The sequence below is a fragment of the Maniola jurtina genome, chromosome 19 (assembly GCF_905333055.1).
Source record: "Maniola jurtina chromosome 19, ilManJurt1.1, whole genome shotgun sequence".
Lineage (NCBI taxonomy): Eukaryota > Metazoa > Arthropoda > Insecta > Lepidoptera > Nymphalidae > Maniola > Maniola jurtina.
The window spans coordinates 5,483,806-6,003,345 of NC_060047.1; the positions used below are offsets into that span (position 1 = coordinate 5,483,806).

At 37.6% G+C, this 519,540-nt stretch overlaps 19 protein-coding genes and 2 long non-coding RNA genes across 42 annotated transcripts; 15 read left to right on the plus strand and 6 right to left on the minus strand.

Annotated features, from left to right (window-relative positions):
- Positions 1-4,221: 4,221 nt before the first annotated feature.
- On the plus strand, positions 4,222-63,996 carry LOC123875362 (kielin/chordin-like protein). 3 transcript variants are annotated; one of them, XM_045921141.1, is made up of 25 exons: positions 4,222-4,410; positions 44,096-44,178; positions 45,279-45,425; positions 45,720-45,913; positions 46,612-46,843; positions 47,238-47,378; positions 47,816-48,137; positions 48,375-48,664; positions 49,019-49,218; positions 49,530-49,713; positions 50,190-50,394; positions 50,853-51,046; positions 51,226-51,394; positions 51,881-52,031; positions 52,408-52,614; positions 53,005-53,191; positions 53,449-53,625; positions 56,450-56,512; positions 57,130-57,258; positions 57,813-57,953; positions 58,434-58,715; positions 58,929-59,066; positions 59,788-60,002; positions 60,324-60,455; positions 60,821-63,996. In XM_045921141.1, exons 2-25 carry the CDS (start codon positions 44,118-44,120, stop codon positions 61,073-61,075), a joined length of 4,416 nt encoding a protein of 1,471 aa, XP_045777097.1. In that variant the 5' UTR covers positions 4,222-4,410; positions 44,096-44,117; the 3' UTR covers positions 61,076-63,996. The 3 variants fall into 3 exon arrangements, with proteins under 3 accessions (XP_045777097.1, XP_045777099.1, XP_045777098.1); XM_045921142.1 differs by lacking the exon at positions 4,222-4,410 and adding an exon at positions 4,469-4,590; XM_045921143.1 differs by lacking the exon at positions 56,450-56,512 and having other exon boundaries at positions 4,224-4,410.
- Positions 63,997-64,417: 421 nt separating this feature from the next.
- Positions 64,418-84,977, plus strand: LOC123875363 (egl nine homolog 1). The gene is made up of 7 exons (XM_045921144.1): positions 64,418-65,346; positions 66,689-66,808; positions 72,077-72,157; positions 79,557-79,696; positions 80,414-80,530; positions 80,996-81,057; positions 81,720-84,977. Exons 1-7 carry the CDS (start codon positions 64,480-64,482, stop codon positions 81,746-81,748), a joined length of 1,416 nt encoding a protein of 471 aa, XP_045777100.1. The 5' UTR covers positions 64,418-64,479; the 3' UTR covers positions 81,749-84,977.
- Positions 84,978-85,712: 735 nt separating this feature from the next.
- LOC123875364 (dynein regulatory complex protein 9-like) lies at positions 85,713-90,556 on the plus strand. 3 transcript variants are annotated; one of them, XM_045921145.1, is made up of 9 exons: positions 85,713-85,944; positions 86,672-86,706; positions 87,205-87,275; positions 87,603-87,771; positions 88,177-88,323; positions 88,472-88,577; positions 88,978-89,172; positions 89,780-89,911; positions 90,186-90,556. In XM_045921145.1, the coding sequence occupies exons 1-9, from the start codon at positions 85,810-85,812 to the stop codon at positions 90,396-90,398; spliced, it is 1,203 nt and encodes a 400-aa protein (XP_045777101.1). In that variant the 5' UTR covers positions 85,713-85,809; the 3' UTR covers positions 90,399-90,556. The 3 variants fall into 3 exon arrangements, with proteins under 3 accessions (XP_045777101.1, XP_045777102.1, XP_045777103.1); XM_045921147.1 differs by having other exon boundaries at positions 85,861-85,948; positions 86,672-86,717; XM_045921146.1 differs by lacking the exon at positions 88,978-89,172.
- A 1,143-nt stretch (positions 90,557-91,699) lies between these two features.
- Positions 91,700-94,738, plus strand: LOC123875249 (dynein regulatory complex protein 9-like). Its single transcript, XM_045920988.1, has 9 exons — positions 91,700-91,871; positions 92,467-92,561; positions 92,687-92,763; positions 92,911-93,079; positions 93,214-93,360; positions 93,437-93,542; positions 93,644-93,838; positions 94,250-94,381; positions 94,466-94,738. Exons 1-9 carry the CDS (start codon positions 91,785-91,787, stop codon positions 94,661-94,663), a joined length of 1,206 nt encoding a protein of 401 aa, XP_045776944.1. The 5' UTR covers positions 91,700-91,784; the 3' UTR covers positions 94,664-94,738.
- Positions 94,739-95,476: 738 nt separating this feature from the next.
- On the plus strand, positions 95,477-154,207 carry LOC123875246 (serine/threonine-protein phosphatase 2A 56 kDa regulatory subunit gamma isoform-like). 4 transcript variants are annotated; one of them, XM_045920984.1, is made up of 11 exons: positions 95,477-95,688; positions 117,357-117,531; positions 136,891-137,090; positions 140,293-140,496; positions 145,120-145,250; positions 146,371-146,488; positions 146,811-146,923; positions 147,352-147,514; positions 147,890-148,119; positions 151,452-151,629; positions 152,206-154,207. In XM_045920984.1, exons 1-11 carry the CDS (start codon positions 95,635-95,637, stop codon positions 152,347-152,349), a joined length of 1,710 nt encoding a protein of 569 aa, XP_045776940.1. In that variant the 5' UTR covers positions 95,477-95,634; the 3' UTR covers positions 152,350-154,207. The 4 variants fall into 4 exon arrangements, with proteins under 4 accessions (XP_045776940.1, XP_045776938.1, XP_045776939.1 ...); XM_045920982.1 differs by lacking the exon at positions 95,477-95,688 and adding an exon at positions 104,084-104,645; XM_045920983.1 differs by lacking the exon at positions 95,477-95,688 and adding an exon at positions 104,292-104,645 and having other exon boundaries at positions 151,467-151,629.
- A 2,412-nt stretch (positions 154,208-156,619) lies between these two features.
- On the plus strand, positions 156,620-163,075 carry LOC123875250. Of its 2 annotated transcripts, XR_006798110.1 has the most exons (3): positions 156,620-158,290; positions 158,443-158,681; positions 158,944-163,075. It is a non-coding gene; the product is annotated as an uncharacterized LOC123875250 (long non-coding RNA). The 2 variants fall into 2 exon arrangements; XR_006798109.1 differs by having other exon boundaries at positions 158,443-163,075.
- Positions 163,076-164,732: 1,657 nt separating this feature from the next.
- LOC123875248 (protein phosphatase 1 regulatory subunit 21) lies at positions 164,733-171,392 on the minus strand. Of its 2 annotated transcripts, XM_045920986.1 has the most exons (10): positions 171,219-171,392; positions 170,948-171,142; positions 170,457-170,594; positions 170,095-170,337; positions 169,108-169,191; positions 168,708-168,861; positions 167,978-168,150; positions 167,393-167,488; positions 166,951-167,112; positions 164,733-166,324 (listed from the first exon to the last, which is right to left on the minus strand). In XM_045920986.1, the coding sequence occupies exons 1-9, from the start codon at positions 171,282-171,284 to the stop codon at positions 166,966-166,968; spliced, it is 1,296 nt and encodes a 431-aa protein (XP_045776942.1). In that variant the 5' UTR covers positions 171,285-171,392; the 3' UTR covers positions 164,733-166,324; positions 166,951-166,965. The 2 variants fall into 2 exon arrangements, with proteins under 2 accessions (XP_045776942.1, XP_045776943.1); XM_045920987.1 differs by lacking the exons at positions 164,733-166,324; positions 166,951-167,112 and adding an exon at positions 166,375-166,721.
- Positions 171,393-171,873: 481 nt separating this feature from the next.
- Positions 171,874-174,052, plus strand: LOC123875247 (DNA polymerase iota). The gene is made up of 2 exons (XM_045920985.1): positions 171,874-172,023; positions 172,119-174,052. The coding sequence occupies exons 1-2, from the start codon at positions 172,013-172,015 to the stop codon at positions 173,935-173,937; spliced, it is 1,830 nt and encodes a 609-aa protein (XP_045776941.1). The 5' UTR covers positions 171,874-172,012; the 3' UTR covers positions 173,938-174,052.
- Positions 174,053-174,113: 61 nt separating this feature from the next.
- Positions 174,114-176,949, minus strand: LOC123875245 (conserved oligomeric Golgi complex subunit 2). The gene is made up of 6 exons (XM_045920979.1): positions 176,749-176,949; positions 176,435-176,662; positions 175,481-176,327; positions 175,057-175,262; positions 174,487-174,932; positions 174,114-174,401 (listed from the first exon to the last, which is right to left on the minus strand). Exons 1-6 carry the CDS (start codon positions 176,824-176,826, stop codon positions 174,128-174,130), a joined length of 2,079 nt encoding a protein of 692 aa, XP_045776935.1. The 5' UTR covers positions 176,827-176,949; the 3' UTR covers positions 174,114-174,127.
- An 823-nt stretch (positions 176,950-177,772) lies between these two features.
- Positions 177,773-183,282, plus strand: LOC123874835 (odorant receptor Or1-like). Its single transcript, XM_045920355.1, has 8 exons — positions 177,773-178,394; positions 178,948-179,085; positions 179,533-179,701; positions 180,754-180,866; positions 181,208-181,307; positions 181,395-181,499; positions 181,874-182,029; positions 182,908-183,282. Exons 1-8 carry the CDS (start codon positions 178,054-178,056, stop codon positions 182,956-182,958), a joined length of 1,173 nt encoding a protein of 390 aa, XP_045776311.1. The 5' UTR covers positions 177,773-178,053; the 3' UTR covers positions 182,959-183,282.
- Positions 183,283-183,916: 634 nt separating this feature from the next.
- On the plus strand, positions 183,917-191,763 carry LOC123874836 (odorant receptor 49b-like). Its single transcript, XM_045920356.1, has 8 exons — positions 183,917-184,254; positions 184,332-184,469; positions 184,685-184,853; positions 184,960-185,072; positions 188,871-188,970; positions 189,662-189,766; positions 191,227-191,382; positions 191,707-191,763. The coding sequence occupies exons 1-8, from the start codon at positions 183,917-183,919 to the stop codon at positions 191,761-191,763; spliced, it is 1,176 nt and encodes a 391-aa protein (XP_045776312.1).
- Positions 191,764-198,908: 7,145 nt separating this feature from the next.
- LOC123875126 (spastin) lies at positions 198,909-225,134 on the minus strand. 3 transcript variants are annotated; one of them, XM_045920794.1, is made up of 11 exons: positions 224,546-225,134; positions 224,199-224,369; positions 223,816-223,980; positions 209,047-209,231; positions 207,889-208,080; positions 206,702-206,816; positions 205,876-206,018; positions 204,163-204,353; positions 203,469-203,668; positions 202,925-203,102; positions 198,909-202,460 (listed from the first exon to the last, which is right to left on the minus strand). In XM_045920794.1, the coding sequence occupies exons 1-10, from the start codon at positions 225,006-225,008 to the stop codon at positions 202,939-202,941; spliced, it is 1,989 nt and encodes a 662-aa protein (XP_045776750.1). In that variant the 5' UTR covers positions 225,009-225,134; the 3' UTR covers positions 198,909-202,460; positions 202,925-202,938. The 3 variants fall into 3 exon arrangements, with proteins under 3 accessions (XP_045776750.1, XP_045776749.1, XP_045776751.1); XM_045920793.1 differs by having other exon boundaries at positions 207,889-208,092; XM_045920795.1 differs by lacking the exon at positions 223,816-223,980 and having other exon boundaries at positions 207,889-208,092.
- On the plus strand, positions 208,271-223,150 carry LOC123875152. Its single transcript, XR_006798083.1, has 3 exons — positions 208,271-208,286; positions 211,142-211,145; positions 223,064-223,150. It is a non-coding gene; the product is annotated as an uncharacterized LOC123875152 (long non-coding RNA).
- A 2,863-nt stretch (positions 225,135-227,997) lies between the features above and the next one.
- On the plus strand, positions 227,998-233,846 carry LOC123875133 (tryptophan--tRNA ligase, cytoplasmic). Of its 3 annotated transcripts, none has more exons than XM_045920812.1 (9): positions 227,998-228,122; positions 228,488-228,606; positions 229,031-229,099; positions 229,361-229,520; positions 229,976-230,158; positions 230,375-230,552; positions 230,850-231,056; positions 231,784-231,915; positions 232,505-233,846. In XM_045920812.1, exons 2-9 carry the CDS (start codon positions 228,495-228,497, stop codon positions 232,664-232,666), a joined length of 1,203 nt encoding a protein of 400 aa, XP_045776768.1. In that variant the 5' UTR covers positions 227,998-228,122; positions 228,488-228,494; the 3' UTR covers positions 232,667-233,846. The 3 variants fall into 3 exon arrangements, with proteins under 3 accessions (XP_045776768.1, XP_045776767.1, XP_045776769.1); XM_045920811.1 differs by having other exon boundaries at positions 228,024-228,256; XM_045920813.1 differs by lacking the exon at positions 227,998-228,122 and adding an exon at positions 228,268-228,308.
- A 6,221-nt stretch (positions 233,847-240,067) lies between these two features.
- LOC123875144 lies at positions 240,068-243,667 on the plus strand. Its single transcript, XM_045920826.1, has 4 exons — positions 240,068-240,345; positions 240,780-240,944; positions 242,773-242,905; positions 243,547-243,667. The coding sequence occupies exons 1-4, from the start codon at positions 240,069-240,071 to the stop codon at positions 243,665-243,667; spliced, it is 696 nt and encodes a 231-aa protein (XP_045776782.1). The 5' UTR covers position 240,068.
- A 758-nt stretch (positions 243,668-244,425) lies between these two features.
- Positions 244,426-260,132, minus strand: LOC123875147. Its single transcript, XM_045920830.1, has 6 exons — positions 260,122-260,132; positions 250,889-251,114; positions 249,435-249,562; positions 248,738-248,893; positions 245,477-245,552; positions 244,426-244,778 (listed from the first exon to the last, which is right to left on the minus strand). Exons 2-6 carry the CDS (start codon positions 251,034-251,036, stop codon positions 244,654-244,656), a joined length of 633 nt encoding a protein of 210 aa, XP_045776786.1. The 5' UTR covers positions 251,037-251,114; positions 260,122-260,132; the 3' UTR covers positions 244,426-244,653.
- LOC123875119 (papilin) lies at positions 254,252-427,336 on the plus strand. Of its 6 annotated transcripts, XM_045920774.1 has the most exons (54): positions 254,252-254,491; positions 386,364-386,439; positions 390,140-390,318; positions 390,766-390,909; positions 391,298-391,448; positions 391,801-391,924; positions 392,425-392,505; positions 392,612-392,787; positions 392,970-393,102; positions 393,517-393,739; positions 394,204-394,336; positions 395,471-395,650; positions 396,315-396,491; positions 396,696-396,881; positions 397,133-397,268; positions 397,387-397,499; positions 397,782-397,824; positions 398,037-398,108; positions 398,182-398,253; positions 398,360-398,887; positions 399,053-399,475; positions 399,881-400,012; positions 400,240-400,450; positions 401,056-401,123; positions 401,264-401,428; positions 401,642-401,815; positions 402,097-402,214; positions 402,292-402,578; positions 403,018-403,194; positions 403,542-403,718; positions 404,349-404,528; positions 405,456-405,626; positions 406,488-406,572; positions 407,063-407,232; positions 407,850-408,020; positions 412,238-412,361; positions 412,638-412,725; positions 413,260-413,458; positions 413,656-413,829; positions 414,306-414,429; positions 414,553-414,703; positions 415,123-415,315; positions 415,651-415,824; positions 416,242-416,427; positions 417,481-417,697; positions 418,017-418,138; positions 418,644-418,838; positions 419,172-419,308; positions 419,881-420,028; positions 422,831-423,256; positions 424,399-424,563; positions 425,399-425,509; positions 426,018-426,114; positions 426,713-427,336. In XM_045920774.1, exons 1-54 carry the CDS (start codon positions 254,472-254,474, stop codon positions 426,801-426,803), a joined length of 8,778 nt encoding a protein of 2,925 aa, XP_045776730.1. In that variant the 5' UTR covers positions 254,252-254,471; the 3' UTR covers positions 426,804-427,336. The 6 variants fall into 6 exon arrangements, with proteins under 6 accessions (XP_045776730.1, XP_045776729.1, XP_045776733.1 ...); XM_045920773.1 differs by having other exon boundaries at positions 398,360-399,475; XM_045920777.1 differs by lacking the exon at positions 422,831-423,256 and having other exon boundaries at positions 398,360-399,475.
- Positions 427,337-430,578: 3,242 nt separating this feature from the next.
- LOC123875118 (baculoviral IAP repeat-containing protein 6) lies at positions 430,579-475,917 on the minus strand. Of its 3 annotated transcripts, XM_045920770.1 has the most exons (61): positions 475,703-475,917; positions 475,285-475,472; positions 473,780-473,908; positions 473,082-473,311; positions 472,354-472,555; positions 471,771-472,014; positions 468,131-470,906; positions 467,705-467,959; positions 467,288-467,469; positions 466,862-467,049; positions 466,207-466,341; positions 465,804-465,944; positions 465,494-465,652; positions 465,153-465,301; positions 464,380-464,725; positions 463,648-463,844; positions 463,065-463,283; positions 462,709-462,886; positions 461,633-461,749; positions 460,534-460,770; positions 459,956-460,084; positions 459,384-459,534; positions 458,491-458,562; positions 456,656-456,794; positions 456,150-456,417; positions 455,401-455,564; positions 454,819-454,894; positions 454,173-454,307; positions 453,506-453,779; positions 452,825-453,087; positions 452,107-452,251; positions 451,774-451,857; positions 451,278-451,403; positions 450,854-450,993; positions 450,389-450,548; positions 449,887-450,105; positions 448,856-449,096; positions 448,434-448,669; positions 447,696-447,901; positions 447,170-447,305; positions 446,735-446,819; positions 446,403-446,614; positions 446,027-446,128; positions 445,612-445,762; positions 444,786-444,928; positions 442,304-442,537; positions 441,749-442,015; positions 441,229-441,375; positions 440,295-440,509; positions 439,887-440,109; positions 439,264-439,472; positions 438,644-438,823; positions 437,896-438,079; positions 437,473-437,635; positions 437,234-437,351; positions 436,986-437,106; positions 436,517-436,734; positions 435,723-435,962; positions 434,868-435,056; positions 434,110-434,244; positions 430,579-432,930 (listed from the first exon to the last, which is right to left on the minus strand). In XM_045920770.1, exons 1-61 carry the CDS (start codon positions 475,878-475,880, stop codon positions 432,697-432,699), a joined length of 13,584 nt encoding a protein of 4,527 aa, XP_045776726.1. In that variant the 5' UTR covers positions 475,881-475,917; the 3' UTR covers positions 430,579-432,696. The 3 variants fall into 3 exon arrangements, with proteins under 3 accessions (XP_045776726.1, XP_045776728.1, XP_045776727.1); XM_045920772.1 differs by lacking the exon at positions 461,633-461,749; XM_045920771.1 differs by lacking the exon at positions 458,491-458,562.
- Positions 475,918-476,983: 1,066 nt separating this feature from the next.
- On the plus strand, positions 476,984-483,547 carry LOC123875139 (multicystatin-like). Its single transcript, XM_045920820.1, has 2 exons — positions 476,984-477,094; positions 482,508-483,547. The coding sequence occupies exons 1-2, from the start codon at positions 477,041-477,043 to the stop codon at positions 483,390-483,392; spliced, it is 939 nt and encodes a 312-aa protein (XP_045776776.1). The 5' UTR covers positions 476,984-477,040; the 3' UTR covers positions 483,393-483,547.
- Positions 483,548-485,081: 1,534 nt separating this feature from the next.
- LOC123875125 (protein O-mannosyl-transferase 2) lies at positions 485,082-499,046 on the minus strand. Its single transcript, XM_045920792.1, has 16 exons — positions 498,912-499,046; positions 498,235-498,315; positions 497,434-497,518; positions 497,252-497,356; positions 496,645-496,753; positions 496,465-496,553; positions 495,271-495,459; positions 494,639-494,745; positions 494,184-494,376; positions 493,217-493,417; positions 491,814-491,924; positions 490,181-490,310; positions 487,893-488,041; positions 486,572-486,728; positions 485,683-485,826; positions 485,082-485,329 (listed from the first exon to the last, which is right to left on the minus strand). Exons 1-16 carry the CDS (start codon positions 498,947-498,949, stop codon positions 485,112-485,114), a joined length of 2,106 nt encoding a protein of 701 aa, XP_045776748.1. The 5' UTR covers positions 498,950-499,046; the 3' UTR covers positions 485,082-485,111.
- A 1,145-nt stretch (positions 499,047-500,191) lies between these two features.
- LOC123875121 lies at positions 500,192-514,686 on the plus strand. Of its 2 annotated transcripts, XM_045920780.1 has the most exons (9): positions 500,192-500,323; positions 500,355-500,584; positions 501,730-502,014; positions 502,336-502,533; positions 502,621-506,890; positions 507,373-507,496; positions 509,791-509,969; positions 511,438-511,554; positions 512,144-514,686. In XM_045920780.1, the coding sequence occupies exons 2-9, from the start codon at positions 500,405-500,407 to the stop codon at positions 512,287-512,289; spliced, it is 5,499 nt and encodes a 1,832-aa protein (XP_045776736.1). In that variant the 5' UTR covers positions 500,192-500,323; positions 500,355-500,404; the 3' UTR covers positions 512,290-514,686. The 2 variants fall into 2 exon arrangements, with proteins under 2 accessions (XP_045776736.1, XP_045776735.1); XM_045920779.1 differs by having other exon boundaries at positions 500,192-500,584.
- Positions 514,687-519,540: the final 4,854 nt, after the last annotated feature.

Sequence of the window (519,540 nt, forward strand, 5' to 3'; positions counted from 1 at the left end):
AGACACTATAACTGTAGGTAGGTATATCAAACCAAAAAAGAAGAACATTTGCAAATTTAAAGTTTAAAAATCTTTATTGCACACAAAAGAAAAACGACAAACTAGGAATATCGTGCAAAGGCGGTCTTATCGCTAATGGCAATCTCTTCCAGACATTCTTTGAAGGAAGGAGAAGATAATGTAAACGGGATGGTGCGCAAACTAGACCACATAATGTAAAATAATGCCACGAACATGAAGTATGGGGTAGAAAAAGCTCAGTATCCTCCATGGTTGATAAGTACGGTTGACCTCAGAATTCGAGTAGCAATTCCGCGAAACTATTGCATGAAAAACCTGTCCCTATTATGACTTTTGTCTATAAACATGCCACACACACCTAACGCGTGTGCATAATTGTGCGCGAATATGTTCATTAAAGTGCTAAATGACTTATAGCCTTTGATGGTACATGAAAAATCTGGAGTTGATCAGAAGACTGATCGTAACAAGCTTTAGGAAAATTGGGTTTTCCGCCCTTTGGAAAGCCCAATCAAAGCTTTGTAGGCAAAATGAAGAGGGAAATTGATCCAACATTTTGTGCGAAAGGGACGATCGAGCGAAACGGGAAGTGGAAGTAAGGCAATGTAATTATTAAGGACTAGCTGATGCCCGCAGCTTCGCCCGCGTGGATTGGTCAGATCCCCTGCAGCATCAGGATTGAGGAGTTGGAATCCAAATTTTTTATGAAACAATGTCGCAAAGTTTCTCTATCGATTAAAAAAGAAATGACGCAAATCGGTTCAGAAATCTCGGAGATTTCGGTGTACATAGGTAGAAAAACACAACTCCCTTTTTGAAAGTCGGTTAAAAAAGTAGCCTATGTTACTCCCTGGTCAATTCTCTACTTGTCTGTGAAAATCCCGTCAAAATCGGTTCAGCCGTTCCGAAGATTAGCCTTTTCAAACAGACAGACAGACAGACACTCCAATTTTATTTATTAGTATAGATATTTGAAACTTGAGACTAAGCAGAGATGGAGTGAGTTTATAAGACATAATATTGTCATTCTTTGTGTTTGTAAATTTTATAATTATTATAAGTACGACTGTATAAGTAGGATATGCTGAATGTCAATACATTTGAGTTTGTCTTTGTGGATAGCTGAGATTCAATCCTCATACAAAATTGTTCCTGTTTGATATCCTGGATTGTATTAAGTATTAAAGTAGTATGTGTATGTGTCTCAACCCAACCCAAATGAGCTGAATAATTTCAAGTAACCATGTTTGCAATTAGTAAATCGCTTTGATTAAGTACCAAAATATTAATGAAAGATACTTAGTTAATAAAACGGAATAAATGTTCTACTTACGAGTAAGTAGGTATTATAGATGATTCTGTAAGAGATCCAGTACAAGGCCGACATTATTTACAATATTGTCATAATGCGGGTGTAATTTGTATTCATTACAATTTCGCACACGAAATTAACAATGCAGATGCATTCAAGAACAGAAAAAAAAAATAAGATGTAGGTATGTACGTATATAATATTATACTGTATTCCAAACTGGAACCACGGAATAAAATAAAATATATCTAATATTAATACCTTGTTGGGAATGGCTTGGTGATATGCCTATTGCGTGGGTTCTATGAGAGCCTCTTAACCAAGGACAAAAGGTTATATTAGGCAGGTTGTTGTATAGGTTATGTTACATCCATGTCGATCGCCCAAAGACGAAAAGTTGATTTTTTAAGAAATGACTCAAATAGGTATTATTGATCGATAAATGTGATTGACATCCTAAAATGTTTGTTGTACACTGTACATAGCATCTAGGTAAAGCAGTTGCCAATTACCTAGAAATATCCAAGAATAAAAGAGAGGATCAAAAGAATAATGGCAAGAAATCCTTTTGTACTCTTTGAAAAATAACACAAGATGCGATCTATCACTAAGGCCCCATCCACACCAGAGCCATACTCACAGCAGCGGCGACTTTTTGTACTCTGCACTCTGGCGGCTGACTCTGAGATCTCTAGAAGAGGGACTGTGCATAGAGTTAAAACGAGACAGATTTTTGACGGAGTCTTGTTTTAATTGTTACTAAAGTCTGAACAAAGTCAAGATACGCTTCACAGATCTCAACCTGAGCCTCAAAGTGTTGAGCAAAGCACTTAACGTGCGTTTAAGTACCTAAGTATACAAGTACTTACGTCGTTCAACTTGTCAAGATCTCGAGAAGCGCAAGGTTGACTGACGAACCAATAATATGGCGACACAGACAGCCCCGCCGTTGTGCCTCACTTTGTACCACCAAATATATCTATAGATTACCCACTGCGCAAGTAAAAGGCCAGAATTCTTTTCATCTAACGACAGTTGTATGCGTAGTGTGAAAGCTCTTTTCAAAATAGATTGGAAATTAAGTTGCAAACTGTGAGTCTGGTGTGAACACACCCTAAATCTTTATCCTACAATAAATGTGAGAAAATGCGGGGAAAATTTTACGTGAGACGTTCCCGTGAAAGGGAATTATCGGGATGGTCACATAATGTAACTTTTTTATATAAAAACACTTAGGAGGATTTTGAAAATCAATGTTTATTAAGATTGAGGTGAAAATGTGATTCATATCAGATTTGGGACTATGTACACCACACTATACCTACATTATATACCTGCATATTGTAAGATATCAGTACTTAAAAAGTAGGTATTTAAAAAAGAAAAATAAATTTGTACAGATTTAAAAAATTATTCTTTCGTTGACAGGAAAAAGGAGGAAATAGTGATAAAAATGTTGAGCATAGCCAATTTTGATGTTAACTAAACTACATGATAAAATTGTAATCCATTGATTGTGTTTTATTTGAAAAAGCTGTGCCACTCATAGTTATTATTTAAATGCAAAGGTCTATCTGTCTATCTGTTAACTTTTCACGCCTGTAACGGCAAACGGCATAGAGATAGATAATAAGAATATCCTACTCTATAGGTACTTCTGCGAAAAACTTTCAATAGCTACATATAACCGAATACCTCGGAAAAACTGAGAAATGTTCGTCTATTTTCGTTTTACGATGTGAAACTTGATAATTATCAATCATCATAATATTACCTCATGTCATGTTACGTAGAGCTTTTTTACCAATAGGTAGATAAGTAACTACTGTTTAATTTAATTTATTTATTTATATAAAACATTTATCCTCATATTATGATATGAGTCGTAGGTAAGTACTCACATAGACCATAACGCGTAGGCGGACTAACTAAATTGACATCATGGCATATAAAGAGCTTTGTCAATATCTCTTGATAATGTAATTTTTTGTTCAACACAACGTGCGCTTGACGAACCGTGATGCGATGTTTTCATTAGTCTCCTCAATTCTCAAGATGGAAATTTTAGATGACACTAAGATGTTCCTTAAAAAATAAACAAGAGTCTCTATGTCCGGGAGATTCGTTTTGGCAATAGATAACGGTAATGTTTAATTGCGACACATCGATGATTGCGACAGATTAAGGCATCGCTAACATAAAAATAATTTACAAACTTAATTTAGTGGTGTTTGGAGTGTAACTTTCATGAGATGAAATTTAAGATACCTACCTATTTTTCACACTAATATTATAAAGGCGAAATGTGTCTGTTTGTCTGTTACTATTCACGTTCTATCCTTTTAAAAGATTTTAACGTTTGTTACAGAGATAGCTTCCATCCTGGAAACGAGCTTTTTATCTCGGAAATCAAAGAGTTCCCTCAGGATTTATAAAAGCCTAAATCCGTGCAGATGAAGTGACTTCGTCTAATTTATAAAATGAGTAGGTAATAATGTCTGTCTGTATGTTACCTTTTCAAGGCTCAAAAGCTGAATAAATCTGGATGAAAATAGGTACAGATACAGATTACATCCAGGGGTTAAGGATTTTCATCGCTGATTAAGAAAAAATAATCCACTAGTCCACATGGATGAAGTCGCGGGTATCAGCTAGTACCTATATTATGAATGACATTATTAGCTTCGACCCCAAAGGAGCTTCGATTGTTTATAACCTTTCAATTTCGACGAAATCCGGCGCCAAAAACCGGTCCGGTCACTTTCCATGACCAAAGTCAAGCACAGAATCATCCGAATGAGTCAGATATCAGTTTTTTGGGTGCTTTCTCCCACACCTGTACTATCACGGATACGACTTTCCATTGGGGGGAAATGGGAGCAACGTTTTGCATGGCCTTGTTCTGAGCCGAACGCCAACTTGGCTTCACTAACCAGTCTTCTCTAGACTGTGAAGCGTGAAGTACGTGTTGATCGAAGTTTTGATACGCGCGAAAATTCGCGAGTGAGAAAAGTGGCAGTGTTGTGCTATACAGGATTTGTACGAGCAAATCTGGAGCCGAACGTATTTTTGCGGAGGTGTGTTCTATTTTTACATATTTTATTCTATCCGTGGGAGTTTATTTGGATTTTGTGTTGGGATGTCTCGTTGTTTTTTCTACTTTATATATAGTTCGCTGTGATTTCGCCTGTGGAGCGAAAATGTGAAAGTCCGGCACTTTAATCGCGTGGTCACGCCTGCAGGCTTAACAATGTGCGGTATGATTTATTGCTTTACTTTGAAATAATGAGACAGATTTCATTGTTTGACAAACAATTAATGTTTATTAATTTGATACGCGTAGATCAACAATACACTAGATATCTACCTATAAGATTTTCATATCACTAAATAATTTATTATCTACCATGTTATTAGATCGTTAACATGCTAATTAAATTAATTAGATATACTTATGTGTAAACAAAAAAATGTAAGGAAAGTAGATACTGTACATTTTTCCCTAAGATATTTTGCCAAATAGAATGCTTTATCAACTACTTAATAATATAAAGCTTTTTTTTCGTGGTTTAACGACATATTTATGTACCTTGTATTATACTTAATGCTCAGAGTAAATATAGATATATAACCGGTACGGATTCGCTATTTACATTAAGTAGTTTAAGCACGTTTAAGCTCTATCATCAAACTCACTATAAATAAGCTTAAATATAGGTACCTAGGTACCTACCTACCGAGGTTACCTAATATTTGTTAAACTAGATATTAAATTAATAATTATTTAATACCTAGAAAGTAGTTAGTACTAGGTGGGTACCATTGACATGATGGTATGTAGGTATATCGCTGGTAGGTAAAAAGTTGGAAAGTATAAGTTAAGTAATGCGTGATTGGGTATTGTAAAATACCTATTAACCTTGCTTTTCACTTATTTGCATTTGGCGTGTCGACTGTGACGTGTGAAGGTCAAGAAATACCTAACTTCAAGTAGAGTTAATATTTTTAGGTACGAGTAGGTAAGTTTTATTAATGTTAGGAAAGTTCACTTCACATGTTTCACAAAACATTTTTGAAGAAAACATAGGTAACTATAGAATTTTATAAGTTTTATTGTAATATTTTCAATTAAAAAAAAAAAAAAAAACTATAGAATTGTCAAATTAACCGCAAGTCGCAATGAGATTCTTGACCCATCTTTTGAGGAGAAAGAACACCTTTTTGTACCTACCTAATTCAGCACTTGCAATAGGTAGGATATTCAACTGGTCTTGGTATAGGTAACCGGCGGCGCTTCCTTCTAAATCTAGTAAGTATGGTTTCCAAATCCACATTGTCCTTCCAAATTCTACTATGTATACTTTCCAGTACCAATGTTTGGGGCTTCAACGTAGAGTCATAAACTGGGCTTACCATTGATTAGCTACCTACCTACCTAGGTGCCTACTGCAAATTCAGAAATGATGCGCCTTTTTTAACCCCCGACTGAAACAGAGGGGTGTTATAATTTTGACGTGTGTATCTGTGTATCTGTCTGCGGCATCGTACCTAGCTCCTTAACTAATGAACCGATTTTAATTCAGTTTTTTTTTTGTTGGAAAGGTGGCTTGATCGAGAGTGTTCTTAGCTATAATCCAAGAAAATCGGTTCAGCCGTTTGAAAGTTATCAGCTCTTTTCTAGTTACTGTAACCTTCATTTGTCGGGGGCGTTATAAATTTTTAATTTACACTTCTGCAAAATAATTTTTAACCCCTCGTCAATTTGGATCTCGTTTTTATCCTCTTTCATTAATTAGACTGAGAAATTCACGAAAATAGCTAACTAAGCTATAAATTTCCCGAAGGCATTCTATTACCTATTCCAGAAGATCAACATAAAATCTACTTAGCGTTGTTATATAATTTTGATGAAAAGTTAATTAAAAGCCGAGGCCAGATTTTACGGCGCTTCACGCGCTGTTAGGTTATTATAATAATTAATTTTCCGAATCAATAGCTCACGACACAGAAATGTTTGAACTTTATAATATCATTAGCTGACGCACGCGATTTCGTCCGCGTGGATTTAGGTTTTTCGAAATCCCGTGGGAACTTTTTGATTTTCCGGGATAAAAAATAGCCTATGTGCTAATCCAGGATATTAACTATCTCCATTCCGAATTTCAGCCAAATCCGTCCAGTGGTTTTTACGTGAAGGAGTAACAAACATACACACACTCATACACCACAAACTTTCGCCTTTATTATATTAGTGTGATTGTTCTAATAATGAATTTGGCACTACCTTATTTTTTCCCCTTTTAAACTTTTACTTAACAAGTGTAAATTAAAAATTTATAACACCCCCGACAAGTGAAGGTTACAGTAACTAGAAAAGACCGAAAAGACCTGATAACTTTCAAACGGCTGAACTGATTTTCTTGGACTATTCCGCGCCTACGATCTAAAGTATCTGAGTTTTCAAAAACATCATTTTCAAATAATTATTTATGTATTTAGGCAACGTCCATCTTGACAGCTTGCTTGACAGCTTGACATTTGTCAATTGACAAAATATTATGAACCTAACGGTTATCTAACCTTCTTTTCTACAAGAAAACTAGAAAAGAGCTGATAACTCTTAAACGGCTGAACCAATTTTTTTGGATTATAGCTAAGAACACTCTCGATCAAGCCACCTTTCAAACAAAAAAAAGTAAATTAAAATCGGTTCATTCGTTTAGGCGCTACGATGCCACAGACAGATACACAGATACACAGATACACAGACACACAGATACACAGATACACACGTCAAACTTATAACACCCCTCTTTTTGGGTCAGGGGTTAAAAAATAACGGATTTAAAAACAAGTATTGTGTTTAGTTAATATTATTATGATTCCATTATAAGGATTCTATCTAGATTATTCATCTTATCCACCCAAAAATTAAGTTAAGTCGGGTCCTACCTTTATTTCAGTTCTGCAAGTGAGATCAACGTTGACCCACATCAAAAACCAGTTCAGTTTCATTAGAAAGCCAAAAAAATAAAACAAAGTTAAAGCTTGATACAAAAATTAAAAGTGAAATTCATTCAAACCACTTCAAACGCTTGTCCTTTATAAGTTAGTAATTATTCGATTCAAATAAGAACGTCTATTGTGTTGTCGCTAACACGCAATTAAAACGAGCTTATTGATTACACTTCAGTCTATTTTTAACCCCCGATCCAAAAAGGTGTTATAAGTTTGACATGTGTATCTGTGTATCTGTCTGTGGCATCGTAGCTCCTAAACTAATGAACCGTTTTTAATTTAGTTTTTTTTGTGTTTGAAAGGTGGCTTGATTGAGTTTTCTTAGCTATCCAAGAAAATCGGTTCAGCCGTTTGAAAGGGACTAATCCATACTAAAATGATTGTAAATGAGAAATTGTGCCTATCAGTCTGTCTGTTATTTTTTCACGGTCCATTCGTTCATCCAATTTTGACAAGGTACAGAGATAGCTCACATCCCGGAAAAATCATTCGCATTCGGAAAATCAAACAGTTCCCACGAGATCTCTAAAAAGCTTAAACCTACGTGGATGAAGTCGCGGGCATCATCTTTTGGATACAGAAATAGCTTGCAGTCTGGAGTCCATAAATAGATATTTTTGTCTCCAAAAGTAAATAAAAGAGTTCCCACGGGATTGAAAAAAAAACATACTACGCGACGCGAATGATGTAGGAGATAAATCTGTCACTCCCACATCTTTTGAGCAACAGAATATTTAAGAATATCTTCCCCGAATTTCTATTCATATTATTCTGTAGCAAATAAAAATTACTTAGGTAAGAATAATCTGATAAAATATTTCAGGCATCCGTGGGTAGTTAATAGCCTACTTAATTTTATTTACTTACCTGTTTAAGGCAATCAAATAAATTTTCAAGTGTATTAGCGATTTTCAAAGGGAAAATGTATAGTTATTAGGTACCAAGAGAAACGTTTCAAATCATTATTTAGTTGCAGAAATATTTTTTGTGAAAAGTGGTTCTTTCCTTTATGAAAAATATCATGGGATGTAATAATGGCTAGGCATAGGTACTTATTCTCTTCTTCTTCTTTGTTGGTCTTTATTTATTCATTGTTGGGCATTGGCCTTCACGTGCACGCCATTCTTCTCGGTGTTGGGCGAACCTCCATAAGTTTTTCCTCAAGCTTGGTGATTGTCGTTGAACCAACGGGATGTCTTCCAACGTTTCTTCTTCCGTACTTATTACTATTCACTTATTAGGTGTTTATTATTCATTCATAATTCATAATTCATTCATATATTCATAATCACACTAATATTATAAAGGCGAAAGTTTGTATGTGTGTGTGTGTGTGTGTGTGTGTGTGTGTGTATGTTTGTTACTCCTTCACGCAAAAACTACTGGACGGATTTGGCTGAAATTTGGAACGGAGATAGATAATATCCTGGATTAGCACATAGGCTACTTTTTATCCCGGAAAATCAAAGGGTTCCCACGGGATTTCACAAAACCTAAATCCACGCGGGCGAAGTCGCGGGCATCGGCTAGTAAATATTATAAAGGTGAAAGTTTGTGTGTATGTTTGTATGTTTGTTACTCTTTCACGCAAAAACTACTGGACGGATTTGGCTGAAATTTAGAATGAAGATAGATTATACCTTGGATTGACACATAGGCTACTTTTTATCCCGGAAAATTAAAGAAATCCTACGGGATTTAAAAAAAACCTATATCCACGCGAACGAAGTCGTGGACATCAGCTAGTTATTCATACGTAAATGAGTATTCGAATACCTAGACTTATAAGGCCTATTAAGCACATCGCTCGTGCGTTAAAAGCTTCGCCAAGTCATACCCAGCTAATAAATCCGACATCGAATTTAGCGAACAACGACCGTTTAGCGGTTATAGCCTACATTCCTATTTAGGTCGATTGCAATTCCAGTGAAAAATAGTCGCTCAGGGAAATCATTGAACGGAAAAATGAATAACTACCTACTTAAGTTAGGAGCGCTAATTTCAATATTTTCCAGAAATCTGATTTTCCTAATTGAAAGTGATTGCGAGATCTGGAAGAAAGCCATATTTTCAATTAGGATTGTTTAGACAAATAAAAAATACCTAACTAACTACTTGAGTTGAATATTTATTTCTCATCACACTAAAAGGAGAAAGTTTGTATGTGGGTGCGCGCGCGTGTGTGTGTGTGTGTGTGTGTGTGTGTGTGTGTGTGTGTGTGTGTGTGTGTGTGTGTGTGTGTATGTTTGTTATTCCTTCACGCAAAAACTACTGGAGGATTGGGCTGAAATTTAGAATGGAGATAGATTATACCCTGGATTAGCACATAGGCTACTTTTTATCCCGGAAAATCAAAGAGTTCTCACGGGAATTTTAAAAAACCTACATCCACGCGAACGAAGTCGCGGGCATCAGCTAGTAACTAATAAACTATAACTATAACTTTTATTAAAATAATTTTTTAGTGCTTAATTTTTTTACGAGACATTTCACCACAATTAGTAGCCTCATCTGGCGACAGAAGGGCTGGCTCATTTTTTGAAAATATATCATTAAGAATGCATAACATTTCCCTGGATTTTGTTTATAGATAGATATACTTCATTGGCTTTAATTTCTATTATGATATAATTCATTATATTATATTGATGAGGGGAAGCGCTTCCAAAGCTTAGTCCTTTGTTCAATTAATTTTCTGTTTTATGCGTTGGTATGGCAGATGCTATTGTGCTTTCGTAATTTTCGATTTGGTTCTTGGTGTCAATTAATTGGATATTTTTTCTACTAGTCTTTTCATTCGAAATGAAAGAAATACCTGTTTACAATTTATGTTAGAACGTGTTTCAGATTGATCTACATAGGTATTTTCTATTGAATAGGATAGCATTGCTTTCACGTTAATCATATAGTGTAATTACTTCTTTTTTTGAATAGATCGAGAACTTGGGAGCGCTGAATTTCTGGTTCTGGGTTAAACGAAAGATGAGGAAAATCTAAGGCTAGGTAGGTACAAAGATGAGGAAAATCTAAGGATAGGTAGGTACGTGCGGTGAATACTACATTAGTGATACCCGCGCAACCGCCAGTCCGTTGAGGAACAAACACAGGTTTTAGTGGGTGCAAGCCCCACATAACCCCTCCGTTTCCCCTGACGGAAGGGTATGCGTTAGGCATTTCCTGTGTATAAAAAAAAAAAAGGCTAGGTAGGTACATATTGGTTATGATCATCAAATTTCTAGCCGCTCTAGCAGCTTTAGCGACTAGCAAAAAGCTCAAGCTTCTGTTGTCCAGCTTACTGCCTGATTGCTGAATAGATGCGATAAAAAGATTTAAGCCATAAGTGTGCTTAGGTGTCTACTTTTAGATGTTATATAGGATTATCTTACGACATGTTAGTTATTGTTATTTTCTTAACTTCAATTTGAGTCCAAAGGTAATATAAAAATCTATATAGACAAAGCTCATGCAATTATTGTACCTATTTTAAAAAATGAAGACAAATTCGTACGCTTGAGTGTGTACCTAACACATAGGTACGCGTTGCAAACTAAGTAAGTAGGTACATAGATATTAGCACAGGGCTTACGCACCATGCATGTTACGCACCACTTGATATCTACGAGCGTGCTTCAAAGAATGGCGACCCATTTAGCTCATACAATCTTATAAAAATATAGCTTCATTAATAATTGTATGTATTGCTGTTTTGATTTATACCTATGCATAGTGACAGTTAGTCGTACTCAATTATAATTATAAGGTCCCTGAACGCTTTTCATAAACATTTAGATAAGTTTTATCGGTGAGACGTGACAAGAAAACGCACAGATTCCAAATAGGTACTAGGTACAGCTTGGTAACGCAGATCGGCGCGTATAGGTTTGACTTTGGCAGTAAACTATTGTTATCACCTTGGTTAGCCATTCCAAGTGACGGTTTCAGTCAGTATTTCATTTCATATTGCTGAATTCTTTGCTAAGTTTAAGTACTTAGTACTTACATATTCTAGTATTTAATAATAATAATAATACCCTATTACAAAGCCTCTGCGTCCGCCCGTACGTCCGTCTGTCTGGATGTATCTCGTAAACTGTAATAGGTAGAGAGTTCAAATTTCCATTGCCGCTATAACAACAAAATAGAAAAAAAATTCAAAATGGCCGCCATGTGAATTTAAAAATTAAAACGATCTTATACGATGGTACGGAACCTTTCGTGCACGGGTTCAACTCGCTCTGGACCGATCTTTTATTTCTTAAAAAGGAATAAATAGCTAGTAATGAAAAAACTTTCATCTACTTTAGCAGTTAAATACCTACTGTAGAAACTTAATTGGAGCACTGGAAATTTCAATGTAAAAGAGCACCAAAGCAAGAGATTTTTTAGATTTCTTCTGAATAGCTACCGGCATATCTAAAGAAAGGAAGCAAAAACGAAAAAAAAATGTATAAAAGGCACGCAAAAATTTCTACCGGTTAAAGTTCTTTTATGGGTTTCAATAAAATTCAAAACTTTCCGTTTCATGCTTTTAATGGTTGAATTAAATTTTTGTTAAACAATTTTCAACCAGTTTACCGTAGTTCGAAAGGCAAACGGTAAAAAGTTTATTTCAGTTAAAAAGATTTTACTAAAACAATCCAAATAGGCAAAGCTCATGCAAAAGTCTTCACTTTTGTGCACATTACGCGCAGCGACACAGACTTCATACGTATTAGATAGTAAATGCTCACGCGAGGTTTATGCACCTTATGACACCTTCGAGCACGCTTCAAAAAATGTTTTTTGTGACGACCATAAAATAAATTCTTTTTTTTTTCTTTTTTTTTCTCTTCTGTTTTTTTCAGGTCTGATTATTCTTTCCACAACTAGCTATGTCGATACTCGATTCGCCATCGTTGCCTCATTCGAAACGTCCTTTAATAAATAATCGTCCTATGATGAATATTACATTTCCCACATTCCTCGGTCGACTTGTTTGTCGTCTGTCCATCGAAAGAGGTTCTAAATCCCAACCCCACTTGTTCCTATAGCTGCTCCAGCTTTGAAACTCAATCAGCTTTGTCAGTTACTCTGGTTCCTTCTACCTATCTCTTTTATTCTGCTTCGATAGCTATGCTCATTCATCATCATCATAATCATCATCTCAACTCATCGCTGGTCCAATACTGAACACGGGTCTCGTGGGTAAGAAGGGGATAAACTATAGTCCCCCACATTAGCCAAGTGCAGATTGGCAGACTTCTTCACGATGCTCACATAACTCCAAAAAATTAGAGGTGTGTTAAATCGAACCACGGAACCCCGAATACGAGGTCGAAGTCTTAACCACCAGGCTATCACCGCTAAAATATTACCTAACCTGGTTGAACCAACAACTTCCTTATTCTTGAGTCGGTTAAAAAATCGCAATAACATTCTTGCACTCGCGGGTCTCGAATTACAATTGCTTAGCGACATTCATACTAAATGATTCACGTACGTTTGCGACATGATTGCAATCGCAACGTGCTTTGAAAACATGTCTAGACTCTTGTGACACTATACCAACTGGCACAGAGTTTTACAACGATTGACCTCTTCCAAGAGTTAGTTGGAAGACCTGATATTCATAGAAAGATTATTTATTCAAACAAATGTATTCAAGTACTTTTGAATCATCGAAGGAATTTACCGGAATGCCTTTTCAACTGAGAAGAGCCAGCAAAAAACTCTGAGGTTGCTCTTATGCCATGTATAAAATTAATTGCAGCTCCGCGCATTGATGGGGCGTACTGCGAGTCAAACCCACCACTGAAGAACTAGACGTAAATAAAACAGACAGACAGACAGACAGCCAACAAAGTGATAAGGGTTACGTTTTTCCTTTTAAGGTACGGAACCCTAAAAATTAAATCACCTACGACATAATATGTATAAACCTGAAATCCTGTGCCTAAGACCTGAAATTCTGTGCCTAACCCCGCCTTCCTGATAACTATTTGTCTATTTATTAAGACCAAATTTAATTAATTAGCTGAAACATACGACAATTTTCTAAGTCAAGAAGTTGAATCCACAGACTATCTTTGTTATAGCATAATCATCATTATCAACCAATCGCTGGCTCACTACTGAGCACAGGTCTTTTCTCAGAATGAGAAGGGTTTGGCCACAGTCTATCATGCTAGCGAAGTGCGGATTGGCAGACTTCACACACCTTTGAGAACATTATGGCGAACTCTTCTTTCGTTTTCCTTCACCGTTAAAGCAAGTGATGGTATTTAGCTTGGTTAGAATAACTGATTGTTAAGTACATTATTACAGTGTAATTGCAGGAGTACCTTTAATACCCAATACTTACGTCTAATGAGTCGATTAGATAAATGGAAATTATACAAATCAGTACGTTTTTGTAGTTGGCCAAAATATGGCTGATGGGGCGTTAGCACGGTAATATTACGTGGCGTTAGATAGGTAGGTCATACCGGATTCAAGTGGTATATTTCTGTAGGAATGGGCGACAATCTACATAACAATGCGTTTGCATACTTGAGTGCTATTGTCATTTTTGTTTTGTCGAGTGAAGTGTTGCGCATACATGCGTTGCCATCAAAATACGAGTCAGTACGTGGAGTATCATTTGAATAGCAGACATTCAAAAACAGGAAAAATGTGTGACGGAACTCAAATTACGCACACTCAAAGATAGAGTTCTGTACAGTCATGTTTATAAAAAAAACGTAAGCTTAAAAAACTTAAATTAAAATATTTTTATTCAAATAAACTTTTACAAGTACATAGAGGTACATCTGAATCGTTAAATGCATTTACCACCACTAGGGATTGCAATCCAGCGGCATTTTCAATCCAGCTGGATTTTTGCTGGATCGAAGCAAATCCAGCTGGATCCAGCGCGGATCCAGCACTTATCGGTTTTTCAAAGAAATACAGCATTTTTATACGTTTCAACTGTAGTAATTTTAATAACTACCTATATTTGTTTGTAGTTATAGTATGAAGTCCTTTACCTATGAAAAAAGCGTCATATGGAAAAAAGAAAAACGTTTTTTAAATTCAATTAAGCGAACTAATTACCATTCATTATCTATATACTTTCGCGATTTTATAGATACCCAATTCATAGATTCCATTGCTGAAAAATTGTGGGAGCGAGAATCAATAAAATCTTTGATGGTAATAGAACTTTTGGACGAATCGAAATAGAATTTTATTCCCCTTGCCAGAAATTGTCTAAAGTCTGAAAAAATTGTTTGTTGGAGCAAGGTTCGGGGAGTATGTTGGGTGTTTTCAATCACAGTTCCTTAATTTAGCGACCGTCTGCCGTTAAATACGAGGTCTAGCGCTATCCTGAAGCAGCAGTGGGCTAAAGCAATTGACCAGTCTCAGTTGTTTAACGGGTAGCTTTTCCATCGTGGTTTGCATTTGTTGGCAATAGAGATCTGTCGTTATCGTCTGGCCAGATCTTAGGAAGCTGTAGTGTACTTTACCAGCACTGGTCCACCAAACACTCACCAATAGATTTTTCTGAGTCAACTTTTCGCTTAGGACAGGATTTGCCCGTTCTCCTGGGTCAACCACTGTGATGAGCGTTTCTGACTGTCGGCATGGACTTATATTGTCGGATTTCAAGATCCATTTTCATCACAAGTAACAATACGATGCAACATTGCCTCGTTACTGTGACGGTTGAGTAATATAACGCCGCACCCTATATAAGTAGAAGTTGAACTTATAATATAATTTCAAACTTGAGAAACCAATCAAGCTTGCTTTTTACTTTTCTGAAGGGAATTCAATGGTTTTTGCGCAAAAAAAAGTTAGTTTATTTGTTTTTAGCTAATTGCGGATCCGCACCGCTGGATCCAGCGTCAGATGCTGGATCCAGCAAGCACTAAAAACGTGCTGGATCCAGCTGGATTGCTGGATTGCGGATCCAGCATTGCAATCCCTAACCACCACTGCACTGGTTCGGAATGCCTTTTCTACCGATAAGAACCAGCAAGAAACTCGGCGGTTGCTCTTTTTAATAAAGGCGGTTGCTGTTTTCAAAAATGCTACGTATAAAAGTAACTGCTCAGTTCCACAACCCACAGTTATTTAGCTTTTCATGTTCAGGACGTTTACTACTACTAAAAATGTTTTGGCTGAAATAGGTATAAATAGGCACAGAATACTTAGTGAAAGTAGGTAAGGGTACTGTTTCTAATCTGTGATAAGAGGTCTCTACCTGCAACAAACCTTGCTATTTGTTCTTAAGTAAAGAGATCCTTTCCATCGTCGTTAATACGGTCTCAGCAAATGACATCCATTTCCAATCCACACAGGATTTGTCAAGAAAAGCCGGCTTAATCTCTGAATGGTTCAGGAATACAACCTTCCTTGAAATCTAAATACCTCAAATGAACTTTATTCTTCAAGGAATAAGGGAGGCAATCCAATAGCAATTTTACGTTATTAGGTATTATCACATTGATATACCTATATGGATATCTATACTCAAAACTCGGAGCGGAACAACGCGCGATTTACGCTTTTCATAGACGATTGATATGTCTATTCTATTCTACTACGCTAAAAAAGAATGTGCCTAATGCATCGTTTTTAACCGACTTCCAAAAAAGGAGGAGGTTCTCAATTCGTCGGTTTTTTTTTATGTATGTTCCCCGATTACTCAGAGGCCCCTGTGGACCGATTTGGAAATATTTTTTTTTTTGTTTGGAAGGATATACTGTGCAGGTGGTCTCATATAAATTTGGTGAAGACCTGATGAATATCTTCGGAGATGGAGAACAGAACTCCTCAATGGATAAGAGCAAATTGCTCGCGATCAGTGTAATAGCTTAGTAAACAGTAGGGTTTTAACTGGGCATAGCATATTATTGTACAGTGGGGCCACTAAAAATTGTGAAATAAAAAAAATTCAAAAGAAAAATAAAACCGACTTCAAAAATCACACTAAAAAGTAGAAAATAATTTTTGCTTAGCTACACGTGTAATGTACCTAGGTATGAAGTCGGGGGAGCTTCACTCTTGGATTTCTAATTTTGTTTTAATATGCTCGCTCGACTTCATACCTAGGTATTTTCTACTTTTTAGTGTTTGTGGTTTTTGAAGTCGGTTTTATTTTTAGTGGTATAAAACCATCTTCGTATTATTGCCTTTCTAATGAAACCGGTTTGGTGCACATCGGTTGAATGGTTTCAAAGTCTGTAACGGACAAAGGTAGAAACATTATTTGTTTTTACCTATCTATAAGTACTAATAAATAAAATTGGAGTGTCTGTCTGTAATTTCGAAATAACTACCGCATATTAAGGTCATATGGTTGAACGATACTATAACTGAATCACACGATTTTAAAATTTTTGTCTGTCTGACTTTCAAAAAGGGAGTTGTGTTTTTCTACCTATGTACACCGAAATCTCCGAGATTTCTGAACCGATTTGCGTCATTTCTTTTTTAATCGATAGAGGAACTTTGCGACATTGTTTCATAAAAAATTTGGAGTCCAACTCCTCAATCCTGATGCTGCAGGGGATCTAACCAATCCACGCGGGCGAAGCTGCGGGCATCAGCTAGTTAAATAAATATATAAAGTTATAAAATAAGGTAACTGATATCTCAGTTACCTTAAGTAACTCTCAGTTCAGTATTGTTTTATTTAAGTATATTTTTTTTAATGGTATCCCATTAAAAAAAAATATACTTAAATAAAACAGCCGGCGTCCATCTTAGACTGGCATCATCAGTCATCAGTCATCACTTACCTATCACCCAGGTGAGATTGTAGTCAAGAGCTAACTTGTAACCCAAAATAAAGATCGTCTGCGTTGGCTTTTATGAAATTCAAACGGGTGTTTGAATTAAGTAATTAAGCATTACGTATTCTAATGCCCATCTCAAATACAACATCGGGTCGGATAATTTATTTTGCCCCATCTGCAAATTAAATTATTCGAGCCGTTAGTACCAGCAGATTAATCTCCGTGCTAGCTAATTTTGTATTTAATCATTAGATTTTGAGGTTAGACTATGCTTATTGCTTACTGCTTAGCAATGTAAATAAGTACATCTGTACATCGTCCCGTATCTCAAAAGGAAAAACGGAACCCTTAGAGGATCACTTTGTTGTCTGTCTGTCTGTCTGTCTGTCCGTCCGTCCGTCCGTCCGTCACACTTGGCCGGTTTTTGAAGTGCGGACTTCTTTAGGCGCGTGGGCGATTTTGGGATGGGTAAAAACTTCAAGGTAGTCTCACTGACGTGCTAATAAAATTAGTGTAGTTAATAGTACTCGAAGTATCGATAGATGTACCTATTGTAAACAGCTAAATGTTGACGTTAATTTAAAAGTTACGTAGATTTTTGCATGCATCGGTCGTCTCGGTGATCAGTGACTTTGATCGTCGTTAGCAGGACCATTGTTGACAATCTTATCTTCAATGAAGAAGCTTTTCTTCATCTTGCTTGTCACGTATATTTTTTTATACTAATTGGCTTGCGCTTGAATGCAAACACATCAGCTAATGGTAATATGTCTGTGTTGTGGAAAGCATCTATAGTTCGTATTTCCAGAGTCCAACAACCCCGGTATAGGTTACCCGGTATAATTATCTAAGTAAGATGATATAAAAGCACCTTCTAAAATCAAAACAATGTGTCCGGAACTCTATCTTTAAGATTTGATACGCGAAGAACGCTTGAGTAAACACAAACAATGCACGAAAGGCGGAACAGATATCTCTTTTATTAGTAACTAATTCTCACGCCCGGCGTTTCTTCTCACACTGGATGGCGTCGATGACAGTGTCACCAATTATCATAAATAACAGTGATAATGGATCGTAAAACAGTGTTGAAGTTAAAGGTGAAAATTGTAGATTTTTTATAGACAGGTACGAGTAGGTAGGTACTAGGTAGCTATTGAGTGCCTCTAGTGGATCTAATTGTGTTGAATTGAACTTAAGTTTAGAAAGCATTAAGGTTGCAACATACCTACTTTACTTATATGGTGTGACCCGACCCGATAACGCGCTATGTAATGCTCAAGTCGTGCGTGTCGAAAGGTCAAATCGTACCTACTATATAGAAGACGTATCCAAAGCTACTGATATTCCTATTGGCAATCAGTATTGTACTGGTAATGGTGGCGATGATGGGAGGTTTTTATGCCTTCTTATATGTGTATATTTCTGTATATTTTTGTTTTCAAAAAATCAATCCATACCGCATTTTCTGTTTCATTATTATATTATACCTACTATACCGGGTATTTTATAAAATGCCTACGAACAAAGCATATTTTGCTCAACTGAAATTCTCTTAGGTAGATAGGTAGGTAGGTAATAGGTATATCGATATCGTTAATTTGGCTCAACGTTTCGGAGAGAGTTTAATTATGGAAAACATTTTGGAAGGTCGGCAACGCACTGTTCAAAAATGTATTTAATTAATTAATTATTAAACTTTGGAAATTTCGATATCGTGCCAATAATAGCTTGCGTTTTAGGCTCAAATAAACTGCAAATACATAGTATAAAGCTTTACAATGCAATAGTGGCAACAGTTATTAAGTGCCTAACCTACTCATAATTTTATTTAAAAAAAAAACATCACGTAATAGGACCTACTTAGAAAGATGTTTAGTATGCGGTTTTTTGTTATGTCATTAAAGCATTTATAATTTTCTTGAATTTAGTACTAGGCCAGGTATACAGAAGGTAAAAAAAATACATAGGTACCTATTCATGTAACTTAAAATAACCAGCCCTAACTTCTAGTGTATGCATTTTAATTTGAACTCAATCTTGAATTGTGTGTTGATGAATCAAAAAAATCTGTTGATAATATATTAAAACATACCTAAACAGTAACAAAAGCAAAATCGAAGATAAAAACTGTAAAATACTCATTTTCACAAAGAGTTTAGCCGCTAGCCTTTTTAATGAAAATGATGATGATTAGATGAAAAAGAGTCTAAGAATGGCCATGGTACAGTCAGCATCAAAGCTAGGTTAGTACGTCCATAGTCGCTTGTACCTACTCGCGGGTGCAAACCTAACTTTGTTGCTGGCTGTACTTATTTTTATTTTATTTAGTTTCATGATTTTTTTTTATAATAATTAGTCGGTATTCTGCGGCCATGATTAGAATGTTTAAAATTTCCAACACTCTCGAAGACTAGGTACTAGACCGTTTCATCAGTAAATTATCCTATTATCAGCTTTCTAGGGTAGTGATAAATTTTCCTTGGGCAATAATTCCTTAACTATCGCGTGACATTCCACCATGAAACCACGAGCTTGTTCATTAATAGGGCGACCATACATATCGGTTTTGTGGATATTCCAATTTTTATATCACGCAATATTGATTTATCTAGTCTTATCTTACCTGTGTAATCACTATTCTATAATTGTTAGAACTTAGAATTTTGAGATCAAAGTTGAGAGCGACGATTCACATTAACTCGAATTTTTTGAGTAGCCGACAAAACTGAGGCATTTTTTATTCGAGTGTAACTCGTTAACTGTGCGTGAATCTGATTAGTAAGGATGGAGGGCAAATATCACAATCAATTTGACATTTCAATACAATTTCGGCAGACTTATGCATTAAATTAAATTAGTTCATATATTATGCAATTCAAATTTGAAAAAAAAATACGCAATCCCAAGCATCATTATAGTGTTAGAAACAATGCGTAAAAAGCTGTTCTGTTTAGCGGCCATTTTAAAAAAAATACTTATTTGAATTACTCACAAGTCACACTTAAAGAAGTTTTACTTTAAAAAGAAGATGTAGGTAACAAGCACTCTTCGCCGTATCACGGTGTAACGTGAATCCATCTTTATACTTTTACGTTTTTAAAAATAAAATGTCCGAGTTGATTCAATAATATGGACTACGCGTCCGTAATCAAGCTAAATGTAGCGCAAACTTACTTCCAAACTCCGGCTTTCCCGGCGAGGAAAATTTTCAATGTGCAATGTTCTGACAGAGAGTTATGACGATGTCATTATTCTTACTTTCGTAGCTTTACCAGTTCTTTTGCCACTCGTCCTTCACTCTGTCCGTACCGCTGCAGCGTTCTGGTACGATGTCATTACACCATTTAGAATAATGTGATCCTAATATAATACTATAAATGTGAAAGTGTGGATGTTTGGATGTTTGTTACTCAGTCACGCAAAAACTACTGGACGGATTTGCCTGAAATTTGGAATGAAGATAGATACCCTGGATTAACACATAGGCTACTTTTTATCCCGGAAAATCAAAGAGTTCCCGCGGGATTTCGAAAAACGTAAGTCCACGCGGACAAAGTCGCGGGCATCAGCTAGTATTATTATAAAACTCTCACACTTTTTCTGATGTTTACCCCTTCGGATTAGAGCCTCATATTTTATTTTTGTCGTGAATTTAGAATGACATGGTTCTAACATAATGATATTTGACACATAGACCATAGACATAGGCTTAAATGAATTAAACACTAGGGGCAAACGTGTTGCTTGTGCTTTTGCTTGGAAAATAGCGCTGCTTGAGAATTGAGAAACATATAAAAGAAAAACAAAATGAAACAAAAACTGCGAAGTCGCGCATAATTTTCTGAAATAAATCCATGATCTCTTAGTAAAGAATAGGTAAATTCTATAAAAGTTTGTACCTATTTTGGTGCCTGAGTTCTCGCTAAAGCCGAAGTTGTTTGTTTAGGTCTATTTGACCATAGCAAAATATTACTTACTTACTAAAAGCGTGGTAAAAGCTATGGTTTGGATAAAAATAGACTACATTAATGCACTACATTGAACTGAAAATGGGTCACATTTCCGTACCAATGAGCTTAAACTAAGGCTTCAACTATGCCGCATTACCTATTTGGGATTCCGCATGATTTAACAAAGTGAAACGCAATTAAGCTCTTGGTAACTTTCATGTAGCAGTTTTCATTCTGGGAACGACCACGTTTCATAGCTTGTTTTAATTTACCATTGCAACCATGACGCTATCTATAGAGTAACTAGCTTATGTCCGCGAAACTACATAAGTTTGATCCCCCTATTTTGCCCACTTAGGGGTCGAATTTTCAAAAATCCTTTCTTAGCGGATGTCGACGTCATAATCATCTGCATGCCAACATTCGATCACATCACACAAATTTCAAAACCCCATTTTACCCCCTTAGCCTTTTACGAAGATTCAAACTGATTGCACTATTGTCGTACCATCTCCCAACACAAGCTTTTTAATAAGGGAATATTAGTCAGGTTCGACATGGCTCTTTAAAAAGCGAAACATGTCATTTCTATGGTCATATTACTGATAAAATATAGCTGGGTATAGGTTTCGGTGAAAGGCCTAGCTGAATCACGAGAAATGCAATTTTCTAAGGCACAATAACTAGTTAGTATTAGCAGCCTGGTTTCGCCCGTATCCGCCTGGCCCACTGACCTCATGCAAACAAGCTTGCATATCTGATTATTGCTACCGAGCTGGTTTTGTAAGATTAAGGAAATTTTCAGGTAAAATAACTGCAGGCTAATTTAAACCTTTATAACGTTGCTTTCATATTATCTTATTCTAAATTTGTAATTAATTAATGCTCTTTATAATCCATACTAATCCATACTTCCACTTCCATCCATACTAATACATACTAAATAATAATAATATTATAAAATGCGAAAGGGTGTCTGTCTGTCTGTCTGTCTGTCTGTCTGCTAGCTTTTTACGGCCCATCCTTTTAAATGGTTTTGACCAAAGGTACAGAGATAGCTTGCATCCCGGGGTAGGATAATGGCTACCCGGAAAATCGTAGATTTCGCTTGGATTTGAAAAAACGTAAATCCACGCGGACAAAGTCGCGGGCATCATCTAGTCACCATTTCTTGGACGTGAAGTGTTAAAGCGGATGATCAGCGTGCCGGAGAACCTAAAACCTACCAGGCCTAAAATAAACAATCTAAAAAAACTTCAAATTACTTACACCAAAAATACTATACAACCAATTTTACTATATTACTCACTTATGTTTTCTGAAGTCAATATAATGGAAACTTATGAAAAGATGTGACAAAAGTGTCTTTGTCCTGGAGATATAAATAGAAAACTATTTTCAATACGAAAATATGTAAGTACTTATTTAAATGTAATATTTAATACATTGGCCACTGTCCAAAAGGTCCTATTGTCTGTCGTCAGAATAAAGGCTCATGTAAAGCTGATTCACAAGGGAAACAAAATATGTATTATGAATGGGGGAGGAGTTCAAAGGAAAGTTTTATCTTAAAGGCTTGGACACATGAGATGTGTGACGAGAATATGTCTGAACTCTAAAGACCCTCCTAGAAGTTGCAACACAAGGAATTTGTGTAAAGGCGCTTAAGCAGAATCACATGAGAAACAAAATACTAATGGGGCAGGGAAGTTCAAAACTTCCAAAGAAAACCTTTTAGTACGTGTAACCAGGTATGTTAGACGAATGTAATTTGGATATTTTATTGAACTAAAATCCATAGTTATTATTACACAATCTCTAAACTTAACTAAGATCGTAGGTCTAAATCTAGAGTTATACTTTCGAGAAAGAGTTAGCACTATATTAAAGACCTGCCATTTTACTTTAATTCAGAGTTATGTACAGCAAAATAATATCTAACTTTTGTGTCTAACATCAAATGAATTAGCCGACAGTGTTGAACGTCAGGTTAATTAAGATTTAATATAGGTACCTACCTAGTGCTTGAGGTGTTAACGGTTCTCTGCAGACATAGATTTAAGCATGTTGGATGCAATATGGACTAGCGAAAGTCACCCATCAAAAAGGCTTTCGCTATGGAGATAGTAAAGGCAGACTTAATATCCGTATCGCATCTTAAGTAGATAAATACGAAACGTTCTATTTCTAAGCTTTACCAACAGTAGAAGTAAATTAGTATTCTAATTTCATTTTAATATTCTAACATAGACTGCTAAACACAAGCACCTATCTCTCTGCGTCTTATTTCTCATTGCTGAGGGGAGTGACTACTTTTTATTATTCAATAACGGTAGGAGTTTCCGAAGGGATAATAATGCGATGGGTTCTCAAATCCTTCCAGAGATCGAGATTTTGAATCTTAGGTTTTATCAGAATGTTAGTAGTGATAATAACCGCGCCGATCCTGGGCTGGCCACCGAGGCACGGAAAAAACTAAAAGGCCAAAATTTTTCCTAAGTCGGTCACCCAACCAGATAACGACTTGAGTCAAAGTTGGGTCATGGGCATCAGTGTATGCACCTACCTACCTAAAACACGAATTTTATAGAAAAGTTTAGGTATGTGGCGTTTTCATTTGTATTGAAGAAAGAAATACATACTTAGTGATTTTGAAAAAGCCATGAACCTGCAGATTTGTTTACCTTACGTGTATGGTTAGGTTTTACGTACTTTTTACACGTACCTAACCTTCCCTTCCCGTAGTTTATTAAAAAAGCAACAGTACGAATGGGTCGTTTGGGACACGGTTCGTACTGTAAAAGTTTATGAGACGACCCAATTTTTACTTGCTGTGTGCCGCCTCCGTGACAGTGACGCAGGTTAATGTGGGTCGGTTAAATTTTTAGGTCGGCGAATTTTTCTCTGAACTAGAGTCTCTTTGTTGACATACAAAATTAAAATTTCTCCTCTTGCATGTCCCTGGTTTAAACTTTTGTTTTTGCTTTTAAATTAGAAACGCTGCCGTGTTCAGCAGCTTTAGCAATGCTTCTCTCTTTTTCCAAAGTTCCTCTTTTATCAAATTAATCTACTGATCTGGTAAATCGTAGACATAGTGGCTAACTATAGGCCTCATAAGAAAGCTCAAAGTCACTCAACAGGCAATGGAGAAAGGCTATGCTTGGAGTTTCTATACGAGATTAGAAATGTGGAGAACCGTAGCAGAACCAGAATAACCGTCAAAGGGGTTGCGGAACTGAAATGGCAATTGTAGGTACACATAGTTCAAAAAACTGGTAGACGTCACGTTGAGGTTCCAAGCTGCTAGAATGGAGACCTTACACTGGAAAGCGCAGCGTTGGGAGACCCCCACACTAGGGCACTGTCGGCGCAAAACCGTAGTGGAATTTCACAAGAGACTTTTGTCCCGCTGCCTATGGACGTCCAATAGGGTAGACAATGATGATAATGCTGATGAAATAGATCCAAACCACAGAATAATGTAATAGTACTATAATATAATATATAATACGTATCCAAACTCAAACTCTGTGAAGGTGCGTGTGCCATTTCTTCATTGGAATCCATATTAATGATTATTTATTATTACTACTTACTGACCCACGGGTTCGAGTGAATAAATTGTAATCTGACAAACACACAAACATTTCGCCTTTATGTGTTTACAGTTTTGTTGTTCACGGTCGGAGTAACAGTCATTATAAAATTAACTTTACAATTCATTGCTTCCTATTATTACCGAGAGCTTTCGGGGAAGAGCTAAATTAATTTATCCCAGTCTGTTTGCTTTCGTCCAATTGCATTCGAAATGGCGTCCGCACGCTGCCGGCCATCGCTTTGATAAATAAATTTGCACAGCTAATACAATTCCACATAGTGGAGTGCTTTGCTCGTTTACAACCATAGACTTACGAATTTTTAGCTATTTACAATTTATATACAACTTGCTTTTTCCCGCGTTTCGTTTGGGTTTCTTAAACTCCCGTGAATTTGTCAAAATTCTTTCTTATTGGTAATAGCAGCAACAGCTTATACATACTTATATACCTAAGAGTTGACAGCTTGCAATCCCAGAGACGGACTGCAGGAATCAGGATACTTCTTATTCCGGAAAAGCAGAGTTTCGACGTTTAAACGTTTTCTACGTGGATGAAGTCGCGAACATTATCTAGTTTATCTGGTTTATTGTAATTAAATCTTGCTTCTATAATTGAAATCAGTTGCGCGATTCTCGAGAGTAGAGCATAGCGATCGTAAAAGTTGCATAAAAAATTATGGTCGTAACACAGACCAGCTTTAAATTCTGCAGTGGGTCGTAATAAAAATATAGCCGTTTTAATGCCGATACTAAATAATGTAATTTATTTATTTTATTTTATAAGTTTCATCAATATTTAAGTCATACGATTGTTAATTTATTACTATTCGTCAGTTATTTGTAATATCATCTATAAAACTGTTTTACATTTAGGTTGAATGTCGTTTTCACATTTGTCGCTTACAAAACCTACATAAATAATATAACATTTCATAAAAGTCGCAGCCTTCTCTAGAGTCTAGTGCGATACAAGGAACCAAAAGCTTAATTTGCTACAATCCGCCAAACCAAAGAAATCTGTATGGTGCAACATGCAGCATGCGACATGCACCGCCCGCCCTCCCACTGATAAACATGCAGGAAAAGCCAGCCACCAAGCAAGCCACACGCACCACCACCACGCAGCACCACACAAATCCCGTAGCAAAAAGCAGCTTCGCTTCGTAGCTTTAGTTTTAAGTTTACGTAATTAATTATCACCACTATATCATCTTTCAAATCTAACAAATCAGACAAACAAAAAGTGTACCTATTTTGAATAAATTATTTTGACTTTGAATTTGACTTTTTTTTTTTTTTGGGATTAGGATACTGTAGTGGATCAGTGTTCGAATAGGTACAGGTGTTGCGATCAATGGCGCAGTCTCTGGTGTTTACGCTATGGTGTAGGTAGTAGGTACGTCAATACATCAAACGGCAAGTAAAGAGCTGGCACATCAAATTTTTGGCAGCGCATTGTGTCCAATGTGGGTCAGGCTTCGTGTAATGGCGCGGAACATCGGTCATTTGTTAAAAAAGCTCTTGAGAACTTTCCAAGTTTATCATACAAGAAGATAATATATATAGGTCCAAAAGAAGCATTTCTGCAGAATTCCAATTTTATAATTGACTAGCGGCAGCCGGTGGCTTCGCTTCCGAAGCGAAAAATCCAGCCTTACCCCTGTCTACATCTATACTAATATTATAAAGAGGGATTCTTCCGAATCCGTATAGGCTATATTTTATCCCGGAAAATAGATAGGATTTTTCGTGGTACCCGTGCGAAGCCGTGGCGGGTCCATAGTACATTATAAACCTCGAACCTTCGTCTGCGTGGATTGTTTTTTTAAAATCCTGTGGAAACTTCTCAATTTTCCGGGATAAAGAGTAGCGGATATCTGTGTCCGGAATACAAGACATCGGTTAAACGGAATGATCGTGAAAAACTAGCAGACAGACAGAGAGATACACTTTCGAATTATATTCTTATTATTTGAATGGATGCATACATATAGATATGAATTTTTCTAACTAAAGACGCTCACTTAGAAAGAATTTTAAGGACTTCGTCTGCGATGGCGTTTGCTGGCGCGCGTGCTGTGCTTGTTTGGAGTGTTTTTTTTTGTTAAGAGTGGCTGGTTTTTGTGTTAGTTGGTGTTTTTTGGTGGTGGAACTGACTGGGAAGCGCTCTAAAGGGGCGCCGCGCGTATGTCGGCGGGCGCCGGCGCAGACGGAGTCCATACCTACTTGTATAAATTCAATAACTTGAAAATATCACAAACTTGACATTGGCTAATCAGAGTAAAGCCAGATTAAAGAAAAAAAAAAAAAGAATTTTAAGAAATTTCCCCCAAGTAAAGTCGGACCGTATATAGCTAGTTGAATTTAAAAGCAAACTCAAGTGCTTCTTTTGTTACAAAAAGATGTGGTAAAGAACGTATTTTCCTACTATAGAGCTTCCATTAACAGTGAATGTATTGCTAACGCGTTATTTGCGGAATAGCGGCCATGGCAATAATGGAGCAGGCTGCGAACACAATCAATCGCGAACAGCACGATATCTGCTGGTTTGGCTGCTACTGGTTTTATCTACAGAGCACGAGAGATGTTACTATAAGTAAATGATACTTTTTTTTCCTCTCTCGTCTGGCTTTACACTGATTAGCCAATGGCAAGTTTGTAGTTATTTACAAGTTAGGGAAACTATATGTATAAGTATGGACATCGTCTGTGCCGGCGCCCGCCGACGTACACGCGGCAACCCTTTAGAGCGCTTCCCAGTCAGTTCCACCACCAATAAACACCAGCAGAACCATGAATTTACGCACTTATGATTGAAAGTGCGAAAATGGTGAGATTATGCTTTGTGATTTTTCAGTGAGGCTACTCGTACTGTAAGGAAGATAGCAATTTTTTATTTATTTATAGACTAGAGCTTGACTGCAATCAGACCTGCTAGCAAGTGATGATGCAGCCTAAGATGGAGCGTGCTGGCCTAGAAGATGCCAATTCACTCTTGACTTACAGGTAAGTACTATTATAAAAAGTGGAGGGGTCCCATATCCTAGCGGTTCGGATTGGAAACAAAAAATCTTACACATGAAAAGGCTTTTCGCGTGAATTTTCATATGACCTATTTTCATATGAATTTTCATATAAAATAGGAGATAGGAGATTTCACTATCTGTGCAATGGGCTATCTCCTATTTTCTCGGGTCACCCACCTAAGCGGAATTTACATTACGAAATTAGTGGCATGAAATTTAATTGCACGTGTAAACGTCTAATTTCGTAATGCATGCAGAGCCCGGCTTGGTATAAGCACGTATAACGCTAGCTTCCGTGTCTTAGGCCGCATCTCAGTGCAGCAGTGGACCGGTCCGTTACCACGGTACATCGTAAGTCGTAACTAGGTGGGCTAGGTTGCGGCTCGATGCACGCACGCAAACCGCAATTAGATCTAGCTATACGTAACTGAATCGCCTAATAATTAATAGTTTGGAATACTACAGCAGTATAAGTAAGCCTCTATAGCTCGACGGACGGCCAGAGAGCGGACTGTATTCGTAATACTTTTGTTACAGGTATACCTACCTATTTCCAACTTTACGCTTATTTCGAGTAAAATAATAAACGCGAACTGCCGATAGATAGTGTTAGATATAGTATAAAATTATTTTTCTGTCGCTCAGTATATTTTAACATATTTATGAACTCAGAATTTCAGGTTTTTTCATTTCATACCCCACTCACGATACAATAGCAAAATAAAACTTTGGAGACCCCCACTTTTGTAAAATCCGTCAGGTCGATTTTTTCGTATAAAATGTAGCCTATGTCACCCGGATCATGATAGCAAATCGATTGACACCATTCATCAAAATCGGCTCAGTAGTTTAGGCGCTACGGTTGAACACACATAAATACAAACCTACATAAAATACATTCATATATAGACTGCTAAACTCATAACCCTTCCTTTTGGCTTTGCCGTAGTCGGGTAAAAAAGCCATACTAGCACCTTGGGACCCCAAACTTCCATCGATTTTTCGAACTATTAATACAGCTTCACAACCCGTTGAGTTGTTGTGCTTGCTGTCGGTTGCTTTAGTCCTTCTACTCCTATTATCTCCTCATTTCTGATTTGGTCATCTAGAAAAACTCCAAGCATAGCTTTCTTCATCGCCCGACGAGTGAATAAATCCTCTTAAATTAAGTTAAAATAGTAAATGCTGCTATTTAAAACCTTAAACGGAATTACCATGAAACGAAAATACAATTTCAAAGAAAAGGTTTCTATTTCAAGCACGAATGAATCAGCCGGTAACTCAGTAGGTAACACTATATCGGTGTTGCCCACTCTAACTAACCATTTTCCCAGCCGCATCCGCCTGCGGTCACTGAACGCGTCTAAGGACCGCGACACATACAACGCGCTAGAACAACAAAAAGTATGTAATCACTACGTTTATAAGTGTAAATTAAATAACACCCCCGATAAGTGAAGGTTACAGTAACTAGAAATGGGCTGATAACTTTCAAACGGCTGAACCGATTTTCTTGGGTTATAGCTATAAGAACAATCTTGATCAAGCCACCTTTCAAACAAAACTAAATTAAAATCAGTTAATTAGTTTAGGAGCTATGATGCCACAGACAGATACACAGATACACAGTCAAACTTATAACACCCCACTTTTTGGGTCGGGGGTTAAAAACAACTTCACACTGATAGTATTCGTGTACGATTTCTGAGTTTCTTTTACTCGAGTCATCGCGCCATGGCTAAGGTTTGGAAAACTCTTCTAAGATCAGCGTTTCCTACCAATTGTAATCCGGATATCTAGTTTAACACAAGAATAAACATCTTCTAAGCAAACGCGTCTCATTTTAGGCCATCTCATCACTTCCCAAGATCATTGTGATCAACTAGAACTACCATAGTAAAGCGTGTGCCTTTAGTGAAAAAAAGGCTACTAACCAAAAACGTCTCCTTATTACTTATTGTAATTTCAGAAGAATTAGAAAGACATCCCTGATTAGTGCCATCCCAACTTCTTTAATTTTTGGTGAAAAAATTGAAAATTATTTAGTCTACAATAAACCTAAACGAAAGTGATAGACAATTTCTTAGACAAATACTTACGCTCTAAAATTCAAAATATGTACTTACTCTAATTCTTGTTAGCCTTTTGGTCTTGGGAGGTGACGAGGATAAAACCGGGGTATACCAGCAAATGAATGTGAGCCCAGCCTTACGGATGCAGGAATGTAATCAATGCGCTTGCACCTAATTTGTGAGACTAGATTTTCCCGCTATTTGCTCTGAATGGAGTTTTTACTAGGCTACCTATTGCTATAATTGGCTGTTGACTTTTGCTAGCAAGACGATGCGTTGTAAATCTGCTGATTAATTACGGAAAAGCTGCATTACTAATAATTGTTACTCTTTCTCTTTCTCAATTATTGTGCAAAAACGCTGGTTTACAAATGTGTAGTCCCAGCTTCGATTCTCGGCTGAATCAATTTGGGGATTTATAATTTCAATATTGGATCTAGTCCTGCCTAAGTAGTATTACTGTAGTTATTATTAGTTACTATTTACCGGGTGGTTATTCTAAGTTACTTAGGTACCTTACTAGCCAAAGCGTAGGCACCTTGCTAAGATATTTTGAGTTCAGTTAGGAAGGTAGGTATAAGTAGGTTCTAGATATTAAATATTCTGTGGTTCAGGTTCGATGCCGCAAATTGAGACCGATTACTAGTTAGGTAGTAGTAGGTACCTACCTACCTACTGGGAGCCTTTTGTCTACCCGCGACTTCGTTCGCGTGGATGTAGGTTTTTTAAAATTCCCGTGGGAACTCTTTTAATTTTTTGGGATAAAAAGTAGCCTATGTGCTAATCCAGGGTATAATCTATCTCCGTTCAAACAGCCCAATCCGTCCAGTAGTTTTTGCGTGAAAGAGTAACAAACATACACACACACACACATACAAACTTTCTCCTTTATAATATTAGTGTGATACCACCATATTACAGTATTATTCGTAGAATATATAAATTTCCAAAAAAACATAATTTTAAAACGTCATACAGTTAATTCTTATCACAGATTTGAATGGCAAAAGAGAGTTTTTACTTTTAGCGACATCAATATACTCATACCTCCTAGTTCCTAATACCTTTGTCATATTATATCAGCCAGCTCATTATAATGCGCGACGACACTCCAAATGTATTAGAGCACCTCTTGGGAATAACAATCCACCTTCTTTGCGGGACCCCCGACCCTATTCACGTCTCTAGTGAAGATATTTAACTCAAAATAGAAACACGTAGGTACTTTATCATCATCATAAATGGCCCACGGGTCTCCTGACCCTCAAAATAAGAATTAAGCTGAATCTACCACGCTGGCCAAGTGCAGATTAGCAGACCTCATACAACTTTGAAAGCATTTTTCTTCTCTTTATTTGGAATAATTTAAATTGCTTGGTTACTTATATCTAGCTAGGTAATACCAACATTTTTTATTATTATTATGGAGAACTCTAAGGCATGAAGGTTTCATGATGTTGCCTTTCTACGAAAAGTGATGTGCCTGTCCGGAACCCTTATTGGATTATTATGAAGGTACTAAGGCATTTTTTCAACATTACAATTTTGATCAGAGTAAATTTTTACAATCATATTGTTTTACAAAAAGATTAGGTAGTTTGATAAATCTAGATTTTTGAATCAAAAGATTTTTTTTAATAATAAATTTTAAATAATAGATACCTATAGGTATAATAATAAAGGCTACTAACGAATATATAACTCGTTGACATAGGCTGCGGAAGCGTTACGTAAGCGTAGACGTAGCGCGTATTATTGCGTTGGAATGAATGAAACTGTATGAAACATGGCACACCGCTTGCGTAAAGCGTGGACGTATGCGCAACCCAGTGTGGAACGGATTTAGGCGCGTCAATACTTACGTGTCACGTGTACGCAATTGGTGTTAATCGGCCTTAAATCACCTATTTGCGACTACAACGTGTTATTTCTCAAACTTGATATTTGAGCAATAATACGTAGGTAGTCGCAAACGAGCGAAATGTTTTAGAAAAGCAGGAGGAAGGAAAACGGTCTCTTTAAGAGTGTATTTTGAATGTTCATAAAAATATAAAAGTTTTTTACTATTTTTCTACAAGGGATTTTACTCAGTAAAGTAGGTATTCTCGTATGCAGCGCGCTCCTCCAGCGGAGTACCACTTTACAGTAACACCTTCTTTGCCGCAGCACTTGACCTCGTTCCAGCGCCGTTGGCGTCTTTGAAGAAATAGCCACAAAGAGTTCTGACTATTAAAAGTTTATAGGCGAATTTTGGTCTTTGTATCTTTTCAAGGACACTGTTAAACTATAACTTATACTATAAGTAAGTATGGTTTCACTAGGTCTTTTTTTTAAACAACTTTGTTAACTAAAAGGGAATTTATACCTACTATTCCATCCATCCATCAGCCCGTATGCGTCCACTGCTGAACATAGGCCTTTCCAAGAGCTATACGGATACTATTATTTATTTATATATTGTTATTACCTTATTACCTATTTATTTATTTATATGAATTAAAATACCTACCTTCCAAAGAAAAATGTATTATAAAGACTGAAGTATATAGTCGAGTCATTTATCATCTGTCTTGCGAGTAGCGTAGAGGAAGTTCACCTAAGAATAAAGGTATCTTTCAATTTATTTAGCGATATAAAATTTCTTTTATTTAGACAACAATAAATAATTTTGGGATTGGAACGCTGTAAAATACCCAGGTACAGTACTTATGTACCTAGATAGAGTAGTAAACTAATGCCGTCTAGACCTTTCGAATCTCGACAGAGACCTACATGCCCTTCAGACCTTTCGAGAGTGGGAACAATATCAATGAAGACTTTTAGTTATTTACTAAGGAGATTATCTATCATAGTGCACAACAGTGTGCGCTCTCATAGTCCGACGGGACGGCGAGATGGCAACCGGGTGGGGACGCCCCGCTCATCCGCACAACCCCCGCGCTAACCCGGTGCGGGATAGCACGGGGATAGCGCAGGTGACCTGCCCGGCTTGCATGGGCAGTAGAATGGGCAGAGATTATACCCACGATTATATCCACTGATTTCTATATATCAGTGGATATAATATCTGTGGGTGTGCTGGGCGACCTCCCGCCCCGATTGCCATCTCGACCTGTCACGAACCCCAGATGTCAGGCGGAGGACCGACGGCGTTACTTGTTCTCGGATGAAACACCGCCATTTTCTCAACTAGCTGCTACTGAGAATTTCTTAAAAGAAAAGAAAACCCAATAAGTAGCTTTTTTGCTCCAATCCAGGATTTAAACCCAGGATCTCATGATCCGCCGCCGGATAAACTAGTCCCTGGGCTGTAGGTAAACTAATATGTAGAAAGCGTACATTCATAAAAGCTCAGGGGCGCAATCAGGGCCGACGGCCGTAACTTTTGTTTACCGCTGCCACCGCAATGGAACCGAGTCACGTCTCGCACGAGATCAAGATATTGTTATACAAACAACAGCTGGGGAATTTGTAAGCGTTGAATAACCGCATAGCGCAATATCATCACTTTAATAACAGTCTACATGCACTAAATTGTAACGTTAGTCTTGCAAAGATACGTGCTTGGTTGTTTCAAGGAACTTTCAAAATTACGAAGTAAAAGCACTAGAGGTACTTGTCAGCTAAGCCAGGCCAATTAACTAGTCTAAAAAAGAAACTGACAGACTGATATAATACTTTCAATGTACCTATAGCTGAAACCGCTTGGTCTAGAAACCTAAGCTTTTATACGTAGTTTCTCTTTATAGCGTAGACTCCCGCTAAAACAGGTTCCTCTTTTGAAAAATTTCAGCGGGACCTTAAAAAACCGAAGAAGTCGCTGGAAAAGGCTAGTAACTTGGGAAAAAGCCAGCATTATATTATCACGACCGGTCACCATGTGTTGTAAATAAGGCATTTATCTAACTAGTGGCGCCAATTCTGTTGTTTTTCTCTAAACTAAATTTAGTTTATCTGTATCCTGCTACTTTTAATATTGCTAAAAAAGGGACAGATCAGGAATTTTACATTTAAAGGCTCTAAATTTTAGTGCACGCTACAAATCTAAACAATAGGCTCGCGGCTGGCAGCTAAAGTCACGAGGTTTGACAGCTCTAAATTAAATTTAAATCTGTCACACTGTGTCTGTCCTTTTCATATTACATTGGTAAGAAGAGTATACGAATACCTACTCTAAATTTTGTTGCCAACATAATCAGTACCAGTATCCACCTACCCTTATGCCGCTCATAATGAAAATAAATGGTCACGATAATTATTACGAACTCTCTAAACGTACTGGTTTCACTCGTGCGGTATGTCGCATGACGACATGAGTCAAGGAGAAAGTATCCGCTTCACCAATGCGATTATTGTGGATTTAAAATATATTATTTTATCTGCGTTCGTTTAGAGATTTGGTAGCGTAGATATATCATACAAGTACATTGATCCACGGTATAATATTATATACTGGTACTTTTATCTATGTATGGACCTAATATTATGTTTCCGAGTAGGTACATCTGTATATCCTATGGTGACTGGATAAACAGAATAGTAGTACTGTAATGTAATAGAAAAATTTTTTTTTTGGTGAAAATGCGAGTTTATTTCATGACACAATTGGCTTATCTACACATAAATTATACGTACCAATACATTTAGTTTTTATAAATGTTTTAACCCCCGACCAAAAAAGAGGGGTGTTATAAGTTTGACGTGTGTATCTGTGTATCTGTGTATCTGTGTGTCTGTGTATCTGTGTATCTGTGTATCTGTGTATCTGTCTGTGGCCTCGTTGAATTTGATTTATATTGAACAGGCCTCAGAATAATTCTAAAATCAACGGAACAGACAATAAAATACTCAAAACCACCCTTAATAAATAATTATTAATTAAACTAGTACTATTATAGTAACCGCTTCAATAAACATTGTTTTATCTCCATGAAAGTAACAAAGAAAGTTATAATTTATCCTCGAAGCAAGTACCTAATTTGTCTTTAAGTTTCGCGTCGCGCTCCAGGCGCTGCTGCTGGTAAGCGATAAGCCCTACCCAAGGCGTTCGTCACACAATTTATAGGATACCTACTTGAATCGTATACCCCGTATACCCTACACTTATAATATAACAGCTATATACTCAACCTGAAGCTGTGATAGCCTAGTGGTTAACATCACTCCTGATCGGAGGTCGAGGATTTTGTGCCAATGAATGGCATATGTAGGATGACAACTAACTTTTATTGCTAAATACCCAAAACATCTCCCCCATAAATAAATGAAATATTATAAGGATTATTTTCCCCAACAAAAAAAATACAAATTAAAACATACAACGAGTGTAAATTAAAAATTTATAACACCCCCGACAAGTGAAGGTTACAGTAACTAGAAAAGACCGAAAAGACCTGATAACTTTCAAACGGCTGAACCGATTTTCTTGGACCATTCCGCGCCTACGATCCAAAGTATCTGAGTTTTCCAAAACATCATTTTCAAATAAATAATTATGTATCAAGGCAACGTCCATCTTAACAGCTTGACATATTTTGTCAATTGACATAACATTATAAACCTAACGGTTATGTAACCTTCTTTTCTACAAGAAAACTAGAAAAGAGCTGATAACTCTTAAACGGCTGCACCAATTTTTTTGGATTATAGCTAAGAACACTCTCGATCAAGCCACCTTTCAAACAAAAAAAGTAAATTAAAATCGGTTCATTCGTTTAGGCGCTACGATGCCACAGACAGATACACAGATACACAGATACACAGATACATAGACACACAGATACACAGATACACACGTCAAACTTATAACACCCCTCTTTTTGGGTCGGGGGTTAAAAATGCAATAATTGATGCAGCTTTCTACATAACAGTCGACCAGCTGTTCCAAATATAAAAAATTCAAATAAAAACGTGCGGATTTAGGTTTTTTAAAAGAAGAAGAATTTTATTGGAATTGCTAGTTTTTTGAAAATACGGTGAAAAAGAAGTAGGTCATCTGTGCCTTTATCATAAACCTAATAAGCAACGAGCGTTACTAATGTTAGGTACAAGTACAATCATTACGCACTTAAAAGAAAATTTATTATATTTTTGTTAAAAATAAATACTTAATCAGAGCATAACATATATTTTATCTAAACTGAGACCAAACAGTGAATTTTCTTTTTAGCTGCATCTGAATCCATAAATTATTGAGATGATAATAATCGTAAATAATAATATGTCCTTATACCCTGAATTAACACATCCCGGAAAATTTATAGGTTTCGCAGGAATAACTAAGTAGAACCGAATCATTCCAGGTGGATGAATAATTTATAGCTATATACATCTTGCTACAGCTTGCATCCCGAAAACGTATCTACATATCACGTTCTAGGTACATAGGCTATTTTTATCCTGAAAACTTAAAGGATTCCCACGGGATTCTTTAGAAATCTAAATCCACACGGACGAAGTCAGTTCATAATATTATTTCCACCTATGTCGGAGATTAGAGAAAACCTAATAACATGCCATAGGATTAATAATATCACACTAATATTATAAAGGCGAAAGTTTGTATGTGTGTGTGTGTGTGTATGTTTGTTACTCTTTCACGCAATAACTACTGAATGGATTTGGCTGTTTGAAATGGAGATGGATAATATCCTGGATTAGCACATAGGCTACTTTTTATTCCGGAAAATCAAAAAGTTCCTACGGGATTTTAAAAAACAGAAATCCACGCGGGCGAAGCCGCGGGCATCTTCTAGTTACTCATAATAATAATCAATGCGATTATCTAGGATGAGATGGTAACAATGAAATTGGAGAAACTTAGTTCACAAGAAATGAGGCTTCCGTTGATTGCAAGGAGAAATCTTCGGAGAAGGTACAATAAGCTGTCATAATTTTGTTGATACTTGATAAGGATAGTCCAAAAACCTTAGGCTAAATCCATGTTAGGCCGCGGATACACCTGTAAGTTTTACTCACGTAAGTAGCTTACCGGGTGTGGTGGCGCTCTATAGGGAAGGCCTATGTCCAACAGTGGAGGTCCACAGGCTGATGATGATGATGATGAAGTAGCTTACATGATAACCTCACAACTAGTACTAAACTATACACTCATAAAAGTGCATTTATTTTAGTAAAGTTGTCAAATAATATTATGAGCATATTATATTATGAGCCTCTTGAATAGATTATCGTTATAAATACACTTCGTCATTGATGTTTTTAAAAGTGATGAGCTCATAGATTAGGCTAAAACTAGTAGGTAAGTATATCTCATAGCAGGATTTTATTTGTATACCTATATTATAATGTTTTTTATTACTAAATATAATAAAATCTAAATTAACCTGTACTGTTACGAATTACGATGCGACCGCGCAAAAGACTCCCTCCCTCTGATTTTCCCATATCTTATTCTGTCTGTCCCAGCTAGCTGTAAAAAAAACTCTGCCACGTTGGAGATGGCGTTAATGATTTTGGAGGGCCCATAAATAAGCAGATTTTGCCAACAAATCATCTATACGGCACATAATATTATTAACCCCCGACCCAAAAAGAGGGGTGTTATAAGTTTGACGTGTGTATCTGTCTGTGGTATAGTAGCTCCTAAACTAATGAACCGATTTTAATTTAGTTTTTTTTGTTTGAAAGGTGGCTTGATCGAGAGTGTTCCTAGCTATAATTCAAGAAAATCGGTTCAGCTGTTTGAAAGTTATCAGCTCTTTTCTAGTTACTGTAACCTTCACTTGTCGGGGGTGTTATAATTTTTTAATTTACACTGTACTAGATCAAATCCGAAAGTGGTCTGCCCATCTAATTACTAAATTTCACGGCACATCCGTTTAACCGGTATTGACGAAATTAGGGACAGGCATAGCTTGTATCCCGGAGAAAGACAGGCTTTTTTTGGTCCCGGAAAATAAAAGAGTCCCACGGGATGTTTAGAAAACTTAAACTCAGGCAGATAAAGACGTCGTCGTCTAGTACAAACTATTTTCATCAGTTGAAAATTCCGTTGTACAAAATATAAACAAAATAATAACTAACTTTTCACTATTGTCCATTAAAAGAGATTCTAAAGTTTACTACAGCATTAAATTGTTAACCCCTGCTACGTACGAAAACTTTGGCACTTTGAGAACTTTCAGCGACAGCGAAATTATACTGTTAATGTTAGGGACCCAACTGTTTACATTACAATTTACAAAAGCCTTTCATGTATTTTAGTTTACCAGAACAAAGTACACATTTAACTTATGAAATTATGCGGTCTAATAAATAAACATTTGCGTTGATACATAAAAACATTTTAAAGTTTTTCTTTGTATGCACCTACTCGTACGTTAATAAATAGGTACCAAACCTATCTTTAAATAAGTAAGTTCATATTTTGAAGACTATTTTTAAAGTTATTTGCATAATTGTATATTGTCCTTAGAATACCTAAGTAGCCATTTTAGTGGCTAATTTCTAGCTAGTTATTTGAACATTGTTTTAATTGATTCATTAGATACTGGGAATAGTTATGCTAGGGGAAGTTAGGACAAAAAAACACTTCTTGTCTCTAGTTATCTTAGTTTTAAATATTTTTTATAATTTGCTATTTTAGATAAGCTGAATAAATCATACTTTACAGTCAGACAGACCATAACTTTGTTTTGTCTAAAGGTCAACGGTCTTGCTGCTTTTTGTCAGACCCGTTTCGTTAGAGACGTATTCCTTATTAGAGTTTAGTAAGAAAATCCATATTAACCTCGGGGAATATACTAGGACGAAGACTCGGTCTTAACTCTTGATCTTATTTTTTTAAATAAAGTAAATAAACCAAGTTTAACTAGAATAATAAACGTAAATATGTAACCTTTTTAGTCCAAAGGTCAGTGACCCAGGAGGTTTTGACTTTTGGTCAAGAACTGCAGTGAAATTATTACCAGCCATTTAAGTTCTGTGTCAGATTCGTTTTGTATTCCATATTTGAAGCGGCTCACTTCACTTTCTAATTCTGCAAATGTGTTTATTTATTGCACTCATTTTCACTTTCAAAGCTCTGTGCCGAATTACAAGAGGTTAGAGTATCTCTTTGGAATAAAAAAATTTCTATTAGGTAAGTAAAGTATGTACCTACCTAGTACCTTCATAGTTTTTACGTTTGCTCTTCTGTCAGTAGTCCCTACTGACTACCAATTTTTTTAACGGAAATATAAGAATAAAGGAGCCTTCGAACTACCTACCTACTTAATAATAATGTGCAGTAATATAAGTAAGAGGTTGGTGGGAAGTGGCTAGATGGTGGCGCTCTTTAGGGAACCCCTAACATCATCGATGAATATGGTTATTAACTATTGTATATCCTATAAGTCAATGCTTCGATTTTGCCGCAAAATTTATATATTGTGTAACGTTGCTTAGTCAATCAGATTGGATATTTACCAAATATTTACACACAAGTATAGATTCCTTCCCAATATTTGGAAAGAAAGTTTCATTGCAACGCCGGCCGCGTCACGCCTTTCACTCCGCACGCTAACATTATTGCGTCACGAGGTACCTCAACTCGTCACTACGGTAGAGTTCACTCACTTGAAAAGCTTGCGTCATAAGCGTTTCCGAACACGTAAAGAACCTTTTTAATTAATTCTGCGGCCCGTTTACAACAGTCAAGAACGGCAATAACCCTTTAGTTTTTAACTTTATTAAGAACAGTTCTTGCTTTACAACTCCTTTCACCGCCACTGGCAGACATACCTTAATTGCTTTCCTGTGCACTTCCTATCTACTTTGACCTAGCTCATACTTAGGACGGAGTTAAAACGAGACAGATTTATACAGACTAGAGATATAACTCTGTCTCGTTGTAACTCTGTCTTAAGTCTGAGCAAAGTCTAAGTCTCTATAGATTTCAGCCCGATATACAGTCTCTCTGAAATTCTGTACAAATTCCTCTCCAAATTAGTAATAAGAACAAAATAATCGTGAATCGAATTTTGTGCCACTCACCACTGTGCAAGGAAGGTCGTCCAAATCAGAAGATAATTTAAATGTTTAACCTATCCTGAGTGATTTCTATTTTAAATATAGAAGGTAAATTTTTTTATACACATGAAATGCCTAACGCATACCCTTCCGTCAGGGGAAACGGAGGGATTATGTCGGGCTTGCTCCCACTAAAACCTGTGTTTGTTCCTCAACGGACTGGCGAGCGTGTATCATATTATATAGAACTAGCTGATGCCCGCAGCTTCGCCCGCGTGGATTGGTCAGATCCCCTGCAGCATCAGGATTGAGGAGTTGGACTCCAAATTTTTTATGAAACAATGTCGCAAAGTTCCTCTATCGATTAAAAAAGAAATGACGCAAATCGGTTCAGAAATCTCGGAGATTTCGGTGTACATAGGTAGAAAAACACAACTCCCTTTTTGAAAGTCGGTTAAAAAAGTAGCCTATGTTACGCCCTGGTCAATCCTCTACTTGCCTGTGAAAGTCCCGTCAAAATCGGTTCAGCCGTTCCAAAGATTAGCCTTTTCAAACAGACAGACAGACAGACAGACAGACAAAAATTTTAAAAACGTGTGATTCAGTTATGGTATCGTTCAAATAACCATATGAGCTTAATATGAGGTAGTTATTTCGAAATTACAGACAGACACTCCAATTTTATTTATTAGTATAGATATAGATGTACCTACCAGCTATACTCACGTACTTAGGCGATGTTTCCGCCCGACTAGATTCAAATCCATCCCCGGGTCCTTTTTCACAGGGACTAGGCTCGTTGCTCTTCGACATCGACTTACGTGATATACTCAGGAGATAATTGTTTAGCATAAACAGGAGAAAGCGACACATTATTAGCATGATGACAATGCTCCACTTAGCATTACGTCATATTCAAGCTCCTCGGATAATGTACGATAAGCAAACAATGGAGTGACTCCGAGAACCGTGATTATGTATTGGAATACATTATACTCGAATTGAAATTAAGGACTCATCTTATTATGCTCATACTTGTATTGTAAGGACTACTTAACACCTACGCGCGTGCATTATAATTTGAACCTACGCGCATCATTCTAGTAGGTTAACGTATAGGTACTAATTACTTATTCAAAGTCAAAGTCAAAATCATTTATTCAAAGTAGGTACAATTGTACTCCTTTTGATGGTCGAAATTGTTAAACTTGTAAGATATAGTGGTGATAATTAATTACGTTACTTAAAACTAAAGCTACGAGGGTTCCAAACGCGCCCAAGTCTGAGAAGAGCCCACAACAAACTCAGCCGGGTATTTTTTTTTTATTATCACCACTTTACAAAATCACATAAACTTATGAGAAATATCAAAGCTGACTGATTATACTTTTTATTAGCGACCCGCTCCGGCTTCGCACGTATAGCTTATTAAAGTTTTCGTAGGGACCTTTAATGTTTTTGAAAATAAAATATAGCTTATGTTACTCAGGAATATGTGTGTAGCTTTCTACTGGTGAAAGAATTATCAAAATCGGTGCAGGAGTTCCAGAGATTAAACCCTACAAACATACTAACAAACTTTACCTCTTTGACATTATAATAGTGTAGATAATTTGACTTCGTCCTCGTGGATTCAGCATGTTTACATAATCCTGAGGGAAATCCTTTATTTTCCGGGAAAAAAGTGTCCTATGTCCGTCTTAGGATGCAAGCTATTCTTTTGTCCTTAGTTCAGCGTTTCAGAACGTTCATTTGCCATGCTAGAGATATTTTCTGTCAAAATATGAGGTCAAATTATTTTTAACCCCCGACCCAAAAAGAGGGGTGTTATAAGTTTGACGTGTGTATCTGTGTGTCTGTGTATCTGTGTATCTGTCTAATGAACCGATTTTAATTTAGTTTTTTTTGTTTGAAAGGTGGCTGGCTTGATCGAGAGTGTTCTTAGCTATAATTCAAGAAAATCGGTTCAGCCGTTTGAAAGTTATCAGCTCTTTTCTAGTTACTGTAACCTTCACTTGTCGGGGGTGTTATAAATTTTTAATTTACACTTGTTATTATTGCAAGTGCGCTTGTGACACCGCGGTGTAAAGCCGATACTTTTCCATTAACATTAAGTATCTATGTGCTTATCTTATTTAGAATTCAGAAGCATCATAACAAGCGGCCAAGTTGCACCGCAGTGCGAACCGTCTTCGAAATCAAACTGGCACGAGGCCGCACACCTTACGAATTACGATGTAATTACTTATTAATGAAATCACTGGTGCAATCTGGCAGATATCAGTTGGATTGGATAACATCTAATAGGTATCCTAATATCATCTTAACCTAAGCCATAATGACATGTCGACTATAGGTACGTAATATTCTATTCTGCATGATGTCCACATGGAATAAACCATAAAGTTATCACCAAGTCAGTGTATCCAAAAATATTACAATAAAACTTAAAGCTAGCCTTATCTAATTACTATACAAATCATGCCCGTGTGGAATGGTGCCAAGAATACTGGCTGCATTTCCGCGTTGGACAGCCAGGCTGATCCGTTGCGCAAAAAATGAGCCAGCCCTTCTGTCACCCGATGAGGCTATTAAACGCGGTGAAATGTCTCGTAAAAATTTCTTTGCACTAAGACTCCATGGCCCCAGGGTCTCCACGGCAAACGGAACAAAAATGTAACTCTCAATAAGAGAGGCATACTTGCGCCGCTTGCCGTTTTCAGCTATTTCTGCTGCGGCTCCCGGTCTTGATACTGTCTCCCTGATATGACACGGGGCCAATGTGTCAACGCACGTTGCGTCCCACATTAGCGCCCGTCCCCGTTCCCAGGGAACCAGCGTCAATCCATCAGGTCTCTTGCCATCATCCCGACTAATCCCTGCCGGCTCAATGAGCGCAGGAACGTCTATGGTGGTGTATCCTCTAGTTAAGACCATTATCCATGACGTGTCGACTAAAATGCATCTTGATATAATATTATTATTATACCATGGGAGTCTAAATGAGTAGGTATTATCTGGGAGTACTCCACAATTTCCTCAAAGGTGTGTGAAGTCTGACATTAATCCGCATTTTACCAGCATGGTGATTAATGGCATAAGTCCTTCTCATTTTGAGAGGAATCTCATGCTCAGTATAAGGTCAACGCGATTGGTTAGATGATGATATCTAGATAGATAATCTAATCGTTCTTAGTGCTCACCTACTTTATGGAACTCTGCATTTCCCAACGAGTCACATCCATCGATGGTCACAATTCACATTCAATCGTAATTCGTATGACTCGTTGGGAAAAACTGTGCGTTGCCTGTGAGTGTTGGGTTTTATTACCTAAGGTACCTAAGCAGATATTTTGGTGGAAGCGATTCGTTAACCTTTCGACGCAACGCCTATAATAGTATACGATTGGCCAATACTATGTGTGTAATTACTAATTACACGGCCTCGAGACCGCTGCATTTGGTTGAAGACCCGGCAATCATATTTAATGATTCACGTTCGTAGACTCGAGGTGAATTTTAAATGTAGAGAGCCGTTTTCGGAAAGTTACATGCGTTTGACTGTTGAGTATGAGCTATAAACCGCATGTTCGTAAGAAGATTTTTCTCTCACTGAGCAGATCACTACTTATGCTTGGAGTTTCTCTACGTGAACAAATCAGGAATGACGAAATCCATAGGGTAGGGTTAACTGACATTACTCTACGGGTTGCGAGGCGGAAGTGGCATTGGGCACGGCTCATAGTTCGAAAAACTGATAGACCTTAGGGTCCCAAGGCGTAGAATAGCGACTTCGCATCAGGAAAGCGAAGCTTTGGCTAAACTCTCCACTAAGTGCTACTACCTACGAGTATATAATGGAAATTACCGCACTGTTTTGTAAACCGATAACTGTGTGGTAATACTTTTGTTGCGTTTACTGGTTTAATAACGATGAAATAGAGGCATAAAGCCACTTTACGAGCAAAGTATTGTAAAATACACTACGGAGCTGAAAATTGATGACATATCTTTCCCATTTTTTTTTGCAAATCAGAATTACAGTTTCAAATTGGGCCAAGCCTTGGCTAAGCGATTGACTAGTCCTTCCTTGGGGTGGTAAGAAATGGTGAGGAGAATAAAACCTCAGACTAATGGATTGGTCTGAAAGTAAGACGGCTGAGATATACCGAGCGCACTTTGACTTTGCTCAGGCTTTAAAATGTAAACAGATTTACATAAAGATAGATACTCGTATAACTCTGTCTTATTTTAACTGTGTCAAGCAAAGTTAAAATATGCTCTATAGATTTAACACTGAAACTCGTTTTGTGACTTTAATATTTAATATTGGTCTTGACTGTTTGTTTGTTGTTGCAGAGGAAGATCGTGTGATGCTACGATGGCGATGCGAGCGGTGAGGGCGGCGCTGCTCTGCGCGAGCCTATTGTTCATACAACAAGGTATACCTATCTAACTATCGCTTTACTACCCTAACTACTACCGCTACAGTAACTTCAAAGGTGATCAACTAACACGAGACTACTCACAATTTATAGCCACAACAGGCTCATCTAATGCATTAGGTATTGAAATGAGTGGAAATACGAGTGAGGTAAGCAACAATCGGTCGAATCGAATAATCCATACTTCCATACTATATTATAAATGCGAAAGTGTGTCTGTCTGTCTATCTGTCTGTCTGTCTGTCTGCTATCTTTTCACGGCCCAACAGTGTAACCGATTCTGACGTTTGGTACAGGGTTAGCTTATATCCCGGGGACGGACATAGGCTACTAGTTATTCCGGAAAATCAAAGAGTTCCCGCGGGATTGATAAAGAGCCATCCACTTAACCTATTTGTATGAAAGGTACTGAAGTAGCTTGCGTCCCTGTAATAAATAGGCAACTTATAATCCCGGAAAATCCCGAAAAACAGTTCCCACGGGATCTATAAAAATCTAAATCCACGCGGACGTAGTCGCGGGCATCCTCTAGTGCAATAATGAAAAGACACAGTGCGTAGCAAAAGGATGTGTTTGAAGTTTGAGCCCATTATTTTCTCTTCATTTTCGTAATATTAAATTTAAATATTCGTAAATATGTGGTAAACGCTGTAGATTATGATTAAATAAATTAAATAAAATAAACACTAAATGTGCATATATTCCTGCATATCATCACGTCATTATCCAGTATCCTTGCCCTTGGTGGAAAATAGACAATGTCGGTTTATTTAAAGCAAAAAAGCGTTTAATAAACCGGAAGATATTCGACTGAATTATGCAGTTCATCAACAGATCGACGTACACTACTGTATCTAGTTAGCTAGGTAAGTACCTATAGGTCTCTTTGTCTAGTGCCACTGCAGAAGACGATTGTCAATTCTTCTTTCTTTTTTTAGGGTTCCGTACCTCAAAAGGAAAAACGGAACCCTTATAGGATCACTTTGTTGTCTGTCCGTCCTCTCAGTTGTCGAGTGTCGATTTTGAAACTCTATTTATTTGCCCATGATCATTGAAATATACTCATTATCTTACAAAAACCTGTATTATCTGCTTAGCAAGCGCCGAGCTAAGAGGCCGATGTCCCGCCGAAGACGGAGCGTGCCCGCCGCGCGCGACGCCCTGCCACGAAGACGACGACTGCGGCGAGCAAATCTGCTGCAACACTTCTTGTGGGAGGACATGCGTTGAACCACTTTACACTGGTAAGGATATACCTATTGTAGCAATGCTTTGAGTTTGTCCTCATGAATTTTAAGTACCCACTTAAGTTTTAAAAAATCACGAATGTAAGAACTCTTTGATTGCTTGGGACACACGCGCACGCACACAGAGTCACAAACACATACACACGCGCACACACACATATTATTATACAAAAAATGTCCCAACGCAAAGCCCACCTAAAATACGTCACTATTGTACTTATTTTTTTATATATTTTTGTCTTGAAAACGACATGACGACGAATGAAAATCTTTGTGTTATCTTCCCAACAGGTTGTGAAAACATAAAACTGTCGTCAGAGCGGATATCACGTGCCCTCGCAGCGGAAAACACCCGCAGCGGACGTGGTGCCATTCGGTCATTGCGATCACCGAGGTGCAAAGTTACTGATGGCGAGTTCGAGGAAATCCAGTGCGACAACGAGATTGTTAGCACGTGCTGGTGTGTGGACGCGGCAGGGTTTGAGGTAAACAACGCTCTATTAAACAACCTTTAAGCTGAACTCTCAGGGAGTGGATTCGAGAGATTATTACAGGTTGTAACAAGAACACTAGCAAAAACGAAGACAGACCGTGACAGTACTGATGATTACCGATAAGATACCATAAATAAAAAACTACGAAAAAAAAATTGCAAATAAAACATCTGACTGACGCTAGAGGTTAACGAACGTTCCGTAAATAGGCCACTCGAAGTCAGTGCCACGCCGTAGGTAGGGCATTAAACCTAGTTTTGCGCGCTATAAAATTAAACTAAAACAACAAGATAAGGCAAATGGTTATTGGCATTGGATAGTGTTAAGTAGTATAATAATAACGCTAAGTTTTGTTAGCGTTCTGGTTACACCCTGTATTGAATAGACCTAGGTACCTAAACTCCGACTCAGAAGAATACTTGCAAGAATCGCGAGAAACTAGCATCGCAAGTTTAGGTATTGAATACGCAGCACGCATGATTGGGCCGTTGGCACGCCGATTAATTAATGTTGATAACATCAACAAAGATCGGCACTCAAGCGATCACTGTACATAATTATGGAAAAACCTCGCCTCTAGCAATCGTCTTTTTCACATTACTATAGATCCAGAAGGCTTTAACGTAAATTCTAAAGTATATAGGAGGATAAGAGACGAGGTTAGGTAAGAAATAAATAATACTTCACAGGTGCCTGGAACCAGAGCGCCTGCAGCAGGTCTAGTCAACTGCACAAATTCAGCACCATGTGCAGCACATACTTGCCGAATGCTGTGTCCTCTGGGCTTCGAGTTGGACAACCGTGGATGTCCTTTGTGCAAGTGCAGGGACCCCTGTTCGAGCGTTACCTGTCCCGGACAACTGTCTTGCCAGCTGGAGGAAACTCCATGTTTGAGGCCGCCTTGCCCGCCTGTACCAACTTGTAAGTACAATTTGAATTTTAATGAAGGAAATATTTAATTAGCTACCCAAATCTAACCAAGTTAAAAGTGACTTTTCGGTTCTATTTGGTCAAATAATTTCGAGTGCTGACTGTGGTATTCTTTGTCATTAACCTAGGCCGAGATCCTCGTTTTAGTTTCCCGGTAACACTATTTATAAATTGGCTTATATCAGGTTTGGTGTTTCTGTCCATACCAAGCAGTTTAGTGTATCAGTGCAATCCTGCGTAGATATCAAAGGGTTTATGAACTGCCATACGGAAGAACCCCTTCAAAGCTAACGCACTTCCACCATAAATTGGCTTGACTTGTTAGGGCTGGCAAACAATAATTTAATATCAACTAATCAAATATAAACATTTCATCTGATTTCAGGCAAAAGAGGACGTAGTTTACAAAACATTTGCCCAGTCGGAGAACCGCTCTTGATATCGGAAACTAGCAGGCCTGTCCTGTGCGGCACGGATCCAGGAAAACCAAACTGTCCACCGCTGTATAGATGTTTGGTTGAGTCAGGTATGGTGTGACTGTGTTTATTGTTCGATTGTCCATTGTTTTCCCCGGTACTTATAAAGGAAACGCACAATGAAATCATTATTGTGACTTGTTCTGTTTATAATAAATTCGAAGATTATTTTTTATTATTTCTGTAGGAATCGGTCCAATAATCCGGTAATCAAACTAATCAAAACGCTCTCCACAAAAGCTTTTATTGTATACTACAAGAGGCGCAAGAGCCGCCAGAGCTGCAACATATTCATCAATATACTTATGTACTCAAATAGAAAATAGTTTGTGACGTCAGCACCAAGATTTGGCACATCAATTAAATGAAAATTATGCCATGAGCAGAGGTCAGCATTGACGTGACCTGTGCGGACTTACAGGCCTACGGGGTATTTTCTTTGAATATCTCTCAGTCATAAAAGTAAAATGTATCTATTCCTTTCTAGGAAACGACTATGGGGTGTGTTGCCCCGCATCCCTAGAGTTACAGAAAGCTGGAACTTGTCCAAAACCATCGACCTCAGACCTTGACTGTGGCACTCCTTGTGCGCATGACTTGGAGTGTCCTTCGATGCAGAAATGCTGTGACGGCGGAGAATGTGGAAAACACTGTACCCTACCTTATAATGTCACCATGTGTACCCAGCAGAAGATGCTGGCAGAATTGTTGGTTGTTAGTGAAAGGGAGGGTAGAGGTTATGTGCCACAGTGTAGTGCTAATGGCTCCTTTGTTTCGAAGCAATGTTCGAGAAATGGACTGGTTTGTTGGTAAGTTTGACGTTTCTTGTCCTTTTTATTTGAAGTTTACATTTTACGTAATCCAAAAGTAAGCGATTATGACAATAAGGTGCATGAAGCACGTCTCATTGCGGAGTACGACAATTTGGGACGTAGGTAATAGTAGAAGAGCGCTATGTATTTTGAACGCCATCTTAAAGCTGTTCCTTGTATTACAAATCCTGTCAACCAAAGCTTTTTAATTAAATAAATACTTGTTGTTTTTAGGTGCGTAGATACAGATGGCAACAAACTCCGCGGATCAATGGGTCCATCAGATTCAGTGCGCTGTTCCCCGACTCCTCGACCTGCCAGATCCGGTGGACGCAGTCTGAGTTCCTGCACCAGGGCTCTATGCGCTGGGGTCTGTGAATATGGCTATAAAACTGGTAGCGATGGCTGCCCGACTTGCGAATGTGATGACCCTTGTGCTGGCTTCCCCTGTGATGATGGGGAAGAATGTGTTCGAGTGCGTGACGCTGATTGTTCGGGCGAGCTGTGCACTGGATATCCTGTGTGTAAGTATACATAATTAAATTTTTCTCAGCACATTCCCAGTAGGTATTTGTTCAATATAACTAGAAAATAATTACAAAATATACAATTTAATACTGAACTAACGAACTACCAAAACTACAGTTGGCAAGTTGCTGGGTTTGACGGACTAGCAACTGGTTAGAGCTACATAATACTTATAATAGCAGCTAGTAGTCAGGGCTTCACATCAATCAAAGGGGCTTCAAAGCCGGGACCGTCGGACAGGGTATCCGCTGTCTCAAAATTACTACATTATTATAGTTACTTATAATATTTTCACAGATAAAATCTATTTAAAATTGACACTCTAAAAACTCAATAGTATTTGATTCCAGGTCGACCAAAAGTCTCCTATGACAATCCATGTGAAGTAGGCGCTCCAGCTACCGATGAGGAAGGCTCGGTCATGGCATGTGGTACAATCCAGGACTGTCCCAGCGCGCATGTGTGCACAACAGCACGACGAAATGGCGCCGCTGTCTGCTGTCCAGATCCTAACTTTGTGGACAACTCTACTGACTCTGAGGTTTTAGAGGTAAGAACCTCTTGAATAAAATCCTTGTCTCTAAAAACTACTGTAATGTTGTGTTAGAAAAACGTTTATCTAGAATGTAATTATCATCACTATCTGAAAACTGACTGATTGACAAGCGTATTTCTCGAAAGAAATTTTGTTTTCTTTGACAATGGATGAAGAATATATTTTGAGAATTTCTTCCCGATTTCTAAACACCTAAATTCACGCGAAATAACTCTTAAGAAAAGACTAGTTTATGCTGAAGCAACATTGGCATGCTTCCACCGCTGGAAAGCTGATTCCGGTTTAAACTATTGTTATTCTTCAAGATCAACTTCGAATCCTGCGGTCCGGAAGCGGAGGCAGTATGCAGTGTGAACTCAACTATCAGTTGCTCGGAGGGCATTTGTGACGAAGGCCTGGTGTGCTGTTCTACTGACAAATGCGGTCCAGTTTGCGTAGATGCCGCGAAGATGCGTCTGCAGACCGAGCGTATTGATGATATACCTACTAGTAAGTTTTTAACACGGTCCTCCACCTTCCATATCCACCCGCTCCCTGCCACCTTCTTCAGGTCATCGGTCCGGCGGGCTGGAGCTCGTCCCACAGTGCGCTTACCGGTACGCGGTCTCCACTCAATAACACGTCTGCCCCATCGGCAACGGCCTATGTCGCAGTTGTTGATTTTCTTTTTGTTGTAGAAAATCCGATATCTGTTTTCACTAAAATCACTATCATCATCAACCTATCAGCAGCTCACTATTGATCATGGGTCTCATGGACCACAATAAGAGAGCTCAAATTTTGTATTTGCAGAGTATGTACCTACTCGTACGTACCTATTTCAACAAATCCTAATACAAATTTCAAAAAGACCGCCATGTAAATTTTAAAAAAGTTCTACATAACGATGTACGATGGTACAGAATTCTTCATGTGCAAGTCTGATTCGCACTTGACCGATTTTTATCTGTTTCGTATTTTCACAGTGTGCGAATACCTCCGCGATTTTGACGAGAAGATGGAAGGAACTGTTGATGGCATGAAGTTGGCACTCCCAGCCCCAACGTGCCAACCCGATGGCTCTTTCACTCCTCAGCAGTGCGCTAATGGACGGTGCTGGTGTGTCGACTCATCCGGCACAGAGATACCAGACACTAGAACTAACGACTCTTCAACTATTGATTGTGAAAAGTGAGATACTCTAATTTAAATTGGTCGTTTTGAATTAATAAAGTGGCTGGAACGGCAATTATATGGTCGGCACTCGGCACCCAAAACCGATAGCAGTAGTCATATTTTCTGTCTCACACAAACATGTATTGCTCTATGCACTGAGATGTAGAGACTAGAGCCATACTATGTATGCCAGTAATCCATAGGCTCAATCTTTTTCACAGAGTGGGATCACTGAAACTAAAAGGGATGAAAAATCAACTGATTCATTTAATCCATGTGATATAGATGTCCTCAACTTTGTTTTAGTAGTGAGTGTACCTATAATTGTAAATGCATTTGTGTGCGTAACGTACACCGCGTCGCAGCACTCACACAGACATAGCCAAATGGTCTTCGTGAAATAGAACATCTGTAGCCTGTACCTGTTTGCACCTGTTTACGTTCCATCTCTGACTATATGAATTCACTTTCAGGGTGCGCTCTGAACTGTCATGTCTGGATCTAACGTGCCGAATGGGATGTGACTACGGGTTCGAGCTTGGTGCTGGCCGATGTCCAACATGCAAGTGCAGAGATCCTTGCGTCGGTGTAACTTGTCCTAGTGGGCGTGCTTGTGCCCTGGTGGACGTTGCTTGTGACGCGGACTACTGTCCTCCTGTACCTGCATGTAAGTATACATTTATATAAAAAGATGAATAAAAATCCCTGAAAGGTAACTCTTTTCTATTTTCGCTCTTATCCACGATATTGCCATGGTATATCTTATCACCATACCCTAGCTGATGTTCTGTTTTTATTGTTATATTTTAATAAATTCAATGTTTGCAAAAACAATGTTTTTACCAGGTCTACCGCGTAAAGCAGGACAATGTCCATACCTAGTACCCTGGACGGGTGCGTGCGAATGGGCGTGCAGATCGGACGCAGAGTGCGGCGCGGAACAACGCTGTTGCGCGACCGGTTGCGGCACCGCCTGCACCTCCGTGGTACATCAGACCGCTTGCCAGCAACGAAGGTGAACTCCTCAAAATAAAATCTTTCCCTAACTGCCTGAAAATATCAAATTCACTTTCACTAACTGTGACTTGAGAACATTTTGACAATCAAATTTTAGCCCTTGTAGCCCTTTTTTTAACGTTAATAGCGAGCAAAAGAGAAGGTTACACTTTATGTTAAGCAATTACCGACGCACAAAATCATATTTTGCTGCACCAGAAGACATCAATGCGTTGCAAGCTTTTTAAGAATTTATTTTAAGCTTTAAATTACCCCATATCACTGTTATAACAAGAACACCGCCGAAGAGAGTTGCTTCCAAAATTTGGGTGTTCGCGAAAGTAATGATTTGCCATAGCGGGAGTCACTCAGGTGATGAGAGTGAAATTGGTTTTAGTGACGTGCTGTGTCGCGTTATTTGACATGATCGTGTACAACATTTGCCGGTTAACAGTATTTTTCACATGTACTTTTACATAAGTTAATGCATGTTTTATTTTTACAGAGCTCTAGCAGTACACACAGCAGCAGAGAGCGGCAACCCTCCGGCATGGACATGGGTGCCGGAATGCAAGGAGGATGGAACGTACGCTCAAGTACAATGTCGTGGCTCCAGCAAGAAAATGTGCTGGTGTGTAGATACTGCGGGCAATGAAGTAAGTATCCATAACATTTGTATAATAGGTACTCTAGGATATTATTCAATCGTAGAATTCTAAATAAGCTACCTAATACAAATCGTACACATGTGCTGTCAGATAGGGTGTCGCCAATTTTTAGTAACTAAAAATAATTCGATGGAACGTCTAGCATCCAAAGCAACATAAATTAAACTGTAACGCCTTGTAAATACGTGTTTTTACAATAACGCGCATTGATGCCCCACAATGCATCTGTGCAATGATAATCTGCTCTTCTATACCCATGGAATTCATCAGTTACAACGTAGGAGTGCCTATTATATATGCATTTTTTAATACATCAAAGTTATTATTATTACGCATAACTGACCTATACCAAAATTGTTGACAGGTCCCAGGAACTCGATCAACAAACTCTACGCCAAACTGTGATGCGCCTGCCATTTGCCCCGACCCTGGATGTGATGTAGAGGAGATATGCCCCCACGGCCGACTGTTGGACAACAAAGGATGCCCTACATGTGTTTGCAGAGACCCTTGCGCTGAAGCTAAATGCAGGGAAGATGAAACATGCGAACTTGTACCCTTGGACTGTGAGGTATCCTTCTAACCATTTTTCGAGACTTCCAATCATAACCTTTCCTCTCTCTCCTTCATAAAATGAGAGCTTATCAATTTTGATATTAAATTCGGAGCAGTGACTAAAGCGTCTATTAGACGACAGGTTTTGCACGGAGTGGTGAATGATAGAGTAGTGAATCATATAAATATTTGTCATTATGTAAGCATGTTGTCTGATGGCAGCATCCACACAACAGGGGTGGCTCCTCCAACATCAAAGGTAGCATCAGTCATTGCATTAGATGGTATGTCATCCTTTTGGCTTTCTTTAGGGTAACACAGTTTAGTCCAGTAGTTATGATTTTGTCACTTATGAGATTAAGCAACAAATAGTAGGTACTACCCTCCAGATGCTTTTGATTTTCAGGGAGAATCCTGTCCACCACTGGCGCGTTGCTCTCCATCCCCTCAATGTCCTGAAGGAGAGCCACTTCAAGCTCCCGATGGATCGGGAGCTCTACTTTGCGGACCCAATGCTGCCGCTTGTCCATACACACATGCTTGTCGATTTGCACCTCATGATTCAAGGCCTTCGGTCTGCTGTCCTAAGCCGCGTAAGTAATCACTTTAAGAGTTCGGTTACTTGATGGTGTAGTGAGCTCTGTTGTCTTATAAGTGGGACATTTCGGATTGAATTTCCCGCAAGCAATTTCGCCCACACCATCTGGGTGACTTCGACCACCCGTTGTGCTAGATCCTTTTTTCCATGCAAAAGCAAACTGTTGAATCAATTCCCTTCTACGCTGTTATAGGCTAGTAAAATTATAAAAAGGCAATAAGTGGAAGCAATTCACCTGGATTTTTTTTTCAGGATCGGTCTGTTTTGAAAGCAAAGACGAAGGCGATTGTGATAGTGGAGAAGGTTTGAACACAACGCGTTGGCATTTCAACCACGAACGTAACCGGTGTGAGCGGTTCAAGTACCATGGCTGCTCCGGGAACCATAACAACTTCCGCACCAAGGAGGAATGTAACTCAGTGTGCCCAGGTAAGGTTTGTGGTTAAAGAATTTTATTCTCAAAAGAAATTATACAAATTTCACTTAATGAGAAATTACAGTAATAAACTTAATATAAGCAAATTTTATCTTTCGGCACAGCGGTAAGAAACAACACAATCGTAAAATAGTAGCGGGTAAGGTAGTCTAATATCTAAATATCTATAATGTACCCGACAATGCTCTTACACATTGCACGAGCCGATTCAGATATTTTTAATCACAAAATCTTTAAGTTTCTTTTTGAAAATGTTTATCTTAGTAATATTTTTTATTTCTGTAGGTAATTTATTAAACATTTGTGCTCCTTCAAAAGTTATATTCTTTGTACCGTAGTTAGTGCGTGAACCTCCTTTTAAAGAGATATTATCAGCGTTACGCAAAGGTCGGCATCCCAGTTCCCTTTTAGTTTTAAATGATAATTCTGAATGAATTTTCTTTGATAGAATTTTTTTAATTAATATGCATGTATTATAGTAATACATTTGTAGGATATTCATTAATTTAGTTTCCGTATAAATAATTCTACTGGGGGTAAGAAAGTCGTAATTATAAAGAATTTTTATTATTTTGTTTTGGATTACTTGTAAACAATTTAAATTAGTTTTAGCCGCACTGCCCCATATTTCTATCAAATAATCAAGATGAGGTTTAACGAGTGAGTTATAAATGTTTATCCGAACCTTTCGTGGGAGACATCGAACTATACCATATAGCGATCCTAGAAGAGATGACAATGTTGATTTTACTTTACTTATGTGCGGTTTCCACGTTAACTGGCTGTCAATCGTTAAACCTAAGTATTTTTCTTCAGTAGATTGTTTAATTCTTAAATTGTTTATTGTAAGTGGATTGTGTACCGGCACTTTTTTGTTTTTTGCTTTAAAAATAACATAGCTTGTTTTGGATGTATTGACAGTAAGTAAATTATATTGAAACCATTCATGCAAAGTGTTGAGATCTTCTTGTGCTAATTTTATTAAGTCATCGATTGAGCGTCCATAATAGAATATACATGTATCGTCGGCATATAAACTGACTTCTCCATGTAACAATAAATTACTAATATCATTGACATATATTAAAAATAAAAGAGGCCCTAGTATAGAGCCCTGAGGAACTCCGCAAGAAATTGGCCGAGCATCACTTTGATAATTACCAATTTTTACAATTTGAGACCGATTTGTTAGGTAAGACTCAATTATTTTGTACGCAGTATCCGTAATTCCTATGTTTATAAGTTTTTTTAATAAGACTGAGTGGCTTACGGTGTCAAACGCTTTCTTTAAGTCAATAAATATACCGAGAGCAATATTTTTTGAATCTATGTTCGTTTTGATTTTGGTCACGAGATCTATTGTAGCTGATAGAGTATTTGACTTTGGGCGAAACCCGTACTGCCGCTCGAAAAGAAAATTTTGTTGGTTAAGATAAAGATCTAGTCTGTTATAAATAATCTTTTAAAAAATTTTTGAAATTACCGGCAATACTGAAACTGGTCTATAGTTACTGGCATCTGACTTCTTTCCAGATTTATATATAGGCGTTACTTTTGCTATTTTGTGCTCATCTGGGAATTGGCCTTTGCCTAAGTAATGGTTAATGCAATTGACAAGTGACGGGCACAGATAATCTTTTATACATTTAATAGTTTTCGTATTGATTTTGTCTATACCAGAACTACAATTTGAATCAAGATTATTTATTATTTTCATTACTTCTTCTACGGTACAGGGAGTAAATTCAAATAACTTTTGCGAAAGTTCTTGGTTCGCTTGAGTACATATTGTATTAGTGTGATAATTTAATGGAATTTGTTTAGCTAATTGCGGACCAATTTCAACGAAAAAGGTGTTAAAATATTTACATATTTCATTGCCGTCCGTTAATATACCGGATTCAGTCATAAGTTTTGGAGGAGCACATTCTGTTTTGATTTTATTATTAGATAGAGTATTAATAAGATTCCATGTTCTTTTACGATCGGTTTTACATTTTTCAAATAAATTTAAATAATATTTGTTCTTAGTCTTTGTAACTAATTCAAAAGTTTCATTTCTTTCTTTCTTGAAGTTCGACAGAATATCTGTATTATTAGGATTTTTCTTTGTTTTTCTCCAAATTTCATTTCTCCTGTTTATTTTATTAATTATATCTTTATTGATCCAATCTTGTTGCGGTAGATTAAGTATTTTAGTTTTCTGTACTGAGCTTTTGACTTTTATGACATTGATTTTCTAGGAAAAATTATTAATGCACAAATGTACAACAAGTTTAAGATATTTTGCCGTAATCCGCGATGACCAAATAAATCTGTACGTTTCGAATATGAAAAGTAAGATATACGCAATAATTGTACACAATAGGCAAAAATTGTCAACAGCACACCCGAGATCCTCCAGCCGTAATGAGTGTAAAATCATCCCATATTTCACACTTGCACGTTCCAAGTCTAGTTCCAGTGGATTAAGTTTAAAAAATGTTTAGCTTGTTATACGCCATTAATCATTATACATCATGGACTTTGCACAAATATAATAGTACGATACGCTATTAAATAATAATTGAATAGGTAATTGAGATGACGATTAGGGAGATAAACCCGGATGTAAGTAGGTACTGTTGTGCCGTCTTATGATTGTATGCTGTTTTTCGGCCATTTTCTTTTTACGATACTCGTAATGTCTCTGTGTACCTATACATATATAAGGAGCAAGTAGGTACTTTAGTATATAGACCAAGAAAGTCGGATACAATGATTTTTGCGAGTAGGTATTAACGAGTATTAGAGATTGACTTGTATTCTTTTTAACAGTTAAGAAAGAAAAGGGGAAATTATCAAAACAGAAGAGCAGGAGGAAAATGAACGGCTCAGAAGGCATGATATATGATTTGTGAATTTATTCATATGTTTTATTGTTGGTAACTTTTATATTTAGCTAGCAACTAATATAATATGGGATACCAAACCAACCATGCTTTCTTTGCAGAACATCTGATTACTTTATTACTACGGTAATACAAGACAAAATGCACTTTTTACTGTATGAATTTTTATTACCTACTGCACAAGTGTTAACTGCACGATGTTGTGTTTTTATCATTTCATTTGCCTTGTTAGTCTTCTAGAATTACCTTGTTCGGCTGATGATCATGAGGCTTGTAATCCAAGTTCAGGTTAAAAAAACCTTATTGGGTTTCTATCTAGAAACTCTCACTTGGAAAGTTGGTGGCGTTGCACCCCGTAACTTGTTGAGATTTGCCCAATTCTGTGGAGATTCACCGTTGCGTGTCCAAAATTCGGATGGAAGATCTTATTATTTAATTTATTTATCTATCTTCATTATTTATTGCATAAGTCATATTTAAAACTTTAACTACTTATCTTCTCTATTTTAAGCATTATAGCATTTTAGAACTTCTATTTTCTTACGACCATTTGGATTTAATTAAAATCAGAAACATCACCCGCTCACTCATATACTTTTCCTACAGTGCTAAGTCCTTGTGAAAGACTTCGAGAGAAGAACGAAGCAGCCGCTCTGAAATATGGCAAAGGAACTTTCATACCTAAATGTGACGCCAGCGGGGCTTGGGAGTCAGTACAATGCATGTCGCATATTGGTGAGTGTAATTTTAGACATAATATTTACCATAATCTATCGATAGCTAAAACATCACTATAAGTGTACCACTTGACTGAGATGGCTTATGGGGTAGGGTGCGAGTTACAGGAGTGTAACAGCGACGTTGAATTCTTTAACATATACATGAACCCTTACTTATACAACCCACGTCCTATTTCACGAGCCGTCTCATTGAAACGGAATACTTATATATTCTAAGTAATCTATCAATCGATCAAAAAAATCACAAAAATCAATTATTATTCTCATATTATCATCTGCTAATGCCCTGTACAAATACAAATACCTACGTACCTAGCCTCAATATGGGGAAGTCAATAAAAATCAAATGCAGAAATGAATCCAATATTGGATGGGAGTTATATAGGTAGGTATTAACGATTACGTAACTACAATATATTAACAAAACGGCCAAAACGATATGGAATTTGAAAGTCCCTTATGTGTATTATAAGGAATTTAGTTGTTGCTAAAAGAAAAAGGAGAAACTCAAATATATGAATTGGTTATTAATAAAGCTCTATGATACAGATGTATGCTGGTGTGTAAGCGCCCGAGGAGAACCTCAAAAGGGGTCTCTAGTACGAGGTGCGAAACCAACGTGCAATTTCAGACAAGCTCGCAAGTGGGTGCGACGAGACCCACTGGACGAGAAAGCAAGAGCTGATGAAGGTAATGTAATACCTACTTAATTACTCAAGTAGGGGTTGGAATTTCTTTGAGATACGGTATAAGTTCCTATTTTAGATGTTGGTAACAATATCACCAATATAGTTAAGTGATTAAAAATGATCACTCTTAACATATGGTACAGTTTTACAAACATCTTCCAAAAAGAAGTAGAATTTAAAATTTAAATTTGACAATTTCTAGGGTTCCGTACCTCAAAAGGAAAAATGGATCACTGATAGGATCATTTTGTTGCCTGTCTGTCTTTCTGTCCGTCTGTCGTGTCTGTCAAGAAAACCTAGGTATAGATTTATTGTGCAAATTGTCGGAAAAAATACCCGAGTACGGAATACCCTCAGTGCGCGAGTCTGACCCGCACTTGGCCGGTTTTTTTTATTAAATTCGTAAAATCATAAGATCAACAGAAGGTACCTACCTATATGCGTAACGTCACACGTTACCTAGGATATTATTTTTTTACAGTACTAGAAGAATTAATTAGACAAATGACCACATTTAGAGAAGACGAATTTGAAGAAGAAGATGAAGATTTCGACAATATCGAGCAAGGACCTGAACATCGAGGGGGAGATGATCCGCTTTCCACAGAACTTTCATCGAGCGAGGATACTTCAGTGCTATCAGAAGTAATCGAACCGAAGTTAGCCGAAACTACGAGAAAAAACATAACTCCAGTAGAAGTTGTGGCAGAAAAAAATAGCTTCAAGACCAAGTGCCAGCTAATGCAAGAGGAAATTGATAACGGTAATTTAATGTACAACAAAATACTCAATTGCAGTAGAAATATAAAAGGGGTTTCTTGATTAATTGTAAATTGAAGAACCCCAGCGTTTTCTATCTATGTCTATAGTGCTTCCGAATCTTATTTTGGATTCATTTATGGATTCAGATATTCGCCATATCTTGCATCAGAATAAAACTGTCACTCTGATATCAAATATTCGCATCTTTGTATAGGTGCTGAAGGTTGGCGGCCCAGATGTTTGCCAGATGGATCGTTCTCACCACGTCAATGTGGTCGAGCCCGATGTTGGTGTGTGGATGCAGCAGGACAGACTCGACCTGGTACCAAAACCTATAGCACTGACCCTTGCGGTAAGTTTTTATCAGCCAAGTGATAGGAAAAAGCTCGATCGTCGTATATCGTTGTATAATATTATGATTTGGCTGATTTTGGTTTATTCTCTAACTAGCCGATGCCTGTGACTTCGCCCGCGTGGGTTTAGGTTTTTCGAAATCCCGTGGGAACTCCTCAATTTTCCGGGATAAAAAATAGCCTATGTGCTAATCCAGGATATTATCTATCTGCATTCCACAGCCAAATCCGTCTGGTAGTTTTTGCGTGAAGGAGTAACAAACATACATACACACACACACATACATACACACGCACATATACACACACATACCCACACACATACACACAAACTTTCGCCTTTATAATATTAGTGTGAAGTGTGATAGTGTGAGGATTTTCGTCTCCTAAAGAATTTCTGCAGATTATTCGACTTGTCGATACCGCAAAGATTCATTCATTGTGTGATTTCATTGATTGTGTTCTGCCAGTTACCTCCACAAATTAAAAGTTACTCAGCGCGGTATGGAACTGAGATTGACACCTTGTTCTCACTCTCCAAAAGACTTAGGTCTTACAATGGATGCTTATAGGCTGATGGAATGGAATTGGAGTATCAATATCTCCATAGTTACGAAGCGGGTCTAATACGCTTGATTTACGCTTAGTTGAAGAGGAACTTAACATGGCTCTTAACAAGACTAATAAAAAATTTTTTGGAACCAAAATTTTTGTTCGCAGAGGTCACTCAAATAGAATCAGCTCTCCTTGAGCTAGAACTGATAGGTGCTGAAGAGGCAATAGGAAATAAGGCCCAAGCTTTACTTGCATCGAGGCTTTCCGCTTTGGGTGCTCAAGTTCCTGTTACTATGAGCAAAGATCGTGAGCTGGTGAAACTCCGGGTCTTACTACCAGGGCCAAGAGCTGCGGATTTGGTTTACCATCTTGAAACGCAGGTATGTACCTACGTCGTATAGCTTGAATGTAAAAACTTAAAGCTAGCCTTATCTAATAACCGTACAAAACTTGACCGCATGGAATGATGCCAAGAATATTGGCTGCATAACCTCGATAAACAGTCAATATAAAACTTGCGTTAGGGCTCATGCAAAATTCTCTAGCGGACAAAACGTTCGCGTAAGTTACTTTTACATGGTCACTCGCGACAGGATAAATTGTCCTTTCCTCTGACAGCTACGCGTGGCGCAGACGTTTGGTCCTGCCTGGTCCTAGTCTGTTGGAGCTATTAAACACTCATTCATAATTATGTTGAACAGGTCAAAAAAGAAAAACTTTCCGGCGCCAATAAGTCTGAAGAAGGCGTCATCGGTGCAGATGTAATCCGCAGCGAATACCGACTGGTGGCTCCCTCGCCTGCCATGCAAAGGGAAATACTGAGCGAATCCACCGTAAGTTTGCTATATATTTCTGGTAATTTTTACTTTCTAAACATCAGGAAATAGGCTCTATGAAAGCATTTTTTGTAGTTATGTTTACAAAGGAAGAAGTTTAAGGTATCGTAGGTTTCTAGAATGTTGATAAGCCATAAAGTTAACAACTGTAGATCAAGGTAGGCATCCTAAAGCATCCTATTTTTGTACGGGTTTCCAACCAACCCAACCATACGTTCAACGAACGCCTGCGCTGAAGAAACTACTGTGTAGCTCTAAACTGTGCTCTCATTCTGTTTACTACCTACCTGCATAACATTTAGCATGACTACCATAAAAGTTTCGGCCATAAACGTAATACCATTTATTATTTTGTTTCACAGGTATCCGCAGCAACGTCCTATCACACAGCTCTGATCGTCCTAGCTGCAACATCAGCTTTTATCATCAGCGTTCTCTGCGTCCTGGTGATGCTGTACCGGGCTAGGTTACAACGGGAGCCTCACAAAGCAGAACGGTTCCTTCCAGTAGCTCCTCCCGTATACGTGCTATCTGCTGATGAAAAAGCGGAGCTGGCGAGAGTGTTGCACGCACCTCCACCGCCAGTGCCGCCTAATGATGACCACACGAGAGTGTAGGTGTTGCAAGAGGTTTATACCACTAAGATTGTTAGATGAGGAATATTTAAAATGGGAAGTACCTAAAGTAATACGTAGAATGCGACGATGATGTCACGCGTTCGATTGTGACGTTCAGAGGCTGCTAACTTTTGAAGTTAATGTTGATTTTGCGTTAATCTGTCGTTTACGTTGAAATCTATAGAGCGCACTTTGCCTTTGCTTAGAGTTTATACTAAAGTTTCAGTTAAAACGAGACAGATTTATGCCAGCGGCATAATGCTGTCTCGTTTTAACAATCTCTTAAGTCTGAGCAAAGTCAAAGTGCGCCTTAGTATAGACCGGAAAACGACAAAAACGTCATGATTCGACATCTCATCATGACAGATTAACGCATAGCTAACCTTAACTTGATAATAATTATTCTATAATAATAACACCCAGGACTCGAAAATTAAGCAAATTGAATTATTAACATCTTTCTAACAGGTTCGCGATAAAGTTTTGCAGCCTGTACGGATTTTAAGGGTTGCATGTATGTACTTATTTAGTTAATGAAATCGAGCAAAAATGTTTATTGAACGAACAATATCTATTATGAGTATGTTTTAACTTAAAGTTCTGACGTGTAATCATCAAAATAATTTAGAGTTCTTACAAACGAACGGCAATTTGTTGCCGACCGTTGTCCTCGACGCGTGACGACAGCTTGCAGTCGCCAAAGTGCTGCTCATCTGTAAGCACACTAAGGTTGAAATCTATAGAGCGCACTTTGACTTTGCTTAGACTTAAGTTTCAGTTAAAACGAGACAAATTTACGCCAGCGGTATAACGCTGTCTCGTTTTAACAGTGTGTTAAGTCTGAGCAAAGTCAAGGTGCACTCTATATATCAGAGTTTTGTAAGAAAAGAGGCTTTTTTTAAACTAAGTTTTATTAATTCTTGCATGAGGAGATTAAATATATTAAATATTAATACGAACATAAATTTAGACCAGAAACAATTTATAAGCGGCAACGATTAGCAGATAATATTATTACCTACTTATAAGTAGGTATACCTACTGTGAGTAGGTGTTAAATTGTGTACTGTGGTCTGATGCTTGATTATTATGGACCTCATAGATTAAAGTTGCTCTTTTATTATGTTATATGCTATTTACAACATAATTGAAAAAAAAAATCTACTTTTTCTTAATTTTTTTTAATTTTCTCAAATTTTAATATAGTCTGGGCCAACTGTAGCAAACGGGACCATGGGCGATGGAACTAATGGTTTCGTTGTTTTAAAAATACCTATATACACGGTGCAAACTTGACAATACATCAAGAGTGCCCAAAAGAGTCAGACTCTCACTACTAACAATCGTATTCTTGGATCAGGCAATGGAAATTGCAAAACAACAAAAGCGAGTTCTAAAATACAATCATAATTGAAAAAGCGCAAGCGCAGCGAGTCCGAACTTTTTCATAACATTGCCGAAGGGGTGAGCATATTTTTGAATTCTTTTCGACGCTCCTAACAGAAAAATCTTGAACCCCTCATTGATTGATTCAACGTCCAGCCCAAACCTTTAGACTTAGAAAGCTGAAATTTTGCACAGAGGTTGGCTAGTAACTGGCCAGCCTCTGTGTGTTTAACTGGTCCCAGTTGGTTCAGTCTGTACGAGGATCATGGTAGTTCTATGACGTTCGGATACTTCAAACGTGTTCATAAAGTAAACTTATTTTTTAGACTTAAATAGGGTCCAATTGGCTAGCAACTCGTGATTTTTAATACATATTTAATTATAGTATAATAAATAAAATACTAGTATTAGGGAATCTCACAATATGGCCTTGAACGAATTTAATAACTTGATAAAATTATTAAGTTTTGTTTTGTTTGATTTTATGTAATGAAGACATACTTACCTATATTTTATTCGTTCTAGCGCACAGTCAAGTTTATATTTACACGAAATGTAGACTTTAATAGACTTCTTTTATTAATAAATAAATATTTAAGAATACTGTTTATTATTCTCGATAATAATTACCTTTTCAATAGCTTATTAGTAAATAAAATAGGTAACTCTTTAGTAGTTTTAAGTGCTGTAAAAAAAAGAAAGCGCAGAGGCGTGCGTCGAATTAAGCGACGAACGCCTATACGCACCTTTAGTTCCTCTCGTCGAGACTCGCTCTTTTAGTGTAATTTGTAATCATTGTATTATGTAATTTACAATATACAACTTCAACATTCAATCGATTGGTTGCGAATGGCGGGTGCTCGCGTTTGATTGATTAAGTGGAGCCTTGCTTCCCCCAAGGCGCTAACTTTACCTACTCCAATACCAATACACCAATACCTGCTCCATAATCCGTTTTTTGCTCGAGAATCTAGATGTTTTTTGGGCACTGTAAAATCTGGGCTACTAGGCGACAGCGTCATGTTTCACTTCTTATTTTATTTTTAAATAAATAACAATGCACACATACGCGCGCGTTCGTGCAGTTTCCATCACGCGTCGCCACCATCGTAGTTTGTTTGATAAGCTAATTCCGTACTAAATGAGGGTGTCTCGCGCAGAACTAATCTAGTCTCTTAATTTCAGTGAACCCATAAAGTTTATTGTCTCTATTTTATTATTTCTATGGGAATCGGGAACTGAAATTATACTATTTCTAGTTCTACTTTAAAATGCGTAAATTTTACAATATTTCGTATATTAAGTTCATTTTATAATTATAATTATTTTATTAAAACGTTTTTATCACCAACCTGTTATATAATGTACTTATGTATTACTTACATCACAATTTATTTTTATTTAGTGTGTTAATAAAGTATAAAATAATATAAGTACAGCTATGTATATAATTTTAATAATATCAATACATATATTTGAAATAAATATACCTATTTATAATGTTTATGTAAGATAAATTAAAGACCTAATCTCATGTTTTGTTTTTTATTTTTTTTTAGACTTACCTATCCATACCTACCTACTAACTAGTAATACCAGTAATACCTATTATACCTACATGCGAAAGAGTGCCTGTGTCTGATTGCTAGCTTTTTTAAAATAAAGAGATAACTTGGAGCCCGAAAAAGAGTATAGGTAGGTAAAATACCTAATAAGCTACCTTTTGAACCGGAAAATCAAAAAGTTTTCACGGCATTTATAAAAATTTAAATCGCCAATTTTTACTGAACCGTCCGCGTCACGTCAACTCACAAATCACAATAATTGAGTTTCACATGTTTCTAAAGTTACCCGCGACCAATGTAACCATCTTGGAGTGAAAATACAGGAACCTACGTCCAATTCCACGTTACCTTTAAAAAAAATAAGAGATGACGTTTTTCTGTGACAATTTGACATTTTGACAGCGCAAGGGCCGGCCCAGAAGAAATTTATTGTGAATTTATTTCAGAATCAGAATGAATCAAGAAGGCGTACTCGCTTGTTGTGCCGTTTGCAACCAGCAAACCCATCGGAGATGCGGTCGCTGTCTTAATATTTATTATTGTAACACAGAACATCAACGGCAAGATTGGAAAAGGCATAAAAGTGAATGTGCACCAAAGTTACAAAAACAGGATCCGCGAAACGACAAACTTGACGATCATTCTTTGCATATTGAAGATAAACTAAAGATAGAGCACGAAAAGGGAATACTTTCAAATACTCTAGTGAATAGTGATAAGGAACAAGAAACTCCACAAAAAGGTAGTGAAGTGAGACGTTTAAAAAAATCTAAAAACAAATCTGGGAAGGAGGGTAGTGACATTGTTAGTGATAAGAAAGTTCAGAATACTGAGCAAAATGACAGTTCGAGTCAAAACAAATCTGATATAATAAAGAACAAAAGTGTTATATCTAGTGTAGTGTACACCAATAAGGACTTGGATAAAGTTAGTGCCATAACTCACGAGGGGTCTTCGGAGCAGGAGATATTAAGTGAGACAGCGCAGCAGTTGAGTGCTGATTTCACTGAAGCAAGTACATCAAATGTTTTGAAAGCTGTGAACAGATCTGAGGTGAAAATGCCCTCGATACCTAATGAGCAGCCAACGAGGATGAAAGAGTACCCGGAGGCATCTCTCAAAGGCAGCGCTGCACCGTTCAACAACATAATGAACAGCTACTACATGGACCCAAGTGATCCATGTTATAACCTCTGCCAAAGAGTGATTAAAGACATGTCGCAATATGGTGTATGTGTGTTAAACAATTTTCTTGGTAAAGAGCGAGGACTCTTAGTGTTAAATGAAGTTTTAGAAATGCACAGATCAGGCATATTCACAGTAAGTAATTAATTAACTTAGATTTTTAGAAATGTTTTAAGTATATATAATAGTTTTTAAATAGGTATCTATATAACCATCATAAGTTTACAAGACTAATAGTAATAGTTCATCAGTACTATGTCTCTTCTGTGGTAAAGTTAGTAAGTGCTAAATAGGTGCATGAAGTTAATACAATAATAGTTATTAATTCTATATAGTTGATTATTGCATGTAAACAAAAACATAACTGCATCACAGTCAGCTGACTGATTAAATTGTAGTGCATTTTGCTGTTAGCTTCCTGTTATCATTCTTAACTTTTCTGCAACTTTGTTCGATAAAGTATGCACATATTATGAATTAAAGATAATGGTGTTGATTCTGATGTCTTTGTCTCAACTAAATAGAGTATCTACATCTTTTTCTTTTTGATATTGCTAATAAAGGATTGAATTTCACTTAAGGTGACACATTCCGGTGCTTTCTTCATACAAACATAGGAAGGTGATTAATACATTATTTGATACTCAAAATTAAGTATTATGTCATGGATCATTAGGAGTATGGGTTCAATGAAAACTAGTTCAAAAAAATAGTTAATAGCTAGTAAGGAAGTCAAAAGTTTGTTGGTTGCTATGAAGCAATATGCATGCTCGTAATTCAGGTCTTACATCACAGCTCTTACCTAATGCACAGTTGGCTCAATGTTTGACTCAAGCTTGTTTATGTTAGTTAAAATGTAAACAATCAATTCATACCAAGCTAATAAATATTGAACATAATATTATATCACTTTGTTGTCTGTCTGTCTATCCGTCTGTCTGTCTGTCTGTTGTGTATGTCAAGAACACCTATAGGGTACTTCCCGTTGACCTAGAATCATAAAATTTAGCAGGCAGGTCTTATAGCACAAGTAAAGGAATAAATCTGAAAACTGTGAATTTGTGATTACATCACAGAAAAAAAAGTTAAAATGTGTATCAATTTTCAAAGGAAGATAACTTTTCCAAGTGGGGTATCATATGAAAGGGCTTTACCTGTATATTCTAAAACAGATTTTTATTTATTTTTATGCATAATAGTTTCTGATTTATCGTGCAAAATGTCAGAAAAATACCTGAGTATGGAACCCTCAGTGCGCGAGTCTGACTCGCACTTGACCGGGTTTTTTTTTTTCAGTATACCTATCATGTTTGGAAAGCATTTTTTAAATTAGCGAGCAGACGAGCAGGCGTGTCACCTGGTGTTAAGTGATTACCGCCGCCCATGAACATTTGCAGCACCAGAAGTGCTGCCGATGCGTTGCCGGCCTATCAGAAATTTGTTGGTTAGCATATTTTTTAACTGCTGTTTTTCTCAGGCAGGTCAACTAGTATCAAATCCAGGCAGCACGGAAGCGCAGACTATCAGGAGTGATCGCATCACGTGGATCGACGGCAAGGAACCCCATTGCTACCACATAGGGCAGCTTATTAGTCAAGTATGTACCAAGCTAGAAAATATTATCAAACATTTTTGTAGGGGCATCTCTTTGACCTACCTATTCCTTATATCTCAGGGTTGTAGCCTCTTTCTATTAACGTAATAGGAAGAGTTTTCTTGGGATAATAATGCGGTGGGTTCCCACTTCCCAGATCCTACCGCATCGCATTACTACTCGTACTACTCAACTGATACACCGAGATTTCGATTCTTAAGTTTTACAGTTAGTATCAGATTTTAATGACAATGATCGCGACCGACGACGACTTAAAGACCTATGGAGGAAATGAAAAGGCCAAAGTCGGACACCCATCCAGTTACCGACTTAGGTCGACGTGACTTGACAATCGCAATCGATTTATATGCGTTGTCACGTCTAGGCCACATGCCCCTCAACTTATAGGGGCATTGTTATACATAACTTATAATGCTCTATGCGTGACTCGCTAATTCAGTGATCATCACTGAATGAAAGCCATCACACACGAATAGATCATCAAGCTCATTTGTCCTTTATTTGTGATTCATTGAAGGTTTGCTACCAAATATTACTTTTATATCGCTCAGTGAAGCAGCAATGTAGAACAAACCAATGTCAAATTTTGACTTTAATAGCTTTCATTTAGTTTCATTTCACTGAATAAGTGAATCACCCCACCGCGCGCTGATCTGATTTCGGTTACGACAGCTAACGGCCAATCTCAACGGTACATAAGCATTAGGTAGCTAGGTATTTACTACTTATCAACATCCTTCATGTATTAATGTAGAATAACCATTCCCAAAGGTCAACCCAAATTGGAATGAATCATAATAATATGATTGTAGGCTATAGTATGCGCAAAGCAAGTAAACCAATCTGAACATGAGGTGTATGACCACGCATAGAAAAACACTAGACGCGTAGAAAAACAGATCTTAACCGGGCTTGTATTTTTAATCCTTAGTCTATAGGTACCTAACCTACGCAAATATCCATGTTGCAACTTCAGATTGGACAATTTGTTTTACACGCACTAATGCCTACTAGCTAACTTCCACATCGGAAAAATTGAGGATGTTGTCTATGAGAAATCGCAATTTGGATCCTCGATACGTAAGAGACTACGATCCGTAAGAACATGACCAAATAGGCTGAGTCTATTGACCCCACAATTCCTAACTGTGTTTCTATAATGCCATCTCATAAATTCTACATGGCTCTCGCTAATTCAGTGAGTAGGTACCGTACCTACCTATTGGACTGAACATAGATTTAAGACAATAATGGACTTAAAGGTGATCGCAATTTGCACACGGCCGCAAGAGTCGAGGATCTATGCAAAAAGCAGATTTATGTAACTATTTATTTTAAGTACCTAATGTTTATATATTTTATTAATTATTTTAAATATTTATTCATCAACATCATATCAGTCACCACACAACACCTCAGCCTTCCTCATCCAGCCTCTGCCCGCCACCCTATTTATATTGTCAGTCCATCGCCCCTACGACGACCTCTGGTGCTTCAAATGTTCATGGGCGGCGGTAATCACTTAATATCAGGTGACCCGCTTGCTCGATTGCTCGCTATTTTTATTGTTAAAAAAACCTTGGTCTGCCCACTGCCACTTCAACTGTTGATGGTTTAGGCGATGTCAGTGACCTTAGATCTTTTGCGGATTTCCTCTTTCCGGATCTTATCCTTCAGGGATACCCTAACATAGCCTTCTTCATAACGCAATGAGTAACTGTTAGGTTTGTGTACAGCTCAAAAATATTTTTTGGTCGACAACACAGTCTGCCCACTGCCACTTCATCTGTTGATGATTTGTGTCAGTGACTGGTTCTCCTGCGAATTTTCTCGTTTTGGATCCTTCGGGATACGCCTAACATAGTCATCTTCGTAGCTTGCTGCGTTACTGTTAGGTTCATGTAAAGGTCAAACACCTTTGTTTTTAACCTTGACCTAATATTTGGCCTCAAGAAGTAGAGGAAAACTTTTTTTCACTCAAGATACCTAGGTACACAGGTTGAATGATTTTAGTAATTGCGTACAATTTCACACTTCATACCTATTACCTACGAATGATAAAATACCAGACTGATTATAAAACATTCAAAGTGATAACTGCTGATAAAATTTCAATTTAATGGCGCCAGTTCGAAAGACGAGGTTTTGTATTTCAAGTAGATACCTATTCGATAAATGCTAATACTTACTCAATTTCTAACTCGCAATATTATATTTATTGCACTGGCCTACTTTTACAAGGCGCCATATGGGCGCCATACATTTTTTGTGACTCATCAAAAATCAATTCAAAATGATTAAAGGCAGAAAATAATTTGAAGTATGTAATATGCATGTATGGTATTATTATGCATTGATTTGTAAACTGAAACAACTGAAACTTTGGCTTTGTCAAGAGGAGTTCATTCGTAGCGCACTCCAAACTAACCCAATTTGGTTCTCATTTGAATATTAACTAATCAAACTCAGTGAAGTAGACACGTTCGAGAAATTAGTAGGTATCTGTTGTGGTTTTCCAGATTTCTGTATAAATCTTAATTTCTAGAATGTGTTATTTTCATTCTTTTAATTATTTTATCCACACCAAGTAACTACAGTCAGTTTGTTTAATTTACAAAAGCAAATTGAGCCTTTAAACTTAATAAATTATTTCTGATGTCGGCTATTTATTTTACAATAATACCAGTTTACCATTAGAGTTCGATTAGTTAATATTCAAATAAGGATCGAGAACCAAACTACTTTGGTAAGGTGAGGACTGCAGAGCCGCGTTAGGAAAACTTCTATAAATGCATTGTTTTCACAATCTTACAGACTGCACTCATGAGTAAGTTATATTTACATCGATGTGTAATTAGTTACCTATTTATCTTTCAAAACAGTTGACTCAGTATCTAGTTCTAAGCTGTGTTTATTAGATTACCAAGATAGTACTTGTAACTCTCTCTAGTCGTGTACTTGTAAAACAATCAAAATGCTTTTATGGAGTTGAACTGGATCATTATTACTTATGTACTTGATAGGTTTATCGTAAAATATGCTTTATCCTTATTAGGTATATAAGGATAAAGCATATTTTATGATTATTTTATACTTATTTTTATTTATTCTTATTTATTTGCGAATACTTCTCCAAAACGTTGATGGTTGGTGTGGTATGAAGTTCTATTGATATTTTCATATTTTGTCGTACTTATTATGATATTATGAACCCAAAATATAGTATATTATCTAAGTTGCCTACTCGTTGATTAGTAATAGTCGGTTAGTATAACAATACTATGGTTTTGTCTTTGAAATTAGGCACACTAACCATTCATTATTTTTCATTCGCCAAAGTTTCGCCAGCCGTTGTCGATGTTCAGAAATAGGTAAACATAGTTTCGTTGCAATATGTGTCAATGAATAACGTAATTCTGATCTAGACCTTAAATAGATTATGCAATAACACTAACCAGAAGCAGACGAGACTAAAATCATATTTCCGAATCAGTTTCCCTTTTACCGACGACCTAAGGCAATAGGTAGATATACCGCCAAAGTTTCACGTATCCAGTAGGCACAATTTGTGCGTAAGTGATGAGTAATTTTGTCTTCTATGATTTATTGCTATATATATTATATGGTAGGCTATTTTGATCAAGGAAAGAGCTTGGTCACGTATGTCCATGATCTGGTCCAAATCAATAATTAGTAATTACTAATTACTTACCTACGAATACTTGATTAAATATTTACGTTGCACTTGTGACTTGACCAATATCATTATCTAATGGCAGTTAATGATTATAAGATTGTTTCGATCTCTTTTAATTCAGCAAATCAAGCTAACCCTAATAGTTTGCTCAAAATGACAACACAAAGTGTAGTTACGAAGCTGAAGTAGCAATGGACAGGGCACATAGACGTAGGTAGTTCCATTTTTCCTTTTGAGGTACGGAACCCTAAAAATGTCAATCAACCAATCAATTAATCAGCCTCTTTGCGTCAACTGCTAGACGAAGGCCTCCCCAAGGGCGCGCCACCACACACAATCCTCCGCCTTCCTCATCCACCCACTTCCCGCTACCTTCTTAAGGTCGTCAGTCCAGCGGGTCGGAGGTCGTCCCACACTACGCTTGCTGATATGCGGTCTCCACTCCAGACCACGTCTATCCCAGGCGGCCATCGGTTCTGCGGTAGACGTGGCCTGCCCACTGCCACTTCAGCTGAGCTCTGTTGGACACTCTGGTTCTCCTACGGATTTTGCCCCTCAGAGAAATACCCAACATAGCCCGCTCCTTTGAGCGACTTTGAATAAAAATTTAGGGCTATTTAATTAGGTATATTAAAAATACCATTGTTGACTTGTGTAACATCCCTTTATGTACTTGCCTATAGATAAACAGAGGAAATCCAACAGCATTGCGACAGTTACAAGCTATGAGTAATTTTACCTTGTACGAAAGCATTGTAACTAGGTTGTTTTGAATATAGAAAGGACATGGTCACATATCACGTAGACACGCAATACCTTTCGTAGACACTGATTTATTATAAGGGTCGATATTCTTAAGAGGGCTCTCTCCGTCACTCGTTTCATACAATCGTAGTTCCAATTTCATTTGAATATTAAGCAACCAAAGTCCATGAAATTTTGCAGACATATTTTAGATACTAATATCTATGTCTGTGGTTTTCCAGATTTCTGTTAAAATATTCCCCTATAATACGGGCTGTCCTAGTTTAGGGGCCAGGACTCCATGAAATGCGTATATCTAAATTTGTGAAATAAATTTTCATTTCATTTCATTTCATTTCATTCGGTTTCAAAGTTACGCGGTCTTAAAAAATTTCATACAAATCTTTGAGCCCCTGTAATTTTAAAACTACATATTTTTAGAAAAATCTAAAACACCACAGACACAGATATTAGTTTTTAGAATATGTCTGCAAAATTTCATGGACTTTGGTTGCTTAATATTCAAATGAAATTGGAACTGGAAAAATTTTAAAATTGGATTAGATTTGTCTTGGACCCTGGTAAAACATCTCTACATAATATAAAGCATAGTCAGTCAATCGCATGTGTTTTTGAAAGAATTGAAATAATTGTCAAAAATGTAGTAAGTAGTGTTTCTCGGAGATTCCTAAACAAATAAGAAATACCTTTCCTATCGATAACTTAAAATGAGCTTTAACGTAGTTAAAAGGATAGTTCTTCTCATATATCTGTCTCCTCATTTTACTTAATGTGTATATTCTTTCCAGGTTGATAACATAATATTGAAAGCCAACAAGATGGTCAACAACGGGAAGATGGGCAACTACATCATCAATGGCCGAACGAAGGTACATATCCTCTTCTTTCAAATAGCAACCAATTAAAATATACACAAACCGTGGGCAAAAGCGCGTCGATATTACGATATTACCCTGTTGAGGGTGGCACATTCAGGACAACCTGTAACCTGTTGGAGAGATTTTGTCAAAAATTGTATAACTACTTTGCTAAAAGTAACTTATCGACAAATTGCAGATAGATTGATTCATAATTTTGACCATATAAGGGATATTTCACGTTCAACTACGTACCTACCATATTTCGGCATCAGTTTTCAGCTACACCTCTGAAGAATTTCGTTTGATGAAAAACTTCTTTTAAAATCTTTTTTTAACAAAAATAACCTATTTCACTTTTACAAGAATTTTTCAATTGCACAATATTATAGTAAACTAGCGACCTGCCCCGGCTTCGCACAGGTAGCACAATTTTCGTAGTGATCTATAATTTTTTTGAAAATAAAATATAGCCATATCACTCGATAGTAATGTACTTTCTACTGATGAAAGGAATTTCAAAATCGGTTCGGTAGTCCCAGAGATTACCCCCTACAAACAAACTTACAAACTTTACCTCTTTATAATATAAGTATTGACAGATAGATAAATCCAACAACTAATTAATGATTTAGCTAGTATATCCTCGACTTTGCCTATCGCTCACCTCTAGGCTCTAGGGTTGGCATATTTCAATGAATCAATTTTTTTCAATTTTTGTTTTTTTTTTTTTCATTTGAAAACTCCCCATCTGTCATGTTTGTTTTCAAACTTATAACTGGGCACTAATAGGTACTGAAGTCATTTTTTTATGGCAAAACTGTTTTAATTGTATTTACCCTACTTATATCGTTTAAATTTTTTATTTTATTGACGGTGTTTTTATTTCAACCTAACGATCACAGTCAGCGCGCTTAAATAGCAATCACGCAACAAATCGCCTTTAGAAGGTCAGTTGGCATTCTTAATTTTTTTTTTACAATGCTGTCTCGTGGTCTTCCGTAATTTTTTGGTTTTAGTTTTTTACGAATACAAAAATAATTGTAAAGGTTAAATTGTTGTTTAGTCCAGTTCTCAGATAAAAGGAGAAACTTACCTACTGACTTAAATATCAATGATAAAACTCATGAGATTTTCCGTGTAGGGTTTTCGTGTTTAACGTAGAGTTTAGGTACGTTATCTGAAAATCTTTCTTGGTGGGGAACACTTAGAAAAAAAACAGAAATTCCAACTTAGTGAATCCGCCAGGGTCAGCTGTGTAAATAATAAACATTATAAAATGTGACGCTAACATCAAAATAACACTAGGTACCTATACTTTACTATACCCAATCTACTGAATAAACGTACGATTAGATTTTGAAATTTTTAAACAGATTTCAGGATAAAATAAATGACGTTTAGCAACCGAAAACTCTTGTACAAACAAATAGTGCATAAAAATTGTAGTAAATAAAGTTGGCCCCTTTGGCCAAAACACACCTACTTTTTAAATATAGAAAATCCGAAAGATAACATTAACCACGCACCCACTCATCGTAGCCTGGCGCCGTCTATCTGTCGTTGTGCAAACGAATTCGCACGACCGTTGCCAAACTATTTCTAGCTTTCTATACGTTATCATCACGATAGAAAGGTCTGCGCGGCTCGCATCGTATTTAGGTAAAAAAATTACAAGAAAAAAATTTCGACATACCGAGAAATATTTAAAAAATCTCAATTTTGTAATCTTCATTTTAAGATTTTCGAATTAACAAAAAAATACTAAGTAGTACTTGATCCTTATCATTATAGTCCTTTAAGTTTCCTGCTTATAAATAGAAAAAAATGTTTAATTGCAATTATCAAAAATCAAAAGAAAAAAGATCGGGTTTAATTTAAAACATTTGACTCTAAAAATACACTAAACAAATATCCACTGACATAACTCAAAAAATGTGTGAACCCTACTTGTAAGTTACCTACCTACAGCTTTGGAATTCCTTTCTTCCATCGCAGTATTAAAATATTTAGGCTTATCATAGATTGCGCGTCCATTCTACACTATCGTTATCAGTGCGAATGTGAAGAATCGCGCTGATAGCGAGCGGGGCGGAGCGCGACGCATGCGCGGTGGCGGCAATGCGTACGTGATCCGTGGCATGGCGGCCCGGCGAGGGGGGGGGGGGGGGGGGGGGCGGGCTGTAAACATTGGCGTCGTAGTAGGAAACGTGTGAAGTAATGCTTTATGGACACACCGCCCTCCGCCGCCCGCGTTTTGTTTACAAAATACAAACGTTGCCAGAGTCGTTTCAGTCGTTACTTGCAGGCAATCAAGTATCCTTACTTGATTGCCTGAACTCATCAAAATCGGCCCAGTAGTTTATGCGCTACGGTGGAACACACAGAATCTGGATACAAACATACATGCATACATAGACTGTTAAAATCATAACCATTCCTTTCGGCTTTGTCGTAGACGGGTAAAAGTCACACAGACAAAGAAACATCTGCGTCAGTAAAAAACGTTGAAAAACTTTTTTTTTTCTTCTCTCGTCTGGCTTTACACTGATTAACCAATGTCAAGTTTATAGTATTTACAAGTTAGGGAAACTATATACATAAGTATATGGTTAAAGAACTTTATTCTCACTAAGAATTTTACAAATTCACTTACATGAGAAAGAAACAAATTGAAAAGTAACTTATTCATTTAACGTTGCGATTATATAAAACAAAGTGGGTAGAAATGTATTATAAAGTAAACGAGTCGGTCGAGTGCGCCGATTGCGTGGACAAAACATGGATCATTAGAGACTAGATACGGCTTGGCACTTCAGGGTAAGTACAGTTAGTATGTTATGTACCTATGTGTATGGCATGTAAAAGGTAAGTATAGGGGTTATAGTATGTAAATGTACACATATATGTATGTTTATATATGTTAATTTGTATCTATTTCATTAAGTATGGACTTCGTCTGTGCCGACGCCCGCCGACATACACGCGGCGCCCCTTTAGAGCGGTTCCTAGTCAGTTCCACCACCAATAAACACCAGCAGAACACAAAAACCGTCCACTTCTAACGAAGTCCGTTGAAAAACTTGGCCATAGAAAGTAACAAAAACAACAAGGGATAATATGTAAGATTAAGACATAACTAGAGGATGCCCACGACTACTTCCGCGTAGATTCAGGTTTTTATAGATCCCGTGGAAAGTGTTTGATTTTCCGGGATAAAAAGTTGCCTTTGTCCATTACAGGGACGCAAGCTACCTCAGTATCTTTCATACAAATCGGTTAAGCGGATGGGTCTTTAGGAATCCCGTGGGACCTCTTTGGTTTTCCGAAATGAAAAGTAGCCTATGTCCGTTCCCGGGATATAAGCTAACTCTGTACCCAATTTTGTCAGAATCGATTAAACTGTTAGGCCATGAAAGGTAGCAGAAAGACAGACAGACAGACACATTTTCGAATTTATAATATTATAATAGTATATGGATATGGATAACATTTTCAACAACCATTAATTATCAAGATGGCCCAATTCCGAAACAGTTCTGTCATGAAGAGCCACAAAACGTAATGGCCCTGACACATTTCTAGAACGATGCAGGTGAGCATAATCTACGGCACGCTCTTTGATAACAGCGTTTCATTTCATTCATAGATTCGGCTCGTTCCAAACACAGTGCTTTATAATGAACATACCTATTATGGTGTAGATAACTTAATTTGGTATTAAAGTAAAATTGATAGATACTAAGAAACGCTTAGTTAGCTATTATCAAACACTATTACTACTAACTAGACAATTTTGTCGATTTTACAGGATAAGAGAGATGCTTAAAGTTCAGATATAATGATTAGCACAAAAATATTAGATCTTTCCAATACAGCTTAGCATTTGCTCAAGAATTGTGACCTGGACCCTGTTTGATAAATTGTTTTAAAATCATCTACTTAGCTACTATTTTTTGTGCTGGGCATATTTGAACAGATCACCTGTATAATACTGCATGTACTTTATGTAGACATTTAAAAAAAAATCCGACGAATTGAGAACCTTCTCCTTTTTTGGAAGTCGGTTAATGATAAAGTTATGGTCATCGAATATTTTCAAACGAACTTTTAAAGAAATATCGATCCAAAGTAACCATAGCTAAAAATTACCGTAACGAATTCTTATCATAATCTATATTGCTTAAACTCAAATAAAATCAGTACAATATTGTGTACATTGTACAGTACTGAAATAGACGCACGTGCCATAACATACGCGATGTTAATGCACCGAGTGCACTATACCATACATAACCATTGAGATTAGACCATTGAGCAACAGATCTCTTACACCAAAGAAAGCATCTCGTGGTAGGATACAAGACGTATCTGAGCTTGGAAATTGGAACTAATCATCATCAATGATTATGATTATGATTATTAAGTAAACATTAATTTCATTTATCCTTGTTACATTACCGAAGTTTTATTGTTTTTTTAAGAAGATTAACTGATCCGTAACATTTTCACTATCTGTGTCCTAGATGCATGCAAGCTCGGTGTACAAAATAGACTATGCTTATAGTTTCGTTTACATACTTTTGGGATGATTTTTCAGGATAAAAGTTAGCCTATGTCCGTTTCCAGGATGCAAGCTATCTCTGAACCTTTCGTCGTGAAAAGTTAGCAAACAGACAGATAGACAGGTACACTTTCGCATTTATAATATTAGTACAGATACGGATAAAGCCTATATCATCCGAGGATAGTGTAGATTTATCAGTGAAAGAATTTTTGAGGCCAGATGAGAAGTTTTGGAGATTGCCTCCTACATCCAAAGTCCAACCAAACCACTAGCTACTAAATAAAGATAATATTATTAATAAGAGAAAAAGCATGACTGGTGAACTTGGATCCTAGTGAGATTGGATCCATTTTGCGGAAGATTGCTGCTCTAGTAAGCTAACAACTCTCAGCCAAAGTCCATCACATGGAGAGTACGCGTGGCCCTGAAAGGACGTAGCGATGGATTTATTTGTACTTATTGCTACTCTACAATAGTTTTAATACTTTATGGTTGTTCGATGACTGGTATAAACCCGTTGCTCTTGGCTCTTCGCTTTTGCTGCTATAAATATAAAGTTTATTATTGCATGGCGTATATTCATACGTGGTTACGTCTTATTGCTCTTTTATGAAGAGCTTCTTTTCCTATAACGTCTTTTTGTCGTTTTTCAGTACCGATTGTTTCAACACCGTCGTTTATTGTTAGTAAGGTTTTTATTGTTGTTTTGACCCACTCCGGCTTTGTTCGGCTTTGTTCGTGGAATTTCTGAAAATCTTAGTCCATACTAATATTATTATAAATGCGAAAGTGTGTCTGTCTGTCTGTCTGTCTGTCTGCTACGTTTTCACGGCCCAACCGCTGAACCGATTTTGATGAAATTTGGTACAGACATGGGCTACATCCCGGGGAAGGACATAGGCTACTTTTTATCCTGGAAAATCAAAGAGTTCCTGCAGGATTTTAAAAACCGAAATCTACGCGGGCGAAGCCGCGGGCATCCTCTAGTGGGCATATAAGTTAAAGAGAACACTTGCATGCATTATCTTCAGTTTCTAGACCCAGATTGAATTGTATGTAGATTTGATAGGTTTGTGAGAAAGTTTCTCCTTTTTAACAGTTTTTAAAAAGGGGAGTTAAATTATTCGACCCTTAATGTGTATGTATATACTTACTTACCTACGTATGTCTGAATTTCATAAAAACCAATGAACCAGTCTTAGTCATTTTATAATTACATATTTTAGTATAGTGTTTTACCTACACTTGAAGGAAATACCAAAATAAAATTTTAATATACTTAATACATATTATATTGAATACATGCAGAATCTACCAAAATCCTTAATTATTGTTAAAAAAAAATACAAATCGAAAATTTCGTTCAATTAGGTTCAATTCCTGTCGAATCCGCAATTTTTATTGCATTAACATTTCAGAATCTTGGTGATTTTTTCATAAGTAGATATGTATTAAAGGACTACATAATATATGTACTTACCTATATTTTTTGTCTATCAAAATATCTCGTGTAAGAATAAGTTACTAAAGGCACAAGGAAAATGTAGCCAACATTAAATAAAAACAAACGAGTTTACAAATAGTAAAGCGCTAACATACCTACTTACCTATTTAATTTTATTACATTGAAGCTTGTGCAAGGGAAATCCCTAGCGCATTTCGCGTTCCGAAGATAAATCGCGCAATCTTTATGAGCTAATATTGAAGCTAAGTATACCAACCACAAGTCTTTAAATAAGATTTTATATTACACTTAATATTATAAAGGAGAAAGTTTGTATGTGTGTATGTTTATATGTGTATGTGTGTATGTCTGTTACTCTTTCACGCAAAATAGATTATATCCTGGATTAACCCCCGTTTCTTTGTCACGCCAACGTAGACCCCCGTCGAGTCTCCCGTGGACCACTTTGGGAACTAATGGACTATCGAACTTGTAAAAAAAATCAAGTCCGTCAAAGTAGAATAATCTGTTAATTTAAAAACAAAGTTTTCAACTATTTCCTCTGACTCTGGTCTCTGAGTCATAAAATACCAACGTCCAAACCTATAAAATTATTATCTATGCCTACATGGGTGGTCACAGTTATTTATATTATGTTTGTGATTAGTGATTAGAAACATTCTGCGCGTCTAATGCTTTTAAATTATTGATTATTTCCCTATAATTGTTATAGCCTTGTAGTATAGTTATTATTTTAGACAGCAAATATATATTTCCGTTCCCCTATCTACTAAGGTATGTAGTTTAACCTAGGGGTTTACTCTTATCGATACTACTCGCATACAAAGCGTTCCGTACCATGGTGCAAGATATGTCTGACACTTTTATGTAGAACACAAGTTTTATAGTATATGTGATTTAGTAAATTATGTTTTCGTGAACACATTTTTTTTTTGTGATGTAACCACAAATTCACGGGTTTCGGATTTTTTCCTTTACTTTTGCTATAAAACCTACCTACCTATCTGCCAAATTTCATGATTCTAGGTCAACAGAAAGTAAGTACCCTATAGGATTTACAAAATGTCGGAAAAAATACCAGAGCACGGAACCCTCATTGCGTGAGTCTGACTCGCACTTGGCCGGCTTTTCCCCCTCTTTATTTGGAAGCTTAGTCACTTAGTGACTATGTCGCTTCGTTAGTTACACCAAGACAGTTATTACCAAAATTAGGTCCTCCCGTCGATTTGGTCGAGGTCATTCTGGCCAGAAGTTTACTTAATCCAGAAAAAATTGCACTCCTGCCCCTTGCACGCACTGGTGGGCGAAGCCGGTAAGTGCACGGTTGTTCAGCTATGTTACTAGTATGAAGATGAAGTAATGTGGTTTTTTGTTCACAGGCTATGGTGGCGTGCTACCCGGGCTCAGGCAGCCACTACGTGAAGCACGTGGACAACCCCAACAAGGACGGGCGCTGCATCACCGCCATATACTACCTGAACCTCGACTGGGACGTCAAGCGGTGCGGCGGCTTGCTTAGGTAACACTTTCATAACACGTTCATCATCATTATCATCATCAACCGATAGGCAACTGTTGGGCATTGGTCTCTTATAGGCGCTCCACACGCACTGTCTTGCACCACCTCGCTTGAATCCAGCTGCTCCCTGCGCCTGGTTTGATGTCGTCTGTCCACCTAGTGGGGAGTCATCCAATGCTGCGCTTTCCGGTGCAAGGTTGCCATCCAACACCTTGGGACCCCACGTATATCGGTTTTCGAACTTTATGCCCTCTCCATTGCTACTTCAGTATCGCAACCCGTTGAGATATATCGGTTACTCTGGTTCTCGTACGGATCTCCTAATTTCTGATTTGAGCACTACATTAAATACATTATGAGCCAGTTATGAGTCAATCAATGAAAAGTCTTATCTTGAATCTATAGGTCAGGTATCAACACCAGTCAATAATTGATGAAGAGTAAGGTGCAAAGCACACCGACAGAGCTGAGCCGTGGAGTCTTTCTAAATAGCAACTCAAACTAAGCCTTTATTTGTTTTGGTTCTAGCTAATACCCGCAACTTCGTCCGCGTTTATTTAGGTTTTCAAAAATCATGTCGGTTCGTTGCTCCGCGATTGAAGAAGAAACCAACAAACAATGAAAAACACACTTTCGCATTTATAAAATGCGCGATATTTTAACATTTATCTAGTTAAGTAATTAAAAGTTCCAGTAATAGATCTTTTATCATTACAGGGTATTCCCGGAAGGCACGAACCAAGTAGCAGATATAGCGCCCATATTTGACAGGATGCTGTTTTTCTGGTCGGACAGGCGAAATCCACACGAAGTCCAACCGGCTTATGCGACGAGGTATGATTATTGATTATATTTCGATATTATGCATACTTCCATGTATGATAATAGCATAATCCATGCTTGGATATTGTATAATGTCATACTAGCTAATCCGCCCCGACTTCGTTCGGCTGGTTCTTCACTTCTTTATAAGTGGGGGTTTTCGTTATTAAGAAAAACTACATGCAAAATCTTCAGTTTCCAGATCAGCTGTTTAAATTCTATATTGATACGTCAGTCCGTCAGCTTCTCTATATTATAGTCATATATTTGTATAGACAAAAGTGAATTTTTTTCAACTGACTCAACTGCCGCACCGCGCCGCTCCATAGGACATGAATACATTTTAACCTGGAAATATCAATGTTTAAGGATTTTTTTAAATCTAATTTCATGTGGGCAAGGTTTTCCCAAATTCTATTTGTATTATTAATAATAATGTTCTATACCTAGATTCTCATGTTTGATTTTAAATTTCAGATACGCCATCACACTGTGGTATTTTGACGCCCAAGAAAGAGAAGAAGCGCTCAGAAAATATAGTAAGTACATTTACTTGAACCTCTCTAGACAACAGGGACTTGAGCGATCGTGGATAAACATTAAATTGTGAAACACTAGCTTATGCCCGCGTCTACGTCCGCATGGATTTAGGTTTTTTTTTTTAATCCCAAGGGAATTCTTCAGATTTTTGGAAAAAAATCTCTCTGTACCAAATATATAACGCCCACAACTTCGTTCCCATGGAATTAGGGATTTTTAAAATATCGTAGATTTTCTGGGACGGGATCTGGGTTTATACAGTGTGTTTTTTAAGTATGGGGAAATCCAAAACCATAGGAGATATAGGACTGAAGGACTAGAAACTGTCCTAGGAACTTTAGGTCTTTTTTGTGAAAACAATTTTGGCATAGTAAATTTTTAGGTCAAGCGTGAGTTGTACATAAAAATCAATGAAGTTGAACAATTTATTTTCAATGAACCAAACTACTCAGTTTCACGTAAAGATCATTTCATTGTATCGAAAGAAAAGAATCGGGACAGCAGAAGTTAGTCAAAAATAAATATTTTTTTCACCTTAGAGTACTTACTATAGGAGGTACAGTATTTCAATAAAGTTGATATTTTTACTCAGATACAAGTTAACCATTGACTGCAATCTCACCTGGTGGTTGATATAATAAACCTATATTTTCCCCCACAGAACGCGGGCAGCCGTCATCGAGCAAGTGATGTTGGATGCACCGGGGCGGACGCGTCGCCTGCTCCTAGTGGTCAACGGCTAGCACTTGGCTGTAAGCGTATGACTAAGCCGCCAAGCTGTCAAATATAGGCAATAGAAGAATAAACAGGCCTGGTCAGTAACGGGTACATATTAGGACGAGGATAAGTCACCTTCCACGTATGGAATCCAGCGTTTGTAAGGAAATAATATAAACTGAAACATGTAAAGAGCACCTTCACACTAGCGTTTGTCCAGCGTAGGCGTTTGTGCAATGTATGACGCTGCGGCTATGCAACGCATAAACACTAAAGCAGGGCCAATTTAAGAGGTTACATATCGCTTCTGTCAGTTACATGTAAGTAATAATATTGTGTGCTCTATACTCTATACAATGTGCGAAAGAGCACACGATATTATTTACATTTACCTGACAGAGGTCAAACGTAATCTCTTTTGATGAATTAGCCTTTGTAGACGCCGTGTGATAAAGTCATTGTTTTGATATTATCAGGAACAAAATGAATTCCGACAAGGAAACCTATGAGGCTTTGCTGTGAAAAGAGAATTGTAAATAGATTATTACGTTCGATGAATTACATTATGAAGTATGTATTATATTAATTATTATTACCTATATCTATTATGATTATACAAATCTAATTCAAAGGTGTATCATCTATCACATAGCGCATACGTTTGCCGAACACCTACGCCGGAGAAACGCTAGTGGGAAAGGACTCTAAACTATCTTTGCATTGGACTGTATTTTCCCCAGATATTTGTGAATACTAGAAATCACACCCACAACACAAAGTGAAATATGATTTTTAAATACATACAAAAGTTGCAGAACTTGTAGGATTCGAATTAGAGTAGGATTCGATAGGTTTTTTCTTTTATTTATTTTTTCCTTGAAGTGTAGGTAAAAACACTATCATGAAAATTATAAATGAAATAATATGATAATGTAGCGACCCTATTGGTGGTTTCGCTTTTCACATCCCTTGCAAATCTCTGGTGCAAAGGCAGCCAATGGTGCTAATTCTGTTGTACACTGAACTAAATTGACAGATTAAATCTAGTGCCATCCTTTTCTATAAGGATCTATGTGAAAGGGATAGTAATAAAAGCAATGTCACTTTAATTTATTTTAGAGATTGTGTATAAAAGAATTAGCCACAACATTTTTACACAGCTTAGCAAACAATCATACAGTTCGAACACGATGGTACTTGTGCACTGTGTTCTGTGCAGTGCAAAAATGGGATCTGTGGTAAGACAGGAGTATCGGGATTGTGAACTCACGAACTTGTGCTCAAACAGACAGACATACTTACTATTAGACATATTTACTGTATATGCTATAAGGACTAAAATGTAGCATTTTATTTGTCGGACTAAGGAAGGGATAATGTTTTCCAGTTACGTGTTTATTAATTGTTTATTAATCGGTTCATCATCTCCCTTATAGTTGCCAAACTATTCTTCGTTTTATCAGCTCTTTTCTAGTTACTGTAACCTTCACTTTTTTGGGGTGTTATAAATTTTTAATTTACACTTGTATTTCAAATATTTTAATAGTTTTTACGTGACAAGATTGCAAACTGTAAAATGATGGTGACTGATCATTAGTACACTCCGAACTGTATGATAGCTAAGCTGTGGTTTACAGATTCACTCTATTCAATACAAACCTAGTTCAAAATTTAAATATGTAATATACAAATTGTGTAATATATCTTTGTCAATATAACATGAGTCATAGGTTAAGGTTATTAGAAGTAAGTGAATTTATTAACTGTACTTTTTAATCTTATTTTGTTTTGTGCGACGACCTCTAGTATTATAATATCTTTATAAAATGTTGTGATTCTTAGTTTGGCAAATGCATTGATAGTTTTCTATCTCCAATTTATTTGTACTCCAATATGTTTTTATTTTTTAGAAAACCTTTTGATTGGAGCAGAATATAAGTCAGTCGTAAAATTTTAATCGACTCTTAAGGTCAATTCATATTGATGCAATTCGAAAAACTTTCTACCGCACATTTTACTATGCGAGTGTCAGAAGAGTACGCTTCTCTCATACGTCAGCTCAGACTCACCAAGTTAAAACGAGACAGATTTATGTCTCTAGCATAACTCTGTCTCGTTTTAACTCCAAGTAAAGTCAAGCACGTAATATTATCACCTCGTTTGGTTACCGAATATCTTATTAAGAATTTGACTGTTATTATATTATGACTATTGTTGGATACTTGTGGCAATTACAGTCACTGAGTGGTAGAATAGGTCAGCAGCAGCACACACTCTCACACATACACACACACACACACACACTTGTTCATGTCGAAACATGTACTTTTCTTGTATATTTTTTATAATCTTGTCTTTTCTCGTAGCGTCAGTGGATGGTTAATAACTTAAGACTGAATAAGAATACACATAGAGATTCAGTGTATTGTTATATTTAACGTTGGATATTTATTTTTTTATCATAACTGTACATAATATTCAAAATATAAAGGCTTGAACACATACAGTGAGTGACGGAAGCGGATATTTGTGTAAACATATCCATTACGGATTAGAAGTTGCAATATAACGAACTGTAAATGCATACTAATATTATAAATCGGAAAGTGTCTCTGTCTGTCTGTTACCTTTTTGGCGGCCAATCTAATCTATTTTGGACGAAATTTGGTACAGAAATAGCTTGCAGCCCGATAACTAACATATGCTACTTTTAATCCCAGAAAATCAAAGAGTTCTCACGGGATTTTAAAAACCTAAATCCACGGGGACGAAGTCCGTCCGCTAGTATCATCTAGTAAATAATAAAGGTGTTCACACTGTAGAAGACATAATATCACACAGCAAATATATATATGGACCTACTCATGAAGTCAAATTTTGTCCTAAAATTAATTATTACAGAGCGATTTTACTTGTGTGTAAAAAATTATAGTATTGAATTTTATACAATATAGTTAGACTTTGTTAAGATTACTTATAATATTCCTACTTTAGTGTTGTACCATTATAATATAGATGATTTAGTTTATATTATGAAAGTGTTTTTATTATAATTTTGTGATTTTATAGCTTGTTATAGTAAACATAAAATACAGTGTCGTCTCACGAATATGTTTATTTATTAGCTATATTGAAAACCATTGATGTGATTTCAAGTCATTAATTAATTTGTGGACACAACTGGTATTAAATATTTCTTTTTCATTTTGTCTTTTATTTCTTTTTCTTAAGGGCCGGCGCACATATGGCGGAGTGCAGCGCAGGGTATGCCCGCGAAATTTTCTAATCGCGTGACACATTACGCGAATTTCTAACATTGAATACGCGAGCACGCGCAAGACTGCGCGTGGATGCGCGAGTATCCGCACGGATGCGCGATTAATTTTAGATATTATTTCTATGAGGACAATGTCGATAGTACTTTGACTGTGAAAAATGCTCTGCGCTGCGCTCCGCCATATGTGTGCCGGCCCTTAGTCTCCATAACGTTCAAAGGTGTGTGAAGTCCGCTAATCCGCAATCCAGCGTGGCTCACTGTAACCTAAACCATCGAACCATAATATCGGTAAAATAAATTCGTTCACGATTCTACATACATAGGTAGGTCCTTGTAGGTACATCTGCCGACTGGCATCCCTGACAATCGTTATCTCGACGTCGAATTTCGCTACCTCGATACCAAAATAATGTCGTCACCACAACATCGACCTTCGTAATCTCGACATCGACCGTCGTTACTCCGACCGAAGTCAACCGTCATATCCTCGACATCATCGATTTTGAAAGCGCCACGACATTGAACTTCGTTTCCTCGACATCGACCTTCGTGACCTTGAATTTGAGCATTTTTAAGAAAAAACGATGTCAGACAATCATAGAGACCATTCTTTTACTTTATTGTCATTTTTGAAGTTACTTTTACATAAATATGTGATTTTATAGATTTATACAGCGATTTATATACTTTTTAACATAATTTTGAAGAATATGTTATTTTAGATAATTTTCTTTACTTTTTTATTTATTTTTATATAATGTCTACTACACGACAAAAAACGCTAAGCAGCACCGTAGAATCGGTTCCACGGGGTCGCACAAGCGAATTTAAGTTCCCCATTTTCCTAGGTCCATGCGCCAGCAAAACATTTTGCAGAAACGGAGAATGCAAAGTAGGTACTATTTGTAGATATTTACTACTATTTTACCCATAGGCATAGGTTTAGTTAAAGAAAGCATCGTTACTTTTCTTATTCTTGTGAAAACTCCAGTATGTAGGTACACAATTGGCGTTGTGCAAGTATGTAGGTACCTACCTAAGAAGCTGTGATAGCCTTGTGGTTAAAACGTCCAGCTCCTAATCGGAAGTCGAGGGGTTCGATCCTGGGCACGCACCTCTAACTTTTCAGTTATGTGCATTTTTAAGCATTTAAATATCACTTATTTTAACGGTAAAAGAAAATATCGTGAAGAAACCTGCATGCCTGAGAGTTCTCCATGTTCCTAAAGATGTTTGAAGTCTGCCAATCCGCATTGGGCCAGCGAGGCAGACTATGGCCTTCTCACTCTGAGAAGAGACCCGTGCTCAGTAGTGGGCCGGCAATGGCTTGATCATGATGACCGGCAAGTGCAAGTGTCCCACCTAAACGTGTCCTTTGTTTCCTGTTGAAAACTCACAAGCCATCGAAAGCTGGCTATGCGCGCCAAATGTACAGCAAGGGCCCATCATTTTTAGCCCGACCCGGGGCAAGTTCGAACTTGGGTCTGGCTGGGTCTTCATAATCTGCAGCCGAATAACCTAGCTATTAGACCAACGAAGCTATCCGAATCAAAATGATAGATACTTAGGTAACTAATTAATAGGTATAATAATATAATTTATTGTTTGTTACCTTTCAGGAAACTGAAATAGATGAAGAACAGCGTACTTACAAGTAATTTACCTGTTTATATTTTTCAAACAATGCTTAGCTTTTCTGCCCCTATTTCTAAAAAAAAAGTAATTTTTGCATTAGAAAAATTTGAAAAATGCGGAAGTTTTCAATAGAAACATCAGTTTTTTTGACGATAACCCTACGTTTGTATAATATAATAATAATTAACGTCTTTTTATTAGTTAGTATTTTTGAATTATTGCAATAAGTAGTAAAACCTCTACTCTCTATGGTTCATGACTTGTTTTCCCGCGCAAGACATTTAAATAATTACTCGTAAAAACTAATACGTGCTTTTGGAATTATATACCTGCACTAGATATTGCAGTTTGTACGGGCAAGGGCCGAAACGAAGCCTGGTAGGTATCTAGGTACCTCTACCTAGTTTTCCATACTTATCTTCTTACTTCAAATCCAAAGTCCAAGTTGCCAAATAGTATAATACCTAATTCGAGATCCAAAATATTAGCGTACCCTAATGTAAATCCATGAATTCAGGTTGTCTTATTTCCAAGCATGCTTGTTCGCTACGGTTTTAGAAGAAATTATCTCGCAGTTACGCATCTTAGGTAAGAATTTTTATGCTGATAATCACACTAATATTATAAAGGCGTCAAGTATGTGTGTATGTGTGTGTGTGTATGTTTGTTACTCCTTCACGCAAAAACTACTAGACGGATTTGGCTGAAATTTGGAATGGAGATAGATAATATCCTGAATTAGCACTGCGGCATTTTATCCCGGAAAATCAAAGAGTTCCCACGGGATTTCGAAAAACCTAAATCCACGCGGGCGAAGTCGCGGGCATCGGTTAGTAATTGATAAAATACCCCGTGATCCTGCTATTCCTACTTACATATTAATATTTAATATGTACTCACCCAATTTATTTAAAGACGCATGCAACATTCAACTTCGATTAAACAAGACGATGTCAGAAATGATGGTGCTACTCGGTGACAAGTATGGGATCGAGAGCAAACCGACTGGGGATACACTGGACGATATAGACCCAAAGAACCTTAACTGCATGAAGTACAAGTTAAACAAACTTCAGGCAGACAGGTACCATTGAAGAATTTTTGATGGCAAGGAGACTGGAAACTGGAAAGCGCTTAGCGGCTATCTCTCCTTCACTTTTAAAATAGTGATATAATGTGTCGATTACGAAAGTTACTTCGGTTGTTTTATTAAGTTAGTATGGGTAACCTAAATTTTTAGAGATTGGAAACATTTGGTAACTTTTCTTGCTGGGATATTTTAGCCAGGATATTCTTGCTGGGATGAGTATAGATCGTACAGAGGGTATATATACTAAATCGGTCGGCATACATTTTATCTTTCAAACCCCCACATTTTCTAGACGACCAAAATTCATTTGGCAATAAGAATTAAGACGGATTAGGTGTTGAAACGAAACAGACGGTTCACGGTTACAAGCTAATTTCTGAATCAACTCGTATGTTGCAGAGATTTTATTTTACGAGTTATGACCAAGACTTATCAGAACCTATGCATAGAAAGAGACTTCCAGTATTTGACGGATTCAGTGAATGAAATCCTTCGAAAATACGAGCACCTATACCACCTCGCTGAAGAAGAACTCAAAAATAAAATGTGAGAAAGATTAACCTATCTAATCTTTAATGTTAAGTTTAAATGTTACCAACAATACTCAGTCGTAGGGGATACAAAATGGCGACCAGTTATAATTATTATTTTTAGATAGTTAACTACAAATTCCCTGAAAATAATTAATTTTAAGGCAGCGCCGAGAAGCGAATAAGCAGCTTCGCCAGCTAAGAAACCATATCAAATCCGTCACATACGACTCCAATAGTGAAATTGAATCCCTCAGATCGCAGGTAGAAGTAAGTACTAACCTTATATACCTGTAAAAAGCGGTTAGGACATCGGCCTTCTTTCGGCAGGTGGGGGGTTCGATCCCGGTCACGCAGCTCTACCAAAATTGTGTGCGTTTTAAGCATCTAAGTATATAGGGAAAACATCGTGATGCCTGAGAATTCTCCATAATGTTCTCATTATGTGTGTGAAGTCTGCCAATACGCACTGGGTCAGTGTGCAGACTATGGCCGAAACCCGTCTCATTCTGAGAGGAGACCCATGCTCAGTAGTGGGCCGGCGATATGGGTTATGATGAAGTAGGTACCTAGGTAAATATAAATATGCATATTTTTTTATGTTATAGTTTAAGCACAGAGTTAGTATGTAAAATAAAAAATGGTAAAATAAATGGTCACAATGTCAAAGGATATGGAGTTGAAAGCTAGGACCCGCGAGCGCTACGTCGAGGGCTGGCAACGATCTCGCACCGAACAGAACCAGCAGACCCTGTACGATAAGGAGAAAGGGCCAACGCAGACCATCCTGGACCTCAAGCGTAAAGCCGAGCTAGAACAACGCGTCCACGCTGAAATCGAACTTCTTACTACCATCAATATTAATGTAAGAGTATACCATACCAGCTACTCTGTGATGCAAATTGTATATGCTAAAGACTAAAATCGCTATTTAGCAAACCTGTAGACCTTTGGGTGTAATCCCTACCTAATGATTTTAAGAACCAGCATTTTTACCTCTTCAACCCGCACGAGCACTTCAAAGGAACCACAGGTTTGATTTTCGGATATATTTCTTGAATTCAACTGAAAACTTATCGTACGTTGCGTTCTTGACCACCCGGGTCCCAGGGTGTCGGAGCAATCAACAAGGCTTGTTGAATGTTGAACTTGACTAACTGGGGAATGAAATAAAAAATGTCACCGCTAACATCACCGACCCGGGGGATCAAAATGAGAAAACGAGCAATTCTTTACGAAATCGATAATTTTACAAATTTACGTTTTCTGTCGCACTCTCCCACTCGGCTCGCGCGTTGTACATATTTTGTATTCTGATGAGGGATTCTATAGGTACTTCTTCTTCTCTCTGGGCTGGTTTCCGCACTTAAACGTTTCCGTCTGTTGTGCGCTATGGTTGTGCGTGTCTATAGGTACTTATCTAGGTATCTAGGTAATATTTCGATGATTAGAAACAAGTTTTTTTTTTACAGGAAACTCTCGGAAAAGTAGAAAACTGGATCGCCAAATATGAGACAGATATGGAAAGTATTGACTTGAGGATACAAGTAATGAAGAATGATTACGAGAGTCTCCAAAACAAAAATCAGCGCCTTGAGGAAACGGTGAGATTCTTATTTTTAGGGTTCCGTACCCAAAGGGTAAAAATGGAGCCCTATTAATGTCACTCTGCTGTCAGTCTGTCCGTCCGTCCGTCCGGACCTTTCGGAATATCCTTCAAGTTTAGGTTAACATTTTAATAAAATTATTAAACTCGATGAACTCGATGCTCATTTTTCATTAAGACCTGCCAAAAAAAAAATACCATAGATTTCTATCATATCTAAATGCCTGCACACCCTGAACATTAATTTTATTATATAAATCTTCAATTTACAGATAAAAGAACATGCGGAATCGATAAACAATTGGAATACATTCAAAAATGAGCGAGAGGCAGCGCGTAAGCATTGCGAAAAAATGCACAATTCCGCAGTCATAATACAAGCTTGGTGGCGAGGTTTGCTTGTAAGGAACCAGCTAGGCCCCTACAAACCAGTTAAGAAGAAAGGAGGGGCATCAAAAAGTAGTGAAAAATCCAAGAAGAAATAATAAATTATAGTAATTGTCTAGATGCGACATGTACCTATACTATATTCCTAAGTAGGCACTTGGTAGGTTTTTACTATTTTGAGTTTATTGATTATTCTATTGACTTTTGGTTCATTATTTTTATCTTTTGGTTTAATAAAATTTGATTTGAAATGCAATTCGTTTTTATTTTTGTGTAGATCTCAGAACACCATAATTAACACCTATCATTGCAAAATATAATAATGCGAATTGCGCCGGGATTAGTTTTTAAATTATTGCACAGCCCTTTGCATCGGAACTTTTGTTTCTGGTCGGTGATCGGAACCGGGAGTCCTTGTCCATGATTATAGTCTACGAACCACTACGAACTCTATGAGAGTATGCACCAGCTAGGGATTGCACAAGATTAATGGAATTTTTATCGATACATTTGGTTATATGGTTACATTTGAAAAATCAGTACATATACAATATCACCGGGTAAGTTTAGAAACGCGCTAAAGATATTGTTATCATTGAACATAAAATTTCATTCCAACTAGAAAATTGTAAATACTGGAGTTTATGAAACAGTAATATAGCCAGGATAATTTTTTAAATCTTTACTTGACCCAATGTTATATCAAATAAAGAATTTTAATTAGCATGATGCCCAATGACAATTTAATTAATTACGTTTCTAAAGTTACCCATTTTGACTGTATTCGTCTGGCTGGAAATAAAATTGTTTCATCTAATCGAAAATACGAAAATAAGTAATTTATATATGCAATAAGTATGTATATGATTTAGTACATATTAAAATTAGTCTAGACATGGCAACTGGCTTCGCATGGGTGCAATGTATAGATACTTAATTGTGGAGTAATTAATGATAAGGATTGGATAAGGACAGTTATTAATATCGTATCGTAGCTTTCTAAACTCCATATTAAAATCCGTAATAAGCTATCCGTAATATATACATAGGCATCGCTGATATTTTTTTAAAAGAAACAATTCCATCATAACTACATTATTTTGTTATATTTGAAAAGGCTATAAAGATAGCATTTTCAACGAAAGCTCCCAGCCGGCGTGATTTCTTCCAACATCTGGGATGAATAATCATTTTTCAACAATTAAAATAAAACAATATAAAACTATACGTATAAACCTTCCTCTTAAATTAGGTACTCTATCTATTGATGAAAACCGCATTAAAATCCGTTGCGTAGTTTAAAAGATCTAGGTATACACAGGGACAAAATGGCGGGAAGTTACTTTGTATGTAGAGATAATTGAGTCTATTTTAATCAGCACTGACTTGACAATATTGATTGAACTAGTGACTGGAAAATATTTTATCACGAGGCTTGATCATGTGTTTACCAATTTTATTCTGTGATTTTGTTTAATTTTAATATGCCGCACTTACAACTTGTAAGCCAAGTAAAAAAAGACTGGGGAACAGGTTCCGTGTATGGAGAAGTACAAAGTGAACAAAAACTGGTACATACCGATTTCATTAAAATTATTTCACCTACGTAACCTACGTATCATTATATAAGTCAATGCCTACGTATGTTTTTTGATGGTTTTTTGTTGCTTTTCCGTGTTTTCACAATTATTGTTTGTAACCATAAATTACTATTGCAAATAAGAATGCAAAAAAGAAGAAGATACGTTACATAGTGTATCTAAAGTGAAGCTTTACAACTACGGCACTTGGGTCACATTTGTACACCACTGACCATTTGTTATAGTGCTATCTTATCTGTCCTCATGCGTTTTTTATGTTCAGCTTTACTCATCATGCCATGTAATATGAACGTAACATGTTAACGTTGATGATGACGCCGCGGGTTCGTCCGCGTGGATTAAGTTTTTAAAATCCCATGGGTACTCTTTGGTTTTCCGGGATGAATAGTAGCCTATGTCCGTCCTCGGGATGTCAGCTAACTTTCTGCTAAATTTCATTAAAATCGGTTTAACTGTTGGGCTGTGAAAAGCTAGCCGATAGACAGACAGACAGACACACTTTCGCAATTATAATATTAAGTATGGATTATTGTAACATTTGTTTCTAATAAAATGAATTTTATAGGACACTTTAGAATCAAATCGCGACACAATCACAAATATTTCTACACGACTACTAGAGCAAGAAGATGTTTTAGAAGACGTTGAATCTGTAGAGAGGTTGTATTTAAGTAACTAAAAAATAATTAACATTGTTTCTTTAACTAAGTATATATATCTTTAATAACATTTTAATTAACTATATGTTTAGCGAAGTACCTATGTAAATTTAATTTTATCCACAGTTACAAAATACCATTTCTACAAGCTTCGTTATTTGCAACGGTATTAGAAGATACTATCGTAGAAATTCGCATTTTGGGTAAAATATTTCAGATACATATTAAGTAGTTATGTAGTAGGTAAATGTTATATAGCGTAGGTACTTATCTAGTTCAAGAACTTATGTGGTTTAGTCATTACTCGTTATCATTGAATTTATACATTATTCAATTTTACGTTTCTACAGCTGAATGTAATAATGAATTGCGCGTAATCAAGACATTGACTGACATGGGTTTGCTTTTGGCGCTAAAATATGGTGTGCCACAGCCTGAATTGAAAGATGAACTAGATGAAATCGATCATAATAAGCTCCATTGTAACGAGTACAAATTAAATAAACTTCATAGTGATAGGTTAGTATACTTTTACTACGATAATATCATTCCTATATTTAAGTCATTCTGAATTGTAATAAAACATTTAGGTACAAAAAAAATTGGCATGTTCATTACATAATTATCTTTAATAACTAATTCATTTTATACAGAAAATGGCCATTGCTAACACTAACGGCTACATATGTATGTCTTGTAAGAAGCAACGCTTTTGAAGCATTAAAAAATTCCGTTGACAAAGTTGTGAATTGGGATAAATACCGCATTGAGCTTTTTGAAGATGAATCTAAGAATAGAGTGTAAGATTCGCATAGTATGATAATATTATGATTATAATTCGTAATATTTACGTCTATAATTCAAAATTTTTTATAGAATCCGTCGGGAACTAAACAAACAATTGAGGCAACAGCGAAATCATATCAAATCTGTTATTTATGATACTGACACCACAATTGATGACCTCAAGGCAAAAGTTGAAGTTTGTATTACTTATGATAATAGTTAGATTATTTTATTTTAGTTATGGCAAGAAAGATGCGTTATGCATCCTGAAATATTTATCGAAACTTCTGTTTTTAGGATGCTAGCCTCAATGCAGAAATTCGTAGCCGGTACGTTGAAAATTGGCAACTTGCACGCACCGAGCAACACTTGAAGAAAATTCAAGATGTTGAAGCAACGCCAACGAGCGTGATTGATTATTATAAACAAAGAGCCTTTAGCGAACAAAGAGTTCATACTGAAGTGGAATTATTATGCACTATAGCTATCAATGTAACCTACGATATTGTTTTCTTTTTTTAGCGTTCCATATCTTAAAAGGAAAAAGCAACCCTTATAATCCTATAAGGGTTATCCTATTCGTGTTTATTGTGTCTGTCAATTATTGGAAATCTAGGGAAGACTATAGGGTACTTTCCGTTGACTTAAAACCATGTTTGGCAGGTAGCACAAGTAAAAGAAAGTCTAAAAGCTGTGATTTTGTGGTTACATCATAAAACAATAATTAAATATTTGTGCTCCTTACTTAATCATAAACTTGCAAATTTTTACTATCTGGTTTGAGATTTCTTCTACAATGGTCGGAAATCTTCATGTGTGTGGCTGACCGCACAGTACTTGACCAGTTTTTGAAGCATTAGTTGCCTATTTTATGTAAGTACAAAATGTAATTTTTCACTATAGGAAACTCTAGAAAAAATAGAGCAGTGGATGGACAAATATGATAAGGATATGGAAGAATTAGATTTAAAAATACAAATTAAGAAAAATGACTATCAAAATATGCTGGATAAACGAATATACTTAGAAGAAACGGTAAGTACTTTAAATGCTGTCGTAAAGCTGAACGTTTTACGAAAAATTAAATAAGCTCCATCCTAACAAATTATAACATTTTAGATAGAGAAACACGATCTTGCAATGAAGGCATGGATATATTTCAAAGATGAACGTGAAAAGGCACGTTTATATGTACAGAAAATGACGAACTCTGCAATCACTATTCAAGCTTGGTGGCGGGGTCTATTAGTACGCAAACAACTTGGTCCGTACAAAGTGGCTAAGAGGAAGGGCGAGGACAAAAAGAAGAAAAAGTAGTAGAGAACTAGATGTTTTATAGACTAATTATATTGTTAATGTACACGTAAAAATAAATGTTTGATATTGTTATTACAGAGTTGTATTATTGATTTCGGTTCATCATCGCAAAACTCTTAAAGCTATAGTGTTGGCAGAATGAATTAGCGGACGGCCCTATTATATATCAAACTTACCCGTATTTATCGTAAACCAATAGAATTAAAATTAATACTTCCCACATTTCATCAGAGTGAATTACAGTGAGGGAACTTTCGGTTTAATCCAGTTTAATCCTGAATCGACCATAAGTAAAAATATTATGTTGCGGGTAACATGAAATCACATGAAATCAAAGAAAAATAGGTGATTCATAGGCTACCTAGCCTAGCGTCAAATCTCGGAACAATGAATCACACTAATATTATAAAGGAGAAAGTTTGTATGTGTGTGTGTGTGTGTATGTTTGTTACTCCTTCACGCAAAAACTACTGGACGGATTGGGCTGAAATTTAGAATGGAGATAGATTATACCTTGGATTAGCACATAGGCTACTTTTATCCCGGATAATCAATGAGTTCCCACGGGAATTTTAAAAAACCTACATCCACGCGAGCGAAGTCGCGGGAATCAGCTAGTAATCAAATAAAAGATCGTTTCAACAAATAGTTCCTATGGCGTTATGTTGGCTCCCCTGTCTGTCATTGGCAGGAAAAGACAGGCAGTGGAGCCAACATAACGCCATAGGAACTATTCGTTGAAATGATCTATAGCAAAATTATCGATACGTTTCGCATACCTACGGGCATCACTTGAGTCTATAACATTATGCTATGCCATGTCAGTTGAGTTGAAGTTCATCAAGTTGAAATCGGTTGTGGTTTATGGTATGCGGTTCGTTTTTGGTTTTTGTGTGTTTATCGTAAAGATTACACATTTTGTGAAAATAAATTAACGGTGTTGTGAAAGACTAAAGTTTTAGTGAAACTATATGGTGCAGGAGGCAATGAAGACCAAAAACCTAAACGACGACAGTGAACCTGAGGTAAATGTAGAATAAACGCTAAAACTTATTATTGGCATCGACTCTCATAAAGTTTTAATAAAAGTAATCTCGTCTGTATAAGTTTATTTGCTTAACCTTAAACAAAAGTTTGTTGTTAACCTTTACCACATTAATATTTTGACAGTTTGACAACAATTGGGTACTTACCTACTTATCTAATTTTAGATTCATTCATAACCTAAATACTAGATTGATGCCCGCGGTTGCACCCGTGTTTATAATCACTAACACCATGCATTAATACATAATACGCAATGAAAACTTATGTAACGGGTGTAGAAATCATTAGGTATCTAAGTAGTTAGAAATGACTTCATAAATATAAATTGTGGGTACCTAGGTATTTAAAGTTTATTTGGAAGGAATTTGAGCTGTATGTTGAAATGCTGAACAGTCAGATTGTCTTTTTACATAATAAGTATAACACTTAGATAGATTGAGTACTGTGAAATTCTTTTGGAAACTTCAAGTACAGTACCTGGGAGAACAGATTGCACATTGAACTTTAGAAGAGATAACGGTTTATAGAGCATTGTTTCTGTCATTGAGACTGAGAAAACTAGGTATAGAAAACAGGGAAGTTTTACAAAGCCGAAATCTTAAAGAAGATTTATTAGTACAGATAGAAATATTATATAATATAACTAGATGATAACTTGACCATGACTTTGTGTGTTCGGATTTTAGAATTAATAAAATTTGCCATTGATTATCCAGCATGAAAAATAGCCTATGTACGTACCTATGTTTCTAGGATGCAACTCATATACATGTTGTTGACATGAAATATAACTGTGTAAGCTATCTCTGTATCAAATATATTATGATACCCAGCAACTTAGTCCACATGAATTTAGATTTTTAAAAATGCTATGGGATGTCTGGGGTCTGTCTGTCTCCCGGATGCAAGCTATCTTTGTACCAATTTATTTTGCGATATGGATATCCTGAATAAAAGATTGAAGGTAAAACTTACCAACATATACAAATGCTAGTAAGTTTTCTCTATCACATATTTGTATGTTAGTAGAGGCAAAGAAGAAGTGGGGGAAAATACTTACATAAAATTTAAAAATGTAGTAAAAAACATTTAAAAGTTAAAACAGATACAAAGCACCCCTTTTGAATTTAGAGATATTTTTATTTTGAATTCTTTATCAAATCATATTGCAGTCACACTAAAAAAATTTGCCTGAGCTATTGCAATTAGCTTCACTGTTATCACCCCGCTATGTGCCTTAAAACCTCAGAATCAAGAGTCAATATAGAAGTGGTAAATGAGTGTGAGCTTGTTGCAGTGTAGATTACCGTAGATGTCTTAGGAAACATCAGTGTTGTTTATAATTTCTAAATATAGAAGAATTTGCATAGTGTTGCATTGATTGCATTTGATTTAAAGAGTGTAACTTAGTTATGACAATGCATATCATATCAATCAATTATGATTGTTAACCAAAGTTGACTTAAGTCGGTGATTAGATAGGTGACCAACTTTGAACGTACATATTGGGGCTTTTCTTGTCTTCTGTGCCTCTGAGAGCATGGTAAGCCGTCGGTAATAGTCATTATCATTAATCCAATAAATAAATAACCGTAAAACCAGAGTAAAAATCTCATTTTCTTAGTCGAGTTGTATGCGGAAGGATCTGAGAACTCACTGCATTATTCCAAATAAAATTCTACCATCATATTATGATTAATGGAAAGGCATCACAAGCCTCAGCAATAAGGAATATAATGCAGAAAGAGAATTCGATTTATGCTGCTGTAGATGTTAGAGATATTTAATATGTTATCCAATTGCCTGTGTAAATGGGGTTCTAATAAAAATTGGAAACACACAGTCTTAAAGACAGCAGCAGGTAGGTACCATTTCTATCACATTATTTTGGATTCTGTGCTTTATAATAGCATTTATTATTTTATCATTGTGATAATAATATTGTATCTAATAATGCTATTATAATATTATACAATTCAAGTATACACTCGAAAGATACGTTTTAAGGTCGCACAGGCGACTTTGTGATGTATTAGCATTAATTAAAGTCAATTATCGTATTTATAAACTTAGCATATAAGATAATTTCACATGTTGTTGTTTGCTAGGATTTGGCACCGCTCTCTAGTTATTTGAGCAGTTTGTAAGTGTGCGCTCGGCACATTGGTGGTTTACCTAACGTCAAATGTGAAATTTTGTCATTTTTATGTTAGCAGAATTTGTGTGAAAAGTGGACTAAATATATACATTATCCGTGTCATATCGTTTTTTTAGAATCTTTGGCAGCATTCAGCAGTTTCTTTTGCACTAACATTTGCATACAAATGAAAGGATGTGATTGCAAAACAAGTAGTCCAATCTGAAGACAGACAGACAGTAGAGTGCCATTATTAGATTTTTAGTTTTTTATCCTTTGGGTAAAACCCCTAAAAATATTTGTTTTTGTACAATGCACAGTTATTACACCTTGTATTCAGATTACCTGTTTTGCGCGCACTATGAATTTTTATCAAACTAGTACAGACGCGAATTTAAAATCGCCAATGCGTGTACTTATACCTACTTATACATATACACAGTTTTTAAAAATAGCAAGCTTCAAATGGTTAGTTTGTTTACATGCGCATCTGTTACTCCATTTTGTAAGCTACAAAGTGTGAGGTAATTTGACTGGAAGTTTAGTTAGCATCAGAATTCAGAGGTATTAAAATACCTATGGCTCTTGTAGGTTTATTAGACCCGTCAACTGAGCTCTTAATTTTTATAATTTTATTCTGCAAAGATTTATTGTCCAGAAGAATGTCAGAAATAAAATATTATTTGCTTATGCACCTACCCACTTGAGGTAAGTAAAACATTTTATTTCTAAGATTCTGTGATGCTAAGTACTTAGTTAGCTAAGTAATAAAAACCGGTGAAATACGAGTCGGACTCGCTCACGAAGGGTTCCGTAATATCACACAAGAAATAACACTTTATTTTTTTGTGATGTACCTACCTATCATGGTTTATGGTTTTCGGATTTTTCCCTTTACCTACTCTCAGCAGGTAGGTAGAAATATCTTATACATTGCTACCTGCAAAACTTCATGATTCTAGACCAAATGGAAGTAAGTGCCTACCTTAAATAGATTTTGATTCCATTGACAGGCCTTGACAGACAGACAAAGAAGTGATCCTAAGGGTTACTTTTTTTCTAAAAGGGAACCCTAAAAATGAAATTAGATGCAATGCAAGTGGTGAAAATTAATGGAATCACTTTACGTCCTTCGCCTGTAATCGCACTGCGCATTTTCCTCCGACCGAAGTGGACGGGGCTGCGTGAAAATTGCATTTGCTTTGCATTTTGCGCTCTTGGCAATACTCTACCTAAGCTAAGGTTAATTAATTTGTAGAAAAACATTTAGGCCTCGATAGCTTAATGGTTGAGAAACGGACTGAATTCCGAAAGGTCGGCGGTTCAAACCCCTCCCGTTGCACTATTGTCGTACCCACTCCTGGCACAAGCTTTACGCTTAATTGGGGGGATAATACTCCCCGTATTAGTCATGATTAGCATGGCTAATATTCTTTTAAAATAAAAAAAAGTACCTATCTAGTTTCTTATGGGGGATTTCCATGCCACGCGCTTAACTAGAACACAGAACGAAGGAGAAGAATAAAAAGAGTGTCATTCTATCAATATTGTAAATAAGTAATTTAAATAGTTTGCACTGCATCAAACTAATCCTAGCTCAAACCGCTAGGACTAAAAACTTGAGATTTTGCATGTGAGGTCTTTTTTGGAACGTGGGGTCTACGTTACAAAACTTACATGCACTAAGTAATATTTAAAACATTTTCAGAAAAAGTACGCGAGCGTAACCGTGGCTAATTAAGTGCCTATTTAAGTAGGGGTATGAAAGCGGTTTTTATTCTGCAAAAACGTTTCCATAAAAATATTATCGCAAAGTAATTTTTAAATAAAAAAAATTCTTATACAACAGCAAGACTATGTTAATCCTGCAATCAAACCGCCTACTTAGCATCAAGGTTTTCAGCTATGTTTACTTACGTATCTTCCAACTTCATCGTTTATACCGTACAAATATTTACCTATACTTAAATTCTAAAACAATGTTCCTAGCAACGGGCACGACACATTGTTCGAAGAACAGATAGGTGAACCGCATAGGGAAGCGCAGTATGATAGGTATTGTCACCTACACAGGTGGACGGACGTTATCAAACGAGTTTAGCTTAGCGTAGTCGGAAGCATTTGGATACAAGTTGAGGACGACCTTAGCTTTCAAAGAAAAATCCATTCCCCATCATCAAACATGACACAAAAACTCCCTCCTCATAAAATTCAATGTAAAATCTAAAATTGCCTATAAAAGTATTCAACTTTAGTATTTAATCTCACAGATAAGAACCATTTCGTGAAATAGGTATCTAAGTATTTAAAAAATCATCCATAAGATCTTGCTGCTGAAATAAATACTTCAGACAAAGGGTAGGCACTACCAACTTCCATACGAATATTATGAATGCGAAAGTGTGTTTGCCTGTCTGTCTGTCTGCTAAGTTTTCATCACAGCTCAACCGCTAAACGATTTTAATGGGCTTCTATGGGATTCTTAATGATCTGTCCGTTTAACCGATTTATGGGCTTATGAATAACGAGTAGGTACTTATATTTTATTTAAAAAATACAAGACCTGTTGTCTGTATTATGTAGACTTACATAAGTATGTGCAGAGATATCCATCTTAACTTGACCTGTTGACGCTTCCATGACGCTAAACGGATTGATTTCATGTAGTTTGAGAAATGAACGTTGCATTAGGTAAATATTTTCCTGCAAACGTGTCCGAGCGTTTAGTATATGACCACCACGACATACCTATTTAATTAATAGCGCGTTCCCAAACATTTTCCATACAATCTCGTAGCGGTTTGATTCTCTTTTGAATATTAACCAAGAGATAGGTATCTGTGTCTGTGGTTGTCCAGATTTCCGTACAAAATGTAGGTACTACCTGTAGTTTTAATTAAAGTTACACAGGCTTAAAGATTTACAACCAAATCTTTTATAATTTGCCATATTTTAGCACGTCGGAGTGCGCTCAGTTATTTCTCTCAAAGTTATCGATGAATAAATAATCGTCAAACGACATACTCGTAATTCTCATTTTACTAAAAATATCGTAACTGTATAGGTTAGTAGGTAATAAATACCAAATCTTTGTAATATGTCTTCTCCTTTAGGTATTTATATTCTCTTTCCACGATAGTCGCAATTGATCGGGTCGGTCAAAGGTTCTGTAACTTCTATAAATAGACGAGAGCAAATTCGTCCAGTTTGTTCTGCCAAGGGTTGTTCGGGGCGCGTCATGCGAATAACGTTGGTAACATCGGGTTAATGAAAATGCCAATTAACACGCCCCATTTCTCGTTTCAATCAAATTGTGGCCTATTTTTCAACCCCCGACCCAAAAAGAGGGGTGTTATAAGTTTGACGTGTGTAGTAGCGCCTAAACTAAAGAACCGATTTTAATTTAGTTTTTTTTTGTTTAAAAGGTGGCTTCATCGAGAGTGTTCTTAGCTATAATCCAAGAAAATCGGTTCAGCCGTTTGAAAGTTATCAGCTTTTTTCTAGTTACTGTAACCTTCACTTGTCGGGGGTTATAAATTTTTAATTTACACTGGTCGTTTATATGACTTAATAGTATTTCAAACGAATTGTGCCCATCATCACCATCATCTCTACCCGTCCACCCGGCCCACTACTGAGAACATCTCAGAATGAGAAACCATACTGGCCAAATAGGTATGGACGATACAGCGCACAAAACTAGTAGTCTAATCAGAAGTTGCAACATGGCAGTCTGTGGCATCGTAGCTCCTAAATGAATGAACCGATTTTAATTTAGTTTTTTTACCAGTCATACGCCTCATGTTCAGATTGGACTGTTTGTTTTGCGCCATTTGTTACATATCATGTGATGGTGAAATCTCACTTATTACACACTGCTGCGATATTACTGACCGGAATTTCGCTGTTCAGTGAAGGAACCAGAAAAAAATCCGTAACATTCGTGCTTTGTTTCTGTACCTGTCTGGCAAAGACAATCGTTATTTTAGAACTGAACTTCATCAGGATTTATGTTGTTTGGTTTTCGGGTAAATAATAATGTTTTGCCTCGTGTGAAGTCAACTATTATAAACTTAGATATCTTGTGCAGCTATTTGTCTTTCAGTTTGTTTTGCACTGTACGTGTTTTAAGTAGACGAGGTAGCTATAAAGCAGATATATTTTAGTTTTTACCTTTCATTATTTTGTTAGTACACTACAAGTGCATTTGTATTTGAAAAGTCAACAGCTGTTGTTGGTATTATAAAATAACCTACTCCTATGTGAAATGTTTGTTTGCTGAATATGAAGTACATTAGATATGTTACATAATATTACCACCAAGCGACCTTCATACTCATCCAACTAGCGAATTCTTAAGCATTTCTTAAAAAACTTTAAAATGATTTAAAAGAACCACGAAAACTTGACGGTAACAGTAGGTACGCTGAAAATGGTAGGTAGGTAGGTACCTACTAGGTAATGAGTAATGACTTATTTATGAATGCGCCATATTATTATTAAAATAGTAAATTAATAAATTAATCATCGACTCCGGCTGAAATCCATACTTTCATACTAATATTATGAATGCGAAAGTGTGTTTGCCTGTCTGTCTGTCTGCTAAGTTTTCACAGCTCAACCGCTAAACGATTTTAATGGATTTCTATGGGATTCTTAATGATCTGTCGGTCTAACCGATTTATGAAAGTTCGGCAACTTTTTATCCCGGCAAAGCAAAGAGCTTACCACGGTATTTTAAAAAATCCCTAAATCCACGCAAACGGAGTCGCGGACATCATCTAGTATTTCTTTTATATTTAGGTACTTGCCAATGAGGTGATATTATACTGCTTTCTCTTTCACGTGGGCGACTGACGCGGGGTAGACGCATATTTGCGATATTTTGAGATTGGGAATTAAGCGATTACGCTCCGTGGTCCGAATTTGCAAATAGATGCGTTTATTTATTTAGGACTTCCGTTATTTGTGGGAAAAGCAAGGCTGGCATTGTTTACGCTGGCCATCATTGATGCAATGATCACATCCGCGGTAGGTGCAGTGTCTGTCCTTGTCTCATACGATACCCGGGGTCCTGAGGCTGAGATCTAGCACTTTGACTTTGCCTAGACTTAACAACACTGTCTAAACGAGACAGCGTTATACCGCTGGCATAAATCTGTCTCGTTTTAACTGAAACTTAAGTCTAAGTAAAGTCAAAGTGCGCTGTGTAGATTTCAACCTGAGACGCCTGATACGATACCTTACGTGGACGGTATTGCTGGGTGTTTTATTGGGTATGTTGTAGCATAGCCAGTGAGTCCCACATACCCGCATTAGTGCGGCATGCGTAACTGCATTTTTACCAGCGGGAAAAAAAGGAGCAGGGTCTGTGGCATCGACGCGACGATAACTAATAAGTTGCAAGAGGCTCCGTCTACGGTACGGTCAGGCAGCCCGGAAACCATAAAGTTTCTCAACATCGCCTTTCCTGGAGCTAAATCCCAAGGCCACCCTGAAAGCGCTGACTGGACGTCATGAGCGCCGACCTGAAAGCCAATAGACTCAATAAATCAGATGCTCAAAACCGGGTAAAATGGGCGGCAAAATGCGGGCCCCACCTTATTGTAACAACGCTAGTCTAAGAATAATATCGGGTGCGAGTGCGATGTCAGTTGAAAACAGATTTATCTAACCACTATTTGCAGTGTGTATCTTAACTCTTAACGCTTTATAATTAACTAAATAGCGAATTTTTGTAGCAATGATGTAAGTCCGTGTTGACGCTGTATATAATCGAGATAATTCTACTATAAAACTGAAAAATTTCATGTTTTATGACCTCAATCTTCCCGTTTCATTTATCTTTTGACATGTGAGTTGAGAAACGTCTGTTTTTATATCATACTAGTTTCGCTCGTGACTTCGTACAGGTCGATTTACATTTTACATTTGTTTGGGAGCCCATAGTTGTTTAATTTAGTGTCCTGTGTCCTTGTAAAGTATCAAAGTAGTGTTTAAACTTAGTTCCAAACATTAGAATCCATTCGGTATTCGGTTATATTTCGGTTTTAAGAAATAGGTACCAATAAAACAGACACGCTTGCGGCTTTATAATATTAAATAATACATGTAAATAAGTATGAGATTAACATCTTCGTAGCTGAGTACAAGGTAAAACTTATGTTTTATAAATAAAATAGACGCAGGTAAAGCTTATCTTTGTGCTAAGAATCATGTAAATAAATATAGTTTTAGATCATAAAGTCACAATTTGGTTGTTCTAATAAAACGAATCCATACAAACAAGCTTATATCAAGATTTACGTAGCCCAAAACCACCGGCGATTCCAGTAAATGGCGCGTGATGCTATTATCCGTCCACCGTGTAATCTAATTTTATATGAGGCGATCGTTATAATTCTTTTAGTGTCCGTCTGAACACCCAGTTGCCTAAACTTTCAGTCAGTTCATGTGACTCATTTGTGAAGAAAGTTTGTGTCGGAACAATGGCTCGTGCGAATTGGGAGCTTCCGATAACGCGTCGGATAAAAATTCGACGACACATTCTCTTCTCCCGCATTGCAATTAGCCACAACACTATTTCGAATTAGATGTAGGTAGTAGGTACCTAAATGTGTTAATGAATAAGTGAAGAACACAGGAACGAACAGGAAGTGTTAGAAAAGATTTCGACTCTGTTAAAGTTCTTAAAGTGTAGTGAAAATGTTGGCGTCAACTGCCTCGGCCAATATGAGTCGACACTCATTGTCGACGGTGTTTCAAAAGAGACGCTCCGTTGACCGACCACTCGTCATGGTAAGCCATTGTTTTGTGACGTTCAATGTAACTAGTATTTTACGGAATGTTAAGTGTGCAACAGACGAGCGGCACTTTGTTGACGACAGAGGTGACTGCTGTATGTCGCGAGTCGGCGGCTGCCGTGTCGTGTGGACGTGCTGGTGGCTGCTGTCGACACGCGATGACAGTGTCGACAAAGCTAGTCTGTAAGAATAAGAACAGTTACAGTCCGATAAGGCTCTTTTGGCACTTGAGTGAGGGCGCTGTTGTAGCTTTATGCCGACACAGCGAACTATCAACAAGTGCACTTCTCAAGATGGAGGCTTTAGTTCCGATTTTTGTCACGCGCCAAAAGAGTCTTGTGGGACTGTATGTAGGTGTAAAGCTGTAAAAGGAATCTTCTTTCGGAAGCAGTTAAGGTGTGGTGTAAGATAGTCTACGAGTAAACCTTAAACTAAGCAGACGTGTTTCCTTGCAATACTCCCCGCGCACCCCCGCACACCTCAAAGGTTGCCACCTGCCACTTCTTGATTTACGGCTTACCACCATTTTACATAGATTTTTTTAAAATACTTATTGTTTGAAACAGCTCTTAGAAGCTCTTCATTTTGTAAAACAAATGTAAGTATAAAAATCTTTGCCTGTAAACTTTACACATATTAATTTGTATTCCACCTTCACAGTATCAATATTGAGTCGATTTCGGCTACGCGGCTATTGGTTCACGTATTGCCGTACAAGGAACATTCTTTCTACTAAACAAACACACATTATGCAAATAAATAATTTCTATTCTATTATATCTTAATGCGAAATATATGCGTCTTGAAAGTATTCTTCGATAATCTTAATGGTGCTAGATCATTATTCATTTTATTATATTGTGGGCACCAACATATGGTCACCAATATGTGGGGTACCCTATGGGGTATATATGACTCCGCTAGATGGGAAATGATACACCCAAGTTATGTACACTGATTTTTATTTTACCCACATTATATACAAAAATAAGGAATTTACACCAAAGAGCTGTATTTACAAATGCTAACTAATTATTTACACGGAACAGTAGCGTTCTATTCATTATCGCGAGTCGTCCAAAAAAGGTGGACGCAACGACCGTCAAAGCAGACGGATAAAACGAACTGGACCCGGGGAATATGGGAAAAGCCCTTATATAGCCTTTCCCCATCCACCGTACTCAATTACGCAAAACCCAGTAAATACCGGTTCTTACCGGTTGCGTGCAGGTGTCTTCTGCAGGTGCAATTCTCGGAATTGCCCTGCCACGAATCACCGCCGTCCAACAAGAAACAGTTGCGCGACGACCAAACGCGGTCCAATCAACCTACAGTAGTCGGTCGCCACAATATAATGGTGCTAGATTATTTATTATTCATTCATAGTCTAAAACATCCTACACACTTTAGGTTATCAATTTGAAACATAATGTTTTTATTCACGTTACGATTATTTCAAGAAAAATAAAGAATAAACATGTTCTTTGTAATAACTACATTGAAAATAATCATAATATCGAGTTACGTATTTGTCTCGCCACAAACGTCCTTCACACATTAGTAACGGCCTGCCATTACAGGTACCTATTTATTTCTTGATATCTTTAGATGCGAGTGGAATTTACACATTATTGATTAAGAAAAAGAATATGTCCTTGTCGACTCGGAATAATATAACCTATTATGGTTATAATTATGGCATAACAATACAATTGGAACCAATATTTCATACCGTTTCATCGCTTCATGTGAGGCGGTATTATCTTCTCTAACTTGACCAATGACCATGTTTAAAAGTTTAGTTAAAATCATTTGGATTGAATTCATATAGATATACTATGCGATAACAAAGAATATTTCGGTGTAAGGTTTAAAGAATCGCGAGCGCATAATATGCAGTTGAAACCGTAGTTTATTAAAAAGATTTAAATATTGGGACCATTGTGACGATCATAACTTGTGTTCTTGTTAGGTATTAGATAATTAAATTATCAATACCTCGAGGTTTGGTGCCTCCGAAATACCTACGCAGTAGGTACCTACTTCTTGGTTCCTTCATTGTTATGTTTTAAGATTTTTTTATCACATTTAACTCTGTCTACGTCATAAAAGCAAATTATTATTTTTAGATGTAGCGGTTGGCTGGTGTACTGTCGATGAATCTGTCAATCAGTTTTTTCTTAAGTATTGGTTTTGAACAACTCTATTCTTAGCACTCGATGTCAACAAAATAATTACCGGGTGATTTTCAAATAGTAATACGTGAAGAATGGTACGTCATTAAATGAATTTTCATAAAATAAACTTTTAACCGGAACGAATGAAAACGAAGTGATAAGTTTTGCCTTAAAAAAATAGATGGAATCATACTTTGTAGTTTGCCAAAAATTGCGGCCTAAATCTCATAGACTACAGGCCCATGTTCAAAAATGGATGGGTCATATGAACCACCAGGTGACGTATACAGGACGATATAAGAGCATAAAATAATAAGATTCAGCACTATGCCGTCACTTGTAAGCTGTCCAACAGAGTGCTGGTGAGAATTCAAAAGTGCAGGTAGAGTGAGTACATTTTGGTCATATATTTTTGTACGGCATTTTTACCATCGATAGATCCATGAAAAATAATAAGAAAGCGCGCAGTGCCGTAAAAAAATGGTGCGCCACAAAGTCAGTAAATTTTTTGATTTTCTGACAATTTCCAGGATAAATTTGGTCATTTAATTCTGTACGGCATTAGTTTCATACTGTTTCAATACAGCCTCTAATCCATTATTCCGCAACGCCGTACAAAAATCATGCGACAAGGGGAAAAAATTGAGGGTAGCAACCCCCTCTCTTTCCGTGGTCCGGGGGATGATTTGAAACAACATAAAATTAATTTATTTTGAAAGTGTTTTATGCATAGATAATATTTTTTTACATGCCGTACATTTTCGTTGGTCCAAAGGTTTGTAGGGGATGTGGATATTATATACACACCCGTTCACTTCAGTTAGACGGCATAGTGTTTTTATCAAATTATCAATTGTTCTCTTCAAAAATATGTTAATGCCGTACAGTATCAGATGGCCATAAAGTAAGTACTACACCCTTAAAATGGTAGCGTCATTTTCATCAGCCTAAAAGATATGGTCTGCATTAAAATGTACGGCATAATTTTTTCCTAATTTATTTATCTTAATACTATTTAAAACAAGGGAAAACCGTAGATAATATGCTATATTTTATTAATCTATGAATATTTAAACTTTTGCAATAATTTGAAAAATTTCAGTTTTTGTATTTCTCTATTTTTTTTTAGAACAGTTTCTTTTGAACGGCAATACTATATAACAATAGTATTTTACACTATCATGTTAAAAAAAAAGTTGCCGTACAGAGTTAAATGATTTTACAGCTTTAAAAATCAAGTATACCATGAAATTAAGATAATTATTGATACACATTCAAATGAACACTAATTTTTTGACGGCATTATTTTTAATAGTACTTTTGAGTGCTAGATAATGTTTTGGAACCAAAGCCGTACTTTTTCAAATCACCCCCCGGACCACGGAAAGAGAGGGGGTTGCTACCCTCAATTTTTTCCCCTTGTCGCATGATTTTTGTACGGCGTTGCGGAATAATGGATTAGAGGCTGTATTGAAACAGTATGAAACTAATGCCGTACAGAATTAAATGACCAAATTTATCCTGGAAATTGTCAGAAAATCAAAAAATTTACTGACTTTGTGGCGCACCATTTTTTTACGGCACTGCGCGCTTTCTTATTATTTTTCATGGATCTATCGATGGTAAAAATGCCGTACAAAAATATATGACCAAAATGTACTCACTCTACCTGCACTTTTGAATTCTCACCAGCACTCTGTTGGACAGCTTACAAGTGACGGCATAGTGCTGAATCTTATTATTTTATGCTCTTATATCGTCCTGTATACGTCACCTGGTGGTTCATATGACCCATCCATTTTTGAACATGGGCCTGTAGTCTATCATAGATCATAGATTAGACACTTATAACTAGTGCGAACTCCCAACCTTAAAACCGAAAAGTCCTGACTCTTACTGAATCATCAACGCCCAGCCCAAACCCTTGGACCTAAAAAGCTGGAACTTTGCACAGAGGTTCCCTTTATAATTATCCCTAGGACTAAGACCGGATTTTTCTAAATTCGCACGGGATAGGTAATAAAAAGAGGTTTATATTTTGGTATTCGGTACTTTTCTTAGGCTATAAGCACATTAGCATTATTTTTTTGGAGCTGATTACTTACCACTTAATCAGAAATAGGCGCTTAAGAGCTGAATTAGGCCCTTTTGAATGAAAAGGTGTGGTTCGCTTGCATCAGCATAAAAATATAGTGTGTTGCAACCGCGCTGGCGGCACCGACATACGAGCAAAAAATTCAATAATCCGTTTCTGGCGTCTATTTCTTGGGTAAAGTGGTTTTCACTTTTTTTCAACCGGATCCGAGTCTAGTCTGTAGATATTAGTTGTATCACTAGGAGCTTGGAGCATCTATTATATGTACATTTAACTCATTGACAGCACTGTCAATGAGTTAAATGTACAAATTGCTATGAACAACCCTGCTATGAACAAAATTGCAAATCCAGAATCTGTCTTGTAAATCACCTTTACAAATATACAATACATAAAGATACCATACTACTACCACTAATATGTTATGAAGAACGGACTTTGTGACTTATCAGTTTGTGTAGGTATATTATGTGGAGGGTATTCTCTGGAACCACTACACCTATTAAAAACAAAAATTCACCATTTGAATAGTTGGAGCGGGCTATAACAAGGAAATATATCCGGAATAACAAGTAGCCTATATGTTAATCCAGGGTATAACCTATCTCCATTCCAAATTTCAGCTGAATCCGTCCATTAGTTTTTGCGTGAAAGAGTAACAAACACACACACATACACATAAACTTTCTCCTTTATGATATTAAGTGTGATAGTGTAACTAGGTAGCTGATACTTAGGCTATAATTCTAAACAAAAAACCGAAATCTTAACGGACATCCTTCAAACTTGGACTCACCCAGGAGAATCCAGACGGTTAGCTACCTACACTCTTAAGGTAATTGCTATTTGACAAATCGCAAAAATGCTGTACTTTGAAGTAAATTGTTTATTTTTCTAAAGCATTAACAGCTATTAAATACATGCAATTAAAAACTTCAGTTTGTGAAGATTATAAGGGCCTCTTTTAATTTAGTATACATTATCCCAATAAATAAAAAAAAAACAAGTTGAAAACATTGCTGTTCGCAACTTGTTCTGTAAAAATTTTCTTTAACATCTTGATACTTTGAAGCCAACCTCCAGAAAATGATATGTTTAGGTTTAGCAATCAATTTGAACTGTTAGTTTTATACTAAATGTTTTTCATTTCTTAAATAATCTAAAACTAACCAAAAAACTTCCTGTGCTATTTATTTTCTTGCAGGCGCTCTATGGAATTCAGTGTCCACTGGACTGTCATGGCGGAAGGACTGTGCGCGTCATTTCGTCGCAAAATATTATTTAAAATGAATTTAAGCTTATTATTTTTGAATGAAAGTTGTGTTTATAATCGTTGAAAAATAAAATAGGGATTTTTTCATTTCTAAATGAAGCCTGCTTATATACTAAAATTTATTCTAAAGTTACGGTTTTACCAGGTAAATACTCGGAGGTTGTCATAGATTATGATGACAGATAGTAAGTGTTCTAAATAGGTATTATACCTATGTTTTTTAGGAGATAGCGCGCCTCGTTTCGGGCGCCGTGTTCCGAAATGGATTTCGTAGTAGTGCAAGTTTGGTGCAAGCCCCACATGACGGAGGTGTATGCGTCAGGCATTTCCTGTGTACAAAAAAAGACCTATATTTCGGATCCATTTTTCATCACTGACATCATGCACTATTCAAAGACGGGTCTTCAAGCATTGAGGAATTTTGGACGAGAGACATCTCGAAGGTTCCCGAAGGCTGCCTAACTGAGTTAGATTTGTCGGCTAGCTAGCTTTTTTGAAATTGGACCTACTTAGCTGGATTGTGTGTTAGAGATTTCTTATGAGATATTATATGTACATAATATAACCATCATAAGAAAGCTCAGATTCATGCTGCGTTGGAACGCCATTTCGGCGGCCGTGTTTCATAATAAAGAATACGATGCGGAGAGAGATGTCACTCTCAAGGTCTTTAAATGTATCCATGCAAAAAACCACGTCGACTGGTTGCTCCGTTGCAGCGTGATTGAATATTAAACCAACAAACACACTTTCGCATTTGAAATATGGCCAGTGATTATAAGAAACAGTTAAAATCTCTCTCTGCTCTCCGAGAGACGTTAGGCAAAGTGAACACGAATTATGACACTTCTGTGTTCTTATACAAGCTTAGGTCTCTCAATTTTGTCAATTAATGTCAAATTTCTTTCTCAGATCAAAACCTAGTAAGTGGTTTAAATTCAAGAGAAGTTTAGGAACAAACCTTTGAGAACATGGAAAACTTGCAGGTATGCAGGTTTCCTCACGATGTTTTCCTTCGCCGTTAAAGCAAGTGATATTAAATTGCTTAAAACGCACATAACTGAAAAGTTAGTAGTGCGTGATTCCGGGATCGAACCCCCGACCTTCGATTAGGAGGCGGACGTTCTAACCACTAGGCTATGACAGTTTTTAAAATAGGGGTTTAAATATTTTAGTGTGAAGACTGGCCTACACATTTATTCATTACATGTGCATCATTTTCTTTTTTAGGGTTCCGTACCTCAAAATGAAAAACGGAGCTCTTAAAGGATCACTTTGTTGTCTGTCCATTTGTCCGTCTGTCCGTCAAGAAAACCTATACAGTACTTCCCGTTGATCTAGAATCACGAAATTTGTTCTCGGATTTATTCCTTTACTTGGGCTATGAGAGTTGAGACCTATCTACCTGCCCATAATTCTAGGTTAACGGGAAATACCCTATCGGTTTTCTTGACAGACACGACAGACGGACAGACGGACAGAAAGACAGACATCAAAGTGATCCTATAAGGGTCCCGTGTTTCCTTTTGAGATATGGAACCCTAAAAACATTATGTAAGTATGCAAAGTATTTCCCTTGCAAACCATATTTAACAGTTGACATGTAGATGTCATTGACTTTTCCTATCTTACTTTTAAGTTTTAATGCATTATTAAGTATTTACTGTTTTGACATGGTATTTAGATAATGGGTGATATTTATTTTATTTAATCTAATTCCTTTGAAAAACTTAGTAAGGCGCATTAATCTATAAAAAACCTAGCGAGTTCATAGACTTACTATGTTTTAAAATGGTCAAAGCGACTTACTAGCTTTTAATTTTACTTTAATGTGGGTGTCCTTACAATACAACGGGACATACTATGAAAGTTAGGCTTATGACATAAAACGATTTTCGGAAAAATGACATTTACTTTGTTTTGATATGGGGCGGTCGATATAATTAGGTACTAGGGTAAAGGCTCAAGTAAATTAACAGATTGGACGTTTTTACATGTATTAAGAGCTGGAATAAAAAACCGGCTGATATACATTTTTTAAATATTTTCTTACAAATTCTTACACTTTTTTCAATTTCAATTTCAAAACCGTGTTCCGTTCAAACCGTTCAAAAGTGCGTGTGCGTGCGTCCATGTGTGTGTGTGAGTGTGTGTGAGTATATACTTGTCTGTATGTTTGTACGAGTGTTTGTGAGTGTGGTATTGCGTTGTATAACCACATGAGTAGCGAACAGAGTCAAAGCTTCATACAAGCGCGCTACGATAGGTACACTACTACAAGCTTGAGGCGCGTGTGTGCGTGAGCACAGGCGCTACGTCGCGTACGGAGAGAAATCGGTTTATACCGGCTCGGCCTGTGCGCAAGCTCAGGGGCTGCAGTACACGTCGCGCGTCGTGTTTTCATTTAATTTAATGTTAATGATAATAATTTAAATAGTGTTTAAAATCTATTTTCTTGAACTGTCATAGATTTTGTTCAAAATCAATATCTGAGGATCCCTAGGATCACAAAACAGGAAATTGTTACCAAAACTTAAAACAGTTGGCACCATTTTGTAATTCTTTGTTAATTGACCGATTTCGTTCAAAATCGATATTTAGAGCTCCCTGGGATCACAAAATAAGAAACTGTTACCAAAATTTAAAAAAGTCGACGCCATTTTGAAATTCTTTGTTAATTGACCGATTTCGTTCAAAATCGATATTTAGAGCTCCCTGGGATCACAAAAAAGGAAACTGTTCCCAAAATTTAAAAAAGTCGACGCCATTTTGAAATTCTTTGTTAATTGACCGATTTCGTTCAAAATCGATATTTAGAGCTCCCTGGGATCACAAAATAAGAAACTGTTACCAAAATTTAAAAAAGTCGACGCCATTTTGAAATTCTTTGTTAATTGACAGATTTCGTTCAAAATCGATATTTAGAGCTCCCTGGGATCACAAAATAAGAAACTGTTACCAAAATTTAAAAAAGTCGACGCCATTTTGAAATTCTTTGTTGATTGACCGATTTCGTTCAAAATCGATATTTAGAGCTCCCTGGGATCACAAAAAAGGAAACTGTTACCAAAATTTAAAAAAGTCGACGCCATTTTGAAATTCTTTGTTAATTGACCGATTTCGTTCAAAATCGATATTTAGAGCTCCCTGGGATCACAAAAAAGGAAACTGTTACCAAAATTTAAAAAAGTCGACGCCATTTTGAAATTCTTTGTTAATTGACCGATTTCGTTCAAAATCGATATTTAGAGCTCCCTGGGATCACAAAATAAGAAACTGTTACCAAAATTTAAAAAAGTCGACGCCATTTTGAAATTCTTTGTTAATTGACCGATTTCGTTCAAAATCGATATTTAGAGCTCCCTGGGATCACAAAATAAGAAACTGTTACCAAAATTTAAAAAGTCGACGCCATTTTGAAATTCTTTGTTGATTGACCGATTTCGTTCAAAATCGATATTTAGAGCTCCCTGGGATCACAAAAAAGGAAACTGTTACCAAAATTTAAAAAAGTCGACGCCATTTTGAAATTCTTTGTTAATTGACCGATTTCGTTCAAAATCGATATTTAGAGCTCCCTGGGATCACAAAATAAGAAACTGTTACCAAAATTTAAAAAAGTCGACGCCATTTTGAAATTCTTTGTTAATTGACCGATTTCGTTCAAAATCGATATTTAGAGTTCCCTGGGATCACAAAAAAGGAAACTGTTACCAGAATTTAAAAAAGTCGACGCCATTTTGAAATTCTTTATTAATTGACCGATTTCGTTCCAAATCGATATTTAGAGCTCCCGGGATCACAAAATAAGAAACTGTTACCAAAATTTAAAAAAGTCATCGCCATTTTGAAATTCTTTGTTAATTGACCGATTTCGTTCAAAATCGATATTTAGAGTTCCCTGGGATCACAAAAAAGGAAACTGTTACCAGAATTTAAAAAAGTCGACGCCATTTTGAAATTCTTTATTAATTGACCGATTTCGTTCAAAATCGATATTTAGAGCTCCCTGGCATCACAAAAAAGGAAACTGTTACCAAAATTTAAAAAATATTTTTAACCGACTTCAAAAAAAGGAAGAGGTTCTGAATTCCTCGTTATCTTTTTTTTTTAATGTATGTTCCCCGATTACTCAAAGACGCCTGGACCGATTTGGATTTTTTTCATTTGGATTTGGATCAGACAAGTAATTTCCAAAATTTATCGAGGTGTTAACATCAAGAAGAACATCTGCAAGTTATTCCAATCATTTTTGTACCATTTGGTGGCGAGTACGTATTAAAGAATGTCGTGCAAGTGTGTCCAACTTTGTAAAACAAGCATACTCGGGCTACTTTGAGAACCCATTAGCAGCTAACAGCAAGGCCTGGACTCCAAATTTTTATATGTGGAAGCTGTATTTCCTCATTGCGTTTATGAGCAAATAAGAATAGACCCTACTTTTACTAAAAAAAAGTATTATAATTTGGCGCGACCCATCTAAACACCATGATGATTATTATTTCTGCATTGTGAATATAACCAGAAGAAACAGCAAAAAAATTGTTCCAAGCGACTCTATTGTAACTTGCAGTCTACAATTAGAACGATTCTGACTTCTGGTGATAAATCTGTACCTCAGCCCCAACCCAGTACCTCCAATCTACTTCAAGAACTTTCAGAAGGTAGTGACGATGTAGTGACTTTTACATCTCAACTTAGACTATTCAATCAAAATGCTTTGGACCACTTAATGAGAGATCTTAGATTGTCTAAAAAGCATCAGAACATGTGGCTTCTCGGCTCAAAGGAACAAATCTGATAACATGTGTTACGGTATATTGTTCTCACTACTCTCAAAACATTCAGCAGCTGATGTTGCACTTCCAGCGACTTGGGTGCAACATGGGCATTAAGTTTCATTTTCTCTATTATACAGAAAGGGCTCTATTATACATTCTAAAACAGGTTTTATTTATTATTATTATGTAAAATAGTTTTTGATTTATCGCGCAAAATGTAGAAAAAATATACAATAAGTCAAAAACTGTGAAAATCTGACAATTTTTTTTGAATTCCAAGCCGAAAATATATTTAAGAATTTATTTATTAATAGGAATCAAGAGTTTATGCACTAGATAGAGTTCGTTCATTCACTGAAATTCCCAGTTCATTTACTGGCAATTTATCCTTTTGTTAAATAAAATAATTTATAATAATTAATACCACGCATTTTATTTGATTTTTTGATATTTAAATAATTTAAGAGTGTATACCTACTGTGTACAGACACACAAAATATAAAAATTATATATAGAACGATTCTCATATACCTTAATTTTAGGTCAATGTCAGGGTAGTCCTTATTCGTTCATGTACTGGATCTTTTACCCTCCTACGTCAAAATACTAAAAGTCCGCGTAAATTTCGCAGATTGAAATGTCTGCTTGATTAATTGTCAATAGAGGGTCATGACATGTCAAAATTGCTAGTTTGAAGGTGAAATCGTCTATGTCATTCGCATTGGCTTTCCTCTTAACTTAATTTCCTTTCATAGCTACTCTGACACTGCCAAAGTCGATACAAATCCCATTACGTCTAGTTTAAGCTAGATATATCAAAGGCGAATCCTACCGATCCTATTTCGCTACGGAACTCACAAGGATTCTCGTAGGTACGCAGACTAATCGCCATTAATTATTATATTTGTTAGAACTTGTGAAGGCTAAAGCTATTTATAGCTTTTTGTTCTTATCTATTTTCCCGGCTGCCGACTAGGAGTCCAATCTGCTACGGGTTATTTGATATAATTTATCACATCTTTATTAGGATACAAATTTATTTAGGCGCCGCCGTGTCCTTATACCGGCTTTTGGTAATTAAATTAGTTTTATCACTAGCTTGCAAAGCTCCCGGACTGGTGAAAAGATAACTTTGAAAATTGGGAATTTTTAAATTAAGTATCGTAATCGTATTAAGTAATCTCTTTTTAAGGGCTTATTTTTGAATCGTTAGATAACTTATGCGATGTATATCGAATTAGTGATACCTATAATATTGGGGCATCTTCTACAACTCATTACCACAAAATTCTTTTAATTATTTTTTAATTTATTTGAGCAAATTTTCAAAAAATCTCTTATTATATCGATAGTTCAATCCCGAACACACTGTATAATCACGGAATATATACATATATGACTATATTTCCATTACAAAACTTGCCACAACGTAATTGAAAAATTCGCGCCAAATATAATTAGATTATTTCTACTAAAAGATTTTTGTTATCCAGCTGGCTTCGGTCACTGCTTCCACGGATATTTTACACACTCGTATCTAATAGGATTTGGCTCTAACTTTAGACAGGGTAGGTGATATGCCTGCCTAGTCGTAGTCCATAAACTTTGTCTGTAATTGGGACGACAATAGCGGCCAAAATTGATAGTCTACCTCTACTCGTATTAAAGAACTGACGATTGTATTAGATGCTCTGAATCGATTTCTACTTGCGATTGCGACCAAATTAATAATTCATGAGCATTCTGCTACCTACCACGCATTCGATGCTTTGCGTCGAAAAACCTGATTTATACTTAACAATAATAATAAAATAATATAGATGTCATTTACCTTAATTCATTTCGCTTTATTAATTTATCGAAATATCATAAAACGCCTACTCAAGAATTCCATATCAGTTTGAAAAATTAAAAAATGTTTCTATTTCTATGGAATTGAATGATTTTTTATTCAAATAAACCTTTTTCAGATTGCATGCACAGTCGCAGTAATTGAAATTCAGCTAAAATACAATTAATTGAAATTGTAGGAGGATAGATATATTGTGATACTAACTTTGCAACTCTATCGTGGTATCTTAGCTGAAGTGGCCGTGGGCAGGCCACGTCTGCCGCAGAACTGATGGCCACTGGGGCAGACGTGTTCTGGAGTGGAGAATGCGTATCAGCAAGCGCAGTGTGGGGCGACCTCCGACCCACTGAACTGACGACCTTAAGAGGATAGCGGGAAGTGAGTGAATGAGGAAGAGCACGCCTGTGTGGTGGCGTGCTCTTAGGAAGTCTCTTATTCCAGCAGTGGAGGCAAACAGGCTGATTGATTGATTGGTCGTGGTAAAGGGGGCTGATTTGTCATACTTAATTGACTGTTCTCTTGTTGCAGAGTCGTTCAGAGAGGCCCGTCCTGGGCACGAGGCCGCCGCCACCTGCGGCCATCCTGAAAGCCGTCGACGGGCCGCGACCCCCTGGCTGGAACGGTCAGCCGCGCAGACACGGCTCCAGTCGCTTTAGTGTACACAATCAGAATCAAGAGCTCGTCAAACTACCGCCTATTAAAGGTAAGCACTTAGGATGTGATCTATAGAGCTGACTGTGACTTTGCTCAGAGTTATACTGTGAGTAGATACTACGAGTAGGTACTTCGAATCGAAATTTCTCAGATTTGGACAGGATCCAGTAAAGAGCCTAAGGACTCGCACTTAGTTACTAAGGTTACTCAGGAGTTGTGAATTATATCAACCAGACAGTGTTAGCCAATCAGAGGTGATTGCGATCATAAAATTGTATAACAAAATCTATCTCTCTCTCTCACTCTGCATCGTGTTCCGCATTGCTCATCCCTTTCCATTAACACAATAGTAGGAGTATTATGGCGTAACAATGCGGTGGGCTCCCTGATTTTTTCGCTTGTACAAAAATAAGGGTAGACAAAAGATCATGAATTGCAAAAGCAAAACAATAATATAGGGTTAAAAATACATGTTTCAAATACCTCAATTAGTAAAATCTAAACATTAGGCCGGCTTTACACGGGCATCTCGAGCAGTAAGCTAGTGATCAAAATACAGGAACCGCTCGAGCAGTCATTGATCAACCGCTGCCATTGATAACTGCTGCCGACCGCCCGAAGCAGTCGCAACTCGCAACTGCTCGAGGAGTTCCATGTATGTACGTATGCAAATAGAAGAGTGTAGTTCACTATGCAGTCAGCTTGAAGCAGCCAATCATGACTACTTCGAGCTGCCCGTGTAGGCCGACCTAATTACGAGTTACAAATGAAAACGTTTTTTAGTGTCAGAAAAGCGACATTAAAACAATAGGAGACATGTAAAAATGAAACCGGGACAAGCGTGTCAGAGGGTTCTTGTCATTAGCAATCTAATTAGAACAAACAATAAATAAAACGTGTATAGAAAGTGAACGAAATCTCTACGTTATATAAAAAAAGAAACTGAGTGACTGAAATATACAACGTCCAGCTTAAACAGCAAACTTCTGATTCTAGAAACTTGAAATTTTGCATATAAATAAATAAACATTAAACAAAAAGTTTATTAAGCTCAAAGAACAATACAAGGAAAAAAATACAAAAGATGTTAAAAACTACAAACTTAAAACGAAAGTTAAAAGTACGAGTTAGGAAATACAAAGAAAACCGGTTAAGTGCGAGTCGGGCTCGCACATGAAGGGTTCCGTACCATCGTACAAGATATGCCTAACACCTTTTATCTGGAACTCTGCAAGTTAATAACGGTCTGCGCCATCTATATGTGATTTAGTGAATTAAATTTTTCGTGACGTGAACACATTTTAAATTTTTTTTGTATGATATACCTAACCACAAATTCACGGTTTTCGGATTTATTCCTTTACTTGTGCTATAAGACCTACCTACCTGCCAATTTCATGACTCTAGGTCAACGGGACCCTATAGGTTTTCTTGAAAGACAGACAGACGGACAGATAGACAGACAAACAACAAAGTGATCCTATAAGAGTTCCGTTTTTCCTTTTGATGTACGGAACCCTAAAAAACAATTTCATGTGTGAGGTAAAGGGGCTACTGCTAGGAATAAGTAAACCCGTGGGGGCTATGAAAAGAGTTACAGAAATTCTACCCCACTACATAAATAAAAGCCGGGGTGAATCACCTAGTAAAGACGTTAAGAAATGAAAAAATATTTGTGGGACTGTGGTAAATACATCCAAAATTTTCAAGAAAACAGTAGAATTTTATCAAGTTACATTCAATATCTAGCCCTGATGGCGTATACAATAAAGAAAATTTCACTTGTCTACTTGACTGGCGTCTACGTAAAACAGATTGTTCGACGCAATCTGCTCGTGATTTCAAGAACGTTACCAAAATAGATTGTACGACTAATAGCCAGAATTAATACTCTAGAAATAGAATTCGACTAATAATTTACAAAAACAACAAACATGAACGTATCTCCTATGGTTTACAGTTAATTTAAAGATCATGGTTGACGTAAAAAATCTCTTCTTCCCATCATCATCAGCCTGTGGACGTCGACTTAGGCCTTCCCTAAAGAGCGCCACCATACCCAGTCCTCAACCTTTCTCAACCAGCCTCTTTATATCGTCGGTCTATCGAGCTGGAGGGCGTCCCACACTACGCTTGCTTCTTGTACCACATAACCAAACATACAAACTTTCGCCTTTATAATAATATTATTATAAAGGCGAAAGTTTGTATGTATGTGCGTGTGTGTGTGTGTGTTTGTTACTCCTTCACGCAAAAACTACTGGATGGATTTGGCTGGGGATGAAGATAGATAATATCCTGGATTAGCACATAGGCTACTTTTTATCCCGGAAAATCACAGAGTTCCCACGGGATTTCGAAAAACCTAAATACACGCGGGCGAAGTCGCGGACATCGGCTAGTAGTGTTATAAATTTTAATATCTTATTTATTTCTTACAACAACTTTATTATCTTTAAACATCTTATTTGTGCGCATCAATCTTTCACATCATAAAGCATATTATTATAAGTAGGTAATTATTCCAACTAGATATTATACTGTTCCAACTTTAGTAGATATCTACCAAATTCTTAAATGATCCAACTTTTGTCAAACTGGGTGCACCCATTTCGAACTCAAGTGAATTGAATTTCTCGTGGGCAGAACTGTGGACAAAAAAATTACATCTTACATAATATTTTCCTATTATTTATTGCTCACATGATATCCCTTCGAACATGGTGTTGATTAGTAGAGAAAACTAGTACTACTAACTACTTGTATAAACAAAGCAAGGAATGCTGTAAACATCCAGGATGAGGTCAGACCACTTCGCGAAACAGGGTGAGTTTCACTGCAAAGTTAATATAAAAACTTTTAACCAATTTTGAAACAAACTAAACAAAAAGTACCTACCAAATTCGCCGAGTATCTTTCTATTCAGATCGTCAAAGGCTGAAAAAAGGGTTTCTCAGCATTTTGGATTCAAAATATGGTCCAACATTTTATGTAGCTTTTAGGGTTCCGCACTCGAAGGGACCGGAACGGGTCGCTGTCCGTCGTCACTCCGTTCGTCCGTCTGTCAGCAGGCTGTATCTTGCGAATCATAATAGTTTCACAAAATGTGTATTTCCTGCTATAACAGCTAAGGTCCACAAACAACAAAATATAATAAAAATATACAAGGAACCAAAAGCTTAATTTGCTAATACAGAAATCTGTATGGTGCAACATGCAGCATTCGATATACACTGCACAAAGCAAGCATTCATTCATTCATTCATTCATATTCAATCAAAAAACTAAAAAAATGAAAAAGTGTTATTTCTTGTACGGATGATACGGAACCCTTCGTTTGCAAGTCCGACTCGCACTTCACCAGTTTTTTCTTAACCTCCTTTACTTTGTCTTAAAACTTTAAAAAAATCCCCTGTTCCCGTTTCATTAGTAGCACGTGTACGGCCGTCGCTATTGTCAACAGTCCCGCCTTTTCCGGCGCGTCCCGTTCTGCACTTGGTTCCGCTTCCTTTGCTATTCAGAATGCTATTTGAAGTTTCACGCTCACTTCATAAATTGTTTGTTCCTCCGATCCCTTTAGTTGAGTGAACAAATCTCGGAGCAAAGTAAATTGAATATGAATATTAAAAAAATGTTTACCAATATATTATGTAATCAAGAGTTAATATAGTCCTATAGTAATGTTTTTTGGAGCCAGTGCTAATTAGCTTATTAGCTGCGCGAATCTTCTATGCCTCATAATTTTTAGAGACTTCACAATAGAACTTTCAGAAAGACATAAAACCGTTAATTTTTGACCCCTGACCCAAAAAGAGGGGAGTTATAAGTTTGACGTGTGTATCTGTCTGTGGCATCGTAGCTCCTAAACTAATGAACCGATTTTAATTTAGTTTTTTTTTTGTTTGAAAGGTGGCTTGAACGAGAGTGTTCTTAGCTATAATCCAAGAAAATCGGTTCAGCCGTTTGTGAAAGTTATCAGCTCTTTTCTAGTTACTGTAACCTTCACTTGTCGGGGGTGTTATAAATTTTTAATTTTCACTTGTCAGAGTTTGTGGTTAGGTATTGAAGTCGGCTAATTTTATCGCCTGAGAGTTCCCCATAATGTTCTTCAAGTTGTGTGAAGTCACTATTGATCCGCACTTGGCCGGCGTGGTGGACTAAGGCCAAGCCCTTTTTATCACTCAGCGAGCCGGTGATTGGTTGATGATGATGATAAAATTATCAGCTCTAAAATCACCTGTTTTCCATATGGAACATGGGAATATAAAGAACATGAAAAAGTGAATAGCATTACTATAATTGGACTGTCAATAATTTAGATTTTAGTGTATCTAAAGCGAATTATCATAAATATTGCAAAATCACATAGACTCCTTCCAAACGCCAAAGGTAATTCATTTGTGAGACACACCTATTAAATAAATTAGGAATTTAGAATGTATCAAAGAATAGTAAATTAATTTCAGAAAGACATAAAACCGTTAATTTTACCCAAATTGGATACACGTTTTGCAATTTCTCTGTATTTTTTACTTACATCAACATTGAGAAACTATTTAAACTAATGAGTTATACATCAAATACAGTATAGTTGAGTATAGGATGTAAGTTTAGAAAGTAAATAGTTGAAATAGTGATGTCATGTCACGTAAGTCTGTCTCTGTGCACACCCTGGCACCTTAGGTGAACTCGGCACTGGGAGCAACGTTATCCAATTGGATATTCTGCAAATAATCAAATTGGTACCTAATCAATCTTATAATATTGACATACTTACATTTTATATTTCACAAAAGAACTTAATATCTAGGGCAAAGTTCCAAGCAGATTCAAAGACCATTTTTGTAAAATTTTGAACTTGCTACTTGGAGAAAATGTTTCAAGTAGTTTGTGTGTGATCACGCGATTTCGACACGCTCGGTATTGATTTGCATGGATATGTCGATTGTCGCCAAATCTTCACCGATTATGGATTGACGCAACGCCTAAAATATGGACCCTACTAGATGATGCCCGCGACTTCATTCGGGTGAATTTAGATTTAATTGAATAAATATTATATCAATCGGTATCTGTTTAACTATTAAGGAATCGATGGTAACGATTTGCATAAAATATTGCTTCAGTCTGGCTATATTTACGTTCTAAGCGGAAATATCTGACCAAGGTTTTAAGGTTCGTAGTAAATAATAGAGCCTTCTAGTCCTGTGACATGTGACTGCTTTCATATATAATAAATATCTAAAGTTTTCAAGTACAATGTTCACCAAATAACTTGAACAATGATTTGATAGATTGCGAATGGCGGTGTGCCCGCGATTGGTTGATCCGTCGTCGCGAGTGCACGTGATTGGTTGATAATGATAAGTTGGTCCATGCTTCTCGTTCTATTCGCCAATTTTAACTCACTACGCTGCTTTTTTGCTCAAGACATTTTCCGGACAGTGTAAAGTGTAAACAAACATGAGATCAGAGTTGGCATGAATCTACGAGTATCTATGCCCAAAGGTCCTTGCTTTGAAACATCCTCTGCTGGACATAGATAGGTCTCTTACGTCAATGTTTCTTGTAGAGACTTCCACACGACACGGTCTTGTGACGTTCCCTGACGGATCCCAGTGGAGTGGGATTAGTTATTGTAACTTCAAAACATACACTTAGGTTATATTTGGCTAGGTGAGAAAGCAGGCCAGGTTTCCAAGATCGGACTACTATCTGAAAATTGAGACTTAGGGCCGAGTAATCCTTTGGAATAACTCTAGCAAAATATTATACTTATACATTTCTGTGGTGTGTGTTCCTATGGCATGAATGAGTATATTATAGAGAACGATTTCTGTGCATTATTGATGAACTTATGAATAATCCGGTAAATATCGAATTGTCAGAGCGAAAACAAGTTGGAAAGTCTGTTCCAGACGGTAGCTGTGCCAATACAGTTTATTCACTGGGCAATAAATATTCCGTTCCGTCCAATCTAAGTTCCTCTGTCACCATTAATCTTGGAGCTCTCGTACTTGTGAAGAGCAGAAGGGTTTTCTTGGTGCCCTATTGGATGCCTTAAAAACACTTAATTTAAAGCAAAGTTAAAACTTAAATACTAACAAAACCTGTAAACTTGTGTTTACCTAACTAAACGGAAGACAGAAAATGCTTTTTTAAGCCCCGACCCAAAAAGAGGGGTGTTATAAGTTTAACTTGTGTATCTGTGTATCTGTCTGTGGCATCGTAGCTCCTAAATTGATGAACCGATTTTGATTTAGTTTTTTTTGTTTGAAAGGTGGCTTGATCGAGAGTGTTCTTACCTATAATCCAAGAAAATCGGTTCAGCTGTTTGAAAGTTATCAGCTCTTTTCTAGTTACTGTAGCACTTGTCGGGGGTCGGTACATGAAATTTTATACGGCGGATCCTATTTGCGTTTGCCTATTGTTGGCTTTTTAACCACAAGCAACCTAACTTCTTTATCATTAAATGAAGTCATCTAGCAAAGCTGATTTCGCTGAGAGGCTAATTATGCCTTTTATCCTAATTGCGGTCTGACCTTACTTGTTGTTTAACAGTGCTACGCGAACGTCTCAACCGCAATTATGAGGTTATATAAGTTTTTATTTATATAACTTACGTTTGTTAAAATAATTAAGTTTTTATTAAACACTTATTGAAAATGTTTACAATAAAACTTAAAGCTAAGCTTATCTAATCACTGGATGGCGCCAAAAATACTGGTTCTATTTTCGCGCTGGGCAGCCGGGCGGATCCTTTACGCAAAAAATTAGCCAGCTCTTTATAACCTGACATAGATTTCAAATAAAACTTAACATCTAAGCAAAAAGTTTAAAATTTGAGTAATTTGAAAAGGTCAATGAGCCAATGGTCCTTATTGGCTCCTATATTATGCCGGGCCGCATTTGAAGCACTTATTTCAATTCTTGAGCATTGTATTTCTATGTAACCTGATTAAGATACTCAGAAATACGAACTACAGAAACGTAAATGTGTAACTTGTAAAAAGTTTGTATTTATTTTATCGTTCTTTCTACTTCATTAAGAATGTAATCATGATAATATTATAATTATCACGTCTCTAAGTAATATAATAATTATTGGTTGGAAACCTCGTGTAGTCAATTATTGCTAGTTGGGTAGGAGTTGTTCCATAAATTAAATCATTAGACAGCGTTAATTTCGCCACAGGAGTCTAATCATAGCTCGTTATCTTAATCGGACCGGGGCTGGACCTTATCCTTTGTTTGACATCGCTAAAATGTCATCATTATATTATGCGACAAACAGCTATACCCACAGCCCAGCTAGCATGGGCAGTAGATAAAAATTATATCCCCGATTATATACATCCACTGATTTCTATGACATCGATGGATATAATCGGGGGATATAATTTTTATCTACTTCGCATGCTAGCCGGGCAGGAATAGGAAGTACTAGTACCTATATACATTATACAGGGCTACTACCAGGGCGAGTCAGCTCCTTATTTATTCTTATTAGGTCATCGTAGTATATGATAATATGTTGCACGGTATGCTTAGTGAACAAAATTATCTATTTAGATGTGTGGGTTATCATTGTACAAAATCAGTTAAGATTAATTTTATTAATGTATTTCCGATATACGAATCTGTTTTCCTAATAACCGGTTATTATTGGATATTAACTACGCCTCAACTCACGTAGTTTTAAGTTATTAAATCCTTTCAACCATCATAAGTCCACTGGCTTGCATCATATGACCAGTTCACCGGTGCGACAATATAAGAATTAGTATCAGTTTTTTATGGATAACGGTTTATAATAGCATTTATTCCGGTTCTCTGCTATTTTCGTATCTATATGCGAATTATTAACACATCTATTAGAAAAACTTCCAACGTTAACTTCCTTCAAGTTCTATTGCAGATCTTTGTCTTATTAATTAACATAAACGTGCTGTTTTTAAGTACTCATGAGATATAAAATTATATAAACTACTTTATTGTTTATGTAAAAGTGGTAGTTCCCCTTTCATTCGATTGTTTCCTAAGTACCTAATTTGTTAAGGCCTTGACTGATAAAGATGATAAATACCCAATATGCATAAATATCTACGGTTACATACATCATCTGCATAACAATTTCCTACCTAGGGTTAGCTGTATTCAAACGATAGTAATTCGTGGGGTGACTTGTCAGAAACACGCACACCATAAAGCGTCTTTTACATTAGGTAGCACTAGTTTTATTTTGTACACCTAATTTATTTCCTGCAACCGGCTTCGCCCGGGTAGCCAAAGTTCTCTGAAGATAGAATTACCTCTTTCCATAAACCGGCCAAGTGCGAATCAGACTCGCGCATCGAGGGTTCTGTACTCGGGTATTTTTTCGACATTTTGCACAATAAATCAAAAACCATTATGCATAAAAATAGATAAAAATCTGTTTTAAAATGTACAGGAAAAGCCCTTTCATATTATGACACTTGGTATCGTTATCTTTTACTTTGAAAATTGAAAATACGAATTATTTGTTCATGAACACATTTCCATTTTTTTTGTGATGTATCCATAAATTTACGATTTTTGCTTTTTTCCTTTACTTGTGCTATAAGACCTACCTACCTGCCAAATTTCATGATTCTAGGTCAACGGGAACTGAAGTATCCTATAGGTTTTCTTGACAGACAAAACAGACGGACAGATAGACAGACAACGAAATGATCCTATAAGGATCCCTTTTTTCCTTTTGAGGTACGGAACCCTAAAAATTGCTAAGAATATTGGTAGAACGGTCGTGGTCATCGCGAAGTGACGACTTTAAGGGCAGAAGTTATGCGCCTGGCGAGCATTCGCCACTTCTCCCTGCTCGCCGACTATAACAGTCTGGTGCACCCGTGCAAGAGAGCGTTAGACTTTTATTCGAACTTTAGTGCATTGAATTCACAAAAGCAGTTCGAAAAGGTCGACTTTAGAGTTTAGATTTAGTACTGTCAATTCAGTTTAAGGTTACATGCACACATGTCAAGGTCTTGCGGTGTATAGGATTCTTTAAATGGTGATACCTATACATCAAGGACTTTTTAGCATGAGTCAGGACATTTCAAGCCTATAGGCGATCGATGGTTTAGTCGAGGCGGAAGTGAATGCGTCTGCCGCAGGAATGTTCCCCTTTGATCGGTTTCCCCGTAGATACACCCTAACAAAACTTTTAACCTCAGCGATTCTTGGTAAATTATCCATCTTGTTGGGGGTATGATCATGGAGTTGTCATGTTACTAGAGCCAGCAAGTCGAATGCCGTAGTTTGACAGCTAAAGTAGTTCACTCTGCCTACAGTGTGACGATTGCAAACACCTCTGATTGGCTAACACTCTTTCGCTATTGGCTAAAATGCACTATCGCAGCAAAAATACAAAGTTACCCAATAACAATTGTGATTCTATAAATGTGATAATCACCAACTTTCGCGCTAAGGTGGGCAGATATCCCACAAAATAGCTGATAACCTGACTGAATAGACAAGTCAGGGTATCAATATTTTTCGGCGACAGAGAGGGGCCCAGTCAACACTGGTACTGGTGTAATACTGTACAAAGTATATGCGAAATTTTATTTGCCTGCCTGTATGTTACATTTTAAGGTACTGTTAGGTAAAGATTTAGCTTGCATTGCAGAAGGACATAGGGTGTAGCATTTATTCTGTTCCTCCCGGAAAACCAAATGATTCTCACGGTAATTTTATTAAACAAGAAAATATTTTTTTTTACAATAAAAGAACTCCTTAAGCCTAGAACACCGAAAACGTAAACACAATAAATGTAGATATCCGATGGAGTGCTTTGACACCCGTACTTAGGGAAACCTGTAATTTCAAATAACCTAAATCTACGTCTACATTTAGCCCTTTATAATTCCGAGCTTAATACCTAATGTGTTTATAATAATGATTATCGGGGCGTTTTTGACGCTTATGTGTTAAGGTTTGCTTACCCTAGTTTATTTAACTCAATGAGAACGATAAATAATTATATGTTCCTATTACAAATCTGAAGTCCGGTATTTTATAATATATAATTTTTTATTCATTCATGAAACTTTCACGTTTAAAGCTTTAATACACCCTTTACTCAATTTCTTCAGTTTTATAGTAAATTTAGGGATAGTCAATAGGTTTAAGGACTTATAGGGCCTAGGTCCTTATATTCATACTTAGGTCTGTGCCAAAATTGACGTAGTGCAAAATTTTACCACTTTCAAGTTTCAAGGTAAGGGTAGGTAGTGATAACGATTTGTGATTCCTTCACAATTGTACCTGATCCTGCCAGTAATTTCAAGTGTTAGTCAGTTTAGATTGTTTTCGGCAACTCTTAAGTTTTCACCCCACACAGCTTCGTCTAAACTCTAAATCATTCTTCTAAGTAGGTGTATCGATCCCGTTGTTACTAGTGCCTATTGCCTTTTCTCTCCAATTAATCAGGAGTGCACTAGAAGTGCGTAGGTACGTGGATATCCCCTCTGAAGTCTAAGTTCCTCTAGTGCTTTTCAAGTAGGCAGGTACCTATAGTAACTATGGGGCTAATAAAAATTAGTTATTTCTTCCTTAGGACTTCTTTATACGCGTCTGTCTGTTTTTTTCTTTCTTATGAACTACAGTTAGAGCAATGCTCATGTCCTATAGAAATTGTAGGTAAGAACTAATATGGATATAAGCTCTGGGGTCATCGAACGATAAGCGTTTCAGGATTAAAGACTACAAATTGCAATCTTTCTTAGAAAAAGCCTAGTGTAGTGTGTAGCAGCCTAGATATAAACAGACGAAAATTGATGGTTTACATGAAAACACCAACCATACACCAACATTTCAAATTATACTTAATATATTTTGTGCTCACAAAAGCTTTTTTATACGTAGACATTATATGAAACAGCTGATTTTACATTCCGTGTGCGTCACGTAACTTGTAACAGAGGTTGCATGGCAAGTGCGACTCGCGAGGCGGTCGGGGGTGGGTGCGCGCGCAGCGGCGCGGGTGGCGGCGCGGGTGGCAGCGGAGCGGCGGCGCGCGGCAGTCCGGCCGCCCCCGCAGCTCGCTCCGGTCCCGGCGCCGCCGGCTCCCGCTCGGATGCCGCTGCCGGCCGCCGCCTGCGATGGTCCACGCCGGGCCGGCCGCGCGCGCGCCCTTACGCGCTATGTTCGCCGCCGCTGAGGCGAAGCCGCGACGCGCCGTCTCGCCACTCGGTATACCCAAGTCGCCGTCGTTCCACTCGGGGCTGGACCTCGTCGCCAACCAGGGCACCAAGCGCTCCGAGAGCGTATCTGACGTAACGCGCGCGTTCCGTTTCGCGCTCTTCGGCATGGAGGGGCAGGGGCCGCAGCAGAAGGCGCCCTCCCCGCCGGACGCGCGCTCGCCGCCGCTGCCTGTCAACTCCGTCGCCACCGCCGCCGTCTCACCCGAGCGGCCGCCGATTTCCAATGATAAAGAGAGCTTGATGGTACAGCTGCCGCTGCTCAAAGGTTCGTCTCCGTGCTATCAAAATATCCCATGCAGCCGGCGCTGTAGGCATATCTGCTCGGCGATCTCCACAATCGTGTTCCATAAATACAGGTTGTTATGAAGAAAGAAATGTAACAAAAACAAGAATTACAGTTGCAAAGGAACACAACCGTTTATGTCTTCAGTAACGTAGACGCCTGTCTTTGGCTTTTATCGACCATGCACGTTGAATGACTAAATATTGTCTACGCCTAATCGGCCTTGGAGTGTGTCAAGCAGGCACTACAATGTTTCTCGTTGTGCTTAGGGTACTTTGGACTTCTTGAAATTTAGAAATTATAGCGAAGCACCCGGTAAAAATGCTGCAGAAATATATCGACCCGTCAGTAACCAGCAGTTTGAGAGTAATTTACAAAAGTTATAGAAAAATGGACGCTATGTCCTTAGTCCTTACGTTCTGCTTACTCACGTTTGAATAAAAAAAATGCTAAATATAATGTTGCAGTATTGCCCATGCTAACAGTAACATATCGACCCATTATTCAGAAGCCGGCGTTTTGCATCATACGCTCATAGCTACACGAATGATATAGGTTATGGGCAATAGAATGTGACGTCCTTTCGCCCTATGTCACATTCATACGAGTATGATATTTAATACTCTGGCACATCACAATATATAACCTAGATTTTAATATTTGGAACGGGGAAATTGCTTTGTTCTTATCAGACATGTTAACATGAATACTACTCAGTACTCACCCTAATTGAGATCATAATAGTGTCACTTAGCGTTCACTGTTTGAAATTAGATCATCATACTCAATGTAACAACGGGGTTACAATATATTTAACACATCATCATCATTAACCCATTGTCGGCTCATTACTGAGCACGGGTTATCAGAATGAGAAGGGTTTGGCCATAGTCTACTACTTCTTTTTCTTTGTTAGTCTTTATTTATCCATTGTTAGACATAGCCCTCCTCGCGTGCACGCCATCCTTCTTGGTGTTGGGCAAGCTTCCTCCAGTTTTTCCCGCAAGTTTGGTGATGTCGTCGGACCAACGGGATGCTTGTCTTCCAACGTTTCTCCTTCCGGTACATGACCTCCATTCCAGTAGCAAACGAGTCCATCGGTCATCTGTGGTCCTGCAGACATGCCCTGCCCATCTCCATTTCGGCCTGGACACTTTTAAAACAATATCAGTAAGTCCCGTTCTTTTCCGGATTGTGGCGTATAGTCTACTACGCTTCTGGCTAACTGCGGATTGGCAGACTTCACACACTTTTCATAATATTATAGCGATCTTTCAGACATACAGGTTTTCTCACGATATTTACCTTCGATACCTACTTAATTGCTTAAAACGTATATAACTCCGAAAAGTTTGAGGTGCGTGTCCGGGATCAAACCTGGACCTGAGGAGGAGACCAACGCGGTCTTAATCACTAGGCTATCACTGCTTTATTTATCTATTAAATATTTTAATGCAAGTTAGTGCTAGTTCACTGTGCTGAAGCCTGATCTAATAATGAATCCAAAATACAAGTGAAAAGCCAAACTTGTAAACATCTAAAGGAACCTCCCGTACTTCAAAAGGAAAAGAGGAGCCCTTATAGGATCACTTCGTTGTCTGTCTGTCTGTCGTATCTGTCGAGAAACCCGTACTTCCCGTTGACCTAGAATCATGAAATTTGACAGGTAGGTAGGTTTTACAGCAAGCACACTAAAGGGAAAAAATCCAAAAATAATAATAATTTGTGGTTACATCACAAAAAAAAAAATTAAAATGTGGACAAAATAAATACTTAATAGTATTTTCAACTTTCAAAGTAAGATTACCATACCAAGTGGGGTATCATATGAAAGGAATTTACCTGCACATACTAAAACAGATTTTTATTTATTGTTATGTTTACTAGTCTTTGATTTATCGTGCAAAATGTCGAAAAAATACGACTGTAGAACGGAACCCTTCGCTGCGCGAGTCTGACTCGCACTTGGCCGGTTTTTTTCTCTGGAGATACGAAACCCTAAAAAGGACATTATATCAAAGATGCTAATCGCGTCGTCTTAGCAATATAGGTGTAGGTGTTGTATAATATGACACGATATGAATTGATTAAACAAATATTTGTCCTAACACAGTGGGGTAACTATAACTAGTTAGAGCAAACTAGTTTTTGTCCGCGACTGCGTCCACTTGAATTAAGAATTGTTAAATATCCCGTAGCAATCCATTCTTTACCGAGATAAAAATGCAAAGTTTCGTCAGTGGTCTATCCGTGAAAATGTTAAAAACAGACATACTTTCGCATTTGTTATGTGTGTTATGGACGTGGATATGGATGGACTAACTTAGTCTGACTTTGCACGCGATTGGAAATCAATAGATTCAAGAAATCAGTAGTGCCGATGATTTCATAGAAATTTATTTTAGGGCTGAGACTTCTATCTGAGTATTTTTCAAGGTTCAAATGTAATAAAAAATTATGTTTTCCATGAAAAATCTATGTCATGTAATATCAAAGAGCTAACGCCGATTTTAATTTAGTTTTTTTTGTTTGAAAGGTGGCTTGATCGAAAGTGTTCTTAGCTATAATCCAAGAAAATCGGTTCAGCCGTTTGAAAGTTATCAGCTCTTTTCTAGTTACTGTAACCTTCACTTGTCGGAGGTGTTATAAATTTTTAATTTACACTTGTTGATAACTGAAATTATTACTGAAAGCAAGACATGGAGAAAATTCTGGCAAAAGTAAATAGCAAAACGCTTAGTTTATTTATTATTTTAAGTTGTTACCAAGAAAGATGCTGCGCCACGGCCTTTGGAGTATTTTTTATTCAATAAAATTGGCAAAAACTTCTTTAAGTTCTTCGTATATTATATGCAATAGACAATAATTGTATTTGTAAAACGAATTTATTTCTGTACTCATTCATTCGTTACAGTTTTGTACCCTCTATCTATAATATAGAGTGGGTGTCACTTTTTGGGTAAAAAAATGCACTGCCTCGGCTCGACTCCACTCTGCCGGTGTACGTTGCGCCCTGGAAAACATAGCTGTATGTAGCTTTCTGTTTCTAATAGAGAAAGATATTTTGGAATCAGTCCAGTAGTTTCGAGTTTACCTGTTACATAAATAAGCAAACAAACTTAAGGGGCATGAGACGGGCCTGCCCGCGAAAATCAAATTTAATTTGGTTTTTCGCAATTTGTAAACTAATACGACAACGTAGGCTTATGGTATTTTAATTGCGACAGTGGTATCATCCTCACAGGTTTATATAAAAATCTTTACTTGAAAGAGTCCAGTTTAAGAATGTTAGCTTTTTCAAAAAAACTATTTAAAATTTAAAATAATAAAACAGATATTTGACTCATTCGACGTCACACGATCGCTTCCGAGCAGCCATCTTGAATCGATTTGTATAAATACGGCTGCTTGACGGGTTTTAAATCAGTCTCGCTCCGACTCGAGACTCAACGACTATTAAATACTTTTGTGTTTAGGTCGCCATTTTGATTGAGTGGTTGCAATAGCAATTGCGCCCCGATCAAATTAATATTGCAGTTAGGTTATTTAAAGATTAAAACTCTTGATAAGCCTCTACGCGTTGTGACTTATGTCCTCGCGCAAGCTTAATATGAAAGAACATTTAATAACTTATAAAAATAGTTAAATTATAACGCCCCTTTTGGCCTAAGCCAACAAGAAATTAATTCTAGTATCGACTAATTTGTGAGAACAGTCGATAGTCAATTTCGCGGGCAGGCCCGTCACTTCCACCTTAAACTATGTTTTTACTAAATTAAACATTTCTGACATATAGAATCTTCTATAGTACAAGAAGCTAGGAGTATAATATATTGTACATTGTTTGCTTTACTGGTTTACAATTGATATGAGATAATATTTATGTATGACATTAGTTAGATATGAAGATATAGTATGTTGTTTTCTTATTATATACGGAGGTTATGTATGTAGAAAAAAATATACTTCTATGAGGGTTCTTTGCAGTAGAATCTTCGTACCTTGCGTAGTCTTGACCTATGTATGATAAGCATTTCTAAACTAGGATTGCAAATATGAATGAGTGAAATATGCTTTATAGCACACCAAAAGATAAATGCAAATATGTAAAATATAAATTTAATATTTCGGTCATAAGCGGCACAAGACGACAGAATAACCTTTCAGGTATAGAAATATCACCATGACCATATCAGAGACCATGGAAAGTAGACATCCTTACAAAATCTGTTCAGCTGTGAAAATCTATCAGTAGAGAAGACGACCATCTTCTGTTAAATTCCGACGGGGCAAATTCGTTATCAAGTCCAAACCAATACCTAATTATGTATTTGTTTTTTTTTTTAAAAGAATATTAGCCATGCTAATCATGACTAATACTCCCCTTTCCCCTCCAATTAAGCGTAAAGCTTGTGCCAGGAGTGGGTACGACAATAGTGCAACGGGTGGGGTTTGAACCGCCGACCTTTCGGAATTCAGTACGTTCCTCAACCGTTGAGCTATCGAGGCTCTAATTTATCCTTTGTATCTGTTGTAAGCCTGTACCTGTAATCAATAGAAAAAGTTGAACATGACAAACACAACTGGCGAATATTGCTGTATGTATTGTAAAAGTTGGTTGTCGTTTCCAATATATTTTACCGATAGCAGGCTAGAAGTATTATTCCCAGATGAGTAAACTAACGTTGAGGATGATTAAAAGTTCTCAACAGTGCGTCTTTTGTGTAAAAATACAATCTCAGAATACTTACTATGTGAGATAATAAAATAAAAAATAAAATAAAAATGAAATGCTAATATTGAACGTGACAGGCTGATTCCTAGTTCCATGCAGCGACCCTAACTAATAAGTCAAGCTAATTCCTAGTTCCATGCAGCGACCCTTACTAATGAGTCAAGCTGATTCCTAGTTCCATTTAGCGACCCTTACTAATGAGTCAAGTTGATTCCTAGTTCCAAGCAGCACCTTTAAAATTAAATTAGCTGATTCTTATTTCCATGCAGCGACCCTTAATAATAAAATAGGTCGATTCCCAGTTCCATGCAACGAGTCTTACTAATAAGCCAAGCTTATTCCTAGTGCCATGCAGAGATCCTGTAAGAAGCTAAGCTGATTTCTAGTTCCATGTAGCGATCTAACGGCAGGCGTGTTTAAAGTGTTGCTTTTTATGCATTAAATATAAATTGAAACGTGTCTCTTTTTCCTCGTTTCAATGCACGAATACCTAGCAAGAACATACAAATGGTATGATACTCGGAAGTTTTTAAAGTAAATCGTTTTTGCATTTTAATAGCTAAGCTGGTTTTGCTCTATTGTGTAACATCATATTATGTCTAAGTAAATAAATACAGACGTACTAAACAACAAAAGGAACGAATAAAATGAGATATTTTCAAAGAAAATATTACTGAAGTCAGCGTGCTGATATTTTACTCGTTTACAAAAGCAAAGATATTAAACTTTTCCTGAATACAAAACTTGTAATACAGCCGTGATAAATGTAAATAACTAGCAGTTTAAAAATCCTGTTGGAATTTCTAAAAATCCTTTGTTAGTGATCTAAGTATGTGGTATGCAAAATCTTAGGTTTCTAAGCGGTTTAAGTTAGTGTGTCAGTTAGTTAGTTTCTCCTTTTATAATTTATATGTAGGTATATTATATAGATTTGAATTGCATCTACCACAAGGCCTGTGATTAACATTTAAGTGTTTAACGCTAATGCAAATTCAATTACAGTTGACACGGAATCAAGTAAACCCAGAGAGTTGTTATACATATCATTACTAGAGTAGCTGTCTTTCTCTCTCTCTCTCTCTCTCCTTTCGCGTCGGGTTCCTCATTAAAAAGACCTCATTCACACGAGAGGTTTTTTAACGTCCGTTAATAAAGCGTGCAAAATAGAGCAAAGTACATATCTGTTCACACGTCAACGCTTTTTTAACGCGCACTTTGTATTGTCAGCGCAACGCCGGGTTTTAACGCAACGTTTTTTTAACGCTCGTCCGAATTAGGGCTAAAGGTCGCGCGAACTCTTTGCATTAATCAGATAATGGAAGTGGTTTCCTTAGGATAGTATTTGGTAATAAATAATGATAATATCCTTCCGCATACTTACGACTCGACCACGAGTGCGATTTCGACTTAGGTTTTAAGAACGATTAATTATTATCAGATTTTAGCTGTGGTATATTGGTCTAAGGATGTAAGTAATAACAAGGATCTTCCTACGGCTTTTAACGTGTTCACTGAGGGACAGAACAAAAGGAAAAGGCCAAATACAAAGCTCAAAATCCTTCCAAGTATATCGACTTGAATGAAGGTTGCGGTCGCCACTACACACTGCCCTTAATCTTAACTTACTGCTGCAGTAAAGTTGTTGCTTGCAATAAAATAGGTTATTTTACTTAGTCTGTCAAAAATATTATTATCTTTAACATAATGAGTTAATGACGCATTGAGTCAAGAATTAAAATGAAAGAATCTCTGGTTAAAGAAGCAGATTATTGTGTTTATTGTTTACTTTAAAATGTTACCAGCATGCATGTTTATTTATTAAGTAAGCGTTTTTTTAACCCCCGACCCAAAGAGAGGGGTGTTATAAGTTTGACGTGTGTATCTGTGTATTTGTCTGTGGCATCGTAGCTCCTAAACTAATGAACCGATTTTAATTTAGTTTTTTTTTGTTTGAAAGGTGGCTTGATCAAGAGTGTTCTTAGCTATAATCCAAGAAAATCGGTTCAGCCGTTTGAAAGTTATCAGCTCTTTTCTAGTTACTGTAACCTTCACTTGTCGGGGGTGTTATAAATTTTTAATTTACACTCGTTAACGCCTGATGTAAGATGTTTCCTGCTCCATGGTGTTACTCAATGAACTATACCATCAGCTGATACCATGTCACACGCTCTGTTAGTAGTACGTAGAACTGGTAGTGGTAGTGGTGGCATTATGTTGGCATTTTATAGAGTTGTAGAAAATAGTCACGGCTTCACCCGCGTTGCAGAAGGTTCGATGAACTTGATTTACTCGATACAAGTTTTTGTACTACTTACTGCGACTGCAATACAGCCTTTTTTTTATTGTATTGATACCATTTTGGCCTTGACCCCTGTAATATCCCCTAGTACTAGACTTGCGATTTATTGCAATATGGCTGAAAGTATGTAAAACTGTATTTACCAATAGTGCAAGAATATAATCAGTAATCTTAAATCCATGAACACGTACGAAGCGATTTGCTTCATCGTTTCAATTGAAACGTAACTAGCATCAGTTCTTCTTTCCATCTTCACGTCAAGAGTGAATAGGTAGCTTGTAGACAAACGTCTGCAAAATAGGTATCTGCATCATTACTTGCCTATAAATCGCTAGTTGATATATAATATAATATCGCTAGTCTATAAATATATAAAAAACATGTTATGTAATAATATATGTGTAAATTTATTTCTTGTTAATTCCATAGGTGTTTCAATTACTTGAATGTTATAACACCAAAGGAATAATTCTTTTATTGTAAGATGTCCATTGCCCACAGACAGTGTTAAGGTCCAGAGCCAAAGAAAGCGAATACGCACGTCTTTTCATCGCTTTATCTCGGTAGTTTGTGCATTACTTTGTGGAGATAAAATCAATATGCTATGTAAAATTTTAGATAGAACCACTACTCATATTATTACCTTAAAGCCCTGGGGAGTGACATAGGCTACTTTTTATCCCAAAAAATCAAAGATTTCCCGTGACTTCGTCCGCGTAGATTTAGGTTTTTAAAAATCCTAAATCCACGCGAATGGAGTCGCGGGCATCAGCTAGTTTTTTTTTAAATAAAAAATAAGAACAATTTCCAACTATTCAAAAAATATAAATAATCCTATTTTTTTACAGATGCACCGGCAGCTGAAAGAGAACAGTTGTTCGTACAAAAGCTTCGGCAATGCTGTCTGCTTTTCGACTTCGCGGACGAGCCGCTGTCGGACCTCAAATGGAAGGAGGTCAAAAGGGCTGCACTGCTCGAGATGGTCGAGTACGTGACCTCGCAGCGGGGGGTCATCACCGAAGCTATTTACCCGGAGGCGGTTAATATGGTGAGGGTTATTTATTATACACTATATGCAAAAGATGTAAAATATGGACAGCAGGCTCTTCATTGTTGACCTCCTGGTCAAACGAGCCACACTCGAGTATGTGACCTCGCAAGGGGGTCATCATTGAAGCTATATTTTATCCAGAAGCAGGCAATATGGTGGGGAACCTTACATAATTATAAACATTTAAAAGAATTGAACTCACTGGGCAACAAAGAGCTCCCAATGGAAAGAGGTCAAGCAAGCTGCATTCGAGATGGTTAAATGCGTGACCTCCCAGCCCGCTGGGTTGTCACTTGTCACCATAGGGTTTAGGAATACAAGCAAGTGGGTTTTGCATAAGTATGTATTTTTATTACGACAACTATAGTGTCTGTGCCGTGCACGAGCGCTCCAGACTTTTTTTCAGACAGAGTTTTTATCGTGCACATTACACAGTAATGGTTAGGAAATTTTAAAAGAAAAATCCCGTGAATTCTAGAAATACAATAAAAATAAATAAACGTAACAAACCGTTGACAAACTCGAGCTTTCCGACTTTTCCACATAAATCTAAAGGTAGGTAAAGGTTACCAACTTTAGAATGATTTATAAAATTCTAAAATAATAATGGTAATAAGGTCGTGTTGCTCCGACATGCAACATAATATATTGCATGCCACATACCTACATTTCGGGACGGACAACCCGTCCCATAGTTACAAAATAATTTCAAGCAAAGCTAACTTTGAAACAATATAATCAATGTTGATTGTTGACCATAAGTCTCATGTCAGCTGACTCGACATGCCTTAAGAGGGCTCTCTCCGTCACTCGCTCCATACAAACGTAGTTCCAATTTCATTTGAATATTAAGCGACCAAAGTCCATGAAATTTTGCAGACATATTCTAGAAACTAATATCTATGTCTGTGGTTTTCCAGATTTCTGTTAAAATATTCGGTTTCAAAGTTACGCGGTCGTAAAAATTTACAGACAAATCTTTGAGCCCCTGTAATTTTAAAATGACATATTTTTAGAAAAATCTAAAACACCACAGACACAGATATTAGTTTCTAAAATATGTCTGCAAAATTTCATGGACTTTGGTTGCTTAATATTCAAATGAAATTGGAGCTACGATTCTATGAAGCGAGCAGAAGCGAGTGACGGAGAGAGCCCTGTTAAGAATTTAAGCTTACTTAAGTTAATCCACAGTAAAGGCTAGTTAATTTTGATATTCAGGTCCAGTTGCATGACAGGCGATTAAAGTTACATTTCGATCACCATTAAACCTTGACCACCAATAGAAAACAAAGTGAATTTCCACAGATTCTTATTTCTTACCAGTATCACCATTAAAATGAAATAAATCGGTTAAGTGCGAGTCGGACTTGCAAACGTACGGTTCTGTACCGTCGTACCAAAAATACCACTTTTTTTTTTAATTTTATGGAGGCCATTTTGATATTTTTATTATTTATTGTTATAGTGGCAATAGAACGTTCGGAGAAAATTTTAACTTTCTACATATTAGTACCTAGTTCACGAGATACAGCCCCCTGACAGACAGACGGACGGACGGACGGACATTTGAGTCTTAGTAATAGGGTCCCGTTGGCACCCTACGAGTACGCAATCTTGAAAAGATAGTTAAGTACATAATAAAGAATAATCATAATAGTGTAGATTAGCTATATGTATGTAGGTAAGTCATTCGATAAATATTTTATGTCAAATAATAAATAGGTAAGTGTTGAGTAAATTCTTCGTAATTACTGGTAGCCTGATCTAGATTAATAGTTTAAGAGCCTGTTTAAGAAATAAAGAGGTTGTTATAGTGAAGATATATATTTAACGTTCGAGCGTCATGTTACTTTAACCGTATGTCTAACACATTTGCGGCTTATACCTATATTACACTAACCCAGTCAGGGACCAGCTTGGCTTACTTGTACATCATAACAGTGTAGGGGCATTTAGCTGCTGTGACAAACGAGAATGTCGATTACAGGAATGTATATTATCTTTCGTACTTTACCCACTTATCTAGAAGAGATTATACTTTTTTTGAAATATAGGAATGCAGACAGTGAACGACAAAGCGTAGTATTCCATTACGCTCCATTATAATGAAATCTACCTTGGTGGGCGGTGCAATACTATACCTACCGTACCTATACTCTACTGTACGCGCCTTCAATTCGACTGTAAATCTATAACTGTCACTTTGAGTCCGTTTTTTTTTTCAATTTTATTTATTAGTACCTATAGATAATGCACATGAACTTATGACCTAAATCGCGCCAAATTGCTCATCAGCTAATGACAGCGGCCAGTGTCGCATGTTTTACGGGCCATGAGAAACGCCCGCTGACAGACAGACAGACGGACGGAGGCTTAGTAACAGGGTTCCGTTGGCACCCTTCGAGTTCGGAACCTTAATAAAAATGCTCAAAGGTCCGATTCAAGTAAAATCTACGACTATCCTTAAATAGCGATATAGGTATGAGGTTTTTAAGGATCACGACCTTTTTTTAACGTAACGAAAATCCGTCATGGATACCACCGGCCACAGAGGGCAGCACAGTGTATTTTCGCCGTAAATTGCATACCGTACGATTACAGGTGTGTCCTAATTTCGTTTGATGCACAGATAGCTCGAATACCACGAAGCGCATATGCACTCTAAAATGACATTGGCTTTAACCTACATCTCGTACCCGCGAACTGTTTGCCTAACATTGAGACTAAAAATAAATAAGCCGACTCATTCAACATGCTTTACATTTGAATAGAGCTTTTTCAGCTCATTAATGTACAAGGTATGCGCGTTTCATTCGTAGCTTCAGAAACTTTGGTTTCTTGCCTAATTAGATGACCGCGACTTCGTCTGCGTCGATTTAGGTTTTTGAAAACCCTCTGTGCGTACTTTTTAATTTTCCGGCATAAAAAATCCTATGCCGTCTCCAGGATGCAAGTTATCTCTGCCCTAAATTGCCCACGACTTCATCCACGAGGATTTAGGTTTTGGTTTCTTAGGAACTCTTTTCCGGGATAAAAATAGCCTATATCCATCTCTGGGATGCAAGCTACCTATGTCTGTACCAAATTTCGTTAAAATCGATTATACGGATAAAAACTAGCAGACTCACTTTTGTATTTATGACATACTTCTTTCTTATATCATGTTCTTCAATAGTTTGTATTGTCTTTTTCACAGTTCGCGATCAACTTATTCCGAACACTGCCGCCATCTTCAAACCCAAATGGTGCAGAGTTCGATCCGGAGGAAGACGAACCAACACTAGAAGCCGCCTGGCCGCATCTCCAGCTGGTCTACGAGCTGTTCCTCAGACTACTGGAATCACCTGACTTTCAGCCCAACATTGCCAAGAAATATATCGATCAGAAATTCGTTTTACAGGTGAGTTGGGCTTAAATTGTGATATTTGAGGGTTGTCGAACAAAACGCTGTAGTTACACTTGTGATCAAAATATTTTTTCATTCAGACGACTGAATACAATCTAAACTCATTTCCAATCAAAAAAAAAACCCAAAAACAGTACTGAAATTGAGTCCATGTTCATGATTTCGATCAAAACGATACAATTACAGTAAAGTTTTAACAGCTTTAATTTAGTTTTCAAATTACCCGTAACAAGTAATTCCAATTTTATCGTGGTTATTTTGTTGAAGTACCTCCAATTTTTGATCATAGCGCCCCGTTAAAAAGGCAAAATATGTAACAGGCAGGCATGCAATTATTTCGACAGAGACTTCCTTGCGCGTTGCTTGCCCAATAAAATCAATATACTTACCTACACATGGTATCATATTCTATAACCGACGAAGCATCAAGCCACACGTCTAAAACAAACCGTCAATAAGCCACACAAATAGTACCAACTCAAGTGTAAGGTCACATTTCTATTTACAGTTTGATCTCCTAGGCTTCAAAAGACCTGCAAGCCCAAGGGCTCTTTCAAGAAAAAGCCGATTGGCGTGAAGTGAGGCTGCATAGACATCTTATGTAGATTAAAAAGAACTTTAGATCACTCATCCAGTTAAAGGCCATACGCCTTAAGATCGCGCCATGTTATTTATGTTTCAATAGAAATCGTAATATGCACAAAGAATTTTATGAAGGTGCGAAGTGCCCGTTGTCAGCGTCACGAGCTACAGTTTGAAGTGCTTCATACAATTCTTTGTATGACAAATCATACACGCTTACGCACCTATTCAGAGAGATAGCAATGCAGTTTCCGTCGCGCTTTGTTTTTAGGATCTATGCAGACGGTCTGTATATATACCTACCTAGTTTTTAACCCCCGACCGAAAAAGACGGGTGTTATAAGTTTGACGTGTGTATCTTGTGTCTGTGGCCTCGTAGGTCCTAAACTAATGAACCGATTTTAATTTAGTTTTTTTTTTTGTTTGAAAGGTGGCTTGATCGAGAGTGTTCTTAGCTAGTTTAGCCGTTTGAAAGTTATCAGCTCTTTTCTAGTTACTGTAACCTTCACTTGTCGGGGGTGTTTTACGTACATTTTTAAATTACACTTGTAAAAATTCTTAAGTATGTGGTCTTAGAGGAACGTCGCAAATTATAGCATCTCCCCTGTAAGGGCTGAGTAGCTTTTCGCTGAAGAATAAACATCAGGAAGTGTAGGTAGTGTAGGTACGTTTGTTCACACGTCACGACCACCCGCCCGCCCTTGACCGCTGTGTGAATGATAGAACGCAGCACCCCTTTATGTATTTTTTATTTGTGTACCTATGGCGATGTTGGTACTGGTTATAGATGGCTATATACCCATATTTTTGTTAAAACGTTTTGTATGGTGGCTCTGGTTTGTTAATGCTTTTTGAAGAATATTAAGTAGGCTTGCTTAAGGATATATATAGAGAGCTTGGGTGCTCAAATGCCTTCTACTAAAAGAATTGGTTGTTAGTGGGGACTGCCGACAGAAGTGAACACTTTAAACTATGGAATGACCTATGATATGAGGGTTTTTTTTTTGTATTTTTAACCAACTTTAAAAAAGGAGGTTCTCAATTCGTTGGAATCTTTTTTATTAAATTAATTACAGTATCAAAAATTATAGTAGGTACAATGTACATATACGTTTTATCGAATACGCCTATCATGTGTGTAACACCTCATAATTATAGCAACAAATACTCTATCTACTACTAACATAGCATGTCGGTGACGCGACTTTGAAGTTTTCACTTCAATAACTATAGCTTGTGCTAACTACCACAATATTAGTGTAACGGGTTTTCTCTGTTCAAGTTTTCACTTATGATCTTTATAGCCCATTCCCTGGAGAGTGACCCGTTGAGGCTATGTTGACTTCACTTTGAACTCGATTTTACGCTACCGAATTCCTTAGTATGATGTTTTTTCTTTAACTCAGCCAGTATTTACCTGGTATTTAAAAATACTATGGTTTTTAGAATTGTAGGTTACCTTATTTTTGCAAAAAAAAAGTAGATTGACAATAAATTGGTGAGCTGCCAGGATTTGTTGGGCGCCAACATCCAAGATACGATTGCGTTATTTGCAATACATTCTTGAGTATCGACGAATCGCGATCATCCAAAGTAGTCGCGGGCAGATTTACTCAGATACAAGTCAAGTTAGCCCTTGACTGCAATCTCACCTGGTGGAAAGTGATGGTGCAGTCTGAGTCGGGCTAACCTAGAAGGGGTATGGCAGTTTTTATTAAACCCATACCCCTTTGGTTTCTCGCTTGGTGGCACGGCTTTGCCGGTAGAATGGTAACTAGCCACGGCCGAAACCTCCCACCAGAAACAATAGCCATCATCGTAACCCATAGACGTCCACTGTTGGACGTCTCTTGCATGAACTTCACACACGCCGCGGTCTTGCGCTGCTTATATCTAGCTCCCTTAAAATAAATTCATTTCCAAGAACACTCATGCAAGGATAGATGCAAACTCAAATTCTTCCCTTGTAAGTCAAAGTCAAACACCGATTGTTTTTTCTTGAATGCCTTTTGTGGTGGCACCTGCCTTGTATTGGGTGTTTGTGGTGTAATATGATGTGCCGAAATAGTGAAAAAATACGAAATAGGTATTTCGGAATTCATTAACTCCGAATTTAACGCCATATCGTACCGACAAGCACCTTGAATGATCAGGTCTATGTATAAGGTCCGCGCTGTCAATCATCATCTCTTCAGCCATTTAGCTCCGCGAATTAGCGGACGAACTCACTACCTAATGGTTTGGGACCACTATTGGGTCTCGGCAAGTGATTAGTGGCAATCGTATCATTTCGCACATTTGCACTAACCCGAAAGGTTGGCGCGTATGTTAAGTCGGTTTACCTATTTAAAAATCCCTCGGGATCATTTGTTTTCTGGAATTTATCTAATACACCACAGGGCTATTCGCTGTCATAGAGTCTTAACTAAACTTATTTAAAAAATTCCGAAACACATTAAAACATTCGCAGTAACCTGAATAGTATCAATTTATTTGTCGAATGTTGAACTATCGTAGCGCGATCTCGAATCATTCGTCGAATCCCGATAATGGAGTCGAACCATAATATTGTACGTTTAGGCGTTGGGCACGACTCCATTGCGCGCTATGTGTGTGTGCTCAAGCCGATAACGTAATGGAATTTTGTCAGACACACCCATAGTGCGTCATTCACTAGCGGGGGAACCGCTAGGTCCACGTCCTTGTCCCCTACTTCGTAGATAAGTATCGCGCATGCTAATTTCACTACAGCCATTAAGGAAATTACTCGCGATTGGAATGGTTGGCAATCGTTCGTGATTGGAGTTGGACATTGAGTAATGTCTAAACTTTTGATTTCTTCAAGCTGGACACGCATTAGCTACTATCGCCTGAGAGATAACTTCTTGTCAGCATACTGAGATCTGATTTTTAACAACTTAGGTCCAGTATCCACTTAAGCTCAGCGGAGTAGAGATATTCAGCCGATTTATCAGATTTTCGAAGGTTGACATGAAAATTTTGTCACGTCATCTATATTAAGAATCGAAATGGTCTGCTAAAGAGCCTCAATAGCTCAACCGGTAAAGGAGTGGACTGAAAACCGAAAGGTCAACGGTTCAAACCCCGCCCGTTGCACTATTGTCGTACCTACTCCTAGCACAAGCCTGACGCTTAGTTGGAGAGGAAAGGGGAATATCATCCCCCTCATCATCAGGGGAATAAGGGGAATGGAGGGGAGGGGGGTCATTTAACATGGCATATTTAAAAAAAAAAAACAACATCTTTGCCCATCTCCGCTTTGGGGGACACCGGGCCTAAGGCTTCCATCGAGGCGCTCAAAACCACTTTTCCTAACAATATAATTATTTATTTGAAGATCCAGGATTTGACCTGTTTGAATATAAAAATTATTAGGTTTTACAGGAGTTTTACAGAGATAGTCAGCAAGGTGAAGCTACCTACTAAGAATTCTTTGATCACTTCGTAAATCGTTTAAAGTGCTTCATTGTTTGTAATGTGTTTATGTCAACGAACTGTTTGGCACGCTCTCCGTACGTCATTAATTCTAGAGTCGATATGTATAAAATACCTACCACCCACGCACTACTGGTACTATTAGATTGTATTTGAATACAACAACAATAAATGCGTAAATAACAGCAATAACTCTGATAATAATATGAAATCAAAAGATATAATACTATAGTTAGACCCGTACACAATCTTCTGCCGCAGACAGTGTGCAAAAATATAATGTAAACTAAATCTAATCAGTGCCCACTCGAATCGAATTAAATTATTAAAAAATCCAAAATTTTGTCAAAATATAAAATCAAATAAAACTTTCAGTCTTTAAAGTGATTTAAATATTTGAAAATTCACAGTCATCAAAGTATTCATTTATATTATTATAATAATAGCACTGAGCCAGCGTGGTGGACTACGGCAAGACTGAAAGGTCAGAATGAGAAGAGTTTTGCCGTGCTCGGTAGTTAACCGGCGATTGGATGATGATGATGATGATGTTTAACGGTGTTCTTCTTTTGTTCACAGCTACTAGAGTTATTCGATACAGAGGACCCGCGGGAACGCGACTTCCTCAAGACGACACTGCACAGAATATACGGGAAATTCTTAGTCTTACGCGCCTACATAAGAAAACAAATAAATAATGTATTCTATAGGTAAGTCATCCTACATTTATTATAACTAACCTCTTTCTTAGTACCAAGTGCTACACGCATTCGGGTACGATAAAACCTTCCAAACTGAACACTATTAGCCCGATTAGTGCGATTAATTCGCACGAGCGTTAAAAAAGCGTTGTGTTAAAACCCAGCGTTGCGCTGAAAATACACAGTGCGCGTTAAAAAAGGGTTGACGTGTGAACAGATACTTGAGAATGCATTTGTTCTATTTGAACGCTTTTTTAATGGACGTTAAAACAGCTTTCCTGCGAATGAGGCCTAAAACAATGAAAAAATTTAAAAGATCTTCCACTCCTTCACCTCTGTATAAATTGTGAAATCTTGGTAACCTAGAACCGCTCTTGGGTATGTCCCGCCCGTAAATGTTGTTTGCAATAGCATACTCTCAAGCTTGACTTGGAGCAACCATGGAAAGCACTCTTAATAATAACTCTTTAAGTAAAGTAACTGTTAAAGAAAATAGGTATAGGGAAGCCTTGAATTTTCCACATAAATAACATACTCGTAACTCTATTGACATGATTACCGGTCATTTAGGAATCACTGTGATTGTATGATTTAATGGCCAAGTTTCGTGACAAACGCTAATGTTATTTTGCTGTTCATAACCTACTCATACAAGTATCGCAGCGTAAAAACATACAGTGAGACGACACGCTTCATATTTACAGACGAGCTGGCCTTACTGTCGTAGCAGCTACATGTCTGAAGGACTATGCCTCTGTTAAGAAAAGTGATAAAAGATTTGTTTATAATGACTAATATCCCCCTTAACGGGGGGGGGGGGGGGGGGGGGGGGTGTACGATAATAGTGCAATGAATGGGGTTTGAACTGCCTACCTTCCGGATTTCAGTCCCTTCCTTTAATCGTTGAGCTATTGAGGCACTATATGATCAGTCTGTTCATCTGGGACTGTGTTCTCAGGGAAGGAGGAAGCCTAAAGTAACTTGATGAATGTACAAAAAAAAACTCGTGTTTAGACACATGTGGTTTGAAATGTATGTGGAATCAGCAGTCAATCTGTTTCTTCTTTATTTTAAATGCCTATACAATATATTATAAGTAACTTATTATAAGAAATAACCTTTGTTGCAGGTTTATATACGAAACAGAACACCATAACGGTATCGCGGAGCTATTAGAGATTCTAGGTTCTATCATAAATGGTTTTGCGCTGCCGCTCAAGGAGGAACACAAATTATTTCTACTCAAGGTGACTATCTTTTAATCATCTATAATAGTATGTTATGGGAAATAAAGTTAGCCAAAATTACAATGATCGCAAAAAAGTAGTCCAATTTGAAGTTGCAACATGATTTGCACAGGTTCTATCCCGTGGGAACTTTTTGATTTTCCGGGATTAAAAGTGGCCTACGTCCTTCCCGGGATGTAATCTAACTCTTTACCAAATTTCATCAAAATCGGTTAAACTGTTGGGCCGTGAAAAGCTATCAGACAGACAGAGACACTTTCCCATTTATAATATTAGTATAGATAGTATGGATTAAACAGGAGTGCTGTATTGTTGTGCGCAGGTGCTACTGCCTCTGCATAAGGCGAAATCGCTGTCGGTGTACCACCCACAGCTCGCCTACTGCGTGGTGCAGTTTCTAGAGAAAGACCCCTCGCTCACACAGCCCGTCATCAGGTGAGCACAGATAAAGTAACTCGCGTCATTTTGTAGACTATTTCTGGGCAAATTTGTAACTTGCGCCATATTATATACCATCTGAGCGAACCTTCCAATTCACATAGCTCCACCAACCTCTCGGTTTTACGCGCCGAATCGCGGGAGGACCCCCCCAGTACTTTTATTACAATTCACTATAAGCTTACCCTTCACCACGATCACACCCGATGGGAAGTGATACGACCTAAGATGGAACGCGTTAGCCTAGACGGTGCCTATTTGCCTATCCTACTTGGTCTTGCGCAGGTTCCAGGGGCACCTTCTTGACTGCCTACAACACAAGTTCTTCATTGATTGATTCAGCATCAAACCGAGAGTTCCCTCACTCTAGTTCTGACGATATTGTAATGCGTCAAAAGTAAACTTAAAGGGTAACTTTCTCACAGGGCACTATTGAAATACTGGCCAAAGACCCACTCGCCCAAAGAGGTCATGTTCCTCAACGAGATGGAGGAAATTCTGGACGTCATCGAGCCTGCGGAGTTTCAGAAGGTCATGGACCCACTGTTTAGACAACTTGCTCAGTGTGTCTCCAGTCCTCACTTTCAGGTATCTAATTTGTTTAGCCTAGTTATTGGGATTCATAAGTCAAAATATGCCTAACTTAATTTATTTGAGGGCAAAATAATGCCTATTAATGAGCCTTAGGCTGTTTTTCCACTAAATTCGGAAGTGTGATTCGAAATCAAAAATTTAAACAGTTGTGCAGTCAATTCAGAATAACAACCTTGTTCATGTAGTTTATCAAAAAGTACCAAAAAGTGGTGCAAAAATTATACTTTATATCTTAGATACATAAAACTAAATATTGTAGGGAACGGAACCCTTCGTATACGAGTCCTACTCATACTTGGCCGATTTTTATCGATGATCTATTTATTTATCTTCAATGTTTCAAATCGAATAAGTAACATTTTCGTCCAGGTGGCAGAACGAGCGTTATACTACTGGAACAACGAGTACATAATGTCCCTAATATCGGACAACGCGACGCACATCCTGCCCATCATGTTCCCGTCCCTGTACCGCAACACCAAGAGCCACTGGAACAAGACCATCCACGGCCTGGTGTACAACGCGCTCAAACTGTTCATGGAGATGAACCAGAAGCTCTTCGACGAGTGCACGCAGCAATACAAGCAAGAGAAACAGAAGTGAGTATTTGAACACATACACACACACATACTCATCCCACATACACTCACAAGCACGCAACGCACGCACGCACGCCTTTTTCCCCTGGATGAAAAATATTAAAGATACAATATAATTTAAAACTTTTTTTGGTAAAATTGTAATAACACTTTCTGATTTAAAATACCAGTATGTATGAAAGTTCAGATTATACTTATAAACTAAAGTAATAAGCTTATAAGTATGCATAAGAAACTAATATGTCCGTGTCCGTGGCTAACTAAAGAAATAAAAATTATTATGTCTAAACGTAACAAAGCAAAAGCTAAATATAAACTACAACCAACTGAAGAGCATCTCGATAAATACAAAAAACTACGGAACCGATGCAGTAAACTTTGCCGAGATGCTCAACGTGACTATATTCATAAGTCTATTGATAACAGTAACCCTTTTAAAACCTGGAAATTCCTAAATTCACTTGGGATTGGCAAGCAACATTGTCAGACCGTAAAGAATGTAAACTTGGATGACTTGAATAGACATTTTACCGCAATTACGCCAATGGATAGCCATATAAAAAATGATACTTTAAACCGTATTACTGCATCACCTACTCCTGACTCTCCCCCATTTATATTTAACTCAATTACTCCTGATGACGTCAAAAAACACATCTTGGCAATCAAATCTGATGCTGTTGGCAGTGATGGTATAAGCCGGAAAATGATAATGCTTGTGCTGGAAAAAGTGACCCCGATTCTTTGTCATATTCTTAATTACTCGTTATCGACCAGTACTTTTCCCAGCGCGTGGCGTGCAGCGTATGTTATTCCTGTTCCCAAAACAACTAATCCCTCATCTTTCTCTCACTATCGACCAATTTCTATTCTTCCGTTCCTTTCTAAAGTAGCTGAACGTATAGTTTCCTCTCAACTTCGCCTTTACCTATCCTATAATAACCTACTTAATCCTCACCAGTCAGGTTTTCGGCCAGGACACAGCACTGTCACTGCGCTCACTAAGATCTGTGATGACATTCGTTACGGTCTTGACAACAAACTTGTGACAATTATTGTTCTTCTTGATTTTAGTAATGCCTTTAACACGGTTGATTTTGATATAATGCTAGCCACGCTTAAGTCTATTAATATATCGCAAGACGTTGTGAACTGGTTTCACTCTTATTTATGGCATCGTCAGCAACGTATCCGTATTGATAATAAGTTTTCCTCCGTCTCCTGTCTCCGTGCTGGTGTGCCTCAAGGAGGTGTCCTTTCGCCACTTCTTTTTGCTATATTTATTAATTCTATCTCCCATTCCCTCTCCTCGTCTTACCATCTTTACGCCGATGACCTACAAATTTACTTATCCGTACCTGCGGATGAAGTGATGATGGGTATTTGTAAAATTAATTCAGACTTATGTAAAATTAGTACTTGGAGTGAGTCGCACGGGCTAACTATAAACGCTAGTAAGTCACAGGCTGCTATCATCGGTAACCCTAAGCTAACCTGTAAAATCGATCCCAATTCAGTAGGTTCGATTGTGCTGAATAACTCGACATTGCCTTTCAGTCATACTATCAAGAATCTCGGCTTGTTTATTGACTCGTCATTCTCCTGGATTCCGCATATCAATTATGTAAGCAGACGCCTTTTCGCTGCTGTCGGCTCCCTTAAAAGATGGAAGAATCTCCTCCCAATCAAAACAAAAATATCCTTGGCTGAATCTCTGCTCTTACCCATTCTTGATTATGCCGATAGCAGCTATACGGATTTGAACGAGGAGTTACTAAACAAGCTGGAACGGTTGCAAAATCTTTGCATTCGATTTGTCTTTGGCTTGAGAAAATTTGACCATGTCAGCGAATACCGTTCTCGTCTCAAGTGGTTGCCAATTAGACGGCGACGAAATTTCCACGTCCTCATTCTACTCTTTTCTATTCTCTATGAGCCTCACACTCCTCCCTACCTTAAAGATCGCTTCACTTTCCTCGGTGCTGCTGATCGCCACATGAAGTTGCGCTCTTGCTCGGATAACAAGCTCCAAACCCCAAGAAATTACACAAAATTCTACGGGAGGTCCTTTACGGTACATGCAGTACAACTATGGAATGACCTCCCCAAGAATATTCGAAGTTCGAAATCCCTGCCCATTTTTAAAAATCGTTTGAAAGAATTCTACTTATCTATGCCATAATAGTTTAAATATTGTTTTTATTTATTATATTATTATTTTTTATATTATATGTATCCCTTTTATATTATATGCAAGTAACTATATTGTCATATATAGCATATACATATATATTTATATATTATATATATATATATATATATAATTACTTTTTTATGTTTATTAGTATATATATAAATCTTTGTAAAAAAATCCTTGCGACTTGGTACTATCCAACCTCCTTCCTAGAACTTCTCCTTTCAGCAAAGGTTGCCTGGTAGAGATTGCTCCAAGCAATAAGGCCGCCTTTGCACACAATTGTTTTTTTCTGTTTTCTTCTTACTGTGTTGTTATCCTTATATGTGTTTTTGTGTGCAATAAAGAGTTTCTATCTATCTATCTATCTAATATGTCGTTAATATTGCGGCCATGACATGGCAAAATTCTATAAAGAGCTTTTCGTCATTCGAATGAAAGCACAAGTTGAATAGGACGGAAAGTGCCTCCAGCCCTCTGTCCCCAATCTGGCTTTCATATTATTTTATTTTTAGGTTCCTCTGACGTCAATAGAGGTTTTTAGATTAGGCAAATATCGAAAATACGTACCCACAGTAGGTCAGTTCTATGAACTATTTTTAGCTGTATTTAATAAGACACTCCGAAAATCCTTTATATGTATTGAAAGGCCTAATAACCTTTATATTCAACATACACTGCGGGTCTTGTGTCGTGTGTGTCGTGACGTTTCAGAAGCATTTCATACATTTACTCGTAGTATCATTAGAGCCACATTAAACTGGAGTGGTTTTTGTTGTATCTCTCTCTATCTATACTAAATATATGACACTCATATGCTTCTGCCTACTGATTCGCTTAATGTCTATCACTGAATGATAGCAACCGAGCACATTTGACATTTATTTTTAATCCATTGAAGGTTTTCTACGAATAATTATTTTTATATGACTTAGTGAAGCAGCAATGTAGAGCCAACCTATGTCAAATGAGCTCGGTGGCTATCATTCAGTGTTGGCGAATCATCCCACTGGTTTTTATTTCCTTGATGGATTTTGTCAGACAGACAGACAACGAAGTGATCCTATTAGGGGGGTTTTTTTTTCTAGATATACAGAACTCAAATGAACGTGCCAGTTTATACATATATATTTTATAGTTTGTTTGTTTTCAGAGAGCGTGAACGGTTAATGCAAAGGGAGGAGCTTTGGCAGAAGCTGGAGGCGCGAGCGGCCGCCAACCCCGCCAGCCGCTCCTTCCCGCGCCCCGCGGAGCCCGTGCCCGACCTGCCGCACATTGATATGACGCTCCCTAGGCTGGACCCCGAAACCATTGAGGTACCGGAATTTTTCATATTGCCGCAGAATACTTAATAGTTCCTTCTACCGGCTTCCCACGGTGTGTGATATTGAGAACGGACGCGGACCAGCCCGCTCCTTGGGAGCGTGGTGCGTGGCTGTTCGTGGTCGTCGGCCGTGCGTGATAATCCTCCGAATCACGCACCGTGGGAAGTAGGCATTACGTGTACAGAAGGTTCACACTGCAAACGTTTAAATAAAGCAAGTGTCTAGACAGCCACAAACGGTCGTTTGATTAAAAAAAATTATACAGCTACAGTGATATCAGTAGTTTTTGAAATTGGTTCCTTAGTTTAAAATGATAAGGTACAATTTTTTATGAAAGTGTCTTAGTCTAGTGCCCAGTTACTGTTTTTTTAAAAGGACTAAACCAGAAGACTCGCTCCGTTGCCCCTTCATTCAGCTCACCTGCTTGACCTTTGTACAACACCTCTTTCGCATGCTTGGGTATCGTGGTCGAGTATTGCATAAACCCTTCTCATTTTGAAAGATGACCCGTGTTGCGCCGGCGACGGTTGAAAATGATGATGTTGATGATGATATTTTTGGTTACAGGCGCGAAAACAAAGTTACAACGCGAACAAACCTCTCCTCCGAAAGAAGTCGGAACTCCCAGCGGACACCTCGACAGTTAAGGCGCTGATTGAGCACAAGAGAGCAGACCCCTACCTCGCCACCCCGCCCGACGCCGACTGCTAGCGGGGACTGCGGCCTCGCACCGTGCACGCGAGTTACACCCTTAACACATACCTGTATGAACTAGATTACTGTGACGCTTACTGTAGCGTTCTCTCGTAACAATCTCAGTGCTCTCATAGCCTAGATAGCTTTTCGTCACGTGACAGCGGCTTATTTCTATACAAAAGTGACTATGTAACTGTGACAAAAGTTGCTAATAGCCTCTGAACTTAAGTTGAGATTTATAAGGCGCACTTTGACTTTGCTCAGACTTAAGAGATTGTTAAAACGAGACAGCGCTATACCGCTGGCATAAATCTGTCTCGTTTTAACTCAAACTTAAGTCTAAGCAAAGTCTAAGTGCGCTCTATGGATTTCAACCTTAGAGGCTTTTTGTCACGTGGCTTGTTTCTAAACAAAAGTGACTATGTAACTGTGACAAAAAATGTTAATTGTCTCTGAACTTAGAGAGGCTTTTTGTCACGTGGTTTGTTTCTAAACAAAAGTGACTATGTAACTGTGACAAAAGTTGCTAATAACCTCTGAACTTAGTGTCTTATGCATTTTGTCACGTGACAGCAGCTTGATTCTACACAAAAGTGACTATATCACTGTGACGAAAGTTGCTATCCTTTCCCAGTTCACCAAATAAAAAACGGTCTAGAACGCTTATTAGTTACACCTGACGAGGCAGCACATAGGCTAATGCCGATTGCTAGCGGACACTGCAGCCTTGTATTCTGCACACAAGTTACAAGTTTTATACATGTTACGGGCAACGTGATTAACTGGGCATTATTAATAAAGACCGGCCATTATTAATAATGCCCAAGAGCGATGGGCAAAGTGATTAATTTATCACTTTGCCCGGCCATTATTAATAATGCCCGACGGCCAGTGGTCCATGTAATAAATCAGTGTTTGAGATAGCTTGAATTTATCACTTGGACCGGGCACTATGAATAATTCCCTACTTGTTGCCGGGCAATGTGATAAATTAGACCGCGGCAGGTTAGGTTAGGTTAGGTTTACCGCACAGTGTCATGGACCGCTGCTACGCTGCTTTCGGCTGACCCGCCGTGGGAACTCCGGGCCGAGATGCATGCGGAGGTGTACCGGTCGGTACCGAGCGGATTTGAGGGCTCAGGATGAGAGGCCAAGTCTGGACGAAGTTCAGAGGATCAGAGCCATTGCACCGACGGCCATGATCAGCAGATGAAAGGAGGACTTGCAAAACCCTAATGCAGGCACCCTGACTGTCGTGGCAATGTAGCCCCACCTGGAGCGCTGGCTGAAAAGACGTCACGGGACCTTAACTTATCGGTTGGTGCAGGTGCTTACAGGAGATGGGTGTTTCGGTAAGTACCTGCACCAGTTTACAAGGCGGGAAGTGACCCCGGCCTGCCACGAATGCGGTGCATCCTCCAATACGGTACAGCACACACTGGCGGAATGCACAGCCTGGGCGCCGCAGAGGCATCCATTGTCGATCATCTTGGGCAGCGATCTATCGCTCCCAAGCGTGATTAACGCAATGTTCGCAAATGAGACTTGTTGGACGGCAATGGTGTCCTTCTGTGAGGAAGTGCTCGCACTGAGTGGGTATTCTGGTTGTCAGTGAGTCCCACATACCCCTCCCGGAAGCAGCGTGGGACCCTGCTCTGCTTCCGGGAGGGATGCGTAAAAGCATTTCCCAGCGATAAAAAAAAAGGTAAGGTTAGGTTAGTTTTTGTCAAAATAAAAGTAGGTGACTAATGATGTTATTACATTTTAACTGTTTATTTTTTAACTACTGTGCTCAATAGTTTATTTTTTGTTAACTTTTCGTGATAATTTCGTAAGTTTAATTTCATTTAATAAACAAAAACACTACATTTTACCTATTTTATTACTTTGCCCAAGATAGGGTGGGCATTATTCATAAGGGCCGGGAAAAGTGATTAATCATGCTGTTTTAATCATATTGCCCAATTGAGTCGGGCATTATGAATACAGACCGGCCATTATTAATAGTTCCCGGACTTATCAAATTGCCCGTAACATACATACATATTCGAACTAGTTTACCTTGACGATTACTGCCACGTTGCCGAAACGTTGAAGCACTATAAATTAACCTAGAACCTTGGGCCACACTAGAAGCTCTAAGTCCCATGACAACAGCTTTTTGAAGTGACAACGTCTTATAATTCGATAGAGCCGGCTGCACGCACGAAAAAACATGACTCATGCGGCGTTACCTCGCTCTGAGGCGTTCCATGTAAGGCTTGAAGTGCAAGCGAGAGCGCGGAACGAGCGACAAAGAAGCACAATCGGCCTTTGTTGTCACGTTCAACTATCGGCAGTAAACCGACTTTACAGACAACCAATTTTTTTTTTTTTTCATACAAAAGTCACTTTGTCATTGTGACGAAAGTTGGTATTCTCTCCCAGGCTTCGATAATATAAAACGCCGTTCACACAGCACTTTTTTTTGCAGGACAAATCTTACCAAACACGTAGTGGCGCATACATTGAGTATAGAACCTTTCACACGTTCTTTGTATTGCAAAAAAGTGCTCAGTTTTAACCTTGTGAACTGTTCTATACTCAATGTATACTCTCTATGTATTTGGTAAGTTTTATCCTGCAAAATATGTGCAGTGCCAATGCTCTGTGAGCAGAGTCTCAGGCTATGGGCGTTCAATGCATTGCATTTTAGCTCACTGGATGCTTATTTAAAGCTTTTCATATTAGAGGTCGTTATGCATTAGTTCCTTATATTGTGGCCAAAATTACCTGGACTTGACAAATAAGTTATACATTACATTGGTTTTTAAGTCAATCACCCATCAAAAAGAATGATTTTGGGCTGTCTTGCGGATGTTCACATTATATCCTCAGCAATAGTATTCAGGCTTCAGTCAGCTAGAGTTCTACCGTCTTACTACACATAAAAAAACAAGTCTAATTGACAAAATTGATAGTTTCAGAGTTTTTATATGCAAAATCTGACATATTCAATAATGTACACGCGTTCAACGCTAAAGTTTTTTATGGTAAGGCCATTGGAGTTAAGAATTTTGAATTGTTCCTATCCGTCCCCCTAATCTGTCCCCCCGGGGGGACGGTTAGGAATAAAAAGTTCGATCTGTCCCCCTACACGCGACGAGGGGACGGATCGAACTAATTCTTTCCGAACTGTCCCCCCGCTGATTTCTTAGGGGGACAGATTGGAAGTTCGATTTGTTGTCCCACTGCCACGGACGAGGGGACAGATCGAACTAATTCTTTCCAAACTGTCCCTCTGTTGCCAACGAACTAATCGAAAGAATCGGACAGATGAACAAATTATTCCTATTATCTGTACGCCAAAATAAAAATAATTAAGCATCTTTACTATTACGCTATCAGTTACCGCTATTGTAAAACAAACAGTGGATTGTGTAAGACTATTTACACTGGATCAATACTGTAAAGTTAATAAATGGGGTCTCAACGTTTCTAAATACTTTGCCGTATCTTTTACACGTAATATTATGTATGATCTATTTGTGAAAACTTATTATTACCTTTAATTTTCTTCTGCTCTTATCTATTTACTCTGTAAATCTCCCTTGTAAAAAAAATTTGAAGGAAAAAAATTGTACAAAACACAATACAATAATTTTTATTTACTATCATCATTTTTATCCAGGCCTGAATAATAGTACATACTGATTCTCTTTTCATTAACCCCCGACCCAAAAAGAGAGGTGTCATAAGTTTGACATGTGTATCTGTGTATCTGTGTATCCGTGTATCTGTGTATCTGTCTATGGCATCGTAGCTCCTAAACTAATGAACCGATTTTAATTTAGTTTTTTTTTTTTGCTTGAAAGGTGGCTTGACCGAGAGTGTTCATAGCTATAGTCTAAATGAGTTCAGCCGTTTGAAAGTTATCAGCTCTTCTAGTTACTGTAACCTTCACTTGTCGGGGGTGTTATTACATTCAATTCTTAATTATTTTTATTTTGGCGTACAGATAATAGGAATAATTTGTTCATCTGTCTGATTCTTTCGATTAGTTCGTTGGCAACAGAGGGACAGTTTGGAAAGAATTAGTTCGATCTGTCCCCTCGTCCGTGGCAGTGGGACAAATCGAACTTTTTATTCCAATCTGTCCCCCTAAGAAATCAGCGGGGGGACAGTTCGGAAAGAATTAGTTCGATCCGTCCCCTCGTCGCGTGTAGGGGGACAGATCGAACTTTTTATTCCTAACCGTCCCCCCGGGGGGACAGATTAGGGGGACGGATAGGAACAATTCAGAATTTTGCGTTCTACTGTCAAAACAGACTACTTATAAGCTATTTCACAGTAGATTGCATAACTTTGTTTTGAAAACTCTGCTGGGATAAAAATTATAAAAGGCCCAGGCAAATTAACCATATCAGAGTCATTCTTCTGACCCTAAATCCTATACAGTATTTTTCACTGATGTTTTGCTGGGCTAACTATATTATGTGGTATAGATTTTGATACAACGTTTATTACTATTAGTATACCCAAAATTGGAATGAATAGTTATACAGGGTGATTTAACTTCATTCTCTATAGGTATGGCAAAATTTAAGCACTAATCAAGTCACCCAGGAATCTGTACCAGGCCCCATGTCTTGAACTTTGTAGGAAAGTTACCTATACTTAATTCTATAATAGCTTTACCCTGCGACCTCGTTTCTATAGCCTCTATAGACCTCAGGGATAATGTAGCTATTTATGATTGAAAGAATTTTCAGAATTAGATCATTAGTACCGTAGATTACGCCCCTACATACAAACTAACAAATACCTACCTATTGTACAAAAATCTATTTTGTTATTTATATATTCTTGTCTTTCATGTCTTGATGTACAATAAATAATATTTACTTTTACTTTCCTTTACTAACACATTTTTTCTCTATCATACTAGTATAGACAAAATCAGAGAATCACGGCCCAGCACAGATTCCTATGTGACTAATGCTTTAGATGTCCAATAAGGCCGGAAACAAGCCACAAACTTTGAGTCTAGTTTGATTAAACTCTTGTCGCATGGTGACGGGTCAAGTGGCGTGTTAAAAGTATGATACTAGCTTAAGATCCCCTTCACACGCCATTTTTCACATGTTTCTTTTGCAAGATAAATCTTACCGTATACGTAGTGGCGAATATTTATACTGAGTAGAACCATTCACACCGTAAAAACGACGTATGAATGGTTCTGTACTCAAATGCATGCGCTACTACGTATTCGGTAAGATATATTCTGTAAAAAAACGTGTTGTATGAATACTGTGTGAACGAGGTCTAATGGAACATCTGTACATTGCCTTTGTAATTTTTTAAGCTAAGCATCGTAAAAATAAGAGCTAATTAGGTGCTAGACGTGATTTAACTTTGAAATCCCAACAATATATCAGTGAAAGTTGTACAAGATATCCATGTACTAGTTCATGCTGTGTTGTAGTATACAAATCTTAAACTGAACTAAATTGACGAATCTTTAAGTAGCGCTCTCCCTATCCATATGGAACATTATGAAAAGGATGGCGTATTTTTAGACCAGTTATTTCAGTTAAGATTTGTGTAAAAACTGAATCTACACCATTGTATAATAAATAAATTATACTGTAGTTTAACTAATGTTGAGGCCTATTTGATCGCGTTAAAACAAAATTGAAGGGTTACTTACTCTGTTCTTTTACTTGAAAGTTAAGGAGTGAATTCGAGCCCAAGAAAATTTACATCCCTAGTTCGTCACTATTATAGTATTTTAATGTTTAAGGCTAAGATCAGACGATTGTGTGAAAACGCGCGTTCCCAAATACTAATATCAAGCATGCTACGCGTAGCTATATTAAAATAACAGTGTGACAACATAGTACAATCATCAATCATGTTAAAAACGTCTTATAGTCTGCACACTGCATGCATTTATAGATAGATCTTTCTAATTTAGGTTGAAATCTTTAGAGCGCACTTTGACTTTGCTTAGACATAAGTTTTAGTTAAAACGAGACAGATTGATGCCAGCGGTATAACGCTGTCTCGTTTTAACAGAGTCTAAAATCTGAGCAAAGTCAAAGTGCGTTCTATAAATCTCAGCCTAAGTCTTCATGGACGAAATTAAGGTAGTTTTGTTAATACAAAAACACGATTAAGAGGTTTAAATATATTTTAAAATTAACTTATACAGTAAATTATTGTTGTATTGTTGTAAATCTGGTAAATTTAAAAAGCCTGCCTTTAAATGTGCTGTAATATATCAGAATTTAATGTAACATCAAAGACAACAGGAAAAAAAATTACCTGTTGTGTTTGTTGTATGTATCCATTTTAAAATGACAATGGTACTGATTCTGAGTACAACTAAATTTTAGAGTTTATATGAAAAGGACAGACGCAGTTTGAAGGTTTTATTTAATTTAGAGCTGTCTCACCGCGTGACTTTAACTGCCGGTCGCGAGACTATTGTTGAGTGTGTAGCGTGCACTAAAATTTAGTCTTTGAATGTAAAATTCATGTTCCGTCCTTTTTGAGCAATATTAAAAAGAAAAAGATGCAGATACTCTAAATTTAGTTTACGGAAAGACAACAGAATCGGTGCCAAAGTCTTTCCACAAAAACGCGGTTTAAACAAACATTAAACCCGTTTAGCTTGTACAACCCAAAAGTTTGACGTCAGTTTAGTTTAGTTTAAACCTTATTTTTGTGGTAAGACTGATAATATTTTGGTATTGTGGTGACGTCGCAACTGGTTTCTGCAGTATGGCGATAATATGCATATTGTGATCTTAGGCGCAAGGCACATTGCAGTACAGTCTACAGTCACAGGCAAGCGTCTTTTTAAAAATGTTAAAAGTAAACTGAACTTTATTAAAATATAATGTAGTACAGGTTTGTGTAAATCAGAATGAAGGAGTAAGAGGTAACGCTAAGTTAACGTTCCAACAATTTAGAAAAGTCGCGTCGCGTTGATTCAACTCTCCGGCGATGTGCCTTGTATCTTATATTATAGAAAGTAAAATACTTCCGACAGGGATCCTAGTGCCCGGTAAACAACTAACAACTTGAGCTTTGACGCGATTGGCTGGTGAATGGCGCGTGCACGCGATTGGTTGATCAGTCGGCGCGAGTGCACGAGATTGGTTCATACGTCGATTTTCGCGTGCCGGATTCGCCAACTTCTCCCACACGCTCTTGAGGTCCAAGTTGTTTGCCGGGCACTATAACTGTGCATTTGTGACGTAATTTACCGGGCTACCCCTCCAAGTGTATGGACGCTAAAGTGAAGTGCGTATAAAATATTTAGATAGTGTTTAAAATAACCCACTAAACAATAAGACGATCCAATTTTTTTTTAAATTATTTAGTTATAACGAAGTTTTGGTCACTTTTTCACTAATGGGAAATTCCTCTATCACATAATCATTATGTCTGTCCCCACAGTATTATTAAAAGAATGTATTACTATATTTCGTCCAATTAGAATTATTAGGTATTATTTATTCCTGATTTACTATGATTCAATTATAAATATTACCAAAAACTGTAGATTTACACTGGACGATTTTCGTTGCATGCTGCACAATTTTTTTTTTTGCCAGCACAAGGTTTTTGCCTTGCGGCATAGTTGTGCGGCGAAGTTGACTCTTGCAAATTGACCGTTAGGTATAGCTGTACAAGGATCCCCACCTCCAAGCTAAACGATTTATGGGCCGCCCAGCTCGCAAATGTGGATCTGCCTTAAGAATTTTAGACACTGACGTCTCATTTGTGACGTCACAGGAGTGCTATCATTTGCCTGCATTCCGAACCAGTGGTAAATTATTTGACGATTCAAAAGCACTTGTAAAAGTTTATTTGAATAAAAATCTATTCTATTCTATTCTATTCTGCATTTATTAATTATTTACACGAACACGATTGTTTTACTAACACAAACCATTAGTCAAAATTTATTAAAATATTACTAATGATACGTCTATACACTTTTTAATTCATTCAGTAAAATGTTTAAAAAATATATTGAAATTAAACAACAGGTACCTATTAATTATCCTGTATTGGTTTATCATTCCATTTTTTGATTTTTCAAATATTTTATTTAACTGTACCTAGTGGGCCTCCAAGAATTTAATTTGCACCACATCCATTTTTGGCCTTACCTTGCCGTAATGTATAGTAAAATCATTAAAAGGACCATAGCCCACGGCAACTTTAAACAGTGATCATCCACTGCATCATCGCACGTCGTGGCTTATGGTTCGGTGTATAAAAGTTCCAAATCAAAAAATAACAGGGACAGACTAGATAGGATACACTAGAAATAAAAGTATAGGCGCTTTAGTTAGCTATAGTTAATTTATATATAATTAGATTAGATACTGTTATGAAGTGGTAAAGATAATATGATCCTCATATACGCGCGCGGCGATTTACTTTAAAGGTAGGTATGGTGCTGATTTGAGTGCATAAAACTTAACATTAAATTGTCAGGAGTTTAATTATGACCATTTTAACTACTAACTAACAACATAAAATTAAAACACAACACAAAATTCCTAAAAATATGAAACAGGTGGGGAGGTGAGATAAATACCTACCTCTTCCTTTTTTAAATGTAACATCTGACATATTGATTTTGTTAGTATAAAATCTACCTATGCCAACCAGATCATAATAACGAATGGACTGACACTTTATTTATCAAAATCGACTCAGTAATTTAGGCGTTACGGTGGAACATACTTACGTAAAAATATACATAAGTGCTAAAATCATAACCCTTCCTTTTGGCTTTGCTGTAGTGTCGCGTAATAAATATCCTGGGTGACTAGGGTTTTGAAAAATCCATGGCATGACTAAGTCATTGGCCACTGTGAAATAAATAGGATTTTCGTTTGAAATAGCCGTTCAAATTTTACATTAAATTTAATGATTTATACCCAAATTAGCACCAATCAAGAAAATTAAAACTTCTAAGCCCGCACGCATATATTTGTGGATATTTATTTCTATACAATAATTTAATTTATAGGAACGGTTGATGCATTTGCCTTGTTTTTATTTCGCTTTTGTTGTACGCGTAGTGTGCCAAAAGTGATTCTGATTATGTTGAAGCAATTTTATGTCACATTTAATTTTTAGGAAGCACCGTCAATCAAAAGTATTAGGTAACTTGTAAATGTTTTACATAAACATGTTGTGCACGTAAGTTGAACGAATGATAAATGAAATTTATCTTACTACCTATGTATATTTGTATTTATATTAATTTAACTATACTAACTTTAGGCGAAAGATGAGTTATTTTATACTAACATCTCCACGAGTAATTCTGGCTTCCCATGGTATTAATCGATACCGCACGTATTTTTGTAGCATAAATCTTACCAAATACGTAGTGGCGCATATACTAAGTATAAAACCTTGCACACGGTTAAAACGATTTTTTGCAGTACAAATAACGTGTGAGTGGTTGTATATTCGTATATAACGTAGGTAGGTCAGGTAATTAGTTCCAGATCTGTTTTACCGACTTTTAACTTAAAGCTGAATTTGTTATAAATATCCCGCTGGCTGAAGATGGACTTTAAAAGCATTAATTTCATTATTTTCAACAAATTCAGACAGTTCAATTCAATAGAACAAATCTGGAACTAAATTATTTATTATTACCTAAACAACCTACGTTCTTCTACGAAATGAGGTCCCGCTGAGTATAGGACACTTACTAACTTTAATCAAATTAATTTTAAATTTTTACCTAATATAAAGTTGAATTTGTACACACAATAAATATTATAGTCACTTTGGTTAACCGTTAAAACACATCCACATTTACATACCATTTTACTTACATACCGAGTGACTGTATCTATCAGTAGCATGTCAATGTTATATTTAAAATTGATAAGTTATATGTGAGAGGTGTAAGTGGAATTATATATTTGGGCTTCTGTTAAGCGAATGTGTGCGATTTTTGTATTGTAAGAAATTATTTGTAATAAGCGATGGATACAGTGGCTCGGTCGCAATAGGCGAGTCCATATTTGTATTATTTTGATGTATTTAGACCGTGATCCCACTGCATAGGCTCTACACCTAAACTTAAATTTAATTCATAGGAATACTATCTATCTATCTATTTATCTATCTATCTATCTATCTATCTATCTATCTATCTATCTATCTATCTATCTATCTATTGATGAACGCCTCGTTGCCTATCGAAATTTCCCGCAAGCCATTTTAATTTAATTTAAAAGAGTTCACTTTATAGCCGTTGTAATGGATCATTGATGGTTAGGGATACTTATCCCTAAGAATGCATTAATGGTATAACCACAACACAACAGGGGTGAAAAAATCATAGTGGGATCTCGAACCAATCGTATCTTAGTCGCGACAGCCCGAAGATGATTAGTTACTAGGCAGTATTATATTTTCCGCCCTAACTGTCATGATTCACGGGCCCTCGCGACAGAAGTATGGTACACCAAAATGATACAAAGGTACAAAGCCTTATAAATACATATAATATTAATTAGGCGTAGATCTCTGATTGTGGGAGTGAATGGACTGACCACGTAAGCGATAATTTGCGAAGCTGTTCAACAAATTGATAAATTTTGTATAAATATTTATAACGATAATGTAACTGTTGAAAACAAAATATTGTAACAGATGACATATTGTAAGGTGCTTATGATTATCGTTATAATACAAAGTTGTGCATATATTTCTCGTGTTTTATTTTATTTTTATAGGAACTGTCGAACCCCAACTTTTTATTATGCCCGCGACTTCGTCCGCGTGGATTTACGTTTTTCTAAATCCCACAGGAACTCTTTGATTTTCCGGGATAAAAAATAGCCTATCTCTTAATCTAGGGTATAATCTATTTCCATTCCAAATTTCAGCCAAATCCGACCAGTAGTTTTTGCGTGATTGAGTAACAAACATCCACACTTTCACATTTATAATATTAGTAGGATGATCAACCTATCACCGACCCCACTACTGAGCACGGTTCACTTCTCAGGATTAGTTTCGGGTTTAGGCGATATTCTGCCATGCTAACAGACTTCGCGCACCTTTGAGAATATGAGAACTGACCTGCACGGTTGACCATGCAGGTTTACTCGTGGTGTTTTCCATCACCGTTAAAGCAAGTGATATTTAATTGCTTAAAATACACATATAACTCCGAAAGTTTGAAGTACGTGTGCGGAGTCGAACCTCCGATCTTCCGAATAGGAGGCGGACTACCGCCACTTATGTAGATTATGCCCGTCCCTAGAGACGCATCGAATTACGTTTTTCTTTTTTGGAAATCCGTGGTCGTTCCAAGACGCAATCTGCCTCTGGGTCAAATGTTAAGATTGGTTTAGCAGCTAAAAAGCAATACAGTCCGACAAGGCTCTTTTGGCGCATGGCCAAAATCGGAACTAAAGCCGCCATCTGGAGAAGTGCACTTGTTCATTAGTTCTCTGTGTCGGCATAAAGCTACTTCAGCGCCCTCACTCAAGTGCCAAGAGAGCCAAGGCCTTGTCGGACTGTAGAGACCAATTTATTAATCTCGGAGACCAAAATGACATTTCGTGTGTTGCCTGTTTTTTACGGCTCTATGATAGTGATGTGGTGTAATCGATACTTACCCATAAATTCTGAATGTATGAGTTTTACATACTGAAAAATCCCTAAGGTGAATTATTTTTTGTTACTTTGTTCTTTAAATCTTTCAAATATGTATGTGATTAGTGCTACTTTTTTAAACTTGTTATTACACATTTTGTAGGTGTATGAGTAAACTCATTACCTATGTACGAAATATTTTAACGATGTTTTCTGAACCGGAACCATGAGGTTACCACTATTTTTGCTAAGCTGGTATCATTATTTTTAAGTTTGACATTTCTACTTGTCATTTTAGTCTCTGGTATAAAAAAATCGACTATAGTATGGATTTAAGGGGCATGAGACGGGCCTGCCCGTGAAATTCAAATTTAATTTGGTTTTTCGCATTTTTTAAACTAATACGACAACGTAAGCTTATGGCATTTTCAATTGTGACAATGGCAGTATCATCCTCACAGGTTTATATAAAAATCTGTACTTGAAAGGGTCCAGGTTAAGAAATTAGCTGTAGTATCAACTAATTCTGACACATTAGTCGATACTAGAGCTAATTTCTTAAACTGGGCCCTTTCAAGCAAAGATTTTTATATAGGTAAACCTGTGAGGATGATACTGCCATTGTCGCAATTGAAAATGCCATACGCCTACGTTGTCGTATTAGTTTAAAAAATGCGAAAAACCAAATTAAATTTGAATTTCGCGGGCAGGCCCGTCGCTTCCACCTTAAGTTAGATTGCATGCAAATTAAAAGGCGAAAATATTTAAAACTATTTATTAATATTTATAAATACACAATATTTGTATACCAAATTGATTTTTACACATAAATAATTACAAGATTTAAATAATAGTTTCTCTTATAGCGAGCGTAACTCTTGCAACTTTCACTGAATTATGTTTAATATACATAACACTAGCTTTTTAAACTTATCTAAAATTTCACAGAAAGTAGGTCCTACAATTCTGGATATCTCTTATCTACATAATATTGCTGTGAGCCTACTATTAAATATTGCCAGTCAATTAGTATTCATTCAAAACCTACAGTCCGACTTATTTCTTCCATTTTTCATTTACAAATACAGGGCTGTTACAAGATTTTGTATGAAGTGGTACATTTATGGTTGCAGTTTAATTTCTGCAAAACAGTTTTAATAATATAGGCTACAAATTCATGGCATACAGTGATAGTAATCCATTCACTCAAGAATATTAAATCTTCAATTCCTTACTCTAGAAGTAATAAATCACTAGCCGATTTACAAAAAAAAAAAATGACTACTACTTAGGCCTTGCACATAATAATATAGTAGGAATGCTCAGAAATATTATAATAAAATGTGTCATTTTATAACAACTATGGCTCGCGCAGACTACGGACTGTCCGCCGAGGACATCATGGGTTACTAAGAACAAGTTCCAACGCATAACGCACGATGGACTAAGCGGGCGCAATGCCATATTATCCGTGCCGCTCTCGATTAGAATACGTCCGCGTTCCTTCCAATTTCTTGTAAATTATATTAACTTTACTTCTACACGCTGCCCGCCCCGCAGGACGTACCCGCTCCCACCTGGGCCGCCCGCTTAGTCCATCGTGGTCCATCTAGTCTGCACAGGCCCTTAGGCTGAATAGAAAAATGTGTACAGTCCATCTATAAATATGAAGACATAATTAATAATAAATACAGATTCTTTCACTAATGATTGCCAACCCTATAGTTGCAATTTTTTAATCTCATTCGGAGATCAATTTAAACTGTAAATACTTTGTATTTTAGGTATAAAACATGTTATTGCCTATTTTTTCTTACAATAAATTATGTAATTTACACAATATGAACAGCTTTGTGTACAGAGAAAGTTTCTTTATACAATTATTCTTATACTTCTACTGGACATTTTAATTAATTATTTATTTTCAAAATAATGCGAGAACGAAATTGAATTTTGAAAAAATGTATTCTAATAAACATATTTTGACTTAATATACTTACATTTGTTTTATCAAAACTTACTAGCCTTTTTTCTTGGTTGGCAACATGTTGCCACCACGTTTTGGTGAACACTCTTTCTTGTGTGACCAAACATTTTAATAGTACCTACTTAAAAGTAATTTCTTGTGACGATAAATGTTGCTATAAAACAAGGTTAGTTTATAATAGGGCATCTGTACTCTGTAGGTATAATATTTAGGCTGGAATGAAAATTTTTATATGACATAACTCGAGAATAGAAAGAATAAAAGCTATTTAACAAGTTTCGTATTATAATATTATAACGGTCAAAGAATTTCGGGTCAGTTGTGTTACTGAGGTGATGCTCATCGATGCCAGGTTGATAATTGCACCTGTAATAAAAAAAAATTGTTGCTATTTTTGGAAATCTACCATACCTTTAAGAATTCACATTTACAAAAAGAGTTAAAATCGCTTGCAGTTTTGGTCCATGAAAACAGGCTAATTGAAGAAGAATTTGTGAAAATCGTTTTAAATTATTCTTTGTTATGTATTAGGCACACGGCATGATATTTTTCGGGAGATCTACTGTATTGAGAATTTAAATCAATGATAAGGTTTTGAAGACCGCGCCAAAAACAACATTTCTGTAATGGCGCTGGTCACATGACACGTGTGACGTCACACGTGTCATGTGACCAGTGTGTTGTTCATCCAATGTGAACCTCGCTCCGTCAGCACGCCCAGCTGCTGCTCGTAGTTGCGGCACGTCGACTGCAGCTCTTCCTCCTGCAGGCGCAGTTATATGTCGCCTGTAGCAGGGGCGTGGCAGAACAACGAGAACGCCATTTGGGATCCCCAACCCTACTTCATGAAGCCCTCGGCAACCTGGGCGGTCTATTCGGCTTCTGGAGCGAGCTTGGGTGGCTGGAGTGAAGACTTCGGCGGGGAAGGGCAACGCACGCACAACAGACGGAAACGTTTAAGAGCGGAAACCAGGAAAGAAAGAACATGTCACCTGTATCGGGATGTGCTACTTCCTCCTGGTGTCGCGCTGATGCTTCAGCAGCGTGAGCTGGTCGTGCTGGCGCGCGATGTGCTCGTTGAGCGCGGCCACGTGCTCCGTCAGCACGCCCAGCTGCTGCTCATAGTTGCGGCACGTCGACTGCAACTCTTCCTCCTGCAGGTGCAGAGGGCCCTTTTACGGAACTTGCGGGGCGATGTCGCACCGGAAAAATGAGGATGTTGCCAACGAATCAAATGAATAACGTCTCTGCCTCATGCAGGGGCAGTCTTTCCTCCTGCAGGCCCTTACACAATACTGCCGTGCGATGTCGCATCGTAAAAATAAGCATGTTGTTAACTAATCAGATCGGCAACTCTATCAAACTTCAAAACGCGCGCTAAGTATGTGAATTATAGCTAAGAAATGATAATGGATGAAATGTAGGATTGTTTACCAGTCGGCTAATGGTGTTATGTTTCTCCTGTATGGTGTGCGCGTCAGCCTCTTTTTCCAGCTCCATCACTTCGAATCGTTGCCGAAGCGTCTCGCACTGTTGCAAAGAAAAGTTCTTGAATTCCTAGGCTTGATGCGCCTTTTTTGTTAATGTTGTTTGTTATGTAAATAGTACAGTATCAACTACACAAGATAACTGTGAAGTAAAACGTAAAACAAGCGCGAAAACTAGCTTTTATACGATTGGTACAATTTTTACAATACAGTGTACTTATTGACAGTTAAAGAGGGAAAAAGAAAAATTTGGACACGAAATTAGATCCATTTTTTTTTTTCAGCCATTTCCAGATTTTAGAAAAAGATCCTAGTGAACTCATAAAATTTGAGCATGGTCACTAACGTCTAACTGCAGCTGACTTTTACTATAGAACCGCGTCTTCGTAGTGTATTCGGCTTGCTATTGAGTAGATGTTCGACTATACTCCATCCGAGCAAGTACCGTTCGTAGTAAGTCCAAAAAATTCTGAGAATATTCATAGTAACTTCCAGTTTCTTGTTTTCAAGCTGTGAAACATTCAATGCTCACCTCTTTAAGATAATGCTCAGTCTTGCTCTCGAGGGAGTCCCGCTGCGCGCTCAGCTCGCTGAGCTTGGCGCGGAAGTAGGCCTGCAGGCGCTCCTCGCGCTGCAGCAGCTCGTGGCTCACCAGGAACGGCGTTTGCAGGCTGCCCAGCAGGCCGGTCACCCTGCCCTCCGCGTCTGATCACATACACAGATGACCATTAACACTATTTTTAAAGTTCCATATCTTCTAAGAGAAAAAGGAACCACTTTCTAAAGTTTGATGTGCAATATTTCTAGCTGGGACTGTACCTTACTTTGTATTGTATAATCTACCTATGTCTATAAATGGCTGCTGTGTCTATAAATGGCTCTTCTCAATAAAATCTGCTTTCTAAACCGCTGGACAAGCCAAGGTTCTGCCTATACCCACAAGGTCCTTCATGAAATAAATAATATTTATGCATTATGCACCTATTTACTCTTTAAAGGTAGACTAATCTTTTTATTGCATTCAATACAATTGAAAAGTTCTATAATATTATACTTGGTTTACAACTTGGAACCATATAAATATCATAAAAATTAAAATTTTAATGTGAGAGAGTAAGATGAGGGTAGTGGAAATATCTTGCTAACTCCCTCTCACGCCCCGCCCGCAGGCGTTGACTTCACGCCTAGCATAAGGCAGCCGTTGTCATTTGATATACCATCTCACCTATATCAGAGACAGATTACAACTTATTCACACTTACCTACAGAAGTTTCGCTGAAGCAATTGAAGTCTCCAGAGTCGTGAGTTTCCCCTCTCCTCTTTTGCGACGCGGACACGTATTTACCTATTTCTAGTTTTAGACTTTCATTCTCCATTTGTAACAATTCATACTCCATGCGTAATTTTTGATTTTCCTAAAAAGTCCTTTCAGTATTATTTTATGTGTATATTTATTTATCATTTTAAGTATTATAATACATATTTTTAAACTACAAATACTTTATGATTTTAAGTGATAAATGATTAATTATCATCAACTGTACATGGACCATAGTAATCAATGAATAGAATAGAATAGTTTTTTTTTTGATTTTTATTCAAATAATCTTTTTACAAGTGCTTTTGAATCGTCAAAATATTTACTTTTTTTAACAATTTACCTGTTCTAAATTGTGTGTCCTTGTACTGAGCTGTTCGTTGACATTTAAGTCATCTACAGAACTAAGCGCGTCCTCGCTTCCAACCTAAAAATAATAAATTGAATATAAGTCACTTATCTCTGTGACTACATATTTAGAAAAAAATCTGACCTACTATATATATTGAATATATTTTTACATGTTTAAAAAGCGACTATAATAATATATTTATAACTTCAAAGTATTCCTTAAGATTTCACAAAATGATTCTCTGTTATAACTTTTTTCATGTAAACTTGTAAATATAATTTTTTGTGAAAATTAAAAGAATAATAATATGTACTAAGTGCCAATTACCTATTAACATATTTAATGCTTGTGCTTGTTGTACATTATATTTTTTATGATCAATAAATATTTTTATCTTTATCTTTGTAATCATTCTCAATATGTAAACTGTAAATTTTGTCATACACACAATACCACTGAACTGAACAAATTCTTGCTGATCCTACATTTTCGGTTAGACACACGCGCGGGGCTACAATAAGCAAAAGCCGCATGTGCCAAATGCAGAATGGAATTCTTTGAATGTAAAGGTCAGCAGTCATCTACAGCACACTACATATTTGAGCTGTTTCAATACGGACATGCTCTTGAGGCTTGGGCATTAATATTTAATCACTGACAAAAACTTCATTTCATTATCCTATCGAAAATCAAATGGCTAACTGGCACAGTTTTGCAACTTCTGTTAACATAACTCAAAATATTACTAGTGTCAGACCAAATCTTCGGCTCCGGGCACAACCTGTGGTTTGACACTATCTGTTACTGACATATTTACATTTGTTAGCACTTAATAGGGTAAGAAAAGAAGTTATAGTCACTTACATCAAAATCCAACAAAATGAAAAAAATATTTCTTACAATCCACATTGGCTGCATCATCACCTACTATTTAGTGTGATTGGAATCAGGCCTATTTAGCTAAAAATGAAATCTTACCAGGCTCCCAGCTTCAGAAAGGAAGTCACCATTACAGCTTGCAGCTTGACTACTAGTCTGAGCCTTTGGCACCACTCCCAGTCTCTCTTTTTGCACGTCTTCTAAAGCAAACTGGAGTTCTTGGTTTTTATTTTTTAACTTAGCAATATCACACTTATATTTGCTCTCACTTTCACTGATATGCCTTTGGTAGTCGGCTATTGTAGCTTGAAGCTGGGATACTTCAAATGTTTTATCTGAAAGCTGTACAAAGTAACTGTCTGTATACAAATGTATTGTATTTATTTGAATATCTTTATTGCTTACTACAAATTTTATTATTTTTTGGACCTTATTTAAGTCAGTTGTCAATTATTTTATACCTGAGAAGCGTACTGGGCATTTTCTATGATTTTCTTTTGTAACTCTTCCTGAAGAAGACCTGCATCTAAACCTTGTGGATTACTTGTTGCAGCTGCTTTCTCTTCCCCTTTACTTTTTGACTTTTTTGTTAACTTATTCTAGAAATAAGAACATAAATATTTTAAATTTTAATAGACATTGCATGATATTGATGAGATATTGCATGCAAACTTAGTTTAGCAAAATGGATATTAAGATAACGTTCTTGATAAGAAATAAGATAATCTCCAAAATGCATGATTATTTTTTAGCTATACAAAGCTTTTGCAATACAATGAAATAAAGTTTTATCTTAGTTATGAATATAGCCTTTAACTACTCAAAATAGCTTTTGTATTATGACGTAAATTGAAGGGTGATATCCTGTTAACAAAGAGACCATGAAAATCGTGTAAATGGGCATGCATTAATAGTGAGCATGTATTATTTATATTTTTAACAAATCGAACACCTGCAGGCTATCAAGTTCATCTTGAAGGACGGAGACGCGGCGCGTCAGTTGCTGGTTTCTAAACGTTAGCGAATCAATTTCGAGTTCACCCTTCCGTAACGTTTTCTCTTTCTCTTTCAAAGTTTCTCGTAGCTCGTTTGATTTAGCCTGTTCATCTAGTACTCCTTTCTTCAATACTTTCACGTGAACCCTCAACTGTGAACGGAAACAATGAATTTACTTCGATTGCCGACAACACTAAGTATGTTTTTAAATAACATAAACAATGTACCTTTGAATACTCAGCTGCTAATTTTTGGTACTTGGCCTGAATGTCACCAGAAGGTAATCCCTCCATGATTATGTTTCATGAGTTCATAGCTCTAATTTTGCATAAAATTATTTAATTTTGTAATTTTATTGAATCGAACACCCACTTTCCTATGAAAATGAAAATGTTGAAAATGACAATCTGACAATGACATTGACAATATGACGTTTGTTTAAAATGCAAACTTGACATTTAACTCCAGATTATTAATAATTTTAACGTCAATCGATTAGGCTCTAGATACCTAGAGCATTTATGGAGAATGAGAACGATCTCTTGAAAGGGTGGCATGGTGGCGCTACAGTAACCACCGGGTTTTTATAAAAAGCACTAAAAGTTACTAGAAAATATAGAGAAATTAACAATCTTGGAGTAGTTAGGTACGTGAATTCTTGAGGTATGGTAATTATATAGGTAGGTACCTAGATCTTAGCGAATGAAATAAACAAAAATTAACCGTCGCGTGGTCTGATATTAGTCAGGGTTGCTCTCCCAAATTATTATTGGCCCTAAAAGTCTTTTATCCATGGCCGTAAATTTTAAACAAAAAATTATCTAATGTCTATGTGTGTAGTCTGTGGTTAAAATCGTAAAATTTTAAAATATAATCTGGCAACATTGTTTCTGTTGATGTGTCGTGATTGTCCGACCTAAAATATCAATATTTTGGAAATTATGAAATAAAAATACTAATTACTGAGATATATTTCGTACTTAGTTACTATTTAACTTAATCTACATTTATATGATACAATATGGACGACAGGTAAGGGTCAAACTTATATACAATGTTGTATCGCAACAAGTAAAACTTATTCAGAACAAAGTAAATTGTGATGAAACTGTATGAATAATCCACAGGAACATGGAATCGAGCAGCTCAATTTTACCTGATGATTCAAGCGACCATTCTAAGAGCATTATACATATAGACGTTGATTGTTTTTACGCTCAAGTAGAGATGGTGCGGAAACCAGAACTTCAATCCCTTCCACTTGGAATTCAACAGAAAAATATCGTCGTTACCAGTAATTACGAAGCTAGAAAGTACGGTATACGGAAATGCATGCTCGTGTCAGACGCATTGAAAGTATGCCCAAATTTAAAATTAGTTAACGGCGAAGACTTACAAAACTACAGAGCAGCCTCAAACAAAATATTTTCACTTCTTCAAAGTTGGAAGTGTCCAGTCGAAAAGTTAGGGATGGATGAAAACTTTATTGATGTCACAAACTTAGTACAAGAAAAACAAAAAACCATAAATGTAACTGCCATCACAGTTTCCGGTAAGGTGTATAGTGAACCGAGCCTGGAGTGTATTTGTGGTTGTCACGCCAGGTTAAAAATAGCATCACAAATAGCTAATGAAATGAGGAACAAAATTTATGATGAGTTAGGCTTCACAACGTGTGCTGGTATAGCTCACAATAAACTCTTGGCTAAACTAATCTGTCCATTCAACAAACCCAACGACCAAACTACTATTTTCCCTGAACATGGGGCCAGTTTTATGTCTACATTGCAAAGTGTTCGTTCTATACCCAGTATTGGATCAAAAACTACTGAAACTCTTATTTCTCATAAAATTATAACCGTAAGTGATTTACAAACAGTCCCCTTGGATATACTGAAAAAACATTTCAGTGGAGACATGGCTGTAAGACTGAAAGATTTAAGTGTAGGGGAAGACAATACTCCAGTTAAGCAAACAGGAAAGCCACAGAGTATAGGCTTAGAGGATAGCTTTAAGACTGTCAGTGTGAAGAGTGAGGTTGAAGAAAAATTTGCTGCTTTGTTGCAAAGATTGCTAATATTGGTTAGAGAAGATGGGCGAATACCTGTTTCACTCAGAGTCACTTTGAGGAAGAAAGATGTGAAAAGGTTGAGCAGTCATAGAGAGTCTAGACAGTGCCAGGTGTCTCCTTCCATTTTCACTATCACAAATGGAACACTCACTGTCTCAGAGGTGGGCAAACAGAAATTAATGACCATAATAATGAGATTATTTAACAAACTCATTAACTTATCAAAACCATTCCATTTAACTTTAGTGGGACTAGCTTTTACAAAGTTTCAGGAGCGCATGACCGGGAGAAGTTCAATTGTAAACTATTTAATGAATGATATATCTGTGCAGTCTGTTCTGAACATTCAGAATGATTGTGATACATCAGCTTCATCAATGGATTACTCTGCAGCATCACCGAGCAGTAGTACAACTACTGACCTATCTGATGGTGAAGTGGAGCCATCACCTAAGAAGCCTAAAAAAGTAAACTGGATAGCAAAGAGGAGATGTTTGTCCAAGGAAGAAGTTGCATCACCCAGTAAATTGAAAGTAGGCGAACTCAGACTGAACTCAAAAGAATTGGAAAAGGTTTCAGAACTAAGATTAAATTCAAGGGATAGATCTCTCACACCTCGAGCGAGTCCAGCTAAAGATAATCTCTCAGATACCTCAGATACTATGAAAGACATTGCAGAGGGAGGTAATTTTGACGATTGTCCCAGTTATGTTGATAAGGAGGTTTTTAATGCTCTGCCTGATGAGATGCAACAAGAGCTCAAGGCTATGTGGAAGAATCCCTCCAGCTCAGAGGTGGTGCCCAGAAGTAGTCCCAGAACCATGAACAAAGCAAAACCCAACTCAATCTTGAAATATTTTGTTCCACACAAATAGTATTAGTAAGAATTTATCTTGTTAATTAATTATGTTAGTAATAAGTGAATGGTTTCTATTTTTTCAAATCATACAATTTTTATTCAGCTGATCAAATACATGTTTATGTTATAAAGCTGATTTTTATTATTATATTAAACCTAGAGGTAGGTGTACATAAGTCAAAAGCCAAAGTATACAACTGGGCATATCATTTAATATCTATATTTTTTACAGCATCAGTAACCATCAATGATAACTCTGTTAGTTTGTGCACACTATTTACATTAACAAGGAGACTCTGTGCCAGGTTGGTGTAAGAGACGACATCCACATTCAGTTGTAGTCTAATCTTGTCTCCATCAGTGATGCCTGGGCTGTCACTAGTTTGTTGTGTACCCATATCCCGAATTTGCTTTAATCTTCTTAGTGACTCTTCAGTTCTATGTACAGAGACCAAAACATCTTCAACATATTTATAATACCTGGAAGAAGTCATAGAAAAACATGTTTATAGTAAAAAAATATCTGCTTTACCTTAACATAGAATTGAAAATGTTCAATACTTACAATACAGTCATAACATTAAACAATGAATTATAAAGTTCTGCTAAAAAAGAATTGTCCACTCTCTTTGATGCATCCTCATTGAACTCTATCATTGTCTTGGCAATCACTTCAATGTAAGTGCATGGTTTAGTGGGTATGCTCCTGTTTGTTTTTCTATACAATCTTGGTATATCACTAACTTGTTTCAGCTGTATATCAAAATATTCACATAACTCATTGACAATGCATTCACAGATTTTAGTATTTGTTCCTTGTAAAAGTTCCTCTGCAGGTTTTAAACTTTGTTTTATTATGTCTTTACTTTTATTATTATTAACTTTATCTTCAACAAATTCTATAAACTTTGGCAATTTCTGCAGCAGTGTTCGACTATCAATGTATAAGTTTATACTGTTCTCAACCAGCTTTTGATTAATGCCAGTCATTTCCATTTTTGGAGCTGATTTCTGGATATAAAAAAGTTAAATAATTATACTAAAATAAATAAATTTTGTCAAATAATTATACTATGCAAGATAATTTAATCAAAAATAAATATATGAAAATTATAATAATACTCTAGGCGCCTACCTGTGAACAAATATTGGTGATCCATGTAACATATCTAGAGATCAATTGTAACGACAACTTCCAGAATTTGTGAACCAAAGCCTCAATATAAATGCCATCTGACCAGCAGTCCTGGAGAGCTTTCCAACATTTATATGTTTCTAATAAAATGAAACCATCATTACTTTGCAATGTAGCTGTAGATTTGAGTGATGCTTCAAAACCGCCTGTAGAAAACCAAAATTGATATGAAAGAAACATTTCAATAACATCCAATTATTTCCAACATTTTCCAGTCTCCTGTAGTAATTATTACATGTTGATTTTACAAACAACAAGTGATAAGATAAGAATTACATTTATGTATTGACAATTACTAAAAAGTCTCAATAAGTCAATGATTCATTCTTTACAATGTTATTTTAGTGTAAATTATTTTATTTACCTGCAATTTCTTGAAACCTAATTTGAAAATAGACAGGCAAGTTCCATCTCCTCAGAAAGCTCTTATATTCTGGTGTTTCATGTAACAGCTTAACCATTTCTTTTGAAGAACAGTAATCTTCTAATTTTGTAACAAAACTCATACTCTCACTGTACCTCCTATAAAATAGTTGTGGATTACCAGGAGCAAATATGGAAGCTAAATTGACTTCTAGGCGGCTCTCCACCTCACACCAAAAGCAGTTTACTAAAAATCTATATTTATTTGTGAGAAATGTCAACTTGGAATGTTGTGTGACTGCAAGAAGCAGCTTTAGTTTGGTGTCCAATAGAGATAGTATATTCTTGTAGACACCTTGCAGACCTTCTTTATTTCTCTGTAGTGCAGGTTCATTTATAATATCTTGAAGCAAAGGAGCTACAGCTTGTTTTCTAATGAGCATCTCTGTTTCAGACACTCTATCCAATTTTGTTATTGTGAGCAACGTTCTAAGCAGATACTCTTCATTATTATCATTCCAGAACTGAAAGAGAAGTTCATTCAGCATTTGGACTAGTTTTCCTCCAACTTCATTATATTGTTTCTTTTGCTCAGGTCTAATAAGACTGTCACATTTTGATATAGAAAATTTGAGTTGGTTATATTGCATTGCGGCTCTGTCTGCTATAATAATTTGCTCCTGTTGTCTCTTATCTGTGATGTCACTTAAAATGTTTTCCAGTGTATTCAGACAATTGATACTCTGGCTGTAATACTTTAGTAGCTGTTTTTTCTTTATTAGGGCATGTCTCTGATTGAGCCAGAGCATTAACTCTTTCATAGCATCTTCCAGGCATTGTTTTACACTCTAAAATCAGAAATAATACATAATGTAAATTACATTCAATATTGACACACTTATCGAAAGTGCTGTATGCAATACGAATGATGTAAAATGTAATAAAGACAACTTACTAAAACTTCATCATTTAACTGGCTCAGTGGCACCTGAACTTTCACGATAGCCTTGTCAAAACCAATTAGCGTAGCACACAGGTTCACAAAATTTGCATAGTCCTTGTTAATAAGTTCTATCATGGCTAGCCTAAGAACTTTAAGATAGACACCCAGGTCATCTCGCATAGTCTCCAAAGAGGCGACATTGTTGTGTTCTGCGAGGAAATTATCCACCGAAAAACTTGTCTGCAAACATATTTAAGATATTTGTCTGACTAAATACATGATAAACAAATTTTTTACGCTATAATCGAATAGAAAATGGGTAATACCTTAACGAAGTCGTTTCGGTCAAAACACAAGCCCCGCGGAGCCGGTGGCAATGTAAACTCCTTGGTATCGTTTTCCATGATAGTAAAACATTTATTTTAAGGCACCATTATTAAAAGGAACGATTTAAAAAATATTTATCTATTAAAATCGCCTGTGTGTTCGGAAATCATTTTGACATTTACTGACGTCACTCGTCAGCCTGACACATTACACGTCAGGCATGGTTCGGATACACGATCGTAATAATTATGTATTAAAAGTTTTAAAATATGTTATTCAATAAAGCCACGTAGAGTGGGTAAGATTGATATAATAGCGATAGTTTTTAGGAGTCATTTAAAAAGATTTATGTAATTAAATGTGGTCATCATCATGATCAACTCGTAGCTGGCTCACTACTGAGCACGGGTCTCTTCTCAGAATGAGAAGGGTTTGGTCATAGTCCACCACGCTGGCCATATGCAGGTTTCCTCACGATGTTTTCCTTCACCGTTATAGCAAGTGATATTTAATTTCTTAAAACGCACATACTTGAAAAGTAAGAGGTGCGTACCTGGAATAGAATCCCCGACCTCCGGCAGCCTATTAGTAGCTTAAGCCGTGAAAGCCTAATGGTTAAATATGGTCTATTTTGTGTAATTAGGTGCTTCCAGTAATACTGAACAATTTACAATACAAAAAATCATAACCCTTCCTTTCGGCTTTGCCGTAGTCGGGTAAAAAGTAAGATAAAATGTCAGTAGATTATGTATTTTCAAATAGGTTTTTTTTTTGCTCAATAGTAGTGATAGTAGGTAAGTAGGCACCTATTCATTTTTGGGTACGGTAATTAAATTGGGAGATTTTAAAATATAGTTTATTAATTATATTTTATTAATTTTACTATACGCCTATAAAAGAGCAGCCGTTTTGTGAACAAGAGATTTCCTTTGGTAGGATTGATCGTTATGACCCAAGGAAGGAATAGGATACCCAGGGGGCATGGCAGGCGGTGGCCTACCCGAGGCTGACTTGGTCCTTGCGTCCTAACTGTTATTTCGTTTTCTTGTTTATCGCTTCATATAACCCCACTTTATTAATTAGAGTAATCAAAACATTTTATCGTTGCATATTTTGTTACGTAAATTGCCTTACAACAACACATAAACGATCAATTAAGGTATCATTTGACCAAATTATGCTAATAGCATAACTACCAAGTAGGTACAACAAGAGATAATACCTATTTACTAAGGCACTTAATTTCGTAAACTATCATAGGCAACACACTTTGGTAAACCAATGCTTGGAAAAGGTGTTTAAAGATGGCTGTCCAGAAATCTGAAGATCTTTATCTAAACAGAGCGAAATTTGTAATGAAGTATTTAGGAGTTTGGGTGCCGCCAATAAACGAAACGGCGTTGCAAAAATTTTACAGATTCTTCATGATGTCATTGCAGTATTTATTTCTACTTTTTCAATTTATTTATATAATACAGGTATGGGGTGATCTCGAAGCGGTATCTCAAGCGTCATACTTATTATTCACTCAGGCATGTCTATGCTTCAAAGTCACAGTTCTGCAGCTGAACATGGATCTTCTGAAAGATTTATTAAAACGAATGAACGAGAAGGTTTTCTTGCCACAGTCTGCTAAGCACGACAGGTAGGTGAAATGTAAAATGGTAGTAGTAACTAGTAGTAGTATCTAGGTAGTATCTATAGTAAACGTCTTGCTCTGAATGGTCAATTCTTTGCCATACAAAATAAGCCAAATATCTTTAAAACAAGAGTAAACGCGTTCCATCTTAGCCCATATCATCACTTTCCATCAGGTGTGATTGTAGTCAAGCGCTGGCCTATCTATTATAATGAATTAAAAAAAAAACTTAGTCTCTACTATTTTTTTCACCGTAATTCTTAACACTCTTACTGCAGTTGTGGTCATCAGGTATTGAGTAGTGAGACCGAAATTTATTACCATCCAGATTTGCTAGGTTAATCGATAATTCCTCAAATTAATGTGAGTGGATGGATAAAGGATAGCAGGACATGTGGCTCGGTCTGTAAAAATCTATTAGTCCAGGCGTGGACACAGGCAGGCTGAGGAATAAATAGATTGATGAATGGAAACCATGCCAAACATTGTCTGACTCTCCGATCTCAGTGACTAAAATATGTTTTTATTTAATGTTTATGTACTTGTATAATTTTGATAGTATACTGCAACTGCAAGCCAAAAGAATCAAGCGTCTACTTCTAGCATTTATGATCAGCTCGCAAACAACTTGTGGGTTGTGGGCTTTGAAGCCATTATTTGACGACGCTGGCAGTCGGAATTTTCCATTTGATATGTGGTAAGTTTGGTATTAGTTCTTGACAAGTTATTAGGGAAATAAATTTATAATCATGTACCTACCTATAAAAGTGAGTACCACTGTATCAATCTGTAAGCAGAAATTAAAATTGCCTAAGTATCAGAAGTCACCAGATAATATACTTTGCTGAGATGAGATACGACGTAGTTATTTCTACCATTTTGCCAAGAATGCCAAACTAGTTCCTTCGGGTATAAATTAGGTAAGTACCTATAGACATTTACCAAATTATACGTGATTGAATGGTACCGTCTTCCTCAAAGCGTTATAAAGCGCTTAGAAAACCGTCGCGTCGCTTGATCTCTTCTAACACAGCTTCTAGCTGCGAGCGCCCAAAATCCTAATGCTACAGTCCTGTCTAATTTAGCAAAATAGTGTTCTGTTTTCAACGAAACATTTTTTTGCAAACATTCTTACTGACTCAAGGATGCCCGTGAAGCCCGAGTTATCACCACAATACGAGTTGGGCTACGCATTCCAATTAGTGACCATTTGCATGAGCGCTTACATGTACTTCGGAGTGGATAGCGTCGCTCTGTCTATGGTCATCTTCGCGTGTGCCCAGTTGGATATAATCAAGGACAAGATTATAAGTGTAAGTATCTCCCCCATACTAGGTGGATATCTATATACTAATAAATAAAATTGGAGTGTCTGTCTGTAATATACTAATAAATAAAATTGGAGTGTCTGTCTGTAATTTCGAAATAACTACCGCATATTAAGGTCATATGGTTATTTGAACGATACCATAACTGAATCACACGTTTTTAAAATTTTTGTCTGTCTGTCTGTCTGTTTGAAAAGGCTAATCTTCGGAACGGCTGAACCGATTTTGACGGGATTTTCACAGACAAGTAGAAAATTGACCAGGGAGTAACATAGGCTACTTTTTTAACCGACTTTCAAAAAGGGAGTTGTGTTTTTCTGCCTATGTACACCGAAATATCCGATATTTCTGAACCGATTTGCGTCGTTTCTTTTTTAATCGATAGAGGAACTTTGCGACATTGTTTCATAAAAAATTTGGATTCCAACTCCTCAATCCTGATGCTGCAGGGGATCTGACCAATCCACGCGGGCGAAGCTGCGGGCATCAGCTAGTATTATTATAAATGTGTATGTGTGTCTGTTTGTCTGTTACGTTTTCACGGTCCATTAGTTAAATCAATGTTGACGCAAGGTACAGGGAATTAGCGCATCTCGGGGTAAAACGCAGGCTACTTACTTACTGTACCTAATTTATGTTCTGGGAAATCAAAGAGTTCCCATTGGATTTTTAATAAACCGAAATCCATGTGGATAAAGTCGGGCATCACCTAGTTAACTATAGGAGCAAAAAAAATCATATGGATATTTTTATAACGATTCAAGCCTTGGTTGAGAATTTGAGTTTTTGGTTTTCCTTTTGGGAATCGTTAAGAAAGGAAAGCTTTTGAAAATCGTTAATCGTTAGGGTGTATAATATGCGATAGGTTGAAATGATAATCGGGAAGGAAACGCCCGCACAGCCCCCGCGCTAACCCGATGCGGGCGAGAGCGGGTGTGCGAGGCGTCCCCCCCGCTTTATACCCCAATTGCCATCTCAACCTGTCGCGGACTGTACTTATAATATAAAATATTATAAAAAGAATTATGTGTTTACAGATAAAGCCAATTCAAAAGAAATCTACAGAAGATCGCATTGAGAAAAGAAAAATCCTGTCCGAAAATTATAACAAATTAGTCGAGTGTATAAAACATCACCAAGCCATAGTTTCGTAAGTTCATTTAGTCAGAGATAAGTAAGTAAGTCATAAGTAAGTATTATAAGTAGCCGAACTTATTTCTGATTCAATCAGCAATCGTGGTATGAGGCGGGACCCACGCTATACCGCACTGGGTTAGCGCGGGGGATGTGCGAGTGTGCGGGGCGTCTTCACCCCGATCGCCATCTCAGCTTGTCGGGTACCTACTTAAAATGATGATAAAAATTGAAAGGATCTTATGTACATTTAAATAAACTTGTCTTTGTCATTTTATCCATACACAAATGTCAAAATTTAAGTAACTACCTACCTGATGATGACCTGATATTTCAGTAAGTATTTATTTATTTCAGTTTTACACAACTGGTAGAGAACGGTTACCATACTTTTCTATTATTTCAACTTGTTGGGAGCGTTGGTCTCATTTGTATGTCTGCGTTGCGTATTTTAGTGGTAAGTTCCTTTGAACTCCTAAATACCTACCTGTTTTTACTTATGTCTATTTCAAGTAAGTGATTAAATGGTTTTCATCATAAACAGGTAGACTGGCGTAGCATGCAGTTCTTTTCAATATTGACTTACTTGTCTGTCATGATCAGTCAGCTATTCGTGTGTTGTTGGTGTGGTCACGAATTAACTGCCACAGTAAGTATGAAATGTAGTAAATTTTAATAAATAGATCTAGAACCTAGAAATGACCAGAATTTACATTAGTAGCAGTCCGATTCGAACGACCAGAATTTACGTATAATCCTGCTTGAAGGACCATAATTTACGTTAGCAGAAATCTGATTTGAAAGGCCAGAATTAAGGTTAGCGAAAATCCGACGATCACAATGGACGAGAATCTACTTATAAACAGAAATCCAAGTCGAAGGCCCAGAATTCACTTGATCAGAAAATCGACTCGAAGGACCAGAATTTACTTAAGCAGAAATCTGTCTCGAAGGACCATAATTTTTGCCATTTAATGTTTCCCTATTTCCCTTTTCACCTTGTCCGCCTTTTTTTAATTTTAGAGTGAAGATCTTCACACGGTGCTGTATACGTGCTTGTGGTTCGAGCAGGATGTGAAATTTATGCGAACTCTATGCTTTGCCATGATGTGCATGCGTCGTCCGATTGTTTTGCGCGCAGGACACTACATTAGCCTCTCTAGACAGACATTTGTATCTGTAAGGCAATTTCATCAATTATTTATTTAATAAATTGACATCATAATTTAATGTAAATCCTTGATTCTTTCGATTTTCGGTGAGAGTAGCAGTATCCCGTTATGTAGTCATCAAGTAAATTCATATTAGACTAAAGTGCACTTTCTAATTTGTCTCATACTTCCATAAAATATAATATATGTACGCGACAGGTCAAGATGGCAATTGTGACGGGGTAGGCCGTCACAGGAATAGTTAAATAAAAGTCCCGGGTGTGGGTCGATCCTGCCTTTAATCGTCTTTACCACCGCACGCACCCTGCAGATGAGTTAGGACAAACGAGACTGGCCTGCTCCAGGAGGAAGTCCGGGGCCTTCTGGGGTTCCGTCAGGCAGGTTAAGGACGTGCTCCAGAGGCAGCTCCTCGGCGTTTGAGCGTTGCACCAGGTAGAAGGACGGCCGTTGAGTTCAGTGCCTATGCAGCGGACCCCAGCGGGTCCTTATGGAGCACTAGCACACTTGTATTTTAAATAAGTTAGGTTAATTTAAGGACGCGTAGTGCGGTTATTTCAGTTTCTGTATCGAAAAACGAACCGTCGGTGCCGAGTCCGTGTAGTGAGTGAGCGCGCGCGCGCCGCGCCGGCAGCCGCGCGTCGCGGCCCGTGTGCAAAACCAGTTTCTAGGAGTAGGTTCGGTAGCCGTCCGCGCACTGCACTTGCGGGTTCCGCGTTAAATATTTATTTAATTTTTAGGGAACAAGTTACAACGTTACACAATCGGGGTGCGGATACCCGCACAGCCCCCGCGCTATGGTGCGGGCCCCCCCGCCTCGTACCCCATTGTCATCTCGACTTGTCGCATCCTATACCTACTTACCATTAATTTTTTTTTTTTTTTCAGATTCTGCGAATGTCATACTCATACTTTGCGGTTTTGAATCAAACAAAGTAGTTAGGACTTTATTTTTCGAGATTAGCAAAAGAGACGTATTTGTAGCTAGTAGGATAAAGATGGGTTAAAGCTTAACTTATCGATAAAACTAGAATATTTAAAACTATTAGGTGTATTAGGGGTAGGTACATATCTGGGAATGGCAATTTTCAGTTTTAATTCGTGTTCATTTAAAATTGACTTATTATTGTTTCCCTTTAATTCCCACCTTGGGCCAAGTTTGTAAACAACAGTCATTAGAGTTTTCAGTATCGTCTTCAGCGATTAAAGTTTGTATTCGTATAGTTCTACAGTGTGTTACGCTTACGGCTCACAATTTAAATAAACAGAAATAAAATCACAAAAACACGTCTTTTTCTGTACCATCTCTTACTTAGTTAATAAACCCTCAGAAAAGGTCAAAATCTAGAAAGCGTGGATTTGGTATGTTTCAAAAACCTCAGGGTCAGATGTTACCTATGTTGTAAATGGTAATTCAAAATATTTTGACCGACAATCAATCATCACATACCTAAGCGTCTACTCGTAACATACCTACTTAATATGTACTTAGGTATAAGTATTAAAAAAGTTAAGAAAAGAAATCGATTAAAAATGAATCACCGGAAAAAAACATCCTTTAGGATAATCTATCTTCTATATTTGTCTGCTAACATACCTACCAATAGGTAGGTATTGAGCTTTCCATTTATCGTCGTCTTAGAGTGAAAACCTCGAGAATGCACTTTGCTCTGTATTTTATTGCGTTTCTAGGAAGAAAACCTCGCAACGCACATCCTGATGACATTAAATGAGAAACTCGTAAATACTCGCTTCTGTAGTTACAGCACGCAGTTTTTTCTTCCTCCTGAAAAGTTACTTCTTTTACACTTACGAGGTTTTCACTCTAAGCCGTCGTTATGTATGTATGCAGTTATCAAACACCTAAGAGCACAGAAACTACCAACCTACTAGGAAGATGGCTCAGAGCACTATAGATATATTTCTGAATAGACCAAGAACTGTTTTGGTATTCTTGGGGATTTGGCTACCACCAACGAAATTTGCTCTTCTGTATACCCTCTACAAGATTGTGGTGATGCTAACCCAGTACGCTTTTATATTATTCGAGATAATATACGTGGGCGTGGTTTGGGGGGACCTAGATGAAGTATCCGAGGCTTCATATCTGCTGTTCACGCAGGCCACGGTTTGTTACAAGGTTACAGTTTTCATCGTCAATAAGAAAAATCTAAGAGAACTCTTGGATTTTATGAAGGTCGACATATTTGATCCTCAAACTTCGTATCATAATAAGTGAGTTTAATTATATTTTGATTGTTGTTTTGTTTAACTAAGTTTGCAACTGGAATAAATTGCTAAACCTTTTCTAGGGTTTTGTATACGAACGCACGGAAAGTGAAAAAGTTGTGTGCAGTTTTTTTGGTCACCGCAATAATGACTGTCAATCTGTGGGCTATCATGCCTCTCTTTGATAATGCGGAGTCAAGATTCTTTCCCTTCAAGATTTGGTAGGTAACCTAACTTTTTTCTGACGCCAACCGTACCGTACCTGTACCGTCTTATTTATCTACTCTTTTTACCACAAATAGAGAAAGAAAGCTCTTTTGAAAAAGCTCTCAAAAGATCCCATTTAACTTACGCGTACCTAAGTTAAAATGTGTATCGCCTGTGAACTTTATTTAACTGATCATTCTTGGATACTTACTAGATTGGAAAATTTCAGGATGCCCGTAGACCCGCAGAAGTCTCCTCAATACCAGTTGGGGTACCTTTACCAGATAACGTGCATCTACTGCAGCGCCATGCTGTTTTTCGCGGTCGACAGCACGATCCTTTCGATGGTCATGTTTGGTTGCGCCCAATTAGAAATTATTATTGACAAAATGCAAAAGGTAGGCACCTATCTAAAGTAATGTATGCCTATATTCGCCTGTTGATATTAAATATGCAATGGAGTTAAAATTATATTATAGTAAAGTGATAGTTTTATTTTTACAGTTACAAACTGCACCACTGTCGCTAAATTGGAAGCCAGAAAAGTACAATCAAGTGATAGGAGAAAACAATAAATTATTTATTGAATGCCTTCGCCACCACCAAGCCGTGATAAGGTTATTTTCGTAAGACCGAGCCTATATGATTCTTTACGAAATTCAAATTACTTATCTTCAGCTAAGTTTAACTGCGTTTTGCGATGTAAAATTTTGTAACTCTTTCACACTATAGGTAGGGTAACATGGTCAACAGTGGATCACTTTTTTTTCACGCATTATTTTACAAAAACTAATCGTCAGAATTGTACGGAAACTTGCCAGGGGGTTATGAAGTTATTAAAGTTTATAATATTATTGCCCATTTTAACATTCAGTGTACAATAAATAAAATAGATATTTTATTTTTTTAAGTGGGTTTTGATTCACTGTGTACTCCCCCTGGTTTACAGTGGATCGCACCCTGGTTAACAGTGGATCGAAGAAAATCTGAACGGAAAATAATAAAAATCTATGCATATAATCAACTGGATGTTTATTTAAAGACTAATCACAACTAGTGACAACAAAACATTTTTTTCTTAGAAATTTAAAGGAACTTAGTATTTTTTCAGTCTTTATTCAATAAAGCACAATAACGTTAGCTATAACATTTAAGTAACTAGTTTGAATAATTAAAAAGATTAGAAAATAAAAAATATAATCATTTTATACCTACTCATTACTTAGATATTAAGATTTGAAAAATAAAAACAATTCTATCTTTATATGGCATTTTGGTCTCAGTCTTAAACATTCTCTTTCGTAATTAATAAAATAACTATCTTAATTAAAGAATAATAAAAAATAGAAATTTAAAAAGATTAACGGATGTTAATTTGACTTAAATCTACAGGGAATACATAGTAAGATTGTTGTCTACTAGTACTTCCACTAACGGTGGGCTTGGGCAAAATAAATCTAACGTCTTCATCTTTCACATATGATAAATCTGGGACATTAGGCATAACAAACTTGCCCTTTTTGTACCTTAAGAAAGACACATATAAGTCTGAAGAACTGATATTTCGTTCTTCGAGAACTTTGCCAACGAAATATATTTTTTGGTTTTTCGAACAAAATTGCACCAATATATATTCTCCTTCGTTTGGTAATCGTACAAGTGGTCTTTTCAATAAATCATCTGTTATATTATGTTCTTCCTCAGTTTCTATCCAGTCTCCTTCATCATCTGTTTCGTCGTTCAAAACTATGTCCATTTCATCTTCCGAGTCACTTTGCAGAACTTGACGTATTGCTTTTTTCCCTTTACATTTGATTTCTTTCTTCCTTTTGGCTGCTTTTTGTTTCGCAATAGCGTTTTTTTCTGGTGTGTCTGTGGCTATAAGACTTTTCCCTAATTTTCGTGGCTTCCTTTTTCCATTTCTTGCAGGTGCTTTAAGTGGCTTCCGAAACTGATCTGGCGTAATGAGAGACTTGATTCTAGGTGGAACACTTAAGTTAATTTCAGTAATTTTATTGGTAGTTGGTATAACAGTAGGTTGACTTGTAGAACCATCAAGAGGGAGAAGCGAAAGATCAGATGGAACATTTAAAACAGATTTCTCTGGAGTGGTAAAAACTGGTACTGGAGGTTTTTCTGAATACTCAGTGCCACTTAAATTCTCTAGCAAAGATGGACTCATTGTATCTCTCGATATTTCTTCAGCAGTGCTAGTGGAGGGTCTTGGAGAGTCGGTTATTCGACGATGCAATGGGTTATCTTCTAGCTGTAAAATCTGTTGTTGGTCTGTGGTTGCGAGTTCAACGCTAGAATTATTTTCAGGTTGTGCATTTTCTGGTCTGTCAGTAACACTGCTAGGCGCGAAGTCCTCTTCACTAAAAACATGACGATCGAAAGGAAAAATTCCAGTTTTTTTAAAAGCATGTGTTATGTTTAATGGTGTCATAGATTTTGCGAAAGCTTGGCCAATTAATGCTCCCACATCGTAAATAGTTATAGGGCATCCAGGATTTCGTAACATCCAAGAACTCATGGCGGAATAATAAAACGTTTTGAATGGTCCATGGATACCAACATCTAGTGGTTGTAAACGCGCTGATGTATGTGGGTGCAATGTAAGTACAATTACACCCGACTCTTTGGCGAGATCCAGGGCTTCAATAGAAAGATGAGACTCATGATTGTCCATTAACAAAATTGATGGGTATTCTTTCGAAGTTCCCGTTCTTCGTATGAAATGCTTCATTACATCGAGGAACAGTTCACTGTTCATCCATCCAGATGGGTTTGCTAGAATCAGTGAACCAGGTGGAGTACCAACAGCCATGCGAGGGTTCGTATTTTTTCTTGGGAAGACAATGACTGGTGGAACTGCCTGTCCTCCAGCGCTTATAATGTTGCAGGTAGTGACAAGTGTTCCCTTCTCGCCGCTTGTCACTTTACAAAGATTTCTTCTGCCCTTTGGCGCAATAATTCGTTGAGTTTTTTGCACAGTGGTGGTACCAGTTTCGTCTAAGTTATAAATTCTAGTCCCATCAGCAAATGCAGGATGGCGCTGGATTACTTTCTCTAAATTATCGTAAAAGTGATTTACTGTTTCCCGGTTAAAAGCCGATGCTCGTGCTAAGCTGCATGCTTCTGGTTTACGTAGTGTCAAATCCGGATGTCATTGGCGGAAACCCCTCAGCCAATCTATACCAGCCAATCGGTTCTCTGTCCAGGTCTTTGGCATTTTGATACCATTTATTTTGGCCATTTCGTAGGCTACTTGTCTACAATCATTAACTGTCTGACCATAGAAAAGATTTGCGCATTTAATGTAATAATCTTTTAATATTACTTCTTGGTCTCTGGAAAAAACTTGATTTACCGCGTAGTTTGGTGTCAATCGTAGAAGCTGATTCTGAGTTTCTTTTTCTTTTGTTTTGTATCTTTGTAGCGTTGTGAATGGAATATTATGGTCAGTAGCAGCTTGCCTTATACTTTTCCCATCTTTTACTGCTTGTAAGGCTTCCTGCATTTGCTCATGCGAATGAGCTCCTACCTTCCTTTTTTCTACTTTATTCCTCGGCATTTCTGAAAAGTTATAATTCCGTCAAGTTACGAAGTTAAAAGTCGTTTAGGTGGTACACACTGGATCGTGATCCATTGTGTACACAGTGAATCAATCCACTGTTAACCATGTTACCACTATACAAGTCGAAATCAAATTAAAAAAAAAAACATAAATATTTTCGCAAATTCCTTATCATTCAATCACTCTATATTAATCTTCACACACGATTAGAATAAAATATATCAGATGAGAGCGTTACTTTGAGATTTGTAAACAAAATTCAATTTACCTGATTGGTCGTTTTTATTCCGGATAAACAAAATGTCGCGCTCCCGCGTCTACTACTAAGCGCGTCCGCGCAGCGACTGCGGGAGTGGAAGGGGGTTCACAAGCGAGACACGTTTGTAATATTGTTTTACTCTTACATGAATAAATGGTTCAACTGTGTGCGTGATCAACTGTGTACCACTGATCCACTGTCGACCATGTGACCCTATTCTATTATTCTAGATTCAAGAATTGTTTGTACCTATTGATGTCGGAAATTCAAGACACGATTTTGATGTCCTGTCATAGTAATAGCAAGGGCTCAAGTATAAAGACAGTATTGTACCTAGGTAGGTAAAACTTACCTACTTGCAGCGAGACAACGCTCTTCATGTTTGCGAACAAGCTGGCTTTACCCTACACCTGGACAGTATCATCCTCTCTTATAGTGCTCTATAATCGCCCATCTCTTCCCTGCATCACGCATCGCTCTGCCTAGAAATCGCCGCCGTCGACTATGAATAATGTCTCTTTAGGATGTGGTACAGGTATGATTCGCAAAACCACTTGACTTACAAAACTAATGTTCCAGGTTTATAGAAATGCTGGAAGATACATACCACGCCAATATATTCTTCCAGCTGTGTGCCACAGTTGGAATTATCTGCATCATCGGACTGCGAATATCATTCGTAAGTCTATGTATCTAACACTAAAAGAATGTACCTACCTAGTTACCTACCTCTTTGGTGAATAATTCCATATTGATAACCTGAAATTTTGTAGATCACGTTCTAGATTTAGTATCAGCTGTGTCGGAGGTTGGCCAAATCGTAAAATATTTAGTTTTAAAGTTAATACGGGCTCAAAGATACATACAAATGTAGAACCTAACGTAACGGTATTTTTACGTAAATCTGGCAAACAACAGTCAGATAAAAGACATTCCTAAAACGTACGTATGTACGTACCTATAGTTAGATTGGTTAATTATTCCAATGAGAAATCAACCTGCGTTTGTGCCTACCATACCTATGCAGAATGCTCGGATGCATGAGTTCGGAAAAATCGAGGTAATTACGCACCCTCCCGATCCGAGTCCGTGACAATACTAATTTAATAAATTCAGAACAAACTCGAATATTGCTTGCGCACTAATCCGAACTCTGATCCAAATCCAAGCCAATTCAATAGATTTGAATCCGAGGCACATCCGAAGTATTCTCACGGGTGACTGAAAAAACTCGGATGACGGAAGTCGAAGCTAGTGCGTAAACTACTTACCATACAAATAGTTACACGACTTCCTTCGGAACGTGTTTTCACGGATTCGGATCGGATGCAGGGCGTAATCGCCCTAATAAAATTATTGAACTTACTCAGGCGGAGCCAAGCAGCGTGCAATTTTATTCGATGCTGAACTACATGGCCACTATGCTGTCGCAGCTATACCTCTACTGCTGGTGCGGCAGTGAACTCACTACTAAAGTATGTTTTTTAAGGGTAGAATTTCGACGTTATTTAGCAAGCAAGCCCATAGGTAGGTACCTACATTATATTTTGCTACCGAAACTGCAGAGGTGGACTATGGTCAAAACTCTTCTCGTTCTGAGAAGAGACCCCGATCTCAGTGTGGGCCGACGGTGGGTTGATGATGATGCTGATGACTGATAAATTTTTTATTTTAGTATAGCCTACCTCTAAACTTTTTTTTTAAATTTTTAATATATTATATATTATTTTTTAATTTTTTTTTCCTTAATTTAAGTATACATATAATATGTGCATATTATATTTTATTTTTTTATTTTTTTAGTAGGTAGGTACCTACCTAAATATAAATAACTGTTTTTATTTCAGAGGTCATCCCAAATGCGGACAAAGGCCTCCCCCCTTTTCTTCCAGTAATCTGTTATTATTATAATACTGTCTCTCTATAAAAATATCGATCTAAGTATCAACTCAAACCACTAGGTAAGTAGGTTACTAGGTCTGAATAGGTACGAACTTGACATTTTGGATAAAGTTAGCACACTAAAAATTTTCAGAAATATTACCGCGCGAAACCCGGAACAAGTTAGCTAGTAGATAAAGACTTATAATATTAAGTCCAAGCATCACAATTTAAACAGCTTTTGTGTTAGTAATCACTCAGTCACAACTCAAGGATCTAATCAGCAAAAAGCAATCCGCATCGAACAAAGGGGATCAACAAAGCCTTGTGTTTTCAGACGGGGATTAGTGCCCGTTTCTCTTACAGCTTTTATTCTGAAGGGAAAACGGGGCTGCATTACAGCGGTCGTTGTGCCGGTCGCGCCGACTGTGGATTTATTTTGTTCTTGTTGGATTGTTCATGTACATAGATACTTATCCATAATCTAGGCAATATTTTATGAAAGGTTGAAAAACTTTTTTTACCCTTAATTGACCTCATTTCGCGCCGGTCTAATTTTTTTAATTTATTCAGTTAGTTTACCTTTGAGGACATTATGGAGAACTCTCAGGCATGCACGTTTCCTCATGATGTTTTCCTTCACTTTTAAAGCAAGTGATATTTAAATTGCAATATACGCACATACGAGTAACTCCGAAAACTTAGAGGTGCGTGCTAAGCATCGAACCCAAATAAGAAGGGCAACGATTTAACCACCAGGCTATCAGACTAAAGATAATTCATTATTATATTTGACTAGCTGACGCCCGCGACTTCGTCCGCGTGGATTTAGGTTTTTCGAAATCCCGTGGGAACTCTTTGATTTTCCGGGATAAAAAGTAGCCTATGTGCTAATCGAGGATATTATCTATCTCCATTCCAAATTTCAGCCAAATCCGTCCAGTAGTTTTTGCGTGAAGGAGTAACAAACATACACACACACACACACACACACACACACACACACACACACATACAAACTTTCGCCTTTATTATATTAGTGTGATATTTGTAGAGTCAAGATTTACGCGTATGGCTGTATCAATGCCCGTGGTACGAGCAAGACGTCAAGTTCCGGCTTTCGTTACTTCTTGCAATGGAGCGTATGAAGAGACCAATCATACTGAAAGCTGGACACTACATTCCACTCTCGCGACCTACATTTGTTTCTGTAAGTTTACCCAATTACCCGCCAATTATCTACGCCACAGCGGGAGATAATTAATTAAGTATAGTGCACACACACAGGTGCTCTCTTTATTCCCTTATTCTCAAGTCATAGGCCAATTGAACGGTGAACGGCAATCCGACACCTCCGGAGGGAGAGCAGGCGCAGCAACGAGCGACTGCTTTAGATAACACAAACACCCGACACCACGTCGATTAATATTTTGGCATGTTTTAAGTAGGTATGTACTAGGCCTTAAAAAAATTGTAGAATAATAATTTCGTTGTACCTAGCAGACATCCGAAATATGTAATTTTTTTATTTCAGATTGTACGTTCGTCGTATTCTTATTTTGCAGTGCTGAAACAAGCTAATAACAAATAATTTAAAAATATTTTTTTAAGTTTTTAGAGGAAGTTCTAAAGCTTATCTATTAATTGGTAACCAGCCAAAACTTTATTAGTATAAATAAAAATATGTAGGTATCTACCTTGTTATGTAAGAAATAAATGCTAGGTACCTACCCAAGTAGCACATAAGCGATGAATTACGTTATTAGCAAGCTACATTACAGGCTATTGCTTTTATGCAGATGTACTAAAGGATAGAATGAGTCTTTAGGCTGTACTAAGGAAAGATTATACACTATTCAACAGCATAGCTGACTAATGACTTTATAATGGTGAAAAATTATACTAAAGACATTTAAGTAGAATTTTAAAATGATCTTGTCCAGCTATTGGCTGCATATGATACTACTAGCTGATCTAGAAGTCCAAAGCTTGTTAACGACTGGTTAATACGACAAATTCACCACTCTTGTAATGCGGCGGGCTGCATTGAAGCATCCACTGGTTTTAAATTGGTGTACACTAATTCAATTATAATTCTACTTCAACGAGCTTGTTAATGGCTGATTAAAAGTGCATATGTAATCTCTAAAAATGCCGTGAGTTGTAAATTGGAGTAGCTGTACTCCTTTCTAATTACAATGCATAAAGTATAGCTGGCAGCCAACATAATGCTATAAGCTAGTAAATAGACTTTGGTACCACCACTGCACATTAAAAAACTTTTTAAAAGCATTTATGGAAAATTTGTGCTGGTTAACAAATGGACACCATTTTAGCAGTGCAAAAACGATTTGTTAAAAAAATATATCTAAACACATAGATATATCAAAATGATTTATCTTATAGATTTTGGGGTTATATTTTCCACTTATTTCCTAATAGAATACAATGAGTTAGAAAGCTAATCGTTTGAGTGATAAATTTATTTAGTATTTGTATACAATTTATCTTGAGAAATATTTTCGTTAACGCGATATTATTTAGATGGCGCATGAAATATTTGATGTAATTATCTATACACATTTACAGTAAAATGGTACTCGCAACTCAATTTACTTACAATGACACTCAAAACCTAACTGTGAAAAAATATTATGATCTTATAAATAAGTAATGTCCGCCATGCATACTCTAAACAAAAAAGAAATGTAGCTGTAACTAATTACACAATTTATAAATAAAAAACTATTTTTTTGGTTATTTACATCTTAATAAAAGCTATTACGAAGCGTCAAAACATCTAAAAGCTGTTGAAGAGAATTAAAGTAGCTGAATCTTATGCTGCAATCTGTTGTATACCTGTATAAGCTATTGTACAGGCCCTGTTCAGCTATTTCAATGATTATGCTGCCGTTAACCAGCCACTGTAATGCTCGGAGCTGGTTAATTTGGGGCCCAAATTAGCATTATAAGGTCTGGGTAGCTAGCTACACAGGCCTTATGCAGGAAACTAAAACAGCCTTAAGTAGTCACAAATTCTATAATCAAGTCACTGTGCGGCTGTCATGTGCTACTTGGGTAGTCTTTCTTATTATTCGTAGCTTGCGCTTGCACTTGGAAACGTTCGAAGAATCATATTGTATAATCATAGGGTATATAATTGTAATTTTTTATTTTTTTATGAACCGACAGGATTATTTGAAGGTTCCGCAATTCTTGATATTAATTTAAAATTATAAAGGTTGTAAAATATTATATTGATGTCATAGGTTTATAAAAAATAAAATGCCATCATCACAAATGAATTGTTTTATTCATAAGTAAACCGTGTATCACATATGCGTTGTGTACATTTACGACATTTTAGGCAAAAAGTGTGCTTAGTTTATGAAAAATTATGAAAAAATACACATTTTTTCCAACATTCAACGACGCTTAACTATTTAAAAAAAAATTGAGTCAAATCTGTAAATTCGTGCGCTTAAAGTAAAGACAAGGCGAGCGTGTATCAAAAGAATAACAACCATGTTAGGTTTACAATTAATATTATTTTCGCTTTTCGCATTCATTACAGAGCAGATACCAGTTTTATGCTACAATTATTTGTCATAAGAATGGAAATGATTGATTAGGGCCTTTTCACAATACTTGCGGTGCGACGTCGCAACGTAAAATTCTACGACGCATCTTTTTTTGTAATAGCAAGCAAACGAGCAGGCGGGTCACCTGATGTTAAGTGATTACCACCGCCCATGAACATTTACAACACCAGAGGTACCGCCGATGCGTTGCCGGCCTTTCAGGAATTGGTTGGTTGGTAATCTAGTGGAAACACCGCCGATTATGGTGATCATGGTAGTAGTTAATAGTAGTGCGACTCCATACTATGCGTCAGCGACATACAGTGCGACGTCGTTATTGCGATACGACGACGCACCGCAAGTAGGTACTGTAAAAGGGCCCTAAATGTTCCCGGCGCAATGGTACCTTGCCCCCCGTTACCATATTATCTCTGTATTTTCTAGGCAGCATACAAACATACAACCCTTATATCTAAATAAGAGCTTTATATTTGGAGAAATATAGGTAATTATTATAAGTAGATAACGAGGCTAATTCTGTTGTACAAAAACCTCTTAATTAAACTAAAATGTCAGGCAATGGTATTGTCTCTTTCAAAATACTCCCTGCAGAAAAGGATCACACTAAAAGACCTGTTAATTTAACGAAGTTTAAAGATTGTGTACTACAGAATTAGCCACAATATAATCATTAACTTCAGGTTATTGTATACTCCAATATTATTGTTTTATAGCAAAAATTAGCTCAACTTTGAATTCCAATTTTCGCAGCCATGCATTTAGTTTTTATTTCTAGACATCTTGTAGCATAAAAATGGTTTTAAGGCAAACAAATCCTACCGTAAACAACCTAAACATTCGCTTGTATCAAAAGATAACGACCACTTAACATTACCCCCACATTTTTAGGAGAAAACAGTAAAACCTTATCAATTTGTTAACATTTTGAAGGAAGAGCAGAGTTGGCCTCACTTTATTTGACGCGCCGACATAGTAAGGCAGTTCTTTGATTTTTAATTTGGCAAATATGTGCGGCAGCGCAGCGGCGTGACATTCGGGATGCTCGAATACCGAAACGATTTCGCGTATAGCTATGGGCGTTGCATTAACGAACTATTAAAAACATGTTGACCGTCTATCAATTAGACCCGTGCGCATTAACATGGCACCTGGCTCGAACATAATCCCTCCTCCCACTTCCAAGCGCGATGTCCCACTCTCGCCGTGCCGCCGCGCCGTGCGAGACCAGTAGCGGAACGGCGAGAGCGGGGCATCGCGCGGGGAAGTGGGAGGAGGGATTATGTTCGAGCCAGGTGCCATGTTAATGCGCACGGGTTGTATGTAGTTGAATTCGTAGTAGCGTCGCAACAACCGCCGGAACGATTCCTGTACATTGAAAATGACGTGTGTTTGACAGTAATTATCACGTTAACTAGTTGACGAATTAAAGTAATTGATCGACAAGTTGATGAAAATCAACGGTATAGTTACGACTTACGTAATACGTTACGTAATACGTCAACGACCCATCGCTAACTTGCGGTCTTCATCTATGTGCCTATGGGACTTGATGCCACGGGCGTGCGGACGGGACGCTGTGAAGACAAACTGTCTAAACTAATGGAACGAAATAGGGGCGTGGCGGGCGCTGTATTATGTTGGCGCTTGTTATATCTATAATTTCAATTGTTTCGCCTTTTTGTTCTCTGAAAATCGCGTGCCCTTAGTTCCGAAAGGCGAATGGACCTTTGCCGAATAATTATTTATACCGAGATGAATCTGCCAGACTCCCGCACAAGTTGTGCCAATCAAGTAGCGCTTATCGAAATACAGGGTGTAACCAGAACGCTAGCAAAAAGAAGACAGAAAAGTTCACAATGTATTGCAAATAAAACAACTGACTGACGCTGGAAGTAAATAAAAGTTCCGTAAATAGGTCGTAAGTGGGGCATTGACTCGAATTTTGCACGCTATACATTGCGGGTCTGAAAAATACTAAATCACTAAAACTACAAAATAAGGCAATTCCTTTATTAAGGTTATTGGCATTGGATAGTGTTAAGGTAGTATAACGCTAAGTTTTTTCCAGCGTTCTGGTTACACCCTGTAGTTGTACAACAAAAACCGATAGCGCGCCGCTGCCATGCCGCACCGTCAATCAAACGGCCTAAGAATAAGTATGTTACCTTTCGAATATACTTCGATTTAATTTTTTTGCTCATTATGTACATCTAAAGTGTAACAAAAAATACATAATTTTAGACGAATAACATTATATTTAGTAGGTATAATAACAATCAGTCGCATGTTTTTTAAAAAGCTCCGAGTAAATGATATTTATTGGCCATCTGTAACACCTTGATATTGAATAATAATATTGAATTCATAACAATAATACCTAATAGTTAGCAACTAAGGGTGTTTTTTTGTGATTTTGGTATTTAACATCTCAAGTTGCGGTTGCCATCGTGAAACTTAATTACATTAAAAATAAAAATAAAAAGGGTTTCCTACCTTTCGTAGGGAATATTTAAATACACAATACATAGTATTTCAAATAATAAAGTTAAAACATTCAATATTAATTCATATTCGTGATTCTTCATTTGAATGAGGTAATATTTTGTGTGGCTTATAAGTAAAAAAAACATAATAAAACATTTTTTATTGTTCTGGAATTATTACGGGGAGAAAAAATTAAATGTAACCAATTAAAAAAGCAGTAATTTAACTTATTTACATAATCTTAATCATTATGTAAAATTACTTATTCATATTCAAATATACAATTACAATTTAAAACAAATACAATCACATCAAAATTTATTTAAAAACAAATTAACAAACATACAATTTAAAAAATTCGCGCATAAAGATAAAAGCACAACCGAACAATTTTTAAGATAAAGATCACAACATTGAAAGAACTGTTGCACAATTACCCTTGAGCTCTTGTATAACTTCAGTAAGCGCATTATTTATTTGAACGATGTATAAAAGTGGCGGGCCCCAGCTCAGGTATAATGTGCGCAAAACAAGTAATCCAATCTGAGAAGTCTGAACACGAGGCGTATGATTGCGAATTGTACAAAAACAGACCTCAGCCGGGCTTGTGTATTTAAGGTCGATTCACACCAAGCACGTACACGTGACACGTGTGTAGTGAATGCATAACTGCACGCATTACGTCTACGCGAACGTTCACGCCACGCAAGCAGTGTGCCATGTCTCATACAGTTCAATACATTACAATGCAATGGTATGCGCTACGTCTACGCTTACGCAACGCTTACGCAGCCTTGTGAATGAGCTGTAAATCCTTAGTCTATGACCTGCACAAACAACTTCAGGCTGGACTACTTCCTTCCTTTACTTTGCTTGCACGCACTATCACTAGAGCCATAAGAACAATCGAACAGTATTTTCGACCTAGTTTCATGCACTGATCTAGGACTAGAGACAATTTGAGCCTATTAAGGCCTAAGGACCAGAAGAACTATCAATATCGCGATGATCGCAATTGTCCTAATCGGCTGAATTTACAGTAATAAAAACAGCAACTATTCATTGAGGCAGACGATCAGAGGCGATCGCGATCATAACATACTGTCAAATTTTGGTGCTAGGCCTACCAGTATTAAATAATAATGTTCACCCATTTACCAAAAATTTAAAACGAGTAAAAAATTAAACAAGAAATGCATATAAAACTGTTGAACATAATAGTAGATTACGATTTTACATAATTTTACTGCAATGATACTATAACCAATAATATTTTTTTTTAACTTCAAGTATTTTTAAAAACCAACGCAAAAAAGTAATACTATACTTACAAACCTCCAAACTCGTTATATACTAAAGTATACAACAGCTGATACAAATCCAAACATAGCAATGGTTTTATGAATTAAAAAAATTTCGTTTTAGGAATTTCTCCTTAGAGAAGAAGTAGCCGTATAGCACAAGAGCTTATTTTTCAATGGGCTTTCTTTAATCCTGATGTTAAGAGGTTATTGTATAAGAAATGTGACTTCATTCCTCAGTTAGGTTATCTAACGATTTAAATAAACCCGTTAATGTAAGAGTAGAACTTAGAAGAGTAGAGCGTAGCTCTGAACTACACGAATCTGATGAATTAGAAAGTAAAATTTACCCGGCAATTTGTATAAAGATTTGGTGATTTATGATAAAAGCGGTAAATTAATGGCTTCGTAAGATTGTATTACAATAAATTACCAGGACTGAAGCTTAGTAAGTCTACGGTTTCTTGTGGCAACAACTGACTCTAATGTCTAGCACATTAGGTTTAAATTGATTGGAATAAAAAGCCACAAGAACTAGTGATATCTAATAGTTATAAGAAAGTTACTGTAAAAATATATCAACTACATACAATTCTACAGAAATCTACGTCGCTGTCTTTTTGGAAACACAGGTATGTATACTTACTATGTGATAATAATTTACTTTTATTTGAGAAGACTACGATTGGCTAATGGAACAGTCTACGTAAGACTAAATAGTATCTAACGGCTAGACCTCTAAAACTACAACTAAAGTTAAATATGAGTAAGTTTTTAATATGAAACGTATGTATAATCAAAATTGCGTCATATCCATGGCAAAGCAAATCTGCAATACTGTGAGTCTGCAGTTTGCAACAAAAAAACATTAGACGTATAACTGTGTAACAGGTGGTAGAATGTGACGAATCTCATAACTTGTTTTTTTTTTTTTTAAATAAAAATAGCGGACAAACGAGCAGGCGGGTCGTCCGATGTTAAGTGATTACCGCCGCCCATGAACATTTGCATTGTTTTGTTTAATTTTCGTTCGTTTGTAGGAGATCGGGTAAATCCTTTAACAGATTTCAAGATTTGATGAAATGTCAAACAAATTACTCTTCAACAAATTATAATATGATAATGCAAACACAGTTTGATACATTAACAGAAAACAGAGATTTCAACATATTATTTTTACGTTTAAATGTTTTGTCAGTGCAAACATGCAGATATAATTATTTACTCTGGCCATGAATGTGACGATTGTTTAATTCCATAATTTTACAAATTCATTTCAAGACTATAAATATTAAAGATTATAAAGAGATATAAATGCGATATTAACTTTTGTATAGTTTTTTAAAATTTAAATGACAACATTTATAAAGGTCACTTATATGCGAGTAGTTACTATTTAGTCCAACAAGAAAATGAGACCATGGAGATGGTCAGTATGAAATAGTAAATGGGAGAAGAAAAGCATTAAAAGGGATAGAATCCGAAGTCTTGAGGCCAGTAAAAAAAAGGGGATAAAAATTTAATAAGTACATTTAATTTAGTAAGTTTAGTATACAAAGCTCCTCTCCATGGCTCAGTTTATTGACATAGACTAAAGAAATAATCGTAACAAATCGAAATCATTATTGATATAGCAAGGAGAAAGCCCAGACTTTAGACTTGTTCTTCTATATTCTTTAGTCTATGATCAATTGATCAAATAAATATCTTCTCCAACCCATGTGATTAATGGCACACTATTATGAAACCTACCAATAATTGCATGGTCCTGTAATCGATATTAATTCCATAATTAATAAATACATTACAATTATTATTTAGATCGAAGATATAAGTAGTCAATTTAATAACAAACTATGAAAATAGGTATATATTTTTCTCCATCATAGTGCCCGAGTCGCATAGTTTACTTTATCTACGCAAGTTTTGAGCAAATTATCTTCGATTTCGGAAGTTAGCTACAAGTCATTACTGTCTTGCATATGTTGTTTGTTTATTCATAAGATACGCAGCATAATAATATTAATATTGATTGAATGATCTTATTGGTATTAAATGTCAATAAAATTAGGGCAAGAATTCTATTAAAATAATAATAAAGAAAACATATTAATAATCAACAGAAATAGAATAATTTCAATAACAACAACTCTAAAATGGATTAAAATACTTTCTGATAAAATAGAAGGAATGCCGCGCGACGTATTTTTTTAATTTTTACCTGCCATGTGTCGGCATTTCGGTCAGCGTACCTACTTGTACCAAGAGCTAAAAAATGTTGTACCTATGACTTGTAATGAAAAAACCAAAAGGATACAGTCGTGTGCTAAGTAATAACATAATAAGAATATCGTGGACACACTTTTCATTTAATGTCACTAACAAATTATTTTTCGTTAAGGTCGCGCGGCCTTCGATACATTTTCCTGGAGCAAAATCATGAATTATCTACGCTAGGCAATATGTATTAATTTATCTACGTCCAATACTCTAACACGCGACAATCCAACACTTGTGACATAAAACAACTTAGAGAAAACACTTCAAGTAAAAAGACCTTATGAATCTTTGGCCTTCTGCTACTGTTGAAGAATATCTTTGGCAGCCATTTCTATAAAGTGAAATGCACAATGCAGATTTACAGCCGAAATTAATCATCAATCAAAGTCAAAATCAACTATTCGAAGTAGGTACTATTCTACTCCTTTTGATAGTCAGAATTGTTATAGTGGTGATAATTAATTATGTAAACTTAAAACTAAAGCAATGAAGGTTCCTATATTGAAGCTGTAATCTGTAGATAAATTACTTAGCAAGCAACGTTGTTTTTGTTCAAACGATATTGCTAAGTAACTGTTCGACAGATTAGAGATACGATTGATTATTAATTTCGATCGTTACTACGTAGTAGATTAACTATTTAGATTTATTTTTGTTACGCAGAACAGAAGTGTGAATAAAAATATAACTTAAATGAATGTTAGTGTATAAAAATCCCAGTAACAGTGAAGATTTTTAGTAAAACGCAAGAAAGGACAATGGGCAAAATACACAATGACCTGATCTTCAGAATGGCCACTTCAGAAAAAGTTTTTTTAAAAGTTCTTTATGATGCATCCAATCATATGCAGTTTGATTCAAAGCTAAAACTTATTTAAGAAAAAAGTTACGAGGCTTCAAAATGTGGCTAAGCTGGAGTCATTAAGTATTAAGATATGGTTAAAATCACTTAAAGACAGGTTCTAAATGTCTATTATTCTGATAGTTATTTTTAGAACCAAGCTATAATACCCGACTCGCACCCTGAATCCCGTATCCCGCTTCCTGCATTCCGCACCTAATAGTAGTACCTTGCACACAATAGTAGTACTTATGTTCATGACTATATGAACTACTATTTTTCTATGACTACAATGAATAAAATAGAGATTTATGTTCAAAAAACTTTTGAAATAAGTAAAAATAATTATATAATCTATCGATGTAAACTAGTTTCGGAAGTGGCCACAATGCGGACCATTTTGCGCATTGTTCTTTGCTAAGACGGTTGCATCTTAGTACTTTACTTTGTTCAGTAGGAAATGCAGGTGAACCAAAAAGCAAGCTGAAAAATACAGGCACTCTAAAGTTGTTAAAATACTTGGATTGTCGACAACTAATATAAAATAAACTTAATAATTAATTATTGTAAATTTCATTAAGCTACATTCGATTGCAACATAATATTCAAACACTTCTTCATTATATCCAAATATACAAAATGATGAGGTACTACATTTAAATTAGATTTAAAACGGTTAACACATATTTGTACATAGATTCCATTAGGTGTTACGAGGGTTAATGCAAATCCACACTCACACAAAAATTGTGTGCCACTATCGTATATAAGAATAGAGGGATACCCATTCAGTTATGATTACAGTTCTAAAATGTGGACTCACTTTTCTAAAACAAATATATTTTGTTCATTCATTTCCTTAAATCAATCTTCATTCGATTATTGCATCAGTGGAAATGTGAATTGACGAAACGTGACAAAAATCTTTAAATATTTGAATAAATATTCAAACTTTTACATATTTTATTCAATTCGGAAATTACTGGTGCAATACCTTCTGGTATTCATAAACATAAAAAGAAATATTTAAGCCTAAAAATTATAATTCTTACGTTATGTCAGTTAGCATTTCCATTGACGTATTCGCTTAAAAAACGAAAGACTAATACAAAAACGCCAAAAGGTTTATATTAGCGTGCTATATAAATTGCATAGAGCGTTTTGTAGAAAAATCATGCCACGCAAGCCAAAAGGATTGATAATTATAAAAATTAGGTATGTTGTATGACTTTTGACATACGGTTTATTTTCCTCCTTTTGACTGGACGGGTTTTTAAGGTTTTATAACACGACTCAATAAAGAAGTATGGAGTGCATAAGCGTTTTCCTTACATCTAGAAACATCGAAAGCTACTTCTTCATTGATTCGAGTTACATATTAGGCGCTAATTGGACAGGATTTTATCGAGATCAAATTATTTCTATTTTGATTTTTTGTCTTCTACGACTTGTTATGGCCTTCAACTGTGATGAAATGCTTGGCAACTACAGTCAAAACCTGGTTGTTTGACTAGACGAGTTTTAAATACTCTGATTCCTACGATACATTTACAATAAAACAAATAATACTACTATAATAAATCCAAAACACATTATTCGGTTAGGTAATACATTGGAATTTTATAAGGGAAAGGTTTGGAGATTCCTAAAATTTGAGCGATGTACAAAAATTCTGGAATAAATTCATTACTATTAAAATTCAAACAATTTACTTGCGATACCGACACATAATCCTTAAAGTTATTGACTCACCACAAAGTTATTATTTACTAGCCAGTACCTGGAAGAATAATAAAAAGGTAATTCCAATTGCATGACAGGCGGCTAAATTTTGACGCGTCAATAGAAACAACATGGGTACCACAAGTCAGAGTTTGTTAATTTTGGACCAAAAATTTGGGCCTGTAATCTTAATCACACAGTTATGAATACTGACTTACGCAACCTATTTTTTGCTTCCTATTGGTGGTCAAAGTTTATCAGTAACCGTAACGTTACTTTAACTGCCTGTCATCCAACTAGACCTTAATATAAATTAAGGCAGCAGTATTTTCTTCAGCGAGTCCGTAAATCCATGGACGGAAGCATTAAAATGTTTTCATTCAAATGTCAATCTTATTCTTTGTACATAAAGTTTGAACTCCCAACTACACGGATCATTACGTAGGACTCTTCAGCACGTCCATAAAGTCGTGGAAGAAAATATTGCAATAAGAGTTTGCATTCAAAAGTCAACCTTATTACCTTTTACACAAAGTTTAAACTCCCAGTTCGCCGTACTGCACGGACCATTTCTCGTAGGCGGCAAGACTGTGCGGCGACACGGACGCTCGGATCCTCTTCAGGGCGTCCATAAAGTCGTGGAAGGTGATACTTCTAACCAGGGACAAGTCTAAACATTTGACTTCCTCTGGGTCCAACTCTGAAACAAACATTTTGAAATATATACCTACAGTATATTTCTCTATGTGCTTGCAGTTTTTGAAAGATTGTACATTTGTTAGCACAAATTCATCTCTTAGGTCTTAGGTTTTTAAGAACTCTTTAAGATCTCTCCAGGAGTTAATTTATTATTATCTGGATTAATACGCAATACTCTCTTATTAGTAAACTATTAGTATTTTGGAACAACTATGTTTTTAAGAGAAGAGAAAATTTTACTGTTCGTGTAAGCAAGTGTAAAATCGCGAACCATACAATGATATCGCTCCTTAAACCTACTCTCACATTAACCATAAACACTAAAGGACTCGTACTTGGCTATTTTTTTTTTGGGATTGTAACTTACCTCTGATTGGCCCAAGAGCAGCGTCTCGGCACAACGCAGTAAGGTCGCTCCCCGAATAGCCGTCAGTGAGAGCGGCGAGCCTCACTATATCATCATCAGTTAGCGATGATGCGGCGGCTCCTCGCGCTAAAACGCGCCGTAGAAGCGCACCGCGCGTTCGCGCGTCAGGCAAGGTCACGTATACCCGCTTTGGAAACCGTCTGGAGAATATAAATTTTAGTGAATTTTCATTGCCTTCTTTAAGGGTGTAAAATCAGTGCGATCTAGTGGTAAGGTTTCAAGTATACGATATGGTTAAGAGCTGCAACTGCACTGTAACCAATACTGTGTGTGTATGCACATCCATTGATTTTAAGATCTATTTCTATTACTATCTCTATTATTATCTGTTTTTATTTACTTCACACAACTAGTGTGTCTTATGCTACGCCTGAGATGTGGATTATCGACGGACAGGAAATAGTAACTTGGTCAAATCAATACATAATTAATCTAAATGAAATATTTGTAAAAAGAATCTGTTGGGTATTGCAGGACACCCACAGGTATATATCCGCTCAATCATACGCGCTGCCCAGTCAATGAGATGCGCTTTGGCAGTTAGGTCCCCATCCCAACCGTCCCCAAGAAGCTTCTTCGCTACAAAAATTGTGGTATAAATAACCTTATTTTTAACGTTAACATATTAACACACCTTAACGCAGCTTCATCCAGCTCTTGCGGTCTGTTGGTAGCTGCCATAACAATAAGTCTATCCGCCCCCGCGGCCGGGAGCCCGTCGAACTCCACAAGGAATTCCGTCTTCAACCGCCGCGACGCCTCATGCTCGCCCGACGATCGCTCGCAGAGAAGCGAGTCTACTTCGTCCACAAATATTATTGACGGCTGTTGGAAATAAATAGAGCTAGACAAATGCAAAAGTTAAGCAATTTGAATAGTTTCCGAAAAAAATAGTAATCAGACTTCAGACAGACACCAATGTGATTCCATAATACTACTAACAAAACATTTTTGGCAAAAAGCTCGATACGCTAATGCGATAAATCCATACTAATATTATAAATACGAAAGTCCATATGTATGTCTAACTGCTACTTTTAATAGCCCATCCGCTAAAACGATTTTGATGTGATATAGATAGATATCGCTTGCATCCCGGGGAAGGACATAGGCTATTTTCTAAAAATCTAAGAATTCCCATAAGGTTTTAAAACCTTAATTCTACGTGTACAAAGTTGCGGGCATCATCTCGTAATAAATATAGCAGCAGTAAATAAATGAGCATTACCATTGCTATACTGGGTATTTTGTAACAAACTTTTAGCCTCACACCCTAAAATGGCTTTTATAAAGAGAAAGACGTAAAACGCTGTAGTGACAAGTAAGGTGAGAGTTTTAAGTTATCATTACCATTGTGATGGAGAAGGCATTGTATAGCTGAATTTTAAGATTATTGGATTGGTGCCCAGTAGGTATAATTGGTTTCAATTTTGCATACTAGTTTTCATTAATGTTTACTGCATTTTTTGACAAAAATACAACTTTCATAAACGATACTCGGTTGGATTTGTGCCAAAGTTACACAAGATCTAAATGCAGAGTCTAGCAAACAAAGTTGTTGAAACAGAAAGCTCTGAAATATGAACAATGTAGCGAAAGTGATATGCAGTTGTAACTAAAATGGGTGTATTTTCATCTTTCCTTTTTAGCATTCCATACAAAGCTGGACGTTTATGAACTCGTAATATTATAATATTTGTGTCCATCTGTTTCCAGTTCAAGTTGCTTTTAAGTATTATTTAACGTATATTATGAGTCTATAAGTCTAAGTTTATGAGTCCAACTCGACGCTTAGATGGCGTTTGACCGACCGTGCGTACTTTGTATGCATTTTCGCACGAATTTGTCTCGTATTAGCACGCACAATCCCGACCTTTCAAGTACGATGGGAATGCCCAGACGCGCTGCGATTTAGTCGTACGTATACGTGTGTGTTTGTCAGAAAACAATCCAAAATTGGGATTTTTAAATACACTTTCGTGTGTAACATAATTAAATAATTGGAACAAGAAAAATTAATTAGCTTGGTTTACAGACACATATGCTTGTGGGATCAAAGTGTGGATCACTTTTAAGTTATCACTTATCTGACCTTCAGGACAGCGCATAGCGAGAAATACCCGAAGAAATGGAAATATTTCTGACTGACAAACAGATAAATCATATTCGTAAGCTGCCTAGAAGAAATCACGAGTGATCAACCGCGTCTACACCTTAACTTATCTGCTATACATTACGTTCTTTCGATTTTATGTAATTTTTCTTGTTGTTCGTGTGATAACACGTACACGTTAATAGATCAACGCCAACAGGTTTTCATACACATAGCTCATAATTTAAAACTGACCTGCAGTTCCCTGGCTACTTGGAACAGCGCTCGTACCATCTTTTCCCCGTCGCCCACGTACTTGCTTGTCAACGTGGCAGCGGATATTGAGAAGAAGGTCGCCGAGCACTCCGCCGCCACGCATCGCGCCAGCAACGTCTTACCTGTATTAGATGGTTGTTAGATAAACATTTAAAACCTTAAAATATCACACATCACTACAAATATTATAAGTTGAAGTCTTCCTCTAATCTCAGAAGAGCATAGACATAGCACGAAATTGATCTCCAACTACCTATGAGATTTTATGTTTTTTACTACTTATGAGGCTATCAGTTATGAAGATTTAGCGAAAATAAGCTACCGGTTCGTTATTAAGGCAGAAAAAATCGTCCCATTTGACTGCTTCCGTGACGTGCGCTGCGTAAGTTACACCAAAAAAAAGCCCTGAGCGGGTCGCTAGTTAAAAATAAATAAAAGCGCACAGTAATCCGTACCTACTAATATTATAAATGCGAAAGTGTATGTCTGCTACAATCATTTAGCTTTTCTATTCTATTTAACCGATTTTGACGAAAGGTGCAGAAATAATTTGAATACCACGCATGGATATAGGCTACTTTTGTCCCTGAAATCATTCTCCACGTGATTTTTAAAAAACCAAAATCCACGTGGACGAAGTCGTGGGCATTATGTATTTGGTGCAGAGACAGCTTGCACCTTGGAGACGGACTTAGGCTATTTTTATTCCGGAAAATCAAAGAGTTTATGCGGGATTTTTAAAAACTTATAGGCAGGCATCTAGTTTTAAATATGTAATATTATGTTTCCAAAAATTATCTATTACCGTTGCCTGGAGGACCAAAGAGCAGCAACCCTTTGGCTGGTGATCGAAGTCCGGTAAAAAGTTCCGGTCTTAACGACGGCAAAACCACCATCTCCTGTAACGCTTGCTTGGCTGCCTATAAAAAAATCTGTGTTTAAAGACATTGTAATGGAAATGAACCGGGGGCATCATCTAGAGAATTACTAAACTAATAATATGATTTTGGGATTTCATAGAGCGTGTTGCGTTGATGAAAATGATTAAGAACCTTGAAACACTACCGCCACACATTAACAAACGTCATATGGCTAAAAGCCTTTTGACTTTCAGCTTGTCACTGAAAGAAGCTAATTTCATGCGCGGAAGTAGACTGAACTACTAGTAAGCTAGTAAAGCGATGCAACTGAAACGAGCTCACTGGTACAGTGGGGTGTGCGTCTTGAGTAGCAAGTCCTGTGTTCGATTCCTGGCTTGATCAATTAGGGAATTTATAATTTCTAGACTTGCAGGTATGGTCTAAGCGTGGCTAGTTACTTTACCGGCAAAGTCATGTCACCAAGCGATTTAGCATTCTGATACGATTTCGCATAGAAACTGATTAAGGGTATGAATTTAATAAAACTGCAATACTTAAGAGAGCTCTCTCCGTCACGCGTTTCATACAATCGTAGTTCCAATTTCATTTGAATATTAAGCAACCAAAGTCCATGAAATTTTGCGGACATATTCTAGAAACTAATATCTATGTCTGTGGTTTTCCAGATTTCTGTTAAAATATTCGGTTTCAAAGTTACGCGGTCTTAAAAATTTTCATACAAATCTTTGAGCCCCTATAATTTTAAAACTACATATTTTTAGAAAAATCTAAAACACCACAGACACAGGTATTAGTTTCTAGAATATGTCTGCAAAATTTCATGGACTTTGGTTGCTTAATATTCAAATGAAATTGGAACTACGATTGTATGAAACGACTGACGGAGAGAGCCCTGTTAATCCTTCCAGATTAGCACGCTTTCATATTAGATGTCTCCACTATAACGTTAAACGCAGTCAAGGACTAAATCATGATCATCATCATCATGATCAATCCATTGCCTAACCCTCTCCTCTCAGAATGAGAAGGGCTTAGGCTATAGTCCGCCACGCTAGCCAAGGCGGATAGGCTCACTTCACACATCTTTCAACAATTCGTCGTTATTACTTACATCTTGACCAGCAATATCATCCCAATGGACTTTCGGACCGCCTTCCACAATCTCGTCCAGTATAAGTTGAACCAGCTTGGGGTCCACACCTCGTACAGCGAGCGTCGGCTGTGGGGTCCTGCTTCTGGTGGGCGTCCCTCTTTGCGAGCCTCCTCCTACGACCCTTCTCACCGGTGACCCGTTCACTGGCACCTGATATGCGCTCTAGTTGTGAGAGGAGACGTTGTGATGTTAATGGAGATGGTATGGTTAGTGAGAAGCATAGGAAGGATTAAAAATTACAATAAACTATTCATTCCATAAAGGCAAACAAGTTCTGCTTAGTTCCATCAAAAGATAGGTATATTTAAGATTCAAGCAAAATTAGCCAGGCCATAGTTACAAGCTTGCTAGTTGTAGTAGATTAGGAAATACGGTAGGTACACACATTTCTATAGATGCGGTTGCTCCTTCATCATTTGATATGAGGATAGTACAGGAACTTTCAAGTTTATTTGCTATCTGTAGTTGATTAGTACTTAGTAGTAGTAGTAGTGTTTAAAAGGCAATAGAACTAAGTTGAATTTTCGTTTTAGAATTTTGTTAATGATTGAGATAGGTTTAAGGTTTTTAATGATGATGAGGTTGAATGACATGCCAATTTATGTAACCAATATAATATGAAATAAAAAATTTGCTAATCATCAGTTATTACTGATTATTATTGAGATAATCTCATATGGTCTAGAAATATAGATATAGAAAAAATATAGAAAGAGTCATGTTAAAACCAGTTGTACTAATCTTGTATTCAACGCACATGCAAATGTGGAGCCAACTCCTTTCGGCGGTGTCACCACTGAATTTTAATATGGGATTATTCAAGGAGCGGATTAACAAATTCCTGAAAAGCCAGCAACGCATTGACGGTTGTTCCTCTGGCGCTGCAAATGTTCATGAGCGACGGTAATCACATAACACCAGTTGACCGGCTTGCTCGTTTGCTTGCTATTTACATGTAGAAAAACATGTTTTCGCTATTTACATGTAGAAAAACATGTTTTCTTATCCAACTAACTGAGCTTGTGTTAACTCTCAAATTTTTTAGATTTTAGTCCACTTTTTGCTATTGAGACTTCAAATTATTCAGTAATTCGTTTTAGACACAGGAATACTTACAGATAGCTGTCGTTTAACAGCTGGTGGCGTAGAGGCGGGTTTCACGGGATATCTGAATCCCCCATTGGAACTGTTGGGCTGTGAAGATGACCTGCCCATTGACCGCGGCAGGGTCTGAGACTTCATCAGTGGTCCGCCTCCGCCAGGCACTCTCCGGCCAGCGGTTGTTAACTTTCGACCTGCGACTTGAAAATTAAAGAATTTATATTTTAATTGTTGAACATTTATATCGTCAATAGGTTTAAAAATAATTTCAACTATTAAGTTCCCTAACTATCAAGATATGTAAATCATAAATGACGATAGATACCTAGACGGTAGCTATAAGCACATAAGAATAACTTAAATATTGAATTGCGGACCATAAAACGTTTCTAAGTTAATAAATTATTACCATCGGCAGCAAGATACATTCCGCTTTCATTTTATATCCTGGATTCTTATTACAAAGCAAAGTTAAAACTGGTAGACCACAAACGTATTTTTTGCTTTTTACCTACTTGAACTTTGAAAGCACTTTTTGTTGGGAAAAGCAAAGTTATGCCTTGAAGAATAGCGGAAAAGGGATGAATCTAAAAATTTCCTTAGTTCATTTTTTTGTTTCAACCTTTATGCCCTTTAAGCGTTTGTAGTTCGAAATGAAGATTTGTTACGCAATTTTTAAAGGACCTCTGCAAAGGACCGGCTCCAGGTAAAACCTTTCCGTGGCATTTACATTTGTATCGAACGTAATTAACTGACTTGTAATGGGAATTACGCAACAGTGATTTACTTGTTATTGACCAACTGACCTAAGGACGCGGTTTGATAAATTGAAATCCATCAAGTAAGCCCAACAATAAAAGGTCTGCGAACGTGGGCGCGAAGGAAAACTTGTACGTGCAAAAGTGCCATAATAATGGGTTCCAGATGTCGACATTCTATATAGGGTCCCCATATGTACATGTACGTGCTCGATTTCTTCTAATATAAGTAACTACATAAGCTACTGTAGACCTTGTTACGCCTAAAACGTTATATAAGTTCAAAACAAAGATTTTATTGATCGGTGTGAGAATGTTTAAAATGTAAATAAATGCATCTAGGTAGGTACAACGTGCTCTAATTTTGATTGCAGTCAAGTGCAAATCTATTTTTTCAACAATAAAATCCACTTTGCACGCTATGTTTCTTTACCAATCACTAAAGTTTTACTTCTAGCCATGACTTCGTCTGAATTAGACTTTAAAAATCCTGTTTTTCTTTTCTGGGATGAAAGGTGTTTTATGTTCATTTCCAGGATGAAAGCCATCCCGAGGCTTTGTCCGCAAACAAAATTTATTTATCAACTAATCTACTCTAATCTTGCCAAAATCGTCCCACGATTGGATAAAGGCCTTCGAATTGATCTATCACATTGATCGATAAAAAGTCGTAGACGAAGGAAGGTTAGTGACAGATAAAATTGTACGAAATTGCAGGTTATTATTTTAATGATTTTAACTCTATACAGCATCTCTATAATGATAGTAATAATTTATGTTCCCACTCACGACCGATCTGTTACTTAATCGAAAGTGGATATTGGCAGCACAAGTATCGCCCACTCATATTTAAATTGATAGAGCCATAAAAGAATATAAAACTCTCTACGCGATTTTTTTAAAATATAAAAATTAAGTAGAATCTTGTTGGAATATTCTCTGGATTCAAATCTGCTGTAGGTATATATGCCATGACTCAAGGGAGACAACGTTAGCTAGGGTACAGCGATGCCGATGTGTTCAGTGAGGTCTAGTTTGGATTGACTTTTGGAATTAGGAAAGTTTTTCATTTGCAACGCCCTTAATATTTTTGGGATTTTCATGACTTTGATGAATCTTATGAAATGTCTGAAATAATGAATTGAATTAAGCTGTAAAACACTTGTTAAAGAGTGATGCCGCAAATATAAATATAGGTTTGAACTATACATATGTGTTTATAATGTATATAATATATATATATCCGACTTAACCATTCAGTCGTGTAGAAGGATGTGGGAGCCTGCCGCATTTATTCCACAAAATCAGCACACTTCTGCACGCAAAGCTAGCTGTCTAGCTTAGAAATATAGATAAGTAGTAATCAATCATAAACATCAGTCTTTAGCCCGCAATATCTGCAATAGAGCAACGTCTAGGTTTTTATTACGTAATCATTGATTATAAAAATATTCAAACGGTATCAATATTAATGTATGCATTTTGTAAGTTGTAAACGTGTAAAAGACCTTGCAGTTCGCCCACGATACCCATCACTTTTAATCGAACCGATTTCAATCTTCACTCCACGCTGCATTAGAGTGAAAGCTTGTTTTTTACTCCCCACCTCCCCCTCGAGTTCAAAGCTACCAAAGTCCAGACAGTGCGTGAGAATATTAAATGGGCGACGGGAATTTGTCTATCCTGGTTCATGGACTTGACATTCTAATACAAGCTACTGTATGAAAGCGTCAATGCGAAAAATGGTCGAACAGAGTTTACGTCAGAGCCTACCTCACATAATTGCTGTCATGCGCCTGATGCATCAGAATTTTGCTACAAGCATTGTGACAATATGACGTTACACGCAATTGCAGGTCGTCTTATCGTGATCTATAACCCAATTCGTCTTAATCCAAACAATGTGAATATGAAGTTCTATATGCTACAGAGGCTTGCAGCTAGCAAATTAATTACTTACTTTATGGGCTATAGTAATTAATTTACCAGCTGCAATACGATGTCGCGTCGCATCGCGTTAAAAAATTAATTTTTCCTCATAAAAATGAAGGTGGGGACCGTTATCTATAACACCCGATCAAAATGCAGAATACTTAGTATACCAGCTGAATTTTTTTTTATACCAGCTGAACGTAGGGTTGCCAGTATATAAAAATATTTTTTTTTGTGATTTTATAGGCTATCGAATATGGCAAACGTTAGATAAGTCTTGTCAGTGGGCAAAATTGGCAGAAATATGTTGCCAATTTAGTTATACCTCACCTTGTGTTAAGTAATGACGCAGTATAAGATGGAAGCGAGCTACTCGTAACTTGGAAAAGGTATGGTAGTTTTTATTAAACCCACATCGGTTTCTACGTGGCATTGTATCGTATTGCCCAAATTGACAAATTGCCTTGCCACTTATAAGACCTTACCACACCACAGCGCCAGGGAACCTCATCAAAAATTATTATTTACGCTCGGTTGACAGCCCTGGGTCGCGTGCTCACAATATTATTATGTATTGCGAAATTGGGACGCACTTTGGGCGACACACACGCTGGTGCAATTTTTAAAGATTAAATAAAATATCGCCCCGAAACCTGAATTTCTGCGATAACAAAATCCACCCACGACGATTTGTGTCGTAAAGGCTGACAGCTGTGACCTACACTACAACATCACTAAAGTGCGAAAGTGTTTGTTTGCTAGCTTGTTGGCTTGTCCTTCAACGTCGCGTCGCAACGGATCGACGTGATTTTTTAAATGCGTATAGTTTAAGACCTGGAAGTGACATAGGTCACATTTTATCCCGAAAAATTGAAAAGTTTCACTGGGATTTAAAAAAATTGCGCACCTTTTCCAGCGTACTTGTAGGTGTACATAATAAGCCCATTTCAGTAGTACTAGACGTACTTTTGCAAAGTCTAACGTCAAGAAAGTGGAGAGATCATAAAACGTTATGGACAGTATATAGAATAAACGTATATTATCTATACCATAGATGCAGATTGTAGAGTATTAGCTACTCCAATGAAGGTGTTACATTCAGTGCCTAGATCGCACTATAGGTCTGAAGCAATCGATGTCAATTAGCATAATTTCTTGTTGGCTGTTAGGTGACCTGTGATTTCACTCAACCACTTTCATTTTTATCTAAAGCTCGAATATTAATGTTTTCTTCTCTTTAAGTAATAATAATCATTCTAATAAAGTATACACGAGCAACTTTTTTTTAGTGTCCCCATAGCAGTTTCGTCTCCCAGTCCCACATCAAGTCAAAGAAACGTGTATTTTATGTTTAAAACTATCTTCGCTTAACATTACCTTTATTGCTGAAACCGATTTATCTAAATATATAATAGGAAAAGCTGACTGACTGACTGATCTATCACCGCACAGCTCAAACTACTGGACAAATCGGACTGTTTAGCATACAGATAGCTATTTATGAATAATAAATCCGCTAAGAAAGAATTTCTGAGAATTCAACCCCTAAAAGGGTAAAATAGGGGTTTGTAGTTTGTGTAGTCCACGCGGACAGTCATGGAAAATTTAATTTAGCTTATATTATTTTTTCTTACTTAGCTCTATGATATAATAACAAAGAGTCATATCTCGAAAGTCTAGACAAAGGGCCCTGCAACGATACGAAAATTGTTTGAGATGAAATCTCATAAAAAGCTCAAAAGAATCTCTATTTCAGAATAAGAAATTCTTTGTTGTCTGATGAACTATTTGGTAAAGTTAAAGAATCGAGTTAGAACTTAGCAAAAAAAAAAAATTTAGTATCATACCTAGCAGACTAAAGATAAATAAAAAATTATGTGATTGAGAATCAGATTAAACAATGTCTGGTCTGCTTTGATCTAGTTACTAATTTAATATAAATAAAAGCAATCATTCTGACCAAGTTAATGACTTTGAACTAAGAAGGTAACCACAATATTAAAATAAAATAAAAACACTTTTCTGGCTAACCAACCCTGGCATCGATTCCCATTTTATAATTGTTCTCTTAACGAAATAATTGCCTATTGGCTGTAGGTATAGTTTAAGTAGGTGAGACTGTATATGGAATATAATTTTACCCATAGCAACTTGATGCAGAAATTTTCCTCGTTGCATGGAAAATATGCGACACAAAGGCGTACAGCGCTCAAAGCCGATCTCATATTAGTTAACAGACAGGAGGACAAAACTTTTCGGTCTAGCCAGCGAGGCGGCCTGCAGGCAATTTTTCTCATACGAAAAAATAGCCAGACATTCAGGATAGACATATTTATGGGCTAGATAGATATGATTAGATAGATATGCTCAGACTATAACATCTCAGACTTAGATGAGTCATTTTTATCTTTTAACATCTAGTGTAAGTATTGCAGGGAAAACACTCTTGTTTGCGAGTGAATAAGGAGTTTTTATGGAGGCAAAATGCAAAATGTAAATAAGTAGGCACCTACTGTTATTAACATTATGCTTTTTGCGATGCGCAATATGCAACAGAGCTTTTGCGGTCATGAAAGTTTTAAGCAGTAATCACTATGGGTTTGAAACGCGCAAGAACTTTTAGAACCACTGAGATAAACAGAAGCAAAATAGACTGGTAACTATATCTTCTTCAAATGCAGCCAGGATATGAATTTACAGCTAATGCCCGCGACTTCGTCCGCGTGGAGTACACAAATTTCAAACTCCTACTTTACCCCCTTAGGGGTTGAATTCTCGAAAATCCTCTCTTAGTGGACGTTTACGTCGTATGCCAAATTTCTTCGATCCGTCGAGTAGTTTGAGCTGTGGGTTGATAAATCAGTCAGTCAATCAGTCATTCAGCTTTTCCTATTATATAAATGTATGTACATATAGATAATAGATATACTTGTAAATGGATTTATAAGTGAAAATGTTCACTCAGGGAAAGAGCGCTGCAAATTAAGTAATCATTGTTAATTTGTTTTCGACCCAGTATCAATTTCGAATAAAGATGCCCAAACGACTTCTTGGAAATAAGATTGTGAATATTTTTTATAATAAAATAGCGAGCAAACGGGCAGTCCGGTCACCTGATGTGACATGTGATGGATACAGCTTGTTAAACTAAGCCAAATGCCAATAAAGCTGAGGGCAATAGCATCGTTCATTGTTGAGAACGAGCAGATTGAACCAGCTCTATTAGATCCCAACTCCAGGAATTCACGCTTTATTACTATACCTACTACCTATCATACCAAATTGAAATAACCACTTTCAATCATTTAAATGCTACGGGGGCGAAATGCGAATGTTCAATTATTAAGATTAGTTTATTAAGAATTCCTACTTTACGTCGACTCCAATGCACGCTATCGTCTATTCTTCTTTATGAAAAAAAATTGATTCAGCAAGAGATAGAATAGCTCCTTCGATTTCTGTGGTACTTAAACCGCGGCCTTGAAACTTGTGATTTTACGGATAGGTTTTCTCTTACTAAAGTAGACTCGCTATCAGCTAGGGTTTGTAGAAAATCCACCGCAGCGAAGCAGAGCAGGGTAAGCTATCCACGATATTAGCAAATATTATGAAAGAAAATGTGAATTTCCGGTTGAAGCCAAAACAAAACACGTCGATGTCTAAAGCACTTTGTAAAGAGCTAAACAAACATATAATACGAAGCAGAGGAAGTAGGGGATGTATCAAGTTTGATTTATAGTATCGACTACCAACAACGGCATCGATATTATGACGTTTCCATTTCCACGCAATTTACTTACATACGATCGATATACGAGTAGGAAATACGTAACGTAATACCAAACGACGTGTATAGAGAACAAGATAAAGTTGAAAACTAAAACCCGACTGCGATCGTCTTAATAAACGCTGAAATATTATAGTGAATTTTTTTTTCTGTCGCTTGGTATATTTTAATGTTGTAGTACATTTATATTTATGAACTCAGAATTTTCTCCTCTTTCATTTGACGCCCCACTCGATACAATAGCAAAAAAAAATAAAAATTGTGACATACATACATACATAGACTGCTAAAATCATAACCCTTCCTTTTGGCTTTGCCGCAGTCGGGTAAAAAGAAAACAAAGAACTTATATCTTATCTCTATAAGCAAGGATAGCGGCGATATCTGTACAAATCCCTATTTTGGTTTCGTACAAAATTTGTGTTGCCAATATTTAAGCCGAACGTACCGACGATACTGATTGCATGGGTGTCCAAAAAAGATAACATTTTCATCTGCAGGTGCAGATACATCTTGGGCCAAATTCTTGGCATATGACAAAGGTTGGTCACATATTATTATGACTGGCTATAGTATGGATCAATATAAAGTTAAACATAACTAAAACCCGACAAAGTACTCCGCGGACTGCCGCTAGTAAATAGTATAAAATTGTTTTTCTGTAGCTCGGTGTATCTTAACATTGGCCCAAAAATGGGTCTAATATTGATTTATATTCTGTGTGAAGAGAAATAGTTTTCTGGTTAACGAGTTACTCGTATGTTATGGTGTTAAACTTGGCTTTTAAGTACTAACATAACAGTCTGTAAATACTTTGTTGTATTTATACTTGGACCTATGAGCGTGTCTGAATCATCATCAACCCAGCTAAACATGGACAACTAATAATATGGCACAATGACTCACTGAAAAGGGATAAGTAATGGTGAACAGTGATTGTATACCACGAGATGTAAAACAATTTTTAGGGTTCCGTATCTCTAGAGAAAAAGGGACGCTTTTAGGAACACTTTTTCGTTTGCCTCTCTGCCTGTCGTGTCAGTCAAGACTCGTCAAGGGAAGCAAAACCTTTAAGGTATTTTCCATTGACTTTGAATCATGAGCAATGTCTTATAGCGTTAGAACACAAGTAAATGGAAAAATCCGAAAACCTTCGTCGCACCTACAGCCTCCGCTAAAACATCACAAAAAAGTGTTGTCTTTTGTACGACGGTACGGTACCCCTCGTGAGTCCGACTCGCACTTGACCGGTTTTTATAACTAAAATGGATGTGACGTGAAAACGATTCGATCACATAGATTGTCGAAAAAGTGAGAAGTCAAGTGAGGTCACCCCTAAAGTGACCTTTGCATGTCATGCTCTTTTACAGCGCGCCCAATCGCATTTTCATTACTGAAGCAGTATTCTCGTAAAAATGTTGTAAACTCTAGTATAAATTCAAAATTCATCAAAAATGGTATATTATAATTGTTAAAAAAAAACTAGTTTTAAGTTAAGATTAGATTATTATAAATTAGCGTTAAAGATGTTGCAATAGCAACAGGTAAAAATGATAAAATGAAAAAAATAAAATTGGTTTGGTATGCCATGTCAAATGGCAGAGGATTTCGTTACACAGCTAGTTACTATTGGCTATTTAGATCTGAGCGGTCAAATCTATTGATCCATAAGCACTATTTTAAGCGAACGAATTCGCGGACGGTTTGCTATCTATTAATAAAATGGGGTTAAGCCGACATACAAAACTGTCATGTTGTAAGTGGTTTAAAGTGCTGGATATATTATCAAACGTTGAAGTTGCCATGGGATTTATCTGCGTAACGATAACACATCATCTTGATTTAACCGGAATTCCATATGAATACCTATCTACTAAAGGCGGCGATAGCCTACTGGTTAAGTTATCGGCTTCCTAGTCGGGGGGTTTGGGGTTTGATCCCGGGCACGTGCCTCTATTTTATCGGAGTTAATTATGTGCGTTTTAAGCGATTAAGGAATCACTTACTTTAACGGTGAAGAAAATCATATCATGAGGAAATCTGCCTGAGAATTCTACATAATGTTCTCAAAGGTGTGTGAAGTCTGCCCATCCGCACTCGGCCAGCGTGCTAGACTATGGCCAATCTCTTTTCTTACTGAGAATAGACCCGTGCCCTGTAGTGAGCCGGTAGCATGAGAATAGAAGGAGACACGAACTAACTGAAAATTTTATCAATGTATGTACCTACCTATGCTCAAATAGGAAAGAGACTTAATAAGATTGTTGTTGTGAAGAAGGTTCTTTGCTCTATGATGTAGGTTACACTAAGAAAGGATTTTCAGAAATTCCGTTCAAGTGAAGCTGGGGCAGGTCAGCTAGTATGAGTTTAAAACCCAAGAAGTCAACGCACGAGGTTGTTGCGGTACCTATATATGCGGTATAGAACTTATAAGTACAAATCAGACTTAACCATAAACAAGAAAAACTCGAAAGAAAGTAATTATCGTAAAACGATCAATTCACAATTTAAAAATACTCTTGTATGAGTGAAACGCACCAAAAACTAGTTTCGTGAAAATCCCACTAGGTATACCCTAAATATGGTGTCCTGATAAAAGTAACGGTAGCGTAGAGTGAATGTCACACCGAGACGTGACTTCATGTTTGTTTTTTTTTCAACAAAAGTACTCGTACAACAAACATCGAAATATAATACATCTTTGGATTACTTATCGGCAAATCCAACTGTACAAAATAACGTCACAGCCATTAATATATTATAGCTGGTATATGACTTCGTCTGTGCTGGTGTTGGCTGGCGGGCGTGCTCTGCCTTTTTGGAGTGTTTTTTTTTTGTTAAAACTGATTGGAAAGCGCTCTAAGGGGGTGCCGTGCGTGTGTCGACGAGCGCCGGCACAGACGGGCTCCATACTTGTATAGTTTCCCTAACTTGTTACAAATAACTACAAACTTGACATTGGCTAATCTTTGTAAAGCCAGACGAGAGAAAAAAAAATAGCTGGTATAGTAGCTATAAAATACACGAATATGTGCATGAAACCGTTGTGCCAAGTAAACCATTGAGGCGGGTGGCGCTTGACCATCCGTAACACGATCCCATTGTGGGAATACAAGTCAAACGGAAACGGCCGTCCCACAGTTTGCGCTCCACCGCTTTCTCCCTATGCCGAGCTTAGGATATTCTATACTGGCTATCGTGTACCGGTTCAAAATTAAAGGTTCACTCGTCAATGAAGGCAGTAGACTCTTACACAGGTTGCCGTTATCGATAATTTTTTATACGCATACGATACGTGCGCGATTTCAAGAAGTTTTTAAAGATTACGTTAATCGTAGTGAGACGTTGAGCCAAAATAAGTAAACGAAATCAAATAATATCTTTGAGTCGATCTTATCATACTTCGATTCTTAGGACTTGATCCCTTGACTTAAATCTTAATAAGCCCTCCGGAGTTCCTGTACATCAGGTCGTGTTTCTCTTCTAGCAAGGATTATAGCCACGCGATACTTTTGTATTACTTAAACGTCGGCATTATTGGTTCTGAGAATTGGGGTACGGTAAAACTACACTTGTACAGCTTCCAGTAGAATTTTCAATTTACATTTGGTGAGGTTCATTCATAACATCATAACTTTAAAATGCATAGAATACGGTAAGATCTCATGATTTTCCAGCAAATTGTGAAACACCTATTCAAAAGCTTTCGTAAAGGAAAACGGCCGCAGCGGACGTTGAATTGCGTGCTCCAAACCTTTTCAGTAACAGCTGAGTGAGGCCTTTCCGCTACTCAGCTACACCTTCCTAACCGATTCATGATAAAGAAAATTTTAACCACGAATATAATATAGAATGTCGTTAGCTGGTTGGATGTCTGAAAAATTATATTTATGTAAGTAGCTACACCGAATAAACATTATATTTCGCTAATTTTTTTTGCGTCTTTAGCAAGGCCTGTCATTGATTTTTTCATTCTTGCGCTTTACGACAATCGTGCCTAATATTTGATTTACGGCCAAAATTAATAATAAGTACATCTATCCGTAATCTGTCGATAAGTAATAGTGACGTTGTTAATTGTCAATAAAGACCATACAATGTTTGACAAACAAGAACGTTGCTAAGTAATCTACCGATCTACCGACAGATTACAGATAGGATTGGATGTTAATTCTGGCCGTTAGCCTGGTAGACAAAGAGCAAAGACTATAGGCACGCTTGCGCACCCACGTTTAAATGCAGTGCCAGACGATGTACGTATAGCAAAACGCGAGTTTACCTAACTCACTCTCTAAAAATCCTTTACTATTTGCTGTATACTGTATAGGTACACACTCGTAGTACTATAGAGAGAGTAGAGAGATTGTTGGGGATATGTCTTTTTTTTCTCGGTGAAAGAGAAATAGGCTGCCGCTATTCTTAGAATAAGTATGAGTCGTAAAGTGATACGAATGCCTGAAACTTGAGTAAGAGCCCGTTACAAAGGTGCCTATTTTAAGCCACGGCGAATTGATGACAACGGCTTCGTCACAAACGATCGACTCGGAATAAAAACTATGTCAGCTTTGGCGAATCTTTGTAGCGCGAAGCTTTTGTTCAACTGGTTATTTGTTACTTGCATGTTGATTTTAGTGGATTTTTCAGTTTAGCCCACTTTCATTTTTAAAACAAGCATAAAGGTTGACAGCAGGTATGTATAGCAATGAAATATTATTTTAAGTAGTAATTAATCCCCTGAATTTACTCGGCAGAGCTTGTAGCAGGAAGCACAAAACTAAGGCGCAAATAAATCTATAGAGCGCACTTTGACTGTGACCAGACTTAAGACACTATTAAAATGAGACAGCGTTATAACGCTGGTATAAATCTGTCTCGTTTTAACTGAAACTTCAGTCTAAGCAAAGTCAAAGTTCACACTATAGAATTTCAACCTAAGAAACTCCTGACGGTAACAGCAGTCGTGTTTAGTTCCTAGTACTTAGGTATTACAACTTCTAAGCGCACGTTAGATACCTATAGCTAGGTAGGTTAGGTACGTTAGTTGTTAGGAGCGTTTTGTCTTACCAAGGAAAAAATAATGTCGGAAAAAATAGAGCAAGAATCATGAAAGAACGAATGAACATTTTAATAACAGAGTTTACGGAAAAATGTGAAAATCTTGCAGTTATAAATTGTGAAGTTCCTATTCATAACTTTTGAAATGAATAAAGTTTTACAAATCTTTTTCAATGCTGAGTGAGGTTTTTCTTAGTGAATAAGAAATGGTCTATCGCTTTTACCATGATTATTATGAATCATAATCGAGAAGCTGAGTGCCAGACAATTGCAAGACTAGCCTCCGATAGAAGCAATTAATCCGCACGAGGGTGAAAGATCACCAGGACCACGATCTTCAGAAATGAAGGAACGACTAGAGATAAGAATTTTGACGGATAGAAAAATGTACTTATTTATAAAATAAATAAAAATGAAAAACATGAGTCAACAAAATAAAAAATACGGAACACTTGATTACGAAGAAGGAATACCTATACAGTTATTTAATTGGGTCGGCGTAAAATCGAACAATGCTTCTCAATTTCAGAAATTAGCCGATAAAAATCGGTTTCAGACCAGTGGTCGTCTACGGTAGACCTAAAATAATATATCTGAAATTGGAGTACCTTAGCTCAAACCGAACCGTTATGATTATGATGACAATTTGACAACCGTTATCAATATTAATCTAGTGAATACTTTGGAGCAAATAGATCGTTACAATAGATTTGTCCGAAATCGGATCGAATCGGAAGTTTTTAACCCCCGACCCAAAACGAGAGGTGTTATAAGTTTGACGTGTGTATCTGTGTATCTGTCTGTGGCATCGTAGCGCCTAAACGAATGAACCGATTTTAATTTGGTTTTTTTTTGTTTGAAAGGTGGCTTGATCGAGAGTGTTCTTAGCTATAATCCAAGAAAATCGGTTCAGCCGTTTGAAAGTTATCAGCTATTTTCTAGTTACTGTAACCTTCACTTGTCGGGGGTGTTATAAATTTTCAATTTACACTTGTTAATTTTATTCCTATGACTTACTATCAAAGATGCAGTCATTTGACACAGTCTGGCTGACTGAACTCCTCTACAGCCTTTAGAATACACCCTTTCAAGGAATGTATTGAATTACAGATCAGATAGTACCTCCTATGTAATATTATGTAATAAATAAAACCTTGCATATTGTTATTGAATAATGAACAAGACTTGTATACAAACTCAATATATCAAAATGCAAATACATACTAGGAATCCTTGTTCAATGTTCATGCTAGTAGTGCATCCTATAGTAGGTACCTACCTACATAATATATACGTGTCACAGAATTCTGAATAGTTAGGTATAGAAGTTAAAGACATAAAGGAATGTTAGCTCATCACCGCCAGTGGCGTGAGCAGGATTCGAAGCCAGGGTAGATACAGTAAGGTTAGTTGCCTATTTCCTGGCAGATCATAATAAAAAAATGAGCATTGAACTATTTCAATCGCGTAAGTCGAACTAATGTGTCACATGATCAGATCCAAGAATCATGCGACCCAAGACGCGAACGCATAGTTTTTACCGTTTTTACCTACATAGTACATATTATTTTTATAACGAATTTCAGACACGATAATTTAAATATTTCTATTACCTTATTTAGAATTCTGTGGTGTGTACGTTAAAACAAGGCTGTAAACAGACCATGCATGTTAAACGAGCTTGCTATAAAATGACGCATCTGCAATTTCAATGAATATGTATTCCTTTTGTCTAGAAAACAAAGCAGCTGACTCTACCAGGTTTTTTCATTCAACTTCTGGAGATAGAAATGTTAAAGGCCCTAGCATTTGTAGAAGGCTTACAGTATGAAACAAAAAATACACAGGTGCAAATTACAATAATATCTCATAAAAATATGATGCTGAAAAAATTATCCAGCTGCAGAATTCTTGCATCGTAATTTCGTAACTGTATGAAGACCCATTAAGTCGTTATTTCGCAAGTGTAAATAAGCCATGAAAATAATTTTAATAGGTAACTGGGTGATACCCGCGGATTCGGCCGCTTAAGTTTCGGATTTGATATAATTCCATGGAAACTTTCTGCAATGAAAAGTAATTATATCCATCGGGATGCAAGCTATCTCTGTACTAAATTTATAATGCCTTCATCAGCGTGCATTTAGATTTATAAAAATCCCACAGGGACTCTTAGATTCTCCAGAACAAAATGTAAGCTATGTTATTTTCATCAAACTCTACCATAAAAAGCTAGCAGACAGACAAACAGTCACACTTTCTTATTTATAATATTAGTATGGAAATATGGATTATTATTATTATCATCATCATTATTTAATAATTCTTAATTTTGACTGGAATTTTAACATACTTTATACCATGGAGCCTTAATGATAAGGAAGAAAGTGGTAACTTTTTCAAAGGAGCTAATGGATTTCAATTATTTTAAAAATAGTTTTCTTTTAGTAAATACAGTCAAATCTGTCATAACAACATTGAAGGAAACTTTTAGGAAAAGCCGCAGTGTTAAGTCTTTACACTACAAATAGTAGGGACTTATATTTTGGTCATTATAACCAATATGTCATTATAAATGATGTTGTTTCAAACAGTTTTGACTGTAGTCTGTTAAGAGTTTAGGTACTAATTGTTGTACATCCTTACCTACTACTCAGTTACAATGTGGTAATAGTGTTGTAACTACTTAGATTAAAACATAGACAGTATTGTCACTCTACTATTTTCTTGAATTGTCAAAATTAATTAATTAGTAAAATCAGGAAACTTAGTTGCTGCCACCACCATATACCAAAATGTGAATTAATAATATAATTACTAAAATGCTGTTTTTTGTATGAATAATTATGCTCTCAAACACTTAATGCTAATTTTGACTGACTTTATAATTCTTATTAAATTCTATTTTGAGGTTTATTATTTCTGATATTAGAATCAAATGAAACAATAAGCAAACTTAAACAATTACTTAGAATTATATATATTTCATCTTGGTTAAAATCGAAATAAAAATAACCTTTATCACTAACCAATCAAAATCAATGAAAGATCAATAGTGGACACACACAATGCGGAAACAATATTTTATAAGCACAGTGAACCCACATGCAAACGCTGATTTACATAACATGCCAATTGTAAATATAAATTTGTGTTAATGATATCATGTCACAGGTTAAAGTGAAATTTGTGAGAATTTCAAAACTTTGCAGTAGGTTATGTCAAACGAAGCAAAGCTATGTGGTATTCTACCTTCATTTGGTGGCTTTGTTTGACCACTGTTACTTTCTGTGTGTGCTAGTAGCGTTGTCTTGGACTTCTCTAATGGCTTGCGCTTAAGAGGAGACTCCGTAGGCTTTTTGTCACTCCGTTCGGGCTCACTCTCTACGCCCAATTTACTGAGGGCCACTAGGTTCGCTACACGGGGGACAACATTTACTTTTAATAAACTTTTAAGAGTATTGTGTTGCTTTATGAGTATATCACATCAAAAACTAAATTTAACAAGCTAAGCATGCAATAAACAGCCAAGTTCAATAAAATATTTAATAGAAACTATCAGTAAACATAGAAGAGCTTGAAAATAAAGATAGCAGTGTAACATTTACTAATAATATAACAGAAAAGGTTTTTACCCAGGAAATGTAAACGGTCCTTAGCCATGCCAAGGTTGGTTTTCATTTTATCATGGAGCCTCTGTGCTCGCTGCCAGGCATCTCCACGACCCCCCCAGCAGTCCACAGCGATGCCTCGCTCCAACTCATAGATACCTTTCTTGTATAATTCTATAGCTAATTCTTTTTGGCCTGTATTACAAAAAAACTCAAACTCAACTTCACAATCTAGATTAACTAGGTACCTAACTCGAACAATAGCAAAAGAGATTCAATAACTACTTGTAATTTGTAAATATTGACATAAACTTCTACATTTGTATACTAGATTAAATATAAAGCACTAGGCAGCCACACAAGCATCTTACCTTCATTCTCCTCGTCTATCTTGAGCGCTTTCGATATGTATTCGAAAGCTTTCCGATGGTGATGCTTCTGTTTGGCCAGAAGCGGGTCCCCGGGACCCACGTTGTTTACATACGCCATTTCCTCACTGTGCGCGATCTCCGTGGACACCACACCGTCTTTCACGACCACCTCTAAGTTACATTCACCGTTCTTACGAGGCCTATGAATGAAACGGTGCGACGCCGAGTATAAATATTTGAAAATTATAAATAACTGGTACAAAATAGACCTCAGCAAATTAAACAGAATTATTATTGGGAACGAAACCACATAAAGATTTCTTTTATGGACAGAGGGTTGCGAATCATTTCGCAACGCAGAACCCTTCGCTATGTCTGCATCAGACTTCTTGGATTTTCGGTTCGGCGACCTAGTAGTTTTTCGCGGTAAACGACCACCATTGAAATCGTCACCGGAAACCATCAAGAACACTAAAGTCCCGGCTGGTTTAACACCAAATAGCCATACACTTTTTATCAAGACACGCACGCTTATTATTCTACAAAAATTATTCTAATAAAAACCACAAAAGTAGGTTTAAAGTGGTAACTGACAGCTGACAGCTGAAAGGTAGAACTAGAGTTATTGTCAATTTTTGACGCTTGCTTGACTTGACAGTTGACAGTGACTTAATGCTGGTGTTTGCATTAACAATTTAGATTTTACCCTAATTTCTGTAGGAATTCGCTCTAAATTACCCTAAACAGTTATCAAAATCACATCAAAATATTTAACTAGATGATACCTGCAAAATTATCCTCGTGGTATAGGGCTTTTCAATAATCTCGTGGGAGTTCTTTGTTTTCAATGAATGGTAATTCTATTTTAATTCTTCTGGAATAAAATTTTAGCTTAACATCGTTAATTAACTGAGTGAAGCGAGGCCTTAACGTAACTAAACGAAATAATTACTTTAAATTTAAACATAAGTAATTTTTTTTTACTTGTATTTAAACTGATGGTCTTCAGCCGAATATTGCACAAAAAAATATAAAAATCTTTATTTCATGGGGGCTGTCACACGAAATAAGGGGCTCTAAAGTGGAGTTCAAGTTCACTCCAAATAACCTCAAATCCCTGACAATGATAAAAACCTTAAAGCAACAGAATTCACCTAGTTCCATCCATCAGCCTGTAAGCGTCCACTGCTGGACATAGGCCTTTCCAAGAGCGCGCCACCAAACACGGTCCTCCGCCTTCCTCATCCACCCGCTCCCCGCCACCTTCTTCAGGTCATCGGTCCAGCGGGCTGGAGGTCGTCCTACACTGCGCTTACCGGTACGCGGTCTCCACTCCAGAACACGTCTGCCCCAACGGCCGTCGGTTCTGCGACAGACATGGCCTTCATTCACCTAGTTACCAAGGGGTAATTAAAATTGTATTGTGGAAGGGGTTGTTTAATTTACGTCTACACACGACTGTCATTCAGTGTGAGAGTAAACATCCCGTTGAACAGACATTAACTATATTGTATTGAATATATTGTAAAGAATAGCGTCATTAACTATATCTAAACCCCAGGAAAAAAGAAAAGATTGAGAAATTACCCCTATCACACTACAGCGGTACAGGGTCAAGCTAGCGCAATTATGCTTATAAACATAAAAATTAATGAGTTAATTTAGGTTCAAATTCCTATATTGCCTCTGCGGCAGGTGTATGAGTAGTCTTTTTAAATCCTGTCTTATATTAAACATTTTGCCCTAAAATAGGGTGAAATCTTTAAAAGTAGAAGCACTGCTTGAGCGCCATCTGAAAAATAGTTCTAACCTTTCCCGTAACTTTACATCCCGTAATTGTACGTATACATCCGGATTCGTGGTCTGTGGTATACATCATCCGCGGACACTTGTGAGTTGTGAGCAGAGACGTGCTACCTAAACATGATTGTGCACTTCAGCTTTAATTCCCTGCAAAAATAAATTCTATTGCATTAGCATAAAGTCCAATTTCTAATACAATTATGCTAAGCGGAAAAACGAGCCGAGCGAGAGGTCTATAAATTGGAGTGTGTCACTGTCTAATGAATTGCAAGCATAAAAAAATATTTTCTATGGTACGAATTATGATGTAGCTCACAAAGTTCTTATTCATTGTTTATTTAATTTCAAACAACAAGATTACTTTCTTTTGTTTTCGCAGTAATTTTCATACTGTTATCTTTATTTTATAATGTCATTAAAATATCATTTAGTTTAAAAAGTATTATAAATTTTTTTTTAAATTAATAGGATGACAACACTGGGTGTCAAGCAAAACAATATGGCGAACATTCTGTACTATACTATACAGAAGTAGTAAGGTAACCATAATTTGATTGTTTAATGGAAGTGTTTTTTTCTGTTTATCGATAGATTTCTCAAAAATGAAGACTTAAGGCAAAAATGGATCGCTGTCGTTCCAGGAAATATCACCAAATATTCGGCAGTTTGCGGAATGCATTTTAAAGCGGAAGATTTTGCTACGGCTCCGTGTGCACTGAATTTTTTTTTAAAAGAAACGCTGTACCATCAATTTTCCCAAAAGTATGCCTTGCTTACGAACTTCCTTAAACTGTTTAGGACCTAAACACATGCACCAGATTATACAAAATAATTTTACTTACCTATATTATAGGTACCCATACTTAACATGACTGGTACTTTTTCGCAGAACAAAAAAAAATTGAATTTCTCTACTTTTATAACTACAGCGCGGCAGACTATGGCCTAAACCTTTATCATTCTGAGAAGAGACCCGTGCTCAGTAGTGAGCGGCGATGGGTTATCATGATGATTCATCCTCTCCTATTCTCATATAATCCGTCAAATGTCTTACATTATCAAATCATGTTGTCACCCTAATAGAAAGGGACACAATCCAATTTAGCGCTATCTCAATAGGCTCGTTTTTGGTGTCTCAGTGCACAATCTTGTTTAGGTAGCATGTCTCTGGTTGTGAGACCATACAGTGCGACAAGGATCTTGTACATGGTGTTGCTAAGTAAAAAATCTAAAATTCACCATTTTAATTTTTAATATTCAAGCTATTCCAAATCAAAACATCACGATGTATCCTGATAAAAGATACAGTGTAAATATTTCTGCATCTTAAAACTATATTTAGCCATAGGTATGTATAGTATTTGAGCAGGTAAACACTGGCATATGATGGTTTTTATGATTCTTTTTCGATGTACAAACAGGAAATAGATAAAACTCACTCGATTTTCAACATTGATATTTTCATCATATTCCCTAAACTCGAGAATATTTCATTTGCTGGCAACCTTTGTGCTTCAACTACGCCCCCCTGTCAATGTCATCCAAGTGCCAAGAGATCCTTGTCGGACTAGTACGTCCATGGTCGGACTATACCTACTGACAGCTGACAACTGAGCTGACAGTGATTCTGACATTGACAAATACCCGCAATTTGGCAATTTAGTTGTGACACATAACCTTATTGGTTTGATTTGTCATTTGATACAATATGGTTTGATTCCAATGGACACTGGATTCTTGCTAGATTCCAGTGGATTGTTTCTGATTCTGACTGGTCTGTGTGTTCTGAATCCTTATTTCTGAAACCTGAATTTCTATTAGCTTGGTTTCTGTTTCTGTCCTCCTGAAAGTAAAGCTACAAATTACATCAGCTTGTTTCTTTAAATAATAAATTGTCTTATATTATAGGTAATGTTTAAAGTCTTGCCGAAAACCATATTTTTATCCCCAACGTTGAGTTGTACGGTTTTAATTTTATTTATTTTCGAAAACTTTATTTAAATGAATTTATTGTCCTTAACCATTACTTGAAAATACACTGCAACTTAATCGGGCTCTACAGCTTTTATCTCAATTTAAGTTAATTTACTTGTACAAAACGTTGAGTTAATAAGTAAATAATATTTTTTTTCTTTTTAGCTCCACCATGACTGAAGAGCAGATAAATGACCTGTCCATTAATGAAGATGATGACTTAGTGGATCCGTGGAATGTAGCTGGGAAGTCACAAACAGGAATAGATTATGATAAATTAATTAGTGAGTATTAATAATGTTCATTTAGGTACCAAAACTTAGTTACTTGGGTGGCAATTGTAATTTATGATGACTAAAATCTGAAAGGTTCAAATTTCACCTCGAGGACTAATACTGTAACTACTTCACACTAAGGCCTCATAACTCATTTATATGAGAGCTTTGTAACATCCAAGCGTCTACACCAAATAAAACAAAAAACAAATATATTCCCTAGTATCTGTCCACATGTAAAAAGGCGTTGATGTGTGAACATTTACTGGGAAATACATTTGTTCTATTTAAAGGCGTCTCATGTGAATGTGGCCTAAGTTTACTACACTAGTATCAAAAATAAAAACTATATTTATTCACACTATAAATAATTTTATACAGCAAAAATGATTTCTCTATATAGGTACTGAATGAATATGTTTTTTATTTTCAGAAAGATTTGGTAGTCAAAAAATTGATGAAGAAGTCATTGCAAGGTTTGAAAAAGTTACAGGAAAGAAAGGTGAAATAAATTATATCCTATATCTGTACTTTATACAATAATTAGTTTTATGCTTAGTAGGAGGGGTATTGGAAATATTATAATTCATGACAATACATGATTAATATTTTTTTTTAAACTCGATGCTGGTTTCTTCCTGGCTCTTGTCAGTAGAATCTTCTTTCTGCTGGTAGAGTCAACACATCATAAGTGACACAAGTTGGCATACATGAAACAAATATTAAATTTCAGTCTATTCATGGTCTGTCCTTATTTTTTCAGCACATCATTTTCTAAGACGAGGCATATTTTTCTCTCACAGAGATATCCACAGTATTTTGAATCTCGTAGAGGCGGGCAAAAAGTTTTATTTGTACACTGGTCGGGGGCCCTCATCAGATAGTATGCACATTGGGCATATGATACCTTTTATGTTCACAAAGTAAGTTAAATCTTTTTTTAGAAATACATTTTTTTCATCATCATCTCATCCCATTGCTGTACTACTCTATCTACTATAGTTCGCGACAGGTCGACATGGCGATCGCGGGTGTCTCCGCGCCTCATACCCCTGTGCGGGTTTGCGTGGTGTCCCGCATCTCGATTGCCATGTCGATCTGTCGCGAACTACACTATGAAGAATTCACAGGTATGCAAGTTTCCTCCCTGATGTTTTCCTTCACCGTTAAAGAAAGTGATATTTAATTGTTTTAAACTTATATATCTCCAAAAAGTTAGAGGTGCTTGCCCAGAATTGAACCCCCAACCTCCCGAATAGGAGGTCTTAACCACTAGGCTATCACAATGGAAATACATACTTACTTTTATTTACTCAAAAGATAGGGTCTTGCTATCTATACAGTTGATCAATTGAGGAAAATAATTTTGTATTGTCAGATGGTTGCAAGAAGTATTTGACGTTCCACTAATCATACAACTCACTGATGACGAGAAAGCCATGTGGAAGGACATCAAAATTGAAGATGCAAGACAAATGGCTTTCAGTAATGCAAAGGACATCATAGCTGTGGGATTCAACCCTGCTAACACATTTCTTTTTAACGATTTGGATTTTATTGGGTAAGCAAGGACAGGTTTATAGCAGCTTGTGTGACTACTATGTCTTATGTAGCTACAGTTAAAATTTGTCTCTAAGGCTCTTTACACACTGCATCTCATCTAAATCCTCGTCACCCTTCGAAATTTCCGAATATGAGTCAAAAACTTGTCTTTTAGGAAATAAGGCCTCAGACAATATGCTCGAAAACTTCTATACAGTGCTTCTACTTATTCCAGACAATGCCCAGCCTTCTACCAGAATATGGTTCGGATACAAAAGTGTGTAACGTTCAACCAAGTGAAAGGGATCTTCGGTTTCGGTGACTCTGACGTCATCGGGAAAATCACTTTCCCCTCCATAGAGGCTGCGCCCGCATTTTCAACTACCTTTCCTTTCATATTTGAAAACAAAGTTGTAAGTATTTGAACAAGTTTTTTTACAATCATTTCATAGTTGATCATTTAAGAAAAGTTTAAGATCATCAGAAGGGGCTGACATGTACATAGAATGATCATTAGAAGTAAGTTATTTTTCCGAGATAATTTAGAAATAGTTAACCTGGATTCAAGCGCTTCCTGGCGTCATAACAGGAGTTGCTATTTATTTGAACGTCTTTATGGAGCCTTCAGTACTTTAGTTTTCTGTGCTGTCATTCCAGAATGAGTAGTAGGTAATAATGGATTTAGAAGATAATGTCTATTTTAATTCCAGGTGCCCTGTCTAGTCCCTTGCGCCATCGACCAAGACCCCTACTTCCGAATGACGCGTGACGTGGCGGCGCGGCTCAAAATGCCCAAGCCTGCGCTGCTGCACTCCACATTCCTGCCCGCGCTGCAAGGCGCGCAGCACAAGATGTCCGCCAGCGACCCCAACGCCTCCATATTCCTCAGCGACACGCCCAAGCAGATCAAGAATAAGGCAAGTAATATCCAAGCCTGTACTGTACTCCATATCCCAGCCCAAGGTTTCCTAAAACGACCCTAATGCCTACATATTCCTGCACTACACTCCCAAGAAGATCAAGGATAACCTTGCTCTACTGTACTCCATATTCCTGCTCGCGCTGTAAGACGCGCAACACCCCGAACAACCCGGATTGGGGTTCCGGTTAAAAACCAGCACTGTATGTTTGTTGTGTATGCATTTATACTTAGTTGGGACCTTTTTTCGGGTTGTACCACATTATGACACAGTTTATCCCGGCGCTTCTTCTGCTTTAGGTCTGCCAGGATAACCTAACCCCTAGGTATAACTGGTAATCCATCTGAGGCCATATCACTTTCCACCAGGTGTGATTATTATTATAGTCAAACTTGTGCCTGCAGTGAATAAAAAACGCCATCAGAAGTGATTTTGGCCACTGGTCAAGCGTGTGTATAAAAAAACGAAGCAGGAGCTCCGATTTGTTATTTTAGTAGTTTGAGGTGAAACAAAATTCAGCGCATAGAACTTCCGTTAAAGAAAGAAAGAGAAACAAAAAACTTTTATTTTTGAAAGTTGTGCCACACATTACCAGTTATACCTACCTATGGATTAGTTATCCCAGCGTCTGTAATACTTGAGTCATAAAAGTCAAAAGACCTCAAGCAAGAGGTCGCTACATTTGGTCCTGGCTTGAAATAATTGTAGAAATTGTTTTCCACAGATAAATAAATACGCGTTCTCAGGCGGTCAGGCCACAGTCGAGGAGCACAGGGAAAAAGGTGGCAACACCGATGTGGACATCTCTTTCAAGTACTTAACCTTCTTCCTGGAAGACGACGAGAGATTAGCGGAGGTGAATTCAATACTTTTTATTCCTTTTACCCAACCAGATTATTTTATCATTACACATATACATTTCGGAAACAACTTTCGGTGTCCGCAGTTCGCACCCTTTCATAGGGAATTATTTATTCAAAAATCAGATAAATAAGGTTCATTCAAATCCGGAAATTCATACTTAATAAGCCGTTTTTTGGTGCTACCTTTGATAAATAATTTATTGAAAAGTGCTGCAATTGTACATGGGCACTTATTCACTTAATAGCTGATGACTTGCTTCTTTACTGGCAATTCATTAAAAAATCAAACCTGGCTTTGCTGGCAAGGCGTGTGAATGTGAGTCACAATCAAAATAACAACAATCCAATTTCAGAATTTCAAGGTCGGTTAGTTCTATTACATTATATGCGGTACGATTTCCGACTAGAATTTCCTATCAGTAATAGAGAACAACGTATCAGTAAAATTGCTGGTTTGGTTGATTAATATTTTGGCATGAATGTACTTTTTTGGAGGACCGTATATAGTGGCACGCTCTTGGGAAGGCCTATGTCCAGCACTAGACCCAAACAGACTGATTGATTGATTATACTTTTTTGCAGATTAAAAAATTATACGAATCCGGCGAGATGTTGACGGGAGAACTGAAGAAGATCGCGATAGAGACAATAACGCCCGTCATCCAGGACTATCAGGCTCGAAGGGCCAAGGTCACGGATGACGTCATGCAACAGTTTTTCGCTTTAAGGAAATTGAACTTCTAGGATTCAAAGGCATACGTGTGTGAAGAAACTATCTTTTGTCATAAGTCTTGACATTGCTTTGCTTTTATTTCCAAAATTTTAGACACTGACCTCTATTAATATAAGTACGCTGGAATTGTGATTGCAGACCTGTTTTTCAAGCAACTTGATTATCACCATTTTGGCGTTGATAGCAGAAGTGAGCGTCATGTGAGCTTGGAATTAAATGTTCTTATTCTTCTTATTTTGTTTAATGGCTTTTAGTTGTGCCACACCAGCACAATGCACTTCGCCATGTCTACACAATGTCAACACGAAGGCCATCTGACACAAAATGTCAATTTTAATTCCGATACGCTTTGAATCAGCACTAAAAAACTTATTTTGTACGGTACACCACTTCCAGCATACTTGTTTATCTCAATTTCAGTGTTTAGACAGTCATTTCAGTGCTGCAAATTCTATTGAGAGATTATTGTTATTTGTTTTCTTCATACAGAAAGGCTGTGTTTATACTTTGTACATGAATTGAAAATAAGCTCAGTTATTAATTACTTATAAGTTATTATTATTACATGTTAGCAAAAATATCAATAAAGCATTTAGTGGTACTGATTCTGATCGCAACTAAATTTTAGAATACTTATTCGCATCTTTGCTTACCAATGTACCTAATAAGAAAAAACAGACTAACTTAATTTAGTTTAAAACTGTCAAACCTCGTAACTTTCAGGAGCCAGTCTTGAGCTTAGTGCAGAGTAGCACTAAAATTTGGTATTTAATTTAAAATTCATTTTCCGTCCTTATTTTAGCAATATAAAAAATAAAAGAATGCAGATATTCTAAATTTAGTTTAAAGAAAAACATCAGAATCGACGCCAGTATCTCAATTGTAGCTAATTCTGTTGTACACAATCTCTAAACTGAATTAAAATGACAGCTCTAAAATCCCTTTCATAATTTTCACTGTGGAAAAAATAGTACTCTAGAATTAGATCTGTTTTAGGGATTGAGTACAACAGAATTAGCCACATCATTTTTAGTTTAGTTTTTTGACAATGGCCGAGAAGCGCTGTCCATTTTTTCGGATGTTTTTTGTATATAAGGCTTATATTTTTAAGTTTTAAGGCGCTATTTATTACTTTACCTCTCGTGGAATATATTTATTTTTTCAAATTAATTAAACCACACTTAAAACTTGCTTTTGTTTTTTCTTTTTACCCGACTTTGAATAGGACTTCATCGCTGGGAACTTTCAGAATGAGAAGAACAGATTTTATCAGGCTTTGATAATTATTATCAAAGCCTAATAAAATCTGTTCTTCTTAGTCCACCGGCGGATTGGCAGACTTCACACACATTGGAGTACATTGCAGGGTTTCTCATGATATTTTCCTTCGCCCTTAAAGCAAATGTTATTTATTGCTTGATACGCCACGAGTCATGACTTGAAAGGATAGACGTGCTAAAATATATTAAAAAAATTTGTATGCCATTAGCAAAAACCAAGAGTTTGCTAGAGTCTTGAACCGACGAAAGATCCACGCATTTCGATGCATATAATGTAAAAATGAGTTTTTAGGACAAAAAAATGTACTACAAGTATTATACAAAAAAAAAAAAATTATATTAAACCGAAAACAAAACGGCTATAACAATAGAAAAAATGACAAACGCCTTCTTCAACGTTAAGAAGTATAACACTTGTGTACACAATACCGACTTTGATAGAATATGCATGACAATGGAACACCAGCGTGGATGACACAGTTACAGCCTACAACAGGTAGTTGGTGGACGGAATAAGTGGTGTTTTACGTAAACTTATATAGATAACAGTTTTTCTTAACCCTTAAAAAACTGCTTAGGTACCTAGTTTTAATTTTATTGTCAGTTTTCATCTGTTTCTTTAACAGAGCTCTCTCCGTCACTTACTCCATACAATCGTAGTTCCCATTTCATTTGAATATTAAGCAACCAAAGTCCATGAAATTTTGCAGACATAGTCTAGAAACTAATATCTGTGTCTGTGGTGTTTTAGATTTTTCTAAAAATATGTAGTTTTAAAATTACAGGGGCTCAAAGATTTGTATTTTTCTTTAAAAAAAGGCCCAACTTTGTGCTCTTTTTTCTAGACAACGAAGCAATTTAATGAAATTTGGAAAAACCACAGACCTAGAAAATTTAATGAATATTATGTAGTAAAAAAATTATCGTTATATATTTTATATTGTTATAATTATGTGGGAACTACGAAAACCAGAAATTACACCCAGAAATCTTGAAAATTTCGTGCTGTCTCGATTTGTGCAAGCGGGGTGGTGAAGTGCGGGGGACGACACGTGAAACTGACAGAAACTGACAGTCTAAACACACGGGCCACATTTAGACTGCACCCAACTCCAAACTTGTCGATAGGTCTAACTAAATACACTGGTACATTTCAACTTGCGTTAGACGTATGCGTTACCTACTCAGACGTTGCCTGTAGATAAAAATATGTCTCATGTTTGCTGGCAATAGCGCATGCATCAAACCCTGCAAGTTGCAACTCTCTTGCAACCTATTCCTCACGCAATACGCACAGCTTTAATATTATAATTTTTGACAATGTATACTATATGTAATGCCATATCACAAGTCACTCTCTGATTTATTGCTAACAATTTACTTCCAAATGCAAAGAAATCTAAGTGTGTTGAATTCACACTGCCCAATACCAGGACCTTAAATGACATAAATTCATTGATAAATAATCATATATTGAAAATAAAGGAGAACCCCGTGTTTCTCGGTATAATGTTAGATGCAAAGCTTCTATGGAACACCCACATATCAACATTTGATGGTAAACTCAGCTCTGCTGCTTACACTGTTAGAAAAATTCGACAGGTACTGACGTGGAAACTGCAAAAATTGTATATTTTGCCTATTTTCACTGTATTATGTCTTACAGACTCTTGCTATGAGATAAAGCGGTAGATATTGAGAAAAAAATGTATTACAGAAAAGGACAGGACGTGCAATTTATAATTTAAAACCGCGCGCTGCCATACAATAAAAATATAAGGAAATAAGTACCTTATCTATTATCTTATAGTAGCTTCTAAATATATTTACAACTAGCTAATGCCCACAGCTTCGCTCGCGTGGATTTAGGTTTTTAAAAATCCCGATCCTTTCATTTCCCAGAATAAAAGTTGCCTCTCCGTAATAGCCCGTCCCCGGGATGCAACTTGTTTCTGTATCACGTAAGAATATTTAAACGGATTATCCTTTTCAAATCCCGAGGGATCACCAGGATTTAGGAATGCAATTTCTTACAGCATCAGGGTTGAGGTCAACGACAAAGTGTTTACTTGGTATAGATACCTTCAATATCAATTAATAATCGACACTTTTTAAATCCCATTAGCTTTAGTAGTCAGGTCCCCTGCAACATCAGGATTGAGGAGTTGGAATCCAAATTTTTTATTGAATAATGTCGCAAACTTTCTTTATCGATTAAAAAAACTACCCAAAATTACGCAGTTAGGTTACCTGCCAAATTTCATGGTTTTGAGTCAACGGGAAGTACCCTAGAGGTTTTCTTGACACACACGACAGACAGAGAGATAGACAACAAAGTGATCCTATAAGAGTTCCGTTTTTCATTTTGAGGTAGGAACGGCATTCCGAACCAGTGGTAAATTTTTCTGACCATCCAAAAACACTTTGAAGTTTACCTAAAAGTTTACAGGAATATAAATTTATCATTGTATTCCATTCCATTTCATTCTATTCCATTCTGTTCAAAGATAAATAGATAGTAAAAATATTTGTCACCGAAACAATAATTTACGATACATCAACCAATATCAATTTTAATGATGACAATCTGACTATTACCAAAGTGAACGACTACTATAATATCTATTATATACGACTAACATAATATGTATTATAAATTGTGTGCCGTTTGCATTCTCACTAGGTTCTCATTAAGTTTGTTTTATTTGGTTAAACTTTCTGGCATTTATATTGTTATGACGTTTAATTGGCAAACAGTCTGTTTATTGGCTGAAACTCAAAAATTCAGCCAATCACAACAAAGAAAATATTGTAATAATGATTGATGCAGCTTTCTGCAATTGAAAACAAAATATTTGACATTAACTTGAATGTGACAGTGTTTTCCGAATAGGGTTGCCAGAGGCCCCGTATTTCAGGATACAGAAACCTGTAATTATGAAAATGAAATACGGGGCAAATAAAACTAAATATTTTTAGGGTTCCGTAACTCAAAAGCAAAAAAGAACTCTTATAGGATCACTTCGTTGTCTGTCAGTCTGTCAGTCTTTCCGTCTGTCCATCTGTCCCTCTGTCCTTCTATCCGTCTGTCATGTGTTCATGAACAAATATTAGTATTTTCAATTTTCAAAGTAAGATAACTACATATATCAAGTGGGTTCTCATATGAAAGGGCTTTACCTGTTCATTCTAAAACAGATTTTTATTTATTTTTATGCATATTTTTTTAATGCATAACAGTTTTTGATTTCTCGAGTAAAATGTCGGAAAAAATACCCGAATACGGAAACCTCGGTGCGTGGGTCTGACTCGCACTTGGCCGGTTTTTTCAACAACAAATTCAGCAGGAACTGGCTGGCGAAATCAAACACTGACGTTATGTCCAGTAGAAAGAATATTTTCCTTTTGCGGCAATGCGTAGCCGAAACCCACTCGATATTGATCATGGTCGTAGTCAAGGCGGCGGGGCTTGGTTTGAGGATGTAAGCCTTTTTTTATACAAGTTAGCCCGTGACTTTAATCTTTTCTAGTGGTAAGTGATGATGCAGTCTAATTTCTTGGCCGTTAGGGCCATACTAACCATATAACTAGCCATGACCGAAGCCTCCCACCAGACCAGAAATTTTGAAATGGCGACTGCGCCTGGGAAGCCGTCAAAAACCTAAGCCTAAAATAATACTTACACTATTTCTTGCATTTGCTTACCAATTTTTTTTTGGAAATATATCAAACATTTCGCGCTCACTTCACTCGCGCTTTGAATTTCTATTACTTGGTGTAAACCCCGCAATTTCGTTTGCATGAATTTAGATTTTTAAAAATTCCGTGGGGGATTTTCCGGGCTAAAAAGCCGCCTAAAAAAAAATGTCTGGGATGCAAGTTACCTCTGAATAGTAAGTACCAAAATTTTGGTAAAGAAGATGGGCCGTGAAAGGGTAACAAATAGATAGGTAAATAGATATACTGTCGTATTCGTAATATTAGTATGGATAGGAAGCTTTAAAAATAAAATCTTGCTATGGCTACACTCGTTTCCCTTTCACTTTATTTTTTTCTGTATTGAACCAAAAACACTTACGCTCACTGCGCTCGCGCTTTTTTATTGTTGTATTTTATCTCACTGTCAAATTGAAAGGCGAAATTCCACTAACCAGGTAATTAGCCCATAAAGTTGAGCGAATGTTTTTTTCCTCATGACAGGATTCAGTTCCGGCCCTGATAAAACCTCTCCCGCAATCGATTCCTGGCTACGGCCATAGTATTGATACTGTGAAGGTGGAATTACAAATTAAATGTAATTTTAAGTTGAAATGAAAAGATTGTATGCATGAAATGTATAACATTTTGCTTTACAACACTAAGAGTTTTTAAAAGCTATTTAAATAAATAAATCTTTTATTTAAAACCACATTGCAAACACAGTTCACCAATCAAGACACGGCAACATACAGAGAAAAAATACAAAACTTACAAATAAACTGAAATATCTAAATAGGCTTTCCATGCATTTCAGAGAGAACCACCGCCTATTTCTTCAAATACTTCAAATTTTCAAATTTCTTCAAATCTAAACCCCGTATTTTTGATGGTGGTAGCCTGTAAATCAAAAAGAGCCAGGTGGCAACCCTACTTCGACCTAGACAGAATGAAAAATTGTTTTCATTACTCGGTATGCCTACTGCCATAGTGTGACAGAAAGTGTGACGGTAGTTGTGACCTCTGATTGGCCGACTCTCTTTCACTATTTGCTAAAATTGATGATTGCAACAACAATTTTTTCTTTTTTGTAATCGAAAACAGAACACGGACGTCAAACAGGTTGACTAATTGCAATCATTTCTGACCGGCTAACATTGTTCCGCTAGTGGCTCAAACTCACTGTCGCAGCAAGAACATGGTAAATTCAGCCAATCACAGCAATTTGAAATTTGGTTATCACAAATGTACCGATCTAGGAACCGAGAATGCACGAACCAGGGCAGATAGAGATAAGAACAATAATATCATACGTAGGAAATCGACGGGGGATCGTTGACAACGATAGCCTTAACTCCAGAACCTCTATTTACTGTCTAATTAGAATCATTTTAAAGCGCAACACCTGTGTTGTGATGTGTCGTGTAGTGACAATAGGAGTTCGGGCTGAAAATATTTTCTACTAGCGATACCAGCAGCTACGTTAGGCGTAAAATCCTCTAAATAATGCCTATCCCATGGGAATTTCGATAAATCCGGCCTTATTTCCTGTCGATATTACAAAGAAAATCTCTGTGAAAAAATTCAGTTTTCTAGGTTCAAGGGTTTGGGCTGGGTGTTGATTAATCAGAGAGTGAGTCAGGTCATTTCTTTATTATTGTATGAGATGAAGAAGTGTCAAATAGTCCGCCGCGCCATGGCGCTCTGTTGCTCTAACGTTCGAGGTAGAGCTTCCGATTAGTCTGTCGTCGCGCTAGATTACGAAAAACTAGGTTGGAGCAACAGCATGCGACAATGGAGCATGCTACGAAGCGAAACAATTTTGTTGCATCAGCTTGCGGCAGTCTAATTTATGCCGAGCTTGGACGAGACACCATCGTGCTGTAGAGTTGAAATATCGTATGACAGTCTGCCAATCAGTAGCAGTAATCTTGCTGTATTTTAAATTAAGCTTCCTTTACGCCAGAGCAACGTAATGAGACATGGCCATGTCACAGGTCTGCATGGTAATTAGTTGTAGCAAAAATCGTTGGCAGACTGTCGTACTTATCGTAATATTACAAATCTAGAACACGATTTTTTTTTTTTAATTTAACGGAAGGGACCACCGATGTGGCGGTCGGAGACTTTGTGGGACTGGTAAGGGTTCTGTCTGTATTTAGGTCTTGGTGTAAAATAGACTTGCTGTATGCTGGTTGATAAGGCTTGAAACGTTTCATATTACAGCATGTTGCACTGTCGCATATGTTGTTGCTCAAGCTTAAAACAAATCTTTATACTGTAGTAAAGTCTTTCTTGTATCTTGCGGCTCTATGGAGTTCTAATACATAGCACTATGTTGCACTGGCGTAAATAAAGCTTTACGACATACCACAACACGGTAATGTGTCTGCAGCATTAAGTAAGACTCATCTTAAATCTCTCTACTAAAGTTAAAATGTACAGTCAAACCTATGAAGAGGAATCACCCATTCCTCTAATAACCAACTACACAGTTATCAAGGAGACAGAACTAGAGGATAAGAGGGAAACAGAAGACCGCGTCTTATTAGAAATAGGACGACCAGACGACAAGCCGAAGGAAGAACACACTTTTTCCCATAAGAAATACGACAAAACGATATCGCATCATAGATCGTACGTGTTGGAAGATTATGCGGAACCAAGGCGGGTGAATTACTTCAGGCCATACGAATTGGAGTCGTCTCATAGTGGTGAGGAAGTTTACCTAATTTGTTATTTTTGGTTATTATGAGTTTCTCTAAATTAAATGAGTGTTCCTTGCAAAACTTATGGTTTAGGACCACAGAACACTTTCCACCATCAGTGGTTTGTCGTGCTAACGAAAATGGTCGTAAAATTCGAGCACTACCTATATTATAGAACCTTTATGCAAAATCTTCAGTTTGTAGACCCAGCGCTTGAACTGTGCGGTGATAGGTGACTCAGTCTGTTAACTTTCGAAATATTAAAAAAAACTTATGACTATAAGCTATCATACTCTAATTTTACTGTATCTATGTACCTACAAATCATGTCCGCGTGAAATAGTACTAAGAAGACCAGCTGCTGTTAAGCACTGACCAGCTAGGCGTAAGAGAGGTGCCTAATGTACCTACCTTATTCCTATTCCTAATTATTTTTATAGGCACCAGATACTACGAGCATGAAGAGTATAGAGACGTAGGGCTGCTAGAAGCCAGCAAATCACCGATTGAGTTCTCGCAGGAATCGCTGGACAATAGCAAATACTCCGACGACCAACAAGACTCCACCTTGAATTGGAAGGAACGGGCATTGCAAATGGAGAAAGGTAGAGTGCCTGATCGTTTGTTAAGATTCCGTACGTATCCAGAGAAAACAGGAACCCTTATAGGATCACTTCGTTGTCCGTCTGGCTGTCCGTCAAGACCCGTCGAGTGAATCAAAACCAATAGTGGAGTAAATAAAGCCGTAAAATAGCCAATCTTAGGAAGTCCTCAGAAACAGCTCCGATTTTGATGATTTTTTTTTTAAATTCTTGTTTTTTATACATTATTTAAAATCAGAAACGTTTTGAAGCGGGGAAATAATTTTTAGTATTTTTTTATCCATATGTGCGATATTTATCCACGAAGTCCAGAAAAACGCTACCTTCTCTTTGAGAAGTTATAGAGGAGGTCAAATGCTACAAATGACCTCTAAACACTTATGGGCCAAAACCGCCCGTTTTTGAAATATTGATCGTTTTCAGAAAAATACGTATTTGTTTCTTAAAAAAAAAAGTAAGGCATATTTCCGACTTTTTATTTAATTTCTAAGTAGTAGACATCTCAATTAATAATTGTAAATACTAAAATAAAAATAATCTTTGTAGGTTCCCCGGTTAGGGATCCAAGACTGTACCAGTTTCATAATTTCTATTGAGTTACTTTGCCAAAAATGCTATTTTTTTTTAAGTTAGAGAAATTTTTGGCTTGCAAATTATTTGCAAAGCTTCTACAAATTTTCAGCTATCTAATGATGTACAAAACATTAAAATAAATTGAATATTAGCTAAAAAAAACGATAAAACAATAGCACAGGGAAGAAATTTCTTAAAGCTTAAATTTTAAACAAATCGTTTTTTCTTTGTTTAGAGGTAGTCTCTACTTAGAAAGAGGTAACAGTTTACTGTAAATATGTGATCTGGTCAAGTCTGATCATAAAATTGGCCACGGGATAGCTCAATTGATCGATAGGAACGATTTATTTAAGATTTAAGCGTTAAGAAATTTCTCCTTTGTGCTATTATTTTATCATTTTTTTAGCTAACTTTCAACTTATTTTAAAGTTTTGTACATCATTAGATAGCTGAGAATCTGTAGAAGCATTGCAAATAATTTGCAGGCCAAAAATTTCTGTAACTTTAAAAAAAATAGTATTTTTGGCAAAGTAACCCAATAGAAATTATGAAACTGGTACAGTCTTGGATCCCTAACCGGGGAACCTACTTAGATTATTTTTATTTTAGTATTCACAATTATTAATTGAGATGTCTACTACTTAGAAATTAAATAAAAAGTCGGAAATATGCCTTACTTTTTTTTTAAAGAAACAAATACGTATTTTTCTGAAAACGATCAATATTTCAAAAACGGGCGGTTTTGGCCCATAAGTGTTTAGAGGTCATTTGTAGCATTTGACCTCCTCTACAACTTCTCAAAGAGAAGGTAGCGTTTTTCTGGACTTCGTGGATAAATATCGCACATATGGATAAAAAAATACTAAAAATTATTTCCCCGCTTCAAAACGTTTCTGATTTTAAATAATGTATAAAAAACAAGAATTAAAAAAAAAAATCATCAAAATCGGAGCTGTTTCTGAGGACTTCCGACGAAAATGCTTCGTTTACTCCACTACAATAAGACATTTTCTGTTGACCTAGAGTTAGTTAGGTTTGACAGGTAGCAATGTCTTAGTACAAGTAAAGAGAAAAGTCCGAAATCAAAAATGATATAAAAAGTGTTAGTTCTTGTGCGACGGTACGGAAACCAGTAGAGTTTTTCACAATTATTAAAATAATACATTACGCGTCTGTTACTTTTTTAAATAATAGCTATTCGAAAAACTAAAATGTAGAATTGCATATATATTTTTTGTACTTATTTTATTACTTGCAGAATACAAAAAGACAGCGTGCGACAGAGAGCGAACGCGGATGAGGGATATGAACCGAGCCTTTGACTTGCTGCGTTCCAAATTACCCATCACCAAACCCTCCAAGAAGAAGTACTCTAAGATCGAGTGTTTACGGTAACTACCTACTTAATAATATGAAACGAAACTTCTTAACAAACGTTTTAAAGGACCTAAACGAACGGATGAACGCAACTATGAAGCGTATTTCATTAGCTGGGCACTCAGGTTGAAATCTATAGGTTTTGACTTTACTCAGACTTAAGACACTGTTAAAACGAGACAGCGCTATACCGCTTGCATGAATCTGTCTCGTTTTAACTGAAACTTAAGTCTAAGCAATTCAAAGTGCGCTCTATAGATTTCAGCCTTAGTGTGTATAATAGAAAGATCAAGCGAGGGCCAGACCTTCGTTATTTTATAAAAGCTGATAGTTTCTTTGCGTGTTGTCCCTAACACAGGGAAGAACGATTAGCGACTATGAAGTCTGGGTCATGGTGGCTTTGGGAGATGACAGGTTAAAAGGTGTAAAAAATTTACGTGTATACTTACTTACCTGCCTTTCATGATTCTAGGTCAACGAGAAGTACTATATAGGTTTCTTGACAGGCATGACAGACAGACAGACAGAAAGACGAAACGAAGTGATCCTATAAGAGTTCATTTTTTCCTTTTGAGGCACGGAACTCTAAAAACAAATAAGTAAGTGATAAGTACCGACAATGTGGTTCTTCAACATTTTTATTCATCGGTTTCAGGATAGCAATCTGCTACATACGGCACTTGGAGTTCATGCTTGCGGGTGGTTCCCCGGAAGATAATCCCATCTTCTTCGACCCCCAAGCCACGGATATAACGGAGCTTAGACAACGCTATTAATTATTGTGATTATAACGTAGAAGACCTCTATTAATCTGAGACTGTTTTTATCCTAAGTTGTGGTCAGAATTAGCACCAATCTCTAATTAAATTGACAGATCTAAATCTAGTGGTGCTATCTTTTTCTACAAGGAGCATAATAAAAAGGATAGCAAACCTGTCATTTTAGTTTGGAGATTGCTGTAAAGATTTTTTACCACAGAATTGAGTGACCACAGTAACTATCTATTCTATTTTCACCAATTTTTGTTGGACATAATATGGCGGAGCGCGGCGGAGCGCAGCGCAGAGCATGCCCGCGAAGTTTTCTAATCGCGTGACACATTAGGTACGCGAATTTCTACCAGAGAATGCGCGAGCACGCGCGGAACTGCGCGAGTATCCGCACGGATGCACAATTGATTTTAGATATTATTTCAATGAGGACAATGTCGATAATACTTTGACTGTGAAAAATGCTCTGCGCTGCGCTCCGCCATATGTGCGCCGGCCCTTAGTTTAGGTTGTCCGGCACCTAAGATTACACAACAAACTTTAGAAAGAAATGATGAGCTGCTTCGGGTGCTTCGGTTTCGTATAACGTTGTCTCTTGCGTTGAGACTGAGAAGTCAGCGACAAAACGTCACATAGGTTGAGTGATAGAGACGACACTCTATAAGCCGAAGCTGCCGATTATCTCTTTCTAAACTTCGATGCAATCTTTTCTGGGTACTGTTATAGGTGATTAGAAAGGTAAGGGTCTCCAAACACAGTTTAAAACGAGGACATAAAATTTATTTAAAAAGTCAATTAGCACATAGCAGCTATCAACACAATCGATGCAGCAAAGACTATTTTTACAATTTTTTTTATAGTTGTTAGTTTATATGTATATTGTAATAAATAATATGTAGTTAGTATTTTTTTAATAATGTACCTATTTTAAATATTTCATCAATGATTTATTCATAATTACATTATCTGAAAACGATTATAGAAGTTTCAATTCAATCCTGAACTTTCGATGTCCTCTTTAATTGCCTTTCCTTGGCTAATTCGTCTTTCCTTCTTTCCAAAGCTTGCAGATAATCGATATAAGCACACTTCACTAATAAGGGGACTTTCACAACACCTACAAGAAAGAGTATTCTGTTAGATTTCAGGATTAATAGTACTGCTATTATCAATTTGCAAAAGTGTGTCAGTTTGTCTCCTAACTTTTCACGGTCCAACAGTTTAACCGATTTTGATGGTATTTGATACAGAGTTAGCTTACATCCCGGGGAAGGATATAGGCTACTTTTTATCCCAGAAAATCAAAGAGTTTCCATGGGATTCTTAAAGGCCCTCTAGCCGACTGATATGAAATTTGGTACAGAGGTAGCTTGCATCCCGGAAACTGGCATAGGCAACTTTTTATCCCGGAAAATCAAAGAGTTCCCACGCGGACGAAGTCGCGGGCATCATGTAGTTAATAATAATAATTTTTAGATGTATACCTACTGGTGGTGACTGCCACAACTACATTGTACACACCATAGTTGTACTAACAACTAGACTGTTGTTAGTACAACAGTCTAGCCGAGTCTAGCCATCAGTAAAAATTTTTGTTAGTATGTATTTCGGAAACGTGGCACTTTAGAAGGTTAATTGTCTCATACAATACTTGTTTGTATTGATGCCAGCTATTGATTAGTACAGGTTTTATGCGTGGCCGCTATTTCGGATAAAATGAAAAATGGCGAACTAGGTAGGCCAAGCTCTTTATTAAAATATTCAAACCCCTTATTTACCTACTTATTGTTTAAAAAAAATAAAAACGTAACGCACCTGAAAAACAAGTGGTAACACAATATTTGTAAAGTGCATACGCGGGCGCAAAAATGCTTTCGCTAGACTCTTTTCTCTGAAAAAGAAAATAAAATTAGAAAAAAATGTAGGCACTAATTTGTATACTTATTGATTTTGTGTGATAAATATTAAAATAAGGTAACTGGAGCTATTGGCGCAGACGAGGTTGACGTTAGACCATAAGATGGAATTTGGACCACTTGCATTGCACCCCAAAAAAAATTCCGGTAGGAAAGTGAATTAGTAGAAAGTGCAAGCTCTACAACTGCAACACTAGGTACCTACTGTAAGCTCTTTAGCTCTTTTATTAACCCCCGACCCAAAAAGAGGTGTGTTATAAACTTATAACAGACTTATAATAGATTATAATAGATAGATAGAATTTAATAGAATTTAACAGATAAATAACTACACACGTCAAACTTGACGTGTGTAGTTATCTGTGTATCTGTCTGTGGCATCGTAGCTCCTAAACTAATGAACCGATTTTAATTTAGTTTTTTTTTTTGAAAGGTGGCTTGATCGAGAGTGTTCTTAGCTATAATTCAAGAAAATCGGTTCTGCCGTTTGAAAGTTATTAGCTTTTTCTAGTTACTGTAACCTTCACTTGTCGGGGTATTATAAATTTTTAATTTACACTTGTTCTGACTCTAATTGTATTTTGTTTTTGTATTTTACATTATATTTTGTACATTTATTGAATAAATGAATGGTTAATTGTGATTTGTACACTTGGAATATGCGTACAAATTAATTCAAGTTTATCAGTTACATTTACTTGAATACTGTCAATGATATGACCCAGTTATATGATGATATCACTATCAACGTGGAGGAAGCAGCTTCCTGTACGTAGTAGGGGTTAGGCGATTGGCGCTTAACCACGTCGCTATATGATAATAATGTGTGGTAGGTACTATGACGACCTTCCTAACGCAATAGTTAGGCGCTTTGGTTTGTGGTATTATATAGTTTACGAGAAATCCTTTTGTTTTTTAATTGGAACTGTCTTAAATTTTTAATTTTTTTGTTGAATATTTTCTGGCTATTATTTTGTTGGTTAACATGGTTGATAGGATACCAATACGTAAAAAAATTACAAAATAATTAGAATCAGCAGAAAGTAGAAAATATTTGGTCGTAACACTCTAAGTGAAAAGTTCAAGTTAGAGAAGGGTGGAGTCGAATTTCCAACTTTGGGAAATCTGTTTTGTTTAAAAACTTTTAGAAACTTAGGGCTTCCAAAATAGCTCCAAAAAATGTCTACTTTAGGCCCTAGGGGTCTTATAATTATCTAAAATTGCCCCTCATAGTAATAAAATTTTACTCATAGACGTATAACTTTTCTAATTAATTATCAAATTAATAAAACAAAAGCTAAACAAAATCTTTAAAAATGATAAAATTTAAAACTCCCGAAAAAATAAAGGTACATTACTCGTAACTCGAAAATGCGAATATGTAGGTATGGTACCTATTTTCGATTAAGCATTTTAAGTAAGAAGAATCTATTTTTTTTCTATAGACGTCCTTATTTGGGCCACCCTGTACTTTATTACTTTTCAAATGCAACAATCATAATTTATTGTACCTAGTTGTATTATTAAAATACTGGCTAGGCTGGCTATAGCTTGTACACGATCGTTACTCAAGGAATGTCGTCCCTCGTATGTAGTTTACGTCAAGGCACTAGGATATCATACTGATAATATAGGTAGATAATATGTAGGTACGTCGAGTATTTGCGTATGATAGTGTAAGTTTCAGTAGACGAGTTTTTCTCATCACTCTTTCTCCCTCTCTTTCCATTCATTCGCGCAACATGAACGAATATGCTGTTTCAGTCAATCTTACAAAATGTAAATAAAAAAATGAACTACATTCCAACAAATTCCATCATTCGGCTGAATACTGCGATTATGGATAGACCATTTTTGCGAAGGATTCTCTCAACGAAGCAAGGCTCTGATATTGGGCATAACAGCGGATCGATTACTAGGATTTCAGGAATTGCTGTTATTTTATCTATCAATTTCAAATTTCAACGGTTTGCCTTCAGAGTCAGACTGTTCAGTTCAGACTTCAGGGCTCACCGGCCACCGCTCACCCGCTCAGGCTTCATTCGGCCTGTGGCCGTCTAGAGCTGTGGATGGATCTACGCTCATTTGCGGTCTGGGAGACGAATGCAACCAATATTGGACACAATAGGATTCTGTATACTAGGATCTCATGGACATAGAAGAGATTAACGAATTTTATAGCAAAAATATATGTGTCTACTGCCCTTAGTATCCAAACGAAACTAGGTAGAAAAAAATTAGTATTTTTTGTAGATTGATTAGTTTGGTAATAATTAGATACCTACCTATTAAAATGTTACTAGATAATATATCGTTATGTTACGTATAATATAACAAACTAATAAAATATTATGTATTGAAAAGTATTAGGTAACTGGACATTCGAAAGTATGAACCTGAATTTATCTGAATTCTTACTCGAAACTTTAAACTTCAAAAGCTGAATTGGAAAATAGAATTTTGGCTTAGGACTAGGACCTGGGCAATCCTGAACCTGAATTATTTTAGTGTGTTCAAAGCACTTCAAATTTTGAGTAGGTACGTAACTCATTCCTTAGAATATTTTTTGAAATCTTTGTTGGGATTCCGTATCTCAAAAGAAGAAAAGAAAGCCTAATAGGATCACTTTGTTGTATATAATTGTCTGTCCGTCTATCTGTCGTACCTACTTTTTTTGTGGTTTTTTAGTACAATAAGTAGGTAAGTAAATTATTGTCATGCCTAGTACGTGTGACAACTTGGCAACAATTTTGTCTGAGCGTATGATCATGAAAGAAGTCTCGAGTACCTGTTTGTTTCGGTTCTTTTGAAACAAACATCGCTCATTGTTGTTTCTTAATTTTGAGTAAGTTCATTTGTTTACACTACGTTAGCGTAGGTACCTTTTTCTTTTTTTTGGACCATTTCTTTTTTTAACGAATTTTTTCGCTTAGGGTCCAAACTCTAAACGATACCAAACAACTGGGTGACGTAACTATAATCACTAGGGCCGCATAAGTACAAAACAGGTAGCTACCGTTTACAGACTGGTTGTAGACGTTGCGCCAATGAAATAAGAGTTCAAACGATATTTGAAACTGAAAACCTACTACACCTAAAATGAGTTCTGTGTCCTAGACAAGAAACTTCAGTTTCATGTAGTTAGTAGGTATACACGTACAATGACGTTACCGCACTGGTCGAAGACAGGTGGGCGTCTTGTATTGATACTTCGAATGTATTCTTGCCAGCGACGAACGCATTCTGTGACATCTTGTTGATCGCCCCACACTCCTTGGCTGTACGTAAAGTAAACACTGCCTACGAGGAGCCCAGCCTGCAGAAGAGTAATTTGCACAGTTGACGATTACCTGAATAGCTACTAATATCTACGAAATGATTAGGAGGTTTAGGCAATGCTTAGAAATATGAAAAATGCATCTAGGACCTCTAGGTAGGGTAGGTATATAATAATTAAGTACCTGATTTAAGTTTTAACATTTCAAAGAAGAGAGCAAGAATTTTTATTTTTCCGTCATGTAAGTAGAGAATAGAGCTAAATTTTGAAAATAATATTTAAATAGGTACTCAGAGGTATTTTAATTTAAGTGTCATAAAGCCTGTGACTTGGTCCGTGTAGATTTAGGGATTTTTAAAATCCCTCGGAAAATCTTTGATATTCCAGGATACAAAGTATATCCGTCCGTCTCCGGTATGGGGACTTTGTACCTTTTGTCAAAATCGATTAATCCGATGTTATAAAGATAACAGACAGATAGAGTATAGACAGACATACCTGCTTTTGCATTTATAATATAAGTAGGGGTTAACTAGGGATCAGCTAATAATGTCTTATGATTATGATAATAGATACATACTTTAACTGCATACATTAGTTTTCCATGTGCATAAGGTAACGGTATTTTCGCCACTTTCTTAGGAGATTTTTTAAGATTATACTCTTCTTTGCTGCACACTTTTATGCAAGTTGGACGTATCGGAAATTCTAAAATATTCAAAGTGAATGCTTGTGAATGGCGTGATTTAAAATTTATAGCCCCCTTCATCGAAGCGATAACTCCTTAAAATAGTGCTACTTCCACAAATGACGGAAACATCGTTATATTTTGTGCTTTTCTTCTCTTTCCCTCTAACTGCAACTCACCGCGAGAGAGGGCAGTGAATGAATTTTTCTTGAGATTCAAGATTTTTTTTAGTCAAAAACGGTAAAGTGATAACTCTCTACCTAAGAGGTATGTTAACATTATAAGGCGAAACACAAATCTTACAGGGGAGCCAAAAATGCGCAGAGAGGAACTTTGAGTGCAATTTTGAGATGGTTGTTTAAAGCTATTGCAATAAACTAAATTATTTTTTAGGGTTCCGTACCTCAAAAGGAAAAACGGAACCCTTATAGGAATCACTTTGTTGTCTGTCTGTCCGTGAAGAAAACCTATAGGGTACTTCCCGTTGACTTAGAATCATGAAATTTGGCAGGTAGGTTAATCTTATAGCACAAGTAAAGCAAAAAAATCCGAAAACCGTGAATTTGTGGTTAAATCACAGCAATAAAAAAATTAAAAAGTGTTTCAATTTTCATAGTAAGATAACTATACCAAGTGGGGTATCATATTTTTATGAATCGGTTCTGTTAGTATATTCTAAAAGAGATTTTTTTATGCATTATAGTTTTTGATTTATCGTGCAAAACTGTCTGTAAATATATCCGAATACGAAACCCTCGCACTTGGCCGGTTTTTCCTACTAACATGAGATTGAGTTCAGTAAGCAACTCCGTAGAGCTGAGCTTAGTTAGTTAGAAGAATTTAGGGTTCTCCACTTCCTTTTCATTTATTATTTTCGCGTAACAGGAATTGTTACATAACTTGTAACATTTACCAGGAGTATATGGACGACAAGAGTTGCGCGTTACAAGACATTTCGTAGGTAGGTAGGTTTACATACTCGTGCATACAAATTGAAAGGAGATTCAGGGACGACAAGGACACACAAAAGTTTGTAGAAATTGAAAACTCTATGACAACCTATCTCAAAGTTATTGATTACAAGATATTTTATTTGTTAAACTACTGTGTCTTACTTAAACTAGTTGCTAAAACCAGCGATATTGCTAAGAACTGTGACAGTTCTTATATTTTCGTAAACAGTATTTTTTTTTCAAAAACTAATCTGAGAAACCTCAATTGAGGTAGATCTTCAAGGAGAATCAACATTTTTCCTTCCAACTAGGATTACAATAATGAGCAAGAGGTGAAACTAGGATTACAATAATGAGTAAGAGGTGTAACGGGAGGTGTAAGGAGAATATTACCAGCAACTTGAGGACAATCTATCCTTTGAGAAGGACCGCATTTGTCATACATCTGCATGTCGGGCTTAGGCTGGCTGCCTGTCTTAGCCAAGTTGATGGTGCGGCAGCCTTCACATCTTATGCGATCTGGTTTTAAATTTTCGCACATTTTGGAAATTTATCTTAATTTGGCAATTAAATTTCTAAAAAAAAATCTGAGAAAAGAAATATTGTGAACAACTATAAACTAACAATTTTGATTAATGACATCTGACAGAAGAATTTTCTTTTCTTTTTCACTAAGTACATTAGCAAAAAGTACCCACGGATCCTCGTAAGTTTCTTAGTCTTTTCCACTTACACGTTCAGAAACGTGGTTCGTCTTTACAGTCTTTAATAATAGTGACCCCTTTGAATAGATACAGTCTAAGATGGAAGTGGGCTAACCTGGTTATCTGAAAGGGGTATGGCAGTTTTTAATAAACCCTTACCCCTTTGGTTTCTACACGGCATCGTACCCGAACGCTAAATCACACTAATATTATAAAGGAGAAAGTTTGTATGTGTGTGTATGTTTGTTACTCCTTCACGCAAAAACTACTGGACGGATTGGGCTGAAATTTAGAATGTAGATAGATTATACCCTGGATTAGCACATAGGCTACTTTTTATCCCGGAAAATCAAAGAGTTCCCACGGGAATTTTAAAAACCTACATCCACGCGAACGAAGTCGCGGGTATCAGCTAGTCATTTCATAAATTCATAATTTATCTATATTTAATACATGTGGAACGTGGATGCTTGTGGTTTCATTACCATAGCAATTCAACCGATACGATCTTAAATTTTGTTTCCATTACGTTGATAATAATGAGCGGATTTCATCGGGGACATTCTAGCGTTATATAGAACGAAGACAGTTTGTAAAATAGGTAAGCCTACGTTAATACTTTTGATACCAACTTATTTAGATGGACCGTGAAAAGCTAATAGACAGACACACACACATTTTGGTATTTATAATATTAGTGTTTCAGAGAAGTAAAATAGTAGAGCAAAGCCGTGCCGCCAAGCGATTTAGCGTTCCGGTACGATGACGTGTAGAAACCAAAGGAGTATGGGTTTAATGAAAACTGCTATACCTCGTCCAGGTTGGCCCGCTTCCATTTTAGACTGCATCATCACTTACCACCAAGTGAAATTGTAGTCAAGGGCTAACCTGTATCTGAATTAAAAAAAAGAGGAGACACTGGTTGACCAAAACTTGGATTTTATCCGCAACTGCAAGTCATAAAATAAATAACCTTACATATATAAAAAATGAAACAGCGTAGCGCAATGAGTGTCGCGGATGTGCGATACGCCCACGCGCCGCTCGTCCTGTTGCCTCAGTTTCCGCGCTCCTATCCTAGATAACGTAGGAGTTGCGAAATTTTGCCAAAATCTGCGCTACGTACCTCATAGTTCCATAGAAAAATGTAGATAATTCCCACGCGTCACTTTTTTAGGGCTGCGTACCTCAAAAGGAAAAATCAAACAAATCCTTTGCGTCTTCTGTTTGCAAGCTTTCATATTAAAAAATACTGAAAGAAAAATTTGAAGTTTTTCTATAGAATAGATAAAATGCCCCCCCGGAGAAAAGTATATCTACCTAGGTACATTTATAAGAGACTACTTAGTTATTGCTCGCGTCTTCGTAATGTGTAAGATTTTTGCATTCCCTTGGAGTTTAGATATTTTTTTGCGCTAATTAATCTATCTCCACAATGAAAACTATACATAAAGGTACGAAGACGCGAGCAAGATCTAAGACTCGTATAAATAAAAATATAGCTGTAGAAATATACTTAGCATGAGGACTAGGGCTACCGAGAACCTACTAAGAAATGAGATTGCAAAGTGCGTTTAATGAAGGAAATGCCAATCAAACTCCAAATCTTTATTCAAGTTCATATCAATCAATAATAAATATTGTATTGACGCACGCAGATACTAAGTGTCTATTAGTGCGATAATAGGTACAGATATTGTAGAACTTACTATAGTCTAGACTAGAAGATAAAGTCTTTATCTTCCACACAGTTGTAAGTAGTACCTACCAATTCATAGAATAGGACAGGCATGGTGTCCTATTTTATGTAAGTACTTACATGTACATATGTATGTGTACTGTATATTGTATGTATTGTTTGTATGGTACTTAGTAAGCACTAAGTATGTCATACATGTCACTAATTCAACGACCGGAATTTTTATCCTTTATTAATTATTATCTAACCCTAACCTAAAAGCAAAAGTAACTAAGTAACGTATCACTACCTATGCCAGAGTGGTACTTAGAATTGCTAGGTTTCTCATATTACTTACTATGTTGTAGGCTTACACAGCAAGTAATACTTAGATCTACTTTTTGCCATTGCCCGTAAGGTGCAATAACTTGGTGATGAGATTAGTTACGCCAATAGATAGAGCGATTGTAATATTTTCGTCTTGTATAAATTGCAAAAAACAAGTCACACGTTTCAAAAAATAGATTGTATTCTATTTAGGAAGAGCTCTAGATACTTATTTAACACTAGAGATCCGCATTTACAATTACTATTAATTACATTATTACAATTTTCGTAGGTATCTCTAAATTTTTTTGAAAATAAAATATAGCCTGTGTAACTCAGGAATAATGTAGCTTTCTACTGGTAAAAGAATTTTCAAGACGGGTTAGTAGTTCCAAAGATTACTTCCTAGTTCCTACAAATAAACTTACAAACTGTACCTCTGTATAATATATTATATATTAATACGTATAATATATTATATATAATTATATATTAAAACGTCGAATAACAAAGTTCTTCTTCTTCTTGGCATTGGCGGCTGTGAGCACTATACCTTGTGTCACGTTGACCAATGCAATGTCTAAGTAAAACGAAAATAAAACATTTTGTATGTAGGGCGCAGGATACCTATTTGTGTCATTGGGGTTTTTTATCAATAAAAGATAAATAATAATTTTCATTTGCTTAAATAAATGTTTTATGGTTGCCAACTGAAGTGCTTTTATGTATACGTAGGTATCTATCTAATAAAGGATTTAGAAAGAATTAGCTATCGAATATCTATTTATAATTGGTACGAATACTAGCGATATATATTGAAAGATATTTCAGATATACCACTACATTTAGAATCAGAAACAATAAAACAAATAACGCGTTTTGCGTTGAAACTACAAAATTCTGTCGATAGCAACTGACGAGCACGCCCTAAGAAAGCTCTTAACTTAAAAGGCAAAGCTCCCGCAGTAGCTTTAATCCATTGATCGTCCGTTTTCATGAATGGCGATGGTGGGGGTGAGCTTACGGCCGAAATCTGCGCCCGCGCAGGAGGCTTGCTTGACTCACGACAGTTCACTGGAAGCCGCTGGTTCTAAGCGGACCGTGCGCTCACCAATCGCCTCTCGGAACGAACGCGGCAAATTCAAATTAGATTTTTCGAATTAATCTTCTCGAATTTTTTTTATTCTTCTGAACGGAGACTGTGCCGTATTTGTGCTTGTTTTGTGCGTTGCGGATTTTTTTTCGGTTTTTCGGGCATGCAGTAGAGATGGGGATGTCCAGCTTCAGGTAAGCAGATAACTCTACATATTTTTTGTTTAGGTAGATATATTAGGAGCGATGGAGAAGTATTATGCATGCAGTAGGTTCTAATCAAATACATTATTTTTCTTAAGTAAAAAAAGTTAAAAATATTACCTCTGTCTTTTGACTTTTCGGAATAAAACTACAAAATATGCTTTGACGATATTTTTTACTTCTCATGAAGATAATGATTTATTTTTTCATGTTAGATGTAGTTAGATAATATTTTGTTTCAAAGGTAATCACAATCAAGACATTGGTGATGAAAATTCCAATTGGATTTTCCCCTAAATGTTTCGTAGTTTTAAAATGTGACGTGAAACTTAAAATAAATATGCGACTTGTTTCACTTTTTTTTAATCGTCACGTAATTAGGTAAGTATGAAATAATTTTTAATTAAAAATCTATTTGGCTGAATAACGATCGTAATATTTTGTACTGTTAAGTTCCTGTAACTTTTATCTTATAATATACTATTCTCTTGCCCCTTCTCAAACAATATATCTTATTCATATTAAACTATGTTAGGCTAAAGAACATTATTGCGATTATTGTAGCAGCAGGCGTTTCAGATAGTATTTGTGTAGGTAGGAACCAGCTACTTCCTAGTTATAATCAATTTATTTTCTTTTGTATTAAAAGAACTTATCTTTCCTACTTATTAAGTCCACCTCTTCGTGTATTAAATACTATAGCCTCAATTATATTATAAGCTTTAAACAGCTCAATGATTTGTAGGTGGACTGAAATCCAAATAATCAAAAGTTTAAAACTTTATACAGAAATCAAGCCTCGGTTCGTTATCTACTGCCTTATCCAATTCAAGGGAATTTGGTATGAAAATGAAAATACATATTACCTATTTCATTATTAGAGTCTAGACGATGCCCGCGACTTCGTCCAAGTGAATTTAGATTTAAAAAAAGCCAATGGCAACTCTGCGATTTTCCGGGATAAAAAGTAACTTATGTTTGGCTCTGAGATGCAAGTTATCTCTGCGCTTTTGTCAAAATTGGAACTCTTTGATTTTCCGGGATAAAACCAAAAAAAATAGGCTATACTCGTCCCCGACATGCAAGTTACGAGTATCTCTGTGCCTTTCGTCAAAATCTGTTAAACGGTTAGACGATGTTAAAAGCTAGCAGACAGACATACGCATTACGAGTACCTATATTATTAGGTATGGCTTTAACTTGGATTTAAATAATTAAGTAAGATATTTTTCATAAAACCGCATAATTATTTATAGTTTTATAGTAACATGCAGAGACGATAAGGTGTCAACGAACTACCGGCCCGCTCTTTAATCGTGTTGCCAGTAATTTTTACCCATTACCATGATAATAATGAAAATAGGCGAGTGTCGGGGCGCGGTTAACTTAACAGGGCTCCCTCCGTCACTCGTTTCATACAATCGTAGTTCCAATTTCATTTGAATATTAAGCAACCTAAGTCCATGAAATTTATTCTAGAAACTAATATCTGTGTCTATGGTGTTTTAGATTTTTCTAAAATATGTAGTTTTAAAATTACAGGGGCTCAAAGATTTGTATGAAAGTTTTTAAGACCGCGTAACTTTGAAACCGAATATTTTAACAAAAATGTGGAAAACCACAGACATAGATATTAGTTTCTAGAATATGTCTGCAAAATTTCATGGACTTTGGTTGCTTAATATTTAAATGAAATTGGAACTACGATTGTATGAAACGAGTGATGGAGAGAGCCCTCTTAACAACATAATCTTTACATAATGTGCATCCGAAGCAAGGTACCTGCTGAATATAAACGATAAATATTAAAGATGGTGGTCATTAGACTTGTAACGTTTTCATGCTATAAGGCTATAAGTAGGTACCACCTATACCTAATTCGACTAGCGATCGTCCATGGCGTTGATCTGGTGGGAATTCTGCGTTATCCCTGATCTATATTATAAAGAGAACCCCTGTGCTTTTCAGCTTTCTAGGTCTAAGAGTTTGGGCTTGGTGATGTTGAGTCAGCAATTTTCTTTTTAACGTATTCATGGTCAGTAGACTTGCAGCGTTTTCACGCCGCATCATATAGAGACCACCCGCGGCTGCGCTCCCATAGGAATGTTGAAAAATTCGACATTATTCCTTGTTTAAATTATGAAGGGAACCTCTGTGCAAAAATTCAGCTTTCTAGGTAGATAGGGATTGAGCTGGGCGTTGACGAGTGAGTCAGTGGATGAGTGTGTCAGGAGTAAGGACTCTTTTGTTTGTTTTATATTCCTTATTGTACACCATTATAGAAATACAATACCAATAGAAGTACAAATTAACGCTTTGAAGTGAGAGACCAGGCAACTAGGTTGAGAAGGATTCAACTTGACTAGTGAGACTCGTCTTTAGATTTTCCTAGTTACTCTGGTTCTCCTACGGATCTGATCAGAAATGAGGAATTAAAGTATCCAATCTTATTTAACTTGGGCCAGTTTAAATGCATCAAAGATTTTCTACACTACCTAACCATGAAACGAACCGCTTATCTCATACGGGGAGCACAATTTACAAGCAAATAATTTCCAAAATGCGCTTTTGTACAAAAACAAAGTAAAATATTCGCAAATTGGAGCGCACGTCACATCACCCGCTATCGAAAACGAGAGCGGCGTAGCTGCCTCCCGCAAACTGGATTTTCGAGTAAAAAAAAAGAAAAAAGCGGGATTAAACTAAGCCTATTGTTCCTTTTCTCTGCGCGTCCCGGCCAAGTGAAATTCTCTACCGCTCATGCATAAATTCATTGCCGCTTTTGTCCTACAGCCTCGTATAATTAAACGGTTAGCTGTAGTGATGTGCCGAATGGGATTTGGATTGTCAAAACGACAAGAATGTCGTCTTACCAAGAGAAAAAGAGGCCATGGCCTAGAAAAATCAATGTTCTGTGTTTATAGCTTTTTGGTGTGAGGGGAGGCTTCGGCCGTGGCTATAGTTACGGCAGAACACCAATTTATCGGCAAAGCCGTGCCGCCAAGCGACTAAGCATTACAATATAATGCCGCGTAGAAAGAAACCGATTAGAGGGGGTAAGAATGAGTTTCATGAAACTGCCTACCCAGTTCAAGGTAGCTCGCTCCCACCTTAGCCTGCATCATCAGTCATCACTTACCACCAGGTGAGATCGCTGACAAATGCTAACTTGTATCGACATAAAAAATTTAGATAATTTACTTAAAGATCTTTTGCTAAGAAAGTAAGAAAAATCTTGTGTGTTATCTTGGTCCGTCTATGTATTAGATACCTACTCTGAGCAAATGGTCGAGTGTTGGAAGAGCTGAAGTAACTCATACAAAAGTAGGTACATAATTATCGTATTGACCTTAATTAAAAAAAAATATATTTTTCTTTTCTTTGTAAAACTTTAATACTATAAAATTTCAATTTTTTTTTGTATAAGTAAATAAATCTAGAATTTTAAATAAATAACATTTACCATACCAGTAACTAGGTAGGTAGTTGTAACTAAGTACATAGTATTGTCGAAAACTTTTTATCAGCATCTCTTAAGAACCTCTGTAATCTAAAAAGCTACAGGAACAATGTAGGTATGTAGGTATATATACATAAATTATTGTTCCGAAAGCTATGAAAATGCATTCAAAGGGTTTTCGAAAGTTCGAAAAATTATTATCTACCTATATCTATCTATATTATCCTAATTCCTAACTAAAACATATAATAAAAAGATAATTGCAGCGTCTTTTGTAGGTACATCTCTACCTAGCAGATTTAGATAAGGGAGGAAAAAGGTAGCATACTAGCAGCTATCCCCCAAGAACAGAGATTTAATTGATTGTCAACAAAATAACATTCAGCGGTTTTTGCTTGTGGACTTGCGCACGCGATTTCTTTGAAATCCCGCTTGTGTTTTGGCGTCTTCGTTTTTTGCGGTTCGGTGATTTTCGGTCGAAAATTTGAACGGTATCAAGTGTTTTTAATCTTTTAAGTCCATCTTTAAATAAATCAAAAATATTGCTTACAGAGTTTTTCATTATTCTGCAAATGCAATGCAGGTATATGCAAAAAGCTATCCAAACTTTAAATTGATTAGATAATTCACCTACCTAAGTTAGTATTTATTTATTGTGGTTAATTAAATTAGCTCAGCAGTGTATTATTGTGGTATTATAACATAGTCATCGTCATCAACCCATCGCCAGCTCACTACTGAGTACGGAACTTCTTTCAGCATGAGTAAGGGTTTGGTATTAAATCAATAATACTTTACATACGATAATGTTTTTACTTCAGATTTTTTTTCTATTCTGTTTTTTTTTTATGTTGTGTAGTGCCTAATTTTAATTTACCTAAGTAGCTAGGCCTTATCATTATGTTTATATTTGCTCATTACATTTTTATTACCTTTTTTGTTTTACGCTGTTGAAGCTCCTTATTTATTAAATGTAGGCACATTATTAAATACCGCGTTAATGTAGGAAAAATATAGCCCATATAATTCTAAGAAAACTTCAAAACAGTTTACAGTGTTAGGCCCCTATTCTACTGAAGTATTCATATACATTCAAGAGCCCTCATTAAGGAGAATTAGGTCATTCTCTTTGCGTCAAACAATGCTTTTCAAACGTATTTTATGGTCGTTGTGTAACCTAGACCGAATGATGTAAAATTAGACTTGCATTTTCTAAATGAACTGTGCACAGAATAGATAAAGTCAATTGGCCAGCATAGACATGAATGCCGTGGGATAAATTAACGCTTAAAATAATATGCTCGTTTAATAGGACCTAGACTTTACTGAATGGCATAATCGTGCCTCGCAACTCGCAAGTCTAGTTCAGATCTAGTGCTTATGAACCTCCTAGCGTTTATGTGCTCCTGGTAATTGTAGGTAGAATGTAAGACCTAAGTCTAGACTTCAGTCAGACGCGACCACCAAACCTGAGTTTATAATTGTTCATAATTCTAGATTCTTTCTAGACGCTAGACTTGTTTGACGACTATAACTGCACTGACTGCAATGACTATTCAACAGTGTATCAATTTTTCATTGTAAAAATATACATAACTACTTATCTGAATTCTAAGTTCGATTAGTATTCAATTAGTACTTATACTTACTAGGTAGGTTACATACTCGTATAGAAATCTGTCTATAAACATTGTTAAAAAAACGTTTGTTAGGCTAGGCACTGGGTCTTTTTCCTCTTTTTGTCTCAAGTTATACGTAGGTAATTTTACATAAACCCAATTATAATAATTTCACCTATCAACGATCATACATGTCCTTACTATATTTATATAATTTTCCCGAATTTTCCCTGAAACAAAACTGTATCCCGGATACTCTTAGTTTCGAAATTCTGCTAAATAATAATGTATCCATTTATATAAAACGGTTTTCCTGTGGAGTTCCCGGTAAGCGACGCCCATAGTGAGCCAATCATGGCTGCTGATTTAAAATGAATCCTACTTAGCTGTTGGATTTTATTCTCTAAAATATTTGTTATATTTTTATATATTATGATAAATAATTACTTCCTTTTATATTTTGAAGTATTATAAAACTTGGATTCACCACTACGGGGAAATATTATTATAGATATCGGTATAATTCAAGGTTTTGGAAATACATATATTATATCCCTTTACAGACCAACAAACCAACAAATAAACACACTTTCGCATTTATAATATGGGTAATATGGGAAAATACCTACTTATTGACCCATCTATTATATCGACTATATTATATCGACTAGACATGATACGTTGATGTTTGTCAGTCAGTTTTTTTTTAATATTATTATGTATGTACCATTGTACCTATATGTATCTATAGGATAAACTGGTACGATTTGCCACACGTCAGTCCTATCTAAGAAATTTCGATATGGATGAATAAAGTTCCTTTGGTAAATATTTCTTTGGAAATCTTACTAAGGTAAACTAAACAGGCCCACCTGAGCTAGTGAATTCGGCCAAGGTTGTTTATTAGTACCGAACTACATTAGGGAAAGCTTAGCGTGGGCGCGATGCTTACCTTACCTACAGGCTAGGACATAGAGTTGTCATACTACTAGAGGCAGTGATGTATGGTATAATCCTTAACCTGACTGAAGTACAAGGGGGACAGTCATGCAAATCAAATCAAAATATTAATTTCCAATATTTCTTATATGATAACAGTAGCAGATGCCCGCAACTTTGTCTTCGTGGATTTAGGTTTTAAAACTCCCGTGAGAACGCTCAGATTTTTTTGAATAAAAAGTACCTATACCTATGTCACTTTCCATGTGTTTAAATATATCTATGCAAAAAATCATGTCGATCCATTGCTCTGTTGCAGCATGTTTGAAGGACAAACAAATAAGTAAAGCATTTAAAGTATTGGTAGTGATTTGTACCCACTTCTCACATAGTGTTTGAATTGAATTTACACATGTAATACGACTTTTCATACACTATAAACTTTGACAGTTCTTTAGGGATGGAACTCATAGTTGTATCTCGTGACTTATATCCTTTATTTTATGCGAAGAGTATTCAAAGTAAGCTTAATTAAATATTAAATAGTTTATGCTTAAAAATCCTAATAGGTATATTGTTTTTAAGCTTATGTCTTTGTAATAATTAATTGGGGGCGCTTTTTTGATCCTTGAGGTTTGCTTCTCTAGTAATATGAGATATGACACCTCTCTGCTCCAGGGTGTGTGAACCATGCATGAGTAGTTTAATGTGGGAGTTAATAGTTTGGATTTGGGTTGAATTGGGATAACTATTTTGGGCCGATTAGGATTGCTTTCGAATAGGAATTTAAAATTCAGAGGAAATTCACGCGTACGAAGTCGCGGGAACAATCTAGTTATAATGCAATTAAAATGCAAATAACAAACCTGTAAATGATTTAAGAAACAATTGTTTTAAGCTTTATATTGACGGAGCAGCATTCCATTACCTGATGATGCCATATGATGATTTAGCGTTTTAAAAATGCCAACCTAACTTTTCGATTTATCGAGCTAAAACTTATCCTTTATAAGTTATGCAAGTATTCTAAATAGATGTTACCCGTGACTTATACCGTGGAATTATATTAATTTAAAGTACCACGGGAACTTTTTTGATTTTCCGGGACAAAAAGTACCTACTCCATATATCCATCCTCGGGATGCAAGCTATTTCTGTACCAATTTTCGTTAAAATCGTTTAGATGAATAGGCCTTGGAAAGCTAGTACGTAGTACTACTACGTACTAGCCAGTCAGACGGACAGACAAATAATAATAATAAGCATGGATTTTTGCTTTGTTTTTACTCTTTTTCAAAATCTTCAAAAAAACTTATATTTTGTAATTTTTCTTTTATATTTTGTAATTTATTTGGACAATGTGTAGCTAATTCTGTTGTACACAAACCAAACTAAATTGGTAGGTCTAAATCTAGTGCTAATACCTTAATAATAGCAGAGAGAACCTATACTTACTTAATATGCAAGAGTTAGTAGGATGTCATTTTAGTTTAGAGATTGTGTACAACAGAATTAGCCATTTAAGTGTTAACACATCTTACATAATAAAATTTGAAGCGTCATTTCGCGTATTTAGAATAGAACAATCCTTTCAGGGTTACCACAAAAACAAAGACAAGGTACCTACTCGTACTTTCTCTATGGGACTATAAACATGTGAAGATCACCAACAAAAACACGAAGTATGAAAACCTGTTTTCCCAGTTAACTGTTAAATCCAGCAGAGTTACATGTAGATCTCATACGTTATATTTCAAACTATCTATTCAAAGCTTTTAAAACTAGAGTTTCTCACAGTTCTGATATTCAGATGGAAAGAATGACTAGTCAGAAAATCTTACAAAAACTAATATCTATGCAAATTTTTACTTCTTTTTCTTTCGGTCCTGTTAAAACAGCTACTTTCTTTACATCTCTGTTTAAGTTGACAACCCTAACATAAGTCTCGTTAATGTTCAGGAGAACTTACACATCCGCGTGCCAACTTGCGTTGTTGAAACATGTGCTGCAAGAACTCTTTGTTGGTGTCTAACTAACTAAGTTTACGACAGGTTGAGATGGCAACCGGAGTGGGGAAGCCCCGCACACCCGCACAGCCCCTGCGCTATGATGTGCGAGCGTGCGTCCCTCCGCCTCATACCCCGATTGCCATCTTAACCTATCGCGTACTATACCTATAGCTCAGAGTCACTAAGTGGACGACAGAGAACTGCGCTTTGAGTTTGTCCTCTAATCACGCTGGACCGATATGCAACATTGCTTTGACATAATTTTTTGCATGGATAAAGACGTTTTCAAACCTTAGAGGACATAGGTGGTTCATCTATTTATTTAAACCCGAGAATAAGAAAGGCCATGACAGCGTTAAGACGTCTGCCTCCCATTCAGAAGATCGGAGGTTCAACCTGGACACGCACCTAGTTAAAGACCTAGAAAGTTACATAGGCTATTTTTTATCTCGTAAAATCAAAGAGTTTCCATGGGGTTACACATAATTAGTTTATTAAAATAGCTCTAACCTCAATAGAAAGCTCTAAAAAAAGTGGTGTAACTTAATAAGTCAATTAAAATTTGATTATGCTGCTCAAGAGACATGAGAAAGTATTCGATTCGTCGTCACAGCCGGCTGCCATGTGTGTTGTCTGTTGGGGGTGGACAGTATTATGCACTTTTATGTTAGGGTTGTGTTTTAATCGTTGTATGAGTTTCAAGCTTTAACCCGTAATAAGTGTTTAAAAGCGCTTAAATAATAACTTTATCTACTCTTATATCTTAAAATTATGATTATGAAATCAAAATGTGTCACATATTGGCATACTTTATTCACGTACATCTTTAATAGAAACCGTGCTTGCACCTCGGTTTTAAAGCCACGAAAGTGTTTTAATGCCCACTATAAAATTATGCAACCGTTTCATAAACATTAACATACCTAGTTTCTTTTTAAATCGCAATAATTTGATTTTCTGATCCTATAGTGGCGTGTGTTAATTTTTCAACAAAAAACGACTGACACTAAAATTTACGTTTTGATATATTTCCATAACAAGCGCAAACTATTACAACGGCAAAATTTATCAATGAAAATATTATTTGCCAATTGAAAAATCTTCCCTAAATCAAAAATGTTATCCTGCATTAGATACTTAGGTACTTCAAAATTTTCTTGTTACACTTAATTGAAGAAAATGTTATACAAATTACTTATATTGAAAATTGTCTTTTAAATATTTTCTCAAGTTAAGTTCCGTTTATTGCTTCCAATAAAATGTGTCACTTTGGAAGCACAGTAGGAGAATCGCGAATGCTTATTATTCAAAGTGTTTTCAAACATTATGTATTACTCAATAAGTGCCAACCCTGCAACAATGCGCGGTAAATCACCCGCAGCGCGTCGGAGTAGACGTGTGCTTTGACGAGCCGCTATGCGTTTTATGACAAGCCATTGATGTCTTCCTGACTTCGACTCTTCGTGCCGTTCCCATGCAGCCATGACAATTCAGCTCCGTACTTTGACCTCCACAGCTTTCCTGTTTACCTAGTAGCTACAAAGTGAAAAGTGAGTTTTCTAGAAAGAAAAGTTTAGGTTTTCCGATTACAAAAAATATGCAGGAGCCGATTCGCCGAACCCAATTTGATGATTTTGACTGATTTGCGATTTCTTTACGTCAACATATTCATTTTTCTTAAAATATTAGGTAGGTATATATTTATTTATTTGCCGGCTGTGGTTAAAGTCTGAATATCTAGATTAGTAATAGAAAAATCTACGTACCTATTGATAATTTTGTTATTCCTAAAAGGTTCACCGTGTGTATTGAAAACTAAAATAAGGTTAATTTTTTCAAATTAACTCAGTTTCATGTACCTACCTTCGAATCACATACAACTGAGTTGATTAGCACTAAAATAAAAATAAAGAAACTGACAAAAAATAAATGAAACTGTATTCATAATAACTCAAATTTTATAAAACCCCCGACACAAAAACCTCTATAAGAAAAGTAGAAAAGAGCTTATAACTTTCAAACGGCTGAACCGATTTTCTTCAATTGTAGCTAAGAACCTCTCGATCAAGCCACCTTTCAAACAAAAAACGAAATTAAAATCGGTTCATTCGTTTCGTCACACACGTCAAACTTATAACGCCCCTCTTTTTGGGTCGGGGGTTAAAAATAAATGACACTCACAAAAAAAATTTGTCAGTTTCATTTATTTGTAAATTCACGCTTGACCAAAAAATTGACTATGCCAATTTTGTTTTCACAAAAAAGAATTAATGCTTTCTAAGAGAAATCTATGCTTTGAGATTTCCCCTTACTGTCCCAGTAAGGGGAAGTTGATTTTTAAAAATTTAACCCCCTCCAAGGAACTTTTTAAATTCAGAATACGTAGCGAAGCTGGTAGCAGCCAGCCTAGCGATGGGACCCGTCCGCTTGGCGGCGTGTCAAGACCTGGCGGGAGTGCGGTGAATACTATACCTTAGTGATACCCGCGCAACCGCCAGTCTGTTGAGGAACAAACACAGGTTTTAGTGGGTGCAAGCCCCACATAACCTCTCCGTTTCCCCTGACGGAAGGGTATGCGTTAGGCATTTCCTGTGTATAAAAAAAAAAGGTACAGTTTGTTCTATATTCCAAGTTTAAAATTGTATCCGAGCAAAACAAGAGCAGATCAGCTAGTAGGTATGTACATCATAATATACTTAGATAATCACGATTTTGCAAAAGCGTATAAATGTAAAGCTTACGTAATAATAAGAAAAGCTAGAAATGTTTTAATGACTCATTCAAGTTTTACGATTTGTGACCATATCGTGACATCGTAAATAGATAGGTAAGTATTACTATGCAATTCTTTGGTATTCTATGCAAAATTTGTCAAAAAACAAGACAAAACTTTATAAAACTGAAATACTTAAATTTTTAAAGGTACATTTTGAAGGATTTTTAATAAACTTCTTACTGAATAATATCTCCGGAAAATGTTTAAATGAAATGAAAATAGAGGTATTTTATGAAATAGTTTTGTGTATTTGCAAGAAACATTATTGGTGGGTCATAAAGGTAAAAATTATATAACATGTATTTAAATGGGTCAGCACGGTCTACTAATAAATAAAAAACCGGCCAAGTGCGAGTCAGACTCGCGCACTGAGGGTTCCTTACTCGGGTATTTTTCCGACATTTTGCACGATAAATCAAAAACGTTTTATAATGTACAGGTAAAGCCCTTTCATATTGTACCCCACTTAGTATAGTTTTCTTACTTAAATTTAAACACTTTTTAATTTTTTTTTTAATGAGTGGACCAGAAATTTACGGTTTTCGGATTTATTCCTTTACTATAAGACCTACCTACCTGCCAAATTTCATGATTCTAGGTAACGGGAACTATAGGTTTTCTTGACAGACACGACGGACGGGCAGACAGACAGATAGACAACAAAGTGATCCTATAAGGATTCCGTTTTTCCTTTTGAGGTACGGATCCCTAAAAATAAAAAAATAGAGTTCCACTTAAGCTTACAGGAAAACATGAGTTCTTAAACTTCGTTGACAGAACAGGAACTTCTAAACTTTCGCTTACAACTTTAACTTTTCTCCCTCACCCGTCTTCAGTATTGATTTTTCATTGGGTTCGCTCGCACTTTCAACAGGTTTTAGTATCTCCTATCTCCTATAGAGCCATGTTCGCCTGGTAGTTGCCGGGCGATAGAGCACCGCACGCCCGCACCGCGCTCACATGCGCAGTGCGTGCATGTCCCATGCATACAAGAATTCTTTAATAACGTACACACAACAGTGTGTCTGTGTATAGTGTTTACCTATGTTTGTTGATACCCCACTATCAATGTATTAAAATGTAGATGTGTGAAATAAGACGACAATATCACGTTCACTCTGACAACACACTAAACAAAGTTAGAGTTAACTAACGTCTAACATAGTGGACAATTTATACGAAAAAAAAAACGGCCAAGTGCGAGTCAGGCTCGCGCACCGGGGGTTCCGTTCTCGGGTATTTTTTTTGACATTGTGTACGATAAATCAAAAACTATAACGCGTAAAAAGACATAAAAATCTGTTTTAGAATGCCTGTACATAAAGCCCTTTAATATAATGACACCCCACTTGGTATAGTTATCTTACTTTGAAAATTGAAACACATTGAATTTTTTTTTCTGAGATGTAACCACAAATTTACGGTTTTCAGATGTTTTTCCTTTACTCGTTCTTTAAGAGCTAACTACCTGCCTTTTATGATTCTAGGTCAACGGGAAGTACTCTATAGGTTTTCTTGACAGACACGACAGACGGACAGACAGACAAGAAAGTGATCCTATAAGGATTCCGTTTGTCCTTTTGAGGTATGGAACCCTAAAAATGAGTGATTAGTCATACTTAGTATTTACTTAGTAAGTAAGTAAATCGTTGTAATAAAATTAAGTTAAGAAAAAGTATGCATAGAAGCGTAAAGTCATTCGATATTGTATGAAAACATCGCTTTAAGCTACGATAAAGAGTTTCCGTTATAAATAGTGTCCCGTTTTTGTGGTTTGCTTTAATGCATACCACAGCGTCATGTGATTAATAATGTTAGATAACAGTATTAAACCACAGGATTCCACGGGATTTAATTACTTAATCTTATACTATTCCTTCTCGGGATCATTAATTTTATTCATTGTAATCAACGGCAAAGTGGAGTTTTTAATGTTTTTATTTACTTACAATAAGACACAATCAAAATTACCTAATAAGTATATCTACCTGGAATATTTATTCTTATTAACTCGCGACCCAAAAAAGGGGTGTTATAAGTTTGACGTGTGTATCTGTGTATCTGTCTGTGGCTTCGTAGATCCTAAACTAATGAACCGATTTTAGTTTAGTTTTTTTTTTTTAAAGGTGGCTTGATCGAGAGTGTTCTTAGCTATAAGCCAAGAAAATCGGTTCAGCCGTTTATGGCATGTATGTAGATGTTTAAGGCATAGAAAGTGAATATGAATAGAATCAATAAAATTCACATTTTGTAATGAGAATAATTTGAGCTGTGTTAGGTATTGTTTTGCTGTATCATCAGATCAGACCAGACCATGTGAAGTTCAAGGTGACTGGTTGACCTCGGGATGAATGTGATAGTGACATTTCTCTAGTTCCAGGCACTTCATGCGTTCCTGGTATCATAGTTGACATTTTTTCTCTTGTCTAACGTCTCTCTTTTGTCGCGTATGGATTAAGGGCCTGATCCACCAAGTCGCTGATAGGTGGAGATATTATGTTTAGCAGACGAATCATGTTTCATTTTTCACTGCATCTAATCTATCAATAGTAATCCGCTAAAGTGGATACCGGGGATGGTTAGGGATTAATAATAATAGTTATGGAAGGTTTCTTAGTAGGGGTCTCTTTTAGAACACTAGTTCAAAATAAAATTAAAATAAAAATATTTTTTACTAAATTAAACTTTTACAAGTACCTACCTACTTTTGAATCGTCAAATGCATCTACCACTGATCCGGAATGCCTTTTCTACCGAGAAGAACCTGCAAGAAACTCGTCGGTTGCTCTTTTCAAAGAGTCATGGTGCGCGCATCCAATCTGAAAACAAGACGTTACCGCGTAGATAATATGACTGCATTGTTGTACAAAACCAAATTTTAGCCTGGCTTATCATGATATGCGCAAACCACTATGGTGACATTTAGTTGCCTACCTATCACATAATTTTGGCTACATAATTATTTACAATTTATGTGTCTGTGTTTGAACTGCAATAAATATGTTAATGCATAATAATTATTACAATATTGCAACCATTGTCACGTTCACTTGACTCATATCCTGGGAAGCAGGCGGACAGGGCGACAGACAACGGCCGACTATTATAAACTTGTGACGAGTGATCAACCAAAACAAGAGGGCCATTGTTCTAACCTTGTATGTATTTCCGGTGTTTTACAAAAAATACACAGTTAGCTTTACATAGTACATATGCAAAAATATGATTTAATGGATAGGCCACACGCGTAAAATTGTGTCAATTTTATACCTACACATACATGGAACTAGGAATCAGCAGAGCTTATTACTACCTACACAGAAGATAATATATATCCATGCCTACCTAATTGTAATTTTAGCAGTGTGACAATCTAAAATATCGGCAGGTGTCGGCCTCAAAGAAGAATGAAAATTGAGTAATCGCTACTATACTCCGAGTCTGCGACCCAGCAGGGCGATTTAGAACACTTCGATTCGGTAGAGCGCGAATGCCATACTCACTTACTTTTCACACCACTATCATTATTTTTATTTAACAAACTGCTCTACTTAACAAGCTGAAATAGTTGTGGAACAAACAGATGTGTTACACTTTCGATACAAAAATTTCGCGCGCATTGTGCAACAGCCTACAAAATGGGATAATCGTAAATTTTTTTGGCATTTTCTTCATCTTTATGGTGCGCCATAACTCAAACATGAATATTTTAAACTTTATGTATGCATCTGTCAAAACAGTGAGACCAAAACAGACAGACGTGTTGCGTAAACCGGTAAATGAAAGGGCTGCAATGTAGGTGAACATTCCCGGTCATAAACCGATCTAAACGGTGTAATTGATACGGGAAACATATGAAGAAGTTAGGCGGCAGTAGTGTACATACAGTCTACATTCGGGTATTATAATGAAAAGGGAGTATCTCTTTCGGTCAATTTTATAGCACAGGCGATAATGCGATAGGTCAATGAACACCGTGGGAGAGATAGTTCAGTACTTTATTTCCGGTGTGCATTACATACTGGAGTCATCTAAAAATTGTTTATTTAACTGTTTCATATCAGGGAGACAGTATCAAGACCGGGAGCCGCAGCAGAAATGGCTGAAAACGGCAAGCGGTGCAAGTATGCCTGCCTCTCTTATTGAGAGTTACATTTTTGTTTCGTTTGCCGTGGAGGCCCTGGGGCCATGGCGTCTTAGTGCAAAAAAATTTTTACGAGACATTTCACCGCGTTTAATAGCCTCATCGGGTGACAGAAGGGCTGGCTCATTTTTTGCGCAACGGATCAGACTGGCTGTCCAGCGCGGAAATGCAGCCAGTATTCTTGGCACCATTCCACGCGGGCATGATTTGTATAGCAATTAGATAAGGCTAGCTTTAAGTTTTATTGTAATATTTTCTGGATAATAAATAAAAAACTGTAAATAATAATGATGCTCCCATGAATATATTTTTTGATCGATCATTTTTATCCAATGCGGATGATAGTAGGTACCGATAATTTATACTATGTTTCCTACCTAAATCATTTTAAAAACTGATTAAGGATAATATTTTAAGGATAATACGTCTGTAGATTCCATAGTAGGTAATCTATGCTTCTATCGATTAAAATCTATCCCGATATTATAAATGCGAAAGTCCAGACATCCAGTACCAAACAGACTGTCTGTCTGTCTGGCAGCTATTCACTGCCCATCCGTTCAGCCAATTTTGACTAAAAGCTTCGCTTCCAGGCTACCATGTTTAATCACAGACTGTATCAATATTTACTATCGTAACATCGGAGTCTACTGCGGAAGTGTCATCAACAAAAATAAAATATTGTATACTTAAGTACATAATATGATTTTTCAGACGCCTACTTTCATCTTATGTACGCGGAAGTCCTTTGTGTACAATAATATTCAACACACACTTGACAGAGTTCATTACCAAAGCAACGAGATATAAAAATATCGTCAAAGCTTTCTTCCTGTGTCCCTTTATTTAAAGACGCAACTATGTGCGCTGCGATCGTCTAAATCGGCAAATACCAGCTCAAATCCCGGCAGGTTTTAGTCTCAAACCTGGTTTTGTGAAATGTTTCCTGAAGACGTACTGCCAAGCCCTTCGGGTCGATGTCACTTAGAAACCAATAAGGGGTCTAAATAATCTGCAATAGGTATATATACAATTTATGCCACTTAGGATGAGCCTGGACTGCGAAATTTCATCGCGCGAATTTTCTCGCAGAAATCTGTAATATGCAGATTATAATATGAAGCTATTCGCGCGTTTTATGTCGCGAGTGCGGGCGGCTTCATATAATTTCTATGTTCACAGAATTCTGCGGTAATTATCTCTTCTTCCTCGATGATATTCTGGAGTATGGGCTTAGTACTACACGTTTATCATAATCACTTCAATTCTCAACCCAGTGCCGGGACAACTAACTAACAACAACATAAATCTTTTCTCAAATTGTTCTACCACGCTGACCGAGTGCGGATTTGCTAATTTCACACACCTTTGAGAACATTACGGAGAAGTCTTACGCATGCTGGTTTCCGCACGATGTTTTTCAAAGTTCAATTTAGCGCGCTCTTATCAAAGTCCTCATTTACCATCAGGTGCGATTGCAGCCATGCGCTAACTTGAAAACGATTAAAAAGAAAAATAAAACCGACTTCAAAACCACAAACACTAAAAAGTAAAAAATAACTTTTGTTTAGCTACACTTGTAATGTGCCTAGGTATGAAGTCGAGCGAGCATATTGAAACAAAATTAGAAATCCAAGAGTGAAGCTCGCCCGACTTCATACCTAGGCACATTACAAGTGTAGCTCAACAAAAGTTATTTTTTACTTTTTAGTTTTTGTGGTTTTGAAGTCGGTTTTATTTTTCTTTTGAAAATTTTTTATTTCACAATTTTTAGTGGCCCCACTGTACTATAGAGCAATTTGCTCCTATCCATTGAGGAGTTCTGTTCTCCATCTCCAAAGATATTCATCAGATCTTCACCAAATTTATATGGGACCACCTGCACAGTATACCCTTTCAAACAAAAAAAAAATTTCCAAATCGGTCCAGGGGTCTTTGAGTAATCGGGGAACATACATAAAAAAAAAAAAAAATAATAAAAAAAAAAAAAGATTCCGACGAATTGAGAACCTCCTCCTTTTTTGGAAGTCGGTTAAAAAGAACACGTAAGTAAAACGTTAACACGTAAGTAAGCTGACTTAAGATGAAAATGCAATTGACTTTTCAGCCGTAAAAAGCATTTTAGACGACCGAAGATAATACGTTAATGTGAGACACGTTTCTACTTTTATCGTACAATATCACTTCCTTCCTTCGGCTATGAACACGGAAGACTGCTGTGTAGTTCTATTTCGGGCGCAATTAATTCTCTGCAGCGTTTTAGTTATCGGGCCGCGCATAAATTATACGAAAATGAACGCTTTGCCCGCGCAATGCGCACGCGCACCCAACGGGACGAGACGCATAAAAACTGTAGGTACTAATAATAATTAAAGGCAAAACATTTTCTGAAATACTTAATCAATAAACATGACTCAAAAGTAGACTGGATGAAAAGTTGCATAATTTTGGAACACTGCAGAAAAATCTTTGAGTAGTTTTAGTTAGTTCATGTATTTGCGAAAGCTGCAAAGTTGTTATTTAGCGCAAATGCTTTTAGTAAATCCCGAAAAGACGAGGATGCAAGCGAAGGATTCAAAAACTACGAGATGTAAATAATTTTGCAGCAGTACCTACAGTGCAAAACACAAAAATTTTCATCACACAAAATTAGACACGAGATCCTTGTACCTACTTCGACTCATTCGAATTTCGAAAACCTTTTCCAGCCTAGGAGGCAAAAGTTTTATTTTATTATTAAAAGAAAGAATTAGTAGGTAGCTGGTACTCTAGACGAAAACTACTCTAGAAGAGAGTCACTTAAATAATAATGACTATCGAACGAATTTTAGTTGGTACTATAAAAATTATCGTGATTCGATATTTCTTAATAGAAACAACCACCATGTCCATTAGGGAAGTACTGACTACTGATATATAGCAAACTATTATAAACAGGCATATCTAAATGAACATACTTTCTTTCATAGTTAAGTATAATCAGTTATAGTGTTCAGTATTTTTAGTTATTGGTGGCAATTATTTCCATATTAGTCAGTAGGTACCAACTTATAACTTATAAGCAACAATAAGCTATTACTAAAGTAACTTCAGTAAATGGAAATAGCTCTTCAAATGTCAGTACATAAATATCTCTCTCCGAAGCTTAATTAACAGGTATTAAAAAGAACCAAAATTAACACGAGTGTTACAACCCAAAGGGGGATAAGCATTAACTCAATCACACAGAGTGCTTTCTAAAAACATCTAATGTTACCGATGTCACTTCGAATAGAATACAGATGTTTAGATTGTTCCAGTAAAGTTAGCAGTATACTTAATGCTAAGCTATGTAGAATCTATAATACAAAATATTTAGTAGCCTGACGACTAAAGCTTACAATGGTGGGCCTAGACTCTAGAGGAATTGGTACGCGTTCTCCACTCCAGAACACGTCTGCTCTAATGCCATCGGTTCTGCGAGTGTACATGGGAAAGATAATGCGGTACTGCATGTAATGGTGCTGATTCTGTTGTATAAAATTTTTGAACTAAATTGTTACGTTTAAATTAGCGCCATATTTTCCCAATGCTCTATGCGAATAAGGATGGTTTATAGCATTACATTAAATTAAACTTGTAAAATAAGCTTAATTTAGAGATTTGTGTACAACCGAATCAGCACCTTTTTGGTTCAAGTTTAACGTGAATTCACGTCTATTTTATGATCAAAAGACCAATTTTATTGAGATTAAAGTCAGCCTATTTTGTAAAGTGGATAAAAGCAATCTTGAAACTCCGAGTACCTGTGTTGTTTTTCTTTTAATTTTTATTCTCTTGCTATTTTCCTGTACTTAACTTAATGGCTTCAGTTTATAATTCAAAAAATATCCGCCATATTACCACCCTGCACTTAAATTATAGCTTAATATATTATTAGGTACTGGTAGTACTTATAAGTTATTAGGTAGATAAGTACTTGAACGATGTAGGAGGATTTACTGTATCTACGATCATGAGTACTTGTAATATTATCATCATCATCATCGTCTCATCTCAACCCATCGCTGACCCACTATTAATGGGTTTCTTTTCAGAATGACAAGTCCACACGCTTTCCAACTGTGTTGGTCATAGTCCACCACGTTGGCCAACTGCTGATAAGCAGACTTCATACACGTTTGAGAATATTATAGAGCACTCTTGGCATGCAGAAACATGACGTTACAATCACCCTTTGGTTTCTATACAGCATCGTACCGGAACGCTAAATCACTTGGCGGCTTTGCTTTGGGTGGTAACTAGCCACGGCCGAAGCCTCCCACCGTCTTTCAGGCGCCACAAATACATAACGCAACCACGCAGCGCAAGAAAGTGGCATATCGACTGTGAACTGGCAACCGGTACTTTTTCAATTTTAACAACTTTATAGGATAAAGAAAAAAACTTGTTTCTTTCAGCTAATAGAGATTGTAAAAGCAAGTGTGACTTTTCATTGTACCAAACTAGATGACTGTCTTGAACTATGACAACTAGTGGAGTACGAAATAACATGAAATGAAATCTTTTGAATATTTCAGATAGGACAAGTTTTTTTTTTTTTTTTAGGCTCTAATTTTTTTTATTTTTTTATTGAAAATATTACAATAAAATTTAAAGCTAGCCTTATCTAATTACTATACAAATCATGCCCGCGTGGAATGGTGCCAAGAATACTGGCTGCATTTCCGCGTTGGACAGCCAGGCTGATCCGTTGCGCAAAAAATGAGCCAGCCCTTCTGTCACCAAGAAGTTTTCACCAACGGACAAGTTGCCAGTTCTCATCATCGATATTTGGCTTCAGAGAATTGACACCACCCATATTATCTGTGATCGTTACCAAAGGCTTATACCACTAATACGGAGCCCAGTAACTGGTAGATAATGCATTATAGTAAAGCTTTTTACGTTAAATAGAGACACAAGACCGTCTTATATGTATATATTATTTTATATATAGGCTTATGGTTTATTAACACAATATTATTACTGACAGTAACAAACACATCAGCCTATGTTTTATTAATATTTATGACATATCATGTAAATTACAAAGTGTTAAACACAATCTAAACACAATGATCTGGTGCTTTGCTAAGCATCTCAAAAGAGGTCACAAGGCCGGCCTATATTTATTATTGATGTGTTTATGAATGTATAACTTCAATGAATTTGTGAAGGCTAGAGCGCTGTTTCAGGATAGTATACAAATCCATTTAACTGAAAGACCTGACCTAATTTATCCTTCTTAATAAACTATATATGAAACTATGTATTTATTCAGATATGAATTGAAATGGTAAATCATTATAGAGGTAAAGTTTGTAAGTTTTATTTTATATGTATTTGTGTGTGGACTGCATTAACAAACCCCTATTTTACGCCCTTATTGAATGAATTTTCAAATATCCTATCTTATCGGTTATCTATGTCATATAATAGCCAATTCATGCCAATTTCAGCCCAATTCGTCCTGTAGTTTGAGCTGTGCATTGATAGATCAATAAGTCAATTATTTAGATTAAGAATCGATGCGAGTGCAGTCGCAGTCAATCGCTAGTTATTGAAATACTCTGAAGTTTATTGTTAAATTTATGCTTGCTTAAAATATAACAATAAGTTTACGCACATTGTTTAATGAGGCGATCTTATTGCATCATTGTTAACTAAAACTAACCAGATGTGCAAGGTGCGTATTTCAGCGACCTTGTTAGTCTAGACCTGTTGTATGACTTAAGGATGTTCCAACCATGACGACATGATGAAATGTTTTTGATAAAATATTAGTTATTAATATCAACAACTACGAGTAGCTTAGACGATGAAGGAAAACAGCGTTAGAAAACCGGCAAGTGTGTGAAGTCTGCCAATCCGCACTTGGCCAGCGTGGCCTCTATTACCGTTCTCATTCTGAGAAGAGACTTGTGCTCTGTAGTGAAGCGGCGATGGTTGATCAAGATGATGAAATCATGATCAGTAACTAGCCGGCCGGATATATTATGCCTTTAGGCCCTAAGGACCTAAGACCTTAAAGTTTAGGGTCTTTTAGGTTATAATGTTAGTAGAGCGAAGACCTTAAACGATATGCTTTCGGTTAGGTATCAAGAGGTCTTTTCTGTGAAAAACAATATGTACATATATTCATTTTGGTCTTAAAAGTGTCATTGTTTTTTATTATTACTACTTTATTTTAATAAATTCAGAGTTTAACTAAACTCATCGTAAAGAGCGTGTATCAGTATCTAAAAAAAAGAATATTGTTTTTTTTTTTCAAAAAAATTAGGTATAGCCAGTGTCACTCGTGATGATGTACGGATTCTAACGATACCCCATATATTCAAATCTGTTTTGACATTCAGAAGTCAAGGTGGAATAAAGAAGCTCACATAAGTACATATTATATACATTTACATACATGAACCCTGAAAATATTACCTACACTCTGCAGTCGTCTAAAACTAATGGACCAGTGAATAAGTCCTATAACCGCAGCTAAATGTTTGGTTATCCGAATTTCAGCGATTTCGACTGTCTGCACCAAATAATTAGTAGCAATTTGCAGACAATCTGCTTTTGTTATTAATTAGGCGATGATGGAGCCAGGCATGCACAAAAGTGTTTGGTTATTATAATCTTTTACACAGATTTTTTTTTACTCTATCCTCTGTAACTACTTAAAATGCTTACGTACTTTATCAAAAAAGCAAGACCTAAACCTTTTTTTGTCTCCTTTAAAATAACGACTTTTTAGAATAGATACTTATTTGATACGTACAGTCTGTCTATAGGTAAATCGAAATGGTCTCTAATAAAATCTATGTAGTTTAACTATAGATTTTAGCGTATTTTTAACCCCCGACCCAAAAAGAGGGGTGTTATAAGTTTGACGTGTGTATCTGTGTATCTGTGTGTCTGTGTATCTGTGTATCTGTGTATCTGTGTGTCTGTGTATCTGTGTATCTGTGTATCTGTCTGTGGCATCGTAGCGCCTAAACGAATGAACCGATTTTAATTTAGTTTTTTTTGTTTGAAAGGTGGCTTGATCGAGAGTGTTCTTAGCTATAATCCAAAAAAATTGGTTCAGCCGTTTAAGAGTTATCAGCTCTTTTCTAGTTTTCTTGTAGAAAAGAAGGTTACATAATATTATGTCAATTGACAAATGTCAAGCTGTCAAGATGGACGTTGCCTTGATACATAATTATTTATTTGAAAATGATGTTTTGGAAAACTCTGATACTTTGGATCGTAGGCGCGGAATAGTCCAAGAAAATCGGTTCAGCCGTTTGAAAGTTATCAGGTATTTTCGGTCTTTTCTAGTTACTGTAACTTCACTTGTCGGGGGTGTTATAAATTTTTAATTTACACTTGTATAACATTATTATTATTAATCAAATTAAAATTAGCGTACAAGTATTTGAACTTAAAAAGGTACTTAAAAAGAAATATTAATAATACTAATATTAGAAACGACGAAATATACTAAGTATTTATTACTTTTATAAACGTAACACTTTTCTTTCTGATTCTACACAGCGGACATGTGGGTGCATCTGTTAACAGTATGAACGTGACGGATTTGTTTATTTTCTTTATAGTTTTATTAAAATGGGCTTCCACTCGCCCAGCAACCGAGCGGAGGAAATAAAAAAATATTGACATCGTAGGCGCCATTTATGGTCCATCAGATTTCGGTTATAAAAACGAGCCTTTTGTGGAATACCGATTTTGATATACGATTTGATCGCATACAAAGAGATGAGCCGTAAGACCCATAGGAGGCGTATGAGAGGTTAAGCCGCAAGAAGCGCAAACCAGTTTTTGAATGTAAAAATGTGATTAAATTATACTACTACTATTGATAAAATAAAGATGTTAATCGTCTATAAAATATCAAGGTTAAAATCGCTTCACGTGTTGATTATTTCTAAAGATCAATCAATAAAAACTAGACTTGCAACGAATAGTATATTCGGCAGTATACCGAATACCGAATATTCGGCGAGGCCCCTGGCCGAATAGCCGAATATTAGGCAAAAGTATTCGGCTGGATTTTTTTATTAAATTGGATTAAATTATGTACCTGTTTTATGTACCAATGACTACTTAATAAATGATTATAAAAGAAATGAGAACCTTACCCTTCTAAATTTTGATTACCACAATAATTCAAATACATAGAATCCTCCATTTTTCCAATTCAGAAGATGATTATGTACCTGTGGTATGCACCAATGACTACTTAAATGATTATAACAGAAATGAAAATATTAATATATACACGTAATCAATCGATTTTAATTTTTCATTTTACCAATTATTTCTCTATGACAAAATATATTATTTAAGTATTCGGTATTCGGCTGAATAATATGTAGATATTCGGTATTCGGCCGAATATAATAAAAGCAGCCGAATAGGCCGAATACCGAATAGTAACCGAATATTCGTTGCAAGTCTAATAAAAACTGTCCCCAGTGGTGATAGACAAAAAATACGTTATCGAATTTGTTGTACTCGATTTTGTTTGATCACACGAGACGTGTCGATTTGTCAAGTATCGTGCAAATATCTAGCAACCTTTACAGATTCAACCAAATTTTGTCGACAGTAAAGATCAGCGTTGACGTGACTCTCGTTACCCATTTTTTATAGTGCCCGATGCTCTATTCGTATTTCTCTTGCCTCTTTTGCAGCTCTGGCGCTTCTTACGGTTCTTGCGGCTGTTTCGGCTCTTGTCAGTCTTGTAGGTTTTACGGGCGTATGCGATCTCCTTTAATGTTATACGTTTGTAGAGGAAAGTGTAAAACTTCGAAAACCAATAAATATTATTCGAGATATTAAACTTTAATGTAGGTACAGTATATTCTATTTTTTATATTTAATTTTAATACTAATGTCAGTTATAGTTTATGATGAGTTAGAATCTGTTTTTTTATGGTAAGGTGGATTTTTTTTTGCTTTTCTATTTTCATGTACCTTCTCTTCTATCTACCGGTCTATTCCTGTAACGAAAATTTCGGGTTTGGTGTTTTGAAAACATTTCGATTTTGGCAATTTGCGTTCATCTCTATCGATCTCGCTAATCTCCATTATAATTTTTCATTTTGATACTGGGTATTTTTTGTTTCTAAACGTTATTGATACCTACCCGTTTTTTATTATAAATAATAATAAGTACGGTATTACTTTAAATCTTTACCATTAAAACATCTGCATCTCAAAAATTAGCACTAAAGTACAAAAATAAACTTACGTTACCCTAATACGCATCGATGCGTGAAACCCCATCTTGGTGGTCCTGTCAAAGACGGAAACTTGATCTTGGTAGCCATCATAATATTAGTGATTTTACTGAGTGATCAATTGAGTAGGTACCTACTTAATTATTCAACAGTGACAAAGATGATTATTATCAGAATCCATTGATTTTCATTAGGTACCTGCCCAAGTCAGCATCATTATATTCTAATTTTGTCACAAAATTAAAATCGAAATAATGGTTGTGATTGCCTGAATTTATGGTAGTCTCGCTGCGACAGTGCGTTCTAACAAACAGTCAGAGAGTTTAATAAGTGTCAGGTCAGGCTGCAGGTATAAGTAAGTTTGCTTGATTTTAATCACTGGGAATAGTTAGAAAAGCTTATGTGAGAAAATATTAACTAAATGAAAGTTACACAAAAGGATTGCTTAAAACGGAAGTCCGTCGCACATGAAATACCTACTACCTAGCAGGCAAATGCTAAACATTTGCGAGTATTAGGGGCTCCTACTTACACATGCAATGTCTTGTTTCAGTTTTTATTTTGTTTGGATCTTTAATGCGAGTTCTCAATAATTGTAGTCTTTTCAGCAACTGATCAAAATCGATCAATCAATTTCCTTTCTCCGTTCTAGGATTGCTATATACATAGTGGGCACAGCTAGGTGGTAGAGTCGAATTTACATAGATAAATGTTCGACAAAAACCACCATTTGCGAGCGAAGAGTCAATGGTCAACTTATGCCGATATACTTAAACTTTTAAGCTTTAAGGGTATCTGGCAGGGGCTTGCTACGACAAAAAGTATCTGGCAATGCATCACATGATTTTTAATACTATTCCGAAGAAAATATATAAAAAAAATTGACTTTATACTTTAACGCACTTAAATTTTTTTACACCTTTACCTGTTTACCTGTTTTCTCCAACCGTGATCCAAACTTCATAGTCGCTGATCGTTCCGTGTTGGGGACAATACGCAACTAAACTTTCAGCATTTATAAAATAACGAAGGTCTGGCACGCGCTGGCTCTTTCTCTATTAGAGATATTTATTTCTAGTTCCAAAATTTGACATGCCATCAGTTCTTACACGAATCGGTATTCGACCTTTGTAACTCATTTGGGTTATCCATAGTGAATAATTTTCCACTTTAGATTCAAGATTATCATTGGGATAGCCATTACTTGTAATAACTGGGAGCTTTTTAAGTTGTGGATGGACAATCTGTTACTGCCTGCGTGTACCTACTCCATAATAAAATGCTGCTGGTTGTAATTTTTACTCTAGCTCATATTTTGACTGTACCTATATACATAATATTTTTATACACGCTGAATTAGAAACGCACTTTATTGATTTCTTGATAATTGAAAACATTTGGTTTTCAATTTTCAATTATCAATTCAATTATCACAAACAACAAACAACAACAAAGAAAACTTCTCAATCGCAAGTGGTCAGGAACTTTTTACATTTAAGTTATTGAGTATTATAATAAATAAATGTTTGAAAGTGAAATTATTAGGTACCTTTCTCTTGTTATATTACTGTAAGAATTGCGACGTATAAATTATAAAGAATAAAGATATTATTGACAGAGTAAAATCGGGTCTCACTCAAATTTTCCGATCACCCACCAAAGATTTCCAAATGAAAGGATCAAGACAAATTAGCAGGACTCAGGTTGTACACCACTAGACCTTTGCCAGTACACTAGTAATTTTAAGTCTATTTTCCGAACATTGTAAGCTCTAGTAAATAATATATCTCTGATAGATACGTACCTACGTATTTCTCCACGCTCGTTCGTATTCACCTGTGGCTTAGAAAGTCGCTATCTACGGAGCTTAGTAAGCAAAATATAAATATTGATTTAGTCTGATGTTAGTATTGAAAGAGCTTTCCAGTTTCCAAGTGCGCTTCCATACTCAACGGAAATCCAACTTTCGCGATTTTAGGTGTTTATTCTGGGTATACCGTGATCACACCTTTTGAGGACACATAAACACGACAGCGGAAACGACATATACGTGGCATCTCATTTCTTATCAGAATTTTTGAGCGTAGGTACGTAAGAAACACTAATCAATCAACCCAACAACACTAAAGGAGTTTGGGTAAAGTTTGGCAATAAATTATGACCCGACATGTATTTCAATAACATCACAATATTAGGTAGGGTATGTGAAAAACTGATAGCAAATTATTACATCCAAGTGGCAAACGTAATTAATATTTTCATCCTTTGTGAAAAAATGTCTGTCTATTTGTAACTTTTTCACAGCTCAAGCGCTGTAATCAATCGCGGAATGATAGACACTTGTGCATATAAATTGCATCTTGGACAAGGCCACAAAATACTTTCAATCCCGGAAAACTTGGGAGTTCCCACGGGATGTTTAAAATTCACGTGGACGTTGCCGGTATCATCTAGGTTCATATTATAAAACCACATAAATCATATTTAGGCAATGTGGTAACAATATGGTATGTTATAGGACATAAGATCACGATGTGTAATAGGTCTCACTCTTAATGCAAGACATCGATCTTCACGGTAGACCATGCACGTGGAAATAATAAATTTTACGATATTTCGTAAGCGAACGCCCCAAAAACTATTGAACATAACACAAGAAACAGGAATCAATGCTTCAACATAAAAGAATAAAGAATACAAAATATGGCATACAATGATAGGATTGCCTAAATATTATTATTACAAATACATAGATACGACATTTCTATACAATTTATATTTCTTGTATTCTACATTTTTGTTTATAAGACATCGATGTTTATAAGTATTTGAATGGAAACTCGATCTCGTGTGAAAATTCATGTAAATGCAGGGGACTGCAGAGAACTTAATAAAATTCTGAGTAGTCTTATGAATGCGCTTCGGACCTTAAAAAACGGTAAACCTGAAGCCATGAAGTTTGTATATCTTCCTCTAACGATGTTTGTATACCTTCCTCTATTGATGATGATAATAAATACACTTTATTTGCACAACCATAAGATGATGGACATGGCGATGAGATTTTGCGTTTATTGTGTAGATATTTATTTATGCTCTTTACATAAATTTATCTACCTACTTATACGCATCCTTTTGTCTTCAGTCCGCTGTAAAAAGGCGATTTTCCACCCTTAAATATTATGTCATCGACATCAACGCGCAAGAAACGTTTTGCGTCATTTTTCATATGCATGGCTAAGGCTGGGAATACTTTTTGCGATTTGTGTTTCCTGCCAATTACTTATGTGAATAGATATCCTCCACGCAAACGCGTCCCAACTTACCACATCATCGTTTGTGGTCAAGTCAAGCGTGTGCCTATAGTGAGTTAAAAAAATCCCCCCTGTGTCTGCCTGTCTATCTGTTTTAATAAATCCGTTCGAAAGAAACAAATGAAAAATCTATCGTAGTTAATCCGATCGATCACGATTCACGACCTATATTTCAAGATCGAAGAACCGCGTCAAAGGCGACCGCAGTCTATCACACGATGCGCCTTACGAAACATCCATCTCTCGAACAAAACTACCTAATTCATTTTTGACTTTTTGCCCGTCTCTCCTATCTTAATGATCTGTGACGCGCCGTATGTCCCGCCTAAATAGGGTTCATATGTATTATGAGAAACTAGGACTCAATGCCTTTGGAACTTACTAAAGACGTGGCCACTATCGAATTATACCCTATATCCTCTTTATTGTCTTTCAAAACGCAATCACAGAATATTTATTAGTACTATACAGGTACAGAACGCTCACTCAGTACATTTAAATAAATACCTAGCGATTCTTGATACGACGGAATAAATGCAATATAGCTCGTACAGTGCTGCGCTCTAAAATTTAACAAACACTGCTCTTTCTATCGCGTAGGTAAACTGTTTCATACAATTATAGCTACATGGAATTAGGAAGTACTTACTTAGTAATATTGTACGAGTACTTAATAATTCTATGGCTAGTCACTATAGGTAAAACTTAGATTCTAATTATAAACACTAAGGGATTGTTTCACAATCGCCAGATAAACCTTAGCTAACGAATTTTGACAGATTCCCAATTAAAAAACTGTCATAACGTCAGAAATCGTTAGATAAAGTTTATCTGCCGATTATGAAACAGGCTCAAAGTCTAATGAATCTTTAACATTTCAGTTAATAAACTTTTATTTAATTTTATTGACGGAGAAAAAATCCATGAAAAAGAGTTCTGTTGGTGAGCCTACGCAAACCGCTACGATGCGCGCACGGCTACATTGATGTGCTTTAAAAGCGCCGACGACGCAGTAATAATGAACATACAATATATTTTTATTACATTGAACACTTAGTACGAGCCCTGATTGGGTAATCCCTTGACAAGTACTCGTTGAAGTGTTAGCATTATATTTTCAAAGTTTAATATTTAATGCCTTCGGCGATAATGATAAGTTGAAGCTCCTACAATCATACCTAGGGTTGCCACAAATAGAGCTCAAAAGTAAAAATTGAACTATCGAATAAAAGAAAACTTCTAAAAAGAGGTTCCTAAAAATTGGTACCTATACGTTAAGCATTGCTAGAGAGACACCAATTCAAAAAAATCGATATTTTGACAAAGGATTTGTTGTACTTACTTAATAATTATAATATTAATTAAATTTTAAGGCACCTGAAAAATTTCATTTACTGATTTTTAAGTTGTCTTCATTTTGCTTTCATCATGTTCTTTGCTGAACATTAATTTTCCCTAGTCCTCAGTCCCTTAGATACCTACTTATTTACATACCTAATACTTATACTAATCCGTCCTATAATAGTCCATATTTAGTCTTCTTTGGCACTAGAGACTATTTGACTTGGCTTCAGTAGATGCATAGATAAACATTCAAAATAGATTTTCGAAAATTTATTCTTCAAAGCCTAAGGGGGATAGTAGGGGACAAAATTCTTGAAAATTGAAACATGGAAATAGGGGCTTAGGCTTCTGTTTGTAATTAAAATTCAGTTGAATCAGAGTTCTGTTGAGCAAAAATACAACTTTTCGTCCTCTGTTTAACTCACTCTTTCTTTTTACTCACTCTCGTTACCTTTTATGAAACTACGTTGCCTGTCTGTCGGTGTTAATAATAATTTTATTAAGAACATCCATTATCTCGTAGAGCCTAACAAAATTATCACCAACCCTACTCTTACAAACTTATTACCTTTTACGAAAGACGGAAACATTATTATTAATAGATATGAAATTATTAATTGGCACCATCAGGCTTAGGGCCCTGATGTACAGTTATAGTAAATGTAATATTAATCATGGGAACACGTATGAGGCAGTCTCATCATTCTTTTACGAAGACCGAAGCTAAATCGATGTTCTTGGTACTCTATCATGCATTGTAAATGCATGATGAGCATCACTTGCGATAAATTAGTATCTAATACCAAATACTTAGGTTCATATGCTGATTTTCTAATATCTATCTATTGCATTGACAAAATCATGAATAGTTCTAACTTTGACTAGGTATCATTATACGTATCTACATTTTTTTAAATTTTAGAATTTCACAAGGTACTTAATTTTTAGGCTAACTCAGATGACCGCTTTTTGTCTGACGCCAAATTCTATCCGAAAACCACTGCGACTTTTGCCGATTGACCGACTAGGTATAAGTTTTTTTGTGGCCTAGAGAGATGAATTGAGCAATTTTAATGTGGCTAGGTAGGTATGTATTAATTATTATTAGCAATAAAAATAAAATAAGTAGTTAAAATGATTGATCATCTGGAGATAGTGTGGCAATCGAAAACAGCAAAATAAAAGCAGCAGTTATCTGTTGCATGTCAGTCTTATTTATTACATTTTTACCACTGCATTGTTATCAGAATATAAACCTGCGTGTGGTTTGCTCTCAGGGTTTTTATTACTTATACCTACTGTAAATACATATTTTGTCATGCACACTATGAAATAAATGGTTGAGGTGATTCGGAAATTCGCCAGTTCTTTGGGAGCATGTGATAAGCGATAATAGCATGGGTCCAAATTGAAAGGATAGGTCAAATAGCTTCAAATGAAAATCCCGACATGGATGGATGGATAGGATCATTTGTTTTAGACTGCAATTAAATAAGGATTCCGTGTAACTGGACAAGATAGAGTCCTTGTTCGTACCTCAGGCTTTTATCTAAGGCATAAACCGGACCTTCGAACTTTTGACACACAATAAAATGCGTTAACGGTACGGACGGAACATACGTTTACACAAAATAAAGGAAAAACTCAAATTTCTTCCACTCTGGACTAATCGAACGATACCACCAAAGACCAGCGGAATTTTAATACAACCAGCGCGCAGCGCCCAAATACCAGCCTGAGGTACGAACGTCCTCGTAGATTCACGAGGGCTGAGCCTATTTTGACTGGACTTTCACTCACAACAAACTCAAAGCATTTTTTCAAAGTAGGTACTAATTGCATACACCTTTTGATTGTCAACTGTTTATAAGATAATAATGTATGGCGTTAATTAATTACGTAAACTTGAATCTAAAACCAAAAACTCAGGTAAGTTTTCATTTTATTAGCACCATATCACCAAATCACTGAATCTTAAAACTGAACTAATCTCCAATATGTCTTCTGGGAGTTATGTTTACAAAATGAAATATATAAGCGCAGTGGATACTGCGCTTATGAATTGCGCCAAACGTTTAAAAGGGCATTTAGGGCTGGCACCGATCAAGTTTACAGCCTAGACCTTGATATTACTCTTCCAGTGAACCATTATTATTTATCATAAAATTTATTATCTCGTATCGCTACGTGAACGTTTTAGCGCCTTACTTTGATATTATTTACAACCGGCATGTAATATGGTTACAGTTGCCCTCTTCTTTTGTGAGGTTATTTGAATCGTAAGATATCGACTTGATCTTTTAGTATATGTACTAGTAGTTACAATAAAAATACTTAAAATACAGTTTACAAGCTTATGCCTGCAACTTTGCCCGTGTGGATTTAGGATTTTTTAGACTAGCTCACTCCTTGTGCCTTTTAATCAGCCTGCCTAAGGAAGCTGCATAAAAATAGATTCAAGCATTTCGACGATTAGCCCTTAGAAAAGATAGACAGAGATTTTCATAAAATAACTTTTAATCGGTAATGTCTTCCTTTGCGTACTTTACTGGTGGTAATGTTTAGCTACTTACTTATTTGTTGTTTTTTTAACTATCAGTCATATCTGATTTTCCTACGATATGTGGGTAGCATAATAGTTATGTGGGTAGTGTCTAGTCTATATCAAAGGATTTTGTTGTTTAGGAATCGTTGACCTAAATCAGACCCATAACCTGCTTGGTGGCTTTCTCCTAACCCATGTAGAGCAAGATAAGCCGTCGATCCCGGTTGTCATCACTTACCCACATGGAACTGATGATAATAATAATCGTTATACCTACAGTAATATTGTTAGTGTCAAAAATATTCTAAGCTACTCGTATCGTAGTTTTGCTTATTGTTATTCGGATGAAAATCATTTCGTAATAAACAATAGTTTTCAGAATTTGATTTAGAAAAGGAGCTTTTGATATTATGTATTGTAGATAGTAAAATTATGGAGTGATATGCAAGAAAATTAGTGAAATTAATAAGCAAAGATACCCCAGAAAATTAATTATTATGAGAGTCAACTTAATAGAGATTTAGATATTTTGAAAATACCTTGGGGCTAGGAAGCTTTTGCTTTAATGGAATAAAAATAATATAAAATTCTTATGTTTCAGAGTTAAAAATCTATTTTATCTAGTTTCTAAATATTTAGTAGGTAAGTACTTAAAAACTAGATAATATTATACACATTTCTTTAAACTTTATAGATATGAAGCTTGATGTCAGGCCAAATACATACCTATATAATTTGAAGCGTTGCACCAAGAAGCCTCTACAAGCTACGATCTTATCATGGATGCTTATCATGGATAACCTGTTTTTAAAAATTTGTTTATAGACGCCGCCCTAAGTCCGAAAGGCATCTAAGAAACTTCCCTTAATTAAGTAAATTAATAAGTTAAATATCCTTACAGATAAGGCTAGGGTTTTAATAGGCCTGTCAACGTGTTATATTATATTGTTATGGAGCTAAGATGTTTGGGATAAATCTTGAAAGAGGTGTGTAGTTTTTTAAGAGTTTAATTAGTTATACGTATTTTAAAGATCATGTTTTTTTATTTCACGATTCTAATTTTATATAGGTAGGTACCTAGTTTACAAATCAAATAATTAGGGATTAAAAAATAAAACAACCTATCCTTGTCTACGTAGGTAATTACTGTAACCACGCATGGGAATGATGCAAAGAATGCTGGCTGCATTTTCACGCTGAATAGCCAGGCTGATTCTTTGTGTTAAAAATAGGCAGCCCTGAAGATCTTATAATATCGATATTAAAATCGAATTAGGGAGTGTTCCCGTTGCCCTTCATCGGTCAGGAACATTTTTTGCATCACGTCTGATCAATAGAGCTATACCGCTTTTAGACAAGTGCATTGAAATTAAGACCCTAAAACACTGAATTTTAAGATTGATTTTACAAGTTAAAACAATCATGATTTGTTCAAAAATCCCTTCATGCTCGGAAGGAGTGATAATGATATTTTAATATTAACAAAAAATGATGTAGGCAAACATATTACTAATTAGGATAGTTAGGATGTTTACTTTTAAGAGTTTAAGGGCTATTATAGATTACGTAGAATAAAATAAATTTTTATTCATATAAACTTTTACAAGAGCTTTTGTGCTATCGTCAAAGGAATTCGCCACAGGTTTGGCCTACATCGAATTCCTTCCTATTAATATTTTATAGAAAATTACTAGTAGGAGATTACCTAATAATAATTTTAAAAGTAATAAAAACAGAAATCAGAACTAACTATCTACCTTACTTTAGGTATACTTTGCCTAAGTAATAATACAAGTATATGTAGATGACCGGATATGACTACGTTTAACGACTTTTTCGAACTTTGTTTGTGAATTTGCTAAAGACATTAGGACAGAGTCATCGATGAAATAGGTAAATACCTGGGGATGATGAACGGTTTTTTCAGAACTGAAAAATGCGTTGCTAAAGGCTCATCGCGTAGCTAATAGTGGGCATCTACGCCAAAATAAAAATAAACTTTTATCCACTTATTTATTTTAGAAGAGGTAGATAATAAAACATCGTTTTCGTATCATGGTATACGTCTCTCGCAGAATTCCCAAAGATTTTCTAGTGTAAACACAGAAGCACATCATCGGTTAATGTAAACGTATCTAGTGCGTAAGTGGGTTACGATGGAAACTCTGCTTTGTTTCATGCCTAGATATCACGTTGGAATCTAAGGGCTTGGACAAACACACAGCGTACCACCTAGCAACTGGTTGAATATCGAAATTTTTCGCGTGTACGTGTGTACAATTCTAATGTGAAAAGGCCGAGAGACGCAACTTGAAAATTTGCATTTTTGACAAACAGCAGCGCGTAATAGTACCTACATTGTAATACGAGGGCAGTAAATAGGTAATTATAAACGAGCTGATGTTTGTAAACCCGAGCCGGAGGTCACAGTTGTGAGAAAACAGGTACTTAGGTTCTAGTTCTAAAAAACCAAAAGACCATTTTGTGCGGTTTCTACCTCATTCAAAATAACGGGCGGAGTTCCATTTCATTTTCTGCAGAAAAATATTATTTTTAATTGTTGTTGTTGAGAAGTTGCTAAAAAGAGAAATGTTCATGTAATCAGTTAGAATGTCACACAACATAGTAAAATATCGTAAAGGTTGATCTTGATAAGCCTATGTCAATCTAATGTCACTCCACAGCAGCTGGACATAGGCCTTTTCTAGAAAGCGCCATTAGTGTTGCTATACACATATTCGGGTCTGCACATTAATTGACTCGGCAATTTTTGTTAAATAACAAAACTGATCCGGCGTAAATCTTCTAAATAATCTATTTTCGATTTTTATTCGGTTTTCCCAATCTGCCCGGAACTGCCCGGATTTATACAGTTGAATCCGCACCAAGCTATGTTGTTCAAAGCTGAACTGACTATGTAAATGTGGGGCAGGCAAGTGACTTTTTTGTCAACTCCTACTATACTTAACTCTACATTGATTCTACTGGCCCGCCATCCGATGTGCCGAACCAACTTTGTGTATAGCAAATCATGTCCTCAGGCTTTTCAATCCACTGGCTTGGCAACGAGCTGTAGAGGTCAGATGGCAATCTCTCTTTGTAAATACAGGTACCCTGTCAAATATAGTTTGAATTTATAAGTACACTCGGAAAAATAATTCGCTTGGCAGAGCATACTAATGCGCGCGTATGTATAACACACAAAGATACGACCCGATGCTATCCGATAATAGATACACTCACACTTACTACACTCACTCACACTTCTAGATAACCTTACCAGTCGTATAGGGTTGCAAATTTCACATTCGTCAACATAGTTCTGATGGCCGAGTGGTAATAGTGTTGAAGTTCTTAAATATGGCGTGAGTTCTAATCCTAGTGGGGGATTGCTTTTTTATTTTTGCAATTATTTATTTTGTCTTCTTTATACAGTCAAAATTATCATACTTTCAAACAATATAATTATAAGCAAGAAAAAACAAAAATAATAACACTTTTCTATTTTAGAAGTTATTTATTTGTCTTTTGTGCAGTTCATAAATTATTATAATAAGCAAGAAATAAATAAGACGCTTGTCAAAAAATTAACACATCAAATTAACAGAAGGTATACAAAAGAGGAAAAAAAATTGACATACTTTATCTACTCCTATTACTCCTATAGTAATTTAAAACCAATATCGATGTGAAGTATGCTAAAAGTCGGTCAAGTATGAACGTAATGTTTTATTTACGTTTTGGGTTACTTTTAGGTTTGTGAGATGAATCAACATGTTAATAACTTAGTTAGAAATCAAAATCAATTATAACTTCTAACTGCAATAACAATAACATCACTCACAAATAGAATTAAATTAATTACCTATACTTTATTTAATAATGTATAAAGGTAGGCCACCCTCGTAAGCTATTACTTTTTGTAATCGACTCGTCATGTTAGTAACCATATTCCAGCAAGTCTATGCTGCCCCACAGAGACTCCCAGGTTGAAGTTACCACTTTATTCAAAGTATAATATATCGTTTACCTGTTGTTCTATTATTATAGTATTTTACGTCCATCCTTGTCCGACTCAAAAGATTTTTCATTATTAAAAATAACAACGTAATTACATCAGTCAAAGTTTATATATTTCATTGCAAAATGAAAGTCTATGGTCCTGGTGCAAACCATTCGTAATATTTTCTTCGTAATGTATTCCGGCCGCACGCAAATGCTTCCGCACAGTTTGTAGAACTACATTGTGCTTGGTCGCTGTCAACCAAATTTTTAAAAAGGAATCCACGCTATGCATTGCAACGATTTCTTGGTGGTGATGTGACTCCATCTTATAAGCTGATGGTTTGGGCCCAGGTCAACAATTGTCTACATGCCCCGTTTCTCCGTAGTGACAGACCCACAAGCGCACGGTATTCATCTGTAAATGATTATATCCTGGATTAATACATAGGTTACTTTTTATCCCGGAAAATTAATGAGTTCCACGGGATTTTTAATAACCTATATACACGGGAATGAAGTCGCGGGCATCAACTAGTATTTAGTATATTGGTTACATTATATTATACTATATATAGCTCAATTACCACTGACTGACTCACTGACTCATTGACATAATTGTTCTCCTAGAAAGAGAAGGAAAATGATATAGTGATGTAGGGGAGATGTGTTTGGATTCGGGAACCCTCTGGGGAAAAATTATGACTTTTCGGAAAAACAAGATGGCGGCCGACGTGATTTTTGCAGCTCCGTTGTTTTCCAACCGATTTCATGAAATTTTACAATCTTCAAAGAAAGTAGTAAACGGTTAATAGAAAATGTGAAAAAAATTGGAAAAACAAGATGGCGGCCGAACCGTAGCGTTTGGAAAATTTTGAATTTTCGACCCCGAACCGCGGCGCCACAGATCCAAGACGGGGTAGTCGAGGATAACTATTTTTTCGTGTTTCGCCCACGATTATCCTGTATTTTGACAGAACGGGAGTGGTTTTAAAAATTTCAAGATGGCGGCTGTCATGGCGGCCGTTTTGTTCGAGGTACGAAAAAACGCAATTTTAAAAGTTAAATATCTCAAAGTTGGCAACATCGGAGCGATTCGGCTTCTATGAAGCGGTTGTACGTATTGATTCGAGGTATAGATCGGTGGGAAAAAATTACCCCATTTTTAGGGAAATTTCAAGATTTTCGGGAAATTGTAAAAAATAGAAATACGCACTTTTAGCAAAATCCGAGTATGAGTGATTATGTGTTTTGCTCGTACAAATGACATTTGGGTATTTTTGTCACCGGAGACTGGCAACACTGAAATTTATCAAAGTAAAAGTGATTTTCGACACGGTCTTTTTCACGGTATCCCCTTTCGTGTGGGTGCGAGCGAGAGGAAAGATTGAAACGTCATCGGGAGCAGTATATCCTGTAGTTAATAGGAAAATTATGAAACCATGTAAAATCTTTCTGTGAAACGAGTTGGCGGCCATTTTGTATTTTTTTTAATTTTTCGAAATTTTGATCACGTTTTTGAGGCAGTTGGCAACATTTTGGAAAGTCAATATGTATGAATCGATTGTGTGACTCAGCCGGCAATATCGAAATATAGAAACAGTGTTGCCACTTTTGGGGAGATTTTCGAGATTTTCAACTAAGAAACTCCTGTAAAATTTTGTATGAAAAAATTTTTTTTCACTGATGGTGTCGTATAGAAAACAAAAACTTAGTAAGCCAAAATTATGGAAAGAGCTGATGATTGAGGATGTCGGAGACGGGTGAAGGGCCCGCTTAAGGTATTGAAGATAGGTGGGGGGTGCTCGAGCAAATGTCATTCATGACGTCATCCAATTGCCAAAAAGCTGAAAAAAAATTCAAAATGGCGAAGAAAAGATGGCCGCCATACAAATTTCGCCGGTGTCCAGCTCGGAGGGTATAAAAGATGGAAGTGAGGTTTCTTGGCAAGAGATGATCAGGATCCGAAGGTCTACTCGATGAATAGAAAAAAAATCCAAAATGGCGGAATTTTTTTTTCCATACATTTTGTATGGCGAATATCGAATGTCTCATTCTCCTAGAAAGAGACGGAAAACGATACATTGATGTATGGGAGATATGTTCGGATGCGCGATATGAGTAGGGGAAAATTATGAAATTTCAGAAAAACAAGATGGCGACCGACGTGATTTTTGCAACTCTTTTGTTTTCCAACCGATTTCGTTGAAACTCGCAATCTTTAAAGAATGTACTAAACGATTAATAGAAAAAGTGGAAAATTTTGGAAAAACAAGATGGCCGCCGTACAAATTTCGTCGGTGTCTATCTCGGAGGCTATTGTCGCGCTTCGTGCGACAGGTAGGAATTTAGTAAAACGCGAAGACGGATTGATACTTATAATTATAGTCAAACAATCTTACAAATAGGTTGTGTCTTATTGTGGAACTAAATAAACTTAATAGATAACTCAGTCGGGAGCGGCCGTAGGTAACGCGCTACAATCACAGGGTAGTTAATTGAGAATCGCATACGCATGAAGATACGTTGACTGTCCGAAGGAAGACAACTGGCCTTGGTCAGACGCCGGGGGCAGACATGGGCTCGCAGAAGGCTCGCAGACGCGTCGGACAATCGACGATGCTCGGGCGGCGCTGCGGTGCGGCGGCTCAGTGCTTGTGCGTAGGCTACTCGACAGCAGTGTGCAGCGTGGCTTGGGTAGACGGTACGAAGTTGGTAGACACTTCGCCGGTGGGGTAGCAGTCAGGTTAATAGCAGGGCTTCAGTGTAACTGTTAGAGCTTCCTGGTAGAAGGAACCCTGGAATCGAGAGAGGCAATCTTAAATGATTTGCTCAAACTCTCGTTCCATAACTTTAGATGAGCCTTGGGTCGTCTGAGCCAAGTGCAGGTCGTATAATATAAAAGTGATGGAACGAGTTTACAGATTCTGTTAGTAAATATCCTATCGCAAGGGTTAGGTTAAACGAGTACAAAACAATTAGCCTAAACTTATAATTTAATAACATCACAGTTACCAACCTTAATCCAGGGTTACACAGAATTCACTACACTTATTTATTACTTTCACTTCACTCCTGCGTCGTGATTGCAGGTAATAGAAATCAGGAATGTCCCTGAACTAGGAGGATTGCTTATTTATATTAAATTTAGCGGAAATAAGGTGTAGTCTCGAGTGTTCTGGCTACAGGAAATGTTATTAGTTTGTCGGGAAAGTTTCCAGAATGAAAGACTATTGATCGACAGATGTCGCTAGCGTATATGATTAATTAAATAGTCTTGACAGATTATTTTTAAATGGAAAGCTATCTGTCGTTAGAGGTCGCTAATTTGTATGAGTAGTTTTATTTTAAAGAATGTTCTAGAAAAACTGTCATTGTTTGATTAGTCTATGTAAACTATTCTCCGACAGATGGCACTGAATGTTAATCAGTGTTGACGTTGAAGTCTGTCAATGTCAGAAATTCTTTGTCCTAGTAATGTATTATGCGACCGGTAGATGTCGTTCGTAATTGTTTATTACAATTCCGTGATTCGATTTTTTTCGAATCACTACACTATAAAAGATGGAAGAGTGGTTTCGTGGCAAAAGATGATCAGGGTTCGGACCTTCGGAGGTCTACTCGGTGGAACAAACTCTGCATGCTCGCGGACCACTTTAGTGGTCCGCGCACCCACGCACCCTACTAAATTATTATCCTAATTTTTAAAAAATAATAAGGATATCGTTTTCAGGGTTTCCAGGGTGCTGATTTTGATAATGACATTTATTTTCAAATCCAAGATGGCGGACTTACATTTTCTACAAAAAATAGAAATGCCTGTCATTTTATGGGGTTTTTCGGGGTGAATTATGTATCTTAATAAATCAATTTGGTTTTATATAATAAAGTTAACCTTACCACGTCACGTGAGCTGCTTTAGCAGCTCGCGCACCGAGCAAAATACTAGTTATACTATATATAGCTCGATTACCACTCACTGACTGACTGACTCATTGACATAATTGTTCTCCTAGAAAGAGACGGAAAATGATATAATGATGTAGGGGAGTTGTGTTCGGTTTCGGGAACCCTCTGGGGAAAAATTATGACATTTCGGAAAAACAAGATGGCGGCCGACGTGATTTTTGCAGCTCCTTTGCTTTTTTAGGGACTCCGTTCAAATTCGCAACTATTAAAGAATGTAGTAAACGATTAATGGGAAATGTCGAAAAAATTGGAAAAACAAGATGGCGGCCGAGTCGTTGCGTTTCAAAATTTTTGATTTTTCGACCCCGAACCGCGGCGCCACAGATCCGAGACGGGGTAGTCGAGGATAACTATTTTTTCGTGTTTCGCCCACGATTATCCTGTATTTTGACAGAACGGGAGTGGTTTTTAAAAATTCAAGATGGCGGCTGTCGTGGCGGCCGTTTTGTTCGAGGTACGAAAAAACGCAATTTTAAAATTCGAATATCTCAAAGTTGGCAACATCGGAGCGATTCGGCTTCTATCAAGCGATTGCACGTATAGGCTCGAAGTATAGATTGGAGGAAAAAAATTACCCCATTTTTCGGGAAATTTCGAGATTTTCGGGAAATTGTAAAAAATCGAAATACGCACTTTTCCCAAAATCCCAGTATGAGCGATTACGTGTTTTGCTCGAACAAATGACATTTGGGTATTTTTGTTGCCGGAGACTAGCAACACTGGAATTTATAAAAGAAAAAGTGATTTTCGACATGGTCTTTTTTAGGGGCGATCGGTTCGCCTGGGTGCGAGCGAGATGAGAGATTGAAACGTCATCGGGAGCGGTATATCCTGTAGTTAATAGGAAAATTATGAAACCGACTAAAATCTTTCCGTGAAACGAGTTGGCGGCCATTTTGTATTTTTTTTAGTTTTTCGAAATTTTGACCACGTTTTTGAGGCAGTTGGCAACATTTTGGAAAGTCAATATGTATGAATCGATTGTGTATCTCGGCTGGCAGTATGGAGATATGCAACCGGTGTTGCCACTTTTGGGGAGATTTTCGAGATTTTCAACTAAGAAACTCCTGTAAAATTTTGTATGAAAATTTTTTTTTTCACTGATGGTGTCGTATAGAAAACAAAAAGTTAGTAAGCCAAAATTATGGAGAGAGCTGATGATTGAGGATATCGGAGACGGGTGAAGGGCCCGCTTAAGGTATTGAAGATAGGTGGGGGGTGCTCGAGCAAATGTCATTCACGACGTCATCCAATTGCCAAAAAGCTGAAAAAAAATTCAAAATGGCGAAGAAAAGATGGCCGCCATACAAATTTCGCCGGTGTCCAGCTCGGAGGGTATAAAAGATGGAAGTGTGGTTTCTTGGCAAAAGAGGATCAGGATCCAGAAGTCTACTCGATGAATAGAAAAAAAATTCAAAATGGCGGAATTTATTTTTCCATACATTTTGTATGGCGAATATCGAATGTCTCATTCTCCTAGAAAAAGACAGAAAACGATACGATGATGTTCGGGAGATATGTTCGGGTGCAAGATGGGAGTCGGGAAAAATTATGACATTTCAGAAAAACAAGATGGCGGCCTAAGTGATTTTTGTAACTCTTTTGTTTTTCAACCGATTTCGTTGAAACTCACAATCTTTGAAGAAAGTAGTAAACGATTAATGAAAATAGTGGAAAAATTTGGAAAAACAAGATGGCCGCCACACAAACTTCGTCGGTGTCCATCTCGGAGGGTATAAAAGATGGAAAAGTGGTTTCTTGGCAAAAGATGATCAGGTTCCGAAGGTCTACTCAATGGAATAAACTCTGCATGCTCGCGGACCACTTTAGTGGTCCGCGCACCCACGCACCCTACTAAATTATTATCCTAATTTACATAAAATAATATGGATATCGTTTTCAGGGTTTTCCAGGGTGCTGATTTTGATAGTGACATTTATTTTCAAATCCAAGATGGCGGACTTTCATTTTCTACAAAAAATAGAAATGCCTGTCATTTTATGGGGTTTTTCGGGGTGAATTCTGTATCTTAATAAATGAATTTGTTTTATATAATAAAGTTAACCTTACCACGTCACGTGAGCTGCTTTAGCAGCTCGCGCACCGAGCAAAAACTAGTATACTATATATAGCTCGATTACCACTCACTCACTGACTGACTCATTGACATAATTGTTCTCCTAGAAAGAGACGGAAAATGATATAATGATGTAGGGGAGATGTGGTCGGATTCGGGAGTCCTCTGGGGAAAAATTATGACATTTCAGAAAAACAAGATGGCGGCTGAGGTGATTTTTGCAACTCCGTTGTTTTCCAACCGATTTCGTTGAATTTTGCAATATTTGAAGAAAATAGTAAACGATTAATGGGAAATGTCGAAAAAACTGAAAAAACAAGATGGCGGCCGAACTGTAGCGTTTTCAAAATTTTGATTTTTCGACCCCGAACCGCGGCGCCACAGATCCGAAACGGGAAATCGATAATAATTATTTTTTTCTGGTTTCGTCTACGATTATCCTGAATTTTGACAGAACGGGAGTAGTTTTTAAAAATTCAAGATGGCGGCTGTCGTGGCGGCCATTATGTTAGAGGTACGAAAAATCGCAATTTTAAAATTCGAATATCTCAAACTTGGCAACATCGAAGCGATTCGGCTTCTATGAAGCGATTGTACGTATCAACTTGAGGTATAGATTGGTGGGGAAAAATTACCCCATTTTTCGGGAAATTTCAAGATTTTGGGGAAAATGTAAAAAATCGAAATACGGACTTTTCGCAAAATCCGAGTATGAGCGATTATGTGTTTTGCTCGTACAAATGACATTTGGGTATTCTTGTCGCCGGAGACTGGCAACACTGGAATTTATCAAAAAAAAGTGATTTTCGACATTGTCTTTTTTCAGGGACGATCATTTCGCGTGGGTGCGAGCGAGAGGAGAGATTGAAACGTCATCGGGAGCGGTATATCCTGTAGTTAATAGGAAAATTATGAAACCGTGTAAAATCTTTCTGTGAAACGAGTTGGCGGCCATTTTGTATTTTTTTTTATTTTTCGAAATTTTGACCACGTTTTTGAGGCAGTTGGCAACATTTGGGAAAGTCAGTATGTATGAATCAATTGTGTATCTCGGCTTGCAGTATGGAGATATGCAACCGGTGTTGCCACTTTTGGGGAGATTTTCGAGATTTTCAACTAAGAAACTCTTGTAAAATTTTGTATGAAAATTTTTTTTTTCACTGATGGTGTCAGATAGAAAACAAAAACTTAGTAAGCCAAAATTATGGAGAGAGCTGATGATTGAGGATATCTGAGACGGGTGAAGGGCCTGCTTAAGGTATTGCAGATAGGTGGGGGGTGCTCGAGCAAATGTCATTCATGACGTCACCCAATTGCCAAAAAGCTGGAAAAAAATTCAAAATAGCGAAGAAAAGATGGCCGCCATACAAATTTCACCGGTGTCCAGCTTGGAGGGTATAAAAGATAGAAGTGTGGTTTCCTGGCAAAAGAGAATCAGGATCTGAAGGTCTACTCGATGCATAGAAAAAAAATTCAAAATGGCGGAATTTATTTTTCCATACATTTTGTATGGCGATTATGAATGTCTCATTCTCCTAGAAAGAGACGGAAAACGATACATTGATGTATGGGAGATATGTTTGGATGCGCAATATGAGTAGGGGAAAATTATGACATTTCAGAAAAACAAGATGGCGGCCGACGTGATTTTTGCAACTCTTTTGTTTTCCAACCGATTTCGTTGAAACTCGCAATCTTTGAAGAATGTATTAAATAATTAATAGAAAAAGTGGAAAATTTTGGAAAAACAAGATGGCCGCCGTACAAATTTCGTCGGTGTCTATCTCGGAGGCTATAAAAGATGGAAGAGTGGTTTCTTGGCAAAAGATGATCAGGGTCCGAAGGTCTACTTGGTGGAACAAACTCTGCATGCTCGCGGACCACTTTAGTGGTCCGCGCACCCACGCACCCTACTTTATTAACCTCAACTACCCCGTTTTTACAAAAATTGATATGGATGTCGTTTTCAGAGTTTTCCAGGCTGCTGATTTTGATAACGACATTTATTTTGAAATCCAAAATGGCGGGCGTGCACTTTTTAAGAAAAAAATTGATATAGGTGTCGTTTTATGGGGTTTTCGGGGTAATTTGTGTATCGTATATAAAAAAAATCGGTTTAATACAACTCATAAACCTAACCACGTCACACGAGCTGCTTTAGCAGCTCGCGCACCGAGCAAAATACTAGTTATACTATATATAGCTCAATTACCACTCACTGACTCACTCACTCATTGACATAATTGTTCTCCTAGAAAGAGACGGAAAATGATATAATGATGTAGGGGAAATGTGTTCGGTTTCGGGAACCCTCTGGGGAAAAATTGTGACATTTCAGAAAAACAAGATGGCGGCCGAGGTGATTTTTGCAGCTCCGTTGTTTTTCAACCGATTTCGTTGAATTTTGCAATCTTTGAAGAAAATAGTAAACGATTAATGGGAAATGTCGAAAAAATTGAAAAAACAAGATGGCGGCCGAACCGTAGCGTTTTCAAAATTTTGATTTTTCGACCCCGAACCGCGGCGCCACAGATCCGAAACGGGGTAATCGAGGATAATTATTTTTTCTGGTTTCGCCCACGATTATCCTGTATTTTGACAGAACGGGAGTGGCTTTTAAAAATTCAAGATGGCGGCTGTCATGGCGGCCGTTTTGTTAGAGGTACGAAAAAACGCAATTTTAAAAGTTAAATATCTCAAAGTTGGCAACATCGGAGTGATTCGGTTCCTATGAAGCGATTGTACGTATGGACTCGAGGTATAGATCGGTGGGAAAAAATTACCCCATTTTTCGGGAAATTTCAAGATTTTCGGGAAATTATAAAAAATCGAAATACGCACTTTTAGCAAAATCCGAGTATGAGCGATTACGTGTTTTGCTCGTACAAATGACATTTGGGTATTTTTGTCGCCGAAGACTGGCAACACTGGAATTTATCAAAGAAAAAGTGATTTTCGACATGGTCTTTTTTCAGGGACGATCATTTCGCGTGGGTGCGAGCGAGAGGAGAGATTGAAACGTCATCGGGAGCGGTATATCCTGTAGTTAATAGGAAAGTTTTTAAAATTACCTAATTTGCTTCTGCAAAAAGAGTTGGTGGCCATTTTGTATTTTCTTCAAATTTTCCGAAATTTTGATCACGTTTTTGAGGCAGTTGGCAACATTTTGGAAAGTCGACATGTATCAATCGATTGTGTGACTCAACCAGCAGTATCGAAATATGTAAACAGTGTTGCCACATTTGGGGAGATTTTCGAGATTCTCCCCAAAAACTCCTCCTGTAAAATTTTGTATGAAAATATTTTTTTTCACTGATGGTTTCGTATAGAAAACAAAAAAAAAATCGAGGAAAAATTTGGAAATAGCTGATGATCGAGGATGTCGGAGACGGGTGAAGGGTCCGCTCAAGGTAGTGAAGATAGGTGGGGGGTGCTCGACCAAATGTCATTTATGACGTCATCCAATTGCCAAAAAGCTGAAAAAAAATTCAAAATGGCGAAGAAAAGATGGCCGCCATACAAATTTCGCCGGTGTCCAGCTCGGAGGGTATAAAAGATGGAAGTGTGGTTTCTTGGCAAGAGATGATCAGGGTCCGAAGGTCTACTCGATGAATAGAAAAAAAAAATCAAAATGGCGGAATTTTTTTCCCATACATTTTGTATGGCGAATATTGAATGTCTCATTCTCCTAGAAAGAGACGGAAAACGATACGATAATGTAGGGGAGATGTGTTTGGTAATTATTCTTTAAGCGGCAACTCCAGCTGTCGTTTGTCGTCTGACAGGTGACAGTGTCACTGTCAAATTCATTCATCGGTTTTCGGTTGGAGCGGCCGCGACTCGCCGCCTTCTCTCGGCATAATTGTTAATTTAATTTCGGTTAGAGTTCAATACCACATTCCACCACACCCACTAAACACACTAAAGTGCATCAAGCAAGAAGCAAGAAGAATCGGGCCCGATATTCGCCGGCAACGAAGAGCACTGCACGAGGTACCTGCATGCCCTACTCACTATACAGCGATTGATTAGGAATTTTGGGGTTTCTGGGGAGCTCCGCGAACCGCGGACGAAACAAGATGTGTTCGGGTGGGGGAGGCGAGTAGGGAAAAATTATGACATTTCAGAAAAACAAGATGGCGACCGACGTGATTTTTGCAACTCTTTTGTTTTCCAACCGATTTCGTTGAAACTCGCAATCTTTGAAGAATGTAGTAAACGATTAATAGAAAAAGTGGAAAATTTTGAAAAAACAAGATGGCCGCCATACAAATTTCGTCGGTGTCTATCTCGGAGGCTATAAAAGATGGAAGAGTGGTTTCGTGGCAAAAGATGATCAGGGTCCGAAAGTCTACTCGGTGGAACAAACTCTGCATGCTCGCGGACCACTTTAGTGGTCCGCGCACCCACGCACCCTACTTTATTAACCTCAACTACCCCGTTTTTACAAAAAATGATATGGATGTCGTTTTCAGAGTTTTCCAGGGTGCTCATTTTGATAACGTCATTTATTTTGAAATCCAAGATGGCGGGCGTGCACTTTAAAAAAAAAATTGATATAGGTGTCGTTTTATGGGGTTTTCGGGGTAATTTGTGTATCTTAATTAAAAAAATCGGTTTAATACAACTTATAAACCTAACTACGTCACGCGAGCTGCTTTAGCAGCTCGCGCACCGAGCAAAACACTAGTTATCAAGACACGCGACAGCGTGTCTCGCCAAGTTCGATTCTAATAAGAACGGCGGCACGCTGACAAGTGTATATTACACGAACCATTTCGAGCTACTTTTGACCCCCCCATAACTCAAAAACTATTAAACCTACACATTTATAATTTTGCATATCTATTAAGGTCTATTTGATCGCTTAGAAACCCAAATTTCATGAAAAAATCTTTTGCAGTTCTCAAGTTATTAACGTCTGAAAAGTGCCATTTTTAACACTCACTCACTCACTCACTCATCAAAAACCTAACCTACTTCCAGGTGAGTTAGAGACTTGAAATTTGGTATAGTGATAGGTAATTAGGTGTATACAAAGGAAAAAATCAGAAAATAGCAAATTATGTTTTAATATGTCATATATTATAGGACAAAGTTATTGGGGCGCCTTGTAGAGAACAGCAAGTATGGATCGAGGCACACATTTTAAGTTTGTAACACTGTGTAATTACCTACCTACTTTCACAATTAATAATAGTGCATTTGTTTATATACTCATCTTTAGGGATCCTTGACCTGTGATCAAAGCCATAAATAAGTGGTCGCCGGTTCGAATTCAGAAATTATGAACGAATAGGTATGAAGGCAAAGTTATTTCATATTATACGGTACTTGAAAACAAACAATAATGAACCCTATTACAGGTATGTGTTGTCTAATATACTAGTTGATGCCCGCGACTTCGTCCACGTGGACCTTGTCCTTCGTTTCAAAAACTGTGATTTTTTTAAAATAGCTTATGTCACTCTCTAGGTACAAGTATACTCACGTAAAAAATTACGTTGATCCGTTGCTCCAATGCGACGTGATTGAAGGACAAATCAACAAAGAAAATATTCGCTTTTTAATATGGATTGTGATGGGTCATTAACTTCCAAAGCAAGTAACATAACATTATAACTACATATTAATGTATGCTAGCCTCGGTTTTGCTCGGCTTTGCACGGGCATGTAGTATGATATTAGGTCCTTACATATGAAATTGGCGTTTTGTAAGGGAAGACCGAAAAGTCGATTTTTTTAAATATAATATATTTATTTAATCAAAGTATATACCATTGCTGTCTATGCACTTTTGCCATGTCACAAAACCATTCGGAAGGGAATCAATAAAATCTTTGAAGGCGCTTTGGACTGCCCCATCGGAGTTGAATTTTTTCCATATATAAGAAGTTATCAAAATTTCTAAAAAAAATGGTAATCTATTGGAGCAAGGTCCGGGGAGTAGGTATGGTGGATATCTTAGACATTCCAATTGAAGCTCCTCTAATTGGGTAGCCGTCTGTTGTGTGGTCTAGCGTTGTCCTGAAGCAGCAGTGGCCTAGAGCGATTGACCAGCCTCAGTTGTGTGGCAGCTAGCTTTTCCATCATGGTTTGCAGTTGCTGACAATAGACCTCCACCGTAATCGTCTGGTCAGTTTAAGAAAGCTGTGGTAATCTATTGGAGCAAGGTCCAGGGAGTAGGTACGGTGGATATCTTAGACATTCCAATTGAAGCTCCTCTAATTGGGTAGCCGTCTTTTGTGTGGTCTAGCGTTGTCCTGAAGCAGCAGTGGCCTAGAGCGATTGACCAGCCTCAGTTGTGTGGCAGCTAGCTTTTCCATCATGGTTTGCAGTTGCTGACAATAGTCCTCCACCGTAATCGTCTGGCCAGTTTAAGAAAGCTGTAGTAAACGACACCGGTACTAGTCCACCAAACCCTTCAATTCTTCATTATCAACTTTGGTCTCCGGTCGTCACCGGGGCTTATTCTGCAGGTCAAAATTTCCAGATCAAAAACGTTGGAATCAAAAACGCACTATGTTTTCCTTTGCGAAACCACCGCCATACACATCATTAATCCTTCGAGCCGTTTCAGCAGCACTGGTGCCACGAAGCAACTCGTACTCGTAAATAACGTGATATTTCAAGTTTTCCACTTGTTGTTAGTGACCTTTTTATAAATCACATGGTTTGTTGATGGACAGCGAAACGTTAAAAATTAAAAACAGGTATAGTCGTACCGGCCGGTTAAGAGCTAATAGCAATAAAACTTTTTAACAATAGTGTTTTATATTATGAACGGTCATAAGCCCTAATGCGGTCGAGTAAAACTCAACCTAACGACTATACTTGTTAATGCTAAAAATTTATTACCTTTCCCGCAAACAAAGAAATTCTACGACTGCATAGGGTTGTTAAATAGATGTATTTTTCAAATTGCCTCTATCATAACTGCACATAAGGCACATTACTTATAATAATAATGAAACAGATAACAAGATAAACATAATAATTTTTAATTGAAGTTTAGGTAGGTGTAAAAAGGTGGTTATTTTATCACTTCTAAAGAAGGACTGATCGGGATTTCCGGACTTTGGAGTTCCGTCACTTGTTGCAACCCTGTTGTAAAATATTAAGTAAATCTGTTGTTATTATTCATGACGGCATTTGAATTTAAACCTTAGCGTAAACAGTTAAGTCAGCGTTTGGAATGGGTACATACCGACTTATGATCTTTTGGAATAATTTACCTAATTAGTTAACTTTTATGGCTTTTAACTCCGAACCGGCCGGTACTACTATACCTAGTTTTGAAACAATATCGCACCACTTCTCGTTCAGAAATTACAAATTAGGCACCATTATTCTGTATCGAAAACAAAGATCTTCAATGGGGCAAAACGATGAAAAAAAGCAGGTAGCTTAGAAACAATAGTGCATATGGGCCACCCTCTTGCAGCATGGTGGTATGTCAGCTGACTTGACACCAAAATATTTGCAATATTATGTTGTTTTAATAATAAAAATTGTATCCCATGAACTTCAAAAACATTTACTGATTAGTACTTAGGTAGGTACTGTACACATTATTGTTTTAATTTTAATAAATAAATATTAACTAACTTTACAAAGTGGTAGTAGTGGTTGAGATGTCGGCCTGCTCTTTAGGTCTGGGGTCCAGGGTTTGTTCCCGGACACGCACCTCTAACTTTCCGAAGTTATGCGTATTTTAAGCAATTAATATCGCTCTCTTTAACGGTGAAGAGAATCAACTTCTAATGTATAACTAGTAAGTGGACACATGTGTTGAAAAACAGTTTATGTAAACTACTTTCATGTAATTTTACATTCTAAGTGGTCAAAAAGTTTTACCTGATATGCAAAGTTGTACGTGTTTAGGTTTAAGTATTTCTGTGTCATCAGGGGGTTGAAAATAGCTTTAAATGATTCGTATAGTGATATATTAAGTATACACATTACGCATTACCATGCCAATACATCGCCTTATTAGAATTTGGCTGAATAGTGAATACTAATATGTATTACTCGGATAGTAGATATTAACCGGTTTTATTATTCTAATAAGAAAACTAGAAAAGAGTCGCTAATCTTCAAACGGCTGAACACATTTTCTTAGATTATAGCTATGAACACTCTTGAGAATTGACTAAGCGAAGTTGCATAGCTGCAAGCTTTTTCAATCACGCAAAAATTTACAGGTATAGGATAATCCTAATAAATGAAGAGAAATTAACTTAACAAAAATTGATGATATCCCATCAAAAACATAAATGTGAAAAAGTGCCAAGTTCGATAGAGAAAATGAGAGATTGTAAGCTTCGCCGATAAAAGGTAAGCTTCGCCGACAAAAGCATTGATATCTAAATAGGTGCCAAGTTCTTATAGGTCTTTATATCATTCCTACAAGAATGTACAAGAAACTTTGATCGTTTTAAAATATTATTTTATGTTATTGAGTACATATAACTTGGCAAGTTTTAAAAGTCAGTAAATCACATTTTACGTTTAACATAAAATTTAGTTTAAGTTTAGGAATGTATTGGCAAATATCAAAACTTGCTAAGTGTACTATATTTTATATTAAACATTAAATGTAATTAACCGACTATTAAAACTTGCCAAGTTATATGTACTCAATAACATAAAATAATATTTTAAAACGATCAAAGTTTCTTGTACATTCTTGTAGGAATGATATAAAGACCTATAAGAACTTGGCACCTATTTAGATATCAATGCTTTTGTCGGCGAAGCTTACCTTTTATCGGCGAAGCTTACAATCTCTCATTTTCTCTATCGAACTTGGCACTTTTTCACATTTATGTTTTTGATGGGATTATACTATATATAGCTCGATTACCACTGACTCACGGACTCATTGACATAATTGTTCTCCTAGAAAGAGACGGAAAATGATATAATGATGTAGGGGAGATGTGTTCGGATGCGGGATTCGACTGGGGAAAAATTATGACATTTCGGAAAAACAAGATGGCGGCCGATGTGATTTTTGCAGCTCCGTTGTTTTCCAATCGATTTTGTTAAATTTTGCAAACTTTGTAGAAAGTAGTAAATGATTAACAGAAAATGTCGAAAAAATTGGAAAAACAAGATGGCGGCTGAGTCGTAGCGTTTCAAAATTTTTGATTTTTCGACCCCGAACCGCGGCGCCACAGATCCGAGACGGGGTAGTCGAGGATAACTATTTTTTCGTGTTTCGCCCACGATTATCCTGTATTTTGACAGAATGGGAGTGGTTTTAAAAAATTCAAAATGGCGGCTGTCATGGCGGCTGTTTTGTTCGAGGTACGAAAAAACGCAATTTTAAAAGTTAAATATCTCAAAGTTGGCAACATCGGAGCGATTCGGCTTCTATGAAGCGGTTGTACGTATAGACTCGAGGTATAGATCGGTGGGAAAAAATTACCCCATTTTTTGGGGAAATTTCAAGATTTTCGGGAAATTGAAAAAAATCGAAATACGGACTTTTCGCAAAATCCGAGTATGAGCGATTATGTGTTTTGATCATACAAATGACATTTGGGTATTTTGGGTATTTTTATTTTTTTGGGTATTATGTACTACAAAGCATGGATGAGAGATATCAAGTGGATGTGGTCTACACAGACTTCGAAAAAGCATTCGACCGCGTAGATCACGTTATCCTACTTCAAAAACTAAGCGTGCTTGGAATAAATGGGAGCCTGCTCCGGTGGTTTACTTCATACATTAAAAAGCGTATGCAAGCAGTCGTGACGGGTAGTGCTAGAAGTAACTTCGTGATGATACCCTCAGGAGTACCCCAGGGGTCCATTTTAGGCCCTCTTTTATATAACGCCTATATATTTGACATTGGAAGCTGCTTCCAACATGCGCAATACCTAATGTTTGCGGACGATAAAAAAGTGTTTGTTAAAATACGTTCCATTGAAGATTGCCACAAGTTACAGCAAGACCTTAATGCTTTGACAGAATACTATGCGAGGAACAGAATCACAGTTAATGTTAAAAAGTGCCACCATATAACTCTGACTCGTAAAATTAATACACTTGAATTCGATTACAGAATCAATGGGACAAGTATACCCAAAGTGACCACCGTTAGAGATCTGGGTATCCAAATTGATGCAAAACTTTCAATGACTGACCATATCGATAATGTAGCTAATAGAGCCTACAAACAACTGGGTTTCATCAAACGGGTAACTCGGTATTTTAGTGATGTGGATTGCATTAAATCACTTTACTTTGCGTATGTCAGGAGTATTCTTGAATATGCGTGTAGTATTTGGTCGCCCCAATACATAATATATATCCAAAGGCTTGAAAGCATACAGAGGCAGTTTGTGAAATTCCTAGCTTTTAAAGATTTTAAAAAATTCAATAGTTATGAGGAAGCGTGTTCGTATTACAGTATCGACTCGCTAGAACAAAGAAGAGAACAGCTGGATAGGCTATTACTGCAAGCTATTTTGACTGGCTCGATCGACTGTCCTAGCCTGTTGTCAGCCTTTTCATTTATTGCACAATCTCTACGAACACGCCACACGCGCCTTCTGTATGTTCCCAAATCCAACACAAATTATGGTCAAAATTCTATAATTCCGCGCCTGGCACGCACTTATAATAAGCAGTATGCTGAGTTCGACTTATTTCACCTGACAAAAAATAAATTAAAAAAGGAATTCCATCTTCGCAAAAAAAAAAAAAAAATAGTTAACAACTAAACATGCACACACTCACGCACAATCATATACACCACACGCACACACACACACACACACACACACACACACACACACACACACACACACGCACGCACACACACATACACACACACACACACACACACACACACACACACACACACACACACACACAGTTTTAATTTTTGTACTTCTCTTTGTTTTTATTGTTTTTCTTTATATTATTGTATACTCTGTTAAAATACTTGTCAATTAATTTTAAGAAGGTAATCTCATGTGGCCTTAAGTTTAACTTAGATTTATTATAATAATTATGTTGTATAACGCTGTTGATTACAATTGAATAATAAAAATAAAATAAAAAAAATAAAATTTTTGTCGCCGGAGACTGGCAACACTGGAATTTATCAAAGTAAAAGTGATTTTCGACACGGTCTTTTTCACGGTATCCCCTTTCGCGTGGGTGCGAGCGAGAGGAAAGATTGAAACGTCATCGGGCGCGGTATATCCTGTAGTTAATAGGAAAATTATGAAACCGTGTAAAATCTTTCTGTGAAACGAGTTGGCGGCCATTTTGTATTTTTTTTTATTTTTCGAAATTTTGACCACGTTTTTGAGGCAGTTGGCAACATTTTGGAAAGTCGACATGTATCAATCGATTCTGTGACTCAACCAGCAGTATCGAAATATGTACACAGTGTTGCCACATTTGGGGAGATTTTCGAGATTTTCCCCAAAAACTCCTCCTGTAAAATTTTGTATGAAATTTTTTTTTTCACTGATGGTTTCGTATAGGAAACAAAAAAAAAATCGAGGAAAAATTTGGAAATAGCTGATGATCGAGGATGTCGGAGACGGGTGAAGGGTCCGCTCAAGGTATTGAAGATAGGTGGGGGGTGCTCGACCAAATGTCATTCATGACATCATCCAATTGCCAAAAAGCTGAAAAAAAATTCAAAATGGCGAAGAAAAGATGGCCGCCATACAAATTTCGCCGGCGTCCAGCTCGGAGGGTATAAAAGATGGAGGTGCGGTTTCTCGGCAAAAGAGGATCAGGATCCAAAGGTCTAATCGATGAATAGAAAAAAAATTCAAAATGGCGGAATTTATTTTCCCATACATTTTGTATGGCGAATATTGAATGTCTCATTCTCCTAGAAAGAGACGGAAAACGATACGATAATGTAGGGGAGATATGTTTTGAAGCGCGATATGAGTAGGGAAAAATTATGACATTTCAGAAAAACAAGATGGCGGCCTATATGATTTTTGCAACTCTTTTGTTTTCCAACTGATTTCGTTGAAACTCGCAATCTTTGAAGAATGTACTAAACGATTAATAGAAAAAGTGGAAAATTTTGGAAAAACAAGATGGCCGCCGTACAAATTTCGTCGGTATCTATCTCGGAGGCTATAAAAGATGGAAGAATGGTTTCTTGGCAAAAGATGATCAGGGTCCGAAGGTCTACTCGGTGGAACAAACTCTGCATGCTCGCGGACCACTTTAGTGGTCCGCGCACCCACGCACCCTACTTTATTACCCTCAACTACCCCGTTTTTACAAAAAATGATATGGATGTCGTTTTCAGAGTTTTCCAGGGGCTGATTTTGATAACGACATTTATTTTGAAATCCAAGATGGCGGACATGCCTTTTTTAAGAAAAAAATCGATATGGGTGTCGTTTTATGGTGTTTTCGCGGTGAATTTTGCATCTTAATAACTCGATTCGGTTTAATACAATAAAGCTTAACATTACCACGTCACGCGAGCTGCTTTAGCAGCTCGCGCACCGAGCAAAACACTAGTTATTATACTATATATAGCTCGATTACCACTCACTCACTCACTGACTCATTGACATAATTGTTCTCCTAGAAAGAGAAGGAAAATGATATAGTGATGTAGGAGAGTTGTGTTCGGTTTCGGGAACCCTCTGGGGAAAAACTATGACATTTCAGAAAAACAAGATGGCGGCCGAGGTGATTTTTGCAGCTCTTTTGTATTCCAACCGATTTCGTTGAGTTTTGCAAACTTTGAAGAAAGTTGTAAACGGTTAACAGAAAATGGAGAAAAAATTGGGAAAACAAGATGGCGGCCGAGCCGGAGCGTTTTCAAAATTTTCATTTTTCGACCCCGAACCGCGGCGCCACAGATCCCAAACGGGGTAGTCGTGGATAATTATTTTTTCTGGTTTCGCCCCCGACTATCCTGTATTTTGACAGAACGAGAGTGGTTTTTCAAAATTCAAGATGGCGGCTGTCATGGCGGCCGTTTTGTTCGAGGTACGAAAAAATGCAATTTTAAAAGTTAAATATCTCAAAGTTGGCAACGTCGGAGTGATTCGGTTCCTATGAAGCGATTGTACGTATGGACTCGAGGTATAGATCGGTGGGAAAAAATTACCCCATTTTTCGGGAAATTTCAAGATTTTCGGGAAATTATAAAAAATCGAAATACGCACTTTTAGCAAAATCCGAGTATGAGCGATTACATGTTTTGCTCGTACAAATGACATTTGGGTATTTTTGTCGCCGGAGACTGGCAACACTGGAATTTATCAAAGAAAAAGTGATTTTCGACATGGTCTTTTTTCAGGGACGATCATTTCGCGTGGGTGCGAGCGAGAGGAGAGATTGAAACGTCATCGGGAGCGGTATATCCTGTAGTTAATAGGAAAGTTTTTAAAATTACCTAATTTGCTTCTGCAAAAAGAGTTGGTGGCCATTTTGTATTTTCTTCAAATTTTCCGAAATTTTGATCACGTTTTTGAGGCAGTTGGCAACATTTTGGAAAGTCGACATGTATCAATCGATTGTGTGACTCAACCAGCAGTATCGAAATATGTAAACAGTGTTGCCACATTTGGGGAGATTTTCGAGATTCTCCCCAAAAACTCCTCCTGTAAAATTTTGTATGAAAATATTTTTTTTCACTGATGGTTTCGTATAGAAAACAAAAAAAAAATCGAGGAAAAATTTGGAAATAGCTGATGATCGAGGATGTCGGAGACGGGTGAAGGGTCCGCTCAAGGTATTGCAGATAGGTGGGGGGTGCTCGACCAAATGTCATTCATGACGTCATCCAATTGCCAAAAAGCTGAAAAAAAATTCAAAATGGCGAAGAAAAGATGGCCGCCATACAAATTTCGCCGGTGTCCAGCTCGGAGGGTATAAAAGATGGAAGTGTGGTTTCTTGGCAAGAGATGATCAGGGTCCGAAGGTCTACTCGATGAATAGAAAAAAAAATCAAAATGGCGGAATTTTTTTCCCATACATTTTGTATGGCGAATATTGAATGTCTCATTCTCCTAGAAAGAGACGGAAAACGATACGATAATGTAGGGGAGATGTGTTCGGGTGGGGGAGGCGAGTAGGGAAAAATTATGACATTTCAGAAAAACAAGATGGCGACCGACGTGATTTTTGCAACTCTTTTGTTTTCCAACCGATTTCGTTGAAACTCGCAATCTTTGAAGAATGTAGTAAACGATTAATAGAAAAAGTGGAAAATTTTGAAAAAACAAGATGGCCGCCATACAAATTTCGTCGGTGTCTATCTCGGAGGCTATAAAAGATGGAAGAGTGGTTTCGTGGCAAAAGATGATCAGGGTCCGAAAGTCTACTCGGTGGAACAAACTCTGCATGCTCGCGGACCACTTTAGTGGTCCGCGCACCCACGCACCCTACTTTATTAACCTCAACTACCCCGTTTTTACAAAAAATGATATGGATGTCGTTTTCAGAGTTTTCCAGGGTGCTCATTTTGATAACGTCATTTATTTTGAAATCCAAGATGGCGGGCGTGCACTTTAAAAAAAAAATTGATATAGGTGTCGTTTTATGGGGTTTTCGGGGTAATTTGTGTATCTTAATTAAAAAAATCGGTTTAATACAACTTATAAACCTAACTACGTCACGCGAGCTGCTTTAGCAGCTCGCGCACCGAGCAAAACACTAGTTATTATACTATATATAGCTCGATTACCACTCACTGACTCACTGACTCATTGATACAATTGTTCTCCTAGAAAGAGACAGAAAATGATATGGTGATGTAGGGGAAATGTGTTTGGGTGAGGAAGATGACTGGGGAAAAATTATGACATTTCGGAAAAACAAGATGGCGGCTGACGTGATTTTTGCAGCTCTTTTGTTTTCCAACCGATTTTGTTTAAACTCGCAACTATTTAGGAAAGTAGTAAACGGTTAATGGAAAAGGTAGAAAAAATTGCAAAAACAAGATGGCGGCCGAGCTGGAGCGTTTTCAAAATTTTCATTTTTCGACCCCTAACCGCGGCGCCACAGATCCGAGACGGGATAATCGAGAATAATTATTTTTTCACGTTTCGCCCACGATTATCCTGTATTTTGACAAAACGGGAGTGGTTTTTAAAAATTCAAGATGGCGGCTGCCATGGCGGCCGCTAAGTTAGAGGTACGAAAAAACGCAATTTTAAAAGTTAAATATCTCAAAGTTGGCAACATCGGAGCGACTCGGCTTCTATCAAGCGATTGTACGTATGAAATTGAGGTATAGATTGGTGGGGAAAAATTACCCCATTTTTCGGGAAATTTCAAGATTTTTGCGAAAATGTAAAAAATCGAAATACGGACTTTTCGCAAAATCCGAGTATGAGCGATTATGCGTTTTGCTCGTACAAATGACATTTGCGTATTTTTGTCGCCGGAGACTGGCAACACTGGAATTTATCAAAAAAAAAGTGATTTTCGACATTGTCTTTTTTCAGGGACGATCATTTCGCGTGGGTGCGAGCGAGAGGAGAGATTGAAACGTCATCGGGAGCGGTATATCCTGTAGTTAATAGGAAAGTTGTAAAATTATCTAATTTGCTTCTGCAAAAAGAGTTGGTGGCCATTTTGTATTTTCTTCAAATTTTCCGAAATTTTGATCACGTTTTTGAGGCAGTTGGCAACATTTTGGAAAGTCGACATGTATCAATCGATTGTGTGACTCAACCGGCAGTATCTAAATATGTAAACAGTGTTGCCACATTTGGGGAGATTTTCGAGATTTTCCCCAAAAACTCCTCCTGTAAAATTTTGTATGAATTTTTTTTTTTTCACTGATGGTTTCGTATAGAAAACAAAAAAAAAATCGAGGAAAAATTTGGAAATAGCTGATGATCGAGGATGTCGGAGACGGGTGAAGGGTCCGCTCAAGGTATTGAAGATAGGTGGGGGGTGCTCGACCAAATGTCATTTATGACATCATCCAATTGCCAAAAAGCTGAAAAAAAATTCAAAATGGCGAAGAAAAGATGGCCGCCATACAAATTTCGCCGGCGTCCAGCTCGGAGGGTATAAAAGATGGAAGTGTGGTTTCTTAACAAAAGAAGATCAGGATCCAAAGGTCTACTCGATGAATAGAAAAACAATTCAAAATGGCGGAATTTATTTACCCATACATTTTGTATGGCGAATATTGAATGTCTCATTCTCCTAGAAAGAGACGGAAAACGATACAATAATGTAGGAGAAATGTGTTCGGGTGGGGGAGGCGAGTAGGGAAAAAATTATGACATTTCAGAAAAACAAGATGGCGACCGACGTGATTTTTGCAACTCTTTTGTTTTCCAACCAATTTCGTTGAAACTCGCAATCTTAGAAGAATGTAGTAAACGATTAATAGAAAAAGTGGAAAATTTTGGAAAAACAAGATGGCCGCCGCACAAATTTCGTCGGTGTCTATCTCGGAGGCTATAAAAGATGGAAGAGTGGTTTCTTGGCAAAAGATGATCAGGGTCCGAAAGTCTACTCAGTGGTACAAACTCTGCATGCTCGCGGACCACTTTAGTGGTCCGCGCACCCACGCACCCTACTTTATTAACCTCAACTACCCCGTTTTTACAAAAAACAATATCGATGTCAATTTCAGGGTTTTCCAGAGTGCTGATTTTGGTAATGACATTCATTTCGAAATCCAAGATGGCGGACTTACATTTTCTACAAAAAATTGAAATGGGTGTAATTTTATGGGTTTTTCGGGGTGAATTGTGTATCTTAATAAATAAATTTGGTTTTATATAATAAAGTTAACCTAACCACGTCACGCGAGCTGCTTTAGCAGCTCGCGCACCGAGCGACACACTAGTTATTATACTATATATAGCTCAATTACCACTCACTCACTGACTGACTCATTGACATAATTGTTCTCCTAGAAAGAGACGGAAAATGATATAATGATGTAGGGGAATTGTGTTCGGTTTCGGGAACCCTCTGGGGAAAAATTATGACATTTTGGAAAAACAAGATGGCCGCCGATGTGATTTTTGCAGCTCCGTTGTTTTCCAACCGATTTCGTTGAATTTTGCAATCTTTAAAGAAATTGGTTAAAAATTAATAAAAAAAGTAGAAAAAATTGAAAAAACAAAATGGCGGCTGAGCTGGAGCGTTTTCAATATTTTCATTTTTCGACCCTTAACCGCGGCGCCACAGATCCCAAACGGGGTAGTCGAGGATAATTATTTTTCCGTGATTCACCCACGATTATCCTGAATTTTGACGGAATGGGAGTGGTTTTTAAAAATTCAAGATGGCGGCTGTCGTGGCGGCCATTATGTTAGAGGTACGAAAAAACGAAATTTTAAAAGTTAAATATCTTAAAGTTGGCAACATCGGAGCGATTCGGCTTCTATGAAGCGATTGTACGTATAGGCTCGAGGTATAGATTGGAGGAAAAAAATTACCCCATTTTTTGGGAAAATTTCAAGATCTTCGGGAAATTGTAAAAAATCGAAATACGCACTTTTAGCAAAATCCGAGTATGAGCGATTACGTGTTTTACTCGTACAAATGACATTTGGATATTTTCGTCACCGGAAACTGGCAACACTGGAATTAATCAAAGAAAACGTGATTTTCGACATGGTCTTTTTTCAGGGACGATAGGTTCGCTTGGGTGCGAGCGAGATGAGAGATTGAAACGTCAACGGGAGCGGTATATCCTGTAGTTATTGGAAAAGTTGTACAACGATGTAATTTATTTCTGCAAAACGAGTTGGCGGCCATTTTGTAATTTTTTGAATTTTTCGAAATTTTGATCACGTTTTTGAGGCAGTTGGCAACATTTTGGAAAGTCAGTATGTATGAATCGATTGTGTATCTCGGCTGGCAGTATCGAGATGTGCAACCGGTGTTGCCACTTTTGGGGAGATTTTCGAGATTCGAGACTAAGAAACTCCTGTAAAATTTTGTATGAAAAATTTTTTTTTCACTGATGGTGTCAGATAGAAAACAAAAACTTAGTAAGCCAAAATTATGGAGAGATCTGATGATTGAGGGTTTCGGAGACGGGTGGAGGGCCCGCTTAAGGTATTGAAGATAGGTGGGGGGTGCTCGAGCAAATGTCATTCATGACGTCATCCAATTGCCAAAAAGCTGAAAAAAAATTCAAAATGGTGAAAAAAAGATGGCCGCCATACAAATTTCGCCGGCGTCCAGCTCGGAGGGTATAAAAGATGGAGGTGCGGTTTCGTGGCAAAAGAGGATCAGGATCCAAAGGTCTACTCGATAAATAGAAAAAAAATTCAAAATGGCGGAATTTATTTTCCCATACATTTTGTATGGCGAATATTGAATGTCTCATTCTCCTAGAAAGAGACGGAAAACGATACGATAATGTAGGGGAGATGTGTTCGGGTGGGGAAGGCGAGTAGGGAAAAATTATAACATTTCAGAAAAAACAAGATGGCGACCGACGTGATTTTTGCAACTCTTTTGTTTTCCAACCAATTTCGTTGAAACTCGCAATCTTAGAAGAATGTAGTAAACGATTAATAGAAAAAGTGGAAAATTTTGGAAAAACAAGATGGCCGCCGCACAAATTTCGTCGGTGTCTATCTCGGAGGCTATAAAAGATGGAAGAGTGGTTTCTTGGCAAAAGATGATCAGGGTCCGAAGGTCTACTCAGTGGAACAAACTCTGCATGCTCGCGGACCACTTTAGTGGTCCGCGCACCCACGCACCCTACTTTATTAACCTCAACTACCCCGTTTTTACAAAAAACAATATCGATGTCGATTTCAGGGTTTTCCAGGGTGCTGATTTTGGTAATGACATTCATTTCGAAATCCAAGATGGCGGACATGCACTTTTTAAGAGAAAAGTTGAAATGGGTGTCGTTTTGTGGGTTTTTTGAGGTGAATCGTGTATCTTAATAAATAAATTTGGTTTAGTATAATAAATTTAACCCAACCACGTCACGTGAGCTGCTTTAGCAGCTCGCGCACCGAGCAAAACACTAGTTATACTATATATAGCTCGATTACCACTCACTGACTGACTGACTCATTGACATAATTGTTCTCCTAGAAAGAGACGGAAAATGATATAGTGATGTAGGGGAGTTGTGTTCGGTTTCGGGAACCCTCTGGGGAAAAATTATGACAATTCGGAAAAACAAGATGGCGGCCGACGTGATTTTTGCAGCTCCTTTGTTTTTTTAGGGACTCCGTTCAAATTCGTAACTATTAAAGAATGTAGTAAACGATTAATGGGAAATGTCAAAAAAATTGGAAAAACAAGATGGCGGCCGAGTCGTAGCGTTTCAAAATTTTTGATTTTTCGCCCCTGAACCGCGGCGCCACAGATCCGAGACGGGGTAGTCGAGGATAACTATTTTTTCGTGTTTCGCCCACGATTATCCTGTATTTTGACAGAATGGGAGTGGTTTTAAAAAATTCAAAATGGCGGCTGTCATGGCGGCTGTTTTGTTCGAGGTACGAAAAAACGCAATTTTAAAAGTTAAATATCTCAAAGTTGGCAACATCGGAGCGATTCGGCTTCTATGAAGCGGTTGTACGTATAGACTCGAGGTATAGATCGGTGGGAAAAAATTACCCCATTTTTTGGGGAAATTTCAAGATTTTCGGGAAATTGTAAAAAATCAAAATACGCTTTTTTAGCAAAATCCGAGTATGAGGGATTACGTGTTTTGCTCGTACAAATGACATTTGGGTATTTTTGTCACCGAAGACTGGCAACACTGGAATTTATCAAAGAAAAAGTGATTTTTGGCATGGTCTTTTTCACGGTATCCCCTTTCGCGTGGGTGCGAGCGAGAGGAAAGATTGAAACGTCATCGGGAGCGGTATATCCTGTAGTTAATAGGAAAATTATGAAACCGTGTAAAATCTTTCTGTGAAACGAGTTGGCGGCCATTTTGTATTTTCTTCAAATTTTCCGAAATTTTGATCACGTTTTTGAGGCAGTTGGCAACATTTTGGAAAGTCGACATGTATCAATCGATTGTGTGACTCAACCAGCAGTATCGAAATATGTAAACAGTGTTGCCACATTTGGGGAGATTTTCGAGATTTTCCTCAAAAACTCCTCCTGTAAAATTTTGTATGAATTTTTTTTTTCACTGATGGTTTCGTATAGAAAACAAAAAAAAAATCGAGGAAAAATTTGGAAATAGCTGATGATCGAGGATGTCGGAGACGGGTGAAGGGTCCGCTCAAGGTATTGAAGATAGGTGGGGGGTGCTCGACCAAATGTCATTCATGACATCATCCAATTGCCAAAAAGCTGAAAAAAAATTCAAAATGGCGAAGAAAAGATGGCCGCCATACAAATTTCGCCGGCGTCCAGCTCGGAGGGTATAAAAGATGGAGGTGCGGTTTCGTGGAAAAAGAGGATCAGGATCCAAAGGTCTACTCGATGAATAGAAAAAAAATTCAAAATGGCGGAATTTCTTTTCCCATACATTTTGTATGGCGAATATCGAATGTCTCATTCTCCTAGAAAGAGACAGAAAACGATACAATAATGTAGGGGAGATGTGTTCGGGTGGGGGAGGCAAGTAGGGAAAAATTATGACATTTCAGAAAAACAAGATGGCGGCCTATATGATTTTTGCAACTCTTTTGTTTTCCAACCGATTTCGTTGAAACTCGCAATCTTTAAAGAATGTAGGAAACGATTAATAGAAAAAGTGGAAAATTTTGGAAAAACAAGATGGCCGCCGTACAAATTTTGTCGGTGTCTATCTCGGAGGCTATAAAAGATGGAAGAGTGGTTTCTTGGCAAAAGATGATCAGGGTCCGAAGGTCTACTCGGTGGAACAAACTCTGCATGCTCACGGACCACTTTAGTGGTCCGCGCACCCACGCACCCTACTTTATTAACCTCAACTACCCCGTTTTTACAACAAATGATATGGATGTCGTTTTCAGAGTTTTCCAGGGTGCTGATTTTGATAACGACATTTATTTTGAAATCCAAGATGGCAGACATGCATTTTTTAAGAAAAAATCGATATGGGTGTCGTTTTACGGGTTTTTCGGGGTGAATTGTGCATCTTAATAAATAAATTCAACCGAACCACGTCACGCGAGCTGCTTTAGCAGCTCGCGCACCGAGCGAAACACTAGTTATACTATATATAGCTCGATTACCACTCACTGACTGACTGACTCATTGACATAATTGTTCTCCTAGAAAGAGACGGAAAATGATATAATGATGTAGGGGAGTTGTGTTTGGATTCGGGAACCCTCTGGGGAAAAATTATGACATTTCAGAAAAACAAGATGGCGGCCGATGTGATTTTTGCACCTCCGTTGTTTTCCAACCGATTTCATTGAATTTTGCAAACTTTGAAGAAAGTAGTAAACGGTTAATAGAAAATGTAGAAAAAATTGGAAAAACAAGATGGCGGCCGAGCCGCAGCGTTTTGAAAATTTTGATTTTTCGACCCCGAACCGCGGCGCCACAGATCCGAGACGGGGTAGTCGAGGATAATTATTTTTTCGTGTTTCGCCCACAATTATCCTGTATTTTGACAGAATGGGAGTGATTTTTAAAAATTCAAGATGGCGGCTGTCATGGCGGCCGTTATGTTAGAGGTATGAAAAAACGCAATTTTAAAAGTTAAATATCTCAAAGTTGGCAACATCGGAGCGATTCGGCTTCTATCAAGCGATTGTACGTATAGGCTCGAGGTATAGATTGGAGGAAAAAAATTACCCCATTTTTTGGGGAAATTTCAAGATTTTCGGGAAATTGTAAAAAATCGAAATACGGGCTTTTTGAAAAATCCGAGTATGAGCGATTACGTGTTTTGCTCGTACAAATGACATTTGGGTATTTTTGTTGCCGGAGACTGGCAACACTGGAATTTATCAAAGTAAAAGTGATTTTCGACACGGTCTTTTTCACGGTATCCCCTTTCGCGTGGGTGCGAGCGAGAGGAAAGATTGAAACGTCATCGGGCGCGGTATATCCTGTTGTTAATAGGAAAATTATGAAACCGTGTAAAATCTTTCTGTGAAACGAGTTGGCGGCCATTTTGTATTTTTTTTTATTTTTCGAAATTTTGACCACGTTTTTGAGGCAGTTGGCAACATTTTGGAAAGTCGACATATATCAATTGATTGTGTGACTCAACCAGCAGTATCAAAATATGTAAACAGTGTTGCCACATTTGGGGAGATTTTCGAGATTCTCCCCAAAAACTCCTCCTGTAAAATTTTGTATGAAATTTTTTTTTCCACTGATGGTTTCGTATAGAAAACAAAAAAAAAATCGAGGAAAAATTTGGAAATAGCTGATGATCGAGGATGTCGGAGACGGGTGAAGGGTCCGCTCAAGGTATTGAAGATAGGTGGGGGGTGCTCGACCAAATGTCATTCATGACATCATCCAATTGCCAAAAAGCTGAAAAAAAATTCAAAATGGCGAAGAAAAGATGGCCGCCATACAAATTTCGCCGGCGTCCAGCTCGGAGGGTATAAAAGATAGAGGTGTGGTTTCGTGGCAAAAGAGGATCAGGATCTAAAGTTCTACTCGATGAATAGAAAAAAAATTCAAAATGGCGGAATTTAATTTTCCATACATTTTGTATGGCGATTATGAATGTCTCATTCTCCTAGAAAGAGACGGAAAACGATACATTGATGTATAGGAGATATGTTCGGGTGCGCGATATGAGTAGGGAAAAATTATGACAATTCAGAAAAACAAGATGGCGACTGACGTGATTTTTGCAACTCTTTTGTTTTCCAACCGATTTCGCTGAAACTCACAATCTTTGAAGAAAGTACCAAATGATTAATAGAAAAAGTGGAAAATTTTGGAAAAACAAGATGGCCGCCATACAAATTTCGCCGGTCTCCAGCTCGGAGGGTATAAAAGATGGAAGTGTGGATTCTTGGAAGAAGATGATCAGGATCCGAAGGTCTACTCGATGAATAGAAAAAAAATTCAAAATGGCGGAATTTAATTTTCCATACATTTTGTATGGCGATTATGAATGTCTCATTCTCCTAGAAAGAGACGGAAAACGATACATTGATGTATAGGAGATATGTTCGGATGCGCGATATGAGTAGGGAAAAATTATGACAATTCAGAAAAACAAGATGGCGACTGACGTGATTTTAGCAACTCTTTTGTTTTCCAACCGATTTCGCTGAAACTCACAATCTTTGAAGAAAGTACCAAACGATTAATAGAAAAAGTGGAAAATTTTGGAAAAACAAGATGGCCGCCGTACAAATTTCGTCGGTGTCTATCTCGGAGGCTATAAAAGATGGAAGAGTGGTTTCTTGGCAAAAGATGATCAGGGTCCGAAGGTCTACTCGGTGAAACAAACTCTGCATGCTCGCGGACCACTTTAGTGGTCCGCGCACCCACGCACCCTACTAAATTATTATCCTAATTTAAAAAAAAATAATATGGATATCGTTTTCAGGGTTTTCCAGGGTGCTGATTTTGATTTTTTTTTTTTTTTTTTTTTTTTTATATAACCATAAAGTACTGACAGCAGTACTTTATTAGAATTACAATCTAGCCTACGAGTAAAGCTAATAAGTAATATTATGTTAACCTAAACTTATAAAAGTACTTATATCTAAGAGTCAGTCCATTGACATATTTCTTAGTTTATCGTTAGTTATTATTTTACGACACTTTGTTCTTGTGTTCATTATATTGCACTAGCACTAAATTTTCACTTTGTTCTTTCTTGTGTTCTTTACACTGCACTAACACTGTAACTGCACTAGCTCAAAAGGCTTAGTCCTTTTAAGTCTACGCTTTAGGCCTGTGTTGTCGAGGAGCTGGATAGCCTCGACGTTCACATGTTGATGGAGCCTGCGTTCGTGCGATTTAGCATGTTTGCTAATAACCGAGTCCACGAGGTCCATTTGAAGATCGCGATGAATGTCTTCATTTCTGACGTACCAGGGTGCATTGATGATACCCCTGAGTACTTTATTTTGGAATCGCTGTATTATTTGAATGTTGCTTTTTCTGGTACAACCCCACAACTGGATACCATAAGTCCACACTGGCATTAGGACCTGTTTATACAAGAGTTTCTTATTTTGTGTTGATAGTGAAGAGTTTCTACCTATGAGCCAGTACAATTTTTTGTACCTTATCTCTAGGTCTTCTTTTTTCTTCTTGACATGAGCTTTCCAGCGTAGCTTGCTGTCAAGAGTCATTCCAAGATATTTTGCCGTATTAGCATAAGGTATCTTTTGTTGGTCAATATAGATAGGGTGATAGTTCGATTTTTTATTTGTAAAATCAATATGGGTAGACTTGGAATCGTTCAATTTTATTCGCCATTTTTTCGTCCATTTGTGGAGTTCATTTAATGCTGATTGTACTTTTCCCGCCGCCTCCTGGTGAGTATTACCCACAGCTATGATGGCAGTGTCATCGGCAAAAGTAGCGATGGTATTATGATCAGGTTGTGGAAGATCACAGGTATACAGGAGATACAGGACAGGTCCTAGAACGCTTCCTTGAGGTACTCCAGCTTTGATCTCCTTGAGTTTGGAGTAGGCTTCCTCTTGCCTCACTCTAAATACTCTATCAGATATATAAGATTCAAGTATGTTTGCGAATGGTTGAGGGAGTAATACTTTAAGTTTGTGAACAAGACCTTCATGCCAGATTTTATCAAAGGCTTGTGCTACATCGAGAAATACGGATGAACAAACTTTCTTTTCTTCTAGTGTTCTTTCAATTATATTTGTTATTCTGTGAACTTGATCGATTGTCGAGTGCTTTTCCCTGAATCCGAACTGGTGGTCGGGAATCAGATTTTTTTCATCTAATATAGGTTTTAATCTGCTGAGTAGTAGCTTTTCAAAAAGTTTAGAGATAATTGGTAGCAGAGAAATTGGTCTGTATGATGTAACCTCATTTGGTGGTTTTCCTGGTTTGGCGATCATAATTATTTCTGCAACTTTCCACAAGTCAGGGACGTGCTTCATTCTAAACGCTGCATTAATCAGCGTCGTTAATTTAACGATTCCTTTTTTTGGAAGGTTTCGCAAGATTTCTGTAGTAATTAGATCATATCCTGGAGCTTTTTTCAGGTTCAGTTTATTAATTATATTAAGTATTTCTTTAGGTGTGACTAGTTTAATGGGAGTGTTTTCTTGACTTGTTTCGATTGTAGTAAAGTCAGTGTGTTCTCCTTCGTTTGGTTGAAATATTTTTTCTAGATATTCTGCAAATCTTTTAGCTTTTTGCTCACTATTTCTTGCCCACATTCCATTTTCTTCCTTGATTGGAGGAATATGCAAACATGGTCTTTTTAAATTCCTAGTGGCTTTCCAAAGTGAATAGTCGGTGCTCCGTTCGCTTGTAAGGCTTTGAAGATAACTGTAGGTTGACGAATTGTTAAAGTTTTTTATTTGTTTCTTTAGAGCCTTAGTCAAGTTATTCAACACCCTTTTATCAAGTGGAGATCTCGAATGGTGCCACTTTTTTCTCTGTTTTCTCTTTTCAATGATGAGTTCAAGGATATTTTTGGGATAAGCAACCAGTCCTTGGGGCTTTTTTCTAAGCTTTGGTGTATTATTCCAAGCAGCCAGCTGAATATCTAACACAAACTTTCTTACTTCTTCGTTTAGTTGTTCCGAGTTTTTAAGCGGCACATTTAAGTTAATATTATTAGTCAGATCTATTTTGAAGCTGTCCCAGTCTGTATTTTTGTTTACAAGTACAGGATAAGGTTCTTTATATATGATTATATCACTTAGCGTTAAGAGGATAGGAGAATGGTCTGAATTCATGTCGAACATTTCATCAATGTCTAGGTATTTTGATGATATGTTTTTATAAATAAAGAAATCAATTAGGTCTGGAATTTTCATCGCATCTGTTGGCCAGTAAGTAGGCTTACCTGTACTTATTACATCGCATTTTTGATCTTTAATAGCACTTAAGAGTTCTCTACCTTTTGTAGTAGTCAATCTAGAACCCCAATAAGTATTTTTCGCATTAAAGTCGCCTCCAATAATAAATCTATTTCCAATTTTCTCGAGGAAGCTGACATAATATTCTTTTGATATTGAATGCCTTGGAGGGCTATATATGGCTACTACAGAAAATTCGTATCTTGCAGTTTTGACCTTTACAGTTACTGCCTGAATTTCTTGCTCCTCAAATTTGTATTCTTGATAATGAAACAAATTTTCTTTAATTATGACGGCACTGCCGCCTCTTGCTGTGTTATTTGGGTGTATGGCATGGTACACTTTATAACCGTTAAATTTAATAAATGATTGCTTGGTAAAATGTGTCTCAGATATTAGACAGATATCAATCTTTTGTGTATCTAGGACTACTTGTAGCTCTTGTTGATGTTGTAGTAGTCCGTTTGAGTTCCATGCAAATATTTTAAGCATATTATTCATTTTTTCAGCTTATTGGTAGCCTTATTAGCACCACCCTCAAGTTTTTTCAATCGCTCGTCGAATGAGGACATGTATTTAAGAATTTCATCCAGTTTGCTTTCAACTTTTATTTGGGGCAGTTGATTGCTTGGCAAATTTTTAGAAACTTTTTGGGCATAAGTTTGGTGTACACTTTTGTTCGTGTCTTCCTTAGTCTTATTTACATGAGTATCAGTAGATTTCTCAGGTTTCGATGAACGCTGAGGATAAGATGTAGATGATTTTTTAAGATTCTTATTTTTTAGAATCTGCATTTCTTTGGCAACCATACAACCTCGATAGTTAGCGGGGTGCGCTTCACCGCAGTGTAAGCATTTTGGTTTTTCTTCTGCTGGCTTGGAGCAGTCTCGTGTCAGATGTTTTCCTGTACATTTTACACACCTAGCCTCCCTGGCGCAGTATTTCTGCGTGTGGCCATAGGCTTGACATTTTTTGCACTGTGGTACCAGTTTTGATGTTTTTATAGGATGAATTTCAACTTTACACCCTAGGATGTATTTGATGTCGTAAATTTTATTTATATCTTCTACATTATTAAATGTTAGAGTAAACATATTAAGCGGCTCTTTATTCTGCCATCTTAGTTTGTTAACTGCATTTTCTATTTTGTACCCTTTGCTTTGGAGGTCTTCAATTATTCTTTTGGGCTGGCATGAGGCAGGCAATTTTTTAGCCATGACACGAATAGGTCTTTCTTGTTTATTCTCATAGGAATGCCACAAAAACTGATTTTGAGATAAAACTTTTGTCAAGTTTCGGTAGGCATCCTCATTTTTAGCGTTTATTTTGACATTCTTTGCGTTCATCATTTTTAATGTAAAATCTGATGAGGCTTCGGGAAGATTTCCAGAGAGTAAATCAAAAAAGGTTTGATAGTTTTCCACGCCGGACACCATTATAGGTGGGGGTAGTGGTACTTTCTTAGTTTTCTTCTTTTCATTTTTACGCGTTTCTGTATTTGATGTTTCGAATTCTCTACTCTGCGACAGAATGGGTGACGTGCTTAGTTTCCTCTTTTTCCTACTCTTTACTCTTATCCATTCTGTTTCTTGCGCAAGTTCTTCTTCGTCCGTATGATATTGAACGGATGGATCAGAACTTTCCTTGTTTTCGGTAGTATCCATCGGGTCGTTATTCTTATTAGATAAAAGCTTTATTTGTTTTTGAAGCTCCAAAATTTGCTGCTCCATTTTTTTAATTGTAATTTGAAGTTTCTCATTTTCTGCTTTTTTTTCTGAAAATGCTTTAAAAAGCAAATGCTCAGTTTCCGTTCTTAATTCTATTTTTGTATCGGCCATAGTTGGAGGAACCGAGTAGTATAGCGTTGATTATATTATTTGCTATTACAATAAACCTGACGCGACGAAACGCGGAACTAGGTCATTGTGCCTCACGTACGACCGGCGCGGGCGGCGCGGGCGCGGTCGGATCGCGGCGTCAGCAGTTTTCGCTGTATTTGCGGTAAAACACGGTCGGTTCGAATGAAAACTAGGCACTGACTGATTTTGATAATGACATTTATTTTCAGATCCAAGATGGCGGACTTATATTTTATACAAAAAATAGAAATGCCTGTCATTTTATGGGGTTTTTTGGGGTGAATTATGTATCTTAATAAATCAATTTGGTTTTATATAATAAAGTTAACCTTACCACGTCACGTGAGCTGCTTTAGCAGCTCGCGCACCGAGCAAAAACTAGTTATTATACTATATATAGCTCGATTACCACTCACTCACTGACTCATTGACATAATTGTTCTCCTAGAAAGAGACGGAAAATGATATAGTGATGAAGGGGAGTTGTGTTCGGATGGGGGATTCGACTGGGGAAAAATTATGACATTTCAGAAAAACAAGATGGCGGCCGATGTGATTTTTGCAGCTCCGTTGTTTTCCAATCGATTTTGTTGAATTTTGCAAACTTTGTAGAAAGTAGTAAATGATTAACAGAAAATGTGGAAAAAATTGGAAAAACAAGATGGCGGCTGAGCCGTAGCGTTTTCAAAATTTTCATTTTTCGACCCCGAACCGCGGCGCCACAGATCCGAAACGGGGTAATCGAGGATAATTATTTTTCTTGGTTTCTCCCACGATTATCCTGTATTTTGACAGAACGGGAGTGGTTTTTAAAAATTCAAGATGGCGGCTGTCATGGCGGCCGTTTTGTTCGAGGTACGAAAAAACGCAATTTTAAAAGTTAAATATCTCAAAGTTGGCAACATCGGAGCGATTCGGCTTCTATGAAGCGGTTGTACGTATAGGCTCGAGGTATAGATCGGTGGGAAAAAATTACCCCATTTTTAGGGAAATTTCAAGATTTTCGGGAAATTGAAAAAAATCGAAATACGGACTTTTCGCAAAATCCGAGTATGAGCGATTATGTGTTTTGATCATACAAATGACATTTGGGTATTTTTGTCGCCGGAGACTGGCAACACTGGAATTTATCAAAGAAAAAGTGATTTTCGACACAGTCTTTTTCACGGTATCCCCTTTCGCGTGGGTGCGAGCGAGATGAGAGATTGAAACGTCATCGGGAGCGGTATATCCTGTAGTTAATAGGAAAATTATGAAACAGTGTAAAATCTTTCTGTGAAACGAGCTGGCGGCCATTTTGTATTTTTTTTAATTTTTCGAAATTTTGACCACGTTTTTGAAGACGTTGGCAACATTTTGGAAAGTCGACATGTATCAATCGATTGTGTGACTCAACCAGCAGTATCGAAATATGTAAACGGTGTTGCCACATTTGGGGAGTTTTTCGAAATTTTCCCCAAAAACTCCTCCTGTAAAATTTTGTATGAAAATTTTTTTTCCACTGATGGTTTCGTATAGAAAATTAAAAAAAATCGAGGAAAAATTTGGAAATAGCTGATGATCGAGGATGTCGGAGACGGGTGAAGGGTCCGCTCAAGGTATTGAAGATAGGTGGGGGGTGCTCGACCAAATGTCATTCATGACGTCATCCAATTGCCAAAAAGCTGAAAAAAAATTCAAAATGGCGAAGAAAAGATGGCCGCCATACAAATTTCGCCGGCGTCCAGCTCGGAGGGTATAAAAGATGGAGGTGCGGTTTCTTGGCAAAAGAGGATCAGAATCCAAAGGTCTACTCGATGAATAGAAAAAAAATTCAAAATGGCGGAATTTATTTTCTTATACATTTTGTATGGCGAATATTGAATGTCTCATTCTCGTAGAAAGAGCGAGAAAACGATACAATGATATTCGGGAGATATGTTTTGGTGCGCGATATGAGTAGGGAAAAATTATGACATTTCAGAAAAACAAGATGGCGGCCTATATGATTTTTGCAACTCTTTTGTTTTCCAACCGATTTCGTTCAAACTCGCAATCTTTGAAGAATGTAGTAAACGATTAATAGAAAAAGTGGAAAATTTTGGAAAAACAAGATGGCCGCCGTACAAATTTCGTCGGTGTCTATCTCGGAGAATATAAAAGATGGAAGAGTGGTTTCTTGGCAAAAGATGATTAGGGTCCGAAGGTCTACTCGGTGGAACAAACTCTGCATGCTCGCGGACCACTTTAGTGGTCCGCGCACCCACGCACCCTACTAAATTCCTCAACTACTCTGTTTTTAAAAATAATAATGTGAAGGTCGTTTTCAGAGTTTTCCAGGGTGCTGATTTTGATAACGACATTTATTTTGAAATCCAAGATGGCGGGCGTGCACTTTTTAAGAAAAAAATTGATATAGGTGTCGTTTTATGGGGTTTTCGGGGTAATTTGTGTATCTTAATAAAAAAAATCGGTTTAATACAACTCATAAACCTAACCACGTCACGTGAGCTGCTTTAGCAGCTCACGCACCGAGCAAAACACTAGTTATACTATATATAGCTCGATTACCACTGACTGACTCACTCACTCATTGACATAATTGTTCTCCTAGAAGGAGACGGAAAATGATATAATGATGTGGGGGAGTTGTGTTCGGTTTCGGGAACCCTCTGGGGAAAAATTATGACATTTCGGAAAAACAAGATGGCGGCCGAGGTGATTTTTGCAGCTCCGTTGTTTTCCAACCGATTTCGTTGAATTTTGCAATCTTTGAAGAAAATAGTAAACGATTAATGGGAAATGTCGAAAAAATTGAAAAAACAAGATGGCGGCCGAACCGTAGCGTTTTCAAAATTTTGATTTTTCGACCCCGAACCGCGGCGCCACAGATCCGAAACGGGAAATCGATAATAATTATTTTTTTCTGGTTTCGTCTATGATTATCCTGAATTTTGACAAAATGGGAGTGGTTTTTAAAAATTCAAGATGGCGGCTGTCGTGGCGGCCATTATGTTAGAGGTACGAAAAAACGCAATTTTAAAAGTTAAATATCTCAAAGTTGGCAACATCGGAGCGATTCGGCTTCTATGAAGCGATTGTACGTATAGGCTCGAGGTATAGATTGGAGGAAAGAAATTACCCCATTTTTTGGGGAAATTTCAAGATTTTCGGGAAATTGAAAAAAATTGAAATACGGACTTTTCGCAAAATCCGAGTATGACCGATTATGTGTTTTGATCATACAAATGACATTTGGGTATTTTTGTCGCCGGAGACTGGCAACACTGGAATTTATCAAAGAAAAAATGATTTTCGACGTGGTCTTTTTTTAGGGGCGATCGTTTCGCGTGGATGTGAGCGAGAGGAGAGATTGAAACGTCATCGGGAGCGGTATATCCTGTAGTTATTGGAAAAGTTGTAAAACGATGTAATTTATTTCTGCAAAACGAGTTGGCGGCCATTTTGTATTTTTTTTAATTTTTCGAAATTTTGATCACGTTTTTGAGGCAGTTGGCAACATTTTGGAAAGTCAGTATGTATGAATCGATTGTGTATCTCGGCTGGCAGTATGAAGATATGCAACCGGTGTTGCCACTTTTGGGGAGATTTTCGAGATTTTCAACTAGAAAACTCCTGTAAAATTTTGTATGAAAAATTTTTTTTTCACTGATGGTGTCGTATAGAAAACAAAAACTTAGTAAGCCAAAATTATGGAGAGAGCTGATGATTGAGGGTTTCGGAGACGGGTGAAGGGTCCGCTCAAGGTATTGAAGATAGGTGGGGGGTGCTCGACCAAATGTCATTCATGACATCATCCAATTGCCAAAAAGCTGAAAAAAAATTCAAAATGGCGAAGAAAAGATGGCCGCCATACAAATTTCGCCGGCGTCCAGCTCGGAGGGTATAAAAGATGGAGGTGCGGTTTCTTGGCAAAAGAGGATCAGGATCCAAAGGTCTACTCGATGAATAGAAAAAAAATTCAAAATGGCGGAATTTATTTCCCCATACATTTTGTATGGCGAATATTGAATGTCTCATTCTCCTAGAAAGAGACGGAAAACGATACGATAATGTAGGGGAGATATGTTTTGAAGCGCGATATGAGAAGGGAAAAATTATGACATTTCAGAAAAACAAGATGGCGACCGACGTGATTTTTGCAACTCTTTTGTTTTCCAACCGATTTCGTTGAAACTCGCAATCTTTGAAGAATGTAGTAAACGATTAATAGAAAAAGTGGAAAATTTTGGAAAAACAAGATGGCCGCCGTACAAATTTCGTCGGTGTCTATCTCGGAGGCTATAAAAGATGGAAGAATGGTTTCTTGGCAAAAGATGATCAGGGTCCGAAGGTCTACTCGGTGGAACAAACTCTGCATGCTCGCGGACCACTTTAGTGGTCCGCGCACCCACGCACCCTACTTTATTACCCTCAACTACCCCGTTTTTACAAAAAATGATATGGATGTCGTTTTCAGAGTTTTCCAGGGGCTGATTTTGATAACGACATTTATTTTGAAATCCAAGATGGCGGACATGTCTTTTTTAAGAAAAAAATCGATATGGGTGTCGTTTTATGGTGTTTTCGCGGTGAATTTTGCATCTTAATAACTCGATTCGGTTTAATACAATAAAGCTAAACATTACCACGTCACGCGAGCTGCTTTAGCAGCTCGCGCACCGAGCAAAACACTAGTACTATATATAGCTCGATTACCACTCACTGACTCACTGACTCACTCATTGACATAATTGTTCTCCTAGAAAGAGACGGAAAATGATATAGTGATGTGGGGGAGTTGTGTTCGGTTTCGGGAACCCTCTGGGGAAAAATTATGACATTTCAGAAAAACAAGATGGCGGCCGACGTGATTTTTGCAGCTCCGTTGTTTTCCAACCGATTTTGTTGAATTTTGCAAACTTTGAAGAAAGTAGCAAACGATTAACAGAAAATATGGAAAAAATTGGAAAAACAAGATGGCGGCCGAGGCGTAGCGTTTTCAAAATTTTCATTTTTCGACCCCGAACCGCGGCGCCACAGATCCGAGATGGGGTAGTCGAGGATAATTATTTTTTTGGTTTCGCCCACAATTATTCTGTATTTTGACAGAATGGGAGTGATTTTTAAAAATTCAAGATGGCGGCTGTCATGGCGGCCGTTATGTTAGAGGTATGAAAAAACGCAATTTTAAAAGTGAAATATCTCAAAGTTGGCAACATCGGAGCGATTCGGCTTCTATCAAGCGATTGTACGTATAGGCTCGAGGTATAGATTGGAGGAAAAAAATTACCCCATTTTTTGGGGAAATTTCAAGATTTTCGGGAAATTGTAAAAAAACGAAATACGGGCTTTTTGAAAAATCCGAGTATGAGCGATTACGTGTTTTGCTCGTACAAATGACATTTGGGTATTTTTATTGCCGGAGACTGGCAACACTGGAATTTATCAAAGTAAAAGTGATTTTCGACACGGTCTTTTTCACGGTATCCCCTTTCGCGTGGGTGCGAGCGAGAGGAAAGATTGAAACGTCATCGGGCGCGGTATATCCTGTAGTTAATAGGAAAATTATGAAACCGTGTAAAATCTTTCTGTGAAACGAGTTGGCGGCCATTTTGTATTTTTTTTTTTTTCGAAATTTTGACCACGTTTTTGAGGCAGTTGGCAACATTTTGGAAAGTCAGTATGTATGAATCGATTGTGTATCTCGGCTTGCAGTATGGAGATATGCAACCGGTGTTGCCACTTTAGGGGAGATTTTCGAGATTTTCAACCAAAAAAACTCCTGTAAAATTTTGTATAAAATTTTTTTTTTTCACTGATGGTGTCAGATAGAAAACAAAAATTTAGTAAGCCAAAATTATGGAGAGAGCTGATGATTGAGGGTTTCGGAGACGGGTGGAGGGCCCGCTTAAGGTATTGAAGATAGGTGGGGGGTGCTCGAGCAAATGTCATTCATGACGTCATCCAATTGCCAAAAAGCTGAAAAAAAATTCAAAATGGCGAAGAAAAGATGGCCGCCATACAAATTTCGCCGGTGTCCAGCTCGGAGGGTATAAAAGATGGAAGTGTGGTTTCGTGGCAAGAGATGATCAAGGTCCGAAGGTCTACTCGATGAATAGAAAAAAAAATCAAAATGGCGGAATTTATTTTTCCATACATTTTGTATGGCGATTATGAATGTCTCATTCTCCTAGAAAGAGACGGAAAACGATACATTGATGTATGGGAGATATGTTCGGATGCGCGATATGAGTAGGGGAAAATTATGACATTTCAGAAAAACAAGATGGCGGCCGACGTGATTTTTGCAACTCTTTTGTTTTCCACCCAATTTCGTTGAAACTCGCAATCTTTGAAGAATGTACTAAACGATTAATAGAAAAAGTGGAAAATTTTGGAAAAACAAGATGGCCGCCGTACAAATTTAGTCGGTGTCTATCTCGGAGGCTATAAAAGATGGAAGAGTGGTTTCTTGGCAAAAGATGATCAGGATCCGAAGGTCTACTCGGTGGAACAAACTCTGCATGCTCGCGGACCACTTTAGTGGTCCGCGCACCCACGCACCCTACTTTATTAACCTCAACTACCCCGTTTTTTACAAAAAATGATATGGATGTCGTTTTCAGAGTTTTCCAGGGTGCTGATTTTGATAACGACATTTATTTTGAAATCCAAGATGGCGGGCGTGCACTTTTTAAGAAAAAAATTGATATAGGTGTCGTTTTATGGGGTTTTCGGGGTAATTTGTGTGTTTTAATAAAAAAAATCGGTTTAATACAACTCATAAACCTAACCACGTCACGCGAGCTGCTTTAGCAGCTCGCGCACCGAGCAAAACACTAGTTATTATACTATATATAGCTCAATTACCACTCACTGACTCATTGACATAATTGTTCTCCTAGAAAGAGACGGAAAATGATATAGTGATGTAGGGGAAATGTGTTTGGATGCGGGATTCGACTGGGGAAAAATTATGACATTTCGGAAAAACAAGATGGCGGCCGTCGTGATTTTTGCAGCTCCTTTGTTTTTTAAGGGACTCCGTTCAAACTCGCAACTATTAAAGAATGTAGTAAACGGTTAACAAAAAATGTGAAAAAAATTGGAAAATCAAGATGGCGGCCGAGCCGTAGCGTTTTTAAAATTTTGATTTTTCGACCCCGAACCGCGGCGCCACAGATCCGAAACGGGGTAATCGAGGATAATTATTTTTTCTGGTTTCGCCCACGATTATCCTGTATTTTGACAGAACGGGAGTGGTTTTTAAAAATTCAAGATGGCGGCTGTCATGGCGGCCGTTAAGTTAGAGGTACCAAAAATCCCAATTTTAAAATTAAATTTTTTCCCAGTCGACGACGTCGGACCGTTTTGGTTTCTATGAAGCGGTTGTACGTATAGACTCGAGGTATCTATCGGTGGGAAAAAATTACCCCATTTTTAGGGAAATTTCAAGATTTTCGGGAAATTGTAAAAAATCGAAATAAGGACTTTGTGCAAAATCCGAGTATGAGCGATTATGTGTTTTGCTGGTACAAATGACATTTGGGTATTTTTGTCGCCGGAGACTGGCAACACTGGAATTCATCAAAGAAAAAGTGATTTTCGACATGGTCTTTTTTCAGGGACGATAGGTTCGCATGGGTGCGAGCGAGATGAGAGATTGAAACGTTATCCGGAGCGGTATATCCTTTAGTTAATGGGAAAGTTGTAAAATAATCTAATTTGCTTCTGCAAAAAGAGTTGGTGGCCATTTTGTATTTTCCTTAAATTTTCCGAAATTTTGATCACGTTTTTGAGGCAGTTGGCAACATTTTGGAAAGTCGACATGTATGAATCGATTGTGTGACTCAACCAGCAGTATCGAAATATTTAAACAGTGTTGCCACATTTAGGGAGATTTTCGAGATTTTCCCCAAAAACTCCTCCTGTAAAATTTTGTATGAAATTTTTTTTTTTCACTGATGGTTTCGTATAGAAAACAAAAAAAAAATCGAGGAAAAATTTGGAAATAGCTGATGATCGAGGATGTCGGAGACGGGTGAAGGGTCCGCTCAAGGTATTGAAGATAGGTGGGGGTTGCTCGACCAAATGTCATTCATGACATCATCCAATTGCCAAAAAGCTGAAAAAAAATTCAAAATGGCGAAGAAAAGATGGCCGCCATACAAATTTCGCCGGCGTCCAGCTCGGAGGGTATAAAAGATGGAGGTGCGGTTTCTTGGCAAAAGAGGATCAGGATCGAAAGGTCTACTCGATGAATAGAAAAAAAATTCAAAATGGCGGAATTTATTTTCCCATACATTTTGTATGGCGAGTATTGAATGTCTCATTCTCCTAGAAAGAGACGGAAAACGATACGATAATGTAGAGGAGATATGTTCGGGTGGGGGAGGCAAGTAGGGAAAAATTATGACATTTCAGAGAAACAAGATGGCGACCGACGTGATTTTTGCAACTCTTTTGTTTTCCAACCGATTTCGTTGAAACTCACAATCTTTGAAGAAAGTAGTAAACGATTAATAGAAAAAGTGGAAAATTTTGGAAAAACAAGATGGCCGCCATACAAACTTTGTCGGTGTCTATCTCGGAAAGTATAAAAGATGGAAGAGTGGTTTCTTGGCAAAAGATGATCAGGGTCCGAAGGTCTACTCGGTGGAACAAACTCTGCATGCTCGCGGACCACTTTAGTGGTCCGCGCACGCACGCACCCTACCTTATTAACCTCAACTACCCCGTTTTTACAAAAAATGATATGGATGTCGTTTTCAGGGTTTTCCAGGGTGCTGATTTTGATAACGACATTTATTTTGAAATCCAAGATGGCGGACATGCACTTTTTAAGAAAAAAATCGATATGGGTGTCGTTTTGTGGATTTTTGTGGTGAATTGCGTATCTTAATAAATAAATTCGTTTTAATACTTGTCAACCTAACCACGTCACGCGAGCTGCTTTAGCAGCTCGCGCACCGAGCAAAACACTAGTTATACTATATATAGCTCGATTACCACTGACTCACTGACTGACTCATTGACATAATTGTTCTCCTAGAAAGAGAAGGAAAATGATATAGTGATGTAGGGGAGATGTGTTCGGATTCGGGAACCCTCTGGGGAAAAATTATGACATTTCAGAAAAACAAGATGGCGGCCGATGTGATTTTTGCAGCTCCGTTGTTTTCCAACCGATTTTGTTGAATTTTGCAAACTTTGAAGAAAGTAGTTAATGAATAACAGAAAATAAGGAAAAAATTGGAAAAACAAGATGGCGGCCGAGCCGTAGCGTTTTCAAAATTTTCATTTTTCGACCCCGAACCGCGGCGCCACAGATCCGAAACGGGGTAATCGAGAATAATTATTTTTTTTGATTTCGCCCACGACTATCCTGTATTTTAACAGAACGGGAGTGGTTTTTAAAAATTCAAGATGGCGGCTGTCGTGGCGGCTGTTTTGTTCGAGGTACGAAAAAATGCAATTTTAAAAGTTAAATATCTCAAAGTTGGCAACATCGGAGTGATTCGGCTTCTATGAAGCGATTGTACGTGTAGGCTCGGGGTATAGATCGGTGGGAAAAAATTACCCCATTTTTAGGGAAATTTCAAGATTTTCGGGAAATTGTAAAAAATCGAAATACGGACTTTTCGCAAAATACGAGTATGAGCGATTATGTGTTTTGCTCGTACAAATGACATTTGGGTATTTTTGTCGCCGGAGACTGGCAACACTGGAATTTATCAAAGTAAAAGTGATTTTCGACACGGTCTTTTTCACGGTATCCCCTTTCGTGTGGGTGCGAGCGAGAGGAAAGATTGAAACGTCATCGGGAGCGGTATATCCTGTAGTTAATAGGAAAATTATGAAACCGTGTAAAATCTTTGTGTGAAACGAGTTGGCGGCCATTTTGTATTTTTTTTAATTTTTCGAAATTTTGATCACGTTTTTGAGGCAGTTGGCAACATTTTGGAAAGTCAATATGTATGAATCGATTGTGTGACTCAGCCGGCAATATCGAAATATAGAAACAGTGTTGCCACTTTTGGGGAGATTTACGAGATTTTCAACTAAGAAACTCCTGTAAAATTTTGTATGAAAAATTTTTTTTTCACTGATGGTGTTATATAGAAAACAAAAACTTAGTAAGCCAAAATTATGGAGAGAGCTGATGATTGAGGATATTGGAGACGGGTGAAGGGTCCGCTCAAGGTATTGAAGATAGGTGGGGGGTGCTCGAGCAAATGTCATTCATGACGTCATCCAATTGCCAAAAAACTGAAAAAAAATTCAAAATGGCGAAGAAAAGATGGCCGCCATACAAATTTCGCCGGTGTCCAGCTCGGAGGGTATAAAAGATGGAAGTGTGGTTTCTTGGCATGAGATGATCAGGGTCCGAAGGTCTACTTGATGAATAGAAAAAAAATTCAAAATGGCGGAATTTATTTTCCCATAGAAAATGTATGGCGAATATTGAATGTCTCATTCTCCTAGAAAGAGACGGAAAACGATACAATAATGTAAGGGAGATGTGTTCGGGTGGGGGAGGCGAGTACGGAAAAATTATGACATTTCAGAAAAACAAGATGGCGGCCTATATGATTTTTGCAACTCTTTTGTTTTCCAACCGATTTCGTTGAAACTCGCAATCTTTGAAGAAAGTAGTAAATGATTAATAGAAAAAGTGGAAAATTTTGGAAAAACAAGATGGCCGCCGTACAAATTTCGTCGGTGTCTATCTCGGAGGCTATAAAAGATGGAAGAGTGGTTTCTTGGCAAAATATGATCAGGATCCGGAGGTCTACTCAGTGAAACAAACTCTACATGCTCGCGGACCACTTTAGTGGTCCGCGCACCCACGCACCCTACTTTATTAACCTCAACTACCCCGTTTTTACAAAAAATGATATGGATGTCGTTTTCAGAGTTTTCCAGGGTGCTGATTTTGATAATGACATTCATTTTTAGATCCAAGCTGGTGGACATGCACTTTTTAAGAAAAAATTGATATGGGTGTGGGTTTTATGTGTTTTTGTGGTGAATTGTGTATCTTAATAAATAAATTTGGTTAAATATAATAAAGTCAACATAACCACGTCACGCGAGCTGCTTTAGCAGCTCGCGCACCAAGCAAAACACTAGTTATTATACTATATATAGCTCAATTACCACTGACTCACTGACTGACTCATTGACATAATTGTTCTCCTAGAAAGAGACGGAAAATGATATAATGATGTAGGGGAATTGTGTTCGGTTTGGGGAACCCTCTGGGGAAAAATTATGACATTTCAGAAAAACAAGATGGCGGCCGAGGTGATTTTTGCAGCTCCGTTGTTTTCCAACCGATTTCGTTGAGTTTTGCAATCTTTAAAGAAAGTAGTAAACGGTTAATAGAAAATGTAGAAAAAATTGGAAAAACAAGATGGCGGCCGAGCCGCAGCGTTTTGAAAATTTTGATTTTTCGACCCCGAACCGCGGCGCCACAGATCCGAGACGGGGTAATCGAGGATAATATTTTTTTTTTGGTTTCGCCGACGATTATCCTCTATTTTGACAAAATGGGAGTGATTTTTAAAAATTCAAGATGGCGGCTGTCGTGGCGGCCATTATGTTAGAGGTACGAAAAAACGCAATTTTAAAAGTTAAATATCTCAAAGTTGGCAACATCGGAGTGATTTGGCTTCTATGAAGCGATTGTACGTGTAGGCTCGGGGTATAGATCGGTGGGAAAAAATTACCCCATTTTTAGGGAAATTTCAAGATTTTCGGGAAATTGTAAAAAATCGAAATACGGACTTTTCGCAAAATACGAGTATGAGCGATTATGTGTTTTGCTCGTACAAATGACATTTGGGTATTTTTGTCGCCGGAGACTGGCAACACTGGAATTTATCAAAGTAAAAGTGATTTTCGACACGGTCTTTTTCACGGTATCCCCTTTCGCGTGGGTGCGAGCGAGAGGAAAGATTGAAACGTCATCGGAAGCGGTATATCCTGTAGTTAATAGGAAAATTATGAAACCGTGTAAAATCTTTCTGTGAAACGAGTTGGCGGCCATTTTGTATTTTTCTTTACTTTTCGAAATTTTGATCACGTTTTTGAGGCAGTTGGCAACATTTTGGAAAGTCAGAATGTATGAATCGATTGTGTATCTCGGCTGGCAGTATGAAGATATGCAACCGGTGTTGCCACTTTTGGGGAGATTTTCGAGATTTTCAACTAAGAAACTCCTGTAAAATTTTGTATGAAAAATTTTTTTTTCACTGATGGTGTCGTATAGAAAACAAAAACTTAGTAAGCCAAAATTATGGAGAGAGCTGATGATTGAGGATATCGGAGACGGGTGGAGGGCCCGCTTAAGGTATTGAGGATAGGTGGGGGGTGCTCGAGCAAATGTCATTCATGACATCATCCAATTGCCAAAAAGCTGAAAAAAATTTCAAAATGGCGAAGAAAAGATGGCCGCCATACAAATTTCGCCGGTGTCCAGCTCGGAGGGTATAAAAGATGGAAGTGTGGTTTCTGGGAAGAAGATGATCAGGATCTGAAGGTCTACTCGATAATTAGAAAAAAAAAATCAAAATGGCGGATTTTTTTTTCCCATAGAAAATGTATGGCGAATATTGAATGTCTCATTCTCCTAGAAAGAGCCGGAAAACGATACAATAATGTAGGGGAGATGTGTTCGGGTGGGGGAGGCAAGTAGGGAAAAATTATGACATTTCAGAAAAACAAGATGGCGACCGACGTGATTTTTGCAACTCTATTGTTTTCCAACCGATTTCGCTGAAACTCGCAATCTTTGAAGAATGTAGTAAACGATTAATAGAAAAAGTGGAAAATTTTGAAAAAACAAGATGGCCGCCGTACAAATTTCGTCGGTGTCTATCTCGGAGGCTATAAAAGATGGAAGAGTGGTTTCTTGGCAAAAGATGATCAGGATCCGAAGGTCTACTCGGTGAAACAAACTCTGCATGCTCGCGGACCACTTTAGTGGTCCGCGCACCCACGCACCCTACTAAATTATTATCCTAATTTACAAAAAATAATATGGATATCGTTTTCAGGGTTTTTCTGGGTGCTGATTTTGATAACGACATTTATTTTCAAATCCAAGATGGCGGACTTACATTTTCTACAAAAAATAGAAATGCCTGTCATTTTATGGGGTTTTTCGGGGTGAATTATGTATCTTAATAAATTGAAAAATTTGGAAATAGCTGATGATCGAGGATGTCGGAGACGGGTGAAGGGTCCGCTCAAGGTATTGAAGATAGGTGGGGGGTGCTCGACCAAATGTCATTCATGACGTCATCCAATTGCCAAAAAGCTGAAAAAAAATTTAAAATGGCGAAGAAAAGATGGCCGCCATACAAATTTCGCCGGCGTCCAGCTCGGAGGGTATAAAAGATGGAGGTGCGGTTTCGTGGCAAAAGAGGATCAGGATCCAAAGGTCTAATCGATGAATAGAAAAAAAATTCAAAATGGCGGAATTTATTTTCCCATACATTTTGTATGGCGAATATTGAATGTCTCATTCTCCTAGAAAGAGACAGAAAACGATACATTAATGTATGGGAGATATGTTCGGATGCGCAATAATATGAGTAGGGGAAAATTATGACATTTCAGAAAAACATGATGTCGTTTTCAGGGTTTTCCAGGGTGCTGATTTTGATAATGACATTCAATTTCAAATCCAAGATGGTGGATTTACATTTTCTACAAAAAATAGAAATGCCTGTCATTTTATGGGTTTTTTCGGGGTGAATTAATCTGGGTTAATAAATAAATTTATTTTATATAATTAAGTCTACCTTACCACGTCACGTGAGCTGCTTTAGCAGCTCGCGCACCGAGCAAAACACTAGTTATACTATATATAGCTCAATTACCACTGACTGACTGACTCATTGACATAATTGTTCTCCTAGAAAGAGACGGAAAATGATATAATGATGTAGGGGAGATGTGGTCGGATTTGGGAGTCCTCTGGGGAAAAATTATGACATTTCGGAAAAACAAGATGGCGGCCGACGTGATTTTTGCAGCTCCGTTGTTTTCCAACCGATTTCGTTGAATTTTGCAATATTTGAAGAAAATAGTAAACGATTAATAGGAAATGTCGAAAAAATTGAAAAAACAAGATGGCGGCCGAGCTGGAGCGTTTTCAAAATTTTCATTTTTCGATCCCTAACCGCGGCGCCACTGATCCGAAACGGAGAAGTCGAGGATAATTATTTTTTAGTGTTTCGCCCACGATTATCCTGTATTTTGACAAAATGGGAGTGGTTTTTAAAAATTCAAGATGGCGGCTGTCATGGCGGCCGTTAAGTTAGAGGTACCAAAAATCCCAATTTTAAAATTAAATTTTTTCCCAGTCGACGACGTCGGACCGTTTCGGTTTCTATGAAGCGGTTGTACGTATAGACTCGAGGTATATATCGGTGGGAAAAAATTACCCCATTTTTAGGGAAATTTCAAGATTTTCGGGAAATTGTAAAAAATCGAAATAAGGACTTTGTGCAAAATCCGAGTATGAGCGATTATGTGTTTTGCCAGTACAAATGACATTTGGGTATTTTTGTCACCGGAGACTGGCAACACTGGAATTTATCAAAAAAAAAGTGATTTTCGACATTGTCTTTTTTCAGGGACGATCATTTCGCGTGGGTGCGAGCGAGAGGAGAGATTGAAACGTCATCGGGAGCGGTATATCCTGTAGTTCATAGGAAACTTGTAAAATTATCTAATTTGCTTCTGCAAAAAGAGTTGGTGGCCATTTTGTATTTTCTTCAATTTTTCCGAAATTTTGATCACGTTTTTGAGGCAGTTGGCAACATTTTGGAAAGTCGACATGTATCAATCGATTGTGTGACTCAACCAGCAGTATCGAAATATGTAAACAGTGTTGCCACATTTGGGGAGATTTTCGAGATTTTCCCCAAAAACTTCTCCTGTAAAATTTTGTATGAAATTTTTTTTTTTCACTGATGGTTTCGTATAGAAAACAAAAAAAAAATCGAGGAAAAATTTGGAAATAGCTGTTGATCGAGGATGTCGGAGACGGGTGAAAGGTCCGCTCAAGGTATTGAAGATAGGTGGGGGGTGCTCGACCAAATGTCATTCATGACATCATCCAATTGCCAAAAAGCTGAAAAAAAATTCAAAATGGCGAAGAAAAGATGGCCGCCATACAAATTTCGCCGGCGTCCAGCTCGGAGGGAATAAAAGATGGAGGTGCGGTTTCTTGGTAAAAGAGGATCAGGATCCAAAGGTCTACTCGATGAATAGAAAAAAAATTCAAAATTTATTTTCTCATACATTTTGTATGGCGAATATTGAATGTCTCATTCTCCTAGAAAGAGACGGAAAACGATACGATAATGTAGGGGAGATATGTTTTGAAGCGCGATATGAGTAGGGAAAAATTATGACATTTCAGAAAAACAAGATGGCGGCCTATATGATTTTTGCAACTCTTTTGTTTTCCAACCGATTTCGTTGAAACTTGCAATCTTTGAAGAATGTAGTAAACGATTAATAGAAAAAGTGGAAAATTTTGGAAAAACAAGATGGCCGCCGTACGAATTTCGTCGGTGTCTATCTCGGAGGCTATAAAAGATGGAAGAATGGTTTCGTGGCAAAAGATGATCAGGGTCCGAAGGTCTACTCGGTGGAACAAACTCTGCATGCTCGCGGACCACTTTAGTGGTCCGCGCACCCACGCACCCTACTATATTACCCTCAACTACCCCGTTTTTACAAAAAATGATATGGATGTCGTTTTCAGAGTTTTCCAGGGGCTGATTTTGATAACGACATTTATTTTGAAATCCAAGATGGCGGACATGCCTTTTTTAAGAAAAAAATCGATATGGGTGTCTTTTTATGGTGAATTTCGGGGTGAATTGTGTATTTTAATAACTCGATTCGGTTGAATACAATAAAGCTAAACATTACCACGTCACGCGAGCTGCTTTAGCAGCTCGCGCACCGAGCAAAAGCTAGTTATACTATATATAGCTCGATTACCACTCACTGACTCATTGACATAATTGTTCTCCTAGAAAGAGACGGAAAATGATATAATGATGTAGGGGAATTGTGTTCGGATGCGGGATTCGACTGGGGAAAAATTATGACATTTCGGAAAAACAAGATGGCGGCCGTCGTGATTTTTGCAGCTCCTTTGTTTTTTAAGGGACTCCGTTCAAATTCGAAACTATTAAAGAATGTAGTAAACGGTTAACAGAAAATGTGAAAAAAATTGAAAAATCAAGATGGCGGCCGAGCCGTAGCGTTTTGAAAATTTTGAATTTTCGACCCCGAACCGCGGCGCCACAGATCCGAAACGGGGTAGTCGAGGATAATTATTTTTTCGTGTTTCGCCCACGATTATCCTGTATTTTGACAGAACGGGAGTGGTTTTTAAAAATTCAAGATGGCGGCTGTCATGGCGGCCGTTTTGTTCGAGGTACGAAAAAACGCAATTTTAAAATTCGAATATCTCAAACTTGGCAACATCGAAGCGATTCGGCTTCTATGAAGCGATTGTACGTATGAACTTGAGGTATATATTGGTAGGGAAAAATTACCCCATTTTTCGGGAAATTTCAAGATTTTGGGGAAAATGTAAAAAATCGAAATACAGACTTTTCGCAAAATCCGAGTATGAGCGATTATGTGTTTTGCTCGTACAAATGACATTTGGGTATTTTCGTCACCGGAGACTGGCAACACTGGAATTTATCAAAAAAAAAGTGATTTTCGACATTGTCTTTTTTCAGGGACGATCATTTCGCGTGGGTGCGAGCGAGAGGAGAGATTGAAACGTCATCGGGAGCGGTATATCCTGTAGTTAATAGGAAAATTATGAAACCGTGTAAAATCTTTCTGTGAAACGAGTTGGCGGCCATTTTGTATTTTTTTTAATTTTTCGAAATTTTGATCACGTTTTTGAGGCAGTTGGCAACATTTTGGAAAGTCGACATGTATGAATCGATTGTGTGACTCAACCGGCAGTATCGAAATATGTAAACAGTGTTGCCACATATGGGGAGATTTTCGAGATTTTCCCCAAAAACTCCTCCTGTAAAATTTTGTATGAAATTTTTTTTTTTCACTGATGGTTTCGTATAGAAAACAAAAAAAAAATCGAGGAAAAATTTGGAAATAGCTGATGATCGAAGATGTCGGAGACGGGTGAAGGGTCCGCTCAAGGTATTGAAGATAGGTGGGGGGTGCTCGACCAAATGTCATTCATGACATCATCCAATTGCCAAAAAGCTGAAAAAAAATTCAAAATGGCGAAAAAAAGATGGCCGCCATACAAATTTCGCCGGCGTCCAGCTCGGAGGGTATAAAAGATGGAGGTGCGGTTTCTTGGCAAAAGAGGATCAGGATCCAAAGGTCTACTCGATGAATAGAAAAAAAATTCAAAATGGCGGAATTTATTTTCCCATACATTTTGTATGGCGAATATTGAATGTCTCATTCTCCTAGAAAGAGACGGAAAATGATACAATAATGTAGGGCAGATGTGTTCGGGTGCGGAAGGCGAGTAGGGAAAAATTTTGACATTTCAGAAAAACAAGATGGCGACCGACGTGATTTTTGCAACTCTTTTGTTTTCCAACCGATTTCGTTGAAACTCACAATCTTTGAAGAATGTACTAAACGATTTATAGAAAAAGTAGAAAATTTTGGAAAAACAAGATGGCCGCCGTACAAATTTCGTCGGTGTCTATCTCGGAGGCTATAAAAGATGGAAGTGTGGTTTCTTGGCAAAAGATGATCAGGGTCCGAAGGTCTACTCGGTGGAACAAACTCTGCATGCTCGCGGACCACTTTAGTGGTCCGCGCACCCACGCACCCTACTTTATTAACCTCAACTACCCCGTTTTTACAAAAAATGATATGGATGTCTTTTTCAGAGTTTTCTAGGGTGCTGATTTTGATAACGACATTTATTTTGAAATCCAAGATGGCGAGCGTGCACTTTTTAAGAAAAAAATTGATATAGGTGTCGTTTTATGGGGTTTTCGGGGTAATTTGTGTATCTTAATAAAAAAAAATCGGTTTAATACAACTCATAAACCTAACCACGTCACGTGAGCTGCTTTAGCAGCTCGCGCACCGAGCAAAACACTAGTTATTATACTATATATAGCTCGATTACCACTCACTGACTGACTGACTCATTGACATAATTGTTCTCCTAGAAAGAGACGGAAAATGATATAGTGATGTAGGGGAGTTGTGTTTGGATTCGGGAACCCTCTGGGGAAAAATTATGACATTTCAGAAAAACAAGATGGCGGCCGATGTGATTTTTGCACCTCCGTTGTTTTCCAACCGATTTCGTTGAATTTTGCAAACTTTGAAGAAAGTAGTAAACGGTTAATAGAAAATTTAGAAAAAATTGGAAAAACAAGATGGCGGCCGAGCCGCAGCGTTTTGAAAATTTTCATTTTTCGACCCCGAACCGCGGCGCCACAGATCCGAGACGGGGTAGTCGAGGATAATTATTTTTTCGTGTTTCGCCCACAATTATCCTGTATTTTGACAGAATAGGAAAGATTTTTAAAAATTCAAGATGGCGGCTGTCATGGCGGCCGTTATGTTAGAGGTATGAAAAAACGCAATTTTAAAAGTTAAATATCTCAAAGTTGGCAACATCGGAGCGATTCGGCTTCTATCAAGCGATTGTACGTATAGGCTCGAGGTATAGATTGGAGGAAAAAAATTACCCCATTTTTTGGGAAAATTTCAAGATTTTCGGGAAATTGTAAAAAATCGAAATACGGGCTTTTTGAAAAATCCGAGTATGAGCGATTACGTGTTTTGCTCGTACAAATGACATTTGGGTATTTTTGTTGCCGGAGACTGGCAACACTGGAATTTATCAAAGTAAAAGTGATTTTCGACACGGTCTTTTTCACGGTATCCCCTTTCGCGTGGGTGCGAGCGAGAGGAAAGATTGAAACGTCGTCGGGCGCGGTATATCATGTAGTTAATAGGAAAATTATGAAACCGTGTAAAATCTTTCTGTGAAACGAGTTGGCGGCCATTTTGTATTTTTTTTTATTTTTCGAAATTTTGACCACGTTTTTGAGGCAGTTGGCAACATTTTGGAAAGTCGACATATATCAATCGATTGTGTGACTCAACCAGCAGTATCAAAATATGTAAACAGTGTTGCCACATTTGGGGAGATTTTCGAGATTCTCCCCAAAAACTCCTCCTGTAAAATTTTGTATGAAATTTTTTTTTCCACTGATGGTTTCGTATAGAAAACAAAAAAAAAATCGAGGAAAAATTTGGAAATAGCTGATGATCGAGGATGTCGGAGACGGGTGAAGGGTCCGCTCAAGGTATTGAAGATAGGTGGGGGGTGCTCGACCAAATGTCATTCATGACATCATCCAATTGCCAAAAAGCTGAAAAAAAATTCAAAATGGCGAAAAAAAGATGGCCGCCATACAAATTTTGCCGGCGTCCAGCTCGGAGGGTATAAAAGATGGAAGTGTGGTTTCTTGACAAAAGAGGATCAGAATCCAAAGGTCTACTCGATGAATAGAAAAAAAATTCAAAATGGCGGAATTTATTTTTCCATACATTTTGTATGGCGAATATTTTATGTTTTATTCTCCTAGAAAGAAACAATAAACGATACGATGATGTTCGGGAGATATGTTCGGGTTCACGATATGAGTAGGGAAAAATTATGATATTTCAGAAAAACAAGATGGCGGCCGACGTGATTTTTGCAACTCTTTTGTTTTCCAACCGATTTCGTTCAAACTCGCAATCTTTGAAGAATGTAGTAAACGATTAATAGGAAAAGTGGAAAATTTTGGAAAAACAAGATGGCCGCCGTATAAATTTCGTCGATGTCTATCTCGGAGGCTATAAAAGATGGAAGAGTGGTTTCTTGGCAAAAGATGATCAGGGTCCGAAGGTCTACTCGGTGGAACAAACTCTGCATGCTCGCGGACCACTTTAGTGGTCCGCGCACCCACGCACCCTACTAAATTATAATCCTAATCTACAAAAAATAATATGGATGTCGTTTTCAGAGTTTTCCAGAGCGCTGATTTTGATAACGACATTTATTTTGAAATCCAAGATGGCGGGCGTGCACTTTATAAGAAAAAAATTAATATAGGTGTCGTTTTATGGGGTTTTCGGGGTAATTTGTGTATCTTAATAAAAAAAATCGGTTCAATACAACTCATAAACCTAACCACGTCACGTGAGCTGCTTTAGCAGCTCGCGCACCGAGCAAAAACTAGTTATACTATATATAGCTCGTTTTATTATACTATATATAGCTCAATTACCACTCACTCACTCACTCATTGACATAATTGTTCTCCTAGAAAGAGACGGAAAATGATATAATGATGTAGGGGAGATGTGGTCGGATTCGGGAGTCCTCTGGGGAAAAATTATGACATTTCAGAAAAACAAGATGGCGGCTGAGGTGATTTTTGCAGCTCCGTTGTTTTCCAACCGATTTCGTTGAATTTTGCAATATTTGAAGAAAATAGTAAACGATTAATGGGAAATGTCGAAAAAATTGAAAAAACAAGATGGCGGCCGAACCGTAGCGTTTTCAAAATTTTGATTTTTCGACCCCGAACCGCAGCGCCACAGATCCGAAACGGGGTAGTCGAGGATAACTATTTTTTCGTGTTTCGCCCACGATTATCCTGTATTTTGACAGAATGGGAGTGGTTTTAAAAAATTCAAAATGGCGGCTGTCATGGCGGCTGTTTTGTTCGAGGTACGAAAAAACGCAATTTTAAAAGTTAAATATCTCAAAGTTGGCAACATCGGAGCGATTCGGCTTCTATGAAGCGGTTGTACGTATAGACTCGAGGTATAGATCGGTGGGAAAAAATTACCCCATTTTTTGGGGAAATTTCAAGATTTTCGGGAAATTGTAAAAAATCGAAATACGCATTTTTAGCAAAATCCGAGTATGAGCGATTATGTGTTTTGCTCGTACAAATGACATTTGGGTATTTTTGTCACCGAAAACTGGCAACACTGGAATTTATCAAAGTAAAAGTGATTTTCGACATGGTCTTTTTCACGGTATCCCCTTTCGCGTGGGTGCGAGCGAGAGGAAAGATTGAAACGTCATCGGGCGCGGTATATCCTGTAGTTAATAGGAAAATTATGAAACCGTGTAAAATCTTTCTGTGAAACGAGTTGGCGGCCATTTTGTATTTTTTTTTATTTTTCGAAATTTTGACCACGTTTTTGAGGCAGTTGGCAACATTTTGGAAAGTCGACATGTATCAATCGATTGTGTGACTCAACCAGCAGTATCGAAATATGTACACAGTGTTGCCACATTTGGGGAGATTTTCGAGATTTTCCCCAAAAACTCCTCCTGTAAAATTTTGTATGAAATTTTTTTTTTCACTGATGGTTTCGTATAGGAAACAAAAAAAAAATCGAGGAAAAATTTGGAAATAGCTGATGATCGAGGATGTCGGAGACGGGTGAAGGGTCCGCTCAAGGTATTGAAGATAGGTGGGGGGTGCTCGACCAAATGTCATTCATGACATCATCCAATTGCCAAAAAGCTGAAAAAAAATTCAAAATGGCGAAGAAAAGATGGCCGCCATACAAATTTCGCCGGCGTCCAGCTCGGAGGGTATAAAAGATGGAGGTGCGGTTTCTCGGCAAAAGAGGATCAGGATCCAAAGGTCTAATCGATGAATAGAAAAAAAATTCAAAATGGCGGAATTTATTTTCCCATACATTTTGTATGGCGAATATTGAATGTCTCATTCTCTTAGAAAGAGACGGAAAACGATACGATAATGTAGGGGAGATATGTTTTGAAGCGCGATATGAGTATTTTATACTATATATAGCTCGATTACCACTCACTGACTGACTGACTCATTGACATAATTGTTCTCCTAGAAAGAGACGGAAAATGATATAGTGATGTAGGGGAGTTGTGTTCGGTTTCGGGAACCCTCTGGGGAAAAATTATGACAATTCGGAAAAACAAGATGGCGGCCGACGTGATTTTTGCAGCTCCTTTGTTTTTTTAGGGACTCCGTTCAAATTCGTAACTATTAAAGAATGTAGTAAACGATTAATGGGAAATGTCAAAAAAATTGGAAAAACAAGATGGCGGCCGAGTCGTAGCGTTTCAAAATTTTTGATTTTTCGCCCCTGAACCGCGGCGCCACAGATCCGAGACGGGGTAGTCGAGGATAACTATTTTTTCGTGTTTCGCCCACGATTATCCTGTATTTTGACAGAATGGGAGTGGTTTTAAAAAATTCAAAATGGCGGCTGTCATGGCGGCTGTTTTGTTCGAGGTACGAAAAAACGCAATTTTAAAAGTTAAATATCTCAAAGTTGGCAACATCGGAGCGATTCGGCTTCTATGAAGCGGTTGTACGTATAGACTCGAGGTATAGATCGGTGGGAAAAAATTACCCCATTTTTTGGGGAAATTTCAAGATTTTCGGGAAATTGTAAAAAATCAAAATACGCACTTTTAGCAAAATCCGAGTATGAGGGATTACGTGTTTTGCTCGTACAAATGACATTTGGGTATTTTTGTCACCGAAGACTGGCAACACTGGAATTTATCAAAGAAAAAGTGATTTTTGGCATGGTCTTTTTCACGGTATCCCCTTTCGCGTGGGTGCGAGCGAGAGGAAAGATTGAAACGTCATCGGGAGCGGTATATCCTGTAGTTAATAGGAAAATTATGAAACCGTGTAAAATCTTTCTGTGAAACGAGTTGGCGGCCATTTTGTATTTTCTTCAAATTTTCCGAAATTTTGATCACGTTTTTGAGGCAGTTGGCAACATTTTGGAAAGTCGACATGTATCAATCGATTGTGTGACTCAACCAGCAGTATCGAAATATGTAAACAGTGTTGCCACATTTGGGGAGATTTTCGAGATTTTCCTCAAAAACTCCTCCTGTAAAATTTTGTATGAATTTTTTTTTTCACTGATGGTTTCGTATAGAAAACAAAAAAAAAATCGAGGAAAAATTTGGAAATAGCTGATGATCGAGGATGTCGGAGACGGGTGAAGGGTCCGCTCAAGGTATTGAAGATAGGTGGGGGGTGCTCGACCAAATGTCATTCATGACATCATCCAATTGCCAAAAAGCTGAAAAAAAATTCAAAATGGCGAAGAAAAGATGGCCGCCATACAAATTTCGCCGGCGTCCAGCTCGGAGGGTATAAAAGATGGAGGTGCGGTTTCGTGGAAAAAGAGGATCAGGATCCAAAGGTCTACTCGATGAATAGAAAAAAAATTCAAAATGGCGGAATTTCTTTTCCCATACATTTTGTATGGCGAATATCGAATGTCTCATTCTCCTAGAAAGAGACAGAAAACGATACAATAATGTAGGGGAGATGTGTTCGGGTGGGGGAGGCAAGTAGGGAAAAATTATGACATTTCAGAAAAACAAGATGGCGGCCTATATGATTTTTGCAACTCTTTTGTTTTCCAACCGATTTCGTTGAAACTCGCAATCTTTAAAGAATGTAGGAAACGATTAATAGAAAAAGTGGAAAATTTTGGAAAAACAAGATGGCCGCCGTACAAATTTTGTCGGTGTCTATCTCGGAGGCTATAAAAGATGGAAGAGTGGTTTCTTGGCAAAAGATGATCAGGGTCCGAAGGTCTACTCGGTGGAACAAACTCTGCATGCTCACGGACCACTTTAGTGGTCCGCGCACCCACGCACCCTACTTTATTAACCTCAACTACCCCGTTTTTACAACAAATGATATGGATGTCGTTTTCAGAGTTTTCCAGGGTGCTGATTTTGATAACGACATTTATTTTGAAATCCAAGATGGCAGACATGCATTTTTTAAGAAAAAATCGATATGGGTGTCGTTTTACGGGTTTTTCGGGGTGAATTGTGCATCTTAATAAATAAATTCAACCGAACCACGTCACGCGAGCTGCTTTAGCAGCTCGCGCACCGAGCGAAACACTAGTTATACTATATATAGCTCGATTACCACTCACTGACTGACTGACTCATTGACATAATTGTTCTCCTAGAAAGAGACGGAAAATGATATAATGATGTAGGGGAGTTGTGTTTGGATTCGGGAACCCTCTGGGGAAAAATTATGACATTTCAGAAAAACAAGATGGCGGCCGATGTGATTTTTGCACCTCCGTTGTTTTCCAACCGATTTCATTGAATTTTGCAAACTTTGAAGAAAGTAGTAAACGGTTAATAGAAAATGTAGAAAAAATTGGAAAAACAAGATGGCGGCCGAGCCGCAGCGTTTTGAAAATTTTGATTTTTCGACCCCGAACCGCGGCGCCACAGATCCGAGACGGGGTAGTCGAGGATAATTATTTTTTCGTGTTTCGCCCACAATTATCCTGTATTTTGACAGAATGGGAGTGATTTTTAAAAATTCAAGATGGCGGCTGTCATGGCGGCCGTTATGTTAGAGGTATGAAAAAACGCAATTTTAAAAGTTAAATATCTCAAAGTTGGCAACATCGGAGCGATTCGGCTTCTATCAAGCGATTGTACGTATAGGCTCGAGGTATAGATTGGAGGAAAAAAATTACCCCATTTTTTGGGGAAATTTCAAGATTTTCGGGAAATTGTAAAAAATCGAAATACGGGCTTTTTGAAAAATCCGAGTATGAGCGATTACGTGTTTTGCTCGTACAAATGACATTTGGGTATTTTTGTTGCCGGAGACTGGCAACACTGGAATTTATCAAAGTAAAAGTGATTTTCGACACGGTCTTTTTCACGGTATCCCCTTTCGCGTGGGTGCGAGCGAGAGGAAAGATTGAAACGTCATCGGGCGCGGTATATCCTGTTGTTAATAGGAAAATTATGAAACCGTGTAAAATCTTTCTGTGAAACGAGTTGGCGGCCATTTTGTATTTTTTTTTATTTTTCGAAATTTTGACCACGTTTTTGAGGCAGTTGGCAACATTTTGGAAAGTCGACATATATCAATTGATTGTGTGACTCAACCAGCAGTATCAAAATATGTAAACAGTGTTGCCACATTTGGGGAGATTTTCGAGATTCTCCCCAAAAACTCCTCCTGTAAAATTTTGTATGAAATTTTTTTTTCCACTGATGGTTTCGTATAGAAAACAAAAAAAAAATCGAGGAAAAATTTGGAAATAGCTGATGATCGAGGATGTCGGAGACGGGTGAAGGGTCCGCTCAAGGTATTGAAGATAGGTGGGGGGTGCTCGACCAAATGTCATTCATGACATCATCCAATTGCCAAAAAGCTGAAAAAAAATTCAAAATGGCGAAGAAAAGATGGCCGCCATACAAATTTCGCCGGCGTCCAGCTCGGAGGGTATAAAAGATAGAGGTGTGGTTTCGTGGCAAAAGAGGATCAGGATCTAAAGTTCTACTCGATGAATAGAAAAAAAATTCAAAATGGCGGAATTTAATTTTCCATACATTTTGTATGGCGATTATGAATGTCTCATTCTCCTAGAAAGAGACGGAAAACGATACATTGATGTATAGGAGATATGTTCGGGTGCGCGATATGAGTAGGGAAAAATTATGACAATTCAGAAAAACAAGATGGCGACTGACGTGATTTTTGCAACTCTTTTGTTTTCCAACCGATTTCGCTGAAACTCACAATCTTTGAAGAAAGTACCAAATGATTAATAGAAAAAGTGGAAAATTTTGGAAAAACAAGATGGCCGCCATACAAATTTCGCCGGTCTCCAGCTCGGAGGGTATAAAAGATGGAAGTGTGGATTCTTGGAAGAAGATGATCAGGATCCGAAGGTCTACTCGATGAATAGAAAAAAAATTCAAAATGGCGGAATTTAATTTTCCATACATTTTGTATGGCGATTATGAATGTCTCATTCTCCTAGAAAGAGACGGAAAACGATACATTGATGTATAGGAGATATGTTCGGATGCGCGATATGAGTAGGGAAAAATTATGACAATTCAGAAAAACAAGATGGCGACTGACGTGATTTTAGCAACTCTTTTGTTTTCCAACCGATTTCGCTGAAACTCACAATCTTTGAAGAAAGTACCAAACGATTAATAGAAAAAGTGGAAAATTTTGGAAAAACAAGATGGCCGCCGTACAAATTTCGTCGGTGTCTATCTCGGAGGCTATAAAAGATGGAAGAGTGGTTTCTTGGCAAAAGATGATCAGGGTCCGAAGGTCTACTCGGTGAAACAAACTCTGCATGCTCGCGGACCACTTTAGTGGTCCGCGCACCCACGCACCCTACTAAATTATTATCCTAATTTAAAAAAAAATAATATGGATATCGTTTTCAGGGTTTTCCAGGGTGCTGATTTTGATAATGACATTTATTTTCAGATCCAAGATGGCGGACTTATATTTTATACAAAAAATAGAAATGCCTGTCATTTTATGGGGTTTTTTGGGGTGAATTATGTATCTTAATAAATCAATTTGGTTTTATATAATAAAGTTAACCTTACCACGTCACGTGAGCTGCTTTAGCAGCTCGCGCACCGAGCAAAAACTAGTTATACTATATATAGCTCGATTACCACTCACTGACTCACTGACTCATTGACATAATTGTTCTCCTAGAAAGAGAAGGAAAATGATATAGTGATGTAGGGGAGTTGTGTTCGGTTTCGGGAACCCTCTGGGGAAAAATTATGACATTTTAGAAAAACAAGATGGCGGCCGACGTGATTTTTGCAGCTCCGTTGTTTTCCAACCGATTTCGTCGAATTTTGGAAACTTTGAAGAAAGTAGGAAACGATTAATGGGAAATGTCGAAAAAATTGAAAAAACAAGATGGCGGCCGAGCCGCAGCGTTTTGAAAATTTTGATTTTTCGACCCCGAACCGCGGTGCTACAGATCCGAGACGGGGTAATCGAGGATAATTATTTTTTTTGTATTCGCCCACGATTATCCTGTATTTTGACAGAACGGGAGTGGTTTTTCAAAATTCAAGATGGCGGCTGTCATGGCGGCCGTTTTGTTCGAGGTACGAAAAAACGCAATTTTAAAAGTTAAATATCTCAAAGTTGGCAACATTGGAGCGATTCGGTTTCTATGAAGCGATTGTACGTATAGACTCGATGTATAGATTGGTGGGGAAAAATTACCCCATTTTTCGGGAAATTTCAAGATTTTTGCGAAAATGTAAAAAATCGAAATACGGACTTTTCGCAAAATCCGAGTATGAGCGATTAAGTGTTTTGCTCGTACAAATGAAATTTGGGTATTTTTGTCGCCGGAGACTGGCAACACTGGAATTTATCAAAGTAAAAGTGATTTTCGACACGGTCTTTTTCACGGTATCCCCTTTCGCGTGGGTGCAAGCGAGAGGAAAGATTGAAACGTCATCGGGAGCGGTACATCCTGTAGTTAATAGGAAAATTATGAAACCGTGTAAAATCTTTCTGTGAAACGAGTTGGCGGCCATTTTGTATTTTTTTTAATTTTTCGAAATTTTGATCACGTTTTTGAGGCAGTTGGCAACATTTTGGAAAGTCGACATGTATGAATCCATTGTGTGACTCAACCAGCAGTATCGAAATATGTGAACAGTGTTGCCACATTTGGGGAGATTTTCGAGATTCTCCCCAAAAACTCCTCCTGTAAAATTTTGTATGAAAAATTTTTTTTTCACTGATGGTTTCGTATAGAAAACAAAAAAAAAATCGAGGAAAAATTTGGAAATAGCTGATGATCGAGGATGTCGGAGACGGGTGAAGGGTCCGCTCAAGGTATTGAAGATAGGTGGGGGGTGCTCGACCAAATGTCATTCATGACGTCATCCAATTGCCAAAAAGCTGAAAAAAAATTCAAAATGGCGAAGAAAAGATGGCCGCCATACAAATTTCGCCGGTGTCCAGCTCGGAGGGTATAAAAGATGGAAGTGTGGTTTCTTGGCAAGAGATGATCAGGGTCCGAAGGTCTACTCGATGAATAGAAAAAAAATTCAAAATGGCGGATTTTCTTTCCCCATAGAAAATGTATTGCGAATATTGAATGTCACATTCTCCTAGAAAGAGACAGAAAACGATACATTGATGTATGGGAGATATGTTTAAATGCGTGATATGAGTAGGGGAAAATTATGACATTTCAGAAAAACAAGATGGCGGCCTATATGATTTTTGCAACTCTTTTGTTTTCCAACCGATTTCGTTGAAACTCGCAATCTTTGAAGAATGTAGTAAACGATTAATAGAAAAAGTGGAAAATTTTGGAAAAACAAGATGGCCGCCGTACAAATTTCGTCGGTGTCTATCTCGGAGGCTATAAAAGATGGAAGAGTGGTTTCTTGGCAAAAGATGATCAGGGTCCGGAGGTCTACTCAATGGAACAAACTCTGCATGCTCGCGGACCACTTTAGTGGTCCGCGCACCCACGCACCCTACTTTATTAACCTCAACTACCCGGTTTTTATAAAAAATGATATGGATGTCGTTTTCAGAGTTTCCCAGGGTGCTGATTTTGATAACGACATTTATTTTGAAATCCAAGATGGCGGTCATGCATTTTTTAAGAAAAAAATCGATATGGGTGTCGTTTTATGGTGTTTTTGGGGTGAATTTTGAATCTTAATAAATAAATTTGGTTTAGTATAATAAAGTTAACCCAACCACGTCACGCGAGCTGCTTTAGCAGCTCGCGCACCGAGCAAAACACTAGTTATACTATATATAGCTCGATTACCACTCACTGACTCATTGACATAATTGTTCTCCTAGAAGGAGACGGAAAATGATATAATGATGTAGGGGAGTTGTGTTCGGATGGGGGAGTCGACTGGGGAAAAATTATGACATTTCGGAAAAACAAGATGGCGGCCGATGTGATTTTTGCAGCTCCGTTGTTTACCAACCGATTTCATCGAATTTTACAATCTTTAAAGAAAGTAGTAAACGGTTAATAGAAAATGTGGAAAAAATTGGAAAAACAAGATGGCGGCCGAGCCGTAGCGTTTTGAAAATTTTGATTTTTCGACCCCGAACCGCGGCGCCACAGATCCGAAACGGGGTAGTCGAGGATAACTATTTTTTCGTGTTTCGCCCACGATTATCCTGTATTTTGACAGAACGGGAGTGGTTTAAAAAAATTCAAGATGGCGGCTGTCATGGCGGCCGTTTTGTTCGAGGTACGAAAAAACGCAATTTTAAAATTCGAATATCTCAAAGTTGGCAACATCGGAGCGATTCGGCTTCTATGAAGCGGTTGTACGTATAGACTCGAAGTATAGATCGGTGGGAAAAAATTACCCCATTTTTAGGGAAATTTCATGATTTTCGGGAAATTGTAAAAAATCGAAATACGCACTTTTAGCAAAATCCAAGTATGAGTGATTACGTGTTTTGCTCGTACAAATGACATTTGGGTATTTTTGTCACCGGAGACTGGCAACACTGGAATTTATCAAAGTAAAAGTGATTTTCGACACGGTCTTTTTCACGGTATCCCCTTTCGTGTGGGTGCGAGCGAGAGGAAAGATTGAAACGTCATCGGGAGCAGTATATCCTGTAGTTAATAGGAAAATTATGAAACCGTGTAAAATCTTTGTGTGAAACGAGTTGGCGGCCATTTTGTATTTTTTTTAATTTTTCGAAATTTTGATCACGTTTTTGAGGCAGTTGGCAACATTTTGGAAAGTCAATATGTATGAATCGATTGTGTGACTCAGCCGGCAATATCGAAATATAGAAACAGTGTTGCCACTTTTGGGGAGATTTACGAGATTTTCAACTAAGAAACTCCTGTAAAATTTTGTATGAAAAATTTTTTTTTCACTGATGGTGTTATATAGAAAACAAAAACTTAGTAAGCCAAAATTATGGAGAGAGCTGATGATTGAGGATATTGGAGACGGGTGATGGGTCCGCTCAAGGTATTGAAGATAGGTGGGGGGTGCTCGAGCAAATGTCATTCATGACGTCATCCAATTGCCAAAAAACTGAAAAAAAATTCAAAATGGCGAAGAAAAGATGGCCGCCATACAAATTTCGCCGGTGTCCAGCTCGGAGGGTATAAAAGATGGAAGTGTGGTTTTTTGGCATGAGATGATCAGGGTCCGAAGGTCTACTTGATGAATAGAAAAAAAATTCAAAATGGCGGAATTTATTTTCCCATAGAAAATGTATGGCGAATATTGAATGTCTCATTCTCCTAGAAAGAGACGGAAAACGATACATTGATGTATGGGAGATATGTTCGGATGCGCGATATGAGTACGGAAAAATTATGACATTTCAGAAAAACAAGATGGCGGCCTATATGATTTTTGCAACTCTTTTGTTTTCCAACCGATTTCGTTGAAACTCGCAATCTTTGAAGAAAGTAGTAAATGATTAATAGAAAAAGTGGAAAATTTTGGAAAAACAAGATGGCCGCCGTACAAATTTCGTCGGTGTCTATCTCGGAGGCTATAAAAGATGGAAGAGTGGTTTCTTGGCAAAATATGATCAGGATCCGGAGGTCTACTCAGTGAAAAAAACTCTACATGCTCGCGGACCACTTTAGTGGTCCGCGCACCCACGCACCCTACTTTATTAACCTCAACTACCCCGTTTTTACAAAAAATGATATGGATGTCGTTTTCAGAGTTTTCCAGGGTGCTGATTTTGATAATGACATTCATTTTTAGATCCAAGCTGGTGGACATGCACTTTTTAAGAAAAAATTGATATGGGTGTGGGTTTTATGTGTTTTTGTGGTGAATTGTGTATCTTAATAAATAAATTTGGTTAAATATAATAAAGTCAACCTAACCACGTCACGCGAGCTGCTTTAGCAGCTCGCGCACCGAGCAAAACACTAGTATATATATATAGCTCGATTACCACTCACTGACTGACTGACTCATTGACATAATTGTTCTCCTAGAAGGAGACGGAAAATGATATAGTGATGTGGGGGAGTTGTGTTCGGATTCGGGAACCCTCTGGGGAAAAATTATGACATTTCGGAAAAACAAGATGGCGGCCGCTGTGATTTTTGCAGCTCCGTTGTTTTCCAACCGATTTCATCGAATTTTACAATCTTTAAAGAAAGTAGTAAACGGTTAATAAAAAATGTGGAAAAAATTGGAAAAACAAGATGGCGGCCGAGTCGTAGCGTTTCAAAATTTTTGATTTTTCGACCCCGAACCGCGGCGCCACAGATCCAAGATGGGGTAGTCGAGGATAACTGTTTTTTCGTGTTTCGCCCACAATTATCCTGTATTTTGACAGAACGGGAGTGGTTTTAAAAAATTCAAGATGGCGGCTGTCATGGCGGCCGTTTTGTTCGAGGTACGAAAAAACGCAATTTTAAAAGTTAAATATCTCAAAGTTGGCATCATCGGAGCGATTTGAATTCTATGAAGCGGTTGTATGTATAGACTGGAGGTATAGATCGGTGTGAAAAAATTACCCCATTTTTAGGGAAATTTCAAGATTTTCGGGAAATTATAAAAAATCGAAATACGCACTTTTAGCAAAATCCGAGTATGAGCGATTACGTGTTTTGCTCGTACAAATGACATTTGGGTATTTTTGTCGCCGGAGACTGGCAACACTGGAATTTATCAAAGAAAAAGTGATTTTCGACATGGTCTTTTTTAGGGGCGATCGGTTCGCCTGGGTGCGAGCGAGATGAGGAATTGAAGCGTCATCGGGAGCGGTATATCCTGTAGTTAATGGAAAAGTTGTACAACGATGTTATTTATTTCTGCAAAACGAGTTGGCGGCCATTTTGTAATTTTTTGAATTTTTCGAAATTTTGATCACGTTTTTGAGGCAGTTGGCAACATTTTGGAAAGTCAATATGTATGAATCGATTGTGTATCTCGGCTGGCAGTATGGAGATATGCAACCGGTGTTGCCACTTTTGGGGAGATTTTCGAGATTTTCAACTAAGAAACTCCTGTAAAATTTTGTATGAAAAATTTTTTTTTCACTGATGGTGTTATATAGAAAACAAAAAGTTAGTAAGCCAAAATTATGGAGAGAGCTGATGATTGAGGGTTTCGGAGACGGGTGGAGGGCCCGCTTAAGGTATTGAAGATAGGTGGGGGGTGCTCGAGCAAATGTCATTCATGACGTCATCCAATTGCCAAAAAGCTGAAAAAAAATTCAAAATAGCGAAGAAAAGATGGCCGCCATACAAATTTCGCCGGTGTCCAGCTCGGAGGGTATAAAAGTTGGAGGTGTGGTTTCTTGGCAAAAGAGGATCAGAATCCAAAGGTCTACTCGATGAATAGAAAAAAAATTCAAAATGGCGGAATTTATTTTCCCATACATTTTGTATGGCGAATATTGAATGTCTCATTCTCGTAGAAAGAGCGAGAAAACGATACAATGATATTCGGGAGATATGTTTTGGTGCGCAATATGAGTAGGGGAAAATTATGACATTTCAGAAAAACAAGATGGCGGCCTATATGATTTTTGCAACTCTTTTGTTTTCCAACCGATTTCGTTCAAACTCGCAATCTTTGAAGAATGTAGTAAACGATTAATAGAAAAAGTGGAAAATTTTGGAAAAACAAGATGGCCGCCGTACAAATTTCGTCGGTGTCTATCTCGGAGAATATAAAAGATGGAAGAGTGGTTTCTTGGCAAAAGATGATTAGGGTCCGAAGGTCTACTCAGTGGAACAAACTCTGCATGCTCGCGGACCACTTTAGTGGTCCGCGCACCCACGCACCCTACTAAATTATTATCCTAATCTACAAAAAATAATATGGATGTCGTTTTCAGGGTTTTCCAGGGTGCTGATTTTGATAATGACATTAATTTTCAAATCCAAGATGGCGGACTTACATTTTCTACAAAAAATAGAAATGCCTGTCATTTTATGGGTTTTTTCGGGGTGAATTATGTATCTTAATAAATCAATTTGGTTTTATATAATAAAGTTAACCTTACCACGTCACGCGAGCTGCTTTAGCAGCTCGCGCACCGAGCGAAACACTAGTACTATATATAGCTCAATTACCACTCACTGACTCACTCACTCATTGACATAATTGTTCTCCTAGAAGGAGACGGAAAATGATATAGTGATGTAAGGGAGTTGTGTTCGGTTTCGGGAACCCTCTGGGGAAAAATTATGACATTTCAGAAAAACAAGATGGCGGCCGGTGTGATTTTTGCAGCTCCTTTGTTTTTTAAGGGACTCCGTTTAAATTCGCAACTATTAAAGAATGTAGTAAACGATTAATGGGAAATGTCGAAAAAATTGGAAAAACAAGATGGCGGCCGAGTCGTAGCGTTTCAAAATTTTTGATTTTTCGACCCCGAACCGCGGCGCCACAAATCCGAGACGGGGTAGTCGAGGATAACTATTTTTTCGTGTTTCGCCCACGATTATCCTGTATTTTGACAGAATGGGAGTGGTTTTAAAAAATTCAAAATGGCGGCTGTCATGGCGGCTGTTTTGTTCGAGGTACGAAAAAACGCAATTTTAAAAGTTAAATATCTCAAAGTTGGCAACATCGGAGCGATTCGGTTTCTATGAAGCGGTTGTACGTATAGACTCGAGGTATAGATCGGTGGGAAAAAATTACCCCATTTTTAGGGAAATTTCAAGATTTTCGGGAAATTGTAAAAAATCGAAATACGCACTTTTAGCAAAATCCGAGTATGAGCGATTATGTGTTTTGCTCGTACAAATGACATTTGGGTATTTTTGTCACCGAAGACTGGCAACACTGGAATTTATCAAAGAAAAAGTGATTTTCGGCATGGTCTTTTTCACGGTATCCCCTTTCGCGTGGGTGCGAGCGAGAGGAGAGATTGAAACGTCATCGGGAGCGGTATATCCTGTAGTTAATAGGAAAATTATGAAACCGTGTAAAATCTTTCTGTGAAACGAGTTGGCGGCCATTTTGTATTTTTTTTAATTTTCCGAAATTTTGATCACGTTTTTGAGGCAGTTGGCAACATTTTGGAAAGTCGACATGTATCAATCGATTGTGTGATTCAACCAGCAGTATCGAAATATGTAAACAGTGTTGCCACATTTGGGGAGATTTTCGAGATTTTCCCCAAAAACTCCTCCTGTAAAATTTTGTATGAAATTTTTTTTTTCATTGATGGTTTCGTATAGAAAACAAAAAAAAAATCGAGAAAAAATTTGGAAATAGCTGATGATCGAGGATGTCGGAGACGGGTGAAGGGTCCGCTCAAGGTATTGAAGATAGGTGGGGGGTTCTCGACCAAATGTCATTCATGACGTCATCCAATTGCCAAAAAGCTGAAAAAAAATTCAAAATGGCGAAGAAAAAATGGCCGCCATACAAATTTTGCCGGTCTCCAGCTCGGAGGGTATCAAAGATGGAAGTGTGGTTTCTTGGCAAAAGAGGATCAGGATCCGAAGGTCTACTCGATGAACAGAAAAAAAATTCAAAATGGCGGAATTTAATTTTCCATACATTTTGTATGGCGAATATTGAATGTCTCATTCTCCTAGAAAGAGACAGAAAACGATACATTGATGTATTGGAGATATGTTTGGATGCGCGATATGAGTAGGGGAAAATTATGACATTTCAGAAAAACAAGATGGCGGCCTATATGATTTTTGCAACTCTTTTGTTTTCCAACCGATTTCGTTGAAACTCGCAATCTTTGAAGAATGTAGTAAACGATTAATAGAAAAAGTGGAAAATTTTGAAAAAACAAGATGGCCGCCGTACAAATTTCGTCGGTGTATATCTCGGAGGATATAAAAGATGGAAGAGTGGTTTCTTGGCAAAAGATGATCAGGGTCCGAAGGTCTACTCGGTGAAACAAACACTGCATGCTCGCGGACCACTTTAGTGGTCCGCGCACCCACGCACCCTACTAAATTATTATCCTAATTTACAAAAAATAATATGGATATCGTTTTCAGGGTTTCCAGGGTGCTGATTTTGATAATGACATTTATTTTCAAATCCAAGATGGCGGACTTACATTTTCTACAAAAAATAGAAATGCCTGTCATTTTATGGGGTTTTTCGGGGTGAATTATCTTAATAAATCAATTTGGTTTTATATAATAAAGTTAACCTTACCACGTCACGTGAGCTGCTTTAGCAGCTCGCGCACCGAGCAAAAACTAGTTGTTATATAATAATGCGTCTGATTAAAAGTATTAAATGGACTAAAAACATTACGCTAACATTTAGAAAATACTAAATGCACATAAGTAAAACCATAAACATAATTTCAATACGAGTAGGTTATATTTGTTTACTTACCGATATCATCGATTTCGGTTATCGAAATATTCCGCTCAAATAACAATCTCTGCTTTTTAAACAAAGATAAATAAATGTTCCATGGTGGTGAGAAGTTCAGTAGTTATTCAGTGTGAAAAATAACACAATACACCATAAATGAATTCACTACTAGGATCTATTAATCCGCGTGCTCAAGTTCTATTTGACAATAATTTATAAAATAGGTAGGGTAGATTTAAAAAATGGGACATCAACTTGATATTGCCATTCTGTAATCTATAGGTATACCTACACCGCATAATTTATCGTTTTGTGGGTTCGAAACATTTCAGTGATGAATAGACCTTAACTGTCTTGTTTTAAAGCTTAAATTCGTCCACATATCTACAGCCAGCACTGCAAGTGAAAACTGCTAATTAAAGTCGTGAATTTTAGACGTTATCTCAAGGTGGTTTAAGGCCATTTTACTCTGACATAATTGTGCTTCGACGATCGGATTCTATCAGCGTGGGTAAGCGGCAATACTACCTAGTGCCTGCTGTGGGGAAATCAGCGAAATATGTAATTTGTAATTATTGCAAGTAGGTATGGTGAAAAGAGACCGACAATTCATTAAAGAGAGATAGGTGTAAAATAATAAGTAAACGAGTTATGCACACACATAATGCTTCGTTGTGTTGCCTGCTTACCGATTTGTTTTGGTTTGTGTACCAAGTTTAGAAAAATGACCTCCTGGGATATAAGTAAGAGAGCTCGGATTCGATTCTCGGGAGGGACAAATGGGAAATTTTACAATATCTCAATTATATTTCTGATGGTACCCAAAAAATCGGGGTCTTCTAAGGTATGCTAATAATAATACCCAGATGATACCTGTCATCTCTATCACTGAAGTATTATGAAATAAGTTTGCTTAGGTATATCGTTACCTCGGCAAACCAATCCTCGCGCTTTCAAAGTGGATCGGAAGTTCTTGTTTATCGCTTACTATGAGAGTACAAGGTACTACTACACTTCACCCGCCACTAGTGACTAGTACCCATCTAACATTATTTGACTTTTTTCTCTTTGATTTAGATTTAGGCGTGGACCCATAGGTAAATATTTTACAAAATTGGTCGAATATATTTTAGCAAAGTTAACAAGATGTAAATATTTGCTTTTATAGCGGCAACATAAATACAATTCTGTCAAAATTCAGTTCTTTAACTATTATGGTTCACGAGTTACAGCCAGCTGACAGAGTGATAGACGGACGGACTCAGTAATAGGATCCCGTTGGCACTTTCGGGTATGGACCCCTGAAATGTATAAACGTGACACAGGACTTTGGGTAACGTACCCTTATATTATGTGTAGCATGGTATGTGGTATTAGTATTGAGACAAATTCACTTTTTGGTCAACTTCAGTACCTAAGTATGTTTGTTTACTTACCTAGAAAACCTTCGTACCTAATAATGTGGGTGACGTAACACTCGTTTCACCTCGAGTACTAGGACAACATAGGCGCATAGAGTTCAAAAGTACATTTGCAGGCAGAGTGGCTCCTGAGAAGCCTTCCATACACAACTTTTCCCATACAATAAACAAACGACCTATGTTGTTTCAAAGGTTAATTGTATACGAAGTTAGGATAAGAGTAAATAAGTTTTGAATAAAAAATAAGTCATTAATCATTGCTAACGAGTACAGACAGCTTGCTACGTGTCAGATAAGGACGGGGAATATGAAAGGGATAGTGGCGCATTCCTTCGGGACCCGCTTGTCGAGAATTCCAACGAAAGGGAATCTTTTATACCCTCTTATTAAAGTTTCGTGAATAGTGTTTAATTATAATAATAATAAGATTTCTCGTGTGTGATATATTGTTAACTGAAGTTGTGGAGGAAAATGTGAGAATTTAAGTTTTTTTTTTTTGGTTACATTACAATCTATTATCGTTTAGAAATGAAGCCGAGGTGAATTTTCACGATTCATTTACCAGTTCGCTCTACAGAACTGTCGCCTGAGCTTCTAAACTCGAAGAAGTTCTCTACGACAACGGCTCCATCTAAATGCTTCCGTATGTGGTATGGAGCTATGGACGCTTGGCTAGGTCTCCCTGCGAGCATCTTTATGACAGTCTTTAGAGCGGTTACAGATAAGCGTTTTTTGCGTGTACAAGTAAGGTCATTTTTAAAAGCGCGGCACTAACTTTTCGGAGTTTTTTAACAGTGAAGGAAAACATCGTGAGGAAACTGCATGCCTGAGAGTTCGATATTTTTCTCAATGTGTGTGCAGATTGCCAATCTGCACTTGGACAGCGTGAGTATGGCCAAACCCTTTTCCTTAGTGAGTGTTTTCAGTAGTGAGCCAGCAATGGATTGATGATGATGAAGCTCATGTTTGTACGCGCATAAATATACGTGCACCTTTTGTCATATCTCCTACGAGCGTAGATGCACTAAAAAGCTCGTATACGTATGAGTCCTGATAGACGCCAATCTTTATTGTACTGACTGAGCCACTGATTCAAGCGAACATGCCGGAATGAGCGCGAGCACGTGCGTTCGGCTTATTGAAGCGCGAAATATAGCGCACGTAGCGTAGGGCCAAAACGAGCGTAAAACGCGCAGAAGAAATGCTCGTTTGAAACCACCCTAAAGCAGGTAAAAGTCTGACGTAATATGGAGTCGCTCAAGAGATAGTAGCCAACCAGGCAACCAGCCTAGGAAGCTACTTATATGTCAACTAGCGACCCGCCCCGGCTTCGCACGGGTGGACACTACCACGAAAAATCCTATCTATTTTCCGGGATAAAATATAGCCTATACGGATTCGGAAGAATCCCTCTAAGTAATGGTAAAAGAAATTTTGAAATCGGTCCAGTAGTTTTTGAGCCTATTCAATACAAACATACAAAAATACAAAGGTTTCCTCTTTATAATATTAGTATAGATATGTGAATCAACATCTTCTTAAAAGCACTTCATCTAGATTGAACCCTAGTTCCTAACTTACAGATGTGATTATCTAACATTGGAACTCAAAATCAAGATAGGGACTTCTTTAGAATTCAAATCACAAGTGTCATATTCAAACTTTATTTGTATGATAGGTTGTGCATAGCAGTGATAGCCTAGTGGTTAAGACGTCCGCCTTCTTTTTGGGAGGTCGGGGATTCGATCCCGGTCAAGCACCTCTAAATTTACGGCGTTCTGTGCGTTTTTAAAACAAACGTGAGGAAACCTGCATGCCTGAGAGTGCTCCATGTTCTCAAAGGTGTGTGAAGTCTGCCAATCCGCATTGGGCCAGCGTGGCAGACTATGGCCTAAACCCTTCTCACACTGAGAGGAGTCCCGTGCTCAGTAGTGGATCGGTAATGGGTTGATCATGATGATGATGATAGGTTTTGTATGATAGATAGCCACATGTCGTCTGAATCGTCCTAGAAAGAAGTCCCTATCTTGACTAAGAATTCTGGTGTAAGCAGTCAAGCACACGTTTATGCTCCATTGAAAAGTAACAATAATTACGCTCTGTTTCTTGAGTAGGTAAATATTGTTCATAGCAGTTACATCAATATTATGTCAAGTTGTCAACGCTGACAGTTACGCAAACAGGACTCGACCGGCGCGTCGCTCACGCACTTTGCGATGCAGTTTAGGTCGAATAGACTATTTGAAACGAAAGTAGGTAATCCATGCTAAATTACTAATATTATAAAATATGCGAAAGTGTGTCTATCTGTCTATCTGTCTGTCTGTCTGCTAGCTTTTCACGGTCCAACAGTTTAACCGATTTGATGGATACAGAGTTAACTTACATCCCGGGGCCGCACATAGGCTACTTTTCATCTAGGAAAATCGAAGAGTTAACACGGGATTCTTAAAAGCCCATCCGTTTAGCCTATTTATATGAAATGTGGTACAGAGGTAGCTTACATCCCGGAAATTGACATAAGCAACTTTTTATCCCGACAAAGCAAAGAATTCCATTCTACAGGATTTAAAAAACATAAATCCACGCGGACTAAGTCGCGGGCATCATCTAGTTATTAATAAGGATTGTTTAAATAACATTGGTGCCTAAAACATATCTCATTAATTTTCTCAATAACTTTATTGGAAATAAAATTTTCGGGAACGTTTCAGGCAAAATCTTGTAGTCAACAGGAAAAACGTTATTGCATATTCCATAAAACGCTGTATAACTAATAAAATAAACTTTTGGCCGTTTACCTTCAATGTTTATACCGCAGATAAAGTAAGTACACAACGGAAAATCATAACTGGAAATTGTTACATTCATTGATTTGTTCCGCTTAATACAACCAACGTGGGTTCGAAGAGTCAAGAGCTTTTGAGAAGCTTTTAATGAAATCGGTTGTCAGATGGACAGATGAGCCAAACTACCTTTGTTTTACCTACTACGGAACTCTAAAAAGGTTATTAAAGTGAAAACTTCTTTAGGCATGTTGGGCAATTTTAGGATGGGAGAAAACTGCAAGATCGCGTCACCGACATGCTAATCTTAATAGTGCTCGGATCGCTTATTTTGCTTAAGTGGTTTTAATTTTTCAAATTATAATTTTAGTTTTTGATTACTTACTACAATTAATTTTAAAATTTTGTTTTAAACGTTTGAATATACCTAAATTGTATACTACCACACAGTTCCTACAGTAAGAATGTATAAAATATGTAGTAATTTTGAAAATCCAAAAAAACCACTGTTATTTCATAGTAGTTTTCATTTCTGTCGTTCAAGCAGTTTTTTGGCAGTTTGGCAGTCAGTGGGACTGCCAATTTTTATCAGACTTCTTTATCTACTTAACACCTACTCGATTTGATCATACCCACAGATATAGGTAAAAAAACATAATATAGTATAAGTTCTAATATAAACACTTCTACATTTATCTTATAGCGGTATACCGACAAACAATACCGGAGCGCAAAGTTGTAAAGCACACAACCAGTAATGGTGCACGGAAGTTAAAGAAAGAAGTGCTAATTCTGCATTTCACACTCATTGCAACGCCGCCGAGTCGGAGGAATTTGAGGCATTCCTGTATCACACACTATATTATCTAATTGGTGATAGCCCAGTGACACAGAGTAAGAGTACCTACTGGTTTTTAAGAGAAAGATTTGGGGTTCGATTCCGGGCATTCACTAACGTTTCAATATTATGTGCAATTAAATATCACTTGTTTTAACGATAAAGGAAAACATCGTGAGTAAACCTGCATGCGGCATGCCTAAGAGTTCTCCATAATGTTCTCAAGTGTGTGAAGCCTGCCAATCCGTACTTGCGGATGCAAACGTGGAACCTGCATCGCTCACACAACGTAATATAGGAACGAACTATGAAAAAAATATGAAAAAATAACTATAAACTCTACATAAGTCCGCGTAGAGCTTCTACGAGTACCCACTCGTACTTAAGACAATATTTCGTGTATTAAAATAAATGTTTACATAATATTATTTTATTTTCTTCTATTATTTTATTCTATCTCTAGTATGTGGGTCACCCATAGATAGTTAGCATTCGTAAATAGAGTCATTAGGCGTAGGTAAGTACCTTTATTCAGATTGTTCGCATAATGACCGTATTTCGCGGTCTGTTGACTCGTCCCCGTTTCCCAACAACGAGCTCGATGAGCCATGCACAACCTGGTATTTTAATAGAAATAATAAGAGAAGACAAAATATGTACGCAATAGATAGGACTTTATTGTGTTAATAATAAACTAGGTCGGCCAAATAGATAAGTCACTATGGGCAAGATCACACTTGTTTTTAGGTAAGTGAATCAATTAACTTTTGTAGAGCTTTTGAGTTTAATTCATATGTAGTACAAAGTTGTGCGGACTATGAAAAGAAACTTAGTATACTGCTTACAATTTATATAAAATTTCGTTATTATAAATAAACTAACTAGGTAGTTAGTTACAACAAGTTATAGGTAAAATCATCTTAACTTTTGTAGAGAGAGCTTTTGAGTTTAATTCTTTTGTTAATTTGTGGCGAGGGTTTTACTAACAGGTAATCAACTATGTAGTGCCTACCTAGCTACAATCTATTTCGTTATCTTAAACTAGCAGGCCTATTTCTTCATTCAGGCCTACACACACTTGTAAATCCACTACGCACTCTCACACATACATTTCTTAAACCTACGCACCCTTCAATACCGTTGCTAAGGCATCATTAGCAAAGAGTCCCCCATGGGTCCCTTACCCAATTGCCCTTTTTTATCAAGTTTTGTCCTAAAATGGAAAACAACTACCAGGCACCCAGACTTAGGGAACAGTAAATGGGCGCTACCCTTAAAATAAAGTCAAGATGCGCAGACTCGAACTTGTTCTTAGCGTCCACTGCGAACCGAACGGCATGTCTAACTCCCTCTAACGCTCGACCTGTGACTTGTCACTTGATCTCTTTCGCTCTTGCCACGGCTCTTGCTTAGATAGGGATGCGTTAACATGCCTACAGGTGTGTGAACTTGTTTATGTGTTATAGGTTAGGGAGCATAATATGTACGACAACCCCTTGGATATGCGATGCGTGTGTGTATATGGAGTGTGATATGTCCCACACGGAGACATACGTGAGACTGCTTCCTATTCCCTTATGCTATCCTAGTTTACGAGTATGTGTAGAGATTAGAATTTGCTAAGCAAACGCTTATTTTTTTTTTCTAACACACTCTAATGTAGGCTTCTAACGTTTTGTGGTAATACTCTGTGGTCCACATATCGGGATAGGTACCTATTTCTAAACATGTCGTAACAAACTTAATCCCAGAGGGCAGTTAGGAGTAAAAGAGAAAAAGGTATCCTCATCCCTTTTTCACGCATACCTACCTATTCCCAGGATCACACACGTTGATCATAATATTATTATCTTGCCCCTAAATGGTAAATAATATGTGGGATTAGATGGGGAAAGTTATTAAATTAACATATTTATGCGTGTTTACACTGGCATCTTATAAATTAATGACTTTAAACTAATCTGTAATTACAGTATATAGCCATAAAGTTGTTAGTTCTTTCTTCTTTGTTTTTAGGAACGCAGGAAGATTACTTATTTCATACGTCAAGATTTATTATGGAGATAAAGTTTGATTACAAGCATCGATTAGGTACTTACATTAAATAATTACATTTATATTTAATCATTTTAATTCGTTTCAGTCTAAGCTAATTGTTTTTTTTTTTAATTTTGTGTAAATAAAACTGGTCAAGTGCGAGTTGGACTCGCACACGAAGGGTTCCGCACCATCGTGCAAAAAATAACATATTTTTTGTAATATAAGCACAAATTCCGGATTTTCCCTTTACTTGTGCTACACCTATCTAGCTGCCAATTTTAATGATTCTAGGAAGTAGATACCTATAGGTTTCTTGACAGACACGACAGACAGACAGACAGACAGCAAAGTGATCCTATAAGGGTTCTTTTTTCCTTTTGAGGTACGGAACCCTAATAACAGTAAATTTCGAAGGTGCAAAATAAGTGTTTGTAAAGTCGAGTAAACACTTGAGCTATTTGCACACTTACTGCAAAGCAAACAGTGCGCTAAAATTTGTCGCACACTACAAGGTGCCGCAAAAGTCACACGCACTGAACGCTGTGCATTATTACTGAAAATTGCCGATTACGGCATCAAAATACGTCGGTCCCATCAGGTCCACCGTTAGCGAGCACAGACAATAACTTCTTGAATGATACCAATTTTTAACGGGGAAGAAATGACCAATTTTAGAGAAGTTTTTAGCCAATGTTTGAAGAATCTGCGTCAAAGTAGAACACGTTTTATGAGAGTTCTAATTTGGGAAATTTCAGTCTGGCAGTAAGAATATCGATTTTATCTTCAAAAGCCGTATTTATGCGCGTTGTCAGTAATTAAAAACGCTTGCGTTTGCCGCGCGGCTTTTGCGGAATATGAGGTGATCTGTAATCAGCTTGGCAGCTGTTAACCGGCCAGCTTTCTTTTTGTACGGTTTGTGTCATGTATGTTTACATCCTCTTATCCAATCACTTGATTAGTCACAAATTGTGACAAGTTGTATTAATAGCTACGGACTTGTTTTAGTTCGGTGCAAGGTCGCTGTTCAAGTTTTACCGGTCAGATGTTTTACATTTCACTTCATCAGCTTTTTGTTATGCATTTTATTTATAAAAAGGATATTGTCATTTTCGCCCACGTAGTTAATTAATGTAACTATCACGATAACTTGTTTGTTATTATTTATTACATAAATCTAGATCTCTGAGAAATACTAAACTATTCGCCTGATAATTAATGATGTTATTTAATAATAATCAACATTAATAATTATAGGCACAATAATTACAAATCAAATAACAAAATAAAAGTTAAAAACCAAACCTTTTATTTAATTAAATCAAGACTTGTTTTTAAATGACGAGTAATCGTTCATGTGAAATTCAGAAAAATGAATCATACCAACCTACATGCTAATTCTTTCTAGTTGAGCAATTACAATCTTTTACTCTAATTTTATTTTTAATAAGTACTTATTCAGATGACTTTTTTTTTTCAGGTAAGCCAGGAGCAAGGTTTCGACCTCTAAGCTGGCCTTCTTGGGTGGCCCATATTATTTGGTATGCGATGGATTTTTATTAAGGGGCATGAGACCGGCTTGCCCGCGAAATTCAAATTTAATTTGGATATAAAAATAATTAAATTAATTAAAGTATCGACTAATTTGTGAGAATAGTCGATACTTTAATTAATTTTTTAAACTGGACTTTTTCAAGTAAAGATTTTTATATAAACCTGTGAGGATGATACTGCCACTGTCGGAATCAGAATGCCATAAGCCTACGTTGTCGTATTAGTTTACAAATTGCGAAAAACCAAATTAAATTTGAATTTCACGGGCAGGCCGTAGTGTTATTATATCCAACATACTGTTCTATAAGATGATATAACAGTGTGCTATTATTGCCTTTAAATTGGCGTGGTTCGTGGTTATTAGGTAGGTATATTAAGATTTATTTAGACTAAGTATACCTACTGTATACCTAAAGATTTAACTAAGGCTAGCTACCAGTATTGCCTTAAAGGCTCTTTAGAATAAGCGTACCGCTTATTCTAAAGAGAAGAAGCGGTCTTCGTAAAAATCACATGTTGGAATAATATGACTGATCTAAAATACCTACCTACCTAAACCTGATAAGTGATAACGAATAAATACTTATGAAATCAGCTATTTCGAAATCGAAAAAGAATTCTTCTATCAAATTAAACATGACACTGGCCAACAAGTTATATTAAAACATTTAAAAAAAATTCGTTTAAGTGCGAATTAATAACTTTAGCTTCATTGAACCCCATTTTACCAGAGCCAAAAGCTAAGCTGAGCCATGAAAATCAAGTGACCCTATTGGTGGGTTTGACATACATACCCGTATCACATCTCTGGTGGAACGAGTCTATTTTAGTAGTCTATTTTTAACTCAAAATAAATATTAAATAAAGTGTATCAAGTTATGCAATCGCTATACCTACCGTAACTTTCTAATTTTATTAGTGTAAAAACAACCCCAACACAAGAAGAATTTAAAAAAAATATATTCAAATTTCTTCTTCCCGGCTAACGCTATACCAGAAAGACATGAGACTGAAGGAGTGTGAAGTGCGAAATGTTCAGCAACTCGTGATATGGAACGGACGGCCCATGATAGCATTTCCGCCGCCCACATTGTCCGCAGAGTCAGGGTCTCACTTTAACTAAAACAGTACATAACACAACGTCATATTATTTAATTAGCTACTTTCATTGAGATTAAAAGTTATACGGGCTCAAAGATTACCTATAAAACTTTGAGCTGTCTGTTTGTCACGTTTTCACGACCCGTCCGCTTATAAGAGTTTGATGTTTGGTTCAAAGCTTGCATAGCGGAGATGGACATAGGCTTTTATCCAAGAAAATGAGGGAACTCTCACGGAAATCTTAACAGGGCTCTTTCCGTCACTCGTTTCATACAATCGTAGTTCCAATTTCATTTGAATATTAAGCAACCAAAGTCCATGAAATTTTGCAGACATATTCTAGAAACTAATATCTGTGTCTGTGGTAGATTTTTCTAAAAATATCTAGTTTTAAAATTACAGGGGCTCAAAGATTTGTATGAAAGTTTTTAAGACCGCGTAACTTTGAAACCGAATATTTCAACAGAAATCTGGAAAACCACAGACATAGATATTAGTTTCTAGAATATGTCTGCAAAATTTCATGGACTTTGGTTGCTTAATATTGAAATGAAATTGGAACTACGTTTGTATGAAGCGAGTGACGGAGAGAGCCCTCTTAAAACCTAAATCCACGCGGTCGAAGTCGCAAACAATATCTCCATACTTAGTTATCTCTAGTCATCGTCTAGTTAATGTAATAATATTTGATTTATTCAATCACTAAAAACTGTGCTATAATGCAGGATGTTCAACATCAACTCGTGTGGGTGCTTTTAGTGAAACTAATATCAAACAAACCTGTCTTCACTTAATCTAATGCCATAAAGGTTAATAAAAAGTAGCTTTTTGTCCTTTCCGATCTAGAAGGGCTTCTGGGAAGGAAGTCATCCACCACGGTGTTTTATCCGCTGAGGATAATATATCAAGCTTATAAATGAGTAGTGAAAGTGGATCTATTTTTATATTTCGTTACAATATTTTGATATTAGTGGAGTTTTAGAAGTTATGAAACGTCTTGGGATTTTTAACAATGTTATCATTGGTTTAATTGCAATCAAATCTGTATACACTAGAGGTGTCAAATATGGTTAGATTCCTATATCATAATATTAATGTTTGTTACAGAAAAATATTGAATATTTTTTACGTTAAAATATATTAACTATCAAAAAAAAAAGCCGCAAGCAGAAACTTGCATGCAAACGATTTTCAACCTTATTGACATATTTCAGAAAACCACATATTAGCAATCTATGAATGATACTGAGCAAGAATATGACAAAATAACAACTTTCTCGTTACCGTCAATAAGGTCGAGAATCGCTTGCACCTGTTTTTCTGTTGCTTTCACCCCTAGCGAACCATTATACAGATTACCACCTTAAAAGCGACGTCTGGGAGGTGTCGGAGGAGGTTCTGTAGAAATATATTATATCACTTTAAAAAAACAAATAATTTTTATTTTGTATTTTTATACTTAAATTATTTCTTTTCATTATTTTTTTTTATAAGAATCATCAAAAAGAAGTGAGAACTTATCGCCGGCGCACTACTGAGCACGGGTCTCCATTTCAATAACACTCAAGTAATAAAAATAGTACCTAACACGATATACTAGTACCAACAAATTTCAAAGGCACTTGTAAACCTTTACTTCAATAAGTACCTACAAGCTTCACAAAAATAAATAATAGATTCTGTATTCCTTGTTAGCACCCTTCAGGTTCAGATACGGAACCCTAAAAAGCATGACAATAAAGAAATCCCGAAAGACGTATAGTATATGGTAATAATTTTACTCTAAATACCTAGGCACCTATACCTACCTACGTATTTATGCAAAATTAAAAACAATTGGAATGATAAAGAAATGTCAAGAAGGTACAAAAAGTAGATAAGTTTACCCAGTTACCTATTTAAAAATCGTTTTAATAACGAGTTTTTATTTTAGCCTTCATCACGGCTAAAACTAATACAAAAATCGAACAACCCAAGCTCCAAGCACGCCGGAGCTATAACAGACACTCGGTTCCTATGGCTACCTCCCAGTTCCATCATGAGACCCTGGATATAATCCACTATGCCCACCCGGTTCCATCATGAGACCACTCAAACACACACACATTTCCAAAAAGACCAATACAATTTACGTACCTAACCTATAATAACAAATATGCGCGTCACAAATCTACAAAATCAAGTAACTAACCTAATCTGTGATAATATCAACTCCGAATATCGAAATATGATATTATTTACATTCAGTATTCACCCACAACCAAGTTCACAAATAAATAAAACTACTGTCCTGATTGAATAGCAAAATCGAAAGAATCTATTTGATAAATGAAACTACCGAGGGGCGATATTCCAAACGAATTAAAAACCAACGCGTAGCGATAGAATATAATATTTTATCGCGAATGATATTCGCTACTGATATCGTGTGACGTAGATCGTAGGTCTATCTTTGGCAAACGCCTCGTCAAATTTAAAAGCAATTACTAATAGAAAATGTATTGCTTTAAAAATTTTATATTAAATATGGGGTTTAAGGAATATCTAATATCCTGAATATTTTTTTATATTGAATATGTATTATAGATAAATTATTTTTTGACACCACTAGTATACACGCAGAACTGATATTCAAATATGTACTTTTTGTATTGGTTAGGTATAGAATACAGATTACAGACCTCAGCACACACCTGACCCTTCAAGCAAGTGAAATATTGACAAGGACAACATTTTACTTAAAAATCGAGTGGGAGAAGGACCGACGCGACGGATCGACGTGATTTTTTGGATGGATATAGGATTTGGAGAATGATATAGGCAATTATATATCCCAGAATATCAAAGAGTTCCCACGGGATTTTTGAATACCTAAATCCACGCGGACATCAACTTCGTGGTTACATAGAAATATTTCTGATAGGTATTTAACAAAAATCAAACTAAAACTAAAAACAAACGTGACTGATTTACTGATCCAATTAACAGAATAGGTTCCTACCAGCATTGTCTAAAGATGGTCTAGAGTTAGAAGGTACTGGTTAGTGGTAAGTACAGACACAGCAAACGTTGACGATAAAATCTAGCGATCCAGTGATAAAGTAAGACGAACTTTATTTACCTCTTAGGCACTCTTAGGAAAGAAATACTGATAACAATTTCCGAAAAGCTTTTGAATTTTTTTTATTACCAATACCGTTGAAAAGTTTAAAAGGACTTAAGTACTTATCTAATTGCATTATGCTGTTTTTGGGACACTCACCCGGGTACCTAATTGCAAAACTATTGTTTTCATATTTCATATTTAAAGGAGGAAAACTCGACTCGATATAGAGCCCAATTTTTTTTTCTTTATTTTTTTTGGGGTTTTTATCATTCTTTTTATTCCATAATCCACTAAAGGATTTTTTACATTAGACCGTGCCGGGCCCGAGCCGTGCCACATCCGCGACACACAGATTGGAAATTTGTATGAGGTCATACGACCGTGTCGGCCCGCGTCCGAATCTTCCGAGCCTCGTTCGTGTTACGTTACTTCTTAGCAATCCGTGGATCGTCCGCGCGTCGGACGTGGCACGTCTTGGACCCGGCACGGTCTAGCATTAATCATCCTTTAGCCCTTGAATGCGTTCTCAACTGATGGTAAGTGAAGGTGCAATAGTAGCGGGCTAACTTGGAAGGGGTATAGTAGTATCATTTGTTAGTTCTGAAATAATTGAATGCTTGACGCTTTGTCACTATAATAAATTATTATAATAGTCATTATTTAAATAAATTAAGTATTACAGCTGATGCAGGACAGGATACGAAAATTCGCTTGAAAAAAACTGTAATTAAAAATGTAGCTAAAGCTGATTACACATTAGGAGTTTTTACAGTAAAGAAGGCAAAAAGTTCACAGACTTCCCAACGACCGCATCGACGCGTGCCAATCATAAATACACAAATAACATTGTAAACAGGTGTGCAAGAGCGCATGCGTAGGGGACACCCAGACCAATAAACTCCGACCTTTCACGTCGCCTACAATCTTACAATACATAACCGGAATGGTTGCGACAATGCACCCTTCAGGTACCGCACTAAACTGGTTGTAAACTACAGGTAGAACAGGTACAACGCATGCGCCAGGTGAGAAATATAGCCTCCTGATAACCCCTGTTCGCCTAGTACTAGGCTGGCATCTTGCCACAGGTATGCTCCCAAATGACAGGTGATAGGGCTCTCACGTTGGCCTTACTGACCCCAACCTTGACACACCGACAGGTAAATAGGAATTTCAACCCCGGTGCTACGCTCTAAGCACGTAGAACTGATATTCAAATTCATTCCCTATTACTACTGTGGAAAGTGCTCACTTTTGAAAGAGACTTATTGAAAGCCTTTAAAACTTTAAAGGTTAACGTTACGAACAAGTATGATTTTCGTGTACAGAGTGGTTCAGTCTTTAACGCATTTTTCCTTACAACTGTCAGCTTTTCATTTATAAATCATTTTCAATTAATGTTTTAGTACGGTTATTTGGAATTTTAATCGGTAAACGGATTCGCATCGGCTGTCACAAAAGTAATTATAGGATTAAGTCGATACGCCATATTTTTTTGTAATTAACCACGAAGACCGTAGGTACATACTTTATAGGTCATAAAATATACCCTTCAGGCTCAGAAATTCCTAAAATGTTGAATTCTCATAATTTTGAATTTGCAAATATATTATCTGATAACAATTTTCAGTTTATTGGTTAAGTTAGCTAGAAAATTAAGAATTTTTCCTCATTACTGCCAAAGTGTCTACCCTACTAATCTACCAGCAGTTTTACATATTTTTATGTTTTACTAGAAATCCGTCCCGGCTTCGCACGGGTGCAATTAACTATACTTAAAGAAAATGAAAAGTTTATTGTGGTTTTCATACAAAAATGTCATGCAAATTTTCTACTTATTCGGTGATTTTGCAAAAAAATTTTTTTCATATATACTTAATTAATCTTATCCGATCAATTACGATCACAACAATCACATCATCACAAAAATCTTCCAAATTAATCCAGCCGTTTTCTAATTATGATCTTACATGTGCGTAGTTTAAATTTATGGGTAATTTTTTAAGATAATGTTGCGTATTTCCTGATTTTTATTTTGAGTGCTTTGTAAAGTGAATGATTTGAGTTCTGCTTTACAATATTTAGACTGAATATTCTCCGAAGGTTCATTGATCCATTAAATATTACATTGAGTTCGATGCCCGAGTTAGTCAACGAAAACGGCGCGATACTAATTGATTGCTGAGATGAACTGTGTCTAGACCCAACCCGTGACCTATCTAGACCGAACAATTAGACTGGGTATTTTTACAAAGCAGGACTTTAAATCAAAAATTTAATTCTAGACCATAGTAGTTTTGATGTCATTCCTATTAATATTATGGTCGTGGGAAAAGAATAAAGCTAATTTTAAATGGCATTCAAGTTATTTTTATCCACTGACAAATTAAAATGGTACTCCATAATTTTGCCATAGAACTAACGGCAATATCGCCATGGGTCATCGATGCTAAGGGTACATTAATTGTACAATGAACACTCTTTAGAAAAATATGTACTTACTTTTAAAAACCTTTTAGTAACCATTTTACTAAATAAAACTTAAAACGTGAACGTGAACCTACTTCAAAAACTTAAAAAATAATCAATTTTCAACTAATTGACATCAATGATAAAAAAAAACCGAACATGCAAAAAATCTTATACTTACATGAGTAGGTACAGGTAGGTGAGGTAGGCATAGTAATTAAGTAAGTAGCTTCCTTAGTTATGTACAATACTACATCAATTTTTACTTTCCAAGGTAATCGCTGTTTGCCTGTTACTAGTTTGGATTAGAACCATTGACATTTCAACTTTACTTCACGAAAATACGTAAATAAAAGGTTCCCACAGGAAAATTAGATCTTTTGCTGAAATGAGCACAATTTAAACGCTTACTTAACCTAAATGACTTAACTGGGTCACAGCCAGCTAAACTTTATAGCACTAATTTAGAAACTGTCCTTAAACTGTATTGCGAGAAATAAACCGTCTCGTTTACAGAGTGAAATTACTACCTACTAAACTGAATTTAGGCTGCGTTCAGATTACTATTGATAACACAATATGAAAAAAGTCAAAAAGAGTAAACTGTTACTTATAAGGCTAGCGAAATTTTTGCATCCAACTAATAGAGCAGATTGCAAAAATAATATATTCTTTATTTTGTTTATGAAATATTAAAACTGTTTTGGTGGTATTAAATGATGGAGAGGCGGTGTAGGTGACGTCTTTATTCTGTGCAGGCTTATGATCGACTCCTCTTATGGACTAACATTAATTATAATAAAATCTTATAAGCTATTGTCTTACAGATATTTCTTAATCTAACCTAAATGATTTTGTATCGCCTTTTGTTCAAATTTAACGCGTAAGCAACCTACATATTACATTTATGACTTCATCCTCGTAGAATTTTTAAATCCTGCATCTACTTCATTTTCCGTGGCACAAATGGTTCATACATCAAAATATATCTTTCAAATACTTGTTGATAGTTTAGCCGTAAAGAAATGTTTACCTGATAAACGAATAAGCTGGCACACTTCCATCCAAGTATAAAGCTCATAGCTCCAAGGGAGATGTGCTTGAAGGTGTTCTTGATTCGTTTGACTCAACGCTTGGTAAGCAGAGACTAAATGTTAATCTAATTAATGTGCTCCAGAAGTTTCAGTAACCAATTGGAATTCCTAAATTAAGGGCAGTGGGTAACCGTTGCGACAACGTAAATTAATCCCTATTCCCTTTATTAAATTTTGCGGGTCAGAGTTCTTTAGCGCCCTATTATAAATAGGTACAACCCAATAGGATGACTAGAAGTTGACCGACTTTTAGATGACTTGCTGATAGTTGATTTGATTGATATGTGTACTGTATAGACATCGATGGTGTACAGTCTATTCAAATAAGAATGTCTTATAACAAGTGTAAATTAAAAATTTATAACACCCCCGACGATCCAAAGTATTTGAGTTTTCCAAAACATCATTTTCAAATAAATAATTATGTATTTAGGCAACGTCCATCTTGACAGCTTGACATTTGTCTATTGACATAATATTAAGAACCTAACGGTTATCTAACCTTCTTTTCTACAAGAAAACTAGAAAAGAGCTGATAACTCTTAAACGGCTGAACCAATTTTTTTAGATTATAGCTAAGAACACTCTCGATCAAGCCACCTTTTAACCACCACCTCACCACCTTTCAAACAAAAAAAACTAAATTAAAATCGGTTCATTCGTTTAGGCGCTACGATGCCACAGACAGATACACAGATACACAGATACACAGATACACAGATACACAGACACACAGATACACAGATACACACGTCAAACTTATAACACCCCTCTTTTTGGGTCGTGTCTGTCGGCTGAACTCACGTGTTAGTCGGAGTATATCTAAGTACTGAGGTAGGAATCGTCTCTACCGATATCGAAACGCCTCACTAAAATTGAATCAATCTAAAACCACGCATTGTCATCTAAATAGGTAACTTTCGTCGATCTGTTTGAATGTAGAGTTACGCTAACAATAGATACGATTGTTGTTGTTGCGATTCAGAATGTATAGAAGTATAGTAAGGGAGTGTGAACCTGCCGCAAATTATACCTACCAATAAATTATAAGGACTAAGGACTCCACTGCATCTCAGTTAAATATTCCTGATACATACTTAAAAGATACAAGGTACCTACTTAAGTACTCGTATATTATTAATATTATGGGCAGATTGTGTCAAACTCGGAGGATGATTTATAAAAAAAATCTGTTAGGCGCTGAAACTTTTCATTAAAATGTACTAAAAGGTCAAGCTTTTAACATTATCACCACCATTTTAAATACCTACTAAACCTGTCTTTTTAATAATTTTCTACACTAACAAATGAATGTTAGGTAAACGTCATCAACTAACATCTCAAGCGCAGGCGCCGCGCTCATTCTTTATATTATCTGCAATCAAAAATATTTCGCCAAAAGAAGCATTCTCACTTGACAAAACACGCGTAGTATATCGAACCAGCAGTATTTATACACCGAGTATGCGTAATAATTATTAACTATCTAAATGTATTGGTATCTCGATGTGCTGGAATGGCAATCTTGTACCGGAAAGCGTTAGTCTAGTAGACCCCCACTAGGTGGGCAGACAATATCATACGGGTCGCAGGAAGGCTGGATTCAGATTTCAGGCTGAATTCAAATAGCGCAAGACCGCGTGGCGTGTGAGACCCTATAAGAGACCTAAGTATGTCCAGTATCAAACGTCTTTCGGTTGACGACGACTACGACGATGGGACCCCTCCTAATATTCAGGTAACTATCCCAAGAAAACTAACACATTCTCCAACTTAGCTACTTTATAAAATACCTCCACAGATTATCCAAATTAATTTTCGCGCAGTTCAACCGCCAGTATGTTTGGATAATGTAAATAGAATTTAGGATGAACTCCTACATCAAATTAGTTCGTTGCTCCTGACTTACGTACGAGTATGAAAACGACTCACGAGATACGACTCATCGTCTTAATAACGTTGCCGCGCTCTGATAAACTGGCCACGCGACTTTATTGTCAAAAGGAGTTACACAACTACTTACAACAGGGAGAAGCTTCACGCAACGTTCCTTTCTAGTCTGTACCAAGATACCGGACCAAGGGATCATCTTTATAAAGATGTCACAGAAGTGATCGGTAATATGAAGGTTCTTTGGAACGTACGAGTAAAAATGCAATGCATAACATACGCAACATTCAAACGCAGAAGTCAAACGGATACTAATAAAAATGGTGTGCCGTGAGTTTGTGATTCCATCACAAAAAAAGTGTTATCACATATAGTCGGTGTACCGCGCAGTCCGTCACTAACTTGCAGCTTTTTATATAAAACTGTTATGTATATCTTGTACGGAATCCTTCGTGTGTGAGTCCGACTTGCACTTAACCGGTTTTTTTTTTGGTATGAAAATCCAACACTGTGTACAGGGGCAGCGACAATGTCTACTCTTAACCGTGTTGCTTGATACTCAACTGTTTATATGCGAGTGAAGATCCCGCGGAATGATCCTAATGACGCGGACGCCGGATCCTTTGAACTTGTTCTGGGAAAGTATAACATTAGCTAGAAGTCGGTGTTGATAATACAGAAATAAAAACTTGGTAAAGATAAAATGCGCGTTTGTGAAGTAAGAAAAATAATGTTTATGTATGTAGATTCCTATAGTGTCGTCCAGTACGTCCGTCCGTCTGACCATCTCTCTGTCTGTTTGACACATACATTTTAAAAATAAACTGTAAAGAACAGTAACGTTGCAAAGCACTTTTTAACCCCCGACCCAAAAAGAGGGGTGTTATAAGTTTGACGTGTGTATCTGTGTATCTGTGTGTCTGTGTATCTGTGTGTCTGTGTATCTGTGTATCTGTGTATCTGTGTATCTGTGTATCTGTGTATCTGTCTGTGGCATCGTAGCGCCTAAACGAATGAACCGATTTTAATTTAGTTTTTTTTGTTTGAAAGGTGGCTTGATCGAGAGTGTTCTTAGCTATAATCCAAAAAAATTGGTTCAGCCGTTTAAGAGTTATCAGCTCTTTTCTGGTTTTCTTGTAGAAAAGAAGGTTAGATAACCGTTAGGTTCATAATATTATTTCAATAGACAAATGTCAAACTGTCAAGATGGACGTTGTCTAAATACATAATTATTTATTTGAAAATGATGTTTTGGAAAACTCAAATACTTTGGGTCGTCGGGGGTGTTATAAATTTTTAATTTACACTTGTAAAGAAACTTGTTACTGCTATACATCAGAGCTATATTTAAATTTTGAACACACCTCCTGAATATGAAAAGCGCGCCGAAAAGAAATTTTGGTTTTCCCCCTAGAACCTCGTTGGAAAGGCATTTGAAATTCATTAGGTATAAAAAAAATTACGTACGAAATAATGAGCCAAAAATGGCAATTTTCCAGTGAAATGTCCAGCCCCTAGCTTTTAAATCTATTAGTCCATTATCTACTGAGCACTGGCCAAGTTCCTGGCCAAGCCATGTTCCAAATACTTTACCCATCTTTAAAAATATTATGGAGAACTCTCAGGCAAGCAGGTTTCTTCACTAAATCCTCACCTTTAAAGCAAGTTGTGTTTGAGTAATTGCTTTAAATGTAGGTACTAATATTTATTATTATGGCACAGTTAGGGGCCCGTAATCGAACCTCCGATCTTCCGAAAAGCAAGCGGATGTCTTAACCACTATGCTATCACGGCTAAACGATACTATAGGAGTAGTGAGAGAAAAACCTATGTTACTGATTATTCTTGTTTTTGGTTTACTGTAAGACGATTTTGATGCACTTAAGATGTACATGTACATGTATAGATAGATATACCTACTTAACATTACAATTTTGTTATTCTGTTTGGCCGTTTGGGTAAGCTGGAACACCAAAAGCGAAAATCCAGATACGATTAGACGAGTCATATAGATCTCACGTTCTAGTCATCCGAGCCATTAACCTCGGAAGCTGTGGGCGTTCGCGTAGGAACACTAAAACACTAAAAACAGCACGAAAAATACCATCAATTTCAGCCTAAAAACACTCGCCGAATCCTATTGACAGATTGATCGACGAAAAGACGAACGATCTGCTTATTTACCACATTTAGTATCTAAAAAGTTTAAGTGAATCAGCGATTTTGTAGAAAATTCTTCGGTTTCCAGATTTGATTTCATGCTCTTTCGTGTGATTTTTTTTCCTGGCGTTTTCAGTGTTCTCTTAGGTACGGTCTACCTGGTAAGTCTTTTGCGCTGCGCACATAAAATCTACATAAGCTCGCTAGCTCAGAATCCGAGTAATGACTGAAATAAAAACTATTGAGACCGATCCTTTGCTCTCGAATATATTTTATGTTCTGACACAAAATCGGATGTTTGTTACAATATCGTTAGAGCTCTATAAATTGTGAGAATCCATATCAAAAGTACCTAAGTATCTTTCTGTATAAATTAAATCTTATTAGGTAGAAAGAGCTGTCAAAGAAAACAAAGTCGGTATAATAAACCAAGTGTAAATTAAAAATTTATTACACCCGCGAAAAGTGATGGTTTCAGTCACTAGAAAAGAGCTGATAACTTTCTAACGGCTGAACCGATTTTCTTAGATTATAGCTAAGAACACTCTCGATCAAGCCACATTTCAAACAAAAAAAACTAAATTAAAATCGGTTCATTAGTTTAGGAGCTACGATGCCACAGAGAGATACACAGATAGACACGTCAAACTTATAACACCCCTCTTTTTGAGTCGGGGGTTAATATTGCTGAAAGTAGATAAGAAGGTAAGTACCTAGAGCTTATTTGAAATTTCATGTAGGACAACATGTGCCACTTATGATACTCTTATGTGAAAACTACCACTAAGTACTTTTCACCACCTATAATATTATAAATGCGGAAGTGTATTTTGTTTGTTGTCCTTTGGCTTGTCCTTCAATCACGTCGCAACGGGGCACCGGAATCGCGACGCAAAATCAACAAGTTTTAAAAACCTAAATCCACGCAGACGAAGTCGCGGACATCATTAATTTACGTGCCATACAATCTACTTCGGTTAGAGCTATTTAATTAATTTTAAATAATTAGACAAGTACAGCGTACTTATTTTGTATAGAAATAACATTGGTGGGCTATGTGACTTACCCTGGATTTACCCAAGTAAATTCCCAAACATATTTTTCGCAGTTGTTGAAGGTTATTTGTTTTATCAGAGCGATTTATTCGAACCGCTAACAAATTTGCCTCATTACAGATTAACCGTTTAATATTAACCGAGGTATCTACTGTAATTTTTCAGCGTTCGTATACCTACTCTGAACTGTTTTTCCGTTTTCAGTATAGAATGTGTGTTATAAATAAACTTTCTGGTGTTTTATGAGCACTATATTTCATAAATATAGAAAGCCGACATCCTAGGGGGGCCGATCCTAAGCCGACATCATCCTTGAGGAGATACTTCTAAGAGCATATAAGAAACACAAAAATCAAAACTACGTACCTACCTACGTTATTTAGGGTTTCATTCAAATTTTGCTCAATAGGCTAAATGTCTAACATCAGAGAGATCACTGCCTATCACTGAAATAAATGCTAGCATTCACAGACAAAATTGTAACAACTTCATAAATAAACTTTTTATACTTCTATACCTACAGCTCCGTAGCTGGATAGAGCAAGAATCGATACAAATCTAGTTGACTTCACATGGAGATGACCTCATGACAGGCGCGATTATCATTTTAGCAGAGTCCTAAATTGGAAGTGATGTCTCCGCTCAACTTTGTCACCGTTTAAAATAGTTGATTGTTTAAGATGGCGCTAGAAACTGCAATCTAATCCCATTATTATAAATTTCTAACTTGATGTGATGGCAAAATGAGAACTATTTATTGGTTTTTTAAATGGAAAAAGATATTCTTTGACTGCTTTCGCACAAGACTAGAGAGGTACAACATATTTTTTTTAATATGTACCTATGCAGTTCTTAATTAAGGTAATTAATATACTTACTTTATTAAATTAACTAAATCCTTCTCATTCTGTGAAAGATCCGTGTTCAGTAATAATGATGATGATGACGATATAAATAATCTTGTTATTTTAATCAGATACAAGTATGAAGAAATGAAAGATATACAACGCTACCACTAGTGCGTGGCGTTTCGCATTATCATGTGATTTCATCATTTAAGTAAATTAATAGTAAATAGGTAAAAATGCTCGTAGATATATCTATTATTATTCATTTGTAATCCCGTTTTGTAAAAAGTATTATAGAAAAGAAATATAAATATTTGCATGGTGCTTGTTGTTATTTGCGACTTGTTACGATTTTCCTACATTTTCCCGAAACCCATAGATTTTCATGAAATCCTTTGTGTGTGCGGTCGTCGACTTCACCATGAGCTATCAATGTTTCACCATTTGTCACCGAGTTCAAATAAGGTGTCACGTTACCATGATATCACTGTAACGATGACAGTGGGTGTAATAATAGCAGGTCATAAATTTCACCAAACGATTCACGCATGCTATTCGAATGCTAATATTGGTTTGCACTAGGTGCGCTGAACTGTCCAAACTACTAGCTGATACGTATTTAAAATGGAAACCTTTTGTGGGAGATTACCATCCTAAGAAACCATTAGATTTAACATGGGGTTAATTCAAGGGGTGGATCAATAAATTCGTGAAAAGCTGGCAATTAATTGTCGCCATCGCGTCGGTTCCTCTTTGTAAATGTTCAAAATAAAGAGAGCCTATCCATTCCCGATAACTTGAACAAAATCCGTTCAACATTTTTTTCTTTGAGGCAGTCTCCACTTATGATCATTTTGATCATAATATGAACGTGTGCTAACTTCTAACTAGCGATCTTGACACAGCATCGGGACTAAAAGGATCTATTAATGTGAACCAGATAGGTATTAGAGTTTAAACAGACGCTGGGGACTGACCATCCATCTGACCCTACTTTATTTGTGTTTTCTGTGTTTGTAGACCTATTAATTTGTATAAAAAACAATATTTTTATTTTCGTTCGTTCGCTAACAATGCGTTCGCGTATAGGTAATTGATTGGACTGAGTTGAAACTTAGTACATGTGTTGTTGATACTTACATGAAAAGGGTTTACGCTTAGGTATAAGTATAAGTTCTATGAACTGATCATGACTTTCCATTTTTGATTTAAAAACAAAAGAAGAGAAGGTAACGTGTGCAAACTGCTCGATCACATAAAAATAAATCCAGAGATCCAAATTGAGCTTTTATTTAGACAGCAGTAATTTAGTATTACGTTTGAAGGGGATAATTACAATAATTTGGGGCTCCAAAGCGAAGCTTGCAGTTCGTGATCTGTTTCTGGACCTAATTGGCGCAACTAACAAGAACTAACTGGCTGAACATGGATTCAAATACACATTTAGTTATACTATTAAGTATGGTTTATTTCATTCCACAAAATAACGTGAGCAATAATATAATACTACTTATACTATATTATATTTTGACTACTGCGCACTTTTCCTAGTGCGCAGTGGAGAGTTCTATGGTCTTATAAATTGGAGATTCTGGATTTGATTCCCGGCAGAGGTAATTTGGCAACTTGTCTCTATGGGGCGATTCGCTAACTCAGTCTTCAACAATGAATCCACCGAGCTCATTAGACATAGGTTGGTTTTACATTGCTGTTTCATTGAGTAATAGTTAAATATTTTTTCATAGAAAACCTTCAATGGATTATAAATAAATGTCAAATGAGCTCGGTGGCTATCATTTAGTGTTGAATCACCCGCTGCCTGATTGGTCTGCTGAGCTTGTGGCTCATCACCACACTAATGGCGAAAACGTTGTAACAAGTGATTTAGACGCCAAGCACCACGCTTGTCTTACACTACGTCTTCATTTACCACCAGATGAAACTGCAGTCAAGGGCTAACTCGTCATCGAATAAAAAAAAGTATATGTAGATACCCACTGTCTGATGAGTTTTGATACTTGATTATAAATCAGCCCTTGTGCCAACTAATTGACGGGCACGTCGGATAGTCGGATCCGTTACGTTGGGTGTCCGGTTGCATCCTGCGGAACTGCTGTTTGTAATGCCAAGTTCATTATGACCGTGCCATTCAATATGGTGCAGTCCCATTTCCTATATTTTAGCAGTTGCATTTTTTATCTAAGTATATGCTGCTTTTTCATGAGTCATCCACTAAACTGATAGGAGACGATATATTTATAAATAAATATTTGATATAGAAGCAATAAGCATACTTCGGTACAAAAATGTTTTGCTATACCTATTTATTTGTACACATCTTGATGTTAAAACGGGCATACGAGAAAACACTTTATAAACATGATGTGTGGAAACAATGACTGTATAAATTTTCAAAGGGGTATGCGAGAGCTTGGTAAACCTTGCAAATCAACAAGCGAACGTCCGAGATGCTAATAAACGTTTACATTGCATACTTGTGCCGAGGATTGTGGGTTTAACGGGTTTCGGATGTTTTAGATACAAACCAAGGAGGTTTCGTGGACTTCTGGTCGGAATACGTAGATCATCGGCAATAGATCGTGGGTTCACCTAAATATATGAAAGGAAAAGGTGGCTGACTGATCTATCAACGCACAGCGGGCTGGGCATGTATCTAGCTGTATGTAAATAGCTGTTATCGCGAGTGACATCCGCTTAGAAAGGATTTTTGAGGATTTAACCCCTAAAGAGATAAAATAAGGGTTTGAAATTTGTATAGTCCACGTGCGGACGAAGACGCGGGCAATAAGCTTGAAACTATAGATAAAGAATTGTTTTGTCTGCAGCAGCAAGAATTTAGTAATCCTACCGGTAGTTTACTTACATAATATTTGGATATATGTATTGTTAGTACTGACTAAGGCTACTTAATATTTAGAAATGAAAGTAACAGATCATCGTGTGGGCAGTGAAAAAACTAACAAACCAATTTCGGCCAGTGAATAATGGAACTGTGAAATATAAAATCTAACATTGGTAAGTACAGTGCATCAGAAAAGTGGTATGGAAAACGTAAAGGCCATTTATATTTTTCTCAAATTCTACAAAGGTGTAAGATTTCTTACGGCCAAATATTATATTATCTTCTTCTTATTCGGATATTAACTTCTTATTTATTTATATTTTCTTCTTCTTCGGAATAGTATTAGAAACCACTTCATGCATTGCCAGACACAACCCCCTTCCAGACACCTTTAAACTTTAATAAATTGTTTAAGTTTAAGGGTGTCTGGGTAGGGGTTGCCATGCACACTTGACCGGTTATTCATTTTTAATACGTATTTTTAACAGGGCTCTCTCCGTCACTCGTTTCATACAATCGTAGTTCCAATTTCATTTTAATATTAAGCAACCAAAGTCCATGAAATTTTGCAGACATATTCTAGAAACTAATATCTGTGTCTGTGGTGTTTTAGATTTTTCTAAAAATATGTAGTTTTGAAATTGCAGGGGCTCAAAGATTTGTATGAAAGTTTTTAAGACCGCGTAACTTTGAAACCGAAAATTTTAACAGAAATCTGGAAAACCACAGACATATATATTAGTTTCTACAATATGTCTGCAAAATTTCATGGACTTTGGTTGCTTAATATTCAAATGAAATTGTAACTACAATTGTATGAAACGAGTGTCGGAGAGAGCCCTCTTAACACTTCTTTCAAACGTCTACATTTACTTGTCTACAGATACTTTTAAGAAGCTTATTCAAATCCCAGGCTTTGTTTTCCCAATTTTTAAAAGGCTTTAAAAATAATGAAGATGCTTACTCTTTGAGATTTGTTTAATTTACTTATTTGCTCAGTTGAAGTACCTACCTTCGTATTTCACTGCCTGCGCTCATTTTATATTACCCCATAATAAACACCTATACGGAGTATCTGAGTATAATATTAAGTACTTGGAATTATTGTAAACAATATTACAATTAATTGGCACTCATTATCCTAAAACTTAATGAGCCCTAGATGTGGTAGGTATTCTCTTTGCAGTTTGCAGTAGATTTGCTGCTGGTTTGCTGGATAAAGGTAAACTCAACAAGGAGCAAAGGTAATAGAGAGATGAGAAAAAAATGAAGCTCTATAACTTTATTTTAAAAAAAGATAAGCATCAAAGGTCTTACTATATATCGATTTAAGATTTTATATACCCTTCATTATATCACGTAATTGGATTTCTTAAGTGTTGTGATGCTCGAGAAGTCTGCCGATAAATACGACTTTTATCTTACTCAAACAATCTAAATTCTCGTTTAAGGCTTTAAGACCCCGCTGATCCGTTTGTTTTACAAAATCTTTTGGTTTCCAATGTTTCATATTACATATCGTATACCTACATATTATTATTTTATTAAGTCTTTTGATGTGTTAGATATGCCTGTTTATTTAGGCCTTTAAATAAACAGGCATGTCTAACACACACCTTCTGGCAGTTTCACATTGACGACATTATAATTCGATTCGTATTCCGTTATATTAACGTTATAATTCGTTCTGTATGCCGTGCGTATTTTTATCATTGATCGACGGCATCCCCATTGGTTGTATTTGTTTATCAAATTACTTAGTATGTTCTTTTTGTAGTTGACAACGCACGACCACGGCAATTGAATTTAATTTTATAATGTTATCAATGTGAAGGTGAAACTGCCAGAACACTTTAAAGATCGAAATAAACTGGCATATCTAACTCATCAAAAGACTTATTTTACTCAGCTGTCGCGATACTGAGCTTTGGGCAGCGTGGCAGCTTTGCATTGCGCGAGGCAAATGCACGCTCAAGGCACAGTGGCAATAGCGCGCGGCGCGGCAGGCGGCGGCGGCGGCATGGCGCGGGCGCGGCGCATACAAACTGGTCACGAAGATGCCGGGCAAAGCTCGCGAATCTGAGCCTGCCGCGTAAAATAGTTTGGACCTATTGGAAAGAGTTAAATACCAATAAAATCAAAATCATTACCTACTTTTTCTGTTTCTTTTGTAAATATTGCTACTTCAATAGAAAAATAACTCAATTTTTTTATTTTTGTTCACAGATCGCTGCTTATAGCAGCCATCGTAATAAGTAATTGTATCCCGTGGACAACATCCAGGCATCATTTTAAACACAATGTGAGTATAGCACTATTTGTACATAATTTAATTAGTTTACAATAATTTACGACTACGAACTCAAAATGGAAATACATTTTCGCCAAAACGCCCTCAGCCTTTTTGGTAAGTACATGGACTACAAACGTTATGGCAAATACATTAATTTCGAGCTCTTATTGCTCTGTCTGCCCCCTTAAGAAAGGCTTGGGGGTCACGGACACGGGAAGTCTGTCTCCCTATACTAAAAATGTCCCTGAGTTGGCACATCTTTGCGTTCCGTGTGCTTCAGACGATGTATCTTCGTTAGTCCCGTAGGAGAGTCTACAGCAGGCGCCGCTGGTGGGTTGCACGATCGATTGGCTTCGAAACCCATCGTAGATCACTGAGGTGTTTTAGTTGATAAGAGTTCAACATAACTGGCGTGCCTCTCCAGGCGTGGTGGTAACTGGTATCCATGGATTTCCCCACGAACTACCAGGTTGGGTGCTGCCTCAACTTACAGCTGTCTCGTGAATACGAAGCTCTATAAATAGCATTTTATCGTGGTATTATAAAGACAATGAACTTTGTTTCAATGTAGGTATACTGTTTTAAGAATTAGGAAGTGCGTTGACCACAGTGACTGACCGTGCAGCCTTGACTTTGCCGTCGTGGCCGTAATAAATTGTAATAAAACTTTGCGCCTTCCCCAATCGACGTGACAGTCTATTATAAACGCAGCTAATAGAAATTGCACATCTATTTCTATTGGGAATTCCGTTATCGATTTGATTCATTGTGATCGTACATCAATAGAATTCGGTTAGTTCTCAGTAATTGTATTGATTCAAATTGGTCTTCATGGAACTGGGTGCTAAATAATACTTTCAGGAATAGTAGGTGTACAGGTATATTTGTACAGATATTTGATGTATATATAGCGCCGTGTTCTCTACCAGGGTAGTAATAAAAACAAAAGAAATGAACACTAAAAAATATATATTATAATTCACAATTTTAAGTTACAATTTGTAAACGTCAGCATGTAGGTATCCTAGTTAGCTAAGCAATATAGCTTATATTTTTTTAACCCCCGACCCAAAAAGAGGGGTGTTATAAGTTTGACGTGTGTATCTGTGTATCTGTGTGTCTGTGTATCTGTGTATCTGTGTATCTGTGTATCTGTGTATCTGTGTATCTGTGTATCTGTCTGTGGCATAGTAGCGCCTAAACGAATGAACCGATTTTAATTTAGTTTTTTTTGTTTGAAAGGTTGCTTGATCGAGAGTGTTCTTAGCTATAATCTAAAAAAATTGGTTCAGCCGTTTAAGAGTTATCAGCTCTTTTCTAGTTTTCTTGTAGAAAAGAAGGTTAGATAACCGTTAGGTTCATAATATTATGTCAATAGACAAATGTCAAGCTGTCAAGATGGACGTTGCCTAAATACATAATTATTTATTTGAAAATGATGTTTTGGAAAACTCAAATACTTTGGATCGTCGGGGGTGTTATAAATTTTTAATTTACACTTGTTTTGTCAAGTTCTTAATTTAATGTTCTGCGTTGCGCTGATAAAACAGACCAATCAAAGGTAGATCAAATAGTTGACGGTTCGATAGTAAAGAAGCTTAGGTACTATCTATTGCTACTGAAAAATCTAGATTCTAAGGCAGGAAAAGTTAATATTCTTCTAGGTTAAAAAGCAGAATCACCTCATAAGATGTCGCTGCAGTGCTAACTTGTCACCAAACGTGTTGTTGTTGTTGAATAAAAAAACCGGTCAAGTGCGAGTCGGACTCGCACACGGAGGGTTCCGTACCATCATACAAGGTATACCTAACACTTTTATATAGAACACTGCATTAATAACGGACTGTGCCAGCTATATGTGATTTCGTAAATTGAATTTTTCGTGATTACTTTTTCTTTGTGATAACCACAAATTCACGGTTTTCGATTTTTTTCGGATCCTGTAAGGGTTCCTTTTTCCTTTAGAAATACGGAACCCTAAAAAACAGACGCGAAAGTAGGTAATCACCAACAAAATGAGATCACTGAAGCGCTAACCTTTCGCTGACAGGTGCTGCTTTGTGTATTAAAACCTTTAAAACCAAATAGAGTGTGACATTGGATGTGCAAGTGTAAACACTCGTGCTCAAGTGCCTGCCTCGTTCATAATGCGCCATACAAGTTGTTTATCATCATAACAAGCTGCACGACCGGACGGTTCCCGCGCTGATCTGCATTGTAAGCGTTAGGGCTCCTTCACATCAGAAGTACTTCTTGTAAGACATTTCTTATTAGATGCCTCTGTAGGAAAAAGAAACATTTTTTCGCTCGAATTTTCGGAAGTCGTTGACGGTGTGGAACTCTAAAAAATCCTGAAACACGTAGGCGTCGAATAAAGATTCGAACCAGAAACCCAAATACTATTCTTTATGGATATAACTACTTAACTACTCGAAAAATGATAGACTTTCATACTTTGGTCCATAATTTCCCATAATTTGGTCCTCTTGGGAGTGGAACTTTTAAAAAATATACCACTTCCTTAATTTTTAACTGAAAGCCCAAATACAACTTTTCACGGACATATTTAGCTTGAAAAATTACGAACTTTCATACAATCTCCTATTTTATCTCCTTAGAGATGGAATTTCGATAAATCCTTTCTTAGTAAGTGAGAATCACAAAAGGAACATACTCTCAAAATTTAAAGTTTCTAACCCCACCGGCTTAGGCTGTGCATTAATAGATCAGGCAGTCAGTCAGGATAAATCTTTTTATGACTGTATTGATAGATAGATAATCTTCATCTTCTGCATCTTAAGACTCTATGACTAGGCCTGATAAGTAAATTCAGAGCCACACAGTGGCAATGGATTGATTCATAGATAAAAGAAAGAAGTTCTTTTATCTATGTATTGAATCAATGGCCAGGCTACGCTCGTAGTATCTCTAACAAATCAGAAATGAAAAGATCCTTAGCAGAATCAATGTAACCGACATAGCTCAACAAAAGCTAAGTGAGAAGACAACCTAAGCAACACTCAAGACCCAGCTAAGTACATAATGTCCTATGTGGTGTGTACAGTTTGATAACATTTTCAATGCAAGCGTCAATTAACGCATTCACATTGCAGCGAATGTTTAATGTTTTGTATTTATTATAGTAGGTAACTGTTATTTTCTATAAAAGATTACAGTTATTTTCTATTATAGGTGACTTTTTAGTTGTTGTTAATTTTCATTTTTGTGGCCTCTTTTCGTTGGACATTGACTTTTTATCAGGCTTATTTACTTGAACCATTTTTATAGCTTAGCTCCTTGCCTTCTTTTACACCATGTCCTAAGCTATGAAAATTATACCTACGATACCAATGGCGAGTTTTAAACACACTCCTAGTTACATCCTATCTACTTACTGCGCATCCTCCGCAACCCTTGGCGAAAATCCTGAAATCAGATTTGGTAAAAATAATTTTTGGAACTTGGCTTTGACACACGTGCCGTGTGTCTAGATTTAAAGTGATCGCAATAAAAAAGACGATACTCAGGACCAAAATCCAGAAAGTGATATATTTAATTGTTTGAAACGCACATATCTATGAAGAAGTTATAGTCTAGTTAGGTGCATGCTTGGGATCGAACCCCGGACCCTTCAAACAGGAAGCCGACTTCTTAACCACGCGTTTATCACCTAAGTTTTTTTAAATTATTATTGTTTGTTTGATTAAAGGTAAATGGCCACCGGAGTAGACACAGACGGCAAGGCGCCGGGTTGTTTCTACCTGCCTCCTACGTCATACCTGGTGGGGAGGGGGAGGGCGCATGGGGGGAGTGGGGAGAAGTTTCCGCCTGTTCGCGGACGTGTGGCGGAGGTGTCGCCAAGCAAAAACGAATATGCCTTGAACTTGGGTATGCATACTAATTTATCAACTGCTGCTATTGCATCGCTGTATTGGAATACCCATTTCTTTAACGGGTTCTTTAGCGTGAAAGACGCAAAACCCGCGATGGCAGCATAGCGTGCTCGCTTCGCTTGAATGTAATTCCTGAAAATCATTTTTTGGATCTTTTTGTATATTGCGAATTAGGATTGCGCTTGCCGACAATCCTGTTCAATAAAAAGCAATGATGAGGTCTAAGTTGGAGCGCGCTTGCCTAGAAGATGCCGATTCACTACTGCCTTGAAGGTATTCAGGTTATATGTGACAGGGAACATGGACGTCGGAAGGCCAGACCTTAGCAGTTCGTATCAGAAACTTTGAGCGAAAACGTTTCGTACGAGTAAATTGGATGTCGACCACAACATGGTCGTTTGTGGAGATTTTGGAAATTCTTTCATTTAATTTCTTGCTTTAGTCCAGATGGCCAAGCATTGTGCAAGGGAGGTGACACCAAGTACTTCTCGTGCCAAACACAAGATTGCCCGGAGGGCGCCCTGGACTTCAGGTCCGAGCAGTGTGCCGCATACAACGACAAGTCATTCAAGGGCAATAGATATAAGTGAGTTTACTACATTTTATTCACCCATCTTTATATTTCTTGAAGAAATAATATTATATACCTGAGTTTTTGCTCTTAAATTTCGGTATAGAAAATACTGTCGTAAGGAAACTTTCATTTTCAACAAAATCTGAGCTCTAGACCACTGTAGAGAACAAGGCCCCCTCTCATCATGGGAAGAGTTTGGCCATAGTCTTTGGTCAAGTGTCACTTGGCAGACTTCATAGATTCTTGAGAACATTATCTGCCACCTGTGCCACACACTTTTGTGTGGTTTTTATTAAGTAGTTATAAGTTTAATGCTTAGTTATCACCAGACTGTCCCTGAAGGAGGATAACTGTGAGTTGTATAAGTAAGTAGGTATGACATGTTAAATAAATTTTGCAGATGGGTGCCATACACAAAATCTCCAAATCCATGTGAACTCAACTGTATGCCTCATGGAGAGAGGTTCTATTACCGCCAGCAGCCAAAAGTTGTGGACGGTACGCGATGCAACGACGAATCGTTCGACGTTTGCGTGGATGGCGTTTGTCAGGTAACATGCTGCAGCCTGCCGAGCACAGGCTCACCACCGCGCTGGGTGTGGGTACGACAACAGTGCAACGGGTGGGTTTGAACCGTAACTGATTTTTCGGACTTCAGCCCACTTCTTGACCGTTTAGCTAGTGAGCCTTTTCGAACAGCCGAAAAATCTACTTAACATCTTTCTCTATCTGCCTCGTATAGATGGTCTAGTGTTAAATAAAGTTCGAGACCCCTTTCAATAATTGAAAAGGTTATCTTGGGATAGTAGGGGGGCTTCCAGTTCCTTCAGTGTACTATTTTTAATTTATTCAGTAATTCTATTTTTTTTTAAATACTTATTTCTAAACTGTCTTTTCCCATAGCCCGTTGGTTGTGATATGATGTTGGGCTCGAACGCACGCGAAGACAAATGCAGGCAGTGCCGGGGCAACGGTACTAACTGTCACACCATATCCGGTCTCATCGACTCCATAGAGTTCCGATTAGGTATTATACTGTAGATATAGATATCCTATTTATATTAATATGTGTTTTTGAATATTTGTTACTTGATCAGACCTTAATGAATGAATCGATTTGGCTGAAATTTGGAATGGAATTGAATTGAATTTGGAATTCTCTATGTTCAAAGATCATTCATCAGATCTTCACCCAACTGATATGGGACTACCTCTGAAATATTATCTATCAAACAAAAAAAGAATCATCATAATCGATTCATAATTGGCGGAGTAGGTAACAGCGTAACAAACCTACAAAAAAAACATACCCAGTCGAATTGAGAACCTCCTCCTTTTTTTGAAGTCGGTTAGAAATGAAGAAGAATTTTGAAGAATTGGCCTTGGAGCATGCAGCCTCTAAAAACGTACTTAAATGGAATAATTGATTTGCAAGAAACGTTGTTTTCATTATAATTATATGCCAAATATTTGACCAAATCCAATCTGTAATGAACCAACCACATTTGATTTATCCATTTTTTCCAGGTTATAACGACGTACTTTTAATACCACAAGGCGCTACAAATATTGCAATAGCAGAAGTAAGAGCATCGAGTAATTACTTAGGTAACTAAATCTATGTAATATTTAATATTTATATACAGATTGTATAAAAGGATTCTAGTTTCTTAGCACACCAGTATTAAACGTTTTTTTTTTCTCAATATTTCAGCCTTGAGAGCGAAAACAAATAACGTTTATTACCTAAACGGCGAGTACCACATAGATTTCCCTAGAAGTTTAATGATAGCGGGCACGCTGTGGCACTACGAACGAAGCCAGCAAGGCCTCGCTGCACCGGACAAGCTGAAATGTCTTGGACCGACCACTGAGCCACTCTATCTCTCTGTAAGTCATAGCATGTTCCCAGCATCTGAATGTCTTGTTAGTTGTCGGTAATTGGTATTGTTCGACATCCCTTTACTACCAGGTCATATTTTCTACTCCGCACATTTCAGAAATTGAGTCCACCTGGGTGGTTTTCCAAAAATGACGATTTTGAGAACTAAATGTGCTTCTTATTATTTCAGATTTTACTTCAAGAAGATAACGTGGGCATCGAATATGAATACAGTGTGCCCTCTGCGCTAGCACCTCCGCCCAATCAGAACTACAACTGGGTGTATGACGAGTTTTCAGAGTGCAACGCTACTTGTGGTGGAGGTAAATCCCGAAACATTTTTGACAATTTAGCTAGCTAACTAGGTAGTTAGGTGCTACTCCTAGATGCTAAGTGCTAGGTAATTTAGGTAGGTTTTTCGAAGATTTTTGTTTTCATGGAGATCAGAATAATAGTAGAAAAAACTACGAGTACATGTATAGCAGTAATGGAGGTTTTTCGAGATGTTGACCCGATTGCATAAATCATTGACACGTGGTGGTTGCGCATCAAAGTGCTTATTTAATTTAATTAAAGAAGTCTTTATTTTAATAAATTAGCCTTTAATTAGAAGCGCAACACGTTGTACTTTTCTTTTAGTTTTTAATATCTATGAAGTCCAGATATGAGTTCGTCTATAACTTATTTTTCGATTCCCGGCTAGCTGAGCAGTTTTACTTATAATCCGTGCTTTTTAGGTTATCAACAACGTCAAGTAACATGTCGGTCGCGAGATGATTTGAACGTAGTCGACGAGAACCTATGTGATGTGAACTTCAAGCCGGCGACCAACCAGAGCTGTAACACTGATGCGTGTGCGCCGACCTGGGTGGAGGGGCCATGGGGAGTCTGTTCGAAGCCTTGCGGACAAGGAGGCACGAGGTCCAGGGAGGTCTATTGTGAGAAAATCATAACCAATGGGTAAGAAATTCATCTCACTTGGTGTTACTTACCGTAACTTTATCCTGGGACTGCTTTCCTAAATCGAATTACCTACCAGGCTATAAGTTCCTGACGAAGAAACTGCTAACTGATCTATACGACCGGTTATAGATCAACGAGAAGCTCAGGATTACAATAATTTGCCGAATAACAAAAATGCCGAATGTTAGTGATAATAACTGGTACCTACGCCTAAGCATTGAGGAATGGTAAAGGTCAAATGCAGACCTCCACAATGGAATCGGACAACTGGGTATATACCTTTAAAGCTACTGTTTTGAGCCAAACTGATACTCTATTATTTCGTGCCACGAGTTCCCGCAGGATAAAAATCTACCCCGACAAAGTTGCGGCCATCAACTACTTAGTACTTCATGTATTTATTGTTTACATGCATTTATTTAATAATATTATGTAATATATAAAATCATATATTTCTTTAGTGTAACATTCCGGTTTCAATCGAAAGTGGCGGATAAGGAATGCTTCGATCTACTTGGCCCGAAACCCGAGGTCTTTCAGGAATGTAATCAGAACGCAACCTGCCCTACATGGTTCACTGGACCGTGGACACATGTGAGTATTGAAGGGGCTTTTAATTTATTAGGATCTATGCTCTGTCACTCATCTACAGTTTCTACATAGCGTCTTCGCCACTAAAGACGAAGTCCTCCATTTTTCACATCGCTTAAGGTCTCGGAGGCGTATGGATTAGTTAGATCTAACAAAACTATGCATTCCAACTTAATTTTAAGTTTGAGGTCTAGAGTCCGATAAAGGACGCATCCAGAACATGTTGCTTCCAATCTCATCGAGCCCTATGACCTCAACCTTAGGCAGTAGGTACTCGTCGCTTGCGCTCCGAAAAATGAACCAAAATAACAACTAACCAAAAAGCCTATATCAGAAAAAAAAAACAAATAAAACACGTTCATTTCTATCAAACAGACCATTTTTTGTAGCAGTTAACTACTTAATTGGTTTTAAATTTTGATTGCAGTGTGACGACGGGAAAGGCGGCGGTGTGCTATATCTAAAACCGATTCTTCTAATTTCGTGCGATACTAAACATACTCGTAATAACAACAAAAGTGGCTAATATTGTTAAACTTAATGGTTGAGTTGAATAGTCTTAAATATTGATCTTAGAAGTTAAGTTCATATTCAGTTTAATTGGTTGAATATTTGATAGTTTAGGTAGATAGATTAATAATTAATTTTATGAGCATTTAATTATAACAATAAAAATGTGAGTGTATTTTTATTTAATACTCCGTATTAATTATAAGTCGTAGAAATAATTCTTTAAATAGTTATAGTTTTAAGTATTATAATAATATAGTCTAGACTCTAGACCTACAAGAACTACATGGTCGCATTAGCGAGCTAGCTCCTAAATGAGAATTTAAAAAAATAAAAATACTCTCGTATAAGCTACCTTATGCAACAATATCATAAGTAGAGCAAAATGCTAACTCCACTGTCTTCTGGCATGTCGTATTGCTAAAGAAGACAATTGAAGTCATACATTGTACGAACGAAAGAATTACTACGATCACGTCAACCGTCAGCAACTGCATTTGTATATCTATGTACAAAACTCGACATGTTTATAGAGAAGAAAAGATAATCTGACCAATAAATAATACTAATAATACAATTAAAACATGATGATTTAAAAAATTGGTAACATATTCAATATGGTTGCAGTGTGACAAATTATGTGGAGCAGGCAAGCAAACGCGTCAAGTGATTTGCCATCAAAGAATTAACGGTCGTGTAGACGTGTTCGACGACAGCGAGTGTGTAGAGGAGAAGCCGCCGACGGAACAGCAATGCATGTTGCACCCTTGCGACGGTGTGGATTGGGTCCTCAGCGAATGGTCGGGTGTAAGTAGCTGTATTTTCCTCATAAAAACTCTTTTTGACGTAACAACGTCTTATAATTCGATAGAGCCGGCTGCACGCACGAAAAAACATGACTCATGCGGCGTTACCTCGCTCTGAGGCGTTCCATGTAAGGCTTGAAGTGCAATCGAGAGCGCGGAACGAGCGACAAAGAAGCACAATCGGCCTTTGTTGTCACGTTCAACTATCGTCAGTAAACCGACTTTACAGACAACCAATTTTTTTACCAAGATATGAAATCTGCGTGGTCGGCCATTGTTAACCGATAGATACCTACCGCGGGACATAATATACTTGCCTCTTATCACGACTTACCCATGCCAAGTTCTTGTGCCTCTTGTACCCAGCTGCTCCTTGCGGTCCGTTTGATGACATCTGTGAACAGATGAGTGAGCAGAAACCTCCAGGTCCACCTGGAGAGTTGTGCTAAGATTACACAGCAGCTTGGGCTGAGATCCCTACGTCTATCGGTTCTTCGAAATATGTTTCCCGCCGGTTGCCACAAATTACTTAACTTTCCATTTAACATCATCATAGACAGACCATCTCAGTACCTCCTTAGATGATCACTATTATGTAATCATAATACACACAATTTGGCAAACAAAATAATGATTATGATTATAATTTTATTTTTATTTTTAAGTGCGACACGTGTCTCTCAACCGTCCGATCACGAACAGCACACTGCACCACTAAGAGCCACGAAGTAATTGATTCAAGTTTCTGTTCGTACCATCCTACGCCAATTCTCGAAGAACCGTGTGACACTAAGAAATTACCGCCATGCCAATTCCTATGGTACGCCTCACAGTGGAGCAAAGTAAGTAGAATATACTCACCTAGTTCGGTTAATATTTGTTGGTTGCACCATTCTCAAGATCTTTGACGTATATGTCTTTCATGATTTCAAGAAAATTGATCTAAGTCATGAGATGGATACAACGATCGGGTCTTATCCTTAACGATGCAGACCGTGTTTTGTTCAGCACACCAATAAGTTGCACTAAATTATGTTTTCCCGCAGTGTTCGGTCCAGTGTGGTAAAGGTGTCCAAACTCGCGACGTATTTTGTGGAAATTACGATGGAGAATCTGTTACAAAAGTGGAAGATGAAAAATGTGATACCGAATCCAAATTTAAAACTGAAAAAGAATGCGAAGTGCCCATTAAGAAATGTCCTGCTAAATGGTTTGCTGGTGCTTGGTCAGACGTAAGTCAGCCCAGCTATGAAAATATTCACAACGCAAATTCTTGTTTTTTCACTTTCATAGATTAGTATCTTTTTATACTTAGATATATTATCTAGTCTAAACTCAATAATGCTTTTGTTTCGGAATAAAATAACAATTTGTGATGTATATCTTTATATTTGTCATTTGTTGAATTGAATGAATGTAAATGTTAATTGAAACTGTAAAAGTAGAGTTTCTTTGAATCAAATTGACATTGGTTTTTTTTTAGTGCACAAAGCCTTGCGGCGGAGGTGAGCAGACCCGTCAGGTGATGTGTCTGAACGGTGGCAAGGAATCACTTGATTGTCCTGAGGACTTAGTGTTGGACTTGACACGATCCTGTAATGAGGGACCTTGTGATAAAGGTATGACAACCATTTAATGTTCCATCGAAATTGTAACTAGATTCTACTAGTTCTAGAAGTCTCATTGTGGTAAAAGAAAGTCAAAAATTTAAAACACTTTTTCAACATTTGGTTTTAGATGAAATATTGCCAATGGATTCCAAGTCTACTCCTATAATTGAAGAGTATGATTACGATGAGTGCGAGGATGAAGAAGAGTATCCTGATGAGAGCGCTGAAGCTATAACTAAGGTAACGTCATTTATTATGTATGTTTTTTGCCAATTTCTATGAGATATAACTCTTATAAAATTACTTTACATACATATGCAAGGATTGGTTAATTGAGCAGTCAAAATTCAAAATATTTAACCCTTCAAAATAGTTACGTACCCTTTATCCGTATGTACGGATACGCGAGTCTGACTCGCACGTAACCGGTTTTTTAATAGACGCTATGCCTAAAATCATGTTACAACAACAAATCCCATATTTATGAATAATTTATACTTAACTTTTGTAACATTGTTACAGTTTCCACCTTACGTTCTCGTACCAGATGATGCCACTACGCCAGGCAAGTTTTTACTTATTTATAATATTATAGTTAGTTGTATTTTTGTCACAAGATGGTGTCTCTTGTTAAAAAGAGTTGTACTGTTCGTTGTTGACCTAAAATAAATACTGGTAACAGTCGAATATTTAGATCATGCTGGTTATAATTTAGTATCTTAAACATGTAAGTTGAGTAAAATAATGCATTTGAACAAGCCTAATATTTTTTCTCAGATCTCCTGGAACTAGAAATAATGACAGATGACGGAAGTGGATTTACTGAACTGACAGAAAGTACGGTTTCAGGTAAGATTACGCAGTTTTTACCTACTGAACTTTAGTAATTTGTAGATAAATATTTAAATTAAATATTTTCTAGAGGCAGAAACGTTTAGTGGTTCAACTGAGAGTACATATGAAACAACTGAAAGCACATTCGAATCAACAACAGGTACTTACTTATCTTTTTTGAAATTGAATGAAAAATATTTGTTTCAAAAGTCTCGCACTGCGTGTTTGATTTTCCACAAGCTGCAACTTTTTAAATTTCATTTCAGAAACAGGTTCTACTATTGAAGTAGAAGAAATCACAACAGAAACCACAGATTTGACAGGTACCAGTGAGTCAGGTGCGACCGAGACTTCAGAGACTAGTGAGTCTGGTTCTACTGAAACTACGGAAGTGGGTATAACTGAATCAGATACTACTGATTCGGTGACAGAGGAGACTAGTGAGTCCGGTCCCACTGAAACTACGGAATTGAGTACAACAGAAATCACAGAATCGACTATAACAGGTAGCACTGAATTTAGTGCATCAGAAAGCACAACAGAGCCAGGTCCAACAGAGACTAGTGAGTCTAGTTCAACAGAAACTACAGAATTAGGCACAACTGAGTCTGGCTTAACAGAAACCACAGAACTGGGTACGACAGATACTAGTGGGTCAAGTACAGAAGAAAGCACCACACCTCCAGGCACCACAGATATAAGTGAAACTGGTTCAACTGAAACTTCAGAATTGAGTACAACAGAAACTAGTGAAGCTACAACTTCAGAAACTACAGAATCAGGTACAAGTGAGTCTGGTTCAACAGAAACTACAGAACTGGGTACTACAGGTACTACTGAGTCTGGTCCTTCAGAAAGCACCACAGAATCAGGTACAACAGAAATCACAAGTGTGGCTTCAACGGGTAGTAGTGAATCTAGTCCATCGGAAAGCACCACTGAACCAGGTGCAACAGGAACTACTGAGTCTAGTTCAACAGAAACGACAGAATCGGGTACCACTGAGTCTGGCTCAACAGAAACCACAGAACTGGGTATGACAGAAACCGGTGAGTCAAGCACAGTAGAAAGCACCACATCACCAGGCACCACAGAGACAAGTGAATCTGGTTCAACTGAAACGACTGAATTTAGTACAACAGAGACTAGTGAGTCAAGTTCTACCGAAACAACAGAGTTCGGTTCAACTGATACAACTGAATTCAGTACAACGGAAACTACGGAGTTAAGTACAACATCAATCGAACCTGGAACAACTGAATCAACTGAAATGGACACTTTATCGACCACAGAGTCAGGTTCAACTGAAACTACAGTATCTGGTAGTACAGAGACTACCGAATCAGGAAGCACAGAAGCCGAAACAGGTTCAACAGAAACAAGTACGTATTTAAATATTACCTACTAGCGACCCGCCCCGGCTTCGCACGGGTGGACATTTATTTTTTCTATTTTGCGGGATAAAATATAGCCTATACGGATTCGGAAGAATCCCTCTAAGTAATGGTAAAAGAAATTTTGAAATCGGTCCAGTAGTTTTTGAGCCTATTCAATACAAACATACAAAAATACAAAGGTTTCCTCTTTATAATGTTAGTATAGACTTGTAAATTAAATAAGATTAAACATATAATTTTTATAAATTGATTAAGCATCTATATTTTTCATCAAAAAATCAAAACACTTCCAAACTAATAGGTGTTGCGAAGTATTTAGATTTTTTTTAATGGGAAATATTTTATTATATAAATGAATAGGAATGAAATTAAATCATTGTTACTTTGCAGCACCCTGGATTTGGACTAGTATAAAACCGATGAGACCGAAATGCAAGCCAAAAAAAACTGCGAAGTGTCAGAAGAGCAAATTTGGTTGCTGTCCGGATAACAAAACGCGTGCTACTGGACCATTCGATGAAGGTACTACGAAAATTTGATTGCAATTAATTTTAAATATACATAATATCATTATATAAATTTTGCCAAATAATACTTCAGTCGAAATTATCATTTGTCATCACTCATCTAGAAACAGAGAAGTAAATTTTTATGTGTGTTCGTGTATTGAACAGGAGCTGATGCAGAACCAATTTTATATTAAAAGTTGATTACTGGAATCCCATCAAATATAATACATTGAATTTTAGGCTGCCCGAATCCAGAAACCTGTCATGAATCTAAATTTGGCTGTTGTCCCGATGGCGTGTCGCCGGCCAGTGGTCCTCACAACAAGGGTTGCGAGATCACACCGTGCAACCAAACTCTGTACGGATGCTGCAAGTCAGATAACATCACGGCTGCCGAGGGCAACGACCAAGAGGGTTGCCCGCCACCGCCACCAGCCTGCAAATCTTCTGAGTAAGTTTACCTTTTCTGCAGTGAAATCTTCTTTAGGCGCGTTGGGCGACTTTAGGATGGTTAAAAACTTCAAGGTCGCGTGCCGACTTAACTGGCCTGCGCGGTAGACTGTAGCCAAAACCCTTCTCATTCTGAGAGGAGACCTGTGCTCTGTCGTGAGCCGGCTATGGGATGATGATGATGATAATGTTCCTTAACGTAACCTATTATGGTTCAATTTCTAATGGAAGTGTCAAGTATGCTTTTGATAGTCGAAGTACCCACCTCCTAACAGCTCCTAATTTTTTTCATAGTTTTAAGTTTTCACTTCTATTGGCAGTTGCCATTGATATTACATGTAAAATGCGTTCTTGCCCTTTCTGAAAAATGTAAGTAGCCTTGGTTAATAAATCCGATTTATCTGGTGATAAAAGAGCTAGCTCATTTTTGAGCAAATAATCAGCTCTATCCAAAAATGAAACCAGTATTCCTAGCCACACTCCATACATGTATGCAGATTGCAGACATGATATGAACAGTAGGTAAGTAATTAGATTTGGGTAGGTAGCTATAAGTTTTGTCGTATTTTTCCAATTAACGTATTAATTAATATATCTGCATCATAGATTTGGTTGCTGCAAAGATGAAGAAACCGAAGCTAAGGGCCCTAAACAACAAGGTTGTCCGGAAACAGGTAAATAATATTAATATCCATGACCCTACCCATTATTACTTACATTGATACACAATACAGGATTCTTACATTATATTCATACTATCAGTTTTAATGTACCTACTTGTTAATAATAAGATATTGCTATTTAATTGTATTAGAAACCACACTTACCGAAAAGCCAACACCAACACGACCTGGTGGATGTGAAACGACAGAGTTTGGCTGTTGCTACGACAATGAAACCGACGCCTCTGGGCCTAACGGCGAGGGTTGCCCGTGTAGTATTTCTGAATTTGGCTGCTGTCCTGATGGTATCGCAACAGGTATTTTTTATTATTATTGTAGTTAATATTATCTTGATCCAAATAGAATTTGAATGAATAATACTTCCTATTCAATTCCTATTTTATTGGTTACTAGCAATTAATTAATAATAATTTAACCTATTTCTATTATTCTACGTAACCTACGTCAAACTGCTGAAAAATAATACCTGTCTGGTATTATCTTACCTACTTATTATAATCTATTTTCAGCAAGGGGTGTCAACTTGGAAGGTTGCATAATGTCTTGCAACACATCAGCCTATGGTTGCTGCCCTGATGGCGAGACACCGGCTCATGGACCGGAGTACGAAGGTTGCTGCCTCCAATACGAATTTGGTTGCTGTCCAGATAACTACAAACCAGCTGAGGGCCCACATCTTGAAGGTATAGCTAAAATTATTATGACTCACTGTGGTAATTTTTTTTTGAGATAGACTTATACGCTTGATGACAAACATGCCTAATAGAAAGCAAAGATGCCTTCATCTCTTTCTTCACTCTTGCCTTGAAGGTTATACTTGGCAGGAAACAAGGACGCCGCGCGCCGGGAGGGCATTCGGAATGGTTCGTGTCAGAAATGTTGAGTTAAGGGTGCCGACGTTATGTTGATCTAAAAATAAATAAAAAAATCAAAGTATAAACAAACAATTTATGTCTTCATACAGGTTGTGGTTGCAAATCAGCGCATTTCGGCTGCTGCCCAGACAATGTGACAATAGCCCGTGGGCCCAACAACGAGGGTTGCAGTTGTCAATATTCACAGTTCAGCTGCTGCCCAGACAAGTAATACATCTACCAATAATAACCACGTTTATTTTCTACTAGTTTCGACCCAAAAACTTATCATTTTACGATTTTAGACGCACAGAAGCGCAGGGCCCAGAGTTTGAAGGATGTGCGTGCCATACTTATCAATTCGGCTGCTGTCCTGACGGCGTCACAGCAGCTACCGGACCTAACCTCCAAGGCTGTTTGTGCCAGTACTCCAAGTATGGATGCTGCGGTGATGAGGTTACAGGTGCTAAAGGACCTAACAAGGAAGGATGCGATTGTTCCAATAGCAAGTTCGGCTGCTGTCCTGATGGAGTAACTGAAGCTAAAGGCGACAAATTCCTCAATTGCTCTGACTTGCCTGAGAATAAACAAGGTAAATTCATACCTGCATCTTAATATTATAAATGCGAATATATGATATCATAAATTTATTTATTTATTTATTGTATTTACATACTTCTTACAACTATTTACATTGTATTCTTAGCGCCCTGAAGTCTTGGCGACTTGTCTGGGCGCTGCACATTCCTCTAAAATTTAACGATATGAAATACGGGTGAGACTACACAGTACACTCAATACAATATTATGTCGGTATAAAAAAGTCGGTAAATGCAAAAGTGGGTCTGGCTGTCGGTCAGCTTTTCACGGCATATCCGTATAACCGATTTTGACGATATTCGGTACTTGCTTGCAATAGTTTTCATCTCGGGGGTGGGTGGACATAGGCTACTTTAATTTGATCTCGAAAAATCAGAGTTCTCACAGGATTTAAAAAAATCTGAACTACTATGCCAAATTGTTTGTTACAGCGGCCTGTGCATTACCCAATGACAAAGGCTCATGTGGAAACTTCTCTGTGTACTGGTTCTACGATATATCCTACGGAGGTTGTGTACGATTCTGGTACGGCGGTTGTGAAGGCAACGGCAATAGATTCTCTAGCCAGGAAGAGTGTGAGGACGTCTGTGTACGACCACCTCCAAAAGGTAAAATATTACATAACGAATACATTATCTTCGGTAAGTATTAATGATATGATATGACATGAAGAGACATGAGTGATAATGATGGTGATAATGAAAAGGTAAGAGACATCTAAAAATTTAAACATCTAGCGCTTAACGAATATTGCTCTTTTCTGGATATAGGTACAATGAAGGAATTATTTATTGCGAGATGGTGAGGTAAAAAGATCTAAGTAAAGATAATTCCCAGGAAGTTAAATAGAATTTTGTGGGATTTTGAACCTCCACAAAACTAGCGCAAAATATCAAGTTCTCATTTTCTATAACATGAAATACGTTAGGTACTGATTGTAGAATTTTATTTTCAGATTCTTGCAACTTACCGAAGGTGAAAGGAATTTGCGACGGTTACAATATCCGCTGGTACTACGACGCGTCTCGCGAACAATGCTCTCAGTTTGTGTACGGCGGGTGTCTGGGCAATAACAATAACTTTGACTCCCAGGAGCTTTGCCAGGAACGATGCGAGCCAGAAAAAACTGAAGGTAATTAAATATCATATTCTCCTGACCGATTTTGGCTACGGCTGACACTTATACTATCGAGGTGAGCTACTAATCTCAACTAGTGACTAGAGATATTACAGTAAACAAGTGTGTGTACAAACACAGATGCATTCTCTATTCCTCACTCTCATAATCTTAAGAGACGCCAATTCGACATGAACGGAGAGAGATCAGGCATAGGGACAACGGCTTAACGTAGCTTGCTGATGCAAGGGGATGTGTTCTCAAATCCAGGCTGCTTCTGAGAAGAAATTTCTGGACAGAAAACCCAATATATTTTTGAGACCGATTCGGGACCTCATGATCTGCAGCTGAATAAGTCTGCCACTCGACAACAAAGCAGTCAGATGATGCGACAAATTTCTGAACATTTTTACTAAATTCTGAATTTTAAACTTAGCTATAGAAGACCTAACCTAAATCGCCTTGGAGAAGAATAGTTCCTACCCTTTGTCCTGAAGGCGGGCACAGAATTTAATATTGTTGAAACCTATATTCATTTTAAGTTGCACCACAGACTGCTTAGTAGTACTTTTCTGTTATATTAAAATCTCAGGCTTGAATGTTGGGAATGCATTCTCCGAGACTTCTAATTTATCGACTTGTTAGATCAATGCAACCTGCCAATCGAGCAAGGTTCGTGCGCTGGAAACTTCGCCCGTTGGGGCTACGACGCGGAACGTCGGCGCTGCGAGCAGTTCATCTGGGGCGGCTGCGAGGGCAACCCCAACCGCTTCACCTCCGAGGCTGCCTGCAAGCTGCGCTGCAGCCCGCCTGGCGTTCCGATACGTAAGTGACATCCAGGGACGACTAAAACTCATTGAAAACTTCAAAACTCAACGATCAATGAGGAAACTGATATTCGAAAGTTAAAGGATTCAAACCCCACCTGTTGCACTATTGCCGTACATGACAACTTAGTACTTAGGTACTCGTGAGACTTTGGTAGAGATCCTCTGGTCCACGATGTCCCACCATTATATTTTATAATTTTCAGATTTTGTACTAAACTAAAAACTGTACGATTTTTTATATTGGGAGCTAACTTAACACATTTTTTGCATGCAACATCTTTGCTGTTTCATAAGTAGAGGAATAAACTTGGAAAATAAAATATTAACACAGGTATAACCACGGTGGTGGGTTGCACTAATTATTTCAAGGTTGCACTGTAGTTAGTCAGTAGTAATTTTACAGTAGTTGAGACTTTTGAAAATTCAATGGCATGCGCCTATAGCTACCTACTCTATTTTTCTCTAGCTAACTTAAAAGGAAAACACATCCATACTCGTAGTAACGTGAAAACCAAATTAAAATTTGGTAAGTACATCTAATCGCCAGACAAAGCGCGTAACTTTTCTGCAAGAAGTAGACGTTTTAAGTAAGCTAAAGAAAAAATATAATAATGATTGAAGCGTTCTACAAGATGGGTTGATCATAATCTTGAATTTTTGAGCGAAATCGTTGTGTTGTAATTATCGTCAACAGTGCCTTTTTATTTGGAAAAAAGTGTTTGTCATAGGCACAGTACGAGATTCATATAGAAATCAAAAGCATGATCGATATAAAATCTAATATATAGCAAATCCCGATAGTTGCCTGATCTTAGAATTGAAACGTAGATCCTAGATTAGATTTGATCAGATTTTTATTAGGTATGTCTAATAACAAATTACCTAGTCTAATAATTAAAACTAACACGGTTGCACGGTACAGAGGCGTGTTCACTACCACAAGATGCAGGCAATTGCACTGAGAAACACCCCGCCTGGTCCTTCAGTCCCACGGAGAACCGGTGCATGCCTTTCTATTACACGGGCTGCGAAGGGAACGAGAATCGCTTTGACAGTGAACAGGATTGTGATAAATCCTGCCCCAGTGCATACGGTAATTCTTCATCTTCGTCCTAGCATGTTCTCGGTTTAGATCTACGAAAAGTTCGAAGATATGACCAGCAATCTTGCGACAGCAACAACGCCCCAGATGCCTGATATTTTTCCGGTATTCCAGGTAAGTTCTATCTCACACGTGTAAATTGTGGAACCAACTTCCAGCTGCGGGGTTCCCTCATACAGAACGATATGGGGTTATCCAAGGGGCCTAAAAACGCATTGGCAGCTTCTCAGATGCTACATCATGATCATAAAGAGCGACCGACTTGCCAGTTTGCTCGATATATTTACCGATACTAGTTGACTCCCCGACTTCGCTCGGGATTACTACTGCTTAGAGTGGGGATCTATGCTATACCTAGAGAAGCTAGACGCAAATTCTCAAGTTTCTAGACCCTGCAGTCCTCAAGACAAATAACCTGTATCCAGTTTCATCTTCTCGTCCCAGTGAAACTCATCTAACCACAATAGCCCTTTAGAGTAAGACCTTAAGGTACGAGTACGATATTTTATTTATATTCGTCAGTTTCACCTCTCCACATAGACAGTTCACACTGTAAGTATGCACATATTATTATTTCAGAGGGTTTGGTTGCTAACAAAATACTAAGTTTTTGATTGTATTTTTATCACTTGCAAAAAATGCACAATGGTACTTTATGTAGCCAACTAATATTATTTTCAATTTTCTCTGTAGTTAGAGTGTTTATGCAAATTGTAGTTCACCTTTTCCTAATAATTTGTACTTAGATTATTTGGCATTGGCATGACTTTGCATGAGCGAAATGTGACTATCGATGTTTGAAATACCTATCTTTTTGTTGCAATAGTAATAAAATCTAATCACATTTTACAGTACAAGAGATCTGCACGCTACCGGCCGTAACTGGCGAATGTGCTGAGTACACGCAACGATGGTACTACGACACCAAGCATAAGAGGTAAGGAAAGATAACAGAATCCATACTAATATTATAAACGCGAATGTGTGTCTGTTTGTCTTCTGTTCGTTAGCTTTTCCCGGTCCATCGATTTTTTCAGGTAATTTTTTGGGTGTTTGATACAGACATAGGTAGCTTGCTAGATGCGGGCAGCGCCAGTCCTGAGCAAATTTAGCTTGGCTTGAGAGCTGTTAGTCAACTGTTGACCACTGCTGATCTGCTGATAATCGAGAAAAAAATTCTCTCACATAAGTTTAGTTTATTTTATTTAACTTTTAAATATAATATCGTAATGTATATCGTAATATTGTATAATCTTCTTCGAACATGAGTCTTGTTGCGTGAAATAAGCTTCTATATTTAGGTATTTCCAGAACAGCACTGGGCAACATTATTTTAGCAACTCGCTCATAAACACACTTTTATTTATTGGATTTATTTATTATTTATTTATTCATAATTTTTATTTATTGGAATTTTTATTTACTAGATGCCGTCAGTTCTACTACGGCGGATGCGGCGGCAATGAAAACAACTTCATGTCAGAGTTTGAATGCGAGAACCGTTGTATGGAGCAGCCGACCGTTACGACTCTAGCGCCTCAGACGCAGCCGGCCGCCACGCCCGCGCCACGGCCTCGACCCGATGCCGAGAGATCAGGTGACCCCCTTGCACAGAACATACAAATACAAATACAAATAATTTATTTCCAAAAAGATTAATAACTAAGTACAATTAAATTTACATCTTATTAAATACCTACAATCCTAAGTACCTACCTACAACAAAGTGAACTGTAAGATAACTTAGTTTTTAATACAATTTTGAGTGTTGCAAGATCAAGGACTGGCTATCCTAGCTAGATTTTTTATATCTGTGTTAAGGATAGCCAGCATGTGTTTGTTGTGTTTAATTAGGGGTCTGTACCCAAGGGTGCCATCTGCATCTATTACTAAGCCTCCGCTGTCCATCAGTCTCTCATTCCGTCCGTCTGTCCATCTGTCTGTCCGTCAGCGGGTTGTATCTCATGAACCGTAATAGGTACAGACGGGTGTACTGCGAAGTGATGAACGATTTTTGGATTAACGAGTATTTTAGCTACTAAAAGTACTCTCCACTCGGCTAATACTACTAACATAGTTCGAACTAGGCTTAAGAGAAAAAAGAAAACACGCAAGAAGTAATCGATTTATCCCAATCTGAATCTGCCGAGTCTTATTCTTAGTAGAAAGGTTAGGAATGATATTAGTAATTATCGTTTTTATTTGTGTTTGTAGACTTCTGTTTCGAGCAAGTAGACAGTGGGCCATGCACGCAGCTAGAGCAGCGCTGGGCCTACGACTCGGCGCGAGGCGCGTGCATGCAGTTCCAGTACGGAGGCTGCGGCGGCACTCGCAACAACTTCCCCTCGCTGGAGTACTGCCAGTATTACTGCTCACCAGCACAAGGTAATCTCATTTTTTCTAAGTTCGACAAAGGTTTGTTGTGAATTTCTTCTGAGATCAAGGAACGTTTGGCCCCTCGTAACTTTAGTTTAAGTTTAATATACCTAGGTTACCAATGGAGGTTACGTAGAAGAAGTAAAGTGACGAATGGCGATAGCAAAAACGATGGACTGGCCGAAAAAAAATATGGATTGCTTGTGAGACGCATACCTCGGTGATTCTCAGATTTGGCGCAAATCACATATCAGGTCAAATAAAAAAATAATGAATCAAGTTACAGATGAGAATTGCATTACAAAAGAACTCTTGTATATTCAGCTACGGGTGCCCCAAAATTCAAAATTGTAACTACAAAGGTTACTTCAGAAATAATATTTTTGATATTAAAAACTCACCTCCTTCTGCGGGTAAAACAGGAGTCTCAGGAAAAATCGCTATGATTTTCAAAGAAGACGGTTTTAAACGAGCTCGAGTTTTTCACATATTATTATATACATCCTGAGAAGCAATTAAAATGCATTTTTACACGTATGAATCATTTAATTACGTCATAAAAAAATAACAAATGTTTGGCACAGAAAAAAAGTCATTACCTGCAACTGAGATGGCACCTCCAAAATATCCTTCTAGTATTCATGTTGCCCCCCCGTTCTCCCCTGCCTCGTACTAAGCCCTAATCAGTCTATCTAGGCATGTTGCAGAAAGTGGCCGTGCACTTGTAGAAAAAAAAATATTTACGCTTTTGGTGCCAAAACTGGTGTTTGGCACGACTTTTCACTCTTTGCCTTCAACATCATTTTAGGACAAATAATTAGTTTTTCTTAATAATTTTATTTTCTTTCATGTACTAATAACAACATAAGTATGTAGTTTGATGTTCATATATATTGCATTTTAAAATACGACGTTAGAAAATTAAAACTGCCAAAACCTCCCTACCGTTACTATCATTACCGTAATTTACCTTCCGTTTTAAAATTTAAGGTAATGATGTTGAATTGAAGGAGGTGATGATTTTTTCAGGAAATATTGTTATACCAAAATTGTGTAATTTTCTTCATATCCTTTGACATTAAATCACGTGACAAAATATTAATCTTCAGTAATTCTTTAACTAATCAGTTGAATTAGTAGCCCATATTGTTCCAAGCAATTTAGAAATAACTATTCAAAATTATTGCACCTCGTGGTATTTCAATATTAAAAATAACCATCATATATCGATTTAAGAAACTACCATAGTGAAAAGAAATAGTCAAAAACGCGCGAAAAAAATTTAGCACAGGCTAAAAACACAAAAAACGAAGAACTAAAGAAAGATCTAGAAAAATATGCGAAACGTAAAGAAGAATGATGGAGTCCTATCATTCCTTCTTGGATATTAGGGCTGCAGCAGTTATTTTCTATGTCTCCCTACCTTTGGTTGCTGCTTTGACATGGTTCCACGAGAATTCCACTCTTTTAAGGTCTGCTTCAAGCCCATTGAAGCAGACCTCTGGACCAACCAACTCCTAGGAGTTGGTTGGTCGACCAGGTCTTATTTGACCACCAGGTTGTCAGGCAGACAGGTTGTCAGGCAGGACTGAAACACTTATTGTGGAAAACCTGAATTCTGTGGATTAGCGATATAGTTATTTCCACGTTTCACACCTGTATAAGAAGACTGAATTTACAAACGATTCAAACAGAGAGAGCTTTAGCTTTTATAATCCAGTTATCCTCCTCTATAGGAGGCCCATTGAAGCAGACCTCTAGACCAACCAACTCCTAGGAGTTGGTTGGTCGACCAGGTCTTATTTGACCGCCAGGCTGTCAGGCAGACAGGTTTCAATAAACGCCGCTTGAGCAGCGTTTTCTTCCTCTCTTCGCAAAATATGCCCGGCCAATCGCAATCGCATTCAAAGCTATTTCTTTGAGTTGCTGGCATTTGTACCACAAGTCCTCATTTCTGATCGTGTTAGCCTAGAAAATGCGGGGAATAACACTGAAACACTTATTGTGGAAAACCTGAATTCTGTGGATTAGCGATATAGTTATTTACACGTTTCACACCTGTATAAGAAGACTGAATTTACAAACGATTCAAACAGAGAGAGCTTTAGCTTTTATAATCCAGTTATCGACATCAGCCTCGGCACCGCCGCTAGGAGAAATGATGCTACTGAGGTTACAGAACTCCTCCACTCGGTTAATTGGTTTGTATTCTAAATAAAACGGTTCTGAAGCAGTAGAACTTATCCTCATCTCCACTGTTTTCTTTGTGGTAATCGGCAGACTACCCTGGACCCTTTCAAGTAAAGATTTTTATATAAACCTGTGAGGATGTTACTGCTATTGTCACAATTAAAATATCATAAGCCTACGTTGTCGTATTAGTTTGCAAATTGCGGAAAAACCAAATTAAATTTGAATTTCACGGGCAGACCCGTCTCATGCCCCTTAATGTATTCAAGTCGATCTGATATGAGAACCAGGTCATCCACATAGTCAAGGTCTTCAAGTTGCCTTCTGCTCTATGATATCCCTCTCGGACTATTGGTGACACGACGCATAACTTCGTCGATAAGCAAGATAAATAACAGTGGTGAGGAAGACATCCTTGCTTAACTCTACGGATTATTTTTGACTCCAAGACAACAAAGAGTACAGCGAAAAAAGTTACTTGAAAATTTAAAAAAACATATAGAAAAAATAAAAAGAAGTAAGCCGATTGAGAAATACTGTTTAAGATAACAAGGGATTTAGAAGAAAATCATCCACAGGAAAAAGAATGTGCTCCTTGTGAACTTACTACTCCTATAGTAATAAAAGATGTTATGTATTCGTCAAAACCTCAACAATTGACGTCAAGGGCTAGCTTTGTATAATATAAATTGTCGATGGTGTATGTCAATAATTATATTAGGCCTTTGTTTCGACGGTTTGACGTGTCTTCGAATAAAATGGCGTATCGAAATGACCATGGTTATTTACTTCTTGTATAATTCAGTGGCGACGAGGATGGGATTATATAAACAACCCTTTCGTGCAAACGAGTTCAACATCCTGCAAACGACGAATAAGTACCACTTGTTGCACACGGTCAAAGACTTTCTCATAATCAATGAAGGAAATTCATACATCAGTTTGCATGTCTCTATATTTTTGGACTAGTACGTTTATAGCAAATAATGCTTCTCATGTTCCAACACCAAATCTAAATCCAAACTGACTCTCATTGAAGTAGTTGTCACATTTATTTCTAATCCCTTAAGAGCTGATAAGTAGAAACATCTTTGAAACATGACTCATGAGGCTGATAGTGCGGTATTCATTGCATTTCTTAACATTCCCAAGATGTTGTAATGATTCCTTGACATGTGTCTGCGAACATATTGTTTTGTATAACTATATAGTTTTACAAATTCTTTTTGACTTCAGTGTCCAAAATTGGTTTAACTTTATCATCAACTAAACTGTTTATATACGACACTCTTTGCAGGTCTGCCATATCTATGCAAATTAAAATAATCATGTTTTCGCTCATACTGTTCTATCACCAAACATTTGTTTTCGTGATAATATGCTCTCGCAGCACGATTATTTTATACATTTTAAGTAAAATTTATAGGTGATGATATGTCTGGAATAATATTTTTGTTAAAGTTTGCAATATTTCCGTTTTTAATTCTGTTTACTTGATTAATGAGATGAAGAAATACGTTCTTTTTTAAATGATATATTGCTTCATTACCATCGCATAAATATCAACGCCTTCTCTACCAAAATCATTACCAGCACACTAGAACTCATTACCTTCAGTAACTGAAAACTTCAAATGCATATATCTCTGAAATTCATGGGTGCAATTTGATATAACTCGGTCATTCTTTTTGATTTCACCTATATTTTAGTTTAGTTCAGCAATTTTCACAATTTAAAAAATTCTCTTATTTTCTTCGATTTGCGCCAAATCAGAGAAGTACCCACCTGCTAAATCTGATGACCACGATCACTTTATCGAGAGTATCGCAATGAAGAAAAAGAAGGCATCTTATTACATTGCTTCCATTTACCTACTTGTAAAATTTATCTCTTGAGACTCAAAAGGTGTACAAACCTTTATAAGTAATAGAGAAAGCGTTTCAAAAGCCTAACGCTGCGCTTCAAAACGGGATTCTCGAATTTTTTTTTGTCCCTAAACTTAAATAGGTTTTTTGATATAATGTCATTGTTCGTAGATATTTGCCAGTTGCCGATGTTGTCGGGACCGTGCGATGCGTCTCTGATGCGCTGGTTCTACGACTCAAGCACTGACTCCTGCAGTCAGTTCACGTACGGTGGATGCGACGGAAATGAAAACCGGTAACTATTTCCTACCTCTACGAATTCATCCGCATGGAATTTGTTTTCCCGCGGGATTAAAATATTTTCCAGGATAAGAGTTGCCTAACTCCGAGTCAGGGATGCAAGTTCTGTGCCAACTATTTTCAAGGCTAGATGACTAACTGCATATTATACGTCGTCGATGTCGTCAACCGAAAGAGATCCGCTCTGGATAAAATATATATTTTTTATAAATACCCACCCTGCGGTTATGTAAAAAGTACATAACGTTTTAATCTTTTTTTACAATTGTAGCTTTAATTCGTTGGAAGAATGCGAACGACAGTGTAGATCTGGGGCTTCTGCGACAACCACTACTACTACTAGCACAACTATAGCTCCGGTAAGTACAAAATTGCACTCACTTTACCTGTTTGCATAACAAATTTTTCGCCAAATTCATACCTCTAAAGACCGTTCCAGTTCACCCAGTTACCTATGTGGGCTCACCCAAACCATCAAAATTGTTTATTAAAGGAGGTGACTCCATCCTCAACACGAAGCCCAAAGAAATACTTCATACAATCGATCGACAGAAATATCTAGACAGAGCAATCCTGGAGGTCTCAGGGGTGGGGCAGGGGAAGGATTATTATACCGACCAGCGGAATTTGACAGAACAAATTTTGACGACCTACCACAAATTATTAAATGCTCATTCAGAAACTTTCAAAATGTCGATTGTGCCCATCAGCTTTTTGTGATAAGACCATCCTTTGGTAAATGGATCAGTCGTTCGAGTATATCAATGAAAGCCATCCAACCAAAACGTCAAATGTGTTGTTTCACTATGTTTACACTCTCATTTATGTTGTATCTTTTTACGCTGTGGTCTGTGGCCTCATGATTTTTATGGTTAATATAATTGTTAATATAGGAGTACATACCACCCGAGTGCCAAGTGTCACCAACTCTGGAAGAATGCAGGGCAGCTGGTGAGGTGTGGTATCTGGACCTGCAGCAGCGCGCCTGCGTGGTACACATCAACGCGTACTCCGGCTTCCTCTGCAGGAACACCGGGGTGTATCCTTCGCAGGAGGCGTGCGAACGCTCCTGCGGCGCTTTCCGTGATTTAGGTCAGTATTCATGCTTGGAGTATTTCATAACACGAAACTAGATTCTAAAGTATGATCGATTGGACTTGTTCATTATCTCCACCGTTAATCTCCGTGACAACCCTGGATGCTTCTGCTCAGACACCGAGCAAACAGTTGAGCATGTGTCGTACAAAAATTAAATAATAAAATCATATCAAATATTGTTAATCTACCAGATGTATGTCGCTACCAAGTGGACCCTGGCCCATGCGAGGAATCGATCCCCAAGGTGTACTTCGACTATGCAACAGGCCGCTGCGCTCAGTTTGCGTACGGCGGCTGCCACGGCGGACCTAACCGCTTCTCATCCATCGAGGAGTGCGAGCAAGTCTGCCGACCTCCTATCATTGGTAAATCTACTTTTTATTCCTGACTCTAAGATCGATTAGGGCTTGACTATGCGCTGATTGTGAGGAAACCTATACGTCTAAGAGTTCTCCATCGTGTTCTCAAAGGTGTGTGATGACCAATCAGCACTTGGCCAGGGTAGTAGATTATAGCCAACCCCTTCTCATTTCTCTCTGAAAAGAGCCCCATGCTCAGCAGTAAGCCAGTGATGAGTTGATTATGATGATGCAACTGATCTAACAATCTGTAAGAAGTATAACAGTATTTTTCTTCCTTGTGCATTCTTTCCATGCCAAAAACTTTGGTCTTTGTGTTACTTAGATTGGTAAGGTAGAAATATTATCATCTAGTTACGGGAAGAAGACCGTGGCTCGGTAATTTACAAACTGCGAGCTCGTAACCCACTGGTTCTGCAATATAATTATTCTTAGTACAGAAAACTCTTGAGTAATTTAAAAGTTGTGTTTTATTTGATTAGATCCCTGCAACCGGCCCTCAGAACAGGGCGACTGCCAGGCCTACGTGTACATGTGGTACTACGACGCGGCGCGCGACGAGTGTGGCCAGTTTGTCTACGGCGGCTGCAAGGGCAATGATAACAGGTAGTTATAAGTACCTAGCTGGAGCAACAAAAATCCGCTTTGTCACTACTTTGTCACTACACGGTGTAGTATTCGGCTACAATTTTTTATTGTGTTTGTACTAAAATTGGACGTACTCACAAGGTTCGAAACGCAGCAAGAATGCGAAAACCGATGCAAGAAGGGCTCGACAACTGTTGGCATCAGTTTCGGAAGCAGCACAACGACGCCTTCCTCTACCATCAGAATAACGAATCCATCGACTACGATCGCTCCATTTGGTCCTAACGGACTGGTGAGTACTTACACAGATAACACAACACTTGAAAAAAGCAACCGCAAGAGCAACTGCCGAGTTTCTTGCTGGTTCTTCTCGGTAGGAACGGTATTCCGAACCAGTGGTAAATTATTTTGACGATTCAAAAGCACTTTAATTGAATAAAATTCGGGTTCAATCTGACCTGTGGGGAAAGTGAGATTTTTTTTAAACTTTAGGATTCTTTATGCTCCTTGAAATCAGGCAATGATTCCAGACCAAATCCCTCTTAATACAAAACGCTCGCTCTCAAAATAACATCTGCTGGAGATGACGTTTCTTTTCCAATATAATATGTATTGACATTTCTCGCCAATTCTAGTGATGATTTTATACTCAAGAAGCTACTCGTGGTAGAAAATCTGTTGGGTTTTCATTTCGATAAGTTCATTTTACAGGATAATCGCTTCAATACACCAGAGTGTACAACTCCCTCATCAGTGGAGCCTTGCGGTGCCAACGTTACGGTGTATTACTATGACACGAATACACAAGCTTGTTTAGTCGGGGACTTTGGTGGTTGCCGATATCCAAACAGCTACCGAACTGAAGAGGAATGTGAGAGGAGGTGTGGAGCCTTCCAAGGACTAGGTAAGAATTAAAATAATAGGTATGATACCCGCGACTTCATATGCGTGAAAATAGGTTTTTAAAAATCCGCTGAGAAAGTTTTTGATTTTCCGGGATAAAAAGTAGCTTATCACACTTTTCAGGTCTTTAATTATACGACAATACACATACAAAAAAAATCACGTCGTTCCGTTGCTCCGTTGTGACGTGATTGAAGGACAAAATAACTTTCGCACTTCACAGCAACAAACTTTCGCGTTTATAGTATGGGTTGTGGAAAAAATTTGCATCTCAATTCAGTCCGAATCAGGTTTCTTCCTAGCAGAGCAAAAAGCAACCAACTTGTTTGGCTTCAGACGTATGCCGTGCCACTCTTGACCCTGGACCGTGTCTGGCTGCAATCACCAAATATTACTGGGACGCAGTATCGGGTCAATGCTTACGTTTCGCATATGGAGGATGTCACGGTGGACCCAACCGTTTCTCAAGCGCGGAGGAATGCGAAGAAGTTTGCAGAGCAACCGGACCAGGTACGCGGAACCTCTTACAAACACTTCTAAATATTCTAATCCAATCTATTCAATATTCTTACCAACTTACTGAAGCACGATACTTAATTTTCCTTGGGGATTGACTCCAGCTTCACATAATTCAACTGAAGTAGATTAGTATTCATAAATCCATTTTAACTTGAAAGCACAAGCTAAAGGAAAATGATAGACAGGAACGGGTCTTATAAAAAAATAAGATAGATTTCTATTTACCTAGAAAAACACAATACACCGCAACGTATTGTGTGGAAGAGGAGGACCAATTTGTTCTTACGCTTCTTGTCTAGCTTTTTCATGCCAACCTGTGCTAGAAAGTAACAAACATCTGCCAATGTATATGGCATAACGCTTCGGGGCTGGGTACCGGGTACTAACGGAGTGAGGTGGTGGGGGCAGAGCCGGCGTGCCTGCAGCCGGTGTCGACGGGCGAGCCGGGCTGCCAACTGTCGTCCCGGCGCTGGTACTACCACGACGTCTACGGGGAGTGCATCGCCTTCGTCTACTCCGGCTGCGGAGGCAGCGAGAACAACTTCCCCTCCTACGAGTCGTGTGCTGTCGCTTGCAAGAGAGCGAGCCCCGCCGGTACTATACCATCGTCGCTTAGCGCAAGCCTGCTCTACCACGCTCTAGACCAAGATCAATATAATGCACCCTTGAGACACGCCGTCCGACTCCAAACCTAGCTTTTTATGTTTCTGATCATATGTATCATACTAAAGCTGTCTTTCTGCCAGCCGAACTTTGATAAGAAAGCACTTGCTTTCTTATCAAAGAAGAGCTTGCACCCTGGAAACGGACGTATTATGACCATTTTTTATTACAGAAAAAGCAATAGGATTTCATGTACCAAGAGGTTTCAAATAATTATTCGGATAAACTGATGAGCAAAAGGATGAAGAAAATACACTTCACACGCGTTACGTGGAGTCGGGCCAAGCAGAGTGTGTTAAGTACATTTCATTTCTTAGAGCGGGTAGAGTTGGTGTAAGGAACTATCGTCGTGTTCGGCTTCCGCTGTCACATAATCACCGCTTGCACGCTTCCCTTCTTTCTGGCTCTAGCGCTGTATTCACTTCTAAATGTTGATCACCACCATGTTATTTTGTTCATTTACCTGTAGCGTTGGAAAGTACGAACTGTCGTCGTTTCGTAAAACCATAGATGATGTAAGTACCTATGTATTGGAATACTGGATCCTGATACTCTTTGATGTTAAAATCGTAACTGCTTAAGAATATGTGCGCGAGAAATGCATCCTGTGTCGTATAACTCTTTTTACAATAACTGTGAAAAAGAACTTTGATTTGCCGTTGAACTTTATTTTATTAATGCCATTGTGTTCATCATGACGCATAGATATATTCATGACGTGACATCTTTTGGGCAGATGTAATTCGAACATTCAGCATTCAGTCAGTTAGTAGTAGACTTTCCTTTTTAAATTATTTAGATTATTAAATTTACGTTAAAGAAAATTTTAAAAAAAAACAGCTGAGTCATTTTCTACAGTCGTGACGATAAACGTTTATATATCCGAGTATGTCGAAGAGGATCAGGAGCCGGGGTTTTCAGGCGGATTGTCGTCGTCATTACAATATTTGAAGCCAAAGTGGCTGACAATGGGCCCGTCCACAGAGCCGAGCGAGAACGAGGTGTCGTGCGACGGCTACGTGGCGGAGTGCGCGGCGCTGCGCTGCGAGTACGCGGTGCAGCGCACGCGCACGGCGGGCGGCTGCGAGCGCTGCGTGTGCGTGCCCGTCGACGTGGACTGCGCGCCGCTGCGCCAGGAGTGCGACACGCTCAAGTGCAACTACGGGGTTGAGAGGACCACTGGCGACGATGGCTGCGAGAGGTACTATATGTTATACATACAAGTTTATTAGAACTCTATTTTAAAATGAATAGATGAATTGCGACTTGCGAAGCTAGAGTGGCAATAGGAGAGGCAAATAGTTCGAAGAACCGAAAAAGTAGGTGCTCAAGGTGCAGGAATGATGACATCGCACCAAAAAGCGCAGGATTGACGTTCCCTATAGTATAAATGTAGTGGTCTTTGTTTCCTGCATGCCTCGGAGAGCACGTTAAGCCGTTGGTCGTTGTTGAATTGTGTTGCGAGCATGTTGGTCTGGGGAGTCTTAGGCATAAATAAATTTATTTTGCCCTTGTATTAGATGCCGTTGCATCGAGCACCCGTGTCTCAAGACTCGCTGCACGGCTGAGGAGCGTTGTGTGACCACCGCCTACAGGGATGCCCTCACGCTAGACGTGCGGTATTCCGCCGAGTGCAGGATTGGTAAAATATTACTTACTATTTTAATACTAAAATTAATTGAAGGGAAGGCATAATAGCTCGAAAAAATCGAGAGATCCTGGGGTATCATGGTGCGTGAATGGCGATGCCACATATCAAGTCGCACCATTGCAAGACTAAGTAGACGGACGATCTGCAGCAAGTTAATGGAAGCCACTGTACTAAGCGGCAAACGATCATGGAGGTCCTTGCAAGAAACCTATGTCCAGCAGCAATCATGTCAGATGGACAACGACGACGAATAGAATGCAAGCGAGATCAATTAGTATACATCCCTTTTTTGACTGAAGAGTGTCTGGTTTAATATTTAATCAAGACACTCGGTCGTGTGTCGAAGCCAAGTTCAATAGTTATTTATTTATGCTTAGGCCAGAAATACAATAAAAATATAGGAAGTAATTTAAAAACAAGGAGCAACCTTATCACTGAAGTGATCGGCTCACGCAACCCATCACTGTAATAATACACCCTCTTTAAATTTATTTAGTGAATAAGACCGGTTCGTGCCCACCGAGGAGTGTATACTCTACAACCGAGGGTCAGTGCCGCGCGGACTGCAACGACGATGCGGACTGTGTCGGCGTGGGCAAGTGCTGTGAGCGCGGCTGCAGCAGGCTCTGCCTCGAGCCTGTCTCTCTGGTACGCTCCAGCCCTCCGCCTCCGCATACTACATTCTCACCTGGTAAGTACTGCAATGAGTTGACCAATGATTACTGATAATAGGATATGGCACGAAGCCAGAAATAAATCTACAAATATATAAGCAAGATAATAGTTAGCCCGCTTCTATCTAAGACTGCCTCTATCTAAGCATCATCACTTACCATCAGGTGAGATCGCAGAAAAGGGATAACTTGTGTCAAATTTTAAAAAAATGCCGTTGTTTACCAATCCGTGTGGCGTCGTGACAGCCTAAACAAAATTAAGTCAAGCATTTTCGCGGGGATGAAACATTTGCATGAACAATGCATTTTTTTTACACTTATCGATCGAGAAGTTTTTCGTATTGCAATAGACCTGCCTCATGCGCCGCGACCAAGTGAACAGAGGGAGCCAGAGGTGCGCGCACAAGAGGGCGGCAAGGCCACGCTGCGTTGCTTCTTGCACGGCAACCCGCCGCCGAAGATCACATGGCGATATGGCGAAATCACGGTAAGTCTATAAGAAATTACGTACCTATACTAAGTATTCTTGCCATGGTCTTGGGATCAAATCCTAAAATTATAATTATATTTAATTTTTAATAATAATTATTATTTACGCGCTCGCTTTTACTTGCGATCCCATTCCATGATGAAATTGATGTTTTGTTTTCGAATCTAGTGAGCAGCTGTTACGCTCGTTTTGCTCATGCTATAATACAATTCCTGGTTGCTGATTTCCTCCAATGGTTGTTTTCATTAGGAGCAACCATTATTTTTGTGAAATTTGAAAAATGCGCCTGTTTTGACACGTCCGCCACCCCCTGCATATCCACATTCAAACATCAAGGAAACCGGGGGCCACTTCCAGTAATGCCGGCTCCGCCTGGGCCCCCGATAAACTTAATTCGCTGATAGGCTGTATTACTTTTGGTTGATTTTTGGGAATAAAAAATAGTCTGTCTACCACGGGGGTGTAAGCAACTCTTTTCGTCAAAATCAGTTTTAAACGGATGGGCTGTGAATGTAGCAGACAGACAGACACACTTTCGCATTTATAATATTAGTATGGATTTCAATCAGATCGAAGGCGACGTCGGTCGCTACAGGCTGTTATCAGACGGAGCGCTCGAGATCGTGTCCCTGTACCGCAACGACACTGGCGTCTACATCTGCGTCGCGGATAACGGACTGGGAGTCGCCACGCAGGAGATACGACTCGAGGTGCTAGGTAAGTGAGCTGTGAAGCCTAACTTGACATCACAGGCTAAAAGGGCAAACTGCATTTCTGTGTTGGTGTATCGTGAGTCGTGAAGGAGATGCGACAGAAGACGACATGGTAGGAGACGTGCCTTAAGCTATACCAAGCTTTGGAGAGCTGTCTAGCTCAAGGCATGCTCCTCCGGGTTGTTCCTCTCGCTACGGGTCGTTGTAGGTTGGGACACCTCATAACACAAATGTAGCTTTAAGGAATGAAATGGAAGTAGTTACTTGCGAACATTGTGTTCAGAAAATTAGGGTCAAATAGAGTATTGTAGACTGACGCCAAGTAGCAAAGTTACGACCACAACCGAAATAGTAGGTACTTAGTAGGTACCTCGCTTTTCGACTTTTTCTCGGTCTATCCCTCAGCTTGACATATTGGCGGCCTGTTTAATATATTTTTCTTTTAATCTTTACTTAATATTAAACTTGGCAGTGTTTTGTGTAATAAGTTGTAGAGGTTAACCAATTCTTAGTGGAATTGAATTTTTTAATAAGCATATCACAAGATCACAAGTCACAACACAGTACAGTGCCATAAGTTTAATGAATTTTATGAATGAAAGTAGAATAATATAATAGAGAACAGTAGTTTGATTTTTCTATCTTTCTTCCTTAACAAATGCTTCCACTATCTTTTGTATGTCTATACTTGGTTTGATTTAATTTTAATGCTGCATATCGGAACTAACCACTGAGAGTCGCAACTGGCTTATCAATGAAAGCTCAGGTGGATTCACAATTTTGGGGCCCACGTTCTGTCCAAAATTAAAATAGGCAGGTAGGTAAACTACTTAAATAAATCAATTTAGTTGGATTAGGTTTTGACTGTAATGTGACGAAAAAAACGCAATCATTACGCATAATAGTGTATTTTATTGAGAGAATAATTATTATTATCTGTGGACTTGGACCTAATATTTTATTTTATCGTTTTCACCCTTAGATAAGCCTTAGATATGATTCCGAGATTTTATGACTTCCGACCGACTAAACTATCGTCCGATTAGAAGTTCGTTAAATGAGGGAGCTGGCGAACCAAACCATTTTTGATCAAAATACTTTTTGCTTTTTAATCCGGACGTTTTTGGCCTACTGAATGGATACAAATCATTTCCAAGCGAAATGGCCTAAAAAGTTCGTGATTTCAATTAAAACGATACAATTATACCTACCTACTGTTAAAGTTTCAACAGCTTTCAGATTTTTGCTCCTCTTGTACAATTTTATTTCGTGCAATAAGGTAGGTACAGGCCTACACAGTTTCGTTCGCTAACTCCTCATATAGGTACCTAAACAATCTATGAATGCTATAGTGCAATGCAGTCACGGACATCAGATAAATAGTTGATGTACCTACCTACATAGTTTGTAGGTTCGGGTAATTCAATCTCTGACCGAATTTTAGATAAGTAATGTTATGTACAAAATTAGACCAGTTATAGATTCCACGAATGGTACCAACCTTTAGTGACACAATTTGAATGTGATTAATAAGCAATCTGCAACGGAAATATTTTACAATATTTTCCATGTACAGAAAAATATTCATTATACTTACCACATAAACCTAAGAGTCTCAATACCTCAACGGTTGAGAAGCGGACTGAATTCCGAAAGGTCGGTGGTTCAACCCGTTGCACTATAGTCATACCTGATTTGATTTGAGCACAAGCTTTACGCTTAATTGGAGGGGAAAGGGGAGTATTAGTCATGAATAACATGATTAATATTGTTTTTAATAAAAAATTAAAAAAAAAAAAATTAGGCACTTATTTATTTAACCTAGGTATATTACCACAACAGTGAACTAAGTACCTAATTAGTTGATGTATCTCAGGTTACTAAATAAAAAAATAAAAAAAAGTAATACTTGTATTTACTTAACAAATAAATAAATATTTTTCTCAGGTTATTTGTGCACAAAAAGATGTGTAGATCACACGTAAGGCAAGGCTGCCTTTCGTGTTTCTTATCGTTTTTACAGTCACCAATTTTTGGTCCACTAAAGTCTTATCTTGTAACATTTTTGCCATCGGATGTCCGTTATAACATTTTGCAGTCTTTTATCTAAACATAAAACTATATTAGTAGGTACTATAGTGTACGCCCATGCTCATACTCAGTGAGGTTCGGCATTCGAATAGCGCGGCGCGTCCACAATGTTTCGACTCTCAGTGACTCTATGTTTCGTGTTGGTGTGCACAGCACTTGAACGAGGTTTTTTTTTGACTAATAACTATGGTTCTTATTATTAACTACTGATGTTATTTTTGGATTCCCTAATATTATGGATAGTATTTAAAAGTTATTAAACTTTTCAAATCTTACTGCACTTTAGATTCTTTTTGGATACCTACCTAGTTAATTTGATTTTCCATATAAATTACGGAATCCAAATTTAACTTCACACCATGGAATTTTTGCTTAGTAGAAATTAATCTAGTTTGTGGAATGTTCAGCTCTTCTTTTCTCTACTAGTGTACAAAATTGACTTTGGAAGTTTAACTAACTAGGTAGGTAAGGTACCTACCTCCCTGTCAAGAATACGTTTTGGTCATCTGGTTCAATTCATCAATAAACTTTCCATGTCTGGGTTTCATGACCATTATTTTCATATGGGTATAAAATTGTTAAAATCATAAATCACTAACGGCTAATGCTTCCATGGTCAATTCTTTACACCTTTCTGACCTTTTAACTTGTCACAAATCATGGGGAACATCCACAAACTGCAAGTAGACATAGTTGCTAACGGATGGGTGGTTAGATCCTGTGGAAGGGCCGGCTGGCATCTCGGGCACCCCTAACGCCGTGGTGGTAGGCGAGCTGGGCCGCTCGCTCAGCATTCGCTGCCTCGCGTACGGCTACCCGCAACCCGCCATTTACTGGTACCGCGGCCAAAACGGGCCCATGGTGCCCTACAGCAGCTCCCTCTACGAAGCCAGAGGGAACGTACTTCAAATACGAAAATTGATGCCCGAAACTCTCGGAGAATATATCTGCCAAGCCTATAACGGATACGGCAAACCGGCGGATTGGGCGTTTGTGGTGCAAGCGTACAGACCCCAAGGATCCGAGGAGTACCCCTACATGGTGTCCCGACAGACAGAACGATCGGTGACTCCTTACGAGTACGAGCGACCAACTGAAGCGACCACGGCGCGGACGACGGAAGTAGAGATACCCTATTCCGGTAAGATCGGGTCTTTGACAAATGCATAACTTTATCATTTATTTGGTGCATGTTCATATTTTCTGCATGTTGCATGTGGTTTGATGGATTCTAATTTCAATTTTATTTTATTAAAAAAATATATTTCTATTATCGCCTGAAGCGGCGATAGCCACTGGTGTGCCCTTGGTTGATCCCGGGCACACATTTATTTATATCTTTTCGGAGTTAGATGAGTTTTTAGCAATTAAATATCCCTTGTTGTATCGGTGACTGAAAACAAACACAAACCTGCATGCCTGAGAGTTCTCCTTAATGTTCTCAAAGGTGTGTAAGGTCTGCCAGTCTTGGCCCGCGTGGTGGAACTATGGACTAAACCGTTCTCATCTTCCTGCTCGTGCACTGTAAAGCGGCGATGATTGCGATTTAAGATTCATGAATTTATGTCTACCTAAACTGTTCCTGGATAATCGTTCCTCTTATCTAGTGATGCTCTTCAACTTTTGACTTCTAAGAAATTCCGCAAAGACTCATTATCAAGTCATGTAATTAAAATTGCCGTTACTTAGATGTTAATTACCCAGTTATCTTGTAATATCATATTTATTTAAATTATTAGCTATAACAGATATGCAAACTGAACACGTTCCTGTTTGGTACATTATTGTAACTGCCTACTCGTTTTTTTTAATATAAGCCTTTATGTAACGGTAACATGTTTCTTTATCTGCGCTAAATTTTACCTTTGCAGATCTCTTCAATACAGTTTATTTCAAAAATGACAGACATAGAAAGACGGACGGACAGACGGACTGCACGCAACTTCATAAGGGAATTTACTACGGAACCCTAAAAAACGAATCAAAAATAGCCCATTAAAAATTTAATTCATTCAATTATGACTGGAAGTGTCTACACGGCCACAAGTTTTTAGTCGAATGGAATAACTTCACTTGTTGCCGAACAATTTTTAAATCAAACAACAGTTTGTAGTTGTTTTACCTAATTATTACCAGAAAACTTTAGATCAAAGTCAAATCATTTATGATTTATACTAATACACTATTGTACACTTTTTGACGGTTAATTGTACGATTTGAAGTATACCTACCTACCCAAAACTCGTAATTCAGTAACTGAAATAAATCTTTGTCTGTAACCAGTGCCAGTTAGGACTCGCATCACGACGGAGCGCACTCGCCTGTCCGCCGGCTCGGAGATCAACCTGCCTTGCGACGTAGACGGCTTCCCCGTGCCCGAGGTCTACTGGACCAAGGACGGCATCCAGATCCAGCGCCAGCCGGCTAACGACAGGATTTATGTGACAGGTATGATCATGGTGTCATATAAACAGTAAAGCCAACACACACATGATAACAATCCCATGTCTGTTGACAGACATGCGTAGTCCCAAACACGTGTAGATAAGGCTGAAATCCTTTGTTTTTTTAGCCGAGTGTGCGTTTGGAACCTTCGTAGCTCTATTTCAAACTAGCTGATGCCCGCAGCTTCGCCCGCGTGGATTGGTCAGATCCCCTGCAGCATCAGGATTGAGGAGTTGGACTCCAAATTTTTTATGAAACAATGTCGCGAAGTTCCTCTATCGATTAAAAAAGAAATGACGCAAATCGGTTCAGAAATCTCGGAGATTTCGGTGTACATAGGTAGAAAAACACAACTCCCTTTTTGAAAGTCGGTTAAAAAAGTAGCCTATGTTACTCCCTGGTCAATTCTCTACTTGTCTGTGAAAACCCCGTCAAAATCGGTCCAGCCGTTCCGAAGATTAGCCTTTTCAAACAGACAGACAGACAGACAGACAGACAGACAAAATTTTAAAAACGTGTGATTCAGTGTTGATATCGTTCAAATAACCATATGAGCTTAATATGAGGTAGTTATTTCGAAATTACAGACAGACACTCCAATTTTATTTATTAGTATATAGATTAGTATAGATTACTATTACCAGTAGGTACCTCACTAAATACAATACTTCCATTGAACTATTGACGTTCAAAAAATGTACCTATTTTTTTTTATTTTTTTTATTTTGACATACATGTCTGAAAGGTGGGTCATGATACGAATGTTCGTAGTTCGTACCATGATATCTACATTGCCCATGTGGACAAGAATAATTTTGTATTGTATATTGATTGACAGAGGCGCGGCTGACGATAACACGCGCGAACACGAACGACAGCGGAGTGTACGGGTGCCACGCGAACAATGGCTACACTTCGGACCAGTCTACAGTGCAGATCAGCGTAGAAGGTAAATTGAGCAATGCCTCTTGGTATGTTTCTGATACTAACACTAACCATAGATGCATTCACAACGTAAACATTGTCGTGTATTGAACGTTGCGTGCGGCGAAAATATTTATCCCGGAAATAAAGCCTCAATAGCTCAACGGTTGAGCAGCGGACTGAATTCCGAAAGGTCGCCGGTTCAAACCTCTAACCGTTGCACTATTGGCGTAACCACTCCTGGCACAAGCTTTACGCTTACTTGGAGGGGAAAGGGGAATATTAGTCTTGTTTAGCATGGCTAGTATTCTTTATTAAAAAAATAAAATTCAAATATTTTATTACTAGCTGATGCCCGCGACTTCGTTCCTATGTTATTATTATTTTTTCTCCATCTACACGGAGCCTCTATAATAAACAGATAGGAAGATTTAATTGTTAGAAATAGTTTTTCGGCAGTTTATTCTATCAAAACATTAGGTATCAGAGTATTTGGTGCCTAGTTACTCAAATATATTTTTATGTACCGCCAGGTTTATACATCCCGGCGAACTGCAAGGACAGTCCGTACTTCGCTAACTGCAACTTGATCGTGAAGAGCAAGTTCTGCCACCATAAGTATTACTCCACGTAAGTAGCTGTTGTTTTTTTATTTTATGCAAGAATAGCTAAGCCTCGGCTTACTCATAGGTAACATTTCTAAAAAAAAAATTCAGTAGAGTCTATGTTAAAGGCATGCATTTTTTTTTTTTTTTTTTTGACAACCAAAACAGATTACAATAATGATTTTAACCTAATTCTTAAATTTCTACATTATGTTCTTATTGCAATCCTATATGGTCGCACAACATGACCATGGTTTTTAAGGCACGCTTAGTTATTACTTAATGCAATTATTATTGCAATGTCGCAAGGTTCTTAAATCTTGACCTAACGGTTTGAGTTAGATTATCGGTACTTAGGTATATCAGTCGGTCAGTTTCACCTGATGAAATATGATTATGTGGCCTAAGATGGGACGCGTTTACCTAGAAGATGCCTATTCACTCTTGTTTTAAAGATACCCGAATCGTTATTGGTAGAAAACACATAGATATTACATGCTTCTCTAACTTGATTAGGGACAGCTTGCTATGTACTTACAATTTTCTTTCTAGAATCTAGATCTAGATCGGTTTCCAATAATGTTTATGATCAAATAAAAAAGTTGTCTTTCTGTCTGTTATAGATTCTGCTGCAAGTCCTGCGTGGAGGCCGGTCAGCTCGACCCCAACGAACTGGAGCTGATGCAGGCCGACATGGCGTGGCGGAGGAAGTAGTTACCACTTCGAATCATTTTGAATTTGACTATTTATTGAATAATAGAACCAGCACAAGTACTAACTTATAACGGCCTATTGCGTATCTCAGTGGTCAAGTAAAAAATTAAAATTAGACAATATTTAAGTAAGAAAATAATAATAGTAAATAAATAAATAAGTAGGTGTCTACTTATTTATTCACCAAATTCACAGACGTAAAATTTTTCACCTATATTATTATGACACCTTCACAGAATGGATTTATAGGTACTTAGTTCAGCATACATTGCGTCATATTAAACACAATATTATATTTCTTATTATAATTACATAGGTAGTTAAATAATTTAGTACACTTCGTAGTACCTATCCAAGATCACTATATCGTGGTGCCTCTGGGTGTATCGTGCTTATAGCGCGAGCGTTATTTTGCTTCGTCTCCAAAGTTACCCAATTTCAAGTCAGGATTTTGTCTGAACTTTGCTTAGTGTACAATTATTGCCACTTACATACGCAATAGGCTTGCAACGGGGAGGGTGGGTAAACTGAAATCGAAACGCACTACCAATCACAATCGCCTCCAATATTAATTTAAGGGCCATGTGACGGGCCTGCCCGCGAAATTCAAATTTAATTTGGTTTTTCGCAATTTTTAAACTAATACGACAACGTAGGCTTATGGCATTTTAATTGTGAAAACCAAATTAATTTTGAATTTCGCGGGCAGGCCCGTCGCTTCCACCTTAAGACTACATACTTAATTATCTGCAAATGATCTATGACTTATGTACCATACCTATTACCTATCAGTAGTTCTAATGGAACACTCCTACCTAGTTAAATTTCGCAAGTCTACCAATTAGATTTGATTTTAATGAATGAAAAAAATTCTGATTGTGAGTGCAACAATTATTTATCAATAGTAAATTATTACCGACCTACCCTCCGTTTGATTTAATAATGCACTCAAAAAGATACTCAATTGAATCTCATTGAATGGATTATACTGTTAATAATACTCGTAAGTAAACTATTTTTTGGCTTTGTTTATATTAGAAAATGTAAATCACTATGGTGCCATAAAATCAAGATTGCAATATTAAAGTTTGAACATGAACAGTGAGTAGTGGCAGACTAAATAACTGGGTACGCACTTAGTACCTTAGTCTACTTAACTCGTAGATAGGTAGAATTATGTGTAAATAAATATTGTCACAAATAGTTCCATCTGTGATGGAAATTAGTACATACTTATATGATTTAAGATAGATGTTATAATATTAAAGAGTTGTCTAGTTCACTTAAAGAGGCTTTTTGTAACGGGAAAATACTCTAATACCTTAATGCAAAATTTTGAGATATTAAATTTTTCTATTTGTGAATATTTCAAGGTATTAGTAAAATCAAAGTTTCAATACAAGCAACAGTTATCAAAATAAATCGTGACGGTTTGATTTTTGACTGATAAGTATTTGAATTAGAATGGACGTAGCCAATCTAGGCAAGGTTTTAAAAGCTAACTCATAGTGCTTTTTCAGCATTACCAGATTGCTTTAGAATTTATATCCATAAAAGGGAAATTTTGATCTAGCGCTACGCGCGCCATTTTTGAACTATGAATTGATTTAAGTAAAGTTTAGTTAAAATTAAAGAAAAACATGGACTTGTTCTATAGAAGAATAGTTTATTTTCTTTGTCAAAGAATTAGTTCGAATATTTTTTATTCACCTATCCACCCACTCCAAATTAATAAACTGGCTACGTCCATTTATTAGTAAAATAGATTTTCATACAATAAAAATAAAAAGTAAAGTCTAGCGAGTTTTTGAAAATTAAGTAAGTACCTACCAACATAAGTAAAATAATTTATATTTTTGGACATAATATTAGGTACCTACTTGTGTTACGAGTAAGAATAATTACTGTGAGTCATAATAATTTTATTAGTGTATGTGAATTTTAAATGGACCATGTAAATATACCTACCTACAATAAAATTTAGTGAATATAAATAATAGTATTTTATTATCTAAGCCCTTTAGAGACTAAGGTATTACCTACAAGCTTTTTCTCAATATTTTATGGCCTATACCTACTTTAATAGCACACGGGGATAATGTAGCTACGAGTAGGTACCTACATGGTACCTATCCATCAGTGAAAGAATTTTCAGAATCGGCTTATTGATTGCGGAGATTACCTTACCCTCTAGCCTCTAGTACCTAGTAGTATAGCCAAAGTAATATCAAATGTATAACGCCCGGTTCACACATGTCTCCGTTTTACTGTTCCGTTTTATCGTGTACGTTTTTTTTTCGTCGATGGCGTATGTAGTTGTATGAGCGACTTCACACATGGCACAGTATTCTGTATACAGTAAAAAATATCGTTCCGTAAAAATATTACATTCCGTTTTGTCATCGAATACTGGATGGACGGAACGGAAATATTATACGGATACGTAGAATTTTAACGCATAGATACTGTGTGCGTGGCGGGCGGTGTGTGCGGGGTGTAGGAGGGGGACTTTTGACTCACATTTTCTGTTCACACATCGCATCCAGTAATGACGGATCCGTTGAACGTTATACGGTGCCTATGTGTGAACAGAGCATAAATTTATGACGTATCCGTTAAAAACGTACCAATAAAACGGACTCCCATGTGTGAACGGGCCGTAAGTATCAACCAAATTCACAAACTTATTTATTATTTATTATATATTTATAAGAGATACTTATTGTGGTTAATTCGGTTCGAGAACCAAGTCCCAATGGTAGATAATATAAATATTCTTGGCTTCTGAAAACGAAATTCAGATCTAGTGCGCAATCCCCTGCTGAGCTCGGGTCTCTTCTCAGAGTGAGAAGGGTTTAGGCCATAATCTGCCACGCTGGCCCAATGAGGACTGGCAGTCTTCACACACTTGAGTACATGGAGAACTCTCAGGCATGCTTCTCACGATGTTTTCCTTCACCGTTAACGAGTGATATTTAATCGCTTAAAACGCACGTATAAATAAAAATTTAGAGGTGATCGAACCCTCGACTTCCGATTAGGAGCCGTACGTTCCAACCACTAGGCTATCACAGCTTATACAAATATAAACGTGGTTTACAAGTATATTTGGCAAAACAGTGCTGAATGTTAGATAACTTCTGATCCCGGCCTATCTCTGTAACCTCCGCACTTATTTGTTTGTATCTCAAGCTACACCAGCGGATGCTCGTTCACTACGTACAATCAAACGCGAAGCAGCATCGGAAACTGGAACAATTGCTGACGGCTGATCGGATATTGGTGCAGCGACCATTCGAATTGGATCACAAAACACTATATTATTAATCTAAGCAAAAACATGTAGAAGCGTTTACCTATGCAATCCCAAAATCACGGATATATGCGTGTATCGTAGGTTCCTTAAGTACAAATTATTACTCAGATAGATATTTTATTCTAAGGCTGAGATATTCTGTAGAGCGCACTTTGGACTTTGCTGTTAAAACGAGACAGCGTTATACGGCTGGCATAAATCTGTCTCCATTTAAATGAAACTTAAGTCTAACCAAAGTCAAAGTGCGCTCTATAGATTGCAACCTTGAACGATGAAAATGGCGGTTGCACTTCTAACAGCTTTTGATAAATTAAGAAATTCAGGCCAGGCTTGCCTATTTAAGTTTTAATAGAGTCTTTGCTCTGCGCAAACCGCCGTTTTGCAACTTCAGATTAGACTGCTCGTTTTGCGTTTTGTACCAACTTGAACACTGGATGGAAGAAAATAAAACAAATAAAATGCAATAACATAAATTTTTATTTACATCCCGAAATTCACAGTCATGTATATAACAAAGTAAACGTCCTACTTACCCGACATTAATTAAAGTACAGTGAGACAGTGGGTGAGCTAATGTTGACTTTATATATTTATGTACATTTTGTGATTTCGTCCGTCGATATCAGGATGTGCGAGTGCACCGCGTCGTCGGTTAAAAACGAAACCGGTTTATATGGTCGGCTTTATAAAATTTACTGTTTCGGCTAGGCCTGTACATAATTTACTACTGTACTAATTTATATATTTTCTTAACTCCATCGCGCGATGCGGGAGTGCCCTAAAAAGAGTATATCGCGATACGTATGTATAGTAAAATATTCTTAAATACAAAAACTAAAAGGCAATAAAAGTTTATATACATCAAATTATAATTTAATATAGATACAGTAAAAAAAAAAAGCGCCGTTGGGGCGAAACCGCGCGAAGGGCGCACGGCGACGTCCGACGGCGGCGTTCGGGCACGCGATATAGCTCGCTCGGAGACCGCGGGAAACACTGCCCACCGAACTTCCCTCGACGCTGCGTGCCGGAGACTACCGGAGCTAAAGTGCCCGGCAAACAACTTGGACCTGAAGCATCGTAGTGGGAGAAAGTTGGCGAATCTGAGAAGACAAAGTCGACGTATCAAGCAATATCGTGCATTCGCGCCGACTGATCAACCAATCGCGTACATCCGCCATTCGCGTCAATGCTCAAGTTGTTTGCCGGGCACTATACTGTATAACGTCCCGCAGATATTACGTCTTATCTACCTTACTGGGTCGCGAGCCCCTTATAGTATCACAATACGTTAAACTAAACAAGGTCCACTAAGCTATGTATATATCTAATAAAAATATTTATAATAAAAAAAAGAAATTCCAAATAAACCATTTAACACGCGAACAATAAAGGCGCACGGGGCGCGCGCGGGTAATACAACACGAAATACGCAAGCGCGTCTCGAGTCTAAGTTTACGAAGGGATAAATGCGTCGTCACCCGCACGCAACGCGTCCATCCAACGCGGTGTAAAGGTGATATCAAACGGTTCATTTTGTCTTAATTTAAGTTAGTTTTATTTGACATCCTTTAACATCTGGACACAAAATAAATTAAAAGTGACTGATTGATGTACTGACCCAACATAATGGATTTCAGCACATTTTGAATGAACGAAAAATGAAACATCTGAACACATAATGAATCAAAAGTGACCGATTGATGTACCGATCCGTGGTAGATTTCGGCATTCACGTCTTGAATGAACGAAAAATGAAACATCTGAACACAGAGAGGTCGGCCATTTTAACTTGCGGAAGGAAGACACCGCGTAATAAAATATATTGTCTACGTATGCGCTAAAATAGTATCCAACTGGAACGAACAAAACACGATTCTGTTTTTGGGATTCCTTTGCTCCTTGTATGTCAAGTCTTAGATCAAATCAAACAAATTCCATTTTACAACATATTCAAGCAAACGAGCGGATGACAGACCATTTCTATGTAAGTCCGTGTCGTGTGAACGCGGAATGATAACAAAATGAAACAATCACTCGAGTGAACATGTACTCGAATGAACGGTCTGATATCACCCAACGCGCGGTACACACGTCTGGATCATCGATTCGAACGATTCGTACAACAGTTACACATACAGTTGGTTACAGGTAAAAAGATTTCTGAACGTTAGTGGAAGGGATGTCTGCGCATAGCTACTCGTACTACACAGGAAACGGAAAGTTTGACCATAAATCACCCACTGCGCAGATTCAAGGCCAGACTTTTTTTCGTGACACCAACTGTAATATCTGATGGGTTCGAGTAACCGATAAACATTAGGTTACAATGTGCTGGAAAGCTTCGCCCATACTTATAAACAGACGTCAAACGAGTCTCAAGCGGCCGGTAGATACAGGTGTCAAAGGCATCAAGAGACCTGTCATGTCAGTGGACGTCTATCGGTTGACGATAACTGTACAAAACTACGCAACGGCACGGAAAGCTTGTCTCACGTCGGCCGAGCCCCGCGCAGCAACGGGTCGAGAGTACGCGTGCGCGGGAGGTATCGTGTGCTCTACGGATGCGGGCGCGGCTCAGTCGAGCACCTGCGCGACGATCTTCTCCATGTCGTGGTCGAGGTCGATTGAAGGCAGCGGCGGCGGCGCGGGCATGTAGGTAGGGGGTGAAAGGGGTGCGACGAAGGGCGCAGGCGCAGGCACGGGCTGCGGCTCGGGCACGGCGGGCAGCTGGAAGGGCTCGTCCAGGTCCTCGAGGCCGGGCGGCACGGGCAGCTTGGCCAACTCTTCTTGCAGTTTCACGTAATGTCGCTGAAACGACATAAAAGCTGTGAGGTGTCGTGTGGCGCCAAACAAAAACGAAGGTGTATTCTGTCTTGCTCACTCATATGCGACCATGACAAAGCACTGCAGCTTCGCTTAATTTTATTGTATCGCGTATTATTAACACGATTTGTTTTTCTTGTATTTTATTGTTGTTTCTCTCAACTCTCGCTGAGTCAAAATATACATATATAAGCCCAGTCGATACAAAGATTCATAAAGAAGCTATGCAATTTTAAGAAAATATTAAAACTGACCTGTAGATTCAATTTAATAAGATATGTTTACATTTATTAGATACTAGATGATGCCCGCGACTTCATCTCCGTCGATTTAGGTTTTTAAAAATCCTGTGGGAACTCTTTGGATTCAATTTCCGAGATGCAAGCTAAGGAATCCTCCATGCGTTGATGATGAAATAATTAAACGACACGAGTTCCTTAGTAAAAATTAGTTTTTATTTTTCTTACAACATAAACAAACAGTCTTGACGTATATATTGAGTGAATGTTTTTTCTTTTTCGAACATTTATTTTTAAATATGTGTTTACCTACACAAACTAGCCCTGTACCAAATTTCATATAAATTGATTAAAACGGATGTACCTTTAAGACTCCCGTGGGACCTGTTTGATTTTCCGAATAAAAAGTAGCCTACGTCCTTTCCCTCCCCAGGATTAAGCTAACGCTGTACCTCTACAAAATCGGATAAGTTGGAAGCGACGGGCCTGCCCGCGAAATTCAAATTTAATTTGGTTTTTCGCAATTTGTGAATTAATACGACAACGTAGGCTTATGGTATTTTAATTGCGACAATGTCAGTATTATCCTCACAGGTTTATATAAAAATCTTCACTTGAAAGGGTCCAGTTTAAGAAATTAATTCTAGTATCGACTAATTTGTGAGAATAGAATTAATTTCTTAAACTGGACCCTTTCAAGTAAAGATATTTATATAAACCTATGAGGATGATACTGCCTAAAATACCATAAGCCTACGTTGTCGTATTAGTTTACAAATTGCGAAAAACCAAATTAAATTTTTCTCATGCCCCTTAACTGTTGGGCCATGAAAAGCTAGCAGACCGACACACACTTTCGCATTTATAATATTAAGTATGGATTCATAGATCTGCCACGTTTCAGTAGGCAAGTAAAGGTACCCACCTTGAGGGCCATGAGGTTGAGCTGTATGCTGCGCTGCGTGCGCTCGTCGCCCGTCTGCCCCTCCAGCTCCGTGATCCAGTTCGCCACAGTCTGCATTATTTCGTTGCGCTTCATCCAAAAGTGTGTTTGGATCACCTGTTGCGATATTCTATTTTATAATACTGATAAATAAATTCCAATTTTGAATATCTGTTCTACAAAAAGATTTGTCTTGATTGGCTGATATATCAACTCAGCCTAAACCGCTGGGATATAAAGTTGGAATTTTGCTAGTAGGTATATTCGTTTTTTTTTCGAGTCACTCACTGAAAAAGAATATTTGGAAATTCCATCCCTAACGGGGTTAAGTATGTACAACGTTTTTAAAGTTATATTCAAAAATTTGGTATTTGAACTTTTGGTTAAATATGAAGTAATACATCTTACCAAATTTATCTATCGTATTCGTCTATCTTACCAAAGTTTAAAAATTCAGGGCAGTCTCGCTGATAACATAAATTGCCTCAAATCTGGTCTACTAAAACCTCAGGTATACACATATATGCACTACTTAACTATTTATTATGTATTTACAATACGTAGAACTAGAGCAGCAACTGCAGTACCATAGCTAGCTCCGAGGCTCCCTTGAGCGCGATGACGTGGCCAAATTAACCTAATGGCATGACGATAATCAGGTTGAGGCAGCAGTATATTGTGTTACTCTTTGCTAGTAGTGTGTGATAATATGACGGAATAGTGATGCTATGGGAGAGTACCTCCTTGAAGCAGGACTCGGGCGAGCGCAGGTGGTCGAGCATGGCCCAGCGCACGCACGCCTGGTAGATGTTGGAGTTGTACTCCAGGCTGGCGCTGTTGCCCACGCGCGTGCCGCGGCTGCGCTCGTAGCCCGGCTCGTTGAAGTACGGCTCCGGCACGAGGATCAGCGACTGGATCGACACTAGCACCTGTGTAAAAAGTAAACAGATCAGAGAATAGTATGATTACTCCTCTATCAAAGACCAAAACCGAGGAACAGTTCATATATCGCCCCGCACGTCGCTTCTTCCACTGCGCTTTCGCTGTTACGAATATGTGAATTTAACAGTTCACGCTATAGCCCGGTTCGGTCGGACACTATATGACATTATATAAGATCCGATTTCACCATTTATCAGACTGTTAATAGAAATGAGTCTTCCACCATGCCAGGACAGGGCATTAACTTACATTAAGCACAAGCGCATTAACAACCTTACGAGCACTTGCCTTACTCAACGATCTGATTGCTCAGCACCAAAAATTAGATATTTTTAGCATTAGTATCTCCGAATTTAACAAAATATGTATGTATTGTAACGTCTGACTCAGTATGCGTTTTGGTTTCACTGTAAGCATGCTGAGATATTATTATTAAATAAATAAATAAATAAATAAATAAATTAACTTCCTTAACAAGGCATTACATTTAATCACCCGTCCGTTAACTAACACTTAAATCATTAAAAAAATCAGATGTTCACAGTAGACACTTTGCTGATGGGCATTAAATAAGCCCGTCCCGTGCATTCGCGCATTGCGTTACAGACATCCGCATGCCCCAGCGACAGCTCACAAACAGGTGTATGGCTCACCTGCAGGAAGCTGGAAGTGTGCGCGTTCCACTTCTCCTCCGGGCGGCCGTGCCACGTGTTGAGCACGGACAGGCACACCTTGCCGTCGTTGTACAGGTTGGGGTTGAAGCGCACGGAGTGGCGGCCCGTTGTCTCCAAGTTGATGAGCATGGGCACGGCGGGGTACTCTGCCGGGAAGTACACGTCCAGGATGAAGCAACCGTTCGCGTACGGCGTGTCCGACGGGCCCGTGATCAGCACCTGCACACGACAAATGTATTTGGGTTAAGGTAAAGACAGGCAATAATATAATGAGGCATGAAGATAACAGTTGGCCTCGTCCACAAATCAAAAGTCCCTCAGCACGCTATATCGAGACCTATGTTGGGTACCTCTTTCCCTCAGGGTTGAACTCCGAAACAAGGAAAGCGATAGATCAAAAGCGATCGATATAGGTCAAAGGATTAGCAAGCTGAAATAGCAATGGGTAGGTCATGTCTGTCGCAGAACCGATGCGACAGCCGATAGGGCAGAGTGGAGACCATTCACAAGTTAGCGCAGTGTAGGACCGATGATCTGAAGAAGGTTGCAGAAAACGAGTGGTTGAGCAAGGCAGAGGACTGTGTTGGGTGATACGCTCTTGAAAAGGCCTATTTCCAGCTGTGGATGCATATCAACTCAACCTAAAACACTTAGGATATAAACTTAGAATGCTGCTAGTATGTATCGATTTGAAGTAAAAAGACAGGCTGGTCCTACGTACGACACGAGGGTACGCTGGTGTATGATGTGTGTGTGATTCATGTGTCAGTCACCTTCATGACGTCGAGGCGGTCGGTGTCGGTGCGCACGAACACGGAGGAGGAGTAGGAGAGCGGCAGGCTGGTGGCCAGCGTGGCGGCCTCCTGCGCGAGGCGCTTCATGCGCGCGGGGTGGGCGCGCTCGCCGGCCGCGCGCACCGTGCCCTCGAAGTGGTAGGGCACCGTGAACCGGAACCCGCCGTCCGCGCTCTCCGCCATCATCTCGAATGTTTCTGCACATATGGAAAAGTACCGCGTCAGCGACATCTATTTTATTCGTAATCAGGACCTTAAGAAATCTCAAAAACGTCAACTAGATTATTTTTTTTTTAATTAAAAGAATACAATCTTTATCTTTCAAAACAATCTAGCATCATCTAGTTTAAAATAAATGAAAACAATAAACACTGAAAACAATACTTGAATGATTATGTATGGGCTCTCCGCAAGTATCAAGCGCATTTGGTCGCTGTAGTTAACTTACCAAACTGCATGGTGCGCATGAGATCGATGTAGCGCGCCTCGCGCGTGGCGCCGTGCAGCGGCCGCGCCACGCCGCCGCCCTCCGCCTCGCCCTCCGCGCGGCACATCAGCGCAGATGTTGCCTACCGCAAACCATACGAGTTATAGTCCATTGAAAGAGAGATAGATCAAAGAAAAACGTTTATTTTCTAAATAGTTTTTATTTATTTTTTTATTTATAGACTACCGTAGTCCTAATTGATCACTTACCTGTATATCGGCAATAAGCAATGCGAGTCCCTCGTCCTCTTCAGACAGTTCCGACGTACTTGAAGTACTAAATCTTTGGCTATAGGTCATCTTTCCGAATATGTTCTTTTTACTCATCCTGTAACCGAAAATTTGTTTTATTAGTATTATTTGTTTGTTTTATTATTAGTATTGTTGTTTCCTTGGGCTTACTGCATGTGAGCGCACGCATTGGCGTGCTCGCGCCAACAGATGCGTACCTGAGCTTGGTGGCGTAAGAGTTGGTGGTGCGACTCATGCTGGCCAGCAGGCGCGGCAAAGCGCGCAGCGAGGGCGCGAGGCGGCGGCACCGCAGCGCGCGCAACGCTCGCACCGCGCGCAGCACGCACACATACAGAGGGATGTGCCTCGACATGTCCAGCACTATGTATAACACGCGAAAATGTAACACTTTTAAGATTATAAATACTCCCTATATCTATTATCAGTTATAACTTAAATACCTTCAAAACTAGAGTGAATAGACATCTTCTAGGCAATCGCACTCCGATAATAATAATTGTTTTTTAACGCATAATTATCGTCAAACGCAAGTCTATCACAGAATAAAAAAATTCACTGTGCGATGTCGCACCACAAGTATTGTAAAAGTAGGTATACTTTTTCAACTTGCAAGTACCCACCTGAGTCGTTCCTCAGGTATGAGCAGATGGCGGGCACGAGGGAGCTAGCGGCCACCAGGTCGATGAATTCCGAAGGCAGTTCGTGAGCGTCGCCCTCTTCGCTTTCTTCACCTTCCTCCCCCTCTTCCTGCGAGCCCTCCTCCGGCGGCCATTTCTCACCGGGGTTCATATACGATACTAATACCTGAGCACGAAACACACCCGACTTTATAGTCTATCATGTCAGTTACATACTAAAAGAATCTAACATGGTTCCTACCGAGAAGAACTGAATCTTCAGTTCAGTAAGAAACTCGACGACCTTCCCCCCCCCCCCCCCCCCCCCCCCCCCCAAAGTAAAGTACCCAATTCACTTTGTCATGTGAGCTTGCGTGTATCAAAGATAAAGCTTTGCTTTGCAACCCACACCAGAGCGTACAAAGCATCTTAATTCTAGACATTAAAAGGAATTGGAAGAATTTTGAATAGATACCGAGGTTACGAACATTGACCTGTGAGTGCTGAGATCACAAAGACAAAGTCGATAGGTACTACATCAGTTAATTCCGTTAGTAAATGACATGAAGAGCAGAAAATTAACCAGATTTGTGATTATTATTTTGATTGTAATTTGTCATTCAAACATCATTTATCGCAATAGGTGATCTAGATTTCCTTTATCCGTCAAGCACAACAGTGACTGTGGCAAAATTGTCAGCAAGATCTATCATCTAATAGACCCTTAGCTATTCGTCATTCTTTAACATACCTGGAGCAATACTGTGACGTGTTCTTCCTCAATGCGTTGCCTGACCAGCGCCTGTTCGACGTTCCAGCTCTGTTGCGTGGAGCCGGTGCCGAACCCTGTGCCCTTGGCCCAATACAACTGTGCCTTTTCCTCGCGCGCCTCTTTCCCCTCCTTGCTTGAACCGTTTGAATTCTGGCTGTTCTGTTTGGTATAATATTGGTTTATTGAGATAAATTAAATTCAACAAGTAAAACTTTTTGCAAGTATAAAAAAATGATAGTTAAATAAAAAGAAAGCCGACTGCGCAAAAGCCTATAAAACTTAATTGTTAAACTTCAATGATTTGAATTAAAGGGTATCTCAGCCGAGGCGATACAAAAGTAAAACATGTCGATTGTCAAACACGTCCCTGTCAGCTTCTGGTATAAAAACAATATACAGGTAATAAACAGGTTTTTTAACTAACGTCTAAAAATTGTAAAAACTTAGAGCCGAAATCTCGGTCTCACTCGAGTTTTAGACTTCATCATGCGGAAGGATCCGGGAACATGCCACATTATGATCCCAAGAAAACTCTTAATACTGTGCAATTAATGGAGAGGTTACGACCCTCAGCAATACATCACATATAGAGATTGTACCTGTGCAGTGGGTCGATGATGCGTGAACACCGCGAGGCAGGCGAGCACGAGCCGCACAGCACCCAGCTGTAGAAGTGCCAAGCGCAGCGAGCGGCCCGCGGGCGAGGCGCGAGGCGCAGCCTCCAGCAGTTGCGCTACCACGCGGAATGGGAGCGTGCCCAGCGATGCGGTGTTGCTGCCGCCGGCACCACCGCCCACCACTATGTTGCCTGTGAATAAAGTTCAAAACTAAAACCCGACTACTCTTAATAAATGCTGAAATAATACATGTAGTAAAATTTTTTTTCAGTGGCTTTGTATCACCACCCATCACTAGCACTATCCATATTAAAAAAGTTTCTTCATTGGCTTATCCTTCAATCACGTCGCAACGGAGCAACGGATGTGTATGCAATCATTATCTAATATCTTCGTATGCGAGAGCCTATAGCAACAAGAATACCATAAATTCAGCCAATCACAACAATTGCTATTGTAATAATGATTGATGCAGATTTTCCGGAGTCGACCTACTGGAGAATAACATAACAAAAATCAAAGAGTTCCCACAGGATTTTAAAAACTCACTGACCAAAACACGGGCATAAGCTAGTGATCTATAAGGAGGGGTAAACTTGACTCACGTCCGTCCTCATCGTGCGCCACGCCGAGCAAAAGACGTAGCAGATGCACAGCGCGTGCTCCTTCGTCCAGCAGCGCGGCCGCGTAGCCCGGCAGCTTCAGCAGCAGCGCCAGCGCCAGCAGAGCGTGCGCCGGCACGCCCGCGCAGCCGCTGGCTTCCTCGCCCGCCGCGCTGCTGCTGCCGCCGACCGTGCCGGCTGAAGTCACACCCATCTCTACCACCTCCTGCTCAAAAAGTATATGTTATTAGTACACTACACATCTACCATTTTGGGCTAGTAAATTTTAAATTACTGAAGTTGATTCAGGAAATTTTCCAACGCTAAGTTTTTGCATTCGAAAAACCATAAACCTAACGAAAAAAATTTGCTTCTTTTCCATTTAAATCATAAACATTGTTGAATATTAACCTCATAAGCGTCATCCAGCTTGACCCAGTCGAGGTCGTGATGCTGCGCGGGTGCAGGGGGAGGCGCGGGCGCGGCGTGCGGTCGCGGCAGCCGCGCGGCCACCAGCGCCAGGCCACCGCACGCACCGAACTCGCGCAACACCGTGCCGCCCGCGCACGTGCCGCTCGACGTGCCCGCTTCACTGCCGCCCTCCCACATCGGACCCGTCCATGTGTCTGGTGAACATTCTTTCTTACAACCCGTGCCAATAATGGCAGCGCTACTCTTACCCCGTCACTTAATTCAATTACTAAAGTTATAACTTATTTAGGCGGGTTGGGCGATTTTAGGATGGGTAATAAGTACGTTGATTTGTTTTTATATGGTTTTTATAATGTTGACATTTTTTGATCTTTATTTAACTATTATTTTATACTTTGCTTGTGTAAAGTCTATGTATGTCTTTCTTTACTTAATATTTTAGTCTTGACTTTTATTTGTATTTAATTTAATTTAAGGTAATATTCAAACACCAATTATAGTGGTAAAATGTATAAGGCTCATCAGACATTATTTCAACATATTGTACCTACATTTTATTGAATAAATTTGAATTTTAGGTTTTGCCTCATCATTTCTCATACGTATGGCCTAAGGTATGGAATACTCTTTTGCAATCTGTTTCCTACCAATACAATGCGGTTATCTTTAAAACAAGAGTGAATAGGCATCTTCTAGGTAACCGCATCCCATCTTAGGCCAAATCATCACTTTCCATCAGGTGTGATCGTGGTCAATCGCTTGCCTATAATGAATTGAAAAAAATAGTAATAAATAACTTTTATCTAATAAAATTTAAAAAAATTCGGCTATGGAAAATAACCCTAAACTACTGAGAAGATAAATTTAAAGTTTATGTTGAGGCTCTATAAATCGTTAATGACGTCATACATACCCCCACTGGTATTTAGATGCAAATTGAGCGTTAGATGTGGCCCAAACACGTGAGGCACGGCGGCGGTGAGTTGTGCGAGTGTCGTGCTGGGCGGTATGAAGCCCTCCAACCCGTCTACTTGCACTCTTATTGTTGACTCGATGATGTCTAAAACAAATGGTTTATTAAGGACACCGAATGCTATGTTATAAATAAAATCGTAAGTAAATAATCGATTCTTAAGTTACAAAAACTAATAAAAAGAGATTAGTCGATTTCAAATTTTGACTATGTGGTCTAATATGGAAATTCGGTATATCGTATGGCAAATATGCAGAATTCTAATGCATTTCTAAAAAGTCAAGTATTGTGAATTTATTCAAAGAACCTAAATCGCCACGAAATCGGTTTCTGCCTGATGCAGGCCTTACTAAAAATTTATTTCCCCTATTTAGAGAAGGATATTTGAAATATGATGTTGAAATAGAGACCATGGATTTGGAAGTTTTGAGGTTTGAGGAGGACCTTTACGGACACTTACCATCACTAACGGATAGCGTATTGGTGTCGTTGCTAGTTTTGGTCTGCCTCTTCTTGTTGCCCTGCTGTTTGAGTGAGCTGTTCTTTACATCTTTGACGCGTTTGTCCTTGGAGGCGCTGGCGGCAGCGAGGGAAAGCTCCCACGCTTCTGCCACCGTGAGGATGGCGGGGTCTGACGCGCTGCGGAGCATAGTGCCAGAACTGCCCGCGCCGTTGAAACCTGAACTGCTGCCGGCGCATAACCGTGACGCTTCTTCGAACAATGGCACTAAGGGATAAGGATTTTTTTTCATTAAAAGTTAATTCGTTGTTTTTCGTTGTTCGTGTTTTGTTAAACACACCCTTCTTCTTCTTCTGCTTTAGGGCTATGCAGGCTCTTATAAACCCTTTATCACTTCAACCGTCTCCGATCCATTGTGATCGCCCCAACACATATTGTAATCACACCCTTAGAAGAAATTCTCATCTTACATGATTTTCTCACGGTACCTGATCTAGTTAAGTGTTGCCAAAATACTTACTGGAATATACATACATCTTCTGCATTATTACGTACCTTGCGGTCTATGTTCCTGCAGCAGCACTCGCACAGTGGTGTGCAGGGGCAGATGCAAGGTGTGGTGGGCAGAGGCGGGGTGGGGCGGCGCGGCGTGCGGGGGGAGGGCGGGGCTGCCCGTTCCTCCTGCCGCGCCCACACCGCCGGCCCAGCGCAGCGCAACTGTAGCGCGCTCGCCCGACAACACCAGTCGCAGGATGAGGGCCCGTGTGAAGCCAGACAGACCTTCTGGACCTGTTGGTAAAAATAACACTTTCTTGGAAAAACAATGAAATGGCAACGCGGCAAGAGAAAATATAACATTTTTCCTCACATGAAAAACACTAGCATATCATATTTAGGTTCTTAGGGTGCGTTTCGATTGAAACCGACGCACGGTGGGGCAGTTCCGGGAATTAGCTGGCCATAAATCGATTTCTCAAAAATGGCCATTGACAAACAAAACTTACTACCTTAGGTAATTAAGTAGACACCGAACATAATGCCACCTCTCCATTCCTCTAATTAGGGGTGTTCACCATTTTGTGTCAGTCTAAACCTGAGCGTCACTCTACGTGTTCATATTGCGTTAACTGATTCAATTAAAACAACTTTTTAAAAAGTGATTTTTATATGTTAGTGAGTTATTTTTGAAAAAATCTTAATGGATTCGATTATAACAGGTAAGCGCCCATATATTACATTTATAAAAAAGTTTGAATAACGATAAAATAGATATTTTATGGCACTTGCAAAATAATGCTTCTGTTGCGGTCGAAAAATCATCTTTTAGATACTCAAAAAGGTTTTACTTTAACTTCCCACCGAGTCCCATCGGTTTTATTCATTGTAAATAAAAACTGACTATTATCCCTAATTGAATACATCGAGATTAGCTGCGGTCTCCCGCGGAATCCATATTTTGAAGGCTATGAAGTACATAGCGGAAAATCGCCGTATTTCACAAATTTCTTTTTTTCGGTTTAAACCGGTTTTTATTTGCTTCCAGAATAGGAAGGCACTTTAGGGACTCGTACCGTAACACGTGGATTTCTTTTTAACTAAAATGCAATAACAAGACTTGCCCGATTTTGATGCAAAATTGATTTATCTTGAGAGATATATTCTATCACAAGATGAATATTGTGATGAACAAAAGAAGGAAGTTAAACATAATTTCTCACGTCTAAAGTCACAATTTAAGAAAAAATGGATCGAGTCACATAAAAAGGCCCATACTTTCATTCAAAAGAATGATGAATGGTTAAAAGGAACATACGAAATACCGAGACCTAAATAGCTTTCTTCTGGTAGACTATCAAAGTCGTTTGAAGATTCAAGTGGGAGAAGTAAACGCAGAAAAACACTCAAAATGCGTAGCACTATAGAAACAGACCACAAAACTTTATATTGAGTTGTATCCCTGGCACCCTATGTCTCCAACAATGCATAAAATCTTAATACATTGTGCAACTGTAATGGATCATGCACTTCTGCCTATTGGATTACTATCCGAAGAAGCAGCAGAGGCACGAAACAAACATTTTCGCCAGTATCGGTATTTCGCAAGAAAATGCTCAAGGGAGCAATGCAATTATGACGGCCTTAATAGGTTGTTGCTAAGTTCGGATCCATTAATATCGAGCATAAAGCCAAAACCTAAAAGAAAAAATGTGCCTCATAGCAAAGAAGCGTTGGAAATGCTTATTTCCGCTGAACTCAACACAGCAGAATGTCCTCATGAGGAATCTGAACCGGAGTAACTTGACAAGGATGAATTGAGCTCTAGCTCTGGTGAAGACACTTGGGATTGATCTGAATCACATTATGTTTATTTTTGTATTTTTTTATTTACCATTGCATCTTTATTTTCTTCGTTTTTGTTTTTATATTTTCTTAATTTATCATAATCATGATTTTAATTTACTATTATAGTTTTAGTGTTTTTAGTTTTTTACTATGTTTTATATAGAAATAAAATCTGTTTTGGCACTTTATGGAATTATTTGTTTTTCGTGTCAAAAAACGTTTGTTTCTCCTTCGCGGTAAAACTACTGAACCGATTTGGCTGAAATTTCGAATGAATATAGATTATGCCCTGGGTTAGCACATAGGTTACTTTTTATCTCAGAAAATCCATGGTTTCCACATGATTTAAATCAGAATTTCGACAAACAGGATTTAAAACCAAAATATACGCAAGCGGGGCCGCGGGCATCAGTTAGTTTTAAAAAAATAAGTTCCCAAAATACTAAAAAAAATAATTTAACCTATTTACAATACATATATGGGAGAAAATAATATTGGCCGCCTAATTCCTGGATCTGCCCCACTGTGCGACGCTGGAACGAAGGGGTGTGTCGACGCTTCAACCAAACAACCCAAATTTAACACACTTAAGATTCTCTATTTGCGTAACATACCCCAAATACCAAAAGTTACGTGTAGAAAAGTAGGATGTAATTAATATAAGGTAAAAATCACAAAAAAATGTAACACTCACCGGTATATTGCATGGACTCCAGAATACTGTGTAGTGTAGAAGCGAAGAGCTTCTGGTTGGCAGTATGGCACACCGTCAGTTCAGCAAACAACTGTATCGTGTTCTCTTCTAGCTGGGCGTACTGGGCGCTCTCTTGCCATGTACTGCAATTATTAGAACTCATAAACTTTAAGCCAATTACAAAAAAAACACTGCAATAATTCAATATTTAGGTTAGACTAGCTGATAGCGATTTCGCAGCGATTTAGTGATTAGGAAACGAAAAACCTTCAGTTTTGGTGATCAGGCCCCCTGTAGCATCAGGATTGAAGAGATGTAATCCAAATTTTTTATGGGACAAAGTGGCAGTTTCTCTATCGATTAATAAAAAATTACGCAAATTGGTTTAGAAATCTCGGAGATTTGTGTACATAGGTACAAAAAACAACTCCTTTTTTGAAATTCGGTTAAAAAAGTAGCCTATGTTACTCCTTGGTTAATCCTCTACTTGTCTGTGATTCTCCTCAAAATAGGTAGCAGGGATTAAGAGACAGACAGACAACAACTTTAAAAACGTGTGATTCAGTTATGGTCACACTATGAAAATGTAAGAAACATGGACATTTGAAAAGAAAAAGGGGTAGACCAGCACAAAGATGGGTCGATGATATTTGAGCAAATAGCAGGCGACATATGGATCAGAACGGACGGCGACAGAAATTAATGGAGACGATTGGAGGTTATTGAAGCATCACAATGAATACATAAATATAAGTTGCGCCCCGTCACATATCGTCTTCATCGAAGGCAGATCTGTGGTGCCAAGGACTCATCTGTGAAGACTTACCTGTGCTGAGGCCGCGGATGGCACAGCAGCCGGAGCAGCGGGCGCCAGAACACCGCGCCCGCGCCGCCCAGCCACTCCTTGACGCGCCGCTCCGCGCACACGAGCCGCGCCCACTCCACCACGTCGCATATACGCTTCATTGAAGGCATATCTGTACATATTCATCGCCTCTTAATATTTCAGTAGCTCATCGAAAATACAGTACAATATTGTCCAGTGAGAATAACAAGTAAAAGAAACGCAAAAGCATTTTAGAAGTACACAGAAAACAATGCGAGTGTTAAATTATATGAAGCTTAGGGCTTTAATACATAAAAGGTTATTGAATAGGTCGACCATAAAATTGATTTAGCATTTTTGATACTAACTTTATGTTTCTGTAACATATTGTGTATGTTTGTGTATGGTAGGGTACCTTTTAATCGCTTATATTCTTTGCTATCGGAGTCAGCCATGTGGACATCCTCTTGTGATCCTGTTTGACCCATTATCGATTCCAGTTTTGCCTCTGCGAAATCTGCAATAAAACTTTGTGGTTACAAAAATAAAATACTTAATGGAATAGTCAGAAATACATAAAAAGAACCTGGTTTAGAGCAGCAAGTAAGGGACAATGCTGCTGCATCTTATTAGTCAGAGTGTCAGAGTTGCTACGGGCAACATTCCAGCTGTCAGCCGCGCAATCAAACTACTGACTTCTGTTAGGGGCATTCTATTTAACACATCTTCATAATTCTTCTGTTAGGTACCCCCAACTAAACCTTCTAGACTATTATTGATTAGGTTCTGACCTGCCACGGCGCGTACAAGAGCAGCAGGTAAGGGGGAATGCAGCAGCGTCAGGGTGGCCGCGGGCGACATGGCAGCCGCCGCTATGGTGCGCAGTTGTCCGCCGCGCAACCGCTTCACGACACCGCAGTCTATCCACGCGCCCATACTCTCTCGCGATGTGGACGCTTGCATCGGACGACGCACCTTAGTGTCATCTGTTAGACCCTCCATGCTGCAAAATTGATATTTGTTTTTTTTAATACTTTATAGTCCTTATCGTTCTTCAAAAATTTAAAAGCCATATTTTACTTGGATGTATTTTACCTATTAAATTCAGTTTAAAGTTACTCACCTCTCATCTGTATCCATGGGGATTTCCATCTGTTCCAATAGAAGCCTGAACAACTCCGGCCTTATATAGCACATTGAACATAATACTGAAAGGGAAAGGACAATAAATAGGTCATTAGGCATACTCGTACCAATGTCAGCAGTATATGTATAATATGTAGGAGAAAACACATTGCTTTGTTGTAGTATGTCGACAATTTAATCGGTGCTCGCCTCGGGTGCAGGCACGATCGTCTCATCTGCATATTTTTCATACAAAATATTTCGATAGTTTTTTTTTTTTTAATTCATTATAGGCACACGCTTGACAACACAATCACACGTGAAAGTCATGCTGTAGCTTAAGATGGGCATGATTTTCGTTGCTTCAAACCTACCACAACACAGTAATGAGTTTGCACCGTAATTCCAGTAGCGATACTGGCAACTGCTTTACCTGCATCTAAAGCTTTCTTCAGTAGATTCTTTTCGGGCACATCTTCTACCCAAGCGTAAACTAATTCGAACAAGCCATCCGTTATCATTTCCTCTAAATGGTCCAAAAGTCGTTCTTCTTTGAGTGTCCATAATACCTGCATATTTAAATATACTTGTCAAACATTGGCAACACTACTAATATTATAAATGTGAAATTGTTTGTTGGCTTGACTTTCACGTCGCACCAGAACAACAGCTTGACGTGATTTTTTTGCATGGGTATAGTTAAAGACCAGTACCAGAGTGTGGCATAAGCTATATTTTATCCCAGAAAATTAAAAGTTTCCCACAGGATTATAAAAAAAAAAAAACTAAATACACGCGAACAAAGTCCGGGCTGGTTATATATATATATATAAAGATGGACTTTAAGCTAATTTACTAAGTTTCTTTTTATATCGTCATTTATTACCCATATTTCAGTCTATACAATATTGGAATTACAAAGTTTTCACACGTATGTAAAACCTTCGGTTCGCACTCACCGCAGCGAGCGTGTGCACGAGGGCTGCGGAGGGCGGCGCGCGGTCGCGCAGCGCGCGCTCGGCAGCGGCGGCCAGCCAGCGCACGTAGGCGTGCACGCTGCCCGCGGGGCACCAGCGGCACAGCGCGGCCGCCAGCGCGCACACGCCGCCCATGCTGCCCGCCCAGCGCCCGCCCGCGCCGCCACCCGCGCCCGACGGCTGGAATGCTGCAATGAAGAACAAACGCACTATTAGCAGGTGAGACTACTATCCCAAATGAAACAACTCTAATACAGTTGGACAGTACTTAATTTTTAATAAACTTATGAAAAATGTCTGTACTAATTTTTATACACACCAATGCGACCGCACCCGGTCTTGTTCTATTTCTAGACTTTTGAAAAAATGCGCATTTAGCCTTTGTAATATTAAATATCACGTGTACTAACCAATTCAACGCCTAATTTATGGTAAGCGTGCACTTAAAGAAACTTGTTAGCAGTATAAAATGTTCAGAAATTTCTATCATTGCATTGGCGTGTTGGAAATTGTTGGCATGTTATCTCGTTGCATACGAAAAGAGCCTATTGATGTTTTGTTTTATTTTAATATAATGAACCAATAACTGAGCAAGTAAAGAAAAATGTACAAAGGACACTAAGTGTCACACACAAACCACAGAGTACACACCACGCACACATTGCACTTGTTATACCTGTACAAACACTGGGCAATCGAAGGTGCACAAAGTTTACATACCGTGTGCATGAGCGTGCGCATCCATGCTCAGCAGCGCAGTGACGAGCGGGTCGCGCAGAGCGGGCGAGGCGCGCGCGGCGGCTAGCAAGGCGCGGTGTGCGTACTGTGCCGCACTGCCACCCGCCACCACGCACGCACACAGCGCACTGACCGCACCTGCGCTGCCCAGCGCTACCCATCGGTTGGTCTCCAATCGTGTGCGCGTGCACTCCCATACTATACGCGCCCATCGGTTTCTGTCAAATACAATAACATATTGGACTTGATAGCGTTAGCCAGATGACGACCATACCACGCAATGGGCACGGTTGGTAAAAACGAATCCAGCCCAGTTCGTAGTTCTTTCAATCTGATTTCTTGTTCTTGATCCTTCAAGTAGGATATCTTTACTTGTTGAAAAGCAAGCAGGATTTTGAACTCACTCGTGTTTCTCTTGCTGATCCGGAGAAGCAGCGAAGGCAGGCCCGGCCAGAAGGCGCAACTGCAGAAGGCCCATGTTGGAGCTGTCGCGAGGCTTGTATAGGCGTAACGTGACGGTCGTGACGACGATGGGCCGAGCTAGCGCCAGCCGGATCAAGGTCATGCCAGCCGTGTTCTGCGGCGCTCCGAGCGGCGCCACCGTGCCTCCGCAGCCGGCTTCTATTCCAACCGCACCTGGACACGCTGTGGGAAACAATTCACTCTTAATTTAAAATGCAATAAAGTTGTTTATAGTAAGGCTGTTTTTGAATTTCAACCGCTGACTTTCTTATTTGTTCTTCTCGATAGGAAAGGCATTCAAACCAGTCGTAGATTCACATGATGTTTTAAAAGTATAGATGGCTAAACGGACACCAATGAACACATTCAACATATCACATATAAATCAATGTTGATGTTCAATGAATCGCTTTGTTGGTGCTTGTTGGAATTCATCAGCAGCAATGTATATTGTAAACATTTATGGAAGGGTGACCAATTAACATTGATCTATGCTGTGATATGCTCTATCGCTCCTCAGGTTAAAATCTATAGAGCGCACTATGACTTTGTTTAAACTTAAGTTGCAGTTAAAACGAGACAGATTTATGCCAGCGGTATAACGTTGTCTCGTTTAAACAGTGTCTTAAGTCTGAGCAAAGTCAAAGTGTGCTCTATAGATCTAAGCCTTAGATTATATTGAAAATGCAAACAGACTCTGCTGCAATACGCTTTGTACGGCTGTGCTGTGTTTAAAATATAGCAAGGATCAAGCGATACGCACTGGGTCGCTCGTCATCGCATTGCTCATCTCACTCAATCTTTCGTCTATCTCGTTTGCACTTGTGCACATGCATGTCTTGCTATCGCAGTGGCACAGTACGCCGCGCAGTTTAATGTCATTTTTAGAAAAAAAAAACGTTAGTTTAACTGAGGACAGTAGAGCGCAGCATAGCTCAATGTTAATCGGTCACTCTTAGTCGCGGATACTTACTCGCAAGGCTGGTGAGGTGCGGATGTAAATGAACTTCATGTAGCGCAGCGGCGTACGGCAGTGTGATGGTGAGTGCTAGCGATGAGTCGTCGGCGCTGAAGAAGTGGTAGGACCAGGCGGCGGCGCGCACGCGCCGTGCTGCGCATGCGCCACTAGCGCCGCTGCCGCCTAGTAACACGTCCGCAGCTTGCGCGGTAGGGTTGCCGCACGACACCGTACCTACAGAAAACGATAACTCGTCAATAGCCTGTACTGGGAATAAGTAGTACAGTTCCCAACAAAAAAGATTACATTTTCAAACAACTAGTCGCTGGCATTCAATCAGCAAACTGCCAATTTATTTTACCCCTCATAAACCCCTCATTATCATTGGAACAAAAATTGAAAATGTAATAAATAAAGGCAATGTTTTTGGTCTAGAAACGAGGGTGAATGTAGACTTGCACATGCCATGCTAGTGAGTATTATTAATTAAAACACAGATACTATATTTATCACTTACATAGTGGCGCAATATTAATGAGGCCATTCGCAGCTTCAATGACTGGTGGTTGGCTTTTTTTGCTACCGGAGGCAGGCGTGGACAAGTTGACGAGCTGTGGCGGCAACTTTAGGTGATTCATTAGAGATGATACTAATCCTTGGTTGCTACTTGGACCCGCCTGTTGAGGTAATGAAACGTTTTACATATTGCTTACATATTTCATCATCGAAGCCGTATTAATTGATTTCCACTGACTTATGGTCCATTAAAATATGGCAAATATTGACAAGATAAAAAACGAATTGGGTATAATGCATAAATTGTGTAGTTTACCCTTAGATTAAGGACTAAATCGTACTTTGACATGACAGTTGCCACAAAGAGCAAATATGGCGAGATTTTTCTCAAAATTAATGCACTATACCATTACTCCAAAGGCAGCACATTTTTCCAGATGTTTATTTGCGAGTTCATAAAACTGACCTGGTGGCAGGCCGCAAGTTTGTCGAGAACCAGTTCCAGCCCGCCAGCTTCGACAAATGCAGCAAGCAGCTCAGGTCGCTCCAGCGCTCGCACGAGCAACTGTTGCATGCCCTGTGACAGCTTCACCATCTCTTCTTTCCCTAGAAAACAAGTAATTTCATTGAAATCCTCCTATAAAGTAACACTAGGTACACCGCGGACAGTAAAATCGGGTAATATCAAAAAATGTAAGATCACGGTTGGGGCGAATTTTAGGGGCATTGTTGAAGCAGAGTTCGTTAATCTCAAAACCTAGTTTTTAACCTACTTATAAAAGTAAGACTGAAAAACTATCAGAACATATTGCACCTATAGAAAACGGTAAGAATGAAAACTATCAGAGCACACAGGCATCTTTAAAGGGCTTATATCACCCTGTTCTTACTGAGAAAGTCCATGAGACTGGGCAACATGAGCGTAGGATCAGCGGCGACTACGGGCAATTTGGCCACCAACCAGAACACTTCCTCCTTCAGCGACCACTGCTCCGACCCGCATGCGCCGTTCCCACCTGCGAACAAATCAACTGTCATAATAATACACAAAAACTGAAGGTTTTTTATTGGATAGTTAATTATTCTGTACACACTTTTTTTGGAAAGTGACAAGTTTTTCCATGGCTTGTATTACAGTTTTTACTGGTATAATAAAAGGACTTTTAAAATAAGCTCAGTCTCACAGCGAGTGATGCAGAGAGCTATGCTTGACGTTTCTTTACGTGATCAAATCAGATTCAGGCGGCGCAAGACCGTGTCGTGTGGCAGGCCTTACAAAAGCCCCTATGTACAGCAGAGGACGTCTATCCGTTGACGATGATGATATAGATGACAATATAGAGCTTAATTAATACCTTGAAAAGCTTACATATTATATAAACTTACCCATAGTCAGTACTAATGCATTCATGCCATCGCACATAGATAACGTATTGTAGAATTTTTGCATGATTTCAGGATGTTGCAGCACTGAAACAAATGGAAATGTTTTAAAGTATACCTGCATATCCACCCATCCTTAATATTATGAACACGAAAGTGTGTCTGTCTGTCTGTCTGACTATCTGCTAGCTTTTCAATAGTCGGATGAAGTCGCGGGAATAAACTAGTATTTTCAAAAAATATAAATCCATGCAAACGAAAATGTAGTGTTTGTATAATCCGCCGTAAGTCACAGCAAACCAACTCTTAACTAAGAATCACGTAAGAATCTCGTACCAGTATCAGCGAGACAGGGCGTCTTGGGCGCTTGCTGTTTACGTTCGTCTTCGAGGTTGGTGCCTTCTTGGACGGCGCTGTTCTGAGCTTTGCTTTCGTCCGTTTGGGACATGTCACTGCTGGATCCACCGGGGCTCGTTGCAGACTATAACATTCCAAATATTTTATTAAAATCGGACCCAATTTCACGAAAGACTTCGGGTGATTCCGAAGGGCGAGTGATGATCCCGTCAAACATTCGCTAGCTATCGTACAGAAGAAATTACCAACGTTAAGATGCACTATTATAAATGAGATGCTCGCAAATAAAACGGCGTAATTGCACTAAATAAAATTTTACAAGAGAAGCAAAACTAATAAAAATTGTTGAAACTAAGGTACCTAATTGTACCGTTTTGATAAAAATCACAAACTTTTAACTGAATTGAAACACATTTTAGGCTGTTTTGCTTGAAATTGATGGCGGAAGTGTCATCGCCAATAAACGAAGAGGTTACAGCAACAGATGCGTAACACGGCACGTCGAGGGGGCGCTTTGCGTGAGTTGCCCGCTAACACATCAGCTAGTAGTCACGACAGCTTCACCTCCCCACCTGCTGTGCTGCTGCCGTTCCCGCCTCCACTCCACGCATCTCGATCTATCTTTTTGATCACGCTGCTGGATCAAATAATTTTGGAACGTAGACTGCAAAGAAGATGGGTGTATCTAGCTACTCACTGATTGCGAGCCACTACCGCCAGCAGCCGTGGGTGTAGAGGGCGACGGAAGCGGCAAGGACAACAAACGGCGCGCATACAGCAACAGGTGCTGTAACACGGCACGTCGAAGCGGCGCTTTACGTGAATTGCCCGCCAACACATCAGCTAGTAGTCCCGACAGTCGCGCCTCCCCTCCCGCCGCCCCGCTGCCGTTCCCGCTCCCGCCCCCGCACTCAGCTCGCCAGCCGCTACTCTCGCGCACCCACCAACCGCACTGATCAGCTGTTAAACAAACAATTGCTATACTCTAGTCCTATTTCATACACTGGACACATATTGGTAACTACCTGCATATTGGCTACTATTCGTATTTTGGCTACTATCCGCATATGGGCTACTATCACCTGAGTCTAGCTTTTGTAGCAGCCATAATATTTAACGGAGATGATTAAGTTTTTCTACAGACAGTAGCGTGCAGGTCATAGAGGCATAAATGCACTGCTTGACCTTATTCAATGCTTATTTGCACTAGCAACCGCCTGCGGCTTCGCTCGGCGAAAATGTAAATCCCCTTCATTTCCTATCCGGTAGAATTTCGAAAAAATCGAACTTATTCCTTCTCTGATTTGGTAAACAAATGTGTAGAGATACTAGCGATTTGCGAAATTAACTGCTTAATGTGACAATTAAAAAAACTTACCAACGGCTTCAATAAGTGGCAGCGCGTGTCTGACTTGCCGATACGTAAGCGCGGGCACTAACGAATGGGCAGCCCTGAGTAAAGCCGCGTGTAGATCCAGTGCTGAATGAGACACGGGCGGAGACTCGTTGGGGTTCGGCGATCTGGTCCACAGCGCGGTTAGCACTTTGAGGGACACCAGAGCACCGAGGGCGCCTCGAGCCTTCACGACTCGCGATAGAACTGATTGCAGGGCTGCAGCGGCACCTGCTCCTGCGCCAATGCTTGCTCCGCCCTAACAACAATATCATTACATTGACTAGACGGCCACAAGCGGCGAGCGATACTAAAACATATACAGCCACAAGTTTTTTATTAGCTTTTAAAATATGTCCCTTAACGCAAATTAGTAAGGTTCAATTTTTAATGGAAGCGTCAAGTATACTTTCAAATAAGTAAGATTCCAAATATAGTACTGGTGAAGTAATATTTTAGGTGCTAGGACTTTATTTTCTGCATCCACATGGATTTCACAACATGGGGTTATTCAAGGGGCGGACCAACAAAGGCCTGAAAGGCCGGCAAAATTCATGGGCGGCGGTAATTACTGACCCGCCTGCTCGTTTGCTCGCTTTTTTATTAAAAAAAAAAAAAACAATACCAACCATAGTAGAGCTAGATAACTTACCAGATATGGTTCTGAGGAGACAACGGCGCCGTCGGCCGTCACGTCGATGGAAATGAAGCGGACGAGCGCGGGCACGAAGTACTCGCACTCCAGGATCACGCGCGCCATTGTTTGTATGATGCAGTTCCCTTCCGTCTGACAAAAGAATACTTTTTATTTAAAAACTAGCGGATACCCGGCGTGTGCTACTACGCTAAAAAAACATCTTCGCATTATTGCCTTTCTAATTAACTAAATAAATTGGTTTGGGGCACATCGGTTGGATGTCTTCGAAGACAGACATAACTAGAATTTTTTTTTGTGTTTTACTCATTTAGATTAAAGCTGTGAAGTATCATTGAACACCCGATAGAAGCTAAGCTTCTTACGCATTATACATAAAATCTTGTACTTTGGGTTGCTCATATGGACAGCAATATGCATGCCCAGCCAGAGATGCGTTTTATCGACGCGTTGGTATTTTTTACTTTGCGTGTGTTTCAGTGTTCAACTATGAATAATAGCCACTGAGCTTCTACTTCACTGAGTGATACTTTTCTTTTTGGTAGAAAACCTTCAATATAATAAAAATGTTTAATGTCGGGGGGCTATCATTCATTCTTGAACACTGATCCATGTTTATAGTTTACAAATGTGATAATCTTACCTGTAGAGGCAAACTCGCAACCCATGCTAACGCCTGCATCGATAGTACCCAACATCGTAACGATATGTTTTTTAATCTGAAAATAAGCAAATCATTTAAATAACCACTTTAATTTTATCTACTTTATGCTTTTTAAGCTAATTGCAACCACAAATCAATAGTGTTATTATATTAATATTAATAGATGAACGCAGTAATGCCTATGGTGTACAGGCATTGTGCACGCCGTTTGAATGCACTAGTTCATGCCCGCGACTTCATCCGCGTGGATTTAGATTTTTAAAAATCCCGTGGGAACTCTTCCATTTTTCGGGATAAAAAGTAGCTTATGTCCCTCTCCACGTCTTTAATTATACTCATGCAAAAAATCCCGTCAATCATTTACTCCATTGCGTCGTAATTGAAGGACAAACAAACACACTTTCGCATTTATAATATTAAGTAGTTATTGGTGTGCTAAAGGTAAAAACAGAAAATAAAACTCTAATCAAATCTAATTTAGCCTGTACTCCACGATTGGGCAGACTTCCCTCCAATTTTTCCACAACTGCCAGTTCCATTCAAAGGAGTATGTATACTCACTGTGTGAGCGACCGCAGCAAAGCGATGACGGTGTCGGAGGCGAGCCGAACGCGCGGCGCGTCCGAGGGCACGGTGAGCGCGCCCAACGACCACGCTCCGCCCCACGCTGACCCGTTCAGCGTTAGCCACAGGGACACTACGTTTTCCATTAGTGTGCAATCCACCTGACGAATACAACTGCTATTAATCTCCAACCAAAGTGTTAAGACTACATACTAAGACGCAAGACGCGGATAAATTTCCAACTCTAACGTCAACGAAATTGCCTCAACCATCATGTCTCATATGCATGATTAGGACTGAACACTTTACTGAGATCTGTTCCCTAACAATTAAGGCATATTCGAGGTTAAGCGTGAGTAAATATATAGGTGAGCCTATAGTAAATTTAAAAAAACTCGAATGTTAATGGAAATATATAACAACATTTAGGGGATATTGAAATGATCCACAAACTTGTCCACCAAAAAAAAAAATCGTATATTGATATTCATCGCGAGGTATAGTGAACGACCGCGCTAGGGAAGGAATATATATAGGGAAGGAAGTGATGTGGTGGCAGTGTATGCAGTTTTAACAATGTACGCAAGATTTGCAATGCAACTGGAAGTATATGTACGTATTATGTATGTATGTATGTTTATTGTTTATACTTTTTTGCACCACAAAACACAAATAACAGGTTATTCAGGCGATCTCTTCCAGACAACCTTAACGCTAGGAAGAAAACGAACAAAGCTTTAATTTACCTGAGAAGGGAACTCCAGCGCAAGATGTCTGAACACATCGTATAAAGTATGCGAGAGCGGCGGATGGTGCGGCAACTGCGGTGGGGGCTCCTGTGGAGGCGAATCGCCAGGGGTCGAGTCTGAAGGAGAGTCTTGCGCCGGCCGTGTCGGCTGCGTACGCAACGCTAGCGGCAGAGCCGCGGCCGTGGCGGCTAATACTCGCCGTGCGAAAGCCTCGCCGGCACTCGCCGCGCCGTTTTCAAGACGTGCGTCCACGCACGTTGACAAGCTAAAACAAAAAGATTTATTTTAAATGGAAAAAAAAAACAAAACTTTTAAACCTGGATATATCCTAAACTCTTCTGACTTTTCCAGTGGGAACTAGCCATAATATTCACGCCACATCATATTAGATCAAAAACAATTAATTGTGAATATTTATTGATAATGAATTATTTCCCCTTTTGCCTATTTTATTAGATCTCAATATACACTTAAAAACTAAATTATTTTAGTGATGGCCTTACCAATTGCTTCCATCTCCGACTGGCTTGGATCTCGACTCCTTTTTGCTAGCTTCGTAAAAGTACGGTTCCAGTTTCTCTTCAGATTCAGAGTCGTCAGACTCTGGGGGCACAGCATCTTCATCCATATCTTTCAACAAATCTGTGTAAATAAAAATGTAATTTGTATTTTTGTAAAGCTTCTCGAACTTAGGGCTTACAAACCCTCTACGCTTCTATAAGGACGTTGGGTCTAACAAATTGGAAACATAAAAGACTCTTCTGAAGACATCACCATAATATTCCGTTTATTATGGAAAAATAATTATGCTGCAAAAGTTGACTGTGATGTGTTCTGGGCTTCTGGCACGATAATCAAACAATCGGTGCGTGCCTCGAGCGTCAACAAAGCAACACGATAGACTAGATTGCATGTTGACTTTAACGCGTCCTAACATACCAAAACACAATACGGACATGGAAATTGTATGAAGCCGTTCATGCGTATTATTGTCGCGAGTATGTGCGGACTCATACGATTTCCATAAGTCACAGAATTTTGCGGGAAAAAACGCGCGTTAGAATTTTGTGATTCAAATATCAGTTCTGGACTTCGTCTGTGATGGCGTTTGCTGGCGCGCGTGCTGTGCTTGTTTGGAGTGTTTTTTTTTTTGTTAGGAGTGGCTGGTTTTTGTGTTAGTTGGTGTTTTTTGGTGGAAGCGCTCTAAAGGGGCGCCGCGCGTGTGTCGGCGGGCGCCGGCGCGGACGGAGTCCATACTTGTATAAGTTCAATAACTTGAAAATATCACAAACTTGACATTGGCTAATCAGAGTAAAGCCAGATTTAAAGAAAAAAAAAATATCAGTTCTAGAGCGCAATACACGAGTATTTTCAGCCATAAACTCCGGCTCGCAATGAATGCGGCATCTGCCCCTGTAGTTATATCTATCTACCAGTGAAAGCAAAACGCGATTAGTAGCAAACCAAACCCGTTAGTATCTCAACAAAGCCTTAATCTACTAGCGAGTAAAGTGCCATGAGTAAAAAAGTATGGCCCCATCCCCCAATATGGACCCTGGTACAATCCCTCAAGTGTTAAAACCTATATGATATGAAAGCATTTGGGGTACAATGTTTCATACTACATATGGCGACCAAGTTAAAATGGAGTGCAAAGCATTAATTGCTTGATGCTATGAACTAACTTATGATTTCTCAATTTTGAAAATGTACCAAAAACACCATGTTCACGCTCGATTTTGACTTGGGCACCATAGTATTAAAAAAATTGTACCCCAAAAGCTTTCATATTGCAAGAGCTTCTAAAGTATTGGGAAATTGGACCAAAATAACTCAAGATCCTTTTTATGGTTGGTTTGCCGGGCTAATTAATCTTATTTCCAAAATGCGAAATTGAAAAACTGGGCGGTTACTGAAAGTTCGGGCTGCATTTAACTCGATGGGTGGAGAAAATCGTAGGGCGTACTTTGACTTTGCTTAGACTTTACAGTTAAAAGGAGACAGATTTATGTTTGAGACGTAAATCTGTCTCGTATTATTTTGTAAGGGATTCCTGCTGTGTAACATGTTTTTATTTTTCAAATACACAATTCTTTTTAGGGTTCCGTACCTCTAAAGGAAAAAGGAACTCTTATAGTATATGTAATATCACTTCGTTGTCTGTCTGTCTGTCTGTCTGTCTATATGTCGTGTTTCTGGGATATTGCAGTAACATTTATCCTGCAAAGTCCCCCAGTTCTCCAGATCTGTTAAAAGTGATGAGCTATTTTAAATAAATTGTATCTGAACTGGTGTGCGTTTACTCGCCAGTAGATTGGCTTCAAACTTGTTATCTTACTTGCGGTTATTTTAGGCTTGGTGAAGTTGTAGGTCCAAGTCTTCTCCAGCCCAAAACTGTCCGCTAATTTATCTGTAATCACAACCGATCTTTTCATATACCGTCTTCACTGATAGGTAGAAATATTAACCGTTTGCACACAGTGCATGTAGTCCGTGCAAGTAACTAGCAGCAGTCGGTTTGTTTTGAGGGTGGATGGATATTCACATGCATGTAAAGCCACAATCAATCAATCTTTCTCCAAACATGATTCGCGCAAGTGTATGAATGAATGTGTTTGATTTTTTTGACTATTTTCGCTTAAAGTCTAAGCCTTACTGAATTTTGATTTTTTGGAACTCATTGCCAAAAATGGTAAAGAAAATTAATGGTCGTCTCTACAAATTAAAGTGCAAATAAAATAGTATAGTTTCAAATTACGCGAATTACAAGCATGATCTACAAACACAAACCACAAAATAACCACTGCACCTTATTACAAGATTATGACTGTTTGAACAGGAGTTAAATATGTTTTGGATCAACAGATTCATTCATTTATTCATTCATTCAAAATTAAGCTAACTACTTAACAACTTAATATGTGTAAATCATCTTTTGACTCTTTACGCGCTCATCAAATCCAAATTCGGGAAAATTTCTAATGCGCATGTCAATTTTGCACTGTGTTCGTTTCGATGTACATACGTTGCTTGCGTATTTTACCAAAATATAATCGTATAGACACCCCAGTGATATCGTTTAGAGGTGTTGTTGACAAAATATGTCTATATCAACAGTACTACGCATTCTTCAGATCAGAAATTGTCGAATTCGGATCGGATGCACTGCATAGTCTTACTCCCGGCGCATGCCAAGTCTGCAGTCGGCGTTCAAGTTTCGATGAAGCCTACCTGCAACGGTGATCAGCTTCTTGTTGCTGCGCAGCCCTTTGCCAAAGCTGTGCTCCTCGTACACGACGCGCGTGATGCGCGACGAGCCCGCGCCGCCCCACTCCTCGCTCGGCGTCGGCGGGAGCTCCCCGCACTCGTGCTCCACTAGATCCTGAAACAACAATATTATTTTAAACTACAGTACAAGAATCTTTTGGCACTTGAATAACATTGACGGGGGCGTAGTTGTAGAACAAAGGCTGCCAGCAAATAAAATCTCAATTTTAGAGATTATGTTAAAAATGTTAATGCTGAAAACCGAGTAAGTTTTATCTACTACTTATCATGTTTACCTGCTCAAATACTCTTACGGAGTGCTAAACATAGTTATAAGATGCGGACACATTTATGCTGTATCTATTAACAGTATATCGTAATGTGAATGCATATGGAATGGCTCTAAAATTTAAAAAAATACAGTGAATTTTAGATTTTTTTTTACTTAGCAACACCACATACAAGGAGACAGCGTGACACTTCATAACATGGCAGTGTTAGTTCCAATTTTGATATATTTTGATAATAAATATTACCTGCAACAGCGTGGTGATAGCGTGTCTCGACCAAGGCGGCAGTGTGACGGCGAGGCGCGCCAGCCCGAGGATGCACGACGGCTCCAGAAGCGCCGCGCCGCCGCAAAGCGCACACAACCGTCCTACCACCTGCATAAACAGTTTCGCGCGTCATAAACTATTTGCCATGCCAATATTTTTGTTATACATAATTATATGTCCAAATTGAACATGTGCGTGTGCGGTGGTCCCTGTTGACCGAATTGCCGGCGACCAGTCGACAATTCATTATAGCACTGTCGGTAACACAGGAAACAAACATATTATGAAATATTTCGTGACAGTACCTTGGCAGATAGCAAGCAGGAGATGGTCAGCCGGGCTAAGCAGGAGGGGCCTCCTGACCATAAACCGGAGCCCCTTGCACTGGCTTTTAATTTGCCAATTAATCAGACTAGTTGGTAGTGCGAACTCGCCTCTTTAATTAAACGATGTGATGGTCGCCGTTGGGTTTACTGATTTGTCTGCGACTAGTCGACAATGCGTAATAGTACAACCAGTAAAACCGGAAACAATAACGAAACACTTGGAGACCATACCTTGGCAGATAACAAGAGATGATCAGCCAACAATGTGGAGTCCATAGCCAACATGTGTGTCACGAGTGCGTGAGCTAACGCCGCGCCTAGGGCCGGACTCAGCAGCCGCGCGCCCTCTTCGGCTCGCGAGCTCCCCGAGGAGGTGGAGGGGCCTCCTGACGATGAACCGGAGCTCCCCGCGCCGCCGCCGCGCTTGCACATCATCGCCATACGCGCTTTTAGATTGACACGGGTGCGCTGTTGACAAGAAAGTAGTCTTATACTATATATACTATAGAGCGCACTTTGCCTTCCTTAGACTTAAGTTTCAGTTAAAACGAGACAGATTTATGCCAGCGGTATAACACTCTCTCGTTTCAACAGTGTCTTAAGTCTGAGCAAAATCAAAATGCGCTCTGTAGATCTCAGCCTAAGTTTGATTTCAAAGTGATTTGACACACAACTGCGAATACTCGCTTTCTCTCTACATTTATTATACATTACTGTCCAGGCCGGAAATAAAGCAATTGCCAGCCGAGTGACTATAGTATAGAGACTATAGAATAAAGACTATAGTATTGTTAAACGCTCGCTATCCGCTGTGCCATATATCATCGGTGCGCTAGAGCCGTACGCGTGCGGTGTGTTGCTTATTGATAACCGCTTATTTTCTTCACCCTACCAGACTTCTACCCGACTTCTTTATCCTAAATAAAGGATAAAGAAGTGTGCACTGGCGCACGGTAGTTTATTAATAACTACGGGTAATTTAATAATTACTCTGCAAGGGTAATTAAATAATAATTAATATATTTATTATTTATTACGTGTAGAGGATATAAATATATGTTTAAATATGCTTCTATAATCATTTGATATTTGGACGTTGCTGATTAATTATTATTATTTATTATTGATTTAACATAAGTTGGAATGGACGCTTTTTTTGAAAGCAAATATTAAACGTTTACAACAAATATTGTTGTGACGATAGCGACAGTGACTCTGACTCGGACGAAGATTAATTATACCTATTTTAAATTTTTATTCTAAGTCTAAGCATTTCTGACCAATAATAATTGTAATAAATATTTTATATACTTTTTCATAACATACGTACATCGAAACGATTGTGCTGAGTCTCTACGCCTGCCGTAAGGCCCGTAAGTGCGCCAGAGAGCGCAACAGGCGGCGGCCCGATTCCCCATTTTATTGCTTCGCGAGTAGTGAGTCCTTGCTACAGGTATAGTAACAGTTAGGATTGTGCTTACTTCGAACAATACTTATCGGATTTTTAGTAATTAATCGTTGTGAAACTATACGAAAAAAGTGGCTGGACATTATCGAAACAAAATATAATTAGATCTCAATAAATAAAACTGAAACTGCTCAAAACAAAATTTAGTGGCCAAAACTACGTAGGTAGTGCGATCCTATTACAACATGCGTCATAACTCGTTAACTTTAAATCATACTTGTTTAATATATATCGTTTCTTAAAAACCCATACATAAAATTTGGTTATCAAGGTAGCTCAAACTCAAAATCAAAGTAATTCAAAGTAGGTACTATTCTACACCTTTTGATGGTCAAAATTGTTAGATTTGTAAGATGATATCGTAAATTAAAACTAAAGCTACGAGGGTTAAAAAGCCCCCAGGTCTGAGAAGAACTAGCATGAATAACGATTCTCATTGGTCGATAACGTTATCGATAAATGCTAATACAGCTCCATGAACAAGCACCATTTTGCATGTAGAGTTGTACGTGTGTGAGTGTATTGCACGGTAAAAAAGTAGGCCTAACTGCAGGTCAATAAGGTTTATTATGGCTATGGTTACACGCCTCATACAATCATTTGTAAGTGAAATTAGCAAGTGACAATCCATGCTTGTTAGCATTTGGATAAAGTTGTCACGTCGTAAATGCAATTTGATTGTACCACCAGATTTGGAAGGCTTCTAATAATATAAAATTCTTTGCTAAAGTTAGTATCAGTAAAAAAGTCTTTGGAGAGCAATGGCGTAGATGTATCTGCGCATGGATAAATAGTTGTACTTTTCTATAGTTTTCATCGCAAGTATTTCGGGCACTGCAGCAGAAACCCCTATCTACTATGATCTGTCATTCGAGTCATCATTACTATAGTTTACAGCTCTTTGCTTGAACTGTTTCGAGCATGTGGTGAACGCCTACCTGTTGCTCCTCCAACGCGACCTGTATGCCGCGGCGCGCGGCTTCCAGCTCCTGCATCTGATGTAGTAGCTTCTTGTGCAGCTTGCGTCGGTGCAGCTTGCACTCTGCGGAGCGCGGGGACGGCGCCGTGCCTTCGGACGTGCCCGGCCGCGCTCGACCGCCCGTCACCCAGTCCCATCTGGTGAAATAAGAATTTGATATGGACTTAAGTATTTTAGCGTTATGTTACCATCGGGTAACGGCTGATCTCGTATTTCGGCCACTGCGTTGGATACGTGCGCGTACATGCTCTTACGGGGCATATAGATCACGACTGTTAGGCGTCCATAAACTGCTATAAAGAGTACAGTACATACCTATTATTCCGCTGCGTGGGCGCAGGCGTGGTCGCATTGACAGCGGCGTCCAACACGGATGCCAGCGCGGTGAGCATGGCGGCTAGAAGTGCGGGCTGCGGGCGCGGACCACGCATGAGATCCAACGTGCGTGCGCAGAGTGCGTGCGTCACGCCGCCTCCATTAGAGCCGTGTGCGTACATGCTCTTACGGGCCATGTACATAACTGCTATTAGGCACCTATGAAGTAATTAAAAAAATAGTTTTATCATAAAATTTTATTTTTTAAACTATGTCATTAATCATAATATTTTTGAGTTTGGGCCCAAACTCATATCGCATACTAATTCGTGATAAAGCCGCGTTGCACGAATCGGCACCGCAAACCATCTTGCCACGCGGATCCCTCGCATGTTTCTGTGAAGCGTCGAACATACTCAACGTTCTTGATGCTTCAACATCGCGCAGATGATGCAATAGTATGCAGCGGTCTGGAGTATTTCATTTTTTAGCATGACATAAAAATTCTAAATGAACTTTTTATTTTAGTATACAGTTGGTTTCCAAATACTATACTACAGTGGCACAATTTTATACTGCTTACCTGTCAAGCGGTTGCGGAGGCGCATCCCTGCGTTCGAAGGGCTCAGCCAGAGCGTCGGCCAACAACGGGCCCCACCAGCGCGCACTGCCGCACACGTGCGCGAGCAGCGCGCCCGCGCCCGCCGCGAAGCGCCCGCCCCACTCCCAGGACAAGGGCAGCACGCCCCAGCACCATTCAGCGCTTACACCGCTGTATTCCTGCACATTAATTTCATAATCGTTAATTGATAGTAAACCTTCTTAATCAAGTATTTTCTTAATCTTCTTAATTATCACTTGCTTTCTTCTTCTTGCTGATTTGGTGCTATGCAGGGCACTTCATACCCTGTTTCACGTTGACCGTTGCCGATCTATTGTGATCGAAATCACTTGCTGTAACGGTGAAAGATAACTTCGTGAGGAAACCCGCATGCTTCAGTTCTCCATAATATTCTCAAAGGTGTGTGAAGCCTGCCAATCCGCACTTGGTCAGCGTGATAGACGATGGCCAAACCAAAACAAGAATGAGAAATTCTGAGAGGAGATCCGTGTTCAGTTGTGAGCCAGAGAAAGGATGATGATGATGAAATCTTGTCAAATCTTATGATTTTAGGCTTTGATTTACAAGAATCAAAATATGTAGCATAAATATTAAAAGAAAAAAATTGAAGTAATTTTTTAAATTATGTACTTAGATGTATGTACATTTCAAATACAATTGTAAAATGGTAAATAATAAGTATATAGAACTCACCACATCCATTTGAAAAACAAAATATAAGAGTAAATCGATGACATTCTCCGTGATAACCCTCAATTTATCGGTCGAGGCTGTTTCCAACAGTGCATCAGGGGTCACTCTCCCCCTATCTAACATATCCAGAACTTTCTCATTACAGTCGGGCGTCTTTTGCAGACGTTTCAATATGTTGGTACAGTTGTGCAGTTGCTGCTGCAGTTCTATGCACTCCTGGTACGCCGCGATCACTTTGGGGTCAGACTCATTGGCCTGGTTGAGATATGCCATCATGTGTGCTGCATTTCCATTAAATAAGTCCAGGTAAGGGTTCAATAAATCAATAAGCTTCCCTGTTGCCAACCTGTGAAATTATTTTGAAATATTTGAATGACATTCCACTGTAAAAATATTTGAGTAGAAGACATCGAATAGATTGGTATAAATAAAGCTTGCGGAGGTGGTGTTAGTTAGTTTAGAACAATTATTAGTTTTTAGTTTCCTTGTATTTTTCTTGTTCTGTGTGTGTGATAAAGACTTTCTATCTATTTATCAATCTAATTCTGTATTCTATAAAAAGGAGTCTTGACTCACTGACTGAATCATCAAAGCTCATTCTAGAAAGCGAAAAAAGAGGCTCCTTTTACTTAGACAGGGAATAAAGCTGGGTTCGAGATAGTAATGGAAGCGAAGCCGCGGGCGGTCGCTTGTATCTGTGTACATTTATTTACCAAAATAGATTAATATTAAACTGTGAAGCAAAAAAAGAGTTGTTACATGTGTCAACTTACCGAAATCTGCAAGACAAGTCTTCGTACAAAGCTTTAAGCGCATTTATAGAGGCTTGAACGTTCGCGATCTCTACGATTTCGCCATAGAACCAGCCCAGCGGTATCTTGCACTTCATTGCTGCCATGCCGTAGCGACCTATCGTGGTTATCTATGGAAAATACCAAACAAATATTATAAGTTTGATAAGTTTGAGTTTGTCTACAGTCTGACATAGAATTTGCATTAGAGTGATCACCCCAGCAAATATAATGCATACTAAAATGCGAAAGTGTGTCAGACATAAGTAAAATAGATTTTTAGGTATCATCTTATTTGATTGGATGGATAGTTAAAGGGTTACCTTCATGTATCTGCACAGCGGTGGCGGCTGTATATCGGTCAGCACGAGGTGCTTGGTAGCTATGTCTGTGGCGTATGCAATCTTTACGCAGTCTTTCTCTTCACCCGCTGTCCAGATGTCTATGTACAAGGTCACCAGGTCCGAACATGAGGGTATTACCTGTGAAGGGATAAAGGTATTAAAGGTGGATATATATTACTTTTGGTTAGCGAAAGAAAATATCGCTATTATGGCACGCTCTTGGAAAGGCCTATGTACAGCAGTTGACGCATACAGGCTGATGGAATTGAATGGAAAAAAAGTAACTTACCACGTCGGTGAGACGCACAAGATGGCCGAAGTCGAGCACTATGTACCGGCGCGCGCCCGAATGCATGCGCTCCACTAACAGAGTGTGCTGTGGCGACCGCGTCACCAGCGTGGCCCACGGGATACCGCACTGTGCACCTTCCTGTTCAAACAACTCCTTTGTAAATTGAGGATGTTTAAAATATTTTGGAGAAACTTTATCTCAAACGCATGTGTAACAGCAATAAAATGTTCCTTGAAACGTAGTCTGCTGTCAATTTTTACACTTCATGATCAAATAAACCTCAAAACTTTCTTCGTAGCGTGCCGCAGATGAAAGAACGTGTTATTATAAGTTTTTCACTAAAGAAGATTAAAAGGACCTATAAAAGCATGATATTCAGCATAAAAGAAATAAATCAAACCTTAAAGAGCTTCTCTTCAGTGAAGTCCATTTTGTCCTGTGGATCACACTCCATAAGGGAGCTTTCCACATCGTCCAAAGAGTCAGGATCTTGAGAGGATTGCTTCATTTGACCCTCCTTCACCACCGTCCATAGCTGCGATAAAGTAATATTATGTCTGTTAAACCACAGCCTAAAGTACGATTCACATACGCGCCGCATCAAATCGCGTGGAATCGTATGTGCCCGCATGCTGTGGATGCATGTGGGGGGAGGGAGTCATGTGACGAGGTTTTAGCTGATATCTATAGGTAAGGTGTGCCAGCACATGTGGCTTTAAATTAGTACAGCGATATTAATCTGTATTTCGTTTGTTATTATGACTTATAAGAGTGATGGGACAATTTCTTCCAGCTTAATTCACAATAGCATCATACCAGTAGCCAGTAGCACAATACCTGACTAGATGATCACCGAGCCCCCACTATGCACTATGTATTGGTGTTCAAAAGGTTAACCTTCTGATAGAACTAATACACTACCTGGATCCGAACAGTGCCTGTTAATAACTGAGCTCCCACCATGCACTGTTGGTGTTCAGCTGCCACAGCCTCCAATTCACAGAGCCCTCATCATGCACTGTTTACATTTAACCTTCTGAGATATAGTACAATACCTGATGGGGGTCTGCAGAGTGCGCGCTAACAACGGTAGGGGGATGCCTGGTAGCAGCCGTCTCTAGTTTGGTGCCATCGGAAGCTAGGTGGCAGGTCACATGCAGCGGCGTAGCCTCGCCCAGGCCAGCTGCCACAGCCTCCAAGTCACCGAGCCCCCACCATACGCTGTTGGTGTTTGGTTTACCCTCTAAAAGACAAATGAAATTTTAGTACCTAAAAATTGAGATGAGCAGTTTCAGATTAACGTTTTTTTTGGACGTATAAGCTTGTTTTTGCATATACGCGCGTCTTTTGTAGACAAGAATAATCATAATCATATACTTTACTTGTTTCCTTTGTTTACTTTTATTTATCGTTCCTTGTACAGCTGTTTGTGTATGATCTCATAAAACTTATTTAATAATTCTAATTAAATGATTTGATACCTGAGTCAGGAGGCAGGTTAAGCAGGTCCTTGAGTTGATACTGCGGCGCGGGCTGTGGCGGCGCGGGCGTGTCCCCGGCCAGCACGCTCGCGTACGTAACGGGCGTGGTCGAGCCGCGCACCAACTCGGGCACTTCTGCACCGAAGCGTGTGCCTTCGAGCGGAAGCCCGTATAAGCCGAACCTGGACAACACCACAACCCGATCACATCACACTAACATTTTGAAGGCGAAAGTTCGTGTGTATGTTTGTTACTCTTTCACGCAAAAACTACTGGGAGATTTGGCTGAAATTCTATGCGACGTGTGATATGTTATCGGCATGTAATATCTAAGACATTGAATATGTGAGATGATCACGCTAACTAATATTTTACTTAGCAAGTAAATGACATCTCACTATTCAGGTAAATAAATACCTTGCTCGCAGTAAATGATGATAAGGGTCGGCACGTTCCCGTAAGCAGCGAGCCGTCCTCTCTAGCAGTGTAAGGCCTTTAGCCACTAAGGCCGAAGCGCCGGAGCGGCGAGTGCAGTGCTGTGCCAGCGCCATGAGCCACTTGAGCGCTCCCGGCGACTCGCACGCCCCCACCAGGGGGATGCAAGCTATCACGCTGCTGACCAATGTCTCCTCGAAGGTCGTTTTCCAACGTTTTGGGAGCTCTTTCACACCCCTATTGTGGCAAAATTTTCAAAGTTAGAAAATTGAAACTTAGAACAATAAATTGAATTAGCAATTAAAGAACAACATGAAAAATGAACTATCGCACATGGAACCTCACGCTAAAATGTTGATAGAAAATTGTATTTTTAAATAAAAAATAAATGGGACGAAAAATACTTACTCGCTTGTGATCAACATTATTTTGACACATTTTTTCGCGATACTTCTGTTTGCGCAAAGTATACAATTCTTTATCAAGGCTTCAGTATGCTGTTCGATGACGTCGACGCACTCCAACTGTTGAGTTTCTATGGGACTATCGGCTTCTTTCTCCTTGCCCTTTTCAGATTTGGTAAAACGCATACGTTGAAGTCGAATTGATATGACCCAATTTATAAGATCTAGTGCCAATTTGCGCTTCTCGACATCATCCTTGCTTATAGCTGTTTTACAGAGGGTATTCAAAAAATGGTTCGATTCTAACATGGTATTTCGCTGTAGCCGATCCATGGGCACGTCAGTACGGGGACACGAGCGAACCGTTATAGATATTTGATGTAACCAGTCGCAACCAATGAAACAAAATTTCTTTGATGAGTTCTCAGTTGATTTAATGGGCCCCTTGGCCATATCTTTAGCGGGATCGAATAATGTTTTTATATGAATCAAGAATGTTCTTCCTTTGGCCTTATAGAGGCGAGGACTAGTTAGAATCAATGTTCCCGATTGTTGTGTCGTATCTAAACCGGAAGATAAAAACAAAGGGCCTGCCAAAATTTCAGCGTTATGTGATTGTAAGTACTCTTCGCTATTGACAGGATTCTCTAGATTCGAGATATCTGCATCTATAACTGGGGAGAGCGCTGGAGAATCGGCCCTCTGGCCAAATGAAGCATCCTTTTTGTAACCTATTCCATGCAAATTTTGCTTTAATAATGTGACCTGTATAATTGGCAAATTTTCAGAACTTGCAAAGTGTAGCGTGAATCCGAATTCTATGTGCGCCAAAGAAGCGTTATAGGGCAACGTTAATTCTAAAACATGTTCATCCCAAGTGGAGGATGTGTTTTGTAAGCGCCACGATCGGTTATTCTGATGGTCAGATCTCGACCTCTGAGCCGGCGAGAGTTCGCACCAAAACCCAGGCACTACAGCACTGTACGGTACTGTAGTATTCATTCCATAGTAACCTGTCAGAGATATAAGAGCTTCCAGGTCATTGAGATCCAATTCAGCCTTGTTAGCTATAATTACCGTCGGACTTTCCTCGTCGCGCGGTGCTTTTTGCAACATGTCAAAATCTAAATTAGCAAACTCGTCTTCATTCACATCGCTTCCTGAATCTTTCTCACCATTGTTGAGCGCATAAAAATAAATCATGCCATGTTTCGTGGATACACTGAGGCGTTCGACCGACGCGCAATAAACAACAGACGTGAACTGTCCCTTGGGCACACGTTTTTCTGAAAGTGTTTGGAAATCAGGTAACGTATACAGCCTCAAGTTGCCATCGAGGCCGACTACGGCAAAGCCGTGCTGCCCCAGTTTTTCGGCTGGCAGCAGGCACAAGTCGACGGGACTTTCGTTATAAGGTAGCTCTATGAAAGATACTGGATTATCTTCTAAGGTAAATATGGAAGTGTTACTATTGATTTTATAAAGAATAAAGTAGGCTTTTGTATCAGATTTGTCAGTCTTATCTTGTTGGTCAGCGACTTCGTCGACGTCCATTTTCGTGTCGCTGTCGCAGTCCGCTTCCTCTTCGTGTTTCACCTTCTCAGGATCGATACTCGATATGACAACTAACAAATGTTCCTTGTCTTCTGTAGGCAATAGATGCGTCACTCTAGGATCTTCTTTTTGATTTAATTTTGTTGGAAGACTTAAGCATTGGACGGCTACTCCTTGTGACACTGCCTCTTCCTGAGGCGGATCGCTGTCGAAACCGTCGTTGTTACTGTTGTTGACTGCAGTCTGTGTTCCTACCTTAATTGCGCCAAATTTCGTCACTTTGACAGGTTTTTCCGTACCGTCAATATCTACAAACCATTTCAAATCAGAGAGCGGTTTCTCAGTACCGTCACTATCTACGTACCACTTCAAATTCGAGATTTCCAAAGGACCATTCTCAGCAGCCATGTTCAAGTATTGCGAAATAGAATCACCGGGCACAGCATCAGTTTGATCTACTACCTTCGTACCGGAAGATTCTAAGTTTCCACTCTTCCAGCTTTTGAGTTGAGACATCTTTCCCACAAAATCTAACACACTACCCTGTCCCGACTCCGGCAGCTCCGGCAGTAGAACCGTGGGGGGCGGAGGTGGTAAAGCTTTGTGGAGTTTTGTAAAAATAATTTTCTTTGCCTCCCAGAACTTACACTCCTCTTTACTAGATGACGCATTTAAATTGATAACATTGCTAATCTGTTCCTCTAACAAACCGTTTGTGCCTTGCGGAAGCTCCGTGTCTTCATCAGAGTACTGTAGGTATATGTCATCGTAAATGCTCGCGTCGTCTGTTCGCGGATAAACTGCACAGACCTTTTTGCTACCGCCCGGTTTAGAATTTCCACTACTGCTATTGGATGTGTGAACTACTGTCGTGGTCGAACCGGCTAGTGAACTATGAATATCATAAGTCAACAGGAATAGCATCTTGTTTGATGGTGTAAAGTTGCTCTTTGCTTCATTTTGATCATTCATTGCCTTAATACTTTCTTGGGATCCATCCGGTACTCCTGAATCGAACAGAGCTTTACTGGAGTCATCTTTGATAGGTTGGTTGGTAGGAGTGGTGACCGTTCGCGTTATGATGACAGCACAGACAAGGGATGGTTTAGGTTTGGTAGTGTTTGTCTCCTTTTCTGCGCTTTCTAAGTTTTGTGCGTGTGGATAAGCTTTTTGTTGTGACGACATTCCGACAAACGCCATAGCTGTTAGTTCAATGCCATAAGTAGCTAAAAATAAAAACATGTTTGTCAACACAACTACTGGCAATGTTCATAAACTATAAATATTAAAATACTTTGTAGAATGTACAACTAGAGCCCTGGCAATGAAGGAAATATCTCTTTAAATCAATATACATAAAAAACAGTATCGTGACTAACTGACAGATAACGCACTGCACAAACCAGTGGATTTAGAAACTTGAAATTTTGCATGTAGGTTCTCTATAATGTTGACTTCGTTTTTATAGGCTTCGTTTTTATTAACGAAGTAATGATGAGGTCTAAGTAGGACCGAATTAGACGCGCACTAAGAAAGGATTTTGAGAAATTCCAATACTTAAATTTAAAATTAAAGGCGATAGTTTAAACGCTGAAATAATCTAAATCGGCGCGGACGAAGTCACGGGTATCTGCTTAATCGGGAGTTAATTGTAATAATGTTTATCACTAAAAGTACTGATAATAACAGTTATTATCAGTAATAGTTACTATTATTCTTATGACAATTAGATACATGTATGAGGATACATTTGATAGTTAAACAGTAAACTGCACACACTTTTGGGACCAGTGCATCTGACCGGACAGTAAAGAGCACAGTTTTTGTCAACAAATTAAACTAAGCTTTATGTACATATATACATGTCATAATTTGAAATAGGTATATCCACATTTTGTATTATAAATGCTTTAATGTCTGTCAGTCTGCTTGCTAGCTATTCACAGCCCACCTGTTTAGCCGATTTTGATGGGAATAGAGATAGTTTGCATCCTGGGATCAGTCATAGGGTACTTTTTGTCATAGAAATCTAGCCTTAAGTGGACGAAGTTGCAGGCATCATGTAGTACCTATTATATAATGGTACTCACATGAATCCTTCTCCAGACTAGCCGACCAAACTTTATTGCAATCTGTTGTCAAAATCCCACTAAAGATGGAGTCATATGGGGAGAGGTGTATAAACTTGACCAGTTTGAGGCCACAGTCGAATTTCCAAATGTTCACCTTTCCATCAACTGTACCCGTGGCTATTAAATCTCCTGTATTACCTTTTGAAACTACCTTTACATTCGGATTCGGACAAGAGACGGCGCAAGCGGTAGCGTTGGTTACCTGGGGATCACAGAGCTTAATTACTAACTATTTAAATTAAAATATAATATGAATGAAAATGAATTAATATTTATTTAGCTCAACTTCTTTCTTTCTGAGCTGAGCTAGGATATTCGTCAACTCAGTGTCTAACACTGAATGATAGCCACCGAGGTTGGTTGATTCTACATTGCTGCTTTTTCACACTTGACAGTTTTTGTATAGGAAATCTGTCAATACGTTAAATTAATTCCTAAATAAAAGTTATTTGACGATTGAAAAATCGGCCTTAAGTGGTGGTAGCTGGTAGTAGGGCCTCAGGCATATGCTCAAAAATTACAAGTCCCCTACAAGTCTTACCGATATAGGCACATTGTGCGTGTACTCGCCGCGAACGAAGGGGCAGTTGGGCGAGTGGCGCTCGTGTTCCACCCACGGCTCGTCAGACTTCTCCCAGCACACCAGACACACCATGCAGGTGAAGCACATGGCCCGATCGTCGCCGCTAGGGGACGGCTGGTGGTAGAACCCTGCTTGCGCCATGCGAGCTGGGAGGGCCCATCTGTAAAGTGCACTGTTGATGAATCAGTTGTACACAAATCTCTTAAATTTTTTTAACTGATATTTTTAATTGCATGGTACATCCATATCCAGTAGACACAATTGAGAACCAATATTTTTGCTATGTATCACTTTGCTATGTTTTACAATTGTCGTCAGTAGACTTATAGGTGACCTATATGTCAGCCCTACTGTTACATACTGAATTAAAATCAAACAGTGATTAAATCTAAAACTATAACAATTCGGGAAAATCGCTAACTTTATACACTAATGTCATTGCCGAAATATCAAATGTTAAATAATAATAGAGTTGAAAATACCAATATTTATACTATTTAAATTTAGTTCATATTGGTTTCATTTCTGAAGCCCACTATTATAATGTAATAACCTGCCATTATTTTTGATATGTGACTAATAAAAAAATATTTGGAATTTTCCTTAAAGTATAGGTAAAACTTTTTAATAAAAATTATAAATAACATAGTAATCTAGTTTTAACAATAAAATCAAAAAACACAAACTTGTAATCCATGTGTGGCCATCTTTTAAAGGACCTCTTTCTGTCTGCCTCCGAGTACATCAAGCCCTGCACCTCTTTAGTGTACAGCATGAGGTCATTGGCTTGTTGGGCCACTGCAGACGCAATAGCCAGGGCTGGTATCCGCCGGTTTTGTGCCTTCAAGTCTTGCACCGCACTGATCATTACGAGGCGTAGCGTCGGGTGTGGAAGGGAGATTGTTACTGTACTCCACTACAACAAAACAAATAAATAGTACCCTAATGAAGGCCGACTTCTGGCAGAAGCTGATCAAGCCGCTATCGTCACAACTTTCAGCTGAAGATGAACCCGAAGATTTAAGAACCCTAAGAAATTCAGTTCAAGTTTGGCTAAAAGTGAGTAAAATAATGTTTTTTTTTCTAAGGTTTTATTGACTGTTGTCTTGTTGACGTATTCATTTACTTAAACTAATGAAAAATAATTTACCTAAAATAAATTTCATAGCTTGCTAGAAACTTCCAGCCAAACTTCAGTCCATTTTGGCCAATTTTTGATTTGGTCAGACACTAGTCACTACAAATAATATAAATTAACATGAAAAGCTTTATTTTTCTGCATATCAATTGGTAGGTTATCAATAAATCCTCTACTCTCACTGTCAGGATTGCAAAGTTGGTTTAATTTACAATTTGTATGAACTTAGCTACATTAATATCTTACTTTTTGTGCTTTGACACCTTTCTTGACTGGTTCAGCATCAATTGCAAGCTTCAATTTCTTGGTGAAGTCTGCTAATCCCTCAATTGAATCAGAGTCCAAGTTTTGAAGACATTGATACAGAAGCACAGCCTAAAACAGTTATGATGGCATTGGGAAAATCTCTTAGATACAACATAATCTTCATAATGAGCTTCATAATCATGTTTTGATGTACAACCTTGGTTGATTGACTGCTTCTTACATTTTGTTTATTCTTTTTGATTAATATACATTTAGTTCACAGAATACGAAAGAACTTATATTTTATAATACCTAACTACAATGATTGACTGAACTTATGGTATTCTTAGTGCAGCAATGCATTGTAGGGCAATAATTAGATTGTCAGCCAATCAGAAGTGATTGCAATTTTCACATTGGTGCTGTTATTTTACTGTAATCGAACTGCACAGTAGAAGTGGTCAAATCTATACTAATATTATGAATGTGAAAGTGTGTCTATATGTCTGCAAGCTTTCCACAGACCATCTGTTACTGTTGTGTTGATTATGACAAAATTTTGTAGAGATAGCTTGCATCCCCAGCCCGACTAGCATGGGCAGTAGATAAAAATTATATCCCCGATTATATCCACTGATTTCTATGACATCAGTGGATATAATTGGGGGATATCATTTTTATCTACTGCCCATGCTAGCCGGGCAGGGAAGGACATAGGTTACTATTTGTCCCAGAAAATCAAAGAGTTCCACAGGATATTTAAAATCCGAAAACCATGCCAACAAACTCACGAACATCTTTTACTTAGTACAGAGATAGCGAGCCTCCTGGAGAGGATATAGGCTACCTTTATCCTGGAAAATAAAAAAGATCCCACAGGATTATTAACTAAAACCAAAACTTAAGTGGACAGAGTCACAAGCACCATTAGTAAAAAATATTTTAGTTTTCAGATAACTAAATTCCATAACATGACTTTAATATTTTTTATGCAAAGAAAGTTGTCTGTTGTAGCAAGGCTCAATTATTATGTTAAAATATGCAAATGTTATCAATTCTGAACAATTCTGAACAGTAAATAGTTTGTAACATTCAATGTAGTCATTTGTTAAAAAATTGACTAATTTTGATATTTTTTTTTAATGTAGGTTTATATTTCAATAAAACAACATATTTTGTATGTATACACAGTGAAAAACATTATTAACAGGTTAATAAGAGGGCATCAATAAATAAAATTAAAAACATTTATAATATGAAAAACTAACACTGCGGTTGTCACGACCAAAATATATTATCAGTTACTTGGATGACAGTATAACAATTTTTGACAGTATTTTCTTTTGGTGACCCTTCTATCGAAGGTTGGCAATCCACTAATGTATTGGTAATCAAAAACTGTCTTTGCCTGCTACACACTTTAAAAGTAACTTTTGATTTAAGTGTTAGAATAGTTTAGAAAAAGAGGAAGTTTAACATACCACTTCAAAGCAAAAAATTCTTACCTCTGACAAGACAAGCTCAATTCTGACTTCGAAGTTATCTGTCTGCTTATGGAACACGGGCCTTTGCAACGCAGTATTTAAGAGTAACACTCCATTATAATCCGTTCGAGCGCCTACCCCACTACTATCCCATACAAACACACGGTCAGCTCCCGACGCGTATTCCACGCCCAAAGTGCCCCCATCATCTACAAGCACAACGGAAACACATTACTATTATATTCACCGGCTATTTGAGATAAGCAAGGTGCTTGTATGGTCTGAATTGTTTACAGAGACCTGTCAAATTCAGACAAAGTAGGACACCATCAATTGGACTAGACCTCATCTCATATGCTATATTTTAGTGATATGCAAGTGATTTTGTGTCCAAGATCGTCTAGTAAGCATACAGAAAACAATAGCAATCCAAGCTTACCCGCTGAGAGATGGGATGACTGAAGAATCACACCAGAGTTCACATCCAAAACGTGTACACCGCCAACATCAGTCTTCACTAATATGATATTTAAATTACTGTGATACGTAAGTGAAGTAACAGGAAAGTTCATGCGTATATAACCATCTTCTCGTAATATCAAAGAATCATCGCCCATCGTGGCCGTGAACACATCTGTCTATTCTACGTAAACGCCATTTGTAATTAATTTTTTTTATGTCAAATATTTTTACATAAAGTGGCCAGACCTAAAAAATCTATTGAATCCATAGACAATATTTTATCTCTTATGCACTGTGCCATAGATAAGGGGCAACTAGGGGCCAACATGGGTCGCAACATGAACCAACAAGGGGGCCAACACAGGCAAGCGTGAGGTTTGTCTAGTGAAAACTGGAGCCCAGAGCTGTAAAGCCAGTTGGAAAAAAAGGAAGCTTGAGTGATTATATACTCTTTGATAAATGGCGGCAAATTTAAAAAATTATGGCGTGGTGGAGGCATTGACTTATTAAGGGTAAGTATGTAGAAATTCTACTAAATTTCATCCGAGCGAATCCGGAATCAGCCCGTTCTGTGTAATACTAAAATATAGATTAAAAAACAATTCCTCGTTGGTCTAGTGACAGTTGGACAGACATAACTATTTTCGCATTTATAATACATAATTAAGTAGGTACCTAAGTAAGTATGGATTGAAAAATAGGTAGTAGGTAGGTTAGATAGGTATTACACCTATATGGATATTTTTCATTACCTAATTTCTAATTAAGTTGGTTAATTTTATTTAGTTTATACGATGCCCGGGACTTCTTCGTCTATTTAAGTTTTCTACAAATCCCGTGGGAACTCTTTGATTTTCCGGGATAAAAAGTAGCCTATGTCCGTCTCCGGGATGTATGCTAACTCTGTACCAGATTTCATCAATCGGTTAAATTACTGTTGGGCCGTGAAAGCTAGCTGACAGGCCGACAGACAGACACACACTTTCACATTTATTATATTAGTATGGAGGATAATCTAGTTTAAGGACTGTTATACCTATACATAATATTGTATAAAAGCCCTGTTAAAATAAATAAAGATAATAATTAAAAAAACCTATGGACAGGTACTTCATGCTACCCACAGAAGTGGGAATAAGCGTTCGAAGCCAGACAGGCGAGTCACTATGTAATCTATAAAACCTGAATTAATAAAATGACGTCAAAACAGCTTGAGTTTCAAGTTGTGATAATTATGTACCTATTTTGTGACATTCTTAAAGATTTTGTATGGTTATAAAATGGTATAATACATGTGTATGATATAATCGAAGCCATGCGGTCGAACAGTGCACTCGCGTTCCTCTTGCTTCTCACTGCTTGGGGAAATGTGAGTACATTTATGAATTATTTTCTCTCATTTATTTAAATTCTCATTAATTTTTTTAAATATTTTTACATAAAAAATCGTTCAAGTGTGGTCAAGAGCACCATCGTAGTTATGAAATAACACTTAATTTATTTAAAAATTTTGTAACGGTCATTTTTTATTATTATTTTCACATTCACACATTCTGTGAAAATTTCAATTGTACCTATAAATGTTCATGAGATACAGCTGACAGACAGATGGACGGACGGATGGACACCGGAGGCTTAGTAGTGCCCCGTTACCACCACCCTTCGGGTACAGAACCCTCAAAATCATTTTTATCAAAATAACTACGTACGTACGTACGGGAACGGAATACGTATCCCACTGCCTATCATTAAGTTCGAAGAACCAATAGAGTGACGTTGGGGCCCTAAGCTGCTGGGGTAGTGGTCCTCGCATAGTAAACCGAAGCGTTGGCAGACTCCTCACTAGGTGGACAGACAGCATCAAATGAAGGGAGCCGCTGGGTTTAGGCGGCGCAATACCGGGCCTGTGGAAGTCCCTACAAGAGACATATCTAGCAGGGGATTTCGATCGGTTGGCTGTCCGGTAATGCGAGGGTGCCTGGGCTAGACGGAGCGATGACATCCACGCAGAAAGTATCTGGCATCGATTTATGTCATTGCCAAAGCCCGAGAACTAGGTAATGTTGGCGCTATGTCCAACAGTGGATGCATATTGGCTGTTAACCATCATATCTCTATAAATGATCTTTTCTTAGCTAATATCTACACCCTAGAAATAACTTGCAGGATCTTCGAAATTTCAAGTCTCCCGAACAAACTTTCATCCCCTATCTGATCACCCAGGGGTGATTTTCAAAAGATCTTAATATACCTAGGTCCTAGGTACTTAACGATATTTAGGTACCAGTTTTCATTATTTGAAACTACTTATCTAATATTTAATGCCGATTTTCATGTACAGTTAACTTCAAAAACCTAGGACTTTCACATAACCTTCCAACCCTAATTTCATCCCCTTAGGGATTGGTTTTTTCATAAGTCTTTCTTAGCTGATGCTTCCGCCCTAGAAGGAACTTATCTTCAAATTTTGGGTTTTTGGGATTTCGTAATTAGTCAGTGAGTGGTATTTCGCTTTTATATCTAAGTAGATATAATACATAAATAAGTAGGAAGAAGATAGCAGGTGAAACAGCCTAACTGCCTGACGACTGATTAGATTTAAGTACCTACTTGAGATTTTGCATCCATGTTTTCTGTATATAAGCAATCTATCTGTGGCACCTATAAGGTAGACTCCAGCTAAAGATTTTTTCGAAATTCCATCCGAGAAAAGACGGAGCCCCGAGCAAATCATCTAAAATATGTAGGTTATCGGTAATTAAAAAAAGTAAATATACCTACATATTTAGTTATCGGTAAATAATTTAATATTTATTTTGTTGATGTTAGTTTGTTAGGTATTTGCCCTGATAAAAAACAGCGTGAAGCATTTTTATTGCACATAGTCGATCAAGTTAATTTATTATTAACATGAAGTATGTACCTATCTGCATATTATTTTAATCTTTCTAGGGTCCGTATTAAAATAATATTAGACCGCCTATCGTTTTATCTAGTTTGTCTGTTTATTTGTCACAACCATTTTAAAAAGAAGAAACTCGTTATTTTACTGCTAGACATAGAGGGAGAGCATAGTATAGGTTGGTTAGGTTACTTCCGAACACGAAAAGATATCAGTCAAAAGGTATTCTCGCTGAGTACTTAGGTAGGTAGGTACCTACCTAGGTATTTTTATAAATTATTGTAAGGTTTTTTGACAAACACGACGGACGGACGGACAGACAGACAGACAACAAAGTGATCCTATAAGGGTTCCGTTTTTCCATTTGAGGTACGGAACCCTAAAAATCCAGATTAAATTAGTACGTAGTAGGTACGAAGTTATAAACAAAATTATCTCAACTATTGTAACTAATTATAATTAACTAGTTTTTTTTGCACTCGGCGCGGGCGCGGTTCTTAGCGGAAGGCTTGGGTTCGATTTACGGCTGGGATAAATAAATTTAAAAAAAACTACATTAATCAAGAGATATCGGGAGGCTTCAGCCCCGGCTAGCCTACTAAACTATGAATTATGCCCTATCGACAAATTAAAAATGTCCCGGCAAAGCCGCCACTACGCATTACGTGCCTCGGCCAATTTACAAGTTTCGTACATAAAAAATGTTCAAAAACCTCGACTTTAATAACCACAGACAGACACTAAAAAGTAAAAATAATTTAATTTATTACAAAAATATAACCGGATAGCAATCTATACTTTTAATATTTTATTATTTAATAAATAAAATTGGAATGTCTGTCTGTAATTTCGAAATAATTACCTCATATTAAGCTCATATGGTTATTTGAAAGATACCATTACTGAATCACACGTTTTTAAAATTTTTGTCTGTCTGTCTGTTTGAACGGGCTAATCTTCGAAACGGTTGGACCGATTTTGACGGGATTTTCACTGACAAGCAGAGAATTGGCCAGGGAGTAACATAGGCTACTTTTTAACCGACTTTCAAAAATGGAGAAGTTGTGTTTTTCTATCTATGTACACTGATATCTCCGAGATTTCTGAACCGACTTGCGTAATTTTTTTTTTATCGATAAAGGAACTTTGCGACATTGTTTCATAAAAAACTTGGATTCCACTACTCAATCCTGATGCTGCAGGGGACCTGACCATTAAAGCTGATGGGATTTAGAAACTGTCGGTTATAAGTTTATATTGAGGGTATCTATATCAAGTAAAGACTTTGTCGTTGACCTTGAGGACCCAACTCTTCAACCCTGATGTTGCATTCATAAATCCTGGTGATCCGGGATTTATAAAGGATGATCTGTTTGAATGTTTTTACGTGATACAGAAACACGTTGCATCCCGGGAACGGGCTATTAGGTACGGATAGGCTACTTTCCCATAGAGATTTAAAAACTTAAATCCACGCGGGCGAAGCTGCAGGCATCAGCTAGTAGATAATATTATCATTGTTCGTCTAAGCATCTTTTAAATTACCTTTGCCTACCTAACTGCAATAAAGACTTATTTGAGTGCCAATTATAAAAACTGACTTAAAACACGATTAAAAATTAATTAAAATTAATATACGATATTTGATCTAAATAAAGGCATCTGTTTTACTGCTTTGTAATAGGAAGCTACTAGGTAGGTACTTTTTATAAGTATTAATTAATAAAAAAATAATTAATAAAAAATATATAGTAAGTACTTATGTATGTACTTATGTATATATATATATATATATATATATATATATATATATATATTAAGCATCGATGTACCTATTTAAGCAACTTTTTATGAAGATTCAATTTTACAAACAGCTTATACAAATAATAGCTGGCAATTTGGCAATTTAACCTTCGTAAAGTTTTAACAGATGTTTAACACTGATCCAGCGATATCGTTCAAAGGTAACAAGTGTAAATTAAAAATTTATAACACCCCCGACGATCCAAAGTATTTGAGTTTTCCAAAACATCATTTTCAAATAAATAATTATGTATTTAGGCAACGTCCATCTTGACAGCTTGACATTTGTCTATTGACATAATATTATGAACCTAACGGTTATCTAACCTTCTTTTCTACAAGAAAAATAGAAAAGAGCTGATAACTCTTAAACGGCTGAACCAATTTTTTTAGATTATAGCTAAGAACACTCTCGATCAAGCCACCTTTCAAACAAAAAAAACTAAATTAAAATCGGTTCATTCGTTTAGGCGCTACGATGCCACAGACAGATACACAGATACACAGACACACAGATACACAGATACACACGTCAAACTTATAACACCCCTCTTTTTTGGTCGGGGGTTAATAAAGAAAATATGATTGTAGTCTGACATGCGTAGTCTTCCATTTGAAAATTCTTGTAAATACAACATACCTATAAGATCTGCAATACAAAACGCCACGGCCATAAAATTGTTTTGTTTAGCTATTAAAAGTTAATCTTGGTTAATCTCGCTCGTGGTCAACGTGTTAGACTATGGAACCACAAATTGGAAGTACCTATATTATATTAAGAGTCCAGCACAAAAATCTTTAAAAAAAATTAAATATATTTAGGTAAGGTATCCTAATATAAAAAAAAATTATAACTTCACACTCTGGCCATTATCTTCCAGTCATGACATTCAAAACAGGATGTTAATGTCAGATTCCAACCCACCGCTTTATATTATCTTTTTTCTATTCATTTTTAAGGTTCCGTACCCAAAGAGTAAAAACGGAGCCCTATGAATTTCACTCTGCTGTCTGTTCGTCTGTCTGTTCGCATGTCAAAGGTCTCTAGCTCGTAGACGATATGAGTTACAAACCAAAAAATTTAGTATTTGGTGTAGGTAGAACGTTGACCCAAAACCAATTATTTTTAAGAAGGGCAATACATGAAAAAGGAGCCGAAAAATTTTTTTTTACGTAGGTACCTACCTACCTACCTACGATGTTCTAGCTCGGAAAAGAAATATTTCATAGACCCAAAATATAATTATGATCTTCATAATTATGAACGGAACCCTAAAAGAGCGAACCCCAACTCGCACTTGACCGGTTTTTAGGGTTTCGTACCTCAGAACGGAAAACGGAACCTTTACCAATAGGATCATTTTGATGTCTGTCTGTCTTTGTCACGGCTTGAAGTATAGGTTGATACTAAAGTCTGAATATTACAGGTCATAGAGGTCAATGGCCTCTAATTGGTATTATATATTCATGTTTCTAGTTTAACTCAATAATAAAAAATTAGCTTTTCAAAGAAAACACCATAGAAAATATCTCATCATCGGAATTCAGAACCTACTAGGTAGGTTCTTTGGGCTGTCATAAATCTGTCTCAGAATTCGGATCGTTTTCTTACCAATATAATAGTAAAAGGACAGACAAACCTAATTTACTTAATTTAGACATGTTAAACCTCGTGACTTCAGGCGCCAGGCGTGAGCCTATTGTTTAGAAGTAGTACTAAAATTAAGAGTCTTCAATTTAAAATTAATTTTTCAGCAATATGATTAGAACAAGATAGATATACAAATATTCTAAATTTATTTTAGAAAAATACATCAGAATTGACGCCATCGTTTTTTAAATTTCTTTTTCAAATTGTAAAATTATTATTTATTTCTTTTAAGTACAGTTATTAATTTGTAGCGCCTTCTGGATTATATTGTTATTTTAGTTTTTGAGGCAAATCGAAATATATAATGATACGAATGGAACCCTCAGCCGCGAGTCTAATTAGTACTTAGCCGGTTATTTTATTTAAGTCCACCTGCACTGCATCCCTGTTTTGGTTAAAAATATTTATAGATTATTTTGTTTACAGGTCGCTTCTGGGCTGCAGAGACCTGGCAGTCCAATAGACCAAGATCCTAGTGATCCTGTTTACAGAGACCTAGCAACGGAGTCACTAACAGTTTATATGAAAGAACATGGTTTAACATTAACTCAACCTCATGAAGTCACAGAAGTTACAAAGGTAACCACGCAAGTCGTATCCGGAATAATTACCAGAATAGACTTCAACGCTTTATTAGACTTTATGCCTGTCACCTGCCATTCAGAAATCTTAGAAAGGCCCTGGCTAAATGTTAAAGCTTATACTGTGACTTGTGACTATACAAATCATGACCGTAAAGTCCGTAGTATTCCTGGTGGTCAAAACGTAGAAAATGTAAATGACCCACTTTATATCGAGCTGGCGGAAGAATCGTTGAATAAATACGTAGTGGACCACGGTTTAACTCAATCTCATAGTGTTGTACAAGTGAAAAGAGCGACAAAGCAAGTAGTAGCCGGTCTTATTTACAGAATAGAATTTGATGCTTTATTAGGCTCGAGACCTATGACTTGTAACTCAGAAATCTTGGAACAGGCTTGGATGAACGTCAGAGATATCAAAGTCAATTGTGTATCTCAATCGCCGATTGTTGGTGGTCTAGTGGAAAAAGACGTAAATGATCCTGTTTACATCCAGTTGGCATTGAAGTCATTGCAAAAATACAAACAAGAAAAAGGCATTTCTCAATGCGACAAACTTTTACGTATCTTAAAAGTAACTGAGCAAGTTGTATCTGGTACATTGATTAGAATTGACTTTGAAGCGACGTTGACGTACACAGGCGATGTCTTATGCCATTCAGAAATCTGGCAGCAACCCTGGTTACATAAAGAAGAAATCAAAGTAAATTGTGTAAACAAAGCATACTGATTTTGAACCATCCAAATCAAATTTCAAAAATTCTAAATTCCGAAAAAAAAAATGGACTTAGAGTCTTCTTGAGCTTGGCCATGTTGAATTTTAATTCATTAAAAAACTATATTATGATGTAATTTACATTATGATATTAAAAAAAAATAACCCTTAACATTAAAGTTAATTATTATCATTGAATTATTTTTATTTACAAACCTAAATTAAAACAGAGTAAAATATGGATGTAAGTACGTGATAATTTTGTACTTACATATTTTTCCTTAGTAGGTAGTAGGAACGTGATACTTGTTGTACGATTTGCACTACATCTTTTTCAGCCGGCACATTAAAGCGCATAAAGCGTATCATTTATCAAAATTGGTTGAGCCGTTGAGTGGTAACGAACGGACGGACATACGAGTACATACAGGTCAAAAACATAACCTTCCTTTTTTGCTTCGCCGCAGTCGGGTAAAAAGATTTAGTTTCCCTTCACCTTTTGTATTATTTTGCCACAAATACCAGGTTTATTATGTAGAAATACCTAGTACCTAGTTTACTTTGCAATAACATGTTAGAAGACACGCAAAGAGCTATTCGTATATTTTTTTTTAATCTATTATCACGAAAGCTCAAAGGACTGTAATAGAAAGTGAAACAAAAAGTGTTCTTTAGAAATCTTAAAATCTTTAATGTATAAAAATATAAAAACTTTTTAAAAAGGCTTTTCACAAATAAATTAATTAATTTTAACTAAGAATATTTTTCTACCTTATTATAATATTATTGTCATAGGACGGAATTATACCTATACTATATCAAATACAAAAATGTCGTCAAACCTAAAAATTAAACGTACCGTTCTTATTGTAATTAACATTTTGTAATTTCAAATGCCGTCAAATATTATGTAAGTGGCCTCCTAAGGTACAGATACACTACTGTGTTGTTGTGTGTTGTAACGCAACTCAATATGGCTGCGACTATGGACCATCAGGAGAGCACGCCGCGAGCGTCATACGAGAGCGCGCAGACATACATCGCTCGTCGTACCAAGTCGGCTTACTTGGTCACGTGACCCGAGAAATAGTATGCCTACGGTGGTGGGACCCTTCGATGGCACTCGCGCTCTTAAGAGATGGAGAGGTAAGAGTTTACGCGATAGAGAGGCGTTTAAATTTTAGGCTACAGTGCTGTGCGTACTGAATTGCACTTTATTACTTATCACAAGAGTTGCTATTTTATATTTCTGTACTTGGAAGGTACTAATAAGTATTCTGTGTTCATACTTTGCTGCTATCACCTACGGCGTCGTCACGTCACAACAGAGTAATATGTTTCCGCCTTTATTAAAACCATGAATGAGTCCTTTTATTCCTCCCGTGGAATTTAGGGCTGCAATAGTTTTCTATGCCCCCCTGTCTTTGTAATGCCTTGACAGGGTTCCACGAGAGTCCCATTTTTTAATGTCTGTTTCAATGGGCATCTACCACATGTAGTTGGTTGTTCGATCAGGTCTCCTTTGACCGAAAAAGAATGAGTGAGTTCTCGGGTTGACATCTGTCAAATATTACGTATTTGACAGATGTCAAAACACGTATTTTAACATCTGTCAAATACGTTTCAAAATTACGTATTTGGCAGATGTTAGAGGACCACAACCAGGGTTTTGTTACCATAACCGTCGTGAACCGATAGGCTGCCATTGGAACAATTTAGGTTTTAATTAAGACATTAAAATTCCCAAGTATCCAGCCATCTCAAACCCGAGACAGTTGAATTAGGTTCGTTAGACATCGGTCCGCTCATTCCATACGTGAGAGGCGAAAACAGATAGAAACTGTACACTGTGGTCGATATCACGAGACCTATGGCGCTCTGGTACACCGTGCGGCCTAGCTCCGGGCTCAAGTAGCTCTTGATGCTCTGCAGCAGGTACACTGTGAGGATACCTGTTGGAAATCACACTACTTAATATGAAACATCACTTACGCTTGTTTTTTCTTGTAATGCTTTCCTACACTTTGAGAAAATAAACTTACGAAAAAAAATATTGCACACAAATGGAATCGTAAAACTATGAAAAAAATTTAAGAGCCCGTGTGAGGTTCTTAATCTGACTACCGAAAGCATACTTGACACTGCCATTAAAAATTGAACTTTAATAGGTTGCGTTATGGAACAAATTTTAAAATCTAATAAAATTAACATGTCGGTGACGTGACCTTGAAGTTTTCACCCATCCCAAAATCTCCGAACGCGTCTAAAGAAGTTTTCACTTCTATAAGTTTGTACAAAATTTTACCAGTGAGCATAGAGCTGAAGACGAGTGCGGGGAAGTAGTGGTGGAAATACAGCACGCGCCCCATCGCCCAGAACGGGACGTAGTGTAGCGCCCAACCCGCAAAGTTCCACCCTGCTGCGTTCAGTAGAGCCCTGTTTTCACCACCTGTATAGAAAAAAGATAAAGTTCAAAACTAAGGTTGAAATCTATAGACCGCACTTTGAATTTGCTTAGACTTAAGTTTCAGTTAAAACGAGACAGATTTATGCCAGTTGTATAACGCTGGCTCGTTTTAACAGTGTCTTAAGTCTGCGCAAAGTCAAAGTGCGCTCCATAGCTCACAGCCTAAGAAATCATAGTAAATGCTGAAATAATATAGTAAAAATCGTTTTCTGTCGCTTTATATTTTAATATTGTTCTATATTTCTGCTTATATACTCAGAATTTTTTTCTATTTCATTCGTCTCTGATTCATTCATTCATTTGTCACTCAATAAGATAGCAAAAAAATTCAGAGATTCACTCTTTTGGATGTATCATTCGCCATGTTGATTTTGTTCATATAAATTGATGTGTCATATAAACTGTCACCTGGATAATAGTAACGAATCGATTATTCATCAATCACTATGGTGGAACACATATAAATACAAACACACGTACCTACAGCTCTTTCTCAAGATCAATGTATCAATGGTGCAATGTTTCTTGCCAGGTACTGTACTACATTATGGTGTGTAGAGAGCCGACACAATGCGATTAGTCATACATGATTATCACTTGTTGAATTTGTAAGATAATGATGTAATGGTGATAACTAATTACGTAAACTTAAATCTAAAGCTACAAGGGCTGCAAACGCGCCCCGGTCTGAAAAGAGCCCACAACAAACTCAGCCAGTTCAAATTACCTTCTATGGGTTTTCCAAAAGCTTGCGCGCGCTTCTCTCTAATAGAGTTAACGACGAAGAGCAGGAAGAAGACCGCCAGGAACGCCAGGTTTCCCCACCATACCACCGGATTGCCCAGTAAATAGATTCTGTGTGAATTTGCAGAGAAGAATTGACCCTGAAAATTATCATGCATTCAAAGACGGTCTCTTTAAGCTCATTCGCATAACACCATCCATATTATAGACATATAGATACTCAGATCTATACTTATAATAGAAATCCCTCAAGATAGTTTAAACGTTAAAATTACCCATATTAAATTATGCAAAAGTGTACGAGTATTATTGGTTTGTACTTCAATCACGTCACAACGGAGCAACGGTTTTTTTTTATTATAGTTAAAGACACTGAGAGTAACATAGGCTACTTTTTATCTTGGAAAAACCAAACGTTTCGTGCAGGAAAGCATGCTATTTTTCATGCTTTTGTCCTTCAGTTACGCAGGAACATATCAACAGATCCACGTGATTTTTCCCATGGAAATAGTAAAAGACATGTAAAGTGACATAGGTTATTTTTCATTCCGATAAAATAAAGAGTTCCCATGGGATTTTTCAAAAGAATAAATCCAAGCAGAATTTGTCGCGGGTATCAACTAATTAGGTATAGTTGCGGCTAACGTATACGCGAATATATAAAAGACGTCATTGCATCGCCCGAAAAAACTCACAAAAGAAATGTGACAAACATTATAAGGTCACATGTGTCTAGTCTGTGACGTACACCAATACAAATAAGTGAAATAATGAGAAGTAGTGATGGACTAGTGGCAAACACTTTGGCATAATATTTGGGAGTCCAGGGCTCGATTCCGGGAGGAATCTCTAACTTTACGAAATTTGTGTTAGCGGTGAAGGAAAACATCGTGACGAAACCTGCACATCTGAGTTTTCAAAAGCGTGTAAACTAGCGTGGATGGACCATGACTTATGATGATGATGAAATTAAATTAAACTAAAGTGAAGTGACTTTGGTTTTGGTGGTGGTATTGTAGGCATTGATTCTCTAAACACATACGTTTTAAAATATTTGTTTGCTTATCTGTATCTCTGTTTGGTTTTATAATAAACACGAAACAGGCTTTCTAAGGGTCATTTAAATTTTTAAATTTTAATCCATACAGACGAAGACGAAGGTAAATTATTATGACCTCATTAATAAATATATTTCTAATAATCATAATATCAATAAGCGCTTAGATTAATTTCTTACGTAAGTATTGTCTGTCTGGTATTTTCTCATTTCTCTGCCTTTACATAAGAATAAAATAAAATATTACCCGATAGTTAATAGGCCACTGCCAGGGTTGAGAAGTCACTTCTCCTTCCTTGGGTTTGAGACCGGCGTTTCCATGCAACATGACCGCGTGCGACTCTATCAGTCGTTCTAGAAAGCTCGACGCGTACACCTCGAAACTCATCTTTGGCACTATAAACAAAAAATAATATAACTAAAATTATATGTATAGGTGTAGAATATATAAGAAACTGTATAGAGGACGTTAAGCTAACGCTAAATAGAATACCCAGCCGAGTTTGTTGTGGGCTCTAATCAGACCTGGGCGCGTTTGGAACCCTCGTAGCTTTAGTTTTAAGTTTACGTAATTAATTATCACCACTATATCATCTTACAAATTCAACGATTCTGACAATCAAAAGTGTGTACAAACCTACTTTGAATAAAGGATTTTGAGTTTGACACTTCATATACGTTTGTCCATACAGACTTATTACGCCGATTTTCTAGTATTTGTTGTTCTAGGCATAAAGCTAAGTCTGAAAGTTATGACCCTTAAAATATCTCTATTTTAGGCCAAATTTTGAGGCAATTTTGTGCGTAAACAAAACATGTTAAGAAACAACAAAACTGTGCTAGTTTTGTTCAAAAATATTGATTCGTTTTTAAAATAATAACAATTCCAGATTTCCGGTGTTAAAACATCGTCCATCTCATTCTTCAATATGGGACGCTCCTAAATGTTGATTGAAACAGCGTGCGCTCAGGCTCGGCTTGAAGTGACTATGGAGTAATATATGTCACGTTAAAGAGTGAATTGATATCTAAGAACTGCCAAATTGCTCAGAACCGTAAAACAGTATCTCTTTTTTAACTGAGAGTCAAAATACCAATTTTCATAGATATGATTTGAAAAATGACAGAGCCTCATACCAACTCCTAAATCCTTCCAAAAATTCTTTCTTAGTAAGTGACTACTTCATAAAAGGAACCCACTGTTTAAATTTCAAATTTTTATCCCCAGCAGCGGTTTCTACTGTGTTTTGATACTCAGTCTGGGTAATATTGTGTACTTTACTGTATATTATGTGGAAGGATCTAGGGATCCGCCGCATTATTGTTCCAAGAAAACTCCTTCCACTATGTTATTAATGGAAGGGCGACCCCTTTCACTAAAACATCGATATCAGACAGAATACGAAGCAAGAGAAGAGAGAGGGTGAGAAGAGAGAGATACAGAGAGAGAGAGAGAGAGAGAGAGAGAGAGAGATATTTAAAAACAATGTTTTTCCGCAAGTTCCAAACGATCATTTATCAACATCTGTTATGGTATAAAATACATACATGAAGAAAACAAAGGATTACATCATTGGTCACGTTACTGCTACGGGCGATAAATAAAGCGGAGAAAACTTTGGTATTTAAACAATAATTAATTGGTTCCACTTCACCATTAACATTTATTTGCACAGCTACGATAATTTAACACTGCAGCCAGCACTAATCCGGACAGCAAATTAGCTCTTCTGATAATTCATGTTTTCGTTCGGAAATGCGTCTTTTCGTTTATTTTGTGTTCCTGAATGTAAATTATTGTGAATATTCATCATCATCATGATCAACCCATTGCCGACCCACTACTGAGCACGGGTCTCTTCTCAGAGTGAGAAGGGTTTAGGCTATAGTCCGCCACGCTGGCCCAATGCAGATTGGCAGACTTCACACATGGAGAACTCTCGGGCATGCAGACTCACACAAGTAATATACGACCTTGAATGGGAAGAAATCTCTGTTTAGAGATAAGCATTTCTAATGATACTTAATTTATTATTGTAATTACAATTTTGGTACATGAAAATAAAGAAAAAGTTATCCCACAGTATTTAAAAAAAACATCCATGCACACGAAATCGCGGGCATTGTCCAGTATTACTTACTATAAATGCGGATGTGTGTCTGTATGTTACCTTTTCCGTGAAAAGGTAACAGCAATCCAGCCGTTAAACCGTTTTCGACGTTTGGTACAGAAATAGCTTGCATTTCGAAAACGGACATAGATTACTTTTTATACCGGCAAATCAAAGAGTTCCCGCGGGATTTTCGGAAAACCTAAATTCACGAGCGGTGTTCCCACTAGATTACAACTTGGGGTTATTCAAGGGGCGGACCAACAAATTCCTGAAAGGCCAGCAACACATCGCCTCTGGTGCTGGGCTGCGGTAATCACTTAACATCAGGTGACCCGCCTGGTCATTTGCTCCCTATTTTATATTTAAAAACAAATCACAAGGTCGAAGTAGCGGGTAAACGCTATAATGAAATAGAACTTACACTGGTCGAAGATATTATCCTCAACGTTCCAAAGCGCGTTATTATCGCGTAGGTTGGGGTTGCACGCCACCTCTTGCTGCTCGTAGCCCCACTTGGGCAGCTGTTTGCCCGTCGTCGTTAAGGCACACGCCTGTACGAGGAATGATGATGATCAGGGAAGATGGATGATGACATAGACGCATGGTATCACTCATGCCTCGGTGACAAGGAAGTACAAGAAATAACACTTTTTAATTTTTGTGGCGGCCACTTTGAAATTTTTAGGCTTCCGTACCTCAAAAGGAAGAAAAGGATCCCTTATAGGATCACTTCGTCGTTTGTCTATCTGTCGTGTCTGTCAAGAAACCATATAGGGTACCTACTTCCCGTCTTATAGCACAAGTAAAGCAAAAACTCCGATAACCGTGAATTCGTGGTTACATCACAAGAAAAATTATGTGCAAATAATAATAATTGGTGTTTTCAATTTTCAAAGTAAGATAACTATACCAAATGGGGTATCACATGAAAGGGCTTTACCTGTATATTCTGAAACAGATTTTTATTTATTTTTTGCATAACAGTTTTGGATTTATCGTGCAAAATATCAAAAAAGAGAAATTCAACTCAGTACGGTTACGCTTCACGAGATACAGCTCGCTGACAGACAGACAGACGGACGGACGGACAGACAGCGGAGGCTTTGTAATAACATACCGTTGGCATCATTCGGGTACGGAACCTTAAAAACGAATCAACATGAAGCGGAGCTAATCGTTCCGTCTCACTTATACACTACACACAGGTATAGCGTGTAATTGAGAGGGAATGATTAACGCCGCCATTTTCGACTCGTTTCTTTTAAGGGTTCCGTACCTAAAAAGGAAAAACGGAACCCTCATAGAATCACTTTATCGTCTGTCTGTCTGTCTGTCTGTCCGTCTGCCCGGTATTTACTTCCCGTTGATCTAGAATCATGAAATTTGGCAGGTAGGTAGGTCTTATAGCACAAGTAAAGGAAAAAATCTGAAAACCGCGAATTTATGGTTACATGACAAAAAAAAATTAAAATGTGTGTTAAAATTCAAAGTAAGATAACTATACCAAAATGGGGTATCATATGAAAAGGTTTTACTTGTACATTCTAAAACAGATTTTTATGCTTAATAGTTTTTTTGATTTATCGTGCAAAATGTCGGAAAAAATACTCGAGTACGGAACCCTCGGTGCGCGAGCCTGACTGGCGGGTATTTTGGTACGACGGGTAATAGGATCAAATGAGTTTCAAAACTGCAAAAGCAAATAAATCAATCTATACTATCTTTACAAATATCATAAATGCGAAAGTGTGTATGTCTATTTGCTAGCTTTTTACAGTCCATCCATTACAAAATTTGGTACAGGGATAGTTTGCATCCCGGGGGTGGGCATGCTATTTTTTGTCCCGGAAAATCAGAGTATCCAAGGGATTCTTAAATAACCTAAATCCACTTGGATAAAGTCGCAAACATCATCCATTTGGCATATAGCAGATAGCATGCGTTCTGGAGGCGGACATGGGATAACTTTTTCGCGGAAAATCAAAGTTCACACGGGATCTTCAAAAAACCTAAGCTCACGGGAACGACGTTTGTATGTACTAAAAATGTAATACCTGCAAATAATGCACAAAAACGAGTTTGCTTCGCACTGTCTGTATTTCATCGCCATCTTTGCCTCCCGACACTATTATCTTCCAAACATCATTCGCATCTCCAACGCCATCCTGAAATAAACTATAAGTCAGTCTTTCAAAAGAGAGAGTAATAAATAAATAACCTGTTTCGTAAGTACAGAGGGCCCTACCTATACATTGTCGACGTTACATTTAGGCCTCATTCGCACGAGAGCTTTTTTAACAACAACAAAAAAAAGCGTTCAAATAGAACAAATGCATTCCCAAGTATCTGCTCACACGTCAACGCCTTTTTAACGCGCACTTTATATTATCAGCGCAACGCCGTGTTTTGACTTAGGGCTAAAAGTATTCTTTTGCAATGTATTGATGCGCTTCTTTGTCACTACATACACTACATTTTGGCGGCTTTCTTAGCGCAGTAATAAGCGCTGCGGTCTTATTCGGTTCGGTGTAGCGGTCGGTTCGATTCCTGGCAGGGTTCGGAATTTTATAATTTCTTTGGTCTGGTCTGGTGGGAGGCTTCGGCCGTGGCTAGTTACCACCCTACGGGTAAAGCCGTGCCGCCAAGCGATTTAGCATTCCGGTACGATGCCGTGTAGAAACCAAAGTAGTATAGGTTTAATGAAAACTGCCATACCCCTTTCAGGTTAGCCCGCTTCCATCTTAGACTGCATCGTCACTTACCACCAGCTGAGACTGCAGTCAATGACTAACTTGTATCTGAATACAAAATAAAATATTTTGAAATATCCTTTCGGTTTCGGTATAAAAGAATTATTATAATTTTAATTACGATTATAATTATTATTATTTAATTAGGATACGTTTCACAGTTTTATTTATTTATTTAATTAAGTTACTAGTTGACTAAACGAATCCATTACTGCACGGTGCGAGTTAGCATCCGAGCGCAGCGAGGGCGCTATTCGCCGTGCCGTAGATTTGTTTCTTTTCTCTACTACAGAACTTTGCGTATACATTTACTGGTGTTTCTTGGTTTTCTTATATTATTACAGCAAACCGGCATTCCATTGCATCACATCACACTAATATTATAAAGGCGAAAGTTTGCGTGTATGTGTGTAAGTATGCGTGTGCGTGCGTTTGTTACTCCTTCTTGTTACTCTTTACTTTTTTTGAGAGTAACAAACATACATACACACACACATACGAACTTTCACCTTTATAAATATTATTAGTGTGAATTGATTCCTCATTGTCGTGGTTCATGGCCCCTTTTCATTATTCACATAATGGTAAAAGTTCTCTTGGGATAATAAGGATAATGCAGTAGGTTCTTTAGATCCGTTTGCTTTAAGATTGTAGCAACGTGATAATCAGAAATGCATGCATCAATAAATCCTTGATGAGGGCCTCACCTCACCATACCCCGTGACCTGCATGAACTTGCTGGTCATAGGAGCTCGTTCGCGGTGCGAGTGCAGGTTTCGGCCGGTGACCGCGTGCGTCAGGCGCACCAAGTCTCCGCTGCGTACCAGTACGACACCGTCGACTTCTTCGCGGTCGTAGGGCTTGACGATCCATCTGTTGTTCTCGTCTTTATGTGTGTAAGTTGTTATCTGAAATAATTATGTACTGCAATAGCTATTAACTAAGTACCTAAAGATATTAACAGTTACCTTTAAAATCACAATATGACCAGAATATTATATTATTATTTTATTATAGATCCACAACATGGATTTTACTTACAGGATCAATAATTTGCAAAATTCAAAAATTTTGAACTGGGTTTGGGCTAGTGACCCAAGGGTTTGGTTTAACTTCAATTAAAAACAAAGAAAAAACAACTAAACTTCTTATTGCCAAACTGAAACTTTCGCTACAATACTTCCTCGAGTTTAGTATACTTCAAAATTCAAACTACCTTCTAAGTAATTTTTCACAGTCACCGTGAGAACATTATCACTGATTTTTCACTTTGGGCTTTGTTCAAACCATGTCTTTTAGACACACTGTCAACTATAGTTGTAGCATGACAACTGTGAGAAAAATGACACGGATTTTGTCGACTTGATATCTAACAAGTGTAAATTAAAAATTTATAACACCCCCGACAAGTGAAGGTTACAGTAACTAGAAAAGAGCTGATAACTTTCACATGGCTGAACCGATTTTCTTGGATTATAGTTAAGAAAACTCTCGATCAAGCCATCTTTCAAACAAAAAAACTAAATTAAAATCGGTTCGTTAGTTTAGGAGCTACGATGCCACAGACAGATACACAGATACATGGATACACAGATACACATGTCTAAGTTATAACACCCCTCTTTTTGGGTCGTGGGTTAAAAACTGGGTTTCTTCCTAAAACTTTTCACTCACCTGCTGCTGCCTAGCTCCAGCCCCTGCAGGATATAGATGGTGATGCGAGTGTAAATAGCCGCCTCCCGTGCGATGGTTCTTCAGAGTGACAGTCGCCCCGAACGCCAGCACTCGCGGCGCGCTGGCATTGTTCAGGCTGTTGCCTTCCAGACGCGCTTGGAAACCCGACGAGTAGAAGCCGTCGCCGTTACCACTTAACAATGGGAAATTATATTAATACTAGCGGATACCCTGCTGTGCTACTACGCTAAAAAAAATGTGCCTAATGCATTATTTTGGCGGTCTAGAAGCATCTTCGCATTATTGCCTTTCTAATTCAAACCTGGTGAATCATTGTTATACTATTACCTACCTATTCCTAGGTTTCCTCACACTGAATAATTTTAACAATATCTTTTATTTTCCGATTTTTGTAATACACTTTTATTGGTGCTATTAGGAAGGTAGGTAATTACCTTTTGCTGAGCACTGTGAGATGAATCCAGAAGAAAAACACGTAGAGTAGTATCGGCCATAGGATCAATGTAATGCTTCTTCCAATCAGATGTTTTACAGTTAAACTCTGCAAACAACCATAATTTCATGTACACTGGCTAAATCTGCCTTCTATTCCCATTTTCTTCTTACAACTTATATCACAAACGTGAGTAGTGGTAGTACGTATTGCATCCTTGGTAGCTTGCCTTTCCCGCATGTTTAGTACTGGGAGGGCGGGCGGTGCATATCGCATGCTGCATTTTTACATACAGATATACCTACAGATTTTTCGATTTTAGCGAATTACAACATAATAGCTGATGTCTGAGACTTCGTCCGCGTGGTTTTGATATTTAAAATATCGTGGGAACTCTTTGATTTTCCGGCATAAAAAGCTGCCTATGTCACACTACAGGTTTTTCACTGTATCCATACAATAAATCACGCCAATCCGTTGCTTCACCGCATCGTGATTGAAGGACAAACCGCCAAACAAATACAATTTAGCAATTATAATATGGGTAGTGATTAAGCTTATGGTTCCTTGTATATCATGGACTACACACTATACAACAAAAGAAGAGAAGGCATATAAAAACACAGTTCTTACAACAGGTTTCGTCAAATCGCCGAGAATGTTCCACAAATCGGCGATAGTGCGCAGGCCGGCGAACAAAACGATGAACAAGCCCACAAACTTCACGGATATGGTACTCGCGAGCGCCGCACCCAGGTACACCTGCCACGCTAGCATCCGAGCAGAAAACGGCGGCAAGCCTTCCTCAGTCAGAGTACGGACCTATTAAAACATAACAAATACAGTCATCATGATCAATCCACTGTCGCCCTATTACTAAGTAGGACTCTCGTCTCAGGGTGAGTAGGGTTTAGACCATAGTCCGCCACGCTGGCTGGAGTGCCAGCCAGGTAATCTCCCAGTGTGTTGGATGCTGCTGGCACTTTTGGATGCGTCCGAGGGAAAAAGCAATATTCAGGCTGGTGCGCCCCAGTAACATCACACTAATATTATAAAGGAGAAAGTTTGTATGTGTGTGTGTGTGTGTGTGTGTGTGTATGTTTGTTACTCTTTCACGCAAAAACTACTGGACGGATTGGGCTGAAATTTAGAATAGAGATAGATTATACCCTAGATTAGCACATAGGCTACTTTTTATCCCGGAAAATCAATGAGTTCCCACGGGAATTTTAAAAAACCTACATCCACGCGAACGAAGTCGCGGGTATCAGCTAGTGGCTAATAATTTCTCTTCAGGGATATTGTTGGCTATGGGCTAATGACTGCACCTTTGAGAACATTATGGAGAACTTTCAGGAATAATTTCCACACAGTGTTCTCTTTCACTTTAAAGCTTGACACTTACTTGCTCAAAACGCATATAAGTCTGAAAAGTTACGGATAAAAAGCGGTGATAGCCTATACTCTATTCGCGGAATGAAATTAGCATAGTGTTCTCTCTGTTTGGCTCTATCATTTGCATGAGATTATGTTACAGAGAAAGTGCTATATTTCCGTCATCACGCGGATATAGTAGTTAAGACGTCGGTCATCAATATGGGAGGTCGGGGGTTCGATCCTGAGCACACACCTCTAACAAATACAATACTCAGCATTAAAGATTTACACATCGAACTTCAGAAAGAGACACGTCGGCAGTTTTGACTTCCTAGAGCGTTGTCTCTGTCACTCATACAAATATATTTTGTTGCTGACTTGTCAGTCTCAACGACAGCGACAGCTTTTAGTTATTACTTATTAAGAATCAAACAATAAAAAAGACTTTACCTTGAACACACCATATATCGTGCAGCTCATGAAAAACAGCAGAATTGGGTCTAGTAAAATGTACCTATTGAGTGTTAAGAAGCCAACATCTGAAAATAACATAAAATATTACGTAGTTATTCTATTAAGCTGCCTTCCTCCTACAGATTTTGCTAGAAATTCAAAATAATTATAACATACCACACAGTAAGAGTAATGTGCCAATTATGGTAGAGTCAAGATTCTTTGTCATTTCCCAAATAGTCAGAAACGTTAGTGGAATTATCAAAGCTCCCAATGTTGTGCAGAACTGTAAATAACACACATGAAAAAATAAATAAACAGAATAAATCTAGTAGGCATAATTTTGCTTTGCGTACTGTACATATTTTAACTAAGATGTAACAACTTCTGTCAACACTAAAGAAGTGTTCACATCATAAGATAATGCTATAAAAAAATATTTTTTTGACTGTGATCTAATCTATTACACTTCATAAAGTGTTTGTTACTCTTTCACGGAAAACAACTGGATCGATTTGGCTGATATTCGGAATGGAGATAAATTATACCCTGGATGAACACATAGGATACTTTTTATCCTGGAAAATCAAATAGTTCTCGCGGGATTTTTAAAAATCTATATCCACGCGAACAAAGTCGCGGGTATCAGCTAGTACTTAGTATTATAAAACAATGTTACTGTTTATTTTATAAAGTTTAGTTTGATTTGAGGTGTTTTCGAAATTGACACTGTGCCTCTGTTCCACTCTACTCTGAAGATGTGTGTTGTGTGCCTTAAACTTACAATTCGCATCCCTTCATATCTTGCACCATCAAACTTGCTACCAGGTTTTTCAAAATGAAATGTACCATCATAACCAGTAAGTTTACCGGACAAGGCTATAAGCATCTGAAATAAGTAAATAAAACATTTAAAAAATTAGAGCAAACATTAATGAGTTCTTTTGATTTTGTTAAAAAAAATACCTTTCCAAGGGGAGGGTGAACATCGAAAAAGAAGGTTCTGTTTATGTAACTGCTTGCCATTTTGCCAAAATGTGTTTCATCCCAGCTGAAAACATAATTTAAATAAAATCTTTATTTTAAATTTGACTTTGATTTTTTAAAGTTGATTCTTGACTGCAATCCACTAGTATAAATGACTTTGAACCCTGGGCATGCCTCTGTCAGTTTAGCAGTTCACATAAACTCATGCCATGAGATTCCACGTAGCAACGTACCATACCATACCTACCTACCATATTGGAACAATAAATTGCTTGGTGGTATTTCTTTGCTGGTAAAGTGGTAACTAGCTAGCTTGACACAGGACTGCACATTGAAAGTATTTTTGGATATTCTACTTGAAAGAAGCCAGGGCAAGTCATCTATATATTATAAATGCATGAGTGTTTCATGCATATCTGCTCAACCAATTTTGATAGAATTTTGTACATCCTGGGAACAGACAATGATTACTTTTTATCCCAAAAAAACCAAATCGTTCCCACAGGTATTAAAAACCTAAATCCTAAAGGCCTAAGTTTTAAAACATGGTATACAAGATGAAGCCAGCAACTTCATTCGCCTGAATTTAGGTTTTGAAAACCCCATTGGAACTCTTAATTTTCCAGGAGAGAAAGTAGCCTGTGTCACTCTCTAGGTCTTTAACTAACATACAAAAAAAACACACCGATCCGTTGCTCCATTGCAACGTAATTAAAGGACAAACCAACAAACAAACACACTTTCACATTTATAATATGGGTAGTGATTTATGCAACTTACCACACATGATCTGGTTCCAATACTTTATAAAATCTTGTCAGGAATGTAGCTCCACAGACCAATCCAAATGTTATCCACCATCTGCATTAAAGTTTTCAGTTACAATTTCGCTAATTCTGTTGTACACAATCTCTAAACTGCCGAGTATTTTAATGTTGTCTTTATCCACAAAGAGTGTTATGAAAAGGATAGCTATAGATTTCGAATTGTCGTTTTAGTTTCGTTAAGAGATTGGCCCAAAACTGAACACAGTCTCTTCTTAAAATGAGAAGGGTTTAGGCTAAAGTCTGCCATGCTGGCTCAGTGCGTCAATCGAGTAAGTAAATCATCATAATTATCAACAGACAGATGTCAACTACTGGTTCCTGTATCCAGCAGTATCCTCTTGTAGGGACTTTCACAAAGCACGGTCTTGCACCACCTGAATCGTCACTCCTGGTGACTCTTTTACTGCCCATTTAGTGGAGATCTTCCAACCCTCGGATTTCCTGTCCTAACACCTTGGGACACTAACATCTATCGATTTTTCGAACTACATGCCCTGACCATTGTCACTTCAGCTTCGCAATCGCTAAGTTACTCTTCTAATTTCTAGGAGGCCCTTAGAATTAAGTAAGTAAATATGTCATAGAAACTTATTAGAAATTAAAAGCACAGGACAAAAAATTTATAGGTACATCTTAGATGATGAACATTTTTCGCCGTTTGCAGCCATTTCGCTGCTATTCTAATTCACCAAAAAGTCATAAACTAATTTTAATTTAAAAATCTGAGAATAAAAGGAATAGGACACAAAAACAAAATCACAACAAAATCACAGATCACTATATACCTGCAGTCTAAACAAAATTATGACATTTGCCAAAGAGTATGATAACAACTACGTTTTGGTGGAGCCAGACGCTTGCGACAAGCCATCGAAGCCATCACAAGTCAGCATCGGCAAATACCGTGTATGGCTTGCCTGCTAGTCAGATCGAACATAAGCGCTCACCAAGTATTGGCAACGTAGACTGTTGGCACTTGGCAAGCATACGCAAACCACGCTAACACTCATCCACTTGGCGGATCCACAAACTTGTGACCATCTTGTGACAAACAGTAAACAAGTAATAACTAGCAAGAGTGTGGGTGGGTTTGCGTATGCTCGCCAACGCTAGTCGTTCGATCCGATTGGCTGCTTATCAAATTCATAGGCAAACACTGTGTGTGGTTTTTGCCGAAGCTTGCTGTCTGTTGTTCGTCACAAGCTGTTGTCACAAGTGTCTGGCGCTGGCAACACGCTTTCTGTCCGTACTGTTTGTCGCAACTCACTAGTTAGCATAATATGGATAATGGATCTCCCATTATGATACCACCAGACACTAATTGTGTGTGTGTATGTGTTCTGTTGTGGGCGGGCGTTTACGTATGCATGCATGCATGCATTGCTGTCATTTGATCCAATTGGCTGCAAGTCAAACCCGAGTCAAACATGTGTTTAAAAAGTACTCTGTGATGTTTGCCGATGCATGCTGTATGTTGTTTGGTGCAAGCGTCTGGCGGCACAGTAAAAAATACTCTGTGACCATAGAGATCTCTTTTTTTTTTTCTTCGTCTGGCTTTACACTGATTAGCCAATGTCAAGTTTGTAGTTATTTACAAGTTAGGGAAACTATATGTATAAGTATGGCCTTCGTCTGTACCGGCGCCCACCAACATACACGCGGCGCCCCCTTAGAGCGCTTCCCAGTCAGTTCCGCCATCAATAAACACCATCAGAACACAAAAACCGGCCACTTCTAACAAAAAAACACTCCAAAAAGGCACAACACGCGCGCCAGCAAACGCCACCACAGACGAAGTCCATAGAGATCTCACTAGAGCAGATACATTGTCTACCATGAACCATTGTCATTTACTCTATGGTACATACAATCTGTCATCTATGGTAAAATGTCAATTTATTTGAGAAAAATACCTATAAAATGTCAACAAAGAGCTGTAGGGAATGGGACTGTTATTAATTTTGTTACGATTTTGTTGAATCATTCATTACCACATAGTTATTTTAATTAGCCATTGTGAGTTGCGACGTGCTGTCTTCACCGCGTTGATCATTCTGCACAGAGTACATTAATTCATTCTGCTCAGTGAATATTCAGCGATGATAGCGTCTTGATTTTGCGTCATGCATCAATACAAAAGTGTGTTTGTGTTAATCCCGTGCTTTCTACTTGTTGTTTGTTTTGGAGAAATAAGTATCGAAAGCAAAGAGAAATTTTTAAATGGATTTGTCGAATATTTAAACAATTTGCCTGAGCAAATTTACACGTATGATGAAGGTGTACTTCTAAATGCGCAGAAAACAGTAAGTACCTACACACTTTGTGAGTTGATTAACGATTTCATTTTTATTTTTATGCAAGGTTATCATAAAGAAGACCTTAGGCTGTATTATCTTAATATATACTAAAAATGTACTGACTTCATTGTCTCGTCAACTCGTTATGTACTTAGTTGGGAATAGAATGAGGATTATAAAATACAGTATAACCTCTATATAACGACACTGAAGGGACTGCGCATTTTATGAGTTGTCGTTAAATGGAGAGAAGAAAAATCTGTATTAGAAAAAAAAGGGGCCATAACCTAATGGAAATAATAAAATGTGGAACTGCCAACAAACTCAATCATTTTTTTTAATAATTTAATGTTTATTAGAAAACACAATTGTGAATCGAATGACAGGAATGATCCTACAAAAATAGAACACTATTTTACTCTCTTAACTTTTACTCGATGTAATGAGATTACATTTATTATGTTCCAATACTAGTGGTTAAAATATAGATCCGGCTATTTGACTTAATACTGGTTATTACAACTAGCAACTTTTGCGACCTAATTAATTGTGGTCTCTCTCATGTTGTTATATCAGATTTTGACAGTAACAAAAATGGGAACATTAACAATTGTGTAATATTTTGTAAAAGCAAAAATGAAGCTACATCTTCACACATAAGTAATTTAGTATTCAAGTGTAGATAAATTATAATCATATCAATTGTCAGTCAGCTTTTATGATGAGAACATCAAAAGAGCCATTTTTGCTGGTGGTAAGTAGCCATGGTTGAATTCTCCCTGCCAACCTGCATCAGAGCCCAGAGGACACTAGAAATTGTAAATTCCAAAATCAAACCAAGCATCTCCCACATAGACTCACATTTGTGCCACACTTAAGTAAATTACTTAAATAATTATTACTCAAAAATTTTACTAGTTATGACAGTGTAAATACTACTGGTTAAATAGTACTAGTTACTTTATTCTTAATTGGAGCATTAGTCAGGATACTTTCCAAGATATATGTTTTTTATAGAGTTAAAATGTTCTGTTATATTTATTAATTAATTAGATAATTCATCAATAAATTAATAATTTACTTATCATATTTTTAGAGTCTCACTATAAGTTAACATTGATAACATTTTGTGACATAGTTTAAAATTTTAGGATGATGGCAATGGATGTTATTATATTGAAGCCAGACTGAGAGCTAATGACATCCACAATGTAGACTCTTCTAGATACCTGAAATGTTCTGCCACAATCCAAGATCTGGGAGAAAATGGCATAAGCATACAAAACAATCAGCACCAATGTGAAGATGATCAGGACACACAGTCAAGTGTTGCTGATGGTGATATCTTAGAGGGTGTAGCTGTAGTAGAACAGACAACTAGAGCTGTCATCCATCAACCTGTACATTTGGACAATGAAGTGCAATCAAATACTGGTGTAAGACGTCAATTATTATCTGTAATTAAATAACAATAAGTAAAGCCTGCTGTTTGGTTGATAATATGATAAATAATAATATAATTAAATTGCATACCAGAAAGTATACTTAAAGGTATTTTATTTCATTTTAACCAAACACATTCACATACTTACTCAAAACAGTGAAAAAAAAAATGAAATTTAAATATTTAAAGTTATGTTAACTAAACAGTTTAACCAGACTTGAATTTTTATTTAATAATATATAAGGTAGTTAATTATGTATCTTTTTAATATCTTGATATATTAGCTTATTCATCACTATTTTATTTTCTGTAGGTTACCTCTGGTGAGGAATTTGTTGCAGTACCTAGACGGCAATATGGTGGCGCTTGTGTAGGGTGCTCTAGCCATGTCAATCCTCAAGCGCCTGGAGTCAGTGACTTAGCAGCACTTGGCATTAAGCATTTGGATAGACATGAACCTACCACTAAGCATTTATTGCAGTCTGTGTTTGATGTGGAAAGACAAGTGCAAGTATGTTAAACAACTACTAATAATGATTAGTATAACTTTTGAGGTTGTTTAAGTAATTTTAATTTATGATCCTATTTATTGTTTTAGGTAGTTAATGGTGTACGATATACTTTAACACTTCAAGTGGGTTTTGATAACTGCACATCAACATCGAGTGATCCCTGTTTTGATAGTAAAGTGTGCAGGATATCAATATTAGAAAAGACTTGGTTAAAGTTGCCAGATGGTTCTAAATATAGAGCTGTTCTCTCTAATAATTGCACACAGGAATGGATATTTGGTGATGAAGGTGAATACATTCCAAACAATGAAAGTAATGACATTGATATGAAAACTCCAGTATATATTCAAGACAATGTTGATGACACACCTAAGCCTATTCCAGACTATGATAAAATTGCTAATACTGGCTCTGCAGATGAAATTCTCAAAGCTATACATAATACCGATATTCAGGCACAAATAAAAACAGAAAAATCTCTTACAGAGAAGGAACTAAAGGATTTAGAAGAACAGGTAATTCCACATGAAAATATATTCAAAACACCTTCAGGGGGCTTTCAAACTTTACCAAAAGGTACAGAAGCAACAAATGTTAAATTCCATCACGTTTCTGAATTTCAAACAAAACAAAATACCGATAATTCTTTTCTGTACAAACAGCCTGAATATAAACAAAGAGGCGATTTTTTAAACGAGAATAGGAAAAAAGCTATAGATGATTTGATGAATTTTTTCAACTCTGCTGGGTTTGGTAACATCCATAATTTTCCTAGAGTAAAAAGAAGTGATGACAGTGAATTAAAAGTTATGTCAGCAGATTTATCATTTGTTGGTGGGGAACGAATAAAAGATCCAAACAACTATAAATTGTTAGCAACTGAATCTTTACGACATTACTTACAATCAAATGATGTTAATGAAATTTATGAAGTAGTAAAAGTTAAGAATGTTAGCGTTCAGGTTGTTGCTGGAACGTTGACTAGAATTGTATTTATAATAGCTCCAAAAAATTCACGAGATAAAGAAATATCCTGTAGTTCGCGAATTTGGGACCGACCGTGGCTGAAATCAAAAGAAATTAATACAACATGTGATGACATTATTGGAAAGTCAGTAAAAAAGCGACATGTTCTTGGTGGCATAGCGGAAAAAGATCCCAATGACCCTCGATACAAACAATTGGCACTTGATTCATTAAAAAAGTTTTTACGAGAGTCAAAAATAACTCAACATCATCAACTTATTAATCTAATAAAAGTAACTAAGCAAATTGTATCTGGAAGCATTACCAAAATAGATTTTACTATATCACCAACAAATTGTGAATTAGATAATAACATGGAACCAACTAATTCCGATTGCACATTATTAAATTCTTCTGATGTTATTGGCTGTCATTCAGAAATTCGGGAACAGGCATGGTTGCATAAAAAAGAAATAAAAGTAACCTGTGATATAAACGATGAAAAAGAAAGGAAAAAGAGGCAGGTTCTTGGTGGTGAGAAAGAGCAAAATGTTAATGACTCGCGTTACCAATTGATGGCAGAGGAGTCTTTAAAAAAGTTTTTGCAAGATACAGGTTCAACACAACATCATAAAATCATAAAAGTGAAAAAAGTAGTAACTCAAGTTGTGGCTGGAAGTATTACCAAAATAGATTTCACAATTACACCAACAAATTGTAAGCTAAGTAATGACATGCAACCAACTAATTCTGATTGTGCAGTATCAGATCCTTCTAATATAATTAGTTGTCATTCAGAAGTTTGGGAACAACCATGGTTGAATAAAAAAGATATTAATGTTTCCTGTGATGAAAACACGCATAAAAAGAGAAGACGCTCATTGAAGGGTAAGAAAGGTAAACAAGACCCAAATCTACCAGAATTTAAATTGTTAGCGCAGGAATCATTACAAAAGTACCAGAAAAGTCAAATAAATAAATCATCAAATCATGAAGTTACCAAAGTAGAAAAAGTAGATAAACAACTAGTTTCGGGAGTAAAATTTACCATAGATTTTATAGCTAAGCTAATAATTGAATGTACAAAAAATGACCAAAAAGCGCTTGAATGCAAGCATAGTGAAAATGATACTCTATATTGTCATTCAACTATTTGGAAACGTCCCTGGAAGGGTCGTAATAAAATTGATGTGAATTGCAACAGAGATGTTAGTGATGAGGATAGTGAGAATTATAGAAAGAAGCGTAATGTAAGTTTAGGAGTGTCAGGAGAAAAGAATGTAAATAAAGAAAAGTACAAATTATTAGCTGAACAAACTTTGGAAAAGTATCAGCGGTTATCAAATGCTAAAAATATTCATAAAATTATCAAAATACACCATGTATCAGAACAGGTTGTAGCTGGAATTCTGACTAAGATAGAATACTCAATTTCCCCGACTGAATGTTTAATTGAAGATATTCCAATATCTATGGATGATTGTAATATTTTAACACCGAAAACTGTCTTACTTTGTCAGGCAAAAATATGGGATCGGCCGTGGATGACACCAAATAGAGATATTACTATCGACTGTAAAAAACAGGACTCTAAAAATAACGGTAAAAAAAATGCAATACATAGTAAAAATAGGAATAAAAGACAAGTCGCACCAATAGAAGATTACATAGACGAGGATATAAAATACTATTATGCTGATCGCGCAATACAACATATTAACGATAAGACAGATACTAATAACATTCAAAAGCTAGTTACCATCCATGCTATTCAAAACGTTACGAACATGGGAGTTAATACGGTTCGTATGTACATAGAAACGGCCTTCACTTACTGTATACGACATCAGGATGATGTGGAAATATCTAATTGTGAAGAATTAACAGGCATGTATCATAGGCTCTGCTACGTTCGATTATGGCCGTCACCTGATGATGAATTAGTCATTCAAAGTTTGAATGTCGTATGTGATGATGAGCCAGATTTTAAGAGCATCACCGGCATTTCAAAATTAGATCTTATAAAAGCATCATTGAAAGATATAGAAGCATCCCCTAAAATGAAATATAAAGTTATGCATCAAGGTGAACCGAATATTATACCAAGTCTTGATTCGCGTAAACCATTCGTATTGAGTTTTGTGATTGTTACTACAAACTGTTCAAAATACATAGATACTGAGGAAAATCCGTTTTCATGTTCTGTTGATACTCATAGAATTCCCAGATCGTGTACTTCTTCTATATGGATGGTGCCGGACAGCAAAAAAATTAAGAAAATTAAGACAAGTTGTAGACCAGATAAGCCATATCGTAGTAAAAGATCAATTTCTTTAGAGTCGACAAATGTAACGACGGATGAGAAAACGATACAAGACTTCGTTAAAGAATCGTTGGAAAAATTAGAAATGTCATCCTTACATAAATATAAACAAAGAGTTGTACAGATAAACAGTTTTAACACAAAAATAACTAAGGGAAGGTTAACAACTATCAATTTTGATGTCGGATATACGACATGTTTAAAATATGAATTAGTTGATAACATTACACAATGTGAATTTATAGAGCATCTACCTAGGAGACATTGCATTTCGCAGATTCGGGAGCGACTGTGGTTAAATAATGGAAAGCAAATAGACGTAAATTGTGAAGACGACGAAACACCATTAGAAGCCACAATCGAATTCGAAAGTGCAGAAAATGCTATGCAACTAGCAACAGAAGCATTGAAACACATCGAAGCCAAATATCCACATCCAAGAAAACAGAAAGTTGTGCGGGTATTCTCATTAGACAAGCAAGATATTGCTGGTTTACATTATAGAATGAAGATGGAAGTGGGTTACACAGATTGTCTCGCATTGAGCATAAAAGAGGATTGCAAATTGGTCAACAATGTTGGCTTAAACAAATTCTGTAGAGCTAACGTTTGGCTTCGCCCCTACGAACATCTGCCAACATACCGCGTATCTTGTGATTTCCAAGATGATAGTATGCTTGAAATCTATCATAAAATACAAACTGAGCACTTATTCTCTGATTTCCTAACAACATACAAACCAGATTATATTAATGACCATGTAGAAATGGTTAAAAGGTATGAAATATTCCAAAATAATGTTGGAAAAATTCATCAATTAAATACTCAAGAACGAGGTACTGCCAGATATGCTGTTACCCGTTTTAGTGATCTGACATATGAGGAGTTTAGCCAAAAATATCTTGGATTAAAGCCGAATCTTCGGGAAAATAATCAAATTCCTATCAGAAAGGCGGATATTCCACAAGTGCACTTGCCTGAGTCGTTTGACTGGAGGCACTACAATGCCGTCACAGAAGTGAAGGACCAAGGGGCCTGTGGTAGCTGTTGGGCTTTTAGTGTTACAGGTATGAAACCACTGCCTTACTATTTAAAATTATTTTGTGTGTTTCCTTCACGTGTAATCTTTCACAGAGGCATTCAGTGTTTCAGCAGAGAACGGATCACACTTCACATTATACTATTACAAAGGCGAAAGTTTGTGTGTGTGTGTGTGTATGTGTGTGTGTACTTGTGTGTGTATGTTTGTTACTCCTTCACGCAAAAACTACTAGACGGATTTGGCTGTAATTTGGAATGGAGATAGATAATATCCTGGATAGCACATAGGCTATTTTTTATCCCGGAAAATCAAAGAGTTCTCACGGGATTTCGAAATACCTAAATCCACGCGGACGAAGTCGTAAGCATCAGCTAGTATGTAACAAATAAGATTTTTTATTCAAATATTTTTTTACGTCATAAAAAAGTGTTATTTTTGTACGATGGTACGGAAACCTTCGTTTTCGAGTCCGTTTCGCACTTGACCGGTTTTCAATATACTGTGCAGGTAACATAGAGGGCCAATGGAAGATGCAATCAGGACAACTGGTATCTTTATCAGAACAGGAGTTGGTGGATTGTGACAAACTAGACCAGGGTTGCAATGGCGGCTTGCCGGACAATGCTTATAGGTAGGTGTCTAATCCTACTAATATTACACATGCGAAAGTGTCTTTGGTTGGTTTGTCCTTCCATCACGCCACAACGGAGCAATGCATCATTTGCATGTAATTAAAAACCTAGAGAGTAGCATATTAAGGGCATCATCTATTTAGTACAGATTTGGTTAGCATCCCGTACACGGATTCGCATTATTAGATCTCGAGTTGCGGCGTTTTGGTCCCGCATTTGCAATTCTCAAAACGAGATCATCAGGGTATGCTCTGATTGTCCTGAAAATCGCATACTGAAGTACTGGCTTGCCGTACATCGTGACAACTAAATAATATAGTTCTTACAATTCACGAAGGCGAGTGAACTTTACTTGAGGTTACGTCGTATACATGGGCATTGCGTAAGTGTGCGTGCATGTTGGACCAATCAGTCGCGAGCCAGCGCTCCCAAACGCACACATTTAGTGTACCTTACTAATACCGATACGACTTCAACACAAGCATGAGCCACTCGCCTTCGTGAATTGCAAGAACTGTAATTAATTATAAGTAATGAACCTTGGGATTTTAAGAAACCTTAATGCACGCGGATATGCAATAATTAGACGTATTACGTAATTTGGGAGCTGATTAGAGAATGATTCACAAGTTCAAGTGGTTACTCATTTGTTTTTGCTGTTTTGTATCATACTAATATGGATGATGTCTGGTCTTTGTTGGTGTTTGGGATGCCCCTTGAATTGGCTTCGAGTTTGTTATCCTTATCTTTTCACTAGCGCTCCGTCCCGACTTCATAGGAGTTTGGTTATGGCTACATATCCACAGATTTTCAGTTGTATGTTTTAATTATATTTTAAGTAATCGTGAGTCTTTGAGAGTGTTAGAAAGTAGACTTGTAGCATTGGGAACTTTTCAAAGATCTATTTAAAGGGAACATATCCTCAATACCTTGTTATACCATAGGTTTAACGGTTGACGCAGTATACCTACAGCAGAAAAGTTTTACAGAATGTGTATTGTCGCTATAACAACAAATAATAAAAAATTCAAATGTTATTTCTTGTACGATGAAACGGAATCCTTCGTGTGCAAGCTCGACTCGCACTTGATGGATTTTTGCTTTTAGCCGCTTTTTAGAGCAAGATAAAGTTGTAAAACTAAAACCCAATTACGATCGCCTTCATAAACGCTGAAATATTATAGTAAAATTGTTTTTCATCATAATCGGCCTAGTAGTTTAGGCGCTATCGTGGAACAGACAGATTCTGGATACAAAAATACACACATACGTTCATAAATACATACATATTTATATATGCTGTTAAAATCATAACCCTTCCCTTCGGCTTTGCCGTAGTCGGGTAAAAAAGATCAGTAGCACGGCACGCCACGGCTTTTTAGACAAAAAATATAAACTCTGCAGGAAATTATTGTTGTTAGAAAGTCAGACTAATATTATAAAGGCGAAAGTTTGTATGTGTGTGTGTGTGTGTGTGTATGTTTGTTACTCCTTCACGCAAAAACTACTGGACGGATTTGGCTGAAATTCGGAATGGAGATAGATAATATCCTGGATTAGCACATAGGCTACTTTTTATCCCGGAAAACCAAAGAGTTCCCACGGGATTTCGAAAAACCTAAATCCACGCGGACGAAGTCGCGGGCGTCAGCTAGTTGTTAATAAAAACCAATAAAATATCAACCAATAAATAAACCAAGAAAATATCAACTACTAAACTGTTTCTTTGGCTTTGTCGTCTATCCTGTTTTGATGTAAACAAATCAGGAAACTCCGTTTTTCCACGGTAACAATAAACATTGACTTATTAGTGACGTAAGCGTCGCGGCAATGGGTTACGTAACCATTATTTATACATTCATTGCTTATTGTTTTCTTTGAGAAAATGCAAAAACCCGTTTTAACTGCCTGTTTTTTTAAATTTAGATTTGTCACATTGATAGATTGATTAAGGCTGCTTTTCTTGCCGGCTGAATCTGGTGGTAGAGATTGGCATAACATAAGAGCAACATCTTTGCCTATAACTGCGAATATACTATGAAACAATTAGATGATGTCCGCGACTTCGTGAAAATTCCGTGGGAACTCTTTGATTTTCTGGGCTTATGTCCGTCCCCGGTTTGCAAGCTTTCTCTATTCATTCCATCGAAATCGGTAAAAGGGATAGACAGATACACTTTCTCATTTATGGTATTTATATGGATTATAAGTAAACTTTTACAAGTGCTTTTGAACCGTCAAAATAATTTACCACTAGAGGCAAGTATAGAATATGGATATTACTTTTTTACAGGGCAATAGAGCAGTTAGGTGGCTTGGAGGCCGAGAACGATTACCCATATGAGGGAGAAAATGACAAGTGCGCTTTTAACAAGACTCTCTCCAGAGTGCAGATCAGTGGGGCCGTGAACATATCCTCCAACGAGACCGACATGGCCAAGTGGCTTGTAAAAAATGGACCTATATCTATCGGTAAGTTTTTTAAGTTGCGAACAAACGAACAACTGGGACAAATGATTTTAAATGACTGCTGCCGCTCATGAACATCTGTAGCATCAGGTAAACTAACTTCCAATGCGTTGCCAGACCCTAAGAAAGCAGTTTATACGCCCGGCCGGCCCTTTGAATAGTCCCTTATGGCTGGTTCCACAATTTACAAAATATCGGACAGAAATGATCTGGCATACAGGAGATATATGCGAGAAGGGAAATTTTTATCAGTTTTTGGTCCATAAATCTATACTAATAAAAAAATTGGAGTGTCTGTCTGTAATTTCGAAATAACTACCTCATATTAAGCTCATATGGTTATTTGAACGATACCATAACTGAATCACACGTTTTTAAAATTTTTGTCTGTCTGTCTGTCTGTCTGTCTGTCTGTTTGAAAAGGCTAATCTTTGGAACGGCTGAACTGATTTTGACGGGACTTTCACAGGCAAGTAGAGGATTGACCAAGGCGTAACATAGGCTACTGTTTTAACCGACTTTCAAAAAGGGAGTTGTGTTTTTCTACCTATGTACACAGAAATCTCCGAGATTTCTGAACCGATTTGCGTCATTTCTTTTTTAATCGATAGAGGAACTTTGCGACATTGTTTCATAAAAAAATTGGAGTCCAACTCCTCAATCCTGATGCTGCAGGGGATCTGACCAATCCACGCGGGCGAAGCTGCGGGCATCAGCTAGTATCTAATAAAAGGCATTCCTTCTTAAAAACTCTGATGACTCAATATGAAAAAAAATAATGTATATTCTTAACGTGCGGGGATTCCATTTCATTATATATTATTGTAGAAGGGGCATCACCTTAGTTTTCAATTCAAATCGTAATAAGGTTATTCCTATAAACAAGTAGTTCATTTCTTGATGTTTAATTGGGGCAATACCTAACAAGGTAAAGTTTCTTGGGTTTGTTTGTCCTATTGACCTTGAGAAATACTGGGACAAAATGTAAACAACATTATCAATGTCACTGGCGATATAAAATATAAATTAGGTCAGCTTATTGCGAAAACAATCAAGCTTAATTTATTGCAATAGTATTTACATAAATTGTATCAAACAAGATAAAGTAAACTAAAATTCAATTACTACTCTTAAAAATACCACCATGGAAAAACAGTTCATACTTATTTACCTGATACAAACTTTGCAGATTGCAATAATTCTTCTCGCGCTATACTTATCGCATGTTGATGATACTATGTCAGAAACATATATTAGATCCCTTGGACACATTCATCTTAGGCTGAGATCTATAGAGCGCACTTTGACTTTGCTCAGACTTAAGACACTGTTAAAACGAGACAGCGTCATCCCGCCGGCATAAATCTGTCTCGTTTTAATTGAAACTTAAGTCTAAGCAAAGTTAAAGTGCACTCTATAGATTTCAACCATAGACCTAGCAAAAGTTCATTTGGATTTGATTTTGTTATAGGAATAAACGCCAATGCGATGCAGTTCTACGTAGGTGGCGTTTCACATCCGTGGAGAATGCTGTGCAACCCAAGCAACCTAGACCATGGTGTTCTTATTGTTGGCTACGGAGTCAAAAGTAATTATAATATAATGTTATCTTCTATCTATACATATAAGCGGTGATAGCCTTATAGTGGTAGACGTCGGCCTCCTACATGGGAGTCGGGAGATCGATCCCGGGCACGCACGTCTAACTTTTTGGACTGAACCTAATAAAACTGAATATACACCAATGAAATACAGGCCTTATTGCTTGACGTTAAGATTTTAAATACAAGAACAACAAAGACTCTTGCTATCTCGCTCATAATTGCCATGTACAAAACGTGGTGCGTAGGCAACAACCGCAAATGCGCTACGATTGAGTGAGACATTTTCGCGTCATTCGAAAATAAGATTTCTGCGCAGGTACAGCGGCGTAACTTATAAAAGTAGTAGTACTGTGCAAACAGTTTTTTTAAAAATTCTCATTTAGAGAGCTGAGTCACTAATGCGACCATGTGGATCTTGTAAGTCTAGACTAATTATAATACTTAAAAATAGATCTAAATACTATTTAATGATTATTTCTACGACTTATATTACTACGGACCATCCTGTACATACGTTTTGCGTAAAGACAGTTACTTCAATTTATAATTTTGCTGTATGTCAATTATTTTCAGACTACCCGCTATTCCACAAGCGTCTGCCATACTGGATAGTGAAGAATTCTTGGGGCGCGCGCTGGGGCGAGCAAGGCTACTACCGCGTGTACCGAGGAGACGGCACCTGTGGCGTCAACCAGATGGCGAGCAGTGCGGTCATATAGTCACACACATTACACGCTCTGCACACGTCACACTTTTTATAGATTCGATAAAATTGGCCCGATAGTATTGACGACTTTCATTACATTGTTTTGGCCGATCTTTTGTAGGATGTGTGCGTTTCATTTTTGCCGACAAAAAATCGGTCACTAATTGTCGGACGTGGGCAGAGCGCCTTATATGTACTATTGTTACTCCCGACTACTGAATAGTAATTACTTGTTAAAGCTTACAGTTTTTCACCTTGGTTTGGTTTCTACACACGAAATTCTATAAAAGTAACTTAACGCTTAGTCACATTAAATTTCCCCATCATTTTGTTTTACTGAAAACGTATAGTACCCAGCAGTAATTTAAGAAGGATATAATCGGCAGCTTCGGTTTCATACTACGTTGAGTCTGACAAGTCAGCGATAAAACGTCACAGGTATGAGTGATAGAGACTGCGCTCTACAGAAACGAAGCTGCCGAGTGTGCCTATTACCTCTTTCTGAAGCTCGATGTGTAATTTTTCCTTCTGAGTACTGTAGTTTTAGTGCTTTGGAAGCTTTTCAAGTTAACATATGAGCATTTATGTAATTTTATTCATTACTCGTCCATCCGTCGTCGTCGTAAAAAGGCTTCCTTTTTATTCACCTGCAAAATCACCCACCCTGAAATTGATGAGGGTACATCTAAGAGTAAATCTGTATAATATTGAGAAAAAACAACGTAAAAAAAAATCAGTTTTCTCCAAGCGACACGTTTCTCTAGTATGCGTGAAGAGTAATTTGAGGCTGTAAGAGGCTGTGTTAACAAAATTTTGAGATATACTTTTACAAAGTTTTGCAAGTTACGTTAGTAAATGTTAATAGATACAAAGATATAGAGTTTTAATACGTATTCTATCATCGGTTCTTATGATTTCTTATCTCACTTTTAGATCATTTTTTACATTGTTATCTTATGTAACTCGTTAATTTTCATTTTAAGTTTATTAATAATTGTTTTTGTAATTTTGATAAGACCAATTAAACTGAGAAAAAAATCGGTAATTAGTAATAACCATGGGCAATAACATAGTATTAAGTTAACATACTTAACGTTGATATCGTCATGATCGCAGCAAGTGACGGTATGAAACTTGTGGAGACAAAACTTCCTAGTGTGTAAGCGCCCTTATAGTAAATTGTAAGCGCTTTATAACAATAACTTCTGTGCCATACTTTTCTAACATCACACTGTTATAATTCTTATGTTATCAAAACTTTCTGCTTATTGTAGATGTGTAAAATATGCATCTATTGGTGTTTATTCAGTTTTACACAAATTCAACTCGACTAATGGCCAAAATTAATGCTCAATCTATCTTTGACTTGTTCGATAAGTTACTTAGTAACGCTGTTATTTGTCAAAAAGACATTTGACGAATAACAACATTGCTAAGTAACTTAGCGACAGATTACAGATAGATTGATTTTAATTTTGGCCGATATTTGATATGTCAAGTAGTATCCTGTTCTTTTCCGCTACAATCACTGGGTAATGGACTCTACTATGCAAACTTATCTTTAGTTTATTAGTTTATCTTAATCTTATGACTAACGAGATGTAGTCTTATCGATCTTCTAATACTCTACTAATACTCTTTTTCATTTATGAATCTCATTTTAGAAAAAAAAAAAATGCGTTCGTATTTGTCAACTCATTAGCGAGTATCCCAACTGCGATAACTAGTAAATTACTAGCTTTATAGTGAACGGTCTGTTTAAACCGATTTATAATGAATGAAGTAAATTGACAGGTTTTAAATGTAAAAAAATGACGCTTTAACATAAATAATAACTATATTTGCCTACTTATTAGTTACTTTGTATTATGTAATGTCTGGAAAATCAAATAGTTGCATTCATCATTGTATAATAATAAAGATGCTATCTGCAATAAATCTTAATCAACTAAAGGTTTTACTAACATTGTTACTGCAAGAGTATGTAAAACGTATCAACTTCTTTTTATTTTAATTTGTGATTAACAGGCTTTAAGTAGGTACTTTGCATGACCTTATTAATCGTGTATTACATATAAACGAGCAATTCTTGTAATATATTCTGTTTAGTATAATAATATGTAATTGGTTTCATGGAAATGGCGCTAAAGATTTGGCTGACATTGTGTATTTAGCTAATGTTTTATTTTCCAAAAATGTAGATAGGTGTCATCGTTGAGTTCCCGCGGGAAATCAGGGATAACACCAATCAAATGGAAAGAAGCCGAGTGAAACTCGGTCGTGCCCAGTAATTACTCAATAATGATTATGAATTTAATTTGATAAGTAAATATTAGTCATACCATTTTTATAAACTTATATTATTTGTAAGTTCACGGTTTCAATAAATAAAACAATTTTGCATATTTTTTTTCTGCTTTTTATTTGAAAACCTGAAACCCCATTAATTATATTATATTATAATTATTTATCAAGTAACATAGTTTTTTATATCATGCAATACTAAGGGTCATAGCCGACTGTGGTTTTATTTATTTTCAACAAAAAAGAGCAATATTGGTTTCGTGCTCGTAAGCGGTTGACGGCTCGTTTGAGCACTGCACATTCCTCTATCATTAGCTTATGTAGGCACAAATTATGCGGTTAGTTGTAGTAGATTATGTAGTTAACAATAAAAATACAAATATAAAATCACTACAAAAAGTTATTATAATATGGTGCGTGGGCACCTTAAAGCTTCCGAATAACCGCACCTCAGTACCCATTACCAAACAGTAAATGTATATCCCTCCCGTCCTCACCTATGGTGCTAAAACGTGGACACTGACAAATGACCTTGTTCACAAATTCAAAGTTGCTCATCGAGCTATGGAGAGGGCTATGTTAGAAGTTTCCCTGAGGGATAAGATCCGAAAAGAGGAGATTCGCAGGAGAACCAAGGTCACTGACATAGCCCAAACTATTAGCACGCTGAAGTGGCAGTGGGCAGGCCATGTCTGTCGTAAGGGCGATGGCCGTTGGAGCCGAAAAGTCCTTGAGTGGAGACTGCGTTTAAGCAAGCGCAGTGTAAGACGACCTCCAGCACGATGGACCGACGATATAAAGCGGCTGGCGGGAAGTGGCTGGATGAGGAAAGCTGAGGACCGGGTGTGGTGGCGCTCTATAGGGAAGGCCTATGTCCAACATTGGATATCCACAGGCTGATGATGATGATGATGATGATGATGAAATGTATATATCTATACTTAAGAAGTATATTCACCGCAATCTTAATTAAAAATGCTTGCCAACTCCAAAACCGGAAATAAAACTCATGAATAATTTAAAAACATTCAAATTCATCTTACAAACCCTTTAGAAATTGTCACCGTTGTATTTTATCTGCATATTTATGCAGCTTGCCCCATTCGGGGTGTAGGTACGTTCGCCGCCCTACTTCCGCGGCCTCGCCGTACAATACCTAGCCAACTAGTGCTTATAGGTTGTACATAGTATCACTACCTTTATTTGAACTATAACCAGGACAAAAATACGGACTCTATAGTTCTTGAAGTTAGAATAGTCAAGTCTAAAGCTAAACTACTATGCATAGATCTGTCATCATTTTGTATGGAGTAGTTCACGTAGTAGTAGTATGGACGGGAAAGGAACGGAGCCGCGGACTAAAATTCACATTTAACGCACTTAATGTTAATTTCAAATAATAAGTAGGAAACTTAGGCAGGACCTTTGCTTTTAAGGCTGATATCAGCTAAAGATCATAGCTGAAAAAAGTGAATTGTGGAATAAAAGCGAGAGCATAGCGAGCCCGAACTTCTCACTTTATTTTTTTTGAAAGTTTGCTTAGGTACCTTCCTATATAAAGAAAGCGAACAGCCAACCGGCGCCCAGATTCTGAATACCTGCCGAGTGCCACCTCATGGTGGCTGAGTAACTGCCGAACAGATGCCAAATAGAAATTAAAAAATATTTCACATAAAGGGGTCTAGACTCTAGAGCTTCAAACTGCTTTTTACCTACGGATCATAAACCAGTCCTATCTATTTGGTATTTCCAAGATACCTACTAAAGCTACAGGCTATACCTAGACAACCGGGGCGGGCCGCCCGCGCCTTTTCCGCTCCAAAATCACTAAGTAGCCACCTGCGAATTGAGATTTATTTATTTGCAATGCTATATAAATCCTGCTCGTTCATGGTGTCTAAAACACTGTAAGATATACTTACATTCAAGAAAAGAAGAGTCCAACGAAATCCGGAGGGATGGTTATCCTAGTGGTAAAGCTACCAGACATTCAGTGCTTCGCCTTCGTCTAGGCGCTCTATTGAATTAAGAACTTCACGGAAACCAATTGAATTACGTCATATTATATACTAAGTTGATAAACTTGATATTACAGGATCGATTTGTAAGAACATGGTAAGGACTGTGTTTTGCGTATACCTAACCTACCTAATATTTGTAATTTTCCTGCAAAATAAATTGGTGGGTATAGTCTTACCTAACTTAGTAGGTATAGGCTAAAAGGCATAGAAATGAAAAAATAAAGACAGTCTTTACAGTAAGTTTTATTGAAATGAAAACGATTATTAATAAATAAATGGTAATTAAACGGTTATAAATAATAAATAAATATCAACATTTAAGGATAATTGTCTAGTCTCGTGCTGGTTCTTCTCGGGAGAAAGGGCATACAGAACCACTGGTACTCGCAGACTGACTTCACGATTCAAAAGACCTTGTAAAAGTTTCATCGCGTGGCTATCCCGAGAAAACCTCTATCATTATAATGGATGTACGTATAAAATACATTTTCTTCTAACGGGAATGCGGTCCATTAAAATAAAATTGAAACGAAGCGTCTTCTCCAAGCTTTTTTTATTAGCTACGATTAGGTAAAAATGTAGTGTATTTTACAAGAGCAGCGGTACTTAGGTAGTTTTCCGGTCAGGAGGCGAACGAGGCGTGAAATGGCCCTCCAACCAGAAGTGCACTTAATATAAAAAATATATTTTATAAATATCAAATGAAGAATCAGTTTTCTTGCAAGAGCTTTTCATTCAACTTTCTTGCATCCACTGTGCACTCAGTGGGTATGCAATATTATGAGTTTTGAGTTTTGTAACATTTACTAGCTGATGCCCGTGACTTCATCCGCGTGCATTCAGGTTTTGTAAAAACCCTTGTTGCCTATGTCTATTTCCGGGACGCAAGTTACCTGTGTACCAAAATTCATATAAATCGGTTAAACAGATGGGTCATTGTGAATCCCGTGGGAACTCTTCAATTTTCCGGGATAAAAATGTCCGTCCCCGGGATGTAAACTAACTCTGTACCATATTTTATTAAGATCGGTTAAACTTTTGGGTCGTGCAAAAACTAGCAGACAGACAGACAGACACTTTCGCACAATTTATAATATTAAGTATGGACTATAACAGTGGAGTTAAAATATGACTCCAATAAATATATTATGCAAAAAATTCTTACGGCATACTTTCACCGGGGTCTATTGCCTCATCTTGTCTTGTAACAGAAGGTTATGTGCTACGTGGGTGCTACGACCATGCTACGACCGTAGGCGACTCATCCGAAAACACCAAGGGCGTTCGTCGACCTGCGTTGTATGTATTTTTAACCCCCGACCCAAAAAGAAGGGTGTTATAAGTTTGACGTGTGTATCTGTGTATCTGTCTGTGGCATCGTAGCTCCTAAACTAATGAACCGATTTTAATTTAGTTTTTTTTGTTTGAAAAGTGGCTTGATCGAGAGTATTATTAGCTATAATCCAAGAAAATCGGTTCAACCATTTGAAAGTTATCAGCTCTTTTCTAGTACTGTAACCTTCACTTGTCGGGGGTGTTATAAATTTTTAATTAACTCTTGTACGCTAGGTATGGTAATAGATACTTAGTATCTACATTCTACATATAGCAGAACATACGAGTTCCCGTGCAGGCGCATGATTGTTCCCGTAACCAGTGTTCTACAGGAAAATACAAAATGTTGTTTCATATTTATTACCTAGCTGAGGCTCGCGACTTCTTCCGCGAGGTTTAGGTTTTTGAAAATCCAACGCAAGACCGTGTACCGCAAGACTGCAAGAAGATGTAAGAATTTTTTTTATTGCATTCAAAATATCAATTCGAAAGGTGAAAAATAACAATTCACATCACTCGTTGAATGAAGTGTCAACAATCATGAATTTGTCCTACAAAAGACTAATTTATCTTGTAGGACAGCGCATTTTTATTTAGACTGCATATTGACGAGGTCGCTTGACCTCGTCATGCAGACTTAGACGCCGATAAAAAAATAATTGCGAAGCTGAAATGGCAGCGGATGGGACCCTTAATATGTCCTCTCCTCAGTGGTCTGTCACTACACTGGTGCTGACTGCTGAGTCACTATTCCAGCATGCTGGAATGCATGGAAAGAAGCTATGCTGGGAGGATTTGCCATTCAAGCAGCTTCAGACCTCAACGTTTAATCGGCATTCCGATCGCCTCGGGCTACCAAGTTACTCGTTCGTAATATATTCCAGGATAACTCTCAACAAAAATACAAACTAATTATAAATCCACGAAATAGGTAAAGTTTGTGAGTTTGGATGAAGGGGTAATCTCCGGAAGTAATGATTCGATTCTGAATTTTTTTCACTTAGCTACATCATTGCAAAGTGCTTTAAGTTATAAATTATATCACCCGGAAGAAGTCGCGGAAAAATGCTAGGAGGCAAAGAAGCAAATTACCCAATATATTTTTTGACTTCGAATTTTAGGTAAGTATAGGTATCAAAAAATCATATTTTCACTTCTCATGCTCGTAAAATTATTTATGCTGGGTTCTCTCGTGCATAAATCGCTATGCTCCTATGCTTGGTGTCACGTCGAAAATTCTCCGACCTTGAACTTGCGCAGTGTGTGATATATGGCTCTACATATTTGACGTTTCATTAAAAGTCCTCTGACCTTGTACCTGTGCAGTGGGTGATTTATAGACGTATGACTAAATTGTATGTAATGACCAGAAGAGGTGAAGTATGAGAGTGAGCTCACCAACAGGTCACGATCGTATATGAGTACCTATCTATTTCCTTTCCTCTCAATCGAATTGAAGAGCAGAGTGTATAACTATCCCATTCATGGGTCACAAAACCCATTTACCCTCGACTTAAATATCTGCCCTCGCCTTCGGCTCGGGTAGATAAACGTCTCGGATGAAATGGCTTGTTTTATGTCCTTGTTGTACAATCTACTATTGA

Coding starts and splice junctions, on each gene's coding strand:
- LOC123875248 (XM_045920986.1), bottom strand. CDS start 171,284: ATGGAGGGATTACCTTCTGGTGACATTCAGGCCAAGTACCAAAAATTA. Junction 168,151..168,707: donor CTTCAGCGAAACTTCTGTAG/GTAAGTGTGAAT, acceptor GTATGTGATCAG/ACGCGGAGGGCAGGGTGACC. Junction 167,489..167,977: donor CTGAGCATTATCTTAAAGAG/GTGAGCATTGAA, acceptor TCTTTGCAACAG/TGCGAGACGCTTCGGCAACG.
- LOC123875249 (XM_045920988.1), top strand. CDS start 91,785: ATGCCGCACTTACAACTTGTAAGCCAAGTAAAAAAAGACTGGGGAACA. Junction 92,562..92,686: donor GACGTTGAATCTGTAGAGAG/GTTGTATTTAAG, acceptor TTTTATCCACAG/TTACAAAATACCATTTCTAC. Junction 93,543..93,643: donor ACCTCAAGGCAAAAGTTGAA/GTTTGTATTACT, acceptor TTCTGTTTTTAG/GATGCTAGCCTCAATGCAGA.
- LOC123875125 (XM_045920792.1), bottom strand. CDS start 498,949: ATGGCTGCAAACGGCGAAAAATGTTCATCATCTAAGAT. Junction 497,519..498,234: donor TTGGAACCAGATCATGTGTG/GTAAGTTGCATA, acceptor TTATGTTTTCAG/CTGGGATGAAACACATTTTG. Junction 495,460..496,464: donor CGATATATGGTGTGTTCAAG/GTAAAGTCTTTT, acceptor ATGTTTTAATAG/GTCCGTACTCTGACTGAGGA.
- LOC123875126 (XM_045920793.1), bottom strand. CDS start 225,008: ATGGTTTCCGGTGACGATTTCAATGGTGGTCGTTTACCGCGAAAAACT. Junction 224,370..224,545: donor GATAGACGAGGAGAATGAAG/GTAAGATGCTTG, acceptor TTTGTAATACAG/GCCAAAAAGAATTAGCTATA. Junction 223,981..224,198: donor GGACCGTTTACATTTCCTGG/GTAAAAACCTTT, acceptor TCCCCCGTGTAG/CGAACCTAGTGGCCCTCAGT.
- LOC123875147 (XM_045920830.1), bottom strand. CDS start 251,036: ATGTGCGAAAATTTAAAACCAGATCGCATAAGATGTGAAGGCTGCCGC. Junction 248,894..249,434: donor AACTAATGTATGCAGTTAAA/GTATGTATCTAT, acceptor ACTCTTCTGCAG/GCTGGGCTCCTCGTAGGCAG. Junction 245,553..248,737: donor ACCAGTGCGGTAACGTCATT/GTACGTGTATAC, acceptor TTTCTTTTTCAG/AGAAAAGAGTCTAGCGAAAG.
- LOC123875118 (XM_045920770.1), bottom strand. CDS start 475,880: ATGGGCGATGATTCTTTGATATTACGAGAAGATGGTTATATACGCATG. Junction 446,129..446,402: donor TCTTGTACGCGCCGTGGCAG/GTCAGAACCTAA, acceptor GTTTTATTGCAG/ATTTCGCAGAGGCAAAACTG. Junction 438,824..439,263: donor ATCATCGACCCACTGCACAG/GTACAATCTCTA, acceptor TATACCAAACAG/AACAGCCAGAATTCAAACGG.
- LOC123874836 (XM_045920356.1), top strand. CDS start 183,917: ATGGCTCAGAGCACTATAGATATATTTCTGAATAGACCAAGAACTGTT. Junction 184,470..184,684: donor TTCTTTCCCTTCAAGATTTG/GTAGGTAACCTA, acceptor GGAAAATTTCAG/GATGCCCGTAGACCCGCAGA. Junction 189,767..191,226: donor GCAGTGAACTCACTACTAAA/GTATGTTTTTTA, acceptor TGATATTTGTAG/AGTCAAGATTTACGCGTATG.
- LOC123875133 (XM_045920812.1), top strand. CDS start 228,495: ATGACTGAAGAGCAGATAAATGACCTGTCCATTAATGAAGATGATGAC. Junction 229,100..229,360: donor AAAAGTTACAGGAAAGAAAG/GTGAAATAAATT, acceptor TTATTTTTTCAG/CACATCATTTTCTAAGACGA. Junction 231,057..231,783: donor CCAAGCAGATCAAGAATAAG/GCAAGTAATATC, acceptor TGTTTTCCACAG/ATAAATAAATACGCGTTCTC.
- LOC123874835 (XM_045920355.1), top strand. CDS start 178,054: ATGGCTGTCCAGAAATCTGAAGATCTTTATCTAAACAGAGCGAAATTT. Junction 179,702..180,753: donor TCAAGGACAAGATTATAAGT/GTAAGTATCTCC, acceptor ATGTGTTTACAG/ATAAAGCCAATTCAAAAGAA. Junction 181,308..181,394: donor CTGCGTTGCGTATTTTAGTG/GTAAGTTCCTTT, acceptor CATCATAAACAG/GTAGACTGGCGTAGCATGCA.
- LOC123875139 (XM_045920820.1), top strand. CDS start 477,041: ATGCGGTCGAACAGTGCACTCGCGTTCCTCTTGCTTCTCACTGCTTGG. Junction 477,095..482,507: donor TTCTCACTGCTTGGGGAAAT/GTGAGTACATTT, acceptor TTTTGTTTACAG/GTCGCTTCTGGGCTGCAGAG.
- LOC123875245 (XM_045920979.1), bottom strand. CDS start 176,826: ATGGAAAACGATACCAAGGAGTTTACATTGCCACCGGCTCCGCGGGGC. Junction 176,328..176,434: donor AGTTAAATGATGAAGTTTTA/GTAAGTTGTCTT, acceptor TTCTGATTTTAG/AGTGTAAAACAATGCCTGGA. Junction 174,933..175,056: donor TCACCAATATTTGTTCACAG/GTAGGCGCCTAG, acceptor TTTTATATCCAG/AAATCAGCTCCAAAAATGGA.
- LOC123875362 (XM_045921141.1), top strand. CDS start 44,118: ATGGCGATGCGAGCGGTGAGGGCGGCGCTGCTCTGCGCGAGCCTATTG. Junction 49,219..49,529: donor CTGACTCTGAGGTTTTAGAG/GTAAGAACCTCT, acceptor TTATTCTTCAAG/ATCAACTTCGAATCCTGCGG. Junction 60,003..60,323: donor TTTACCATCTTGAAACGCAG/GTATGTACCTAC, acceptor TATGTTGAACAG/GTCAAAAAAGAAAAACTTTC.
- LOC123875363 (XM_045921144.1), top strand. CDS start 64,480: ATGAATCAAGAAGGCGTACTCGCTTGTTGTGCCGTTTGCAACCAGCAA. Junction 72,158..79,556: donor TCATCAATGGCCGAACGAAG/GTACATATCCTC, acceptor TTTTGTTCACAG/GCTATGGTGGCGTGCTACCC. Junction 80,531..80,995: donor CAACCGGCTTATGCGACGAG/GTATGATTATTG, acceptor TTTAAATTTCAG/ATACGCCATCACACTGTGGT.
- LOC123875246 (XM_045920980.1), top strand. CDS start 128,624: ATGGTCCACGCCGGGCCGGCCGCGCGCGCGCCCTTACGCGCTATGTTC. Junction 145,251..146,370: donor ATAAATAATGTATTCTATAG/GTAAGTCATCCT, acceptor CCTTTGTTGCAG/GTTTATATACGAAACAGAAC. Junction 151,630..152,205: donor TGGACCCCGAAACCATTGAG/GTACCGGAATTT, acceptor TTTTGGTTACAG/GCGCGAAAACAAAGTTACAA.
- LOC123875364 (XM_045921145.1), top strand. CDS start 85,810: ATGTCTACTACACGACAAAAAACGCTAAGCAGCACCGTAGAATCGGTT. Junction 85,945..86,671: donor GCAGAAACGGAGAATGCAAA/GTAGGTACTATT, acceptor GTTACCTTTCAG/GAAACTGAAATAGATGAAGA. Junction 87,276..87,602: donor CTCGCAGTTACGCATCTTAG/GTAAGAATTTTT, acceptor ATTTATTTAAAG/ACGCATGCAACATTCAACTT.
- LOC123875119 (XM_045920773.1), top strand. CDS start 254,472: ATGGGGATGTCCAGCTTCAG. Junction 407,233..407,849: donor ACCCGATGCCGAGAGATCAG/GTGACCCCCTTG, acceptor TTGTGTTTGTAG/ACTTCTGTTTCGAGCAAGTA. Junction 420,029..422,830: donor GATACGACTCGAGGTGCTAG/GTAAGTGAGCTG, acceptor ATGGGTGGTTAG/ATCCTGTGGAAGGGCCGGCT.
- LOC123875144 (XM_045920826.1), top strand. CDS start 240,069: ATGTACAGTCAAACCTATGAAGAGGAATCACCCATTCCTCTAATAACC. Junction 240,945..242,772: donor GGCATTGCAAATGGAGAAAG/GTAGAGTGCCTG, acceptor TATTACTTGCAG/AATACAAAAAGACAGCGTGC. Junction 242,906..243,546: donor TCTAAGATCGAGTGTTTACG/GTAACTACCTAC, acceptor CATCGGTTTCAG/GATAGCAATCTGCTACATAC.
- LOC123875121 (XM_045920779.1), top strand. CDS start 500,405: ATGCATCAATACAAAAGTGTGTTTGTGTTAATCCCGTGCTTTCTACTT. Junction 509,970..511,437: donor AAATGGACCTATATCTATCG/GTAAGTTTTTTA, acceptor ATTTTGTTATAG/GAATAAACGCCAATGCGATG. Junction 511,555..512,143: donor TGTTGGCTACGGAGTCAAAA/GTAATTATAATA, acceptor AATTATTTTCAG/ACTACCCGCTATTCCACAAG.